The sequence below is a fragment of the Python bivittatus genome, unplaced genomic scaffold (genome assembly GCF_059951505.1).
Source record: "Python bivittatus isolate LINGU-HERP-01145 unplaced genomic scaffold, Pbiv_v1 ctg000340_np1212, whole genome shotgun sequence".
Classification (NCBI taxonomy): Eukaryota; Metazoa; Chordata; class Lepidosauria; order Squamata; family Pythonidae; genus Python; species Python bivittatus.
Window position 1 is genome coordinate 14,689,042 of NW_028277056.1, and position 541,328 is coordinate 15,230,369.

A 541,328-nucleotide genomic window follows, 5' to 3' on the forward strand; every position below is an offset into this window, starting at 1 on the left:
TTGCAGGCCCAGCTTTGTACTAGATTATTTGTTAAATATGTAGCAGAAAGAAGGAGATGAGCAAATGGGAACCTTTGAACTTCCCTTCTGAGCCCTGCAGAGTCCTCCAAAGTATACTCCCCCCAGAGTCACCCATTGGGGGGAGATGGGCGGCATACACATTAATTAATTAATTAATTAATTAAATAAATAAATAAATAAATACTCTCAAAACTGGTGTGTTGCTTTCTACTTAGGGCTTGCTGTGAGAACATCCAAGCTTGTTCTTTTCAAGAGCTATGCAAACACATTTTTTGGTCCAGTGCAACAAATAAGGTTTTGAAAATGCAAGTAGCTAAAAAATGGGACAATAAAGTACATGTATGGAAAGACAGACATAGAGATGTGTCAAAAGCAGGGAAGACAAACAAAAAGTCAGTGGCCAAGGCAATTAAGGCCAAATAATAGACCTTGATCCAAATAAGAAAATTAAACAATGGATACTTCAAAGATCAGATCAGCAAGCTTGGGAGCTAGCTAGATCTACTTGTCTCGATCTATGCTGTATTACTCATTCCCCAAACATAAAAAATGAGAATGACCTGATCAGTTGAGATGTTTGCCTCATGCACTATTGATTTTGCTTCATCCAACTTCAGAATGAGGCCCCCAGAAGATTATTCCTGAGAGAATGTGACCTGCAAGGAAGATAGGACCCTCTTGTTCTACTTGAATATCTATAAATAATGGAAATATCCAATATGCAGGTCTTGTTAAAGGCCATAAGTCTCCAGTTTTTCTGCTAAAAGAAAGTAAAGTTGTATATTCCTGTCTCTTACTACAGGTAGTCCTCCAGTTATGACCATCGGTTTAGCAATCTTTCAAAGTTACAATGGCACTGCACAAAGGAACTTGCAACAGGTCCTCAGAGTTCCGGCTGTTGCAGAATCCTGCAGTCACATGATTATGATTTCTGACATTCCCTGCCAGCTTCCTGCAAGCAAAGTCAATGGGGAAGCTGGCAGGAAGTCAGAAGTCACGGTCATGTGAGATCCTCACATAATGACCTGCATAATCCTCACTTAATGACAGCAACTGCAACTGCTGGAACTGCCATATCTAAGCAACGTGATCACACAATGTCACGCTTTATGACTGCATTGCTTGGCAATGGCAATTCTGGTTCCAACTGCCATCGTAACCCGAGGACTACCTGTACTTGGGAAATACACTTTGTGATTGAATTGAGCACTGAATGAATGTTTATATTTATGCTGTTTAAACCAGGGTGTGTTCCTCCTGACAATATTCCCTCTCTTTATTGTTGTTGTTAAAAAGTGTTCTCTTGTTAACTCACACCATTGGATTTGCACACAATCTCTTACAATTATGAGTTGGTACCCACTCTCTAGCCATAAATCGTTATTTAAAACCATATTGTAATAAAAATTGGTATTTTCACACCAGGATGTCTTTGATACTATATGGCTACAGTAAAAACCATTTTCAGATTCTTATAAAGAAGAGACCCATCTCTTGCCCCAAAAGAACAATGGAACAGTCAACTCTGCTTTACCAGCCAGAACATTCTAAAAAATCTATTTGAGGTATCAAATGCTGGTTTCCATTCTGTGACTGCAACAGTGTCCCATCTACTCTGTATCATCTTCTTTGGAAAAAATCTCAAAATCTTAAAGTCTAATGGAAAAGAAGCATCCAACAGGAATTGCACTCGTTGAATTTATCTATAAACATGCATGATTTGCATCATTAATGTGTCTTTCTCCACGCGATATCCATTAGCCAATGCCATTAAAAAAAAAAAAAAACTTGTAAATTGACCAGATCTCACCTATCTTGCCTTTTTCAGCCCAAGGTTTCACTGCAGTTTGCATGAGATTTCAGGTTTTTTTAAAAAAAAACATTAAAAATTATTCCAAATCCAATTACATTTGGAGGAGATGCAGGTATAATTGGAGGAAGAAATGAACATTGTAAAGTCTATAGATGCCATGATACCAATCCATTTTTTCATATTTTATAACGATCCAATGAGAATATTCATATGCTTTAATTCTGAAAAATTGCAGTCTTGTAGACGAGCCATTTTCCACTTGCATAGCATCTTGCTGGATCATCCCATCTGCATCAAACAGTATGCACATAGTGAAGGGGGGGGGGGGAAACACACAGGTTTTTATGTAAATGCTGATTTGCTTAAGATAGATGAGTTTTCCCTCCTCCAATTTCCTTCTGCATCTTCACAGCCTCTGGCAAGACAATCAAAACTTGGCTTCGACAACCTTAGCAATAAGGGCAAAAACTGTCAATCTTCCTTCCTTGCATAAACAAGGGCATAAAACAGGCTTCTCCACCATTTTATGTCTCGGCTTTTGCGGTGCACTTTTACACCACATTGTTGTCCTACATGCCTTCATTATGAAGAATGTGCCCTGACAGCAACACTGCTTGAAAATGAGGCAAATGCTGTCAGAATTGCCAAACATTGCTATTAATATACCAAGCAGGAAAGAGCCCACACATTTTGGATGTCATGTCTTCGTTCATTTCTGTGGTGGTGGGAGGAGATGAACCTGGATAATTGAAAAGAGAAAAATGTCATATTGTGACACTGAAGTGTCACGCTGTGGTCTACAGAAGCTGCCATGATGCATTATGAGAATGTACCGAATGCCGTAAAGCAATGTTGTCCAAACTTGGCCACTTTAAGATGAGTGGACTTCAACTCCCAGAATTCCCCAGCCAGCCATGAGTTGAAGTCCACTCATCTTAAAGTGGCCAGTTTGGACAACACTGCTATAAAGAGTTTGGAAAGGAAGCCCAAGCCATGGAATGCTGAAAAATGATGCCGTTCATGTCGGAAATCAAGGGTGTGCATGCAGGGGCTGACAGAAAATGCAGAATAACATTCTACCAACCAGCGTGATTTCAACTCCCATGATCCTGAGGCATAAAGGGCAGGGATGATGGGAGCTGTGGTCCAACGTATTCTGGTGATAAGATGGCAAAGTCTTACTTCTGGAAGTTGCAGGGATGGAGGAAGGTGGTTCTGAGGCTAAAGGGAGGCAAGAAATCTTAGAAGTGTTTTAAAGAATGTAAACTTCATTGAAGAGGCTGAAGGATAAGGGGTAGAGGAACACTGTTGAAGTACCTCAACTGAGAAGCAGTAAGGTTCATTATTTTTGGATGCTCTTTTCTGGTGACTTCGGTGCTTTGACTTCAATATGACTTCAAAGCAAGTACAAGCAGTGATGAAAGAACCAGAGGCAAACAGGCTGTATCAAATCAAACCAAGTCATTTATTATAACCATAAGGCCAGAAAACAGCAAGATAAAGCCTACTGTATACATATAGTGTATATACATACAGTATGTATGTGTATGTGTGTGTGTGTATCAGTCTACCAGAAGTAAATATAAATATAAAATATATAAGAAAGAATAAAAATGAAATATGACTACAAGAAAAAGAGGACAATAATGGTAAAATAAGGTAACATATAATAGAAGTAAGTAGATGAAAGTTAAAATCTTCAGTTATAAATAAGGTGAATAGAACAGAACAAGGCACAAAACTGGACAATCTGGGAGATATACTTGATTTCTTATCAGACACAAGGAGGAACAAATAAAAGTTGTGTTCTCTGCCTGAAGGTTTCTTCAGGCTGGGGTAGATGAGGATCATCCAAGAGCTTTTGTAAAGGGAACACCAAAGGAGCAATAAAGGCTGAGACTTTAGTGAAGCCTCCCTATGGGCTGCTTCCTCGATGTAGCCATCCAAACGGCAAGATTGTCTACCTCAAGGGACGTCTGCCAGCCCAATCGCCATGTCGAAAGGCTAATTTCAGCACTGCTCTTGGGATGCTTGGGGATGAATGCATTTATACATTTACAGTCTTTACATGACTGCCAAATTGGGAGCCAGTATTTTGATGTGGAAGAACAGATGGCAAATCCAGATGGTTGTCCACGGTTAGATCAGTTGTGTATCACATGTGTAAAGGAGATTATTCAAATGCGATTTGAATGTGTATAGCTTTACGGTATGGCTTTAAATATTGTTGTTTTGTATTCTTACATTAGTTCAGGGAACTGCTCCATGACTATTATCAATGAAGTAATTCACCCGCATGTGTGTAGCCCTAGTATAACCAGCTGAAACACTTGCATGTGGTAAGCTTGTAAAAAATAAAGTTTATTTCAATTTCATGTGCAAAAAATGCCAGTTGTTGTTGATGTTCTTATCACATGTTCGATACCATTTCTCTCAGTGACGGTTTGGGAAGATTAGGGAAGTTCTGGAAAAAAAAAAAATTCAATGAAACAAAATAGTATGAATATATTTATCTTTGTCAGATTAAAAAAAAAACCCTTAGAATACCATTTAAAAAACAAACATGTGGCAAACATACCCAATCTCTCATGGTACATTTTAAGATGGACTCTAGACAGATGTCCCATTATTTGTTCCATATTTCCTACAGAAGAGTCCTGTTCCGATTCTTAATAAACTTATGTGCTGCTAAAAAGTCTGTGAAGATTAGTTCATATTATACAATTGCATGATGGATGAATAATGGATGGTGAATCACAAAAACTGTTTTGTCACTCTCAACTATTAAAAACATGGGTATTCATTTTTATCATTTACAAAGAATTTACCCATACTTTCCATCCAGAAATCTCCCTGGAAGCTTCACTGAATAAATGAAATGGAACAGTAATTGAAGTGTGAGATGCTCGCTAAAAGATTGAAAAAGATGAACTTAAGTAACAGCCCAAGATTAGCTGTGAGGCCCGTTATTTTGTATGAAGGGCTAATCTTGGACTGACTTTTTTTTTTTTTTAATCCTTTGTTAAATATCAGCATCAGCATAGCTTATTTATTGTCTGATTGATTGATTGATTTCTAGGCTGCTCCCTCATCAAACAATTCTCAGCAGGTTTCAAGGAATTAAAACCATCAACATTACAAAGAGCGAAATACAAAACCCACATACAAAACTTTGCACCTGGAGCAAACCAACTCTAATTACACACTATTGGACAGGTTCATTCTGTCCTGGTCCCCGAGGGAAGAACCAGGCTTTCGAGGCCCTCCTGGAAGCCTGCAGGTTTTGGGCCAGCCATCCAGATCTTAGGAGAGATGCTGTTCCAAAGGGCAGGCACAGCAACAGAAAGGCATATGTCTCTATTGATGAGACCCAGAACACGTCAACCTTGTCAGATCTAGTAGGGTAGGCAGATCTAAGTAGGGTAGGCAGAGACAATTGGAAGAAGTCTAAAAATATGTAGGCTTTGTGCCACATAGGACTTTATAGGTGATCACCAGACCTATTGCTAACCAGTTCAGTTCATATAGTAGAGGTGTCACACAGGCATAATGAAGTCTGCCCATAACTCTTCACCCCACTGCATTCTGGCCCAGGTCTCGCTTTCAAGTGGCCTTCAAAGGCAGCTCATATAGAGCAATTATAGTAATCTAGGTGAGAGTACACTAAGGTATGAGTGACTTTAGCTGGGCAACACTATATGGCATAAGTAGTTGAAGGATTCCTTTAGCTGAACCCTTGACCTATTGTGGTTCCAAATCTAGCATTTCTTCTTCATTCCCAGAATCAGGATGTCACCAAAAAGGACACATAGGACTTACAATAAAATGTTGCAATGTGCTAGTACTTCTTTCAACCCCATCATCTCCAGGTAGGGCTGGAAAAAAAGCAGAGAGCTAGTCAGTCAGTATTGAGAATAATGGCCTAGATCAGGAACATACAATTCCTTTGGCCATTGAGTGCATACCAAGGGCCACATTCTTAAAAGTGTGCAAGGATACAATAGAAGTAATTTCATTTCAATTCAGTTACTTAAATACAGGTCATATGAGTACACCTCATGGATAAAATCTGCATTAATAACTTGGGCACATTAAAATTACAGTTCAGTAGCACTTTTTGGAAATTTTGAAGGCTGCATCCAAGGCTTTGGAGACTTCAAATATTTTCTTGAGCTAGTTATACCCATGATTTGACTCAATATAAAGCAACTCCTTATGTTCCTGTGAGTGTTTCCATTCAGACAACCACACTGGCTAGAAATTCTGGGAGCTATCATTGTTGTATATTTGATGAGAATCAAGTTGAAGGAAAGCTAGTTTAATCTCTGTGTTACATAACTACCAGATGCCTATAACAATTGTTTTTAATTGTCTAAAGAGGTGCCAAGACTAGAGTCCTCAATTTTCACACAGCAGTAATCAATCAGTAGGTGACAGACTGTCTTTTAACACAATACGCACTCAGAGGGAAGAAAAACACACTCTCTTGACCATGACCATCTAAAGCCTGCAAGAGTCTTGCTTGCTGTGAATCAATCAAAGTCTATATCTGCATGTTTAAACAACCAGGATTTGCACACAAAATTGTTCCCACTGCTTGGCAGACTCAGAGGGAAAATTCGTATGTTTCTCTGCAGCTATAGTTGAAGAAGCTCTAATTTTGTAAAAACACATCTAGGAGCCCTTGCTGTCCACTTATTTCAGAATGCATTTTTAAAAGGTATTGTATTTATTTATTTGGTTTATATGCTGCCTTTTTTCAGGAGCTCAAGGCAGCACACACAGTGCTTCTTCCTTCTCTTTTCCCCCACAACTACAATAACAACAACTCAGTGAACTGTTGAATTTGTTCAGACTGAACATCATGCATCAATGGCTGGGTGAAAATTCAAAGCAGGGTTCACTTGTCACAAGCAAGCTTAAGATGAGCATTGGCCATCTTGTGCAAACTGTTGCTTCAGTTGTGTTTCCCTCTCTAACCTTGGACCAACTGCTGTGTCTCTCTTCTGAGGACAAAAAAGTTCAGATAAGAGATGCTGAAGACTCTAATAAAGCAGGCAATCTCATGAGAGGGAGCGGGGAGGGAGGGAGACTTTTTTGCAGATGTTTGTAAACCTCAGTATTGATCTCCTACACCTGGAAAACCCCAACTAATACACACACACACATAATCAATCAATCAATCAATCAATCAAACCTGGGCTACTGTAATCCCAAGAAATCCTTAAATGGCAAAGTGTTGGAGGAGAAAGTAGTTATTCCACTTGGCTTGGCCTGCATTCTTTGAACCAATTACATGTCGTAAGGTATCTCATCACCAATCTTACCATCTTCCATATATGGTATTGGTGGAAACTGGCGTCTTGTCCTTGGCTCAGGCAGTAGAATTTGGCCATCCCTGATTGGGAAATTAATTCCTGAAGAGAAACAGTCAAAACACACCCTTTTCTTGACCAGGGCAAAGTAGAAAGCTAGGTCAAATAGGAAGCTGACCACTGATCACAAGGACTGATGTAATTTTGCATAACTGTTTCAAGGCAGTAAAATCAACAAGGAACCCCTCACCAAGACAACCTGAAACCTAATACCTGACTTAAAACATAAGACTGACATTAAAAAAAATGTATAACATTTTGTGAGGATTTACCTTTAAGGATGAAAGGACAGCCTTTCAGAGAAATGGGCTAAAATGGCCCAGTATGATTGAAATGTTTTGATTTTCTCAGGCAAGGTTTTACATTTTTCAGGATTTGCCCTCCCCATTCCAGCAATGTTCAGAGTATCATCCGTGTGATATCTCTGAGTTAGAGTATCCTCTCTATGTCTTATGATCTAAAGAAGAAGGACATATTTGACAATTAAGTCCAGACTATATGGTTAACTGCACCACATATTTCAAGAATATGTGATCTGTAGTATCTTCCTAGTCTAGGTTCAAGTCATATCCCATCTCATCCCTGGTTCAAGCCTTGACATTGTTTTAGTGTCCTCCCTATATATCCATACAATTGATGAAACCATCAAATCTCAGACATCCTCTCCAGATTACTATTTTCCCTTTGGTAACTAATATATGTCTATTTTTTAGATTGTGAGTGTCTCAGAACAAAGACCACATTTTTAGTCAATTACAACTGGGCAAAGCATTAGAAAGGGACACTTCACACCTAGCAGATGGCAGAGAAGCATCCCTTATCAGAGTGTTAAAACTCCTTTATCCTCTGGTAGGCTCACTGTAGCGTCTTCAAAGATTTTCCCCATCTATTCTCATGGATGTGTGCACAGCTTCATTGGTGGTCCCACACACATGTCCAGACAGCCACGGAAAATTTTTGAAACAGCTACATTGAGACTTCCAGAGGATATAGCTGCTTTAATGCTATAATGATGTTTTGCTCAAGCAAGAAACTTTGCAAAAGATCCCCTTCAAATGCTTTGCAGTCTTCATGTTAACCCATAAAAGATCATGCTCCCCAGTCTTATATCATTAATAATTACTATTAATATAAATTCATTTCAATTTTTTAAAAATGTTGATTTCCCTATTCTGATATGCTACAGACATGTTGGATTTCAACTCTTATAAATCCCAGACAGTATGGTTAACAATCACGCTGTATGAAAATTATGGGAACTGAAAAAGAATATTTTTGGAGAGGAAGGTTTTTCTAGATAAAGAATATTGCTAACTTTGCTACTACTACTGTGACATGCATGAAATTATACCAGTAAATAAATATGTTGCTTATTGTTGGGTTCTTTCTTTATCTGTGAATCTCTTCTGGAGTGCTTCTGGATAAATCTGGACTTAGATTTACTCATCACCCTCAGATTTCTGTTTGGGGAGTTGACCTTTTAACGATAATATCGACCTCTAAAATTCCCTTCTCTTGGAAAGGAATACTATATGATCTCACATATAAGGGGAATTCTATGGCAATCCTCCAAAAAATTCCCCAGCTCCAATATCTTGACTGTTGTAAAGGAAGAAAAGCAGGTTCTTCTGCATCCTACCACAGCAACGGAATGGTAAGATATACATTTAATAACTAAATAAACAATGGCATGAAGTGGAATGGAGTAGAAAAGATGGAGGATAAAGATAGAAAAGTTTATTTTATACTCTGTGGGGGGTGGCAATAAAACAGAGATGATAATAATAATAGAAATAAATATGTAATAGGGATTTGATGTAATTTTGTTATTTTTAATTTTAAAATGTAATTTAATTTTTTGTAATTTAAAATAATGCAAGAAGCAATTAGAAATGAGCTTGAAGAAAAATTAAATAGTGATTATCTAATTATTAGCATGTATAAATTTGAGGGATTTTTTTCATTTTCCTTGGGAGTAGTCTGTTCTGGAAACGTATTTAATTTCATAGTTTTAAAATTAGCTTAGAGACTTGTCCTATGCTTCACCCTGAAAGTTGGGTGACAACCACTTTTAAAGGATATTTTGTCTTTCCTTCCTTCCTTCCTTCCTTCCTTCCTTCCTTCCTTCCTTCCTTCCTTCCTTCCTTCCTTCCTTCCTTCCTTCCTTCCTTCCTCCCTTCCTCCCTCCCTCCCTCCCCTCCCCTCCCCTCCCCTCCCCTCCCCTCCCTAAACCTGGGAACTTCTGCTAAGCTATGCAAGTTTTTACATGATTAGACTTTTTTGAGGAGTCTGTACAAGAAGTCTTCCTTCTATTTTAAAATCCATGCTATCTACTTGATACATATTAATGTGTAAGAAATTTGCAGGGGTCAGATGGTTCCCTATAAAATAATACGATTTACTATCAACAAGATTTTATTCAGTTCTAACAGTAAAAGGTAGCACCTAACTGACCTTGCTTAGATCTGGTTAATACCTGGTTACCAGGAAATCCTAAGTCTATAAACAAATTTAATTTAATTTAATTTAATGTATTAGGTTTTTGAGGCCACACAATTCAAAACAACTCTGGGTCAAATGAAATTATTATTTGATTTTATCAAGACAATTATCAAGAGATAAAGTGACAGAAAATTATACCTCCTCAACAACAAGGATAGGTTTGAGGAACACAACATTCAGCGTAGCCTGGAAGAACCACAAGATGAATCTCAAGAGGTGTGAAGATGAAAAATACATGCTTCCTGGATCCCATTAATGGCAGTTTTATTGTTAGATCCCAGAGTATGCCAACATACTCTGATCGGACAGGACAGGACAGGCAGACACTATGGAAGATAGTGTAGCTAGGCCCTATGCTCAAGTAGCTAGGCCCTATGCTACCAAGGGTTTTAAAAGTGATAACCAGTACCTTGAATTACATCTGGAAATCTACTGGTAATCAGTGCAGCTCCGAAAGCAGATGTATTACATGGGCATACATAGGCCCAGGCCACTATGTTCTGGTCCAGCTGCAGCTTTGAGTAGTCTACAGCAATCAATCCTATATATAGTAATCCACTTTCAAGGCGACCAAATCCTGAGTGACTGTCTGAAGGGCTTCCTATCCAGAAAATTGGTACATAAGATGGATCTCTGCAAAGGTGTTCTTGGCCATAGCTGCCACCTGCTTCTTGAGCAGGAGCTGTAAGTCCATGAAGACCCCTCAATTTGTGTACTAGCCCTGAGAGGGTCATGTTCTACTACCCAGGTCTAAAGATCAATCATTTCTGGATCCATGAGGTCCAAACACAGCCATGGTCTGAAATTTTATGGCAACGTTATTCTTGCTTGAGCCTGAGCCTGTTCCTCCCCATCCAGACCATAACCTCCAGAAACTGAGGTCTTACACATGATCAGTCAGATTCACTCTTTGTCTTCTGCCAATGACACTCCTGGTGTCTCTTCTGGTATTTCATCTACTAGAATTCCTCAGAGAACTAAAGAGCACCCTACAATTGATGTAGAGTGACAGGCCACATAGGAGCAATCCAGCCTAAGGCCCTCATCACCCACCCATTCCAGACAGTGACTAAGGACTCAGCTGAACTGCTCCTCAAGGAATGTCCCAAGCTCCCTCCAGAACCCTTCCAAGTTCATCAGTTGCCTGAGGCAGACCAACCTAATAAGTCCCTACTTCCTTGTGGGAGAGGGGGGTAGCATCAATTAGCCAAAAAGCCTTTGGAGAGCAATCTAACTAGACTGCAGAAACATCTCAGAAAAATCAAAGCACGGCAAACTACTTCCATATTGGTCCCAAGATATGTGTCCATGTAGTCATCAGGAGCTAAGTCAACTTAAGGGAGTTGTTACTTTTTTCCTTAGTTGTGAATTTCACAATTAGGACAGTGTTCTGCTTGGAGCTCCCTGTGATATATAAGGTGAGGAACAAGAGAGTAAGTTATTATTGATTTATTTGCAGCCTCAGACCAATAAATAACCAAAAGATATCAGCATTCACTGTCCTTGTTTTGGTTTTTGTTGGGGAGGAAAATATCCATTCTATGCAAAGGAAAGGAATATATTTAGACTGTTATTGGTGGGGGCAGGGGGGTTGTATCTTTTTTTTTTTATATAATACCATTTACAGCTGTAATAAAGAACAAGAAGTATGAGGATCCACAGGTAAGTCCTACCTGGCCAGTTCCCACTCTGTTTAGAGTGCTTTAAAATGTTTAGGAGCATTCTTAGGTTGTGATGTGCCAACCTTGGAAAGAATCAACACTGAATATTTCTAGCTTCAGACTTTGACCGGGAAGAAATGTTAAATCTTCCACAGTATTGTCTTAGATAATTTGAATTTCTCTCTTTCTCTCTCTCTTTCTCAAAGAGATATCAATATTTAAATTGTAGCAATAACATAGATGCCTCTTCATACACAGTAGTGATATGAACACTACTGTCTGTGAACTAGTCCATCCTGCCCATTCTATGATTGGTGTCAACTTGTGATTGCTCTGTAATATAAAATTAGTAAAGTCAGTTGCTTAAATCTATTGTTTAAGGGGGACAAACTTTATTTGCCCTCCATAGCATAAAATGAGCTGCAATAAACAATCAGTTTTTCAGATCTGACATGTTAAACCATGGTTTCGATTTTTATTTTGCTAGGAAACACTTTCTGTGTTCTACATAGTTTCATCATTTCTGTAGGTGCTGCTTTTTCATTATCCTGTTTTCTTCCTTTTTTCATACTCTTTCCTGATCATTCAAGTGATCACAACTAATCAGGTAACTTGGAATGTGATGACATCATGGTGCTAGATGGCCAATCCGCATCCACAGAACGGATGTATGATTTTCAGTGGGATATTTTTCATGTTGCTCTTTATATTTATGTCACTATTTCCATAACTTCTATCCTATCCATTTCTCCAAGCTCCAGGTAGCTTGCGTAAAAAAATAAAAATCATACCAATAAGTTGAAAACAACAAAGGTAATTAAAACATCATTAAAAACAGCAACACTGTGACAACACCTCAGACCCCAAAAGCTGATGGGAGTAATGAAACCATTTATGAACTTCTTATATTATCCTCTGTATCAATTGAAGCAAATATGTGTAGCTCAGGGTTGAACTGTGGAGTCCTTGGGGTTCACTGAGCTTGGCTGATTTCTTGCAAACATTTCGTTACCTGGCTAGGTAACATCTTCAGTGCTAGAATGGGATGGGCTAGAATGGAACCCCATCCCATTCTAGCACTGAAGATGTTACCTAGCCGGGTAACGAAACGTTTGCAAGAAAACAGCCAAGCTCAGAGAACCCCAAGGACTCCATAATTTTCCTCTGCATGTATGATAATTCTGTGTGTGTGTGTGCATGCACGCATGCGTATGTGTGTGTATGATTTAATGACAATGGGGAAACTATAAAAGCTGGGTATCATAAATAATACGTACCCCTTTCCTTTCTTCAATGAAACAAAAAAAAAAGCCCCCTCTGTTCAGAATTAGACTAATGATTTAACTTTTTAATTAAACTTTAAAAGTCTTTAATTAAATACCTAAATTGGAAAGAACTGCTTCAGTTTAAATTGTCTTTAGATTGCTGGATGCATGTCTTCCTGTTGCATCTTTAGTGACCTGGAAAGTAACAAAGACCAATAAATCACGTTTACACCCCTTAATTGGTGCCATTAACACTTTTTTCATTATCTAGACAAAGGAAAGCCAGGAACAGGAGCGCTGCAGGTAAAATAGAAACTAATCCTAGTAATTAGAAAATTCCAAGTCTGGATTCTCCCTCACTCTCTCTCTGTGACCTTGATTGCACAAACATTTAATACTTGCCTACAACATACCAATGAGCACAAACTATGCAGCCACAAGCAGATCTGAGGTCATGAGAAAATTGGTTTCTTCCTTGATTAATGGGCATTAGTTGGCTCCCCTCTTCCATTGCCGCAAAAGCAAGGTGTTTAGCATCATGGTATATAAGACCATTTTGAAAACAATTATGTGGAATCTATCAACAACACAGTGAGGTTTATGGAAACTTCATGCATAGCACAGACAATCATCATTAGGAGCTATGGCACTTCAGATTCAAAGGCAAAAAGACCCTTCAGGGTGTGTAGAATGCTTAGGTAGCTCCTAGCAGGAACTCCTTAAAGCTGCAGATATTTATTTAGTTATTTATTGTTTATTTTAGGATCCCACATCTCCTTCCTCCTAGCCCCACTCCTAGCCCCACTCACTTGTCAAAAACTGAACTTTGAATGAGGAAGTTCCCATTTCATTAAATTGCACCTCCAAGGGTGATTGCGTTTTTAGTCTTCTCTCCCTGAGCAAGAATGTTGACATCATAATACAATATTGCTTGTTGGATCTGGCTACAAACTAGTATCGCAAGGGCTAACAAAGCTCATTCTGAGTGAGGGAAACATTTCCTAGATTGATTCGTGTTAATCAGGAAAATGGGAGAAAATGAAGCCTATTCAGAGCAAGTCTTCCTCAATGGGAAGACAATTTCATACTTTTTAAAAAGCACAATTAAAAAAATAATAATAATACTCCCACAGGAGGCTACATAAATGTTATTTATTCAACAAGTAGGCTGGATATATACTGAGGGAAGCTGAATTAGAAGAAGATGGGCAGAGAAAGAAACATCAATAACCCATGGTGTTGGTGACGTTACTCTGATAGCTGATAATGCAAATTATCTGGAAGCTCTAGTGATAAAAATGAAGGAGTACAGTGAGAAAAAAATGGGATGAAGATTAAATAAGAGTCATTCTGGAGTTGGTTCAGTAATGCTACTGAAAATTACTCATACACAAATATATTACTTACACTGTATTTCAAGAACACATTTCAATTCCTTACATATTATTTCAAGAACCCTATAGATACCGACCAAGAACAATTTCATTCAATTTATACATCAACCATTTAGATTTTCCTTTTTTTTCGTCTCCCACCCCCCCAGAGTACATAAAAGTCCTGTTTGTATAACCAAGAAGCTGGTATCTGTATCCAAGAAGCATTATTAATGGTTAACCAAATCAAAGCTTCATACAATTTTAATTTTAATGCTCTCACCTTGATGGGCAAAAGATTTGCACCTGTAATAGAATATTGGTCTAATACAGTGTTGTCCAAACTTGGCCACTTTAAGATGAGTGCTGGCTGGGGAATTCTGGGAGTTGAAGTCCACTCATCTTAAAGTGGGCAAGTTTGGACAACACTGGTCTAATACGTTTGACAGGGAAATGAAATGTTACTAGCTTGATGCTTTAGCTCGCTATAATGCAAACATGACCTGTTATATACTGTTAGAAAGCAAGAGACTGCAGACTTGTACAAGACCATTTGCTTGGGGTGGGGTGGGGGAGTGGATGAGGCAACTTACATTCTTGCATCACACACGATGACCTCATGACACAATCACATTTGCACAATGACATCATTACTCATATATCTAAAATATGGACACAAGTGGGCTTTCTACAGATGCTGCTATATTTTTGTTTTACTACTTTTTTTACCATTTTATCCTTTTTTGTTTTTTATTCTCCCCCGCCCCCCCATTGCCTATTTTTCTAATGGGAAGTTCTTACTTTTCACCCACAGGAATTCCATCCAAAATGAGTCTGTCTGATCTGTTAGGTCATCAAGAGAAACTTTGCCCAGGATTCTGCCCACCAGATAAAGCAAAGGGGGCATGAACTAGAATATGGACCCTTTGGGTCATAGATCCAACCTTATAGAAGGCCTTTCTTTCTGGGTCATCATGAAAACCTTTCCTCTGGAGTGGGCCTTTGATCCTGTGGACACCTAGTGGTCTTTTATTTTTGCTGATTTTATTATGTATTGTTTTGTTTTTAAGATTGCTGTTTGAGATTCTTTGCACAACCCAGCGATGTGAAGTTTGGGTGGTACAGAAATTGTGTTAATAAATAAACAAGAAATAAGCATTTTAGGATGAAAACTCTTTCTTTATAACACACTAGAGGGTGAACTTTTGTATACAAGTGCATTCAGTCATTTGGGTAGAAACTTGCAATTTGAAGTGGACTCCAGGCATAGCTATGTGTGTGAACTCATCTATCAATTCTCTTTTTTCTCTATCCACAAGACAACTATGCCCTGATGTTAAAGAGTAACTCAGCCAGGAAGTACTTTGGAGTTACATCTCATGGCAGCGAGATTTATAACAGAGATTATCCACCAGGTATAAATACACCTACAAGCCTAATACAGGTAGAACAAATTAGAATTAAGGATACAAAGAGATAAACAGCTTCGGACCAATCCCTACCACATATTTTTTAAGATCCTAATTTGTAACTAGCTCAACATCTCCCTAGATGTTTAATTTCTACTGATTCTCCAAACCTTCTCCAAACAGCTTTGTTTCTTACTTGCCAGAAGCTACTCAGAAATGATTTCCTTCTTCCTTAATGGAAGATAACGAAGGCAAATGGAGCTGCATTTTCCCCTTTCCAAGTTCATCAGCAAGAGAGAAAAACTTGCTGCTTCAAGTTGGTCACTTAGAATTGGAGTTTCGCAGACTCCACTATCTAGACCGATTGATGGATCTGTAGGGAGTATTTTCTCCCTTTCACAGCACAAGCACTTAAAGGACCAGTTTCTTGTAATTTATACCATGAAACAGCATTACAAAGCAGCATTTTCAGGTATGAACATAACGTTCTTTCCCAGCATATGATAACAATGCTACAGGTTCAACGCCAGTCAATTTCAGTGCATGAGTAGAAGATGATCAACCAGAAACAGAAAGACTGACTAAATGCTTCTGGACAGCTGATGGAGCCCTTCATAAGCATGGTGGTGTGTTTTGGCTGGAAACAGGTGATCATGACAAGAGTTCACATCTTTAATCCCTATAAGGTAAGGCTCTCTATTGCTCCACAAGAGGTAACTAAATCATAAACACAGTTGCATATATTAGAGATTGCATGCATTAAACATTATGAAGTAACAGTCAGCTAGTAATTATGATGGCTAATGTTATGCAGAGGGTAATTAGGAGAACAAACTCCTGGTGGACTAAAATGGTAAACAACTGAAGCTAACATTATAAACTGTGCTGGTGGTGCATATGTATTTGATTTTAACACCATTGTTCTATAATTAGTTAGATCAGTTCAGAAGAGGTTTATAAGCCAAACATGATTAGCCTGACTAATTGTTTCACTGACTTCAAAACTTTCCAGGAAACATATACCCACCCTTATCATTTCAAAGGAACCTGTGTATTTCTGTGCCCTCTGTGATTATCCTGTGTGATTTATGCTTGAATCATCTTTCTTTAAAACTGGAGGCATACAAAATGCCATACATTTGTAGCCCAATCTTATTAGCCAAGTTTATCCGGAGCTAAGTGCTGTCTATAGAATTTCTAAACGCATATGTATAGGAATGGATCAGTTCCTCCCAAAGTTAACTCAAAAGGCTAGCCTAACTGCATTCAGTAAGAACTATTCTTCCGTATAATGTGTACAGGGTTGCAGATAGACAGTATGGTCCTACCATTGGAAGACACTTTATAGAGCATGGAAGACAGATCTAAGCTCCTGGGTGCTTATAATCTATAAATTGATACAAGACAGCAGAGAAAGAGATGAGAACGCAAGAATAAGGCTACTGGCCATCTCAGTGGTTGCTCGGGGGATTAGGGTTGAGGAGAGCTGGACCCATGAAGTAGCAACATAGGCAGTCTGCACATGCGTGAAAGGCATTGAGTTGAATCAGCCCATCTTGGTATGTTGGCAGTGTAGACTGACATGCCTCACTGAGCAAAAGCATCTTGTTGAGACAGATAGCTGCAGTTGTGTACAGCTCAGTTAAATGCTCGTATAAAATACTAAAAGATGATGCTGTTAAAGTGCTGCACTCAATATGCCAGCAAGTTTGGAAAACACAACAGTGGCCATGGGATTGGAAAAGGTCAGTTTACATTCCAATTCCAAAGAAGGGCAATGCCAAAGAATGCTCAAACTATCACACAATTGCACTCATTTCACATGCTAGCATGTGAAATCCTCTATGCTCAAAATCCTACAAGCTAGGCTTCAGCAGTATGTGAACCGAGAACTACCAGATGTACAAGCTGGGTTTCAAAGAGGCAGAGGAACTAGAGATCAAATTGTCAACATTCGCTGGATCATGGAGAAAGCACAAGAGTTCCAGAAAAACATCTACTTCTGCTTCATTGACTATGCAAAAGCCTTTGATTGTGTGGATCACAACAAACTGTGGCAAATCCTTAAAGAGATGGGGGTACCAGACCATCTTACCTGTCTCCTGAGAAATCTGTATGCAGGCCAAGAAGCAACAGTTAGAACCGGTCATGGAACAACCGATTGGTTCAAAATAGGGAAAGGAGTATGACAAGGCTGTATGCTGTCACCCTGCTTATCTAACCTATATGCAGAGTACATCATGAGAAATGCCAGGCTGGAAGAATCACAAGCTGGAATTAAGATTGCAGGCAGAAACATCAACAACCTCAGATATGCAGATGATACCACCCTAATGGCAGAAAGTGAAGAAGAACTAAAGAGCCTCTTGATGAGGGTGAAAGAGGAGAGTGCAAAAGCTGGCTTGAAACTCAGCGTTAAAAAAACTAAGATCATGGCATCTGGACCCATCAATTCCTGGCAAATAGAAGGGGTAGAAAAGGAAGCAGTAACAGACTTCATTTATTTGAGCTCCAAGATCCCCGCAGACGGACACTGCAGCCATGAAACTAAGAGACGCTTGCTCCTTGGGAGGAAAGCTATGGCAAACCTAGATAGCATATTAAAAAGCAGAGACGTCACCTTGCCAACAAAGATCCGCATAGTCAAAGCTATGGTTTTTCCAGTAGTAATGTATGGCTGTGAGAGCTGGACCATAAAGAAGGCTGTGCACCGAAGAATTGATGCCTTTGAACTGTGGTGCTGGAGAAGACTCTTAAGAGTCCCCTGGACTGCTAGGAGGTCAAACCAGTCAATCTTAAAGGAAATCAACCCTGACTGCTCATTGGAAGGATTGATAATGAAGCTCAAGCTCAGATACTTTGGTCACCTAATGCGAAGAGAGATCTCTTTGGAGAAGACCCTGATGCTGGGAAAGATTGAAGGCAAATGGAGAAGAGGACGGCAGAGGATGAGATGGTTAGATAGCATCACTGAAGCAATGAGCATGAAACTGAGCAAACTCAGGGAGGCAGTGAAGGACAGGAAGGCCTGGCGCGAGATGGTTCATGGGGTCACGAAGAGTCAGACACGACTTAACGACTGAACAACAACAACACTTTGCTCAACAACTCTACATCAGAGAGTAAATCTATATTTATTCTTACTGAAGGTCTAACAAATCTTTGGACTGCACACTTTATTCTTTGCTGCTCTGCCGAAAAGCATTTGTTTCTTTTCTCAAGCAAATAGATAGCTGCTAAAAGTTTATTGTAGAATAAATAACATGTTAAACACAACTATCCACCATTTTATGAGTTCAACTATATTTATGGGCTTTCTTTATAGTTCCCTTATTGATTTTGTCCTCAGGTGAAACCACAAGGAAGGGACTTTCAGCAGTGCAAAATATAGACTCATGTTTCTCTTATGATCCTTGCAAATTTTTAATTTTACTTTGAAGTTGACACCTTAGCCATAATAGTGTCTTCAGCATTCCAGTATTTGGGATCACAACCAGAGGTTCAGGGATGTCATCTACTCACTTTAGTCTAGTTCATGCAAATTGATTGTTTCTGCCTCCAAGAATGGCCAAAACTGGGCAAGCTAAGGTTCTTCCCAACTGGAAAGAAGATAACACCTTGAGTTTTCAGTATCTTTGCCTGAAGGTACCATTAAAACAGAGGCACAGAGCCAGTTGAGTAGACACTTGGACAATTGGGGCTCTGAGAGCAGAAAATGCCTCCTACTGTGGGCACACTCTTTGTCTGAAGGCTGAACTGCTCAGACATTTCATCTTCCTGTGGTAGGAGGGGGAAGTTGTGGTGATGTTGTTCCTTCCAGCAATGGCAACATGGGGGTTGGGGGGGGGAGGGCATGTCCATCTAGACCACGTATATATTGCAGAAAAAAATATACAAACTTCAAGAAATGCATGGCATTATTTGGTACAGGCTGGCTAGCTAAAATAACTAAAAATGTAAAGATGACATTATGGAAGACACATCCAAAGAAATACTAAATAGAGATGTTGGCCTGACCACATCCCAGTAAGGAGCCTACACTAACCTTCAAGAAGTCTAATGATATTTCAGTTCTTTGGGCAACAGTGTAGATAGTGTTCAAAAGGTTCTAGAAGTATATCTTGAGATGGAGAAAAATGTTTCCCCATCTCTTTACTGAAGATCCCAGAGGAACTGGGTGCCCCTGTAGGGAAGCTGACCACAAAATTCAAATCTATTTGTTGAACTAATCATTAAAAAAAAAAAGCTGAAATTACAAATTTGTTATATGGCTTAGCATAGTTATACTTGCATCTTTAAATGTACACTGTGGATCTAAAATAATTGCCCTTATTTTAGGGAGGACAATTCCTTAATTGCCTAATTAGGAAGGAGATTGAAAAGAAAATGTCTGAGAGAGAAAGAAAGAGACAGAGACACATATCAGTCACTGCAGTTGCTAGATTCAGGGAATTATATAGAATTCTAATTCCTTCCATTTCAGTAAGTATATTGTCCAGGAGTAGAAGGGCTGAGGAGCTGAATGGTCGGACCTCATCCATCAACCCTACATAGTAGGCATCAACTCCTATAGAAGCAAGAGCCCCATCAAGGGACGAACAGCTTGACCTCAACTTAGCTCTCATTACTTTTTTTCCAGCCTTTGCTAAGAGTGGTTATGTTTCTCCATTGGAATATATGTTATCAGGTACATTCTCTGTAGCAGCTCCTGCCCTCTGGAATGAGGTTCCCCAAAGATCCAGATGGTCCCCTCTCTGCTATTGTTCAGAAGAACGGTGAAGACCTCACTCTTCACCCAGACCTCTCACTTCATTCCATCTGGTTTGCCTTCTTTGATCTTTTATTGAACTTATTGTAATTTCTTTGTTTGACTGTTGTGAACCACCCAGAGTCTTTGGGAGTCAGGCAAGTTTAAATAATAATAATAATAATAATAATAATAATAATAATAATAATAATACCCTATGTCCCAAGTTGTAGAGACTAAAACAGCATAGCTCAGTCTATCTGTTGGTTTTCTATTCAGAATTGCTGATAGCTGTTTGGTTTATTATTTTTATTCAATATCTCTACTGCTTCCCATGGAATCATCTTTGAAGCTACTTAATCAAAGACCTCTGGGATCACTCTAGATAGACCTTCTCCTTTTCTGTCTTTGAAATGGATTCATGAATCATAGGATAAGATTGCACCAAATACAGCTCTTAGCTGGGCCATTCTGAAAGGGAGAGCGTTGAATAACATCTTACTACTGTTTGTAGCTGACCAGCAGGATTACCACTGAAGGCTACAGTGAATTACTATGAGATATCTAATAAAACAGAACCAAGATTATCATAAAGCAAGTTACAGTCAGCCCCAAATGCTACTGAAAGTTTGCTTCTTCTGATTATTAGAGATTCTTCTCCTTTGGCATAAGCGATTATTGTAAGTTGGCATTCAAAAAACAAAGTTGGGAACAGTCCTAAATTATAGGCCTGCATTTTGATTTTTTTAAAAAAAAGGGAGAAGGAGAAGGAGCAGTTTTTTAAAAAATCCCTTCTCAGAAAATGAAAAACTGAGCAGACATTAGACTGCAGGAAATCTTTCTCTCCCCCAGTCCCTAGCATAATCCCTTTTGACAGCTAGATCACTGCAGGAATTATGAGATCCAGTGGTAGTGCAAATGAGCCCATATTTGGAATGCAATAAACCTTCAGCTTTATACTTGAGTGAGCAGAGTGGGGAACTTAAGGCATTGGAACTTTAATGGAAGGGAGCAACCTGTTTTATGCAGGAACGTTATATCAGCTGATAACTTGCCCAGACCTTGATAGGGAATACAAAAGAGAAGGGAAGGGGATAGAATCTTTCTTTCTTTCATTAATATACATATTATATATATCCAAAAGATATATATTGGATATATTTGGATATATATATCCAAAAGATAGATAGATAGATAGATAGATAGATAGATAGATAGATAGATAGATAGATAGATAGATAATCTATCTTTCTTTCTTTCTTTCTTTCTTTCTTTCTTTCTTTCTTTCTTTCTTTCTTTCTTTCTTTCTTTCTTTCTTTCTTTCTTTCTTTTGGAAAACGCTGCACAATTTGGTAATTGTTTACTCAAAAGAAAGCCTGTCTCTTTTTTTGACAGAATTTATTTCCAGGGAAGCAGGATTACAGTCTCAGAACAGTTGTTATTTAATGTTCTAATTGTACTAAGCTGAAAATGTCTCTTCATTCCTTCATATTTTCCACAGGCCATTCTTCCATATTCCCTAAACATAAGAGGAGGCATCTTCAGAAAGTTTCAAAGGAGGAGAGAAATTCCAAGATTTTGGTCCACCTCTTTCATGACAAAAAGGTAGAACTCAATGTGACCTCTTGTACATCAAGAGACAAACTGGATGACATGTCACCACATATCACCTGACCCACTTCCATTTTTATTTGTTTAATCACAGTAGCCAGAACTACTGTTTGTAGGGTCAGGGACCCAAATCTTTTCTCTCTCACCCTACATTTCCCTGGCTGCATTAAGCTTTTGAAAGTCTCCTCTTGGCAGCACAGCTATGGCCAGGGGTGGGGTGGGGGAGTTAAATGTGAACTTATCTTCCTAAGAATCCCCCAAAATCCCCCACCCACCCTGCAGTAGTTCTGATCAAGACTGGGGTTATTTGTTTATTTGCAATTAAACAAATAACAAAAGAAATAGGATGGAATAATAGCTATCTGGAGTCTTTTGATGTGGCAGGATCAAAACAAAGAAATCATACTCAATTTCTGTTTGCCAGAATTGCCCTTAAGAGGAAGATCTACAGATGTCAGAGCTTTGGGAAGGGAAGTGATTTCTTACACTCAAACCAGCATTTTATCTACTACTTTGGGAAGAAATTATAACAGGAGAGTGTGTTAGTCCATGGTAACCAAAAATCAAGAAGAGTCTGGTAGAACCTTTTCAGACTAACACATTTAATTGGAATGCAGATGCTTTCGTGGCCTACAGCTCACTGCATCAGATGCATGGAGCAGCTAAACTGATGTGGGTTTTAAATTGGGATGAAGCAGGTAGAAGAAGGGAGAGGAAGGCAGGATGGCTATGCAGGTGTAGATTACATATGAGACAGATTACAACTGCTTTGTCAATTAACAGCACTAATGTGATAAAAACCCATTTATTTTACTTATTATTTATTAAACTGACAGAGTCCCCTGTCTACTAGAAGGAACTCTGGGCAGTGAATAAAATAGAAACACTTTACACTAAAAAGACCATTTAAATCAATAAACAATGTTGAGACCCCAATAAAACTCACATTCACCCACCGGTCACCCCATGCCAGCTCCATCAACATTCTGGCCTCAGTGCCTGGGGAAAAGCCAGGTCTTCACCACTTTCCTGAAGATCAACAGGGTCAGGGCCATCACTATTTCTGAGGAGAAGCTATTCCATAAGGCAGACACCATGACAGAGAAGGTACGCTTCTGGGGCCCTACTGGGTGATGCTGTTTCACTGAGGGACCCAGAGCATCACTACCCTGCCAGATATAGTAAGATGGGCAAAACCATCAGGGATAGGCAGTCCCCCAACTAACCTGGCCTCATGCCATTCTTTTTAATTTATTTTTTATTATTGAGGAAACAAAAAAACAATAGAAAGTGCTTTAACAAAAAAGTGAAGAAATACAACAAAGAAAAAGATGTTAATATATCATTATAACAGTAAACAATTACAATTCTATATATACTTACCTAATGCAAATATTATTCAAGTATGTATTTATTTCTAATACGTTTATATGACTATCTTTTTTAAACCTACTGCATTTTGTATAAATGAGTCCCATATTTCATTATATTTGTCCATACAAAGTCTATATCTATAAGCAATCCGTTCGTAAGTCTTCAGTCCACTGAATAAATGGGGCCATGCACACCTTGGCCCCATGCCATTTAAGGTGGCAACCAGCATCATAAATGGCACCTAGAAGCCTACTCATGCAGCAGTAGTGTTACCTGGCATACCATGATGTGCTCACTACTGCCAGTGGTGCTGTATTCTGGACCAGCTGCAGTGTAATCGTATGTGGGCATGACCTTAGGAGACAGGAGGAAGAGCTGCGGCTGAGAAGATGGTCCGATAAACTAAATCTGAGTCTGAAGGAAGGGTGGGGCTGGAGAAAGCGTCTCAGAAGGGATCCTCCCTAGTTTTGGGGAGAGTAAACATAAGGGAAGGGAGAGGTACTTTCAGACTTGCAAGATTCTGTCATTGTAACCTTACAATAAAGGTAGCATTAGTACTCATGATTGGTGCTTCTTGTCTGGGCTACCTCAAAGGGCTGACATGAAGCTTCTGAATGCTATTCAAAAGCAGTCCCATGTAGATAATCCTATTGGGAGGTGACTAAAGCATGAGTGACCATCAGCAGTGCCTCCCAATCTAGGAAAGGATGCAATTGGCACCCAAGATGCATGTGTGCAAACGCCACCCTCCCCATGGCTGCCACTTGCTCATTGACCCCCCAGATTGTGCACCAGCTCTGACTGGGGTAGTGTCACCTCAGCCAAAGTTAAATATGGCAAATCACTAGATATAGGGTGACCCTAAAACCCACAGTCACTCAGTCTTGTCAGGGTTGAGCTGAAGCCAATCTTTCCCATCCAGGGCACTGGGAAAGCACTTTGATGGTGTCACTTGCTCAGATCAGCAAAGATACAGCTGAGTATCATCAGTATACTGATAATATTTAACCCCGGACTGACTGATGGCCTCACCCAGAGGTTTCATGTAGATGTTAAATAGAGTTGAGCTCTGCAGCACCCCACAAAGCAGAGCCCTCAGGCTCAACTTCTCCCCCGCCCCCCCTTCCCCAACACTGATTAGAACTGGCTTTTGATGAAGGAGGAGAACCACTGAAAAGGAGTGCCTTCCACTTCCAACTTCCTCAACTGGCTGAGAAGACCATGATTGAAGGTATAAAAAACCACTGAGAAATCAACCAGGGCTAGGATGGATACACCATTCCTACACATCCTGGGGCCACCAGAGGTCATCTATAAGCATGATCAATGCCTTCTTGGTACTATATTTCCAGGAATAATATAGCTCCTGTCCTTCAAGGTTTATTAAATAAAAAATTGTAGTATATGACGATGACGATGGTGATGATGATGATGATGTAAGGGGGCACCAGCTCCTTGGAGACAGCTGTGAAAACATGGCAGCCACCCTCTTCTGCATATGCAAAAACATGGGAACCATGCTTTTGTGCATGTGCAGAATAGTAGCTGCCATTACCCACACTGGCAAATAAACCTGCAGTGCACAGAATTTTGGTTTTCTGGACTGAAATGATGTGACACCCAAATCTTCTATAGGAGCCCTAACTTACTGGAAGACCCACCATTAATATGGTGAAGATCCTAGGTGAAATGCCTGATATTGGCAGAGGGCAGAGTGACAAGTCCTAAAGCTGAAGAGTTTCTGCCACTGACAGTAGATAGCAGGTCAGACCACCCTCTGACTTATAAAATAGGAAATATATTAGGTAGGACTGAGTTTGACCAGAAGAAATAGTCCAGCTACAGCTGCCTCTAAGAACACTCTTGTTTGGAATATTGCAAGTTGTTATGTATGAATTTGCCTTTGGAAATGGCCTAGCATGCTACAATATCCAGATGAAACAAATCAATATGGTCATATTATATTAGGCCATTATGTAACTTTCAGTTCAATTCCAAGACTCAGCCGAAGATGCTGGTGTTACACACGTACCCATCACTGCTTAGTTTCATAGTAAGTAATATAAACCAGGTTTCCATCTTTGGAGAGAGAGTTCCATTACTATGATGCCAACATTAAAAGGCCTGATGCCAGGTTAACCTAAAGCCAAGGCCTCAACTATCTTCAGAAGCTCTTCTCTATAAAATGAGATGAAGCAGATGGATGAAAAGGAGAATTAATTTTCAGGGTCCCTGGTTGGGGATGTCTCTCTACAAAGAAGGAAATCCTAAGTAGGCAGAAATTATATCCAAATTTCATGTCCATTCTGTACTTATCCTTCATACTACAGACACCCCCCCCCTCGCCCTGTTATTCCAGTTTAAAGGATATACTTGCAAGAGTGAATAAGCTAAATAATACCAAGTATTTGTTATTACTGTCTGGTGCTACTTCTAGGAAATTAAAAATTCCAGAAAAAAGCAGTTATTTTAAGGCTCTCAGAAAATACAAATCTCTATCCAATTAAAGTTCTTGCTGCTTCCTGTTGCATGTGAATAGGTTATCAAGAGGTAATATGTATGCTGACAAGCGAATGATGTTCCTTTCCCTAGTTTGCTGAAGAATGGTAGACAATTGATTGACTTCTTGCTAAATCTAATCAATGCTCCATTCCCATCAGATTGGTTAACTCTTCCACTAAAGCTGAATACTTTATTATGATCAACAGGCAGGAGTTTTAAAAATAACCAGGTAATAGCCTAGTTAAGAGAAAGTATTAACAGCTTATTAGCATCAGATTTTTTTTTTATTAGGTTGCTGAAAATACATTTTCTTTTCACAGTAGGAGTTACTGGATTTAAGGCAGTAACTTATCTAAAGTTAGGAGAATAATCGAATTCATTGCTTAGAAGATAACATAATTTGGTTGTATTGAAAATGGCTTCTTTTAAGTACAGAACAGGCTCCAACTTCTCAAATTGCAGAAATAAATGTCCTGATTCATGAATACAGTTCCCTTTTTGAAAGTGACAAGAACAATCCATTGTTTTGATACTGGAGGTAAATATGAGTAGGGAGGTATAGATTGGTCCAAATCTACCTGCTTCGTGTTCTGCTTTGCTGGATAGATTTCCACTCCGGCAGATTTATGTCTGGATTTTAAATAATTAATCTGGACAAGCATTTTATGGTTCTTTTAGGGGTAGAAGGCTTCTTTCTAAACTTAACTTTTGAAAATGTCCAATAAGGTGGCTTTTTCTTTCCTAACAAAAATTCCCCGTCCACTGCCTATTCCCTGTAGAAATTCTCTTTTGCCACATTTCGTGAACTGACCATGTGCTGCCCAGCTACTCCTAAAAAAGGTTGCCTTCCCACATATTTGATATAGGTCAAGAGTAACTATGGTGTAATCTGAATGTTTGAGAGACAGACTTCAAAGGTAGTGACTGAAATCAAGATAGAGTAAAAGGCTCTTTAATTTTCCTTTTAGGGCATTCAGGAAATGAGTCTTTGTGAGGACTTTTGACATCATGCACTGACCTTTTCAAGTCACCCCCCTTCCTTTGCTTTCTACAGAGAACTTTGAAGATGCCCAAAGGTCCCAAAGAGAAAACTTTGGCCAAACTCGTGCTACTTTTTACATGGAGATGAACAAAGGGCATCCAGATTATTAATCCAAAGAGAGAACGTCGCTCTATGCTGAAGCCCAAGAGAAACCTTCCCCCTAGGGCTGCCAAATGCACCTTTCCTTATTAGGTTGTACTATCTCCAGGTCAGGTATGGAGAATCTCTCTCTCTCCAGATGTTGAACTATAATTCCTATTTCCTCTACGAGGAGGCTATACCTCTACATCAACATCTGGAATGCCACAGGATCTCCCAGATATGCTGTCAATATAAAAAGGATCTGACATTCCAGCATCACTATATTTTAATATCAGAATATGAGAAGCAAAGAAGTAAATTGGCAATCTTGATTCTTGCAGTGAAATATTACTGAAAGCTACATGATTTCTCTTTGCACTGATGCACCTTTCTTTCATTCATCTCTCAGAGATGAAAAGTTCTTTAGGAAGGACTGTTTTGTTATGAGTCAATACCAACCTGTCAACTGCTGCCATAATTCAATTTTTCAACACATCCACCCTTGCCCACTTTGAAGATCCTCAGGGCAGTAATTGTATTGTGGCTGAAATATATCCTATCTATGACCACTAGAGGGCATTTCAAGACCAAGTTATGCAAATAGAAGCTTCAATATCACCAAGTAGTAAAAGGAAGAAAAGAAAGGTTTTCCCTAGCGTTTTGCATTTTCATTTGAATGAATATTTGAGCCAATTATCTTTAAACTTGTCACTTACAGTAGCAGTTTTTCCTCTTCTGTGAATCAGCTGAAAATATCACCTTTTCTTTCTTAAACTAGGCACATTATGCCCTGGAAAATAGGCATACGTTAGCCATTTAAAATTATTTTTAAAATGTAAAAGATTGGTACAATTGCTAATATGCAATAATACGATTTCCCATTATAGTTTTGATTTTCCTATTGCACTTTCTTTTTCTTTTGCTGCATACCTAAAGTACTTTCAGATTATTTTCTTCTCCTAGTTTAGATTCCACCAACTAGTTCATCTCCTAGTTTAGATTCCATTTAGGGTGTAAATGAACATTGGCATCTTATTCTTTTGACTCTACTGCATCTTTAAAATAGATGTTTAACATCCCAGTTCAAAAAGTTGATATGAACAGCAAACACAAACATTACTAATCTTGCTACGATATCAGATGTCATGTAATTGTAAAGTTTTCACTATCCTAATTACAAATTTATTTCATATGTCTCATAATTAAGTTTTGTCAACCATTTCAGATGTTTATATTTCCATCTTCTCAGCATCACAATATTGCGGAAATCTAATTCAAACACAAAAGGATATATTACTTAATGCCCTATAGCTAAAATATTTGATTTTATAACGTTTTGTACAAATTTTCATTTGATGCCCTGTGTTAATTGATTGCCATATTGCTGTTTGCCCCTTTGGCTTCTAAAGCTCTCCAAGATATAAACTTGATGTTAGGTAGTACACAAAATTGCACCAAGATTCGTGTTATGATTTCAAAGGCAATGTAAAGGATTTAGAGACATCTGCCCCTCTTTCTGTTAAGATAAAGAGTGTCAATGAAGTACAGACTGATTTGGAATATATATATATTTTAAATCAGGCACTTAAATTCTCTCCTTAAAAAAAATAAAAATGATTAGATGCCATCAAGTCAGGGCTAGCTCTTAGCAACCATATGGATAAACCTTCTCCAGGATGATCTGCCCCTAGCTTGGTCCTTAAGTTCTTCCAATGGGGCACCCATCTCTGTTGCAATTGAGTCTATCCACATTGCCGCTGGTCATCCTCTTTTTCTCCCTTTCCCAGCATTATAGATTAGACCTAGATCATTTGTTCCTTAAGTGACAACTCTGGATTGATTTGGTCTATGATCCATTTGTTTTCTTGGTTGTCTATGGTATTCTCAGAAACCTTCTCCAACACCAAAGGTGAAAGGCATCAGTACTCTTTCTGGGCTTATTCAAACTCCAACTTTGCTTCCATACAACGTCACAGGGAAAATAATTTCCTATACAATACTTGTAGGTAAAGACCAGTCATGGCAATGAAATATCTTTTCCAAGGTCTTCATTGTAAGTATTTCTTACAATTTCTTACAATTTCTTTCACCACTGAACTTTGGAAATTGTTCTTTTATCACTGGAGGTACTATGGAAGAGAAGGAGCACTATGGCTAGGAATAACCCAAAACTAATTCTCCTTTTACAAAAAACCTTCTGTGGGTGCTATTTATTTGCTTATTTATTGAAAAAGTCCCCCTTCCTTCCTGGTGCCTATGTACATTTTGAGTGTTCCTCTAGGCTACTGATTTTTCTTCTTGTGCATGTAGGTATTAGGCTAAGCCATGGTTTGTGTAACCAAAGCTGACTGAATCAAGCATAGTTCGCTGGATTTGCACAACATGGACATGCATGAAGGAGAAAAGTCTTCAAACCAATCCCATCTCAGGCTGCTCCAGAAAAGTGTGCCAAGAGGTGAAAGACTGCCATTAACTAACAGAGTGAATGGATTACTTTTCCAAACCTTGCTATTCCACAAAGCCTTTTGATTGCTTCTCCTTAAGCGTTGATGATTCTGTCCTAGCTAAATAAGTGACAACATTTAAAGATCTGGAATTTGAATTAGAATACAAGATAAGACAGAGTTGAAGTGTCAGTATGAAGATACCTCCATGATACTTAGGTTCTGCGTTAGAACCCAAATCATTGGAAAATACCAGTCTAAAGTCTCTGATATTCATTGGATGAATAGATGATTATGATGAAGATGATGTTGTTTATTGGCCTGCATTTAAAAATGTATACCAGTTTGATTTATGAATTTCATACTCTCTCTTTCTCTCTAGTAGAGTTTGATTTTGATTTATATATAAGTTTGGTACTTGATATATCTATAGAACTCATAAATATGAACCCACAAATCTTACAGAAATTGAGCTTATTTTCCTGGCCTAATTAAGCACTTCAAAAACATCTTATATGTTTTTGGAATTAAGCCCATGAAACATTTCTGAATAAATTATCTAGAGTCAGGCAATAAGTCTTATTCTATGGGAGTTAAGAATAAGTAGCATTCTATGGTATTTTTACAACCCAAAATTTGCAGTGTCAAAAAAGTTGAAATTGTTAGATAATTGTTTAAATTGTTTCAGTATAGAGAAATTAGATAGCTAGATTTATAACCATACTGGAGTTGTTTCCAAAGAAATTGAGGACTGAGCTACACAACTGTACTTTAATCAATTATGAACATAAAGGACTAGATATAAATCCTAGAATAATAGGTAAAGGAGTTAACAGGTGGTCCTGTTCTCATTGGGACACCAGTCTGCAGTTTAGATCAGCCTTCAAAAGAGATCTGTTTTAGACAGGATGCTCTTAAGGCAATGCAATTTGCAGGTTCTTGGTTTCATAGGAAATAGACAAGACCTCAAAAATCACATTTGTTCATATCTTTCCATATGGAGATTTTTTTCTTCCCTTTTTTTGCTGACATAACAACTTGCAATTGAGAAAACTTAAGCTGCATTTCCCTTCCCTTCCCTTCCCTTCCCTTCCCTTCCCTTCCCTTCCCAAAGAGTTTTAAAATGACTACATAATAATTTCAGAATAATTTTGCTTTGCCAACATGGTATCACATAAAGAGGGATAATTACGTACATTCTTGTGAAACAGAAATAGTTACCATTGGCTTCCTGATTCAATTGGCCTCCAACACATCCATTGCCAAGATCACACTGCCCCCCATTTTTTTCCCTCATCCCTTCATTACCTCTCCAATTAGCGCACTTGCTGCTTCTGAAATTAAGTGTGACCAAAAAAAATAACCAAGAAGGAAAGGAAAAGAAGGAAAGAAAGTTAACAGTAGGGGGAGTCAGACCACAAAGTAAAAAAAGCCAATTTTGCTTGGCAAAAAACCCCAAAACTTGTAGTCTTACCCTGAAAGCCTGGATTAGTGGGGTAGCTAGGTCATGTTTAATCCCTGGACTGAATACTCTGACAGAACGGTCCCTCAAAGTGAATCGTCTCACTTCAACTGTTAATTATGTGCCATCAAGTCATTTTTGAATTCTAGTGACCTCACAGATATTCTCCACAACAATCTGTTCCTAACCAGGTCTTTCAAGTCCCCCAATGGTGACCCATGGCCACTGAAACTGAGTCCATTCCCCTTGCTGCTGGTCATCCTCTTCTTCTCTTTCCTTCCACCTTTCCCAGCAGTGAAGCCTTCTCCAGAGAGCTGGGTCTTCACATAATGTGTCTGAAGTAGGATAATTTGAGCCTGGTCATTTGTGTCATGAGTGATAACTCTGAGTTGATTTGTCTGATGATCCACTGGTTTGTTTTCTTGGCTGTCCATGGTATTCTCCAACACCAAAGTTCAAAGGCGTCAATATTCTTCCCTATTCTGCTTCTTCAGAGCCCAACCTTCGCTTTCATAAAGTGTCACAGGCAATACCAAGCACATTTCATGCTTTGCAACTGCTACTACATTCCAGAGGTGATTAAGAAAGACAACCCCGGGGGGAAAAATAACCTGAACATATGAAGTTTTAGATTCTGAATTCATTAAAACCATGACCCTATCCTGACTGCAAGAATGAAATGGATCTTTTTCTTTTTTTTTTATCCGCACTCAACCGTGACTGATTCTGCGGCGACTGCCCGGACAAGTCCCTGCAGTTTTCAAGGGAAGGTGTTTCGGCAGTGGTTTGCCATTGCCTCCTTCCTAGAGCAGAGCCCAGCTGGCGAGTGCAGGAGGCGGGGTTTCCGTTGCTTCGCGCCTTTTTCAGGCGTGTGCGGCTTCCGCATTACCAGCAACTGGTCCCATCTCCCGTCCAAGGCGCCGCCAGCATTTTTCCTCCCACCAGGATGAGAGTACCCATTTATTTACTCGCGGATGCTTTCGAGCTGCTGGGTTAGCAGAAGCTAGGGATTAGACAGGAGCTCACTGTGGTGCGCGGAGCTGGGCTTGAACCACTGAAGTGTCGACCATTTCTGGCCAGCAACTTTCAGCGTCATTAAACTGCTGCGCCACCGTGTCCCTATGGATCTTTATTGGCATGGTGCTAATCTAATTGACATAGGAATATGCATCATCTTGATGGAGAGAGGGTTAATGCAGTGTTCTCCAAACTAGATACCTTCTCAAGGTCTGGATGTCCCAGAATTCCCTAACAAGCATGGTCATTGCTGAGAATTCTCGGAATTGAAGTCCACACACCAGGAAGGTGCCCAGGTATGGGAAGGTTGAGTTAAAAAACTAAAAATAATAAAATGGACATGTGTTATGGTGCATACATACAGTCCACATGTTGATGAAAAGATGAACTTGCTATATTCACAAACTTGAAATGGACCACAACGGTTAACCAAGAATTGACCACCATTCCCCACAAGCAGCCTGTTGACAGGACCTAGGATGGCAAAACTACCCAGGATGGTGCTGCTGAGCCAGTTTGCAATTGCTTCATCATCTACTGCTCCTTGGGGATCCTCTGGGTTCCTCTGAACTTCTGGAACCTGGAGTTTAGCTCTGAGGGAGTTTGCCTGCAAATGTGCACTTCTCTCCCCCCCCCCCACGCACACAGGTGTTGCCTGTTTGATAATGAATCTATTTGTGGAAACAATGTGCAAAATGCATTATATTAAGGAAAACTATTTGGAAAAACTATAGACATTAGATAAAATTACAAACCAAAAATGCAAGTATGCACCATCAACTAAGCTAAAAAAAAAAATCAAAGTTGTCGTATTTGGAAAAAGTAAGAAACTGAGAAAAATGAACTTGCTATATTCACAAACTTGAAATGGACCACAACGGTTAACCAAGAATTGACCACCATTCTCCACAAGCAGCTTGTTGACTGGGATGCTAAACAGAAAAATCTGTCCTGCAACTTTTTTAGCAAGTCCCACTTATAAGAGTGAAACTCTTGCTGACTTGCAGGCCCCTGTTAGGAGACAGTTAAAAATATTTTGCCAAATTCAAATTAAATTAAATTTAGAAATAATAAAAATGAGGGAAACAAAGAGTAGCTGCTTTCACTGCCCTATAAAATCACACCATTATTATACTAATTTGAACTGATCAGAGCTAATGCAAGCAAGAGAGAAAGGAAGAGAACTGATTTTATGACACATGTACATTTGATCCCCAACATGATGTGCAGATTTCCAGGCTCCAATTCCAGGACAGCTTCCAAAATTAATACAGTTTTATCACCTGAATAACATGATCTAGCACAAATCTTCTTTTCCATAAGATTAGATCTGGCAAGATGTTTCTCAATTGGGAATAATAATTTTCCTGGATAATGCATGAGAACTTACTAAATTAAACACTGTGCTGGGCTAAGAAGCCCATCCAGGCTATATTCCACTGCAAATCATCCCTTCTAACACTGAACTCAGCTGAGTGTTAAACAGTTTTGATAGTAACAAGGTTTATCTCAAAATATGGCATTTCTACCAATTGAAGAAAAGCTCTAGCAGGGGTATAAGGAGAGTCCTCTGGATCTCAAGACAAGAGTTTCAGGTGACAAATTTCTCCTTCCAAGCTGCAGCTACTGAGGACAGGTAGGAGAAAAAGAGGAAAAAGCCCCACACATCTGGGCTGAAAATATCTGGATGACCACTAGATGACAGCTAAGAAGTAGAGTGTTCTGCATTCATTTATGAGCATCTAGTGGTCATCTGGATTTCAGACAGACAGACAGACAGACAGACATTGTGCCATCAAATCAGTTTCATCTCTTAGAGACCACATAGATATACCTTTTCCAGGAAGATCTGTCCCCAACTGGCCCTTCAAGTGTTCCCAAAGTGCATTCATTGTCACTGCAATTCAGTCCCTCTACCTTGCTCTGGTTGTCCTCTTCTCTTTCCTTCCACTTTTCCCAGTATTATAGACTTCTCAAGAGAGCTGGATCTTTGCAAAATGTGTCCAAAATATGATAATTTGAGCCTGGTCATTTATGCCTCAAGTGAGAACTCTGGATTGATTTGTTCAATGGTCCATTCATTTGTTTCCTTGGCTATCCATGGTCCTCTGAGGAATCTTCTCCAACATCGAAGTTCAAGATCAATATTCTTTCCATCCTGCTTCTTTAAGTCTAACTTTTGCTTCTATTTGCTTCTATTGTGTGTCATAGCAAAAACAATTACATGTACAATTCTGCTCCTTGTAGATATTTTTGTAACCCAAATACTGTACAGTAGTCCAAATCTCTTTCCCCTTGTTCTTCCACAACTAGGAATGAGGAGGACAGCAAGACAGTGACCAGCAACCATCATTGCTGTTTAGGCCACTACTAACTGGGGAACACCAATGGAGAAGGAGATAGCAGTGGCAACAGCAACTCTTCACTCACTCACTCCTGTCATCCATCAATATTAGTCTTTTGCAATGATTGCTACTGGGGCCCTATGTCATATTTGGGCTGCAAAACTACAGATCACCACTAGACATGGCAAAAAGAGATACGGATAAGCCTCTTTGCTGCCTGTTAATGGGCATCTGGATTTTCAGCCCAGGGATGGTAGCCCGCCTAAAAGTTGGTGTGATGAAAGGATTGAAGGGTTTAATTTACTCTGAAGGAATAGGCCAGACAAAAAGGGGAGGAGAAATGGCATTATATATTAAAGAAAAGCACACTGCACACATGTATTGAGATCTAGGAATTTGAGCATGGGCGTCCAATTGAGAACGTTTGACTAAGAATACATGGAAAAGTAAACAATGGTAGTATTATTGGAGGACAGGTGCTATGGTTTGCCAAGTCAAGCAAAAGATCTGGATAATGCCCTTCTGGACCAGAGTTATCAACTACTATATTTGTTGGATAACTAACCCAGCCAACACTACAAGGTCCTAAAAATTCCTAACTGGTCTTGCTGACTCTTTCATTTTCCAAAAGAGAAGGCGGCAAGATTGGCCTTCCATATCTGATCTTAATCAATAGGGTGGAGCTGATTGAAGAAGTAAAAGTAGTTGGAACCTTGGGTGGAAGCGGCTATATCATCTTAGGGTTCAGGATATTGCAGAAACAGAAACTGGAGCGTAGTTGTATATGTACAGTAATTTGGTTGGGAGCACTTAGATACCATGAACAAGTTTAAGGACCAGAACAGTTATATTGAAGAGTTTTGGAGGAGATTCTTCTTGGAGCCCCTTTCTGTGATCTTCAAGAAATCGGGGGGGGGGGGGGGCAGGTGTAATGTCAGAGGTCTGGAAAAGGACAAACATCATTCCTACCTTCAGAAATGGGGGAAAAGCAGATCTGGATATCAACACTAGCCAAAACCTGGGAGAGATTATTAACCACCCAGTTTGTGAGCATTTAGAGAAGAATGCACTACTTGACAGAAGCCAGCATGAGTTTATCAACAAGTAATGCCAAATCAACCTGATCTCATTTTGAGATACAGTGGTCAATTTAGCTGACTACAGAAATCTAGTGGACATACTGTACTGTGATTTCAGCTAAGTATTCACCAAAGTCTTCCATGAGAACCTGGTACAGAAGATGGAAAAAGATGGGTTGGACAATGCTACCATTAGATGGATAAATCCAACAAAAGTATGCTCGTGGCTCTGTCTTAAGCTGTAAGGAAGTGTTAATTGGTGTATCACTGGGTTGTGTTCTAGCCATTCCGTTATTCAATATATGATTTGAATAAAGGATTGGATAATACGATTATCAGTTTTGCAGACTACACAAAGATGGGGTAGACAATAGCAAATACCATAGATGACAGATTTAGGAAGAACTTGACAGTTTAGAATATTGGGTAAAAAAATCCACCAAGATTAATTTCAATGGCGCAAATGCAAAGCCTTACATTTGGTTAGCAGAAATCAAAGCTACAACTATTGGATTGGGGAAACCAGATCGGGCAGCAGTATACGCAAAAAGGATTTGGATTTCTTAGTTGATTCCAAGAGGAACATAAGCCACCTGCAAAAAAAGCATGCATATATATATATATAATCAGAAATATAGTATCAAGATCAAGCGGTCTATTCTACATTGATCAGACCACATCTAGAATAGGAATCTAGTTTTGGGCACCACATTTGAAGAAGGATATTGAAACCCTGGAGTCAGTCCAGAGGAGAATGACCAAGATGTTAACAATCTTGAAATGAAACACTCAAATAGGAATTGCTGGAGGAATTGGGTATGATTAGTTTGGAGAAGCAAAGATTGAAGGGAGACTTTTTAGCAATCTTCAAGTATCTGAGGGACTCTCATATAGAAGAGTTATTTCAAAAGAGAGGACAAGAAACAACTGCTTTAAATTACACAGAAGTAGATTTTAGTTGGGCATCATAGATCATAATGAAAAGCTGGGAGGGGTGTGTGTATTTTCATTTTTCATTTCTAAAATGTTATGAATCCCTTCCAAGTCATTTAAAGAAACAATAATGCTTGTTCTTCAAGCTAATGGAGATTGGAGAGAATCTGTACATTTCAGAATCATTTCAGAAACTGAACAGAAGGGGAAACGTTTTCATCCCCTTTCAGGGCTACATGTCAGGGTTCCTGTCTTTCTCTTCCCTTCCCCAAGGCAAAAGTGGGTGGTACAATTTTCTCTCTTATTTACATATTCCACAGATACAGTACATCCACAGATAGTACATACCCTACCCATTTCCAACTTTGTCACATGCTCATTTTCACACATAGCAGCTTCTGACATAAAGTGGCTTTGCCCTCGTCGTATTTCACAAGGTCCTTAAGACCATTCTATTCCAATGTACCTTAAGCCTTGGTCTGTTTGTGAGTGGCCACTCTACTATTAATTGTCTTTCTGTTGTTATAAACCAGCCATATTCTCAATTGACTGAGGCAGTCTACAAACACTTTATCATCTCCTCCTTCTCCTCTAAAAGCTGTCAGTAGATTTTATTCTATTAGACATGAAAAGGATTTCATTCCCAAATCCAAGTTAAAACTTGTTAAGTGAGAATTTTGGCTCAATTTCTGGCTAACCTGCCAGAAGTATCCCCCAAGCGGCTTACATGGGATAGTAAAATAAAATTACATTTGGTCTCTGTTAAAACGCATAATATTATTCTGAGATAGAATATCAGCATACACCCAGCCCATTTCTCAGAAGGCCTTTGGAACACCATCCCTAAGGAAGTATGGCTGGTGTCAGCTCACAATCTCTTTGGCACCAGGTTACAATACTCTTATTTGCCCAGGCTTTTTAGACTGGTGTTATTGCCTCTGCCTTGGCCTCTGCCTAGACCAGCCTTCCTAGACCTGATGGCTTTAGATGTGCTGGAAACCTACTACAATCCCCAGGTCAACAAGTCAAATTCCTGTGGAGGGCACTGTGTTGAGGTTAACCTAGAAAGTTTTGGCTGAAAAATTGAGGTTCTTAGGTCTCTTCCCATAACCTGACTATTGGCTGCACTGCCTGACAGCTAAAGTGTTGGAGTATTCATTATTTCACTGTCCACTCCTTATTGTAATGATTCCCAGTCTTTTAAAGCCAGGAAGCATGTTACCATTTTGAGACATGACATGGACAAAGAAAGGGGCTCCATGGGAGGCATGCCTACTCATAAAATGGCTGCCAAAGTGGACGTGGCTGAAGTTGATTTCTGTTATCCAACCTAGCCCCTCAGGATGCAAGTAGTCCTCGGTTAACAATGACAATTGAAACCGGAATTTCCATCACTAAATGATGCAGTCATAGAACACGATGTCACGTGACCGCGTTACTTAGTGACGGCATTTATGGCATTTCCCCTTTGCTATCGTTAAGTGAATCACCCTAGGTCGTTAAGTGAGGACATCATGTGGTCACCGTTTGCGACCTCCTGCTGGCTTCCCCATCGACTTTGCTCATAGGGAGCCAGCAATGAAGGCCTCAAATGGCAACCACATGACCGCAGGGACCCTGCGATGGCCAGAACGTTTCACTATCTCAGAATTGTAGGAAATCATGTCCCTCATTTTTAGCAATTGTCGTTGGAGGGGGCTTTAAGGGCTTCCAGGACCAAATTAGGTCTGCATGGGTCCCTCTAGGCTCAGATAATCCAGTTTATGACCTCGGTAGTAGTTGTCAGATGTTACATATTTCTATTTAAAATATATTTCTACAACCCATACATATACATTAATACATGCAAATGTTGTGTAAAACCATGCCCTCTTCTGCTACTTTTAAAAAAAAAAATTGGTGAATCTTTCCTCTTCATTTTTAGCACTGTCACACAGCCCACCTACTAAAACAGCAGGCCACCCAATGTATTCCATCACACCTTAGGGCTCCATTACACTTCTGTTTATTGTTCCAAAGCCTTGAAGCCTCTCGCTTCTCAGATTCTGAGTGTTAAAAAAAGGGGCTGACCTAAAATTTAATCATCTTTTTTAAAAAAATAAGCCTGGGATGGAGGCTTTGCACAATAAGTTTTATAATAAAGTAACAGACTTTGAACGTGAATATACTCAGAGACAGAATCATAAGGATCCTAAGAAAACATCTACAACTTAAAACAATATGGGAGTGGAGAAAAGGGAGCCTGAAACATGTAAAAAAATATATATCAGCACAAAACCAGCATTCTCTGAATTGAATGCACTGGCATGCAGATTGAGAACTGTTGCTCTCATAATACAATAAAAACACAGGGACTGAGAAAAATAACAAAGCTTCATGTGCATGAAAAGAGTCAAAAGAAGTCAAGCGAAGGACATTTTCCCCATTAAGACTAGCCACACATATGAAAATATGGAGGGTTTTTCCCCCTGTCTCCCCCCCCCCTCAAAAAAACCACACCCTCCTGTAAGAAAAGAACATTTGACATTTCTTCCTTAGGGTACTTGCCACATCTGGTTAGGCAGTCGGGAAACTAACAGGGATTTTAATGTGAACATCACAGTTCTTTGTGGACGCTTTTATGAGCTGGAAAACAGATATGGAGCAATACGTCTCCAATACATTCTCAAAACATGATGAGATCGCAAACTGGGCCATGACAATGCAGTTGTTTGCTGAAAAAAATCCTGTATGTTGAAAAAGTTTCTGGGATAAGTTCCATGGCACAACTGTTCATGCAGATGTTGTTGCCTTAAGCAAAACAAAGCAAAACAAACCAGAAAGATCCCTTCGCCTTTTCCATGTAACATCTTTCTTCGCACTTCCCCGTCCATTTCATTGCATGGGTGGGGCAATGGTGCCCAAATTGGAAGCCCGATTTCACTATTAAAAAAAGGTTTGCATTTCATACACAGCAGTCACTGGAATTCTTTCATAATGGTTCTGTTAGCTTTTCTACAATAAATATTCTTATAAACCCTTGCACCCTTGAATTCCTTGTATGTTTGAATTGCCAAGATACACTTAACATCTACTCTCTGAATAATGTTACATCATCCTATAAAATAGATTTACGGAACAAAGATTGCCATTGGAGAAATTATGGTTCACCTCTCCATGTTGCTCCTTGTAAACAGGGACTGTCCTTAGAATATCTCCAGCATTGCTGAAAGACTAAGACCTATGAGAAGAAATCAAGAGTGATGACTAAATTTCCTTCAGAGAAAGAACCACTGATTCAGATATTATTAAGAAGTCCTTAACTAACTTTCCTACAAAGCTTGATTCCAGATGAGATGGTTATTGCGTAATCACCAAAAATGTTACAAGAAATCCAGATGCCATTGATCTTCACATGAAAAGCTTTTGAATTTTGCCTTCTGTGATTTTTTTTTCCTTTCAAGAGAAAGTTCATTAAGAAACGAGAGATGTTATTTGTTTGGAAACATTAGAGCTCTTCCACAATCTGAAAATTACTGGGGCCCTCCAGCTATAATTGAACTACAGCTCCCAGCATCCCTCATTCCTAGTTCTGCAGGCCAGGCCTGTTTGGAGTTGTTCATCAAGAGCTGGAATAGCAAGCTTCCATCTCCGAGCTCCTCTCCTCAGTGTGCATAAAAAATCTGGGCTCATGGTGGCTAGTAAATGCAGGCCTGGTATTCTTCTGCCCTGTGGTTGAATCGTTTTCTCTAATGCTTCTTTTTGCATGCTAACATCATTTTGGGATGACCTGATTTTATTTTCCTCATGCTGTTTTATTCCTACAACATTTAGGCTCCACTTTTCAGGGGGTGTCTGCAGTGATGGTCCATGGCTTCAGCATGGCAGGTGGGATAGGGTGATCAAAGCCCTTTTTAGGTGTATGTGATGTATGTTGAAAAGAGATGGGACTTTGATTGCCCGTTGCATCCAACATTTTGGAGCCAATGAATGTTCCTGCGGCTGCCCCAGCACCTTCTGCCAAGGTGTTCATACAACCAAGTCACCCATCCAGGAAGCTGATAGGTCTAGTTCTAAGCCACTTAGAGGAGCTACTATATTGCTCCTTATACAAAGACTCTAGACAGACCCTTATATATCCAATCTTGAAGAAATTTCCAGGTAGGAAGTGTGATTTCTTCTTTCGGATAAGGATTCAAAAGTAACTGCCCAAGTTGTCCAGTTTTGTGTTACCGTCTGTACGATATGCCGCACCATTGCCTAGGTTTGGAATTTCTTATAATAATATTTTGATTCATTTTAGTATTTTTATTCTTAATTATTTTAGACCCTACTGTTTTTTCTGTTTTATACTTGTGTGTGTGTGTGTGTGTAGAAGGATGTAATACTGCTTTTATTAGATATTTTGACTGTATTTGGCCTTCGGGCTGTAATAAACTTGATTGATTGATTGACAGGTCTAGTCTGCTTAGCTCCAGCTGTAGAACTGAATTAAGTCCCTTCAGAATCTTATTTGCTAATATACTGTTTATTAACCTGATGTTGCACTGCATCTATTTTCAACTTCCTTGATTTCTTGTCTTTAAGAGTACAGGGCAGGGCATAATGTTTTCAAAGCATTAGCTCTCACTGTTGGGACTAATTTCTTGTTTGGGCTTAGAGGACGACTGCTGCAACAGCACCAAGCCTGCTTCAGCTCCACTTAGCTTAAAGTCATCATTTGGACTTATTTCTTGGTTGAGACTCTGGGAGTCTTCCCACAGTGCTAAACGTCCCACAGCTTCAGTCCCCCAGTTACCATCCACTAGTTATTTTTACAGCAAGAATTATCAGCAGCATTATTGATTTTTTTTTTTTGTTCTTTAAAGCTTACCTGATAAGTGATAGCAATGCCAGGAAACATATAAATTGTTTTCTCAGGGGGAAAAAAAAAAGCCTTTTCTTAGTTAGATTTACCATATCTAGAATGCAAAATCTGGATGACCACTAGATGTCAGAGAAGAATTAGTGTTTTGAACCTCTTTGCTGCCATTTAATGGCTACCTGGATTTATGCAAACCAGATATAATAGAATTAATCTTGGTGAGACCCAGATTCTTTACTAAAATTATTTGGGGATTTAAGATTATGAGACAGAGAACCACTATTCCAAGGAAAGTATTATCTATCCCTGAGCCAAGTACATTTATATGGTAGTTTTTTGTTTTTTTTTAAGAATATTCACATATATGGTACTTCAGTAAATGTCCTATATCTGTAACTGCTGTGGGTCAGGCAGAAATCCAACTGATAAAGCTTTTCATCCCTCATTGGACATCTTCATGGGCAACATTTTCACAGGTAATGTCTACCTTTCAGAGACATGTGAGCCCAAGCTATGAACCAGCAAGTTTTGCTCAAGTCTCAGTCCACCCACAATTATAATCATACCGGCCTACCTTCTGTGGTTGTCACACAAAAATTCTGAGGATAAAATGCCTTGCTTTCAGCCCTTAAAAATGAGCTGTGCATATTTGTTGTTTTGTGTTTTACTTGAATTCTGTACACTGAAAAGTTTTTATTTTTCAGCTGTGTATGCCACCCACCGTCTATTGGAGTCAGGCAGCTAATAAATTCGAATAAATAAAATACGTATTTAAATAAAGAGCGGCTTACAAATTATACCTGCGTTTCTTAAACTTTTTCTCGCTGGGCCCCTTCCCACTTTTAAAAAGGATGGAGGACCCCAACAGAGCTTTTATTTGATGGGTTATTTTTATCACTAGTTACCATATTAAACATTTAAATGGAGGCATTTGCATCGGTATCGCTTCTCACGACTGTTTGATGGGGTTTCAATACGGTATTATTTTTCAACATAGGCTGGCAAATCATTTCGATTTGACCCCCCCCCCGAGGGTCATGGGGGACCCCAGGGGTCCTAGGAACACCCTTTAAGAAACACTGAATTATTATTATTATTATTATTATTATTATTGAAAATTCCTACTTACGGCAAGTTTACCTTCCACATCCCTAAGCTGAAAAAGGCCAAAGTTAGCGACTCTCTGTTTTATTGCTACAGTATATCCGAATCCGTGCTTAAACCAACCTGCTTCTGAACGCCCGCCAAGGAACGCGGGGGAGGCTTTACCAGAAAGGTGGACGGAGAACCGGGGCGCGCTTCCCCGGGCGAACTGTGGAAGGTGGGTGGTCCCTTTCAACCCCCAGGGAGGGGCGGGGCGGGGCGGGGCGGGGCGTGGCACGGCAGGAAAAGAGCCGGGTGGGGGGCCACGGCGTGCTGTACTGATTGGGCCGGAGCGGGCTCTGCCTTCTCCCAGCGCGGCTGCCCGTGGCCAGCCCAGGAACAGCTCTGCGGGAGCGGGAAGGGTTTCCGATCGGCCGGAAGGCGGCTTTGACCCAGCGATGTCCTGCTGGCCGGACCATGTAAGCAGCTGACAGCGACTTCGGGGAGCGCCGCGCCGCTTCGCCAGGAGAGCCCCCGAGGCGGGCGGAAGATCCAGCGCCAGGCGCCCGCCCCCTGCCCGCTCTCAGCGGCTGCCCTCCCAGCCGCTCCTCTGCCCGGGCTGCAGCCATGGGGCTGCCCACGCTGGAGTTCAGCGATTCCTACTTGGACAGCCCGGATTTCAGGGAGAGACTGAAATGTCACGAGGTGGAGCTGGAAAGGACCAACAAGTTCATTAAGGAGCTGATAAAGGACGGCGGTCTGCTCATCGGGGCGCTCCGGAGTGAGTAGGGCAGGGCGAGGCGGGGGCGCCGCCGGATCGGGCGGGGGAGCTGCTGCGCGGCGGCGGGAGGGGGCGGAAAGGGCCGCTCTTTTGTTTCAATGGACCCGGCGGAAAGGGCTCTCCTGCTGGTAGCAAAACGGGGGGGGGGGGCTTTCACATTCCATTGCACGCGCGCCATGCTCAGGACAGCCGCGCGCACATCTGCTGTGTGCAGGTAAAGGGAGGTGTGCGCACGCAGAGATTGCGTGCCTAAAGGAATAGGTGAAGCGTTTCCCCTGTGTAGCGTTTGCTAACCTTCGTTTTCTTCCATCCAAACGCTCCTTCCCGGCTGATTTCTGAGATCGCATTTTTCTGCACGTCCTCCTGTATTGCTTTCCAGCCATGGGCAAGGCACTGGGCAGGCCAGTGCCCCAAATACAGCTTCCTTACAGTCTTAGAGACTGTATGTGGCTTTACTCGGAAGCTAAACACACGGTAGCTGGTGGGTTTGGGTCCCCCCCCCCATGAGCAAGATTCAAAGTGAGGTTCAAGATAGGGATGTCTTGAATGTCTCTGTGGGTAAGGATGGCACGGGAGTGCAACTAAAGAGGAAGCGGAGAGATCATAAATGAAGTTTCCAAGATAGGTAGTAAAATACAAAGGGAATACCCTCCCCACAGACATTGTATAATCAGTGGAAATGTTGTGGTGCTTCAAATGTTGCTGCATTGCAACTCCCAGGAGCCTAAATGGTATGGCCGTGAAAAACATTATGAGGTTAATTGAGTCATAGTTATGTTGGGTTCCAGATTCCCCACCCCTGCTTTAGGGCATACTGTAAAAGCAGCCAGAAATTAAGACTCTAAATGATGCTTCAGCTATCCATTTTACATGGAAGTGAGTGCAGGCTGCAAGTTCAGCTGGGGATACATCTAGGACAGAGCGCATAGACGTTGTGAGGGCCTGAGATCGTTGTATGCAAGAAATGCATGTTTAGAAATGCTTGGGAGACAGATCTGGCTGTGTTCCCAGGGTATTTATTTATCTCATTTAGAAACTTTGTTTTATGCTACCCACTCCCTTAACAGCTCTGGGTGGCTTACGTAAATGCAATAAAAATGATCACAAAAGCTAAAGCAAAGCCCCAAAAATGGTAAAACACTAAAAAATGAAAACAGTAGGCATGCTATAGAGGAAGATGCATATAGTTTTGGTCCCTTCTTAAGCAATATGGAAATGGCCTGCTTTGTTCCATAAGATGGGGGGGGGCAGAGAAGAGTTAACTTTTTTATATCAGACACATCTATGTCAAGGCTTGAAAGGGTGCCTTATTGATGTCCTAGAATTGCAAGTGGACTATGGAGGAATACCCTGTCCTGATTGTGCCTGGGCCTAAGCTATGTATATTTGTCACAAATGATTTGTGTATATGTGCTGGAGAATGTCCACTGGACACTGTGTATTGCTATGATAGTTATAGGCACCACAATAAGGCATCAGGTTGTGACTGATTCTGTGTCATCAAGTCAATGTGGACTCTTAGTGACAACGTAGATAGATCTTGGTGCTCTCTGAGCTTGGTGGTTTGCTTGCAGATGTTTCATTATCCTAGTTGGGTAAAGAAATGTCTGCAAGCAAACCACCGAGCTCAGGGAGCACCAAGGACTCCACAGTTCAGCCCTGAGCTAGATACATTCTCCTCTGTTGTAGACAGATTTTCTCCAAAAGAATCTGTTCCCAGTGTGGTCCTTTAGTTCTCCCAAAGGTGCATCCATGTTGGTGCTGGTCATCATCATCTTCTATTTCCTTCCACCTTTCCCAGCATTACATTGAGAGAGAGAGAGAGATCTTTGCATAATGCATCCAAAGTAGGATAATTGGAGCTTGGTTATTTATGCCTCAAGTTAGAACTTTGGGTTGATTTGTTCAATTGATAATCATCTGGATCAGTTTTTTCTCTTGTGGTAGTGCTGATAAAAATCTTTTCTTCTGAGGTAATTTTTTCATGGAGAGGATGTTTCCCAGTAACACTGGGAGGATTTTCATTAAAGCAGGTATCAGCTTAGGAGGATTAATTCTTCTTTAGACAGCAGTAGAATAGTTAAACTCCCCTCTCTGACTGCTGCTGTCTCCCTCCCACAATGCTATTTACGTTTTCCTTTAACTTGTGCAATAAAGGTAGTGGGGTGTTTAACTTCCTGTCTTGTTTGTCTGACCTTTATCTAAAATACACCCAGGAGACAGAACCGCTTAGTAGGAAAGAGAAAAAAAATGGTGTTTTACCTGTAGTCTGTTCTGAGGAGTAGGGGGAAGAAAAGCTGAAGGCAAGAGCTTCGTTTTGTTGTATAGATGTAGTGGTCACCAAATATTCCATCAGCAGGCTAAAAAGAGGATCTCTGTCTCCCCTCCCCCAGTTAATAATTCCTCAACATATTTAAATTTGTGTGGAGCTCAAAAACAATCCGTGAGCAAATGTCTGTGCTGTACAACTTAGAATGACCACTAGTGGGCAGTAAAGAAATTCAGAAAACTAACTCTTTGTAGCCATCTAGTGTTCATCCAATTTTGCAGCCTAGATCTGGTGTGCTAGTCCTCATTTGCCATCCAGTGATGACTGAACTTGGCCGCAACTAGTATTAAAGCTGTGGCCTGTTGACTTCTGTGACATGTTTCAATTCAGTTTAGTGATAATACATAAAGAATTGACATGTTGTGAGGGATTTGTTAAAATAGGTTTAAAACTTGGACAGTTGAATTATCCTTTAAATCCTCATGCATAGGTACCGTGTTCACACAGCATGCTTTATGCAGTGAAATGTTCTTACAGGTCAGTCTAGAAGCAAATAATCACATTAACAGTCAAAATCATCCTTATGGAAATAAAGTTCCTACCAATTTTCTCTAGAAAGTGTCTAGGATCCCACGGCCCTTTGGCCCAGAGAGTGTTCATGATGCCATTAGCGTCTGCTCCATGGTAGCCAGTATTTGGGAAGTGTGTTCTGTGCTGCTAAGTTTAGATGTGAATTCTGATTGGAGAGACTTTTTTCTTTCTTAGATGGTTGATTAACTGGGTTTATGTGTTTCCATGACGGGGTGATTAGTTGGAATTAAGTAAAACCTGGGTAAATTGAGTCTTCATTGGTTTAAATTTTAGGACTATTAAACACTTTGGACTCAGTTTCAAGAAAGTGCTTTAATGCATGGAGGACTGCAAATGTAAGATCTGTCTACAACTCTTTAAAGCAGCTATGTTTTTATACCTTTTTTTTCCCCCTGAACTCATATACAAAGCACTGCACATCTCTGGTAAATTTAAAGTCTGTTGTTGATTGGATCAGGTAACCTTTGTTGTGTGCCCCAAACAGCATTCACCTAGTTAAGTGTTTGCATTGTGGCAACAGAACCAGGCTCTTTTTAGGAGTTTGAAAGACTCAGAGGGTCAAAAACAGTAAGTTCATTTGACACCCCTGGACTTCTCATTGCATCATCTCTCAATCTGATATCTGTATTTGTAGGTGTGCATTTTTTAATCAAAATCAGTGCTCCAAGAATGGAAATATTTGGGATAACTATTGAGGTTATATTTTAATTGATTAGTTTGATTGTATGAATGAAATTATTGATCCATCCCTGAATTTGTAGGACCTTAGGGAAATATGCCAGTGCCCCCTTTAAAAAAGTTCCGGTTATGTACAAAAACTGGATTCTTTGTTTTTCTTTGTTGCTACTTAGGTTAATATCAGAATTTATGATTGCAGTGGATGACCCATAATGCTATAATTAGTATTAATGTCACATTTTGAGGAATACTTTGAGAGGCATTTTAGAAATAAGTCTTTAAAATCTTCTCATAGCCTGAAGAAATTCGTCAGGCAGGATTTTCCTGAAGAGAAGAAAACAGTGAAATGGTTCACTGGCTTTGATTTCTTCAAAGCTCTTTGTATAATGACATAAAGCAAAAGATTGTGGCTTTATCAAACCTAAAGATATCTCAGAATGTTTCTGGAGGGTTAGTTCTGTCTGCTACAGCAAAGCCATCAAAGAATCTTGAGACATTTTGAGAAATGCTATTTTTATTGTGGATATAAACTTTCATGGGTTATAGTCTACTTCACCAAATACAACTGATGGAGTGGGTTATTATAAAAAATGACTTTTTTAGGCTGACACAAATTTGGTATTCTGTTAAAAAATCTGGAAAATTTAGCCAGTTATGCTTTGAAGTGGACTTGACACATATAAATAGGTATGAATCTACCCTAAGCCAGTGTTAAGTATTATAAACAATTTATCTTTTGAGCAAGACTTCTACTGAAAACAATTATCTTAATCTCACTTCTAATCTAAAGAGCTTTAAGTGATGTACAATTACACGTGGTTTCTCCAGTTTATCTTTGCAACAACTCTGTAGAAGAAGGTTAGGTCAAAAATTGGTCACCACTGAGATTTGTGGCAAAACAAGAGGTTGCGATCCATTTTTCCTTGACTATATAAGTTTTCCAATCTCTTAAAAATGCTTAAGAGATTTAGAATGCCCTGTGGATTTACGCAGCTCCCCACTCCTTCCTTTCCCAGGCTAAATTTTGTGCTTTTCTTCTCAGTGTTGATTGTGGTATAGTTTGCTTGCACCAAATATAGTGATGGATTCCACTGTGTTTAAACTTTAGCTCACATCTGAATGCTAACACTTACTACAGTTAAAAATACTCTGAAATCTAAGCTTAGAAGAAGCACATATTTCTCACGGTTCTTCAGAATTTGTTTACTTTGATAGGCCTTTGCATAAAGGAAGGGGAGGATTGTTTTGTTTCTTCTCCAGGCCTGAGAAATTCCACTGAATTCAGTGGAAACTACCTTCTAGAGGGCTTTTTGGCAGTAGCTCTGGATTCTGTGTGGCAGACACGGATTGCTTGAACCACACTCTCCTCCCGTATTTTTACGGCATTGTTTTCTTTTGCTGATCAGCTTTCTATGTCATTTTGAAAGTCTTTAGAGTCGATGTGCAAGCTGAGCTCCAGTTCAAACACTTGCAGCGTTGATGGTTGGAGTCCTTGCAATTTGGAAATACTGATTTACCATCTCCTCTGGAATAATGTTGTGTGTGTTGGGTTTTGAATTGGCATACTTTTCTCCTCTTTGCCTCTCCCCCAAGTAATTCTAAGTCATCTTTATTCTATGTAGAAGCACTGCAAAACTATGCGGTGTGTTATTTTTTTCAGTTCCCCTTCTTAGCTTAATGAATAAATTGGGCAAAAGGTTTCTTAAAATACTGCACCTTCACCAAGAATAAGGCTCTTGAAAGTAAATAATTAAACTGGGCAGAATGTTATTTAGGATTCAGGTGGCATTTGGGGAAATGGTAGAGTCTTGTATTTTTCCATGCTTCAAAGCAAATGGCTATTTCAGGATTTCAGAGTAGTAAACTCTTTCCAGTAGCTGGCTTTTTCTCCTTCAGCAAATATTTGATCAAATGTCTGTAATATAAATAAGAGTGTTTTTTAAGGTAGCCTAGTATTCTAGTGCTTGAAAAATATTTGGATGTTTGAAGTTAGAACATTCAAATCTAACAAAGTGCTCTTTTCCTTAACTGCAGCTAGTTTTGGTTGCTGTTGTTGTTAATTTGTTAATCTGTCTGTAGGACTGAAAAGCGACAATGATTCCTCTGTTCCTTAAGATACAGCCAAGGGAAGGCCAATTCAGGTTGCCCTAAAATTATACGTTCACAGATTGCCTTGAATTTTAAAGTGATAGACCTACAGCTATGGAAATAGCAGTTGTCTGCCTTTTTGGACTCCAGACACAGTTAGGCCCAACCTGTGCTGGAAACCCACTCCTATCTTTGTGTGATATCTGCAGGGACTTGACCAGGCAGTCGCCAGGAGTCAATAGTGACTCAAAGGCACAGGACAGGACAGGACAGGACAGGAAAGGAAAGGAAGATTCAAATTGGCTAGAAGAAAATATAAGAAATGGGCTGGCTCTGTTTATGTATTGAAAGTTGATCAGTTGTTTGAGTTGGCCTGTAATTTGATTGCAATCAAACTTAGCTCTTGGCTGAGTCATGTGATTCCTTGAGAGCCTCTGACTTCTAGAACACACTGAAATTACTGCTGGATTTTGGTAAGCTCCAAAAATGGGATTGGGGCAAAGGCTGTTCACTCTGATAAAGGCCATTACACTTTCCAGGTGACGTTTTGAAAGATGATGGATCTTCATTTTGCAGTCTACGTATCAGTCGTTCTGCTATTGTATAGCTATTACAGACTGTGGATTCAAGGTTTAAAGTGTTCCCGTTTCGATGGAGGACCTTCTCAAGCTAGAGATTTACTTGGCAGGAAGGGCAGAACTGTTAGACAATCCTGTGCAATGTTGGAATGTTCATATGGCGTAGCTTCTAGGCCCATTTTCTGCTCTTTGACAGATTAGGGCCAGCTATGATGGGTTGACAGTAGAAGCCTTTGTTGAAATGCTTGGACCCTGGAAGAAGCTTAGAGGTGTTATTGTGAAGCCTAGTTTTAACCATGATTTGCCTTAGCAGAAGTATAGTGCAAAGCATAATCAGTGCAGGGGAGGGAAAGGACAAATTGTATGGAATAGATAGAAACTGGAAGGATTCCTCATATTCATGAGCTGTCTCTTTATTTTCAGCCTGTGTGGTGTGTTCTTAAAACGTAAGTTTGGGGCCTATGCTTGATGCAGGAAAATAATGGGATACAGATCCCCTGAACAGTATTTCTCATCAACCCCTAGATAGTATGGCCAGTGGTGATGAATGACGGGAATTGCAAGCAACACAGCATTTGATAGACCAGTTTCCCCACTCTGACATAGAAATAAGCCCCATTGAGAAGGATTCTTGATTTCAGCCTATTGCTTTCTTTTTACTGGATCCTCACTCAGGATGAGGAAGATGTATAGCTCTAGTTCATAATAAAATTGTTTCATGAGTTTTGTTCTTTTATTAAAGTGGAAAAATGAATCCCTATGTATCTACTTGGGTTTTATAGACTGGAAATTGTTGTCTCAAACGGGCAGTTTCCTTTCGCAGTTAGTTCAAAATGATTTTCTGCTTTATCTGTTCTTTGTGGCATGACTTTATTTTTGTTTGCTTAAACCAAGGACAAAAACTTTATTATTATTATTATTATTATTATTATTTGTTATGGGAAGAGATTCTGTTTTCTTTCTTTGTTGAAGGACAACCTGCAGAGACTGTTAGTAGAATAAAGACTTCTACTAACAAAATAACAAAACAAGCTTACGAAATAGTTGTGTAGTTTTGTAAAAGCTCTTTCACAATAAACTTGTGAAAGATCCTACCAATTGGAGGTCACGAACTGATTTATTTATTTTCATCTGTTTATCTCAAATTTTCTATCACTTATGATTGGATAGGAAACTTCTGAGAATTGTGGGAATTGTCCTTTAAATGTTTGAAGTACAAGAAGTTGCCTGCTTCTGACTAATAGTCAGAGAAGCAAATAATCAGATTTGCAACACGCCCATATTTAGGTCTGCAAAGAAAAACTAATGCTTTCATTTGGACATATGCTCAGCTTTTATATAAGATTGTTACTTTAAAAAAATGACCTAAAACCATGTACATTTAAATCAAGCACATTTTGTAATTTAAAACCTATAAGCAATGGAGATGTTGAGAAAGCATCTCATTAAAAAACAATGGCAATTTATATTGTTACCAAGAACACTTAATAAAGGTATCCTTGAAGTCAGCAGAAATGAAGCTCAACTGAAAAGATTTTATTTCTCTACTGAAAAATATGGTACTATCAACACAGTGACACTGGCTACGTTTATAATTGATGTACAACTTATATAGCAGAATTGTTGGGAGAGCTAGCAACAAAAATATTTTGTGCTATCTTAGTTATTTCACTAGGAAGTAATTCCCATTAAGTTCCATGAGATCTACTCCCATATTAGTGAATGTAGGCAGCTTTAAATAAAATTTGGAGAATGACTAGACCTTACAGTAGTGTCACCACTACTTGCTGGCATTCATGGTTGTTGCACTGTTTGCACAACATGATATACCCAGATTCTTCCATGAGGGGATGGGGTGAAAAAGTTTGTTAACAGATTTTGTCCAACCATTTTTTTAGCCTCTACTGCCAGTGGTACCAGCTTCAGTATCCAGAAATCTATTCATCAGAAAAAGCTTAATGTTGTATGTGGCTCAGGTTTTGTCATTCCCAAACATACCAACTTCAAATCCTGGTTTATTAAAGAAGCAACATACCACAAGTTCCAGTTCCATTTTTTAACTGATGAGTTCCTAGAGGGACTATATGTAGCAGGATATGAAAAAGGAGACTTTTCTTAGCAAAATCATGAAAGTTATATCTATATTCCTCTCTTACCCATTGTAAATAATGCTTCAATATTTCCTCTATTCAGGAAGAGTCGAGGGATTCTATTTAATTCATATAGCTACTGATCTTTGATAAATTTAAGCTCTGGAAAGCATCATGGTGGCCTCCAGATGTTTTAGATGACAATTCCCACAGTGCCTTGTCATTGGTCATGCAGGCTGAGGCTGATAGAAGCTGAGAACTAAAACATCTGGAGGGCATCAAGTTGCCTGTTCCTAGGAGAAACTAAATGACCTCAGTGGAATGGGTGAGTAGACGTGAACAGGATTATGAAATTGTCTGCTTTCCTCCTCCTTTCTTTGTAAATTCAGAGATCCCCAGGTTCTGTGCCAATGAAATTTCACAGGCTGTTTATGTATTCTGCAACTATTCTCTTCTACAAAACTCTTAAAAGTTCAAAGTGATTTTTTAAAAAATGAGTTTGCGATATTCCATAGTTTTTCCTTGTTGGTTTTTAGCTCCTTTGAGGCTTTCTGAGGAGCTCTGAGTATAAAGTTGAAATGTTGCTGTTTTGTGGAATGTGTGTGCTGACACTTCCCACCCAGACTTTATAGAATCTTCAATAATGAGCAGTGGTTTTATTCAGATTATTTTTTTTTATTCTTAAATGCATTCTTGCTTGCTAGTTCAGCCCAGAACTACCTTTTTTAACCATTTTTTTAAAAAACCTCAAAGTATCTCTGGAAGTCTCCATTTGTTTAGCTGTCTGTCTCTGTGTTCCATAACTCACTGTCCACCCTAATATATTGAACTGTGCATCTGCTTTTTATTTGGCATCTGGGGGTCCAAATGCTGGCTGAAAATGTTTCACTTTGCACAGGAGGTTACTGTCTGTCACTTCCTGTTTATATTTCTTGGAACCTTTATGGTGATTAATACGAGGCATGGCATGTCTGTTTTGTCAATTTAAAATTTAGTAGGTATCTGTTTCTGAGAGGTGATATTACATGTCCTTTTTTCCTCTCCCCCTTCCTTTCCAAAACAAGGCCCTGATATTCCTCCAGTGGTAACAGTATAAAAAAAATGCCCATACTATGCAATGCAGGGAGAATTAGTTCTATATCTCATTTAAATAATCCTGTAGCAAGCAATTTAGTTTTCTGATTATGGAGTGACTTTGCATAAGACCAAAGTCGCATGTAGATCTATGCTGTCTCTGTAGGAGGGGGTTACTTGGTATGCATATGATCCATTGCTAATTTAATATAGCAGAATATTTTGTTGATTTGCACAGCTTCCCTAAGAATGTACCCACTAAAATACGATCTGGGGGGAAAAAAAATCAGCCCCTCACGTTGCAGCTGCTGTAGAAAAACATGGAACAAGTTCTCTGTGTGTGTTTAAAATGCCTACATCCTCTCATTTGAATAATTTGGCCCAATTAGTTGTCCCAAGTATGTAGAGCGAAAGCTCATTTTAATGAACTAATTAGAGAGAGAAGCTGTAATTTCCGAGAGTCTAGTAAATCTGTGAATATATCATTGTGGCAACATCATTTGCATCATTTATGTTTGTGGGACGATATCATCATGCCAATGACATAAACCGATGCAAAAGATGTACATTTTTGTGTAATGACTTCATGGATGTAAATTGCAGTGGATTTGATTTGTTGCGTGTAAAGTCTGTTGCATCGAGACCCAGAAAAATCGAGGTTTTGCTGTACATGCATATTTAGAGGAAATTGGTTCTGCGTAGCAGAAATGTGGTGCAGTGTTTATTACTGCCATTTAAAGGCCTGGAACATGCCACATTCATTTTGGCTCCATTGTACTGAAAATAAACGTATTTATTGACATGACAGGCATTTGTTGGCATATGTCACACATTTCAAAAGCCAGGCTTATTGGTTAGTGTTGTCACAGTATTTTTTACGAAATAAGTTGTAAGGAAGCTTACAACTGAGTTTCAGTAATGTCGAACCAGAGTCACTATCAAGTGAATGCGTGTGTGGAGTGATGGCACTGATGATGTTACCTAGTTGGGTAATGAAATGTCTGCAAGCAAACAGCCAAGCTCAGAAAGCACCAAGAACTCCACAGTTCAACCCAGAGCTACAGATGTTCTCTCCTACTGGAATGTGTGTGTGTTTGATGAGGGCTTTGGAATGTAGCTGGCCTTCGTGTTGCCAGAGTGGAGGAATGATTCATGGAAGTTCATGATCTCCAAGTCAAAGAGATCATCACCCCTTGACTTGGACATCACTGCCTTTGATCAATTATTCTTCCACCCTGTCAGAACTTAGGGTTGAATTGAAGCTGGTTCCCTGTAGGATTCCCTGTCCAAAAAGAATGTTGAGGCGGATCTGGAGGAGAAAAAAATAGCTACATTGGGTCCTGGCAGAGGGGACTGAGGATTAAAGTGGGTGGGAGGGACGACCATTTGGTAACCAAAATCAAGTGAATAGCATAGAGCAGTGTTTCTCAACCTTAGCAACTTTAAGAGGCATGGACTTCAACTCCCAGAATTCCCTAGCTGCATGGCTGGCTGGAGAATTCTGGGAGTTGAAGTCCACAGACCTTAAAGTTGCCATGGTTGAGAAACACTGGCATAGAGGTTCGTAGATTGGTTGGCAGGCTGTGGGAGGGTTAATTAACCACAATCTCCAGGTCCTTGCTTGAAGTTTCCAGGAAAACTAGTTGTTGACCAGCCTGGTACATGGTCATTTCTCTACAGCATCTGAACTTTACTAGATGAGATGCCTAAGAGGTTGGGATGTTTGTTTGTTTATTATAAAAATGTTTCTCATTTTTTAACTGAATAAATACTCTGTATTTTATAACACAGGAAAAATGCCTGAGATTGGAATGAGAAACTTCACATCACTATTCAGAAGATAATTAACAGGAATAACCTGTACAACCTTTTCATTTTGGTGATTATTTTGACTTGTTCTGAAATAAATAAATCCAAGTGTATATGCACATCTCATTCTGATAGTTTGAGAAGTTTTGTTGATTTCTAGTACTGCACAATGCTTGGATTTGCTGTTGTTATTGAATTGAACACAGCCCAAGTCATCTGATTCCATTTTCTCCTTAATATAATTTAACAAAAATTCATTAGAAATTTATAAAATGAAGAGCTTTAAGGAAACTCAATATGCTTCTGAATCAAAGATAGTATTTCATTCCAAAATGGTCAGGCGTTTGGACAGAACTAAGTGATCTGTGAAAGGACAGAATTTGAAGTTTATCATTTCTATCAGTCATCTAAAAAATATGATAAATAATATTTAGTCAGTGATAGACTATCCTGATTGGAATTTTTCTAATAATGATTTCCTCAAACTTTAACTTCCTTAGATGCATATATGCTTCAACTGCAGAGCTGCCTAGGGAAAGTAGAAGTAGTTAGAATAATATAATAGCTTCAGTCCTGGCTAAAGGAAACCGTGAAAACCTTAATCGTTAATTAATTGACCAACATAAACAGTTATTGCTGCAGTGTGGTTTATAAGCTGTGCTTTGTAACAGATTTCTGTGTAGCGTCTAAGAATTCTTTATAGCTGTTTTGCTAATTGTATGTGAATATCTTTTGATTTATTATCTGATGCATCAGAAATGGTTCTTTGCCCTGACATATTTAGTTTAACACAATATAGTTCAGGAGGGGAATCTTCCTGTGCTCTGAGATGGTTTTCAACCAGAGGTTCCCATTCATGGTGTAAGGGATGTATTGTGCTTGACTTGATGTGAGTTCCCCAACAAAGATGAACTCTGCATCTCAAAAACTCAGTTGCTTCAGATTCTAGGCCCAGGTTGGCCTTGCCCCAGTTTTCACACTGCATCAGAGTTGAGATTAGAGTTTGCACTTGGGTGTGCTTTCTAAATGGACATCAATAGTGGTTGAACATATTCATTGTCTTTTTTTTTATCTGTGCTGGAAAGAAAACAATTGCCATGGTGAAAATGATGTGATCAAGCCAGGTTTAATGATCAAAGGCGGCTAATCAGTGTTCTGGGCATCATTGACTGCTTGGAGCCTAAAGGAAATTACCTTAGAATGTGCTTCATTTCCTTTAAAGCAAATTAGTCCGCTCTTTTTTCCTCTTAAAAAATTAGCTAAATATGCAAATGCCTTTTTAGTTCTGCTGTTTTGTACAACTCAGATTGCTCTCCACCCAAGTGTAGAAAGTCTTGCCAGGAAAAAGGATGAACCAAACTTCTTTTTCCCATGACCCTCACTCTAGATGACATTGTTGTTCCAAGGACTCATTACTCAAAATGCCTAGATAACCACTTTAATTTCATATGTCTTCCTATTCCATCCAGCCACACAGCCACTACCCAGAGAAGGCAGTAAAAAAATCCATCTGACCTCAACCAAGTTGTTTTTCTTCTGCAGTGTTTTTGCCTAACTGAAATTGAAAATGAGTATCTAAAGTTTCAGTGCTGATTGGTGGTGTGGCTTCACCTTTTTTTAGTGGGTATTTGTTTCTTAATGTGTAACTTAAAAAGGTGTTGGGGTAAGTCCTTTAAATTCTATTTATATGTTGGGTGTTTTCACACATAATATAGTAGCAGTCCAATGTTCATTCAATAAGAAACCAGACCAGTTTACTTGGCAATGACACCATCAGGTTTGTTTGTTTGTTTTATATGCTGTCCATCTCCCCCAGAGGGTGACTCTGGGTTGTCTCACCTGCCTTTGATACTTAGTTTTTGTGGTTCACATATTGTTTTGGTTAGATTCTCTATGTTTGTCCTTCTGGCCCATTGTTATGGAGTTTTGCTAAGCAGCCTCAAAAATCTTCATCAAATAATAAATCTTGGCATTGTAATCTTCTGTGTAGGATCTTGTTGTTAGAGCTTGGCATGACTAAACCATGATTTATTAGATCAAGAATAAATATTGTTCCTATAATCTCCCTCTTCTGTTCACATTCACATTTTAATTCTGTATTTCCAGATTTCTTTAGAGCACAGTTCTGTAATTCATGTGAACCAGAAAACTGGTTTAATCTTACTTGAAGTCAAGAATCTAATAGTGAAATGTAAGCAAATTTCTCAGTTCAGATTATGTTAACACAGTTGGAGAAATGTGTTTCATGATCACACATATGTCTCTTCCCTCCCCCATCTTTGACATAGATCAGTTGCTTGCACTTTACATTTTCAAGAATATGCCTACATTTATTTTAGCTATATAATTAATTTCTTAGGCATTTTGTTCAGAAAAGTGGGTGTAACAATATGTTTCAAGGACTGAAGAAGAGGTGAAAAGTTGCATCCTGTTGTTTTATAGCCAGGAGCTAAAGAGCACCACAACTGCATCCATTCACTCAAGGAAAGTTATAGATATTCTTCTGCCTGATAAACTATTTCTGAAACTTCAGAAAAGAGATTAAGGAACTTCAGGATACAGAAATGATAGTTCATGGGGTTATCTGCTGTCCAAAAATAAACTTTTAAAAACTCATTAGGTGTGTGCAAATTCCTGGGTGTGCCAAAATTGGCTCTTTGTTTGGATCCCAGCCTATAAACTAAAGAATAACTTTTTAAACCCAGAAAACTCCCATGAATTTCCTGCTACACCTGAGCTTAGTCCATTTGGGAGCAATCCTTAATACAAGCTATAACAAAAAGTCTACGGTACGTTTTACAAACTAAAAAAATGCATCTTGCATCAACTTATCATTTCCCAATGTAGATAGCTGTGTGTGTGTTTCTGTATTAAAACTGCAATGCTTTGGATTCCTTTAGGAAGAACAGTCATGAGTGCAAATACAGCATAAGTACAGGTAGTTCTCGAGTTACAATGGCAGTTGGGACTGGGAACTCACAGTTGTAAAGTGCCATGTCATGTGATTGCATCACTTAGCAACAGAATTTCCAGTCCTAAGTGCTGTTGTTAAATGAGCACCGCATGAGTTGTTGAATGAGGCTCTCGTGTGATCGTGATTTCCTGCTGGCTTCCCCATTGACTTTGGTTGTGGGAAGCCAGCAGGGAACATGAGAAATCATGATCACATGACCACTGTGATGGCCAAAACTCTGAGGAGCCATCATAAGTCCCTCTCATTCAGTGCTGTTGTAACAATTGCTGAATGAATGTTCGTAACCCGAGGACTACCTGTATTTGCAAATCATTAAAGTTAGCCATCTCTTTTTTCAGGATCACATATCTGCTGGATGGAGGTTTCACAGAAGTGTTGTGATCCTAGGAACTTACAAGGCTGTTTTATGAAGTTTCAGAAAAATGTTGAAGGAACTTTTTGGAACTGAATCCAAAACATTTCCCATCTCTGCCTACATATACTGTATGTATCCAGTGGTATCTGTATCAAACCACATGTTAATATGACAACAGATGTGTAATGACATCATACAAATGTCACAATTACATAGTTTTATCATGACTGAAGTCCATAAGTTGCAGATTTGCATGACATCACTCATATTCCATTATTTTCCTGTCCTTGCATCTCCATGGATACCCATATACATGTTATAGTCTTGTAAAATGGCTTTTGTTAATGGATTATGTTACAAAATTACCAAATAATAGCAATTTCTCTTAGTATCATCAACATTTTCTTTTGGCTTTGAAACATTAAGTTGAAAATAAACCTGTGTACATGAAAATCCAGCAATCTGGGATTGGTAGGAGCATGATAGAAATCTGATGAAAATAAAAGTATTCCTGAAACATTGAAGTCTCACCAGGCTAAAAATGCTGGTTCTAGTCCAATTTTAAACTAGCATTTATGTGCCATCGTGGTGTACTGTATCCAGAAGTAAAATCTGCACTCACATTGGCAAATGTTTATAATGCTCTGTCATGCAAAAGACCATATCTGAAATACTTTGATGGACCTTCTTCAGATAAACTCAAATGCCTCCTATTTGTAATAAACTATAGTCCAGAGTGGGATAGCATTCTGTAACCTGAAATCCTTAGAAGGAAAGTAAGGCTTGAGTGATAAAGGAAATGCTCCCTGTCATTTAAATATCATTGTATGTGAAACAGCAAGAGCCAATTTGGGGTAGTGGTTAAGGCACCAGGCTAGAAACCAGGAGTCTGTACTCTTAACGGTATCAGGGCACTGGGGAGGGAAGTGCATCGTCTGCCTAAGTGGAATTGAATGCTAAGAATGGGAGCCAGTTTGGTGTAGTGGTTGAGACATCAGGCTAGAAACCAAGAGACTGAGTCTTAGCCCCCCCCTTGGCACAAAGCTAGCTGGGTGGCCTTGGATCAGTCACCCTCTCTCAAGCCCAAGAAGAAGGCAGTGGCAAACCCCTTCTGAAATCTTGCCAAGAAAACTGTAGGGACTTTCCAGGCAGTCAGCAGGAGTCAACACTGATTTGAAGGCCCCCCCCCCCAAAAAAACCCATGAAATAAAGCCAGTACACAAGCCAGTTGTCAACTCTATATTTTAATGGGTCCATGAGGAGCTGATTCAGAAACTGCCTAGTATTTGCTCAAAGAGGTGAAGCAGCTGTGAAGTGGCTGTGGGGAATTAATAACTTTTTATGGGCTGTGTTGAAACTATGGGTTTAGAAACTTGATTCCTTGAAGAGAAAGGTAGGAGCGATCCTAAGAGTATTTGCATAGCTGGGATTGAGTCACAAAGAAATGGATGTGACTTGGATGTGATAAGTGTCTGATGTGATATGGGAAATTCAGTTACTGAATGGGGACTGCATGTATAGAAGTTCCCCAGAGATTCTGCTTTGTAAGTAGGATCCTCTTGGAAAATTGTAGCTTCTACATTTTTTCTACTGATACAGTCCCTGTGAGTTTTTTGAATCTACTAAGGGTGGAGTTGCTAATCAAGGAAAAGCTAGGAAGAGAAAAGAATTGCCCACATTTGTTAGGAGATAATTTTATAATTATTATAGGCTCTTACCACCTTGAGGAAAGTAAACTCAGCTTATTAGTAAATGTTATTAAAGTCCTGTGTCTGAGTGAGAGGAGGGGTCTTGTATATTCTTAACTATGCTTTTAATTGAAGACAGTTTTGCAATTTAGGTCTTTGGTGATTTCATTCTGGTCTACTCTCAAAGGTCCAACACAGGGAGAAGTTATATTCACATGCTTTACATTTAGAATATGTTGATTATCTTATATCAAATAATACATTGATTGATCGATTGATTATGTGCCATCAGGTTATTGCCAACTCTTAGCGACCACATAGATAGATTTTCTCCATGAAGATCTGTCCCTAACCTGGTCTTTCAGGTCTTCCAATGACGCACTCATTGCCACTGTAACTGAGTCCATCTCCCTTGCTGCTGGTCATCCTCTTCTTCTCTTCTTCCATCTTTCCCAGCATTAGAGCCTTCTCCAAAGAACTCGGTCTTTGGGTGATGTGTCCAAAGTAGGATAATTTGTGCCTGATCATTTGTGCCTCAAGTGAGCACTCTGGATTGATTTGTTCAATGATCCATTCATTTGCTTTCTTGGTTGTCCATGGTATTCTCAGGAGTCTTCTCCAACCCCAAAGTTCAAAAGCATCAATATTCTTCCCTATCCTGGTTCTTCAAAGTCCAGCTTTTGCTTCCATAGAGTGTCACAGGGAATACCATGGCTTGCACATCTCTGATCTTGGATACTGCAAAGGTCATGTGACTCTTCTTTACTTCTGCAAAAATAAAAGTCAGATCATGGCTTATCTCTTAGGCAAGGAAAGTTCAAGGTATTATGGGCCAGGTAGACCGATAAATATTGTGACTAGATTGTTAGTAGAGGCCTTGGTTGGACTTGGTTGCAGTCGTCCTCAGTAGTCCTCATTTCACATGGTTCCCTAAGGGAGTTTTCATCAGGATCAGCTAAGACTTTTTTGAGGGCGCTGCCCTTCTTCAGTGCAACAGCACTCTTGTTCCAGGATTAGATCAGCAGCAATCCTTCTGATGTTTAGGGAAGCTGTTAAGACCTGGTTATTCCTGCCTTCCCTGCAGTCAGTGAGGTTTAGCTCTTTATGGTTAAGTTATTCCTTGAGGTAGGATAATTTCAATTACATTATTGTTTGTATTTTTAATCTATTTAATGGGTTGGAGTGTAGGCTGTTTAGAGTTGCTTGTGATGAAAGTGGTGTATATGCCAGATAAATAAATAAATAAATGCACATTTTTTTCATCAGGAGATTCATGTTAAGTTCTAGAGCTGGTTTGGAGTTGGGCGATACCAAAATTGAATTAAATGAATAAAATGAATAATTTCCAGACTCCATGTAGAGTGCTGCTGCTGATCTTTAAAGCTGTTTATGAAACCTGCTGCTACTAAAATATTCTTGAGAGATTCACTTATTTGCAGTGTACTTGGAAATTTGCTTAATTGGAGCTATCAATTTCAAGTTCTGTTCTGAAGAGACCCCACTTGTATCTTCTTTAATGGCTTTCTACTAGATCAGTGTTTCTCAACCTTGGGAACTCTGAGATGTGTGGACTTCAACTCCCAGAATTCCCCAGCCAGCATGGCTGGCTGGAGAATTCTGGGAGTTGAAGTCCACACATCTTAAAGTGGCCAACGTTGAGAAACACTGTACTAGATGATTAAAATCCCTCCCTTTTTTTAGTGTTCTTGGTCAGAGAGGCAAAAACAACCCCCCCAACCCTTCCCCTCAGAAAGGGTTTTTTCCTTTCCCAGTTTGAATTTTGGGGTGGTTTTTAAAGGGAGAAATTAAGGGGCTCAGCCGTGCCTCCAAACCTGAGCCCTTGCATTGTTCATATCAATTATTATTAAATTTAACTTAAAGGGAATAATTTTTCACATGTTATTAAAGTCTAAAAACTGGTTGGATGATGGGTAAGGAGAAGTATGAAATACTGCAAGCAGGGTCATTATCCAGTTCCTCCTATTGAGTTCCTCCTAGGTATGAATGGGAGATGTGGATTTAATTAGAGTCAATCCATTCCTTTCCTCTTCCTCCTTGCTGCTCTTTTATTGGGAGGAGAATGATCAGCCCCCCTTCCCCCCCCCCATTACATATTGTGGCTCATTATTGTTTCATTGCTTGCAAGCTGGCACAGGACAGAAATGCAGAATATTGAGCAAAGTATGTGAAAGACCACTCATTGCAGAAGACAGTAGATCTTCTGTTGATGCAGGCTTATTAGCCTGTACATTTTCTGGCCAGAAGATTAGGACGTGTAGTCTTTCCTCTTTGCTGGTTAGGTCCATCTTCTTTTCTGCAATGCTTGCATCTGGTTTTTTTTTTTTTTACACTGTCAGGCCCTGTTTTTATTATGCAAACCATCTGGCTAATCCACTCTTTAGAAAATTGGCCAGGAAAGGAACACGTGCAGATAGAGCTCCTGCTGGAAAAGGAAATGCTCTGAGTTCAGGACAAGGCTTTGGTTAAGCTTCTGCTAACCGAAAGAGATGTATGGAGTGCAAAAAAAATCAAGTTCTGTGAAATTGAATGGCTTTTCTTAAATAAGCAAGCAGAACATAAGGTTGGTTGTAAGTAGTCCGTTGAATGCATTATTCAGCTTTTGGCAGCACCTAGCAATATATCCTTGTCTTGGCAATTTCTAGAGTTCATTCTTTGCTTGTTCTCACCTTTTTTAGCTGCATTTAGCTGTCATAACTAATAGATGTAGATAGGATTTAGCATCCTACGAAGGTTTACTCAATCCATTTTTAAAAGAAATCCTAGTCTTTCATGAAGAGTAATAATAAACTTAGATTTTTTTTTTTAAGAAAATGACAACAGTTAGGAACTTGCTAGGCACTAAATTTCTCTGGATGTCTTTCTGTAAATAAATACTAACAGTGAATAGAACCAGAAAGTCAGGTATGACATAGATACAATAAATCATAAGTGGACAGGCACTCCCAAATAAAATTACTTGCAGTATTTTAAAACTGGGATGCCTAGATGATATGAACTACACTGAAAAGGCCCAAAAGAGCAGAAAGGTTCCCTTTCTTTAAGAAAAAAAAGAAGAAGAAGAAAAAAATTTGCAGGGATAGTTTAACCTGTCTGAAAAGGATATTTCACAACCCAGGTGCCAGAATTAAAAAGTCTCACTCTATAATAGTTACCTGCCTTACTTCATTTAGTGAGGCCTCTGAAGGTCTTAAGCTTTTTGTTCGTTTGTTTATATTTATTTCATATATTTTTATCCCGCCTTCCGGTGTAAATGTCTTGAATTGGGATATATACAGTGAAAAATGGAGAGGAGGCAATATTAAAATGCAAGTATTGAAAAATAGTTCTGGAGCTATATTTTAAATGTATATAGATTAGATACGTGGAGGAAGAGAAAATAAATTATCCGCAACAATGGGGAGAGAGATCTTCAAGAGGTGGCTAAAAGAAGTACATCATAATAGATGGGTCCCAAAGGCCAGGGTGAAAGCAGAGAGCAGAGACCCACACAAAGAAGGCCCAGCTGTAACTGCATAATGACGGGTACTGTTCAAAACAGGTATTTTGAACACCAATTTATTGTGCCGCTCAGCAATATTCCAAGCAATTGAAGGTCTTAAGCTTTGAAGAGGCTTGCGTTCCCTTGTTTGCTAGATTTATATCTTGCCTCTTTGTCAGGAGCCCAAGATGGCTTCTTCCATTTTTCTCCACAACAACACCCCTGTGAGGTAGGCTGAGGCAGAGCAAGAACGTCACATCACAAGTCGAGTCCAGAAGAATAGATGATTTTCGATCTTTAACTTGTAAGGGGGATATTAATGCTTTCCTTTTCTTTCCCAGACTGTCTGTTTTTAAGATTCTTTTTTTGTTGGTTGAATGTTGCAAACTCTGTTCAGAAGTCTGATCAGGACTTTTCTCAGTTGGAGAATTCGATATGAAATTCTCTTAGCAGCCAGCCCGATCCCTATAATATGAAGCTAACGTGCTTATTTTGGGTTCATGTGGGGAATGCACTGAGCCCAACAGGCTTGGCTATGGCCTGCGATGAATGACTTGGGAACCATAAAACATGCCTTGCATTTAGCAACATACATAGATTGCGGAGGAGACATGCAGGGTTGATATAAAAAGGATTTCCTGAAGCCAGAAGGCTTTTGAAAATCACAACCGCTTTAAAGGAAGGGCAGCATTATTTTGGAATGCATATTTTTCAGCCTTTTCATCTCTCACTATGTTGATTAGCGAATGGGGTCTGGGATTTTGACAGCCTTTCTGTTTATAAACCTCCCATACGCCCTGTGTTTCTAACTTGGTGTGACTAACTTGGTGTCTGTGGGTTGAGGTTTTGTAACAGGAGGTATAATCTCTGAAGCAATCTTGCTTCCATCCAGTTACTGGTTTTAATGTTTGGGCTTCTGGGGGGAGATGTACACAACAGAATATATTCAGCATGAGCTGAAGGAGCATGCATTTAAAAAGCGTGTTAAAAAGCTTGGTTTGGAGATGAATTTTAAACAGTATGAAAGTATAATGGAGGGATAAAATAGGGAAAGGTATATCAGATATTAGGACCATGCAAAGCTTTTGAAAGAACTGCTTTGCAACATGCAGGAGCACAAAAGAAGCACCTCTCTATGGATCATTAAAATAGCGCTTCTTTTTTTTCAGGGCTCACACGGCTGCTTTAAAAGCTATCCACAGCTGTGTGTGTGTGTGCGCGCGCGCACGTGCGCACGTGCACAGTCACTTCTTTGGGAAGAAAGCAGAGGTGCACCTATAGAAGCAGTTTGCAGAAAGACAAGGCTGCTTTCATGATTCACGAAGAGTTGTTTCACATGTTGCAAAGCACCTCTTTTGAAAGTTTTGCCTAGCCCTACCAATCATCACATATGTATACAACCCAATGACTCCTAGTCATTATGGTTATATTTTGTTCCCAGAATCAGAAACAATATGCTTCTCAATATCAGTTGGTGGAGATTCCCAGCCGGGATGTGATATTGTACTTAAGCTGCTTGTACGGTTTGCAAAGGCTACTGTGTGGAAACAAAACATAGGACTAGATAGTAGGCCTGTGCAAGATGTTGTGCATTGTAGAATGGCTTTGAGGCAGTACCTTCACTTGGAAGACTGACGCGTTGCACCTTGGCATCTCCTTTGCTGAAAGTGTGTTCTGTGCATGTTTCAATATGCACAGAAGGCCTTCAGAGGAGCTTTTTCGATGCAGCTAAGCCAGAGGTTTTCAGTCGCTGTGTTGTGGCACATGAGCCATAAGTAAATGATTGAAAGTGTTGCGCAGCTGCATAGCCAGAATCCTGCCTCCGTGACAGCACCAGGGGTAAACTTGTCCTGCGTTGTTCTGATTGTGATTGATTATGTGCCATCAAGTTGTTGTCACTTCTTAGCGACCACATAGATAGGTTTTCTCCGTGATGATTTCTCCATGACGATCTGTCCCTAACCTGGTCCTTCAGGTCTTCCAATGGTGCACTCATTGCCACTATAACTGAGTCCATCCACCTTACTGCTGATCATCATCTTATTCTTGTCCCTCCACTTTTCCCAGCATTAGAGCCTTCTCCAGAGAGCTAGGTCTTTGCAATTTTTTTTTATTATTATTATAACTGTCTTGACTCCTATAGCATTGCAAATTTGAAGTCCAACATTTCAATAAATGAATAAATACCACCCCACTCCCACCCATTTTAGATTACTTGATGTGAATGCTGTCTCATTCCTTGGTTTTGTCTTCCTTTCCTTTCCTTTCCTTTCCTTTCCTTTCCTTTCCTTTCCTTTCCTTTCCTTTCCTTTCCTTTCCTTTCCTTTCCTTTCCTTTCCCTTTCCTTTCTGACTTTCCTTTCCTTTCCTCTCCTCCCCTCCCCTCCCCTCCCCTCCCCTCCCCTCCCCTCCCCCTTCCCCCTTTTGTGCCTTCAAGGCAGTGTTTACTCCTGGCGACTGCCTGGACCAGTCCCTGCAGTTTTCCTGGCAAGGTTTTTCAGAAGTGGTTTGCCATTGCCTCCTTCCTAGGGCTGAGAGAGAGTGACTGGCACAAGGTCACCCAACTGGCTTCGTGCCTAAGGTGGGAGTAGAACTCATGATTTCCCAGGTTCCAGCCTGGGCTTTAACCATTACACCAGACTGGCTCATTGGTTTTCTTTGCCCACTTCAAAAGTTTCTTTTATAATGAAAATTCTAAAATTTTCTAAAAATTCTAAAATGAACAGACAGACATAGAATTCTGGGTAACTTCACAGACGTAATCAATGTCCAGCCCTTCAGATCCAGTAGTTCAGACTTTACAAAGAACAGTTCATTTTTTTCTGTTCATTGGTTCCTCTCAAGATGATCTTAAAAAAAAAAAAAAGAGGCCTAGGTAGTTTTTTTTTAAAAAAAAATTGATCAACACTTGCATTTTAAAAAAATATGGCTCCCCCCCCCCCCGATTAACCTCCATTACTTTTTTCCCTTACTGGACTTCAATTCTGAGCAACCTCACAATTTTGGCCCCACATGGCAAGGTTCCAAAATACTTTGCATATATTTTCCTAGCATCTGTTCTAACTTACATCATGCTTTGATTATTTAACCTGTATCTATACCATTGGATTCTGCTTGTCCAATATAATATTTTGAGGCACATACAGGCTAAGAATATGAATCAGATTCTTAGAGTGAATACAGATCACCTGCATTCTTGGTCCTTGCTATCCTTTTGATTACAGCAGTTAAAAGTGAGATGTGATGGAAAAAAAAATGCTGGAAACAGTAAAAGATATGAGGTTAAAACTTTCATTAAAGAAATTGTGGATGTCACTTTTTTAAATAGCTGTCACTCTTATGTCAGACAGCATTTTTAAAGCAAATTGCTTTGGTGGTGGGCTAACTCCCAAATATTGCTGAATGACATAGGGCATTTTTATCCATTTCAGACAGTCTTCCCATCTGAGTTTAGAACAAGCCTCCTTGATGGATTGCTGTATCCCAGAATGGGACAGGGAATTAAGTTCATGTTGGTTTTATGAACCTGTATAATAGAGGAGAAATGGACATAAAAGCCATTGGTTCTGTTTTTTCCTATAAGGCAGATAAGAAGATATAGTGCCAAGAAGCTATTTGGTCCCATAGTTGAATTATGGGACCAAACAGTTCTTTTTCTTTTATGCCAAATGAACTCTCCGGTGGCCTCGGGAAGCAGGACATACCAATGATGGCAGGACAGGAACAAGCGTGACTCTTTCAGGAAAGCCTGCTACTTAATTGATTTGGTTTTTAATTTGAAGAATCCTTCACAGGCCTCTAAGGGAAAACACACATTTTTCTGGAACACAGTTGGAAAGAATAAGGTTCATCTTTTTCTGCCAAAACAAACGAAACACTTGGTTGTCAATTTTCAGATGTTTAGTTGCAAACCAAAAATGATCTATTTCTTCAGTGCGTGTTTTTGTACAGCTAACAAGAAGAGGTATCCACTAAGTTTGCACAGCGTTCACTCAAAGCCTTTTTTTTAATAGAAAACATACCTTTACCCCCCCCCCCAAAATGACATGGTACAGTAGCTTAATACATCAAGAAGGCTACCAGATGAGCTTCTGTTTTTAATAATCATAATTCAATTCACAGCTAGTTCTTCAGGACTTCTGAAGGCAATGATGCAGAGAGCAAAGCATTCATAAGGGTTTCTGCTTTGCTCTAAAGGTGAATGTGAAGGTCTCATGGGGTGGGGAGGTGTAAGATTACACACTTAAAATGATTGACCTATTTAAAAAATGTGCACCTGTTTCCCAGGGTAGAATTTTAGATTATGAGATTATACACAAGAATCTGTTTATACTCTGTAAAGTGCCAGAGGGTGCAAGTGAAAGAAATTACTGCTTTCTGCAGTCATGATTAGCGAAAGGTAATTTTTCTCTTTCTCTCCTTTTTCTATCCCCAAATTACATAGCATGAACAGGTGCCTACTTTGTGATGTGTGATCATTCACAATCCATTGCACTCCCCCATCCTTTAAAATCTCCATATTTAGGATATAAGAGCAAGAAGGTTTAAAATAATAGAAAAAGAAACTTACCGTATATACTTGCGAATAAGTTGAGAATTTTAGGTGCCAAAATACAGCCCAAAAATTGGATTCAACTTATCTGCAAGTATGTATGGTAAAACAGTACTCATATATCCCAAATAAGCCCATTAGCAGGTAAGCCAACCTTTGAATTTTTAACCAAAATACCATGACAAATGGATAATCCTTGGATTAATCATGGATAAGCCAGTTGTGAAAATTAAAACATACAAAAATTTCAAGGGTTGGCTTATCCGGGGGTGGTGCATTTTTCATGGTATTTGGGTTAAAAATTTGAGGCTCAGCCTGTCCATGGATTGGCTTATATGTGAGTATATATGGTACTTGTTATACTTCTGGTAATGCAAACTAAGGGATGTTAGTTTTAAACATGGAACTTGGAAACTTATTGGTGGAAAATGTATCTACTCCTAAGCTATGATTCAGTGTGCTATGGAATTCCAATAGGCAGACTGTCTGTTGCTTTGTCAAATATTGGCCAGTGTTTTGAAGCTTATAACTTGTCTTTTCCTTGTATCATGAAAGCCATCTGGTGAAATACTGTATTCGAAATAGAACTTTGAGACTAATTTTTGTTCTTTTATTTTACAGATCTCTCAATGGCAGTACAAAAATTTTCCCAGTCACTTCAAGATTTTCAGTTTGAATGCATTGGAGATGCTGAAACAGATGACGAAATTAGCATTGGTGAGTGTTCTTTGTTGCAACTTGAATTAATAAGATTTTACTGACTAATAAGGGTCTCGGAATCCTCTGCTATCAATTGCCAAGTGGGAAGGACCTCCAAAATTGCTATTGTCATTTTAAAGAACATCTATTCTGTTTTTTCTTATTATGGATGTTAACTGTAAGAGGTATTGGTAACACCTGTATTCTAAATGGCGAGTTATTATTAAAGTTATTATTGTTCTGCATAAACTTGAATTCAGTATGATATTGTTAGGACAGGTAGTTCTCGATTAACAAGCACTCATTCAATGATCATCTGAAGTTACGACAGCACTGAACAAGTACATATAATGGATCCTCATAATTGCAGCCATCACAGCATCCCCGCAGTCACATGATTGCGATTCGGGTGCTTGGTGATCGGCTCACAATTATGATGTCACAGCGTCCCACAGTCACACGATTGCCATTTGTGACCTTCAGTGTTGGCTTTCGAAAAGCAAGATCAATGGGGAAGCTGGCAGAAGGTTGCAAATGGTGATCACGTGACTGCGGGATGCTGCGATTGTGTGGGATTTGCCTAACAATGGCAACTAGGACTGCCAGAACTGCCATTGTAAGTTGGCGTGGTCATATGATCTCATGCCTTACGACCGCGTCATTTAGTGGAGTTCCCAGTCCCAGTTACCACTGCTAAGTGAGAACTACCTGTATTCTGTTTGATAAATAAATACTTCTAAGGACTCTAATTGTAATCTGTTGAGTTTAGAGGTTTAGAATTTTGAATCTTGCATGCCAGATAAACAGCATTTTTTATTGGGGGGTGGGTAGGGAAGGAGTATTCTCTGGAGTCTGTAGGCATTTAATCTGGATTTCATGAGATAAGACCTCCCTATTTCTTAACAGTTTTCTTTTATCATTGCCCCTTGAAGCAGATTTCATGACTTCTTAAAAATCACTATTATTATTTAAAATGCTTTTTTATGTTGTTAGCAGCTTGAATAATTATCACAAGCTCAATTTATCAACATCAATATAAAGTAAAGTAGAGGATGTAGAAAATATCCTTATTTAATTGATCCAACTTATCTCAAAAGTGAGAAGAAGGCTATATCATTTTCACAAATGCAAGCTTTTCAAATGGTTGATTCGTGTGTTCCTTACTTCCTAGCGTGAATTTATGCTTCCCACTCAAAAGATTGTGTGGCCTATTGTTTCACCTGTTGCTTTACTCACGACCCTCTTCTCCTCTGTGCGTTTGTAGTTCTTCAATGTGATTAGATTAAGTAACATTGATTTCCAGGACTTCCTTATCTGTCTTGCTTCAAACTCCTCTGGGGTTTTCTTTAAAAATGTCTTCTGATGTGAAGAATTCACATAATACATTTTGTACCACCACAGAATGGTATGCATGCACACAGAAGAGTAAATGTTGTCAGTTGATATATTTTAATGGGGAGAAAGCAAAAAAGGGAATTCTACTTTACAAGGCATCTGTAGCTATATTGGTTTTCTCATGCATAGAAGAACTCAGAAGAATAACAGATAAACTAACAAAAATGGACCCCAGTGTGCTAGAAATATGGTCATACTGTCAGGTTTTGTAGAATAATCCTTACTTATCTTTTTTTTTTTTAATCTCAGTTATGTAATGGTCTTGAATCAGGATAAGAAACATGAACTCTGAGGGATATAGCTTCTGATGTTTCTCAACTCTATTTTTAAGATTTTTTTAAAAAAAATTAAAAAAAGATTGAAATGGGAAGGCAGTATGCTGCAAAATATAAGTTTCCAGAATTATCTTTATTTACAACAAGCAAACCATCCCATTTGCAGCCCTTTGAGATTCTGGCACCAAATTCCAATGGCAGCTTTTTTTTTACATAAAGGGTGCAAATGAGTGTGGTTCTTATGTCCCCAAGAACCCAAAATAGCTCTGGGTGTGTGTGGGTGTATTGATTTCCTCTCTTTCTTTTAATTTGGGGGGGAGATTCAAGAATAGAAATGGAAGAAGGAGATAAAGTTCTATCCTCTAAAACTCTTCCCAGTCCCTGAAATTGGCCCATAATTAGACTAAAAAATGATGATTGCCTTCCATTCCCATATTTATCCCTGCCCCCCCATGCCCAAACCTTCCCCCTGAATAATCCCAAATCGCTCACTATGGCTGAGTTGAATCTGTGATGTCCTGGGTCCTAGTCCACCACATCAAATGGTCAGTCCCATTTAACTGTGCCCTACTGGCTCTCATGTGCTTCATCAAACAACTTAACTTACTTAGTTAAATTAGTAATAGAACTACAGTGGTACCTCGGGATACGAACGCCTCTACTAATGAACTTTTCGGGTTACGACCAGCTCCGGCCGCAAAAATTTACCTCGATGTGCAAACTCCGCCTCAGGATACGGCCATTTTTCCACCCTGACACGTGGTCCACGGCCATTTTTCCGCCCCTGACACGTGGTCCGCGGCCATGTTCCCGCTGCGCGGCATGGCACCTGGCCGTTTTCCCGCGGCGTGGCGCCCGGCCGTTCTCCCGCCGCGCCGGGCCGTTCTCCCGCCGCGCCGGGCCGTTCTCCCGCTGCGCCGCGCCGGGCCGTTCTCCCGCTGCGCCGCGCCCGGCCGTTCTCCCGCTGCGCCCGGCCGTTCTCCCGCTGCGCCCGGCCGTTCTCCCGCTGCGCCGCGCCCGGCCGTTCTCCCGCTGCGCCGCGCCCGGCCGTTCTCCCGCTGCGCCGCGCCCGGCCGTTCTCCCGCTGCGCCGCGCCCGGCCGTTCTCCCGCTGCGCCGCGCCCGGCCGTTCTCCCGCTGCGCCGTGCCTGGCCGTTCTCCCGCTGCGCCCGGCCGTTCTCCCGCTGCGCCGCGCCCGGCTGTTCTCCCGCCCCGACGCGTGGTCCGCGGACGCCAGAACGGAATAACAGTAATTACATTGAACCTTATGGGAAAATTTGCTTCAGTGTGCGACCAAATTCAGAGGGCGGAACGGATTAACTGGATTTACATTGAACCCTATGGGGAAAATTTGCATCGGGTTACAACCAACTCGGGATACGCCCAGAGTCACGGAACGGATTAAGTTCGTATCCCGAGGTACCACTGTATTAGCAGTGTTGCTGGCCATGTTGTCATGTAATGGTGAGCCAGCATTCATCAAGCATTATTTTTGGACTTGGGCATTTCCTAAAAGGCCTGGTTCCTGCAGTATATGAAAGAAGACATGGATGGGGCCATTGGCCCAGAACCTTTCCCAAACAACTCAATCATTGTGGGTTAGTTTGATTCTGGTTTGCTGGTAATACATCTTTCTAAACAATGCTAGCTTATCTTTCTGTGCAGACCAATACAATATATGCCAAACCAGGTGGAGGATTTATAGTCCAGTGAAAAAGTATACACCACTTGGCACATTGATTTTTATAATGAAATAAATAAAACAGGCACCAAACTTTGGTATTATTTGTTTGTTCAGACTCCCTTTATATATCAGTAGGACCTGTGTGAAGCTTTGATAACATGTAACAGCAAAGATATTCAAAAATTGAGAAAATCTAAAGGGAGGAAATGCTTTTTCGCAGAACTCTAGATCAGCCTTTCTAAACAGAATAAGCCTCCCAGAAATTACTGAGAATTTTAGGACTCGAAGTTGACACATTTGGAGAAAACCCAGATTGGGGAAGTAATACTTAGATGCAATTTAAGGACTAAACAAATATTTAGCAACAGTCAGGGGATCTTCAACTAGATTAGGCTATGTCCAGGTAGCATATGCATGGGTGTAATAATCAATCAATCCTGGGAGCAAATGAAAATTAAAAGCACACTTCTTGACTTGTCACACTGGTAAGTGTCATCTTTCAGGGGATAAAAGATGTCCGTAGTGGCTCCTCCAAGCATTGTAATTGTCTTTCTAAAGCTTTGAGGGTAGACAGTTTCTTACAACGTAAATGTTTTTTTTTCTTTTTTGCAGGAATGTTCAGGGGAGGAATGATGGATTTTCATTAGAGTAATTATCATTAATGCAAATGCCATAATTAAATCAATGGATATTCACACAGGACATATGAGTTCTTGTTAGCAACGACCTAAGATTTCTTTCAGAAGAAAGACCCAGTATAAGGCTTTTTGATCCTTCTGTTTTAGTATGCTATTTTTGTAACTTGCAGTAACTTTGGATTTAGATTGCTACGCTACATTTCTCCCATGGTTGTGAAAGTTAAGAACCTAATCTTTTTTATAGCCACTGTTCTGCCTCACTAATCCGAATCTCTTGAGCAATATGTAGAAGCTGTGAAATTCATTATTTCAAATGAAAAAGGTGGCTTGGCTTTCAAGCTTGGGATGAGCAGAATTTTAAAGCTATGGATATTTGTGGATTTGTGTGAATTTAAGTGTAGTGATCAGAGGGCGAGATCACATTAGATTCAGGTCTCATCTTACTACTGTCAATCAATTAGAATGATCAATTACTGTCAAGATAAACAAATTAAAAAGCCTACTAGGTGGTAGCTTCTAGCTTGCCTTGCTAAGCATCAGGTCTTGTTATTCCTTGGATGGGAGACCACCAGAAAATTTCTGGACTGTAGGCTAGTCAGGGAAGTCGAGAAATCTCCTGGATGAAGGCAGTGCCAAACCATTCCCTGAAGCTTCCAAGAAGCTGTGTGGATATTTCTATGAAGTCATCAATTATGGAGCTGAATCTAAGGAAAACTAACTTTTTAAGAGCTTAGAAATCTTTTATTGGGTGGGAGGGATATGGAGAGATTGGTGCAGTAGCAGAAATAACAGTTGTTTTAAAAAGGATTGCAATAGTGGACAGATAGCTAGGGATGGTAGAATGTAAATCGTATATTTTTATACTATTTAAAATGTAAATTAGAGCTTACATGTGGTGGTATGGTGTGGCTACATTAATTGTTCCAAGAAGCATACCAGATTGAAAAGTCAGCACATCATTTATCTGTTGCTGATAACTGCAGTTCATCCATCTCCCTATATCACACTTGTAAGCTTTCAGTTGTAGGTGATAGATGGGAAGAAGGTAAACAAGTTAGCTAGTGAAGATACATTATTATGAAATGAGCTTTCACAGCAGAAACTGGATATGAAATATAAATTGATGGGGATTAGGGCCTTTAGATCCATTTTCTGGCAAGTGTCTTTTAAAAAAAAAATCCAGTAAAACTAAAATGAGATTATATACTGTATACCCAACAGTATGCCATCGTTACCTGTAGGTGAAGTTGACCCATTTACTCATCATAACAGCTGTGAATAAGGACCACCTTCGGTGATGTCTAGACCTTTGGACAGTACGAGAAGAACACATGCTAAGGATCCCATATAATGGATGAATTTCAGTTGCTTTTCTGACCTTGGCAGAACCTTGGGATGGAAAAGTCCTGTTTAGAAAGTTTTTTGGCTCTTTTCCTCCTGCCCCCCCCCAAAAAAAATTTGACAACTCAGTTTCCATTGATATTCCATTGTTACCTTCTTGTATTATATATTGCTGCCCTCTTGGGAAAAGAACATTCTCAGGATCAAGCCCCATCCTTTCTCAACAACAATATGATCCACTTATTTTGCAGTACTTCTTTTTTGCCATCTTGCTCTGTGAAGTTCAGCTGAGTCTATTTCCAAACATGGGGCATATTGGAATTGTTGTCCTGACTGTATTCGATGAACCCAAAAGCTGTAGCTAAAGCAAAATACCATGGCTAGGTTTCTAAAGGGGGCAGCCTACTGCAAATACAGGAAGTCCTCGATAGGATTGGAATTTCCATCACTAAGCGATGTGATCATAAAGCATGACTGCATCACTTAGCAACGGCAATCCCTGCAGTCCCAGTTGCTGCTGTTAACTGAATCCCACGGTCATTAAGTAAAGCAGCTACCTGCCAGCTTCCCAAAATCAAAATCAGTGTGGAAGCTGGCAGGAAGTTGAAAGTCCCAGGCCGGCAGGCAGGCAAGTGGCTGCTGCAGGGTGGGGAGGGAGTGGGGTGGTGTAGGGGAGGATTGGGGAGGGTGTGCAGCAGTGTGGTGTAGGTTGGGGAGGGTGCACAGGAGTGTGCAAGTGGCTGGTGCAGCGTGAGTGCAAAGGGGCTGGGGAGGGTGTGTGGGTGGGGGAGACTTAACCCAGTGACATGCAATCTTGCCTGCCGGTTTCCCCACTGACTTTCTGGGGAAGCCAACAGGGAAGGTTGCAAATGGTAATCCCGTGATCGCAGGGTGCTTGGCAACCAGTCGTAAGTACGAATGGGTTGCCAAGTGCCTAGATTACGATCACACGACCTCTGTGGTGCTGGGATGGCCATAACTCGAAGGACCAGTTGTAACAACCATTCGTTCAGCACCGTTATAACTTTGAATGGTCTCTGAACAAATGGTTGTAAGTCAGAGATTACCTATATATTACAAATGTTTTGGAGCCACTGTGCTGTCATACAAGGAAGTCAGTTAAGAGCCAGTGTGGATGTCCTTTTGAAGGTATTGTATCTGCCAACACCTTGTTATTTGGCCATTCTCAATAAAAACAGGCTGGTTGTAGTATTTCTTTTTCGTTCACTTATGGTTTATACTGATATTTTATGCCTTAAGGCATATCTGCTTGTCCCTATATTTGTTTAACTCATACTGCCTTGATGGTATTGTCTTCACAGAATTTTAAGCTGTTTGTGGTTTAAAATGGGATTTAGAAACTTTATTGAATTCATTTTAATGGTAACTGATTTTAATTAAATTAAGTAATTACATCAAAGTGTTTTTACATTTTTATTTGAATTATATCCCTGCTTTGGAATTGTTTTTTAAAAAACAATGAAAATATGGGATATAGATAAAATAAATCAGTCATTACTAGCTGATCAGAAGAAATTATTAAATTCCAATAGGAATCAAATCTTAGCATTTTAAAAAAATATAATGGATATCGGATTCTTTCAATCTCAATAATGAAAGAACAAGCAAGAAAGTTGAATGATCATGCGTCCAAATATTTAGTGGTTTAGAAATGTAGTGCTGTTCAAACCACATTAATTATGTCCCTGTATTTCCTGATTTTTATTGCTGGTTTTGTGCAAATATTAATTGGACTTACCATTGCAAGAAGATCTTTTTGTTTTCTTTTGCACATGTGAGAATTTCTAGATATTTTATATATGGCTGCAGTATTAAATAGATTCAACTGACTAATAGTTCTAAGCTGTTTTCTTGTACTGTATGACATTATCAATCAGTTTATTCCATTAATGAAAAATAACATAGCCACTGATTAGGTTTAAGGTCAGATAGGGAGCGGTGAGGAAAGTTAATGGTTTGTTTATGGGATGTTAAGGTTAGTGGAAGGGGGAATTGATGGGAACATGGAAATAGGGCTGAAAGTTGAGAGTTGGGAGAAGTAGAAAGGATTAGCTGGGTGGCAAAGGGATCAAGGGATTAGAATTCATCACATTCACTCAGACATCAGTTTACTTGAAGAATAACAAAAGTAAATCATCCAGTAAACATTCTGGATAATTGTCAGTAAGGCTCACACTTAAAGGATTTGAACACCTTCCCAATACTTAAGGCAGGCTGTACTGTTAACATAGTAAGAGCAACAACTGTTGCATCAGGTTTCTAAATGTTCTTACTGCAGTTAAGTCATTCCAGAGTCTGAAGCTGTAAATTACAAGGAGTTGAATAGGTTACCTAGTAAACCTGTAGTCACCTACGGATCACAGAACTGGGAAAATGTGCCTTTCTGCTTGAGTTACACAATAGCAGAATTCTTCATTCCCTGTGATGTTGTGGAAAGATTTACGGTAGGGATAGCTGAACAGTAATGGTCATTGTGGTCATGAAACTAGACCTTTTTGATCAACTATCACCAACTAAAATAGACATTGCTGGCTCATGTCTGGCTATGGCAGTGACAGACCCATAACCTCAGTCTACATCTCTGTGTTAACCTTTAACGCTGAATGCATTTTGTTAAATGCTAAGTTGATAAAGAAGGTTCTTCCATAAGTTCAGACATGTTTTGGGGTCTTTTCCTTCTCTCTGGAGCGCATAGAAAATGTGAGCTTTTATACATGTGAGCTTTTATACATGAATTCAAGCAGAAACTTGAAAATCTTGGCTAATAGTGATAAGAACTGTATGTATTTTTGTCATACTAAGCCATGAGTTACTAATCATGGTACTGAGCAAACCATAATTGGCTGAGCCTACACAATATGGAAATTCACAAACTATGATTTACAAATCAGAATGGCATGTAAAACTGAAGGTACATTAAGGTTTGATGCAGTGTTTGAATTCAGCCCATCCATGAGTCTTTGATCTTGGGCAGATAGTTTGGAATGGGAAAAAGGAAAAGATTTAGGGAATATCTATGCCTGGAACTCTGTACATTGTTTTGCTTGCTCCAGTTCAAAACGAATATAGCAGCCATAAATAGTGCAAGCAAGAGCATTCAAAATGATCAGAGGGCTCAAATACCTTCCTGCAAGAAAAGACCATGTTTTAATGTGGAAATGGCTATGAGTGAATGTGGAAAAAAGGGACTGAGGGACATGCCTGAAGTATGTAAGTCATGCATGGTCTACTATTTTATGAGGGCACCCAATGAACCTGATGAGAAGGAACTTTAAAACAGTGCATCATTGATCTGTGGAATTCATTATCACAAGATGTGTTGGCTAATAATTTGGATGGCTTTAAAAGGGAACTGGATAAATTTATGGGGGATAGTTCTACTGAGGGCTATTAATGTCAGTGTTACCTCTGAAATGGGGAAGAATGCCCCCTAATACCAGTTGCTGGGAAACAATGGTTATGAGAGGTTCCCATCTACCTCATAACCGTTGCAAGGAACCCAGAAGCATCTCATTAGCCACTGTGGGAAAGAAAACGCTACAGTAAAAGGGGTCTTGCTCTGATTCAGCAGGGCTATTCTGATGTTTTAACAATAACTTTCTTACATTCTTGAAGCCCAGCCCAAATATCTGTCCTCTCCTGAACTTGTGAAAACCCAGAAGTCTTGGAGGATATATGCATTTCTCTTTATAGTAGATAGTTATGGTAAGTTTGGCCATAGTAATCTCCAGATAGCAACTTATAGTTTAGCATCCTCCAAATGTTGGGGTTGCAAACCTCAGAGCTTCTGTCTGGCATGGCCCACGCTGCTGTGATGTAAATACTTTTCTTTTCTTTTTTAATTTTACTTCTTGCATTAGCAAACTTTTGTCCTAAGAATTTTTCTTTGGAACATGTATCTCCTGTTGAAAATATTGCAGTTCTTCTAATCTTCAAAAATGGTTTTAGGCAGATTGTTCTCACATGCATTAATTAGGTTTTTCAAAACAATCTAGTATTGGATGAAGCACAAATTAAGTCCCAAATTCTTTTCATTTCTTGTTCACCTACATAGAGCCACCCACATTTAAAGATTATACAGCTGCAGTCATGAAAATATCAGGTGTTTTCTCCTTACTTAAGGACTAGATAGCAAAATTATTTCTCTTACGTTAATTGTTTATAGAAATCTGTATACCACGTGTAGAAGGCAAGCTTTATCTAGCAATAGCTAAGGAAAAGCCATTTTTCCCTCCCTGCCTTACTGACTGGCACTTTCAGATGCAGCTCATAGCATCTGGCTGGGAATTCTGAGAATTGTTGTCCTAGAGCAACTAGAGGGTAGAAGTCAGGGAACGCTGGTCTTCTAACTTGACCAGCGTCACTGTTGGTCATAGGCAAGTCATTGTCTAATCTACATCAGACTTGGGTTGAAAATTCAACCCGAAAAACATGGATATGATTGCTCTGAACTTGCTTGGAAAAATAGGAGAAGGGTGGAGAGAACAGTGATGACAGAGAACAACAGAAGCCTTACCAATCACACGTATGCACGTTAGAAGTCTTTTTCAAAGTATAATTTTGGTTTTGTCTAAAACCTGCTTCCTGGTTGTTAAATATACATACTGTCCTTAAGATTCTTCCCCCCCGCCCCAAACTAAGCAAAGTATTACAAGGAGACTCCTTATCCAATGTTTAAATTACAGGGTGAGAGCTTCCCACCAAGTTTAGCAAAATCATTATCCTGCTTGTCTTTAAATAGTACTTAAGAAAACCTTCACAAAACATAAGGAAGTGAACTCTATGGTTTTCTTATTGTATGTAGGGGGTTGCTTTGTTTCAATTCAGACCACTGATCAAGGTTAGAGGTGCGGTTTCTGGGCCTGTCTGTCCATCTATCTTCTTTGCTGCCATCTAAGTGGTCCTATTTCAGTCCTTTTTGAACTGGAAGCCCTTACAGCAGTGACTCATAAACTCAGTACCATGTGTTTAGCTTACTGAATGCACTGTACATGGGGCTGCCTACAAAGATGATCTGGAAATACAGTTGACCCAGAAAGTGGAAGCCCAGGTGTACATGGGAGCTAGCCACTTTAATAGGATAACACCTGTGCTGTAGTCATTGCAGGGATTACTAATAGGGTTCTGGGCCATATTCAAAGTGCTAGTATTTACCAGATAAAGATCTGTATGCCTCAGTTCCCACTTCTTGTAGGACTATCCGTCCCAGTTTCAGTCATCCTACCCTTGAAGCTGCTTGCTTTGACGCCATCCTACAAGAGGTGTAAGGGATAGAGGGGAATAGGCAGTCCTTTTTGATAGTGACCCCAACATTATGAAACAGCCTTCCAACAAGTTCAGTTGGCTTGAAACAATTCAGTACAGGTCTCTTCCAAGAGGCATTTAGGTCCTAGCACAAGGGTTGGAGCATCTTTTAGGTTTTGTTTTTCTGGCTTTTGGGGTTGTTTTATGTTGGGACTTAATTTGCTCCACGTTGTCACTGTTCTTGTTGAACTGTGGTGCCCAGAATTTGATGTAGGGGGTTTGGTTTGGTTTTGTGGGGTGGGTGTCTAACTAGGGCCAAGCAGAGTGGAAAAATTACTTCCTTTGAACTGGACTCTATGCTTCTATTAATGTACCCCAGTTTACCTTTTTAAATAGCAGCATCTCATTGTTGGCTCATGTTTAACTTGTGGTCAGAAAGAACACCCAAATCTTTTTTGCACGTTCTGCATTCAGAGCCAGGTCTCCTCCATCCCATATATGATCATTTCATTTTTCCTATCTAGATTCAGAATCTTACATTTCTCCCTGTTGAATTCCATCCTATTCATTTCAGTCCACTGTTCTATCCTGTCTAGATCATTTTGAATCTTCTCCCTCCTCTAAAGCATCAGCCACCAGCTTTCTATCATCTGCAACTTGATAGGTATCCCTTCAATTCCTGATCCAAGTCATTGATAAAAATCTTGAACAGCAACATGACCCAGAGCCCAGTGGAGCAGAAGACTGCATTAGATCTGTAAAAATAAGACCAAACATGTATTTAGTTCAACATTTGGGCTTTCCAGCAGATGTTTTAAGCTCATGTAGGTAGTGCTAAACTGTGACAGTTTTATAAGGAAATAGACCAATGGTATTCAAATCTGTGTGCTGTTACTATGTTTAAATGCATCTATGATTATGTAGTAATTTAGGATGGGGGCAGTCTGAAGCAGATGAAAAGGTTTTGGACTTCCCATCAGCTTCAGTCAGCATTGTTGATGATTTTGGCATCTGGGAATTGAAACATCTTGAGGACCCAGTCTTCTTACTCTTAACCTGGTTTTTTAATGCAAACATTATTAAAATCATTTGTGGTTCCCACAATATATTTCAAATCAGTATACAATAGTTACATATCTCATGAAATGATCTAGCTGATGGATAGAACCAATCAGATTAATATTGATCACAGACTCATGGCTTGAACTAGGCTCTTGATTGTTATGTATTTGGAAAGATATGGCATGTTGAATCTTATTTGTGAGAACAAAGATTTTCAGTGCAGGCTGGTAATCCACCTAGAGGAGATGGACTTGGACTGCTGTGGTTCATTTACATTAGAATGTCTCCAGATAATCAAAGCAGAGGGATGGCAGACAGGAGGGTTGTCTGAAAAAACTAAATTGGATCATTTTCAGCCAAACCCTGTATGATATTTGGAATTTGGGGAAGAATACCCAAAACTTTGTACTGATTAAAAGCTGACTTGGATTAGATCCAAACGTACTGTCAGGTCCCAGCACAGTTGGACAAGATCAAGGAAGCAAGAACTACATAGATTCCAGTGAGATTTCTTTAAAGTTAGTGAGATTATCTCTTACTGTGTATCTCTGTTCCCATCCTCGTCAATTAGCTGTTCTTCATTCAGAAGGGACATAATCTTCCTTTCCAAAACAAAAATAAAAACAAACCACTCACTGTATTTGTCTGAGATTTGGCAACAGTGCTTTTAAACAGAGACTATTAAAGCTGCAAATTTCATCACAGATTGTTGCAAATACAGATTGTGGTAGTACTTCAGATTTTAAAGAAGCATAACAGAAAATCTTCCGCACTGTTTTCTCTGAAGTTTAGGAAGCTTCATTCTCTCTAATTAGCTTTCTTGCAAATTATAATCCATTCTGCTTTAAAATAAAACCCCAAACTGTAAAAGAGTTATTTTTTGTTCTTCCCACTTTAGATAATCAGAGTATGGAGCTGTTTATCCAAATCTTACTTTGGATGTAAACTTGGGTTAGCCTGATCTGAACAACATCTGCCTTTTTCTGGAGCTCTTGATCACTTCTCCAAAATGGATATGGTAAACTTAATATACTTCCTGCTATTTAAATATCTGACCCTTTTTCTGTATTAGAGCAAACTAACTCTATTTTTTTCTGTTTTTTTATTTAAAATGAATAGCAAATTGCAATTTTTACTGGAAATTCATTTTTACTGAAATACTTAGAAACACATTTTTGAAAAAAAACCCTATTCAGTAACATATGTTTCACTTAGATTAGGTTCTTAAAAATGAGCACTCTAAAACTGCTTAATAGAGCTAAAGACCTGCATCTGTGATCTGCATCTGTATTCTTCCTAGAAACAGTCAGCTGGAAAAAGTTAATAACATTTTAATTTTACTGTGGAATCCTTAGTGCTCTCTGAGCCTGGTTGTTTGCTTGCAGACGTTTCATTATCCAACTAGGTAACATCATCAGTGCTAGTGAGTGTGGGGTTTGCTCCCTGTTTATATGCAGTGGCTTGCCCTGCCAGTGTTGATGGGGGTGTGGTTTTCTCCTTGGTAGTTCCTTGATTAGGGTATTGTTTTCTGATTGATTGTTTGTCTGGTGTTATAATCCCTGCTTATTTGGGTGTTGGTTGCTGGAGAGGATGTATTCTGGTCTTTTGGTTTCCTTCTTAGCTTTTTTATTGTCTCTTGGTTTATCTGTATGTGTCTGTTGATGGCTGATTTGTCTGAATGCCAAGCTTCCAGGAATTCCCTAGTGTTTTTGGATTTAGCTTAGTCTAGGATGCTCACAGTTTCCCAGTTGAAACTATGGTTGAGTCTGTCCATGTGTTGTGTGATTAAGGGGTTTTTGTCATGTCTTCTGACTGCTAGTTGGTGTTCATGGATGTGTTCTGCTGGTCTTCTGTCTGTCCTACATAGTGGTTACATAGTCCTTACAGTGTATGTTGTAGATGACTCCTCTTCTATTGGAATTTTAATTTTAAATTGCATCTGTATTCATTGCCTAGACTGATTTACATTCTGTCTTATTTTATGAAATGATGTATTTCTAAAAGTAAGAAAGATAGCACCTGGCATCACAGCAGATTAGTAAAATAATTTCTACACTCATCTGCTTTGTGTTTGGCCAAGCAGCCCAAAAGGGGAGCAATCAGGTATCATAAGAAATATGCTCTGAGTAAGGTGGTAGAGGAAATCTCAGATATTATGTTGGTAGGCAAAGCCCAGATAGTATTTACCTTATGTACATTGTACTCTTTATTTCTTACTTATTATACTTAATGACTTATTTTTTTCAGTAAATCCATCTTCTGAACTGTGACCAGTGCCTCAGATAATAAGTAACCAAGCAAAAGAATATTGTGTGTAAATTTGTGTCAGAAGAAACTTAGTTAATTATTTCTTTTAAAAAATTGAACTGTTGATATAATGGCTCACTTATAGTACCCATTATTACTTTTTTTTGGCAGAGATATGCATATAAAAAGTGCAATCCATCTTCCAACAGCAGAAAGTTGGTTCCTTGGTTCATACTCTTGAAGTTAAATGTTCACATCCCAAGTTGGGTGCAAGTTGGTATGAAAAGCAGAAGAAGTGTGAAGCATTTGTGTCTTTAAGGAAAAGATCTTAGAAACAGCATTCAAGATGTTATGAAGATTGGTTGCAGTAGTCTCCCTTGGGGATTAATTTTATCCTGCTTAATAACACTGATTATTTAAAACTTTCTAATTCATTCGTGACCCGGAAGGTAATTTAAAGCTATGGCCAAAGTGAAACTTGAGGAGATGTTAAAACTAAACTCGGTATGTCTGCAAAGAGTCAGTGTAAGTGTTGGGCAAGATGGTTAAAACTTGAATTAAAAATAATAGAAAATCCCTAAACATCATCTAAATTTATGTCAGCAAGGAGTTTTAGACACAGTTACATTATAGGGCATTTTAATTTATAGCTCAAATAATAGTAAGTTTTCATAACCAGCATACTAGAGGAGTAGTAGGCTTTGGCATAGTAGTAGTAAACTAGTACTTTTCATAACAAGTGTATTAGAGATTTTCATTTGTGTTTCTGAAAACTTTTGAAAAACAGCAATCTTGATTTTTTACTCTTTGCAACTCATGTTTTTCATATTTGCATGTACATAGTTTTCTACAATGTTTAAATATTAGTAGCTACCACTGCTTATGGGTTATGGTGGAAGGGAGAACCCTACATATAGTAGTAGTACAGTACCTTACAGTGATGCAACTAATAGTAAAATATGCAGCTGGTGAAAGTTATTTAGGAAACCCTGACCAGTTTCTTTCAGCTGTGATAATTAATACTTGGAATGAATCCTTCTCTAGCGGGAACTGAACCAGTTTGTTCTCACATATGTTGTTCATTGTGCTACCATCGGCAGCGGAATCCACATGTTTTAGTGCATTCTCTGCTGAATAAAGAACATTTGCTACTGTTAACTAAATCTTTATTTCTTGTCATTGTGATTTTCATTTGACGCATCCGCTTTGCTTCTGTCTCTCCTAGGTTAGAACAGGAGAAGATATCCAGGTCACAAGTGCCTCTGCAATTTTCACGTTATTCTTGTAGCTTTAAATGATTATTGGAACTTTGCTGTTATGGCCCCAGCTATCTAACGGCAGCAAAGATCAAAATTGCCAGAGCATCATGATACTGTCTGTAGAAAAAGTTGCAACACTGAAAAAATGTTAAGATTTTTGTTGCAGCCCATATTTTAGATTATATGAAATTTCTCAAATTTAAAAGTCCTGTTTCTTTTTTTAGCTGAGATACAAGATCATGTTTGAGCAAGCAATGTAATAAAATGCTCTGAACTGTGCCTCAGAAGTTGATCTGCCACATTGTACCTGAAATCGTAGATATTCTTGGTACCACAAACAGGAAATACTGAGATTTGCTTTCAGATTCTTCTTCAGGTCTCTACAAACCTATGTACCCTGGAGTTTTATTTATTTGATATATTTATATCCCATATTTTTTCCAGCTTTTTCCCTTCAATTTTTCCTAATAATAATTCAGACCTAGTTTGGACTGAGAGACAGTGGTTGCCCAGTGAGGAGCTGTAGCTGAAGATGGACCTGAATCTAGATTTTCCCACTCCTAGTCCAGCTGCTCCATCACGTTGGCTCTCTTATCTACATCAGATCAGACACCTGCAAGTTTTTGCTGTGTAGAGATATAAAAAATGAACTTGGTGGGAATATGCTTTTTGAAATGTTGCTTGAAGCTGAATAGTGGAATCACTCAAGTTAAGGTTCTGACTTAGTGTCTGGAGGCTGGGGTGGTGGTGGTGGACTGGATAGGGAGGAACAGACTGACGCTCAACACTAGTAAGACCAAGTGGCTATGGATTTTGAGACTTCCTGAGTCTGGAGATTTTCTGTCTCTAGCTCTGAATGGGGTTGCGTTTTCCTTGACAGACCCAGTACAGAATTTGGAGGTCATTCATGACTCCTAGCCTCACCATTCCTGCTCAAAGAGCAGGTGGTAGCAATACCTGAGAGGGCTTTGCACAAATTCATCTTATGTACCAGTTGTGCTCTTTTCTGGATCAGGAGGCTCTACTGATGGTCACTCACAACTTGGTTACATCCTCTCTGGATTACCACATGGGGATGCCCTTGAAGTACACTTGAAAATGTTCTGTAGTCCCTTCCAACCCTTTGATTCTATGAATAAAGTAAAAACAAAAAGCCTTAATTATTCTGATTATGGAGGGAACATAGGAACATTGTGTTTCTGTTTGCCCATCTGCATGGTGCTGGACAAAAATACTTTCAGCTCAAGTCTTATTTGTTCTCTGTTGTACTGTCAGCTTATTTCCATCCTCCACAAAGAGCAAGTGTGTGTGCGCGCATGCATGCGTACTGAGCAAGAGGGAGAAAGTGACTACAAGTGTATATACACAGTGGCTATTCATGAAACTGACAAAAAAGATTTCAAACGTAACTCCTCAGTGGCTACGGTTGTGCAAATCTGGCCTTCTCACTTAAAATTTCATGAACAGTTACAACTCTGCTTCCAGAAATAGAGAAGCTAATCAATCTCAATCTATATTGGCTGCATTCAGACATTTCTCTAGGATCAGTTGTTCTAAGTTTGGAATCTGGGAGTGTAGAGGGTTGCTCCAGCTGTACAGTTCAATATAATTAAAACAATCATGCTTGAAGCCCAACTTACGTAAGAAGCATAGGAAGCTACCTTTATCCAGCCATTCTTTCTAGCTCAGTATTATACAAACTGACTTTAGTTCATGCACAGAGTTCTTAGACCAATGTGGAGTTTATCAGTATTAAATCCTGAGACTTTCATATACAGTGAACGTCACTGAGTTATGTCCTTTCCCCAAAGAGGAGATGTGTGAGTCCAGGATTACTCAAAATGTTAACCCTTGGTTGTTAGTTTGGCTCTTTCAGCAAGATAGGTTGTGTTTAATACATATACATACATACATACATTATATATATAAATAAATATAATGCCGTGCATTCAGAAAGTATTCAGATCCCCTTCACTTTTTTCAATTTTGTTATGTTGCAGCCTGATACTACAATCATTCAGATTCTTTTTTTTCTCAATCTATACTAAGTACCCCATAATGACAAAGTGAAAACAGAATTTTAGAAATGTCTGTAAATTTATTAAAAAGGAAAAACTGAAATATCACATTGGCATAAGTATTCAGACCCTTTGCAACATCACTTGAAATTTAGCTCAGGTGCCTCCCATTTCTCTTGATAGTTGCTGAGCTGTTTCTACACCTTGATTGGAGTCCACCTGTGGTAAATTAAATTGATTGGACATGATCTGGAAAGGCACACACCTCTCTATGGAAGGCCTCACAGCTGACAGTGCATACTGTATCAGAGCAAAAGCCATGAGGTCAAAGGAACTGCCTGCAGAGCTCAGAGACAGGATTATTGTAAGGCACAGATCTGGGGAAGGCTACAAAAAATTTTCTGCTGCACTGAAGGTTCCCAAGAGCACAGTGGCTTCCATAATTCTCAAATGGAAGAAGTTTGGCACCACCAGGACTCTTCCAAGAGCTGGTTGCCTGGCAAATTGAGCAATCAGGGGAGAAGAGCCTTAATAAGAGAGGTGACCAAGAACCCGATGGTCACTCTGACTGAGCTCCAGAGAGCCTGTGTGGAGATGTGACAAAGTTCCAGAAGGACAACCATCACTGCAGCCCTCCACTGATCTGGGCTTTATGGCAGAGTGGCTCGACGAAAGCCCCTCCTCAGTGCAAAACACATGAAAGCCCGCTTGGAGTTTGCAAAAAAGCACCAGAAGGACTCTCAGACTGTGAGGAACAAGATTCTCTGGTCTGATGAAACTAAGATTGAACTGTTTGGCCTCAATTCTAAACGTTATGTCTGGAGGAAACCAGGCACCGCTCATCACCTGCCCAATACCATCCCAACAGTGAAGCATGGTGCTGGCAGCATCATGCTGTGGGGGTGTTTTTCAGCAGCAGAGACTAGGAGACTGGTCAGGGTTGAGGGAAAGCTGAATGGAGCAAAGTACATAGATATCTTCAATGAAAACCTGTTCCACAGTGCTCAGGACCTCAGACTGGGCTGAAGGTTCACCTTCCAACATGACAACGATCCTAAGCACACAGCCAAGACAACACAGGAATGGCTTAGGGACAACTTTGTGAATGTCCTAGAGTGGCCCAGCCAGAGCCCTGACTTGAACCCTATTGAATATCTCTGGAGAGACCTGGAAATGGCTGTCCACCGTTAGTTCCCATCCAATCTGATTGAGCTTGAGAGGATTTGCAAAGAAGAATAGTAGAAAATCCCCCAATCCAGGTATGCAAAGCTTGTCGCGTCATACCGAAAAAGACTCGAGGCTGTAATTGCTGCCAAAGGTGCTTCAACAAAGTACTGAGTAAAGGGTCTTAATACTTAAATAATGTGATATTTCAGTTTTTCCTTTTTAATAAATTTACAGACACTTCTAAAATTCTGTTTTCACTTTGTCATTATGGGGTACTGAGTGTAGATTAATGAGAAAAAAATGAATTTGAACGATTGTAGTATCAGGCTGCAACATAACAAAATTGAAAAAAGTGAAGGGGGTCTGAATACTTTCCAAATGCACTGTGTATGTATGTATGTATGTATGTATGTATATATGTATATATGTATATATGTATATCTGTATATATGTATATATGTATATATGTATATATGTGTATGTATGTATATATATATATATATATATATATATGGAATTACAAGTTCTTTCACAGAGAAGGAAAAAAAGAATATGATTTAAAATAAAATCTGGATTAAGGTAAATTTGCTAAATATGAAAGGGTTCCATTTAAAGGCTGGTTTTGTTCATAAAGAGCTATGGCAAAAAATATCCTGAAATTTATTTGGTTACTACATGACTTCACCTCTAATTAAAAGGCTCTGGGCAGTTCATAATCTAAAAACACACACACACACACACACAAAATAAAGCAATACAGGTGCCCAGTATGAACATCAGATTAAAATTCAGAACAATTACATGTAAAGTGAATTTTTTAAAAAAATTGCTGGTTAATGTGACATAGTCATATATGGGTAAGTAAATTAAAAAATGTATCCCACTCTCTGAGAGTGTCTTCTGAAGTACAAAATAGTGACCAAACCTTGTATGTGAATTAAAATACAGATTACTGTACTTGTCATTGTATTCAAGGTTTATCAAGTCAGTGATGACTCAAAATGACCCTCGCTCTATCTACATGCAATGTTGTTTAAGTAAAACATTTGGGCAAAGATGTTTTGAACCAAAGATCCAGAAAAACCTCAGCATTAATTTTATTGTATTAGCAGGAAGGTACATTATGATATCCTGGATGAACAGGAACTCCTTATGCAGACAGTCCTCTACTTACGAACAGGTTATATTCCAAGAGGCTATTCGTAAGTCATTTTGTTTATAAATCCAACTAAGTATAAAAAACATGCCTTCCAAAGTCCAACAGTGCTGCCAAGCATACATATGCGACATACCATAAACTCTTTCCTGCCTTTTTCTACCTTCCAGGATCTTCTAAGTTGGAGTTGCAGACAAGTTTGTTTATATCAATGAAAGTTTGTAAGTCGAAAGTTCATAAGTAGAGGACTGCCTGTATAGGTAGTCCCCGGGTTAGGAACACCCAGGTTACAGATGACTCATAGTTAGGAACAGAGCCTATTGTAACAAAATTTGAGTTAAATACACAATGGTTTGAGTTAATTATACAATACTACTTATACGGTATTATACAATAATACTATTCTGGCTTACATACAAATTCGACTTAAGGACAGACCTTGGGAGTGGAACTTGCTCTTAAACTGGGGACTACCTGTATTTTATTGTTATACATTACATAAAATTTGTCCTGGCAAACTACTACAAGCAGCTCCTATCTCCCCATGATTACCTATAGTAGTGGCTGATAACAACAGGGCTGAGAATTGAACAGATCAAACCTTTTTAAGAAGGACTACAGGTCTTACTGTGGCATAAACTGAGTATGGTTGTGGTTTTACTTTTGTCTTATTATATGGCCAATAGAACCATTGCATACTTTCTTTGGGAGGTAAGAAGCTGAATCTCTGAGCCCTCCTCTCTTTGCTGAACAGCAGCCCCTGGTATAGGGGTTCTGGCGTTACAATCTGGAGGCTACTTGGGTGAATTCATGTTCTACTTATGATGCTTTGTTATGGAGCTTTTGGCCATGTCATGTACCTTAACCAAGGATTTCTTCATTTATTTCATGATTGAATGTAGATGGCACTGAATATCCCTCTTTGATACCTTGTAAATATTAAGGAAGCACTATCATATCTGTGCTGCACTACAAAAATCCAACATACAACAGCAGAGAGATACAGGAAGCTCTAATTCTTTGCTGCCATCTTTTAGTTATCTGGATTTTGCAGTTCAGATATGATAGCCCTAATCAAGATGACTTGTAGCGACTAAACATATATAACAATACCTAAAAATAAGACTGCCTGTCTTGAATTATCTCTGCCCCATCCAACAAGATCAGACAGGCTTGGCAGGCTCTGGTTCCTAGCAGTTAAGTAGTGCCCCCCCCCCAAAGCATTGGAGAGCTGGTTCTTCCCCCAGGCAGTGAGCCATGATGGCAGATGACCCCATTTTAATTTGTAGGTGGGAGTTTCCTTTAGCATGACATGTTTTAATGATTTTTGTCACATTTTTAAGTTTGTAAGCTGACCAGAGTTACATGGAGAGCGGGTGGTCCATACACATTGAAATAATAAATAAAATAAATATTAGGCATACCTGTGCCTATCATATTTAACTGAGCAGACCTAGATGCTATCCTCCAAAGTGATAAAAAATAAATGAATTTATTTTTTATATATAAAACAATTGTTCTGTCCGCATAGCCAATCTTGACCTTGCTTTGTTAACAAAGCTAATTAATGGTCCTGTCATAATAGTTCATTATAAGCATACTTGCCATTTCACTTAGCAACCACTTCGCTTAATGACTGAATTGTCGGTCCCATTTGTGGTCACTAAATAAGGACTACCTGTAAATGTGCCCTTAGGCTTACCAGTTTGTGACAGACACTTTATATTTATTTATTTGTCGCATTTATATAGCCACCCATCTCTCACAAAGCAACTCTGATATGATATCTCTACCCAGCCAATCAAATCTCCAAAGCAAATGATAATTATCAGAATAAAACAATAAAATGTATTTTAGAGTTTCTATAATAAATCCCTAATCAGCAGATAAAATACAAATAGAGGTAGGAATTAATAAGACGAAGTATTTGCATATCTTCTACTTCTTCTGTAGTGGTTTATGATATTTTATCTTTAATACTGAAAGTTGTTTCAAATGTATTGAAGTTAGGAGTTTAAACAAGATCCAGATGGGCAGAAAATTACACCCCAAAGTTCTAATCTTTTCAGTTAAGTAGAGTGGTTTTAATGTGTGATGGGTTTTTTTCCCCCTTGATATGAAAAGGTTCTGGAAGAATAATTATACTGATAAGTTCCTGACGAAATGGGTTAGTCCTAAAACATCATCCATCATTTTGGATTTATTTAAATAATTGTTTTAGGAAGAACATCTAAAAAGTGCTTCAAATAGAAAGAACATCTGTTTTTCTGTAAACAAAGTCCTGTATGTATGAATTTCCATCAAACATCTTAAGTGAGTGATTCTCGAGTTATATTTTATATATAATCCAAGTGCTAGAGTAGAGCACAGAATAGCATATTGATAGTTAATAGAGTCCTTATTTTGGTCAAAAATGTTATACATCCATAAATACTAGCAAACTAGAATTATGTTATTTTATTCTACAGAAAGCAAAGGATTTTTTAAAATATAAATATGAGTATAACCATTTTACTTTTTCAGACAATTCAGTATCTTTTAGGGTTTTTTCCCCCTGGATTTGGAAAAGCTCCAGAAAAAACAGCTGCAAACCTGTTTTAACTTTCTTGAAAGAAACTGCCAAACATATAACAGGAAGAAAATGCAATTGTTTTCTATGTGTTATCCTTGGTTTTGGAAATCATTCTGATTATAGTAGTAAATATGGTGTTACATTTAATTTGCAAAACAGCATTTGTATAGAAAACAGACTATGGATGTGTTTGACGTGATTGTAAATATATGCAATGTAAAACTTTAAAATGTTATTCTTTGCATAAATATATTCTACATTTATTATAGGGTTTTTTGTAACTTTAATAACAAATATGCTTACGGAAAAGATTACAATTTAAGGTTGCCATCCCTGTTCTTGCAAAAAATGTGGGGGATCTCCAGATGGCAGCAGAGTGACACAGAAAAACAAATCTAGCTCTGCTGCCATCTGGTGTTCACCTAGAGTTTTTCAGCCCAGGTATGGTACTTTGACTTTGTACAAAATTTCCTTTAAATCCTTTGCTACCTTAGTTGCCTCCCTCTTCTTCATATAGAGCCCCAAGGAAAAGATTGGAAGCAATGGAATTTAAAGTAAACAATAGTGCCCTATTGTTCTACAGCCTAGGAAACTGCTATATGTTGAATTATAATTAATCATAATTATTAAAATAGTCCATACAAACTGTATTTAGAATACAGTAATACCAATACCATTTCATCTATTTGGTAGTGTGTGCACGTGTGTGCTTGCACACATATTTAAATAACCTTGCAACAATCTTGTAGTGCAGCTTAGTCAGAGAAGAATTGATTTCCTCTTTGGATGAAGGACCATAATTCATTGGCAGATTTATATGCCTGGATAGAAGGCTATTGCTCAATGTAGTCTGCTAGAAGAGACCCATTTTTCCAACTTTTTAAAGACAATGACAGGAGGAGATCTCCCAGAAGAAGCTGGTTTGCAATCTGGCACTTCTGGACTCTCTGCCCTTGCTGAATTAGTAGGTGGAAGCAGTGGTGAAGGCAGACTTTTGCAAGGTTCAACTGGCGCATTAGGTACAGCCATTCCTGAAATGGGAGGCACTGGAAGCAGTCATTCATAATTGCTGGTAGCTTCACAACCACTCAACTGGACTATTTTAACTCCTTCCACATGGGAAGCTTCAGGTGATACAAAATACAGCAGCCTGGGTATTTAAGGAATGCCACAATATTGTCTACCAGTGGTATTGCTGGAGTTGCATTGGTTGCCTGGGTGTTTTTGGGTACAGTTTCAGGTGCTGGTAATAACTGATAAATTCCTGTAGGGCTTCTGATCTGGGCATCTGCAAGACTGCAGTAGAATCTGCCCACGTAAGGCATTCTGACATGCTAAAAGTTGAGGTGCAGCAGGAGTGTATTTGGAAGTGAACATTCTTTGTTGGATCTTCCATCTTGCAAAACCAGTTGCCCTTAGAAATAAGATCAATGTCCTTGTTAATATAGACTTACTAAACTTGGGTTAAGTGGGCATTTAAAAATGACAAGGCAGTAAATGTGTAGCTGGCACGTGTATGGGGACTGCTTGTTTCACTTTGAATTGCTGTGATATATATGTGTGTGTGTGTTAGTATAAAAATTGCTTGAAGTACTACAGGTATGTAGCTTTTGCGGGTTGCTTAGATTCACTCAACTGAAGCCATGTAAAAGCAGTTATAAATAAATAAATGCTGCACGTCATGACATATTGAAGGACCAGGTTGGGGACAGATCTTCCAGAAGAAAATCAGTCTGGATGGTCACTAAGAGTTAACACAACTTGATGGTACATAATCAGATCAATCTGTTCCTATGACTGCTTTCTAATTTGAATATTAATGCAATAATAGGTTTGCCACTCTCAAATAAAAACCACAAAGAATCATTGGACATCTTTTATATATTTATAATCATGTAAGCTTTTGTGGATCACACTTCACTTTGTCAGATCAGATAGTAAAAGATCCAAAACTCTGAGAATAACTTAGAGGAAGTACCAATGATTTGAATAGTTTTTGCATGTGATATACAGACTTCCTTGGATGATGGGCTCATAAAAACATGTATTGTGATAAGAAAGTTTATACTTTATTTAATGCATGAGAAATGACACTAAAACTTCTAACAAATTCTGCCTTAACTGTTTCACGATAAAGGTTTGTACAATTCCTGTTTTCAAAGCAAACTTTCGGTCAGTTATAGAGTAACCTGGGGAATTGAAATGTTCCCTATGTGTTTTAGTTTTTGTTTTGTTTTTAATGCTGGAAGAATTGGCATCAGAAGCTGCTGTTGAGTTTGATCCCTGTTTCTGAATCACTCTGGTTTGATCCAATGTTGATTAGCAGCTATTTTGACTTTTGGTGGTTGTCTATAAACAGCTGAATGCTTGCTATTCAAACGTATGACAATGAAGTTCAGAACTGTCTAGGCCAGTGTTTCTCAACCTTAGCAACTTTAAGATGGACTTCAACTCCCAGAATTCCCCAGCCAGCCATGCTGGCTGGGGAATTATGGGAGTTGAAGTCCACTCATCTTAAAGTCGCCAAGGTTGAGAAACACTCATCTAGATTGAGTTGTAAATCATTATATGCCTAAATCATTTTATTGTGAACTGTTGGTACCAAATAATAGTACTTTGTTGCATTCTGGATCTATTTTGTACTATTGTGCATTATTCCTAAGCACCAATCCAGTCCTTTTGTTCTGTTTCTTAACTTCATGGCCTATGTGTTCATATCTTGAGATGCCTGCTTTAAATCAATTACCTGTGTATGTTTATCTGATGAGTCTGAACAAATTGTATACTATAGGCATCACTAGAAACAATGGACTTGGTGTATTCCGAATGGAAGTTAGAGATGCCTAAAATCTGTAGTAGTTAATTTCTGGTAGGAGATAGGACTTACATATCCAAAGTGAAATTTTACAGTAGGGTCTAGAAAGTGAACCTATCATGTGGACCATCTAGTCCCACTCAATTATACAAATTCAAGGATGCAAGATTACAGAATTCTAAGATACTTTTAATGCTAATCTGGGGTTATATACAGACTCCTAGAAACTGTAATTCATTTATAGTGAGTTATTATGGCAGAGACTCTTTGAAATGTTTTTTCCAGGTTTCTTATCACCCGGGTTGGGTTGCTACCAATAGATTCAACCTCTATATCTTGATTGTTTATGTCTATTCTCCCTTCCAGTCCTTTCTCAGCTGTCCCTCTCTCTCTCACATGGTGCTGGATATATGCTGAATGCATAATCAGGAGCCATGAGAGACTATTAGACACTAAGTTGAGGATCTTCACTTTATCATATGTTTCTTTTATGAATGTACTAATGAATAGGATGGGCTTTTAAAGATTTTGCTTAAAGTGATCATGAAGAGAGCCACATGTTTGTTTTCGTACTTGACAGCATACACATGGGAACTCTGAGCCATCAAAAAAAGTAAAGCAACTTGGATACTCAGAAAAAAAGGAGTTTGGGAAATAAGTACAAATTCTGTGACAAACTGCAGATCATATTATGCTTAAAATGAGGAACTGTTGTGGAGTCATTTCAAAGTGGTGTTTTTTTTTTTAATTGATGTTTACAAGAACTCAACTGTTTTATCAAAGCAGTTGCCTGAATACAAATGCAAATTCAAACAGTGTGTTCTTTATCATCTTCACCACAAATTAATGTGATCGGGCTGTGGCTGTCATTTTGAAGTGTCTATAAATTGTTCCTGCATGAATGACACATCTGGAATAATTGCACAGCCCCAATTTTGTATCCATATGGGTTGACAGTGAAAATAGGAATCCTTGAGATATCTATAATTTGTCCACAATGGGCATCTTTATTAAAACATTCTTATTTTATGCATAAAATTTGTACTTTGGCTAAGAGCTGTCCACTCAAGAAATGCAATCTCTATAAAGAGGAACTTGAAGAATGGAAGATAATATGAAGTTAGGGTTCTCTTTACCATTATGCTATATTCCTATTTATTTGATAGGACGTTTCTCTACTGGCCTGCTCTATTCTCTGTACTCTCTATCCATACTGCTAAACTATTGGTGGAAGTAACGGTTCCCAAATTTTAACGTGTGAGCACTTGATTCAGGATTTGGACCATCTTAACAACTTGGGTTTTTGTGTCCTTCAAGAGGCTTGGGCTGAGCTCTGTATACAGCCAAATAAAGCTTGTTCTCCAATCAGCTGCATGGTAGATTTGAGGAAAGGGAAATAGATGATGATTTAGATGGCACAGAAACAGAGGAATGGTGTAGAGGAGCTTCATCAAACTACATACTTTGTGTGTGTGTGTATGTATATACACACATTCATAGGTGTCCATATCTACATGTAAGAAGGGGTTGTGTCAGCAAGATATGTGTACAGGTGTGCAAAAATCTATTTTTACTTCCCACCCCAATTGTTTTTAAGTCTTAACCTGTTCATATTCATGTTTTAATATTATGGTCATATTCATTACAATACTTTTTTAAATGATGTTATAGGTCATAGGTTAATGATTATGAACATCAGAATTTTTTAAGCAAAAAGTTCTCCCCCCCTCCCACCCTCGAGACCTTTTTGGATTGTTTCTCTTTTGGAGAGTTACATAGACTTGGTAAAAATTTATTGCTTTGTTTAAAACTGTGATGCTTATGTGTGTGTGTGCATGTGTGTTTTAACTCTTTTGTTCATTTTTTAACCTTTTTTCCTTGTTCTTTCTGTATCTTAAAGTAATAAAAATAGAGAAAAAGTCTAAAAAGCATTGTCTTGAAGTTACAGCCAGGGATAGTTGTGATTCTTCTTGGTGGAGTTTATAAGGGGTCTATGTGTGTGTGAATAATAGCATGGCAGTATAATATAAAAATAATTGTTTTCTGTGTCTTTTTATAGCCCAGTCACTAAAGGAATTTGCCCGATTACTGATTGCTGTAGAAGAGGAAAGGAGACGCCTGGTAAGTCTGCCTGAGAATGTACTTGTAAAATTCCATTTCTGTTTCTCTGTCCCAGAAAATCCCTATTTCAGTTTTGTAAAATCCCAGCAACAAGTAACCATATTTTTAACAATTACTTGACAAGTACCAATTAAATACATCATTTTGTACTTTGCAGTCTACATATTCTGCTTTGGGTTCTTTTCACATTGAAGAAACCAATTTTATTTTTATTCAGAATTCTTGCTTTTATTATACTGTAGCTGTTACACTTAGTTGCAACTGTGCTTCTAGTTCTGTTCTTTCTTAAACAAGAACATTGATCCAAGAGGCCCGAGATTAGAGTGATACAACCTGAGACCTGAAAGTAAAGTTTAACCCCTTGGATGCCACCCCAAACCCCTGCCCAAGTTGTTAGCAAATTGTAATTTTTTAATGTGATCAGAAGGGATAAATGATTAAATACATGACCAGAGCTTATGTTGTTAGATATATTTAATTCTAAATAAATAGAAATGAAATGAAGTAATCGTTCTAGCTGCACCCATTACCTTTTTGGTTGGGGCATTCTACTAACATGTATGTCAGCCCTTCTAGACTAGACTAGGAAACCAAAGTCATGGAGGCCAATACTACTTTTATTATAAGGTTATAGTAACAGAATCTTCCAAATTTGAATGTGCTTCCCCCCTCCCTCCTTTTATCTTCGTGAGAACTAGGGAGGGTCTTGTCTGAGATGTTTTTTCAGGTTACAGTTCTGTCCCTGACTCAGGTTTCTTTTATCTGACCATTGGCTTGGTAACAGCTCTTCTTCCTGTTCCTCAAGATCATTCCTTCTACCCATTACATCGTGGCTCCAAAAATATTTTTCACCCCTGCTTCAGATGAATCTCCTCAACTAATGTTTTCCAGTTAACTGGAGAATGCCCTTCTCCAGCCTGCTGGATCACAGTTCTGGGTGTTTCAAGCCCAATATATCTGACATATGCCAAATTGAGGAAGATTAACAGAATTGAGGTTAAGTGTTCCACTCCTTCTCCCCTCTGTTATCCAACAGAGTGCAGAAGATGGACTTTTTTCCTTGGTCAAGTTTAAATGCTGGATGGAGATGATGAATACACTTAGCCTTTTTTACTCTCTATATAGAAATTCATGTACTCTACCACTGTCTAATCAATAGCTGCCACAGTTAGTCTTTTAAAAAAAATTATACTGGTGCCCTAGAAACATTGCCAGAATGCTACAGATTTGTTAAATCTTAACAGGACAAGGATTGATCTGTGCCAAATTGTTTTCTCCAGGGAGGATGGTTTATAAATGTTATCATTAAAATACTGTACTAAGGAAGCACGCATTAAGATGGATGCGGTGATTTTATTACACTTTAGTAGCAAGAGGAGACATCTGGAAACATAGGACTGACTTGATTTAAAAAGAAATGTTTTCATATTGAAAGACATTGTGTAGAAGGTCTCCATTTAACCTACTGCCTGAAGACTAACATTTCCCATTTTTCTATCTGCCTCTGTACTTTGAAACAGAGTTTTATGACTGGGTTTCAGTGTCAATATTTAACTTCATAAAGCTAGTTCAATTTAGCAAGTTAGATGGGTTTCCTCCAGAGAAAGATAAGGATAGTGCTTAGAAAAAGAAGCCATGTGCCTAGAGGCCTTGAGTTTCCATTTAAGAAAACAGTTGTTGACATTTGGGGTAGGAAACATTTCTTGAAAAAGCTAAGAATGACCTGTTTTGATGATTGGAAAGACTAAGAAGCTTCTGTACGTATTTTTTAATTTATTTTCAGGATGTTGTGAGGCTAAATTCCAAATGTCAGAATTTTATGAAATACCTTTCTACTCCAGCTTGGCTATAGAATGATCTAGGACCTTATCTTCTCTTTGCTGGTGGGGAAGTGGTTGTCTTCATCAGGGATCCTTGGGTCCAAAATAACATTAGTATGAGTTCCTCAGTTCAACAAGGTCTTCTATAGGATGTTTGGAGGAGGAGGTATTATTTAGACCGTTTTGAGCTCCTGGAGGAAAGGTCAAACAATATCTAGCATGGACATACACAGATAGACATGATTATTCTCCTTAAAGTTTGTGTGTGTGTTGAAACATCCTAAAACCCAGTATGAAGCTTTGCCTCTTGCATGCCTTTTTTTTAATAAGCACATCATGAACCCTTTCTTGAGACTTAAAAAAAAAGATGTTCTTCAGGAACAATAACTGAATCTTGTAGTTTAAGATTTAGATGGAATAGCTTTTGTATGTGTCCAAGAGAGCACTCTGATGTATGGAGATACCTAAGCAATGTTCTGTCATAGTCATTCACAGTCAGAAATAACTAACAGCTCACAGTCTCTTGATACTCCCTTTTTTACTAGCTAATGAAAAATGGCTTTAAGCACAAGCCTGCTTGCCAAGAGTTTTTGTCTAGAGTATTGCAGTGTGGAGTAAGAGAAAACCATGTGTCTTGTGATAGAAGGGAAACTGAACGCCACATGAAACCCCTTTCTAACTTGCAAAAGATTAATATTGCTGTAAGAGCCCAACTTCATTTTTCTCCACCATCTGTAGAGTTTCCTTTTGCTTTCTTTGAGGAGATTAATAGCAAGGTGTTCCAGGATGCTTTAAATTATTCCTATTACTTCCCCCCATCCCGATGCTATCCTATTTGAAAATCCTGTTTTCCCTTATTGATATTTTTTTCCAGTAGAAGTTTTAATAGGCTTTAAAAATTATCTAAGAAAAATGATTTTCTGTATCTTAAAGTCCTTCCTTTTGCTCATTAGCCTTTCATGTTTTTGAAGAAAAAAGAGAATCAGTAGGATGGGGAAAGGACAGAGGATGTGAAGAAGTGAGGAATCTCTGCAGAGACATTGGTCCTCTTGTTCGGTAGAGGTACCCATCATTCTTGACCATTGGTCATGAGGCTGTAACTCATAGAGTCCAATGATATTTGAAGTACCCAAGGATGTCTACCTCAGGTCATAGATTCCCTCTACTGCCTAATCTCCCTCACCTCAAAATCGGAGAATTTAGGTATGTTGAGTCTACCATTCCCAGAATTCCCAGCATTGTGGTTATTAGTTGACCCAGGATGACTAGAAGTTCTGAGAGGAGTACCTCCAGCATATCTGAAAATGTCTATGCTGGTCCTAAATAATTACAAACTACTGTTTTGTGAGATAGGTTGGGGAAGTAAAAGGGTGGATTTCAAACCACTCTCTCCCTAATCACTGTCGCAAAATTATTTGTCTGTTTTTTGGGGTGCTAGATTGCAGGTTAGTTGGAGATAATAATAGCTGTTGAAAAGGACCAAAAATATAGTCATTTAACAGGAAATTACAGTAAATAAAAATAGTTTTAAAAGGATACATCCTGAATAGGAGCTTTTATTTAATATAACAATTACATGCAATAAGAAAATCATTATGTATTTCTGGCTCTAGACAAAAAGTCAGAATACAGATGATTTGTACTTCTATATGAATAATTATGCATAAATAATATTATTAAACTATCAATAACAGCAGTTATATTATCTTGTTAAAGAAATACTAAAACATCTGGGTAGTGTACAGAAGACTACCATTTCAGTCCATGGCATCATGGTTCATTGAAACCTTCTGCTCATTAGAGTAAAAAATCAGCTATGCAAAGAAATGAATTGGGGGGGTGGGTATAGGGTGATAATAAAATATAGTGAGGTGGTGAGGTTAAGAAAATATGCCTTTGATTAGGAAAGCTCATTCATTTTACAAATACAAGCAACTGGTTCAAAGGATGAAGGCTTTCTGGATCAGCATTTGACCAGTTAAGAATTTGTCTAACCTGGCAAAATAATGGCCACATACTAGAACATTTCTTTTTAGCTACAAAAATGGCAATACTATAGACTAGCCTTTGCCACTTGGCATCCTCCAGCTGTCTTGGATTGCAACTCCAATAATTCCCAGTCAGTATGGCCTTCCAGAAACTTCATGGAACACCATTCCAGATTTCATGGAAGCCTTTAGCTGTATAAACAAGCACCTACAAGCAATCACCACAGTGACACAAAGCACAACTCCCTAAGTGTTGAGAGAAAAGTAGCATCTTGAATGCATTTATTTACTGCAGATATAGTGGACTTGCTGATAGGGTCTTGGATCATAGGCAATTTTACTGTCTGCCATTATGATGATCCCTTGCATGCCTTTGACTTTAGGACTGTGTGATATTTTTCCAAAGGGCTTGCATCTAACAGCCCAAGGTCATTAGAAGAAGCTAGACAAATACGTCTTAAATGGAAAAGGCATATTGGACAGAAGCAGAAGACAAGGCAGACACTTTTTGGAGATAATTTCAGAGTTATGATGGCTTGCTTTTTAACAATAACTAATAAAAACTGCATTTATTTTTAATGAGAACAAGAGGTTGAAATCCAGATCAGAGCTGTCATGGACCCAGTAGGAACAAGACTGAGTTTTATCTAAAGTTCCATTTGGGAGTTTTTGGGTTATTTTCCTCTCTTTTCCATCTCCTTGCGCAAGAATTTACTAATTTATTTTGGAGTCACGGTGGAGAGTCGGCCAGGTATGTTTGCGTCATACTCTTAAGTGCTTGGCTGTTCTTTTTCCCAGAATAAATTACTTTAAAACAGTTCCTTTCTAAGGACTTCTTACCTTTAAATCATCATTTTAACAGTGACATGAAATATTCCATTCCACGCTAAATTGTTAGCTGTGATTCATGTGGAATACTAAGGGAACCAATACTGAACAAATCAATTGTTTGTCCTCCATATGTTTTGAGACCTCAGCTCCTCAAATTTGCAGTTGGTATAGCTATTTGCTAAGTTTGCTGGGTATTCTAGAAGTTATTGTAAAAATATATCTGAAGATTTGGGAAGATTGTGAGAAGTTTCGAGGATTGGCTACAAATAAAATGCTATACATTGGTGGTAGTATCTCATTCCAGTCCAGCCACCGTACATATATCTGGAAGAAAATTGGCAATAGTTACCCAACTATGCAGATTAAGCTAATCCCAAGAGAACTGTTTGATCAAAGTAGGAAAATACTTTGCCTTTTGTTCCTCCTATATCACGTTATAAAAAGAAATTGAAGCAGAATGTACCAAATCTAAATATTCGGCTTGTAAGTGCTTCAGAATCTGTCTTCAAAAGGTGATTTGGGAGACGCAGGAGTGTGAACGTAGCACTTGTCTGCATACCTTAAACAGCTGTTTCCCTTTTTTGAATGAGATAGTAGCCACAGAAGGCAGCTAGGCAATCACAACAGGGCAAAAATATAATAAATAATAAGTCCAAGCCCTGATATATACTAGGACACTGTACAACCCTAATGAATGTGGAAAAGTTGGTCATATGAAGCTATTGTATTGTTAAACTATGGATTTATCAAGTTGAGTATATCCTACTTCCTTGCACGTCCTCTAGTTCAAGTTCTGGAGATTTGAACAACTGCTGTTCATGCTTCCAGAAAACTTTTCTTCCTTCTACCTGAGTCATAGAAAAAGACTATGTTCATATATGGATGGTGATAGTTGAAATATTTCAAGATAATTCTGTTCCTTGCTGCCCATAGAAACAAACTTCTGGGCTATTGCTACCCATCTCTCTCTTCAGCTTACTTTGGGGCAAAGAGAGGAAGCAGTAGAGATGGCAGAGTCTATCAGCTCTAATACATGGGTGATAAAGTGAAATGTTTCTGTCTTCTAGTGGCTCATTGGCCCTTGAAAAGGTGGCTTTGGCAGAAGATGTATTTGTGACTGGTGAAATCCTACCCTGAATTTTCAGTTCATTCCTAAACAACACACACTAAGAAGAATTCTGGCACACTGAGACAGGTTCAAAGATGGCCAGAAAGGATGATCAGGAAATTAGAACATAAATCCTATGAAGACAGATTGAACATACTGGGAATGTTTAGCCTTCAGAAAAGATGACTTGGGAGATATAATGCACTCTTCAGACGCTTGAAAAATGTCACATAGAAGAAAGCCAGGACCTGTTTATTGTCATCAGAGAAGGCAGGACTAGGTATAATGAATTAAAGTTACAAGAACACAGATTTTATTTGAATATTAAGAAACTATTTCTAACAATAAGAGCAGTTTCACAATAGAACATTTCTCAAGAGAGGCAGTGGATCCCTCATTGGATGTGTTCAGGTGGAGGCTAGTTAGTTATCTATCAGGGGTGCTTGAATTTGGATTCTTTTAGTGATCAGGAGATTGGATGTGATGAATTCAATGGTTCTTTCTACTCTGTGATTGGGGCAAGCAGGCCCTGGTTACACAGCTTGAAATATATTGCAAAAGTTTTGCTCACTTGGATCTTGTTATTAAGCATCTCTACAGGGTCGTTTCTTTCTTGAGCCTCTCTCTGGATACTTGCAGCTCCCTTAAAAGACTAGAAATGAATGAGTCCAGATTTGAAAAAAGAGATGCAGTAATGTTGCATCATTGTTTTTAAAGTGTTGATGTTATCTTTGTTTTAACCTTGTTGTTTAGGATACTTTTGATCTATAGCTTAAGTAGCTGGGTAGGTTAAAATCCTAATGTGACCTATTTGTTTCTGCCTACTAGGATCCTATGATTATTCATGCTCATTACAAAAGAAAGCACAACAGAACCCACCTGGTAGAAATCTTTGATTTTAGTCCAAAGTATGCTTTAAGTTATTTATTCTTAACACAGAAACCCTTGTAGCCTTATTACCAGAAATTATATTTTAAGATCAGAAAACCTTTTCTTGATAAGCAGCGCAACCCAGTCTAGAGGGAAACCCCACATCTCTCACCAAAGCAGCTGAACAGAGCATCCCTTGGATGTTAAACACTGTCTCTTTTTTTCATGGCACACCAAAGAGCTTTGTCCTCTTTGTCTTGAAGCACATAGTTTGTGGGAGTGGGAGAGATAATACTGCTGAGCTGAGTTCAGCCAAAGTGCAACCTGATTGTACTGTAGGATTCCAAACAGCAGAACCACTTGCACTTTCTTGTTCAAAAAGATAATTCATTTCTCATTTTCATGTTCTTTTGACCACAAATCCCTGCTGAACTGAGAAGCGATTGATGATCTTTGGGATTCTAAGCTGTACTTTGAAACGTACAAAAGTTCTTCATGCAATTTATTTAAATACAAACCTTACAACAACCCTGAATCATGGATCCTAATGGAAGATGAGATGAAGATTTGCCTAAGGCTGTAACTTGACTCTGATAATACCCACTCCATGGGTATTTCCCACCTTGGGACTGACCTTAATTGTTAACTTCAAGGCTGAAACATCTGGTTTAATTATTAGACTTTGTTATTCCTTTTCTATTTCATTTTTTTTCCCTAAAAACTTGCTTGATGAAGATTTTAGAAGGAGTCTAAAGCTTCAATGCTCCTTAAGGTTGTTTTTGTTAGTCACAGTAAATTCCTATTACTCAACTCTGGACTTTATAGGCTTCTTCATTATGACTAAGGAGCCTTTGTACAGTCTCTCATCTGCTTTGGGAAGAGAAAGAAGCTCCAAGCAAAAAACTACCTTTCACTTTCAATTCATACGGAAACTTTACATTCTTGAGTGCTGTATCTAGGATTATTTTTATGACTTGTATGGGCTAAATCTATGTACTCGTTTTACTGAATCCAGAATTGTACAGTAGTCTCAAGTTCCTGGGCATGGTACCATTACAAACAACTGTGCTGATCTGGCTGGATGCCTGGACATGTTCATTCATGAAACCCTGTTGAAACTACCGCTTCCAATTATATCCTTTCAGTACAACAGATACACTTGCATGCTTTCTGCTCTTGTTTCATAACCCACCAAACAGTTATTTCATGGGTCAGTGGTGCTCTGTATAGGGACCGTAAATATGCAATCACTTTTCTACTGACATATTTTTAAATTCATGTTACACAAGATTTCAGCACTAAGATAATTGGGAGCAGGGGCTTGTTGCTCTTTGCTTGTGGAGCATAGGCAACAGAACTGTAGCATAAGAAGGGGCCTGTAAGTCCAAACCCCTGATTCCAACAAGAATCCATATGAGAGCACCCCTGGTAGATGGCTATCCTTTATTTGAACACTTTTAAAAGATAAGGATCCCACAACTCTTAGGGTATTTGCTTCCAAGTAAGATTAATTTATCTGTGCACCTGACTTGTTCTTCCTGACTGCAAATGGAGCAGAATAGTGTAGAACTCTCTTTAATTCAGCTCCCTGTTCCTTTTTCTTTCTCTTCCCATATTAAGAGGGAGAGGAAGGCCATGGAAAGGAAAAAAAAAAAAAACCGAAAATGATCAAAGGCAGCATCTTAACAATTGTAAGGCATTCAGATCTGATGGCCCTATAGCTAGGACCATCTTACTCTTAAAACTATATTTCTCAAACAAAGAATAAACTAATTATTCTTGAAATGCATCAAAGTCAATTACATACTCGTTTTTTTTAAATAATATTACTAAACCTTGAAACTTCAGCCATTTTCCAACCTGTTGCCTTCCATCTGCATTGGGCTATTATTATTGTGCCCTCCAAAGCCATTATAACTTGGGTAGGGATGATGGGAATTGTACCAATATATTTGGAAGGCACTGGGTTGAAGAAAGATACATAATATTGGCATTTTCACATGGAAACCACCACCACCCAGTCCCTTGAAAGCATTTTTGAAGAGGTATGTGAATGTCTTCAGTCCTGTTGGCTTCAAAATGTTATAAAGAAAAGGGACTATCATGAGCCAATTAGTTAATCCTCCTATTTATCAGTGACACAATGCAAAAATCATAACTTAGCTGATGACTCTCCCTCTGAGCTACAATAGCTCCTGAAATAATAAAAGTTCCCTCATCCCTACCCAACCCTGGGAAAAATACATTGCTGTAACCCTTCCCACCACATCCCTCCTGGAGTTTCCAGCGTACACTGTGTACGTTTGTTTTGCAAAACATTGAAACACTGAACTCTTGATAGGCGGGAAGAGCTGCCTGGCTATCAAGACATCATTCTTCCTGTGCATAAATTCCCACTGAAAGCTGTAAGGATGTCATGACAGTGTCGTTTTACAGCGAAGCACTTTTCCTAACAGCTCATAGATTGTAGCATACAGCCTCTGTGAGGGTGTGGGGAGGGAGAAAGTTACTGCTCCTTTAAGCTAGAGGTTGAGAAGTGAGGTTAAGCTCAAGTCCCATGTCTGCTGCCGATCTAAATAAAGAGAATAAAACCTGGACATTTTTATAGGAATTCCAAAACTGACTAGAAAGGTTAAGATCAGCTTCACAACAGATTTGCCCATAAGTTTACCAGGGAAATCTATTAGGAAACTCCAAGGTCAGGTGGGGGAGGCGCAGAGAGACAAACCGCGTGATGTTCCACTGCCAGGTGAGAAGCAAATTGGGTCAGCTTCTCAAGAAGGTTCCAGCCATAAGGCAACTCCTGCATACAAGCTGCACCTGAAGGGCTTCTCCGTTAAAGCACTTGCCTGCACAATTTCATGGCACAGTTCTGCTTGTGTGATCATCTGTATCAATGATAAAAGAGAACATCCATACCCTGCTTTTGTTTACTCAAGACTGTTTGCATTTTTAAAAATTGTTTTAAAAATGCCATTAAATTTGATTTTTCACTGGCTGGAGACCTCACAAGGAAGACAGTTGCGATTACATTTTTCTTTTGTTTAAATGTTTGGTATATACATGGTGAAGAGATTTGGTTTGTATAGCTCGTGGCAATGCTTGAACCTACAAAAAAGCATTGAATGGCAACATAAGGAACTGATTATAGGCATTTCTTTATAATTCCTGAGAGCACAGTTTTGGGTGACCGTGAAAGTTGTGTGTGTCTCTCTTTCTCTCTGTGTGTTTGTGTGTGTGTTTTCCTTCTTAAGATGACTTAATAAAAGGAACCTACTTTTTTTTACTTACTTAAATTTAAAGGATATGGATACCTCTGGATATACTGATAAGGTATACTAGAATTCATCACCATATTTTAGTTTATTTTTAATAACCTCCCCAATCCCTTTTAGTCTTTATTCTGTAAGAAACTTCACATTCTGCCTTGTAGACAAATGCTGTATATTAAAGATTCTGTTATTGCTGCAATTCATTGTTAACACAGTCTTTAAATGACCAAATATTACCTATATATGTGAATATCACTAGGTGGAGTACACACACACACACACACACAAATTGACTATATTATTGGTACAAAGAGGTAGAAGAGCTCAGCTATAACTCTCTCTCTCTCTCTCTCTCTCTCTATATATATATATATATATATATATATATATATATATATATATAAAAATAAAAAACAGGTGTGGTCAGATTTATTTCTGAAGTAAATATTTTTAATAAATCATTGAGTTACTCTACAATTATTCTGGAATGGAGGGCACTAGGTAAAAGAGAACCAATAGTAGGGAATAGAGGCAGCTTAGGGTTGAACTGTTGGGTTCTTGGTGTTCTCCGAGGCTTGATTGTTTTTTTGCAGCGGTTTCATTACTAAGCTACCAGTGCACTGATAATGTTACCTAGCCTGGTAATGAAACAGCTGCAGGAAAAGAACCAAACTCAGAGAATAGCAAGAGCCCCAAACAATCTCTGCTTGTTGTACATATAGTCTAATTTCATTGCCTTTAAAGGTAAGTGTAGTAACCTTGGAGGACCAGGAATTGTACGAAGGTGAGTGAGCTAGTGATGGAAGAGCTATGCATGTGAAGACAGAGGCTAGTGGAAGGACCTCCCCTTTTCTCTGCCCAGCATAGAAATATCACAGTGCATCATCACAACCACTTCTAGCAATCTTCTAAACAAATGTTTCTCAACCTTGACACGGCTGGCTGGGGAATTCTGGGAGTTGAAGTCCATACATCTTAGAGTTGCTAAGGTGGAGAAACACTGTTCTAAACAGTTCCAGAGACAAGTAACTTTGGGAAGAATATTTTTTTAAAAAAATGAAGTAGTTTTCATATCAAGTAAGGATGCTTAACTATTTGTTCTTTTTAGCATCTCTTTAAAAGTTTCCGTGAATTCTTTTTTAGATTTAAAAACAATTTTTTAGATATTTATTATATTTTATAAATAACTCAAGGCAGTGAACACACCTAATACTCCTTCCTCCTCCTATTTTCCCCACAACAGGAACACTGTGAGGTGAGTTGGGCTGAGAGAGAGGGACTAGCCCAAAGTTACCCAGCCAGTTTTCATGCCTAAGGTGGGACTAGAACTCACAGCCTCCTGCTTTCTAGCCTGGTGCCTTCACCACTAGGCCAAATTGCAAGCTAGGCAGCCCTCTACAATGTGCTGAGATGCAAATGTAACCATTCAAAAAATTCAGCTTTAGGGAAACTACAAGTTTGCATCTAAGTGCCCTGAATATACACTTTTTGATGAGGTAGCAGAGACGTATTTGTATGAAGTATGGCAGATAATCCCTAAGCAAATCCTTAACACCTATTGCAAAGAAGACTAAATGAATTGTGTCCCATTATCCAAACTGATTTCTGCATGTAAACTTCATATATTGCATTTGATTTTAAGAGCAGTACTTTAATCTTAGTTTTTTCCCCCCTAGGTCATTAGGACATCTTAAGTGCCCAGTATCAAAATATCCTCAGTCTTTATGGCCTATGCTCATTTGGCTTGATAAGTGCTTGTCCTCCAAATATGAGTGATATTTATGATGTGTACATGATTATATAAAACTTTGCTTCAGACAATTTTCTTGCCCTAGCATCCGACAGTTAGCACTGAAATACATCAGTGTTCAAACAGTAAAGCTTAATTACTCTAAAATAACTGCAGCTCAGGGAGTTTAGTTTTACAATGTTTTTCTCTTCAAATATTCATAAGCATTCTTTATTTAAAAAAAAACTCAGCTGTACAAATATAGAAATATATTTGTGTACAAATAGAGAAGTATATTTGTATATAGAAGGACAGATGGGATGACTAAGTTTCCATTCAAAAGGATTACTAGTAATAAATATAGTAGAAGCAGTCATAAATAACTTACTTAATCATCCCACTGAATGTATTTTAAGAAATCCATGATGCATGTTCTCTATTCAAGGAATCCACTGCTTTGGAAGTTAATGTGGTCATGTGGAGTTGTGGCAGAGTACAAATTGGATGAATGAATGAATGAATCCTTATAGGTATGGTGTCCTTATAGGTATAGATCTATATATAGATCTCCAATAGCAGCCTCAGTGACATCACGTGCATAATGATATCATGCAAATGTAATTCATGTAATTCATGTCAGTGTCATCATGATGCAAATGTTATTCAGTATGTAATTCATGTCATTTGCGTAATGACTTCATAGTGTATGTATAGGTAGTCCTCAGGTTACAGTGGCAATTGGGACCAGGATTGCTGTCACTAAGCAATGCGGTCATAAAGTGCAATGTCACGTGACTGCATTGCTTAGCGGTGGCAATCCTGGGCACTGCCAGTTGCTGTCATAACCCCAAGATCCATGGGTTGTTAAGTGGGAAGAGGTGGGAATCCCAGGTAAGGAGCGTGGGGGTGCTGAGGGGGTGGGGAGGCCAGGGTAAGGCTGGTGAACGCCACACATGGGCAGGAAAAAAAGGAGTGACTTATCAGAGTGACTTGCAGCCTTCACTGCCACTTTCCCATTGACTTTGCTTATGGGAAACTGTTAGGGAAGGTTGCGAATGGCAATCATGTGACCATGGGACACTGCAATGTTGTAATTGCAAGCTGGGACCAGAGCACCCATATTGTGATCATGTGACTGCAGGGGTGCTGCAATGGCTGGAACTTTGAGGACCAGCCATATGCCCATTTTTTCCAGCATCGCTGTAACTTTGAGCAGTCACTGAACTAATGGAAGTAAGCCTGTAAACTTCATTTGCTCCCTCCAACATCCCTGTTTATGCCCTCAGTGTGGAAATATGTCCATACCCATTGCCTTTACAAGACTAACTTGAAAATGTTGAGATAACTTCAAGGTTTTAAAAATTATTTGAATTTAATAACAAACATTGCATTCAGGCAACTTCATGTGTCACGTGGAAGGGAGCAACTGTAATCCACTTTTGGGATTGTTGTTATAAGGAAAAAGTGGGATGGAAATTTCATAAGAAAAATAAATGGTGGTGTTAGAGGAAGCATGGGGAGAACATTGGCATCTGTTGGAGACCGACTCCTGCTTGGTTTCAGTTGGACAGCTGCTTGTTAGCCAGGACAGGCCTACTAATCATATCCTCTGAGAGTTGTGAGTCATTGTCCAGAGCGGGCTGTAAATCATGAATGGCTTTTGGACTGTATGAGTAGGAATTATAGATGACTAGAACAGTTTCCTTTTCTGGCTCTGAATTGGTCCAATCTGGTTGATCTGGGTTTTTTTTTTTTTTTCCATTTAGTGAAAAAAGCAATTAGTGTAGTCTGAGATATGCCAGATTTACATCATTAAATTGTGATCTTTTTCTGAATCTGAAGAGATGCAGTACGTTTGTATTGTATGGCTAGGCTTAAACAATAGATTTGAACTCTGTTCTAGGCTTTTTGGCTGAATTGAGACTAAAATTGGATTTAAAAAGGGTTATCTGGCCTATCTGGTGATAAATGTGATGCAGTATTGAATATGTTTTAGCAGCAGCAAAAATATTACCTTAAGTCCATAAGATTTTCTTAAAATTTAACTATACTTTTCTAGGCGTTCTGTGATACTGTTGCCTATTTCCAACTAAGAGGAATGTCTACTGCATTTACACGTTCATGATAGCAAGCGTGATTGGCCTATAAGGGGAAGATCAAGGCAGCTGTGTTTGGACAGTGTCGATGAGGTTCTCACCAAGAAAGTTGTGAGAACTTTAAAGAATAAAAGATTGAATAAAGTTGGGTATGGACATAATAGAAGTGAGGATGGTTTCCAAGGATAGAAAAGTTGGGAATTTCAAAGCCAGATATAACTACATTTCCCTTCTTTTTTATTTTACACATTTAATTTCTGTTGTCTGCTTCTCACTCTTTGAGCTTTGCATAACTTTGCTCGCTCTGGAAGGGAATACTATAGTGGGTATGTATGTAGATTCAGTTGAAGCAATTGTGCAGGTTGTGATAGTTGTTAAACAACCATGATACTATGTAGCAAGCAACGGTTTCACTGCTGAATATAATGATTAATACTACTAACAACTGGCCTGAAGAGTTTGTAGATAAGCATACTTCACCTTAGTTGGATTGTAATTAATTCTGAACTCCTGCATCCCCTAGTAAGCTAAGTTTAAGATTGAGATATATGTAAAACTTTTGTTAGATTGTGATCTTGATACTTAGCATGTGCTTTGCAAATATTTCATTTAACAGATTCAGTGGGATTAACTTGAGCATTTGACCATTTCTGGAATTAGTGTTTTAAATACAAGAATGACTGAACTACTTCAAAATCCTAAAATTGAAATAATGATTATTTTGGTTTGGAATTTCAGATCCAGAATGCTGATGATGTTTTAATAGCACCACTTGAGAAATTTCGTAAAGAACAAATAGGTGCAGCAAAGGTGAGTTGTTAATAAACACTACTATTTTTACTATATTGTTGCATCTTTTAAATTCATCCTGTAATCAAGTTTGCACATTCTCCTGGATTAATTTTTTAGGGCGTTCGTGAGGCAAGCACCTTATTGGTTGGTTGGTTTTTGTGTAAAAGACTCTTGGTGGTAAGGTCATAAAATATTAAAATAACAACAAAATATAGACACACAAAACACAAAACACAAAAAACATAACAGCAACAATATAAACAGCCAACATTGATCCCTTTGTTTTATTGCCTAGTTATTCGATTATAATGATTAGCAAGTCATAACTCACGAAGCATGCTTTTTTGAGGTTTCAGTTGTATTGAAAAAAAAATCAGTATTGCATTGTTAAATGGTATCCCTTTATCTCTCATGGGTATTTCATGTGCTAAAAAGATTTATGGCTCTGAGGAATAAGTATTTCACACTACTCATATATTCAAGATTTAATAAAAACTGCAGCAAGACATATCAAAGATGATTGTGGGCTTCTGTTTTTATTTTGGCTTACTCTCCATTTAGCTAGTCATGTGTACTCTGTACTGGCTTCCTGTAATTCGCTGAAATGAATTAGATTCTCACTAACCCTGTGTATAGGATCAGGATGGGGAGAATGAATTGGGTAAGGAGATTTGGTAAAGTTGGGGGACTTATGTAATCTGAAGGTGATTTGGTAGAGTTGTTAAGTTGATAGCTTAAGGGGAAGATAAAGAAAGAAAATGATTAGAGTGAATGTTAGTTGTGTTTATGATTAACCAGGCTTCTGATCCTATGTATTAAGTCTAAGATACCTGGTGATTTCCTGTCTTGTATTCCGGTTTGCAGAGCCTTCATCTTTTGCTCATGCTGGCTGGAAGTTAATGGGAACTATAGTTCAAAATATGTGAAGAACAGTAGGTTGCCCACTTCTGGAGTATATGATAGGTTTTTGTGAATGTCACTGGATCTCTTACCCTCCCTAACATCAGCAAATCCAGATATGAATTGAGTAGCCTGGCAGTTTAGTTTATCTAAGCCAGAAAGTATGGGGGAAGGAGAAGAATGACCTCTATCTTTTATATTCCCCAACTGTAGGAAAAAGTAGAGTGAGCTAACTGGGAAAGGATTCCAGGCATGAAGCCACTTTCCTTATTTGGTCAATGTGGTTTGCTGGAACCCAGCTGGTAATGTTGTTGAAATCATGGATTACTGTGTTGTCTGCTTTTAGGGCCCAGCTTTCTCGTGGTTCAGTCTTATCCATTCTGTATAGTATTTAGCAATATTTGTTCAAGTGCTCACTGGCCTCTTTATAACAATCTGTGTCACATCAAAGAAGATGGAGGGGCAAACCGTGATGTTTTTAAGACATTAAAGAAGACTTCTTTGCTCTTCCCCTCCCTCTTCCGCCCAGCACTAAATTCCATCTGCCTTGCTATTACTTTTGGCACAGAAAGAAACAGATCTGTTTGTTGTTCTGTTGATTTGGCTCTGTATCTATATCATGAATTAACAATACCTCACATTTCTATAGCCTTTCAGATTCTCCCAGACCTTTGGTATACATGATCTTGTTGCAATTCTTGAAACACCCCTATAAACATATGCCATACATGCCTAACACATTACTAGTCTGCAATTGCATTATTAATTATTATTATTATTATTTTATTATTATTTGTTGTTATTTCCTGTTCACCCTTCTCCTATGAGACAGCTTTGAAAAACAATGCTGTTAAAATCTTAGGGCAATAATTAAAAAAAAAAAAAAGTTTGGCGGGAGGGCAGAGTAAATTGTACAACTGGGAGAACTTCTCCATCTCTAGTTCAGTCCCCTACTTGATCTAGAAATTCAGAGATAGGAGAAGAATGATTTGCAGTGATTCTGTGCCAACCACGGAAGAGAGGTCCTTTCTTCTTACATAGCTAGCAGAGATCCTCTGCAACTTGTTCACATGCCTGCCTGTAAAGAATAAAGGGGTTGTGCCAAATTACTTTGAGCAGCAAATATTTTAGTCTCAAGGCAAATAATTGAAGCTTTCTTTTCCCACTCTGTTCCATGTACCTTCAGCATGGTGTCTTTTTAAATCAGAAGCCTGAGGGGGAAAGACGGTCTGGTTTTTATTATTTTATAAGCCACTCTAAGAGCTTTCCAGGCTGAAGAGCAAGATACAAGTGCTTTAAATAATTAAGTACGTTTCAGCCTGGTCTGGTAGAATATGATCTTTTTTTCTTGGTTGGGCTGTAAGTAGATTAAAAAAAAAAAAGAAGTGATCTGATGAAAGAGTGCAGTGAAGAAAAATGGTTTTTACATTCTCACTTTCCAGTTCAACTTATTTTAATTTTTAAAACTCACTGTGTAAGGCTTCCTACAAGCTATCAGTTTAGCATAGGTATTTGCTGGCTATGCTTTCCTGCTACAGTCTTAGGTTCATTGTTCTACATAGCCCTGGCCCAAAGCTGTCAGATTTGTTGTAGATGATTTCTCAATCTGTAGAGTCCTTGGGGTTCTCTGAGCTTGGTTGTTTTCTTGCAAACGTTTCGTTACCCAGCTAGGTAACATCTTCAGTGATAAAATGGAACGGGGTTTGCTCTCTGTTTATATACAGTGGCATGCCCTGCCAGTGTTGGTGGGGGTGGGGGGTTTGCTTTGTTTTATTTTATCCCCCCCCCCCCAGTTCATTGATTAGAGTATTGTTTACTGCTTGATTGTATGTCTGGTGATAATCTTGGCGTTAATCTCTGCTTATGTGGGTGATGATTGCTGGTGAGGAGATGTTCTGGTCTTTTGTTTTCCTTTCTATTCTCTCTTTTGAATAGTGTGTAGATGTTGTTTATCTCTATGTGCCTGTTGATGGCTGCCTTGTCTTGATTTCTCATTCAAGATTCTACATCACCAGTATTAGATGCAGGCCTTTGATTTGTATTCTTGCTCTTCATTGGCTAAGGTTGTCGGGGTGGTTAAATGGAAAAGGGACACTGAAGAGTTCTGAAAGACTCTCACCAAGTGTGGTGGTGGTAGGCATTAAAACAATAAATGCAAGCAAGGGCACACTGAAGCAAAAAAATCCTAACAATGTAGATATGTTGTCGGAGTCTAAACTAGCAGTTCCTGATCAGAAAAAGAGAGGGAGGATAACTGAATGAGAGTTCCAGCTCAGGGGCTGGATTTGTGCACAGTTTTAAGCCAAAACCAGAAACCACATTATAGCTTAGCACCATGGGTGAATGTACCATTGTGTGGTGGCCATAAAAAGGGAGATCTTGGGGATCATTGGAAAGTTATTGGCATTCTTGTAATGTCCATATCCTATTCCTTCTCTTATCTCCATCTCTCCCAGTGATCTGCAGGTCATCAGCTGGCTGGCAAGGACCAGACTGTTTGACTGTCTGCCAATAATGTCAGCTGAAAATTAACAGTACATTCTGCTGGCCTTACTGATGGGTTGCCCAAAATAATAGATCCTGGGTCTCTCACAGCTTTCTAGCCACACTTTTTATGGTGAAGATCCTAGGTGGCTGCTGTGCTACCAACTGCTTTATTTGGGTTTGACTACATATCGAATATAAAAAATGAGAAGGAGTCTAGGAGCGCCTTCTCAGATTAACACATGTTATTAAAAGGCACAAGCTTCGTGAGTTGCAGCTCATTTCATTAGATGAATGGAGTGGCTAAACTCATGCAGGATCTAAATTGGGATTGGGCTGGGAGCAAAAAGGGACAGGAAGGCAAAATACAGGTTCCATGTGAGGCAGATGAAGAGTCATCTTGTGTGAGATGGGTGGGCATATACATTTGATAAATAAATAACTGTAATGTGTTAAAAACCCATTGTGTGTGTTGAGACCTTCTGAGATTGTCTGAAACCTTTTGATGAGTTCAGCACTCTCTCCTCAATTCTGCTGATAACGTTTTTTTCTGTTCCCAGAATGCAGAACCACTCTGTCTTCCATTCTGTTCCCCTTACCAATTTTCTACATCAGTTTAGCTGCTCTGTTTATCTGATGAAGTGAGCCTTTTAATAAAATTTGTTAGGCTGAAAAAGCGCTGCTAGACTTCTTCTGATTTTTGGCTACCATAAACTAGCATGGCTCTCCTCCTACAGAATATAAAGTAGTGTTGACCATGTCACTCAAGGAAGAGAGGGCTGGAGCAGTTCCCCTATTTGTGGCATGATCCTGGTCTATGGAATTTAACATAATGTGGAGAACTACTACAACCTGAGATCGTCAATTAAATTAATAGTGGAAAAATCCGGACAGTTAAGAAGAAAAACTTCTTCATACGGCACATGGTATGCAGTCATATACTGGACAGCTCTAAGGTGATTAGACAAATGCTTAAAGAGTAAGGTTATTGAAGGTTTGCTATTGAAGATTGTAGGACATTAAAGCACTGCCAGTTTCTTTCAGGATACAATTCAAGTTGCTGGTTAGCACCTTTAAAGCCCTCTGTGGCACAGAGCCAGATTATCGATGGGACTATCTCTCCCTGAGGGTATCTGCCCATTCCACTATCATGCCACAAATAGGGGAACTGCTCCAGCCCTCTCTTCCTTGAGTGACATGGTCAACACTACTTTATATTCTGTAGGAGGAGAGCCATGCTAGTTTATGGTAGCCAAAAATCAGAAGAAGTCTAGCAGCGCTTTTTCAGGCTAACAAACTTTATCAAAAGGCTCACTTCATCAGATAAACAGGGCATGCTCCAGGTACCTTCTCTTAAATGCCACCTAGGAAGTGTGCCTTTTCTGTAGCAACCCCTGCCCTGTGGAACACCCATTCCCTTGAGATCTGGCAGGACCCCACCCTCTTAACTTTCCAGAAAGCTATGAAGAGCTGGCTTTTCCCCCAAGTGCTTGGACAGTGAGGTTGGAGCCTAGGGATGTTGGGGATGAAAGAGTATAGTTATGGATTGGACATCTGTTTTTTCTTGATTTTCTTTCCCTTTGTTTTGGAGTTGTTTTTACTGCTTGTGTTTTTATTACTCTTGTTAGCCACCCAGAGTTGTGTGCCACAAGGTGGGTAGCCATATAAACCTAATAAATACTGTACATGAATAAATAAGGTCATTAGTTATGATAGGTACATATTATGTCTTATAATGGAAATGGTAGGACTTTTGACACCAGCTGAATATAAGAAGAGCGTTCTTTTGCTTGTTGCTTGCTTCTGATCATAGTTTTTCATTTTCCACTTTCTCTGGACCAGGTGGACTAGATAGGCCTTCTGTTGCTGGGCCCCAAATATGGATGTATACTACTGGCTAAGATAAAACAATAATGTTATGCCAGAATCTGCCAGTAATTGCTTGGTCTACCTAAGGAAAGGGCTGAACGGCCCTGATTGACCTTCAGATTAATTCATCTTTTTCCTCCTTGTTTTCCCCCTTTTTATAAACAGGAAAACAGTTGTATACAATCTTTGATGATGAGCATGAGATTGTTTTCATATAAAATGATTCTGGCTCTAAACTATAGTGAGTTGTGCTGTGATGTTACTTGATAGCTGCAAAGAAAAAAATTATATTTAGTAGATGCTCCGTTGAATGAATGTTTTTGGTTTTCTTTATCTATCCCATTCAGTGTTAGCAAAGAGGAATATAAATCTGTAAACACTTTCTAAGATAAGTAATATTTTCCACTGTTTGTGACTTCAACCTCTTTAATTGAAGGTCATGTAAAGAGCAAATAAAATGATCAAGGGAATGAGATACTTCACTTTGATGAAAAGCTAAACATTTGCTTTTGGGGAGTTTATAAAAAGGAGATGATATAATGGTTTATAGAAAAAACATTGTGGGGAACAGTGATAGAGATTTCACTTCCCTCTCTCATAATAACTAGATGGTTTGACATGCTGTGAAATTGTTTTGAAAGAGATTTATGCCTAAAAATAAGTATTTGTATACAGTATATAATTATGATGAAATTAGTTGTCTCAGGAAATGTTGGTGGATCTAATATAGTTTAAATTACTCTTTTCCAACCTTGCTGTCTAGAAATGTGTTGGGACTGTAAATCCCAGAATTTCCCAAGTTATTTGAGGATACAAGTTGGATAAAATAGAATTAAACCACCAGAAAGTACCTTGTACTGGGTGAGAAAAAGCTTTTTCGAACATATGTGGGCTCATATGTTGCACTAGTCAGCAACTCCTTTAAACCAAAGGTGTCTTTGCCTGGAATCATGCTGGAATTGCAAAGGAGACCAGGGAAAGATGTAGTTGCTTTAAGGAGCACATTTTGCTTTCAAATGTGAAGAACCACACACTCCTGTTGCCTATCGTTTTCATAGTTCAATTTTTAAAGCTAGCAAACAGAGGAAACTCCTCTCCCTTCTAGCACTGAAGATGTTACCTAGCCAGGTAACAAAATGTCTGCAAGAAAACAACCAAGCTCAGAGAACCCCAAAGATTCCACAATTTGACCCTGGGCTACATGTTTTCTTCTATTGATAGCTACTGTGAACAGTTTTTTTTTAAATTCATTTTGTATTGTTTTGAATTAATCACACAGGGACTGTGGGAAAGAAAGACTAAGCAAGATTCCTTGGCTAACCCTATTCAAATGTTAACCTTTTGCTGTCCCCAGGGAACCAAAACAAGTCGTCTTCTGCTTTGAACACTGTTCATTTAGCTTCCATTTTAGTTGGAGAAATCCATGGCTGGGCCTGGGTTTAAGATCACTGTGGGTACTTGGTAGCCTGTAAGACTTCCGGTCTTGTCCTGAGATAAGCGAGCATTCTTTCATCAGTAAGGTGTTTTGCAAGTTAGATCCCTGTAAGCAAAAAAAAGACTCCTTGTTTACCATTAATGATACCTTTTTATGAGGGTGGCCTATCTCTTCTTTGTCCAGGCCAGCAGCAGTGCAAGCATTACACACACACACACGTCTTCCTATTGTGTGATAACTGAGCGGTCAAGTACATATTTAGCAGGCTGAAGTTTCCTGTTTCAATCCCTGATGACTCCAGTTGAGAAGAAGAACCCTAACCCTAACAAAAACAAAAAACTGCCTGAAATCTTGGAGAGTTGCTGCTAGTCAAGTTAGTAGATATAATGGCTAAACCGTCTGAATTTCTGTAAGCTTCCTATATTCCCATATTGGCATGCCTGTCTTCTCTATTTTGTCAATGGTTAAGGAGATATATTGGACCAATTATCTTCTATATTCCTTTTGGAAGAGTTGTTAAAATAAAATATCACTGATAATTGCAAAGTTTAAAGAGTTGGTGATCTTCCTAAAAACAAAACCAGCTTTTTGAGGTATCTGTGGATATTTTTTCTTTCGCTTTTCCATGGATTTGAGGAGTTATTTCTTAATGCAAAGAGTGGTATATAAATATACTGAAAAATATCATTTTTTAAATATGTGCTATAAGCTATATTTTACTATATAGAGAGCATCTTGTTTTCTCTTTCATAACATTTCTTTAATTTAGGCCATTGTAAAGTTCTTAAATAGCCACAGTTGATACTGAAAAAGATGATACTAGTGTTATGGGTTATTTGTTTAGTGACCTGTCCGTCCGTCCTTCCTTCCTTCCTTCCTTCCTTCCTTCCTTCCTTCCTTCCTTCCTTCCTTCCTTCATTGGTATTATTACTAAAGTTATTTTATTTGTAGAATATAATGTTCTCACCCTGAGAAGATATTTTGCATTGATGAATTCACTTCTGTGAGATATTTTAGACTCCCTCGTCTCAAAATACAAATAATTGTTCAAGAAATCTCTTTTCTGTGTTAAAGCTAAATAAACTTTTTATATAATTGTACACATTTTTGTGATTTAAACTTAAGATTTGTTAGTTTTACAATATGTAATTAAATTGGAAGAAAGAATACACTGGTCGTATCTTTACAACAACTATTCATAAACATTCAAAAGTCTGTATTAGGATTTTGTGGCCATTGTAATTACTATTAAAGAACTATGATTGAGCTGTTGGTGTATCTTCTGGCTGTGGTTTACATGTGCATGATTTTTAAAGATGAACAGTAACAAGGTTTTACTATTTTACGTGTTTTGGAACTAAACAATTTAATATATATATATCTTTTCTTTCTGGCACAGCTTTTTGGTAACTGAAGGTGACTGACTATTTTCTCCCCCTCTATCTAAGGCTAAAGTAGGTCTTATGGTGGTAGATCAGTGTTTGCAGAGCACAGATTTCCAAGTTTCTGTGTAGTATGTAGTTATATACTGGATTTGCCATTTATCACACATCCAAATTTGTGCCTGACATAGGGATATTAAGAACCAAAATGAACAGATAGAAGATCCTCTAGTTTAAAATCCTCTTTCCTATCCAGTATTAAAACACAGACTTTGAAACTGAGAAGCACAGATCAAGTATATTACTTAAAAAGCCTAAGTAGCTTGACTAAGAAACCATGATGGCTTTTGTACATGTGTAATTTATATTTTTATATTCTTATTAACATCTCTTTAGCATCTTCTCTATTATGTTAAGCACGCTTACTGAATAGCAGGCTCATGGTAATTAAAACCAAGAAGATTGTGATGGTAAACATTTACATTCATGTAGTTCATAGTCCCTCAATTTATGTCTTTGTGGCTGATGGGAACTATGGCTGTTCTTCTGAACTTTTTAGTATTTCTAGTTGTCCTGTATTTAAATTACAGGATTTAGTTCATAAAGATCCAAATAATGTATTCCTACACTGTCTAAAGTTGAGCAATGTCCCAGATTAGCAAGATTCCCTTGTTGAGGTTGACATTGAATCACAGAGACTGTAGACTTCAACAAAAATACAGTTTGTTGGTTAATTGGACCTTTTCTCCCACAACTATTACAGCTAATAATTAGATGCTTGCATAAATCACACATTATAGGAAAACAATTGGTTTCTGGCTTGAATTTGAGGGGGAAGGGGAGGATTATCTCAGCAAGAATTAAGCCAAACATTTAGTATGCAATTCTGTAAATTACATAGCACTTTTGAAGTGGGGAGAATAAAGATTGAGTCTAAATCGTTATTCTGCAAAATCTGTCTGTGTGACCAAGTATAACAACAGATGGATACACATTTTAATAAAGCAATGGTAGCCCTCTTCAGAGGGTTGGAATGCTGAGAATAGTTTATTATGTCATCTAGGTTATTGAATAGGGACCAATTTTGGAAAAGTAGTTTTCTGCACCCCTACCCATACAGTCCTCCAGATTTTATAACATACCAACAGGATGAAGCAACTCTGTTCCCAAAGAAACAACTGTAGATGCTCCATGAGATTAATGAACACTGATTAATCATCTGAATTTGCTAACTTCTTTTCCCTGCCTTACATTTAACATGCATGTCCACCACATACTATTCAAGATATGCAAGCAGGTCAGTGTTCTTTGTAAAACCCATTTTCTGGAGATACAGTATTGATTGAATTCATGTCCATTATCTGAAAGTTCCATGTTTTGATTTGTGCAAACTACTAACACTAATGCAGATGGCTCAGCAAACCCATCTCAAGAAAGAAAGTCCAATCTACAAACTACACTGAATTTCTCTATGTTTATCCAAAAAGAAACCCAAACATGTGGACTAGCTTCTCTTAATTTGGTTGACGTTTCCAATTATATTATTTTAAGAGGTTAAGAAGGAATTACGCAGCAGTGGATTCAATAAACCAAGGTGCAAAGGCATGCAAAATGTGAATGGATTAGCAGTTAATTTTGACAGGCAAGAACAAATGCAAATAGTGGGTGAAAAATTGCTTTTTGTTTCCCAATTTTAGTGGGAAGGGGGGGGTGGTTCTGTGCTGTTTTAGAAAGGAAGAGTTTAAAAGATTAATTATCAAAGGAATGCTGGTATGCCAGAGTGACATCTAATATTTCTAGTTTATTGACTATAAACACAAGTAATTGCTTTTTTTTTTTTTTTTTTGGAAAGGGAGATTTCTTGGCGTAGTTGAAAATGCTCTAATTTCCCACAAAGCAAATCTCTTGCTGGTAGAAAATATTGCCCTTTGCCTCTCTCTCACCTTTATTGTGATTTTCTTTGAATCTTAAGAGGTTGAAGTGGGGGCTTTCATGAAAAAATAAACATGTATTTTTATTGGCAGTTATAGATGGGCATTTTGTATTTGCTGACCCATAAATCTAAAAGTTAGCATTTTTGTTTTATAAGAGTTCTGGGAATATTTGTCAAGTAATTTTATTTTCAAAGCTGGAAAGACTGGCTTGCTAATTTTTTATTGAGAAATTCTCAACAGCGAGATCATAGTCTAAATAAAAATGAAGATATAAATTCAGCTGAAACTTATGATGGATGGCTTTGACATCTACTAAAGTTCCTCTAAGTACTTTTCTTCTGCTATGGAACAAAAAATGCCAGCATGTGGTAAGAATAGAGGCAATTAAAAAGCTGTATTCCTGCTTTCCAGTAACTGGACCTCTCAGGTCAATGGATGCTCTGATAACAGGAAATCATAGTTAAGTTCTTTTTTCAAAGTAGCTGGTTTCAAAACATTGAATCTTAAGGTAGGTGAACTATTGCCCTTATTGTAACAGACTATCTTTTGTTTCCCCTCTAGGAGGGAGGGTGGAATTTTAATTGACTTCTGGTTCTGTGTGTGGGTAGATTTGGGAAATGTTGACAGTTTATCAGAACACATTAATGACTTAACCATTTGGCACAGGAATTTATTTGGTAGAGGTATTGTAGCTTCCATAAAAAGCAAAAGATAATGGTGTTGATCTATTGGAAAAAAGCAAAATCCACAGTAGGTTGAATACTTTATTTGGATCCAACAAACTGACTCAAAGAAGTGGGCACTCTTTGGGGTTCCCCAGAATTCTTCATCAAGTGGGGTGCTACAAAAAGCAAGGGATGGGGGGAAAGAGAGAATGCCCCCAAATTAGGCCAGCTCATTCAGACCTGAGCTCTATTGCTATAATTTAATCTCCAGCCATTCTTGTAGACTGAATGCCTTTATTAGCAGCAAGTGTGATTGGTGTCAGGTTTCACCTACATTCAGAGACAAAGACCTCTCTGCTCCCAAAAGACAAATGCCATTAGTTTCCAATCTGTTTCTCATCTCCAAAAAGCTCACCGGCTCCTGGGCCTGGCAGGAACAAAACAAGACAAGCTAATAAGCTTTCTATAAGCAAATCCAGAGAGTACTTTTGGGTGTTACGTGGTAAATCATCAGGCTAATATATGATATTATCTACTAATTGGAAAAAAGGTTTGGGAAGAATTTCCTTCTCACAAATTCTGTGCTGATACATCGAGAACATCTGCTCATCTCTACTTCTTAACTTGTTAGTGGTTATATATTTTTGCAGGCAAATCATGGCTGAGATTTCAAGGCTACAGTCCCATGACTCGCGGGACTTAATACAGAGAATTTATTTGTAAGGAACCCAACAATCAGCAGTTCGTAGAGCTGTGAGCAATGCAGAGTTATCCGCATTTCTTCCCAGTTTGATACTTTACATATTATCTACTTCTCCAGCAGCATATATGACTGAATGTCCTTAATATTAGCATAATTCAATACAATTAAAAAAAAAACACCTTCCATATTATTCCCTGAATTCATATGGTGCAAGATGTTAATGGTGCTTCTAGCTGCTTAATGTCTTTTGAATTTTTTTTTCAGTGAACCAAACTTGCATTGGTTCATTGTATGGTATAATAATGCTAATGCTTTCTGTTGAGGGCCAGTTTGGTGTAGGTGTTAAAGGTCCCCCCAAGCTAGAAACTGGAGACTCTGAGTTCTAGCAGTGAATCTCTCATAGCCTTAGGAAGAATAAGGCAATGGCCAAGTACTGCCAAAAATGTTGACAAGAACACTGCAGGGACTTGTCCAGGCAGTTGCCAAAAGTCAAGACTGACTCAAAGGCGGGGGGGGGGGGAGCGGCTTTCAATTAATGCAGTGTTCTTGCTGAATTTCAAAGAAATGCATCTATTACCATTTTCATTAATACTTGCAATGCTGCCACGTATGAAGTCAGCCAGTTGGTTAGTGCTGATATGCTTTAAATTGGAATTGTTAAATCTATGGCCTTTTGCAGGCAAGTAGATGGGTTGCCACACAGAACAGAGGCCCTTTTTTGAGCAGAGCTACAGATTTAATACCACAGGCCAGCATTTTCCCTTTATTACAAATAGATGGTTGAGTGAAATAGCACGTTTCATATGATCCAGTAAAGAGTTCATTGGTGAAGTACTGCTTTCACTGGCAAATTCCCAGCGAATAGCTCAGGGTGTCAACTGTTGCATCACATCAGCCGTTGAACTGTACTATGATCTGGCTTACTGCGTGTGCCCTGTTTCAGTCTCTTAAACTTTGTTACAAATGTGTTGGCAAACTGGACAATTAAGGAGAGAGATCCCTTTTTCCTGTTCCCCTACTTAAATCCCCCTATTTAGGTTCTCCTACCAATTAGATATTTCTTCCTTATCAGCTAATTTTTGTTTCTGATAGAGGATAGAATTCATTTTACATCATGTTGAGCAATTCAGACACGTTCTTCCCTCACAATAGTCAAAAAAATACTCTCGCTGCCAGATTCTACTATGTTCAGAATACAGGTAGTCACCGGGTTAAGAATGACCCATAGTTAAGAACGGAGCCTGTTGTAGCAAGAATCAAGTTAAATACACAATGATTCGAGTTAATTACACAATACTTCTTATATAGGATCACACAATAAAGTGTTCTGGCTTACATACAAATTCGACTTAAGGATGGACCTTGGGAACAGAACTCGTTTTTAAACTGGGGACTACCTGTACTAATATTAATGCTAATAATATAATACTGAGTCTAACTGTAAGTCCATCTAAGTTAGTATTGTCTACGCAATCCACTGATTAGGAGGGATATTCTGGATTTTGAAATGTGAATCTTTCCTACCTCTGTTATGAGACACCTAGCCTGGGATGGCCTGTACACATGTTTGCTCTTTATCTTTCCTTTGTATTAACCTGATCTTTGAATGGCCTATAAAGATTGTGGGCAAAAGATTCTCAAATTATAGTAGTACTGTTTTAGTTTTATATATTTGGCAGCACACATAGGAGGACCCCTGATCCTGAACCCCACCAATGATAACTAAGATGATGCCATCTTCCTGCAGATAGCCAGGTATTCACCACAGTTATCTATGGGAATAGATAACCTTAGTTTATTGAACCCAGATTGACATCCCCATGACAGCAGCTCTTAATAACGTAGGAGAGGCTGAACTTGTGGAGATAAGGGTGTAATGTAATTTGAGCAATGTTAATGAGAGTACTTATCAAGAATACTTCCAATTAGTATAATCCAAGTCAGTACTCCCAACTTCCCAAGTAGAACTTCTGTTAAATTCTCCACAGTGCTTATTACGTAATAAACATTTAAAAGCCTTTTCTGAAATTAGATAACAGCATCAACAATTGTGCTTTCTGTATTAATGGAGATGGAGATATGGTGTGTTGTTAGAGTCTCCTTTGTCTTGAACTCCCCTCTTCCAAAGTTATGTTTGTAAACTTAGTTTAAACTTCAGCAGCTGTTGATTTCGCTTGGCTTCTGTGTATTTTAACATACAGCTGGAATGCATATGAAATTGTTGACTTCACCTGAAGACAACTTGGAGGGTAAAATGAGAAAACTTCCTGAAAGAGATAAACATTAAAAACTTGAGCTGTCAACTCTTGAACCAACTTGTTCCATCTTGCAGAGAGCGTGAGTGACATGTGGAAGCATAATGTGCTCATCCTATGCTTTCTGCTAATTCATACTGGAAGTTTCTTTATTTGTTGTCCCTGGATATTTCTGGCAAGGAATAATCTCAGAACGTTGAAAATGGAACAGTAAGGATTTTCAGTAGCTCTTTTGCCCTCTTCCCCCCGCCCCCAGAAACCTACTTTGGGTGTTCAGGAAGAATTTAATGCTAGGAATGATCAGCATTGCTCTGGGCCAGACCTCTGTCTTGATGTGGGCTGTGGTGCCAACTGAGTCATTAAAGTTTTCCAAGGCTGACCTAATGGTGTTTCCGTTTGTAATACTAACTTAGCTTAAATGCCTTCTCTTTTTTCTCAGTTCTTTTCTTACTTTTAAAAGGCAAAGGGAGTCTGTCTTTTTATCTCTGTCTATCCAGTTCTCCATATATAATAATGCAAAATGAGAATTTTCCATTGGTGGTATAAAGGAGACATAGATGCAGATGACTAATGATACATTAATTTCTTTTCTTAGTTTCAAAAAAGGCAATTCGCAGCAATTAGAGAGGGCTGGAGATTGAGGCCATCCATCTTAACACCCCCCCCCCCAAAATTCCTGAAGATCAGAGCTTTGTTCTTTTCTTTAAAATTTTTAGAAATCTTCTGGGCATTTTTTCTGGTTGTGAGGACTACCACATAAGTCACAGGTCAGCAGTATGACACCTACAGGCACCATGACACATTTGACTCCTTCAGAGAGAATCCATGGCACCTGAGAATTTCAGATTTTTTTAAAAAAAGATGCAGACAACCAAAAATCATTTGAGATTGGCTTGCAAGACTTTGGGAAGCAAAGCCTCTTCCGTGATTTGGCGATCTCCCAAAATCATGGCCGTAGAGAGATGCACTAGAGACAATATGCCATGACCTCCTCAACCACACCATTGGTCTCCAGATGACAGGTTGAGAACCTGGCATTAAACCAAAAATAATGGTGTGCAAACCAGAACTAAACAAATCACATCATGCCTTAGTCCAATGCTTGAACACAGCCATGTATGATGGTTAGGTTCATACTTGCGTTCATTTGTATTGTTGCTTCAGCTGGACCAGGAAAATCAGATTGTTTGGAACTCTTAGGCAGATGTGATGCTAGGTATTGTCTTGATAAGGCACATTTAACATTATTCCCTGACCCTATACAGTGGGGCAAAAAAGTATTTAATCAGCCACCAATTGTGCAAGTTCTCCCACTTAAAAAGATGAGAGAGGCCTGTAATTTTCATCATAGGTATACCTCAACTATGAGAGACAAAATGGGGGGGGGAAATCCAGAAAATCACATTGTCTGATTTTTAAAGAATTTATTTGCAAATCATGGTGGAAAATAAGTATTTGGTCAATATCAAAAGTTCATCTCAATACTTTGTTATATATCCTTTGTTGGCAATGACAGAGGTCAAACGTTTTCTGTAAGTCTTCACAAGGTTTTCACACACTGTTGCTGGTATTTTGGCCCATTCCTCCATGCAGATCTCCTCTAGAGCAGTGATGTTTTGGGGCTGTCGCTGGGCAACACGGACTTTCAACTCCCTCCAAAGGTTTTCCATGAGGTTGAGATCTGGAGACTGGCTAGGCCCCTCCAGGACCTTGAAATGCTTCTTACGAAGCCACTCTTTTGTTGCCCGGGCGGTGTGTTTGGGATCATTGTCATGCTGAAAGACCCAGCCACGTTTCATCTTCAGTGCCCTTGCTGATGGAAGGAGGTGTTCACTCAAAATCTCATGATACATGACCCATTCATTCTTTCCTTTACACGGATCAGTCGTCCTGGTCTTTGCAGAAAAACAGCCCCAAAGCATGATGTTTCCACCCCCATGCTTCACAGTAGGTATGGTGTTCTTTGGATGCAACTCAGCATTCTCTCTCCTCCAAACACAACGAGTTGAGTTTAGACCAAAACGTTCTACTTTGGTTTCATCTGAGCATATGACATTCTCCCAATCCTCTTCTGGATCATCCAAATGCTCTCTAGCAAACTTCAGACAGGCCCAGACATGTACTGGCTTAAACAGGGGGACACGCCTGGTACTGCAGGATTTGAGTCCCTGGCGGTGTAGTGTGTTACTGATGGTAGCCTTTGTTACTTTGGTCCCAGCTCTCTGCAGGTCATTCACTAGGTCCCCCCATGTGGTTCTGGGATTTTTGCTCACCGTTCTTGTGATCATTTTGACCCCACGGGGTGAGATCTTGCATGGAGCCCCAGATCAAGGGAGATTATCAGTGGTCTTGTATGTCTTCCATTTTCTAATGATTGCTCCCACAGTTGATTTCTTCACACCAAGCTGCTTGCCTATTGCAAATTCAGTCTTCCCAGCCTGGTGCAGGTCTACAATTTTGTTTCTGGTGTCCTTTGACAGCTCTTTGGTCTTGGCCATAGTGGAGTTTGGAGTGTGACTGTGAGGTTGTGGACAGGTGTCTTTTATACTGATAACAAGGTCAAACAGGTGCCATTACTACAGGTAACGAGTGGAGGACAGAGGAGCCTCTTAAAGAAGTAGTTACAGGTCTGTGAGAGCCAGACATCTTGCTTGTTTGTAGGTGACCAAATACTTATTTTCCACCATGATTTGCAAATAAATTCTTTAAAAATCAGACAATGTGATTTTCTGGATTTTTTCCCCCATTTTGTCTCTCATAGTTGAGGTATACCTATGATGAAAATTACAGGCCTCTCTCATCTTTTTAAGTGGGAGAACTTGCACAATTGGTGGCTGACTAAATACTTTTTTGCCCCACTGTATATACCCAAGCATTAAGTAAAGTATCCAGCATGACCTGGACATAGGAAGAGGTACTTTGTCATGATGCATTCTCACATACGTAGTATGCTGTGTTGAATACGCTTCAGATGAGAGAAGTGTTCAGAAGTGATATTTTGCACACACCTCTTTTTTTTTTTAATTTCTGTCTAATAACTACAGACAGCACGGCAGGTTGGGTCAACATTGATTGGCATCACACACGGTTTTCATTTATTCAGGATGCATGTAAATGCTCATAATTTTGGGCTATCAGATCTGGGTTGCAAAACCCTGAATAACCATTAGGTGGCAGCACTGCCATCTAGTGCGAATCAATTTGAAAGTCCTGTCATAGTTGACAATACGATTGGCCGTGGAGGACTTCAGTTGTGAAGGAACAAAAGATGTTTCAGAGCATGCCGGGGTACACATGTGGCACCTCTTGGCACCTCTTTAAAGCAGCTGTATCCTTTCCCAATATCATGTTGCTGTCATGCACAACTAAAGTGCAATCCTGGGGAAAAAAACCATTTGGTTTAAGGAGTTGCCAACAGTTGTGTGTCAACAGTTACATGTTCTGAACCAACCTTTTCTCTTCGACTCCAAAGCGCTGCAGAGTTCTATTCATTGCAGTAGCAATGACTGAAGTGGTATGAAAGTCACATTTAGCATTTAAAACATGATTCTTCACTCAAGTGGGCAACTGTATGACTGGATGCGTTAGTCAAGTGATTTGCATTTGTTTGTTTTGTTCTCACCTTTCATATTTAAGCCACCATTTCTAAGTCCTGTAAAAAAACAAGGAAGCTTTTTTATTTTATATATCATCAGCATTTCTATGACTTTGGGTGTTTCCATTTCTTTATTTCAAAGTGTCTTATTTTCCAGGAAGGAAAGAAGAAGTTTGACAAAGAAAGTGAAAAGTATTATTCCACCCTGGAGAAGCACTTAAATTTATCAGCTAAGAAAAAGGAGTCACACCTGCAAGATGTAAGCTTTTGTAACCGGAGTTTTGTATTTTCAAATTTAAAAGGAGGAAAGCAAAATATATTGCAGTGAAAATACCTACTTTATGCAGAGCAGAAATGAAAGTAATTTAAAATAAAGATTTGAGGTCAAAGTAATGTTGTTATTAAAGCAGTGTTTGTCTATTTTAATGATTTAAATATGAGCCTGTTTTTTTTTTATGGCAAAGATATTTAAACTCTGGATTTAATTTTTTTTTTTTTTGGTGAATTCTTCCTTTTGTTGTCTTTGACCGGAGATTATTGAAGGAAGATTAACACATTTAAAATAATTAAAATGCAATTATTACTAGTAAGATGTAGGTTAGGCTACGTCACATCACTTAATTTAGGAATGGAAGACTGAGATGTACTGTTTGCATTTTTCGGTTTTTCATTATTTTGAAACATCAGTCCTAATTGCTTAAAACAGAACTGCCTATTGTTCATTGCTGACTAGAGATGTCATTTTTATGTAATTATTTCTTCTGATTAGTAATGGTGCTTTGTCTAGAATTTGACTCGTTTTTTTTTCCCAGCTGTTGCAGCAGGAGAGTAGAACAGCAAGTAGAAAATCACCAGATTACCCCTATTTCCTGTTATTCGCTATTACACTGTCAAACTAAACATTCCATAGCCCATTGAGGATTCTAGAATGTTGCCCACAGATGCACCCACTCATTCCAAAAAGGAAGAAAAAGTTTTGGGTAGGGTATGTCTGTGAGAAGGCTTAACTTCTTAATCTTTTTTTTGGGTGGTTGTTCAGCTTTGTAATTTTTTAATGATTTATTCTTCAGCAACATTTTCCCCTTCCACTCCCTACAAACACCTTTCAGTTTGGTTCGTTGAGAATACATTTCCATCATTGATAGGGTAAAGCCCAATGTTTATACTAGTATGATCTAGCATGACGTCATCCAATTGTTTTGAGAACATGCTTCACCCTCCCTGATCACTGGTTGTGCTGGCTATGATGAGACTTGAAATCCAACATACCTACTGAATACCACAATGGAGAAGACTGATTTATACCATACTTACTTGTTGCATCGAGCTCAACATTGTCTACCCTGCCTTGCAGAAGCTCTCTAAAGTTGCTTCCTGATCTTTGTAGCTGAAAGTGCTGTAAGTTGAATCTGGATCTTCTGCTTGTATGAAAGAGATGAGGAAATGGCTAAATTATACATCTGAGCAGGTTCCATGCCCTTTAAATTCTGTGCTCTTTTCTTCATTTAGTATCACCTGCATTGTAAGCAAGACACTGTAATTGACTTCTAAAGGGTTTTATGAACACACAGGTCTTGATTACCTGTATTATGTACTAAAGAGATGCCTCTGCAAAGTCAACTGCAAATTATTTTGTTACCTGCAAATATAAAATGTATACATGCACAATTCCCCTCAGAGCTTATGTTCAGTCTCTGTTAATCAAAGGGCAAATAGATATATTTCGTTCCTTGTAAAGTATTATTATTTATCAAATTGTAGTAGAACAACTACTGTGAAAGAAAGAATTTGACTCTGAATACAATATATAGTGATAATAGTGTTGATGGGCAACTATTACCTTGAACCTATGATAGAGATATGAAGTTGAGGAAAGCTAGCTTCTTAACTATTAAATTTATGTCTTTCTCTGCCACTGAATTGTGCTGTAAAAAAGTTTTGAGGATACCTTGCATCACAAGAAAAACAAGTAATTTAGTACTATGTAAAATAAAAGCTTGGCTTACTGATAGTGCTGATAATGAAGCTAAAGCTTAAATGTTTTGGACACATGTACAAAGGCAAGATTCAGTGGAAAAGACCCTTATGCTTGGAAAAATCAAAGAAAATTGAAAAAGGCTAACAAGGCAAAATGAGTAAATATTGTCACTGATGATACAAGCAGGAGCGTACAAGAACCCAAGCAGTTACAGACAGACACTCCTGATGAAATGGGTCACAAGGTTTGGAAACAATTGAACAACTAAAACCCAACAATGTTCATAATAAATGCAGAATCTTGGAAATTTTAGTTTAAAATGTACATCAGTTTGTACTTGAAATTATTTGTGCATGAGAACTGAAAATAATTGCTTGTAGACTGAGGAGATCTACCTCGTATTCTGCTAACTCAAGCAGGGAGTAAGGGTAGTAATCGTGACTATTGAATCTAATGTTTATGGAATTGAAACGTGCATAAATCTAAAGCCGCATCATCTTTCAATCCCTAGTCTGAAACAGTGTGACCCAAAAAAACAGAACAGGTGCACGGGAGAAAGCTCCAGATAGTCAGGAAGCCAGTGAGATACATTTGGAGAAATGGAGACCCAGTTCAAACATGGAATTCGATTGTATTATTTTGAGGAGGTGGAGGAATCTGCTTTTATCTCGGCTTTTAACTTTTTCTGGCAAAACAGTCTCTCTTCTTTGGAGGTCTGATTCAACAAGTCTGCCTTTTTCAAGTGGAAGAGTTAATTCTCTCCTTGGAGGAATTGTCTTCTACACATTTAGCACAGTAGAAGGCTGTAGCCATTTCTCTATCATGAGAAACGTTTTGCCAAATAACTGTCTTAAACTAATTTATAACAGTTATGCATTCTTATAGCACTGAGTAACGCGGAGGTGCTCTTTCATTGTATGCAGGAAAGAGTGGCAGAAAACAAACCAACTAAAGCCCTCCAAAACATGTTAAGCAAACCAAAAGACCCAGTAACCCAAGAAGAAAAAATGAAGCCATCTACAACATACAGTGCAAGGACTGCAACGGCTGCTATGTAGGACAGACAGGCAGAAGACTCATCCATGAACACCAACTAGCGGTCAGAAGACATGACAAAAACTCCTTAATCATGCAACATATAGACAGAGTCAAACGCAGTTTCAGCTGGGAAACTTTTATCATTTTAGATCTAAATCTAGTAATGCCAGGGAATTCCTGGAAGCTTGGCATTCAGACAAATCAGCCATCAATAGACATACAGAGATGAACCACATTCACACACCATTCACAAGAGACCATAAAAAAACTAGGAAGGAGACAAAAGGCTAGAACACATCCCTTCCAGCAGCCAGCACTCAGATAAGCAGAGATCAACACCAGACAAACAATCAGGCATAAAGCAATACTCTAAACAAGAAATCACTAAAGAAACCACACCCCCACTAAAACTGGCTAGGCAAGCCATTATGTAACAACAGGCAGTGAACCCTACACTCACTTGCACTGATGATGTTACCTAGTTGAGTAATGAAACATCTACAAACAAACAGCCAAGCTCAGAAAGTACCAAGAAGTCCGCAGTTCATCCTTGAGCTACAGATATTCTCTTCTATTGGAACTGGTGGAGAAGGCAATTGGTCCCAACTCCCATCTGCCCAACCCCCTTCAATGATAAAAGAAGCCTTTGCTCTTTTTCTCTTGCCTTCAGATTTCAGTTGTTTCTTTTTCTGATACTATTCCAATTATGAAATTGAAGTGCTGTTTTCCTCAGCTTTGTGGTTAAAGAAACTTTTTCTCCATAGGCAGTTACCCAAAGTCAGAGGAAGTTAATTGCTTTCAAGTCCTCTGGAAGTCTATTGAATGATACTACTGAAGCACCATTGATTCAACGGGATTTGTGGAAGTATCTGTCTTTAGCCTGGGACCAGTAAAAATGCCTTATGTTCTACTTTGTTCTTTGAAATCTTTGCTCCATAAATCTTGGTTGTGTAATAAATGGTTTCTGGGCTGAGTTTGTCTTGTATCCATATTTCACTGGCTAAATTTTAGATGTGGATTGTAGAATTCATGTACTTATAAAGGATCATCCATTTCTTTTTAACTTCTCTCTTTATAATCCTTTCCTGTAATATGCTGCTAAATCTGAGTTCTCAGATATTGCTGATTGATCATTATTTACATTTAATAAATCAGGTAATATACATCCACGTTTTGACAGTGTATGGTTACAAAAGTGAACATCTCACTATTAACTCAATCTAGATTTCTATAGTACTTTTTTCTTGTTCTTTTCTGTAAGAGGAGTAATATTTTGTATAAGAATTAATTTGACCTTGATCTGTCTTCACCCTTTAACATAGTCATTTATGTTCTGGATTAGAGAAAATAGAACTAAGTTATATTGGAGAAAAAATGAACTAAGAATTATTTCTTGCTCTGTTTTATTTTGTTTTTTGGAAGAGTAGTTCTCAGGACAAATAATACATCATGTCTGAAACTAAGAGTGAATCTTCAGTGTCTCTAAGATTAGGTCATTGAAGTTCTTTTCATGCAAATATGAATCTCAGATATTTTAATACTTTGCAATACTTAGGTTTGCACACTAATCTAACCCCCCCCCCCATACCCCCACACCCACATACATTTCCTTGACTTCCTGCTATGATGGTGACGGAATAGAAGATGATCTTCCTTTGCTGGCATGCAGTTTCAGTTATAAGTTGGGAATTGATAGAGATGCTGAAGAAAGCTATTTGGATCGTATTTTAAAACAAGTTTATAATTTCCATGGCCTGAACTACATTGCAAACTAAAATATAGTCCTCTGATTGGCTGTACAGTACTTCATATTTTGCAGTGTTGGTCTAACGTTTTAAAAGTGTTCCACAAAGATATGTGTATTAGTGAAAATAGCATATAAAATGCATGTCTTATGCGTATTTATTAGGCAAAATTGTATTTTTCCTTTAATATGCATATGCATGCTTTTTTTTTTTAATTGACCAAGAAATAATTTGATTCTCCTAATCTAGTGGAATGTCTGACCATGAGAATGTATCCTGTGTTTACTTTTTATAGGATATATTGAGTTGCTATGGAGCCTCTGTTATAAAAGACTTTCCTGATACAATTATACCAATAAAAATAACATAAATTGTATATTTTTTAATGATTTTGTATTTCAATTTTAGGCAGACACCCAGATTGACAGAGAACATCAAAATTTTTATGAAGCATCATTAGAATACGTCTTTAAAATCCAAGAAGTGCAAGAGAGAAAGAAATTTGAATTTGTTGAGCCTGTAAGTTTTAATAATGTTATTTGCTATAACCATCTTCTAAATACAGACCAAGATTGAAATAATTCATAACATTGACTATGCTGCATTTTCTTTCCATAATATCTGTTCAAATTTCCTACCCTCAAAACATTTTCATATTAATTTATCTCCCGGTAAACCCCTGTTTATTAACTCTGGAATTTTTGTGAACCATACAGGATTTCAGACCATATTTTATTAAGTATTTTCAGTTTGTGTAGGATATCAAACAAAATTGAAAAGCCTATATTTTGCAGCAAAAAGAACCAATATGAGTTTGTTGTAGTTGCAGAGTGTTCTGACATGTCATAGACTTCATCCAACAAGCCAGCATATGATGAATTAGGAATCCATCCTGTGCTCTTGCATTTTACCCTGTCCATCGCTCCAACCTCCATAGTATTAGTTTAATAGAACATTTTCTGGTACGATTAAACATATTTTTCTGTATTCAGATTGGCAAATTACAACTGGAGTGAAATTTTCAAATCAGAATATCCAACTATTTTTTAAAGTTGCTTAGATGATGCTTGGTTAGTCTCTCCTGCCAGCACACTGGCTACCATCGTGATAGGAAGGAGAGAGATTTTTCTCCACCCTGTATTTTTCCACATATCTTCAAAATCTGAAATAGAGTTTAGGGACATGGGAAATCAAGAGAGGAGTGGACAGTCCTATTGTGTAAGGATCACTTTGTGTAAGCAGAAATCTTCTCAGACTGTTGTGCTCCTTATTTGCTTATTCTACTGAGCACTCTGTCTTCCATGGTACAGGGTTCTTTGACAGAAGAATGACAGGCATAATTATGAATTTGAAGTCAATGTTAATGCCAAGCCATATTTAGCACCAAGCACCAGTACAAGTTCATTTTAAATTTAAACTGTCTAATTACAAAAGGTTGTGGGTTATTGTACACATATTTCCAAACTATAGTTCAACTTTACTAAGTGTGAATTGTGCTACCTCAATTGAGCCAAAGCTGACTAGTGGGCAAGTGACCTAAATATTGTTTGTCTTAGTAAGGACTTCCTAGTGAAGCTCTAAAGAATCTTATGATTCCTGGTGGATGCAATTTTTAATCACCAGAAAGCTACAAGAAATGCAAATGAAGTAAAATATATTGGTCAATTAAGGAAGGGAATTTGTCCTGTAAGCCATTGAAAGTAAATCATGGTTTCTGAAATGCTCGCAGAAAGGTTTTCTCATCCAGTGTGGAATGAAATTGCAGACGGCTTGCCATCTATCTGTGTGACATTTTAATGGCAGTGCTGTTTGTGCAACCCATAACTAGAATTTCATAATGTAAAAACTGGCTAAAATGCTTGGCAGAGACATTCTTCAGGTTACAATAAATCTATCTGACCTTTTATTTAAGACTAATAAAAAAAGATTATGGAAAATATTTATAAAAGTGGAACTATTATGGAAGGGCTGTCCCTTGCTAGTGCCTCAACCCTGTTCTTTTAGCACTGTCAAATAATTTCTAGATAGATTTGCCCAAAATCAGGCTGTAGGATGCACAATACAAATAAAATTTAACTCTAATAGAAGAGAATATCTGTAGTTCAGGATTGAACTGTGGAGTCCTTGGTGCTCTCTGAACTTGGTTGTTTGTTTGCAGATGTTTCATTATCCAACTAGGTAACATCATCAGTGCTAGTGAGTGTGACCGACATCATGTTGTGTGAGGTAACATCATCAGTGTGAGGTAACATCATCAGTGCTAGTGAGTGTGAGCAAACCCCACAGTCACTAGCACTGATGATGTTACCTAGTTGGGTAATGAAATGTCTGCAAGCAAACAACCAAGCTCAGAGAGCACCAAAGCTCCACAAATTGAACTCTGATCTTCCTTTCCTCTCGTTGGCTCTTTTCAGAGCAGTCATGATGTAGCAGAGCACATAGTCTGAAACCATGCTGCTGAAATTTATGGCTAAATGGCTGCATTGATGGCACAGTTTCAGAGCATTGGGGTTTGGTGAGCATGGTAAGGGCATCAATTATCAGTCCTCTGCACAAGAAACAAAAGAAAAGATCTGCAAACTGTAATTGCACAACTACTGGTGACATCATTTCACCCTGTAACCATTTTCATGAGATATCTAACTGTAGATGAGGAAGTGCACTTAACCACTTTAGCTGACGGCTGACAGAAAATGTCTTTATAAACAGTTCTGTTTGTTAAGAAGAACCACAAAAGATTATGAGCCATCTCACATATAACTGTGCATCCCCTGATTGTTCCCATCATATAAAATGACACTTTTGAAAATACTTGGATTTGAGTTAATAAGTAATAAATGTGGTGATTAATCTATAGTGGCTCATTTGGAACTTGATACTGCAACCATGCAGTGATGAACATGCTTAATGTTTTGTTGGAGATAATTGTATATAGATCCACAATCATTAACCTTTCTCTGAATCCCTAAATTAACCAGTTCAATAAATCAGAATTTAACACAGCTCTAGCCATGAGTGTGTTAGCAGCTTTAAGATACCAGCAAGCAAAACACAGCATCTGAAGCCTCAAATAGTCTTTTATTTATTTTTATGTTGTGTTTTTGACCCTGAGATTGTTTGGTCATCTCATTCTCACAGGAAGACAAGTTACTTCCATTTCGGGTAGGAATTTGACCTCTATCCTTCAGTTCATCAGCCAAGCAGTTGTCTTCCTAGTTCTTTTTTTAAAAAAATTAGGGGGGAGAGAGAGAAAGAGAAAGAGCAAACAGATATCACAAAACATATCTGAATAATCAGTTCTGAATTTTGCCTTTTGATAACCATCACTTGTGCCAATAAAAAGAGGAATTGTTATCACGAGTTCCTTGGTATTGGTCCTTGTATACTTTTTAAAAGGGGTAGTCTAACAATTCAGCTTTGTCTGTCATGAAGAAATTTATTTAGATTGCTTTTGAATGGCTGAAGCTTGGGTGGCCCTTAAAAGTGGTGGCTCTTTCTCCAGGAGCTTTTTCCAGCCTGGACATTCTCCAGATGTTTGGACTTTAATTCTCAGTTCCTCATCCAGCATGGATATTACTGGGGAAATGAAGCATTTGGGGAGCTGAAGTCCATAAATATGAAGAGTAAAAAGGGTTGGGGAACACAACGATGTAATAGGAGATCTAGTATGGGAAGGTGATACCTGTTTTTTCTGCAAATTGTCCTACCCTGTTCACAGGTCTCAGGGAACAGTTCCAAGTGTTCCTAGGACCTGAACTTACTACTTTAAAATATGAAGTTGGTGGACAACAATGTTTAAATGATCTACAATTTGACTGTTGATGGGGAAGCCACCCAGGCTTATATAGCAATTAGGATTACCTGTCCAAGAATGCTACTTGATCCACCAAGAAGACTTCAAACAATGTAAGGAACAGAAGGCTTACCTGCAACTGTGGTTTTTTGAGTTGGTGTCACCACAAAAATTATTCAAACATTTTTTCACTGAACATAGGCATTTTCTCCCCAGTCTCTTGAACTAGCACAGCTAGAAATAAGACAGGTTAAAAATGTCAAGTTCTGTCTGCCTTCATTGGGATGGAAGGTAGGTTGCGTGCTTAGATGAACCCTTGAAGAAGCATGGTTACAGGTAGATAATATGTTGTTTTTCATTTTTGACCTTTGTGCATCTCATAAATGGATGAGTTATTTACAAGTGGAAGGGCAGGTAGTCTTGGAATAACTGAGGAATGAACTGGCCTGTGGAAGCCAGTTTATAGTCAGTCTTAAATCTTAAGTGCTTTATGAAGGTTGAAGGCTGGGATCATGCTATTGATCTTCAGATATCTAGCAGTAGCATCACTTTGAGGAAAATGGCAGATGTTCCAACAATGCATGTGAAGGGAAAGTAGAACCTGTGAGGTTATGGAAGCCTTGAAATGTCATAGGCCAGACATATGGTGTCAAATCAGCTAGCAGTACATTGATACAATACAGAGATGCCCTGTTTTGATGGAGATGATCAGGTGAAAGATGTCCTTGGAATACAGTATGTCTGAAATCTGAAGTAGTCAACAGGTAGGCAAAGAAAACAGAATGAATTCCTGGCTACAGTAGTTTATAATCACAATCTTTGGCAGAAATGATATAAAAGGCAGCTTTATCCTCATGAAAAATAAGGTCTGGCTGGTTCACTTTGAGGGCAGCCAGCTTGCTGACTCTGCAAGTAGACATGACTATCAGCTTCTTAGGAAAAAATCTGAGATCACAATAGCCAAAGGCCCAAAGGGTTTTTGTTTCAGAGACATTAGAATAACAGATCCACTCATTCATGGAAAATGATAGCAAGAAACTTTTGAAAAAGATGAGGTCAATTTCTTAGGATAGAGAGACAGCAAGAACTGAAAACGATTTCTGGAGAAGCATGTGGATCCAGTAGATGTTGATAGGCAAAACAGGGGAAACATTTTCACTTGGCTATACTGTAGAAGTTCACCACGTGGGTGGCTTCCTGGTCATCTCCTGTGCAGTTGAACATCTGGTGTTATGCTGAAGATGAAGAGACCCTCCACACTATGAGGCAGTCAATTTAGATATTAACACAAGATTAAATCTGAGGAAGATCAGATTCTGAGGAATTTCATTATTAACTCTGGAACAGATGAAAGAAAACTTAGTGAAGGGCTACCAAGAATTTGTTAATAGGATCATGATTCTTCTCTGACACCTTTCCCTACCACCTTCTTAAGGAGTAGGAATAAGGAAAAAAAAGAGGACCTGTTCACCTTTACCTCCAGCAAGCACAAGCTTTGTCCTGCTCTGCTGCAGGAACTCCAGTCTGTAACATCTGGTCATGGAAATCTTTTTGCAGATGACTAACCCACAAGATGAATAACAAGATAAATCTGCAAATGCTCCAGTCAAGCACTCTGTGTAGTGGAGTTTGTGTTTTTTAAGAATTGCAAGTTCCAAGTTATTTATGTGGAGATTGTCTCTGCCCTGTGCCAAATTTGTCTGGTCTGAAGACCATTGCTGAATGGTCCTCCACATAGGGATGTGTGGCTTGATTTTTTGGGGGGAAAACAGGTTCCTTGATACAGGTTTTCCCTGAGAGTTTACCCCAGAAAGGAGCATTGCATCTGACTGGGAAGGGATTACCAACAGTTATGTGGAGGATATGGGTGGGAGAACACCTGGAAAAATCAAATCTGGTTCACATCTGTAGCTTGGTATATTATAGTTCATACTGCCATGCAGCCAAGCAAACATTGGATGCCAAGAGTGATCAGCAGTTACTGTTTGGCAAAGTTAAGGAAGGTGCTGATGAATTGTAGAGATTATATGTGGAAAGGTAGGAATGTTCAAGTTTATGCAGAGGGCCAGATCATCTAAAAGCATAATTTTGTTGAAATGGGTAACAATTTAAGTTTTGGTCAGATAAAATTTCTCACATCTGAGGTGACTTTAATTATAATCAATAGCTAATTAATCCTCTTGTATGGCAAATTTGGATAATTCATTGTATAATTCCTGAGGATATAGACAAGCTGTTGATCTTTGGCAGGTATGACTTACACTGCCTAGTTAAGAGGTTATTAGAAAAGGCCTATATCATCAATATTTCAGTTAAATGGTGCAAGGATATTTCTGTAGACATTTCTGCTGGCAATTAAGGTCTACCATTGGTACATCAGGCATTGACTCAAGTCTTTCTCTATAATTACTCCAAGGCTTTAGAATGTGTTCCCTGTGGAAATAAGATTTTCTAAGGTGACAGTATCTGGTTGATCTTGTTTGGGCTTAAAAGCTAAGCAGTATCCTTCCTGGTTAGTGCTTGATGGGAGATCTTCAAGAAATTCATGGGTTGTAGACTAATCTGGGAAGTTGAAAGAACATTCCAGAAGAAAGCAGTAGCAAGCCAGTTCTGTGCTGTTGCCAGGAAAAATATGTAGGTATATCCATGAGTCCATCTTAAAGACTTACTTGAAGTGGTAACATACTTGGTGGCTTGTGTAAAAGTTTTAAAATGCACAGACTTTCAGTTGACTTAACTGTTTTAGCTTTTTAAAATCTATTTTCATTTCTTTTAATTTTAAAGCATTTTGTTTATTTTATTTTGTTTTTTTGTTTATTCACTTAAGCAGTTTAGAAACAAGGATAGTACAATGATGTGATATAATTATGATAACGGGCCAATATTTTTTTGTAAGGATCATAACCTGGGATTTGCTCCCACAATTTTCTTGATTACTTTAATGATAAGCTGAGATAAAAGAGTTGCTCATTCCTTCTTTCTTTCTGTAGTAGAACAGGAAAATATTAAAATTGTCCACTTTAAGTGACACCAAAATACAAACAACAAATAGGTTCACCTGTTTACCCTGGCTACTACGTATTTATGAAAACAACAGAAGAAGTTGCAGTGTGACATTCAGTTACATCCCATGATAACCAACATAGTGACTGAATTCAGACTAGAATAAATGTTAACTAGCTAGCTACTACCCTTTGTTCCTTTTCTGAATAGCCTGGTGAGATCCAAAGATTTTGCTTCCTCATTTCATTTAACCTCAGTATTGTTTCTAAACCCTACTTCTGGCTCCCTTGACCATGATTTATTGAAAGAAATCAGTCTGATAAATATTTCATCTAAACTAGAGATTCATATTAGTCACAATTTGTTGGGTCAAAAATAGAAGTAAATGCTTTTGATTTCTTGGTGGGTCTGCAAGGAAGCGGGAGAAGCTTGTGAACTTACTGTAATTCAGTTTTAAGATCTGAATGGTGTGATAAAAATCCTGCTGGTTGAAAATGAGATTTTAATTACTGAGATCGGATTAAAAACCATTAATCCTTTCTCCCAGCCACATTTTACACGCAGATGCTTGTAAAATTACCCTGACTGCAGGGTAATTTTTGAACAAGCAAAATTACCTTCCAAGAAGCAATTGGCGCTAGTGGAGAAGAAGACTTTGCCTTTTTTGTAGTTTGAATGAACCTCCCAGAGATGTTCGGCAGTCTCAGCCACCCATCCAGAAATGCCTTTTTCTAGCTGCATTTTTAAAATGGAGCAGATCAGGTGCCTCTCTGGATGCCCCATCTTCTTGACCCCAACTGTACTTGATTTCATGTCCTCTTGCTTTCTTCCTTTCTCGGTCATTCTCCCTACAATTCTTGCATTGCCTTCCCTTAGCTGTTGGATGGACTAATAAAGAAAGCAATTCTGGGAAATGGCAAAATCTGGCATTTGTTGGGAGCAGGAAGGAAGAGGAACATGACAAAAGCAATTTTGTGCTGATACAACACACACTCTGCCCTTTTGTGCATAGGTCATGACGTCACATGCATATATGAAAAGGATAGAGCTTCCATCACAATGGTGTGATGCTGCTATTGTCATTTTGATGAAAACGTTGGATCCTGAAGGCACCTCTGGTTGGCGGGGATGGAATGAAAAAGATCTTGCTGCCACAGTAGAGAGAGTGTTCAACTTTGTACAGATCACTCAAGTTATAGAGAGATTGTTTGTAAGGGACACTTACAGGACCTAACTAGAAAGTTAATTTCTCTTCCTGCTTACAGGTAACAGTGGATATCTCTTTCCCTGCCCACCCACCCCACTTCCAACCTATCTTAATACTGTGAATTCAGGTAGAAGGTCCTGAGGTAATTCAGGATCCTGTGTCTGAAATCTTCACAGTTCTGAATCTCATACTGATGAAGATCTGCAGACACCCCTAAGAACTATTTATATTAGCTCATGCACGACTTTTTACACCAAACTTTGCTGAACGATTCATATAGCTCTAGTTCTCACATAATGCTAAACCAGACTAACATTATGCATGGGTCAGGTCAGTGAAAGCCCTTATTCTACTATATGACTTTTTGGCAGGTTATGCACTGAAAAAGGTGTTTAGGGATTTTCCAGCAATGAATTCTTTATAATAGATTTAATAGTTCACAATAAATTTGCCATGGCTGCCATCTAGTGTCAGGGGTTGTCCAAGATGAAGAAGATTTTTAACAACAAACAAATAATCTGAACCTGGTCACATGAAAGCGACATTGAAATACTACAATGATATTGAACTGAGGTGCATGACAGGTGTGCAAAAAGATGGACAGCAGAAGATTAAGAAAGCTTAAGATTCATTTGCAAAAAGAAACTACATCATTGTCGCTGAAATTAGCAGTATGAACAAGCCTTAACAGTGCTTAAATTGATAAAAGGTTTGCTCACTGCTTAAACAATGATCCTCTGAGTAATGGGAAAGCTGACCTTACTTTGGAGCTTTTTACTCCTCCCTGAACCTCACCCTTTTGACACAATCTGGAATGGAGATACAGATAGTCCCTGGGTTAAGAATGCCCAGTTTATGAACGATCCATAGTTAAGAACGGAGCCTATTGTAGCAAAATTCTAGTTAAATACACAATGGTTGGAGTTAAATACACAATGGTTGGCATTAATTGCACAATACTACTTAAACAGTGTTATGCAATAATACTGTTCTGGCTTACATACAAATTCAACATAAGGACAGACTTTGGGAATGGAACTCGTTCTTAAACTGGGGCCTACCTATAGTGCAATTCATTGGTTCCTCCTATCTCCCACCACATGTGTAAGCCTGTGTGCTAGTCTTAGCTGTCAAGCTGTCACTTTTGGACAAGTCTGTGAAGCATCTGCTGTTGGTAGAAGACCTAAAATATCTTGGCCAGTGGTATTACTTTCCCATTACTCAGAGGATCATTGTTTAAGCAGTGAGCAAGCCTTTTATCAATTTAAGCACTGTTAATGGTTGTTCATACTGCATGATCTCTGTAGTTATGGTGAAGATCCAGATCTCAGTTCGTTATTACAGCAATTACTTGGAACAAGATGCAACTCCAGCTTCTATCTTTGTGTCTCTTTCTCTTCTTTTATCTCTCCCTATTTACCTTTCAGATGCTTTTCTGACTTCTTTTCTAATTCCTTTGAGCCAGTCAGCCAGCCTTCCATTCCTGTTCTTGTCTTGTAGCTTGGCCTTGATATTTTCTGTTGCTTCTGCTGTCCCACCTCCTAATATCAAGCTCCATCAATGGCTTTGAAAGAGGGGACATTTGCACCTTGTGCTAAGTCCCATTATGGTATAGCTACAAACCAGAAGAGTTGTGCTCACTGCTTTTTTCTGCTACTAGCCAGCTAGTGAGGTGGGCTAACAAACCATGCTTAGAATGATGCATGAAAATCTAAATTGATCTTCTTTGAAAAAGCCAAAGAAAGAAACCATGTTAGTTTTAGTATTTTGTCCTCTTAATACCCTCACAGATATTGATCCATGTTCTTACGTAATGGATAAATGAATTTTAAATGCTTCATTTTGAGTTTTGTATCTGTTTTGTTTTTGTTTTTCTCCTTTTCAGCTTTTGGCATTTCTTCAGGGATTATTTACATTTTACCATGAGGGATATGAGCTGGCCCAGGAATTTGCACCATACAAGCAACAGCTGCAGTTTAATTTGCAGAATGTAAGGTTAAATTTCATTTACTATAATTTTTTGGATCATTGAATGCCTTTATGATGAAAACCCAATTCAGTTACAATGCTGAAATCTCTAGAAAACAAACTGAGTAACTTCATGCATACATGCACAATACTTCCTGTATTGCTTTCCACATTACATTTCAGGCCTTTACCTTGGGAAATCTAATTTAACATCCTTAAACTATAATTTAGTATCTTCTTGAACTTTGGGGGAAAACATCCATTCAGGATCTCCACTAAGTTAAGTGGAGGTTATAAAAACTATTCTGAATGCAGAGATGGATTGATGAGCTGTGAGTTGTGGTATTACTTAAGGCAAGATTCTGCATCTGCCTTTTAATAAAGCAACTAAATTATGTGATGCCCAGCCCAGTTTCTGAACAATCATAGCCAAAACCTGTCATTATAACTTATCCAAATAGAGTAAATTTTCCATGTTTCTCAATATTTATTCTGTTGCACAATGTTGATTTCGTTAGGAGAGAGTTTCTGTTTTATAACAGATGCCGATGAGGTTGTGAAGGGTATGAGAATGGAGAAATTTGCAGTAGATATAGAGAAGCGTAAGGCCCTATTTTTATTTATTTATTTATTTAGCATATTTGTATAGCTGCCCGTCTCACAAGAAAGTGACTCTGGTCAGCATGCGACACTCAATTAAAAAGAAAACCAATAAATACATATAAAGCAGTCATTATTAAAACTATAAAAAAAGCACACAAAACAAGAGAGGATGATGTTAACCACAGTCAGGGAGCTATTGCAAAATCTCCCCGGTCCCATGGGGCCCCCAGGCCTGATCACATAGCCAGGTCTTGAGGGACTTGAGGAACGTTAAGTGGGATGGAGCTAATGTAACTTCTGGGGGGAGAAGATTCCACAAGGCGGGCACCACGGCAGAGAAGTCCTCCCAAATGTAATTCCCTGACAGACGGGATCAGCAGCACCTTCTCTGCCAAACCTGATAGAGTGGGCAGATATAACTGGGGAGAGGTGGTCTCTCAAATAACCCGGCTCATGGCATGAAGGGCTTTAAAGGTGAAACTCAGCACCTTGAATTGGACCTGGAAGCCAACTCGTACCCAATGCAGCTCGCAGAGCAGAGGTGTAACATGTACCCTTCTAGGGGCACACATAACGGCCATGCCGCTGCATTTTGCACCAGCTGAAGGTTCTGGATACTCTTCAAGGGCAGCCCCATGCACAGCACATTGCAGAAGTCCAAATGAGAGGTGACCAGGGCATGAGTGACTGTGAGCAGAGCCCCCCGCTCCAGGAACAGGCACAACTGGTGCACAACACGAAGCTGTGCAAAGGCCCTCCTGTCCACGACTGCCACCTGCTCTTTGAGCAGGAGTCATGAGTCCAGAAGGACCCCCAGATTGACTTATGCAAGCATCCAGTTGGGGAGAAGGGGTTACATTTCTACATTTCTACCTTTTGAGTTATACCTCAGTTCAGGAGGTACTAAGAGGAGATTGAGTACCCTTCCAGATACTGTACTGTTTTCATTATGCCTTCCCAGGAAGGCCATCTAGAAAGGTATTGGTTCAGTACAAGAATCTATTATTGTTTTTTGTCGGGGGGAGGGAGGTGAGCATATTTGGAATTCTCCCATGAGGATATCCAATGATTTCCTTTACAACATGGGAGTAATGTGGTTATAAGTAACTAAAAGCACTGCTTAACTAGAATGCTATCTGCCATCCAAGCATGTGCCTTGTTCACCCATCCTTTTTTATTTTTCCTTTTCTTATTGGCCTGTTAGAAGTCCAGAAACATTCTGAAAATAAAAATGCTGGAGAGCAGGATTTTGTTCTGCAGCATGCTAACTTCCCATTTTTATGAGATTTCTATAGAAAGTCATGTGGGGTAGGGATCCTCATGGGCTCCAAGGGTGGGATCTGTGAGTCCATTGAAATCCATGGACCCCACATTGGGTATTCCAATCTTAATAGCCATAATGACATGTAGAAACATAATTTCAATAAACACGAGTGAACAAGTCATTTGTGCATTTTATACACAGTTCTACATTCTAATATGGTGTTGGTTATCATCTTTAAAGCCCTACATGGCATGGGACCAGGTTACCTGAGGGACCGCCTCTCCCCCACGAGTTCATCCCATCCCACCCGATCACACAGAGAGGGCATGAGGGCAAAAGAACTCCGACTAGCGGGGTCCAGAAGATGGGCCTTCTCTGCGGTAGCCCCCACTTTGGAATATCTTGCCCCTGGAGGTGAGATTGGCCCCCTCCCTCCTGGCCTTTTGGAGGGATCTGAAGACCTGGCTCTGCAGGAGGGCGGAGCTGGCGTCGCGGCAATACGGCGGGCGATCCTGGGCTCCCAGGATCGCAGCCGATATCTCCCCCCATGGATGGTCCCGATGGACCTAAGCCGTCCCGTAGAGATGGCGATCGCAAAGGGCGCGTCCTGTGGATCTCAGGGACACCGCAAGTCCCAGATTGATCCCAGGAGAAGCTCTTGAAGCCGGCGGAGGAGAGGCAGCCATTTAATGACTGCGAAAGCCGGGACAGCTCCAAAGGAAGAAGAAAGAGAGGGGTGTCAACCGGGTGAGATGGACCTTTACTATTCAACTATTCTTAGAGAACACCTTAAGTAACTTAAAGAGATTTTTAAAAGTGAAGAAAAGTGGATTAAGCGGCGAGATTGAGCCTTATAAAAAAAAGGGGGGAAAAATCTTTTCTTTTTAACTTTCCCTTTTTAGTGGAATTGGCAAGATGTTTTTCTTTTAAAAAAATATATTTTTAACTGGACTGGCTTTTTCTTTTCAATACTCAATAATCTTTTATCTCAAGCTTCTTTTTTGATTAAGATTCTTCTATTGTTATAAGAAACTTATTTTTTTGATTTGGAAATGGGGAAAGTGGAGTTAAGAGAAAGTAAATGAAAGAAAGTTGCACTGCCATCTAGAGGCTCGATATAGTGTCTTTTTTTTTCATTGTGACGTATGCTCAAGGACCCTGGGCTTTCTAAAAAGATAGTGGGATGTGCATGTTTATACAGGTGCCATCCGAATAACTATAAACAAGAAAGCGGAGTTGAAAGCGACTTTGAAAATATTCAAGATGGAAAGTTTGAGTTAGTCACAAGAGCCTTGTTTAGTGGCAGTAGCTCTTCTTTCTGCTAGAAGCTCTGCTTTGCTCTCTATTCCCCCCCCAGTTGGATTTTTAAAGAGACCTAGCCTTTCCCCTCCTCTTCTTTTTTTTCTTTTGCTTTTTTTTTTTTCTTTTTCTTGGCAAGAACAAAGATAAAGAATCCTTTGACTTAATGAAGGTTTATACAAGATAATAGACTATACGAGAAACACACTGCAGAAAAAGATTTTTAAACTATCGAGGATGACTATAAAAAACTGGAAGAAGAGCTGCAGAAATTCCCGCAAAAAAAAAAAAAAAAAATTAAAGCTAAAATGGACTTAATTAAACATAAAACGGGATTAATGGAAAAGGAAGAAATAGCACAAGAAATCAGAAACACTAAACAGAATTATTTTGAGGCTAATAAACTGAGAATCAAAAGGGTTAACCAACTGATAAATGAAGAGGGACAGACTTGTTCTTGGTACTGAGGGTGAGAAAAAGATTATACAAGATTATAATGGAAAATTGTACTAAGAGAATGTATAAAAAGAAGAAGTAAAACAATATTGAAAGAAACTACTCCAGATGCCTAAAGAAAAAACGAGGGGAATACAACAATGATGGAACTGACAGAAGCTTCAAAAAGCAGAATGCTTGAAAGGACATTTATTATTGCTTTCTCTTATCCAATAATATAGAAAAAGGAATAAACAGCCAGATATTTTGGGATATTGAATGAAAAGGGTGAACTTAAAACTATGCAAGCGTTTGAATAAGGTATAAAACTGAGATATATAGTAAAGAATTGTATTTGATTGTAAATGTTTTAAGAGATTAGACTAAAATTCATACATGGTTGGATATAGTAACATATAGATTTTAAACTAGAGATATTTTTGTTGAAACATGTAGTGAAGAATTAAGTATGTTTTGATAGTGGTTAGAACTGTAACTTTTAAGAATTGGAAGAATGAAAAAGTACCTATGCAGGAGGAAGTTATTGAAAATTATGGAATGTGCAGAGATGAGTTAAATTGATATTTGAAATTAGAGTAAGAAGATAAGCAATTTTATATGACACGGGATTTGTTTTATTAATGATTGGATGAGAAAATATAGCAATGTAATGGTTTAGAAAATTTTACAATAGAAATTTGATATTAATTATTATATATATACACATATAATCGATGGATAAAAATGTATTACTAATCCTATTGAAAGCTAAAGTTTCTTGTAATAAATGATTCTATAGACTAGCTATGAATGATTAATAATTGATAATTGATAAGTATACAAGTATATTTTGAATAGATGATATGAGAATTTAAGATTATGAAAGGGGCACCAACGAGTTGGTAACTGGTTGACACACGGTATAAAATGGAAGATGTTTTTTTTTATGCCTTTGTATGTTTTTGTTTGTTTATGTATGTTTTGTGTTTGTTGTAAAGAATAAAAAAATTATAAAAAAAAAAAAAAAAAGACCTGGCTCTGCCATATGGCCTGGGGCAGGGAGGGGGATCATCAACTGTGGGGTTGGCTAGTCCCTTAGTGGCCTGCCGTTGCTGCCTTGAACCATCGGCCTCCTGGATTTTTTTCCCTTTTATTTTTGTGAATGTGTATTGTTATAGGCTTTAATTGTATATTTATTTATTGTTTTCACGTGTTGTGAGCCGCCCAGAGTCCCCCGTTGGGGGGAGATGGGCAGGGGACTTTAATTAATTAATTAATTAATTTCCCCCTCCATCCAACTTATTCCCAGCTGACTGGAACATACAGGTAGTCCTATACAAGGGACTAAAAAAAAAAATTATATTAGAATGGGTTAGTTTGAAAATATATTTCAAGCTGAACAGCTGATTTATGTAGACTGCAAGGACTGAAGAGAATGAGATAGCCAATTGTGGATCTCAGTCCTCAAACAGTTTTAACTCTTGTGCTGTCATTTGCCTTGCCTTCACCTTTGGGGCGAGTCCACATTGCTACCTAGAAGGAGAGAGCAGATATATAGAAGTTCCTTGCACATCTGGAGAGAGCAGGAGGAACCTGGAGGAGGAGGAGGAGGAGGGAACAGTGAGCCTCATGTAAGCCTCCAACTGTCAACAGTTCAGAGCTAAAGAAGCAAATATTCAGAAACTATTGCATATTTATGTTCCCTCAATAGAACTGTAAAATCTGACCGCAAAGAATAAGAGGAAAGTGTGTAATAAGATCATATCTAAACTGTTGATTTTAAAAGCACCAGAGGTCACTGTTGCTTCAATACATATAACACATTCTTGTTCTGTATTCTGTTACTTGCTGCTCTAACTTTGCCTGGTGGCTTATATTTTGAAAGAGCAAAGGGGATGCATTTTAGCTGAACCACTGAGGAAATTTACAGGTCGTGGTTAGATTAGTTAGATCCGGCAACTTTGGTTACATTCCACGTTGATTCAGTGCCAATTTTTGATCTCATTAAAAGCAGCTGTACATATTGTTGAAGATGTCATCTTCAACAGTAAGTTGAAAGGGTGGGGGGGGACTTAATTCCTGAATTTCTTTTTGGCTTATTTGGTGCTTGGCTAAAAATAATAAATACCCTCAACGGCCACTTTACATGGATATGGTAATGCTGTTGCCTTGAAGTCCTTTTTCTTTTGTAGCAGAGCAGAGATTTTAATATATATCTGTTGCAGTTTGGTTTTTAATCACAAGCACTAATGGAGACTTGCAATACTGTTGACTAGTATTCTCTCCGTGTATATAGTTTGCTTATTAATAACCATTCCTACCTGGAGGAATTATGAAGGCAAATAGATTGATATATTAGGCTCTGTAGACATCAGGCAGAATAGTCCTATTAAAAATTTCATTAGTGGCCTTTTAAGACACTTACACTCTATCTTCTGTGCTTGTAGTTTTTAATGTGTGCAGTTCATCGGATAAAGGTCATGAAAAAGTCTTAAATGAAATGTTGGAGAATAATTGGAAAATGCTGAAAAGATATAACCTTTTGCCTGGGCTGTAATGCTTGTAGTAGCAGGCAGTAGGTTGCATGTCTGAATGCTTTCCAGGGGAACGGAGAGCAGTAAAAGATAACATGAGAAGATCACGACCAGTTTGAGCTGGATGCAGAAGGAAATGGAAAAAAATGTTAATCTAGAGGCTTCATATATTGGAGCAAACTGAAGTTCTGCCTCAGAGGTTTTAGGTAAAAATGGAGTAGTGACCTATACAGAAGTAGACTAGTATGCTCATGCGTTTATGCATGCGAGAGAAAGGGAGAAGTTGTTTCACATCTTGACTTTTCTGCAAATGAACTAAAGTGAGGTAGTCATGGAGAAGTGTTCATTCCGATCATTATCTGGCTTTGCTATGTAAATCTGCCCATCTGTATTACTGGAAAAAGTCTTTATTTGAACAAGCTGATGATTTTCAGACCACGCCTGCTGGTAGGTACCACTTACAAAGCTCATATAGGTAATAGCAAGAGCATCTTCTCCTATGTCACGTTTCAAGTGTTTTTGTCTACAGCATGAGATCTTAACCATACAAAAACAGCTATCATCTCCAAAGTTACTATGAACTGGACACATTGGCATATCTCTTGCTTCATCCTCCAGTTTCTTTCTTAAGACTTAACACATAAAGTAATTTGGGGTATGTGAAGAGGAATGCTGTTTTGGTTCTGGGGCTGGTGTGTCTTAAACTAATTGATCTTTGATCTTTCTGAACCCATCAAAGTTCACTTCTGAGTGATGGTCACATGCCAAGAACCCTAACCTGATGAATAAAATAAATTATTAAAGTAAATTTATTTTGAAATAAATACTGTATGGTGGTTTATGGGCATTCTGCATACAGAACTATCTTTTGCGGCTCTTTCTTCTACAGTATTGAATACCTGGATCCACCATATAATAAGGAATGCTTTCCTATTTTTTTTTTTTGATGATGATGATGATGATGATGATGATGTTCATTTAATAAACTTTACATCTAATGGTCCATTTGATTACTGTTTTTACTGTGCTGTCCGTGATTCAACTTTTAAGTATATTCTAGCAAGGTGTAAATAAAATTTATCGTAAGTCAGTGATTTGCAAAAAATGAATAAAATAAACAAGCAAATAAATACAGTTGTGAAGACATGGTAATATAATAGCCAAACACTATCTGCTGTTACTTGTCCCATGCCCAACTAATTGTACTAGGTCACATTCAGAATAGAATGGGTATAATTCCAAATCATCCTCTTTCTTTTTCTCTGCCTTACTGCTTAGACCAGGAATAATTTTGAAAGCACACGTCAGGAAGTAGAGCGACTTATGCAGAGAATGAAGTCTGCAAGCCAGGATTACAGGCCACCAAGCCAGTGGACTATGGAGGGCTACCTCTACATACAGGAGAAAAGTGAGTAGTCAGTAGGCATACAATACACAACATATTTAGAAGTTAACCACAGGTTAATACAGTGTAGTGTTGAATACACATTAGATGTACTCTTTTCTATGATAGTATTATTATTTCTATTATTCTTATTATCCGCCTACGTCAGTGCACTGTAGAACGAAGGCCTTTCTGTCGACAGTTCTTCTATTGGATCTATGTATTTTAGTAAGATTCAGATGCGGAAGAAAGATAAGGCACCTGCATATTGAAGTATAAAGACAGAATTCTGGAACTGATCTATTTTATAAATCAGCCAATAAGCAGCCAATAAGGAAGGAGATTTTTTTTTAAGGCAGTTTATAAATAAGCCCTTAGCACATTGCAAGATCTCATCAAATGGTGGAAATTCTTCTTAGCTTCCCAAGGAATTGTCACCGTTGTACCACATGATAAGAGCGGGAGGACGGTTATTCCTGGGACATCAGTCAGATATACCAATTTGGTTTATTTTACAATGTTGTGTGACAGCTTGAAGATGCTCTCTGACTGTTAAATTGCCGGCTCTGGAATGGATGTGACCAGTTGCCTAAAAGCAAATCTCCAAGTACAAAGTAGTTTGAGATTATGATTTTCTCCGAGATGTTTTGCCATTTCCTCCTGTTAAACAGCTTCTAAGTGTCAAGAAGTTGCTCTTTCTCCCACAATGATTTTCCAAGGCTGCCTTGCCTGCTTTAATACAGAGACAGATTGCTCGGAGCAGGTTTTATATCCTTTCATTAGCTGATAATAATAAAATGCAACCCCACCTCCCCCAAAGGTCTCTGTGAAGCGGAAATTACCTTGGGCATTATTAACAGGAGAGCAAGGACAGAGGAAAATGCTGAGCACCTGCCGTGCTTCATTAAACAGCGAAAGGCCAAGATGACATGCTCTCATTGCGGAGAAGAAGATTTGGTCATTTGTTTAGGCTAAGAGGGAAAATGGCACAAATGTAATCTTGGGCTCAGATATAAAGGCACTAATTGTTCAGTGATCATCTTGATTTGGGCTACCCAGAGTGGATTGTTGAGAATGTGTGTCTGTCTTCCTATTTGGCTGGCTGGCTGGCTGAATTATGGGGTGGGGGAGGGTTGTTTTGGGGTTTTTTTTGTAATTTTGAAATGGGTGATAAAATACACCAGGTTTCCCAATGTATCTCAGAATACTTGGCACTAATCTTGGGAAAGCACCTAAAACATCTTGTAATTTAGTATATTTCCAGTGAGAAGTTATTTTTTCTGACACAGGGATGGGCATTCTTTTGTTTTTGGTGATTTATACCTTTGTTTTTAATTCTGTACACCACCCAGAGACATACACAAGTCAGGTGGCTTTAGAAATGTGAATCATAAATAAATAAAGTAGTAAAACTGATAAATAACCATTACTATTGACATGAGAAAGTATAAATTTTATCTTTTGGTTTTGTTTTGTTTTTCCTGAATTTTTGTTCTAGTGAACTGCAAAAAATCCTCCTTTTCTTCTCTTTTCAGGGCCGCTAGGATTTGCCTGGATAAAACATTATTGTACATATGACAAAGGAACAAAAGCATTTGCAATGAGTATTTCTGAAGCCAAATCTGGAGGGAAAGTTGTAAGTATGATCCCAAAGGCCCAGTGGTTTTTCATCCATATGCTTACCAAGTTTTCCAAGGATAGTGTTTCTTTAAGCAACCCCAAAAAACTTCCCATCTCCCAATTAATACATTAAGTACAATGTATTAATTGGGAGGTGTGAAGTTTTTGGGGGTTCAGTATTCCTTTGAAGTAGGTCTGACTTCCAATGAAAGAAATTTGATTAATTCTTGAGTTTGAATTAGTCTTCTCGTCAATTTACATATATTGACATGTAATGGATTGAAAGAAAACTAGGCTTGAATGATGTCTATATCTCCCAGAATATACTGTATGCTATTTCAGAGGCACTTATTCGGTGTTAAAATGTAGCACTTCTTAGAAGAAATACATCTGCCAAGATAAGGTTTGGAAATGTGACAATAAAAAAAAAAGTGATAGAGTGATACCAGCATCGGGCTGAGCTGAGTTTTAATTATATCCCTTATATATAGACTGAGCAACAAGTTGCCTGTAGAGAACAGTGTGGTGTAGTGGTTAAGGCACCAGGTTAGAAACCAGAGACTGTTAGTTCTAGTCCCACCTTAGGCACGAAGCCAGCTGGGTGACCGTGGGCCAGTCTTACTCTCTCAGCCCTAGGAAGAAGGCAATGGCAAGCCACTTCCAAAATCTTGCCAAGAAAACTGCAGGGGCTTGTCCAGGCAATCACCAGGAGTCAACACTGACTTGAAGACCAAACAAACAAGTTGCCTTTAGTGACTTTGTTTTAGCAGAATTGCTTAGGCATGGGTTCTTCACTTTGGCTTTCATTTTAGCATAGTTGGAAATAAAAGCCAATCGAGATTACACAGTGTATTTTGTAACTCCAGATTTCAGTATGGATTCATTAGTTAAACTGACAAAAAGTTTCCCCTTGCTAAATTGGGTAAAATGTCTGCAGAATCTCTTGTCAAAGAGATATCCTTCTTTCTCCTGAAGAGAAAGGATGAATGCCTCTTCCAAAATACTGCCTGTGATCATCTGTGAGCGTTATTTAAAAATAAAGGTAAATAGGCATGTCTGTGCAAATGTAGGAAATATTAGCTCTGCTGGATCAGGCCAATATGTATTTTAAATCTGCATTTTGTTTGTCTCATTGGCCAGTGAGATATCTCTGGGCTAATATTAAGCAGATGCTGGAAATAAATCCCTCTCCTGCTGCTATTTTCCCTCCATCTTGATTATACTGCAAGTTGATTAGCCAAAACTCCTGTGTGATTGATCATTACAATTTCTTTATCTTGGTTGGCAACTGATTTGGCTGTGTAAGAAATAATGAATGATCCTTCATTCTAACTTTAAATGTTCTGATTTTTGTAGAATGGTCTTGTCCCAAGTTCACCAGAAGTGTTCAAGCTGAAGTCCTGCATCCGTAGAAAAACAGATTCGATTGACAAGCGCTTCTGCTTTGATATTGAAGTTGTTGAAAGGTTTGAAATTTTAGAAAGGGTGATTAAAAAAAAAGAAAAAAAGAATGCTCTGTGTCTTACGGTGCTCTAGCAAAGGAGTGAGGAATCTGCATACCACATGTTGCCCTCATAACCCTTTTGCTTCCTGCTCCCAAAGCCCCTCTAGATGTGATGGAAACCTGTAACAGTTTTCCACTTCTTAGAAATAAAACAGGCGTGTTAAGTCCTCTGGAACCATTCTTACCTGTAAGGAGTTCTCCTTATTTCTCTTCAATTACTTTCAGACCTTTTCATGATGGCACTTGTTCCAACCCTATTTCTCTCCCCAGACTTGATATCCCAGAGGGCCCTATTCTTTTCCATTATGGAATATACATTCTATCACATCGTAGGTCTCATCCAATTTCAGTCATCCTTGTAGTACTGTTAGATATGGATAAAGGATCATTCCCTACAATATTGACCTTATAGGCTCCATTAACGCTGGCTGCCCCTATGTGTGCTGGGATTTCCATCATAAACCATTCTGGATAATCTCATCTATGTAGTTAACTATTCAGTTCCAATATCTATCTATCTATCTATCTATCTATCTATCTATCTATCTATCTATCTATCTGTCTGTCTGTCTGTCTGTCTGTCTGTCTGTCTGTCTGTCTGTCTGTCTCTCTCTCCCTCTCTCTCTCTCTCTCTCTCTCTCTCTCTTTCTTTCTTTCCCAATTGTAATGATTTTGGAAGATTGTAGGCTTTTATTAGTCATCTCTCTTTCTCTCTCTCTCCACATCCATGCATACATCCATACACACATACACACTCTCTCACATGAATACATCTGCAATATGAAGCATCTATGCATCACTCAATGATAGATAATTCTCCCAGCAATTATCATTTATATAACATCAAAAGCAAACTTCTTGTCACTGATTTAAAATAAATGTTGAAGTAGTCTGAAATGAATAACGAACTTCCCAATGTGTATTCTTTAACACTAATTTGTTTGACCAAAAAATTAATATAATTTGAATTTGCTCTCCTTGAAAAATCCTCTTTGACCTTTTCACCATTTAAGATTTTTGAATCTTAGCATTATTTTCTGCATTGCTGTTTTATTTACTTTATTCAGCTTTTGGCCTTAGAAAATCTCCACTTAGGAAGCTCTTGTAATGAGCAAGAACATTTTGTATTAAGAACAGAAACAGTTACCTGATAAGAACTTCTTTTAGAAATACTCAGCTGAACTCTAGTACCTAACACCTTTTCATCTTCTCTGTTTTGCACTTTTATTTGATGTAGTCTTTAGATTCATGGGAACAGAAGTGAATAACCAAGTTTCTGGTTTATATGTGGTGTTCTTTTTTTAAATAGACATGGGATCATTACTCTACAAGCTTTTTCTGAATCCAACAGAAAACTTTGGCTAGAAGCTATGGATGGAAAAGAACCTGTAAGAAAAACTTTTGTTTATGTGTGTGTGTGTGTATGTGATTTGGAAGCAGAGAATTGTTATACATCTCATTTAAAAATATCAGTGCAACATTACTATTTTAAAATACAAAGCTACACTTTTATTCATTAATTTATTTGTTCTGACTTGGTTTACACCAACTATCAAAATCTCTCAGTGGTTTACTGTAAAAATAAAATTAGCATCATGACATTAAAAGCAATTAAATTAGCAAATTGGGGAGGGGAAATAAGTATCCTGAGTGTTTGTCGATCCATTGCATATATCTCTTGGTGGGAAGTGGACAACAGTGTGTTGGCTTGCAAAATAGTCTCCAGATTAGATGTAGTAATTTGCATAGAGAGAAAGAGTTTTCATGAAAATACTTTTTGGATCATAGTTCACATTTCTCTAATACATGAAAGGGATTCTAAAATCTTATCCTAAAAAGGAGGACTATCTCATTCGAATTCAGACTGCTTATTCGGAAAAAGAAATGTAGAATTGGGGGGAAAACCCCCCTGCAAACTTAGTAAATAAGATCAGAAATTTAGAACCACTGTCCAACAAGGACATGTTTATTTATTTGAGGACTTTTTTACCAATCAGGAAGAGGTAGAACTGTAAAATAGCATTAGTGTAAAAAGAGAAGTGAAATATACCTTGATAATTTTAGAATGCAGGTTTATCAGTTAAAATTGGCTGATCAGGTAAAGGAAAGATCTTTAATTTTGCAATTCTCTTCTTCTGGGATTTTTTTTTTTAACTTTCCAGTCTAGCCTACAGCCCTGGAACTTTCTGCTGGTCTCCCATCCAAGTACTAACTAAGCCTGGCCCTGCTTAGCTTCCAAGCCCAGCTAAGAAGAGCCAGGTGCTATAACCTGTTGAGAAAACCAAAGCTAAATCAGTTGGTATCTGATAGTGTAAACTAGCTCAGAAGATACTCAGAATACACTCAAAAGTATTTCTCTTTGTTTTTCTTAGCTAAGTTACATCCAAAGAACTCTGATAAGAAAAAATGAAATAGCCTCATCTGACTTTCAAAAAAATATGTAATGCAAATGTGTTCTTTTTAGATTTATACTTTACCAGCTATTATTAGCAAGAAAGAAGAAAGTAAGTTGATTTTTAATTATATGAAATTATTGCATGTGTCTAGTTTTTTAAACATTGTTAACATTTCCACTTTTTCCCCATTTTCTTCTATTACTATCCTCCCCTGCCACTCAGGTCCTCAAATAGCCCAACCAAATGCTGTTAATAAAATGTTTCATTGTAGGCATTTGTTTGCTACTTTACATGTTTTTAAAAATGCAGCTTGCTTATTGGTGAAATACCCTTAGACTATAGTCTCATTAAGCTTTCTAACCATGGTTTGTGGTTACCATTGGCTGTATTTACCTATCATGCTAAGTCAAAAATAAACTAAGTTTAGAACCTGCAAATTAACTTATTTTATAGCTAAAATGTTGACAAAACTGTGTAATAATATTTTTCAGACTTTGTGAAAAGAATTCATGAGCAAAATGTTACTATGTTGGGGCTTTCTAACTATGCAGGGAAAATATTTTATTTGTATCTTTGGGAACAATTAAACCTAAGGTGCCAGATATATCACATAAGGGTTTTCTAGTCTTCTGCGTGTTTTTTTTCTTTTTAGTTTTTAGTTTCTTCATCTTAAAAGCAGGTTAGGGAAGGGTTTGAAAGAGCAACAGTCTTTCTTTTCATCTTAAATGTTTCTCCTTAAATAATATTCTACCCCCTTTTTGTCCCCATGGGAGGACAAACCAAAATTTTCTCAACCAACAAGACCTCAGTTTGTGAGCCATTGATATTAGATGTCTGCTGAAAGAAACATTTAGAAGATGACAAAATAAAGCACAGCTATTTTTTTCACGCTACGTGTGTAAGATAAGCCCTATTCCCCAATCATTCACATATTTTTGCCTCTCCAGCTTAAAACTTGGCAAAAGTTTCCACAGTTTTTCCCTTATGCAAGTCTGAGGAAAGCTTTCATGCAAATAGTTCATTTAATTTACTTGATTTATTTTAATGCTTTTAAAATATATATATATATACTGCACCTTAAACTAACATCCATCTGGGGACATCACATAAAGATTAGATGTTGACTTCCCTATCTCATACTCACTAAAGCTTTCCACGAAGTCCCTCATGAACTTCTCCTTAGAAATACGGGCTAGAACTGAGAGCAGTAGGCTCTCATGGTTGCTCGTGTTGGTGGGCCACACTCACCGGTTAGGGCCTAAACTGTGATTAATACCAAGTTGCATTAAAGTAATTTAAACACAGTCATCCCCACATAAGTGATACTTGATCTGACGTCCATATTCCAAAAACAAAAGAAGAATGTTAACTACATATACAGTTTTAATTGATCAACTGTTAATAAATACTTGTATTTTTCAAATTTAAGATTACTTTAATTTGGTGAAGATTTTCCTATAAGCTAGATAATAACCACAAATGTGTGTGAGAGAGTAAACATCACTGATTATCTGGAAATGATTCAGAATCTAATACTTCTGATAATACTGTTCATGTAAATGGCAAGTTGAATGTTTTGATCACTTTTTTTAACAATGAGAATGCCTTCATAGCACTTTTTAAAACTCTTTAATAGGAAAAAAAAAAAGAAAGATGATGTATATGTATTTTGGGGAGCAAATATAACTGTTTTATTGCTTGTGACTGTTCCTTTTCTGCTAGAAACATTGTTTTTGTTTTCTTTAATTCAGCTAGTTAGCAAAATAAGCCACAGAAGGCTTTTAAAATATCTATGAAGTCTACCTTACAGAAATAAATCTACTCGTTGAAGATGCTAGGAAATGTTTGCAAATGCTGTTTTCCTTTCAAGGGTTGGTAATAGTCTGTTTTGTTTCCCTTTGTGAATGGATGTCAAGTACAGCTTAGCCTGACATTTCATCTTTTCTAATTAGTTTATCATGACATAATTCTCTGCTCCCAACATTTTCTCTTGAATAGTTTGGGTTTATTGGATTCTAAAATAAAACACTTATTTTATCAAGCACTGCTGTCTTCCTTCACTTACGCCTCTTTAACATAGATGATAAGTTTTAAAAAGTAAATGTAGTGGGCATGATTTTAAGAAAGTTAAATGTTTCAGGTCCATTACTAAGCTTGAGTTTCTCTACATTAGTCATTCATTTTTGTGGGCCTTCAGTGTACCTCTCTCTGCATTGTGCATGTTAGGTTTTGAAGGGACGCTAGAACTGGATACCGGGATCCCCTACACCTACACATATTTCATTTTATTTTCAAGACTTGGCCCTCTCCCCTTGCCTTGTAGCTTTCCTGCTCCTGATTATTGCTTGTAATTCAAAATGTTTAAATAATTGATGCCTATTTAAAACTTGAAAGGTCAGTTTGTCTTTCCAAGGTGGTGGACATAAAGTTCCATTCAAATACAGAAGAAAAATTATACAACATAATGGTATAAACTATTCCACTCTAGTTAATATCCAGTTAAAACCACATTGCCCCCTTAGCAATTGGACACTAGGGATTCAAGTTAGAGATGGGATTTTTAAAAGCAACAATAAATACATAATGGATTGAAGTTCAATGTTTTGAGTTGGTCATACTAGTTGGTCTAGTTTCTAAAGTGACATCACTTGTACACCTGAAAATTGGGAGGCCATTACTAAAAAGGCTCTGTTCTGTTAGATCCGTATTTTTCAACCCCCGCAACTTTAAGATATATGGACTTCAACACCCAGAATTCCCCAGCATGCTGGCTGGAGAATTCTGGGAATTGAAGTCCACATATCTTAAAGTTGCTGAAGTTGAAAAACACTGTGTTAGATAATACATTCTACTTCCGTCTTTTGTTTTGGCTGGGAAAAAAGTGTTCCAAAGTAGTAAGAATGGAATTATAGGTTCTGCTGCCAGTTGAATTGATTTGCATCATATAAAGTGGCTTACTTTTTAGCCTTTTTTTTTTAAAAAAAATTCTGTTTAATTGGTTTCATTTCACACTTCAGGAGCAAAACAGAAGCAGAAGACAAATGGTTATAAATTGTATCAGTGGTGGTCTAAATGTCAACTGGTTTCCTTCCAGTTGAACAAAACTAATGGTGACATCAGAAACATGTCCTGTTGTTTTCTTGGTAACAGCCTGGGAGTGGTTTCCTGTTTAGTCTACAACCATGGGTCTCCCTGCTAGTCTCCCATCTAAGTACTAACCTGGTCTATCCAGTTTAGCTTGAGCCTAGGCAGGGGTCCACCAGGGGCTACCATCTGGTGAGATGATTTAGTTGTCCACAGAGATACAGTTAGCTGCCATTTTAAAGTTAAGCCTTTATATATTATCATTATATAGCATGAAGTTAAGGCTTTATATAGCACTTTATAATGATAACAATGAATGCTTTTTCTTTGATGATTATTGTCTCCAGTAAAAGAAACGTCACTTGATTTTTAACCATTATTATCATACAAGCCTCACCAATACTGCAGTGATTTTGATAGCAATGAATTTGTCTTTCTGGTTTCCTTGATGAATAATGGCATGTTATTTTTGCCTTTCTTTTGATAGCATTCCTAAATGAAGCTGGTTTTAATTTTGTAAGAAAATGCATTCATGCAGTGGAAACAAGAGGTATGTACTAAAGTGTTGACTTGTTGATGCAATAAAACCATTGTAATTAAACAATTAAAAACTAATTAATTAACACTGCAATTAAATTAAGATCAGAGGTCCTTACCCTGTGCAGACTAATGAGCATATTTAAAACTTTGAGAGCAAGTTACCACTGCTTTTTTTTTCTCTTGGCAGGTGGGAAACAAAATGTTGGGCTTCAGTCCCCTATAATTTTCATTCTGGAGGGGATTCAATGAAAGCAATGACTACCTTGCATTTCACCTTTGCAACCTCCTCTCTCAAAAATATTAGGCTCCTTTTTATCAGGGGGCTCACTCAATAAAACTCAAAACTAATTTAAAAGTTTGGGCCCTTGGCCTTCAGTGCTGTTATGTCATCTCCAGCCACTCTTTCTGTGCCTCTTGAAGTTTCTTCAATCATCCCAACATTCCTTAGTTGACTGACTTAAATATGATTCCAAGAAGTTAACTGTGCAGTGCTATACGAGACTGGTTTTTCAAGCCATTAAACCTTGCCTGTACATTTCTGAATTATTGTACTGACTTATTATTTTTTATTCATTCATCACATTTATATAGCCATCCATCTCACGAACGTGATTCTGGGTGGTGTACGATAAAAAACAGACCATAAAAAAGAAACAAAGGTTAAAAATTATTACATAATAAAAAACCATCGATATTATTAAAAAAGACTAGAAGAGAACATCTTCGACATTGTATACAATGTAGCCATCTCACCAGTTCTCCATTTCCTTGAGATCCCCAAGCCTGCTTACATAGCTACATTTTGAGGGACTTCCAGAAGGTTATCAAGGTTGGGGCCAGTCTCACCTCTAGGGGGAATGATGTTCCACAGGGTGAGTGCCATGGCAGAAAAGGGTCCCACCAGATGTAACCCCTTAACAGACAGGACCTACAACATATCCCATCTGCTGGACTTGATGGAACCTAATCCAATTTACACCTTGTGGACTACCATTATGGTCCTTTTTTTTTTTTTTTAACATTTAAAAAGGGTATACTTGTGCAAATGGATTATTTCAGATACCTGTGAGAAACTTTGCAGGGTTCTTTTTTTGAGTGCTTTTGGCAGTAACATCTGTGAAATGGTTATTGAATTATTCCTCAAATATACCCTTTGTCTTGATGACCAATGACCAAGCCAATGAGAGGGGCAAATTGTTGTATTGTTCACACCTGTGGAAGTCCCTCTGCAGTATTGTAGTAGTTTGGTTCCATGCCAGGAAAATAAGGCAAGATTGTGCCTCAGCAATTCACTGTGGTTGGGCCGTTGTAGGTGAAATTAACCTACATCATGAAGATTTTCCTGAAAGCCAGACATAGGAATGTACAATTTCAGAGAGTCTTTGGTCCTGTCTTTCTCCTTCTCCTTTTTCTTTCTATTCCTCCTTCTTCTATGCTAATTTTATCTCAGTGATAACCCTGAGAGATAGATTGGGCTCAAAGAATGATTGACCCAAATCGCCCAGTCAATTCTGAAACCACCACACTTCCGTGGTTTTCTCATTCCTGTTCTAACACAGGGCTCTTTTGTCATTTGACCAGACTGTAAAGAGTGATGGGGCTTCCCTGTGGATGTGGGAGGGAAATGTGCCTTATAAATGCACTCAGGCCATATGAATGAGTGAATGAGATGACAGTGTATTTGTGATGGGAGGCATGAGCGGGGAGGATTCTGGAATGGAGTTTCAAGGTTGCTGGGAGGAGGAAGAGACATCCCAATGAAAGCATCTCCTCAGCCCCCAGATGGACTGTGTGAAAGTCAAAAGGAGGAGACGCCCCCCCTCCCCCATGGTGATGGCATGATGGTTATAGTTGCTATCGTTGGGGGTTTAGAGTTAGTCTGGCGAGATTCTGTCTATTAGGTGCAAGCTAATAAAGAAGCTGAGCTCAACTCTGGACTGTCTCATGGTGATTCTTGGGCTGAACCTGACAGTATTCTGCTCATGCGATAACCATGCTTCACAACAGTGACAAGGTAACAAGGCAAATGTTTTAAGTAAACTGTACATAAGTGATGTTTTTCATAACAGAGGAAGTCTAACCACGGTGTTTTCTCATTTATCTTTCAAGGTATCACAATCTTGGGATTGTACCGAATAGGGGGTGTGAACTCCAAAGTGCAGAAGCTGATGAATACTATCTTCTGTAAGAATATTGAGATGTGCAACTTGCACACCGTACTTCAGTGTTTTATTGTGTGTTCAACCAGAATCTACTTTAATATACAAGCAGGATAAGCTTGCACTTATCCAGTAGGCCTGCTTATTGGACATGCTCCTGTGAAAGAAGAAATGTAGGAGGAAAAAGCCTATCTAACCTTTTTTTTAATGATTAAATATCACCTCTTCCATATATGCATCATGATTGCTCACTGCCATCTCCCATTTACACGTGGAAACATAAGTAGCAGGACCCTGCCAAAACAGCAGTTGCACAAAACTAAGAAAAGTATGTGTGTGTGGGGGGGAATTAAAGTGCTTTCTTTGTGTATCCATTTGCACCCAAGGAAACTGGCTGAAATAAATAATGTTTGTCTTGGAGTCAAATGAGAAATCCCTGGTCAACAAATGAAACTCCCCAATTGCTAAATGATTAGCAGTAAATTTTGAAATGAATTTATTGATTTGATAGGATAATTGCATTAGTCATACCTGCTGAAACCTTAAAATACTGTTTCCTACTTCTTGTAATTGCTTTTTATTTTCAATCTGATTTCAGCATTACTCTGATGCAACATTATGAATAAAAACAACATAAAAACACACAACAATAATATACTTTGAGAGTGTATGTAAGAAGATTTGTAACTTTAAGCTGAAATATAACATTATGAGATCCTATCAGCCAAGAACAGGGTTCTATATCCGCAACATTTACAATTAAAGGAACTGATTCATTATTATGCAAAACAAAATTGTTGTATCGTATACAATAGCCCTTCTTAAACTATATGGAAGAAAATCTCAAAATTTAACTACATGAGTCAGCTTGGAACACTTTATGTTATAAGATTCCTTTTAAATCTATTTTTGGAAAGTCATCAAAATTGGTTGTAAAATAATTCGTATGCAGCTCTCTTTCTTTTAATATTGAATTATATTAAGCAGTCTTTCTATATTATATTGGAAAGATTATACTCCAATTAGTACATGGTACCATTTCTGGTGGCAAAATTCCTATTTTGGTTGTCGTTTTGATCCACAGTTTTTGAGAAACATTTTTGAGATAGTTTTTGGAAACTACACAACAGCCGTTATTAATTCATTAATTCATTAATTCATTCATTTATTTTATGGCCATGTTCTCCAAGATATATAAAGTAACACAACTTAAGAAATTATGAGTAATTAAATTTCTGTTGTTAGCTGCCAGATGTCTTACAGCAAAATATTGGGAAACTATTTATTTCAGATTACTGTAATTTCTAAGATGCTGCCATAAACTTCAAATAAAAATGAGTTATCTGGTAATCATATTAATACCCAGCACAGATTTTTAATTTTTTGAAATGCTGGAACATTTTGGTATTTATGAAAGATAAACAGAGGCACAGAAGGAATAAATTGCCAGCGACGCTGCTAGCAGCTGTAGGTTGGCAATAGAGAAGAAACATAAAAGCCCTGCTGGGTTAGGCCGTAGTTCATCTGGTGCAGCTTTCTGTATCACAGAGTGGCCAACTGGATGAATATGGGGAGCTAGACTGGAGGGCAAGAGCCCCTTTCACTCTTGCTTCCCAGGAACCAGTATTTAAGGCATTCTTGCTACGATTCAGAAAGTAATAAATGACCAGTGCTATTATTAGCCATTGATAGCCTGATCTTCCATGAACCTGTCAATCCTCTTTTAAACGCTTTAAATGGATGGCCATTCACTGTAACTGCTGGCAGCAAATTCCATAGTTTAGTTTTTCTCATGAGTCAGTTCAGTATCTCTGCATCTGATTTCAGTGGATGTCCTTGAGTTCTAACGCTGAAAAGGGTGGGGGATTGCTATCCATGTTGTCTATGTCAACAACAAATGTTTATTCCCCTAGCCTCTTTTTTTTTTTTTTTTTGAGCTATAGAGCCACCATTGTTGTAGTGAATGGGTGCACCCTCATTCATTCAGGAATTCAGCAAGCCCTTCCCTTCCCCACATTCACCCCATCTTGTGTGCATGTAGACCAGGCATGCAAGCCTGCAACCAAACACCCAAGCAGATGTTCCGTGTCAGAGATGAGCCCTCCTGAATGTGGATCCTCCATCAGCCACCATACCAAGGGAGGGAGGAAGAATGGCCACAGTCTATTATTGATACCTTAACAGTAGCTAGTGTCTCTGTTCTGGAGGTAGTTGAATCAGATTGGGGGCTGCTGCTGGTGCACAGTCTGCCCTGATGTCTGGCACAAGCCCTCACAGAGCTCCTTGTCACTGGCTTCTTGTGCTAGGGTCATCAATTTCCATGACCAAGGGCCAAGGTCAGAAACAGTCCATGGGCATGTCCCAAGTTATCTTGGCCTGTACTCATGAAAGACAGTATATTGATCTGGCTTTCACTTCAGAGGAAATGGGACATGGTCTAGATATGGAGGACATTACCACCTATTCTTTATCATGGTCAGATCACTTTCTGATCAAACTGCAGATATTGCTTAGATCTTCACAGTCCCAAGAAAGTTTTTGATGACCACTCTAACAACCATCTGTTGGTGAGATGCTGTCCCACTGTGTTATATCCCAGATATTATTATGGCTTTGTTTTCCATTCTCTTGAAGGAAGAACAATATAGAAATACTTTCAACAAGTAACCCCCTACTAGTAGTTGACCTGTGTTGGAACAGAATTGCATATAGCTTGTCAATTACACTATTTGTTGTTCCCAACCATATAAGAAGCTGTTGTTGTTTATTTTTACCCACCTGTACTGAATATTTCCCTATGTACAACTTTTCATGGTTTCAAGTGTTGACACTCCTGTAGCGGTACCTAAAATTCCACTGGGAAATGGAATCATGCGGCTTCTCTCTCTCTCTGTTTTTAATAGCTCCTAAATCTCCTCCTGATATGGACATTGATTTGGAAATTTGGGACAATAAAACTATAACAAGTGGGCTAAAGAACTACCTCAGGTAAGCATAGGCCATGTGGATTCCAATCTCTTATGGCAAGCGCATGTCAATATCTGTATCTTATACTCTTCAAACCCTACTGTAATGCGGAGAGCATAGTGCGGTGTTGGTAACCATTGATACATACCTAGTTATTTGTCTATTTACTGTGCACTGTAAATCTTTCCATTTCAAACGGAGCTTTTGTAAGTTGTTATCTAATGCTTATAGCACTGAGCAATACATTTCTTTAACCAGTTAATTTATTTGATCAAAACTGCGCAGCATGGTTCACTAATTGGCTATTAGAATCACATAAAAACAAATAAGTACGACTTCTTTCATGTGTTAAATAAATCCAGTAATTTAAGCAGTTGCATTGGCAAGGAATAGAAAAATGAAGGTACGTACTTATTCAGAAAGCAGATTAGATTAGTTTTAAATGCATTGTCTTGCATTCCAGACAACCTAATGTTGATTTCACTTAAGTGAACCGTCCAAATATTGGGGTGTAGAATTCCTATCTATTTTGACTGTGAACGTGCTGGCAAACGTGTTGAGAGTGCAGATGTGCAGAAGGGACTATTAAAGAAGTCTGAGAAGGATTTCAGGTTGCACAACTATCAGAGTTACGTCTACGTAAATACTACATCTTTTGGAATAAGCGCTGATTGGAGTAATGTTTTGGTAAGATCGGCCAAGGGTTTGACTATAAGTACAGTGGTACCTCTAGTTACGAACGCCCCTCTTTACAAATTTTTTGAGATACGACCAGCTCCGGCCCCAAAAATTTACCTCGACATGCGAACTCCGCCTCTACTTACGAACCGGATCCGCGGCCATTTTCCCTGCTGCCACGCGGTCGCGGCTTCCTGTGGGCGAGATTGCGGTAGCAAGGAGACGTTCGGTGAGGCTTGTGGTGTGTTTTGTGGCGTTTGGAAGGTTTTTGTGGTGTTTGGAAGGTTTTTGAGGTTTAAAAATAAAATGCATATGTTTCAGAACTGTTTAGCCACATTTACATTGAACCTTATGGGGGAAATTTACCTCGTGGTGCGACCAGATTCGGAGGGCGGAACGGATTAACCGTATTTACATTGAACCTTATGGGAAACTTTACCTCGACTTGAGACCAACTCGAGTTGCAACCAGAGTCATGGAACGGATTAAGTTCGTAACTAGAGGTACCACTGTACTTCCTTTTAATTTAAAACAACATCCTTGGAAGTACAACCCTGCTCAAGGGAAAAATGCAAAGGTTTATTAAAAATAAAGTGGCAGACTGAATTTAGTTAGGGATGCCGTGACTTCTTTGGAATCTAAGTAAGCTTCCTTCTTCCTCCCATAATTTAATGGAATGATAGAAGATAGCCTTTTGCAGCAGCTTACTAACCTTGGTTGGTCTTAAAACAAGCAAAGCACAGTCAAATCCATTTAGGACTTGGGTGAGAGATCACTAGAAAGTCCCAGGTCTGTAGGCTAAATAAAACCTCCCAGAAAAAGGCAGTAATAAATCACTTCTGTGTTGTGGCCAAAAAAAATTACACAGAATCAAGCTTGATATGAGAAGCTCTTTACCTCTGGGAACTGTGAATGATTTAGTGACAACATTTTGTCTCCTATGGTTCCATAGGGCATCCTTCCTCCATCTGGTGTCCTCTAAAGATCATACAGCTGGAAAAGAGCAAAGCTGTAGTCCAACTCATCTGGAGGTCACCAGCTTGAAGAAGGCTGCAATAGGGCAAGGCAGGAAACTTTATCATCTCTCCTTCCAGCTGTGTGACTATTTCAGACTCCAGTAGCATTATCCTTAACTCACAGCCATGCTAGTTTAGAATGGAACTAAAGCAAGTGTCTACTTTGGAATTAAAAGTAAATTTCTTTAAAATACTATATTCAACCTCTTTCTTTCACTAATGCTTTGCTCAGGTGTCTTGCAGAGCCACTCATGACCTTCAAGTTGCACAAGGATTTCATCGTTGCTGTTAGTAAGTGAAAAGAATGGATGATAATCCTGGGATTGGGGTAAACTTGTGTATTTACCAGTCCATGTCACAGCAACCTAAATCTATAAAGAGAGCTGATTTCTATTTACTGTACTCTCTAGCAATAGAGAATGTAAACAGGCAGATTAATGTTGGAGTCTTCCGTATTTCAGTTTTCCTAAAGGCCAAGCACTGAACAATTTAGCAGGCCTTCTAGTAGGTCTTTTTTATGTCCTGGTGTTTTTATTTTTATTTAAGGGGGAAAGGACCATTAAAGATTCACTTCTCTAAAGAAGCAAGCCTCACTCCTTATGTGAGGTGACCTTCTCAGTAAGGTCTCTGAGGTGATCCTTGTAGGTATTCCTAGATTGCCATGGAATGAGGACACTGCCCCTATTACTAGCCTAACACAGCTTTTACATGGGAAGCCACTTAGATGAAAGTAACTGAATGTAGCAGGAATCTAACTTGGCTTGGCTTGAAGGTGTGTGGGAAGTGGGAGGTGAATTCTCCATTTTCATCCATGTGTCCCGTTTGCTAATGACTTCTGATTTTATCTCGTTCCTGCTGGTAGCTTTTGATATTCATATGATTATTTTATCCATATATGTTTTAAGGATTCAGTGTTCATTTTATAACTTTCTATTTGTGGAGGGCCTCATGCATATCTGGGCAGTGAATAATCAGTAGTTTTTAGAAGCCTGGTGTACAAAGCTGTACTTTATCAGTTTCTGTTTGTTTAAATAAATCTTTAAAGACATGGTCCATTTTTGTTCCTGACAATAAGTAACATGTGATGTAGTGATGATGATTGCAGTGGCAGTCATTGAAATGGATTCATAGAGTTGGAAGGGATATCTGAGATCATCTTGTCCAATGAGCTGCTTAGTGTAGGATCCACTAGAACATCTCAGACAGGTGAACCTCCAGCTTCTGTTGAAAGCTTCTAGCACCGGAGAACTCACTTGGGCTATTCTGTTACTGTCTTTTTTTTTAATAGAGTCTGATGACCAAAATTACAGAGTGGAAGCAGTCCATGCGCTGGTCCACAAATTGCCAGAGAAAAACCGGGATATGTTGGACATCCTGATAAAGCATTTGGTCAAGTAATGATTGTTTTGTATATGGGTTGTTTATAACAGTGAGAGGAGAGAAAGGGGTTTTAGTGTATCTGCCTTTCCCTTCTTGTCTTTTCTGCAGTTACATCCAAAAACAACAGTACGCCCCATGAAGTTATAAGCATTCATGACTGGAAATTTATTTATTACTAGCACCCCCTGGAGGTTCCTAATGTAAAGTGGCATTCATTCTGTTATCTGTTAACTGTAATTGTTTCTGGCAAGGAATTAATCTGTAGAAGGTTGCTCCAGGCTACGACTGACCATTCACTATCTTCATCTTTTCATATATTTCTGAAAAAACACTAATTTAAAATGCCAATTATGTCTTTAGGTGGTCACATTTGCTATTTGTAGGAAAATTCTTGTGTCTGTGTATGTATATTTTTATATTTAAAAACTCAAAAAATGAAATATATATATATATATATGTATACACACACTGTATACATATGTGTGTACACATATATGTATACACACTGTATACATATGTGTGTACACATATATGTATACACACACACACTGTGTGTGTGTGTGTGTGTGTATTTCATCATTTTTTGAGTTTTTCATAAATATTACTTAAAGAACATCTGTGAAATCTGTTATGGATCTGCCTTTGATGTTTACAGTCATTTCTTGGTAGAATGAGATAATGGAACATGAAGGAATCAGTTCTGCAATTATAGATGTCCCCTTTAGATTTTGGAGTAATGGATGGAGTAATGATCACCATCATCTTATCTTCATCTACTCTGGCCATACTGTAATGTAATCTAAAGAAATTAAGCAATAGCTGTGCTTTTCCATGAATTCTTGTCATATATTAATTTGACAAAAGATTAGATTTACATTTCACAAATATCAATTAAAATTTATGTCATTTCCATGACAAAGAATTATTAAGCAGATCCAGTATTTTATCTGTTGAGAATTTGACCATGCTGTCACATATTAGTATAAAAAGGGAGATGAAAATAATTCCTGAATTCATCTTTATAATAATGGGAAACTAAAGATTGGCAATGTTTAAAATTTTACCCGGATGTATAGCTCATTAAAAGTAGATTTTCAGGAAATGGATATTTTCTTTTATGTAATAACATATATTTCACTAACTTATTACTTCAGCCTATTTGTATTCATTATCCCAATAGAAAACCACTACATTAAAATTTCTATCAAATTAGTATTATGAAAAAGCTATTTTCTAAAATTTCTTCAAGAAACTGAGCCTTAGCTCCCATTTCAAAAATGTATGCCCAGTTATTACTTGTCAAGACAATATCAGCCTCGGTTTTGTTATCTAAAAGATTCAATTTGTCACCAAGGTAACCTAAGCATTCCTTGTTAAGATGATAAATTACAGTAATATGGAAACTTACTTGAGTATTCTTACCTCTGTCTCAACTTTACTTGTTCAATATTCCTTTATTAGTAAAGAACTGAAAATCTTTATAGGGCCCTCTAGCTGCATAATGAAAAGAGCATTCTTTATTTAGAGCATCCTTAAATAAATCCTGATACCTTAATATATGCTAGATTACAACTCTAATATATATCTTGCAATTTCCATATGAATGAGATATCTGGAGACTAATGTAAAGGATTAGTCTCCTGGGTAGGGAGACTAATGTAAAGGATTTCCAGTCTTTCCTTTCCGTTTGCTAAATCCACAAGTACTGTTCAATAAGGACATGTTCCAAATTGACCATCTGTGTATGTTTTTCAAGAAAGGTCCACATCATGAGTAATCTTGAGGAAGTGGGGCAGGTATTGTGCCCTAAGAATAAGTACAGCTGTGAATGAATGGTCTAATAAGAATTAGAAGCTTCATGTGAACCATAGTCTAATCCAGTGTTTCTCAACCTCAGCAGCTTTAAGATACATGGACTTCAACTCCCAGAATTCTCCAGCCAGCATGCTGCTTGGAGAATGCTGAGAGCTGAAGTCCACACATCTTAAAGTTGCTGAGGTTGAGAAACACTGGTCTAATACAAAGCTTTTGCGAGTTTCTGTGCTCCTAGAGATCGTATAAAATGGCAAATTCTGCCAAGTGTAACTTTTATCATGTGTTTTCATGTGATCATGCTACAGAGTTTTGGGGTTTGGAACTGGATTCTGTGAATTGATTTGAATTAGGTAAACCATTTGTGCCCATTAGCATTTCAGAAAAATGATATTTATATACTCTGATTTCATCTAAGCCCTGTCAGCTACATTTGTTTGTGATTCTTGCTAGGAAAAAAAGGCTGAAACAATTTCCCCTTCAAATATAAAAGTGTTACATAGGATTTATATTTATAAACTGTTCTTTGGTAGCAGCGTACATGGAATATATTGCTTGGTTTTGGTGTTAATCAGTACAAATCTTATTCCATGATAAAACAGTTTGGGAGGAAACAATCCTTAAACTAGAATTGATCAGAAAAATATGTTAAATATTTGGAGCTGTGCTTAAATTATTTAAATGTTTAAATTATTAAACAAGGAAGCCTGTTTCCGGAATTTCTACAATAATGTATTCTTCATCAAAAGGGAAGGTAGTTTCTGTCTTTCCAAAGGGTGTAATCAAAACAAATTACAAATTTTACTTAATATGTACGTAAGTGGAAGGTCAAGTTATATTGAGTAGAAATAAAAAGCTGGTATTTGATATATAAATGCCACCATTTTTCAATTGTTTATTTTCAGGGTGTCATTACATAGTCAGCAGAATCTCATGACAGTCTCCAATCTTGGAGTCATTTTTGGTCCCACACTGATGAGAGCCCAGGAGGAAACAGTGGCGGCTATGATGAACATCAAGTTTCAGAATATTGTGGTTGAGATTCTCATTGAGCATTATGAGAAGGTAGAATGTCATGGGTTTTACTGAAAACTGTGGTGAAAAAAATATGGAATACAACTTATTATATTATTATAATAGCCGTAGGAATATAAATGTCTTAGTTTTTTCAATCAATAGTGATAGTTTATTCATTCAATATAGCAGCATAGCATTTCCCGAACTGGAGCTAGCCTACAACTTGGGGGTTTTCCTGAACTCACGGCTCCTGCTTGAACAGTAAATGAAAGCTGTGGCGAGGAGGGTTTTTGCACAATTTCATCTTGTGCATCAGCTGTAATCTTTCCTGGGTCAAGGAAAGTTACTCACAGTTACTCATACCTTTGTCACTTCACAGTAGGATTATTGCAGAGTGCTCTATAAGGGAAGGCCATCCAGAGGTTTCAGTTTGTGCAACATGCAGTGGCCTAGTTAGTTATGGGTGCACTGAGTTTCATCTAGATAATGCTGCTACTACAGGAGGTGCCTGTTAGCTTCCAGGTGCAATTTGAGGTTTTGGTTGTCACTGGTAAAGCCTCACATGGCTCAAGGCCTAGATCCAAGTTGAATTTTGCTGTCCAGTACGATCTGGGAGCGGGGTTTACTGAAGGTCCCACCACCAAGGGAATGCTATCTTCAGGGAACCTGTGTTCAGTCCTTCTCAGTGATAGGCACCTTCCTTTGAAACAGCTTACATCTAGGCTACTCCCTCATTACTGCCTATTTGGAGAGACATAAAAACGTGACTTTTTTTTAAAAAAAAATTGAGAACGAGTAAGATGATGCTACCCTAAATGGTGTCTCCTCAGGCTGCTTGCTTATTAATTGAATTTCATTTTTAATCTTCTAACATCCTTACTGTAAGCCATTCAGAGACTCTGAAAATGAGTGATATGTAAGTTGTAGTAATAATAAATAAATCTGGGTCAACAGTTGTTTCAGGCTCTGTTGTACAGGGACAAATATAATACATAATAATAATAATTTCCTAAAAGGTTGAAATCTTGTGAGATTGCCAAAACTTGCAAAATTTCAGTGACTTCATTCTAATGAGGGCTACCAAGTTGATGAAGGGTCTGGAAACCAAGCCCTATGAAGAATCCTTAAAGATCCAGGCATGTTCAGCCTACCAAAGAGATAACAAAGAGGAGCTATGATAACAGTCTTCAAATATCTGAAGGGTTGTCACACAAAAGAGGCAGTAGATGAATTCTCTTTTGTCCAGAGAGCAGGACAAGTGGGTTAAAACTATAACAAAGGAGTAGGTATCAGGGTAGATATCAGAAGGAACTTCCAGACTGTATCAGCCAATGTTACAGGCTATCTCATGACATGGTGAGTTTTCATTCTCTAGATTATATGATTATCAAAGGGTTGCTAATCATATAATTATTATAGAGCATCAGAGATGCTCTAATGCAAGGGTTTTCAAACTTTTTCAGACTATGGAAACAGTTAAGAAAAAAAATCTAGGCAAAGCTTTAATGCAAGAAAATTGACTGCATTTAAATGAACTTTTTTCAAGCCCTTAATCTCTCATGGAACTCCATCAAGATCTCCTGGAACCCTAGGGTTCTGTGGGACACAGTTTGAAAGCCCTGCTCCACAGGATCCAGGAATGAACCAAGGGTTGGACTACAGGAGCTCTAAGATCCTTTCTAACTCTATCATCAGTTACCTACTTTGGTTTTTAAAAATCAGCCAAGGGTCAGCTGTTCTGTGACATAGTAAATGAAAGGAGCTCATTATGAGATATTTATTAATGTGGCTAAGGATTCATATATTCTGAAAAAGAAGAAATGATATAGATTAATCTGGAATAAACAGGGTTACAGCAGGGTCACTAAATGTGCCTAAAGTTAGAATCTCTTTTCAAATTGCTCAGAATTCTTTGTGCCTGCAATAGAATTCCATCATTTAATAGTAAAGAATAGCTTTCCCCACTTTCTTGCATCCAGATATGTTGGATTCCCAGAATTCTGTGAGTTTGGGAAAGGGAAGCCTCAACCTACAAAGAGAGCAGGCTGCTGTATAGTGTCTTATGTAATTAGTAAGATTATTTTGAAGAAATTAATGTGATGCTCAAATTGTACAGTAAAAGTTTATGCTGGAGGCAGATGACTCAGCCTAAGCAAAGGTAGGTATTCCAAAAGGTTCTCAGCAATATGAATGTTTGCTTTTATTGATAGATATTCCACACGGCCCCAGATCCCAATATTCCTCTCCGACAGCCTCAATCCCGATCAGGTTCAAGAAGGACAAGAGCCATCTGTCTCTCCACAGGTTCTCGCAAGCCCAAAGGACGATATACCCCATGTCTGGCAGATCCAGATAGTAAGTGCAGTTGATTCCACTTTCTCACAGTAGGTTATAAATGGATGGTAATGATGAGGTTGCTCTGAGCCCAAGGGGTGCTTCTCTGCTGAGTGTTTTGTGCCATTTGTAGTAATAAAGGTGCACCTCCCTGCTCTTTTTGATTTGGGCTCTTCTTCTTCCTTTGTTTCACCTAAAAAGGTTCTAAGGTTTCACTGTATCTTTATAACTTTCTTTCTCCCCAACAAAATCTGAGACAGAATTGGCTGTCTTCACTTAATCATACAAAAAGGGAGTCTTACTCTCTTTCTTCCTCTCCTGACCCAACCAAAGATATAGGATTGATCATAGGATATGGTACAAAGGCAGATGATGCAACTTTGAGTTTAGTCATTATCTGACTAAAATACTTCCTGGAAGTTTATTTATATTGCCCTGAGCTTCATGATGGAAAAACACAATATATATAAATTAGTGTTTAAGAGCAATTCAATCACAGTGGCATATGAAGGGCAAGTGTTTCTTTTACCCATCTATGACATCAAATTCCAGTGGTTTCATTTCCAAAGACTTGAAAATAGGATTTCAAATATTCTTATGCTTGTCTAGTTGCATTCACTGAGAAAGTCACCCAAATAAAATCTGCAATCTACATTAACCATGCAAATTCAGATATATTTCTTCAACTTGAAACCCTACATTGACCAAATGTCAGGGCTGAGATTAATGAGCTAATCAGGGTGCCTTAGATCTTGTCTCCTGACTACTGAAAGCCCCATGGAGATCTCTTCTGGCTTTGGCATCTGTACCTGGCATGGACTACACACATTATATAATCGTAAGTGCCATTTTCTCATACAGCCAAACTCAGGACGTTCAGATTACTGCATTCTCATGCCAATGGGTTGTCCTACTCTTGTGCAGAATCATGAAGTAAATATTGTTCTGGTAGAGATTAATGTTGGTTTAGACCACATTGTATTTTTGTACATATTAGTTAATGAGCAGGGAGTGTTGTCTCCCACCCAGAAGACAGCAGAGAAATTTGAGAAATGCCATTTATTGTTCTCATCCCCATCTCTTAACCTTTCCACATTCCAGGTGATTCATACAGTAGCAGCCCAGACAGCACTCCCATGGGCAGCATAGAATCACTGTCATCTCACTCTTCAGAACAGAACAGCACTACCAAACCTGCATCTTCTCAGTCCAGGGAAAAAACAGGAGTTGTTCCATGGATTGCTTCATCACCATCCTCCAATGGACAAAAAAATTCAGGGCTTTGGACCACAAGTCCTGAATCTTCCTCAAAGGAGGATGCAGCAAAAACAGATGTGGAATCTGACTGTCAAAGTGTCACATCTGTTACTGGACCAGATAATGTGACTTCACCATTAGACCCAACCAAAAGAGGATTGTATAGTCTCTCTGGAATGAAACGATCAACAGCTTCGTCTATAAGGTCTATCCCATCTGCAGAAGGTAATCTTTAAATAATGCATTGCTTTACTGCCAATCAGTTACTTAATAATTTGTGTATATCTAATTTTATGTATATTTAGCATTGCAATATACATTTGCAATATTTCCATAACATGAGAAATATTTGCATAACATGAAATTGGTAATAGTTGCTGGCTGTATTTACAAGCACCAAGACATTTCCTCATGCAATAGTGAGTTTTTGCTCGCTGGAATGACAAATGCTATGTGGAACAAAAAGGGTTTTTATTAAAAGCTAAATAAACAGTGTTTGCAACTATGTGGGACAAATAGTTCCATATAGTTGGGCATATTTTGAAAATCCATCATAGGGATTAAGCCATAATAACTTCAGAATAAATTATTACAGTATCTAATATACCATATTTTGCTAAAGTGATACACTATATAGGGATGTACAATATATGCCAGGAAATGTTTGTGTTGTGGGGAATATTAGCTCCTCTCCAGAACCAAACTTCCAGCAAATAGAACATGATGCTTAGTTCAGAATGAAGGTTCAGAAAAGAGAGTCCCCCACCCTTCATCAATGAACTGGGGATAACAGCTGCTATTTTGCGGGAGGAATAATTTGCAAGACTTAACTTGCAGATTGTAGAAGTAACTGTAGCAGAGAAAGAAGATAGAGAATTTTAAGGAAATCCTTCTTTCACAATGAATGCAGTTTAAGTGCAAAGAATGAACTCTGTTGCACCATCAACTACGCTATTCTTCCAAAAATAGAGAGACTAAGCAAAACTATTCTAGTGAGGATAAATTGATGATCAAATAGTCACTGATTTCTTAATTCATTAGAAAACAATTATCTTCTTCCACCTCAATTGAACGTTAAATGGTGTGCAGTTGCAATACTTTCAAGAAACATGCATTCAGGCAATGGATTAATGGATCAAATGTGGCTGCACACATAGACAATCCTTGTGGATCGGAACTCAAGAAAGAAACTGGAATTCTAGTACAACTTCCAAGACTGGATTTGGTTCCTTCAGATATTTCATTTGCTTTCAAAAACAATAATATCCTGTAAGGCAAATCTTTGGAATATCAATAAAAAAGATAAACCCTAAATAATCTTTAGATCATGCCTGCAAAAACCAGTGTTTGCCCATGGACAATTTTATATAGCAACGTCAGGAGTGAGATACAGCAAAAAACTGAAAAATGCAACTTTGCTAAACAATAATAAAGAATATGTTTAATGAAGAAGGAGGTATATAGAGGCGCATCGTTCGAAGAGATACTTACAGCATGACATGTTATTTGGGAAAACATGATTATAAAAGGGTAAAAAATGAAATGCCTGGTGAAGTCAGTTAAATTAATGACAAGCTATATAAGATTTCAATTCTGATTTCCATTTTATTATTTTAGTAAGTTTTAATGATTCATACCGATGATTATAGTTTTTCTTTCATTTATTTTTGTACACTCCCCCCTCCGAGTTGCATGGTCTGAGTTAGACAGCCATATAAAAGCTTAAATAAACAAATACAGACATCCACTGGAAGTCACAGTGATGTTAAGATGATGTCTCATGGATCATGAGATCATCACACCAATAATGTAAAAACATTACTGCACTTTCTGGACATTTTTGGAGAGGAGATAGATCAGATAATAAAAAGGATGTTTTAATTAAATATGGAGAAAACAGGAATTCAGTATCCAAACCTAGAGGGTTTTTTTTTTGTTTTTTTTTGAGTTCCCTTTCAAGCAATGAGTCCTTTCCAGATTTCCAGGAACAGATTTCAGAAATATTGATCATCCCACTGTCTTGAGGAAACATTTATATCTCATTTTTTTACTATGATAGTAAATTTCTTCCCTTCATTGACAAATATCAATTCATTTCATTGTTACGCAACATATTTTGGATAATGAACTCCAATAAAGTTTGTCATTTTACCATGTTTCATAATAAATGTGCTCCTATTGCTAATTTCAAATATACAATCGAAATAAAAGAAATTGCTGTCGTGCATATTTTGCATTTACAATAAGGATTGTGGTAAGCGGCAAATGTATACAATAGGATATAGCCAAACAAATATTTGGAACTGAGCAGTAGGCGAGAGAAGTGTTCAGCACCACAGTCATAACTTTACCCCTCCCTTAAATCTGTTATCATTCATACATCATGATCTTTCAGTGAGATAATAAGTCATCAAAAGAGACATCAGATATTGAGCACCAAGCTAGGAGACGTTCAAGGTAATTTCATGTAATAATTTCTTATTTAGGTAACAAAAGCTGCAGAAGCTCATTGCAAAGTTTAGCTTCCCTGGATACCAAGGAAGTACCAAAGGTGCTAGAAAATCCGGATCTGCCTCCAAAAATGTGCAGAAGATTACGATTGGACACAGCATCAAGTAATGGCTATCAGAGACCAGGTTCTGTGTAAGTTTGTCCACGTTTTGATTGTGTGCTTGAATTCTTATATTGGTAAGAGCATGGAAATTGTTGGTAAACATGGACTTATTTCCTATATTTCAGGGTAGCAGCAAGAGCCCAGCTCTTTGAAAGTAGTTGCTCAGTGAAGCAGGCTCCCTCTGGAAGGTAGGTCTGAGCACAATAAAATTGATTGATTGATTGAACAAATTTATATGGCCGCCCAACTCACACACACAATGACTCTGGGCAGCTTACAAAGTAAAATCCCCAACACAAAAAAACCATCAATTCCCACCCCGTGGCGGCCAAAAACACAATCAACACAACCACTTGATTGGCTCCTTTTCAGCTTGGGGCCCCCAGGCCCGCTGGCAAAACCACATCTTTAGGGCCTTCCGGAACAACATCAAGGTGGGGGCCAGTCTTAGAGGGAATAACATTCCACAAGGAAGGGGCCACCATGGGAAAGGTCCTTCTTCATCCCATCAGATGTACTTCCCTCAACAATGGGACCTGCAACATATCCAGCCTCCCTGCTCTGGTGGGCTGGGTAGATGTACCCCTTTGATGATTAAGTCATATTTTTCTTCTAACTTGAGCGTTACAACTTCTTTTGAAATATGGATTCTGCCTAATGCTGGAAGAAAATCTGTCATTACATTATTAGCTAACAGTAACAGAATATTATTCAGAGTTGAAAATGTCTAAGCTTATTTCAAGCTGAATATCCAATTGTAGTTTTGTCCCCAGTGTGACCTCTCTTCTTTATCTTTGAGGAGGAAATTCAGGGAAACCATGAGTGGTGCTGCGATTGCTAGAAATAAGAAGAAACACTGATTACAAATGATGCTTCTGAGCATTCCAGAAAATATGGGATGTAGAGATTCCATTTCATATATATCATAAAATGTTGAACTTGCAGACTGAAGGATAGCACAGTTTCTTAAAAATGGAATAATCTACCAAGAAAACTTTTATGGGGGTTCACCTGCCCATAGTATGTTTTAAGAGAATCATCTTCTGTATTCTTTCTTATACTTCATTGAACAACTTATTTTATTTATTCTGTTTTATGCTGCCCTTTTGGATGCTTTCCAAAAAGAATGAAACTGTTAAAATGGAATAATCTAAAATCTACAGTATTTTATAAAACAGCATGAAACCCTCTGCATAATTAAAATAACATCTCAAAAGTTCAGGAAAATCAGAAGGTCTTTGTTTATCACTGAAAACTGCCAAGGAGACCTCTCTAGTTCCATCAATATGGCAGATTTCTCAAATTCCATCGCTTCATCTCATGTTCTACAGCTCCTTAGCCAGAGAACATATGATTTCTTGGTATGTTTGAGTGACAAGAAAAGGAAAGGGAGGCTTTTCCTGCTGGTAATGTAGGCAAGGTTGGCAGTGTTAAAATTTATTCTGCCTTCCATCTTCTTAAGAGCACTGGATGAATAGTAGTATTGAACAGTGAGAAGTCAGCAGGACAGGCAGAAAATCCATTTCCCTTGAATTTCCTCTTTGTAATTGGAAAGCATTAAGGTCTGAAAACTGTTCAGAACTCCCTGTTTCTAGACTCATGTAAATATTTGCAGTACTTGTAGATCCCTTGTTGTGGTTCCTGAACATGTACCCTTTCATCAACTCTGATACAATAATTTATTTAATATCTATGGTCATCTATTTTGTTTTTGACCATTAGCAGAAGATCGTTGAGTATTTGGCTTTAAAAAAATGAGTATGAGTAACAGTTACAACTACTTCCTTCACTTTCAGATTTTCTGACCTCCATTTCCCCATCTATAACTCTGAGATTTTATTCAGAATTTTGTGGTGTAGTCATCTGATACCACATGGAGTGATGGTAGAGGGCTAGATTTGGTTCTAGAAGACCAGTATTCATACCCTTTACTCAGCCGTGATGCTTATTGAATGAGCTTGATCCCAAATGATCTCTCAGAATTATTTCTTTATATTTCTGATCTAAGCCAATGTTGGCTCCCAAAGCAACTTTCCATTGAAAGAATCAATATTAGTGAGTAGATAGTGTCTCCTGGCCACTGCGAGTTGATAATGTAATTAGAATATGCCAGAAGGACAGGACAAAAGGCAGACTTGGTGTCTAAGTGAAGATTGCAATGTCATTCCACAAAAGGGAATCTTTCCATAGACTTCACATTTTTCCTTCCAAATCTAAAGAACATAACAAACTTGGCAGTGTTAGACCTCAGAGTTTACTGCCTGTAGTCTAGACAAAAGGTTTTCTGACATTTCACTGACAACTCAGCTGGCATCTTCAGAGGCAGGAGCACAGGCAATTGACCAGGAACAGACTGGGCTCCTGGCGTATAAATATCTCCTGGGCTCCTGTCTTATAAATATACCCTGTGGCCTGTGGTCTACATAGCAGACCACCTTGTCTCTGAAGATGCCAGCCACAGGTGCTGGCAGAACATCAGGAAATCTGTCACCTAGACCATGGTCATTAAACCCTAAAGCCTAACCCTGCCCAATAGATACTGGCCAGGAAAGCCTACACCAGTATCACATAACAAGCTCCTTGCTTAGTTTCTTGGAGGAAAGATTGGATAACTGCCCTCCCTAAAATGTAGAAAACTAAATTCCAGTCCAGTCAAACAGAAGAGTTATGGAGGAAGACAGAAAGCTTTGTCAGTCAGATTCACAGAAATCACTAGCTTCGTAGAAATGCAAGTGCAACTTACAAACTCCCTTTGTATGTCCTAGAAAGCTTGAGCTTATATCTTACACAAAAGAAATGAGGTTCTTCTTCAGGAACATGTAGCAGTTGGCAATGTTATTTTCACATCCTCTTTTCCTAGCAGCTTTGTAGGCAAAAAAGAAAGCAGTCCATCTTCACAAAGGCATACAATAAGTCCTTTGCTTGGAACATCAGAGCCCCTTATGGTGCTAATAGTAAAGATAGATGATTAGCAATGAGAATAGCATTTTGATCCACATGCTTGGGAGGTAGGAAAAAACTAGAAAAGCAGGTATCTGGAAAAATTGAAGTATCATTTGCTAGCATAGCTTTCCTGGATTTGGTATCTCCAGATGTGCAGTTCCCAGAATCCTCAGCCAGCAGCTTTGGCCATTCTGACTGGAAAAAGTAGGAGTTGCAGTTGTAATACATATGGAGGGGCACCAGGTCAGAGATTTAGATGAGTATGCTGATTATACCAGCAAAGTATAGCAAAAAATAACACTCCAAACCATAGTTTACATCCAGATGCCCAGGCAAATTGTAATTTGTGTGATATCCTCTACATGATATCCCCAGTTGTTCAGTTTTGCTAAATTGCTGACAAAGCGTGGCCATATGAGCCAAACTCCTTATCATGACCAGAGAAGCAGAGCAGAAAAGCCAGATATCTTTGACCCATTATCAGCACAGCTGGAATAGTAGCCCCCGCTTTTTTTTGGTAATTACTTAAGAAATTAGGAAGGAAGGGTTTCCCTGTAATATGTATAAAAGAGGAATTATTGCAGGGACTACAAAACAGGCTTTGGGATGTAAACTAAATTTTAAAATGTGGAACAGTTGTAAAAATTAGAACAGTAGCTATTTAACAGAATTAACTACTGCAACTAGATGTCAGCATATCCCTCTCTAAAAGGAATTGCAATTCTTTACATATTTATCTTAATTGGCTTCAGTGTTTTGGATTTTTTTCTGTCAGAAACCAAAAGACAGGACACAGATATTCTAATAAATTTGAGACTAAACTAATTCTATTCTAATTAATTAACCAAATCATTTAAATTAATTATTAACTAATAGAATAGTTAAGGTGTAACACTTCTCATTTCTCATCAATTAAGAATGAACTTTGTCTCACACTTAGCCTTAATTTAGATTTAAAAACAGATTCAAACAAATTAGGAGCAAACTCTTGCTGTATATCAGGCATGTCTTTACTGTTATCTATATATAAGAGGAGGTCAAAGAAAAGATATTTTTATTTATTAGAAAGTATATATCACATTTACAACGAAGGACGGTGCTCAAGATCACTGTCAATAATAGGAATGGTTTTGAAGGCATAAATAAAATATCATTAAAAACATAACTGTCTAGCTGAGTAGCAAAATCAGTTTAAATAACAAAGGCCTATCTGAGTAAATATTTTTTGCATGCTAATGGAAAGGTTATGAAGAGAAAGTTAGCTTAAGCTTTAGAGGTCTAAAGCCTCAGAGAAGACACCAAGAACACCCTATCATGCATTCCCAACAAATGTTCTTTGGTAGCATTGGGACTAAAGGAAGGGCTTCTTCAAAATTCTTAAAACATGGACCCTACTCATGAGAAAGAATGTAATATTTGAAAGAGTTTAGTCCCAACTCAAGTAAGGCTTAATAGATTATAACCAACACCGTACGTGTGCTCTGAAGCAGACTAGTATCTAACAGAACAGTTTTAACCAGAATACCATGTGCTGGATAACTGAATCCTACCAATTGTCGGGCCACAACATTTGGGACCATTTGAAGTTTCCAACCACATTTAAGAGTCAGTCCCACCACATTTTAAAAAGTGCCTGACATTAGTTAACTGCAAAGGGGCCTGTTGGTTTGAAGCATTTCATTGACAGACGTATTTCCCATATTGCAGTTCTAATATTTTGTTCTGTTGGAATGCTCTTCCATTCATAGATCATCTGTTCCTTTTTGTCTACAATTTTTGGTTGTTGTTGTTTTTAAGGCAAGCCAAGGCCATGTATTCCTGTAAGGCTGAACACAGTCATGAGCTGAGCTTCCCTCAGGGGGCAGTGTTTTCCAATGGTAAGATGCAGTTCGTTTTTACTGTCCTTGTAGCAGTGATATTAGCAACTAGCACCTCTGTTCATCTTTAAAGTGCTGTAAGGCTGCCTATGTTTCCATTATTGCACCGTGATTCTTCTTCGTCACGCGATTGTTCAATATCAGATCAAGGGTGAGTGATATTGTGAATATATTACAGAGATAACTTCTGTGTGTGTGTGCGTGTACATGTGAATAGTATTATTATTTATGTTGAGAAAAAGAAAAATATTTTTTCTTTTTCTTTTTTTCCTCTACTTTTCCTCTTTTTTCCTGCCCTTTCTGCGCTTCATTTTTCTTTTGGCTTAGTTTGTCTTAGTTTTTGCTATGTTTATTAAAAACTTTAATGAAAATGATTATAATTGTTTATGTTAAACTTTAAACCTCAGAGAGAGGGCCATAGACAGTGCAAGTCATACACTCTTGTTCTTTCTTAACAGTATATCCATCTGTGGAACCAGGATGGCTAAAAGCAACATATGAAGGCAAAACAGGACTTGTTCCAGAAAATTATGTTGTCTTTCTCTAGTGATTGTAATGGACAGCAGTCTCTTCATGGTATCCATGGTAACAAGCAATAAGCACTGTGATTTATTATTTTTTTTTATCCGACACAGATACGGAGGGTCTGCCAGCTAGCCCCGTGTTTGCAACTGCAGATTATGTAGCTCTGTATAAGTGGAACAGAACTGAATGAAAAAAAGTCAACAGGATGGGTTTTGTGTTGTTTTTTTTCAGTCTGTGTTTTAAAACTGAACATGGTACTTTGTCTTCCGCTGTTGGTGATGAGAAAATCACTTTATTTTTCTTAGATGCACAAATCGAATAAGTTGAAAATGAGAATCTGCTTTTTTTTTTTTTTTTTTCATCTGAGTGATTGATTCTCACTTGGTCCCAATCATTTCAAGAAAAGCTTGAGCTTGTATTTAAATTGTTAATAAATGTTCACAGATGTCATTGTTTGTAAAAGCAATATAGATGTTTGATAGGGCTATAAATGCATTCATTGGAGCAACAGTTTATCAAAGTGTATTTTTGTTTCAAAAGGCATTTTTAATGCAGTATATGTGTGTTTTGGTTTTTCTTCCTTCACTTCTATGTTTTATCCTATAATTATTAATAAATTATATTTATAAAATCTCTCTGCCCTGAAACGCTGTAATCATACATTGAAATGCCAACTATATAAATAAGCTATTGTTTATTATTATTGTGATTATTATTATTATTATTATTATTATTATTATTATTATTATTATTTACTGCTATTTTACTTGGGATCTTTTAAAATGAAAGAAGGCCATAATTAACTGAGAAGGAAATACAAATAAAAGAACTTGAAGTTCAAATGATCCAAAAAGAAATGAGACAAGAAGTGAGAATCAGTCCTTTCGAATCTTAAATAAAACTCCATTATGCCTTTTATCATTGGTTTGACACATGAGACTATTTAAGCTCTTGAATTTTATCCTGCAAGCTTGACAATACTTTGCAAAGTGCAATTTAGGTAATATTCGATGCTGCATATAAAGTTTCTATACTATATCTTCCCCATTTGTAAGATGGTTGTGGCATGGCTTTGCAACATTTCAGATGTAGCAGGCACTGTTGTATTTGGGCCTCTGTGGATTCTGCTGAAAGATATTTGAAAAGGGCCTTGAATAAGCAGCAGTGAGGATTCATTACCGGTGATATCATATCTGACTAAATTAAACTTTTCGGATTACAGTATTCTGTTACTGAAATACTTAGCAGACAGTAAAATTGAGAAGCTGCAATAGAAGTATAAAGGTTCTTTTCGGCCAGAACAGATCCTTTTAGGGGATTCCAGGTTGTCATTTATATAGATATTACTTATTTAGGTTGAAGTTAACAAGAAATTCAGAGTCATTTTTTTTTTCCTTCAGGACATGTATATAGAATAGAAATCTTTATTGTCATTGTACAACTTGTACAATGAAATTAATGCCACCCCAGTGCAGCTTTAAAAATATAAAAACCATAAAATACATAAAACACATATAACACAACCTTCACATTCCATATTGCACAACCCCTGATGCTGCATTAATACTGCACTATACGATAGAATTCAGTATAGTTGCAGCTCTAAGATAGACGCTATTCTTCAGCCTATTGGTCCTTGTTTTCATTATCCTGTACCGTCTGCCAGATGGTAATAGTTCAAAAAAAGAATGTCCCGGGTGGGATGGATCCTTAAGAATATTTTGAGCCTTCTTAAGGCAGCGGGAACTATAAAGTTCTTCCAAAGAGGGGAGAGGGCAACCAATGATCCTCTGGGCAGTGGTGGTAACCCTCTGGAGCGTTTTCCTATCTGCCACTGTGCAGTTAGCAAACCATACACAGGTGCAGTAGGTTAAAATGGTCTCAGTGGCACAGCGGTAGAAGGTCACCAGCAGTTTTTCATTCAGTTGGTGTTTCCTGAGAAGTCTCAGGTAGTATAATCTCTGCTGGGCCCTCTTAACCAAGGCTGCAATATGAGCGCCCCAGGTCAAGTCCTCCTTTATAATAACACCCAGAAACTTAAAACTGGCCACCCGCTCCACTCGGTCTCCATTAATAACCAGGGGCTGGACATCTAACCTATTCCTCCTATAGTCCACTATAAGCTCCTTGGTCTTATTGATATTAAGAGCCAAATTATTGTCTCCGCACCACGAAAGCAGCCGGTCCACCTCATCCCGGTAGGCAGACTCATCTCCTTTGGAGATAAGCCCCACCACTGTTGTATCATCTGCAAATTTAATGATAATGTTGCTGAAGTGAGTGGGGGTACAGTCATATGTATAAAGAGTGTAAAGTAAGGGACTCAACAGACAGGAAGTCCAACGGCCAGACAGGAAGTCCAAAATCCAAGAACAGATTGAATATGGAAGCTCAAGATCCATAAGTTTAGACACCAGTCTATGTGGAAGGATTGTATTAAATGCAGAACTAAAGTCTACAAAAAGCATCCTCACATAGGTCCCCTGCTGTTCCAGATATTCCACATATCACACTGTGCCTTACTGCTGTAGCCTGTGCTATTCTTCCTTTAGAAAAAAGTGGGTATAGGGCAAGTGAAAGAAGATGACTACAGCCTTAAGGCTGAAGATCATGTATGTGCTGTCTAAAGCAGAACAATTCAATTCAAGCTGCAAAATACAAGGCAAGGGGGGAAAAAAACAAGTATCTCTCCCCTTTACTGTCCTCTTGATAGTAAAATAACAAAAACAACTGATTAAATTATTTTGTCAGGATGGTTCAGGTGATCTCTGTTTATGTGAACGTGTGCCTTCAAATCAATGTGTGTGCTTTTCCCTCAAGCTGCAGAAGATGGCAAATGGAAATCCATTCAGTGCTAGTGAAAGAGCCATCAGTGAATCCCAACATTCATGGAAGGCCAAAACAAACAGCCCTCCCTTCGGAGAGACATATTTACAAATGGCCTTTTTGTAAAAATTAAACCAGCCCAATACTGCAGATCCTAAATTCAGAAAGGGCATTAACCTTAGCCCAGGTTAATACCCTTCTTACATTGATCATGGAAGGGAAATTCAAGAAAATGCCGTATGTGGACAGATTAGGCCCAGGTGGTGTTGGTACCACCAAATCAACAGCTTGTGTTCTCCTTTACTGTCAACTTTATATGGATGCTCTTCTTTATATCCCTGTTACTAACAAATTATCACAGGCACTCATACTTAATTCTATTTAATACATTCCCCAGATAGAAACCACCTCTCACTTAATGTGGCAGACTTTTACAAATTACAAGGCCCAACAAATTAACAGCTATGGAAGTGCTGGTGCTTTATGGTATATTTATTTATTTATTTATTTATTTCATTTTATATTTCCCATTGGTCACTGTCCATCTCACTGGAAGCAACTCTGGGCGATTTAGAGTAAAAGAATAAATATTGACATGCATATCAATATATGATGCCCTCTACTATTTTACTCCTTTTTCTGTTCAATTACATGTGTTTCTTAGATTTTTATGATGCTTACAACCAATTTAAAGTTGAGCTGATCAGACCGTCCTAACGTTCTCAATTATTTGAAGAATTATTTTACTGTGTGAAATGGATCTTATTTCAAGAGCGCTTTTCAGCATTTGCAGCATCAAATGTTCTTGACACAACTTAAGTGAAACAGTTTGAAAAGGGTCAGACAATGCAAGTGCTTAAGGTACATATCTTTTAACATGTCCCACCCTATATGGTTGTCTTCATACATCTGCTAGGAGGAACTTCTCAGCAGATGGCAGCTTCGCCTAAACCAGATCAGGCTTGATTGACACTTGGATGGAAGACCTCAGGGAACAACAGTGCTATTAGGAAGTTGAAGAAACATGCCGAACAAAATGCTGTAACAAATGCCGCTTTTGTACTGTTGCCAAGAAAATTTCATGATTGTGTTCATGTAATTACAACTCACGCTCAGTTCAGGGACACCTTTACCTTTTTAATATGCCTTGCTAACTTATTTCTAGATTAAAATAAAATTGCCAAATCACAGTACAAAACCTCTCTTTCTGTGTCTGAAAGAGAAAGAGAATAAGAGAAAAGAAAGAGATGCATGGGATAAGAGATGAGTTCTCCAGTCTCAATTGCCTCTTCCACAAGCTGAAGGGTTTTTTTGTTAAAAATTTTTTTAAAAATACAGGATTGTATTTACAGGATTGATCCAGATTTAGTCATGTTTAGAATAGATTCACTGAACTGTGGAGTCCTTGGGGTTCTCTGAGCTTGGTTGTTTTCTTGCAAACATTTCATTACCCGGCTAGGTAACATCTTCAGTAAAATCACTGAGAACCCCAAGGACTCCACAGTTCAACCCTGAGCTGCACATATTGTCTTCTATTAGATTCATTGAAATCAGTAAGACTTAATCAGTTGACCTCCTCTAAGCATGATGTGCTCTGGATCCAATCAGTGTCTCGGTTTCATGTGATGGTACATCATGTATAATTAGCACTTAAGGATAGAGAAGATAACAATGAAATGAATGTGCTTCAAGAAAGCATTCCTTCTATGGTGTGCACATATTTGTAGTTTGTTTTGATCAAACAGCTTTTCCAGGGTAATGGAAGTACTTAAATTAAAATGACTTCTTATTCCTTTTCCCACCTTGTAATCATTTATTATTTAACTGCAGAAAAACTCACACTCTTGGTTTGTTATGATTGAACTGATGATCCACTACTACTCCTTGAAAATACTTGAAAAATGACACTAAAAAATGCTCTGCCCTTACCAAAGATTCCAAAGGACTCTCCTAAAGAGGTTGAAATCAAGCATGGTTAAGACATGTTGGTGCTGAATTTATGTTTAGCAAAGGAAATGTTTGAGGCAGGTCCAACTGCAGTGCATTTTGGCTGCAATTCAGTGTGTTATAAAGCTGGGAAATACTACATCATTTGCAGTAATGTTGATCATTCTTTTAAAGACACCAGCAGCGTATTTGGAACCATTGGTAATAGGGTGCTGTGGCTCAGCATTATTATTGTTATGCTTGCTCTCAGATAGTAAATCAGATAGTCAGTACCCCCTTTGCTGAAAGTTGGTGATGAGATTCTGCCCTTGAAAAAAAGGGGGGGGGTGAAAATGAGATTAGGTAATCTTGGGGGTAGGCAGGAGGAGCAAACCATCACTATTCTTATCCTTCATTCTCTTAAACCCCCAAAGAGAAACGTTTGCCATCGTACTAGATTACCTCCTGCAGCTAAATGGTGGGTTCCAGTTTTTCAGAAGTTGCATATCCTTGTTCTCTAACATAGGTTTTGCAATGGTTTAGCCCAAAAATCCTGTCTGGAAAGTATGAGAGTTGAATTTCAACTTATCTAAAGGATACCGGGGCCTAAACAGTAGCTCCATCATAAAAAGCTTGGTTTTTAATGTTGATTTTGGGTGCAATCCAAAATGGTATGTAATGTGAAAGATCAGATGGGCAAGTAGTCTAGTGTAAAAGAAAGAACCACTTCTTATGTTTAAATTGCAGAAAAACTTCTCCATAAATAATTTCCTATATATATAGGGCTTACACTCAATATAGTAATTGGTGGTAACAGATTAAATGCCCAACTAAGTCGTATACCTTGTCTGCACTCTGCCAACCCAAGTTCAGCATGGATGCAAACAAGTTATATTCTGGACTGTCATATCTCCCACGTTATTTTTTGAAAATCTGATGGGTGGGTTCCATCATAGACCATAGAAAAGAGGGTGGAATGCATTTCTGCATTTATGTACTTCATGAAAGACTCTTGAAGTTCTCTTTACCTTTAGTGATTTAACATGATTGCTTCTGCAAGTTTAGGTAGAATTCCACCCATATTATTCATCCAGATATTCTCTCTGTGCTACCCAAACATTTGAAAGGAAATCTGTTTCTTGTGTGGTGTGTTAAGAAGTATAAAATATTGACCTATAATAGGTCAAATTGTTGAAGAACTTAGTCCCGCTCTTATTGGGAGTAGCCATCCATGTATTCAGGTCAGCGACTTTGTCATCTGCCACCTGGACCTAAGATTGCCTTCCCCATCCTGTGTTCCTCTCACATTTGCTATGTTGGCAGGGCTGATGGGGATTCTGATCTATGACACGCAGGAGACTAACGAGATGTTCTCCAGAACTGAGCTTCACACTGAATTGCAACACCTGCCTGTTTGAGAATGAAGCATATTAGGCAGAGGCCTTTATGCTGCTAGATACCTGTTTCAATAAAGGTGTAAGACAGAGCCAGCAGTATTCATGCCACAAAGAAGAGTCCAGTTGCTATTTAGGGTTGAATTAACAAATAGTCCTTAGGACCTTGCAAGAAGTTTCTCGAGTCATGTAAAGGTACTGCTTTGTTCCCATCTTCTTGTGGTGCTTCAGTACTTGCAAGGTACTTAACGGGCAGTTCAATTGTCTTTTAATTGAAATATTGCTTTACATTCTTTAATGCAGTGTCAAGAGCGCTGCCTTTCCATTGTCCTTACCGTTTATAAGGATGCATAACTAACTTAGCAGGAGTCTGTTTGCCAAAGATCATGGTGTACTTTTTAGTATAAACAGCAAAGAATTCATAGGAGCCTTTACTGACCTTCACTGTCTATACAGAAATACTTTTTTGATTCTGTTTGCAAGCCGCTCGGTGGCTGAGAAAAATCTACCAGTATAATTAAGAGGAGTATTAATTAGTTATGCTCCGTTGTGGTATATTTCTTGTGTCGTTACTGGATATCTATTTGGTCTCTCCTTATAAACAGTGGGGGAAAAGAAATATAGAAATATTTGTGCTACAATATTTCATAGAAACATAGAAAGTAAGGGTTGGAATGGACCTTGCAGTTAATCTATTCCAGTGTTTCTCAACCTTGGCAACTTTTAAAATGTGTGGACTTCAACTCCCAGAATTCCCCAGCCAATATGCTGGCTGGGGGATTCTGGGAGTTGAAGTTCACACATCTTAAAGTTGCCAAAGTTGAGAAACACTCATCAAGTCTAACCACCTGCTTCATACAGGGATTCACTACTGTACTATCACTTACCGATGACCGTCCAGCTTCTGTATAAACACCTCCAATGAAGTAGATTCTACCACCTCCCTTGTGAAACAATTCCTACTGTTAGGAATTCTTTCCTGATGACCAACCAAAATGTACTTCTTTAATTTAAGCTAATTCTTTCTTGTCCTGTCTTCTGGCATCTTCTGCATGACAACTTTTTAGATCTCTGAAAACATCTCATTTCACCTCACCTCATCTTTCCTCAATCTTCTCTTCTCTGGGATAAACAGACAGTTAAAAGCACCAGTTTAAGTACCCCTTGTCATATTGTATATTTCCATAAACCTCTAAGTGAACAAAGGCCAACACAGCCACTGCAATAGTGCAAAATTAAAGACGTCTTCCTTCTGTACATTTGAATACATAGTTTACAGATTCAGAATAAACACAGTGAATGTGGTGAATGCAAGAGTTAGAACAGCCTTTCAGTCAATACTTTGTAACACTTCCTTTGGCAGAAATACAACTTCTAAATGCTTCCTGTCCCCAGCTAACCATTTTTCTGTTCTTGATTTTTATATCCCCCAGCTTGCACAATTCTAGCTAAGAAATATTCTTAGATCTCCTTGCATGCATTCCATGTTTGAGAGCTCCCCACAGATTTTCAGTTATTCTGAAATCTGGGAACTGTGAAGTCTATTCCAAAAATGCTATTTTTCTTGTAAGGTTTCCATGATTGAATTGGAAGCATGCTTTAGATCGCCTACTAAAATATCTAACCTCTTTTCAGCTTCAGTTTCTTCACTGACATTAGCTTATCAGTTGAATCCATCCTTTCTTCTACCTGTACAATATTTCCTGTGCGACTGGTTGACATAAAACCCTAAGCATAATAGAACATCCCTGTCCTTAATCGTCGGCAAGCGTTCTTCAAATGCTTCATGCTTTTTTCTCCAAATGTATCTTACATGGTTGTTTCATCAGCCCAAAGCACTTTGTTCCAAAACATACTAGGCTTATTAGGGTTTCCTTTTGCATACTTTAAACAGTGACTTAGGTTGGAGAAAAGGTTTCGTTCTGACAACCCTCCCATGCAGATCACGTGTAAGCAGCATTGTACTTCAGGATCAGCTGAATTTTTCAATAAGCTGTTTGCACTGATCTATTGATTCTGTTTTGCAGATCTGATCAGCTTTCAGGACAGTTCAAGCAAAGATTTTTCTTGGTCTTCTAGATCTTGCCTTGATTTCAACAGTTCAATATCACTTCCTTTTTTTAAAGTTTCTCCCAGTTAAAACTGCTAGCTGGAAGCACTGAGTGGTTTCTTTCTGCTTTTGCTTTTTAACACGGCATTCCTCTGTTTATTAAGAGTGATTTACCTTCATTTTCAAATTCTCACCTTGCCACTTAGAGGTGCTCATGACTGTTGAAAGTAGACGGAACAACAATCATAACCTGAGATTGTTAGGAAGTTGGGTTAGGAAGGTTAGACACTTGCTAACCTGTGAATTGTCTTCGCCCAGCTGATTGTAAGCTCAATATTTTGGCACCTTATTAGTAATGATACAGTAACAAAGAAAAAAACCATAAATCAACTGGGAGGGCAACCAGTTTTCTTATTTTGAATCAAACAACTACACATGAAGAGCAAGTATTCATTCAGATTTGCAGAACAATGTTCTGTTGAACTTTGCTCTATGTAGAGGCTGTGTCAACTTTTGTTCACTTAAAGCAGTGTTGTCCAAACTTGGCCACTTTAAGATGAGTGGACTTCAACTCCCAGAATTCCCTAGCCAGCCATGCTGGCTGGGGAATTCTGGGAGTTCAACTCCACTCATCTTAAAGTGGCCAAGTTTGCACAACACTGACTTAAAGATTCAGCTCAAGGATTAATTGTACAGGAGGAAAGAAGCAGAAATACAAAAAAAAAATTAAAAAATAAAAATGACTTCCAACTTCCATTTTCTTTCTTTTTCTGCACGTTTCCTTTCTCTTTGTTCTTTCTCTTTCTTGATTATTAGTTCTTGTTAGTTTTTATCTTTGTTTTTTTTTAATTTCATAAAGTTATTGTTTAAAAAAAAAGATTAATTGTACAGGTTGACCAGGAGGCCTTAACACTTGTAAGCAATACCTCTAACTTTGCTCCTAGTTTTTTTTCTTTCAAGCCCATATCATCTTGGTTGCTGTCCTCTGGCCACACTGCAATTTTTCAGTGTCCTTCCTAAAATGCAGGGCCTAGAATTGGTTGTAATATTCTAAGTGTAGTCTCACCAATGCAGAACAGAAAAAAAAAACATTTTTTTCTTAATCTTGACACTATGCTTCTCTTGATGCAGCCTAAGATTGCATTTGCATTTCCTGCAGCTGCATCACACTGTTGGCTCATGTTGTTTTTGTTCAACAAGATCCTTTTTGCCTGTATTGTTGTCCAATATTGTCCCATCCTATACTCGTCTTTGTTTCTACCCAGATGTAGGACTTTGCATTTTTTCATGATAAAATTTACCATGAAATAAAATTTTCTGGTTTCTTCCCACTGTTCAAACTTGTCAAGATCTTCCTTATATGTGATACTGTCCTCTAAGAAGTTTGCTATCTTCCCTATCATCTGCAAATGATATGTTCTAACCCCTCATGTGGCTCTTCTTATGGCCTCCTTTTCTTTTCTGGAAGGAAAAACCTCCTAGATTGAAGATTTTGTGTTGCAATGTTTTTAAGGAGAAAATTCCTAATAAGTACAAAGTTTGGAATTATTTTTCCCCTTAGAGATTATCAGTAGCTCAAGAATGTTAGTAGGGAGCCAAGCCAAAATGGCAAGTAGGTTGAAGTAGTTTGGATATAATAAGGATTGGCTCACAGAGAAGAGACATAGTTTGAGGGGCTTAACTGAGCTCATTTTAAATATAATTCTAGTTATAAAACATTTTACACCGCTGCATTTGGTGAGCTGTTGCTCAGTTATCACACAGAATGGAGAACCTCTACAGGGAATTCCTTTATTGTGAGAAAGAGGAATGAATGTCGTAGTATGATCTGAGTGTACATCTTGCACAATAAAAGACATTTTAAGTGTCTTTGTCCTCTTGGGGATGTGAATAATTACTTTAGGCAGGGGAGGCAGAGAAAAATTCTCTGGCAAAAAAAAAAAAATGCAGATGATTAAGGTAAATGGAATGGGTGCAGGGGAGCTCCAAGTGGAGACAGTTTGGAAGTATGTCTGGATTGCAAATATCCAAATTAATTTGGGGACAGAAAGATTAATGTGCAAATCAGAGCTGAGCTCCAAGAACAGCTAAGCATTAAGAAGCAAAGAGAACTAAGAGCATTCATATCAATTTAAAAACAGCAATAAATACTTCAACAATACAGATGAGGTTATTTGCTTTTTAAAAGTAGATTGGGTTTTCTCCTTCCTACCCCAATTTCCCAGGGGGCTTTGTATTTTGTGTCATCTGCAAATGGCAAGTGGCATCAGTGAGAACATATACTGGCCAACTCCCCACTGAATTTGGAGTACTAGAAGATGTATAATCCGTAAGACACTCAGTGTGCAACCCAGGCAAACTCAATTGTTTTTCAGATTCTTGTGCTTCCAACAGAGACGGCTGTAGATCTTTGGTAGCTGTTATCAAGGGAAGCTGCTCGTAATGTTCATCTGTATCTTTGAATTGAAAACCTTGCTTTCAATTCAGCCTCTTTGACAGAAAGACATTGTTAGCTCTATAACAATGTTGATAGCTGAAAAAAGACGACCAACTTTTGAATTAATTTGCTGGGTAAAATCATATTTAGTGAAGTGTCAATGAAAGTTATTGACCTATACTTCACCCGACAAAGCCCACCTGATTATCTTTTTTTATTTTTACCTTTGAAGGATTATGATGCTCACCTTTGCAGTGAATGATTCTCAAGGGCCTAACCACCATTTGCAAATACAATGGGATTTTCCTCCCTGACTTTAGTGAACAAGAGAACTTGTTTTCAGATTGAAACCTAGATTTCAGGAATTAATACAGAAGTAAGCAAGCAAGCTTTCTATTACAATATGATTTAAAAGTTTGGAGGTGGGGGGGCAGTTGTTTTGATTATTTCAATTATTATTTCAAATGAAACCATTTTAAGTTACAGAGTGGCTTTAAAAATTGGCTTATTTCCAATAAAGCCATTTTATTTTACAGAATTGTTAAGTGTCCACATTATTTTATTCGATAGCTAGACTAACATTTCACGATTCCAGGTAGTATATGTATTTCTTGTACAAATTCATTTATCATTTTAGGAGGTCACAATAATGCAAGGTTTGAGAATCCCTACCCTAAGAATTCACATTTAGAGAATCCATTAACAAGCAACAGATGGGGTTGATTTTTTCATTCCAGTATAGAAGACAATTAAGATAAAGCCGTATTCAGACCGTCGTCTTTTGTTATATATGATATACTGAGTTGTGAACAGTAGTTAGAGAACTACATTTCCATATTTTTCCGGCACTATGCTGCTACCTCACAAGTGGAAGCAAAGCTATAATGAGAAGATGAAGTAATTTCCCAGTGAATTCTTCCTTTTGTTGAAGAAGATACAAAAACTTCCATCAAAGAACTAGGCTTTTGAAAGAGGCTACCTGATAGAGAATATAATGAGGAACTAACTGATACTGATATTTGATACAAAGCTGATACTGCGCCATACTCTTTCCCACAAAATAGCCTCCAACTTGGAAGCAATCCTAGTGTGTGTATGTGTTTATGAATGCCTGCATAAATAGAGTGAGCCAGCATGGTGTTCAGAATTAGCTTGACAAGGAGGATCTTTGCTGACATAAGCACTGACACTAAACTGCCTTACAAAGTTTGTAAAATCCACGGGAACATCTTAGACCATCTTCTGATAGATTCACACATCCAAAGCATCCATGATAAATGTTTGAACAGACCCAGGAACAGGACCCTCATCTCCTTTCTTGGTTGGTTCAAGTGTTGAACTGCATTTACAGGATGGACCTTCCTAACATGCAACCAGAATCTGCCTTTCAATAGCTTAACAGTTGTTTTTGCTCTCTACCATGATTAAAAAAACCAAAACAAAACAAAACACCAGGTCAGGGCCCTTTTCTGTGTAGTGCTTCTACAGATATTTGAAGAGTGTCATATCTCCTCTTAGGGTCTTCTCAGGGCTAAACATACTCAATTCTCTCAGTATCTGCTTGTAGGCCTGTATTTCTAGAACTCTGATCATTCATTCATCCATTTAAAACAGGGTCACCTATCTTAAGCCAAACTCTGGGCGGTTCACCTGAGGATAAAAACAATATATGAACAACAATGAAACAAAAGCAGAAAAAAAAAAAACTGGTGTCAGAGCTAAACTTTCTGATGCAGCCCACAACACATTTGTCCCATACTAATCTCAACCTATCCCAGCACTTGGGAGGGGCGGGGGGGGGAGCCAGGTCATAAGTGCTTTTTGGAAGGTTAAAAGGATAGGGGACCTGCCGGATCTCAAGGGGAAGGGTGTTCCGTAGGGCGGAGACTGCTATGGAAAAGACATGCTTCCTAGGTCCCACTAGATGGCAGCATTTAAGGGAAGGAACCTGGAGTGCGCCTTTTCCATAGCAGCTTCTAGTTGCTGGTTATCCCCTTTGAAGCCCTACATGGCACAGGACCAGGTTATTTGTAGGGCCACTTCTAAGGGCTTTAAAGGTAATAATCAGCACCTTGAATTGTACCCAGAAGGAAACTGGGAATCTAGGAAGCTTGTGCAACAGGGGTGCAATGTGGGTGAACCTAGGGGTCCTCAACACTGCCCATCACTGCATTCTGGACCAGCTGTACTTTCCATGTTGTCTTCAGGGCAGCCCCATGTAGAGTCCCTTGAAGTACTCCAAATGGGAAGCGACCAAGGCACAATTGTGTGCATGAGAGAAAATGATTTCTATCTTCAGGAACAGCTCTTGTGACCTCCTTTCAGATATTTAAAGAGTGCTATCATATCCCCATCTCTTTTTTCTTCTCAAGGCTGAACTTTCCCAGTTCCTTCAAGACCTCTCCATGGGGTTTAGATTATAGTTCCCTAATCATCCTTGCTGCCTTTCTATAAATTTGTTCCTATTTTTCTTAATCTTTCTTCAAATGTAGAGCCCAGAATTGGGAATAACACTTGTGATGGAATCTGACCAATGTAGAATACCTTGAACCATGATTTGGAAGGTATCCACGTAGTCCTTGCTTACCACCCACTTGTTCAGCGACCATTCAAAGTCACAATGGTGCTGAAAAATTAGACTTATGACTGGTCCTCGTAGTTGTGTCTGTCACAGTGTCCCCAGTCATGTGATCACAACTTAGGCACTTGGCAATGGGCATGCGTTTATGATCCCACAGTCACGTGATCAGCATTTGCGACCCCCAGAGCAGGCTTCTGACAAGCAAAGTCAATGGGGAAGCTGGCAGGAAGTTACATGTCATGGTCATGATATCACACTTAATAACACATGGTGATTTGCTTAACAAACACAGCCAGAACTGACTTGTAAATTGTAAAACAGCACAGTCATGTGAAGTTTCACTTAACGATCATGCCACTTAGCGATGGAGTTGCTGGGCTCAATTGCAGGCAGGCAGTGAGAGCTACCTGTACTTCTGTTGATTCAACTTATAATTATATTTGCCTTTTTTGTAGCCGTATCACATAGCTGATTCATATTCAGTTTCTAATCAGCTACTATCCCAAGTTTTTTTTTTTTTAAGTACTGTTACCATATCTGTGCATTTGATTTGTTTCATAAGTGAAAAAGTTGCTTTTCTGATAAATTTAGTTATTTTCAGTCCATTCCCCTAGCTAATCATTTTCTTCCTTTTATGCTAATAGCTATCACACCAAATATGATACTATCTAGAAATATTTCTGTCTCATATTCACAATGATTGCTGTGAAAACTAAGGAGGTCATCACATTGACTATTATTTTTGTAATTTAATTAAAACAAAAAAAACCCTTTCTATTCCCAATGTGGCTTACAGCAAATGGAAACAGAAAATCAAATCATAAAATCATAATATTACAGTACAGGATAATTCTATAAGACACTTCACTTCCCAATCCCAAATATTATGACCGCATTTCCCCAACATGCATGGCAGAAACATTAGAATGATGCTGTAGTCTTCTTGCTGTCCAGTGTGTTTAATAGTTCCTAATAAATGAGCTCCATTTTGTAATAATCCAGAAAAAACCACAGGATGGGGATAATCTTGTGCTACTTTTAGTTCAACCGCATAAGTTCAATTTCCCCTTACTGCCTTTAGATGGTTAGATTTTCTTTTCCTTAATCAACTTGCCCACAGAAGCAAACAGAACTTCATACAAACTCCCTAGAGATAAGTGAATGAGGCTGTGACTGATGGCCACACTGCTTCTTTCAAAGGTTTCAGCTGTATGGGTGATTGAACTTTGATGAAGCAGCTGCTTCACATCACTCAGTTCAAAACCTTTAACTCAGTATGTCAGCTTCTCCCAGCGCAAATGTCAGTTCATTTTCTTGAGTCCTTGCAAAGCAATTCAATGAGTTTAGATTCATTTCCTAAAGGTAGACCCCCCCCAAAAAAGCCCTGAGTAATATACAAATTATCTGGGGGTATTTTAAAAGTGTACCACACTTACAGTGGTTGGATTCAAGCAATTTAACAATTATTGCTTGAGGATCCATAGTGGCCTGATAAACATATAACATGGAACCATAACCCAATCAGCCAAAGGGCATCGCATTGTGGAACCTACAAAATGCCATGAATTGTGAGGCTGAAACAGTGGTCATTATGCAATCCAACTAAACCAACTTAATCTTTATTGTTATTTTATGTATCTTATGGCATTCTTATGTTATGACCTGTGGTTACAACAATAAACTTGTTTACTTACTTAAACCACTACTGAAGATGTTATTACATGAAGTCATATTTGTTCATCATAAATATTTTTTAGCCTACAACAAATCCCAGATACAGCTTCTGTAATAATTCTCGGACTGGAGGGTAATAAAATAACTTCTTATCTTATGAACTCTCTTCAAACTGAAGAATATTTTGTAAGCTTAACTCTTTGTATATGTTTGATTCCACAGTCATGGTTCAGTGGCAACTTGCAGAGAAAATACTAAGCTATTGCCATCAGCAACAAAGAGTAGTGAAGTAAAAGTAGTGAAATCCTTTTTGGATTATTCCTCCTGTTTGGAAGGCCCATCATTGGCCATTATTTAGAATATGCTCCTTTCTGGCTTATTTGCCCAGAAAATTCTGGATTCTGTAGCTAGCAAGCCTGTCAGTCAGCAAATGTAGGTTTCATATTCTTCTCCTCTGTTGAAAAGCTAGGAACGCGCTACTGCCAGCCAACATGGCATGGTCTGAGGCCAATGAAAATTAGCTTGCCACTGCAGAGGTGAATCTCCTTATGCAATTGAAAACCTTTTTATGAGAATCAAGGTCAATTTATAAAATGAAAGAGATATTAAAAAGACAGCCTTTTAAAAGAATTGTTTATATTACTCGTCCTCTTGAAAGTGTCTATCATCTCTTTCCCACATCTTTTTAGCGAAACAATGAAATTTCAATGTTGAGTTATAAGAATCTATTTCAATCCGTCTTTTATCAATCTATGCGATCTCAGTTTCAATCCTTCCCATATCTCCTTTTTAACAATCCTGTGGAATTCTGGTTTCAACCTTGAGGAATTTTAGTTCTCTGAAATGCTTCTTTTTAACAACTCACTGGTTCCTAGCTCTACTTCTTTCAGGCTACTCAAAGCATAACACACCCCAGGAAGACCTTCAAGTGAAGAGAGCCAGTTTGGTGGAGTGGTGAAGGGGCTGGCCTAGAACCCAGGAGGCTGTGAGTTCTAGTCCTGCCTTAGGCACGAAAGCCGGCTGGGTGACTTTGGGCCAGTCCCTCTCTCTCAGCCCAACCCACCTCACAGGGTTGTTGCTGTGGAGACAATAGGAGGCAGGAGTATTAGGTATGTCTGCCACCTCAACCAAAATTATATTTCTAATTCTAAGGGCAGGATACAAACCTAATAATAATAATTTTTTTAAAGGCTGCAGATAAAGCAACGACTCAAGTTTTAAACTCTCTCAAAAGAATGTTCATTTCTCTCCCTCCACCATTCAGATGGGTAGGAGAGGAAAAGAGGAATTAAATTAGAAACAAACGCTGCATTTGATACGAGGTCATCTTGACATAAAGCAGGAAAGCTCAATACATATATAATAAAGCTGACAGATCAGGTTTATGCAGACAGTATTTCCACAGAGTTTCCAGCAAAGTTGGGGCAGTTTTGGCTCTGAGGTCAGCTGCAAAAACCTCCCTTCAGCAAGAATGAGAAACTGGCTCTTGGCCAGAGAGAAAGCACCACTTGATAACAAAATCAGAAGTTTACGGGGTGATGTGAGATCCTGCATCACGCTGGGCTCAGACAAGTCACCTAGAATCCTTCATTACCTTTCTAAGGCTCATGCAGGCTCAGAAAACCTGGGAGGAACCCCCAACTTGTTTTAATAGAAATGGTGGCATATAAATATGGTAGGAACAGCCGATCAAATCCAGAAGAAGTGCTTACATTAAGACTGCACCCCCAAAGGCTTTATTTAAAATATTATGAAGCACTGCAGTAACTTCTCTGCAGCAGCGCCGTTTTGGGTAATGGTGAAATTGTGAAATACTCCTGCCAATTAAAATTGGTTAGGTCCGTTACACGGGATTGCCACCTTTCCCAATCTGATGCAGTCCAGATGAAATGAACAGTATATTCCCTCATTCTTAGGCTGCATGGCTGACCATGCTATTTTTTGATTATGGGAATTGTAATTCGACAGATTTTGCTCTGTTGTACAGATCACTATGCACCCTGCCTTCAGCTCCTAGAAGCAAAGTGGGATATTAATGTAATAAACTCACATCACTTTGAGGAAAGACAAAATCAATACATAATGCAAAATCAAAAAATAAGTAACTTTGCCAGCACATCTGTCACATTGTCAAGAGGCTTTGTACTTAATAAGTTTAAGATTAGTGTGAGTTGACATTTGGGCCCTAAATGAGGGAATGGTAGAGGAAAAGCACCTCCCTCTTGAATAAAGACATGTCTTTATCTTTTGCTGGTGCCTTATGGTTATTGAGACAATGCACACTTTTCACTTTACACCGGAAATTAAAGGATGCCATCTTAAACATGTTTACTTACTGCTTCTATAGCAGTTTTTAGTGTTGAAATAGTTTCATATGCAGCTGCATCCATGGGAACATCAATAAAGTCAAGAGGTCCACTGAGACCATGTGATTAAAGCTGCCAACTTTACATTTTTGACCCATGCTTGTTAAAGTGTTGGATTAAGATGGAGAAACCCAAATTCAGGTCCAGCTGAATCATGAAAATTCACTGGGTGACTTTGGGTCAGATACTGTCTCAGCCTATATCCTACAGGGTGTTGTTGTGGACATAAAATGAGGATGATACCTGTGTAAGCCATCTTCAGCTCCTAGAGGAAAGGCAGAGTATAAAGCAAATAAATAAGATAAATCACTGAGTTCACATGTTGCAGTAATCTATGGATCGTTTGTTGAATTAGCCACAATTGGCTGGCTTCACAAAACATGTTAAGCTAAAAACTATGGCTAGGTCGAACAACGTTCTAAGTGGTCAAAACAAAACCGAATAACTCATAATATGGCTTAGTGCAATGTGTAATTAGTCAATTAGCTCCAACAAAATCAATGCATTTTCAGAGAAAATGCTTTTAGGGCAGGATAATTCCTATACTGTGATTTTTGTTTTGGAGATCTACAATGAAAAAAAAAGTCAGAAATTCACTTTGCCCATGCCAACCTGTGGTGTGGTCATTGGTTCCAGGCAATAAATGTGATCTGATCACATTACAAATACAACAGAAATAAGAATCCCGTTTTGCAAATGGCCTTTTCTCAGGTGTTGTAAAGTAAGACAAGTTGAAAGTAAAGGGAATATATTCCAAGTTTAGAAGATTACTTCTATTTTAATTTTACCATATTCTATCATATTTATATACATATACACATATAACCACACAGAGAGAGATGGAAATGTAATAAAAGCTGAAGTTTTACTCCATTATAGCAATTTAAAAATGAATAATATGAAGGGAAAATGTACAAGGTGACTTCCTGTTCTTAAAAAAAAAACTGATTTCAAATGGATATCTGAGCAGAAATTTAATCAGGCCTATTATAAAACATTTCTTATGACAAATATTGGTCATGCCTTGGGGGGGAAAAAGACTTGCAAAGGAACAAAGGATGATGAGGCTCAGCAAGTAAAGGTTTGCAGGGAGAGTGGACGGGGTTCTAGATTTGGCCAGATTCCAAACAGGTCCATGAAATCAGTGTAAATAACTGATCCATGACTGACCTCTGTCCCATTGATTCAATGGGTCTTCTCTAAATATGACTGAATCCAGGTCTAATACATAAAATGGTAGGCATATGAAGTGACACAGAACTGAGAATATTCCAACACTGCAAAATCTCATCCTCCCAAAATAATCTCCAACAATTGTTAAAAATACACAACTTGTGTATGTTATCTCTACAAATGATGAGAAAGAGAGCCAGAGATGGGGGTGGAGGAGTGGGATTGTGGATAGACAGATGGAGAGGCAAGTCACTTTTTGTGAAAGAGAAGCGGTTTCACCATTCCTGCCAGTATCTTTGGAAGTTGTGCAGCAATCACTTCTGACATCATCTCTGGGAATTCAACACTCAGCGCCCGAGACTGAAGAAATGTGTTGAGGCAGTATAAGTGAAGTTGCTTCACAAGCTACATTAAAATAAAATAAGAGGGAGAGGAGGGCAGAGGGAAGAGACTGAAATTATGCAAAAAACATCACAGTGGGTCAAATGGTCCCTGAGTTGTACCCTTAACCTATATTATTGTTTTGGCATACACACCGGATACAAGTATGATGTCAAGCCAAAATGGGATTGCTTGCTGTAGATTAGTGCCATTTTTTGTGATCTGAAAACCATGGTTTATTGTTTAGCAAATGATGGCTTAGTGGGGTTGTGGGAAGACAGCTCTTGTGACCCAAAGGAATTGCATGGCACTTTTCCATGTGGTAAATCACTGATTGGCAAGTGGCAATTTCTTAGCAAAAAATGTGCTGGATCGGACTCTACCATCCTAACCCGACCACTGGGCAATTACATAATCAAATCATTTGTTCAATGTGTATGTTAGCAATTAGAAGTCATAACTGTTTGTTACGAACTCAAGTGTCATTTGTCCTTGCTATGCTGCCTTAAGTCTCAGTTATCTGTTGTTGACTGACCAAAGGCTGATGCCAGTTGAAGCTTATAATACTCTGTGAACCACAACTTAACCAACCACAGCATAGCTTAGGGATTTGTGTGAACCCAGAAAACTTCCAGAAACCATAGATGATCATATGGGAATGTGAGCAGAACCAGCCACTTTGCTTCACTGAAAAAATGGCATGCAAGTCCATCTGGAGCAAAAACAGCCTATGGGTACAACCCTCTAGAACAGGGACACATTATTTTTTTGGTGGGGGGGAGGGCAAAGGAGGTCAAGGGTCATACTGGCCTATAACTGATATGCCAAAGGCAATGCTCCAGAAATGGTGTGAGGCCAGAACAAAACCTAAATGTTCTATTCCATTAATTATTCAATTTAACATTAATTAAAATGTCATTCAATTAAGTCCAGCTGAAATGATTACAACTTGCCTAGCTTGAGTGATCTAGGAAAAAAAATAAATAAACAGAGTTAGTCTAATTAATCCTTGGATGAGAGACTACCAGGAATTCTCAGAGCTGTGGGTGAAATTGAGAAGTTGAAAATACATTCTCAAAAGAATGTGAACTACTTTTGTATTGCTACTAAGAAAACTCCATGATGTTTCCAGGTAATCACCAGATGTTGAGCTCAAGGGATCCTTTCTTTTAAAAAACAGTTTAAAAAGTAAATATGGTTAGCTTGGTTACTTCCCATACATTAAATAATTCCCTAACTCTGTCACATTAAGCATTGCAATCTGAAGGTAATTGTTGGAATGAGCCATATCCAAGGCATTTGTGGGTCTGTGAAGCTCTCCAGTCTGGTCTCAGATTATACAGTCTTCTCCATAGCAGTTTCTCAACCTTAGCAACTTTCAGAATTGCAGCATGTTGGCTGGGGAATTCTGGAAGTTGAAGTCCACACATCTTAAAGTTGCTGAGGCTGAGAAACACTGCTCTATAGCAAAGTAGGCAAACTTACAGCTCCTGCTGCAAGAACTGGTGGCAGCTGTGGTTGAGGGGCCTCTGCACAACTTTGTCTTGTGCACCAGTTGCATCTCTTCCAGGACCATGGTGTGCTGCTCACAGTCACTCACACCTTAATCACCTCCCAATTACATTATTGCAATGTGCTCTACAAGGAGCTGCCTTGAAGAGCATCCAAAAGTTTCAACTGATTGAGGTTTCTGGGGGAGGTATGGCAAACTGAAGACAGCTCTGTGAAAGCGGGCCTTAAACTGCAGCAAAGACCAAGGAACCAGTGAGTGGAGAGGTTCCTTGGAACCTCTTTGGATAAGGAGAAGATGGGAGATCACCCACATGTGCTCTGGATGACTGTTCCTCGTGAGGAGAGTGCAGGACAGCAATTTTCTGCAGCTTTGCATGCCGGGAGACAACGGGATTGGCCATCTTGCTTGCAACCACAGTGGAGACTTTTAAAGGACATTAGTTTGCAAACTTCACTTTCTAATTACTTTTGGAAATTGCTCATTAACTACTTTTAAGCTATTAGAGACTTTCAGAATGACAAGTTTGAAAACACCAGGTGAGTCTGCTTTCAATCCTGAACAAAATAAAATTTTAATCATAAACTTAAGAATTTAATGAATCTGAAATAAACAGCAAAAAGCCAAATAGGTTTTTTATCTTAGAAAGTTATAAACAGACTAAAGGTCCAGATAAAATTGGAATACTGAAACTTTTACAATAAGATTTTGGAATTAACTATAAAGAACCAACAGCTTCTCATGGGAAATAGATCCTGTTTTGGTTTTTACAAACATAACAAAGATAAGCAATTTTATGATTTCAAAAACTGGACACTAGAGGGAACTAAAGATTTTAGGTAGAGGAAAGATATACAAGCCTACAGTGGGGCAAAAAAGTATTTAGTCAGCCACCAATTGTGCAAGTTCTCCCACTTAAAAAGATGAGAGAGGCCTGTAATTTTCATCATAGGTATACCTCAACTATGAGAGACAAAATGGGGAAAAAAATCCAGAAAATCACATTGTCTGATTTTTAAAGAATTTATTTGCAAATCATGGTGGAAAATAAGTATTTGGTCAATATCAAAAGTTCATCTCAATACTTTGTTATATATCCTTTGTTGACAATGACAGAGGTCAAACGTTTTCTGTAAGTCTTCACAAGGTTTTCACACACTGTTGCTGGTATTTTGGCCCATTCCTCCATGCAGATCTCCTCTAGAGCAGTGATGTTTTGGGGCTGTCGCTGGGCAACATGGACTTTCAACTCCCTCCAAAGGTTTTCCATGGGGTTGAGATCTGGAGACCGGCTAGGCCACTCCAGGACCTTGAAATGCTTCTTACGAAACCACTCCTTCATTGCCCAGGCGTTGTGTTTGGGATCATTGTCATGCTGAAAGACCCAGCCACGTTTCATCTTCAATGCCCTTGCTGATGGAAGGAGGTGTTCACTCAAAATCTCACAATACATGGCCCCATTCATTCTTTCCTTTACACGGATCAGTCGTCCTGGTCCCTTTACAGAAAAACAGCCCCAAAGCATGATGTTTCCACCCCCATGCTTCAAAGTAGGTATGGTGTTCTTTGGATGCAACTCAGCATTCTCTCTCCTCCAAACACGACAAGTTGAGTTTAGACCAAAACATTCTACTTTGGTTTCATCTGACCATATGACATTCTCCCAATCCTCTTCTGGATCATCCAAATGCTCTCTAGCAAACTTCAGACGGGCCCGGACATGTACTGGCTTAAACAGGGGGACACACCTGGTACTGCAGGATTTGAGTCCCTGGCAGTGTAGTGTGTTACTGATGGTAGCCTTTGTTACTTTGGTCCCAGCTCTCTGCAGGTCATTCACTAGGTCCCCCCATGTGGTTCTGGGATTTTTGCTCACCGTTCTTGTGATCATTTTGACCCCACAGGGTGAGATCTTGCATGGAGCCCCAGATTGAGGGAGATTATCAGTGGTCTTGTATGTCTTCCATTTTCTAATGATTGCTCCCACAGTTGATTTCTTCACACCAAGCTGCTTGCCTATTGCAGATTCAGTCTTCCCAGCCTGGTGCAGGTCTACAATTTTGTTTCTGGTGTCCTTTGACAGCTCTTTGGTCTTGGCCATAGTGGAGTTTGGAGTGTGACTGTTTGAGGTTGTGGACAGGTGTCTTTTATACTGATAACAAGGTCAAACAGGTGCCATTACTACAGGTAACGAGTGGAGGACAGAGGAGCCTCTTAAAGAAGTAGTTACAGGTCTGTGAGAGCCAGACATCTTGCTTGTTTGTAGGTGACCAAATACTTATTTTCCACCATGATTTGCAAATAAATTCTTTAAAAATCAGACAATGTGATTTTCTGGATTTTTTTTCTCATTTTGTCTCTCATAGTTGAGGTATACCTATGATGAAAATTACAGGCCTCTCTCATCTTTTTAAGTGGGAGAACTTGCACAATTGGTGGCTGACTAAATACTTTTTTGCCCCACTGTACATAATGTTGCAAAACTTTATAACGCTAAAAATACTGAAGGAGGCTTTTGAAGAATGGAATCAGAAAATAGTAGCCACAATATCAACAATGTCAATAATGATGTCTGCTTCTATGGATAAACTATGTCCAAAGATGTTGTTGAAGAAATGAAAGATGCAGAACACATTTTATCACACAAGATAGGGGTGATATCAAAAGTGGATTTACAACTGATAGGCCAAGATAATGACTTAGAAAAGGACATTTCACTGGGTTTACAAAAGAAACTGGCTGAGATTTTTAAAATATAAAAGGGAAATACAAATGAAAACCAAGAAAGTGACCTGAATAATTTTTTCTTATTGGATTTACAAAAGAGGCTTGTTAAAGCCTTGAAGAACTCTGTGTGATGGGACAAAGAAGAAATGAAGAGAAATCAAATCTTATAACAATACCTGAATGAACTAAAGATCAAGACTGTTAGAAATAAAAGAAAGGAATATAAACTTGGTTTATTTGATCAAGGTTAAAACAAGATACATTGTTACTTCTGGCAACCCTTTATGGATTTTCTGCTGACACCAGGACTGAAAAAATGATATTTTATAGATTTGTTTATAGATAAGAGATGGGACATGGGATGAAGACATACAGGTGAAACTCGAAAAATTAGAATATCGTGAAAATGTTCATTTATGTCAGTAAGGCAACTCAAAAGGTGAAACCAATATATGAGATAGACGCATTACATGCAAAGTGAGATATGTCAAGCCTTACTTTGGTATAATTGTGATGATTATGGTGTACAGCTTATGAAAACCCCAAATTCACAATCTCAGAAAATTAGAATAGTGTGAAAAGGTTCAATATTCTAGGCTCAAAGTGTCCCACTCTAATCAGCTAATGAATCCATAACACCTGCAAAGGGTTCCTGAGCCTTTAAATGGTCTCTCAGGCTGGTTCAGTAGGAATCACAAGCATGGGAAAGACTGCTGACCTGACAGTTGTGCAGAAAACCATCATTGACACCCTCCATAAGGAGGGAAAGCCCAAAAGGTAATTGCAAAAGAAGTTGGATGTTCCCAAAGTGCTGTATCAAAGCACATCAATAGGAGGTTATGTGGAAGGGAAAAGTGTGGTAGAAAAAGGTGCACAAGCAGCAGGGATGAACGCAGCCTGGAGAGGATTGTCAGGAAAAGGCCATTCAAAAGTGTTGGGGACTTTCACAAGGAGTGGACTGAGGCTGGAGTTAGTGCATCAAGAGCCACCACACACAGACGGATCCTGGACATGGGCTTCAAATGTCATATTCCTCTTGTCAAGCCGCTCCTGAACAACAAACAACGTCAGAAGCGTCTTACCTGGGCTACAGAAAAAAAGAACTGGTCTGTTGCCCAGTGGTCCAAAGTCCTCTTTTCTGATGAGAGCAACTTTTGCATCTCATTTGGGAACCAAGACCCAGAGTCTGGAGGAAGAATGCTTGAGGTCCAGTGTGAAGTTTCCACAGTCTGTGTTGATTTGGGGAGCCATGTCATCTGCTGGTGTTGGTCCACTGTGCTTCATTAAGTCCAGGGTCAACGCAGCCGTCTACCAGGAGATTTTGGAGCACTTCATGCTTCCTTCCGCAGACGAGCTTTATGGGGATGTTGACTTCATTTTCCAGCAGGACTTGGCACCTGCCCACACTGCCAAAAGTACCAAAACCTGGTTCAATGACCATGGGATTACTGTGCTTGATTGGCCAGCAAACTCGCCTGACCTGAACCCCACAGAGAATCTATGGGGCATTGCCAAGAGAAAGATGAGGGACATGAGACCGAACAATGCAGCGGAGCTGAAGGCCGCTATTGAAGCATCCTGGTCTTCCATAACACCTCAGCAGTGCCACAGGCTGATAGCATCCATGCCACGCCGCATTGCGGCAGTCATTGCTGCAAAAGGGGCCCAAACCAAGTACTGAGTACATATGCATGCTTATACTTTGCAGAGGTCCGATATTGTTCTATTTTCAATCCTTGTGTTATTGATGTCATGTAATATTCTAATTTTCTGAGATTGTGAATTTGGGGTTTTCATAAGCTGTACTCCATAATCATCACAATTATACCAAAGTAAGGCTTGACATATCTCGCTTTGCATGTAATGCGTCTATCTCATATATTGGTTTCACCTTTTGAGTTGCCTTACTGACATAAATGAACATTTGCACGATATTCTAATTTTTCGAGTTTCACCTGTAAATGTTTGTAACCTTAGAGGGGGTGAAGAGTCACTAAATTTGTTTATGCTTGTTGTGATGAAGGTTGGAAATCACTTCTTTATATATTTCTTTTCTCTTGATTATACTCTTTTCTCTCTTTTTTTCTTGCACTTTTTACTCCTTGCTATTCTCTTTAAGCTTAGTTTCTATCAGATTTTATTATTATAATCAAAATTCTCTGTCTATCTATCTATGCTTCAGTTGGTTCAGAATCCAGTAGTGCACTAGTTATGGGCTTTCCTCATTATGCCTGTATGATATCTCTACTCTGTAACCTGCCAGGTGTAATTCAAAGTACTGGTTATCACCTATAAAGCCCTATAGGGCACTGGACTGGTTTATTTGCAGGTACTGCTCCTTAGGGCATCTGCCTGTCCTAGATGCTCCAACAGGGAGGCACACTCCAGGTCCTCTCACTGAGACAATGCCACCTTACAGGACTTGGAGGCGTGTCTTCTTGGCGGAGGTCCCTGCTTTTTGGAATAATCTGCCCCCAATGTATGGCTGGCCCTGGCTCTTTCCCCAGGTCTTTGGATCTGGATGAGTAGAGTCACAATTATTGAGTGGCAAGATAATTTAATGTAGGGCCATTTTATGGTTTTAGTTCTTTTTTAAAGTATTGTGTTGCTTTTCTGGGAGAGGATCTATATTTGTAGTTGATTTTTGTATGCCGCCCAGAGTCACTTTGTTGATTGGCTGGCCATATAAATGCTAAAAATAATAAAATTAAATAGACAGATTTCCTTTTTCAGCCATTGGGTGCTCATATGGGTGGGCGTGTCTGCCTTATATATAAATAAATTTTAAAGAATGGACCTTAAAGAGGGTAAGACTGGTGACATTATGACATCACAATGGATGGACTCAATATTCTGCCTATTTTTAGGCACCTGAAGACATTAATTTTCATCCCATTTTCAAGGGGGAAATGGATGCTTCACACACCCACTTTGAGCTCTTGAAAGATGTAAATCTACAAATTAGCAAAAACAGACAAAAGGTCTGCCACTACTCTGTCCAGAGTAGCTCTGGTGGGCCCTAAAAGGGATGCTGAGTTTAACTGTAAATGGCAATAATGAAATATTATTATTGCTTATCGAAATGCTGATGTAGAATTGTATATACCTCCGTGAATATATGCCCTGCATGTTTTTGTTTCTTTTTCTAATATTTTCTGTATTCTTATTTGTACTTTCTTTATAACTTCATGCACTGCTTTACCTCTTTCTGTTTGTCCTTTTATATTTAATCGATAAAAACAAAACAAAAATTAAATACGGTGCAAAGACCCACTTGCTTCCTCCCTCTTCTCTAGAGCAGTGTTTCTCAACCTTGGCAACTTTAAGATGGGTGGACTTAAACCCCCAGAATTCCCCAGCCAGCCATGGTAGCTGGGGATTTCTGGGAGTTGAGGTCCACCCATCTTAAAGGTGCCAAGGTTGAGAATTCTGGGAGTTGAAGTCTACCCATCTTAAAGTTGCCAAGGTCAAGAAACACCACTCTAGAGTATCAGACCATCAACAAGAATAGTTCTAACTGCTGGCACAAAACAGGAAAAGTATCACAGCCCCCAAGAATATTAAAAATTATAAAAGAAATCTTACATCATGCATGGAGTCCATAAGCTTTGTGAGCTGGTAGAAACGTTGAGAACTGGCTACAACCCCTTTCTGTCGCAACCCAATTGCCTTGACCAGCTCTCTGATATAACTGGATCTCATTTCATCAAACTGATTTTGGCTTCTGAGTCCTTCCAGAGGAACTGTGTTTTGGGGGGAAAAAAGGGATATTTTACCTTTGACTCTCAAATTCCAAACAAAAGAAATATACTGTCTTCCCAAATTCGTTCAAATTCACATACTGAACCATTTGTTCTTCATTAACCAAGCTTTGAGATTTCAATGCTTGAATCAAACTCTGATACTGATTCCTATTAGTCATTAAATAGAGTTAGTCCTTTTATTGCTATTATTCTTAACCATAGTTAACTGTATGAATGAGAAGGAGGATGAATGACAGAAGAACTGGTTGAACTAAGCATCCACGTTCTTTAACCATTATTGCATGAACTGGAGCTTGTAGCTGTGTACTCAAGGACCAATTCACTCAGAAGTAACAAGAGAGAACTGTCCCTACGATGCAAACTGTTTTTTCCTCAGCATTCCTAGTTATATAGAAATGGGCTTTTGCAAATCTCACGGATGTGCTATATTCTGATATGACAATTAAACTCTGAGCTGCCAGAGTTTAGCCAAGCCCCAGTGTCCCTTTGGCCAAGATGGTCAGTCAGCCATGTTACCCACAGGACTTTGCAAAAACATTTAAAGGGGTCCTTTGCTGCCCACTAAATGCCCAACTTCAAGTGCTGAGACTCAGTGAGGTTCCTTGAATGGCTTTCCTATGTCGCCTCTACAAATGTGCTCACACATAGCCACTTCAGTTCACTTGCAGTTCCAATGGAAATTTGCCTGTGTGCATGCAGACACACCCATGCTTTTTATACCCCTAGTTAATAAGACCATGGGGAAGCTAGTTCTGCAGCCAAGACTCAACTGACAACAACACAATCCAGATCTCTAGCTGTTGTTGTTTTTAAGACTTCTGATTTATTAACTCAAGATTTAGAAATTTAACATGGAGCCTATTTTTAGAAGTTTTCAGATTCCCAGTCTGCAACTTTTTCTCTTTTATATCCTCAGTAATTTACTGTGATTTTTCCCTTACTTGTAGCAATAGGTTATTACATTTGGGGTGGGGGGGTGGAATCACTATTCTTTTGGTTGTTTTTTTTTTCCCTTAAGACTTAAGCTACCTTATACCCAATATCATCATCATCATCATCATCATCATCATCATCATCATCATATTTTCACAACATGCTCCCCCCACAACCCAGCACTATATTGTCACCTAAAAATGATGATACATATGAGAAGGAAATACAAGCTATCCACCCCCAAGGGAGGACTCTCAGCACCTCCTCCTGGTTCCCCCTAGCCTGAAATCATGGCTTTTCCACTTCATTAGAGTCAAAGAGTAAATGAACCCTTAGTCATATCTCCATGCAGCAGACACCAACATCTGCAAAATTAACAAGATCACTTTCCAAGAAGGAAAGTCATGGACAATATGACCTTATTTGGACAATGTAGTGCAGCTCTCTGGATTCAAATGCAAAAAGGGTTCCTTGGAGCACGCAGGAGTGTTCACACAGAATCTGACCATAAGTCTTCGAAACAACCGTGTCTTTTCCAGGACTCTGCTACAGCTGAAGAGGGCAGCCGCGTCATTCCAAGAAAAGACACAGCTTCTTAAAACAGTTGTGGACAGGAGCTTCCTGAGTGCCCTACATATTTCCAAGTGCCTACATAGCCCTAATTTAAACATATCTTATTCAAAGTGCTGGGTATCATGAGCCCAACAGCGGCATAACAATGGGATACATCAGACACCACCTTGCAAGCATTTAATCCATCCGGTCAGAACATCTCAAGAAGTCCACTCCACCCCACCAGCATCAGAGGGTTACAGGGAAATAGACCAGACAGCACTTTTTTATATTTTTTATAGTTTTACTCTGTTGTAACCTGCCTGAAGCCTTCTGCTTTGGGTGGACTATAAAAATTGCAGATCAATGAATGAATCAATCAATCAACCCATCTATCCTCTGCTTTTGGCTGAGAAATTTTTCAGACAGACAGCTGGGTCAAGGTCCATATTTCTCTGTCCTGGGAAGCTTGCCCTGACTGGATTTTATTGTGTTAACTATGGCAGACTACTTTCCTTTCTTCACATGAGCTCAAGCCCTAATAGGACAAGACAGTCTTACAGAGAGATGAACTGACTCTTTTCATGCTTTACACAGGACCTGCACACAACAGGCCAGCCCCACTACAAGCTTCTGTAATGCTACTGAAAACTCTTTTTCACCCAGGCCCCTGGATCAGTGATACAGAACCTGACATCTATTTGCAAAAAGAAGAAATAAAGAAGCAGGAGTGTATCTTACTTGTATTCAGGAGGAGCAGGGCTTTCATGCAAAGGAATTCCTCACTGCTTACTTGTAGCTTGACAAACTCCTGTGGAATTTGCCACATGGACAGGCACAGGGAATAGAACGATGATTCTTTCATCCTCTGTCTTACGCACCCCCCAGAAAAGAAAAGCAAAAGCTAAATAAATAAGTATCAAGCCTGCGGTTCTTTAAGATCTTTACTTTACAATATGGTACCACAGTGGTACCTCGGTTCACAAACGTTTCTGTTCACGAACAATTCGGTTCACGAACAGCACCGTTTGCAAAATTTTGCTTCCGTTCACAAACTCCGCATCGGGTGACGAACAGGATCTGCAGCCATTTTCCCTGCTGTGACACGTGGTCGTGGCTTCCTGTAGGGAGGGGGACTCTCTCTCCAAACAATAACCGCCTCCCCACCCGCCTTCCTGTCCTCCACGCCAGAAGTCGCCTCAAGCAAGGTTAGCGTTCTCTCTCTTCATACTGTACTGTACTGTTTCATATTTTTGTGGTTTTAAAAAAAAATACATATGGTTCAGAACGGATTAACTGTATTTACATTGAACCTCATGGGAAAATTTGATTCGGTTGGTGACCAAAATCAGTTGGCGACCAAATTCGTAGGGGTCAGAACGGATTAACCATATTTACATTGAACCTTATGGGAAAATTTGATTCGGGTCACGACCAATTCGGGTAGCGACCAGAGTCACGGAACAAATTAATTTCATGACCCGAGGTACCACTGTACTTAGAACAGAAGCTCACTATAATTCTTAGAGCAAGACAGAATCAAGATACAAGGACAAGGAGGCTGAGCTGTGAAGACTATTAAACCAGCCTTCTCTAATCTGGAGAATCAGGCCTCCATCCTGGAGAACAGGCTGAATTAACTATTTTTGTAGGCTTCAAGCATGTTTATCTTTGCAGGTCCTCATTCCAGCAATAATACAGATGCTTAGTGTTATAAAAGTATTCCCTGAACCTACTGTATATTCTTCAATAAGTTGGAGGAAAGAAGTCACAAGAACTACATGTCTAATAAAGTAATAATAATAACTTAAATATATTCAATTTTAGGATAGTCAAAATTTAATTTTATGGTTATTTTTCGTATTTTTGGATTTTCTTAAAACTGGAAACATTTTGTAGCCCCTTGACATTGTGCCTATTGTGCCTAGTGGATAATGTAGACATGCTGGGGGATCCTAGGAGTTGTAGTCCCAACATATGAGGGGTCGTTTGTTTATACAAGCTCTGCATACCTAACGTATATATAGTATATCTTCATGTAAATAATATTCTGTCATTCTCGTCCAGGAATAATAACGGACTGCATCAAAAGAGACCAACAAAGAAAAAACTGCGATGCTGAAGGTGGTTCATCTGAACTGGGCTATGCAAAAGGCTAATTCTGAATGATTCTGCCTTCTAACTAAAAGAGTCTGAGATGATTTCAGAACTAGTCTTTATTCTGAAGACCCAAGAGGTTTCTATGGCTTGAAGACCCTTTTATTAGCCAAGCAGGTTCACTCACCAGAATCTCTCCTGGTCTGAGATAGTCAGAACACCATGATCAATGCACTGCATATAGGCTGCCTTTGAAAACTTTTGAAAACCAATTAGTCCAAATTAAAACAGTCCATTTATGAATAGGATATGCTCTCATGCCAGTTTGGGAACAAGTAATTGATTTCCATTCTGTTTTCAGTTTTAAATGTGTATTTTTAATGCATAAGGGGTTAACTGAGGCTGGCTTTTTTTTTAAGGCTAAGATCCACATGATCCACCTTTGACAGGCTGTTCTGAAAAATGGTAGGACCAGAACTAAAAAAAAAAAGTGCTTTGTTTCATGTTAATGAGAGTGTTAGATTTCTTCAGTATTAACCGATATTTAATATGTTAAACACTGGGGAAAGAGATCCGAAAGGTGTGATGTTAAATTTCATCGCAACTAATAAGGAGAAGGTTGCAAAAGTTTATCATGCAGCCCATGGATCTCAAATGGCTTTATCTGAGGCATGTGTTTTTAAAACCCCCTGCTAATCTGAAATCTTAGCATTAGTTCCAGAGTGCCTAAAAAGGCCCTGGACGAGGTTCGGTTGCCTTGTTCCGAACCCATTACAGTGGAACCTCGGTTTACGAACTTAATTCGTTCCGTGACTCTGGTCGCAACCCGAATTGGTCACACCCCGAAGCAAATTTCCCCATAAGGTTCAATGTAATTACCGTTAATCCGTTCTGGTGTGGAGGACAGGGAGGCAGCTATTGCTTGGAGGGAGAGTCCCCCTCCCTACGACCACGTGTCAGGGGCGGAAAAATGGCCGCAGACCACGTGTCAGGGGCGGAAAAATGGCCGTGGACCGTGTCACGGGAAGGAAAATGGCCGCGTATCCTGTTTGTACCCCGAGGCGGAGTTCGCAAACCGAAGCAAAATTTTGCAGCCGGAGCTGGTCGTAACCCGAAAAGTTTGTTAACAGAACCGTTCGTAACCCAAGGTTCCACTGTATATCAACAGAAGTAGGGCCGTGCAAAAGAACTCCTCTGCAATTTTTCTACCAGTTTTCCTTCAATTTAATAGGGAAAAGGATGTTTTCCAAATTATGTCGAAGGAAGCAAAAAATGTCACTGCTTTTCCTTTGGGAATAAGAGATAAAAATTAGAAACAAAACAACAAAACAAAATTCCTGGCTAGTTTTGTTTATTTATAGAGTTTATATGGTCCCCTATCTTACACTCAATCATCTTAGGGGGCCCACAGCAACAGGCCATAAAAACAAAAAATAAGCACAAAAGATTTACAAACAAAAATCATACTTTCCCCACTCCCACCCCTTGATGCCATGACATCTCATCACTTCCACATGTGCAGGGCTCACATCCATCCTAGCCCAGGGCCTGGGGGAAGAACCAAGTCTTCACTGCTTCCTGAAAGGCTAACATGGCAGTTATGGTTGTTATTATTTATTTATTTGTGGAGTCCTTGGAGTTCTCTGAGCTTGGTTCTTTTCTTGCAAACGTTTCATTACCCGGCTAGGTAACATTTTTGGATTTAGCTTGAGAATGCAAGGGAATTCTTGGAAGCCTGGTATTCAGACAAGGCAGCAATTAACAGAGACATAGAGATAAACAGCATCTACATACTATTCAAAAGAGACAAAAGACCAGAAGATCACCTCACCAGCAATCGTCACCCAGATAAGCAAAGGTTACCACCAGGCACACAATCAAGCAGTAAACAGATGCCAATCAAAGAACTACCAGAGGAGCAAAATAAAAAACAAAACCCACCCTTACCAGCACTGGCAAGGCAGGCCACAGTATATAAACAGAGAGCAAACCCCATCCCATTCTAGCACTGAAGATGTTACCTAGCCGGGTAATGAAATGTTTGCAAGAAAAGGACCAAGCTCAGAGAACCCCAAGGACTCCACAGTTCAACCCTGAGCTGCACATATTCGCTTCTATTTATTCATTTATTTATTAAATTTGTATGCCGCCCACCTCCCCCAGCATTGTGTTATCATTATTGTGTTATCATTTTGTACAGCGCTCTTATACAATCCTGAGTTGTGTACAATGCTCTTGTACAATCCTGTACAATCCTGTACAATCTTGTACAAAACTTTAGTAAACACAGAAGGATTGGTCAGTGAAAATGGAATTCTTTCATCCAAGATGGCACCAATTTCTAGGCTTAGGTAGAGTTGAGCGAGGATTCTAAATTGAGTCTCTAAATCTCGACTTAGCTGTAGTAAATCTGGATTTCTAAGACTCTGGTCTCTGAAGAAAGTCTAATATAAAGCCAAGGATCCAGGAGCAGGTTATCACCACTTTCTATAAGGCTGATGTAGAAAAAAATCATTCACCAGCCACTAAAGGAACATGCAGGCCATAACTCCATGAAGTGTTTTGTGGGCTGTGAGATAATTAAAAATATGTTTTAGTTGTTTAATTATCTGAGTATTATAATGCAATCCATTCATGCCTAGTTAAAGGTTAACTCCACTCAGTTCAACGGGACTTTACCTCAAGGTGAGTATGTACAGGACTACGGCCTTCATGGACTGACTCAGGAATTGGTTATACAAATTTGCTTATAGCCCAAACCTTAACAAATAAGTGTATTTGAGATACAGTATTTAAGGAAATGGAAGATGTACTGAACATTTAAAAAAGAAGGTGGGGAGAGGAGCATTAGAATTAAAATGGGACTGAAGCTATCTTCCCCTCATTTCCCATTTCAAGTTATCAGGCCCTCCTACAAAAAAAGTGAACAGGATTTTGGACTGTTTTGGGGGCAGGGGGCAGGAAAACTTCAATGAAAAGATAGTTGAAGATTTCTTAAGATCTTTTAATACTTTTTTAAAAATCCTCCCTATCATTGGTCAAAGCATTCCCAAGTTTCCCATGGGAACATCCCATAATTAATGGGATGGGAACATTAGATAATTATGGGAACATCATAATTATGGGATTATCCATGAGAACATCACATAATTAATATGATAATGCATCAAAATCAAAGTTACCTCCAAAAGCTATATAGCTATGTGTTTAGTTTCCAGCCCATTAATTTAAAACTGGAATCAACTAAAAGTTTGATCAAATTACCAACTCAACAAATGAAATTTTCTGCTTCACTTCTTAATAATGCCCTGTCTGGATAATAGTTCCTTCATTCATAATGCACTCTTACTATTATACTAGAGACTGAATTACTTTAATGACAGTACTGTGCTGTTAAACCATTTTAGAATTGTGACAGATAACATATAAATAAGGAAAGCAAGAAAAACTTCTAAGACTAATAATAATAATTTTTTTTGGAATATCATTGTTTATCCTTTATTTTGGACTGAATCCTTTATTTTGGACTGTTGGCCACACTGAATGCTTTACACAAAGAAAAGCAGGCTATTAATTGAAATAATGAATATATAAAAAACTATAAATCACACTTACTCATTTAATATTAGATCAGGAGCAAAGTATAGCATTTGACCACTGACATGTTTGTATGACCTCCATCCCATTGCAAAGACCATTAGGCTCATCCATGAATACTGGATAAGAGTTATCTGGTCATCAATATGTAAGTTCCGGAATCCTGGAAAGGAAAAAAGGAAGAGGGATGCTAAATATGTAATGAGATTTTGTCACATGTTTGGTCTACTATCAGATATGACGAGCAGGCTCCCCTTCACTTAGCTTAGGCTAAGCCAACATACTGTTACCACAGACAAAATGAACTTACACTTATTTAGGAAATAAGAGGACCACACTATACTCTCCTCTTTCTCCTGACCCAGAATTCACACAGAAATTATGGTATAGCTGAGAATGACACTAATTCCAGAAATCATCTGGAAACCATCAGGTCATCATTTTGTATAACTAAAAACTGTGGCTTTTATTTATACAATACATAAGATGTCTCCTCTAATTATTCAGATTCATATTCGGTATGTACAAAGATTAAAGGACAACCAAGTTTCTACCTCAGTCAGCAATGAAGTCTCTTCAAAGCCATCTTCAAACATCTAATACATGGTTTAAATATTTTGCGAAAGTTTTAAACAAATAGCACAATCATTCTTCAAGACAAAACTCAATCCTTCAATTCTTTACTGATTCACAGCAGCAGTCAGAAAAGAAACCAAAGTGAACTAAACAAGGTTATATTTTTCCATCATTGCTCTAAGGTAAACTATATAATCAAAGCCAAATAGTCATTTACATAGATTTCCAGATATCTAACCCACCCTACTGAACAGCACTCTATATATGCCTACTGTATGTTAACAAAACATCTGAAACATAACAATACTTTATAAGGATATCTCTTGCTGGCTGAGATTCTAAATCATTTAGGTTTTTAAAAACAACATTGTTTTGGCTCCACTATTGAGAGTCTTGTGTAAGCCAAAATATGGACTAGAATGGTTGAATTCAATCCATCCAGATTCTCTTTTATTGGTCCTGCCTTTTAACATTTACATCAGCCTGGCTATAACTCCTATCATCCTTATCCATCATGTCAGTTAGCCACAGTGGATGACAGTGATGGGAATTCTTGTCCAACTTATTTGGAAGAAGCAGTTTGGAAAAAGCTGGTCTTCATCAAGATACTGACTGATGTTATCCAGAGAAGAGGTTTACAATCATCGGCCCTGTTCTGTGGGATTCTATTAAATGCTACTTTAAAAAGTGTTATTATCAAAAGATAACATTTAATAACCCGTGGAAATTGTCAGTGTTTCTGCTTCAGTCTTAATACTGAAAAATGATGAATAGCACAGAGATAAAAGACCATACAAGGTATAGACATATTCAATATCAGAAGAAGAGCAATTAAATGGAGCCCCAGAATCAGCAACTCCAACCACCAGCTGCAACATCCCTACTCCTGTTCAGAATCTTGAACAAAGGGACATCCATCCCCTTATAATGTTCTATTGCTGGATAGCATATGCCACTAAAATATTCTGAAGACCTTTTCTTATAACCTAAACCCTATTGTCTAGGTACCTACCCTCTGGAGCAGCCTAGTATTCTTCAGCTGGGTTGTACTACTATTTAACATTGTGTATCAGATTCATATTCCCCGCTTCATTCAGGAGCTCAAGAAGGCATACAGAGTGTTCCTTTTTCCTATTTTTCTGCACAGTAATGCTGTGGGGTAGATTGAGCTGTGAAAGAGCAAATGGTCCAAAAGCACTCAGTGAATCTCTGTGGCTGTACGTGGACTACAACCTGAGTTTCCCTATTCCTAAACCAACACCTTAACCACTAGAACAACAGCCATGCTTTCTGGGACTGGTATCTTTTGCACCCTAACTGTATGGTTAGTATCAGGTTAGAAAATATCTTTCCAAAGCAAAAGAAAATGAATGTACTCTACCATCAGTTTATGTGAGAGCCCTTCAGATAGTTGAATATGGATATTAAATGACTTCTTGATCATTTTTTGAAGCTAAACATACCTAACTCTTTCCTCCTTTCTTGATCTCTTGGCTTGTCACCCTCATATTGAACCCCAAATTTAATAAAAATATATATTTTAACAGATTAAAATGGTAGAAATCAAATTTTAATTTTTGTAAAAAAAATATGGCACCCAATGGCTTGTCAGCATTCTTCATACACAATGATGCCCATAATTGCACACAGTGCCCTTGGTGAGATCTGAAAACAATGGAATAGGGTGACACAATTTCCAACATCAAAAGATCCTTCTTACCTGGCAATGACTTGGACCACTTGACCACACAGAGGAGCTGCCTCTCACACAGGTAATTGAGGCTGGTCATCAAAGCACTTGGAGTTTCTGGTTTTGTGTTATCATAACCTGCGTAGACAACTTCTGGCTCAATGCTTTGTAAGACAGTGATCAGTGGAGGGATAAATTGAACGTCTTGACTTGGTGAAAAAGAAAGCCTCTGCACCAAAGTTGGGCTTTCATTTGGAAGGGCTGCTGGTTGTTGGAGTGAGACAACGTCTAAGGCTCGTAGCATTTTGACCTTATTAAACTTCTTAAACTTTCGACCTGTAATCCAGGGATATAGGTATTAGCAGAAACATAAGCACAAAGCAAATAAATGCTGTGATCTATAGTGTATACCACTTAGCTCAATAAGCAAGGTATTTGAGGTATTTACATCATCACAAAGCATCTTAAAAGTGGAACAAGTGTCCTCAGTTTTGAAGGTCTGGGTTACTAATAAACCATGCCAGGATATCTCTTGTGTTTTGCTCATAAATAGTTTGGCCCTTGTCTCAACCTATCTGTGAAACCACAGCCATCTCCTCTCTGTGTTGAAACTTGCCCAGTGAAAATACCAATGATGAGAAAGGATGGTGCTGCAATCTTCATGAGACTCTGAAGGAACAGCATTGTGGGCGAACTTGACTAATAATGGTTGCTTATTCCTAGAGCATTTAATGTTTTATTATTGTCAATGGAACTGGGGAAGTTGAAGGGGCTACATCTATCATTGGCCACTCCCAAAAACATTTTTTCTTTATCTAGGCCAGACTTTTTCAATGCCCCCCCTTCCACTTCAGGAGTTCACCAACCTGGGTCTTGCTAAGATTTTTGGAAATTAAAGCCCAGATATCTGCAAGTACCCAGATTGCAGAAGCTGATCTAGACATACTCTGTTCACAGACTCAAAATGGAACGGCAACTGATGATCTTGCTATGGTTCAGAACAAGATGGGGAACAATATCAGGAACCATAGTCAGCATGAATAACATGCTGGGAACTGTAGCTCAGCAACATCTAATGACCATGGAGTCTCCATCCTTGGAGAAAGTGTGCACATCCTCATCATAAATGTAGTGAATATCCATAATTTTCTTTTCTGGAAACAAAAATTGCATATAACTTCCCAAATATAGCAAGAGTTTTATGTTTGGGAACAGGTCTCACAACTCTGAAGCAACGAGGGAAGAAAGAAAGATGTTCTATGAAATGGATGAGAGCAACTAGGGAAAAATATTAAGCAGTTGGAATAGATGACCCTGCAGTCAGTATCTAAACTTCTCTTTGAATAGGGAACTTAATGAACACTAGCTAAACGGGTGGATGCAAAATAGCTATTAAATTTAAATTTACCTTGGCTGCCACTTGTGTACTTTATTTTTTATGTTGGTTGTGCTTTTTAATGGCTGTTAGCCAGAATCACCATGGTGAGATGGGTGGCCATAGGAAATGAACTGAATGGAATGGAATGGAATGGAACGGAATGGAATGGAATTGAACAAATAACTGGATAGTTGTGATGAGACTTAGATTAGATGGCTGGTCGGTCTCCACGCCTCTTGGTTAGCAACAATGTGCAGTTAAGCTAGGACTCTGAACCTTTAAAGACTGCAATCTCAACACATCTTCCAAGGTATAAACTCCAAAGCAAAGAGTGGCATTTATTTCTGGGAAAATTGTGCTGGATTAGGCTACAAGTAGAAAACAAAGCACAGTGACGTTAGATTCAAGCGGCACATGAAATCATGTGTAAAGGAAGAAACTGGATAATGGCCTATTGATATTTACCCATAAATATCTTTAACCTTATCAGAAGAGAGGGTGCAAATCAGGTAACCCCGATGCTCTTTTGGGTTTCATTCTGTCACCAGTAAGACATCTTGGATTCTGGCTGGCTGTCAGCCCTTCAAAATAGACCAGACTAGGAAACCAAAGTTATGAATTCCAATACTACTTATAAAAAGTTACAAGTCTAATATGCTTCCCCCCTCCCTTCCTTTATCTTCGTGAGATCTAGGGAGAGTCAAGTCTGAGACGTTTTCTCAAACTGCATTTCTGCCCCCGACTCAGATATCTGACCGTTGTCCTGGTTGTGGCTCTTCCTCCTGTTCCTCAAAGTTATTCCTTCTTCCCATTACACCGGCCCACCAAACAACCCTTTTAATCACTAATGCTTATATTCAGGCCCAGGCAACCAGTAGCAACACTGAGGTAGTCTTAATTGATTTCAGCCAGCCAACCCTGAACTTCTTTCAGCACTTCTCACTCCCTGGCTAAGCAAGATGGCATTCTGCCAAGTATAACTTAACACACCTTAATGTCAAGCTTTAAGGTGCACAATAATGTCCCAGTAGGTTCTGCTGGGGGGGGGGGAATGGCTCCCAAAGCTGTTTTTATTGTTGGAGGAAAAAGGCTTCCTTTCCCAAGCCGATGAGAGCATTCTGCAGCTAAGCTGGGAGGACAGACGGCAAACTCAGCTGCCATTTGGATAAAATGGCAGGGCAGAAATCAAATTAACACCCACAACAAGAATGATAAAAAGAAGTAGTAGCCCTTTCACATTTCAGAGTTACTCTCTCAAACTTTTATCTGAAAGATGCAAAGTAGAAATATCCTCAAAAATCTGAGAGGAGATATATAACCTCTCTTTTCTACGTAAGACACTTTTGGGGATACGTTGGTTTTGCTAACAGCGATGGAAAAAAGAGAGTAAGGTGATTTATAGGACTCTTCCAAAATGATTCATTCTGGATTTATTCCCCTCCCCCCCAACTTCAGCCCTCGGCCCGTTCCCATCAGGAAGAAGTGGAAGTGAAAATACCAAACCACATTACACATTCTTTCATCCTTAACAGACAAGTTTCTACTAAACGTGCATAATCTTTCCAGCAGGTGAAAAATGTTTAGCGATTTGTTATTTCCTGACAGAATACCATGATTCTGCCTCCAAGGTCACTCTGCCCCTGTAGTTTTCTAAAGCAGAGTGCTCTGTGTGCACTCCAGAAGGTGTGTACCCAGGCTAAGAAAACAAAGCAGAGGTTATATATTAAGATTTCAATGTGGAATCTGAAGTAACATCTTGTGAAAAATCTGACTTTGGAAATCAAGTCAACTCTAAGCTGGAGATTCCTCTTACATTTATATTTTTCCTTTACACATATTAATCCACTAGAAAGATGAATGCTTTATATGGATGTCCTATTGAAAGAGCTCCTCCCTATGTCTTCATTTGCAGGAAGTTGTTTTTGCTCATTATCAATATGAGGTCCCAATCTCCAGTTGGAAAACTACCTTCTACCAAAGTTAGTCTAGCTCAGTATTGAACTGGACACCTTTTGCATGAAGAACATGTGCTCAACTGCCGCATTACAATTTTTTTTTTTTTTTTGGCATGTATGCAGCCCCAAGCTATGGAAGGGAGAAGAAATGGGTGCAAAAATAGATTTAAACAGGATTACAATTGGAGTACAGATTGATAACTAGAACCATCATGGAAAACTACACAATTAGCTAACTACATTATTCACTGATGTAAGCAATTCTGGAACCCTGTGGAGGCAGAGTTCAAAAAGAGTAGAAAAGAACCAAGGTTGTATTGTGTCTGACAAGCTATTCTTGCACCATTAATCTTGGCTCTCAAGGAGTCCTGTTCTCAGCCTTGGAGACTTCCAATCATCTCCCTGAGCAAACCTAAATTCATTAGATGTTTAGGGAACTTTCAGAATTTCATATTATCTGTCAGATACTATGTGCTACAGCTGAGTTACAGTTCATTCCACAGGAAATATCTTCAAAAATAATACTCTGGAGTCTAATACTTGCTGCATTAATCACACACAGATTCTATAGTTGGATTCTTTCCTTTTATTTGTAAGTAAGAGGGTCACCCTTTACCTAAATTTCAGAGTGTACACAGAATTGGTTCTTCACTGAAAGGACTAAACATATTCTTGCAGCAGGAAAGTTGAGTGTACATGCACTGGTATTTCCATACTTCATAGCAGCAACTGACCATATGAGAGACTTTAAGGGTTGATGGTTCTCCTTATGTTTTGCTAATTCTTGACTCTGCCTAAGGCGTCACAGCAGTAGCTTAATAAATATAACTAAGTAAACTAAAAATAATGTGTAATTACGATCTGATCAGCTTTGCGAGGGAGAAGAGAGCTCACTTCATTTGTCCCTTTGATCGCTAATGAAATTACAGTGACCTCATGGGCAAAGCTATTGTCTCTCAGCAGTAGCGGAACAATAGAGGCCCATACTGTAAGGAAAATAGTGACAGAGTTGACTGAGTGCCAACTCTTGGAGGAGTACATGAATGCAATATTTACAAGTTAACAAGGAAAAATGCTTAATGCTGGCACTACAAATGTCAATTGGAACACAAATGCACCGTTGGACAAAGTAGTTCCACAAATACTTTATGCCATTATTCTGAGGAGTGTTACTGCAAGAAACTCCAGAGGCAGTTCGGAATTATTTTTGATTGTTAATTTTAGTTGCTGAAACACAGCTGAATGTTTTTTTCAAACTTTCGCCCCTGCAGTGAGATGTACAAATGTAGGGTATGGTCTTGTAGGCCAACCAAAACTTTACACTTGTCAGAGCTGGGGGGTTTTTTTCCGATGAGGTAGAGTTTTGTTCCTGAACTTGCACTGCACCCTTGACATGCAGCAGGAAGCCAGGGACAATAATACTCTGTTCCCTTCCAGCTCCCAGGTATGGAGGGATTCCACTGAACACCAAGTAAGTCTCTGTTCCAAACTGGAAAATAATCAGAAGCTTGTTTTATGTTTCTACATGCTCGGAAAACCCAACCACAGCCTCCTTTTTTTCAGACTGATCAGGTCTGAAGCATCCCAGCTTGATTTCCCTTCATATCTACCAGGCTTTCGGTATTCAGAATCCCTGGCAAGAATAGTCAAGCCTATGTGTCTCCACTTCAACTGAGACTGCTGGGCCAAGAAAGCAGAGGCCACATTTGACTGCTGGACATTCAACTTTAAATGTAGAGCCAATCCACCTCAAAGCCAGGTATGTGGATGGAAGCTTGTGGGTGAGTTCTCCACTTTAGAAAGTGTGTTGGTTTCCTTTTTGGACAATCCTAAATTTTGTTTGCACCAGCAGAATCCAAACAATTCTTAGCAATCCTTTTGCTCCAATGAAAGGAGAACTCATATTGCGCAGCTCACATCTGTTTATGCAAGAATGATAGAATCCACTATAATTTTGCAAGCTAAAGTGATGGTCCCAGTTTTTAATGAACCCCTTGTTAAGTATTTTTAGTTTTGGTTTAATTGCCAGCAAAGAGAAAACAAGTGACTGAGAGAAACTCTAGGCTAACCTGACTAGTATATCTGGTCTTACACTGAGGTGGATGAAACACTGGACAGGCTGCAGAAGAAACACCATTATATTTCTGGTGCCTATGTTCTCAATGCAGGATCTGAAATGTAGACAGACTAAAGAAAGAAAGAAAATGTTCATATGTCCACCTGTACACACATCCCTTCTATGTCCTTGCTCAGTATGTTGCTAAGTGGAATGGTGGAATGGAACCACATGCAAGGACCCAGCAATTCTCTCTTGCTTTCTGCTTCTTCTTACTTTGCTTGTGTGTTTACTCAACAAGTGAGAGGGAAGAAGGGAAAAGGATGTGCTACCTGTTCTCATTATATTTCAGAAACTGGAGAGTCTTCTTACTCAATGCTGAACCTTCCAGGTTATTACATCACAGAAAGAGAAGAAACGGTTCCTCACGACTTGCAAAGAAGAACAAGGATGGTTAAGGCCAGAGTTAGCATGCTCATCCTTGATCTTCCCTCCTTGGGTATTACTTAAAATAAACTTTACTCTGCCTCTGAATCTCAAATCTGGAATGGAAAACTTTTACCAGCTGGAATTGAGATAGTTCCAATTATGTTACACTGTAAGAATGGAAACACAAATATTACAGACAGGGAAAAATGAATGACCCAGTTCATAGGAGACTGTAAGGATCAAACTATGTATCTGTTACAATAATGATCAAGCTTCCCTAGCTATGTTTTAAACAACCCCAACTGCTTTCTTTTCACAGGAAAGACGATAGCGGGCCATGTTTTGTTTATTCTGCAGAGAAAACCAGTTGAACATATCTACTATTCACTGCTATTGCTGCTAATTTTTTCTTCATTAAACGGGGCAAAGTTCCACCTAGTTATACAGCCTATGTGGCATTTACCCCACAGTTTGAAATTTAACAGCCGTACACCTACTTAATGCATCTAAAAACATTTTCCAGTTTTAAAGTAGACAATTTTTTTGCAAAATATATTTCCACACAAGCAGGAAGCAAAGTACTACTTATATAATTCTAAACTGAAGAGCTCTGTGTATCGCAGAACTTGTGCTGGACCTCATCTAGCTGGTCCAATGGTGTTATGGCTGTTGTCATAACACCATTGGTCACCTTTTCTGTAGGCTAAACATACCTAAATCTTCAATCATTCTTCATGGGGCTTTTGTTTCTAGATACTTCACAGTCTTGGTGGCCCTCTTCTAAACCTGCTCCAATTTGTCACTCCAATTTACTGCTCAGTGCAGGATGCACCGTATCATCTCTGACAGATGACCATCCAGCCTCTGTCTGAAGGCCTCCAGTGAAGGAGAACTCACCATCTCATGTGGCTGACAATTCATAGAGTTTCTGATGTCTAACCTATTCTTCCTTCCTTGTAATTTTAACCCACTGGCTCTGGTCCTGCACTTTGGAGCAAAAGAAAATTAGTCCATCCCATCTTCTGTGTTAAAACCTTTTAGGCTGTTGTAGGCTGTTGTCATAACACCATTAGTCACCTTTTCTGTAGGCTAAACATACCTAAATCTTCATTCATTCTTCATGGGGCTTTTGTTTCTAGATACTTCACAGTCTTGGTGGCCCTCTTCTAAACCTGCTCCAATTTGTCATTCTCCTTTTTGAACTATGACTTCCAGAACTGGATACAGTGCTCCAAATCAAGTCTGGCCAGGGCAGAATAGCATGGAACAATTCCTTCATGTGATCTGGACTCTACATTCCTTTTAATGCACTCCAATTCAGCATTTGCCTTCTTTAGCAGCTGCTGTTGGCTCACATTTAACTTATAATCAACATGAGGACACCCAGTTCCTTTCATATGTACTAGAGGCCTTCCCCATGCTAAACTCACGGCCTTCCATTTTTCCTACCAGGAACAGAATCACAGTGATCCTTGTGGTCCACTGTGATTTATTGTCCTTCTTATTCATTTCAGCTCTTTACAGCTGTAAATGTGCTGTTACAGATTTAAACTTAATAGAAGATACAAGGAAGCATGCAAAGAAAGTATCTGTTAACCTCTTAGCTTTATTGACTGCAATTACATAAGCTCCACACACTCACGTTCATGCTTACCAAGCTCCACTACAGTACTGGCCAAGTAATGCAAGGATGTTGAAGAAAACAGAAAGCTTGGTATGATGGTTGGATGCACAGATAGTTCTTGCACAGCCCCTCATTTTATCTCAGTCTTCCATTACACATCACTTCAGCTATGATTTCCTTGATGCCTGCTGCTATGACCGGGCTAAGCAGGACTTGGAGCTTGGTGGTCACTTTCATTCCTTGTTGACTGTCATGTGGTATTGTCTGGGTTCAACTGATAATAGCTTGCTTGCTCTTCTGCACACATTTCTCTCCTTGGGGTTATTCTCAGAAAATTCTCACTTCTGCCTCTCTTAACATGGTGTCAGTCTGGTTATTATAATACTGCCGAAGTTTGTCTAGATTTTTTTAATCTTCCCCAGTTTTGTCTCATTTGCAATCTTTGTGTGTATCAGCTCAACTCCTCATTCAAGTCACTGATTTAAATGTTGAACAACACAGGTCCCAGGACAGAACCCTCTGGCACTCTGCTCCATGGTTCCTTCCAAATTTAAGAGAAGCCATTAATGAGCACTCTGTGGCTACAGTCATTCAGACAACTGGGAGGCAATTTAACAGTGTATCATCCAGCCTATGTTACTATTTTATTAAGAATACAATGAGGTACACTATATCTATAACATTCCCCTGATCAATTAAGCTAATCACTCTAGCAAAGAAGGAAAGAAGGTTACAGGTAGTCTTCATTTAACAACCATTCGTTTAGCAACCGTTCAAAGTTACAATGGCACTAAAAAGTGACTTACAACCAGTGACTGAAGTTATGACCATTGCAGCACCCCCATGGACATGTGATCACAATCTGGGCACTTGGTAACCAGCTTGCACTTACAATGGTTGCAGAGTCATTTGAGACCTTCCCAGTCAGCTTCTGGCAAGCAAAATCAATGAATGGCATGATTCACTTAACAGCCACAGTGATTCACTTAATGACCACTGCAAAAAAGATCACAAAATTGGGTTCAGTCACGTGATAATTCACTTAATGACCACATCACTTAGCGACCTAAATTCCAGTCCCAATTGTGGTTGTTAAGTGAGGACTACGTGTATTCTGTCACAATCTATTTGTGACAAGCCCATGCTGGGTCCTGTTAATTGTAGCATGCCTATCCAAGTGCTCACAAAGATGCTGTTTGATAACCAGTTTGAAAACCTTGCCTAGTATGGGCATCAGGTTTACAGGTAGTTGTAGTTTCCCAGGTCCTCCTCCTTCCTCTTCTGGAATATGGGGATTACATTTGCTTTCCTCCAGTCTTCTGGGACCTCACCAGTCCTCCAGGAGTTCTCAAAAAGTTTACTGACAGTCGTTCTGTGATCATCTCTGCTAGTTCCTTCAGTAGTCTAGAATGTAATTCATCTGGCCTTAGAACTGGAATTCATATAAATTAGCTAAGAGTATTGACACTTTTGAACTCTGGTGTTGGAGAAGACTCCTGAGAATACCATGGACATCCAAGAAAACAACCAAATGGATCACTGAACAAATCAACCCAAAGCCCTCAAGGTACAAATGACAGGCTCAGATTATCCTACCTCGGACAGATTATGTGGAGACCTAACTCTCTGGAGAAGGCTCTGATGCTGGGAAAGGTGGAAGGAAAGAGAAGAAGTGGATGCCCAGCAGCAAGTTGGATGGAGTCAGTTACTGTGACAATGGATGCACTGTTGTAAGACCTGAAAGATGAGATTAGGTACAGATCATCATGGAGATGATGTGGACAGATCATCATGATCTATGTGGTCACAAAGAGTCAACAACAACTTGATGGCATATAATCAATCCAGATCTCTGTTACTTTCTTCTTGTCTGTCCTACACTGCAATTCCCTCATTTCCCCAGTGGCACAGTAATGATTAGCTAGTCATTAACTTCTTCAACCAATTCTCCCCTGTTGGTGAGGCTTAGGAGCAGCATAGCAGATTACCTTGTTCTTTTGTCCCACTTTCTGTCAAATGAAATTGTCAGCAAGAGAAAGCAAGAATTGGCAGGATCTCTGACTTTTTTGCAGAATTAGATTCCCAGCATACATCAGGATAATTCAAATCTTCCATTATCATTCTTGCATACGTCTTTGAAAGATTCCTCATCTGAGGCAGAAAGGCTTTATTTATAAGTTTTGTCTGCCCATGTGGTCTATAACAAGCTCCTACAATGGTTTCACTTTTGTTTCTTTTTCTTTTTATTCTTACATAAATAGTTTCCACAGGAATGTGGAATTTCTGTGCAATTACATTTTTTTCTTTACATACAGTACAACACCTCTTTCTATTGGGTCTGTTCCTTTAAAATAAATTGTAGCCTTCCATTATTGTGTGCGAACCGTAAGTATCATCCTACCAAATTTCAGTGATACAGTAGCTACCGCATCATATTTGCCTTTCTGAGTTAGGATCTCTAGCTTTTCCTGTTTATTCCCCATACTCTGTGTATTGGTGTAGAAACATCTGAGGTTCTCAGTACCACCTGCCACTTACTATAATTTCCTGTGAAACCAAGTCCCCATCCTGAATTCCCACTCTTTCTTCTCCCACTGTGTTCTGCTTTCTTGGCTACTGTCCTTGGATTCACATCCTCCTGATGAGAGTGAGGGAAGCACCTGTCAAATACTTCCTTCTCAGATTTTGTAAGATGTATCCCAACTCTTCCCAGGAGTCCTCTAAGAAGGCTGAATAGGCTCCTGATGTAGAATTCCAGTCCTTCTATGGTGACATTACTTGCATAGCCAGGTCACTTACAGAACCCTGTTTTCTCTTCTTGCACCATGACCTTCCACTAGAAGGACCAGCGGAAAAAATACTTTCCTTCCCAAGGCCTTTGTAATCTCCAGAAATTCTTTCAAGGTCTCTTCCGATTATGTCACTCATCCCTTCATAGATCAAGGGGAGCTGATAGGACATTGGGGGAGGTGTGCTAGCTTCCAAAGCTTGCTTATAGGAGAAGACAAAAAAGTTACAGAAGACAGTTTTTGGTGAGGTTAATTTTTCTTGGTAACCTCTCTGTCATACCTTGGAAGCCAACACCCCTCCCACAATGTTATATCAGTTCTACACATAGCTCCCTCTCCTTAGTAGGGAATCATCCACCACCACAATACACCTTTTTCTCAGGGTGGCTCCTTGCTTGTTTGTTTTGGTCCATGAGGTCCAAATGTCTTCTACAATATTCAGTGGCAAAGTTTACTTAGGTGGCTTTCAATCAACCTCCAGAAGGAGAGCTTGCCATGAATGTTTATTAATATTCCATGGCACCAAGTATCCCCTGATCTTCTTGCTTTTTTGGATCACATTCATCCACGTGTTTGCCTCTGCCAAAGGGTTTTTTTTCTCTGTTCTTAGGTATTCCTTTCACCTCTCTGCCCTTCCTGGAGAGCTCAGCTGTCCTGTTCAGGAACCACTCATCTTCCCTCTTTCCTCAAGTCCTTTCACCTTCTTCTCTAGTACAGAAACAATTTTGCACTTGCAGCAGGTGTAGTTTTAGTCCTCTGTAGGCAGGAAGACTAACATTGTACATACTTTACAGCTCACAGTGATGGTTCTTTCATTGTCCATGTTGCTTGGACAGACTTCCCTCCTTTCTCCTCTAATCAAATTTCCATGCAAATCTTTCCTGTTGCTCTGGCAGTACGCTCACAAAAGTCGTTTGTCTGAGTGAAGACCAGCTTGGATTGAAAGATGATGATGGAAAAAAGAGAAATGAATAGAAAATGGAGGCAAAAAAAGAAGTGTTGCCCCCTTGACCTTCCTTGCCAAATTGTTTGCTTTCCTTGTTCGCTTGCTCAGTGAACGCATGTCTGTGCATATGCACAGGTGTGCAAAATACATTAACTGTTATAAACCAGGAGGATTTTTTTTTCTTCTGCTTTGAATAAAGGGTAGTTTTCTCATTTGGATCGGTTTCTAGAGCAATCTGCATTTATTTCTGACCCATTCTTTGCCTCTCCTATTCCTGTGTTTTGAATAAAGGTATGCCCAGCAGTAATAGCCAAACAGCAAATCTCCTCTGAAACATTGAAAAAAAGGAGGAGATCGCAGATTTTATTCTACTGTTTGCTTCGAATCCTGAAATCTGGCTAGCTTTGTCTGTACCAGTTAACAATTAGCATTTATTGTATACTGTTAAGCAGATGTAATTGTTATTCATTGAAAAAAAAATGGTATGTATCTTTCCAAAACATGGGGATGTTACAGGATAAAAGCAAAACACAATGTTAAATTTAATCATGTTGAAGTTGTGGAAAGCAATCACGTAGCAACTTACCAGTATGATAATATGGCCAACACAATGGATAGAATTCATTGGATAACAACTCACGTAGCTCAACAATCCACCTCTGCCAGCAGTAAATTTAGCTCGGCTAATCCAATTTTATGTAGCCTGCAAAACTTAGAAACCATGAATGTACTCTGAACAAAACTAGATATGACATTAATTGGATGAATGCAATTAACTGGCACAGGTTTGGTTATAACTTCCAAAGGGCTGGCCAACAAATTTATTATGGCACAAGCCAGGAGAACACAGTATGGTGCTTGCTGGCACCAACAGGCACACAAGCACCCTTGGTCCCCAGGGTTTGTGTCTCAATTGTTTAATTAAAATAAACAAATGAGGAGCTAACTGCCTACAGGACAAAATGCCTGTTGACCTCACATTGACTCTGTAGTCATTTTTGTAAAATAAAAAAATAAAGGGGGGGTTATTTAAAAGTTTGGGATTGTTCTGAACTATTACAAACCAAGATAAAGATTTTATAGATAAATAAACTTGATACAAATTTTATAGAAAAATACAATGCTAAATAAAGTGCATTTATGCTTATGGATAAATTTTATAGATAAGTAAAGCAAGAGGCGAAGTTAATAGATCAATCAAGTACTAAAGTGTATTTGTGTTTTCAGAAAAAAATCAAAAGGGTAGCTATGAAACAAAGCCTGCTGGGAGGTTAAGAATGTGGTAGGGATCTCACCACTTTGCCTCTTGTGAATAAGTGTGACTGGCCATACTCATGGGAGCTATTTTGTGACAGCACCTACAACATGTTCCCAACAGCCCAGATGAGTCCACCAGCCCCAAAAGGTTGCCTACCTATGGCAAACATCTCGGTTGCTACAGATCACTTCATCAGATGTTGAGTTGTAAGTTCACGTACTTGGTTCCAGAGTAAGCTAGAAGGGGTCATCCTCATTTTTAGGATGATGAGCTTCTTCATGGATGTCCATGGGGATAGGCAAACAACGCAAGCTGTGTCATGATATTACAACACAAACTCTACCCTTTCGGTACTTGTATTGTGACATGGCAGAGAAGTAAAAAAAAAAAAAAAAAGGTGGAGCTTGCATCACAACATGGTTCATCGTTGTGATGAAACTGCCAGTTGCTGTGGATGCTCAGGAGATTATGATTGCTTATATCTGTTTGCAAACTACAACCCAAACTAAAAAGATCTATTCGCTAGCCTTACACCAGAGAGAAAAGGGAACCCAGCTATGCCATGGATTCAGAAGCCAGCCCTGCTCCCATATCTGCTCCAGCAACACACCTGCAGAGCCTGATAATGACACTTAATGTCTGGCTGATTCATCCTCCAGGACAATTTGTCACAGGTACTCAGAGGTTTCTACAGAAATGAACACATGGAAACAAAACTAATTTCAAAAGTGGCAATATTAAAAAATTGCCCTCTCCTGATATTACCATTGACCTTAAAGTGGCCATTCTTGATTTCAAATGCATAACTACTGTATGTAGCAGGGGACTTACATTTCATCAAGAAGTTAAGGTATATCTCCATGACTGAAATAGGGACATTAAAAAAAATCCTCACATTTACTATGTTCTGTTTCATACACAGATTCATACACTCTTGATAATATTAGTGTAAAAAAACAACTGAACTCAAATGTTTTATTTCGCTCACATTTCACTCTCTGACCACCTAGGCTCACAATCTTTTCCTTTTAAGCTGCAATGAGGAGTTTTAATGTATAAATAAACCCCAATTCAGACTGAGTAAAATCACCCAATCCTGGTGCTCTATTCAAATGATGAGTCTCATGACTGCAGCATAACTCCAGTGTTGCTCTTCATTTTAGAATAGGTTATCCCGAAACGAGGTTAACTCCATCCTTGTTAATGTTCCAGAAGTCCCTCAAGACCTGGCTATGCCATCAGGCCTGAGGGTCCCAAGGGACCGGTGAAATGTTGAAATGGCTCCAGTGCTGTGGTTAACAGTCACTCTCTCGTGAATGTGAATCTCTTGTGCCTTATGGTTGTTTACATTTTAATAATGGTTTTATATATTTATTGTTTCAATTAATTGTTGTATGCCACCCAGAGTCACTTTTTGTGAGATGAGCAGCCATATAAATTTGTGGGGTCCTTGGGGTTCTCTGAGCTTGGTTCTTTTATTTATTTTATTTATTTATATGTCAAATTTATATCACCGCCCAACTCCCCCAGAAGGAGGGACTCTGGGTGGTTCGCAACAAAACAATTTAAAATCAGTAAAAACATAAATAATACAAATATAAAATACAATTATTAAATACAACAAAATCCAAGAGATGGTGATATTATTTCAGTCTATGACCAGATAATATCAGTCAAAGGTAAGACTAGGGAACCAGCCAACCCCAAAACTGACTATTCCCATCCCCACCCCATGCGTGATGACAAAACCAGGTCTTCAGTTTTTTTCTGAAGTCTAAAAGGGAGGGGGGCCAATCTCACTTCTGGGGGAAGAGTGTTCAAAAGGCCTGCCTTTTCTTGCAAATGTTTCATTACCCAGCTAGGTAACATCTTCAGTGCTGAAATGGGATGGGGTTTGCTCGCTATTTATATACTGTGGCCTGGCTTGCCAGTGCTGGTGGGGGTGGGGGTTTGGTTTAGCTCCTCTGGTAGTTCCTTGATTAGCATCTGTTTACTGCTTGATTGTGTGCCTGGTGGTAACCTTTGCTATCTGGGTGATGACTGCTGGTGAGGCGATCTTCTAGTCTTTTGTCTCTTTTGAATAGTATGTAGATGCTGTTTATCTCTATGTGTCTGTTAATTGCTGCCTTGTCTGAATACCAAGCTTCCAAGAATTCTCTTGCATGTTTGGATTTAGCTTGGTCTAAAATGCTGACAGTTTCCCAATTAAAACTATGGTTAAATCTGTCCCTGTGTTGTGAGATTAAGGAGTTTTCATCATGTCTTCTGACTGCTAGTTGGTGCTCGTGGATGCGCTCTGCAACCCTTCTGCCTGTCTGTCCTACATAGTGTTTGTTACAGTCCTTACACTGTATGTTGTAGATGACTCCTGTTTTTTCTTCTTGGGCTACTGGGTCTTCTGGTTTACTTAGGATATTTTGGAGTGATTTTGTTGGTTTGTGTGATACAGAGATGCCATGTGTTGGTGGTTTCTGAGACGTTTCTGATGTATGGCAGTGTGATCCTTTTCATAGCTTTTGTTGGTTGTGTTGTATTAGGTTGGGTGGTCAGACACTTTTTGATAAAGTTGTGTGGCTATCCATTTTGTTGGAAGATGTTGTATAGGTGGTCTTTTCCCTTTTTCTGCTGTTCTGGCTTGCTGCAATGTGTTTGTGCTCGTTTGAATAACCAACAAATGCTGTTTATCTCTATGTGTCTGTTAATTGCTGCCTTGTCTGATCACCCAGATAAGCAAAGGTTACCACCAGGCACACAATCAAGTGGTAAAGAGATGCTAATCAAGGAACTACCAGAGGAGCTAAACCAAACCCCCACCCCCACCAGCACTGGCAAGCCAGGCCACAGTATATAAATAGAAAGCAAACCCCATCCCATTTCAGCACTGAAGATGTTACCTAGCAGGGTAATGAAACGTTTGCAAGAAAAGGACCAAGCTCAGAGAACCCCAAGGACTCCACAGTTCAACTTTGAGCTACACATATTCACCTCTGTTCATATAAATTTGATAAATAAATAAATATTAATTAATATTCTATTTCCTTCCTGGAGCTCAAGATGGCACACACATTTTTCGTAATTACTAAAAATGTAAAGAAGCAGAATATGAAAAACAGGAATAGATGGGCAATTTTCTCATCTATTGACTCCTAGTGGGGTCTGTCTAGGATCAGAGCTTTTTAACTTGGTCATAAATGATCTTGATGTAAGAGTAAGAAGAGAGCTGGCCAAGCCTGAAGATGATGTTCATGTATTCAGGGTGGTAAACACCAACATGCTTGTGAAGAGCTCCAGAAGGAAAACTTTAATTTGGGTAAATGATCAACCAAGCAGCAAAAGTGTTTCAGTTTAAGTAAATGTACAATACAAGACAGTGTTTTTATTTCAGTCTTTGACCTGCCTCAAATAAAAACACAAAATCTATGAAATTAGTAACTATAATATAAAAATATCCTATGTCTAAAACTGCAACAGCAGTGACTGTAGAGGTAAAAATATAAGGCTGTAAAAATCTGTAAAAAGCCATAGGGTTAACTAGAAGTTAAAACTTAATTAAAATTCACGTGTTAAATATATATACTACCTGAAAAGATATCTAAAAAGCTAGCAGTATAAGGTAGGGTAACAAAAGCTGTAAAACTCAGTAACTGGGGGTTAAAAACAACAGCCTAATTGCTAAATCTGAGCTATGTGAGACTAACTGGTTCTGACAGTCAATATATTTTGCCTGTTGCTGCCCAGAATTTGGATGGCTTTAAAAGGGGATTGGATAAATTCATGCAGGAGAGGTCTATCAAGGGCTATCTATCTTAAAAACCCAATGCTATTTCCAGGCTGGGGGTATACATTCTTCCAAATGCTAGTTGCATGGGAGCAATGGGAGGAAAAGGGTACGTCTATCTCCTGCCCGCAACCCCCCCAAAGGCATATGGTTGGACATTTTGAGAAAAATGCTGCACTAAGATGGCCTTGGCTGATCTACCAAGGCTATTGTTATGTTATACCAATAAGAACGCTGGGAGCTTGGTTGGGTTAAAAGAAAACAGTTGACCAAAGTCATCCAGTGAGCTTCCAAGGCTGAAGAGGGATTTGAATCAGTGTCTTACTGGCTAAATACAACCAAGGCCTAAATACAACATCAGACTGCATTTCAACTTCCCTTCTTTTTGTAACCACTTCCCACCCCTTAAGCAGCTAGCCATGTTGGTTTCTGCTAAACGCTACTATAATATGCATTGTTTAAGCTTCCAGTGTTGTTTCAATTTATTACATGACAGTTTCGTAATTGCAGAACTGTTTTGGCTGAAACCTCACCAAACCTCAGGCAGGAACATTTTGCAGAACGATTAAATTTAAAATTTAAAAGAGATACAAGGCAAATAAAGTTACCGCAGCACCCATCTTCATTTTACATGATTAATCCTTCTGCACAAAGGATGATATTGTTCTCCTCCAAAATGTTGCTGCTCGAAGTTTGGTGAGGTTTCAGCTATGACAATTCTGCAGTTATAGAACTGTCATGTAATATACTGAAAGCTTAACAGTTATCTAAGAGACTCTGATGATACGAGAGAGGACTTATAAGAAGACAAATTTCCATGATTTTTTTTATAGATTAAAACTTTTATAGGTTAAAAGTGCCCAGACAAAGTAGGTGCCTGCCAATTTTTCCTGACTCCCTGTATATCAAGATAACAGAACGCAACTACGCAGCTGAGATCAGCAATAAAGGAATATTACTATGAAGAATTAATATGTTAATACATTTACATGATGGGATATTAATTTTACAGCTGTGCTATCATGTCTCAGCAAGGCTAGTAGATGATTATACATGTTTTCATTAATTATTTTTGAAATGACTAGTGCTAAAAGAAAGCAAACCCTGCCCAAATGCAAAATCCGCCCAAATGCAAAATTCATCAGAGTGAAAAGAATAATTTCACTAGATTGCTTTCATTGCGAAAGACTGAAGGAAAGTCGTAAAAGCTACTTGCTTCATTTTAAAGGCAAGACCTCGGGCATCTGTTATGTTCAACAAGACAGAACACAGAACTATGAATGTCAAAGCAGGTCTGAAGCCTTTCTTAAATGGGCAAGGTCACTGTTGTTCTTGGATTCTCCCTGTTGTTTAATTAAATGAAATTCATCAAAAGATCCCACTCCCCTTTTTTGTTCTTGTTTTAAAGAGATTATCTGTTTTTAAAATGATGGCAAGAGTTAGGTGCCTTGAGCGGGACACAGGGGAACCTAACAGACACCACCACAAATAAACCCCCCAAAAGTATTTGCTACTTTACTATAGAACATTGATCTAAGCCTACCTGAAACATATAATTTATTGAACTAAAGTTGTGCTTAGTTTTTACTATTTGAATGACAAAATGGTGCATCTGATGAGAGTTTCCTTTGGGCTCATAACAGAAATCATTTATTTCTCTTGCTTGAAATAAAGAGTAGGTACCCACATGAAAGATCATCCTGGAGAAAATCTATCTACGCGGTCAGTAAGAGCCGACACCGACTTGATGGCATATAATCAATCTATCAACTAACGTGAACAAGCCTCACCATTCCAAATGACGGTAACCATTTATAGGCATCGAGGGAAGGGATAATCTCTTGCACCATCTTTCATTCAGTTAATAATCAAAGTTGTTTCCCTGTAACCTTTAAAGACTAGAAGATTTTGCTTATTGGCGTTTGATGACTGGAGGCTAGTTGGTACTAAACAGATTTACCAGAGAGTCTTTGCTTCCGGAATACAGAGAGAAGAGAGCAATTTTTTTTCTGTAGCTGAAACAGGAGAGAGAGGGAAAAAAGAGCCATGAAGGACCTGGGTTCTCAACACATGCAGTTTGCTTCTGAAGAAAGACTGGATCTGTCTGTTCACTGTATCTCTCTCTATTATATATCCATGTGGACACTTAAATCTCCAGGACTTTTCCTTTCCAGAGGAACCAGCCCTATCATGCAATGTTTCTTTTCAAGATGACCGCATATCAAAAGAATGTATTTTTAATGAAGAATACCTATCACCTTCTTCAAAGTGATAGAGGAGAAATAAAAGGGATATTGAAATAAAACCTATGTCCCCTTCCACGACACACATCCCTTTTATATTTTAACAGGATGCACGAGCTTGCTTACAATTACATTTTTTTCATCAGTGTATGGAATGAGATTTGTTAAAGGAAATCTCACTCCAGACGAGTGAGTGTAAGATACAGAGCCCATTTTGATACTTGGTCTTAGATGGAAAAGGTAGCAAGATCTTCATTGCCTCTTCACTTAGCAGATCATATTGCTTCTGAAATTCATCCAAAAGTAGTCTTCTGGTGATCTCTCTCTCTCTCTCACTCTCTCCTTTTGTCTCAATGTGGCATCTGAGGAGGGATCCATAATGTGTCCAAAGTAGTATAATCTGAACCTAGTCATGTGTGTCTTTAGTGAGAGCTCTGGGTTGATTTGTTCAATGATCCATTTGCTTGTTTTCTTGGCTGTCCACGATATTCTCAGGAGTCTTCTCCAACATCAAAGTTCAAAAGCATCAATACTCCTCCTATCCTGCTTCTTTAAAGTTCAATTTTCACTTCCTTAGAGTGTTACAGGAAATACCATGGCTTGCACTATCCTGATCTCTTAGGTATAGACACATCACAGCATTTGAGTATCTTTTCCAAGGCCTTCATGGCTGCCCTACCAAGTGCTCATCTGCGGCATATTTCTCGGTTGTTTGTTTGTTTACTGTGGATTGCTGATACTAAAAGGCAGAAACTATCCACCACTTCAATATTTTCATTGCCAGTTCCAAGTCTGCTTGTTGTACCTGTTGTCAATATTTTGGTCTTCCTTATATTTAATTTTAGTCCCATTTTTTCATGGTGCTCCTTGACTTGTATTACTAGAGCTTGCAGATCCTTTGCATTTTCAGCTGTCAGAGTAATGTCATCAGCAGAGCACAGCTTATTGGTGTTTCTTCCTCCAGTTTTAAAACCATGCTGATCATCGTCCAATCCAGCTACTCTTCAGCAGCTTCTGTTCGTCAGATTCCTCTTCAAAGTGGAATGTAATAAATGCTTCTGTTGCCTTCTGCCCAGCAACATGAAGAAACAAGGATGCCTGTAATTTTTCATATTTTTTATTGGCTCCACCTGCCACACAATAGAGCTCACTCTGGGCACTGTCCAAGGTTCTCAGTTATGTTCTGACACCATGTTATGTTTGTAGGCATAACAGAGATAGAAATTAATAAAGAAAGGCAGACCCAATGCATACTTTTACTGGTAGCTTACATCAGGAGTAAAGTGCTACCCCCATAACTGGCTCCTTTTATCTACTCTTTGCACTCTACCCTCAACTAAAACATTACAAATCATAACAGATGTTTGTCTGGATACTGCCACTGAGTGGATTCAAAATTCACCCCAAACATTTTATCTTAGAATCAGCTAACAGGACACATTTTTCCCAAGATATGATTTAAGATATGCTGCTATAGTGGCTAACCCTAGAACATTCAACTAAAGAGAAATTTGTTTATTTGAGTGATATCTTGCTTTTGTACAGAGCTTAAGGAGGCATACATGGTGCCTCTTCATCTATTTTTCTCAATAACAGCAAACTTGGGAGGTAGGCTGGATTAGGTAGAATGACTGGCCAGGGAGTTTCTACGGTTGTGGGTAGATCAAAGCCTGGGTCTCCCTGTTCCGAGCCCAACACCATTACAACAGACTGGAGGAATTTCAGAATTGTTTGGAAAAGCTAGCCTAACCACCATTACAGAGAATAGTGGGGAAGAACCATCTATGTGGCTGCAGGAGAAGGAAGACAGCAAAGTGTCTGCTGGGTAGTTGAGAGGTAAGCTGGCATTAGACTCTTCCCCAACTTGGCATTTTCTAAAATGCAGTCATCTTAGGAATTGGTCACTGAATTTGCTGGTTTACCTATTCCCTACTTTTGTCTATTTTGTGTCCCATGTCATTTAGACTGTAAAGCTAAAGGCAGACATTATGTTTTTAAATGACTTTATGTTCTTGATAAATATTAGGAAATCGGTTTTAGTAGTGGCAGCACACTAGGTTTATGGAGGCCCAAATTCCTGACCCATAGATTACCATCTTTCAGCCCAACATACTACATGGTTAATTATGGAGATAAAAAGGGGGAAAGACAGTAAAATTACTCTTGTTTTTTAATCATTCTTTTTAATTCCAAGAGTGCTCATATAATATATTCACAAAACAATGGTGTACGAAAACCAATTATTCATCCAACCTTGGAGACATGTCTATCAATGCTGTGGGAAGAAATCATTGTTCTACATTTGATAAGGGAAATGTGATCTATTTGCTGCATTCCTACACAATGATTATCTTCAATTCTTTATAACCTTATCTTAACAAAAAATAGCAAACATGGTAATATACACTGCTTGATCATTTGGCTCCTTCTGACTGCTACAGCAATTAAACAAACTGGGAAAAATGTTCATGGTTTGTATAGTTTTAAGAGCACCATTATCTTTGGCTTGTTCCTCTCCAAATATGTCAGAAACATAACCCTGGGTTCTTGGGTGGTGACTCTAGCTCGTTAAGAGACAAATAAAACAGGGATCCCAATTTTGGATAACTCTAAGTAAGCCACAGATAGGTCTGATTAAATATTCTGCTGGCAGAAGAAAACAAATGGGAGAATGGGAGTACTAGCACATTTGCTCATCTTTGATAATGTGCTGAGTACAGCCACGAAGTAATCCTCCAATTTGTTAGCTTTGGCATCAGGAATAGAACAGACTCTATTTCTGGATAAATACCATCTTCTGCAATGTAAGATTTTTGCTGGAGGAGAGCAGGTGAAAACGTAATGGCCATAGTCGTCTTTCTCTATATAGAGAGACAGGAACATGGACCTTTGGCTTCCCTATGGTGGACTGGTCCCTATCAGCCTTCATCCAAGCTATTATCTTCATGTCTGTACTCTCCCACTTCATTTTCCTTCCCCTTCCTATTCCCACTTAGAATACTTTTAAACAAACACACATTTTTCCATGAAAGGTCCTGCAAGGACAGGATGCATTTTGGAAGGAGCAGCTGTATCAGCCAGAAATCACTAGAACCAAAAAGAGGCATCCAATCAGCAATCAGGTAGAGAAAAAAAAATAGAATAATGAGGAACATAGCATCAGATGATAGGCGGACTTGGTCATGATGGAACCAAATACTTGTGTAGATTGTCTTTCATTCCATCCTTTCCTGCAACTCATTTCTTCCCACCTATTAACTTGCCCACTTTGTCACTTTCTCTGAAGAAATGTCCACCTTCATTCAGAATGTTGTAGAGAAATGTTCTGCAATTAAGTCCCTTAACAAGACATTAAGGAAAACAAATCCATTTATTAACATCATTATTGATTTATTCAGCTATATATTTACATTTCCCAACATTGTGGCTTACAACAATAAAAAATTCAATGAATATTTGATTTGACTTCTGGGGAAGCAATGGTGGCTCCACTCTCAGTTCTCTCATTGACCATGGTAGAACAAGGAGCCAGTGAATGGATCAGCTCAGAATTCCTCTCCAGTAAGGAGAGGACTTAAGATAGCCCATAATGCTCCAGACAATAGCTGTCCTTGAGAAGACTACAAGACTGTGGTCTCCAGTGGGTTTAGAGCTCTGGGAGCCAAAGCACTGCCATCTTTGCCCAAGATGCAGTCGGCACCTTTATGGATCCTTTCTTAATCACTTCTGGAAATTGCTTGTTAACATTTTTTTTTTTATATTAAGAACCTTCAAAATGGCAAGTTTCATTACAGCAGATGAGTTTCCTTCAATCTTTGGTGAAAGACGTTTTGTGCAAGTTTGTTAAAAAATTGGAATAAACAGCAAAAGGGTGATTAGAACATTGATTTTTGAAAGTTATAAACAAACTCAGGGGCCAGATGGACTTAATATAAGATTCTGAAATTCATTACAAAAATCCTTCCTGTGAGTTGTTTAGAATTCTATAAAAAATATATGAAAATATGAAGATTTTGAAATTAAACATAAGAAACCTTCCCATGGGAAAATGCTGTTGATTAGGAAAAAACATGATAAGATGGGACTTTGAAAGTCAGACACTAGAGAGAGCCAGGAAAAACTAAAGGTTACAATTAAAGGAGAAGAGACCCACTAATACAGAATGGACCAAATACTCTAACTTTGGAAGAATTCAAAGATATTTAGGAACAATGCACTCAGAAGTTACTCTTAAGACTATTTGCTATTATCAAAATGGATTTAAAAGGACTGAATGATGAGGCTTTAAGAATTTGTTAATAGATAAGAGATGAGATATGGGAAGTGGAGATCTTTTGTTGAAGTATTAGAGAAGGTAATAAGTTACTGAAATAGTTTGTACTTGTGATGAAGGGGGAAGTCATTTCTTTATATATCTCTTCTTTTTCCTTTACTATATTTTTTCTTTTTTTTTTTCCTTCGCTTTCTTAATATTTTTCTTTGCACTTTTTTATATTTTATTTTTACTTTTTATATTTTTCTTAGTTTGTAGTTTTTTATTTTTGCATTTATAAACTTTAATAAAAATATTATATAAAAATATTTAATTCAACATAAAGTAATTGCAATAGAATAAGAATAATATTCTCAAACTCTAAAGCAACATCAACTATTCTAAAGATCTTTTTCAATTTAATCATTGTTTAAAAACCCTGGAAAGACAAAACTGCTCATCTGGGATGGCAAAAGCTCCAAAATAGCCAAAGTTTTCCAAGAAGAAAATTTTACAAATGAGGCGCCATGCACAAAATTTTTTTTTAAAAAATCAAGAACCACATAATACAACTCATTTGATGAGGATGCTCAGCAAAAGTTCTGTAAGGATCATGGCAGGGTCTATATGTGTAGAAAGAAGGGAGCCATTAAGTAAAAAGTAGGACTGTACACTGATCTGGATTCAAAGGGCAAACTGTGATCTGAAGAGCATGTTGGTACATAAGTAGTACTTTCAGGGAACATCTAAACCAGTGTTTTTCAAACTTGGCAACTTTAAGATTCTCAGCATGCTGGCTGAGAAATTCTGGGAGGTAAAGTCCACACATCTTTAGGTTGCCAAGTCTGAAAAGTATTGATCTAAACTAAATACATATTTTCTAGGATCACCTGACAAAGAGCAGCTGTGTAAGTGGAAGAAGAGATACAGCTGTTTTAGGATGTTTCTGTCAAATTTTATGTGCCCACCTATGCATGTTCTGAATCATATCCTGCTCTTTGAATTCAGATGCTGCACAGCATAATAAAATATTAAAACCATCACTGAGTAGGGCTCAGAAACCCAGAAAAGGCATGGCAACAACAAATCAACAAATCAATTTTGTACTCACAGCGCAGGTAGCCAGGTTCTGCGCGGTGGCAATAAAGATCTGTCAACATCGGACAGGAAGCTGCTGAAAGGTTTTGCAGTAATGGACTATAGCCAACTAGTATTTTAGTTTGTATTAACAGTTCCCAAAGAGACCTGAAAATACTACTTCAAGAGTCAGGGGGCCTTGCTGAGTGGAATTGATTTTGGTAGGGGTGGACTAAGTAGGTGACCATGAAAAAACAGACAGAAATATCACCAACACATTTCAATTTTAGATATTATCATTTATCATCACCGATCAATAATTGTAGGATATCATAATTTAAGGAGTAATAATTACACTATAGGATAGGCCGTTTGACTTCATGTATAAATAACATTTAGGCGGCCAAATTATAATTATGATATAGATTTTACTTGATATTATTATATCTAAGATTTTTAAGTAGACATGTTATGTGCATTTTTAGTTGTACTGGTCTATGACTGTAATAAACTGATTGATTGATTGATTTTGTACTCACTGAGTTTCTGGATCATTTTCAACCCACTGCAATATTGCAAAAGCAGAATTTCCAATCCATTCTAAATACAATATTCATTCTACATCATCCCTACAGTGATCTAAATCATGCTGGCTGGGGAATTCTGGGAGTTGAAGTCCATACATCAAGTTGTCAAAGTTGAGAAACACTGACTTAAAAAAACTCATCTATTGGGAATATTATAAGGACTCTTACAGACAGTGGTGCAGTCCTGACACTGGAAAAATATTTCCCCGCACTGCCACTAATGACACAAATGGGGCAATGCAGTTGTGACCTGTAAAAAATCTTCAGAAATGGAAATGCATGTCTTCTGCAGAGGGGCCTATATTTCCACTGGTGGGGATTTTTGCTTTGCCCCATTTCACTCCCCACTTTCCGATTCCTGCAATAACTCCTAGTCATGGAAAGGTGCTAAAATGTGCAATTCCTTACATGATAGGTGTGGCATGTGGGTTTTCTGGCTACTGCTGAGCTGGCATGAGTCAGCAGAAGAAAAAAGGGGGGAAAAATGGGGAGAATAAGCTGAGGAATGGCTTTGACGTGCAGCTGTCACAAGGGCTGATGAACTGCCCTGGCTGTTAATTGGACCGCTGTGGGGCAGAGGAAGCAGCCTTCTGCTTGGCCAAACCTAGTATACAGGTATTGGGGTGCTAAAGTCCTGGGAGATGCTGCCAGTCTGAGCTGGAGAGAGGGAGAGAGAAGAAAGATGTAGAGACACGTGGCCACTTTGAGGGTTTCTGCTCTAAGACATCCAGGCAGAATGTGCTTGTGGAGTGATTATGTGAGAAGTTGCTGGAGAGAGACATTGCTGTGAGTGTGCTAGACTGTTGGAGTGGGCAGAGGCCGCTGCCTGAACGAGAGAGGAGGGGCAAAGACATTGGCTGGAAGCTCCTCTGGGAGAAAATAAGGGAAGACCCGGACAGAGGGACGTCCTTCACCCCAAACCCAATTCAGATGGGGGCAGAGAGAGAAAGCTGTCTGCAGAGAGATGCCTGGAGCTCTTGGGGAAGTCCCAAAGCAGGGGCGCACACCTCCGAGAAAATTAGCCAATTTCCTTCCTACCTCTCTTAGTGAAAAGAGGAGGGAGTTGGTAGCTAAGCAACACAATGGGGAGTTGCTAGCAAATAGCTTTGCACAAGAGGTAGAAAAAGTTGGAGCCTTTCAAGAAACAGGAGGAAGGAAGAGACTTTCTACAGGGAAGTTTGGGCACACTGTATATAGTTCTGGATTTTTTTCCTCCTAACACCCATAAATATACCTGTATGTAGTAAAAGAGACAAAAAAGCCTCCAGGGTCTCCATCTCTGTGAAGCAGTTGTTCTGCTCAGTCACACCCTCACACACAGTCATAAAAATATCATTGGTCACACAGTGTTAGGACAATGTTTCTCAAGCCTAGCAACTTTAAGATGTGTGGACTTCAGCTCCCAGAATTCCCCAGCCAGCATGGCTGGCTGGGGAATTCTGGAAGTTGAAGTCCACACAGTTGTGAAGGTTGAGAAACACTGCATTAGGATAGTAAGTCACAGGGGTTAACCAGGAATGGGGGATTGTTGTGAGAATGACTGGCATTTAAGGCCTTCTTAAAATATGTTTCAACAATCAATCTCTTTGTCCCCAGTTTCCCCTCAAATCAACTCTAACAATTATTAGAGAAACAACGGGCAAATGTGTGCAGAGATATATGGGGGGCAGAAGAGAGGGAACACCCGCCTGCTGAGGTTCAATAGAAACTGCAGAGCGGGACAAGATTGCCCTCACTGGCCATCACGAATGATAGCAGCTGGCAGTTCTCTGCTCAACTACGGGCAGAAAGGTTGGATTGAACTGACTGAAGGTTTTCTCTGAATTTTAGACTCCCAAATCCATAGAACCAACCAATCTTGTACTGTTTTGATGGCCAAATAAATGTCAAGGTAGTTTTTAAAAAAAGCCTAATCAATCCTGTATGTGTGAAAGTGGTTTGAGAAGGACTGAAAGGCTGTTCATCTAAACATACACACAAACATTATATAAATTATATACCCACATTTTAGTACATAAGGAATATATGACTTGGAGGATCTTCCCCTTTATCTTTTCTTGCATGTAATTCAAACATATTTTAGAAGAAGGATTGCTAGAATACAGATGATTGAAATGCTGCAGATCAAAAACTGGAGGCAGCTATTTTGGCAGCTGAAATTTGATCCTACCTATGATTTCATGGAAAAGGATTTGCACTGGCAACTTCTCTTCCTTCTTGCTCTCTTTTTCTGTCTCAAGGACGTGTTGGGACTACAACTCTCTGTTTTCCCAGAAATCATGCTAAAGCTTAGGTCCATACTAGCTAGACATTCTGAGAGTTACAACATAATTGCATTTGGAAAGTGTCAGGCTGGGGAAAGGGACACCAAGCTTCAGCAGAAGCACTTTAGAAATAAAATAGGAATGGAGATCAGAACTCTGTTGCTGCTGCCATGATACCAAACCTTCTCTGAGCAAAGAAGGAATAATCAGAGAACGAAAGAAGGTTGCAAGCTCCTTTCCTCTGCTTTGCACCACCCCTTTCACCCCAAATGCTCTCAACTAGGCAAATTCTCAAATGCTGAAAAAGGATACTAGTGTTACCCGGCAAAACAGGGACACTAGAGAAACAAAAATTTGTCATTGGACAATAGTCTTTTTCAGACAGGAGGTTCACTTGTTTAGTCAACCTGAGAGCAAGGCTTCACACACTGCCTCCATCCCCAACTCCATGTACACCAGTGTTGTCCAAACTTGGCCACTTTAAGATGAGTGGACTTCAACTCCCAGAAGTTGGGGAATTCTGGGAGTTGGTCCACTCATCTTAAAGTGGTCAAGTTTGGACAACACTGATGTACACAATGCCAAGGACTTAAGGAGAAAGGCTTCACGCACACAAACTGTACTGTACACACAAAAGCTCACATGTACATAGGAATGAAAACCTTGCAGACTCCTAATTGCATAACATGTTGTTTATAAAATAAGTAATACATATTATAGTGAATCATTAATACTAATGATTAATGACATTGATATTGATAAAATAAATAATATTATAAAATAATAACAGCAGTAACAGAGCTGGGATGTCTTACTCATACTCTGAATGAAGATGTGTCATTTTGGCAGCATGTTTTAGGACAACCTAAAAGGTGGATGAACTCAATGACAGTGGCGATGAGTGTTGAAAGACCAGGTTAGGGACAGATTGTCATGGAGAAAATCTACCTATGTGGTTGCTAGGAGTCGAAAATGACTTGATGGCAGGTAATCAATCAAGGGGTGTTAACGGATACTTGATCCATGTTAGCAGCCTAAACATATCCATAGACTATAAGTTATATTCTTAGAATTAGAAATCAATTTTATTTCTCATATCATGTATCATTTGCATGTAGCATTTCCTGTTTCTGGTTTCTAAAATCTGGAGTATGGAAAAGTAATAAATTTCTTTCAAATCCCACTTGCTGAGAAATGTATTAAAATAACTTATTTGAACTATTGAGGTTTGAAACATATAAACATTTTTCCCTAGTTTTTGTTCACAATTGCTGTAGCTTCCGTTAATAACGATGTAAGATTGCAGGGTGTTGCTTGCATTATTAACTCATATTTTAAACCTATTGAACAGAGACTTTTAACAATTCATCTATAAAACATGCTTCATCTTATTGCACACACTATGATTTGTGAATGTTGTAACTGAACTGCAGTTTAAATATACATATGTGTGAAAATACTTTAATCAGAGTTTTAAATCAGGTTAGTGAAATTGTTTTTCTAATGTTATATATCACATAGCTCAGTAATTACATTCACACTTAATTAACTTTTGAAATTAAATATTAATGGCATGTGCTAGCTGGAAAATATTTATCTCTTGTAGAAGTTATATATTTTTTATCAAGACATCTTCAGACCAAAGTATAGACAGAAGACTGATTTTAAAATCAACCATTTGAGATTTACTGTAGTTTGCAAATGATGCTACCAGAATTATAATCCAACAGGAAAAAAAACAATACTAGTTTGCCTCTGTATATATATTTACATTAATGATCTATAGAAATAGATTCAAAATCCACTTGGCCACATTCCATCATGGATACTGCACTTCCTGATTTGTGGCACAATTTCCAGATCAGAAGTTGGTGGAATGGAATCTAATTTGGGTTGAATTGCAAAGACATATTGCTAGATTTTTCTTCCATAGTGAAGAAAGGCATAATTCTAAGGATGACATTCTCAAACGGTGCAATGATGTTATGGTATAATAGCTACAGTGAAATCCATGGAGGCAGTAAGTCTAAACATACCTGGGGTAGCTAATGTCACAGAAATCAGTATCTCCAACCAGAGGTAGTATGTTCGCCTTTTAATTAAAAGTAGTGGAAGCCAGAATATTGAAGACCAAAGCACAATCTGCAGTGACAGTGCCTACTGACCCCCAAAGACATCTTAGAAAATAAAACACTGGGTGACTATAACCCAGCTTTTTACTCGGCTTCTGGTAAACGGGTGATTTGTGCCTGGCCACACCCAGTCTGAAAATCATTTTGTGAGAGTATAAATTCCAAGAATGCCCCCTGACTCAAAAATGGACACCCTGGGAATAGGACACAAATATGCACTGATTCAGGAAGCAAAGCACAGAATCCTTGTGAAAGCATAGCTTTCCTACTGATTCAGATTTATTACAAATCCTGAGTTGCATTTAACAAATATTTAGAACAAAGTATGAACAATTTTTTTTTTTTTTTTTAAAAGCAATTTGCTGCTAGCGTTTGGTTGCCTTCTTTCTCCACTGAAGTGTTTAAGCAGTACCTAACGGCATCATCTGAATCATGCACATTTAAAGACATTCAGATGCAACAGTCATAATTGCATAAAAAAATAATTTTTAATTAATGCTGGGCTGTTTGTATATTCTGTTTTGACCATGCCTTACTAGTACCAGCTTGTATGCTGGTTTTAAAAAAGACTACAAATCACACTTTGAATCTTACCTTGAATTAATTGTATTTGCTGTTACCTCTATATGTAGGATAGTGGCTTCATCTTAGCTCTGTCCCTGTTCTGTGTCTGAATGAAATTGCTCAAACAACCGGAAGATCTACTGGTGGTTCTGCAGACCTCCTCCTCCATGTGCCTAGTGAGACAACCCTTACCCCTCATTAGGAAGACTTTGATGACAAGCTCCCCTTTCTACAAATTGGCTACCTAGCTTTGCAGAAGCATTACTAAATCAGTCAATCAATCCCCCCTTAAATAGGATTTAAGACTGATTTTATCCATACTTTATGATGGAGATATATTCAAAGCATATATCTGATCATAAAAAGCAATGATTAATAGAGATATTTGAACAGGTTGACCTAAAAGCCTTCTGAAATCATCAGTATTGTCCATCCACTTTTTCCCCTTAAATTTAGCTGTTCAAATTTGGTGGTGGTGGTTATAAAAGAGACTGCTTGGGGTCACACCCTAAACGGAGGCAAAGCCAGGATAAAGTGCATCAATCCAGGAGAAAATCTAAATTTGACTTCATTTACATGTGATTAAATTACATTAATTAAATATAGTTAATAAGGTTATTCCTGAAGTATTCTTAGGACACTGGGTGGCACCTATGGTCTTTGGCAACTATACATGGGCCTGAGCCTCAAGTTCCATTATTTGCACTAAATTCTGTGCAATAATTAACTGCACATTTTTCTTCCTTAAGAAGCAAAATCAAGATTAACCTTACATCAATAAATTTCGTGAACTGACTTCATTTAATTCATTTAATTACCTTTATTTAATTGCTCACTCATTCACTTTTATTTGCAGGAAGATAAGAGAACCTGTGACTCAACAGATGTTGCTAAATTACATTCTCACCATCCTTTGCTGTTGACTATGTTGGCTAGAATATAGAATGCTGCAGGATAGCAACATCTGGCAAATCCCAGGTTTTTCAACTTCCTACAAAGAACAGTAAATCCTTATGAATAGGAAAAGGAAGTAATAATAATGGATTTCTTTTTTTGTTCAGGAATCTGCCAAAAGCACCCCATGTTTCCAATAATGTCCTTCACATTTCTTCTCCATTTCAGCAGTTGGTGAGAGAATTTGCTAATCCTTAGTTCAGCTAATCCTTAGTTCAGCAGTCGGCTTCCCAAATGTCAGACTTCTCTCAACCAACTAGGCAAGAGACTACAAGAATAGATTTCCAAGAATACAAAAGCTTCTGCTAAACAGAGAAAAGCTAATGAAGCTATTATGAAAATATTCCAGCAACTGCTATGTATAAAATGCAAGCTTTATTTATAGTGAAATCAAGGTTCAACTTCTTACCCCTCTTCTATCTGTGCTGTGTTAACAAGCTAAAACTTTCTTCTGGGTGGGAGGACAGTTTCCACCTCTCTCTTTTTTTAGTAATGGACTTGTCAGGTATCACGCTGTTTGCTTGTGTCTGTGTGAGACTTGGCTTTCACATCAAAATCCATAAATTGCATGGAACCACTAAGCAAAGTTTGCAGCCTTGAATTTTTTTAATGTTTTGGAGAAAGTAAAGAGAAAATTGGGTAACTTAAACCCTGCAGACATAAAAAACAGTCCAATTAAAATGCCAGTTTTGCCCTTTAAACCCGCTCCAAAATCCCAGAAATACAAAAAAGGACCCAAAAACTTCAACCCACCTATTCCAATGATATCACAGCCTCACTGGCTATGTCCCTTGAAGTCCTCAGACTGGAAGTCCTAGTAGGATCCCAAGGCTGAAGAAAAGTGCTAAAACAGCATTGATATGTGTGTGTGTGTATGTGTGTGCATGCGCACGCACATGTGTATGTGTATGCCTTCAAGTCAATGTTGACTCCTGGTGAGTGCCTGGACAAGTCCCTGCAGTTTTCTTGGCAAGATTTCAGAAGTGGTTTCCATTGCCTTCTTCCTGGGGCTAAGAGAGAGTGACTGGCTCAAGGTCACCACCCAGCTGCCTTTTTGCCTAAGGTGGGACTAAAACTCTTGGTCTCCCAGTTTCTAGCCTGGTGCCTTAACCAATACACCAAACTAGCTATACCATATAGCATTACACCATGCTATACCATATAGCAGCTTAATAATTACAAAAGAGGCAGAGAGGTAACATTCCAACATTATGCAAAACAGAATTGGTTTGGACATGCATGAAATAGATATCCTGATTTCTTTAATAAACTACAGTTGAAATGAACTTTACCTTAATATTACAACCAAAACAGACCAATGTAAATAAATATTTAATGTAAATAAATAAAGAACTTATTGGCTGTATGCAGACATAATGTTCCCAATCCAATAAACTAAAGTTTAGCAGGCCAAGAATGAGAAATGTGGCCCATTTTCACCTTTTTCCTATATCTCTTCCATGTTAGGTTTCCATGGGCATGTTGGTGGAACTGCTTCTCCTCTTTTATGAAACACCTTTGATACATGGCACCTTTGTGAGCAAGATAGTCTTTTCTCACTTTTTTTTACCAATTTTCCTTCATAGTTCTTTAAAAATCAGACTGTTCAACATTAAAATGTTGTTATGCTCCAGGTGAATTCTGCCAACAGCAGGTCAACTGATAGCTTTGGGGTAAACAGCATTGTCTCTATGACTTGTATAGGCCATCCATGTTTTTTTCCTCTGTAGTCTACCTCTTCTCTGTAGGAAATGATTCACTGATTTAATCATATCTTTTCTAAACCACTTTGTCCTTCTAAATTATTACTCAACCCAAAATTCTTCTAGAGACTACTGATATGGGGAAAAAGCAGGATTCTCCTTCATATACTATTATGGAGATAGAACTGTTATTCATAACTGAGATTAAAGTAATAATAGCAAATGTATAAGACCAAAAGTAGGGCAAGAACAAGAATCTGAGCTAAAACTGATCAGCAAATGTCTGAACCAGATAAAATAAAATCAGTAAAATCAGGTGTTGTCGTTGAGTCATATTCATTAAAACCTGCCTTTACCGTTCACAGGCCAATGTTGAACGACTTAAGCCCGGTCTCTTTGCAGCACAAGTTAGTTATGTTAGTTGTTCATAAAAAAGTGTCATCGCTATTCATGGCATCGAACAGAAGATGTAAGAACCTACCCCAAGTTCTTGCAATTTAAAATTCAGCCCACAGCTAAACAAAGAATAAAAGGATCGGAAATCACATAAACCAAGGAAGAATTTGCAATCATTTCATTTGGGTGTGCTTAGCTTAGTTACTGAAATTAACAGTATATGGAATACCTTACACAAACCTATTTTGAGGAACATTGATCTTGAGTACACAGAATGTTTCAGAAATACCATCAGAATATTCTGGCATTCCAGAGGTCCATACAACCATGATTCTGCTGTTCATTCACAAATCTTTAGACCTGGGACAGGGTGTGTTATGATCTGCTCCCTGATTAGAGTTTTGTCTTGCCTGTTATTGCATTTTGGGTTTTGTTCTTTCATGAAGCGCTGTTGGCTATTACTGGTGATGATGATGTTGGTGATAAGTGTTATATTGAGGCTTTTATGTTTTGTTCTCCATTTTTTCATTCAAACACGTAAGCCGCCTAGAGTTACCTTGTGACTGTCATCTCTGGCTTTTTATTTTTTTTAAAAAAAAAATCACGGGAAAAAAGCCAAGAAAGGGTTAGGATAGTTGGGTTGTTTTGGCTTTGTTGTTTGGAAGAGTGGCTCTAAGTGGCTCTAACAAGTGGCTCTAACAAGCCTCCTTCCTTCCATACTCTGAATTTTTATTTCATTGCCATATGCAATGTATGTATGTTGGTGTGTGTGCATGCGTGTGTGCACACACATATGCTAGTTGAGGAACAGAAACAGATACAGTGTGAAGTCCTTTCTTCTTCTCCATCTCCCACCACTGGCCCCTGGTGGTCAATCTCCAACACTTCCACAGAAAGATGTAGGTATGTCATGATTAGGTCTTCCCACACATATTTCCATTCTTGAAGAATTCAATGGAAAGATATTGTGACTGGGCAATGTTACACGGGTCACTTGATCAATCCAGAAACTGCGGACTACAAAATGTAAGAACAGAGCTTCACATTTCTACATTTCTGCAAGCACATTTTTTTTAAAATGAGAGAGAGAGAAAAAGAGAGAGAGAGAGAGAGATCTTGGGCTCTTTGTGCATTTAATAAAGTAAATGTTTACCTCCCAGCTTTAAATTTATCTCGAAAATCTTGCCCTTCCTGTTCTTGTTTAATTTGCTATCCCAAAATAGGAGAAGAAAATCCAAGACATTGTTCATTTCAATATGCAGAAATTGAATGACTGCTCCCAATCACTTTTAGTTCAGGAAAAATCTCAGCCAGATTATACATCGGACAGAGAAAATGTTGCTGTTTTTAGCTTTTAAAATCATTAAAAGAAATCATGCTTTCCTTAAGGTGCTAGTAAGAATTAATACACAGAATGGACTGCTCAACTCTCAAGCTGACAGATCAAAGTTATTTATTTACTTACTTGGAGACTGAGGCATATGGCTTAGAAGACAGTTTATGGTATCATAAAACATATAATACAGTGGTACCTCGGGATACGAACTTAATGCGTTCCGTGACTCTGGGCATATCCAGAGTTGGTCGTAACCTGACGCAAATTTCCCCATAGGGTTCAATGTAAATCCGGTTAATCCGTTCCGCCCTCTGAATTTGGTCGCACCCCGAAGCAAATTTTCCCATAAGGTTCAATGTAATTACCGTTAATCCGTTCTGGCGTCTGCGGACCACACATCAGGGGCGGGAGAACGGCCGGGCGCGGCGCGGCAGGAGAACGGCCGCGGACCACGTGTCAGGGGCAGAAAAATGGCTGCGGTCCACGTGTCAGGGCGGAAAAATGGCCGCAGACCACGTGTCAGGGCGGAAAAATGACTGTACCCCAAGGCGGAGTTCGCACATCAAGGTAAATTTTTGTGGCCAGAGCCACAAAACCCGAAAAGTTCGATAATAGAGCCGTTCGTATCCTGAGGTACCACTGTACCTTAGAAACAAGCTAATCCAGACACTGTAAGAGAGCAGCATTGCTGTTATTTTAAACAAAGGCCAACAATCCAAACAGTAATAAAAAAGAAGCCAGGATTTCAATAAATACATAATAAAACATTTTAAGAGATACTCTGTCCACAACTTCATATTAAAAGGGCTATCCATAATTACAATGTTTGAAATATGCTCCGGATCTTATAATACCTTCGCCATGCATGTTTTACTGGAAAGGACCATCTATAACTTGGAAGCCACTAGAAAGGAAATGCAATGTCTTGTGTCTAATAACCAAATTAACCTTGCAAGCACAGGACAACAGTCTGGAAAGGAGCCACCGAGGCGTTCAATTCCAATCTTCTGTTCAGTGCCAGAATTGAAATTAGAACACCCCCACAAAATACAATTTCTACTTAAAGACATCTCTTCAATATTTCCTCAATAACTGGTCCCATTCAAACAACTTTTACAGTTAGGACATTTTCCTAGCAGTCATCCAGAATCTGCCATCTCTATTTTATTCCGGCTCCTAAAGTCTGGAATGATAGAGAACAAACTATGGCATTCTTCTCTATGACAGCTATTCAGATGAAGACTGCTATCATGATCACCTGCTTGATCTTCTCAAAACAAAACATATGTAGTACTACAAACCCTCCTTGTGGGATTCAATTTTCAGTTACCTGATTATCCCTATCACTTTTATTTGGACCTGTTCCAAATAAATCTGAATCCTTCTTAAAGTTTGGTCCCCAAAACTAGACACAACATCCACAGTATTCTGCAGAAGAGAATAACCATCTCTACATTAGATCTTAATGTTCAGGTAGCTGTGATGAGATCAAATAATGCATACTGAAATTATTCAGAGCTTTGAATTGGGCCTGGAACCAGTGCCTTTGCTACAGAATTAGAGTCTGTATCTAACTTGCTTTTCCAACCAGCAGCCAAGCTGCCATGTTCAGCACCAACTGAAGTTCACAAACCATCTGCAAAAAAAGCTCTACATTACAGGTTGTTCTTGTTTTTCCCTCTGTAGGAGATCAATCTATGCGCTGCCAAGGCAACAGTTCATCTTATTAGACAAAATTATGATCCTGAATGTGACCAAGGTAGTTAAAGGCATTCTTACTACTACAACCTGTACAACCACTTTTAACTTAAAGATGCATACAGCCCTGCTCAGGAGCTTCCGGGAAGGTTTCATTCATGATTCTAGTTTCTCCTGGAGGACCAGATAGCTTCTTACAGCATTATAGGCATTATACATCCAAGATCACAAGGGGAGAAAGAAAAGAATGAATGAGAAAGTCCACTTCATAACTGCTACTGCCTTGAAATAGATGTTTTCCTCTGAACTTTGTTTCTGGGGTAAGTAAAGGCATGAATTGGCAGAGCCCAACTTTTCGGGGAGAGTGAACTGTGGGAATTTGGCAAGATTTTTTAATTTTAATTTCAGTTGTTAAACTTGTTCAATGGGAATTACATAATGCCTTTGTTGATAAGCTTCAACAGCTTCTATGGAACCCACAAAAAAGGAGTTCAGAGGCAACTTCGTGCCCACAAATTGAGCAGGCCCTGCGATACACAAATAGCATGCCAAGAATGATGGCTCTGATGTGGAAACGGCACACTAGAATTTTTTTTCTGAGAGCTCATTCTCCTGCTGCCAAAACAAGACCACCCATAAACAGGGAGGTATCCGCATGCCCAGAAGAACTGCAGTATTTATGTCAATACATATTTAAATACATATAAAGATCTTCCAAGGAAAATTATTCCAAAGTCCAGTGAGAACTGAGCCTTATTAGTGACTATATGGCTCAGACCTCTTGGGAGAGGGGATGAGAACCAATGGAGTGGAACGAATTTTTTTGCAAGAATGGCTGGCAACCACTTTGAACTGATGTCCTCTAACAGAGCAGGAAAATAGAGTATGAATCAAACAAACAAACAATTGCATTTATTGTAGATTCAATTTGTTTATAATGACTATCATTCTGATGTATAAAGCTTTTTCTTTTAAATTACTAATAAAAGAAACCTCACATTGTTAAACTCCATTAAGTTGGGCTGCCAAATTTTCATATCTCTGGATATTTGAGAACACAATATGAGCTCATATTCTAGTGACTAAATCATAACATAGTTCCCAATCTTAAAATCTAATGGAATAAAATTGAAAACAACACAATGAATCTACTATTTCAATTTCAATTAAATTGGAAATGCAATGACTTCTAATCTAATTGTTGTTAAATTTGATTTACAAAATTGGTTGAACATCTTCTTCATCCAGGCCTACCCACCCAAATAGTCCTTGGGTTTATAATGCTTTTTTTCTTCCTAGCATTTTTCCCACATGTGCAGGGTCCACTTTTTAGACTGAATATTTCTTTGAGGCCTGAGTTTTCCATGCTAATACAAGGAATTAATTATGTCCCACCAGAATAGGTTGATCAATATGCCCCCTTTCACTTGTGCATGGTAGTTTTCACAGTTTGAATGATATAATGGTGTTATTACATGTTAGGTTTGGGATCATGAAGCAGGGCAAGGGGGAGGAAAAGACAACATATGGATGATGATGTCATAACACAAATGCTATGACTTATATACTTGCATTCAATGCCATCATGCAAGTATATAATTACAGCTTCTTCATGACATCATCCCAGTCTGTTATGCATGCCACAGGGTGGGAATGTTATGCAAAGCAACTGGCATTGCGGCACATATACTTCAAGACATGAATCACAAAATCTAAGACAGACAATGGAATGGATCACCAAGCAAGACTTAAAGGCTGTCAGATCCTAAGTACCCTGATCCAGTTTAGTGGCGCCTTCAGTGCAGAAGATACTTGTAACGATCACTCTCCATGAATCAAAGATTTCAAAGTGCCTACCTCCAAGTATCATGCCAGCTTGACAGCACTTTCTCAAGCGACACGCAGGGCAGTTTTTCCGACGAATCTTATCCACTATGCAGTCATTCCGCCCTGCACATAGATAGTTATGTTGACCTGCAAGAAAAAGAAAGAAAAAAAAATACAATGCAGTGAAGTGGTCTGAAGCACAGCTTTAACAGATAACTCAGAATTGAGGTATCTCCATCCAACTGGAAGAACTTCCAAATCCAATCATTTTGAAGAGGAAATAAGCTATATGCATACATACTTTACTCTCCACCAAATCAGTGAGATGCAATCAAAGCTAATGCAAACTTATTCAGGACACAGCTTGTACCATAGAAAAGTTGCCATAATGGCTGTAACATATACAGAGAAGTAAATCCTGTTGGCCCCATCTCTGCTGGCCTTTAGAAAGCCATTAAAAATATGGTTCTTTCCTTGGGTGTTGAAGCCAAGTTGACTGGAGTCCCATCTGGAGGGATGTAATATTAAATTTGGATCCCTGGCTGTTTTTTGGTGGTTGTTTTTAATGCGACTGTTTACTTGTGGACTGACTTTATGCTGCCCCAAGTCACAATTGATCAAGTTGGGCAAAGAAAAGGCAATGGCAACAATCTTGTTTTCACGCTATGCCATCAAAAACAGCCAGCATGAAATGAAAGTAGAAAAGAGAGATGATAAGCAACTCTTGCCTGTTCCAAACCACTTGGCAGCCTACTCAAAAGTTCACTACTTCTACTTCTTGTACACTATGACGTTCCAATAAACTACTCTCCCCTAACTCAGCCAAGCCTCCAAACAGAATAAAAGGACACCAGACCTAATCAGGATGGATGCAGAGATATTTTACCTGTTTACTGGAATATTATTCTGCACCTTCGATTGTTAATAAGAGAAAAAAAAATAATCCCCATTCTAAAATACAGTCTGAAATCAATTTTCACCTTTTTAAAACCTTTTGCAGGTGTAAAAGATGAACAGCTTATAAAATGGCCTTCAGACAGAATGAGCGGCTGTAATCACCTCAAGAACGGCAGGGCATATTTAATCTGGCAAGATAACAAGTATTGCCATCAGATCATTTGTTACTGAATTTCTCTTTGATTATTCCTTTCTTCTTAACAGTCAACTAAATGTATCTTGGAAATAACTTCATTATCTACATTTGCATTTTGGTGGGAAGTTTAATAAAAGAAATCGGAATACTTGAAGGCTAAGTGCATAGTCTCTAAGCAGCCACATTCTGCTGTTTTATTCTTGCTTTGGGTCACATTAAATGGGAACAAACCAATCTGTTCCTGTTTAACATGACTCAACAGATGGAAGACCCAGCATCTTATGGACATGAACAATGTAAGGGTCACCATGACATTAGCAGTGAGTTATTACGATCCGTCCGTTGTTACTGGTGAACTGTTTGGTTTTGGACATGAACTTCAAATGTATATTTTATATCAGATCCTTTGCTCAAAAATATGCACAAGCACACGTTTTGTACCCTTCAATACAAATGAAAGGTATCTGTACCTTATTAAATGCAGAAAAAGACAGTTTTTTACCTTTGGGTTGTGAATGTTTTGAACCCTTATTCTGGAATTAGGAACCTAGGTTCGAATTTCCACTCACAGTGAAGGTCATTTGATAGTCCTTAATATAGCTCAGCAATGGGTTGAAAGGCATCAAGCTTCTTGAAAGACAGGCAGAAATAAAGCCTACCTTCCATATACAACAATAGTAACCTCTATCATCCCCAGACAGTATAGCATTTGCAGAATGCAACTGATGGGAGGTGTAGACCACCAGTTTAGGAAAAAGCAAAAATAACAAATCCTGAGATTAATGAGGTTCATTCTCAAAGAAGCCTGAGTTCCCTAGTCATTATAGTATTTCAAAAGCACCAACATTCAACTCTCGAAGGGATGTTTATAGTCAACATCTGAATCTCATATAACTTTGACCTTTTTAAGCCCATGAATTAAACTCAACCAGTTTCAACAGCCTATGATACACAAAGGAATGAATTGGTTAGTACTACAATTCAGCTAGGCTTGTTTATAAATAATCCCTCTCCAGAGGATTAAGCATTTATTTACATCTATGTGCATTTGAAGCTTTCCTAATCCAAACTGAAAGGAAGTGAGAAACAAACATGCATTCTGCATCTCACTTTCTCCCCCCAGCCAAATCAACCAATACTATATTCTATAATACGTTACTGTGTGTGTGAGAGAGAGAGCGCGCCTTTGAGTCAGTGTTGAGTCCTGGTGACTGCTTGGACTAGCCCCTGCAGTTTTCTAGGCAAGATTTTCAGAAGTTGTTTGCCCTTGCCTTCTTCTTCCTAAGGCTGAGATTGAATGACTGGTCCAAGGTCACCCAGCTGACTTTGTGACAAAGGCAGGACTAGAACTCACAGTCTCCCAATTTCTAGCCTGGTGCTTTAAGTACTACACCACACTGGATCTTAGGACTGAAATGGGGTATCAAATATTCCCCTCAGAGAAATGTACGTGGAGGGAAATCAAAATCTGCAATATGGCAGTACCTTTGCCCCTTCTATATGTACATACAATGTTGACACATACAGAAAACAAAAAGGGAAAGGTTTGGACTATGACACTATACCTGCCATCATGTAGGTTTTGACACCCCCCATGGATGCCACTGGTTTCCCTGCATTGTGTAATGAGAGACAGGATGGATGGATGGATGGATGGATGGATGGATGGACAGATAGTCACTTTCATATGTACAGCAGTAATCTGCAATGGCAAGGTTCTAATTCACCTTTCTCAGACAAAGTAATTTGGAATGTGCGGGGAATAAACGTATCTGAAGGAATTTCAAATGATTTGATCTCCTATTATCTCCTATCATATTAGGTCCTGATAGCAGGCATTTTCCCCCAAAGTGTGGGCATCACTTTCCATATATGAAGCAGTAACTACAATCTTATCTTCAGTTCAGTCAAGAATCTCCTTATGCATTATATTTTTCTCCATCATCAGTTCTGCGAAGGAAGGAATATCTTTTACTTGATCGTTTATGAAAACTGCATGAGAAGGAAGGAAGGAAGGAAGGAAGGAAGGAAGGAAGGAAGGAAGGAAGGAAGGAAGGAAGGAAGGAAGGAAGGAAGGAAGGAAGGAAGGAAGGAAGGAAGGAAGGAAGGAAGGATCCTGCAAGGTAAGAGTAACAATTCACAACCTACAAAACAGCAATCTTATATAAAAATCGGTTTTTTCTCTGTGAAGAAATCCTTTCCATACAAATAATGTAGAACTTTTCTTTTTATCATCTTCAAAACCTACTGCTGTTTTGGGGAAGGAAAACCAGTTTGTTGTTTTTACAGCAGTAGATATTACAGTTAAGGTTCCCAAACAAAGTCTTCATTGCCATAATGATCTTCATAATAATTAAAAACCCATGTTTCACATAAAATTTACTAAACAAGTTGCCATTAAGGAAATGCAATTATTGGATACTTTATCAGCATGATACCTGTAGTAATGAGGTTTCATTCAACACTTGACATCTAAGCACTGAACAACCTGTATTTCACAGCTGCCCTGGAGCTTATTTTTTGGAAATGAGACATTCATGTGGTAATCCCATTTCAATTTAGCATCAAGTGAATAGAAGACAGCCTAATCTAATCCCTCCAAACCAACTGTAGCCCACCTACCATATCATGGTTCACAGCCTCCATCATTTAAGTGTCTTGGGTAAACATACGACAGTCTCAGGTGGAGAACCATTCACAGGAATATAGCATCCAGCTTCATGGAGCATGCACTAGTTGCTCCAGTTCTTGTACCCAAAACTGGAGCACTTCAGATGTTGAGCCATCATCATATCAATATTGAATACAATATTGATATAATCAATCAATATTGAACTACAATACTAATGCTCTGTTTATAATCTTTGCTTTGGTATCTGGTCCACCATTGTGGGAGTAATTGGATCCAGCACATTTCTATGTCCACTGACAAACATTTAAGTAGGACTCTGTTTATTTCACTTAAAATTAAATTGATCCACTTGACTAGGACTCTATGTTTCTTTCACTCATATTTTAATTCTAAACATGTGGTCGTTTGTTACTGTTTTCTTTAGTCCCAACAGATGTCTTATGGAACAACTTGAATGGATTTTGGTCAGACTCACAGTCATCATCTCAGGCTAAATATTTGTGTTTACTGAATGCTGAAGCTAGGAAATGTTGCCATTTGTTTGACTTTGCATGAAAATTCCTGTGTGTCTCTGAAGGACAAAACATATGACTGTTAGAGAGGAAAATATGTGAGATGTTTGCCTAACTCCAAACTTAGAGAATACTGAACTGGCACAATGCCATTTAAATAACTTAATATGTGGCCATATATTTAACATATTCTCTGGCCTAATACTAAATGTCTATGCACAGTATTTTTTCTGAGTTACTAGTATCTTTTCAATCCTTTTCCTGTACAGGGAGAAAATAGTCTGAGCTCTAGTAAAAGATATCAAGAGGAAGACAAGATCATCCCACAATATGTTCTGCACTAGAACTAGGTATTTTATTCAGTGTGTATATTTAGGAAGGGCAGATGACTGATTATGTACCATCAAGTTGTTTTCAACTCCTAGCATCACACAGAAAGATCTCCATGACAATCTATCCTAACCTATTCTTTCAAGTCTTTCAACACTGCACCCATTGCCACTATGACTAAATCAATCCACCTTGCTGCTAGTCCTTCTTCTTCTCTTTCCTTCCACCTTTCTCAGCATTAGAGCATTCCCCAGAGAGCTGGGTCTTCGCATAATGTGTCTGAAGTACTGTGGGATAATTCGTCATTTGTGTCATGAGTGAGAGCTCTAGGTTGATTTGTTTGAAGAACCACTGGTTTACTTTTTTGGCTGTCCACGATATTCTCAGGAGTCTTCTCAAACACCAAAGTTCAAAAGTGTCAATAATCCTCCTATCCTGCTTCTTCAAAGTCCAACTTTCGCTTCCATAGAGTGTCACAGGAAATACCATGGCTTGCACAATTCTGATCTTTGTAGGTATAGACACATCACAGCATTCGAGTATCTTTTCCAAGGCCTTCATGGCTGCCCTACCAAGTGCTCATCTCTGGCATATTTCCTGATTGTTTGTTCTTTTTCTGTTGATGGTTGATCTTAAAAGGCGGAAGCTATCCACCACTTCAATATCTTCATTGCCAATTCCAAGGCTAGTTGTTGTACCTATTGTCAATAGTTTGGTCTTCTTTATATTTAATTTTAGTCCCCTTTTTCACTTTGCTCTTTGACTTTTATTACTAGAGTGTGCAGATCCTTTGCATTTTCAGCTATCAGAGTAGTGGCATCAGCATAGCCGAGGTTATTGATGCTTCTTCCTCCAGTTGAAAACCATGCTCATCTGCTTCCAATCCAGCTTCTCTTAATATTAGATTGATTAATAAATAAATAAAGTTGGGAAACCCAACTTTAGGATGGCAGTATTTGTTTCCAATAGCAGTAAAATGCAAAGTTCCAAAATAAAGATTGTTTCGCTCTCTGAAAACATAAATTAATGAATAAATATAAAACATTCATCTGAAAAAGGTGAACTACAACCCTTAACGTACAGAAGTGTAAGTAAAAGCAGCTGAACAAAATGAAATAATAGTTATATAACATGAGCAAGCAGAGCACCAGATTAACCACTGAAGCAAAGCAGAATAAGAGATCATTAATCACTGTGCACATGGCAGATTTATTTCAGATGTAGATGGTTCTTGGAACAAGAAATTCATTTCCAACAGGAGAAATGCCATGGATCCAGCCTTGCCCAATACTTCATCATACTCTCATAAATTATTTGATGATGATGATGATGATGATGATGATGATGATAATGATGATATCAATTTATTTATTTATTTTTATCCGCACTCAATTGTTACCGATTCTACGGTGACTGCCTGGACGAGTCCTTGCAGTTTTCAAGGCAAGGTGTTTCGGAAGTGGTTTGCCACAATTTATTTTACAAAAGCCCTAAACAGGTAGAACTTAACCCTTGCCTTTCAGGGATTGGCCAAGAACCAGCTTTAGAGACAGTGCTTGTGACTATATATGTTAATAGACAATAAAGACAGGGACTCTTGCTGGTCCCATGTTTACAGAATTCCTTCCTAGGAAGATCCTCATAGTTGGATGGTGTTTCAAACAAGCCTTGCGTAACTTGTTTCATGTTCTGGTTGGTTTTGAACTATTTTTTATTTGAATATTTATTTTCAAATGCTTTTAATTAGTATGGAAAAGTCTTTGTCAGTTTCTGAATGGACTTGTTGAGTATGCCTATTTTGATAAATTTTATAAAATTGTCTTAGAGTGAGCAAACCACCTTACAAGCATGCATACAAATACCGGAAAGACATCCTTTCACATACTCAGTTGGCCCTACCTGATGGCATCTTTCACAAGTCACAGCAAGGGCGGGTTAGAATTGTATCCATTCTAAAGCAAGATACAACATGATATACACTAGCAAGGCATCTTGTAGCTTTTAAAAGACAAATGGATTGGATGCAACCCAATCTTTCATCTGCTAGAGTGCATAGTCATATCTGATGTCACACTCATCTGTTTCATTTTAAGTGGCACACATAATGACCTTCAATGTCAATTGACAGCATGAGCTTGAGGCTCAAGTACCAATACCAAATAAAAAAAAAATAATTGTGTAGCACATCTCCAAGCCCAGCAATAGCATTTACAAATTATTTCTCATCATGATCTAGTCCAGTGTTTCTCAACCTCGGCAACTTCAATGCTGGCTGGGAAATTCTAGGAGTTGAAGTCCACACATCTTGAAGTTGCCAAGGTTGAGAAACACTGATTTAGTCAATAACATAATGAGCCATCAAACATTAGGAGCTTCTCACACTGATCTGGAGGAGATAATCTGTGCCAACTTTGATATGACAGTCTCCAGTGCAATATAGGGCAAATGGTTCAACATATGGTTTACATGCAGAAACAGAATTAAAATCCCAGCAGCTTTATGAGTAGCAGATCTGGAAAAGTTGTTTAGGTAACACCCAGGGGAGTTGCTGCAAGCCAGAAAAGAGACATGACTATGGCTAAATGGGCCAGTGCTCTGACTCAGGACACACTGGATTCCCAAGGCATACCCATTCATTCATTTCAAAGAAAACGGAGAAACGAAGTCATGAAAAACAGATCTATAAAGAGCTGGCAAAGAAACACAGGATGAAAGCATTGTTATTTTAACACATTCATTTTGTCTGCGATCCCTTCCCATCATTGATTTATTGATTTACTGCACTCATTCTGAATATTTCACTATTTGTCTAGAAGTCTAATACGTAAATATTTCTGTGCTGAGCATGTAGATCCCCAACCATTTCCAACATCACCCTCTGCCTCCTAATGGCTTACTCCCAGTCCAGTACGTGTGTATCTAGTGTTCCATCTCCCTTAATTGTATGCACTTTGAAAAGAACATAGATGAATAATCATGGTCTCATTACATTTTTGCATGGTTAAGACACAATTGCTGTCTTAGGATACTGATCTTCCTTGGTAGGAAAACCTAATAGCAAATGTGGTAGCTTGGAATGAATATGCTAGTCTGGAACCCTGGACTAAGCAACATGCATCCAAGGAACATAAAAATAGTTAAAAAAAATATCTTGTAGTGCCTTTATTGTCTATAGCATTTAGAAAGAAACAGAAACAAAAGCAAGCAATTCATTTTGGAGGGAGGGAGGGAGGGAGGGAGGGAGGGAAGGAAGGAAGGAAGGAAGGAAGGAAGGAAGGAAGGAAGGAAGGAAGGAAGGAAGGAAGGAAGGTTCTTGAAACCTTTTGGTTTAGATGCCTCTGAGTTAGCAAATTGTGATAAAAACAAAGAGAAGTTCATTTACCTTGTGGTCTTCTTAGCAACCACATAAATTCAGCCATAGGAAAAGTGAAGGGCAGTATAAAAGAGCATACTTCTCTTCAGAAAAAAAATTAGCAATCTGGAGCTTCAGAGCCAAAATAAGTATTGCTGCCACACTGTAGTGTTTATTGCAACAGAAATGGAAAGTTGAATTTGATTTTTGATTAAGTGTTGTGTAAGAATGTTATTCAAGCGAGCACAAAGGCATTGCAGCAACCCAGAACAGCAGAAAAAGGAAGCAGTCCACCTATATAATATCTTCCAACAAAATGGATATCCACACAACTTTATCAAAAAGTGCCTGACCACTCAGCCTACAACCAACACAAGCTATGAAAAGGATCACACTGCCATACATCAGAAACATCTTAGAAACCACCAACAGACAACCATATGGCATCTCTGCAGCACACAAACCAACTAAAGCCCTGCAAAACATCTTAAGCAAACCAAAAGACCCAGTAGCCCAAGAAGAAAAAACAGGAGTCATCTACAACATACAGTGTTAAGGACTGTAACAAACACTATGTAGGACAGACAGGCAGAAGGGTTGCGGAGCGCATCCATGAGCACCAACTAGCAGTCAGAAGACATGATTAAATTCCTTAATCTCACAACACACAGACAGACTTAACCATAGTTTCAACTGGGAAACTCTCAGCATCTTAGACCAAGCTAAATCCAAAAATGTGAGGGAATTCTTGGAAGCTTGGTATTCAGACAAGGCAGCCATTAACAGACACATAGAGATAAACAGCATCTACATACTATTCAAAAGAGACAAAAGACCAGAAGATCACTTCACCAGCAATCATCACCCAGATAAATAGAGATTAACACCAAGATTACCACCAGACATACAATCAAGCAGTAAACAATACCCTAATCAAGGAACTACCAGAGGGAAAATAACATAAAACAAAACAAAACCCCCACCCCCACCAACACTGGCAGGGCATGCCACAGTATATAAACAGAGAGCAAACTCCATTCCATTCTAGCACTGAAGATGTTACCTAGCCAGGTAATGAAACGTTTGCAAGAAAACAACCAAGCTCAGAGACCCCAAGGATTCCTGTTTCTTCAATCTTCAATTTTCATATCCATAGAGTCACAGAAATCAGAAAAAAAAAAACCACTGCCTGCACAGTGATCTTTGCAGGTACAGACACACAAGTTGTATGACTAAAGAATGGTTAAAGCAGAAGAAAGTTAATGTTTTTGAATGGCCAAATCAACCATTGACCTTAATCCTACAGAAATGTTGTGGAAGGAGCTGAAGTGGGTAGTTCATGCAAGGAAACCCTCAAACAACCCTGAGATGAAGCTGTTCTTTAAGGAGAAATGCGCGAACATTTCTCCAAATCAATGTGCAGGACCGATCAACAGTTATTGGAAACATTTAGTTGCAGCTATTACTGGCCATTACTGGCCATTACTGGCACACCAGTTACTGAAAGCAAAGATTCACATTCTTTTGCCACACACAAATTTTGGATGATTTTCCTCAATAAATCAATGAACAAGTATGTTTTTGACTCACTTGTTTACTGGTTCTCTTTATCTAGTTTTAGGACTTGTGTGGAGAACAGACGTTTTAGGTCATATTTATGCAGAAATATTGAACATTCAAAAGGGTTCACCAACTTTCAAGCCTGCACACAACAGGGACAATAGTTTGCAAACCAGAGAATCAAAACGTCATTAAATAATTAAAATGTCCACCGCCGTGTACATTTATTTTAACAATGTTCTCAAATCATTTTCAAGGACTAGGAGACTCCAGATCTGCAGCTGACAACAGAACTTCTAATTTGATGCTATCATCTTCGTTTCCTGAAATTATCAAAGTCAGAAGGTAATTCACCCCCTGACCAACTTTTTGGGGTAAAGCTAGTCCTAAACTGAAAGAGGCGCCAAATTCCATGATTCATAAATCACGATAAACTGTAATATGTTTGTTTGGGTTCTGGTTTACTATGTTCTATGAAACTAGCCACTATGGTTTGAGGCAATAGCTTATAATTTACTTTGTTGAACAAACTCAATCTGCTACAATTGATTCAGTAACTAAAAGTAAGATGTTAGTTCTATGGCTGCATGATTTTTTTTTCTTTCTATCTGGATTTTGTACTTTTATATATTATAATCTGTTTTTTATGTTTATATGATTTGGGTTTTTTATGATTATTTATTTCTGCGACTGTAAGACCCCACAGGTTTTACAATTGGGGTGGCATATTAATTTGTGAAATAAATAAACTAACCAGAATCAGACAAATTGCAGTGATCAAGGAAAAAAAACGAAATGCTTTCCTTTTTTTCTCCCTCTCAATATCTCAGAGTAAAAGTACAAATGTGAGCTTCCATCAAGCAATCTTAGAATATATTTCAATTCCAATTTCAGGTCATTTAGTCTAATATGAAGTAGTAATGCATTTTTTTTTTTTTTGGCAGAAAGGCAATCATACAAAGCCTTGAAATGATTTTAAAAAATCCTGCTCTGCTCTACATGGGGCTGTCTCTGAAAATGACTTGGAAGCTATAGTTGGGGCAGAATACAGCAGCCACAGAGCTAACAGGCCTGAGTTATTATGGTAGTGTAATACCCATTTAGTTACTGTCCTGGTGGCCAATAGACTTTCAAATTCCAATCAAAGTCCTCACTTTCCCTTATAGAGTCCATAAGGCAATTATGTTTGAATGGGCATTCATGCGTTGATGTTCTGGAATGGTTTGATAATTGGGTGTCCACGTGAATCTTGGATTCAAATTTTGTTATTTTGATTTTAACCTCTGTAAATTGCTGGCACTTATTTTGAGATGGGTACTGTATTATAGGGGGACATGGTGGCGCAGTGGCTTAATGACGCTGAAAGTTGCCGGCCAGAAATGGTCGACGCTTCAGCGGTTCGAGTCCAGCCTTCGCGTTAAACAGGGTAAGCTCCTGTTTCCTCCCCAGTTCCTGTCAACCCAACAGGTCGAAAACTCACGTGAGCAGATAAATGGGGACTCTCACTCCAGTGGGAGGAAAAATGCTGGCGGTGCCTTGGAAAGGAGTCAGGAGCAGTTGCCGGTAAAACGCGAAAACCGCACTCGCCCAAAAAGGGCGCGAAGCAACGGAAACCCCGCCTCCTGCACGTGCCAGCTGGGCTCTGCTCTAGGAAGGAGGCTCTGGCAAACCACTTCCAAAACACTTGCCTTGAAAACTGCAAGGACTCATCCAAGCAGTCACTGCAGAGTCAGTAATGACTGAGCCCAGATTAAAAAAACAAAAACAAAACTGTATTATAAAAATATGAGTTAAAATATATACATATATATAAATCACAAACTTATTCACAAACCGAGTAAGCAAATCCCAGAATTGCTCTAGATGCAAACAACATCATTATGGAGTCCTTGGGATTCTCTGAACCTTGGTAATGAAACATTTGCAAGAAAAGAACCAAGCTCAGAGAACCCCAAGGGCTCCACAGTTCAACCCTGAGCTACACGTGTTCACCTCTATTGGTAGAACATAATTAGTTTAAGGCAAAAATGGATAATGTGTAAGCTTCCATATATTCCTCCATCCTTAAACCATTGGGTATGCTGGCGAAAGCTTACAAGATTCAAGTGTAAAAACCTGAGTAAGGTGTCCATATCCGGGTGCAAACCTTTGGACAACCAATAGATGGCAGCAAAGAAAGATAATACTCTAAGAGTTACCTGTTTTTCTTTTCTTTTCTTTTCTTTTGCAGCCAAAATGCAGCAATCTTAATCTACAAACTGTTGATTTAAGGCTGGTTTTCGATGTGGAAGAAAAATAATTCAGAAAATGACAGAAGGATCAATCATGCTCATTCTCAGAAGCATAAATCTTATTGCAGTCTTAAAAACACTTGAATGGAGTACGGCCTACTTTGGAACCAATAATTATTGTTTTGCCAAAGAGATAAATCTGGCAGAATTTTATGGACAACATAAATGCTATAATGAAATCACCACTTTAATCCCAATTCCTACTGATTAGGGAAGACAAACAACTTCAGAAGGTAAAAAGAACCCAAGGGCATAAAACCAAAAAAGGTAAAGTCTCCTTTGAATCATGCTCAACTCTTGATGGCTTCATGGATTTCTCCATGTTGTTTTCTTGGTAACAGTACCTGATGGGCTTGTCATTCCCTTCTTCCAGGGTGGTTTTTCATCATCCTAATGGCATTCCCTACTGTTCTCCTGCCTAACTCTGCTGAACTTCCAAGCTTAAAGTCCTCCAGATGTTGTCACCTCCAAAAAAAACCCTCTCTAAAAGAGCAGGGACCTGTCCTATTGGTAGATAGAAGTGAGAAACTTTGGTCAAGCACTAAGACTGAAGCAAAGCAAAAGATTTCCATTTTTAAAAAGCACAGCCTGAGAAATATATCAATCGTGGTATCATCATTCCTCTGGATGTGTCAAACTTTTTTCATTTCTGCATCTTCTTCTAAAGGATAAACTGCAATTCATTGGCATGTGGAGAGGCTGCCAAGACAACCTCCTATGTTCAAAAAATGGCAAGTCCCCAAGAAGGAAATCCAAACATTCAAGTCCATGCCAAATAACAAAGACAAATCAGCTCTTCCCTTTGTGCAAGTTATATTGTTTCTGAAGATAGAGCTATTTTTCAAAGGATCTGAGAGGATTTTAGCGAAGTATATGATCTCCTCCCTATTCTCTCTCCCCATTTTCTTTTCTTTAGATTTCTCCCTTTGCTTTTCCACTGACCTTTCGTTCTCTTGGACCAAGCCAGTTCTCCTTTTACTAGATCCTTCCTCAGGATCTTTAAGGGCCAAGCAGTCACCAGGATCTGGATAATACAGCCAATGGTGATATACAGCAGTAAGAGAGCAGTGAGCTATTAGAAGGAAGTTGTTAAGCACCTACAACAGGCAGGCAGCCAAGCCAATGAGTATAAAAATGTTTTTATTCAGCAAATTGCTACACAATCTTTTAATGCCAGTTGCATCTGTGGGATGTGTGTGTATGTGAAGACAAGCAAAATAGTGGTCATGGTGGTGCAATCAAACCCAATGCCTTTGTATGTGGATGAACATACAAAGTAGCGGGGCTTAGACTGCAATTCCATGATCATCATCTTGTCTGTTTTAACCCCCTGCAGATGCCACTGAATCAGTGGCATCTAGAATCAGACTTATTTGGGATTTCATTTGGTTAAGATCAGGGCCAGCTTTACCATCAGTCAGAATGAACCAGCTGCCTCAGGTGATAGAGTGCATGCTTATAATAGTATGGATTAATATGATTTACAACAAATAACTTAAAATCTTATAAACTGAAACTCTGGCCCCATTGGGAGGGGGGTTAAGATGAATTTAAAGGCATAATTTCATCTTTGAAACCTCATCAACTCAGATTGAAGTGCTTTAGACCAGTGTTTCTCAACGTCAGCAACTTTAAGATATGTGGACTTCAACTCCCAGAATGCTGGCCAGGAGAATTTTGGGAGTTGAAATCCACATGTCTTAAAGTTGCTGAGGTGGAGAAATGCTGCTTTAGGCAATTTGCAACACATGCTTGCCCATTAAGACTCATTCACCTCCAAAAAAAAAAAGGCAAAAATATAAGGATCTGTAAAAAAGGATTGTGTTGCAAATTTCCACCTTGGGTTAAGCAAAGGAACTAGAATCAGATTTATCTGGGTTTTCATCTGATTGTCTGTGATCAGGACCAACTCTACCATTAGTCAAAATGAACCAGCTGCCTCAGGTTACAGGTTTTTAGATGGCATGAAAGGACAGCAAGTTAATCTGTTAATGTTTTGGGTTTATTACCAAGGATTTTTTTCATCATGTCCAAAAATATCACTTAGCTGATTTGGGATATTATACACCTTGACCTGGGGATGAGGGGGACAAGAGTACTGTTTACTGACTACCATGAACAACAAAATGTCTTGATCTGGCCCTGTGACTGAACATTTACTTTTGGCTAGTGAAAAATGGAAATTAATTCAGGCTCTGGGGTAACAAGTATGCCAACACATAGCTTGTGTGTATAAAATTATGAGTTCTAAAAGAACTTAAGGAAATACATGCAAAAACATTCAAGACAAAAATATGTTAAAAGAACAGAACACATGTTTAAAGTGAAAGATTTACAAAGTCAGAGAATGCAAATCTCTGCAAGTGTTAGTAGACAACTTCCTTTTATCCCTATGAGTTCCTATGAAACTTTATCCCTATGAGTTCCACAGCATGGAAAAACGATAGCATCTGCATGGTCTTAAAGCAACAAGGTTCACTCTCATGTCTTCCTAACTGTAGCAGGAACAACCCTTATAACAGGGTTTATATGGCATGTCCTTTCTCTGAAGAAGGCTGTAATGCTGGGAAAACTGGAAGGAAAGAGAAGAGGATGACCAAAAGCAAGGTGGATGGACTCAGTTACAATAGTGATGAGAGCACCATTGGAAGAGCTGAAGGACCAGCTTAGGGATCATGGAGAAAATCTATATACAGTGGTACCTCGGGTCACGAACTTAATTCGTTCCGTGACTCTGGTCGTGACCCGAATTGGTCGCGACCCAAATAAAATTTTCCCATAAGGTTCAATGTAAATATGGTTAATCCGTTCTGACCCCTACGAATTTGGTCGCCAACTGATTTTGGTCACCAACCGAATCAAATTTTCCCATGAGGTTCAATGTAAATACAGTTAATCCGTTCTGAACCATATGTATTTTTTTTTTAAACCACAAAAATATGAAACAAAGTACAGTACAGTATGAAGAGAGAGAACACTAACCTTGCTTGAGGCGTGGAGGACAGGAAGGCGGGTGGGGAGGCGGTTACTGTTTGGAGGGAGAGTCCCCCTCCCTACAGGAAGCCACGACCACGTGTGTCAGCAGGGAAAATGGCCGCGGATCCTGTTCGTCATCCGATGCGGAGTTTGCGAACAGAAGCAAAATTTTGCGAACGGTGCTGTTTGTGACCCAAATTGGTCATGAACAGAAGTGTTCGTCACCCGAGGTACCACTGTATGTGGTTGCTAAGAACCAACAACAACTTGATGGCATATAATCAATCAATCAATGGCATGTCCTTATGATGTCTCACCTTGACCCACAATGTAGGCAATTTAAATTTTTCTTTAACTGTTCCAGTATTTTCCTTCTTCTCCTGTACCAATTTTAGCCATGGATACAATCTTGATATTTCATTAATGATGTGAAGATGATGTGGTCAGGCACTGGGATTAGCAAAGGCACTGGGATTAGCACAGCCCCTACTGGCCACTGCAGGCTGCTGAAGACATGCCCTGTCCCCTCTGGTCATTGAGAGGAAAAAGTGGAGACCTGGCTTCCACAAAGACATCTGCCTGCATAATGCTTGAGTGGTGCTTTCTGAACTGCTTGTGAAATCTTACATCTACATGAGTTTACTGCTCTGTTAAAAACCCTCTGTAGAGCAAGGGCTAGTCTTATGCTGTACTGAAGATCACTTTAAGCAGGGAAAGAGAGGCAAGTTCTACTAGGTCTGTGTTGCTGATTCTAACACCAATGGGTGCATTATAGGTTTTTCACTGCTTCTTCCAATGATTGTGCTTTCTTTTTTTATTAAGAGGAAGGATAGCATTTTGCCTCCTCCTATATCATCTGTCTACTCCACAGGCTAATTCTCCACAATGTGACATCTTGCTACCAACACTGCCATTCCTTTGCCCTACTCTTCAAAGGTGGAGTTCACTTGTTACTGATCACTCCCTCATGTTTCTCCCTTCACCTTCCTCTTTACCTGTTAGCCTGAGTGACAAGTCACAGGTGCAGAAGAAGGGGGCATGGTGAAAGAGGAGGAAAGACCCCAATAGTTCTTACAACCTCTCCTCTATGCCTACAATTTAAATCAGGCTGCTTCTGAACAGGGGGCTAGTGCTTTCCCAAAAGAACACTAGTTCCATGTTCCCAAATAGCCCAAATGATGGGTCACAGAAGCAAAGCACCTCCATATCTGTGACCTTTCTCTTGCTCTGCCTATCCCAGGGACCCTTGCACTCATTCAACCCAGCCCCACCACATGATAAGGAGAGTGGTAATTGTTGTTCCTGCCAGCAGATGATCCTCAGTGAGAGGAGAAATGGAACTAGAGGAGATCTACCAATCATTTAACTTGTCCCACATTAAAACAGTAAAGACAGTGTCCCTTGCCAGCCTAATTCCTGGGCCAGAAAAGGGCTCAGCAATTTGGCAGCACAATTTATATCAGCAGGACTTTTCTGCTGACTTGGGAACCAAAACATAGCACCTTAACACACCTGTCTGGTTGTGCCTTTGGCACATCAGTATAGCAGAAATAATGCAAAAGGGTTTATTCCCACTAATTTCATCTCTAATCTTGCAGCAACATTTTAAAACTATACTGCAGCCTTCTATCTTCCAGAGATACCACAACTCCTGAATTCCCACATGGCTAGAATTTCCATTTGCAAATTTGCATGTGCACATCTGGAGGGTGCCAAGTTGGAGAAGGATGCTGTATGGAGATATCAATGCATTCTTGGAGCACATTCATCTTGATTAAAGTTGGTTAAAAAATAATGTTGAATAATAAATAGGGAATAAACAGGACAGGCAGTATTTTCTCTTCAAAAACACAACAATATACTTCCTTTATAATACATCCAAATTTCAGAGGGAGCCAGGAAGCCTGCATTTTACTAGAAGCTGGATTTTTATCACACTAATTCTTACCCAGAACTATTAATTCTCAGTTCGCGTCTTAATCACTTATTTTTCCTGTAATGGCAATTTAGCGCAACTGACTCTTTAAAAGTTCTAAACTCTGACATTCTAAACAGCAGAAAATGCTGGGTAGAGTTCAGGGTTAAAAGCATTATTTTGAATTCTGTGCCAGCCTTTGGTTGAACCTCTTTAGGTTCAGAAGCTAAGCAGTGTCAAGCCTGAGGAGTACTTGGATGGGAGAACTCCAGGAAACTGCAGAACTACAGGCTAGACTGGGAAGTGAAGGAAAAAAATCCTTGTGGAACCATTTCAGAATCCTATACATGTTGACCTGATGCCAAGTATATGCAGAGTAACAGGGGTATGTCTCAAAATATATGAGCAAAAATACTTAAGCATATAGCCCACTTTCAAAATAGCTAGCATGTTAAGAATGTCTTTTTCCTTCAGAGCTACTATTAAGTAAGAAAAAAAGATTATACTGTAAATCCATCCAGTTTAGCCTCCTGCAAGGATGGAAAATCTATGGGCTCCAGATGGTGATGAACTTCAGCTCCCAGAAGCTCCAGCCAGCATAACTAATGTTTAGGGGAGAGTTTTAATCCAGCCATGTATGGAAGATCTTAAGGATTCTGAGTCTTCCAGATCTGACCATCAAGAAGAATCTTTCTTAAATTTCAAATGGTCCCCAACCTGAATCTATCACCACAGATAACAGACTAAGAGGGAACTCCAAAACAAAGATTGAAATAATTCTACTTAAGCATGAAATCAAAAACAAATATCCACAACAGAATATTCAAAACACAGAAAGCAACAACAGATTAACAAAAAAACTATTGCTGATAAAGATGTGGAACTCAGTAGCTTCTATTTTTGCAGCAACAATTTTCATAGTAACGTGCTACAACTTCAAATCCAGACTGTGACCTTCATTGATACAGTTGTCTTCAAGGGCTCTGTGATAATCTTTTAAATTTTCTGGTTTAATAATCTGTCTTCAACACACCTAGTATTGATGAAACAATACTTTTTGACTGACTGACCTGTACTAGTTTGAGGTGTTTTGAGAGCTACCACCCAGTACATTTCTTCAAGTGCTAATATATAACTCTGGATATATAGCAATGTGTTTGCTCTATCCTGGTCATGTAACTCACTCAGTTATTAATTAATTTTCCAATTAACTGTGGCATAAATATTTGTCAAAGCCAAAGGCCTACAAACATATTTAGGATGCCTAATTCTATTTGCTTGCTTAAATAGCCATTATCTATCTAATATTTGTCAGATGCATTACAACTACAGTTCCCAAAGTTCCCAGCCAATAGCATGCTGGAAATGGAATGAGAATTTAGTCTATACCAATCTTCAACTGAGTAACAAGATTACAGACTTTGTGCAAACAGCTGCAAAAATATTATTTTTGTTATTTCAGTAGAAGTCACTTATTCCACAAAAAAATAAAAATAAAATATAAAGCTTGTCTGTATTTGAATAGCAGTTTCAAGCACTTGGCATGAGAGCTATCAGTCTCCAATGTTCAAGTATATCTTATGAAAACAATACAGCCAGGTGGAAGGCCTCTTCAATGGCTGAGCTTCAAAAAGCTAAACAGGATCAGACCTGGTTAGTACTTAGGTGGAACTTCACCAGGAAACCTTATGGCAGTGTTGTCCAAACTTGGCCACTTTAAGATGAGTGGACTTCAACTCCCAGAATTCCCCAGCCAGCCATGCTGGCTAGGGAATTCTGGGAGTTGAAGTCCACTCATCTTAAAGTGGCCAAGTTTGGACAACACTGCCTTACGGCTAGAAACTCAACCAGTAAGTAAAAAAATACTTAACAGGAAGCTACTTCCACAACGTTGCCATATAGACGCTGTTCATAATTTCACCAATTTATTAAGCTGGACTTCACTTTGTATGCAGGGACATTTTAAAACTTTCATTCTTGGTTACCAAGAAACCTTACACACCATAATAACATTAAAACAGAAGACACATTAAGTAGTGTTTGGTATAGAAATCAGTGAGATACTGATGATAAGGAAGTTTTCTGCTCTAAAAATGCCGCATTTATCTCCCTGGGTCTGTCAGATCCATTAAAAGGACAAGGTGCTAGTCCAAGGAGTGTCTTACTATTAGAGCAGTTAAACCAAAGTTAGATTATTGTATGGTCTACTGTTATTATTTAGCTTAGCCATCTTTCAATTTGAGAAGACAAATAATCTCCCTATCACCAGCACCTTTTCATTCATTTGTTCATTCATTCAGAGTACTGCTACTCTCTCTCCCACCCCAACATTTTTTTTGACTCAAGAATTAACAGCAGGATTGATGTAGCACAGTTCTTTGGGAAATGCACAATTTATCCATTATTGCAAGATATTTATTTAAAAAAAAAATACTGAGCTTAAGTAAATTGGACATTTACTATTATAAGTAGTCCTCGACTTATGACCACAATAAGGATGGAAAATTTGTCATTCAGCATTATGGTCATTAAGCAAGGCATCGCATGACCACACCCAATTTTACAACATTTTTGCGATGGTCGTTAAGCAAATCACACAGTCATTAAGTGAATCATGCAGTTTCCCCACTGATTTTGCTTGTCAGAAGCCAGCTGGGAAGGTCACAAATGGCGATCACATGACCCTAGGATGCTGCAACCGTCAAAAATACATGCTGGTTGCCAAGCGCACAAATTTTGATCATGTGACCATGCGGATGCTGTGACAGAAAATGCAAGGACTGGTTGTAAGTTGCTTCTTCAGCATCTTTGTAACTTCAACGGTCACTAAAAGAATGGTCGTAAGTTGAGGACTACCTGATCCTAGCTGCATTGTATTTATATGTCACAAAAATGGCACTAAGGGAAAGCTGTTTAACATAATGTAAAACCTAAACTGCTGTAGCTCACAGTTACATTGTGGCACAAATCAACAGGTGGCCTTGAGAAGCAAAGTCAGCAAGCTCCACCTTCATTTTTAATCTGGTACAGTCAAAAGATGCAAAGAATAAAGCATGTGTATACTATCAATATCAAAATAATGTGAGTAATCACAGGACATGCTAAAAACAGCTTTTGCCCAGCTGGTATCTTCTAGATGTGTTGAAAAAAATTCATCTTCAAAAATTCACAATCAGCTTGACCAATAGTGGGAGTTGCTAAAGGCCCCCAGTTTGGCCAAGAGTGTGCTAAACCATGCCTTGCACAATAAGTAAGTCAGAGCAACCTGAAACATCTCTGATCTCTCATCTAGGTAAGGAGGCGACTAGAACTTTTCACCTCCACTTTTAATTAACTGTAGTTTGTCAAATCAGCGGGCACAATCAACCATGGTTTACCTTAATGAAGTTTTGCTAAAAACAATCAACTTTGTGGCTTTCAAAACTGGTAAGCATAGTTTCTGATTTAAAAAGCACAGTAACTTGTGCAGCCAATTAAAGCAGAAGGGGAATCCTCTCAACTCCATCTTTTGATCACACATTGATGGGGACAAGGAAAAAGAAGTCTGAGGCTCATTTCAACTGATTCCTACTCAACCATATCAAGTAAGAGAAGTATTCAGTAAAATCATGTTAAGACTACTTCCAGTAGGACAACAGAAAGCTTTGTGGCACCTTTAAAAAAAGAACTATAACATGTACTTTTATGGGCTAAAATCTGAAAATATTTTTGCATCCTGTAATTTAAAAGGACAATGCTATGAGTATTTACTCAAAAAGACCCATAGTATTCAGCAAAGCATTCTCCAGGCAATTAAGTCCTCAGCATTGCAATTTCAACTTTTCCTTCAAATTGCTTCCTGTTAGCACCAGACACAGACACATACATTTTTAGGAAGCTCTCACGAACAAATGACATTTTCATTTGCAAATCAAGTCCACAAACTTTATCACAAACATCACATCACAAACCTTCTGAAGCAAGAAAGTTTTTTCACAACACTCCTATAGTAAAAGCTATGTTGATTCCCACTGAAATGACTGGAATGTAAAAATGTAACCCTGGGCACACAGATCTGTTTAGGTACAAGTTCTAGGTATCCAGAATAAGCCACAGAGGAAAAATGCTTGCTCCTGCCAATAAATAATCCAAATCTTAGTTTGCAGAGTACACTTCTTGCAAAGGTCAGACAGATAGCCGGGGAGGGGATATACTTTTTAAAAGGAGTTCATAGAGCCTTGAGCAAAATCTTTCAGTCTGTCTAAAACACATGAAACGGAAACTAATTGGTCTACTCAGTCATAGAAACTAATTGGTCTATTCAGTTATAGAAAATGAAACTAATTGGTCTACTCAGTTTTTCCTTACAGCAGTATTTCTTAACCTTGACAACTTTAAGATGAGTGGACTTCAATTCCCAGAATTCTCCAGCCAGCCAGCCTTAAAGTTGGTAAGGTTGAAAAGCACTGCCTTACAGCAAGATCTTTCATATCATTTGCTACTCAGTTCTTGTCAGTGACTGAGCCTTGATGTTCTGTATGCTAAACATGTGCGGTTCCTGCAGTCCAGACCGATTCCTTCACAGGAAGGATGGTATGCCAGCCAATTACCTAATGGTTATGTGTATATTTTGGAAAACTGTACTCAACCAAATGGACGTCAAATAAAACCTGCACAACTTACAGCTGGGTAAAGCCAGTGTTTCCGAAACAAGAAATATTTTTCTACATTTTCAGATAATATATTCACGCATTAAGGCAGACACCATCTTAAAAGAAGCGTTCCTTCTGTGTATTGCAAAAAGAGAAAGTCTCTTTTAAAGTGATGCTTGGCAATAAATCACTTGATCTAAGCAAATAATTAAGCATTGCATCTCCAATATAGTATGTGTTAATTGCACACATTCTCTTCAATCAAGGGCTCCTAAAAGAAAGTGCTCTTGAACGGAGCCTAATTAGATTCTTTGAAGTTTGAGTGTAAGCAAGAAAGTAAGCCTGTTCTTAAACTTATTACATATAATAGCTGATATGCTGTTGGCATTGATTTGATTGATTATGCACCATCGAATTGGTGTCAACTCTTAGTGACCACATAGTTTTTCTTTGTGATGATCTGTTACTGACTTGGTCCTTCAGGTCTTCCGACAGTCCACCCATTGTCACTGTACACTGTAACTGAGTCCATCCATCTTGCTGCTGATCTTCCAATTCTTCTCTTTTCTTCTGCCTTTCCCACATTAGAGCCTTCTTCAGAGAACTAAGTCTTCATGTAAGTAGGATAATTTGAGCTTGGTTATTTGTGCCTCAAGTGAGAATTCTGGACTGATTTGTTCGATGATCCATTTATGTGTTTTCTTGGCTATCCATGCTATTCTCAGGAGTCCTCTCCACTACTAAAGTTCAAAAGTGTCAATACTCTTTGCTTCCATTGAGTGTCAGGGAACACCACTGCTTACACTACTTTGCTAGGTACAGATATACGTTATATCATAGCATTTGAGTATCTTTTCCAAAGCCTTCTTGACTGCTGTACCAAGTGCTAGTCTACAGCGTATTTCTTGACTGGTTGTTCCTTTTCTGTTGATGGCTAATCCTGAAAGGCAGAAGGTATCTACCACTTTGATGTTTTATTGTCAGTTCCAAAGCTGGTTGTTGTACCTGTTGCCATTAGTTTGGTCTTCTTTATATTTAATTTTAATCCCATTTGTTCACTGTGCTCCTTGACTTTTATTATGAAAGCATGCAGGATGCATTTCATTATGAAAGCATGCAAGAAAGCATGTTCAGGTATCAGAGTAGTTTCTTTAGCATAACACAGATTATTGATATTTCTTCCTCCAATTTTAAAACCATGTTCATCTTTTATATAGGTTGTATAAATAAGGGGAGAGTATACAACCTTGTCTCACTCCTTCGCCAACTTGGAGCCAGTCTGTTTCACCATGTTCTGTTTGTATTCTGCCTTCCTGACTTGTGTATACTGTAGGTTTCATGTGAAGACAAAGAGATGTCCTGGGATTTCCATTTTTCTAAGCACATTCCATAGTTTGGCATGATCATAACACAATCAAAGACATTTCTATAATCAATGAAGCACATAGACTTCGTTCTATTATTCTCTGTCTTTCTCTATTATCCAGTTGAGAATTATGTCTCTTGTTCTTTGGCCTTCTCTAAAGCCAGTCTGAATATCTGTTATCTCCTTTTCCATGTAGGGCTCTAATCTGTGTTGGATGATCATAAGCATTATTTTGCTAGCATGTGAAATAAAGGATATTGTATGATAGCTGGCACACTCTGGTAAGTCTCCTTGTTTTAGTACTGGAATGTAGATTGACTTCCAATCTGTTGGCCACTGTGTCGTTCTCCAAATTTGCTGACATAGCTTAGTTAGAATCTTTACTAATTCTTCTTCTGTTGTGTGAGAATGTGAGAATGACCTTGGAAGATAGGGTCGGGGGAGAGATGCTACCTAGGGAATTAGATAAAAGGGAGCGGAACCCTCAACTGAGTAATGGGTAGAGAAAGAAACTTAGAAGGGATCTGCCCTAACTGATCAAGCAGTAAAAACAGGTGGGAGATCTGTACTTTCAGACTTGCAAGATTCTGTTAATGTAGCCTTGCAATAAAGTAGAATTAGTTCATCTTGTCGTGTTTCCCATCAGGTCTACTTGGGAAGCTGACATATTGCTTGCCATATTTCTGTGGGTATTCCATCAGTTCCTGTAGTCTTCCGACTTGGTAAGGATTGGACTGCAGATCTAACTTCATCTTCTAGTACCAGAGGTTGCTGTTAAGTAGGGAATACAGTGGTACCTCGGGTCACGAACGCTTCTGTTCACAACCAATTCGGGTCACGAACAGCTCCGTTCGCAAAATTTTGCCTCCATTCGCGAACGCCAGATCGGGTGACGAACAGGATCCACGGCCATTTTCCCTCCCGTGACACATGGTCGTGGCTTCCTGTAGGGAGGGGGACTCTCCCTCCAAGCAATAAATGCCTCCCCACCCGCCTTCCTGTCCTCTACGCCAGAAGCCGCGTCGAGCAAGGTTAGTGTTCTCTCTCTTCATACTGTATTTTGTGTCATATTTTTGTGGTTTTAAAAAAAAAATGCATATGGTTCAGAACGGATTAACGATAATTACATTGAACCTTATGGGGAAATTTGATTCGGGACGCGACCAAAATCGGTTGGCGACCAAATTCGGAGGGGTCAGAACGGATTAACCGTATTTACATTGAACCTTATGGGGAAATTTGATTCGGGTCGCGACCAATTCAGGTCGCGACCAGAGTCATGGAACGAATTAAGTTCGTGAACCGAGGTACCACTGTATCTTCTAAAGTATCTTGGATGCTGACATCTCTACTGTACAGTATTTCTGTATACTCCTTCCATCTTTCTTTGATATTCTTTGAATCAGTTACTATTTGTCCATTGGCATCCTTTAGGATACCAATTTGAAGTTGAAACTTTCTTCTAACTTCAGAGATCTTTTGGATGACTTTCCTTGTTTTTCCATGTCTGTTTCCATCTTCAATGTCTTCACAAATGTTGTTGTAATACTTCTTGTGTCTTCTAACAACTCTCTGAAATATTTTGTTAAGTTCCTTTCTGAGATTTTTATCTTTCTTGGCTTTGGCTTCTCTTCTTGGCAATTTCCATGGTTTGTTCTGACATCCATTTCTTATATTTCTTCATTTTTGGCAGTCTGTTTTAATTCTTAATTACTTCTTTGAGTTATTTCACAGTTCCTCTGGTTCTCTAGCAATGAGAGACTCCTGATGTTCTCCAGGTCATATTGTGGAAACTGGTTGGCTTTCTTCTTCTTCTTTAGCTTAACTTGGAAACTGCACATGAGCAGTTCATGTGTCAGCATCTGGCTGAGTCTGTGATGCTGTAACTGAGTTCCTTCACGTCCTTTTAGCAATACACACCCACACCCACACACACACACACACACATATACATACGTACACACAAACACGTGGTTGCTGAAATGCTGTTGGCATGCATTACCCCAACAAGTGTGCCAATAAATATCAATTTAAAATTAACATAATAAAAATTTAAAACTTTCTATTTACTAGTAGCATGCAAACAGGAGAAGAAAAGCCAATGTAAGAATACCTTCCATTGCTCTTTTGAAGAAGACTTTGCAGCTTCCACAGGTGAGGACACCATAGTGGCACCCAGAAGCTTCATCGCCACAGATAAGGCAGATCTTCTGGGGCAAAGGATCAAATCCATACTGGGGGCTCTGACCAGCTTCGGCATCAGACCTAAACCAAATCGACAAAGATGAGAAACTGAAAATTAAGAGAGAAGCAAACCTTATTTCTCAAAGGACAATCAAACCCTGAGGAAATAAAAATCCAAACACACACACACGCACACACACACACAGAGGACATGTACTTGATAAATAAGAGAGATTTTCAAAACGGTTATGAATACAAGCCAAATCCCTTAGGATGCAGGACAGGTTTAATAGCTCATATCCACAAGCCAGCAGGGTTTCCTGTCTCTTGTAAATGCACATCTGCCTCCATCTGTGACACAGAAGGGGGGGGGGAGATCTAGTTCTAGGAATAAAAATTAAAGCCTTGGCCAGGGGGATATAAATCTTCTAATAAACAAACAAATAAATGCCAGAGTAAACACTTTCAGCATATTTTAGAGCTGTCTGAACATTTTTGAAAGCGCATGCTTGAGCATCCAAGAGTTCAGTTCAAGTTTTCCCCTTACATTTCTGCATTTTTTTAAAAAAAAAAAGGATGAAAACAAGAAGTTTTTATTAAGAAGTGGGACCTACAACAAAACCTAGAAGCATATCCTCATCTCCTGGAAAGAGGCCCCCAGCTCAGGGTTTCCAACGAGAAAGCCAAGAGCTCCATCACTCAGATGAGAAGCAACAACAGGATATTCCAGATTTACTCAGTCTTCTCTCCCAGTCTTGAGCTCATTGTTAGTAAACATGCCTGAAAAAGCAGCTTAGGCTTCAGAGCCTCCTTCAGAATATCCCTCTACAAACTAGGTCAACAAACAATTGAGGAAACCAATTCCAATATACAACTCTAGTATGCAATTTTTTTTTTTAAAAAAAAATCTCATTCAGTGATTCTACCCTGCTAGTATCGCTCAGAGCAATACTCCTTAAAAAAAAAAAAAAGTGGTATTGTGCAAAATATATCTTAAAACCTAAACTAAGGTCCAGCTAGGCAACTAACATGGCAGTGAAACATCACTGAGCTCCCAGTATATCATGTCTGGCTAATCTGCAGCAACTCCTGGAGCCCTATCCATTTCCCAGCACTCAGCTGATTGGTCGCCTCTTAAGCACTGGGAGAAAAATCACTCCTTCCCATTGCTAGCACCCACAGCAGAGGAAGAGTGAACTGTTGGGAGAGAGGCAGGAACCTATCTAGAAGAGGACAGGGAAGCAAGGAGGCTTCCTCTCTGGTCTTTAGCAGCAGGAAGTTGAATAGGGTCATTCAGAGGCAATTCAAAAACTATTTAAGGAAAGCTAGGCAAGGCCAGCGCTGGTTAGTTCTTGGATCGGAGACCATCAGGATGTAGACCAGTTTGAGAAGTTGAAAACCATCTCAGCAGAAGTGCCAACCGCTTCCATGTTGTTGCCAAGAGTTGTATGGACATACCCATGAAGGCCCCAGGTCTCCAACACAGCTCAAGGGAGTTGAAGTCCGCCCAGCTTAAAGGTGCCAAGGTCGAGAAACACTGTTTTACTGAAAGTAAAGCTGGGATGAAATATTTGAAATTTTTTTTAAAAAAAACATTTCTTCTATGAAAAAGACTTCTATTGTTTAACTTTTTATTTTCAGGATTTATTTTAATTCACTGTGGTTTCTGGAGCTCCTCCCCCCCCCCAACTTTATTTCAGAAAGTGCTACTGCTGGGGGTTGTTTTCTGTTCTGCATCCTTCCATCATTTTACCCAGACATCAAATCTTAAAAAGTCCAATGGTAGAAACTCTCTCCTGATGTCCTCCCCTGAGATGTAAAGGATGCAGAGAAACCCAGAGAAGCTACAACCATTTGAGAGACAATTGTATAAGGAAAACCAGAAGTTTCGCACACACCGCTTGGCCACCATGTAACTAAGGAAGCTCGAGAGCACTCTACTCCTTTCACAAGGCTTTCCCCAGCATTCCCTTCTCCTTTGAAAGATTTTACAAAAGCAAATTCAGATGCATCAACTATAACAAGAAGAGGGGGGGGGGAATGCAGGATGAACATATGGCCCTAACTGAAACACCATGCACCAAGGTTGCCTTGGTTCAAATTTTCCATAATCAAGTTACGTCACAACAGGTTTAGGCAAAAAGACAAATTGTGCTTCATCAGAAATGGCTACAAAACGTTCTAGTTGCCTTCCTGGAGCTGCACAGAAATAGAGCAGAGCTGGAAGGATGAAGTGTGAAGCTTGCTTCATCAGCCAAACCATAGTTTATCATACTGTTGACGCTCTTTACAATCTAGAAATGCACAAAATGTTGTGGCAACCCTTAGAAATGTGGCTCAAAAGACTGATTAAATGCACACAACCCTGAGCCCTATTTTCTAATCCTCCACTGTACGCTGGAACAGCACGATGATTCTGCATTATAAGTATTACAACAGAAGTATAAAATTTAAAGAAGGTTAGACACAGATCTTATATCATCTTAACAACTGTTTTCTTCCCCCTGTAAATAGTACAAGTACTACTCTAGCGAGTAGTAGTTCCGTCCCTTTTTCATTAGACTAGCTACTGGTGCAAAAGTTCTCTCTTAATGGATAAAAGATACTAAGTTCACTTTTTTTGACTGGAAGAAATTACTTTGGAAGTACCTAATTCATACTTAGTTCTGAACAATCTTAAGCTCACATCTGAAACTGTATTGTATTCTGGTCTCCTAACACAGAGATGTGAAACTAGTGTTTCCTCAATACTACATAAATGTATGATTTAAAGTGAAGGTTTTGAATGATTGTGTATCAGAGATTTATTCATTATGGCTGGGAAAAGATTCGAAGGGATCTTTGATAATGCTTTCAGCAACATACCTCTCCAAAACTGTTGCATGAACCAATTCCCCCCACCTTGATGGCTCCCAGGATATGAAACAAAACTGCCACATGGTTTCACATCTGCTCCAAATGACTCCTTCAACACATCCAGTAGCTGGAATAAGTGTCATCTCTGAGTTACAGACACTTCAGATAAGTCTGCTATCTATGACACTTGTTTACAAAGCAAAAGTCTTGGTTTGCCACCACTATGGCTAGGTGTGTGTATCTTCCAGGTTTAAAGATAAGACCTACTTAAGGATCTGGTGTATTGTTATTAGTCTTTAACGGAGGTTACGGCTGCATATATAAGAATGATCACCATAAACAGTAAGTGTAGAAACCCTGCAAACTGTCATGGAACTAAATTTATTTTTATGTACGGTTCAGGAGAAACAGCTTGGATTTCTCTTGTAGGACACACTTATCTGTATGACAGCTGTTCTAATTTTTCGGCATAGTTTGTATTGTAGAAAGATGACTCATAATAAGTAAAAACAAATTATGACCCTTAACTCTAGTGAATATAATGAGATTTGCTTAGGAGCACACTGTAAGGATGAATGGAATAGGAAAACGTGCTTGTACATTTATCCTTTGGAATATTTCCAAACTGTCCTTCTCCAGGGTGATATATATATGTTCTTCTCCGATCTATTTTATCCTCACAACAACCTTGTTAGGTAGTTTATGTTTTGATTTCCAGTCACACAGAAAAAGTCCATAGCTATCCAACCATGTGAATTTAACTTATCCCAATCTTAGTCCAAAAGTCAAATTATACTGGATATCAATTCAACATTTTAAAATCTGCAACTGAACAAAACTTTCAATAAATATTAACCTGCAAGACCAAATGTTTTATTTTTTTAAAAAAATGGGGAAATCAGATAATAAACAGCTGTAACTGACATTCCCATGCTGAAAATGGAAATGGCTGTGCAGAATGAGTTGTCATGCTCATGAATTACAGCCATTAGCGAAAGCGCATTTAATCATTAACAACCACAGCCTAGCTCTGTTGATTCAAAAACAAGTCCTACAATGGAGCAACAGCCTCAAGTTCAGGACCACAGCCTTAAGCAACCAAAATGAACAATAAGATAATAATTATTATTCATAAGAGACCTCTTGAAGTCCTATTCTACACTTCTTCAACCTGAAGCTCTCCAGATGAACTGGGACTGAACGTTTGGGAATTCTGAGAACTGGGAAAAGGTCACTTGGAATATGCTCAGGTGGAAAATCAAAGTGCATATTACGATCCATACCGTAATAATGGTTCATAAGTGTTAACTAGTTCTGCTCCACTGAACAGGCATTACGATTTTAGCAACCTTCCTCAGCCTGGTACCTTTCAAGGGGTGCCAGCTGACAACTTCTCCTACTTCCCAGAATGGGCAAGTTGCCTGGGGAAGATGGGAACTGTAGTCCAACATTAATGGAGAGCCATGAAAGGAACATTAATTGGAATTAATACATTCTAGTAAATTTTCTAATTTACTAGAATATATTATCTTCCAATTAATGTTCCTTTCATGGCTCTCCATTAATGTTGGACTACAGTTCCCATCTTCCCCAGGCAACTTGCCCATTCTGGGAAGTAGGAGAAGGAGAAGGATGCAATTTTTTTTGTTTGTTTGTTTGTGGTGGTTGCCTTACAGGGCCATATAGCCACAGCAGATGGCAGCATTTTAGCAGATCTTGTTTGACTTCCAGGAAAGTAAGCATGGTCAGCCCTTGTTAGTCTATGGATGGGAGACCACTAGGAAGCCCAAGGGATGAAGGCTGGACTGGAAAGTTGGAAAATCTCCTTGAACAAGGCAGTGGAAACTGCCCCTGTATTTTTGCCAAGGCAACCATGTGGATGTACCCACCAAGAGTGAAGCAGAACATGATGCAAAGCTAGCCACTGATTTTTTTAAAGTTATTTTTAAAACTCTTCTGATACTGGAGTGTTGCAGTCAACGCAAGTGTGTCTGCGCATGTGCTGTGGTTAAAGTACTGAACTCTTTCTCTAGGCTTTGTTTACAGACTTGCCCGATTTCTCAACCGTCTCTTCTCCCTTCCCAAGGCATACTAACAGCGTGATTTTTCAGTATAGCCTTCCTGATTAACAATGGTGATGTGCCCTAATTTTCAACTCCTAGCAACCACATCGATATTCTGTATTTTAACTGATGTGCAGTGCACAGCTGTCTTGGCCACTAGACTTTTAAGGCTACAAAGGGCGGAGGGGTGAATGAAGGCAGACCCAAGATTAGGATTTCAGGCAGCCCCATTATCACCTTTTTCCCATATTGGCAACACATACGAACTTCCACCGGGGTTCACTATCTGCCTCCCCAGGGCAGGCAGCTTCAGGACAGCAGAGCAGCCCCTGGAAACATGACTGGAATGGTTATGGCTCGCCATAATTTGCCAGGTTCAGCCACACTGGCAGGGCATCTTCGGAAGGAGGACTGTATGAGAATTCCTGCAGCTGCTTTTCGCCGGGGTGGGCAAGGAACCGCTCTTACCTTATGTAGCCCAGGTAAGGCGAGTAGAACTGGGGCAATCCGTCTTTCAGGCCCGAGAAGGGCTGCTGCCCGTGGAAGGCGAGCGGCTGGTACACGGCTTGAGGCGTGGCGCCCGAGGTGGAGGGCAAAGAGAGCGCGTCCCTCTGCGCTATGCAGCTGGAGGAGGCTTTGCAGGGCGCTGGCCCGTAGGGGCCCGGGACGGCGCCTGCAGCCGCCGCCGCCACCTCCGCCTTGTACAGGACGCACTCCAGGGACGACGAGGGGGCGGCGGCGACGGCGGCGGCGTCGGGCCCCTGGCTGCTCATGCCGCTCTTCTGCTGCGAAGTGGCGGCGCTCGGCGCAGCGTAGTCTGGGCAGGGGGCCGCGGCGGCCGGCAAAGTTCTGGCACCCGAGTGCGCCCCGCCGTCGGTGCCGCTTCTGGCCACGGCCGCCGCGAGGCTCTCCTCTTTGATCCTGAAGCTGGGCTGAAAGTCTCCGCCCGGGCCGAAGAGGTAAGGCGGCGGGGCCGACGGCGGCGGCGGGGCCGGCGGCGGGTGCCCGTCTTTGGGAGGGTACACAAAGCTGGCGAACTCCTGGAGGCCGCAGGGGGCGGGCGAGGAGGCCGCGCTTGAGTGCCCGCAGAAGGGACTCCAGTCCTGGGGCTCGTCCACGTCCAGCAGCTGCCGCGTCCGGGCTGCTAAGTACGCCGGGTTGAGAGGCAGGATGGGCACGTTGAGAAACTCGTGGCAGCCGGAGGGGGCGGCCAGCGGGGTGCGCCCCGCAGCCGGCGCCAGCGGGAGCCTGCAGGCGGGGGAGGAGGAGGAGGAGGCCGCCGCGGCGCTAGTGCCGGTGGCCAGGTCTTCCTCCGCCGAGCCGGGTTGCTGCACTCCCTTCGGCAGCGTCGAGGCGGCGGGGACTAGGGCCCTGCCCCTCGGGCTCTTAAAAGCGACTCCCTCCGCATCCCTAGCCGCCTTCCAAAGGGAAGGCGAGGCGGTGGCCGCAGGAGAAGGCGGCGGAGGCGGCAGGGAAGCGGCGTCTGGGGGCGCGCCGCCTTCTTTGCCGTCGAGGGGGCGCCGGTTCGGTAGCCCGCCGGCCAACTCGGGGATCTCCGATCCGAAGAAAGACGACCATGCCGCCGAGGGGCTGTCCGAGTGGGCTTGGCTGGAGGACGGGGTCAGAAAGGTGTCCAGGACCCTGTCCAGGGCATCTTTGCCCGACGGTAGCCCGGAGCTTTCCTGGACCAAGGAGGACCCAGATAGCCGTTCTCGCTCCTTGAGACACGACTTTTGCTCCTCTTCCTCTTCCTGCTCGTCGTCGTCGTCGTCGTCGTCCCCTTCCTCCTCGCTGCTTCTAGCATACAGAAGCCCGTCCAGAGTCAGGTCGATCGCCTCGACCGTCTCCCTTCCAGCGAAGGGGTCCCGATCCGATGGGTGAGGAGCTCCCAGAAGGACGGAGCCCTCCTGGGCAGAAGAGGTGGAGGCAGCAGAGGGCTCCCTCGCGACCCCCTTGGCTTTCATCTTCCCTGGCACACCCCGAAAGTTTCGCGAGGGCGGCGGGCCACACACCCCACCAGCGCGCCACGGATCTAGAGCTCAGCGGGACGGGCGCGGCGCAGCCGCTTCGTCCCCGACATCGGACTCCCTTCGGTTCTCACATCCCAAGACCCAGCGGGGGCTGCTTACTCCTGGGAGCTGCGGCTTGGGCAGGCGGAAAGCCGGGCGGCTCGGCGCTTCAACTTGGGCCGTTCACGTGGAAGAAAGTTGCTGACGTCGGGCGCGGAAAGGCTTCAAGCATGCTTGGCCAGCCGCCGCCGCCGCCGCCGCCTCGCTGGACTTAGAACGGCACGCTGGTTTGGCACTGCCCGCTCGCAGAGCCACCCCGTTCCGGGTGCAGAGTCGCGCAGACAACTCGGAGGAGTCGGAAGGTGGCCGCGGAGCCGCACCTGCTTTGCTTCCCAGGAGAAAATGCACCTGCGCGGGGGTGCTGGACGGCGTGCAACCAAGCGCCGAGGTCCAACGGCGTTGGCCTCCCCCCAAACTCGCTCCCAGCGCGGTTGGGCTCCGCCCGTCCCTCCTGCCGCGGTCGCCCGGTCACAGTTTTCCCCACCTGCTAAGCTTCTTGCTGGCTTTGGCGGAGAAACGCGGAGACGCTTGCCCCAGCCCAGCTCGGCCACCCTCAGCCCCGGGCGGCTGCAGGAGTCGCCCCCCAGCTCGGCTCCCTGCCCAGGATGAGGGTGAAGCGCCGGACCGACTGACCGGGCGAGAAGACGAAGCGGGGAAGTCGATCCTGCCTGCCGCGCTCTGTGCTGCCCCCTGGCGGCCAACGCCTGCGCCCGGCAGAACCGGGAAGACGCGGCGATGGAGCGAGCCCACTGCCCGGGCGCCCTCCGGCTCCTCCTCTTTCCTCTGATGCCTCCACCGCCTCTGGTCACCAGCCACGTCTCCCCTTCCCTGCGTCTCCTTTTTTTCCCGGTTTGGGAGGAGGAAGGGAGAGGGACGTAGGCTGCAACTTTAGCGAAGTAGTCAGAAAATGCGAGGGGGTGGACAATTCAGGGGTGCAAACCTGTAGCAAGGCTTTTGTTGGATGTCTTAAATAAATAGGACCAAAGCTGGAGTAAGACAGAGACGGGGGGGAGGAGGGCGAGGTGGAGTAGTCTCCCCCCTTGGCTACTCTTTTGGGATTGCTCACCGTGTGGGAGTAGCTGCTGCTCCCTCTTGCTGTAAGACAGGGAGGATGGACCCATTGCTTGCAGCAGAAAGATTAAGCAAGCAGGCACAGAGGGAGGGGTTTTACCACCTTGGGGGCAGCCCCACTGTACCTCTCCCTCCCCTGAGCACACTGCTCAGAAAGGTCAAGAGAATCTGCAATGGCTCATCTGCCTTTCTCACTCACACCTGACGTGCCCCCACTTTTTTTTCAGTTGTGTCCCCATGGTAGATACAGCCTTCATCTCATCTCCAGCCTGAAGTCATTCCTAGCTGTCCTGGTGCTAATGTGACCCTTTCTCCCTGATTCTGGTGTTCTCCTAGGTGTGCAAAATCTGTTAGGCTGTGACTGGCAACAGAGGCAGGACGGTAACTGGCACAGACCAGCAAATCTCATGCTGGCGTAGCTTTCTGCAAACACGAGCATGTGTGAAGAGTATCTCAACTCAGACAAGGAAGATGTCTTTAGTTACTGGGGCACTGTTAAGGCTGAACTACCAAATATTAATCTAAAGCTCCACTTTGCCTACTCCATGGGCTCTGTTGGTGCTGCCAGGCACTGCCCTCACTGCCACCCTTGCCATGCTTTTGCAGTGCTAAGTGCAAGCATTATTGTTCCCTCCCGCTTCACACCCCTCTCTTCCTCTGCACAGCTAGTCCAACTGACAGCTCAGAGCAAGGAAGAGGGGCGTGGTGTGAAGCTGAAGGGAGAACCTCCAACGATCCTTGCAGTCCTTCCCCGAGGACTGAGTCTGTTCCCAGTCAGTCGAGCCGTTTCTGAACATGGCTCTGGCACTCCTTCAAAAGAGCACTGAACTTGTGTCTACAAATAGCCCAGCTGCCCAGGTTTCAGGTGCAGGAGAGGGGCGTGGAATGAAGTGGAAGGGGGTTCTTCTCAGTCCCTCTTCCATGTTGGCCATCAGGTCTCATGCTGTCTCACGGTGCACCTCTTCCATCTCTGTGTCCTGTCAGCCAGGCTATTTTTGGACACATAATATTGCTGGAGTCATGTTCAGAGACAGCCCACTTGACAGTTCACAGGGAGGGAGCAGTTGTGACCTGTCACTCAGGTGACCCACCGTTCCAGACACCAAGCGACACTTGCCAGGCCCACCCAACTTCATGATAAGGAACCAATTGCTGGGCCAATTTTTTTTTCACCCTTTGCCAGCAGGTGCAGTTGAAGGGAGGAAAGAAAAACAAAACTGGGAGAATCTAGCACTTACTTTTGTAACTTGTCCTCTATTACTTTTCTGCCAGCCTAAGGACTGGAGCAAAGCATGTTAATGTGGCCATGAAGAAAAAGGAGGGTGTTTGTTTAATTGGGTGTCCCTACATTTTCTGAAAGTTGCTGTATTGGCCCTCAGCAGCTAAAAGTTTTTTTTAAAAAAAAACTGCTCTAAACCCCCACCTGCCTTCTCTGCTTTTCTGAGTCCTTCTCTTCCTTTCCAGCATCCTCTGTTTTTTTCAGTAACGTATTTGGAGGAGGAGTGCAGAGCTGGCTTTAACCAATGGCATAGCATTTTCTGTTCCACTGTGATCTCTGGCTTCCTGAGGTTTTGCAAAAAAGGAGCCCTGAATCCACAATGCAATTAAATACATTTTGATGTGGCTGTTAGTAACTGGTAAAGTAGTGTCTATTTAACACAGATCTCTCTACGTATTCACCACCGTTATCTGATACACATAGAATGGTGTATGCTTATATGTAATTATCAGGTATCGCTTTCCAAGTGACACATGTCCTTTCCTCCTTTGGGAGGGTATTATTGAGGAGAGTAGAATGGTTCTTCTTAAGGCATGGGTGATTCACCAGGTGTCCATCACAGCCTTCTGCATACATGGGTGCTGCTTTAGACTCACCGTCCCACAAGTGCTCACCGTTATCCTGCTCAATGACTTTGCCTTGCTTCCATGCATGCACTAACAGCTGGTGAGAGCATTGTGTTCCTAGACAGTCAGCTGGTACATGAGAATGGACAGGTGGCTGGAAACTGGTCAATTGAAATATGAAATGATATTATCATGTAGCAATGTGCATGCTAAAATTCAGAAAGCTGACAGCAGAGAGTCAGTCTCTCGCATAGCGACTGGTTGTGGCTCTGTGCTCTTTTAAATGAAATTGTGAAGTTTGAGCTTCAAAGACTAGAAGCTCCTTGAAATCTGGTGTAGCCCATTTACCAGATCTGAGTGAGGATGGCTGCAGTTTCAAATTGCAGAAAGGCTATCCCAGGTCCCCTCTACCTTAAGTCACTTTACCCTATGACATTTGTTGAATGTAAAGTAAATTTTAAATCCTGTTTAGTTTCATGGTTGTGTTACAATAGAACCTGCTTCCATTCCACTTCAAAAAGTGTAGCATCAATCTATATAAATGAAAATCCCTGGATTCTGAATCAAAATTGTGAAATGTCATATAGAGATACCCCCTAAACCTAGCAAACTAGCCTAGGATAGGTGGAAATGGCTCCCAGTAGGACGTTTCTCTTCTGACGCTCTCAGCCCCGCCAGGCTAAAGACCCTTCCTATTGGCTCAAGGTAAGTGCTGCATATTTGAATTAAAAAAAAATAAAGAACTTCATCTTTAGACCAATTATAGGAAATAGCATTTTCCAGAGAAAGCATCATTTCTATTTGGTAGGGGTAGGGGTAGGGGTGGGGGTTTTGGTGTTTTGTGTGTGTGTGTATGTGTGCTTTTAAAGCCATCAATCCTAAATGGCTTGTTTGGAAGGCATATTGTCCCCAGGGTTTAGGGCTTTCAGGGATGTAGAGACTGTAAATCAACCTTTCCCAATCTGGCTGTCATGCATAAATTCTAAGAATTAGAATACATCTGAAAGACGTAATCAGGGAAGACTGCTATAAATCTCTAAAAGCGAGTGGCCCTATTAACAAAACTTCAAATTCCATCCAAATTTGGCTTTCTGGTTTCATACTAATGGCATTATTAATGACTTTTAAAATATTGTTTCCATATTTTCAATTTCAGAGGAAATCTCTGTTTGTTGTCCCCTACATTAAGCTTTTAATGGGGGCAGAACTAATGCTTTTTAAACATTTACCAGCATATTTATTTCTTTAGACAGGATTTGTTAAGGTGGTGGTTCTGCTCTGTTTCTAATTAAGCTTACATTGGTATGATTAAATGTTGTGGAAATGCACTCATTAGAATACGTGAATGTGGAAGCCCCCGTACCCCAAATTCCCCCCATGAAATGATTAACCCACTGACAGATAGTTATAATGAAACAAACATTTTGCCAAGGCACCCTTTCTCTTCTAAAGCAATCCTGATGGGGATTGTTGAGTTATGTTTTCAAAGGCAAGGTATTCAATAACAGCTGGGTTTCAGAGTAGGAAAGACAATTGACAGATGATTTGGAGAATGCACAGAATGTATCTTCCTGTTCACTACCGAATAGAAAGTTTTTTGTTGCAAGGCTGATATTTTTCTCCTTCCCGTTGGAGACATTAGCCCTTTATATTGATTTACGGCCTACTTCTCCCACTTCCTGCTTTGCTTGTGCATCGATCACAAAGATCTCCAAACCCGACTCATGCACACATACATTCAAAGATCCAGCAGCTTCCATCTGTGGGGTTTCTGATAATATAAAATATTACACAGGCCAATCTTTACATGGGTTGAAGATCAAGCTTCAAGCTTGACTTCTGCTGATTCACTGCTAGATGCCACAGCCTTCTTCCGGAATGGTTTTGAACTTTTTAGTCCAGCCTACAATTCTGGGATTTCCTAGTGAATGCCCATCTAAGTACTAACTAGGTTCGACTTTGACCAGGTCCTTGAGATCATTCCAAGTCAGCTAGATGTTTCCGCCAAGCTAGGCAATAGATGAGTAGCATTTTCAATAGAAGTTCATATGTGGTGGCTGTGAGTAGACCCAAGAGTAGATGTAAAAGTGGGAAGGAGAAGTACTTATCCTACTTCTTAGCTGTTCAACCTAAATGGTTAAGCATTGGATCTGTGCTTGGAAGTCCATGGCTTTCAGGGAAGAAATGGCGAACTGAAGACTGCTCTGCTGCGAGTAGAGCCAACAACCACAGCAGAATGAAGAACCGGAGTGAAAAGCTGGCTCTGCGATTCCTCTCTGGACAAGGAGAGGACTGGGCTTGCCCACAAGCGTTCCAAACAGCTGCTCCTCAAAGGAGGCTGCAAAATAGCAATCTTTGGTGGGTTTAGAACTCTGGGAGATAAGGGAATGCCATCATAGCCCAAAGTGTGGTTCAGCGCCTTTAAAAAGGACCCAGGGTTCACATACTTCCTTTCTTAATCACCTTTGGAAATTGCTTGTTAACTGATTTTTGGATATTAGGGACCTTCGTAACAGCAAGTTTTACTACACTGGATGAGTTTCCTTCAGTCCCTAGCGAAAGAAATTTTATACAAGTTTAAGGGCTTAAAACTTTTTTTTTTTTTTGAATAAACAGCAAAAGGTGATTAAAGCATTGATTTTGGAAAGCTATAAATGGACTAAGGGTCCAGATGGATTTGAAATAAGATTTTGAAACTAATTAGAAGAATCCTTCCCATGGGAAAATGCTGCTCTTTTGAATTTTTTATATAATATATATATATATATTTAATTATATATATATAAAATTTTGAAGGTCATATTTTATATATATATATATATATATATATATATGACCTTCAAAACAAACAAATATATATATATATATATATATATATATATATAAAGTTCTTATATTTTATAACAAATTCTTTTGATTTGGTAAAACATTAACAGGTTTCATTTATATATCCAGTGTAGCATCTCCTTCTACAACATTCCCATTATATGAATGATAAGATGGGATTTTGAAGGTCAGACAATTGAAGGAACCAGGAAGAATGAAAGATTACAGTTAAAAGAGAAGAACACTTAAACTTACTAATACAGAATGGAGCAAAATACTTTAACAGTAGATGTATTAAAGGATACTTGTGAACAATGGACCCAGAAGTTAATTTTAAAAATGTCTGCCATTATAGACAGACTGTGTTTGGAGAATAATGTGGAAAAGGAACAAGCTTTACCAGATAGGACTGAGTCTGATTTGAAAGTGGATCTAAAAATGACAGGTTATGGGAATGTTGTAGAAGGAGATGCTACACTGGATATATAAATGAAACCAGTTAATGTTTTATCAAATCAAAAGAATGACTTGGATAACTTTCTTATATTGGATTTACAAAAGAGTCCTGTTAAAGTTGTGAAGAATTTTGTGAGAAGAGACAAAGAAAAAATGAGAAGAAATTGAGTTCCAGCACTTTGAGGGGATTAAGGATCAAAATTGGTAAAAATAAAAGGAAGGAATATAAAACGATTAAGATTGTTAAAAGTAAAAGGAAGGCATATAAAGTTGGTTTATTTGATCAAGGCTAAAATAGATATGTTGTTCTCTCTTATAATGTCTTAATGGACTTTTGCTGACAGGACTGAACAACAAGGCTTTAAGGATTTGTTTATAGATAAGAGATGGGATACGGAAAGAAGAGATCATTTGTTGTATTTTCAGAAAAAGTTATAAGTTGCTAAAATTGTTTATACTTGTTATAAAGGGAAAAGTCATTTCTATATTCTTTTTTTCTTTCTTTTTTTATTTTTCTTTTCTGCACTTTCTATTTTATTCTTTTTATTCTTTCACTGTTTTTTTTTCAGTTTGGGTTAGTTCTTATCTTTTTAAATTTTTAAAGCCAGCAAGATTACCTCACCCCCCGTACAACCCTTCATTTCCATTTTTGGATTTTGGGGCACACATCTCTTATGCTCAAGTAAAGAAAGAAATAAAGGTAGGAGGATCTCTTAGCTGGTATATTTCTTTTTAACTTACCTGGACTCATCTCTGTCCATTAAGTCTGAATGTATCCAAAAATTATTTCAGCATTTAGAATTAAATAAGTTTTCTTTCAAGATGTAAAAGGAATCATCAGAAAGTATCTTGGATATGCAACCCTGGAGAAAATGTAGGAAGAAGAGAGATAAAAAAATTAAGTTGGAGGGGACCCAAATTAGTGGATAAAATTATTAGAATCAAGCTGTTCTTATTGTAGAAGAGCAAGGGCACACTCCATCTGCATTTTATGTTTTGTGTTTTTGCTAAATGTTGCACAATTACTGTTTATTTCAATGGGGCTTGAACAGAGAATTTCTTAGGAAATTAGAGTCCTAAGTTTAATGACTAGCTTTCATGCTTAAAGAGAGGAAGGATGTCATTTTGAAAATATGATTCTGTCTCCTATTAATTCTGGAGCTACCTGAAAGCAAGTACCATAAAAAGAAGTTGATAATTTTGCCTTTGAAGTCTGGAGATTTTAGATAACATCATATTTTCAAGACCTTACTCATAATGTTTGCAATCGTCTGTGATTAGTGCTCCTGGAGTTGGCTGGACATTTACATTCATGTTGCCAAATGTCCCTTATTTTTATTTATTTTTATTTTATTTTATTTATTAAATTTATTCCTGCCCTTCTCCCCCTAATGGGGGACTCTGGGTGACTTACAACTGATTAAAACAATAAATAAAAATACAATTACATAAAACCTAAAAGCTATTTAAAACAATTACTAAAACAGAAAGAGTCCAGGAGGCTGATGGTTCAGAGCAGCAAATGCCAGGGCTCTAAGGGGCTAGCCAACCCCACACCTGATGTCTTTCCTCCCCACTCCAGCCCAGATGGCACAGCCAGGTCTTCAAATCCCTCCAGAAGGCCAGAAGTGAGAGGGCCAATCTTACCTCTGGGGGCAAGATATTCCAAAGAGCAGGGACTACAGCAGAGAAGGCCCACCTTCTGGACCCCGCTAGTTGGAGGTCTTTTACCGAGGGGGTCCGGAGCATGCCCACTCTGTGTGATCAGGTGGGACGGGTTGAAATCATGGGGAAGAAGCGGTCTCTTAGGTAACCTGGTCCCATGCCAAGTAGGGCTTTGAAGGTGATAACCAACACCTTGAATTGGACCCAGAAGTAAACTGGTACCCAGTGCAACTCGCGGAGCAAGTGTTATATGAGTCCTTCTTGGAGCTCCAAGAATAGCCCGTCGGCCGCATTCTGGACCAGCTGTAGCTTCCAGATACTCTTTAAGGGTAGCCCCATGTAGAGTGCATTACAGTAGTCTATCTGGGAGATAACAAGGGCATGAGTGACTGTTCGAAGAGCATCCCGATCCAGGAAAGGGTGTAACTGATGCACAACCCGAAGTCGTGCAAAGGCCCTCCTGGCCAAGGCTGCCACCTGCTTATATTACACAATCATCTCTATTTCTGCATTATAACCCTGTATTATATTGATGTACCTTAAAGTTAGTCCAAGCAATGATGACATTTTGTGCTCCTTTGTGAGGGAAGATGACAGTTTTCAGAAAGTTGCCCCATGTTCTGTGTGGAATTGCCCCCTCCATAACAAACACTATAGCGTTACCATCTTTTTCTTTATGGACAGAAGGTCCCATATCCCTCTAGCAATTCAAGCTATTCCTACCATGGAAGGGCAATTTTAAGAAAGGTTTCACCCCTAAATTCTGCAGTTTGTGAAAATGTAATAACATAGGAGTGCCTAAAGTGGAAACATTAGAAGCCACAGAAAGAGAAAATTCAACAGAACGGCTTTTGTGGCTTGCCTTCAATTATAAACCCCAAAGGTGGATAATGAATTGTACCTCCTAAGAAAACCTGTACCTCACAGCTGGGTAGACTAATGGGCACCATCATGGCTTGAACTGGCCACCCTAAATGGACTGGTAGTGTGGATGGACTCAATGTGGTTGACTGAGAAGTCAACCAAAAAAGAACCATGGGCCCAGCTTTTATTTCCACACGCCCCTAGGCTTTAATGAATGTTGTTATTGCACAGTTTGTGACCCACCGGGGATGCAGAACAGCCTGAAGTATGCTTTTATTCTTTGTTTTAAACACTGACTTTTTAGAATGTATTTGTGTTTAATAGCACACAGTACAAATGATGAATTATTTTAATACACCATTTCATAACGGAACTCACTGGATGACTTTCAGCCAGTCAGCTACAGCTTTTCCTCACTCCTGGGCTCAAGTGCTCTTCACTCATCCTTGAATCAGCTGAAAAATATACCAGCATGAAATTTGATGTCCTCCCTGCTGATCCCTAGCCTGCTTCTCTTGCCTCTGTTTCCCGTCATGGCCAGTCACCTGAACTTCCCTGCAAGGCAATGGATAAGAACATCTAACGGATTTTATATGCCTTTATATCCCCTTGGACATTGTCGAAAGAAGGGAGAAAAACAGGTAACACCAGCGCAGCCAGGATGACTTAAGGCCATTTCTCCTATGGAATTGGGGGCACAATGAAAACAGCATCATGGAGACATGGTAGAAAGATGTTACCAAAGCCTGTTTGAGCTGCAGTTAGTTGCACATAGAGAAAGGCCCAGTGGTTTGGGGAGGATAAAATAAGGGGAGAATCCATGTGCATTATCATGAGCGCCTATAGGAAAGGTGAAATATAAATACAGTGTCATCCAGTAAGTATTATCCAGTGCTCTACAATGCAACACAAGATTTTCTACCCTTCTACCAGCCTTCCTGAGCATGAAACTGAGCAAACTCAGGGAGGCAGTGAAGGACAGGAAGGCCTGGCGCAATATGGTTCATGGGGTCACGAAGAGTCGGACACGACTTAACGACTGAACAACAACAACCAGCCTTCCAGGAGCCCAGGGACCTTAGTCTATTTTCACAGTCCCAAACAGGTAGCAACTATGGAAACTTTTTGGAATTCTTATGACCAGGAAATCCAAAATATTATTTTTACTGAAGAAATTTTTAACAAGATAAAAACAATACAAATATTAGAAAAGAAACAAAGAAAATAAGGAAGAATAGTGAATAAGTAAGAAAGAATAGAAAAAGAAAGAAAAAGAAAAAAGTTTATAACGAAGCAGCTTCCAATCTTTTGACAGTGGTTATAAATGCATTTATAGTTTACCCTGTCTCTCTAAGATTACATCATAATTTCCTTCTTTCCATAAGCCACCCTTTCTAATCTTCAAACCCATAAATCATAAGTTCATTTTTCTCTTTTTTCAGCAAAAGATCCGTAAGAGTTTCCAGTCACTGATAAATGTAGTTGTTGATCTTTCTTTAATCAAACAGGTTAATTTTGCCATCTCTGCTAGTTCTGTCATCTTCACCAACCATTCCTCCATTGTGGGTATTTCAGAATCTTTCCATTTTTGTGGATATAATAGTCCTGCAGCAGTAATCATATATAAAAATAATCTTCCATGGCTGTTTTCTAATTGACTGCCCATTAATCCCAGCAAGAAAAGTTCTGGTTTCAGTTGAATGTTGATTTTTAAAATTCTTTGTATCATTATATGTATTTGAACCCAGGAAAAAAAAAGGTCCTTGGTCGTGTTCCATGATGCATGCTTAGATATGCCATGGCCTACTCAACCCAATTTTCTACATACGCACACACTGAATCATAAGTATCACACAGGCTGTGTTCACACAACCCTGGGAGCCCAGCCATTGATAATCTATGCTATGTAGGAATATTTTTAATCATATTGTTTGGAGAGATCTGCAAAACCAACCAAGTCCAGATTCACTACAATTCTTCTAAAAGACATTTATATTGATCGTAATACAGTTTGTACCCACCAAACCACATAACTGCATCCTTCTTTTCTTAATCAAAAATCTAATTTTAGAAGCATTCCATCAAGCATTATTTCTCTGCAAATATCTTTCCTCATGGCATGTAGGTTTTATGGCCACCATCTAGTAAGATAGAAGAGGTTGGCATGCTATCATGTTTCATTTGGCACGGTAGCAAAACCGTCTGACTCTTACCCAGACTTACTGCACTTTAAAAATATATTTCCATGCAATTGGTCCGCCACAGTGGCCATTACAGTCAACATAAAGCAGTGCAGTGTAGATTTGTCTTATAAAATACACACGTCCCATGCCTTTAAACATAGGAAGGGAAACTTGCAGACAGCGGCATCTATGGAAAGGGGTCCAAAAAGTAAAGATGGCAATCAGAACTACATGATAGAAGCCCCATTCCTTTTTACATGCATCAAGTGTCAGGTTCAGCCCAGAGAACTCCACGAGACAATGCAAATACAGTTCTGTTGCATTTATTAGCTTCCACCTCAAGACAGAATCTCACCAGACTGAACCCATGTTCCCAAGCCAGCCAGCCACAACACTCTGAATTCCCTAGGGAGGTGCCAGCCTCATCTTCTTGAACTTCCCACGCTCCTGTTGGGGGCTAAGAACACGCTTATCTCCCTGAGCCTGGCCTTCATAAGTCCATTCCATCACATCAAGGCACATTAAAAGGGGCATGTCTATTATCATGTGCTTGTAGCCACCACCTAGACTTTTTTGAAACCCCGGATGTCCCTGCTTGCAGTTCACATGTGGCCCTGGTGTCTCCCTGTCCCTGAAATTCAACAGCAAACCATCCAGTATCAATTTTCCACCCATATTCAGGAAAGAGCAGCTGTGCTATTACTCCCAGAGGTGTATTAATGAAAGGTGAAAACACAAAGGCCCCCAAGTCACCCCTACCCCCCCCCCCGAGGCAAAAAGGTTGTGTATCCCTGGTATTTTTGGGCCTAATGCTGCATTAAAGATTTCTTAAATTCTAGCTATTTGTGCTGAGGACTAGAGGGGGTTTGCCATCAAGATGAAGCAGGAAAAGGTAACTCTTCCTCCTCTTTTTCAGTGTTTGCAGAACTAAAGAAAATAGATAAACAGAGTACGCAAACAAGGGAATGCAATTATATCCTGAAGAAGACTGAGCATGCTCTTTGAGCATGAACTATCACTTGTGTGTTAGAGTGGGGAGGGGCAGAAAGCCAGAGAGGAAGAAATGAAATAGTTTATTCTGAAATAAGGCATGGCCGGATGGCTGAAATATTAAAGCTACTTCACACTGCAACATTGTGTTGCAGTTTCTACTGGCATAAATGCAGTGTGTGCAATGGTCCATGGCATTTTTTCCCCATCTTTGGGGGGCAAGCAAAAGGGGGAGGCAAGTGGCTGCAGAAGAAGAGTCACCTCACTTGTGGGTGCCTGTTTATTTCCCATATTTCTATCCTGCCACAATTCAAAAAAATACTCTGTGTATTGTCGAAGGCTTTCACGGCCAGAATATGATGGCTGGTGTCGGTCTTCCGGGCTGTGTGGCTGTGTTCTGGAAGACCAACAGCAACACCAACAGCCACTATACCAGGCTATACCGGGAAGCCATTGAGATTCACAAACACCAGCCCAGCTTCAATAAAAAAGAGGAGAGTCTAGAAATCAACAAAACCTGGCTACCAATCCTGAAAAATACAGCCTGCAAAAGGTCAACGAACTCAGTTCAACCACCAGGACGCGTGAACAATTCACACAATGAACATACTAATCACCCCCAGCAGCCACTCGTTAACAACTCAATAGAAGAAAAAACCCTGCCTAATCCCCAGGAAGATACACACAGATTCCGACACCAAAACAAGCAGCCACTCGTTAACCCAAACCCCCCACCCCCCACACACACCTAACCCCCCCACCACCACCCCCCAATCAGATCTCTATAAATACCCACAAAAGGGTCACATCATCCTGGGCACAGAGAGAACCACTCCTGTCTGTGCTCCTGCTCTCTGAAGATGCCGGTCACAGATGCTGGTGAAACGTTAGGAAACAAAACTTCCAGAACACGGCCACACAGCCCGGAAGACCCACACCAGCCATACTCTCTGTGTCTTACATAGAATAAATAATGCACCAGAAACATCCATGGTACGACCTAAAAACCCGTAACAATAAGCAATACAAGACAAAGCACAATAAAACCAAAGAGAACATAAAAATAAAAGTGGCAACCCACCAAAAGACTTTCAGAATGCCAATCCCAGGTGGGCATAGCTGGTGCCCAGGTTGAAATTAATATACTTCCCCAGGCATTTTGATCCTCTTGCAGTCAGCCTGATTTGAAGTGCCCATTATGTGAACTGATACAGACTTACATTTTAAAAAAAATATGTATTTATTTAAAACAAAGATATATTTTCAGAAAAGATATGTCAGTATCATTTTTCTCATATTCTGTATATTAATTAAATAACATTAAATACACACCAAAACAGTGGTGGGCTCCCAAGGTTGGAGGGCCACCAGTTGGCAATAGTTTAGTGGATTCCTGCACTGAGCAGGAGACTGGATTACATGATTTAAAAGATTCCTTCCAATTCATACATTCTGTGATTCTAATGGGACATTTTTGTCCTGTTTTACTCCTGTTTTTATGATGCTTTTAAAAATGTTCCTAACAGTTTTAATGTTTTCAATCGTTCTGTAATCCACCAAGAGAAATTGTGGGATTGGGTGAATCAGAAGTATAATTAATGGATGGATGAGAAACGTTCCAGATTGCTCTGTTTTCTTCCAAATTGTGCTATTCCAGGGTCAGTCCATCAGTTTCTAGAAGTTGATTCTCTGAACCAGAAGCAGTTTAAAGTGTACTGGGCATGATCTGGCCCCAAAGCAGGTCTATTTCTTCTGGAATACCGTGTCAAAATATGTTAAACTGATTCCAGTTCATAGGATTCGCTTTCAGAAAACACGTGGTCCAAAAAAGGAATGTGCTGAAGGAATATAGGAAGTTCTCTGGAACTAAGGACAATGGATAGCAAGGAACAACAATTTGCTACCATGAGATGTGGAATTTGCTACCAACTTGGCTGGCTTCAAAAAAGAGTTGGACCAATTCATGGATGTCATGGGGATCAATGGCTATTCACCTTGATAGTGGTAGGACTGCCTCTGAAGGCCATCTGCTGGGAGACTCGTGGGCTTCCTTGTGCATTTGGGTGGCCACTGTGAAAACAGACTGCTAGACTAGATGGGACAAGGGTCCAATCCAGCAGGACACAGCTTTTGTTCTTATGTTCTTAATCTGGTTCCCAAGATAACTGGAGATAAGGAGGTTGTAATCCATACTGATTGGGAAAGCATCAGGTTAGAAAAGGTCTGTTCTGGAAGAAGGATGACTTTTCACAACGTTCTTCCAAACATAATTTTGGTACAGCTTTTACTCTGTTAAACTTTGCTTTGTTATCTTGCACAAGTCTGGGCATGTCCAGGTAAATAGAAGAAATATTTGAATAGGGGAAATTGTAGAAATGGGCAAGGTCTGATGATCCCTTCCAATAGAACTCAGAATATTGAATCATGCACAGGGTGAAGTATTAAATCAATGCATAACAAGCCCATCAAAGATTTCAGAACATATTTGTAATAATAACTGCATTTTCGGCAGCTGGGATATTTTTAGGAGAATCAGATGAAAAACGGTGCTGCTTTTGCTTTCAAAGATCAGAATTTATATAATCCCCAGAATTTAAGTAAACTAGCTCTATTTTTTTTTTCTTTAAGTGAGTTGTTGAGTCCACCTCGTGGATGCTTAGTACAATGAGATTCATATCTGTGCTCCAAAATATTTAAAGCTAGTAAACAAAACTTAAACCAGAATCCCTTATTTCGGTTCCAGGGCTTAACACATGTGAAGAATTGAGTTTGGTATTTAAAACGTGCAAAATAGCTATAAACAGTACCCACAGTAATGATTAAGTCTCAGAATTTGTCTTCTTGTGGCATAGTATTTCTTGCTTCAGAAATAACAATAGAAAGCAAGCAAAATTGGGAGAAGCAAATGGAAATTGATTTTTTTTTCAATCTCGCATTCTGAGAATTGATTAAAAGTAACAATGAAAGATCACACAAGTTATCAGAAGGAACCCAAGCTCGGTGGTGCGTAATCTGTGTACCTACTCAGAAGAACAACTTAATATAGACGGTTAAAAGAAATAAAATTGGTTCAATCACCATATATCTGTGCAGGAAAGCTGGCAAATTAAACATCAACAGGTATGAAAAAAATAACGCAAGGAGGAGTATATGATGTATATTTGCACATGCATTTCAGCTTCTATCCAGGGCACCATCTTTACAGAAGCACAAGCAGCAGAGTTTGTAGAGACAATTGCCAATGTGGAATTGCCTTAAGCATTGATGTCCTAATCCAGCTGTGGGGAAACATGTGTACTGTATAAGCAGGAGCCTTTACAAATAAATCACAAGTAAGTTGATAAATAATGCATATCATTTCTGTTGCTAGAGCTCAACCAGCAGCTGGAGGTCTGAGAACTCAAATACAATTTCTATATGCCTGGAAAATAAATATTTGATGTCATTCTCATGCATAGATGGCAAGCCTTTTTTACTCTTTTCTTGGTTAAGAATTGACTCCAAGATACATATGCATGTCTTCCTCTTTCATGACAACCTTTCACAATCATCTGCAACTTCTCTGGCTTCTCATGCTTCAATTAAATCCCACAAGAAGATATCAGGAGGGAACTTCCTTTGTTCCACTGGGCTTCTTCAGACAATCAAGTAAACTAAAGTGACACCAACAACCTTCCAAAGCATTTCCAATATGAAACAATATGGATAAACACAGAAGTTTCTTTCACACAGGAAGAAATCTTTGAGGAAATTGGAAGGCATACACCAACATGGTGTTTCCCTGAGGTGGCTACACCACTCTGTCCAACAGTAGAGCTGCTCCTGAATTTTTCCAAATTCAAACATATTTTCATTCTAGCTCTAACCTGGATTTAACTTGAATTGACTGATGTGAGCTAATGAAGGAAAGCCAATTATAGTGAAGTCCCTGCTAAAATCCTCACTCTAGAAATGGTTGGAGATCCTTGTATATAAAGTTTGAGTTTGCACAACATGCTTAAACAAATCAATTAAGACCCAGTAGTTGCATTTACACTATAAGTCAAGTACGGCTAATATTAACTTGGTTTTCTTTGTTTTGGGGGTTGGGTTGTGGTTTGGTGGCTCGAAATGTTCTCTGAATCCAGCTAATTTGGATATATGGTTCAATACATTGTGAAAACCCAAACCCAAGACTTAGGTTTTGCTATAAAAGTATGTACTTGAGAATTACTCCTCCAAGACCAATGTATCTGCTTCTTGCTACAAGGTCAAAATAAAGAGTAAAGACTCCTTTAAACTAACCTCAACTCCAGGTTCCCTCATGGACAAGTCATGTAGTTTTCTTGGCAGTGAGATGGGAGTGGTTTGTCATTGCCTTCTTCTAAAAAATTTGTTAAATGTTATATTAACTACTGATCTGTAGGAGGCACTACATGACCAGTTTCATTCTTATTGGGACTCTTCAGGTGTAGGTTTCCTCCATACTGTATGTTCTGTGTTCAGTCATCTAGCACAGTGTTCCTCAACCTCAGCAACTTGAAAATATGTGGACTTCAACTCCCAGAATACCCCACCTGGCAGCTGGGGAATTCTGGGAGTTGAAGTCCACACATCTTCAAGTTGCTGAGGTTGAGAAACACTGATCTAGCATGAGACACAGACCATTAAAAAGCACAGAAATCTCTAATGTGGGAGTATATAGAAAAAAAGGAAGGTGTACCTGCAAATTTGTTAGAATTCTCAATCTAGTCTGCCACTGTGGGACATCCTAACTGTCTCTCATCCAAGTCCAACTTGGTTGGCTTTTTGAGATCAGCCAAGTTTGAAAAGTTGCTGCCATCTAGCCCAAACACATTTCTAAATAAATGTATATGTCTGAGCACGTAGAAGATTTCTTTTCTAGAAATCATCCCACTGACATATCCCTCAATGTGTTCTGACTTTGCCACTGTTTATATCAATATTGTTTTTCTTCAGCCCTACAGTTCTTTTGATGTTATGGTGGCCCTCCATATAAATACTAACCAAGTGGATCCCTTAACTTAACCCCTTGCGTCACTTTTTTCAATATCAAGCAAAGTGGCTGAATACTGCCACCTGAGCTTCATTTCATACTTATCATGACAAACCAATTAAGACCCAGTAGTTGCATTTATACTATAAGTCAAGAATGGCTGATATTACTCCTTTAAGCTAACCTCAACTTGGTTCCATCTCTTAAAGAAAAAAAAAAAGGCACAGGCAAAGGTTGGCTTTTTATGTATAAAATAGCTGGCTATGTTGAATTATTAAGGCTCAGAATCTTTTCAGCTACCTCAAGCCTTTTCAATTGCTGTTTAATAAAACCATGTATGGTCTTCATCTACACACTGCATCTTTTGCCTTGATGTCATCTGATGACTTTTAGACATCCCTCCTGAGAGCAACAGAGACAGGAGGGCTATCAGTGGGTGGAAAGGAGTACCTATTTCAGGTGCCAAACTGTGTGAGCACTGAAGCAGGGCCAAGCTCCTACTTGCTATCCCTGCTTCTCAACGTCACCTCCACTGTGGGTATCTCATTATGTTTCAACTCGATCCCCTTCTCAAAATGGTAATTATTGGACAACTCTTTGTGGGTTGAATGGTAGTGCTGCTGCCAGAGAGAGGTGAATGGAAGAGGAGACATGGTGGAGTAGTTAATACTTCTCCCACTTTAGCAAGTGGGTCCTCGCTCCACCTAAAGTTTTGGGTCCTCTTGAACTGATCTTGATAGCTTCCAAAGAGAATATTCACGCAATAGATGTTTTGTGGTGCTGCTTAAAAGGTATGGAATCAAAATGCAGGACTCAAATGCAAAAGAATCAAGGCACCCTCTTTCAAGGCAGATGCCTTGGTAGTTCACAACAGCTCCAAGGATGCTGCACATTCTTTTATGTTTTAATTTCATTAGGGCGATCCCATTCATCTGAGGCCTCTACAAACCTGCTTCTTTCACCCAAAGGTATATTTTCCTTCAGAAGGCCAAATTCCAGGTCAGACCAGAGAACTGGATTGAGCGTTATGCTCTTCTGGAGGCGGTTGTTCAAAAGACCAATTAAACATTGTCCAGTACACAGTAATAGGATTATAACAGCTAGAAGAGCTAGGTATCCTAAAGCTAAATTTCTCAACCATCCAGTTCCAGGCAACCAAGAGGTGAGTCAATTCCATAGATTACTGGGGGCTTGTTCAGTGATTGCTTTTGCCAGATCCCTCAAATCTAGCATCGTGGCTTTTATACGTAAAGTATTGTCAGTCAGGTTAAAGCAATACATACCTGGAAATTAAGCATGGGGTGGGGGTTCTATAAGGTATCTGTGCACTCACTTGGGTTTGCGATGACTGTAATTTTGGACAAGTGGTACTGCATGAAATGAAGTTAAATGCCCAACTGTGCAGGGGCCTCATGAGGCATGTGCTGGAAAGTATGAAAAGGCATAGTTTCCACACAATAGATACCAGCCCTTTGGTAAATAGTGGGGAACTCTTGCAGAGTTAAGCTGTATTACCTCTGAGCATTTTTCAAGAGCTGGTAGGGAAAGGCATGTCTTTTTGCCTTCATAGCCAACCACTCGTTGGCTATGAAGGCAAATTGCTCTTGGTTTCTACCCTGTATAATGCTTGATTGGTCCACTGGTGTTTGGTGGGTATGGACTCATAGTACAGGAGGGTTTTCCCTAGGTAATCAAAGCTAAGTGGGTTATGTGTAGGAAGTGGTGTAGTAATGGTACAGAGCACATTGAAAAACAGTTCAGGTACTCCTGCAAAACATGTTTTAAGCACAGAATCACAATTTGTTTCCTCAAGAGCACAGAAAGTTTCAACAGGAGGGATTATGGAGTGGCCTAAAGTCAAATAAGGTGTTAGCTGTTTGTAGGCAACCAGTCTATTGGGTGTTGCATCTTACATCCTGGCAGTTGCAGATAAACCACACTGACTATTAAAAACACAAATCTAAACAGAGCCATAGTTTTGCTGCAAGGCAGAATGTAAAGAAAAAGAAACAGAGTAAATAGTAAGCAATCTGAATTGCAGGAGACTGAGTGTTAATGTTAAACTAACAACAAAAGTCCATTAAAATTTATTTTCAGAGCTCTTCGGGGTTTCAAAACTTCACCCTTCTTCTTTCTTCTTTCATCTGTTTGTTTCCTTGGAGCCTGGAACAAAGTCCTTGGTAGTGCTTGCTTCTGGTGTTGGTGCTGGAGTGTGCCTGAGATGACTTAAGTGAACCCACGAGGTCAGACCTTCAAGCTTTACACTGCTGTGAGCTACTAACAGCACTTGGTACGGGCCTTTCCACCTTGGCAAGAGACAGTCCTTCTTCTGATGCACTTTTCAATACACCCAATCTCCAGCTTGCAACTAGTCAAATGGTTCAGTTTCAGTTAGCCCATTCTGGTCACAATGTTGCCTGACTCGCTCTTGGGTTTTCTCCTGTTGAAAAGATTGTATAGCACGCAAGTAATTTGACCATGGGTTAGGATGGACAGATTCTGGAATGGGGATCGAGCCAAGGCCCAGAGGCATTGGTGGCCCATATACAATTTCATAGGGAGACAGCTTCAGTTCCTTTAGAGGTGAGCTTCTGATGGCCAAAAGTGCCACGGGGAGTACATCTACCATCCCCAACCAATTGCTTCTACTAAATTAGCCAAGCGATGTTTCAATGTTCCCACCATCCACTGTACCAGCAAGCATGCCTGTGGCCTGTAGGCACAATGATATAAACCCTGCCCAATGTTGCCTACACCTCTCAGCTAATGCTTCTGCTCCTTCATGACCTTAATCATGTAGCAACTTCAAAATGTGCCTAACTTCCATCCTGGGAACAATTACTTTCTCTTTCAGTTTCCAGACTCCTTCTTCATAATTTGTTGCTTGGTTCTTTTTTCATTTCTCTTTTTCTTGGTTAGTGGCATGTTCCTGCACCCAGGCTGCATCTGTAAGTACAGTGCAGGGTAGCAATTGTAAAAAAGTTCTGTTCTGGCTGTGGTTTGAAAGCAACCTGGTTTGCTGCACCATCAGCCAACTCGTTGCCTTTAACTCCTGAATGTGCTTTGACCGTGACTATCGCCAAAGCTTTCTGGTTCTGGATGAGATTTAAAATAGCACACATTAATGGGCCATGTTTTATCTCAGTTCCACTGCTTGTCAGGAATCTCCTGTTCTTCCACAGCTGGCTATAATCTTGAGCTACTCCCCAGGCATATCTTGAAGCAGTATAGGTGTTAGCTGATTGTGTCCCTACATAGGACAGGGCTTGATGTAAGGCTACTAGTTCTGCTACTTGGGCTGAAATGGGGGGGGGGGGGGAATGCTGTCGGCTTCTATAACAGAATGTTTTGTGGTGAGTGCGTAGCCTGCCTTGTGCTCTCTCCCCTCTGTGATGAAACTAGTACCATCACAGTAAATTTCAAAGTCTGCATTAAAACTGGGTTCATCTTTTAGATCTTCCCTTGGCTTTGTTGCTGCTATTGTGAAAGACAGATAGTCTTGTGCTCCTGTATGGAAGGTAGAAAGAATTCAGCTGGATTTTTAAGAGGAGCTTTAGAAAGTGTCACACTTGAATTCTGCAAGAGTTGCATGTCATATGATGTGAGGTGGGATGCTGAAAAAGGTAAGAGATGCCCATGGTTTAAAAGGGCCTGAACCTCGTGAGGCACATGTACAGTTACATTGCATTGGAGCGAAATGTCCTTTGCATGGGTCAATAAATAACTTGTTGCTGACACTGCCCGTAGACAAGGTGGGTAAGCTTGGGCAACTGGATCCAACTTATAAGTCAAATAGGCTACTGGTCTTTTTGAGTCCCCATGTTGCAGAGTTAAAACACCATGAGCATAGCCCTCTTTCTCAGCTACAAAGAAATTAAAGTCCTTAGTATAGTCAGGGACTCCTGGAGCTGGTGATTGTACAAGGTCTGCTTTTAATTGCTCAGATGCCTGGTTGTTGGGCAGGACCCCAAGTAAAGAAGTCAGTGGTGGTAACTTCATCAAGTGGTTGTAGTTTTGCAGCCACTTGTGGAATCCTTTGCCTGCGTAGCCCACTTTTCCAACAAAGGACCTCAGCTGCCTGACTGAGCTGTTGGGTGGCATCGCACAGATGGCTTGAACCCATTCTGCATCAATAGCTTTCTGGCTATGTGATATTATATGGCCTATAAACTTGACTTGAGTCTGAGCAAACTGTAATTTGTTTTGATTTACTCTGTAGTCTTCCTCAAAATGAAACCATAATAAGGCTAACATGACTTCTTTGCATGCATCTTCTTCTGCAGCTACAATTAGCACATCATCAGCATATTGTAAAATTGTGGCAAAGGGTTTGAAAAAGCTAGCAGACTTTTTGTAAGAGTCATTGAAAACCATGTTGGGCTTAAAGCTAAGCCTTGAGGGGCATGCAAGTAGGTATACTGAAGGCCCCAAAAGGTGAGAGCTAATAGGTACTGAGAATCTTCATGCAGTGGGAGTGAGAAAAAGCATTTGCCAAATCCAACAATGAAAAATTTTGCTGTCCCTGGGAGGGCTGATAGAATGGTGTAAGGATTGGCTACCACTGGTATTATTAGCTGAATGACCTGATTAACCTGTCTCAAATAGTGCACCAAGCGATACTTGGGGGGATCACTTCCTGGTTTCTTTACAGAAAATATTGGTGATTTACACGAACTGGAGGTCTCTTTAAGTACCTGTTGCCTGAGCAACGAATCAATCACAGATGCAATGCCCTGCTCTGCTTCTGGCTTTAGTTGATACTGTGGCAGGCATGGCCCCGATTTCCCTGGAAGGAGCTCCAGACTGGCCCTTTTTATGAAACCACAATTCCCTTCTTCAGTTGCCACACCCCGCTTGGCGCTGCTAGCAGAAACAAAGGCAGGGGCAGTGTGACAACTTTGGCAGATAAAAGCTGAAACACTCCTTTGTAAACTTCTTGTACATCAACATCGTCCTCTTTTGGAATTAATAAATCCAGTTTACCATCAGGATGACAAGCGATCTGGCACTTCCACTTACACAAGAGATCCCTGCCCAATAGGTTTGGGAATCCATCAGTGTCAATTAGAAAAGCATGTTCAGCAGTCAATGGGCCCAATGAAAATAGAGCTGGCTCTGACCAGACATGTTTAATAGACATGCCAGAAATTTCTGTTGCTAATACTCCTCTCTGTGTGGGCTGGAGTATTCCCTTAGCATCCTGGACTCATCACTGACAAGTCTGTTCCAGTATCCACTAATGCCTTAATAATTTAATATTAAACCCTGACCAGTGGTTGTGACTCTCACAGGAGCCACAGTTGCCCTCCTGGGGCATCCCTAATTGAATAAATCTTCAGTGGGAGCAATGGTGGTGAGTCCTGCAGGGGCTTGATTCTGGGGGCAGTCCTTTCCCAGTGGCCTTGCTTTCCACAAAGAAAACATCCTGAATTCCTTCTGTGATTCTGAAAGCCTCCTCTTCCCCTCCATCCATGATTCTGAAAACTTCCTCTTCTCCATCCACATCCTCTTCTCCTGTCATAGACACCTTTATCCTGAGGATTTCTGGTGGGCCCTTGAGCCATATTTATTTGCAAGGCAGCTATTCTGACTTTATGCTTTTCCTTTTTCTCATGATGTATTCGCTGACGCTAATGATGACTGACTTCCTCCCTGAGTTCAGTGAGCAACTTACTCTCCCATTCCCAAAGATGGGTCCTTACTCTGTTCCCTAGCCACGGTTCTAGTTGGTTTACAAAGTGCTGAGCAACAGCATTCAACATATCTGTTTCAGGGTCCTGAGCTCCCCCATGTTTCTTAAAGGCAGTAATCAGTCTCTCATAAAAATCACCAGGATTTTCATCTGTGCTTTGTTTTACGTCAGTAATTTTAGCCCAATACATTACAGCTGGATAAATAATTGCAATAACATCAGCAAAGGTCTGTGCATTACCAAGTGATTGTTCAAGATTTTCTACTCCACTCTCAACTTTTGGGACTTCTGCTGGCCAGCCAGATTGCCTGCAACTTCTGGCTGCTGCAGTAACAGGCACAATATGAGAAATGAACATTTTAAAGTCAGCATGTGTTGGACGGTATGTGTCAATGCATAGCTTCAATTTTTCCCTGAACTTGGCTGAGTTCTCATGAATGGGTGGAAATTGTCTTCGGAAGGTTTCTAATTCTAGGGGATTCCAGGGAACATGTACCGCTGTGATTTCCCCTAGGCCATTAGGTACTTGCCTCATAGGATATAATTGAGTCTGCAATCTAATATGACTCGCCATGGGGCTGCTAATGGTTGCTGGTCCAGTTGGGGACTGGGGGTCTGCAGCAGCTTCTTCCCCCACCCTTGCATCAATAGCTGGCTGAGCAAGTGGCCTCTCTTGCAAGGTTTCCCTTGTTGATTACGAGGAGGGGTGGTCAGCATATAATTTCCAGGAGACGGTCTTCCCATTGTGTTAACATTAACTCTCTCTTCTCAGTTAATTTGTTAGCTGACACTTGGGGATAAAGTCATGCTGGAGACTGAGGCTTTTTTCATTTCTGTTATTGACGTTTTGCCAACAGTCTCTCCACTTTCACTGTTAACTCATTCCTGTTTTCTGCTTTTGTTTCTGACTGCAGCTTTTGATCATTATGGTTCCAGCTGCCAGCTTTGCTTTCTGCCTTTGTTTATCGCTTTCTGTGGTCCAGATAGCAAACTGCTTCAGGTGTCTCTCTTTCTCTTTGGGTGGGAGACTCAAAATGAATTTGTTAACTCTGTCTAATCTGGTTTTCTCCCACCTTACCCAGAGCGGCCACTGAGTATTGCTGTAACCCTTTGTACCATTATGCCAATGTTCCATATATTTAATTACTTCTAAGCCAAACTTTTGCTGCATAAATATAGCAGGAGCTCCCTATGGAGCTTCCTTCAAAGCCTGCTTTGTTTACAAATTACTCACTTTTCTCTTTTTCTTCCCTTTCCTCCCAGAGATTCTTAACCCTTTCAGATTTACTTGTCTAATGTGATCTCTGCCCGCATCTGGGTCTGGAGGTTCCTCTCTTGCCGGCTTCTGTCTTCCTGCATTGATTATTTTGGTCCTTTAGATTCACGTGACAGGCTTCTCCCGACCAGGGAGGATCAGCTTTTATGTGATCCCACATACTTTTACTCACTCTTTTTCTTTCACAGCCCTTTGGGGCACAAGTGTGGTCCTAAGACCGAGGCCCAGCCCAGGTACATGGCAGAATTTTAAATGGATGCACTCTCACAGTCTGCCCAGACACCATTAACATTTCCCTCCTTGCCTATCTATCTATCTATCTATCTGTCTGTCTGTCTGTCTGTCTGTCTGTCTGTCTGTCTATCTATCTATCTATCTATCTATCTATCTATCTATCTATCTATCTATCTGGCTTGTATGCTGCCCATCTCCCCCACGGGTGACTCTGGCCGGCTCACAATAAAAAAGAAAAAACACAATTCTCTCCAAGATGGCTAAAAACTATAAATAATTAAAAAACATATTAAAAATGCCCTAAAAAACCTATTAGCAGCTTAAGACAACTTCATTCAAGGAAAACAACAGGAAAAGGGAGTTTGAGCAGATTCTTAGGGTCAGCCTCTGCTCGACACAAAAGGAACACAATTACTCTGTCAAGACCAAATTCCCCCCTGCTTTCTGGACACTCCTGGTCACCTCAATTAAGTCTGCAGGAAGGCCAGGTGTGGCTGAGAGTTTGGCATGGCCACGCACTCAGCAGATCTCCCTGGCCAAAATAGACTTTTAGACACAGACTGTTGCCTTACACACAGACCTAAATGGTGCCCTTAGGTGGCAGCGGGAAGGGACATGGGATCAAGCTCACCACAACACTCACCTTGAAGGGCGTCCTGCTGTCATCTCCAGTCACAGCTCAAAGTTTGTGAATCCCACTCCTGACACCAGTTTCTGTGGAATCAAAACGCAGGACTCAAATGCAAAAGAATCAAGGCTTCACTACAGTGTTTATTAGACAGTGCACACTGGAGGGGATCCACCAAGGGTTAGTGGGAGACACTCCCCTGCAGGCAAAATCGATACCCTGATATTTATACAGTTCTACAAGAAAGGGAAGGGGAAAAGAATGCATACACATACTTATTCATATGATGATGCAGGCATACCTAAACAAGCAATACTTCTCAAGTTACTTTTGCCCCTCTTCTTATCTACTCTCTTCAAGGAAAACAATAGTGTCACAGAGAAGAAGAAACAAATTAGTTCAAGGTGCCAAATGCCAGGAAGAGCTCATTCTCCTTCAAGGCAGATGCCTTCGTAGTTCACACCAGCTCCAAGGGTGCTGCACACTCTTTTATGTTTCAGTTTTATTAGGGCGATCCCATTCATCTGAGGCCTCTACAAACTTGCTTCTTTCACCCAAAGGTATATTTTCCTCACAAAGGTATCAATTACTATAATGCCTATGGCTATTTCCCCAACAAACTCTAGTTTTGTAGTTTACTGAGCAGGTTAATTATCATTAAGATATCATTAAATATTCTTTCTCCCCAGTATGCACACAGAACAGATCCATAATATAAACATACTCTTTGAGTCTAGTAGAGCTGGCTTAATGGTAGGGTTGGCCCTGAGGACAAGTGAACTAAAGAGACACCCCCCCCCCCAGTTCTATATAGATTTTTACACTTAATGAAATTAGCAATGCCCTGTATGTGAATCAGTGGTTGTGCTCCTTCTATTTTCTTCCAGAATTCATCTAATTATGTTCATCTGAAACAAAGAGGTGAACATGACATCTTCTCATTCTGGCAAAATCCAGAAATCTCCCAAATGATGCATTTTGCTGGCACAGAAAAAGAACATTGCAGTGTTTTTAAACTATGCCCTGAAGTAGTTAACACAAACAATCAAATAAAACAACTCAGAGCAGCAGAACAAACAAGGAAAACATTACTTCATTTAGGTAATCATAGCAGAATGTTGGGAAGTTGGCATCATACAGTTGTGGAGACACAAGCCCCAGAGATGTGAGTTGGACAAAGAACTGAGCTTCTTCTCTGTAACCAAGTGGGGAAGGGGGCCAACTTAGAGGCCATAACCTGCATACCCCCCACACCACTCTATTTTGGCCTGCATGGCAATAATGGGCAAGAACAATATATCTTTGGTGGCTTATTGGGGCAGTGAGGCTTAAAGGGCAAAATGGGTTTCTGAAATCTTTGCAAGGCTTAAGGCCCCAAATGTACTTCATAATGACCCCCTCCCCCCCCAATGACTGGAAAAATGGGCCCAAATTTTCACAAGATTTGGGGTAAATATTTCATTAAAATAAAACTTTAGGGTAGGAGCACTCAGATCATTGTGTGAAGCTGCTAACTCTTTTCAGGCATGTGTGATGAATTCCTCAGATGAATATATATTCAGAAATTTAAATCAGTAAAATAATAGCCTGAAGAAGTATATACTGTATTGGATAAAGTTTAAACCAATAGTTTAAGATACCTTCTTTAACAGGTATCTTGGCCACCATCCTTATTGTTAGTCTTCTGTCTTCTCTGTATTGTCTTGGAAATTTCACTGATTGATTGACTGATTTTGTGCCATCAAATTAGTGCTGGCTTTTAGTAAACACATACATAGACCTTCTCCAGGATGATCTATCCCAACTTGGTCCTTTAGTTCTTCCAACAGTGCACCAACTGCTGCTGAAATCAGGTCCATCCATCTTCTTGCCGGTTGTCCTCTTCTCTTTCCTTCTACTTTTTCAAGCACTGTAGAATTGTCAAGACAGTTGGATGTTCACATAAGGTATCCAAAATAATCTGAAATTGCTCATTTGTGCCTTAAGTGAAAACTCTGGGTTTATTTGTTCAATGAACTATTTGTTTTCTTGGATATACATGGTATTTTCATGACTCTTCTCCAAAATCAAAGTTCAAAAGCATCAATACTCTTTCTATTCTGTTTTATCAGAGTACATGGGCTTTCATTAGTTCCTCCAATTCTCTATTGCTTATTCTAACTGCCTCTTGAATTCTGTAATGGGCTTTGAGAATAACCTTGGGAGACAGGAGGAAAAGCCACAGTAGATGGTGGTTTGATAAACAAAATCTGAGTCCAAAGGAGGGATGGAGGTGGAGAAAGCATCTCAGAAGGGACCCTTCCTAATTCTCTGGATAGTAAAGGTGAGGGAGGAAGTACTTTCAGATTTGCAAGTCTCTGTTACTGTAACCTTACAATAAAGATAGTATTAGAACTCATGGTTTTGGTTTCCTGGCTGGACTACCTCAAAGGGCTGACAAATTCCCCCTTCCAAATGACTTTTCTCAACTTATTCTGTCCACTTGTTGCTCATTCTGTCTTTGTCCATCATTCCATCAAATGATCTGTAAAGAAATTTAGAGATTACTTTGGGGAAGGTATGAAAGAACTGTTAAGGAGTGACTTGCAGAAAACATTACACAGCATACATATTGAAGCAAGCATGAGAAAGATATTCAAAATAACTCTGCCTTGATTTTATTTAGTATAAGATGGGATAGAGAGCAACCTGGACAGGCCTTTAGAAATTCTGCTACCATACTACATCAACAATGTAACATTCCTGGAATCTCTGCGGTGTCAGTTTCCTGTCCTGCCCTATCTCAAAGGACTTAATCACCTTGCAAATAATTCCTGTACCCATTCTGCTACTGCCCCATCACCTCAAGTGACTAGAGCTGAAAAGCTGGCCTAGCAGCATTCGTCCCAGTGACTGCAATGCTAACGATGTTGGCCGATGAGCAGAATTTGGCCATTTGTGATGTCATTCTCAACTTGCAATGAGAAAATTGCAATTTAATTCATCTCTATTGCAGCCAGTTTTTCTGTAAGGGAAAGATGGTGGTCTCCAATAAATATTCACTGTAAGTTCTGAGTTTGTACTTGGCTAACCTGAGAACCTGAGCAGGGAACAGTAAGAGTTCTACTGGCAGTGCCTTAAGTAACAAAACTAAAAGTGAATGGACAGGATTCTTTAGCTGTGACTTGCAATGCTTACAGCGTGTTTGCGTTCCTGCCAAAAAACAACATGGCAACTGTAGCAAGTACAAACTTATAGTGGTCCTTGAAGAAAAAGTAAGAGTATCAGAACAGCAAGAGGTATACTTCAGCTCCTTTAAGAGGATAATAGATTTCCAAGTCAAACAAAAGAGACAGAAGATGATAGAAGAAGCATCTATAAGGAAAACAGTCGAACAAAGGAGCAAGTCTATCAAGAGTGCATGATAGCAAGCAAGATAATACAGGTAATCCTCGCTTAATAACCACAATTAGGATCAGCAACTCTGTTGCTAAGTGATGCAGTTTTTAAGCGAGACATCACATGACCATGATGGAGTTACAACCTCACTTCCACCACAGTTGTTAAGTGAATCACCATTGGTAAAGCAATTACCAATGAATGAGCGAGGATTCGGTTTTCCGAATCTGGAGCTATATCATCAAGCTTACCCATTGTCAAGTATTAAATACTGGAAGCCAACAATTGGTGTTAATTTTCTGATTTGGGCAACTTTGGAATATACATATACAGCACCTTTGATTGGATGGACAGTATTAGGATCTAAATATACTAGAACTCTAGTATCTCTGGAAACAGTTATATCAGTCAGAATGCTATGGAATGTCATGTCTAATACAAAAGGATTTGACCCTTTTTTCCATGCTAAATTGACTTTATTGGGAAACCCAACATTAAAAATTGGGAAGGAGATGGTGATATGGAAAAACTGGATGGAAGTGTGGATATTGACTTAGGACCAATTGAGAGATGATGAAGATGAATTTTTAACATATGCTGTGTTAAGAGATAAATAACATCTATCAGATGTAACTCAATGGCAATATTTATACCTACAACATTTGTTAACAACATTATTTGGACCAGCAGCATTTTCAGCTTCTGAGACACCTAAGGTACTAGAACAACTTGTTAAATACTTTAAAACTAAAAAAACTACTATTAGTTTGTATAGATATTTGTTATCAATAAATCAATTTGATATGCAGATGCTAAGAAATGAGTAGAATAAAGAATTAGTTTGTATATTGCCTAGACAATGGGAGAGTGTCTTAACTTCTATAGCAAGAGTATCACTGGATCTTAAATTATGACTTATACAACAAAAAATATTATTTAGAATTTATTGGACTTCACTATGTTTGTATAGAAAAGTACTGTCTAAGACAGCATTTTGTTGGAGATGTACTATACTAAGGATAATGCTTCTTTAAAATACATGTTTTTACAATGTCCTATGCTTACCAAGTTTGGAAAGAAAGTAGTGGATTATATAAATGTGATTGTGTGACAAAAGCTAAAACTTTCAGAGGATAATATTCTCTTGAATTACATACCTAGTACATGGAATTTGACAACTGGACAACGTAAATGGATTCTTACTATGGCCAAAAGACTGATACTGCAGCATTCGAAAGATAAATGTATGGCCCCATTCACTCCATGGATTGAAGACCTGATTACACTTGCCACCTATGAGCGGATTGCCTATACAGTAGATGTAGATTTTATATGGACAAGTATAGTGAAATATGGGACTCATTTTTACAAAATACAGTAGGTTAAAAAAAAGTATGATAGTTTTATAAGTGTATTAGAAATAAATATATTTCTACTTGCATAACATTTGCATTAGATAAGTATATATAGAATTGAAAGTGTTTGCTGTTGTAATGTTATACTTTGTTTTGATCTTTTTCTTGCTTTTTTAAAGCATTTGTTATGTGTTTTTTTCTTTGACAATGTATGTGTCATGATTATCTTTGTGTTTTTTTCTTTTTTTCTTTTTCTGTCATTATTTTACAAGCAATAAAAAAAAAGCGAATCACCTGCAGTTGTTAAGTGAGACACCTCGTAACTGCAACTTGTGATTTTACTGCTCGCTTTTTCATTGACTCTCCTTGAAGTGCATAAATGGCAATCACGTGACCATGGAACGCTGCAATGGTCATAAATGCCCACCAGTTGCAAAGAGCCCGAATTTCAGTCATGACTGTGGGGATGCTGCAACATAAAGTGTGTGGATTGGTCATAAAATTACTTTTTCAGCACTGTCATAACTTTGAACAGTCACTAAACAGGGCAGTTGTTAAGTAAGGACTTCTTGTATGCATCACTGGAAAGAAGAATGTAGTAAGTGAGTGGTGTGGAACAGAGACATTTGGTTTCTGGGTCTGTGGTCTTAGTTATCTAGATTATGGACTGTTGTTGCACCTCACATGGACTAGTAACCATGTGTTTGCCCAAAGCATGGTGACCTTGGTCAGAAGGGCTTTCAATTAAAACAACTGAGGGCGGAGAACAAAACCTTGAAGTAACCACCTCAGATAAAGGCTTGTGCAATGTAGAAGGAGGTGGGAAAGCTGCTTCAGTTGAAGCAACTCAATAAAGTATCAGAAAAACACTGGCTCATGATGTTCATGGTATTTGTTTTTATACACTAATGTTCAGCATATGGGAAATAAACAAGATGAGCTTGAACTTTTAGTAGAAGAAAGCAAATATAACAGATATGCAAAAATCTAGTGAGATGAGTCCCCTCATTGGAATATAGCAATTTTAAGGATGCAGTTTGTTCAAAAGAAACAGAAGCAGTAGCAAGGGAGGAGAAACACACAGTAAGTTATAAGTATCCTTGTCAGCAAACCAAGGGGATGCATTTGATGGTATTGTAGAGAGTATCTGGGTTAGAATAAGGGAAAGAACAAATAAAAGCAATATTGTTGCTGCAGAGTTGTCTACAGAATCCAACAGTTTCTTCAGAATGATAAAACAAGTGTGGCAATGTCACAATGCACATATAAACAGAACAGAGTTTGCATCATGATGTCTTATTTTATCTTTTGTCCCTCCCCCAAGGACACCCATGTACTATGGGTATCTACTGTCTCCTCTCAATCAAGAAAAAGATGTGAATGATACATAAGAGGCATGATGTAATAAGAGGCTTTAATTACCTCACCATCTACTATGTCACACTTTGCCAAGCATGATATTTTTGGGAAATTTCTACTTGCACTGCTGATAATATTCTTCAGAGTGTGGAGGGAAGCACAAGATGATCAACTATACCCTCGATCCTAATGAAGACTTAGCTGAGAAAAAATATTAAGACAAATATTGGGGGAAACTCCATGCTTTCCTGGAGTTCTTGATATTAAGGGAAATTAAACCTGAGTATCAGATGTGTATCTTGGATTCCAGAGTAATAAAATAAATTCAGAGCAATTATTAATTGTGCTTTCAGCCAATTAGTGGAACTATCATACCCAATAAGTGCACATCAATAGTGCTTGAACACTTATATATTTATTTACAGGACTTACATGGCCGCCTATCTCATATGATGATTCTAGGCAGCTCACAACAGTCAATAAAAACAAAGATATAAACAGAAGTACCCTTCCACCCCACACCAAACAACCTCCCAGCTCAACCCCCATCCTAGCCCAATGTTTGGGGGAACAGCCAGGTCTACATAGCCCTCTGGAAGGCTAAAACAGAAGGGATCCCTTAGGTCTCAAATGGGAGGCTATTCCAAAGAGCTGTTCCTATCTAACCTAGTAGGACCAGCAGATACCCTCAAGGAGAGGCAGTCCCACAAAGAACCTGGCCCTGTGCCATGTAGGGCTTTAAAGGTGATAACCAGCACCTTGAATTGCACCTGGAAAGCAACTAGGAGCCAGCGCAGTCCATGCAGCAGTGGTGTTATGTGGGTGAACCACAGAGCACCCAAGACTGTGTGTGCCACTGCATTCTGGACCAGCTGTACCTCCCAGATGTTGTTCAAGGGCAGCCCAATGTAGAGCAGGTTGCAATAATTGAAACAGGAGGTAACTAAGGCATGAATGACTATAAGACAGTGGGCAATTGTACACATTCAGTGTACATCATTGGCTCCATGTCAGTCTGCAAGGAGGTAATGAATTGCATATCCTAAGGCTCATTCTAGATTGTGTACTGTTCAGCATAATTATAAATGACTTTGATGGGGGGATTAGAAAATATGAGTATTAAATTTATGGGCCCCTTCATGGATCACTGCCTTGTCGTGGCAAAGGGGCTTGCGTAACTCAGTGAAGCCATGAGCTATACCATGCAGGGCCACCCAAGACGGACAGGTCATGACAGAGAGTTCTGACAAAATGTGGTCCACTGGAGAAGGAAATGGCAACCCTCTCCAGTATCCTTGCCAAGAAAACCCCATGGACAATGTTAAAAGGCTAAAAGATATGACGCCGGAAGATGAGCCCCTCAGGTCGGAAGGTGTCCAATATGCTACTGGGGAAGAGCGGAGGGCAATTCCAAGTAGCTCCAGAAAGAGTGAAGCGGCTGGGCCAAAGCCGAAAGGATGTTCAGCTGTGGATGTATCTGGAAGCGAAAAGAAGGTCCGATGCTGTAAAGAACAATATTGTATAGGTACCTGGAATGTAAGATCTATGAGCCAAGGCAAGCTGGATGTGGTCAAACATGAGATGACAAGATTGAACATCAACATCTTGGGAATCAGCGAACTGAAATGGACGGGAATGGGTGAATTTAATTCAGGTGACCATTATATCTACTACTGTGGGCAAGAAACCCTTAGAAGAAATGGAGTTGCACTCATAGTCAATAAGAGAGTGGGAAAGGCAGTAATGGGGTACAACCTCAAAAATGACAGAATGATCTCAGTGCGTATCCAAGGCAAACCATTCAATATCACAGTCATCCAAGTCTATGCCCCAACCACTGATGCCGAAGAAGCTGAAGTTGACCGGTTCTATGAAGACCTACAACACCTTCTAGAACTAGCACCAAAAAAGATGTCCTTTTCATCATAGGGGATTGGAATGCTAAAGTAGGAAGTCAAGGAGTAATCGGAATAACAGGCAAGTTTGGCCTTGGAGCACAAAATGAAGCAGCGCAAAGGCTAATAGAGTTCTGTCAAGAGAACAAGCTAGTCATAGCAAACACTCTTTTCCAACAACACAAGAGACGACTCTACACATGGACATCACCAGATGGTCAATACCAAAACCAGATTGATTATATACTTTGCAGCCAAAGATGGAGAAGCTCTATACAGACAGCAAAAACAAGACCAGGAGCTGACTGTGGCTCAGATCATGAGCTGCTTACTGCAAAATTTAGGCTTAAATTGAAGAATGTAGGGAAAACCACTAGACCACTCAGGTATGACTTAGATCATATTCCTTGTGAGTACACAGTGAAGGTGATGAATAGATTTAGAGGATTAGATTTGGTAGACAGAGTGCCTAAAGAACTATGGACGGAGGTCCGTAACATTGTACAGGAGGCAGCAACTAAAACCATCCCAAAGAAAAAGAAATGCAAGAAAGCAAAATGGCTGTCTGATGAGGCTTTACAAATAGCTGTGGAAAGAAGGAATGCGAAAAGCAAGGGTGAAAGGGAAAATATAAGCAACTGAATGTAGATTTCCAGAGAATAGCAAGGAGAGATAAGAAGGCCTTCTTAAATGAACAGTGCAAAGAAATCGAGGAAAACAATAGAATGGGGAAGACTAGAGATCTCTTCAAGAAAATTGGAGATATGAAAGGAACGTTTAGTGCAAAGATGGGCATGATAAAGGGCAAAAAAGGCAGGGGCCTAACAGAAGCAGAAGAGATTAAGAAGAGGTGGCAAGAATACACAGAAGAACTATACAAGAAAGATCTTAATGTCCCTGATGTCCACGCTGGTGTGGTCACTGACCTTGAGCCAGACATCCTAGAGAGTGAAGTCAAGTGGGCCTTAGGAAGCATTGCTAACAACAAAGCTAGTGGAGATGACAGTATTCCAGCTGAGTTATTTAAAATACTAAAAGATGATGCTGTTAAAGTGCTGCACTCAATATGCCAGCAAGTTTGGAAAACGCAACAGTGCCCACGGGATTGGAAAAGGTCAGTTTATGTTCCAATTCCAAAGAAGGGCAATGCCAAAGAATGCTCAAACTATCGCACAATTGCACTCATTTCACATGCTAGCAAGGTTATGCTCAAAATCCTACAAGCTAGGCTTCAGCAGTACGTGAACCGAGAACTACCAGATGTACAAGCTGGGTTTCGAAGAGGCAGAGGAACTAGAGATCAAATTGCCAACATTCGCTGAATCATGGAGAAAGCACGAGAGTTCCAGAAAAACATCTACTTCTGCTTCATTGACTATGCAAAAGCCTTCGATTGTGTGGATCACAACAAGCTGTGGCAAATTCTTAAAGAGATGGGGGTACCAGACCATCTTACCTGTCTCCTGAGAAATCTGTATGCGGGCCAAGAAGCAACAGTTAGAACCACTCACGGAACAACCGATTGGTTCAAAATAGGGAAAGGAGTACGACAAGGCTGTATACTGTCACCCTGCTTATTTAACCTATATGCAGAGTACATCATGAGAAATGCCAGGTTGGAAGAATCACAAGCCAGAATTAAGATTGCAGGGAGGATCATCAATAACCTCAGCTATGCAGACGATACCACCCTAATGGCAGAAAGTGAAGAAGAACTAAAGGGCCTCTTGATGAGGGTGAAGGAGGAGAGTGCAAAAGCTGGCTTGAAACTCAACATTAAAAAAACTAAGATCATGGCATCTGGACCCATCAATTCCTGGAAAATAGAAGGGGTAGAAATGGAAGCAGTAACAGACTTCATTTATTTGGGCTCCAAGATCACCGCAGACGGAGACTGCAGCCATGAAATTAAAAGACGCTTGCTCCTTGGGAGGAAAGCTATGGCAAACCTAGATAGCATATTAAAAAGCAGAGATGTCACCTTGCCGACAAAGATCCGCATAGTCAAGCTATGGTTTTTCCAGTAGTAATGTATGGCTGTGAGAGCTGGACCATAAAGAAGGCTGAGCGCCGAAGAATTGATGCCTTTGAACTGTGGTGCTGGAGAAGACTCTTAAGAGTCCCCTGGACTGCTAGGAGGTCAAACCAGTCAATCTTAAAGGAAATCAACCCTGATTGCTCATTGGAAGGACTGATAATGAAGCTCAAGCTCAGATACTTTGGTCACCTATTGCGAAGAGAGGAGTCTTTGGAGAAGACCCTGATGCTGGGAAAGATTGAAGGCAAAAGGAGAAGAGGACGGCAGAGGATGAGATGGTTAGATAGCATCACTGAAGCAATGAGCATGAAACTGAGCAAACTCAGGGAGGCAGTGAAGGACAGGAAGGCCTGGCGCAATATGGTTCATGGGGTCACGAAGAGTCGGACACGACTTAACGACTGAACAACAACAACAACAACAAATTTATGGATGATAGCAAACACTTTAGAGGACATTATCAGGATTTGGGAGGATCTTCACAAGTGGAAATGAACAGAAACTAACAAGATTATTTTCAACAGGGACAAATGCAAAGTCTTTCATTTAGGTGGAAGGATTAGAGAGAGAGAGAGAATTAGATGGCAGAGACTGTACTAAGCAGCTATACATGCAAAAAGAATTTGGGTGTTCTGATGGAACACATGAGCCAACACTGTGATGTAGCTGTAAAGGAAGCAAATTCAATCCTAGGCTGCATCATCTGAAGTATACAGTAGTGTTAAGATCAGGAGACATCATCATTCTTCTCTATTCTGCATTGGTCAATCTATACCTAAAATATTGTGTTCAGGTCCAATTTTAAGAAGGACATTGACAAATTGGAGCATGTCCAAAGTAGATCAGCCATAATGATAAGAAGCTTGGAAGAATAAAGAAGAGGAACAGTTGGAAACAATGTGGATGTTAAACCTGAAGAAGAGAAGACTGCACGGGGATATGGCATCATATCATATTCAAGTATCTGAAGGACTATCATGTAGGAGATGGGTTCAGTGTCACCCAGAAGAAACGACAAGAAATAATTGGTTTGAATTACAAGGAAAGAGATTTCATAATAGAATGTGCTTTAGATCTGAAGCTGAAAAGGCAATTTGGAGGAACCATGCACAGATATGTTGCTTCTTAAAAGAGCTGCTGACAGACACAGCATGTGAACCCAGGCTCTCTCCAAAGCATTTTTTCTAATAAGAGCTATTCAACAACTTCCTAACAGTAAAAGCAGTTTGATAATGGAACCAATCATTTAACTTGGACATGTTCACGTGGAGGCTGGATAGTCACTTTGAGTGATGTGTTATTTGGAATTCCTGCATGAGGGAAAGGGTTGAAATCAATGGGCAAAATGTCCCCTTCAAACTGTATGATTACCATATATACTCACACATAAGCCCATCTGTGGATAAGCTGACCCTTGAATTTTTAACCAAAATATCATGAAAGATGCACCACCCAACATTTTTCATGCTATTTTGGTTAAAAATTTGAGGGTTGGCTTATCCACAGATGGGCTTATCTGCAAATATATACAGGAAATATGGGTACTTTTAAAAATTATTATCTTATATACTCATGGATCACGCTGAACCTGATTTCTTAGGTGAATTTTGGAACCTAAAATTCTTGGCTTATCTATGAGTATATATGGTATGTGATAAATCACCCCTTGGGGAAATAAACCCAGAATCTCTGAAAATGCCCTTGCCTTGCAACAGAGATGAAAACTGGAATTTAAGTGCAGCATTATTATTATTATTTTTATATTCCAGTTGAGATCACCTTTGAATTTAATTTTTAATTTATTACTGGAACATCTCAAGCCCTCCAGGAAGGGACTACTTGGGTTAAATGTGCACGATAAAGCAGGTCTTTCATAATACCAGTTGCAACTTCTTTGTGGCAAAGTGGTCATTATACAAAAGGACACTGATGTTATTGATTTTTTTTATTTTATTAGTGAAATTTCATAGTTTGAAATGATACAGTAATGATCATGCAATCTTGGAGATAGCTATAGCTATAAATATAAATACAGATGACAAATGTTTCTATATGGTCTAGTTTCAATCATATGTTAAAGGACTGAACTGGCTGTATATTAATACTGTAAGGCTCTTTTTCTTTAAAGCTTTTGCTCCTTTTTTATTACAGTGATAAAAATGATCGAACAGAAGATTCAGTTTTACAGCAAAAACTCAGAAAAGATGACCCGGTTAAAAGAAACTGCCTTTATTTTGTTTTGTATGCCCCCCCCCCCCATGAAAACAAAAGTCTCCCGACTAATCAGTGCTGAGATCAAGGGAGATTTAATTCTGGATGCCAAACTTCATTTGCAGATCTAATTAGTTGATTCCATGGTCTTCACCTCTCCAGTTTGCTCAGAAAATACACCATTGCTTATCCTTGCAAAAATGAGTTCTGCAAAACAAGAGAGGAAGGGAAAAGAGGAAAAACATATGGATTGATTAACCATGGCAACAGCAAGAGTGAGACAGTGATGTTTCTTGGCCAAGAGCTAGAAATAAATTCTAGGGGTAACTACAATGTTATCAAAGTCAACTTATTTTGGAACACATACACAGAGCATCCTCTCCATTAACATAGCTGCTGATTCTCATGGGTTCCTTGAACCATAGACTCTGGCAACCGAATGCTTCCACCTAACATAAAATACGATTCCGTGTATTTCTTCCGCTCAGAGTTTTGCTTTCCTGCTGCCTTAGGGGCCATCGATGGAGAATGCCATCAGGAGCAGAAAAGTGTGAAGATGGGCTTGAATGGCCCTTTTCCCTTTCAGAATTGCTTACCTCGAGAAAAGATCCAGGAAGAAAATGGATATATGGCACTGAGGCTGCCTTTGGATGCAGCTGGAGGTTGCTGTCCTGTTCCCATTGCAGATGGCAACATACTACAATCCTAGTATCTATGTAAAAATGTAATGAAACATTAGATAAAAAAATTTAAAAGGATAAGTAAGTTCAGAGCTGGTTAGCACTTGTCTCGTTTCATCTTTTCTCATCATCTCATCTCATCCTTTCCTTTCCTACTTTTTATCTTGTCGGCTGCCTTTTTCTCCTGTCTGTTCTCTTCCCACCTTTCTCTCATCAGATTTTCCAACCATGCCTTCCTTCTAACAAAGCACCTTATTGCTTGCATTCTAATAAGGCCACAGCCTGCCAATTCATCCCACACTTCCTGAAAATTAACAGTCGTTACAATATGGCTGCAAGGTCTGGGTTGCCAAACTCCAGAGGACCACCTGATGGCAGCAAAGAGTTACAGTTACAGTTACAGTTACTATCCTGCTTGCCTGCCTGCCTGCCTGCCTTCCTTTTTTTTTTCCAGCTTAGCTCTGGTAGCCCTAGGTTATTTGTGATGTTGAGGTTAGAAAGGTATACAAATTCTAATGCAAGTTCTAAAATATGGTTTTTGAAACAAGCATAAATTTACTCCTCCAAATATTGGAGGGGGGGGGAATCAGCTTTCCAGAGCAGTCCTCAACAAACCCCAAATGTTAAGTGGAGTTCCCAGAGCCTCCTTTAAAGCGTGTTACACATTAAAGCTACAATGCTGTGCTCAATTACAGTAATTTATTAGGACTTTGCAGCACTTTGGGCTTGAAAGCAAAAAGGGGTTTCGGTGCAATGCACAAGTATTCATTTACGGCAGATCATATGCCACTCAGTTCTAAAAGTCACTGAGTCTCTGTGCACCTCCTTAAACCCTATATCTATAGTATGCTATACCCTTTTGAGGTAAGTAGCCATATCATGCAAAAGGAAGTAAGAAATCATAAGCTGCCTAGAGTCACTTGTAGAGTGAGATGGGCAACATATATAAATTTGATATAGATAAATAAATAAAGAGAAATTAAGACATGACTTGTGAAAAAAAACAGGAACTATAGCTACAACTACTTTATATCAGCACCATTCATATACTTTCCCTTAGCTGTACTTTGCTTCCATGGTGTCCATTCACAGCTTCATACATTGTCTTTTGTCCTTTAAATTAGCTTTTGTTGTTGTTTAGTCGTTAAGTCGTGTCCGACTCTTCGTGACCCCATGAACCATCTCGCGCCAGGCCTTCCTGTCCTTCACTGCCTCCCTGAGTTTGCTCAGTTTCATGCTCATTGCTTCAGTGATGCTATCTAACCATCTCATCCTCTGCCGTCCTCTTCTCCATTTGCCTTCAATCTTTCCCAGCATCAGGGTCTTCTCCAAAGAGATCTCTCTTCGCATTAGGTGACCAAAGTATCTGAGCTTGAGCTTCATTATCGATCCTTCCAATGAGCAATCAGGGTTGATTTCCTTTAAGATTGACTGGTTGGACCTCCTAGCAGTCCAGGGGACTCTCAAGAGTATTCTCCAGCACCACAGTTCAAAGGCATCAATTCTTCGGCGCTCAGCCTTCTTTATGGTCCAGCTCTCACAGCCATACATTACTACTGGAAAAACCATAGCTTTGACTATGCGGATCTTTGTCGGCAAGGTGACGTCTCTGCTTTTTAATATGCTATCTAGACTTGCCATAGCTTTCCTCCCAAGGAGCAAGCGTCTTTTAATTTCATGGCTGCAGTCTCCGTCTGCGGTGATCTTGGAGCCCAAATAAATGAAGTCTGTTACTGCTTCCATTTCTACCCCTTCTATTTGCCAGGAATTGATGGGTCCAGATGCCATGATCTTAGTTTTTTTAATGTTGAGTTTCAAGCCAGCTTTTGCACTCTCCTCCTTCACCCTCATCAAGAGGCTCTTTAGTACTTCTTCACTTTCTGCCATGAGGGTGGTATCGTCCGCATATCTGAGGTTGTTGATGATTCTCCCTGCAATCTTAATTCCGGCTTGTGATTCTTCCAGCCTGGCATTTCTCATGATGTACTCTGCATATAGGTTAAATAAGCAGGGTGACAGTATACAGCCTTGTCGTACACCTTTCCCTATTTTGAACCAATCGGTTGTTCCATGACAGGTTCTAACTGTTGCTTCTTGGCCCACATACAGATTTCTCAGGAGACAGGTAAGGTGGTCTGGTACCCCCATCTCTTTAAGAACTTGCCACAGTTTGTTGTGATCCACACAATCAAAGGCTTTTGCATAGTCAATGAAGCAGAAGTAGATATTTTTCTGGAACTCTCGTGCTTTCTCCATGATCCAGCGAATGTTGGCGATTTGATCTCTAGTTCCTCTGCCTCTTCAAAACCCAGCTTGTACATCCGGTAGTTCTCGGTTCATGTATTGCTGAAGCCTAGCTTGTAGGATTTTGAGCATAACCTTGTGAAATGAGTGCAATTGTGCGATAGTTTGAGCATTCTTTGGCATTGCCCTTCTTTGGAATTGGAACATAAACTGACCTTTTCCAATCCCGTGGGCACTGTTGCGTTTTCCAAACTTGCTGGCATATTGATTGCAGCACTTTAACAGCATCATCTTTTAGTATTTTAAATAACTCAGCTGGAATACTGTCATCTCCACTAGCTTTGTTGTTAGCAATGCTTCCTAAGGCCCACTTGACTTCACTCTCTAGGATGTCTGGCTCAAGGTCAGTGACCACACCAGCGTGGACATCAGGGACATTAAGATCTTTCTTGTATAGTTCTTCTGTGTATTCTTGCCACCTCTTCTTAATCTCTTCTGCTTCTGTTAGGTCCCTGCCTTTTTTGCCCTTTATCATGCCCATCTTTGCACTAAACGTTCCTTTCATATCTCCAATTTTCTTGAAGAGATCTCTAGTCTTCCCCATTCTATTGTTTTCCTCGATTTCTTTGCACTGTTCATTTAAGAAGGCCTTCTTATCTCTCCTTGCTATTCTCTGGAAATCTACATTCAGTTGCTTATATTTTTCCCTTTCACCCTTGCTTTTCGCATTCCTTCTTTCCACAGCTATTTGTAAAGCCTCATCAGACAGCCATTTTGCTTTCTTGCATTTCTTTTTCTTTGGGATGGTTTTAGTTGCTGCCTCCTGTACAATGTTACGGACCTCCGTCCATAGTTCTTTAGGCACTCTGTCTACCAAATCTAATCCTCTAAATCTATTCATCACCTTCACTGTGTACTCACAAGGAATATGATCTAAGTCATACCTGAGTGGTCTAGTGGTTTTCCCTACATTCTTCAATTTAAGCCTAAATTTTGCAGTAAGCAGCTCATGATCTGAGCCACAGTCAGCTCCTGGTCTTGTTTTTGCTGTCTGTATAGAGCTTCTCCATCTTTGGCTGCAAAGTATATAATCAATCTGGTTTTGGTATTGACCATCTGGTGATGTCCATGTGTAGAGTCGTCTCTTGTGTTGTTGGAAAAGAGTGTTTGCTATGACTAGCTTGTTCTCTTGACAGAACTCTATTAGCCTTTGCGCTGCTTCATTTTGTGCTCCAAGGCCAAACTTGCCTGTTATTCCGATTACTCCTTGACTTCCTACTTTAGCATTCCAATCCCCTATGATGAAAAGGACATCTTTTTTTGGTGCTAGTTCTAGAAGGTGTTGTAGGTCTTCATAGAACCGGTCAACTTCAGCTTCTTCGGCATCAGTGGTTGGGGCATAGACTTGGATGACTGTGATATTGAATGGTTTGCCTTGGATACGCACTGAGATCATTCTGTCATTTTTGAGGTTGTACCCCATTACTGCCTTTCCCACTCTCTTATTGACTATGAGTGCAACTCCATTTCTTCTAAGAGTTTCTTGCCCACAGTAGTAGATATAATGGTCACCCGAATTAAATTCACCCATTCCCGTCCATTTCAGTTCGCTGATTCCCAAGATGTCGATGTTCAATCTCGTCATCTCATGTTTGACCACATCCAGCTTGCCTTGGCTCATAGATCTTACATTCCAGGTACCTATACAATATTGTTCTTTACAGCATCGGACCTTCTTTTCGCTTCCAGATACATCCACAGCTGAACGTCCTTTCGGCTTTGGCCCAGCTGCTTCACTCTTTCTGGAGCTACTTGGAATTGCCCTCCGCTCTTCCCCAGTAGCATATTGGACACCTTCCGACCTGAGGGGCTCATCTTCCGGCGTCATATCTTTTAGCCTTTTAACATTGTCCATGGGGTTTTCTTGGCAAGGATACTGGAGAGGGTTGCCATTTCCTTCTCCAGTGGACCACATTTTGTCAGAACTCTCTGTCATGACCTGTCCGTCTTGGGTGGCCCTGCACGGTATAGCTCATGGCTTCACTGAGTTACGCAAGCCCCTTCGCCACGACAAGGCAGTGATCCATGAAGGGGTTAAATTAGCTACCTCTCTCTTTTTGAAGATCTCCCCAACTAACTTACCATGATTTTCTTGGCCTTCACTTCTCCACTCAATCACTCTTCCTTCATGTGTTGGCTCTGCAACTCAAACTTCATTCAGTATCTTTATATAATAAATCCACCTCCACATATTCCTTTCAAACCGGTCACTCACTTTTGTATTCAATACACATTAATTCAGCACCTCTTCATCCTTGACCCTATCTCTTCTTGATTGGCCACACACAAACCCACTGCATTCAACAAAAGAGAGAGGTTGAGATACACATGTACATAAATGGATTTGTGCTAATTTATAATATAAAAAGTAATGCCAACCTTGAGTCTAGCTCAGCTACATGGCTACTACCTGGACATGTCCATTGTGAAATAATGCAATGTATTAAGTTTTATAAGATTGTAATAAAAGAAAAAGAAAGGTTGCTACTCCTGCATTATACTCCAGCAACAATATTTACTTCATTATTTGAAAATTCTTTCTTCATGTTCCCCTCCAGCTCTGTTCCTTTATGCTTATCCTTAAAAACTGCTGATACTATGAATTCTTACAGAAGGGAAAGTAAATTTGCTTACCTTTGCTTACATCTTGTTATTATTCTAGCCATTCTACATTTTAGGGAGTATCTTTTACTGTCTTGGAAACTGAAGAATCTTTATTGGTGGAAACTTCTAATTCTGGGAGGGGGGAATCTTTCAGGGAAGTTCATAGTATGTAAAAATGGGTTGTATATTATGAAATGTGTCATCAATTATGGGGAGCAAAAGTAACAAAAATAAAAACATGTGTTCCCATGATCTGGAGTAACCTATTTTCCTCTTTAAAAGAAGGATATTTCACATTTACGTCCCAGCTAGCAGTAGATTTTTCCATCTGGCTCCTGTTTCATTTATGAGTTTGTTTTGCATACGAAAACATGGATAATGTCAGCATGACTTTAGGAACAGTGTACATTATTTAACTTGTGCTGCCAGAGATAGAAAACATTGTAGATGCTTGAGAGGCAGAGTTTTCATCTTTCTCTGGCAGGTGTAAAAAATCTGACCATTTGCATGTTCATATGTCACCAGAAATATGAATTCCACTTAGTATTGCCCCCTGCCTATATCATCAACAGTGAGGCCAAAAATTAGCATGGCATACTGCTGGCCATTTGCTAATGTTATCTTCACGTTATCATTATTCTCTAGTAGTAGTAAAATGTTTGGGAAAGAGATGTCATTTTGTCTCTGGTGTAAGTATCTGCATGCAAATAAAAAAATCATGCAGTTTGGCCTTTCTTTCTTGTCTGAAAGAGGATCCAAATCTCGTGACATTTATCTATTCCAGCTGCAGCAACCACGGACACATCCAGGAGTCCAGCATCTCACAAAAGGGACTAAGGGCCATTCATTGTTTCTCAACCCATTGTTTCCCTACCTCACAAGGCCGTTGTTGTGGGGAAAATGGAGCACAAACTACGCCACCCCCAACTTGTACCAAAAGTGAGATGATATAAATCTAATCTGTCAATCAGTTGATAATTTGCACATCTTTGCTTGAGTAGGAGGCGTCCCTCATTAGAGATCTTTAGTGCAACTCTGTCCTTGCTGTATCATTACAATGTCTTGCTGACAGCAATAGACAGTCCTAACTCTTGTTGAATGCCTGGCTGATGCCCAACATGCATTGTCATCACTGGTGTGGGAAAAATATTTTGAATATACTAATGGGCTGATGACTAGCCAACGCCAGGTATTTCCTGCTCTCTCTCTCTCTCTCTCTCTCTCTCTCTCTCTCTCTCTCTCTCTCTCTCTCACACACACACACACACACACACACACACCCCAAAAATTCAAGGTCAATATGCTTAGCATGTTGTACAATCAGCTACATTGCTTATGAGGCTGCCTAGTGACACATTGATCTTCAGCTTCCAAAGTGCCAGCCAGCCTGGGGTCTTGGAAAACCTTCCAAGCCTTTGACAGTTTAGGGAACCAGAGTAAGATTTTTGGCACCTCGTCTTGTATTAAGGAAGCCTGCTTGTCTAACCTTGATTTAATTGTGCTCTGTACATAAGCAGTGGCCTCACTTGGGTCACGCAATGTCTGAATCAGTGGAGCAAAAAGAACCACTTGTGACCTTGCCATTAATGACAAAGCTCTGAAAGTGCAGCGTTGTTGTCTAAAGGCAGATTTCTTATGTTTTCCCCTGATTTAATACTACATATCTACGTACTGAATGAAAACATGAACTGACCCCTCAGATACTTCAAATCCCAAACTCCAACTCAAGGGAATTGTGCACAACCTATACAGAGCGGTTACCACTGATTTCTGTGGAATTGGTTTCCAAATTAGCATGCTTGTGATACTAGGAACCAGTTACAAATGTGTATGCAATCCCATTCCATTAGTATAGGGGAAATGTTATTTGTATGTTGGACACTGAACATTATGCAGTGAAAGTCTTGAAGAGGTTTATGGGACAGAGAAGCATAGTGATTGCAGGATACTGGAAACTGTAATGGCAGGTAGTAATAAAACTGAAGCAATAGTACCAAATGAACATGTTGTTAACCTAAAATGATACAGTTAATTGTGAGAGTAGAATCATAGGGCTGAAATGTGCCTCTTTGTCCAATCCCCAACTCAACACAGGAAATCTAGAGCTACACAACCCAATCAGCAGTCATCCATGCTCAGCCTGAAGGCTTCCAGTGATGAAGATCTCCAGCACATTTCTAAGTAGATGGTTCCATTGACAAACTATCATTACTGCTAACAAATTGTTCCTCCCTATCAAGTGAAATCTATCGTCCTATACTATACTGTCCTTAGGTCATTAGATCTAGATTTGCATTTTGGGGTCACTAGATTTGCCCTTTCTATGTACCAACCTTCAAATCTATTGTTCACATAGCCCCTCTACATTGCCATTTTTCCTCAATCTTTCCTGTGAGATTTCTGTTCTCTGAACGTTTTTACAATTATCCTCTGAACTTGTCTCAATTTGCCTATTTTGTTGTTGTTGTTCAGTCGTTAAGTCGTGTCCGACTCTTCGTGACCCCATGAACCATCTCGCGCCAGGCCTTCCTGTCCTTCACTGCCTCCCTGAGTTTGCTCAGTTTCATGCTCATTGCTTCAGTGATGCTATCTAACCATCTCATCCTCTGCCGTCCTCTTCTCCTTTTGCCTTCAATCTTTCCCAGCATCAGGTTCTTTTCCAAAGAGTCCTCTCTTCGCATTAGGTGACCAAAGTATCTGAGCTTGATCTTCATTATCAATCCTTCCAATGAGCAATCAGGGTTGATTTCCTTTAAGATTGACTGGTTTGACCTCCTAGCAGTCCAGGGGACTCTTAAGAGTCTTCTCCAGCACCACAGTTCAAAGGCATCAATTCTCTATGCATCCATTCAAACATGTGGTGCTCAGAATTAAGATATTAAGAAATTTATGGATATTAACCAAAAATGTAAATTATAACAGGGCAAGCATATACAGTATATGTGTGTCTCCATCATTTTGACTTTTCAGCATAATAAAGTTGGCAGCAACCCTTTTTTAAAAACATTCTTTCAGGTGTCCAATAAACATTAACTTCTGTGAGAATGTTAGATTGTAAAAAATATGCTTTAATATTCTTTAACAGCTTTTGCCATCAATTTGCTAATATGAGATATTCCAACTATTTATTCCAAAATTCTTGTAAAGAACTGGTATCTACCTCTTTAACTGTCTACAAAAATACTGTACATTTAGAATAATCCAAAACAAAGTTCAGTGTCAGTAGTACTGTAATTCAAGGGTTTTAGATGTACTTTATTTTTAACATATTACATTCAGCAACCAATCTTTAACTCTATATTCCATTAATATTCCATAATTCAATCTTCTTCAATTTATCACATGGTTTATTTAAATCAACAAGGGTACAGTAAACTTTCATTCTCATATTCATACATTTCTCAGTAAAATTTGTGCTGTACCTCCCCCCCTCCCCCTTCAGAAAGCCATAGTGCACTTCCCAAATTTTGCTTCTTGTCTCTCATCATGGAATTCCACCAAAGACCTTCTCAGGGACACATAAACAAATGTTTTGGGGGGTTTTGCATTCAGTCTTGCTACTTTCCCCTTGCACAGGGAAATAATAACCACATTCTCCCATCCATCAGGCAAAGATCACACACAGGTCATACAGCCAATCCATAAGTACACCACAACCACAGTTTAGCATTTTTCCAGTTATCTGATCAACATCAGCATCCTTATTATTTTTCCATACTCTCACAGCTTTTATAACTTCTTTTTATCATTTTTCCTTGGACACTAACATTTATAGCATTAACATCTTCTATAATTTCCATATAATTCACTCATTCTCTCCCTTCAGTTTCATCCTAAATATTTCATCCCTTTCATTTTTAATTCCATTGACTCTGCTGGAGGCTCCTTCCTTGGCCCTTTATACCCACTTCAAAAAACATTTTTTTAAAAAAAGTTCCATAATTTTTCTTTCTGCATTTTCTCTGCCTACATTCTTTCCTGTAGAACTGCATTCTTCTGTCTGTACATAGTATTCAATAATTAACACTGAATATTAATATTCAATATGAGTCCAGATTTTTCTCTCATCTTCATGTTTTGCAGCCCTTATGCACATTTTTTCTTGTTCTCATGCTCAGTTGTTCATTTCTTAAAACATCCTTTTTCATATTTCCCATTAGTGTAACTCCATATATTTCTGCAGCACTTTGTACCAAAATTATTTTCATTCTCTTCCAAGCATCTTCCACATCTTTTTTAATTATGTCTACTTTCCATTCCATTGGGAAACAAATACCTTTTCATACAAGACTCAAATTTTCTTTTCTGGCAGTTGTTGCATTTTCACTCTAGTTTCTTTTATCTCTTTCCTTTTCTTTCATGTCATCCTTTTCTCAAAATCCACTCCTAACACTATCAAATAATGGTCTGCCTCACATTCAGAACCTGTAATTTCCCTTACATCATTCACTAATTCTCTCAATCTTTCATTGTAAACAGTCAAATCAGAAATGTTTTCCAATCCATTTCTTTTCAGTGTCTATGCATGAATAGACTTATGCTTAAACGATGTGTCTGAAACAAACAAGCCTCATTCTAAATAGATGTCCATCAGACAGTCCTCATTTTCATTCATTCTGGGGTCTCTAAATGGCCAACTATTTTTTTTTTTTTTTGTACTCTCATCTTTTTCCTACACATGTATTCATATTATCTACAGAATGGTGGGATTTTTTTTGGCTTCTGGATAGCATTCATTCAGAATGTTGCTCACAACTAATTCCATTATTGAATCTTCTATTATCTAACATACAGTTCTTACCACCTGTGGATACCTACTTTCATATATACTCACCAACAGCTAGGAAGACAATAATTCATATTTTCTGACATATATTTTTATTGATTATTTGCCATCAGGTAGGGGTTCACCTTCTCCAGGATAAGACCTTCAATCTAGCTACAACTTAAACCTCCAACTTCCTGTATGTATTCATTGATTCTACTCTACAAGTTGAAATCCCCTTCGCTCACAACTATGACATCTTTCTCCTTTTAGTTGCACAGATCGAAAGCCTATCTATTCTTCTCCTTTACTTGCTAGTCTATACTCTTTGCCATTTATTCTTCTTACATTCCAAGTTGTAGTCTACCATATGCCATAGTATCACCAGATGGGCCATAAATATTGACCTGTGCCACCCATCATGGCTTTGGCCAATTAAAGGTTTTACATCAAATTCCTTGAACTATGGAGAAAATGTAAATTGAGTGACCAGTCTTACTTACACCTTTGCCACATGCAGCATTCCCTGCAAATGGTAAGGACAGTACCAATCAGTTTTGGGCAGGATGCCATAACCATAATTAAAGCCCAGTTTTATCACAAGCATCCTCATGCTGTTTCATGCAAGCCATCAGCTCTAATCTAGAGGCTACCTTGCAAGCCAATGTACTGTTGCCAGCATCCTATGAGTGTACTGTATGCAGCATACTGACTCTCACTCAGGATATTGCAGTTATATTACCTTCAACATAATTTAGGTACATTTCAACATCCCATCAGTATATAGAGACATAGCTACAGTACATTTAGAGTAAACTAGGTGAGCTGTTGCACAGATGCATCTTCTGCTGTAAACCACAAAGGAAAAAACTAACATAAACCACTTGAACCAGACTGTGACCAAATCCTATTGGCAGAGAAACATTTCCACCATGCAGTACTCCCAAGAAAACGCTGTTTACCCTGATAATTGATCTTAACCTGTCCACAGGTTTGTCCATGTGCTAAACTAATCTTGTTGCAGGAGAGAAATTAACAGATCTCCAATGAATTGAAAGAGAGGAAAAGAGAGCTGATGAATAAAAATCAAGATGGCATCAGGACTCTCAAGCTGACAACTAAGAGATGTTTAGAGAAGTGGGCATCAGGATCAGGGCCCTTTTAGTGGTGGGGGTCACTTTTTTTCTGAACTTCCACACCAGGCTGGTATGTATGGTTTCATTATTGTAGACACCAAGCAAACACCCCACTATGAGAAAAACACCATTATATCCCAAGATCTGTCATAGCAGCCAGATTTTTGTGGTTTTCCTAAATTCCAAAATGGTTGGGGCTATTTGAATCTTTTGAGGGTGGAGGTGATTCAAACCCCTGCCACCATTCCTTGGCAGCGACTCCTTGTAGCTCTCCTCCTGTTCTAGGTAGATAAAGTGGTCCAAGAATATAGCCATTTTCTCAATTTGGTAAGTTCAAAAATAATTAAAACTGCAGCAAGATCATCATATGCACACCGATGGAAGAATAATGAAATTCCTACAGTGGAGGAATGGATTGTGAAAATGTCAGAATGTGCAAAAATGGCAAAACTGACGAACAAACAATAAAAACTTTTTTGAAAAGTTTGAAAAGGAAGCCTCATATGGACTTTTTGCTGAAAGAAGAATGAATTGATGATTTGTGGATTTGAAGACTAAGAAAGATGAGGACTAAATGAAGGGGTGAAGGGACTTCTAAAATACTTAAGAGGGAGGAGGGACAATAAGAATGTAATTATCTGTTGAAAAGAAGGTCGAAAGTCATCTATGTTTCTTAACTTTGGTTTTCTTTTCTATTTCTTTTGGGGGGGGTTCTGCTTTTTCCTTTTGGTTTGTTGTTGTTATATGAAACTTTTTAATAAACATAATTAAAAAAACATGGCAGGAAGATACCTAGTTTCAGCAACTTAGTAAAATATCAATTTGTGTTTTAAAGAAACAAAGACTAGTGCAAGCCTTATGTATAAGCTAAATACACAACTGTTAGAAATTGCTCAGTGCGGTATTAAGTAGCTTACTCCTCACTTATTTGGATCATTACAACATACACATGGACAGATGAAATAGAGATTGGTTATGTAGCTCCCTTATAAGCTGTCTTGTCACATCGCAGAGGTCACACTGGCATTTTATGAAGCACTACTTAAAACGTCTCTAAAAGTCTTTTGTCATGTTGCTTAGATACTTTAAAACATATTCTTTTCAGGTCTACATGCCCAAACAAGCAGATATGAAAAAGATATAAAGTGCCAAAGGCAAAATCAGCCATCAAAATTTCCCTATATATAAAAAGAGAGAGTTGCCATGCCTGAGCTGCAAAAATCTATATAACCGCTAAATGAGAGCAAAGAGAGTTTTATATATCTCTTTGGTCCCATCTAATGGTCACCTGGATTTTTGTAGCCCAGATGTGACAGCTCTAATGAAACTAACCATCCTTCAAACGGATACCTGAGAAAAATCCGTTACAGGTTTTAAATGGCTGAAACTACTTATTATTGTGATGTCTAGCTTCTTCCAGGAAAAAGAAAGCTATTAGATAATAAGATTATTGGGGTTTAAGGTAGCCATCCTCAGTTTATAGCTGTTCAGATTAATCTGGTTGAGGATTGTAGCAACTATAAGCCAACATAGCTGAATGATATCAGATTTCATTTATTTATTTATCAAATTTGTCATTGCCCATCTTGTTAAAAAGCAACTCTCATTTACAGAGAAGATGAAATCAATTTAAATACAATTTAAAAAGATGGAATTAGTGGGAAGAGTCTAAAAAGGTTTATTTGTTTTTTATTTATTTTTGAAAATTTATATGGCTGCCCATCTTACGTACATAACCCTGGGCGATGAACAGCAATCTACAAGCAAACAATATAATGAAACCTCTATAAACTAAACAACCCCTAGAATTAAAATAATTGTAGTACAACTTGATAGCAACTTGAGCTCATAAAATTCAAACTGTTGTGGAATATTTAATACTAATTTACTGAACATTTACGTACTTACTCGTTTATTACAAGGTGTCTCTACTTCCAACTCAACCCCACTCTGAACTTTATAATTATTTCCTTTGCTACACTGTTTGTTCATCAGCCTAAAACAGCAGGACAGTATTGTATTATCCAAAATGGACTGGAAGCAGTCTTAGTTACAATAAACTAATTATATTTAGTTAGATCCGCTGAGATCTATGCGATTAGGTTAATCACAATTCACATTAAGTTTCATTAATCTTGGTGAATTTACCCAAAATATGACAGAGTCAGCATCCAAACCACAGCCTATATGATGCATGACTATGGCTGAATACCACCCTTTACTGCCCCCCACCCAGCACCTTGGATTCCTTAACAGTTGCCCAGTTAGATTTCCTCCAACAACTGTTTGAGCATTTCAAGCAATCCAGCAATAAAGCTGGATTAAAGCATTAACCCAGAAAGAAAAAACACATGGCTTTGTATAAAAATACAGCATCCTAGGAATATCAGCCTCTTCCTTCTCCTGTTTTCTTAAACAAATATGGCAATATTACATAAGAACATGGAAGCTTCTAGCTAAGGTTTCCAATAACATCATACACATTCATAAAATAAAAAAAATCTTATTGGCTGCCCTGGAACACGATTGGAGCAGAATCTTAAGCATGCTGGTGCTGTTCACACACTTAACTTAATCATGATTTACTCAATCCCATTTTCTGGGTTTGTACTGAATCATAAACAAGCAATTTGGGCTAGGTTTCATTTCTCCATTCTTCTGTGACCAACAGATTGCCAGGGAAAGGAAAGACTGCATGACATTAGATAAGAGGCGATATGCAGCTTAAAGGCTGCCAGGAACATGCTATACCCTTGAAATATGCTGGAATAAATGCAGGGTTTTTTACCATATATAATAGTCATTGTTCCTTTGGCACCCTTTTTGGGCCCATATTTTGTTTAATAGAAGGACTCCAGGCAGTCAGAGACCATAGAGTAAACACGGTAGCATTATTATACACTGCCATCAGGTTGTGTAAAGCACTCAAAAGAGGTGCTTCCTTTTCAGGAACATGGTATGCAAAGCACTTTATTCAAATGTTTTGCTTAGATTAATTCAAGCAGCTGTCTTTTGCAAGGCTCACAAGAGGGTGTAAGAGCCTTATTTGATTGTTGATGTACATACGTGCACTGGGAGACAACACTTCACACAATAGTGCAGGGAAATGGCTGTGCAACTGCACAGACAAGAGCAGCCAAGGAGAGCTTTCAAAGCCGTTGTATAAGCCTTGCAAAGGCATCGCTTTCTTGACAATTTGGTGCTTATTTGTGCTACTACACATTGTGAAACACCTCTTTTGAATGCTTTGCACAGCACTAATATATATATAAAATAGAATGTCATTGGGTAATAACACCCTGAAGACAATTCTGTGTGAACACAATGTTCCCTGTCCTCTCTCTGAATAATTTCATGAAGGCTCCTTGATTTTATGTTCATATTTGGCTATATAGCTACATTTTTACCTTACTTCTGAATAAGAAGAATTATGGTCATGTTCAGTCTTAATCAGTGTGATTATTTGGCCCCTTAGAAATCATTAAAAAAAGATTTGGTTTTATAATTGAGTGTTTCACTTCATTCAGTTGAGTCTTTTTGGTGGGGGGTAGGTACTACTCTATAGCTGTCACCATGGGAATGTCAGATGTGAAAAATGGACATGAAAGGGCTTTAAATAAAATGTTGCAAGAATATGGATATTGTCTAGAAACACTGGGAACATTGTTTTGGGTTACAGAATCATAAAAGCATTGGCAAATGACACTAAAGAGGCCACCAAAGTTGAAGTAACACTTTGGCATGTCAAATGCTCCATAACTGGAATGGATAATGCATGATCTCCAGATGTTGCTGGACTAGAATTCTGATCACCACTTGCTGTTGGTCATCCTTGCCAGGCCTGTTGGCAGTTGGGGTTTGGCAACATATGGAGTTCATACATTGTCCATCCCTGTTCTACAATTGTCATAAAGATAGTATTTTGAAATTTCAGGCATTCCATGGTTTTTAGGTACTAATGTAACACTAAGCTTGCCTGATCTCAGAACACTAGGCAGTGTCGGGCTAGTGAAATTGCATGGCTGTAGCCTAGAATGGAATTTAAAAAACAAAAGTTCTGGAAAAAGACAGCAGTTTATTTCCCTGTCATCACCAGGAAAACAACATGGATGCATCCATAAAATTGTCTCAAGGGAGACTAGACTTTACAAGGAAACAGGTGCTCAAAAATTATTTATGGGCCTCAGAGAATGTTCAGTCTTCGTGCCAGTTCTCATATTCACTGCGTAGCTATTTTTTACAAATAGAAATAATGATATTTCAGTCTATCATACTATATCACTATGTTGAAAGCAGTATGCTTTTGAATGCTCAAAGCAATGCTATGACCTCAACCCTGTGGCCCTTGAGTATGTGCCTGGGATTGACCATATTCCTTCTTCTAAGGTTGTGAACATCACCCCAAACATGAAAGGAAAACTTACCATGGGTGTCCAGCCTCCACTACTTACTTTCTCCAATGCTGGTCATCCCTAACTTTGGAACCTCCAAAAGGAGGCATTACAGGGCTGAACAAAGGACAAGGTGAAAAGAGCCTTAGGATACTGGCCACTGAAGAAAAAGGAAATTATTCTGGGCAGACTGGCCATTCTGAGGAAACTTTCTTCAACTGTGAGGTTTAGGAGCAGGAATATTGTGTGCTGAAAAAAAAGGAAATGAACGAAAAAGTGAGTCTTTGGTAATCAAGTGCTGGTAAGGCTTTGGGTTGTTTTTGCTTTTGTTTTTGAAGCATTTCATCATTGGAGTGCTCCAACTTCTTATTAGGAACACTATGTTATAATATTAATCCATCTTATTTATTTGGTCAATTTATATAGCTGCCCTCCCAGGACAGTGCACAATTAAAATGATGAGACACTAAAAAGTAAGCAGTAATAAAATATAATAAAACATAAATACTGTTTCTTCCACAGACAGATGGGTTCATAGATCCACCTGACCTAAGATCTGGGGAAGGAAAATAGATTTTCAAAGCCTTATGAAGGGCAGACAGAATCTGGACCATCTGTTTCTAATTAATTAATTAACACACAAAGAACTGTGAATACTATGAATCAATTTTAGGTCACCAAAGCAGTGTTTCTCAACCTCAGCAAATTTAAGATGTGTGGACTTCAACTCCCAGAATTCCCCAGCCAGCCATGCTGCAGTGCTTTTGCTCACTTTGGCCAAAGAAACAGGACTCAAAGTTCTGTTGAAACACTGAAGTAACCTCTTGAGAGATTAAACATTGCAATCTCTTTCTCAGATGAGTTGGAACAGGTAAGACATCTTTCTGTCAGTCACTCAGGAAGACAGCAGTGGAAATTTGTTAGTAATAGTTATTTTGCTGAACACTACACAAGTGTTCAGTGGAAGACAGTGAAATGTATTAAAGGATGATAGCTAGGTCTGAAGCATCATGGTTATGTCAAATTCTGTAAATATTAACCTTTTTTGTATTCTGCAGTTGCATTTATTTATTCATTAATGCTGGGATCTATCCTGTCACGCTAGTCTTCCTATTGTTGTAAGCCACCATGAATGTTAGAACAAATAAAAAGGGGTATATCAATCAATCAATCAATCAATCAACCAATCAATCACCTTCAAATCAACCCTTCAAAGTAGGCTTGACCAAAATGAGAGGAATTGACCAACAGTGAGCTCCATGGTTAAATCCAGATACAAACATGGGTCTCTCCATAGTTTTTCCACACAATTTGGGCCAAGAGGGATGATTGGCCCAAAGTCACCCAGTGAGGTTCTGTGGCTGAAGATGGATTTCAGCCTGGATCTCCCTGATCCAAATCCAGATAAACTTGATCCCTTCAAGTAACAGTCCAATTCCTTCAGAGAGAGGGCAATTCTGTCAGGAAGTAATTGTCAGGAGTGATGTTAGTGGATTCACCCAGTATTTACTGATGGCAAACAATTTTATCTCAGAAGGATTGAATTTGAGCTCAGACCTCCAGACACCAGTTCAGGCTGTCAACACCATGTTTGGCTCAGCACAGAGTGGTAATGGGTTCTAGATATCATCAGCATACTGTATTTATGATATCTCATCCCAAACTGACAGATGACCTCACCCAGTGGTTTCATATAAATGATGAATAGCATAGGGGAAAGCACTGAGCCTCTCTTCCATTATGATTACTGCCCACTCAGGTAAAAGGAGAATCACATAAACACCAATTCCCAATCCTTGAAGATGGTCTGACAGGATACCGTGATCAGCACTGTATGTAACACTGCCGACAGATCCATTAGGACCAAGAAAGATACACTCTCCACATTAAGGTCCTGGTGGAAATCATCAACCATAATGAACAATGCTGTTTAGGGATCTGAATTCTGACTAGCATGGATCCAGATAATTCATTCATCTAGGACCCTTGGTAATTACCCATACCTTGGTGACTATGGTCACCAAGGTTTGTTTGTTTGGTTTTTAAATTTCCAAATGAAGAAAAAAGAAATTCAGAAATCCATCATATATTTTGTAAAGCTATCATCATATATTTTGTGAGCTAAAATACACTTATTTCTCTTCATTAATTCCCATCTCCGTGATTTGGGAGTTTTCAAGGAACTAGAGGCAATAGCTGCCTTTTTTCCCCTTAGGAATTCCTCAGAATAAGTGAGATAATCATAATATTGTTTGGTTCGGGGAATGGAAATTTAAATTGTGGTTGCCATACAACAAGAGGTAAGTCAGCAAGAATTTCATGGTGGTGCTGATTCCCCCAATCCTTTCTTTCACTGGCTGGCAATTACCAACTTCAGCCCCACGGAGCCCCTCAAAAGAAGCCAAAAGGGTGGCCTAGCATTTTCTGGAAAAATGAGCAAACTCTTGAGCTTACCTAGAATTTTTAGCCAGGTTCTTCCTACCTCTAACCACCAGATGTAAAACCATCTGTCTAGCCATAGCTTATGGCTGGACAAAGAAAAGCAAAAAATAAATACATAAATAAATAAGCAGATAACTGCGTAATAAGCAGACAGCCAGGCACTCAGCCATCGCCTTTCTTCCTAGAATTGATTAATAGCCCAGAATGCCCAGCTCCAACATTTTAGATCCCAATCTAGTAAACATCCTTCAGATTTATTGCTTAACTTCAGTTGATTATGAGGGTTTTTTTTCCCCCTTCTCCCCCCACCCTCTTTGCAGGAAGCATGTCCAGGATTTTATTTCTTTATTTATCTATTTGTCAATGTTTATACACCATGCCAGTTATATATCTCTAGGTAGTTGTATTTTTCTATTAGATAGGTAAACAGGCTTCCATGTTTCAGTTAGTGCCATGGGGGCAGGGGAGAGGATCCAAAGGAGAAAATTATATATGTACAATTTAAGGCAACAAGTTTCTGCTTTATTTTCCCATGCTTTTTCAGTGTAAAGGGGAGGGGGCTTGTCTCTTTTGTAGGGTGGGCAATCTCTACCTGTTGATGCTACTTTCTGTCAATGTGAGAACCAGGTCTGATATTTATCTCCCCCTTCAAGTCCCATTCCCTCTCCCCCTGCCTCCCATTTCACCTTCTCCTTGTAAAGGCCGCCAGATGTTCTTTTTCAATGGTATTGAAGGAGGAGAGAGAGAGATTTCTCTTTCAGGAAGGTATCAACCTTGACATAGCTGACAATCTCAAGTTGTGAGAGCCATGCAGATTTCAGAAAATCACAGGTAAAATATAATATTGAAAACTGTAAGAATAAATTCCTAGGCACACTTATAGCACATCAATTAAAACAAGTCTCTTTGAAACACTTCCTTCTCAGGACCCCCATCTCTGGGCTGGGAGGCCACTTCTCACACCAACTGAACTCTTCCTCCCTTGTCTCCTGCTTTCCACAATCTGTCATACTGGGGAGTTTCTGACAGTAACTCAGAATGTCCTAGCAAGATGGTTCTTCCAAGTCTGGGCCCCTCCACACAGAGCTCAGTGGGGTGGAAGAAGAGTGTCCATGTCAGTTCTAGAATCAGTGGAAAGAATATCCATTTCAGATTCAATGTCACTCAGTGAATTGAGCCCCACAATCCAAGACCAAATGACTAAGCATGTGCCTGAATACTTAACTGATCAACAACTGAGCAGATTCTCACAATGGAAGCCCGTACAAGGGATCAAGTGAACTATTTTCAAAAACAGATCTATGACTACTGTACCAGTATAGTGCCCAGCTCCTTAAACATGACAGGTGAGAAATGAATTCAGGGCTATCTGTAGAAGAGGGTCAGAAAGTTAAGACTGTAGCTGCAACCATGCAATTGAAGCTTCATCCCTTTTTTTACATGTGTCATATATGCAATGCGTATAAAAAAGGACAGGGCTTTGATCACCTGGTAAATTGAAGAAAGTGCTGCTCTAGACCATCAATAGGTTTCCAGATAGCACATCTTCTTGTGCTTACATTCTCATGGAGAATGTCTGAATTTTAAGCATCTGCTGAGAACAAAGAGCTTGTAATAGAAACCCAGAGCTACTCCCAGAGTTTGGTAAGCTGATATTTACTAAGGCCTACAACAGCCAGGCCATACACCATTCTTGCTTTTCTCAAAGGATGAAACCGTTCAAATGTACACAAAGTCATTTTCATTTGGTATATCTAATTTCTTCTAAAGCTCACAAATTTGTGTTTTTACCTGGTTGCTCATAGGTGCTTGGGAAAAAAGCATCCTGTGATTAATGTCTCTAATATCATCACATTTTTTTTAAGTGGGTTAATGTCACTGTGCCTCCAGTCTCTTGACATCAGCTACAACTGTCAGTCAGGTCAGCATCTTGAGTATTTTCTTTTAATGGATGTCTTTCAAGCTTCATATGCCAACCATCTCTCTTTGAACTCACTGGAAGAGTTCTTTTGGTTTTACATTTTTAAAAGACAAATGATTTTTCTATCAGATGGGTCTTGCTAACCACTAACATCAAGAAAACGAAGAAACAAATTTAGCCTCAAGCATTGTGCTACCTAGCAACGTTCATATTGGCCGTAGCAAAGTAGTTATGCTGACACCCGAAGTGCAGTGTGTCCCAGGAAAGAGGACTAGAAAACAATTCAGCACACAAAGTCAGGCAACAACTTTTGTGCAAAAAATCAAGAATGGAGGTGGGGGTGACTCTGTTGAATTGGGGACATTATGGGATAGGAATTGCCAGTTTTTTGCTCAACATGATGCTCCGAGGTAAATATGGAGATCTTGGGTTCTGGACAAGGATATCTTGCAAAAGGAAAAAAAAAATGTCATTATAGGAGGAATGGTGAAATATCTTGCACATTACTGATCATTTCCTTCTCTCAGTGTTTGACTTTATTATGGATTATATTAACTACGTTAATTCCTATGTAAGATCTAATCTATTTTTTCTGATGAACTTCTGATTTGGTTTGGGTTTTGTGTTTTAGGAATATCTTTTAAAAATGGTTCCTTTTGGTGTTTTCATAATGGCTTATGCTGTTCTTCAAAGGTCCAGTGTAAAATAGTTTTCCAACACTTACGTTCAGTCACATGGCCCACAATTGGCCATTACCGCTTTGTGAAATGATAGCTGTAGGCATGGCAATATAGCTCTGTAGCATATTTATGAGCGTTACTCCTTGAACAAGGAGCTGATTTATTTATTTATTGCTTCATGATGTGTGCTAAATTGTCATATGAACATGCAACAAAATGTTCTATAGATGGTCACGATGGAGCGTGGTGACCAATTGACCAGGTGTCAAGATCACAATCTCTGGCATTATCTTGGCATTCTAAAGCTGATTCCAGACAATGCTGGGGGCAATTGTGCAAAATACATGATTGACGAGAATACCGTAAAAAGAGCAAGTGACAACACTTATTTAAGCTATTGGGTAATCTGGGAAAAACCTGCAAGACGGCTATTTTTAAAACATGCTGGACTACACACACACACACATACACACAACTTCCATGGAGAAATAAAAAATAAAAGAAGAACACCAATCCCATAATCCTGGCACAGTGTCACAATGTTTTCTCACTCCAAAGTACAGTGTATAAGATTACTGGTCACCCAGTAAGACACCTAATCTCAGATTTTCCACCTTCCTCCAGGGCTACTCCAGAAACCGCAATATCAGAATGGCCCAAGGAGGAATAGGGTTAAGTTTGGGCAGAGTGTGTAGGAAGAGACTGTAGATCTGAAGGATCTAAGTCTATCCTGTCCTCCAGCATACATTCAAACCTAGTAATGGGGAATTAGGGGGGGGGAAAGGATAATATGCAGGAAGGGCAATGAATTATTATTATTATTATTATTATTATTATTATTATTATTATTATTAGTCTCATAGTCAGCCAGATGTTTAGTCTGGATCTGGCATTTTTATCCACCTATCGAGTCCTTCCCAAGGACCTGGGATAAGCAGATGTTGTTGTTTGATGGTGTTAAAGGTATTGTTGCAGGACATAAGCTGTTCCAAGTAAAACTGCCTTTTGGAATTGACTGATGGTGATTTTGTCAATGCTGAGAGTGTTCAAGTGGTGCTTCCGATGTCTTGGCCTAAGGCACTTATAACTATTGGTACTATCTTTGCTTTCTTTTGCCACAGTCATTCTACTTCTAGTTGCAGGTCTTTATATTTCTCCAGTTCTTTCTCTTCTATGTTTGGAGTGCTTCTTATAGGGATAAAGCTGTGTTCCAGATATGGGCAGAAAGTGCCATCCCCAGATGCACATCCAAATCCATCTTTTAGCAAAGAAATACAAAAGAAAGTAATTATTAGAATTATAACATTATAGGTTTAGATGGGATGGGGGCTCTATCTACTTCAATCCTCTGCTCAATATAGACTCTCCCATATATGACCCGGCTGTCACCATGGTCTTTGCCAAGGAAGGAAGAACCACAAGTCAGCCACACATAGACTCTTGGATGAGATATTGTAGCAAAATGAATTGTGACTTGAAAAGCTTTTTATTTTGTTGTTGTTGTTGTTCAGTCGTTAAGTCGTGTACTTCATGACCCCATGAACCATATCGCGCCAGGCCTTCCTGTCCTTCACTGCCTCCCTGAGTTTGCTCAGTTTCATGCTTATTGCTCCAGTGATGCTATCTAACCATCTCATCCTCTGCTGTCCCCTTCTCCTTTTGCCTTCAATCTTTATTGTTATTGCTTGTTATTGCTTGTTATTGCTTGTTATTGGTTCACTCTAATTGTTGGAGCTGAATATAAAATGGGAAGAATGAAGATGTTTATCTATTTAAATAAAATACGGGGAGCTGCCCAGTGAAGCAAAGTGAGCCGGCTGCTTCTAATGCCACCTTCTTTGCACTTGTTTAGCCCTTGATCCTTAGACCCTAGGAAGTAATTTGAGCATAGTGTTGAAGGGGCAGGAAAGAGATGGGGGAGACCTGGAAGAGAATAAGAAATGGAAAAAGGAGGGCAAGCCACAAGGATAGGAAATAGTTCTGCTGGTTGGAGAACTGGGAAAGGACATGAGAGGTTTGGAATTTGCTAGTCAATGGATCTGATGCAGCTTTCTTTTACATTAAGGAATGGATTTGCCAGCAAGAATATTCTTCATTGATTCTTTCCTTCCCTGGCTTTGGGGGGAAAAAACCCTGTTCTAGAGGCTCCAGGGACTTCTGGAATAATTTGAATGCTATTCAGTTGGCACTGGTGTGTTCCATAGTGGTCTCAGAGCCCAAGTTAACATGTGTAATGTGTAATTAATGACCATGAGGCTTTATGGGAAAACATTGCTGATAGATCAGCAGCAGCGCTCAGCAAATGCAACCCTGTGCTTTTCTGCATATCTTGTCTATGTATTTATCTCCTCACAGAGTTAACGGGAAGGTGGTGTTTTGCAAAACTTTCCCTGCTGCTGTAGCTTGTTGTTGTCACAGCTGACGAAAAACTGTAGCTGATTGTAGTCTTTATGGAATAGCTTTTGGCATAGCTTAATACGCATGACTCAGTTTACCACTCTGGCCAAATTACTTGATGTAGCAACTCAATCTCTTTGCATTTTAATGCCCAATGTCTTTCAGCACTGATAAAACCACATTTCAAACAATTCAGTCATCTGCTAACTTGTTAAATATGGTGCATTTTGTTATTATTTTTTTATTAATGTCAGCTGCTAAGCCTTAATATTCAGCCCATTTAGTCAGGAGCAAATGATAATTTTGCAGGAAGATGCAGCCGCCATTCTGTTCCTCAGAAATGTTCCTTAAATTTATTATTTAAGTATTGCTTGTATTAAGGCAAAAGAAGAGAAACCTTGTCATAAAAATTCTCAGCTTCCTCTGACCTCAATTTCCTGTTCCCAAAAGTGGAATTTGTACTGGGTCTCTAACGGACATTCCTGAGATATAAGATTTACAGGGTTTCCATTCCAAAAAAACAGTGGATTGGAAAAGTCACTCGCTGCATCACTGTAAGCTTTTCAGGACAGCTGCAGTATCTACATTTCAAAAACTAGTCCTGCCAAGATCATAATATAAAGAAGGAAGGGCGCCGTCTCCATTGTGCTGAGGAGTATATAGGCAAATGGCCAAGAAATTGCCTGTGGCTTAATTTCTCCACCCGCATATTAGATAGAGTTTTGAATTCCTTTATTGTTGAGGTGAAAGACCAGCAGTGCACAAACACAAAATTGGTAAAATCAACTGTCAGATAGGTGGTGATGAGCAATTAGTTGACAAGGCATCTGTTGCCTAGTTCAGTTTCAGCTTTGCTCTGAAGAAGTTAGCAGCCCAACTAGCAAAACTTCCAGGTGTCTTCATTGCCCTGGAAGTCATTTCATCAATCTGATATGACTTGTTCAATCTCCATATTTTACCTCTCATTCATGAGGTAGGTCTGGCGATGAGGTAATATCATTTGGCGTGAGGCCCGTTTTTAAATTTTTATTTTCAGGAAAGGTTTGGGGAGGAGCTTGAAGCTACACACTTGGTGTGTTGAGCTGTGCAGAAGCTTAATGCACCATTTGGACCTCTTTGGGAAAACAACTGCCTGAGCACATATTAGCATTTTTCCCACTGGAATTTGGTAGCAGAATTGGGTGCTGTGCGGTCTGCAAAATAGGAGCTAGAGGAAACCTACATCATAAGAGAGGCTGTTCACTCATATCTTATCCCACAGTTTTCCAACCATGGCAATTTCTAGGTATGTAGGAATTCCCAGAATTCCGCATGGCCATTGATGAGAATTGTGGGAGTTGAAGGCCACAAAGCTGTCAGAGTGGGGAAACATTGCTCTATGCAATCTTTTCTTAAAGCCTGGATTATCTCAGAGTTTAGGGAGAACAATTCGAAATAAAAGTCACAGGAATTAAACTTTATGAAGCCAAGATAGGGACAATGTTATACTTCTTGCAGTTTTTTTTTAGCCCTCAGCCAATAAGACAATATTCTGCTTTGGTCCTTATAACAGCTGCTTTTGTTTCTGCTAGGGATTAAGAATGCATCTCGGCCCCACCTAAGAGAGAGACAGAGTTTTTAAAAATAAAAAAATAAAGAAAAATAGCAGTGGCAATTGGCCCGTGTGGTGTTTGAAAATACACTCAACTTTGCTTGAAAATGTGCTCAGACTCTAGCAGAGACCACCCTGGGGACTGAACAAAAAAATGCTTTCTGGAAAATGAGTGTTATGTGACTGTCTGCATCAACCATGGCAACTATTTTGTGTTTAGGAAAACCCATAAAATTTGTCTATCCCTGAGATAGGTTTCTGAAGAGAAAAGAAACGAAAACAGCAGTATGAGAATGGTGGCTTGTCCTAAAATTCTGGGCATGGCTTTAAGTGTCTGGAATTCTGTTTCTTGCTCACATAAGCAGGCAAGATGGAAGGTGTGCGTGAAATGGCACCTTTCTTTTCATTTTCTCCCTGCTACCTAACATAATAATAGCAGTTTTCTCTAGGCTAATGCCCCCATTAGATTCCTGTTCCCATCATTTTTAGCCAGCTTCACAGCTGGGTGTTTTAATCCAAGACTGCATTAAGCCCCATGTTCAGAGTCTGTCTAATTCTGAATTCCAGATGCAGCAAAATAATATTAGAAAAATTATATTGGCCATGGCCTTCTGGTGAGCTTTCCCAATGTATCTGGTTGCCTGTCGCCATGATCCAATTGTCCTAGAAAGTCTTTGCCAAGACCATTCTTGCATTCTCCTTTGTCTGCCTTTGCCTTAGTGCTGTTTCTATCTTGCATTGCCATTGTAAGCTCTCCCCATTTTATTATATAATACTGTATATGAATGATCAGCTCCACGTTGCATTTTCTATTCACTTACTTCCAGCTACCTCTAAATTGTCCCCTTCTCAGAATTTTTTCCATGGATCAAAATTTCCAGGAAGACTATCTAATTAAAAGACGGTCAGTACAAACTTGTGTATTTTCATACCTGCCCATCTCGATATGTTGTCTGTGTTTATCCAATATTTGTTTGCTCTGCCATCATTTGCCTCTAATATGTCACATTGCCCCTTTACTGCAGGCATTATTTCTTCTGTATGTCCACTTTGGAGATCTGCCTTGGAGTTCAGTGAAAGAACTAGTGGAATCAAAATATTAGTTAAAAAATTAAGAACAATGGGTTTCTCCTTTGTTCAGATGTTGGAAAGATCACTGCCAGGGGTACCTGCAGGATGTGGTCAAAAAAGTGCAAAGTGCATAATAAATAGGCAGAGCTTCAATCACATTGTAGTGGCTGCCATGTTGACTTCGTTGACCATACTCTGTGGAAACTTCTGATCTATGATATGGGAATCCATAGAAATAATAATAATGAGGACATCAGGGGCTTTTAGGGGTAAAACAAGTTTTGCTCTGTAAACTCCCTCAAAGGTTAGAACACATAAAAAGTAGAAACAGGGGGCCACAAAACAGATGTTGGTGGTCTGCAGTTGTTATCCTACTCCTATTTTAATGTATATGCATATTTGTTTTATTTATTTATTTATTTATTTATTTATTTATTTATTTATCAATCAAGACTTATATCCCTGCCCATCTTGTTTGCAACTCTGAGTGGTTCACAGCATGATCAATCAAACAGAAAAAGATAAAACAACATTACACAACCTCAACACCGCACCATGTCTCATGGCGCTCCCAGTAACAATGCTTCCACTAGACAGCTACATCCCATAACTGCTGGGCTCCATTCACACTTTATTCCCTTGTGGGAACCTCTCCCCCTTCCCCTCCTCCATATCCATAACTCTGCATGGTAGATAATTTTGGAAAGTGTTCTTGGGTATACAATGATTTCAAACAAGCTCAGACAATGCACTAATTGATCCAACCTCTATATTCATGCTTAGCTACCATTGTGCCTAGTAGTAAAAAGGTTTAGATCTAAATGGAAGCAAAACATCAAGAATGAATTTTAGGCAAGTATTATTGTATATCCATCTCCCTGGCTATATTTAGTGGCACTATTACCAGACATGAAATACATCTGATTTTCTCCTCTTACCATAGTGCTTCATTATTAGGATTTTTATTAAAAGCTCTTGTAGTTAAAAGAAATGCTATCTTCAGATTAGTCCCTGCTATTCTTCTGTTTTTCTTCAAGGTCTAAATAAAAAGGACTTAGCTCTGTACACAACAACCAATATAGCTTTGGATTCTGAAATGAAACTTGGAGTGAAGCAAACGGTCAGGACTGAAAACTGAAGTTGATGGGTCCTTCATAAAAGTGTTCTGCAAAGCTTATTTTATTGCCACAAATATAGAAAAAATAGTGCCGCATTAAGAAACCATTTCCACTGTCTTGTTTCCATTTTTTATTTTTAATTCAGCAAACCAAAATTGCAGCTAAGATGTAACCCAGCTGAAGCATCAGAGATTCACCAAGATTACACCCCCACTCATCCAAATGGGTTGGGGAGCATCCAACCTGTTAGGCTAATCAAGAGATTGAATAAACAGGAGTGTTTGTTTATTCAAGGTTATGATGACATCGGTGCCCAGGCAGACATGTCATCCTTTCAGCAGTGCCAAAAATCCCTGCAACTTTAAAAAAGTACACACTGAGACGTGTGTGAAAGGGACAAATAGCTGTACAGATCATTAAAAGATGTATAGGTATGTACAGATCATTACAAGATGTAAATGATGTTAGTTAAATGTACATTTGGAAATAATAATCATTGAAATAGAAACACCATCTACTCTATGTTTTCACTATAGAAAGTGAGTATGTAGTTCTCATCACAGATGAGTGTAGTTCTCATCACAGATTTGCAAATCTAAATTCTGGATGAGAAATTTCAGTGCTCTCCTTGGAATTCTGTAGCTGCATACGAGAACTTGGAGTAGACCAGGAACGTGCAATTCTTGGAGTCTGAGGGCTCCAGTTTCTTTGTTTATATCAAGGGTTCTCAACCATTTTATGCCATGGACCCTTTTGAGAGTCTGGTGAAACCTATGGACCCCATCTCAGAAAAATATATTTAAATGCATAAAATAAATCACAGTACAGATTGTACTACAAAGGAAACAATTTATGGAATCCTTGGTGTTCTCTCAGCTTGGTTGTTTTCTTGCAGAAGTTTCATTACCTGATTAGGTAACATCTTCAGTGCTAGAAGGGAGTGGGATTTGCTCTCTGTTTATATACAGTAGCTACTCACGGCAGTGTATAATCAAACAATAATCAACAAAACAAGAAATCAGCAACAAAATACAAATATAATGCATTTCATTAAATTATCCATTCAACAATAATGACTCAGTTTTAACATGTTGCTAGTAATGTTTTGGTTATAGCTAATATTGCTAGGCATTGAATAGTTAGATCTTAATCCTCAAATGTGCTTCCTTCCTTTTTTGATATACTTTTAAAAAAATTAAATTAACTAAATATCAAAAAAAAAAAAAAGGAAAAGAATACCAAAAAAAGGAAGAAAAAAACTGAAAAAAAAGGGAAACAAAAACATACAAAATGTGTATTTCCAGACCTACATATCTTGATAAATTGAAGCCATGATTCGTTATAGTCATCCATGGTTGTTCTGTATTAATTCTGCAAACCGCTGAACAGGTGGAGCCAGACCTTTGTGTTTCCAGTGCTGAACAATAAGTCTTTTGATCATGTGTTCATGTTAACTGTCTAAAAGTCAATTCCCATGTGATTGAAATAAATCTCAGGTTTACTTAGTTAATACATGTAATTACTTGCCAAAATAGAACAATATATTTAAATAAAGGGTTAGTCCCACTGCATCTCCAACAATATAAATGCAACATGTTCATTTCTGAAATAGTGCTTCTTGTTAAAATGGATGTGATCTAAACATCTATTGACTTTTTTTTTTTAACCTCCCTTCTTTTTATATTGGTTACATAAAAAATGAGAGCCAATTTGATCTGGTGGTTAAGACACCAGGCTGGAAACTAGGAGACCAGGAGCTCTAATCCCACCTTGGGCACAAAACCAGCTGGGTGACCTTGAGTCAGTCATTCTCTCTCAGCCCCAGGAAGAAGGCAATGACATGCCACTTCTGAAATCTCACCAAGGAAACTGAAGGGAGTTGTCCAGGCAGTACCAGGAGTCAACACTGACTTGAAGGCACCCTCCCAAAAAAATGTTCAAGCAAAAAAAAAAAAAGATACACACACAGACTTTAAGAATTTGAGGGAAAAAATTCAAAAAGCAAAGCAGGCAAAATAAACAAATAAAAAAGGGGGGAATAGGAAGAAGGGGGGGGCTTCCTTCCTGAAGCTGAGGAGCAATGGCACCATCCAGATCTCTGGTGGGAGGCTGTTCAAATGCCACTACTGAAAAATACAACAAACAAATAAACAGACAAATGGGGGCATGGTCCAGCCACAATTAAATTGGTCGTTTAGGGTAAAACAAAACTAAAAGTTACACAAATACTATAAACTCAGTATACATATTTCATGTTATACTTACAATCACCAGAAAAGAAATATTTATACAAGTATAAAATCCTACATATATAAACTGACACCCCGCTATCTGACTTTATTAATAAGATTTACAACAGAATAGCCTTACTATCTAATTTTATTGACTGCTATTCTCAATATCCACTCACAACTACTTAGTCTCAGCTATTAAATACATTATTAAATATCAAATTTCTCCTAAATGCATCCAAAGATGTGGGGGACTAGAGTAGGAAATGAAGAGAATTCCACAATTGTGGATCCAGTTACTGAAAAAGATGTAAACAGGATGGAGCAGCATGGAAAGAACCCCATTGTGTTCCATAAACAGGATTGTACCAAAACAGGAGCTGGGAGAGACTAATGGAAAATGGAATGCAGGGCCTTAAACACTAGCATCAAAAGCTTAAATTGGTCTCTAGACCTAGTAAGGAGCTGCTATAAGGTACTGTATAACAAGGGAAAGACAAATGGGGAAAAAATAAGGGAGGTCCAGAAGAACATGAACTGAAAATTTCTGGACCAGGGTCAATGGATAAAGGGAAGACAAGGAAAGACCTACTCATAGAATGTTGCAGTAGTCTGTGGGGCTTGAACTAATAAATCCATAGTGACAGTGGACAGGAACCACCCAATTCAAGGGATATTCAATAAATGAAGATAACATGTCTTCATAGTTGCTATTATAAAAAGCTGAAGAGAGAGTATGACATCCAAGACCCCTGAGGTTCCTGGCCACTGACACCACAGCCAGCTCACAGTCCAGAAGGAGAAGGGGAGGAAAGCTTAAGGGAAGGAACAATTTGATTGAAATACCAAGATCTTGATCTTATCCATATTCAGTTTTAACTGATGTGCAGTCATCTATCACAAACTAAAAGACATATTGATAGAGAGGACCATACATTCTCATTTATATCAGGAAAAAGTTATCAACCTGGGTCTCACTGGCATAAATATGGTATTTAAAACCAAATAGTGAAATCAGATAATCAAGAGGAAAGATTTACAAAGGAAAAAAAAAAGAAGAATAGGGCCTACAACAAAGCCTTGAGAGACGCCCGTTGAAAGAGGATATACCACAGAAAAATCTGAATCTAAAATAATTGAAAAAGAGTTATGCCAGAGAGATGATTGAAACCAGGGTAAAGGATTTCCACTGATGTCCAGGCACTGTGGCCACCTCAACAGTATCTGCTGGTCAAGAGTGTCAAATGTTGCAGGTGCCATCTCAGTTGAATGACCTTCTTGAAATCCTGACTGAAATGGTTATATGAACAGCAAATTGTGAGAAGGGAACTCTTCAAGGATTTTGGATAAGAAAAGAAGGAGTAATACTGAATGAAAATGAGCACGAGGATCCAGGGACGATTCATTCAGCAATGCCTGAACATTTCAACATTTCTGGACAACTGCCCAGTGTTAAAGAACAGTCCACAAGGCAAGTCACACAAGGTAAGTAAAGAGGAAGTAGGGAAGAGCAAAAGTAAGTAAGAAAAATATCAATTGGGCAAATAATAAAGGAAGGGAATAGGATGACCTTGGCAACTAAGTTTTTAGAAACCTAGGGAAAAAAAACAAAAGGTAAAAGTTGCAAAACAAGAACAAAGGAAAAACAGTGGCTGAAAAACCCTCTGGGATGTTGGCAATTTTGACATGGAAACAAAAGTCAGCATCCTCAGGTGTTATGCCACTGCCTTCCTGAGAAAGAGTTGAATCATTGAGTAAAAGCAAACGAGTGATGGTTGTAGAGAGTTTATTTGAGAAACAGGCCTGAGGAAAAAAAATAGCAGATTGGAAAAAAAAATTGCCTTCACTCACTCAGAAGATGATAATGATTAGAAAGTGGGGAAGAAAGTCCTTGCTTCTCCAAGATGCTTTTTCCATTTATATTCAACTCAATGGGCATTTGACCTTGTTCCCTGAAACCCCCTGGAAAACCAGGGGTAGGGAGGAGAAGAATGAATAATCTTTCATACTGGTGGAGCAGTGACACTCACAATCCTCTGCATGGATGATTTCAAAGAACTCTACCATATCGCCCACTGAGTAATTATCCACATTTGCTTCCAGGTCTTTCTGTAGGAGCAAGTGGTGGGGAATTTTCAGGCAAGGCCTCAGCCAAGGTCCCAGGAAGAGAAAGTTGTGAAAAGTCTTGGATCATAATTCTCCTCTGAGGGGGAGCCAGAAAAAGGCTGAGGGAAATTAAAAATGATACAAAATACTGTACAGTATCAAAAAAACTGACAGTAACCTGACAGTTACAGAAATTAATGTTGATTGAGTGCCTTTAGTCAGCACCAGGACCAATACCTGGCTTGCCATATGAATGGAGGCTGTTTCAAGACAAGAAAAGCTGGCCACTCTAAAAAAATTATTGAAAATCTTCCCATAATGCTGTGATAGTTATTAAAATCAGCTGAAACAATTGTAGAGCATACACAATCAGATATCCTATCTGACCAATTCAGAAAGTGCTAGACAAATTTACTGTTAGCCCCACGCTGTCTGTAAACCTATCTGAACTTCCATTTTGGATTACTAAATTCAACTCCACAAATGTTAAGAAGACCTGAATGGCTTTTCCCTTCAGAGAAGAATTATAGATCATAATTCTTTCAGACCCTCTAGCCATATGATGGCATTTAAAACTGGCAGCACCTAGTGCTGCTGAAGCAACATTTTCTTTATTCCTAAACCATATCTCTGTAATGATCACTGCTTTAGAATTAAAACCAAGCATATGATTAATCAATACATCAACCTCATGGATTAACAGACAAATATTCCAAACAAGTCACGTAATCAGAGTACCTTTCTAGAGCTCACAGTAGGAAAAATAGAAAGTGATGGGGTCTTAGATGAAAGGGCAAAATTGGGCAAGATGTGATATGAGTATGAATAAGCAATGAAGGGGGAGAGAGAGAGAAGGAGAGAAGGAGAAAGTAATGGCCTGTTCTGATCTAAGCCCGCTCTCCACCGGATCTTCCATAAGGGAGGAATCTTCAGTATACTTATTCAGGGTATGCACACTGGATAGGATCTACTTGAGGCAGATGTTTTTGCAAGTAGCTTGGTGCTGAGCCACACAGAGTTTTATAGGTTGAACAGTACACAGCTTGTTGTATGGATGGAGCGAGTTATGCATAATATCATCTTCACCAGAAAGGGTGGCAACTGGATCACTAGCTAAAGCTGGGCAAAAGCCCCCAAATCCACAGCTTCCACCTTCTATTCAGTAGTAATTATGAGTCTAGGAAGACTTCAAGTTGTGGACCTGCTCTTTCAGGGGTAATGCTGCTCTATCCACAGTCAATACTGGAGTAAATAGAGGGCCCAATGGTTTCTAGATAAACCTCATCCTTTCTGGGATTCAATTTCAACCTGTTCTTTCCCTTCCTTACTGCCTCCAGACCCTGAATCAGGACTTCCACCTCATCACTGTTCCTGCCCAGGGTACAGATGTATATCTGGGTATCACCACTATAGTGATGAAACCTCACCTCAGACCACTGGATAACCTCTCCCAATAACTTCATATGAAACAGAAAACCCCGTGACATCCCACACTGCAGTAGCTCACCAGTTAGGCTCTCCTCCCCTACCACTGCCAATTAGATCTGCTCACTCAGGAAGGAGTCAAACCACTGTAGTACAGTGCCCTGATTCCTACCCTTGCAGATGGGTATCGTGGTCTATGGTACCAAATGCCATCAAGGATAAAAAGGGGCACACACCCCCTGTCCCAGTGTCAGTCATCCAACAGTGTGACTGGTGCAACTTCTGTCCCACGCTCCGGTCTGAATCCTGCCTGAAAAGGATCCAAATAATCTGCTCCATCTTAGGGTGCTTTTGCAATTAAAGTCCATCATTTTCTCCACAGTCTTCCCCAGAAAGGGGAGATTAGAAACTGGACAACATTTATCTAGCAGGAACTCTTCAGGAAGGGGTGCATCATCACCTTTTTCAAGGCAGGTGATACTATCCCTCCCCAGTGAGATATTGATGACCCCTGTGTGGAGTTGAAGTCCACACAGCTTAAAATGGCTGAGGTTGAGAAACACTGACTTAAAGTGTAACATTAAGGAGGCACTGCTTTAATGAACTGATTCATTAAAGCAGAAGCCTCCTTTTTCAGGCTCAGATGGAAGTAAAAAGGTAGGTGATCTTTTAGTAGCTGAAGATGAGGATGCAAATGATCAGGGTCGCGGTTTCTTAATTTTGTTTTCTTGGTCTGGGTGAACAGTTTTAAGGTCTTTGTTTTTTAGGCTAAGTTGAGCCTATGTCTGAACTTAACTACAGTTTTCTGTGTTCCTTGCTTTAAAATGGTAGCCAATCACAATACAGTATTTGGCAGTTGTGGTCAAAGAGGATTCAGGAGGCAGCAGAAAAGGGTCTTGTGGCCACATCTGGCTTAGAAGCCACTAGTGATGAGAATCCAGCCAATTATTCAGTAAACCAGAGTTTCAAAAACATGGAAATGTGTGTAGTGTGTGAACTAAGGTTTCTAAGATGTCATAGTCTTTTTCTTTAATCTATAACATGATGTCTTCACCAGTGGGACTTCTGCATTCTGTATTTCTTAAGAACAAGAGTTCTAACATGCATTAGATGGTGGTAAGCCATCATGTTAGCTGTATATGGCCAGGCAAGACTTCGTCTTCCAATGGATTGAATATGCTAGCCATGCATTGTGTGCGATCTTCGTTCTATGTGGGTTCTTCCACCAATCAGCTTTATTTGATGATCCTTTCATATTACAAAAGAGGGAGGAAAATTTATCTCTCTCTGCCTACTTGCTCCATAACTACGACTAAGAATGAGAGGAATGGCCAAGCTAGGTACGTATTTGCAATCTCCCTATCTACGAGGCTCCCATTTTATGTTTAAATATTTAAATGCAGACACTCATTTCTGCATTTTAGTGTCTCCAGCACTGATTGCCTTGATCTTCAGCAATTCAAGTTGCACTAGCTTTACAGTACATGAGAAAGAGCCTGTTTTTGTTTCTTGCGGGCCTTGAGAATTCATCCCTTGCTGCCCCATTCGTTGACCTTGTTGCTGCAAGTAGCAATGATTGGCCTAACTGTGCTGACATTTATGTTTCACTAACGTGGCTTTCTGATTGTCGTATTTAAACTGATAACTTCAGGGTTACGCTGGTAGACACCCACACACAAGTTGTTGTTTTTTTAAACACACACACACATTTTAATTATTTGCTGCAGCATTTGAAGTGATATTTGCTCTTTACTGGAGCACTCCTAGCAGGACATATCTGGAAATGCATGGAAATCTTTTCGCATAAATACAGAGAGGTGGGGTTCAGGTATCAGGCTAAACCAGGCTTCCTAACCTGGTCAGCCTTCTTAACAGTAGTCATATTGGGGGGGAGGGGGATTTTAGGAGTTGGTCTATGCATGTGGAGTTGGGGAAAGTCTGTGATAAGCTTTAATGCTGTATGTTTAGCTTTTTTAAAAAAAATGTGTTGTGCGAACCCAGCCCTTACAATTTATGACAACTGTGGGAACCCAGCCAATGTGTTCAACAAACGTGGTTTAAAAAACTATGACACATCGTTATTAAACACAGCAACTGAGATCATCAAATTGCTATTCTTCATTATAGAAGGTAGCAAGATTCAAGACAACCCTCCTTCAATATGTCCATTTTTTTTTTATAGCAACAGTGCAGAAGTGGTTTACTGCTGTGTTGTTCCAGGAGCATTTTCATCTTCCCAGGCTAAATTACAACCCTGGTATTTTCTGCTGGTCTCCCACATGCTAACATGCTAAAACACTTCAGCTTTTTAAAGATCAGCCGAGGATGTTCAGATGCTGCCACCTAGCTGGCCAAAGCAATATTAATTTCTTGGCATCAAAGAAGAGTACCTATCTTACCCTTCAACTCTCTATACCATTGTTTCTCAACCTTGGGAAATTTAAGATGTGTGGACTTCAACTCCCAGAATTCCCCAGCCAGCCATGCTGGGGAATTCTGGGAGCTGAAGTCCACACACATCTTAATGTTCCTAAGGTTGAGAAACACTGCTCTATACAGTATGTCTATTCTGTAAACGGTCCTTCTGGGTTCAGTGGACATATTTCCAGACATGTAAAGCTCTGAGCTTTAAGGACTAGTGTTTTTGTCAAGTTGTCTGTAGTTTAGGCTGGGATCGTACACCGGACTAAGCAATGTTTGTTTTAACCACAATTTGTTGAATAAACCACAATTGCTAGGTTCACACAACATGCTAAGCCAAAGTAAAACAAATCATATTGTTTGATGGATGAATCCAGAATCTTGCAAAATAAGCTTTAGATCACAAAAGCTTATGACATCACACATTTGCCAGCTTTAAGATTTCCTAGCACTGTCATTTTCAAACAAGGAAAGATATTTAAGCAAAGCAGTGCTACCTAAATTACTTCAGATAATGATATTTGTTTTGTAACTATAATTTCCTTAAAAAAAAAAAAAACTCTTGTGAAGTCAATAAGAAGCGTCTCCTGCCAGATTTGGTAGCTCCATCTACAGTTGAGCACGAATTACTGCTGTTTTATTAAAGTGAAGCCAGGCAATAAAGTCAAGATGGTGTGATTGAAGCTCTATCTGTGTGTTGCATGCTAGATGGAAATGCCTAGTTGAGGTTTGTTGATTTCAAACAGGACATTAGAGTCAAGTCTGGTAAGTACTTGAATGAGAGACCACCAGGATAAGGTGGGAAATTAAAAAAATATCTTGGATGAAGGCAATAGTGAAACAATTTAATGTTGTTAAGAAAACTACAAATGTATGTTCATGAAGTCATTGGAAGATGAATAAGACTTGGGATTTTTCCTTTGCATTTTACTGAAGTGAATAGTGAAGTTTGGTTGGGCAAGACACACACACTCATCCTCACCATGCATGTGTTTTAATAGATTCAAAGCTAATGCTACATGTACAATAATTCTGTGTTCCAACATTTTAAGCCATGATTCAGCACTGAATGCAGGTAGGTCTCTATGTAATGCTACATTTTGTGACAGTATCCATCATTCCATTTTCAATAGTAGTTTATTTGTATGCTTTTAACCATAGTTTGGAAACTTTTTTTTAATGTGGGTGTCCTTTTAATATAACAGCTTGGAAAATGAATTAGTCTCTGTTGTTTTACCAGTTGTCCATTTATTCTGTATTGCTTTAATTCATATTATTCCAAACTATCTTGACATGTAGCATTTTTAATAAATAAAATCCAGATATCCTCTCTCTACATTTCCTAAAATCCAAGACAGCTGAAGTTTTGCAATATAATTTATGTTCCTATTGGCCCAATGAAAGGATCCTTTGCTTGTACAATGTATTATCATTATTCTAAGAAAACCCCACTTAACACATGCCTGAGAAAAGAAGGAAAATATCAAGGATTTGTCTCAAGATGCTAATTAAAGGTTTAAAGAGAGGGTCACACTTATTGTTTATCCATAAAAAACTGCAGATGTTTTCTTGTGAGGAGGAAAAAGTCACAATAGTTATTTATAACATGGCGCAAATGCACCTGATTTTGTTACTAATTTACTCATTAGAGCTATAAACTTTTTGGGACATGCTGTTCCACGTTTTTCCTTTTGAAATCACCAGCCAGCTGAAAACTGCTTTCCTTGTAAATTCCTAATAAAAGATGTTTGATTTATAAACTAATATATAGAAACAGAATGCTGGGCCTTTGCCACTGAAAAAAATATTGCCTGTGTATGGATGATGAAAGTGCAACATATGCATCTCAATGCATTTCCCCATAATTATTCTAAAGATAGCAAATTGTGACTGTAAAACTAACCTTGTTTGTTAGACCCCACAGTGTTTCAGAAATTCAAACAAGCCATTGCCAAAACTCAATGGCTTAGTTTTCCACCTTTTTGAGACAAGGAAGACACAACAATTGTCATATCAACCCTAAAACAGACTTGGCATGGTTTAAAATACATAGATGACCTGTTGCTACTGATCAAAGGATCCAAACCTGCCCAGAAGATAACAACCTGACTTTGTATCACTGACCTCCTTAAGTGTTCCCAGGTTCCAAAGGATTGCACCCATAATACACATTCCCTATGATTTTTTTTTTTTTTTTTTTGCTGCTTATGTAATTTATTGCTGTCAGGGATGAAAGGTTGAGAAAACTTCCCATGAGGCCCAAGATAGTTTGCTGCCTGGGAAAGTCACCGTCCCATCACCCCATGGATTTCTATATACAGAAGTCAACCAAACTGGCCTTTGCATTTTGACTGGTAAAGAAATGAATGCTGGAAATGCAAAAGGAAGTTGTTTTTCTACGTTATCCTCAGAGTTGGATTAATCAGGGATAGAAAACCTGTAGCACTCCAGATGTTGCTGAAGTACAACTGGCCCTTAGTTGTGTCATGGTTGAGGGTTTAAGCTAGCCAACCAAACTAAATGCCAGATACCAGTTAAACATGAATGCATAAAGTGAGAAATGCTGGAGATAGGTTATTAAACAGCTTTTCATCTGGATGAGATTTTGACTTTGAAAGTCTTATCACTTCCATCGCAGCAATTGAAGGAGCCAAACAGCCTCTGGACATTTAGAAAATCAAAGGACATGTCTCCTTCCTTGGGTGGGGGGGGGCAAGCACTTTTACCCTACCAAAGAGGATGGAACAAAGATGATTTTGAAGATGTATTGTTGTCAGCAGATCACTTATATTTCTTTTTGGCCAGCTTAATATATGGAGTGATTTGTGTGTGTGTGTGTGTGTGTGTGTGTACGTCTATGTGATGAGTTAAATAAAATGAAATATCATAAGGAGTTCAACAGAGAAGTTGCTGCTCCATCACCATCTTAGGTCTGCCCCATATAATAAGTTCAAATAATAAGTTGGGGGAAAATGTTAATTTGGCTTAAATATCTGCCTGAAGTTTCTAGCTCTGCAGCAGCTATTTCAGCCTTGGTGGGCACATAAGGTCCAAATTGTAATAAAATACCCAGCATCCCTTGCAAGTATGGCCAGTGGTTAGGAATGCTGGGAATTGTAGTTGCACTATGTTTTGACTACCACTATCAAAGATAGATTTCCTATCTTTGGAGTAAGTGACCCATAAGTCCCCTTCCATCTCTGTAATTTAATGTTCTAGGATAGTATAGGATAGCATAGTATAATGTTCTAGGATAGTATAACATGTATTTAATTCCCCTGTTTCAAAATGACTCTACATTTTCTAGACTTAGTCTCCATTCTAAGGCACTTCATTGCAAAAAAATCATTGTCAAACAAATATTTTCTCTATGTTGGCTCAGAGAAGCTGACTGGTTGATTCACAGCCTGATAATACTAAAAGAACGTTTATTTGGAAATGCTTCCACTGTCATGTTTCTGGAGCACTTGGAGTTACAGTAGTACATGATTTGCTCCATTGGTTGAGGAATGTTGAGCCATCAAGTCACTATCAACTATTAGCAACTTATAGACAGAGGTTCTCCTGTCTATCTGGTTGCTCCCTTGAAGGCCCTTCAGGTCTTCCAAAGGTGCACCCATCACTGCTATAATCAAGTCCATCCACCTTGCTCTGGTTGTCCTCTTCTTTTCTTTCCTTCTATCTTTTCCAGCATTATAGACTTCTCAAGAGAGCTAAGTCTTTGTGTAATGTGTCCACAATATGATAATTTAAACCTGTTCATTTCTGCCTGAGATGAGAACTCTGGATTGATTTGTTGTATGACCTATTTGTTTGTTTTCTTGGCTATCCATGGTATTCTCAGCAATCTTGTCCAACACCAAAGGTCTAAAGCAGGGTTCCTCAACCTTGGCAACTTTAAGGTGGGTGAACTTGAACTCCCAGAATTCTCCAGCCAGCCTGGGGAATTCTGGAAGTTGAAGTCCACCTGTCTTAAAGGTGCCAAGGTTGAGGAACCCTGTTCTAAAGCACCAATACTCTTTCTTTCCTGTTTTTTCAAAGTCTATGGACTTGCTTTAGTTCTTCTAATTCTCTGTACTTCTGAATTCCTCCATCCAAATGACTTTCCTTAACTGATTCTGTCCATCAGCAATTATGTCTCTTGTTCCTTGGCCTTTTTTAAAACCAGCTTGAACTTCTGGCATTAGTAATATTAGACATTTAATATGGTGACAGATCTAGAGATTAAAAATTCACATGGCCAAAAAATGATACTAGAGACAATGCTGCCAGAAGTCACACCTCCCAGACTTTCCAGAGACTCCTGCGTAAATCATTTCTGAGTATTACAGGCTTATTTTATGAAACCAATAAAGGATTCATTTTTGGCCATGTTGACCATTAATCTGTGCGCAAACATTAGGGAAAGCAATCCCTCAAAAACACATTTCCCCAATCATAGTGAGGTTGACACCTGTGAGCAATAATTTCCTTCTGCAATAACAATAAAATGAAAATTCATATTCATAGAAGAACATTCCCTGATGATGCAAATGATCCTCTCTCTGGAGTTTGTGCAGCCTGACACTTGAGGAAATGGGAAACAGCACAGTCAACAACTGTGTCTTCCTCATCTTAGCACTCTGCCCTTGTACTTGGGTATAGGCAGGGCTGGATTAAGGCCAACTGATGTTTTAAGCACAGCCCAACAGTGGTGCACCTCAACAGAAGCGAAACTCTCACACCATGAGATGGAAACAAATGTGGTATCTGATGACACCTTCAAACCAAACTTTTAAACTTTAGTCACTCACCATGCAAAAGAAAAAAAAATTTTTTTTAACAATGCAGATTAAAGTTGAGTATGGTAGATAAGGACAATTACAAAAAATTCAACTAAAGTTGAGCGTGGCAGTGAAAGAATTAAAGGCATGATAGTTGTTGGAATCCTGTAGGGTCTTTCTCATTATGTATTATCTTTCCTTCTCTTCACAGCCCTTTTCCTCTTTCTCTCCTTTCATTTCCTTCTTTCCCACTTCTTTTTAATCTTATCTTTCTTCATTTCCTTCTCCTCCATTACTGGTGATTGCAAAGACAGAAACTGCAAAAAACGGAACGTAGAATATGCGGAATAGAACGTACTGATTTTTTGTTTGTACAGCACGGCTCGTTTGTGTTTTATTGGTTTTGTAATTTGCTGCTACTGTGCCTTCACCTTTGTTTTTATCTATATGCTGTTTTATTGCCATTTTTATTTTATTATTTAGCGATGAACTGGAAGCTTGTCACCAGAAGGAAGGGAACGGAAAATAAAACTGCTATTACAGAAATATAGTTATATAAATTTATGGTGAGACTATATGGTTTGTATGTGTTCTGGCCAACTCCCCTTGAAAGGATAATGTAGAGTTGACAAGCAAAGTAGGTAGGAGTCTACAGAAGGTAGATGAAGGCTAGAGGAAAAATCACAGTGACTACGATTTTTTAAATTTGAAGGCAGGTAAGGAGAGACAAGGTAGAGGTCTGTAACATTTTGTATGATGTGGAAAATGTAGCTGTAGGGAAGCTTTTTTCTCATCTCACAATATTAAAACTTGGGATCAACTAAATGCAGAGGAATTGGGGACTGGCAGAAGAAAATACCTCTTTATATAAGGCAAATTGTGGAATTCACTGCCATCTAATATGGCAATGGCTACCTATTTAGACAGTTTTAAAGAGAGACTGGCCAAATCCATGGAGAATCAGACTATCAGGTGATATTAGTTTTGATGGTTATTTTCACCTTCTTGTATTGCAGTCAGCATACACCACCAGCTGCTGGAGAGCAATGATAACAGAGGCCAACACCTTTCTGGTCAAGCTTGTGAACTTTCCAGAATGCTGGAGTTGGTGGATCTTTGGCCCAAGCCAGCAGAACTTTTTTATTTTTAATGTTCTCATCCATTTATATTTTAAAAAAGATTGTTCTAGATCTGTTTGGGAAGCCAAAGAAGTAATAGGTAGCTATGCTGGACTACTATTTTCTGTTTCTGCTTACTACATCTCATAGCTGGGTGGAAGGAAATGTTTTTAACAGAGATTTTCATCTTGATGATTTATTATCTTGTGAACATGATATATCTCCAGATATGTATACAAGTCTTAACTAACAAAACACATCTTCTCTCCAAAGTCCCAGGATCTTTTCTTAGACATCAGCAGTACATTTTCATCATTTTTCCTGAAGATGGACAATGCAGACTTCTGGAACAAAGAAGTTTGCCAAATACATGAATAAAAAAGGGATTTTCAAAATAAAGCAAAGCTCCCAAAAATGTATAGGGAAAATGAAGACAGAAATAAGACATTGGACCAGGTATCAATATTCTCTGGCTGGAGAATGAATTATTGGACATAATAAAACGTGAGAAAAATAATAATACTCTTGTTCAAATACTTTACAACTGATCATCAAAAGGCTATGCATTGCAAGAGAAAGAAACTGTATGTATAACTACTACTGCAATTGAAAGGATAGAATTAAAAGTTTAAGGTTGCAATGGTTCCTGGAAAGTATTCCAGAAAGCCCTGGATTTTTTAAAGTTTCCTCTCTGACATCAGAAAAATCTGTAGAAGATTTGACTTCAGAACCAGCCTCCTGGCTTCTATACAATCTTCCAAAATATATATTTTTTTCTAACCCAGGAGTTCAACAGAAAAAAAAAATGTGCCAGAGGAAGGGCTATAACTTTACTGAATAAAATATTTCCTAAGTTTCTTGAACATGATCCTAACAGATGCAGAATTTTACTAGGCTGGAGAAACCTACTCTATACAAACTTCATATTATCTTTTATCTTTATAGTTATGATCCAGTGGTTTTTATGCATTCATCTTTTTTTATATATTAGTTTTGAAATGGCTAAAACTGAAAAAGGCCAGGAAAGATAACGTTTCAGTGACATTCAGTTCAGTGATTCATAGAGGCAAAGAGCTGCTTCCAAAACTGGAAGAGCATGAAGATGAAGACCAAGAGCATGAAGATGAAGACCATGTTTCTTGCAAACATGGATACCATCTGGAGAATCATGGCAATTAATTCCACAAGGCAAGACCTGTTCTAAATGGCATCTCTTAATGGCACTTCAGGTTCCTTTGATTAAATAATGTCATTTATTGGTACCCTGGAAGCGCACCTTCTCTGTAGCTCCCACACTACTTGTATTTCGAAGGGCCCTAAAGGGTCTTCACCCAGGCCTTTGGTAAGGATGATGGACACCCCTTTCTTCCTTTCTGTTCCCCCCCAGGTTTGTTTTCTTTGCGATCATTGTTCTGTTTTGTGCTGTTCTTTTTTTTTTTTTACTCCTGTCTGCCTGGACAAGTCCATGCAGTTTTCTTGGCAAGATTTCAGCAATGGCGGACTGAAGACGGCTTCGCTTTCGCAGAGCTTGACAACCATGGCAAAAAGAGGAGCCAATGAAGGGAACAGCTCCTCAGAACCCCTCTCCAGATAAAGGAGAGGACAAGGATCACCTACAAGTTTGTTCCATATAGAATCTCCCTGTGAAGAGATCACAAAATAGTGATCTCCAGCAGGTTTGAGAGTTCTGAGAGCCGAGGGAAAAACATCCTGCCTAAGCTGCAGTTTGGTGCCTTTCAAAGGGATACTGGGTCCATCTTCTTCCTCTCTTAATTACTTTAGGAACTTGCTTTTTATGGATTATTTAGAAGTTAAGAACCTTCCAAAGGGCAAGTTTTATTACACCAGGAGAATCTCCTTCTACCTTGGATGAAAGAAACTACATGTAGTTCTTGCTTAATGACTGCTTTTTAAACAATGTTTCAAAGTTATGACACCCTCGGAAAGGGTGCTTGATGGCCCATGAAGCACTTCTGGCCATCATAAAAAATCATGCCGCCTCCCACCCTTGCAGTCACACGGCCGCATTTTGGGCACTTGGCAACAGGCTCACATTTACAACTGGTTGCCAAATGCCCCATGATCATGTAACCACCACTTATAAACTTCTCTGCCAGCTTCCCAATTGAGAGGTTTCAGCAGTGTGAAGGAATGAAGCTCAAATCCTGAAGATTTGAGCTCTGTTCCTGCCCACTGCTGAGAGGTTTCCCCTCCCCTCGCAGTGGTGGGTAGCAATGGAGCTCAAATCTTCAGGATTTGAGCACCATTCCTTCACACTGCTGACAGGTTTCATCTGTGTGAAGGAACAGAGCTCAAATCCCTGCTCCTTCACACCACTGTTTCCCTCCCCTCTCAGTGGTGGACAAGAACGATGCTCCAACCCTGATTTGAGCTCCATTCCTCCAGCCCCAGGAAGGAGTTTCCCTCCATGTACGGAGGCAAGGGCAAACCCTTTGTTGGCCTTTATGAATGAAACCTCCAAGCTAAGCTGGAATCCTTCAGCAGACAGCTGTTTTGCTCCATCTGCTGAACAACCTGGGAGGTTGCTTAATGATCTCAACCGGGAGTGCCTGGATTGCGGTTGTTGAGTGAAGCAGTCATGTGGGCATCTCGCTTAATGACTGCTTCGCTTAACGATCAAGATTCTGGTCCCAATTGTGGTCATTAGGCAAGAACTACCTGTACATGTAAGTCTAAGGATTAAAAAGAAAAGATTTACTTTTTGAACAGCAAAAAGGTTTGAAAAGTTAAGGGGCTAGATGGGCTTGAAAGAATATTTCCTGTGGGGTGCTTAAAAATTACAAAAAAAAAAAATGAAAATTTTGAAAATAATTGTAAGAAATCCTCCCGTGGGAAAGTTTTCTTGTCTGGAAAATAAACAGATGATAAAGGAACCTGACTGAGGGAACCAGAGAGAACAACCAATTACATTTAAAGGGGAAGACACCCATGAATACAATCGGCCAATACTATATGACTATAGAAGAGTTTAAGGCGGTTTGGGAGCAATGTTCCCAGAAATTACTGAAAAGACTGTCTGCTGCTTTAACAGAGCATATAGAAAAACAACAGATTTCATTGGAGAAAACAGAGACTGAGGCTGATTTGAATGTGGATTTGGAGTTGAAAAAATGCTGGATTATAAAAGGGATTTGGAAAAAGATGTTGTGGATCTGATCATGGAAAATGATGCTAAAATGGATTTACAGATGAAAGGGAACATACAAATAATAAACCCGAAGACTGATTTGGGAAGCCTTTTTATTATGGATTTACAAAAGGGATGTGTTAAACTAATGAAGCTGTTCCTGAGAAGAGACAAAGAGAAACTGTTGAGGCTATTCTTGAAAGAAGAGAAAGAGAAAATGATAAGGAATCAATGTGTGGGACATTATCTGTCAGGATTAAGGTTAAACTTTTTAAAAGTAAAAAGGTTTATAAAGTGAATCTATTTGACTATGGTTAAAATATAAGTTGTAGTTTCTGGTAGTTACAACTGGGATTTCTTTTTTGATCAGGACTGAAGGACGAGGTTTTTAGGATTTGCGTGTAAGTGAGGAGAGATATCTTCTGCTTTACTTTTTAGAGAAAGTGATAAACTGGACTATAAAATGGATTTCTTTGATTAAGGTTAAAATATATATGTTATTATCTTTGGTAGCCCCAAATGGACTTTTGCTGATTAGGATAGAAAGATGAATTTTTAGTTTGATTATTGATAAGAGATGAGATATGGGAAGAAGAGAATTTTTTAATGAAATACTACAGAAGGTGTTAAATTACTGAAGCTGTTTACAGTCAGGACCAGAAATACCACCTGCGATATGAAACGGCATCCTATCAGGTCATCAATAAACACCAGTGACCCGGTTCCATTGGCAGCCATACATGCCCATGCCATAACACTGCTTCCACCATATTTGAAAGATGATGTGGCATGCTTTGGATCATGAGCTGTATCTTTCCTTCTCCATACTTTTCTCTTTCCATCATTCTGGTGCAAGTTAATTTTGGTTTCATCAGTCCAAAGAATCTTATTCCAGAAGTGGGCAGGCTTTTTTAGGTGTTTGTTGGCAAAGTCTAAACTGGCCTTTCTGTTCTTGAGCATTACCAGTGGTTTGCACCTTGTTGTGAAGCCTCTGAATTTACATTCATAAAGCTGTCTCTTGACTGTAGGTGTTGACAATGACATGCCTACCTTCTCAAGAGTGTTCTTGACCTGGCTAGATGTTGTGAAAGGGTTCTTCACCATGTGCAGAATTCTGCAGTCATCCACTTTAGTTGTCTTCTGTGGTCTTCCAGGCCTTTTGCTGTTGCTGAGCTTGCCAGTTAATTCCTTCTTTTTCAGGATGTTCCAAACGATTGTACTGGCCACTCCCAATGTTTTTGCTATCTCTCTGATGGGTTTATTTTGTTTTCTTAGCCTAATGATGGCCTCCTTCACTCACATGGACACCTCTTTGGACCTCATGTTGAGAGTTCCAGTGAACAGCTACCAGATGCAAATGTAACACTCAGAACCACCTCCAGGCCTTTTATCTGCTTGATTGGTCATGGGGTACCCAGGAAACAGGCCACACCTGGCCATGCAGCTGCTTGTCAGCCATTTGTTCCATTACTTCTGAGCCACCAATGATGGGTGTGTGTGTATGGCACTGGCTGTACTTCCTGAATGGTTAGTGCCCCACTTTTGTCAAACCCCTTGAATTACAGCTGGAAGTCCTGACTTCGCTCCCCTCTGGGTGTGTTTCCTTTCAACTTCAGTGTGGTGGTATACAGAGGCCAAATACCAAAACAGTTATCCTTGTTCCAATATTTCTGGTCCTGACTGTATACTTGTCTGGAGGGAGGGGAGAGTCATCTTTTATATATCTTTTTTTTTCTTTCTTTTCTCTATCTCTTTGCACTTCTTTTTTTACTCTTTATAATTTCTTTAGTTTCTATTAGTCTTTTATCCTTGTATTTGAAAACTCTAATAAAAATTATTATAAAAAGGAAAGAAAAGGAAAAGAAGATAAAGAAGTAGCTTCTGATCTTCTTGACAGCAGTTATAGATACATTTTTACTTTGTCCTCTCTCTCTACAGTTACATCATAATTTCTTTCTTTCCATAATCTACCCTTTCTAATCTTCAGACCCATAAATCACAAGTTCTTTTTTCTCTTTTTTCAGCAAAAAATCCATAAGAGGTTTCCAGTCACTAGTTTTCTTGGCAAGTCACTAGTTTTCTTGCCATTGCCTTCTTCTTCCTAGGGCTTAAAGAGAATGACTGGCCCAAGGTCACCCAGCTGGCTTTGTATCTAAGGTGGGACTAAAACTCCTGGTCTCCTGGTTTCTAGCCTGGTGCCTTAACCACTACATCAAATAGGCTCTCTCTTCTTTTTTAAGGATAAGTTAATGTTTACCATTCTCACATTCCTTCTTCAAGTTTATCCCTGTACTCCCCTACATCTAGTGAACTTCATAGCTAATTAGAGATTTGAATCTGGATCTCCCAGTCCTGGTTCTACATCTTAACCACTATTGATACTATACAAACAGTGGGGTGCTGATAAATGTATAACATCTGGCTCTGCCAGCTCTGTTGCCTCAGCTGGGCCATACAGTGAGCTGCCAAACAGCTGATCAGCACATTAGGCATTGTGGCTCAGCTCTGCTCTCAACTGGCTGGCCAAATTCCTGAAAATTCAACAATCAGCTCTCACTGGCTCCAGCACACCAGTGTATACAAGGGTGCTGGACTAAGTGAACTCTAATAACTTTGTATGATTCTTTCATTTCCAGTACTTTTATCTAGTCATCCATCTGTCCAAGGAATAGTCCTTGATTTCTAAATCCTCTATATGCCCAATAAACAATCTAACAAACAAATTGCAATGGTTTAAACACGTTTTTTCCCCTTGATAATTTATAATGACTTGAAAGAGCATGACATAAACCACTGTCCCAGCCAAGTATTTCAACATACTGGCTACAGTCCATACTGGAGTAGAAAACAATGATCAGCCCTAAAAGTCTAATGGATAAAGTTGAATAAGTAAAGATCAGATTCCCTTTCCTGAGCTCTAGAAAGAAAAACATTAAAACAATTCTGTTAGCTTTGAATAAAATGAAAATTCGGCTATATTGCGTCTCCTTATGAATGTTCAAACAAATGTGTGGCATTTTCTGGCTACGTTGTGAGTATTGTGATTAAATACTTCTTGAGCACTTTATGATAGGAAAATATTTTTCAGAATAATTCATCTGCAGCCCAACCCTGTGATAGGCATTTGGCTTTGGCCAATGTTAGAATATATTAAAGGCAATACACCTGAGCTATTTGAACCATAAGGCTCCTGTGCTGATCCTAGGGATAATAAAATCACTGAAAATCCAGTCTGCTTTATTGACAATTTCTGTAGAGAAGCATTTGGATCCGGCATTTTCCTTTGAGTCCAGCATTTTTCTCATTTTTAAATTATATTTAAGTTTGCAATGTTTTATAACGTACTAAAAATTTCTATGCATCTTCAGTGTAATGACAATTGCCAAGCACCTCTTTTTCTTGCAAATGAATGTTCCTGCTTTCAGTATTTTACAGAATTTTTAAAACTAAATCCCTAAGTTCTTAACCAAAACAAAGCAAAACCAGCACTATGTTTGAATTTAATTTTCAATAATGTCTACTTTTTTCAGACACTCTTTAAAAATGAATTTCTGTTTGACGACAAAAAGGTTAGTAGACATTGATGTTAGGTCTTTCAGAAAAACGCACTCATTTGTTCCCAGTGAAATTTAAGATTTTAAAAAATATATTATCCACTTTTCCTTTCCTCCCACTTGTTCCCTATTAGTGTGGTGTCACCTAGTTAGCATGGCTAAAATCGTCTCTCTGTTCACCAGTCCTCATACCCATGCAAAACTATATGCATCTAAAACTATATGTATATATCTATTCTCCCAATCTCCACCATAAGCTCTGGTAGAAGATATAATAAGATAATTGCACAGGATGTCATTCTTACCATTAGTGTGATAACAGCACAAAACACACTTAGTCTCATTTGCTCCCTTGTAGAAGCCCATGGTCTGCACCAAAAGATACTCTCCATACCATGAGACATTTAGTACGTTTATAACAAATAAATTCTAATACATAGACCTAACTCTTTATTGTATTAAATAGCCTTTTTGAAACTGTCACTCTTCATCTATGTTAGGTAACTAACTTTCACAAAACTGACACTATCATACAGAGCTAGATCTATATAATATACTTACACATTAATGACTTGATAACATTAATAATGTCTTCCTGGATACCTAGTTTCAGCAGTTTGGTGCAGTGGTTAAGGCATCAGGCTAGAAACCGGGAGACCAGGGGTTCTAGTCCCACCTTAGGCACAAAGCCAGCTGGGCCAGTCCTAAGAAGAAGGAGATGGCAACCCACTTCTGAAATCATGCCAAGAAAACTGCAGGGACTTGTCCAGGCAGTCACCAGGAGTCAACACTGACTCAAAGACACGCGTGTGTACACAAACCTCATGTATGCTACTTCCATGTGCCAGTAAAAACCAGAACTTTATTATCTCAACAGAAAGGCCACCTTTTAAACTAAATCTAAATATGTATTGAGTGAGAAAAAACCAAAACAGAATTCTACAAGTGTTCACAAGTAAGAGAAATTGTGTGGTAAGAGACACTCAGTAGGGATTGTGTGAAAGAGGGTTTTCTTAAAACAAAAATCAGATCAGACCCCAAAAATAATAATTTGCCCAACATATGTTAGAGAATAGTTAATTTAAAATGCCAAGAATTGCATATAGAGATAAGACTTTTATGAACTGATAAATGAATGAATGAATTGAAATGGTGAAAGGGTTATTATGGGGTCATTTACATTATGTAATGGAGAATGCAAAGACCCAAACAACTTTGTGAATAATCTAGAGAGAACCAGAGGTGAACTCACCAGAAAAACAACAGATTTTTGTTATTCTGATTCTGACATGCAGTTACTTTTGTAGGGTATTTATGCATTAGTAGAAAGCAAATGGTCACTTTTTGTCTGAGAGAATTATTAGAAATTAAATCTGTGCATCGAAGAGCCAAGGAAAGTTTGTCTCAGGAAAGTTTGATGGCCTACTTCAAAGAAACAACATGTAACTCCTAATTTGTAAACTCGTGGCTTAATCAAAACAAAATCACATTAAAAGCTTTATTTTGAACATGGAGCAAATAGTTCTTCCTTGTTCCTTAATCAGAGTTCAGCTCACCATCCTTGGAATATAGATTCCCAGCTCTGATCACTGGACCAGCACTATTTATTTATTTTATTCCTACAGACCTCCAGGTGTGGTGCCTGAAAAAGAAAAAAAAATACATAGCATACATTGAGCAAGTATAAAATGGTGGTGGGTTCAGATTGAGAAAATGGCATTTTCTCTCTCTCATTTGCTTCCGAATCAGAAGGATATTATCAGTAAAAAAAAAAAGGGGGGGGGGAACAGAAGGTAAGATCAAGAGATCATGAAAGAAGGGCTGGGTCTATTTTAATGATTATGTAACATTCAAAGAAAGTCCTTGGCCCCAACTGATTTCAACAACTCCCAAAAAGCTCATTTCCATTTTCAAAACTTACTTGTTCAGATAGAAGGTGGTAGCTCGCTTTGAGGAATTTCTGATGTCAGTACATTTCAGTTCAGCTTCCAAACTTGTTCTGAAATTTTATTTGCTATGTAGCCAATCTCTAGATGATCCCTAAATAGCCATCATATTCATTCTTTGATTTCCCCAGTTGGTTGTCATCACCCAATAGAAGAGGAATAAGCAGCAGCCAAGAAACCCAATTACAGATTGAAGATTTAAAAAAAAAAAATCCACATACGTATATTGTTTTGAAAAAGAAATATTCCTACAAATTTAACATCTATCGCTAAAAACTAGGATATATTCAGTAAACGATTAGATAAAAAGATGTTTATATATATATTTCATTTGTGGAAAAGAATGGAATACAATTGTTATAGATTGCCTTGTTTTCTTTTTCTTCAAAATAGGAACAAACAGAGCCTAATTTAATAACTGCCTTGGGAAAGGGCACGCACATATATTTGCATGTCATAAACCCCAGTTAACACTATGAACCTCACAATATAATTAACATTCTTCACTATAATACAAAAAAAGTGTAAATATACATGGAATGAACCTCTGGTAAACCACGAGATAAGAAACTGTTGTTTCTCAAGCCACTGCAGTGTGCAAATTGAAACTCTAACAGCTGTTAGAATCCTCTTAACAATGCCACTTGCTCTCATTGCTTCTGAAACATAGAATATGCTTGAAACTGTTAACCTGACAGTTTGCAATCAAACCACCTACGATTTTCAAACTGCAAATGTTTCCTGCTTTCCAGTAAAAAAAAAAAAAAAGTTTGCATTTCAGCAAGCATTGCAAACAATTTGCTTACACCTGCTAAAGTGTTAGAATTCAGCAGATAATAATCTATGTGGATAGAAGTTAAATGGTGCCTCACTCGTATAATTTGTATAGCCCTATTTAATATGATTATGATAGCTCGGTTGATGTGCTGGGTAATCTAATTCTGTTGTGGGTGGCTATGTTTTGAATGGGGATCTATGAACATGGCTCTTCAGATGTTGTGGCTGAATTAAAACCTCCAGCAGCTTCACCAGCCGGCTAGGGATGTTGGGTGTTGTAGTTTAGCAACCTTTGAAAAAACAGTTTCATACCCATGCTTTTGGAAGCAAAAGAAAGAAAAAAGATACAAAAGAAAGAGTTTTACAATTTATTCAGGTGGTAGTACAAACACTCATCTATTCAGCAATGAGATTCCCTCTTGATGAAGCATCATCCTTTCTTTTTTTTCCCTGAAGTTGGGCCTTTCCATAGGCTAGGTGCTTATGGTTTCTATACACCAAACATTCTCTCTCATTTAGTCTAATGTTCTTCCTCTTCACCTACAGCACCAGCCTTTGGACTCAGTCCAAGTGATGTCTGGTCAGGTCTACCTCCCATTCAAATCAATAAAAATTTAGGCAGCTGCAAGTAAATTGCCCTATTGATTTCAGTGGGAGCGCCACAATACTGTGGATTTGAAAAAAAAATGGTTCTCAACTAAGAATGCTTTGCAGCAGTTAATGCTGAATTTCACGCTGCCAGCTTGTCATGCATTTTCTAAGTTTGGAATTTGTTCTCTGGAATCTGGCAAAGCTTCACTACTGGCATGCCAGCAGAGTCAGATTCTTAAGGTGGGCAATTCTTATTATGAATAAAACCAGCCAAGCCATTTTGAAGCAAATTGCAATGGCTAGAGCAGTGTTTCTCAACCTTGGTGGCTTTCAGATGGGTGGACTTCAATTCCCAGAATTCCCCAGCCAGCATGCTAGCTGAAGAATTCTAGGAGTTAAAGTCTACCCACCTTAAAGCCACCAAGGTTGAGAAACACTGGGCTAGAGACAACCTATCTCTCTTCCCAACTGCTACACGTGATACATCTGTGAGTTCCAATGCTGGGTGGAAAGAGGGAGCAGAATGTCTTTTTAAACAGACTCTTTACCTATCCTGCAACATTTCATTTTCATAACTAGTTCAAACATTCAGTGGCAATTCTTCAGAACACCTGAAATATTCAGAATACATTTTCAGCACTGAAAGACTAGATCAGGTGTGGGAAATCCAAATCAAGTGTGGGAAACTCTTACCAGTATGTGTCCAAGCTGTGGAATGGCTCCTACCATTACACACACAATTGTAATGGAAGTCCTAAAACCCCAAACAAAACTAGATGAAGAAGAAAAACAACTACCCTCAAGAAAACAGGAAAATATAGAAAACCGGAATCCATCCTCAAGTATGTGATGTGGTACTGCTCCCTTTATATCATTGCTACGTCCAGTGCAGTCCTTGGCCATTCAAAATTTTTCAGCCTAGCTTTGGCTTCTGAAAGATTGTTCATCACAGAACTAGGTCAATGGAAAATAGTGGAGGAATCGCATTTGATTTTTCACTAAAAACCTAATACTATCAATTCAGAATGGATAGACTTTTTTAGTTTCATTGGAGATTGCAATATAAAATCAGTTTTAGAAAAGAAAGTATTAATGGGTGCAGAAGATAGAGAACACCACATGGATAATTTCAGGTGCTATCTGCTGTTCATCTTCATCCTCTACAATTAAAAATGGATTTTCCCTGTTCCTAGATGTCAGCTGAACAATATGTTAAAGGATACACATTTTATTGTACATTATAATTTTATTGCTCTTTCAAAATTGAGCTGTACAAAAACACCCACTCTAAAATGCCAGCTGCTCCATCTTTAGCTCAAGTTAGGTCAATTAGATCATGTTACCTATGTTTTGAAACCTGTCTGTAGGCAGTTTCTCACACAGATTTGAAGCATACTTCTATTCATTTCCAAAATCTTCCATTGTATCACTTTAAGGGAAATGTGATTACAGTGGGGGGAATAGAAGCTCTGTGTTGTAAAATCACCCAATGAAATAAATGGTTTAACTTCGAATGAATTATACTTGTGTATAAAACGTGGGAAAGAAACCCAGATTAGGAACAATATAAAATCAGTAGATAGGATCTCTTTTGTTATCCAATCTCTGCATATTTATTCTGAAATCAACGTCTGTTGGCCCGCACTTGTAATTTTAAGGCTCTATTTTTACAAGGATAGTTTTATACCAGTTTGATAGATGCATGTCCCCCTAAGAATTCTGGGAAATTTCATAAAGATGTTAAACATTCTCTTACCTACTTTGCTTATTTCATAGTTTAAACACACTTTGTATATTTAGTTAGAAAAATCCTCTATTGAGTATGGTTTTGTTCCTGCCCTCTGGAGCAACAGAGAATAAGTCTACTCCTCTTTCTGTGTGACAACCGCTCAGATATTTAAACACTGTTATTATATGAGTCTTTTCTGTGGGTCGAACATATCCAGATTCTTTAATTCTTCTTCGTAGGCCTTGTTTTCAAGAGCCTTCACTATATTAATATGCATATGTAAAATCTCATTTGCCATTTTACACATGGGAAAATTGTATAAAAACATAAACTACTGATTTTACACAGGCATAAAGTCCCATTTAAATTTAACAGACATTCTGCTTTAACAGGTAACCCTTTCCCTCATTAGTCCATTAAATGGAGAACTTTCTATTTCAGTTTTGTAAAATAAAGCAGGTGTAGAACTGGGATGCAAATTATGTGCATGGAGGGTTTTTTTTAGTTTTTTTAGGCCAATAGGAAATGCTGCATGTACCATGTCTAACAGATGTCAGTTAGTGGTTACTCAAAAGCAGAGTTTCTCTGTTGATAACATCTTCAATCTGAAATGTTCTTTCCTCTGATGTGCCTGTCATTATGCTTGCAATATTTATCTCTTCGCCTAGATCTTTCCAATGTAAGGCTATTGCTTAAATGGTTGGGTTGGGTTGGGTGGTCTTCTCCTGGCATTCTATGAACATGTTTTTAATTGTTTGAATGCATTGTTTTTATTCTTTTAACAATTGTCATTGTAAAGCATTCTGAGATGTGATTACATGAGAAGGGATATAGAAATGTATAATATATTGTTTAATGTGTTTAATATATCTTTAGAGTTGGACCAATTCATAAGAGTCGTGGGGTCAATGGTTGTTAGCTTGGATCGCAGTGGGACTGCCTCTGAAGGCCGTCTGCTGGGAGACTAATGGGTTTCCTTGAGCAGTTGGCTGGCCACTGGGAGAACAGATGGCAGGACTAGATGGGGCAGGGGGCCCAATCCAGCATGGAATTGCTTAAGTTCTTAGGCTCCTCTTCGATTTCTAAATAGCCACATCTATTGCAAAACAGGAGTCATGGGCTGTGTAAAGTTACGTAGTTATGCATACCAGAGCCATACTGGAATTACAAGACCTTATCAACTTGAAACTATTCCAGGAGGGAAATCATACAAAATAGGGCTTTTGATCGCTCTTTGAAATAAGGGAATGGGTATATTGCCCCCTTGTGGCGCTTCTGTTTCACTTCTTTCCATTGAAACTTCCTTGAGATTTCTTTTTAAAAAAAGAGAACATTGTATTGAAAATGTTTCTATCTGATCCAGGTTTTATTCCGGTAGCTAAAATGGCCCAAGAGAAATGCAGTATCTTGTCACTAGTACTGATGCTGAGAGAACTGATCTGGCTACAGTCCAGAATGGGTTCTTAACAATATACAAGACCTGAAGATCTTGTCTGACATGACAGAACTACTTGACAGGACTTAGCTGATACTGCAGGTCTCCAGTTTTATATTTACCAGCTTGGAGTTCCTGTAGGAGTAGAATTACCAGACGTCGGGCAAAAGGAAGGCATGTCCTCCTTTTTGTCCACATGTCCTCTGTCTGCCAGGCATAGCCTTAAAATCAAACATTATCCAGCTTTTTGAGCATCTTGGGGTTTTTAAAATTGTGCACTGTTTTCACAACAGCAGTCATTCAAACGTTCGTGTATTGTGACCATGTAAATTGTCAGTTTTTTTCTTTCTTTCATCCATCAACAGGCTTGATTTATGTTATTTAATTTATTTCCTGATTCCAGGAATAGGCTTCAATCCAATCCCTTTTATGCTCTATGATGACTGTAGTCTGTAGATTACATGACTCGTCATACACTTCCATGGTGAAATTTAAAAAGCGCATTGTTGGTGATTCTACATTATCGCTAGCATATGTTCTTGAAAATTAAATTTGTTGGAAAAATATTTTGATTGAAAAGCCAGTCTTTCAGAAGCTGGAAAAAGTAAATTCATATACGTGTAAGCCTAAGTACATTTTTTGTAGTTTTTCACTGTAATTTTTGTTGTGGATGCCAAGAAAGCTTGTTTAATGAGCTTGTCCTCCTTTTCCCATTTGTCCTCCTTTCCAGTTTCCATGTCCTCCTTTGACTGTTCAGATATTTGGTAATCCTACGTAGGAGCTATCTTCTCCTTCCTTGCAGTACTGTTGGGGAGGGAATGGGTGTCCCATTCTCCTTCTGTGCCATCCAACAGAATGCCCCTGAGGGACTTAAGCCCTTCATCACATTTTGGACCCCTCCCCTCTTCTTGGTAGTAAGCCATCCTTCCCCAACCTGTCAGGGTAAACCCAGGAGAGAATCTGCTTTGTGATCAACAAGTGTCTCCCAGATGGAGTTCAGCAGCTGTGAGAATTCTGCATGAGCCGTGAGATGTAGAAGTGAGGTAAAAATATGCATCTGTAGTCTTGTGGGAATCAAGAGCAAAGAGTCAGAAGAGTTGGTGCAAGCAAGAAAAGAAAACAGTTGGGAGGATTCACTAAGAGGGCTTCCAGACTTAGTTTAGTTAAATGGCATGAACCTCTACAACATTGTATCTTAAATTAACAGATGGTTTACCAAGTTAGCTGCCTGTACTTTCTGAAGGCTATTTTTGATATCCTGCCAGCATCTAACTGACGTGGACTGATTTTGCAAAGTAAAACAGGCTTAGACCTGGTTAATACTTGGATGGAAGACCACCAGAAAACCCTAGGGCTGAAGCTGAGATTAGAAGTATCCTGGAAGAAGGCATCAATGGCCAAGAAAACTATATGGATACGTCTACGAAGTCAACAGAAGTTAGGTTGATTCAAAGGAGACTTTGTTATTTCTGAAGCACCAATTTTGAACAGCATTCTGCTATTACTGTGACGTTCAAGAAGCACAGGAGTTCTCATTCCATAATCCTGGTGTTGCTTTTCTGCAGGGAATGCTTCATAGCGAGTCAGATTGATGGTGGCTCTGCAGGATTACATGGAGGAGTTTTCCATCCCTATGTGGAGATCCCAGGGCTTAAGAGACCATCTGAATGTAAAGCATCTTCTCACCCTCAAACCAATGGGCCTGCCCCCTTAATGGAGAGACCATTTTAGTTGCCTATATCTGTATCGTAGATTGTTTTGATGGGACATTCATTGACTGTGAAAAGTAAATAGGAAGCTCAACTACTGGGAGAAAGGATAAAACTGCACTAGATGTCTGCAAAAGAGCTGGAAGGCATAATTTATCATTCACTGAATAATTGGGGCAAGACTGAGAAGCTGAAAAGAACATCTCCAAAAGAAGATAAGTGGGCAGCAAACCATTTTTGTAGCACCATCAAGGAAACTGGATGGGTGGTATCATGTAGTCACCAGAAGTTGAGTTTGGCTCAGGGTTGTTGACAAGGAAAGTAAAAAAGTCAAGATGGCATTTGTGACAGTGCAACGCACATGAGGTGGAGTTTCAATTGCACTGTTGCAAATACAATCTTGGTTTGTTTTTGTTTTTTACCACACCCTGCAGTCCCCCCCCCCCCATTTGATTTGACACTGTCTTTACCTTTTAGGTATCAAAACTAGTTTCTTTTAAGACAAAGCAATATTATTATGAAGGTAAGCATAGCATTCCTTCCCCCAGTTTCCACACACACCTGTGAAACAATGGCTGTGTTTGCATAATACTGGTTTAACAGAGATACGGTCCCCTGAATTAACTCACCTGTGTCTTCCAAACCTTCATCCAGCCCACTCACTTCTGTGTCACACTTTCCAATGCTACAACATGCTGAGCAAAAGGTCTTAAGTGTTCATTTGCAGATAAGGCTGAAAGTCCTACTTGAAACTCCAGAGGCAATGGGTTGCCTTGGCATAATGCAACTGTGTTTTAGTTCCAAGAAGAAAATAGGCCACCCAAGCTTTTAACAGCTATGCTGAAAGGAGTATCAACAACCTCTCTCTCTCTTAAGACCCTGTATGACCTGAAGGAATCGCTATGACTGAAAAGGCTGAAACTTCTGTTGCAGAAAACAGATATTATATGATTCTGTTGCTCCTATTTATTTGTTTCTGGCTTCACAAGACCAGGTTTTGCTTTTGGAGGTTGAAATAGGACCTAGAGCTAGAAGTATCTATAAATGAATAGTAAAAACTAGATTCCTTCCTTCCTTCCTTCCTTCTACACAAGATGTCATACAATCACAGGCCCTTTCCATTAGTCAGTTTAGTAATTTTATGCCAATCTTAAGTTTTTAATCATCTCTTCCTGCCGGTTTACTTAATTAAGACTGCCAGTGGTACAGATTCAGCCCAGTCACGTTGGAAACATATTTGCTTGCCTCAGGTATTCTGGGAACTTCTGCTTGACACATATAGCTTTTTTTGTGGAGCCAAACACCTCACATTCCTAGCCATGGTTAATTGAATAAACTGCAATTGTTGCATTTACATAACATCTATAGTTGTTGGGCCATAAAAAGAACATCTGCAAAACAAACCCAGTTTACGTTTAATACATTATTAAATATATTTACCTTTTTTCCAGCTGGTAAATGTATTTGTAATTTTGAGAGGATTGTATTGATATTTCCTCACATTATGGGCCTGATCTTGTTGGCCAGAACATTTTGTCCTTTTTCCAGATAGACAAATGTCCAAGGAAAGCCCTGGGTTGCAGCTCCATACCCTTTGCTTTTTCTAAGGCTGTGTCTAGGATATTAGCAGAGTCCAAAAGCAGTCTTGGAAATTTTAAGGTCAAGCATTGTACTGGGCTTTGCAGAATGCTGTTTTGTTCTTTTAAGAACTGAAATGAAATTGGGTGAACATGGAGACTGGTGGGGACATTGGGAACCTAGGCTTTAATGGAATGTGTATCAAAGTCCCTGTGCCTGTTACCGTCACGGGTCTCAATTGACTTATACAGTTCCTCACTTTGTCTCTTTTCCCCACAGTTCCTTTATCTTTTTTCTTGCCTTATTATGCTATGTTAAGGTTGATGGGAGAGGAGATGGTTCACTTTCCTTTGTTTCTGAATTTTATTTTGCAGCTAAAGTTGGTGAGCCTCCAAGCAAAACCTTTTTAGTTTCCTGTTAATCTGATCTCAACCCGGAGTTCTCACTCGAGGCACAAATGACCAGGTTCAAATTATCTGCTTCGGACACATTATGCAAAGACCCAGTTCTCTGGAGAAGGCTCTGATTCTGGGAAATGTAGCAAGAAAGAGAAGAAGAGGATGACCAGCAGCAAGGTGGATGGACTCAGTTACAATAGCAATCAGTGAACCATTGGAAAAGCTGAAGGACCTGGTTAGGGACAGATCATCATGGAGAAAATCTATCTATATGGTTGCTAAGGGTCGACAGGGACTTGGTGGCATGTAATCAATCAATCAATTCATCAGATCCAGGTAAAAATACCCACCTGGGTTTCATTTCTTTCTCTTTTCTTTCTCACTGTTGCATGATCCACCTGGTGCAATACTGAAACCTGAGGATCTATATTGCCCTTTGGCTACAAGGTATCACCCCAAGTACTCTTCACCTTTTTTTTTGGTGAACTATAATAATTTTGTCTTAACAGGCTGTGTCACTATTAGTAACAGTCTGCTGATCCAATGTGGGTAGCAAAAGAATGTCTAATTCATTACTCCTTTCTATAAATACTTGTGGCAAAATACACATGCATTGTTTAACTCAACCTCTTAGTCAAAGTCCTTGAGTTCCCTCCCACACTCACACACACACATTTTGGCTTAGCAGAAAACATAATCTACCATACATGACATGCTCTGCAAAGAGATATTGTTGGTCTTGTATTCCTCAAGTACAAGTTTGTCAACAGAGATAACACAGCACTTCAATGCAACGCTGCATTATTTAAAATAGTTTCAATTCTGATGCCTCTGCCAAGGTCTTTGCCCCCACCAGCTTTGCCCCACCATTAAGATACCCTGTAGGGTTAAATGCATTCAGAAGTCTGTAAGGAAATCTCTTTGCAAAAGGTCAGAGCTTAAAATATATAGCCAAATAATCTATTCCCTGCTTACTCTGAGTGTGAGTCAAAGAGGATGACTCATACAAATAGAAAACAGCTGGTGGAGATGGTGGATACCAAAGTCTATGCCAAGGACAAGAATAGAGGCACTTTTCATCAGTTTTCTCTTGCCAGGTTTCCTACCTGATTTTCAGGCTGTTTTGTGTATTTTATTGCAACTTCATTCCAACAGAAATGAAGCGAGTAGAGTTTATTCGGATACACATATTTCATCTGTTTAGTTTTATTATGACAGATTAGAATTAGTGGAGATAATGGGGATATTTAACCCTTCTCTTGCTGGCTTATTGGCCTACATGATTATAAATAAATGATTTTTACCATTTTTCTAGATCTGGTAGCCCTAATTTATCTTTCGAGGAACCTCAGTGAGTGAAAGTGAATGCAGGAAACCACATGTTTTTTCTCTGGCATTCTAGCTACAAAACACATTCAGAACAATTGTTGGGAAAAGATGCTCCTTGAATTCTTGAGGATTGTGGAGTGGACAAACAATCCTACTTGATATCTGTTTATGAAGATTCACGTGCAGGACCTAGGTCTGCAAAAGAAATCTACACACATTTCAGTGAAAGCACACAGCCACAATGCATTGAAGCAGCTTACACTGAGGAGTGAACGGGTTCCATTTCTGGTTGCATTCTCCGCTCAAACTTTCACACCAAAAGACAAGACATGTGAGAAACCGGAATCCAAAACAGAGCACGTATTTGGGAAAGTTGCCTACAAAAATGTTGATCAAATGTTAAAAAAACAAAAAACAACCCTACATACGGGTTATTTGTATGTTTTTAAAAGTAAATATTAGGATTTTTACTAAATTGCATACTAAAGTAAGTATTTTAATGTAGCTGTGGATGATGACAAATTTATATTTTCCAGTATTTCCAATACTGCCTAGAAATAAATCCAACTGAAAGATTTAGATTGGATCTATACCTTCCACTCCACAGCACAAGATATTAATGCTGAAATTCTATTTAGAAGGCCAAGGAGGAGAGTGAGGCAAATGTATAAATACTCACATATAAAGTCTTGCCCCCCCCAAAAAATGTATTTTATGGTTTTTGGTACCAACCATATATTCCCCAATCATTCCTCCTTTTGAGCCTCAGCTGTTTATGGCTTCTGCACTGCATTTGTGTGACAGAATAAGCCATAAGTTTCATACCTAGATATTCATTTCTTCACTTTAATTTCAGTTTAATTAACAATTTAATTATATTTCCAAGCCCCAGAGAGAAATGCGTGTTTCCTGATAATGAACAAATCCGGCTTATCACATCATGCAAACAGCTTCATGCACTTTATATTAAACATATAAATATACTCCCGACACAATTTATATATATAGATACATCCTTATTCAGCTTTTTTTTTAAACTTGGCAATTTAAAACTTTTTGTGAGATGGTTATTGTAACTCTGTTCTGTCCCGCATGCTATGATTTAGCCCGCTCTGCAAAAAATGCTGCATATGGTAATTTCCTGAGAGGGAGAACTAGGTCTCTTAAGACTTTTTCATTAGGCCAAGACAACTAAACTGCTATTGTAGAAATTATTTAGAGAAATTACATTACAATAGTATGGCGGTGCCTGCATGCGGTGTTGTAGTACAGTAATGCTAGAACAGCATCACAATTCCTAGATGTATTCTACTGAACCTATCTTTCATCCACCCTAAGCCGTTACTGACACTGAAATTCATTTCTTTGGTTAATTAACAATTTAATTATATTTCTATCTGTTTAGTTAAAGGAGTTTAGTTCTCTTCTTTTTAAGACTGGAACTCTTATTGCAACCTCACTGGATTGTAATGGACTATAATTACAGATACATGTAGGATATAAGGTATGTGTGTTTGAATGTATTTGTACATGTGAAAACGAACTTGATGTTATCAGAACCCAGCAGTTAAAGTCATAGAGTTTATGAAACCACGTTTTAGGTCGTCTTTAATTTTAAGATTATTTTTGAACGGTTCTTTTCCCCCCTCTCCTTTGGTGCACTCGGTCAAATGCTGCTTTTCCCATTACGAATAAAAAAAAATCCATTCAAGATGTATCTGCTTCTATGTCTGCTGTGGAAGTGTCAATTAAGTTTGAAGAAGAGTAGAGGGGAGATCAAACTGATATGGCTTTCATTGGGTCTGCCAGCTTGGAGGGTTTCTGCTTTGTTTCCTTTTCAGAAAGAAGCTCGTGTTATCTGTTACTTTGTTCCTGCTTCGGCTCAATACGCAGTTTCTCTCCAAGTTTTCTGATAAGTTCTGCCAGCTCTTCTGTGTTCTGTGATTTTTCTTCAAGGAGCTCATATCGAAGGCTTGAGATGTCGTGTTTAATTTCTTTCAGTTCACCTGTAAGAGAGAGAAGATCGAAGGCTCACCAGAAGGAAAGAAGGAATCAAGGGCCTATTTCCAGAGGGGAAAGCTAATAAATAAAAGGCTAACAATGAGGGTAATAAAACTTCTGTATTATTATTATTATTTTTTATAATAATGAATCTATTTTGCAAAAGAGATGGGGGGTTTTTTCCCCCTCCAGAAATAGGGAATCTTTCCCAATAAGAAAAATAAGGCTTGATGTTGGATCTTGAAGCAGAGTGAACTCTGCCACTATTCTGGACAGCTTCTCCAGTATTTGATAACCATCAGCTATATTGACATCAGGATCCTTGTCCTTCACGTCTATATGGATCCTTGACAGGAATTATTTTTAACTTAATGGTGTTTTTTTGGGGGGGGGGCACCAGGTTCCAGTATCATCTTTGTTTCCAAGAATGCCACCTGATCTGAGAGACATTCTAATTTTTTTTTTTTAAGTGGGAAGTTGTAGCCCTCTGCTTTGATTTGTCACGTTGCACAAGAAAAAGTCTGAGCCTTCATTTGTTGGTTTGTATTATGCCCTGCTTTTCATCCAAAGGGCTCAGAGTGATATGAGATATACTTCTCTCTCTCAAGTCTTATCCTCAACTTTCAGGGAAGGATTAGATTGGAAAACACATTTATACAGTTCAGAGAGGACGCTAACTGGCCTTGTTATTCCAACAACTTCACATCTTATTTTGCCTCTGGTATTAAAGCACAATTTAAGGCCTTGGGACAGTCTGGCTGCTCAGCCTGTAATTCCTTTTAAAAATTCAAGTCTGTCTGGAAACTTCCAACATTTTCTACATCAGAGACCTGCTACTTTCTTTAGTTTCGCAGTAAACGGGAGAACTGCTGTTCCATTCACGTCGACCAGAGCTCACTTTGTGACTTGCAGATTGAGATTGTATATCCCGTTACAGATTACAAATTGCAGGGGTCAGGTTTCTGGATCCACTGCAGGCTGAAACACACAGCCAGGAGGAAAATTTATAGATATATAAAAATGCTGCCCTCCACAGTCAACCTGTACTGCACCTCTATACTGAGTCTGCTGGTGGCGCTACCTGCACAGCATATAACTTTTTTGGAGGGGCGGGGGGGTTGAATGATCCCAACCATTGCTTCCCCTCCTACCCAACGTCACCTATTGGCAGGAAAGCCAACCACTATCCACTGTCTTGAACATGTGATGGAGGTCAGAAGTCAGGGTCTCTTCTCCAGTATCTTTCTGCAGTTGGTTGATTTCAGCGCTACGAGGATCAATATCACTAGCGCCAATGCTAGCAATTCTCCTAACACTTGGTTAAATGTGAAGAGCAATTGCACGCTTCCTCTTCACTCCTGCAATGTTTCTCTCTCTCAAATTTGCTTTCCATTAAGCTACTGTTCCTCTTATAAAGGGGGGGGGGAGAGAGAGAGAGAGACCTGCTCCCCTATAATCAGCTCAGCTATAGTTTGTTTATTAGTGGAACTGGAATATCTTAGCCCTTGCTTCCAACTCCTTCATCTGCTGTCCCTCTCACGCTTCAGCCAGTTGGTGGTAACATTTTCTTTTCCTGTTGTTGCTCAGGATCCCTATTTCTTTCTGCCCCAAAGCTTTGGAAGCCCTCTGGAGTGAGCCTCACATTTTGTGCAGGGCTGGTCACTCAGCATCCCCAAATGCACCCCTTTAATTCTGAACCCTTAAAATCACACACTAGCCAAAGGAATACTGACCTCTTGATATACCAGCAGATCAAACTTTGGGAAAATAAGTGTGATTTTCAGTGCCCCAAGAGAAGAGTTAGCACTTGTGCAGGATGGGAAGATTTTGATTTTTGTGTGTATGTATGTATGTATGGGGGTGGGGAGGAGAGATTATATTTATAGGTGCACTAAACCTACAAAAGACTCAACATACTACACCTTGCTATAACAATGGATTCCTGCATTGGGCTGGGAGGCTGGGATAGATGATCTCCAAGGTCCTGTCCAGCCCTTACATTTTCTGCTTTCTGCAGATATGATTGGAAAACTGTGCTTCTGTTATACATCAGTTTGCTAATGAATCTTTGACAGCATGATCCTTGAGGAGACACTTCTAGGTCTGCACAAGGCTAGTATAGACCATATATTAAAAATATTTTGTGACAAAGATTTGGTGATATAAGCAAACCAGCAATCTTTGTTGTCTGATATTGTAATTATATCCATTCTACAATCTCACCTTCATTGACTTCATCACTCTCCTTGTCCACTTGAGCCTTCAGTACATATCGTTTAATAAGACGTTTCATAATCTTCTAGAAAAGAGAAGCATAAAAATGTTTTTAGCACTGATGAAAGCACCCCAGTCCTAAAAACTGACTAAGGCTTGGCTTGTTCTCCAGGAACTATGCAGAGTCTTACAATGACCAGGCTGATGCCCACACAAGTACTACCGTGTCATGTATATTTACTATATTAACTCAGAAGTCCCACTGATTTTAGTAGGATTTGCTGCTTCATAACTGTTTTCCTATATTTTTTCCATTGACCCAAATTGAATGTGATGCAGGAGATCCATATTCAAAACAACCCAATAAGGGATTCACTCAGAAGGCCAAGAGATGTTGTCTACTAACCCAAAGAACGAGACATGGAATAATAGAGATCAATTATACAGAGAGAGATTCCAGCTTGAAAGTTAGGAAAAATTTAACAGTAAGAACAGTTAGCCACTTGTTCAAAAAGGTGGTGGGATCTCTTCCCTGGATGCACTGAAATGGAGACTTAGCCATCTGTCTTAGATGTTTTAATTTGGATTTCTGAAGAGAGCAGGAGATTGGACTCAGTGGTCTAGTGGAGATTTTATGTTAATTCATAAACTGCCATGATTCAACTGGATCATGGCAATTCCCGAGGGAAGGGTTTCTCTATGGCATTTTCATAGTCAACCCCTCCCCCAAGTTACTTTGTGACTTCTTTACATGAGATTGAATACGTCTTATGCCTTATACTAAAATTCTGCAGATCTTTGTCTGTTGAATTTCCTGGATGGTTCCAATTGGCAGGATTCAGAATAGATTTGTAATTTACTGAATTAACCCATTTTTTCAGATCTGCATAATACACCAAACCATACTAACCAAACACGCTGGGTTATGAGATCTGGGCTGTAAGAACAGAAGTATAATGAAAAACCTAGCCCTTTGCCTCCAACTAGTGGTCATCCTAAGTACTGCAATCCAGATCTGGTAGTCCTACATGACACACTAACTCACAAAATAAATAAATAGCTACGTCTTTAACTGATCATTAAGCATGAAGTGCAAACCCGGGCTATCTGTTTCTATTCTATTTAACAACAGCCTTTTCCTCTTAAAATCTGGATCTTACCTGATACTGTCTCTGTGGATTATTTGAGCTGTTTAAGTTGAGATCATCTGTGCTTCTTATACTTGGTAGCTTATTTTGGTCCACCTGAAAAAGAGGAAATGATGGGAAGGGGTTTTTTTTTAGATAACTCCAACTTCTTTTTCTTCCTTTTTTCTAACTGCTGCATTTTTCAAAAAGATATGGGAAAATTGTTGTTGTTTAGTCGTTAAGTCGTGTCCGACTCTTCGTGACCCCATGAACCATATTGCGCCAGGCCTTCCTGTCCTTCACTGCCTCCCTGAGTTTGCTCAGTTTCATGCTCATTGCTTCAGTGATGCTATCTAACCATCTCATCCTCTGCCGTCCTCTTCTCCTTTTGCCTTCAATCTTTCCCAGCATCAGGGTCTTCTCCAAAGAGATCTCTCTTCGCATTAGGTGGCCAAAGTATCTGAGCTTGAGCTTCATTATCGATCCTTCCAATGAGCAATCAGGGTTGATTTCCTTTAAGATTGACTGGTTTGACCTCCTAGCAGTCCAGGGAACTCTTAAGAGTCTTCTCCAGCACCACAGTTCAAAGGCATCAATTCTTCGGCGCTCGGCCTTTTTTATGGTCCAGCTCTCACAGCCATGGGAAAATAGGGAACCCCAAATATAAGCCAAGGAAGAATGGATGAATCTTTTTATTTAATCCTGTCAACTCAAGTTGTACTATTTTATTCCTGTTAATTGCAGTGAATTAACAACTGGATTCTGTATAGATATATCGTTCTCATTTATTTCCCTCTCATTTCATGGCCTTTTGTATCCAGTGTTTTATCTTATTTTCTATCTAGGTACTTGATCATAGTTTTTAAGGATCCAGACTCTCTGCTTCACTAAACTAACATGGTTATATTCTCTTAAACTACTAATGCTGAGGAACATGACCACACAGACCAAAGGATTTCCAAAAACTAATCACATTTCATATATGGTGGAGTGATTTTTTATTCTCCCAAATGACTAGAACTTTAGCTACAAACATGATAGAGGAAGAGAAAGCTGTCATTCTGAGGATAATAACTATTAGACATGATCCCCATAACACCATAACACTGACCCTTTTATTTATTAGGCCCTAGGAACTTTAGAAGAGAAAAAACGAGCAACTCCCTCTTCACTTCTCTCTCTGCTCTGCATTCCCCTGATTGGAAGACTGACACTCTTAGGAAGAAAATAGTATTTCTTTGTTTCTTCTTATTTTCCTTATTTTAAGGACAGAAAACTTAAAGGCGCAAATTGTTTATTGGAGTATTCCTTAATAAACCTGACTTATCCCTTTGGATCTCCATCTACAGACCTTCTTAATGAGCTTAATTCTACTTGCATGCATATATCCTGCTAAATACAGGCTTCAGTGAATGGACCAAGGATTTCAACCAGGATTGCCTCCATTTTTCCCTACCACTATTGCATAATTACTACAATCTCATCTAAAACATGTATTTTTAATCCATGTGGCAAGTATGATATATAGCCTGATTTTTGTTTTAGCAATTCAGTTCTTGGAAGTACAGCTTTCAGGAAGCAAAATTTCACAGGAAGGACTATTTTTCATGCCCTGGAACATCATCTCACTGAATCTAAACATGAACACAGATTCTCTATAGGAAGTTATTTGTAGTGCTGTGCATAAAAATTATCCTGCACTTTTTCATTTCTAATTCTCTTTCATGAAAGAGAATTTCCTTTCTAAATTTGTTTCAGAAAATAAGTTTGGAGCATTTGCAGCTGTTTAGTTTTAAGGTCAACAAGACGTGCGTTAATTCCTATTTTTCACCATAAAATTATCTCTTCAGCAGTCTATTGTTCCCCTGATTTCTTCCATTCAATCCCAAAGGAAGTTATAATAAGGGAACACCTTCCATGGAGATTTTTCTAATTCAAAAAGTCAGGAGGCTTCAAGATCAGGACCACAGGCAGTAACAGGCACCTCCTACCATAAAGCTCAAAACCACCACTAAGAGAAAGTCAGAAATAATTCTCAGTCCCTCTGAGAGTAAGGCATAAAAGCAGAAGGTTTCATTAGGTAGCTGCGCAGTTTCAATTCAATATAGTAATATCTCAAGACTGGCTCTTAAATTTAACTTTGTAGGAAAAAAGGCCAAGTGAATGTACATTGCATTGCACTCTGTGAACACGTGGTGGCAGGATGTACTTAGTTTACACACACTTTCCGATTGTCTAATGGTCTGAAAGCTGACTTTAAACAATGCTAAATATGCTACCTCATTTCCTGAGACAGTAGGGTAGCACTGTTAATAGCCATTCATTTTACTTACTAAAAGCACACATCCTGAGGCAGCCATTGTATCGAATGGTTTAGGAATAGCATGCAGTTCCTCCTCCAACTCATACTATCAAAAACATGTAGCTCTAGAATGTGGCAGCTTGTTACCTGATTCATCTCAGCATCCTCCTGAAAACCTTTCTTATGGCAAAACAGTAATTTAAAAATCCACTTCTTTATTCTGAGTGAAAAGTAAAGCAGAGATTTGGGGCTAGGCACCAGATTGAAAGGTACAGGAAGCGTTCTGCCTTCCTCAAAATAAGAAAACCAGAGTTTCGCTCTTGCGAACTTCCATTCTACATCAGCATCATCCTGGAAGGCAGAGAAAACAGTCTATCAATAATTACCTACCTAGAAGAGAACATATACTTGTTTAAAGAGCTGCAGATTTCTCCAAATACCTACACACACACACACACACACACAATTTTTAATATATGCCATTCAAAATCAACATTTTTGTCAGGGTGACTTATATTAGGTTTTGGAACTGACTATAAATATTGTTAAATAAATAAATAAATAAAATGCAAATACATTTAAAATATAGAATGCATTAGAATGATTAAAATGCACGACACTAAAACAATGCCATAAAGGCAATGGCCTCAACACAAATTTCTGAACAGCAAGATGTTAAAAATCAACATACTGTTTGATTCAAATGAAACATCTTTGCTTACTACTGGGAAATAAAAACTTCTTTGCTTAGTGCTGAAAATACCTCTTTTTCCATAATCTAATAGCTCATTTTGTCAGGCAATTCTTTCTAGCATTTAATCAAAATCAAAATTTATTTTAGGGAACTCTTTTATCTCTTAACCTCTAGAATGGCAGATGACTATAGCTTCAGAAGATGGGTATCACACCATCTTTTAATAGCCTTTTCCCCAGGCTAACCTCCTTCAACTTTTCTTCAGAGGCCTTAGTATGCAGGCTCTGCGTCATCTCTTTTGTCTTCTTCTGGACATGTCCCAGTGTGTCAACATCTTTCTTGAATTACAGTGTCTAAAACTAGCCATAAAAGTATCATAAAAGCCTTGCTGAATTTGGCCAGTCCATAATTCTGTCATCCCAGAAAGCAACACCCAGAAGCATTCAGGAAGGTCACAAACATAGACCTGGTGACAGTCTTCCAGAAGAAGCCTTGACCAAAACAGAATACTGATGCAAATATATAGTTTTACTGCTGAATACTCATATTTAACTATCAACAGAGCAGTAAATCTAACTAATAATAATGAATAGTAATAGTTTTAGTTTATAAGAAAAACTCTATTAGCTCAAACAAAGGCTGCATCTATGCTACAAGGCTTCCTGTGTCTGTTTACTGTTTACTATTACCTAATTAAGAATATGTGCAACATTTTACTATCTCTCAGGAAAGTCCATATCAGTTTAATCAAAGTATTACCTCAATTTCCTGGAAGGAACTATTTATCATTGCGATAAGCATATTCAACAAAACAATAACCATGGTGACATTATAAACACCATAAAGGACATAGCCAATATTTTCAATAAATTTGTGCTTATAATTTATGACAACAGATTTCACTTCAGAAAGTCCAAATATTGCCCAGAACAAAGTCTTGAAGCTTTCTTCCACTCTGGAAAAAAAAAAAATACATAGAAGTGTGAACAAGTCTTACAAAAGATCTAGAAAAACTGAATTGTGTTAACAGCATCCTGCCTATCTTTAATTAATAGTACTTGAAAATATGATATGTCACCAGGGTGTCTGTAGGATATGTGTCTATGTATTTGTGTGTCAAAAATTGGAAGATGAAGGTGCATTGTCACAATCCAAGACCCACCATTTCTGTACCTGCATTGACACCATATTATCATCCAAAAGGGGTGTGGTTTGGATTGTGACATCATACCTTTCATCTTGCAGATTTTAACTGTCTATGAATACGCATGTATGTTCATCATCATCATCATCATCATCATCATCATCATCTCATATGCCACCCAATACTTGGTGACTTTGGGTGGCTTACAACAATCAAAGAAATTACAATAACATGAACATCAGCAATTTTAAAATTTCAAGTGAGACATGATCAGGTGTTGCTTGAAAAAACAGGAAAAAAAACTGCAGTTAGTTTGGCATGTCAAAAGTAGAAAAGTTTCCAGTCATAAAATGTACCACTATCCTGACCCAGTTTTTTTTTTCCCCCTCTTCTGCCTTCCTTTTTCCTACATATTTACATTTTCTTAGGATGTTTGAAAGAAATGACTATGTTCTGTAATTATCTAATTCGGACATTTTCTTAATATTCTTTTACATAATAACAGCAACCTCAATTTTTCTGAGTGTTAGTCCTGAGGAAACCACAATGATACTACCCACACACACAAGATCAATACTGGACTGGGAAAACCCTAATGCTTACAAAAACACCAACATGGGAGGGAAAGAATATAAAGAAAAAGCAAATTAGCACAATTAGAACTGAACTTCGTTAGCATAAAATACTGGATGGAGGAAGGGAAATATATCAGGGAAAGAGTAAAAAAAACAAAATTTGATGAAGGGCATAGGTGGATAGCTGGCTGACAGCCTAAACTGGAACAATTTATAGTATGGATTTTGATACAGCCCTCTCCAATTTATTTAACAATATTCTGTGCTGGATGATGGATTATAGGACTGTCTGTATACTCGTAACAGATGAACTGACTGCATGCTCATACATCTGTATAAGAATACTGAACTTTGCATGTACACAAAGTAAAGAATATGAAAAGTATCTATTTCATAAAGCATCCTCTGCATAGTATCTCCTCTTACGAATACATACAGGTACCATAGTTCTGCTTTCTCAATCTTAATCAATCCATCTACTGGCATTCAAAGATACAGTAGTATGAAATAATCACTCTGGTTAAAAGCAATAATTCCTCCTCATTCCATTCATAAAAAGGTTCCCCTAATCTGATTTCACTTGTTTGAAGACATCACTATTAACAGCACAGAAAATGGTACAGCAAATAAATGTTTTGGGGTTGGCAACCACAGCTCACTATGACAAGGGAGTTAAATACATCCTGCTCACACTAAGTTCATTACAAAGGCTAAAGGGCTTGATCCAACTGAGTGCCTTCCAATACAATCATTCACAGATTTCACGAGCATTAACTTACGTAGTGAATGCTTCATTTTGTTTTGCCCCCAAGTAGTAGGAGTAGAGATTAAACATTCCTATCATGAAGGCCACAAAAACCATGATAAATATAACCATGAACTTGAATATGTCTTTCACAGTTCTACCAAGTGATATCTGCAGGGGTCCAAAACTTTCATTGGCTGGCAAAATATAGGCGATTCTTGAGAAGCTTAAAACCACAGCAATTGCATACAGGCCTTCGGATATGATCTGAGGGTCAGATGGATCCCAGTCTATTCTCGCTAAAAAGAAACAAATATAAGAGTTTTAGTTTAATGTGTTGAGTTTTAGTCCTTCTACTTGCCTGCTCAAAAGTTTAGGTGAACCACAGCAGCCTAGGTGTCATTTAACCTTGTATGAAATATAGCACTTGGGAAAAATAGAGGGGTCTTCCTTTGTTCTGGAACTCAGTTCCTAGAACAATCTTCAGAATTGTTTCCCTTTGTCTTCAATACTGCTTACATTCAGGTCTGTAATGAACACTTCACTTTTCTAGCAGAGTGTGGTGGATGAAATTAGTGAATAAATTATGGATTCTCATAATAAAGACTTAAACTAACGTTTTATAACCTGGTGTTTTTTAATATAAATTGGGATTGCAGCTCTCTGCAACTCCCAGCCAGTGAAGGCCATGATGGCTAGAATTTTGAGAGTTGCTGTCCCATTGCATCTGGAAAGTATCAAATTTTGAAAAAAATGTTTTAAAAACTGCTGTCTGTTTTCTGGAATGGGCTTGTTTATAATGTCTTGCTGATATTTAATTTATAGCATTTAATTTAATTTCATGACTATGCAGTATACCTCTTTTACTTTAAAGAAAAAAAGACACATTTATGTGGTGTTATCCTGTTCAGTTTCTATGATAAGCCAATTTTGGTTAAAAAAATTGAGGGTCAGCTTATCTGTGGATGGGTTTATATGTGAGTATATATGGTGTACTATAGGACTGAATAATATAAATTCATATTTGAAAGGAATTAGAACATTAGTTTAGCTCTACAATATAAATCTGAACTGCTCACCCAAAGTGTAGTACTTTATGCTGGGGTCCAATGTTGCAGCTGACAAGTCCTTCATCTCTGTATCAGCATCAACAATATTCTGGGCTCTAGAAGCATGCCAAAAGGCCATAAATCTTGCAATGAATGAGGCTGCAAAAATAGCTAACATACCAAAATCTAGCATATTCCACAACTCAAACAGGTATTCCTTGGGACCTTGGGACCAAATTTCTTTACATTCAGCCCATATCATACCTAAAATAAGAAAGAAGAGGACAGGACATTAGCTTTAAACTTCATGCCCCCTCCTTACATCAAAAAGAACAAAAAGATGAAGACTTTGAACCTGCAGATTTGCATAGTATATTTGTACTTCTCAGCAGGAAATAAAGAGGCCATGGCTTGTCTTGCATCCCTTCCATCACTGGTCTTTTTGTCAAACTTATTGTTTTACTTGATAGTGGCAGAAGGAGCCGCAAGGAGCTCATCTGCCAAAAGTTCTGAAAGAGAGGAACAGAAAGGACTTGACCTTGTAGAATTATAGAAACATCAGGTCTTTACCCAAGGAAGCAGTCCTCAGACCATCCCAAATAAATGGCTTTCCCACCTTTGCTTGAATCCCTCCAGTGATGAGCATTTATGACTCCAGGAAGCAAGCTGTTCCACTGCTTAAGACAGGTAGTCCTCGGTTAACAACGGGAATTGGGACCGGAATTTCCATTGCTAAGTGATGCGGTCATAAAATGTGATGTCACATGACTGCATCACTTAGTGATGGCAATCGCATCAGTCCCCACTGGTGTCGTTAAGTGATTATCACAAGGACCTCCTTGCATTTTCCTGCCAGCTTCCAACAAGCAAAGTCAGTGGGGAAGCTGGCAGGAAGTCGTGAGTCCCGGGCGGCTCGCAAGCAGGTCAGTGAGTAGGTGGCTGCTGCAGCACAGAGTAAGTGCAACCAGGCTGGGGGTGGCTATTGCCAGGGGATAGAGGGTGTGCAAGCAGCTGGTGGGGTGGCTGCTGCTGGGGGTGGGAGGGTGCACAAGCCACCCTGTGCTCCGCCACCCCTGCTGCCCCCAACTGACCTTCGCCATCTTCCTCCTCCTGCTGACGAGGGCTGCACAAAGCACCAGGCCAGGTGCATCTTGTTAGCAAGGGGAGGAAGAAGATGGCAAAGAACATCTGGGGGTGGCAGGGGCAGCAGAGCATAGGGTGGCAGGGACAACAGCTTGCACGGCGGCCAAAAGGGTGGGGGGGAAGTTGGAGTGTACTGAAGTCATAAACATGGGCAAGCTGCCAAGCGCCCAAATTTTGATCACATGACCGTGGGGACATTGCAATGACCATAACTTCAAGGACTGGGCATAAGTACCATTTGTTCAGCATCGTTGTAACTTCAAACGGTCACTGAAAAAATGGTGGTTAAGCGAGGACTACCTGTTATTCTCACAGTCAGGAAATTCCTCATTTCAAATCCAGATCTCCCTCTATAAAGTCTCCACCCATTGGCTTTTGTCCTATCTCTGGGAGCTATGGAGAATAAATACCTGCTAACTGTGACAGACCTTCAAATATTTGAAGGATGCTATCATCTCTCCCTTTAACCTTCTCTTCTTTAGGCCAAACATACCTAGTTCCTTTCATCTCTTTTCATGGACCCCTTTCATAGACCCTTTCATTGCTCTTCTCTGCATTCTTTCCAGTTCCTCAAGTTCCAGTATTTTCTTGAATTGTGGTGACCAGAACTGGACACAGGGATGGTCTGACCAGTTCAGCATAGAGCAGAACTATCACTTCCCATTATGTCAACATTATACCTCTGTTGATGCAATTCAAGGTTGCATTAACTCTTTTGGCAGCCACACCACACTGCTGGCTCATGCTTAACCTGTGGTCTACCAAGATGACCATATCCTTCTCACAAGTACTATTCCTGAGGCAGACATTATCTATTTTGTACATGTGCATCAGGTTTTCCCTACGTAAGTACAGAACATTACTTTTTTCATGAGTGGATTGAGTTTTGTTGTACGGCCCAATGGTTGAATCTGTCAAGATTCTTTTGAAACTTGAATCTGTCTTCTAAGATGTTGGTGGTCCCTCCCAGATTTGTGTCATCTGCACATTTGATGGGCATCCCTTCTATCCCCTTATTTAAGTCTCTTATGAAAGTGTGAAAGATACAGAACCCTGAGGCACCCCACTGGATACCTCCCTCCAAGTTGATATAGAACCATAAGGACCACATGTTAGGTAGAATTGTTCAACCAGCTGTGAATCTATCTAGTAATGGGACCATCCATCACACATTGTTCCATTTTATCAAAGAGAAGACTATGGTCAACTTTACCAAAATACCTTACTGAAGTGTATAGGAAGTCCACAGCATTCCCTTGGTCTACCAATCTAGTCACTTTGCCAAAAAAAATCCAAAGCAGTAAATTTAGTATGGCATGGTTTATATTTTAAACAAGCCTATACTGGCTTATACTTAGATTATATGTTCTAAGATTTTCCTTAGGTACTTATGTGAGGCTGACCAGTCTGTAATTTCCTGGGTCCACTTTCCCCCTTTCTAGAAGATAGGAAATGCATTCATTCTTCTCCAATCTTCCAATACTTCTGCTGTACTCCAGGAGTTCTCAAAGATTACAGACAAAGGTTCTGAGATGACACGCACCAGTTTCTTAGCACTCTGGGATTAATTCAAAGCAGCTAGGTATTCTTTCACCAATTATTTACCTATTTTGACCTGCACTTTTGTTCTATGCCCTCATGGTGTGCTCCCTAATACTTTCCAGTGGTGCTATCTTAGTGCATCTCCATCCAAAATAAACAAACAAGACTGCTTTAGTAAGTAAGGAGATGCAACCATTTATGCAGAACCCATAAAACATTTTGCTTAGTGTCTACTGAGAACAGCCAAACTTAGCTGAGTTGTAATGTAGGGAAGGAAAAGAAAGGGAGTGAGACTGAGAACAGACTGAATAGATCAAGTCCTGAATTTCATTCTGTCTTTTTATAAAAGTCACCAACTTTCTCTTTTTAATACAGCTGAGATTTATTGGACCTGAATATTTAATCTAATATAGAATTACTTTGAGCTGCCTCCTTGTGGGACCATTGTGATTTGCTGCAAACAAAGTAAAGAAAGGAATTGACAAAAGGAAGGAACAGATGAAAGGCAAGCCACGTCTCAGCTTTTCCTGCACTGGGAAACATTGAAGTACAGCTGTTACTTGGTACCTTGAGTTCAAGTTGGCATTTTCAAGGAACATATATTACTGTATAACAAACATATATCTCATGGTATGCTTTGAAAATGATTCAGAAGAAGTCCTCTAGACCTCAAGCAAGCAAAGTACTTTTCTGCTATTCATTCAAGCAGCCCTACCTTTTTCAGGCTTTTGTGTGAGTTCATTCAAGTCAACTCCTTAAAGCAGCTACATCATTTTTCAGGGTCATACAGAGGCCTGAAAAAAACCAGGTTTCTTTAATGAATAGCGAAGACTTTTGCTGTGCTTATGTGATATTTGAAGCACATTAGGATAGAAGTGCGCAGTCCTCTTTTTTATATATGAAAAAATATTAATTATGAAGTAAAAGAAACAATTTCAAGGGATCCACTCATTCATTTACCCCAGTTCTTATTTCATCTCTTTATTTTTATTATATCTATTATTTGTTAATATTGAATATGATTACATTCACTTCTCAAGAATAGCCCTTAATTATCTGGAATACCAAGTCTTACCAAGTTGACTTTCTCTGGTGTTACATACTACTTCTTTCTAATGTTCACTAACAATATTCCATATGCTTATTGTCATGTCAAATTTGTAACCGACAAATTCTTTTTTTAAAAAAAAATTGCCTACAAAATATCTAAATTTATATAGATAATACAGACAGAAATGAAATAACATTATTTTCAGTTGATGTATGTTGTTAGTTCTATAGACCAATAGTTCTGTAGTGCTTTCATGATAACTTTTGAACTTATTTTTCACAGCATAATGCTAAAGTTAAAAAAAGCAGATGGTCAAGAAGTGCATTGGAACTTGAATTCTTTTTCCTAGGACTGTGAAATGTAAATTGAAACTGAATTAATAACATGTCATTTGCAAGCTATTGTTTTAATGTGACTATGAAATGTATTATCTAGGATGAATGTATAACCTATGAACATTGAGATCAGGTTAATTGGTCCAGCGCTAATGCAGCCAACTCCAAAAATGGTACTTGTATGAATAAGCAATGCATTATATACATGAACTTGTTCCTGGTTTGGAGCTTTAATACATAACTAAATTTCTTTACTTTGTATCTCAGTACTATGATACTGCAGGTGGTCCTTATTTAACGATCACTCATTCAGCAACCATTCAAACCTGCAACAGTGCTGAACGAGTGGTAGTTACAACCGGTCCTCAAAGTTCTGGCCAGCACAGCACCCCCACGGTCATGTGATTGTGATCGGGGCGTTTAGCAACTGGCCCAGATTTCTGACCATCACAGCATCCTCCAGTCCTGTAACCACAATTTGTGACCTTCCCTGCTGGCTTCCCACAAGCAAAGTCAATGGGGAAGCTGGCAGGCAGTTGGAAGTCGTGATCACACAAGGTCCTCATTTAATGACCCATGCAGTCCTTGCTTAACTACGGTAACCGGGGACTACCAGAACTGCCATTGCTAAGCATCACTTAGCAATGGAAATTCCGGTCCCAATTACTCGTTAACTGAGGACTATCTGTAATGCATCCTTAAACCTCTGTAACCTCTGCTATGGTTGCAAAACAGAACTTGGAGGAATATTTTTACCTATTACCCATGAGATAATCAGCATTTCCATCCAGGAGAAGCAAGATGTTTTCATTCGGAACAGCTGTTTTGCACTATCTGTTACGGTTTCATTAGGTTTTAGTTTGATGCCATCAAATCTGTCTGCTGCATTCATGACTAGGAGCCCAAGAAAAATGGTGAAAGAGGCTGCATGCGCCACAAATTTCATAAAGGGTCCACGCATTATTCTACCCAACTGCAAAACAGGTCAAAAAAGAAAAAAAAGGCAGTTCTTTCAGATCAGGTTTAGAGGAAAAAGGCAGTTAGTGAAAAAAAGTAACAGAAAACAAGTGAACGTACAAGTAAAATAATGAGATAAGCCACCTTTGATAGCAAGCAACTACATTTAGCACATTTGGAGGGCAGCAGTGTGTAGAACTGTTGTATATGTTTCCCAAACCAACAAGTCTACTAAGCGCAATACTATGCATTTATTTAAAAGCAAGGCTCATGTATTTCATAAGATTTATGTTTGTCCAGAAGGGCAGCCTAAAAATAGGTTTTGCCTTTCTTCTGAAAAATAAGCTGCTCACTTCTCTTGGCCAGATGGCCATTCTTCCCAATCACTCTTGTTAAAGACCTTGACAAAATTCTTGTTAAAGCTTCCAAAAGGATGGTTAAAGACTTCAATGATTAAAATGTATGTTGTAAATCAGGGGTCCCCAACCCCCAGGCCGCACACTGGTACCGGTCCGTGGGCTGTTAGGAACTGGGCCGCACAGCAGGAGGTGAGTGGTGGGCGAGCAAGTGAAACTTCATCTGTATTTACAGCCGCTCTCCATCGCTCGCATTACCGCCTGAGCTCTGCCTTCTGTCAGATCAGCAGCGGCATTAGATTCTCATAGGAGCGCGAACCCTACTGAGAACTGTGCATGGGAGGGATCTAGGTTGCACGCTCCTTATGAGAATCTAATGCCTGATGATCTGAGGTGGAGCTAAGGCGGTGATGCAAGCACTGGGCAGTGGCTGCAAATACAGATTACCATTAGCAGAGAGGTTGGACTGCACAGAGATCATAATAAATCAATCGCTTGCAGACTCATATCAAAACCCTATCATGTAATGTGCTTGAATCATCCCGAAACCATCCTCCCATTTTTCATGGAAAAATTGTCTTCCACGAAACCGGTCCCTGGTGCCCGCTGTTGTAAATGATCAACAAAATGCTTCAGCTATATTCTTTTAAACTGATTATGTATCTGTCTTTATATCTGAAGATGAGTTTTGGAGGCAAAGGCAAAGCAGGGGAAAGAGAGCATCAATATGAAAAAGAACTATCAAAGTAAACCAAGGTAATACCAGAACAGCTAGAGAAAGATTAATTCGCATCACCACCTACTACCCAATATTCTTAGAATAAGATAGATTACAATTCCCATCTTCTACCATCACTATGGCCATGGGGTTGGGTGGCAAGGAGCTGTATAACTAGGATTATGGGAATTGTAGTCTAACACATCTAGCTGCTTCATGATCTAAAACAAGCAAGAGAGGGGTATGGCACCTTAAGTACATTTACTGTAGCATGTTCTTTTAGAGATGTAAGTCATCTTCACATATTTGAAGTAGACAGTGAATACATTGCCCCTATATATTCTTCATGGGTGGGTGCAAGGAGGAAAAACTGCTTTGCGTGAAGAGGTACCAGCATGAAATCAGAAATAGCAAAGCAGAAAAAATGATAGCCATTCTCATGGTGGTACACAGGATTACAGTTAGAGATTAACTTTTTCCACCCTATAACATTTTCCCAATGTAACTTACACTACAAAAACCCAGAGTAGCCCTTAGTGCTTCATAAAGGATACACACATGAATACATGTGTTTTTTTAACGAGGCAAGTTTAGATAGGAAATTACCCCATGGAATAATAATAAATAAATAATTCTGACCCAATGTAGTAAATCTCCATTCCCAAACAGTGCTTATAAATAAAATCTTACAGTGGGAAATTCAGTCATGAGAATCCCATCCATGATTGAGCTGAAATCCCATGTCTCATCTAGTTTGATCCTAAAAGACAGGCACAGTTCCAAGAGCATTTTCTTTTCTATATCTGTCTGTCCATTCATCTATCCATCCATCCTAAAATTCTGCTCGAACTTCTACTAATTTGGAAAATGTTGAAAACCTACTCCTTCAAGCAGTTCAAATATATAAAAAAATGGATTAGATGTGTATGTCCTCTGATCAATACTTAAAAGAGGAATTACAGTTAATATAATTATAATAAAATCCAAGTAGAGCACATATTACACCTCTGCTTCACAAGTTGCATTGGCTGCTGGTTTGCTTCCGGGTCTAATTCAAGGTGCTGGTTTTGACCTTTAAAGCCCTTCATGGCATGGCGCCAGGTTATCTGAGGGACCACCTCTCCCCGATCACATCAGCCCATCCCATTAGATCCGGCAGGAAAGGTATGCTACACGTTCCAGCAGCCAGGGACTTGCATATGGTGGGTCCCAGGAGGTGGGCCTTCTCTGCTGTGGCTCCCGCCTTGTGGAACATTCTCCTCCCTGAAGTTAGACTCGCCCCTTCTCTGCTGTTGTTTAGGAAGTCCCTCAAGACCTGGTTGTGTCATCAGGCCTGGGGGTCTTTGGGAAGTTATTAAAAAGTCAGGCCCATCTCTGCACCAACTCATACCTTACTGCATGGAGCAATCCAATAAGCCACTGATAGGAACGGTAAGCCAACAGCTACAGCCAGAACCACTAAGAACTTCACTGCCATGGTCTGCTGTCGTAAGCCCGACAGATTCTCGTACCAGATTGAGAGAAGCTGCTGCTGGCAGTTTGGATGTGCAACAAACTGCGAAGAAAGAAAGCCCAAAGGAGCATTAGCCATAACCTGTCACTCACTTAAAAAGTAGCCTGTTAAAAAAATATTAAAACAGAAATAAATCTAAGTAATCTTCACATCACCGTCACAAAGGAGTTACAAAAATAAAGGTGGGGGAAAATCCTCTCTGTGCGCCTTATGTCTTTTTCTAAGGTAGAGAATTTTGATTACTTAACCAGAAGACATCCTGAATGTAATTTTCAGCAATATTGTTTTTAAAAAGGTTTTCCTCCTTCCAACAAAGGCCCCAGAGGACTGCTACTACAAACGAGCATAAAAAGTGCTAGACTGAGTCAAACTAATGGTACATTTTACTGGGTCCTGTTTAGATATTACTTCAATAATACCTTTGGGATTTTTGCAACACAAGGTTGGTAGGAACTATTCCTTTTATGGTATTACAGCATCTCATAAAAGCAATAGAGAAACTATTGCTTTTGAAAATGAAAAATGCACTTTCAGATATTTTAATAGCCGTATTTAAATACGATCTCTATAGCAGGTATCCAAGAACACGAGAGAGCTTTAATTCTCTTTTAACTTCTCTGCTTACATGCAATTGGACCTAAAGTGTACAATCTTTATGAGGCTGCAGGGGGAGGAGGGTACTTTTTTCTAAAAAAAAAAAAAAAAAAAAAAAGCTTTTGCGTGTTTGTTTGAGAGTTTTGGAGGTGTTAGTAAAATATATGTGTTAAGTTTACTGGAGTTTTAAAACACTAACACATGCATTAAAACAATCATCTTGGTAATTTTCTTGGTAACTGCAGGGTTGCATATAATTTGCATTCCGTGGTGTTGACTTATTTATTGTGTTGTATTTATTTAACACATGTATATATCCACCCATGTATCAGTGGAACTCTAGGTGGTAATCAAGAATGTAAACATAATACAATTATCAATACTGGTTTAAAGGGGGAAAAAAGACAAATGAGAGGCCCCCATAAAAATTTCATGAGCATAGATCATGCACAACCAATTGTGGATTTGCAAGAGAAGGGAATCCTCAATTGTTATCATTTATCATTTGTAGTATACATTTCTTACATTTTTGGGATTGACAGCATGTTTTAGTATGTTTGTATTTAAAGTAAAGATGGACATGACTAATTCTATTAGTTTTCTCAGGAAAAAACTGGCAGAAATGTATTTATCTGGGGGGGGGTTGTTTTTTTTGATAATTAGCCACCAAGATTTGGCAGCACAATTTTTGAGGACTGCCAAAAAGGGGTACTTGTTGATAACATGTGATCGAAGAGTTGTGGGCCATTTATTGCCTTCAAAGGAGAATATACAGGAAAGTCATCAAGTTAACAAGTACATTATACAGGCTAATCAGCACCACTCATGCTCCAGGATATATGGATGTTAAAAATTTAAATCCTCCATGAAGATCTATGTTTGTTTTCTGATACTTTGGGACAAGGATGTCACATTACTTAGACCAGTTTTGGTGTTCTGTGCTAGCAGTATTGAATAATTGTGAAGGACTTAACTGAAACTCCCGCAGCCCTCTTACTAATAATGTCAGAACTCACTTTTTTTACTTCATATTTTATAGCACGTTTTAAGCGGCTCAGGCTGGGACGTCCATGCTCCCCATGGTCCAGTTCAACATCTCCGTTGAGGATAGCTTCCACTTCTTCTGTGTTTCTGCACAAATCAAGAAGTCCAACCACAAAGTCCTTGCACTGCATTGACAATTTTTTGTAATCGTTCTTTGAAGGAAAAGAAGTTGATGAGTAAGTAAACAGTCTCTCCCAGTCCCAGTAACACAGAGTACAGAGGAATTCTCATAGTAGGCTGTTGGAAGTAGGAAGTGGGGGAAAGCTTTACTAGAGAGGATGTTCTACTTTTGGCCTAGCTGTGGAATTTTCTGCTCCCCAAAGGCTTTAGAGTGATGAATGCTGTGGCAGGATACCAGTGAGTGATGGGATGCGGGCTTCCCATCTGTGAGGTCTGTGAGATAATGGAGTGGAGTATTAGGCATACAATGTTAAATATAATGATGAAATTCTTAGGAACCATATATCAGCCCTTTTATACATGTCCTACATGACATGGAGCTAGGTTACTTGTGGGACTGCCTCCCCCCAATAGTTTCTGTCCATCGCACCAGATTGGGCAGAGTGGCATGCTCCAGATCCCATTGGTGAAGCAATGTTATTTGGTGGGCGTTAGGAAGCACGCCTTCTCTATCATGCTGCCTGTCTTGTGGAACAGTCTCTCCCAAGGTACAGACAGCCCTGGTCCTGTTAGCCTTCTGGAAGGCCGTAAAGACTTAGCTCTTCCCCCAGGCATGGGGCCAGATGTTGATGGAATTTGGGCATTGTGTTGACATGTTATTAATGAGATTATTGGGGGGGGGGTCTCAGTGTAGAGTTTTTAAAACTTTTAATGGTTTTGTAAATTCTAGTTTATATTTTTATCTCTGTTGCCACCCAGAGTTCCTCTGGTAGATGGGCTATACACATTTTAAATAAATAAATAAATAAATGTGCCATGATGTTGCACACATGTACAAAAGGGGTGGAGCTTGCAACATAGTAGTGTGACACCGCTTTTGTCATTTTGATTAAAGCATTGGACCCTGCAGGTGCAATACTTTCAGTGTGCTATCACTTACCTTATAGGAGCCATAAGACTAATAAAAATATTTAACTAATGCATTTAGGCAATTGACAAAAAAAATTCAACATACAGAACTAACAGTTGATTGTCAGGCAAAACTAGTGCTAAGCCTCAGCTAGTTGGCAAGACCAAGTAAGCAAGAACAGTTAGGAATTCAGGAAGGTATATTTGATGCTAGTCTGGGATAAACCCAGAACCTTGAAAACTATGAGAAGAATCTCTCAGATGCATTTATACTGAAGTAATTAAGTCTCTTTGAAATGCTTTTTGTCATGTCTCTCAGCAGATGAACTGAGATGCCTCTTCTGAGATAAACCTTCAAACACCTCATCCCCATTTCTCTACAATCTCACACAACTAGTAGTCCATCACAGAAATGGCATAAAAGGGGAAGTACTGAAGATCCTTGATCAATAATAGCTCAAAATTACTTTACTTTTGGCCTTCAAAACCTATTTATTATATTGCACAACTTAAAATAATGTAGGACAGACATCAAGATAACAAAACATGGGTTCCATTTTGAGCAATTCTGGCTACATCAAAAAGAGATTAGGTGAATGTTTTTATATGGGTAAGTAGATAGGTAGGTGCACGACACATAGGCCGATCTGATCAAATGAGTGGTGTACAACTCAGGTCCATAATTTGGGGTTCAGATCAGATAGATAATCAAATTTTAAAACTAAAATCATACATTGCAAATAACCATACACAAACCAGTAATCAACCTTCTAATTATAATAAGGCAAATTCATCATCCAGAGGGATAGTCACAGCAACCCTGCTTGATGAAATAACCAACTCTTCATTGACTTTCTGAAAACCAGGAGGAGGAAATGGCAGGCTGCTGCAGAGTCATACAGGAAATTTCATGATGCTACTACTCGTGTAGGCAAGATGGAATATAATAAAAAGTAATACAGCTAATGCATACAGTAATTTAATGATCAGGTAATGAACAATCAAGGAACAGAAGCCCTGACTTTTATGGCCAATTACAAACTTATTAAGGGAAGTAAGTTATAGATGATATATAATAGGAAACCCAACATAGGAATATTGTTGTGCAGCTCTGGCCTTCTCTCCCCTGCCTAGAAACCCTGAAGAGTACGAAAGGTCACTCTTATCATCAGTCTGGTTTGGATCAGATCCAGATTTTATTGTGGTGCTATTATCAAGTTTTAGCTTGCAGAAAAAACTGTAAGCTACTATCAACATGCTTTTCTTTTGAGCTTCTGTTTTGTGAATAAAGTACAGTTGTTTTTCCTTAAATTGTGGTTCTACCATTTCATGCAGAAGACAGATGGAGCACAGAGATGTGAATTCAGTGCATTTTCATTTATGAGATAGCAATAATGAGAGGTTGTCCTAAACAAACTAAAAATTCACCATCCCAAAATTCCTCCCTTGCATGCATGTTTCTCTAAGAATGAGACACAGAAGGAGGAGGAAGTTCAAATTCTATAATAAAACTAATAAACTGATGTCAGAGACCTGCTGATTCCTTTCACTGTTTTGACGTAACAGATTTTTGTTTTAAAAATGTTACTAGCCACAAAGATGGTAGTAATAACATCACCGTGTTTTATTAGTTGTTTGACTCCAAAGCCAAAAAGATCAACTTAGAAACCAAAAAGATCAACTTAGAAGCCAAAAAGATCAATTTGAGGGCATTATCCATTACTTACTTTTCTTAGTTATAAGTTTATCTCACTCTAGTATCAGAGCAGTCTGCAATGTTTAAATGGGAAATGTTTAAAAATATAATACAGTGGTACCTCGGGTCATGAACTTAATTCATTCCGCGACTCTGGTCGCGACCCAAATTGGTCGCAACCCAAATCAAATTTTCCCATAAGGTTCAATGTAAATATGGTTAATCCGTTCTGACCCCTACGAATTTGGTCGCCAACCAATTTTGGTCGCAACCCGAATCAAATTTTCCCATAAGGTTCAATGTAAATACAGTTAATCCGTTCTGAACCATATGTATTTTTTTTTAAACCACAAAAATATGACACAAAGTACATTACAGTACAGTATGAAGAGAGAGAACACTAACCTTGCTTGAGGCGTGGAGGAGAGGAAGGCGGGTGGGGGGGCGGTTATTGTTTGGAGGGAGAGTCCCCCTCCCTACAGGAAGCCACGACCACGTGTCACGGGAGAGAAAATGGCCGCGGATCCTGTTCGTCACCCGATGCGGAGTTCACGAACGGAAGCAAAATTTTGTGAAAGGTGCTGTTCGTGAACCAAATTGTTCATAAACAGAAGCGTTCGTGAACCGAGGTACCACTGTATAGTTTTAGATATTTATCTACATATCTGCACTACACTTTTTTGTCATTTGAGGGCATTATCCATTACTTACTTTTCTTAGTTATAAGTTTATCTCACTCTATTATCAGAGTAGTCTGCAATGTTTAAATATGAAATGTTTAAAAATATAATACAGTTTAAAACACACACATAAAACTCATTACTGCAAGCCTCTACTCTCTGCTGAAGCCCACAGGCCAGTTCTCCAGGAGCACTTCCAACATGAGCTGCAGAGGACACGCTGTGCCTCCAGGAAGCCCTCGTCCTTCCACTTCCTCCAGTTCTGACACCACCCCAAACAGTGCCTCCCTCACAGCCTCCACCTTTGCCTGGGGAGCTGCCACCACCTCTCCTGCCTCACCCAGCAACTGAGCACACTGTGCCTCACCGTCCTGATGCCTCCTCCTGGCTGAGCTCAGCAAGGTCCCTTTGGCAGACAAGGCCCACCACCCTGCCGCACTTGCCCTGTGCATCCCAGGGCTGCACCCTCATCCAGCGCTCATATCCCAGGCCAGCAGCAGCTGGGGGTGGTGGGGGAAGCAGGGGTGGGTGGCAGAGATGGGAGAGAGATAAGCTGTGGGGCGAGGTGAAGCAGAGGCGAGCGTGGCAGAGCAGGAAAAGCATGAAGTCCTCACATAATGACAGCACGGTCCTGGTCTAACAATCACAACTGGGACTACTGGAACTGCCATTGCTAAGCGGTGTGGGCACATGATGTTTCACTTAACAACTGCTTCACTTAGCAATGGAAATTCCAGTCCCAACTTAGGGTTGTTAAGCGAGGATTACCTGTACTACAATGCATTTTGCTATTTTGGATAGAATATTCTCTCACAAAATTTGGAAAAATGCCAATATTAATTTAAGTTTGCAAACTGTTTTGGTACATGTGGCTGAATTTCTCTCTTATGTCTAACTTAGAATGCAAAATATGCAGGTCAAACCCTCACAGTCTACTTTGAGACTTTCTTAAAATAACTGGTTATGGACAACAGTTTGTGATATTTAATCTGATCCATAAGGGGCTATGTAACAACAATTCATGCCTATCCATTGATTAAAATCTTACCTTGAATTCTTTTTCAATGTTAGCAAGCACAGCCAACTCATTGCTGAGTTCTAAGGCAGTCATAACTGGGTCCTCACTTGACAAGGACAGATAAGCTGGACTTGCTAGACCTTTGTAAGCATTGATCCTGGATCTAGAATGGCTGAAAGAGTCATGCTTTTGCTTCTTATTGCATTCACTGCATTTGCAAAAATAATCGTGAGGCCTCTCAATCCGAGCTCCTTTCCTCAGCAGGATATGCACAATTTCATACTCATGGCAGTGAGCAGCTAGGATAATTGGGGTCACATCGTGGGAGAAGCGAGTTCCATCCTCATCATAGGCATAAAAGTCATCGTGCTGCAACTCTGATTGACTAGGGCTTGTGGCCAGCCTCTTGCCTTCTGCAAACGCTGGATGATTCAAAATGGCTTCAACTATCCGGATGTAACCTTTGCTAATGGCTAAGAGTAGTGCATCTCCAACACGTGACAAGTTTTCCTTCTTAAGTAAGAGTTCTGTGATTTCCAGGTGTTCATTCGCCACAGCCAGTTGTAACGCATTCTGGCCCATGTAATCCACACAGTTCACGTTGAGTGAAGTACATTCCTCTAGCATTTTACGGACAACAGGAATATTGCCATATTCTGCTGCTTCCAAAAAACGCTCTTCTTCAAAAGAAAGGCTGGTTGAATGATCATTAAACATGTATGCTGGGCCTCGAATGGCAAATCTCCTGCCTTTCTCTCTAACTATAGTCTGTTGGCGAAAGCCATGCCGGTTCTCAGCACCTCTACTAAAAAGAAACAGAGAATTAATGTCTTGGCTGACTTCCTTTTTTAAGAATACATTTTTAGCACCATCTGAAGAATGGTACTTCAGGCTCTGGGCAATATTAAGCTAGGTCTCCAGCAATGTCTTTATAGACCAACAAAATCAAATTAATATACTATAGCAAATTAATATGCACATCTTGTAGTCCTTGCACTTTCTGCTTGGGTTTGGATTGCAGAAATGCTCAAAAGTTTTTACCATACTGTAATGTTTAATGTGTCAGGAAAGAGAAATGTTTATATACATAGAAGTAATCATATTAGTTAAATGAATATTGGATTAAATTAATTGTATTTAATCCTATTTAATGTTACATTAAAAATCAATCCAATTTCATTTTTGTCTTCCCAATGCCCAGTTCTTTATTTTAACCTATCCAGTTTTTGGCATATGGCCCCCATCATACTATATGTGGGCCTCCATAGACTACAGATAAACAAGCTTGGAAAAGGGTGCACATACAGTATCATTAAAAGATTTAAGACTTTATGTACTGATATGCTTTCCTCTAAAAACCAGTAAAGATGACTGAATGTATCTCCAAATTACCTTCACTTTTTTTTCACTCTTGATATCATACACTTTTGAGACTAATCTATTTTCAAACTGTATTTATGCAATTTATGTGTTTGAATTTTTAACCTGCATTTTTCTCAAAATGCATATTTAAATGCCTAGTTTGATCACACTTTAACTGTTGGGAGTAGTATTGCAGCCTTGGAACCAAAATTAATTCTGTCAGTTGAAGCTCTAACAGGCACATCAATCTAAGTAATGTGTACTAGATCAATGCCTACAGGAATTTGCCTGGATTTGAGTGTTAATTTTCTAAATTCAGTAGAACAAAAATAATACCTTAAAGAAGAGGGAAAGAGAACTGCTGAAAATAATCTTCGCTACTGATTCATCCTATGTACTCATTTGCATTTAATTTCCACTGAAATCAACGTCATTGTAATTTCCTCTTCACATGATTGCAATTACACATCGTTTTTCTTTCAGAATTATTTTTCCAGACATTCAAAGAATGTATGGAGAGTCAACAGGATAATGCTTTCAAAGCCTGGTCCATATCCAATGGGTGACTTTCAAAATTGTGCATTTTCTTGGAACTGTAAAAATTCCTCCTTTGGATGCTCCAATACTATTCTCTCATCTCACATTAGCAACCAGAACTTGGCTGAAAATTAGAAAATCTTTCTGAATTGTTTAGCTCTTTGAAAAAAAAGGTGGTCAGATATGGACATTTTGCTCCTAAATTAAAGTTCATGGAATGTTGTGTTAGCTCTATATTTTAAAAACTGCGTAGTAATCATTACAGTAATTTTAATTACAGCTGATAAAGATTTGCTTGTTATCTGCAATAGGCTTGATCTCAGTTTATTTTACTCACTATCTTTCCCCAGAACTTTTTAGTATCATAACATATGCAGTGTGAAGTATACTTGCAAGACAATCTTTTCAAAGAAAAAAATCTGAAGAACATTTTTACAGTCAAGTTATTTAACTGAACTACCTTACTTGCTTTGAAATAAAACCTGAAAAACTAGTATTGTAGAGATTTTCCTGCAAAAAAAAAAAAGCTGCCTAACACACCTGTTTCCCCACATGAGAGAGAGAATTCACTTCTTATCCAGACCTACAAAGCAAATATAGAGAAGTCTGAAGCAGGCAGATTTGTGAAAATTTAATAAATAAAGCACATGAACCACGTGCTTTTGATTTATTTGCATTCTTGGGCAAGAGGACTTCTTTGGAATGCAAAACACCCAAAGATAGTGGTGGGGGTCATTACTAAAACATTGCAACCATGTGGAAATAGAGCAATTGGCATGCTTATTCAATTTTGTTAAAATGTGTGTCTTGTTAGATAAAATAACTCAGATTTGATGTGTGCTTATTACAACATTTGAAGAACAGGAATCAGCATCCGAGTAAAATGAAACTAACATGAATGCTAGGATGATAAACATAGATAAATTGATCAATTAACAATATAAGAAGAGCCAATGTCCCATCTAGTCCAGCATTCTATGTCAGACAATGGGCAGCTAGAGGCATTTAGGAAGCTCATAAGCATGGACAGTCTTCTAATAGCATCACTCTCTAGCAACTAGCATTTAAGGCATACACCCTGTGATCAGTAACCAGTGAGTCTAATCAAATGCAACTATTATAACAGAATCTTAAGTAGTTGGGAATCTGTTATGACAATGCCTTCTTTCTACCCATGCCTATTATTACATATCATATACATGATCAGTATTTATAAATTTGGGCTGCACATGGAGATGCTAACACTATATCTCCTCTAATGTTAGTTTTCCCTGTTAAACTACCTTAACATTTGTTTAAATATCTAAGGTGCAGTTTTTATTTTGCAGTTAGAATATTTCTTTCACTATTATAACTTGGTATGTGTCGTCTTCTTTTATAAACTACAAGTGGAATTTATTTATTTATCTATTTATTTATCTATTTATTTATTTATTTATTAAATTTGTCCCCGCCCATCTCCCCCCAGTGGGGGACTCTGGGCAGCCCACAACTCATTAAAAACAATAAATAAATATATAATTAAAAGCATATTAGAATATATGCTAATTGGAATCCAAAACCTCTCTGAAAAAAGAAGAGCCTGGATAGCCACTTCTGAAGAATGGTTTAATTGGTTTTTATGCACATTACAGAGGGTTGGAATAGATGATCCTGGTGGTCCTTTCCAATTTCACAATGCTATGATTCTGTGAATAACAGTTCTGGAAGTAGTAGCTCCAAAATATCTTGAGGGCATCGGAATAGGATTGGCTATTTTACTTGATTAATCAACAAATAAATTATGTTGATTCAAGTCTGAAGCTATAGGTCTAATTTCTTATATTCAGTTGACTACATATGTTGCCTTGACTTACTAGTCACCACCATTCTCATCTATTCTGAATTACATTCACAGAGACCTAGAAGAGGAGCAAGCTATTTTCTCATTGTGTAGAATATGGATTATATTTAAAAAGTGGGTCCATATTGCACTGAAAATGAGGATTTACATGGAGCGGTGTCTATGAAAATTAAAAACAAAGCAGCTGTAAGATGTTGACATCAAGAGGGATAGTTTATTATGATTTATGCGACCTTATCAGTTAACAATGAAAAAAAAAACCAAGTTAAAAGACAAGCAGAGCTTACTGTACTATAATAAAAATAATAACAGATAATTATTTAATATTATTATTAAAAATTACTCAAAGCATTGAAAAATATAAGAGATGTGTCTTGACATCTTTTCAGAAAACACAGAGAGTGAGGATCAATCATAATCCCCAAGAGAATGACATGATAAAATAGAATGCTTTTTTTCTTGCATGCTTGACTGGAGTAATCTTTCAAAATGGCCTTACTTCCAGACCTTAAAATCTGTCAAGTTCATAATCAGAAAGGCAGCCTTCTGCTAGCCAAGGCCTAAATGGTTTAAATCTTTAAAGGTTTATTTTATTTTATTTTATTTTATTTTATTTTATTTTATTTTATCCAAAAGCATTTCTAGCCTGCCCCAGTTCTGAAGGATTCCAGGAGATGAAAAGCAAAAAGAGAATTTAAATCTCAATATCTTTTAATTAATACAGTAAGATAATAGATCACCAAAACTCATAATCAGGAAATGCTATTGGGGCACTCCCCATCATCTTGGGCCAAACTCTTATTGGAAAAGGACACATCTGACTTGCTTTCAAAACACAAGAAGGGTAAGGACTGCCATGCTTCCAGGGGAAGGGGTTCTATAAGGTGAGGGCCTTTACTGAGAAGAATATAGCAGAGCCAAGAGAGCAGTCTGTTAAACAGTTGCATTCAATGGTCCTCCCTAATCTATCCTACTAATTTCAGTGGCTTTAAAAGCAGTTTAGGGGGGGAGGGGACAGAATAAGATATCAGTTGGTATTAATCATGATTTATGTATTTATTTATTTTATTGATTTATATACTGTGGTGCTTAAAAGTTTGTGAACCCTTTTGAATTTTCAATATTTCTGCATAAATATGACCTAAAACATGATCTGTTCTCCACACAAGTCCTAAAACTACTAGATAAAGAGAACTCAAAGTCAAAAACATTATACTTGTTCATTTATTCATTGAGGAAAATGATCCAAAGCTGCCCATCTTACAGTTGCAACTCTCTTTTTCTGACTATATCAAAGGCAGTGAGTGAGAAGAAAGGAATTGCTGCATTTGATTGGCTATTGTGGAGATCTGGATGCACACTGGACCGGCCTTCATCTAAATGAGAAGTTTGTATTTTTATTTAAATTACTCTGTCCTTCGTCAAAATTGTTTCCAAAATGGCTTATAATATAAAGACATAAGTGAGAGAATATTAAGTAAACCAATAATGAAGGATCACTTTTAAAACCCTAAAAATGCAACACATAAAATCCAGGTTGAAACAATAAAAAATACAAAATTGGGAGGAAGTACATATTCCAGGATACCAGAATGAAAAAGCTCTTCTGAAGAAAATGGTATTTGGAAATCAGACAATCTCAACAAATGTTTGTTTTTCAAGATGAATGGGAACAGTTGGAAGGAGAAGGGAGGTTATGAGCTCAAATCCAACTATAGCAATAGAAATGGCAGGGTAAATCCTTTTTCCTGTGTGCACAGAAACCAGGCCCTCAAAGCTGCATTAAACTTTTGCAAAGTAGCAACTACAGGCAGTCCTCAGTTAATCACTGCCCTGTTTAGCAACCATTCGAAGTTACGACAGTGAAAAAGTAACTTTATGACCAGTCCTTGCACTTACAACTGTCACAGCATCCCTATGGTCATGTGATTGAGATTCAGGCGCTTTGCAACCGGCAGGCATCCCATGGTCACGGGATTGCCATTTGTACACTTCACGGCCGACTTCTGACAAGCAGAGTCAATGGAGAAGCCAGCAGTAAAATCACAAGTCACAGTCACATGATGTCTTGCTTAATGACCATGGGTGATTCACTTAACAACCACAGCAGAAATGAGATTATAAACCCATCATGGTCACATGATGTCTTGCTTAATTACCACATTGCTTAGTGAGAGAGTTGCCAGTCCTTATTGTGGTCATTAAGGAAGGACTACCTGTAAATGTTATCTGTCAACATCCGCAAACCAGTTCAAATCAGCCATTCTCTCCAGTGAGTGTGAAACCAAAAGATAAGGAAAGCAAGGTTAAGGTGAGGGTCAGGAGACATTCATCCTAGAGGGAAGGGGATGACTTAGCTATAAAACACATTGCTTTTGCTCATCCTTAAGCATCTAGGTACAACTGTAAAACACCTAAAATCACAAAGCTGCTGGCAGTCAATTAAATTGAAAATAGGTCATCTTTTCTCCATCCTTATTTGTTATCAAATTAATCAGACATTACCATTTCAAAAACTGCTTCAGAGTACATTCTTCAGTGGATTCCAAATGCGGGCAATTCACTCCCACTGATCCATGGCAGGCCAAATGCTAACAGAAAGTTATTTTCATAATCATATGGATGTTCCAACAAAGTGCTGGAAGAAACAGATCCACTCTTCAACTATCTCATCACTGCTATAAAACTGCTGGGCTTTTCTACAAGTTAAAGATGGAAGAGACCCCCTGGCCAGCTGATATACTTTAGAAGGCGTAATACCCCCATCTGCACTGGGTTCAATCTGGTAAGTTTCAGTTTAAAAGATCAGGTGGAAAAAGTTTTATACCTCAAACACTATATAGATCTGCTTAAATCCAACACATCTTCTTGACTTCTCCCACACCCCTCCACAGACTTCAAGGCAAACTAGCTTCTCTCAAACTCAGTTGCATTCCAGTCATCTTGCAAGTGTCTGATTATATCCTGGATCATCACTTGGTTATGTGAGATAGTAACAAAGTTGGTTCTTGTGCATGGATTCTCTGTTATTTTTCATACTTGCCTAAATATGTGAATAGGGATCTAATTCAGTACCCAATGTTTTGCACTGTGTGAAGCCATTTTTTTAAAAAAAGAGTAATCCCATTACATAATGTCATGAGCAAACAGAATGGCATTTTTTTTCCCCCAAGCAGAGTTGGTTCTGCACTGAGTATTTTTAAAGACTGTTTCACTGAGCTTATTTTCCTTTATTTTTCACTCCTGATGAATCAGTGCAGTTCTGACACTGCACAGCAAAATACACAAGGTAGAATCAAATGAAACCATCTATCTCTGTTTGAAATGTCAGTGATAAAATGTACTGTCTGGGTAGAATAAGATGCATGTTCTTTTAGCAGCAAAAAGCATATCAGCAGCTGAGATTCTTTTAAAATGAATGTACTTCTAAAATATGTTAACAGATAAGAGGTATGTAAACAAATTCGAGCCAATAAATTTTCAAGATGGGATTTCCATTTGCAATTACAAAACTATACTTTGTTATATTATAAAGAGATTGCTGTGTAGTGGTCATAGAGAAAGTGCTAAGTATACTAAACCTTCTTATATCAGGAGATTTAAATGAATTGTGGTCACAGAGCAGATTCAACTGGACAGTTTCCTATACAGTTCTGTTCTAATCTGCTTTAAATAATCTTTATTTTTTCTAAAAGCTTCCCAATTCAGTATTGTCTGGCAGTGTGTGAAACTGTGCAAAAGGTTATAATTGCAATGCAATTTGCTTTCTAGAAATGGTGTGTGTATTTTAATACAGGTAGTCCTCACTTACCAACTGCCTTGTTTAATGACCATTCAAAGTTACAACGGTGTAAAAAGAAGAAACAGCTTTGCGACCAATCCTTGCATTTATGACCATCACAGCGTCCTGCGATCACGTGATCACCATTCGCATGCTTCAGAACCAGCTTCTGACAAGCAGAGTTAATGGAGAACATGGAAGTAAAAAATTGCAAATCATAGTTACATGCTGTCTAGCTTAATGACCATGGTGATTTGCTTAACCAAATAAAAATTGACATTGTAAGCCTGTCATGGTCACATGATTTTCCACTTAGTGATCACGGCGCTTAGCGACAGAGTTGCTGGTCCTAATTGTAGTCACTAAACAAGGACCATTTGTATACAGGCAGACGTACCTAACCCCAATATTCTATTCAGCTCCGTACAAAGCTCTGAACCTTTAGCATCATCATCATCAACAGCACAAAATTCAGAGAAGTTTATGCAAGCAGAATCCTAGGTTTCCAGCTGTTTCTGTCAGTTCTCCCATAGTGCCTTCCAAATGTGCTGCATTTCAACTTTTAAAATTTGTGGCCAGAAATTCTTTTTGTCCTTCTGGCTGGGCATTCTGGCAGAATACATTTGGAAGGCAGCAGGTTGGAGAAGGTCATTCTACAAGATATGAAGAGCTCAGCTAGTTCAAGTCAAAATGTCATCTTCTATAACCTTCTGCTATGCATAGGAGCCAACCAGGAACTACTGGGAAATCCACAAAGCAGAACTGTCCCCAGTTGCTCTCTAGCCTTATTCTACATTCATTTGTCTAGTCCTTTTCAAAATCCACCTAAACTACTAGCCATCAATACAACTTGTAGAAGTAAATGAAAGTTTATGCCATATGAAGATATGTTTTCTTTTTCTTTTTTATCTTATTTAAACCATCATATTACATTGTGGTAAGTTGGTAATCCAGGGGTTGTAAGGATGAAAAACAATCCTGTTGCTCATTTCCGACACTGAGATTTTTCTTTGTAGAAATAGCCTTTCCTCACCACAGTCATGTTTCTGAGTGCATGTCTATCATTCTTTGGGGGAAAGTAGAGGCAAAGCTTGCTCTTTATTCATGATCCACCAGAAATTTTATGTTGCATTGTTGCTCATTTTCTTAAAAAAAAAAAACTTTAAAATTCCAAAGCAGAAAATATCAAAACATTTGTAATGGTAGAAAGGAAACCAACTAATTGACTGTTTCCACTGAATATTTATCTGATAGGAGATACTTGGCTTAGAATTATTCAAGTGCTGATATTGATTGTGGGTTGGCAGGGGGAAAACGTACAGTGCTAGCATCAGTTTATCAAAGGATCTTATCGCATACACAAATGCAAACAACACTTCCTATTTCATTTGTCTTTTAGGCAAGACAGTGACATAAACACACTGCCAAAAAGAAATCAGTGCTGAAGAAATGATGAATGTAATGCATTTAGGGTTTTGGTAATAATGGTGGTGATAATGACTTTGGCTGCTTCAGGCAGCAGTTGACTAGCTGATATTATTAAGGGACAGGATAAGCACAAGTGTCTTTCAAAAGACTGGACAGAAGATGCAGAGTAACAGGAATCCAAGTAGCAGTAGACCTGAGAAATCAGGGATAGACTTGGGCAACAAAATTTAAGATGAGAATCTTGAGAAATGGAAGTTTAGATACAGAATGTAAAACGAAATGTGATGTCAGGAGTTTCACATATTTTGTCCCACAGATAAAAACAATCCTTGGGGAGAAGGACATATTTTGGACTGAAACTACAGAAAGAGGGCAAAAGAGCCAGTATGGTGTAGTGGTCAAGGTGCTGGACTATGACTGGGGAGACCCAGGTTCTGGTCCTTCCTTAGGCACAGAAGCCAGCTGGGTGACCTTGGCCTCTCACCCCCTCTCAGCCCAAGGTGTTTCTCAGCCCCAATCAGTGTCAGGTTCTGCAAATAGCTGGCTGAAAAACAAATCCTCATTACATCATGCCTTGGTGACTCTGCTGTGTGAACTGGCGAGTATAGTGCAGAACAAGTGGACCCTGCAACCAAGCAGAACTGACACTAAGAACAATGATGGCAACTCCATGTTTAGCAGGAGCTCTCAACAGCTACATTAAAACCAATTATGTGAACAAGGCTTCTAAGCATCATGATGCAACACCACTGTTTTCCTGGAATAAACAATGCAAATTATACTAATGGACTTTTTGTTACAATTTAATAGACTTATGCAAATACATTTATTTTGTAAATCCTACTGATTTTGCTAAGAGGTTTCACTTATGCCAAGATTATAAGAACGTTAGGGATCAGTTCTAAGTGGACTGAAATGCTTATTTATAAGGTCTTTCAAATGGAGTTATCAATTAAATTTATATCAAAATGTATAGGGGAGTGGTAGTTCAATAGTAGCCAACAAAAAAAAAATCCTGCAAATGTCATATAAGAAAATTATTGTTACCGCATTAAAAACACAACAACCAATACCTAGAACAATATTCAGATCTAGAAGTTAACATTATAATTTTAAGAAATGCACTTTGTAGATTAATAAGCCTGACTAAAGATCAGCATCTTTCTTTTTTCTCATTGTACTTAAAGCAGCATATGTAGTGACAAAACTCACATGGAGATCTCCTAAGGCAGTGATTCCCAACCTTTTCCCTTATATGGACCACAACATTATCACTGAAATGTAAAAAACCATACATAAACTACTGGCAGCAGTGTACGTGTGCCCCATCCCATATGTCTATGGGCCATAAACATTAAGTGAAAACGAATGTAATTTTAACGTAAATAAATAAATAAAATAGCCAAAATCTCAGGAAATCACAAAATCTCATGATATTGGGTGTTCCTGCCTAAAATTTAGCAAGGCTTTAGATGAGAATCCTAAAATCCCATGAGATGTTGAATGAGATTGTGCAACACTTGTAAGACTTTCTGAGATTTAATCATTTTGGGGAAAAAAACCCAACAACAACAATTTTGCCACCTGCATCAGTGATCCCTTGTAGCATAAGGAAGATTACCTTGACAAAGTTATGAAGAAGCTGTTGCCTAGGCAAAACGTTCTTAAGTCCAGAACTTCCAGATAAGATTAGGAAGGGGCTCAGACAGACACCTCTCTAATTCACAGACGTATAAGGGGGAGGAAGTACAACATAATCAGACTTGCAAGATTCCATTATCCAGTCGCCCAGAGTCCCCTATTGTGGGGGAGATGGGCAGGGGAGAAATCCAACAAATAAATAAATAAAATTATTAAAGCCAATCTCAGTAAAAATGGTTTTAGCCTTCCTGTGCAGTTGATTTCTTGGTCTGGTATACCTAGTGGGGTTGACATCCCTCAACCAATTCTGGAAATTACTGTCCTAAGACACTACCCCCAGTCAGAAAGAAGGAATCTTTCTGACATGACATTTTAGGTGATTTCATCACTGTGTATATTACCATGCTAAAGGGAAGCAATGCTTAGATAATGTACTAATCAAATTATCCTTGGTTGGATCATCTGTTGCAGATATGGGCAAAAGGGAAATTTAGATCTTTACACGTAGGCTGTATATACCATTCTGATATGTGTTCTGGAACATATTCTCTGTCTTACCAGAGTTCAGGTTTCTCTATAAGATCTCTTTCTTTCTTTTAACCAAATTCCAATATTGCAAGTCAGTAAAACAATGATATACTGATAAATAAACATGAGAAATTATATTAAAAAAAACATTTTTTAATCTTCTCCATACATAGTTCATGGAACACAGAGATGCCATCTTCTCTATTTTATAGGCAGTACTGAGAGCTATTTGTTTAAACTGTCCAAGAATTAAATGATAATTATTTCTTGTACTGCTTTGTTATACCCAGCTATGAAAAACTTACCAACTTCATTTGGATGTGTCATTCTACACATTTATTTATACGAACAGTAAAGGTAGAATTGGACACACGAGCTTTAATTCAGTGGAACTTACTTCCGGGTAGACATGCATAGGACTGTAGTATTAATTTTGTTATTCCCCAAACAATGTATGCCAAGAAGTACTAATGTTGTCTCAAGCAACTTGCCAATGATTGCAGCTGCACCAAGCTTTTACTCCTAGAATAGAAAAAAATTATTAAGTATTCTTTAGCATCAAGCTGATGTTTACTCTAAACCATCTTCTATAAATCAGATCACAACTTTGAACTCAAAGGAGGCACGGAGGCATAAAGTTCATTGCTATACTGTTCAGGGCTTTTAATCGCTGAGACTCCCATGGTAGTATTTGGAATTGATTTTCCAAGACAAAGAGATCCAGGAGTAGAATATCTTATTTGGTTTCTAGAGATTGTTATCTTGCTTTATTCCAGAGGCTTGCAAAAGATACCTACCCTAAAAGACTAAAATGATCTCTGTTGGTCATATTATATAAAAATAGGCATATGTTACCATGAATTTCAACTTGCTTAGATGAACGTTGACAATCCAAAGCAATCCAACAAGACCTCACAGAGATTCATAACATCCACTGATCCAAAGTGGCACCGGGGGGGTGATATGTTCCTGCCACTGCTCAGTCTTCCTTAAGAACTTTCTTACAATCTTCTTTTTAAAAATGCACACTGATTGCACGTAACTAACATCATATATTTGGTCATACTACCCCACTTTTCCAATTAAACCCTTACGTTTTTAAGCTATTCATTACTGATGCTTCACTCTTTCCTCCAGGGTTGAGCAAAGCAGGTTGATTTATTAAAATTAACTACAAAGCTATTAATCTATTGAACTATTTCTTCAACTAACCATTATTGTCTGTCTGGACTGGAAGCCCCTCTCCATGACTTTGTTTAGCTTTTCTCAACCATCTTTACCCAGTGATGCCAAGGAATGAACTCAACAAGTTCTGAACAAAACACATGCACTTTACCATCATCCTATACAGTAGACCCATCAAGATAATTTTTAAAAGCCTAAGGAATCATCTCTCTGGTTCATGGGAGCTACTTCTAAACAGAAAGGTAGGGCACTAGAGCATACCTTTAGCCTCAAAATGGATGGAGTTTAGTTATTTGCAGTATGAAGACGTGAGGAGATAATCCAAGGATTAGAAACTGAAGGCAGAGCATCAATATCAATATCATTGCTATAAAGCTGGCCTCTGAGCAGAGATATTCTTAAACATTGCTTCAGCATCAGCGAGTAGCTCTTAAGAAAGACTACCACAGAAGAGATGTGGTACTAATCCTCCCTGCCTGGAAGACCGCAGTTCAATTAAAGGAACGATGAGCAATGCACTCTGATGTTGATAAGTGTATCAATATATGCTGCTGCCAGTGGGAATAGCAACACAATAACTACAAGATGCTAAGAGCTAATGCAATCCTTGGAGAATAGCAACCAATACTTGGATAATGTCAGAGGAAATACCTATCGAAGTGCATTTCATTATGTTCAGTACCACAGGTCTAATTGGCTGCCTACTGATCTTCTATATCTTCTATCTTCTATGCTTTTTTAAACAATGTATATACAGTATCTCCAATTCTGTGTGGACTGCAATACTGATTCTGTATTAGCAGAAGTTTTAGTACAGGGATCCTTGAATCCAGTTTTCATTTTCATTTTAAGATATTGACAGTGAATATCAAAAGGCATAAAGGATAGACTAATACAATATTTAATGGTATTCAATATTTAATACAATTTAAGATTTCAAGATCTTATTCATTTTAAGGTGAGATAGTGGCTGAGTTCATACACATGCTAAACAATAAGCATTAATATATTGGGATGTTGTACGAATTATTCCACCAAGTTAACCACATAAGCCATATTGTGGTTTGCTTGCTTTGGCTTAGCATGTTCTGAATATTAACGCTGTGGTTTGTTACCATCTGTGTGATACAGCTGTACAGCTTTTCATGCCTTAAATAACTTTTTATCTTGGACCATTTACTTAGAATTCATGAAGAACTAGTTTATATTTATGCTTTAACACATTTGCTATTTTTATTGACTAATGTCTGAAAACAATTATCTTATTAAACTTGTTCAATTGTTCTGCATTTAACATTTCTGAAAAATTGAACACATTATTTTGAGGAAACAAGCCCTTTCTCAGGGCCCTTTCTGACATTTCTAATATAGGTAAATCAGCTATTTTCCTAAAATCTATATATTGGTAATTGTTGGGAACTTACTGAGGGTAACTTCCAGTTTAGTTTATTCCTAGTACGCCCTTAGTCAATCCCTATATCCATATTAGAGCAAGCATACATGCCTCTCAGTTCTGCTCACAAAATTATAGCTTGATGTATGTTTACTAAGCATCAACAAACATCAAAAACATTTAACTGGCAAAATGGGACAAAAGGAAGGCAAAGCAGGGAGGAATAAACAGTTACCAGATAAAAAGGATAGAGGGCTTAATATCAACACTCTACATTATCAATATCTATCTATATCTAAAGGCAAAGAACTTTCCAGAGCCACTTGGAAATAATGTCATGAGTAACTAGCATGGACAGACCTGAAGGGACTTTGGTTATTCCAGTTTAATGCATTCATGTACCTACAGCAGCAGAATAGTGATGGAACGGAGGTGATCCCTCCTCTGTCCTGCACCATGAAAGAAGCAATTTGGTGGATGGGATGATGTATCCAACAGTAATAAAACACCTGGGTCTCTGTTGCTACTGAGCCCTTACATCTATGGAAATCTTTGCACAAGTGGCTTTCCATGCGATTTCTTTCTATTACAACCTAGGTAATTCTCAGGTTTTCGGTTCCTTTGTTCTCAATAATGTCATGAATGAGCTATATGTAAAGCTGTAACACTTTACAGTATTGGGTCATCACCCTTTTAGCCTTCCAGAAAGACATCAACACCTGGCTTTTTACCCAGGCACTGGTGCGGAGTGAGGATGTTTTAGTTTGGTTGATGGAGCATCCCAAGGGGATGACTGAGACGCTGGGTTCTGGTTGTGTTTTATGGTTTTATGTTCTATGGTTTTTATAGTTTGAGATTTTACTGTTGTTCTGAGCTGCCAGAGTTGTGTGTTAAGATGGGCGGCCATACAAATCTTTTAAATAAATAAATTGTGCTCTATAATCAGAGCATAAACATTTGTAGTTTCTTTTAAAATTGGCAAAAATGTATGCTATCTTCCCATTTGGAAGTTTAAAAATGTACTTTAATTGCAGCCTGCCCCAGAGGGTGCCAGCATGCAGACTGTCCCTGTGCAGACTGGTGGGTGCAATATTATTTCCAAGTGGCTCTGGAAAGTTCTTTTATGTTATTTGAAATGAGACTCCTATTTGATACTGAGGGTCAAAAACTGCAGCTTATTCAAACTTGGATCCCAGAATTATTATGTGGTTGTTAAGTTTATCTGATTTCCTTGATGGAAAAGGAAGTCATCAGTAGCAAATAAGTAGAAATGGTTTTGTACTTGGACCATTAGCAACCATAATATGTGTTAAAAGACTATCTCTTAATAAGCTCCCCAGTGGTTGGCCTCCATAGAAACAAATGGGCATTTGTATTTTTTCACTTAAAGCTGAGAAAACATTATTAATGGCACAGAAATTATTTACATAGTACAGCTATGGCAGAATTGAATGTGGGAAAAATCTGTGCTAAAAGCCTTTATATTACTGACTTTTCTTTCAAACATTAATAAACCCAAGGAAGAATGTTGATGGATATGCCACAAAAGATAATGTCAAATGCAGAGTGAACTTCCTTAACAACCTTATTTATATCTCATCATCAGTAACATTTCAGCAATTATCTAGACCTTTTAGTAAAGTTTTTTATCTGATAGCAAGGAAAAATAGAGAGAAAGTTTGGGTGATTACTTACATTATATCACTGCAATTTACTGTAATGCTTTCATTTCTTTGAGGTGGAAAAGCTCAGGAGACACATCACATGCATGAATGTTCAGCAAAAACGTTTGACTCATACAACATATTGCTCAGCATTAACATGTTAGGATCTTCACTACAAATAGTGGCCCAGACACTGAGGCCAACTGGACTTGCACAGCTAGTGGTACAAGCAGCAGAAGATACTGACAATGAGCTGTAGCCTCCTAACAACACTCCAAGTTGAGTCCATAGAAACAACCACCAGTGGATGTGTTGCCTTGAAGAGGGGGGTACCCTTATAATCAAGACCCCCAAGTTCCCCAAACCATCAGCAACTAAGTTCAGGTAGTAAAACATACTCTTTACAGGTCTGCACTCTTTACCCCTTGGAGAGGTGTAAATAACTCCAGAGGTTATTCAATGTTTCAAAGAGAATTAGAAAGTTGGAACTACCTGAAATTACCTGAAGGATCTGTCTTGTTCTCTTGATCCATGCTGCCTAAAATGATGTATGCCTTGTCTCTGCAAAAACTGCCCACTGACATCAGCAAAAGTCTGCTTTCTGCATTTCTTGCCATCCAACCTAAAATTGTATAAGGATGGATATATGGAATATATTACATTGCTGGATTTATTGCCATATGAACTGGAATAAAATTGGAATATTGAAACTTTTACAGTAAGATTTTGGAATTAATTATGAAGAACCAACAGCTTCTCATGGGAAATAGATCCTGTTTTGGTTTTTAGAAGACATAACAAAGATAAGCAATTTTATGATTTCAAAAACTGGACACTAGAGAGGACTAAAGATTTTAGATAGAGGAAAGATATACAAGCCTATAAAATGTTGAAAAACATTATAACAATAAAAATACTGAAGGAGACTTTTGAAGAATAAAATCAGAAAATAGTAGCCACAATATCAACAATGTCAGTAATGATGTCTGCTTCTACAGATAGACTATGTCCCAAAGATGTTGTTGAAGAAATGACAGATGCAGAACAAATTTTATCACACAAGATAGGGGTGATATCAAAAGTGGATTTACAACTGACAGGCCAAGAGAATGACTTAGGAAAAGATGTTTTACTGGAACTACAAAAGAAACTGGCTGAGGTTTTAAAATTTAAAAGGGAAATACAAATGATAAATCAAGAGAGTGACCTAGATGATTTTTTCCTACTGGAATTACAAAAGAGGCTTGTTAAAGCCTTGAAGAAGTCTGTGCAATGGGATAAAGAAGAAATGAAGAGAAATCAAATCCTACGACAGTATTTGAATGAACTAAAGATTAAGTCTGTTAGAAGTAAATGAAGGAGTATGAAGTTGGTTTATTTGATCAAGGTTAAAACAAGATATGTTGTTATTTCTGGCAACCCTTTATGGACTTTCTGCTGACACCAGGGCTGAAAAGATGATGTTTTATTGGATTTGTTTATAAATAAGAGATGGGATATGGGATGAAGAGATAAATGTTTATAACCTTAGAGGGGGTGAAGAGTCACTAAATTTGTTTATGCTTGTTGTGATGAAGATTGGAAGTCATTTCTTTATATATTTTTTTGCCTATTATAGTCTTACTTTTCTCTTTTTTCTTTTTCCTTGCACTTTTTACTCCTTTTTTCTATTTTCTTTCTTTAAGTTTACTTTAGATTTTACTATTATAATCAAAATTCTTAATAAACATTTTATATATATATATATATATATATATATATATATATATATATATATATATATATATATAAGAGAAACTGGAGAGGGAGGGAGAGGAAGAAGTGGAGAACATTTTTCTGGTGATTCAGAGGTATTAGCTGAGAAGTAAAATAAATAACTGACTTCTGCTGAAACACTGATATTACTGTTTTCCTCTGAGATTGATGTGATATCAAACCATGTTTAGGAATTCTCAGGCTACAGATCAAGTGAAAAAGAGAATGTGCAAGTTGAGACTCCTCGTATTTGTTCTCTTATTAAAAAATCATATTATTGCCATTTTATCTGTAGTGTCAAACAATGGTTTGTGGTTGCCAGGCAAAGAAGAGGAGAAAACATTCTCTCGGTATAGACGGGACATTTAGCTCAGTGCAATGCTAGAGAGCACCTAGGAGAAAAGCAGGATTGCAAACTCTGGCATTTTGGACTTGGCAAAGATACTTAAAACCTAAGAAAGGAAGTTTTCTTTGACATTGTACAGTGTTTTGGAGGCAGTCAGAAGCAGCAAGAGTCTAATTGTTTCTAAGTGCCTTCAAATCCTGCTCTAATACATTACATAAAATCTAACTAGCAGAGGCTGACCTGAAGGTGCTCTTAGCAGACACCCAATCCTCTTGAGAGCTCATAACACACTATGGGATGACAGAATTCCTCACTATTTCCTCATGCAAAACCTTCACATACTGTATTTCAAACCTGTCTTTCCTCTTTAAAAGTGTTACTTTCCTTTGTTAAAAATTATTGCCATTCATCTTTTTGAACGTAATGTACAGTTTTCACTGGTAGCTGCAGGAAAGATGCAAACAAGAATGAGATGAAAGGTGCAGTGAGTTAAAAAGCTTGACAGCAAGCAAAGCTAAAGCTTTTGAAATAACTGGCTAAATGTTTGGCTGTGGGCCTTTGGATTCCATTTCATGCATTCCCCCATGCTTCTTAACTTCGCAAAGTGTAGGCACAGAAACCACAGGAATTTTGATTTTCTCTTCTTCCTGATATAGATGTTTTGATTTTATGGAATCACATTATGCATACGTTTAGAACAGCAGAAAATATGGTGTGCGGCAAATAAGAGAAGACCCAGCAGAATTACCAGAGGGAACTGGCTAACACCCAGTGAAGTAAGGAATAGCCATAGAAGGAAATTTTCTCTACAGAAAGAAAGTTGGATTGCAGCAGATATGAAAGTATCTGGGATTAAATGGACCACACTGCACCTCTGGGATATTTTATAACTGCTCAAACAGCAGAAAGTTTGCAGGGAGTAAAAGATTTAAGAGGACAAACAGACACAAATGTAGAGTTAAAACAGGTGAATAGCTTTGCATTTTGCAGGACTCAAACAGGAAAAATGTACAAAAGTTGGCTTGGAGAAAAGGACCTTCAATACCACCTCCTAGCTTTTTAAAACACATTTGTATAGTAGCTTTACTTTAATATTAAATGCATATATTTATTAAATATTCAGGCAATCTCTCCTTTATTTTATTGGTATCTGGATACTTTAGGTATTAGTATTGACTCCTGGCAACTGCATGACTAGGCAAGATTTTCAGAAGTGGTTTGCTAGGTTTCTTCCTAAGGCTGAGAGAAAGAGGGACTGGCCCAGCTGGCTTCGTGCCTAGGTGGGACTAGAACTCATGGTTTCTAACCTGGTGCTTAACCACTACACCAAACTGGCTCTCTTAAGCATGCAATACATATTAAGCATGCAATACAGTGTAATATTAACAAATTTGTGTGTGTTTACATGAAACAAGTAAAACTCATGAGTTGAACCTGACTCCTGGTGTCTACATGGGCACAGCCATGCCACTCCCTTGGCAACAGTACAAAAGGAAATTTCCCATTGCCTTCTTTCAGAATATAGTTTCAGTTTCTCACTGTAACCTACCATCTTTGTATCACACTCCCAGAAAATGGTCCAGATATCACTGCCTGCTGATACTGTGATCTGTCCTCAATTCCCACCATGAAAGAAACTATCTATCTATCTATCTATCTATCTATCTATCTATCTATCTATCTATCTATCTATCTATCTATCTATCTATCTATCTATCTGAATGTGTTACCCACCCAACTCCAATGGACTCTGTTGGTGGATGAGGGTGATAAATCCAAACACCCAAGGTGACACCATCAACACATTTCTTGGCATTTGCAAGCTTCTGGGTTTAACGTTTTATTTATTTATATAGCTTTAAAAATAAATTTTTATTTAAAATATTTATTTTATTTAAAAATATTAAATAAAATATTTATTTTATTTAAAAATAAAAACAAAGTAGAATGACAACTATTTTGTGGAGTGATCACAGTTTACTCTCAAAATTCTCATATATGACCATTAATCTAAAAAGATGGGCGCCTGCACAAAGTCCTAATGAGAAGGTACCCTTAATCACATTCAAATTAGGGTTTAACATTACAAGTGAACCAGGCCACAACGAAGATGTGGGCAGCTATGTAGGTTTGTTTAATTAGTAAATAAAATGTAGGGTAATTTTATGCTTCTTGTACATGCACATATAACACTTTGCAGTTCCCTATCTTCACCTCCTACTCTGGCAGCTTAATTAGCATCTGGAAGCTAAGCAGTCATTTGGCTATGATTGACCCAGGGCAGCTGCCAAGTGTTATGTCCCCTGCTGCCAGATTTACCATCCAAGGGACATTAAACATGGCGACTACCCAGTGCTGAGAAGCTGTTTGGCTCCCAAGCCATTATAATACTGCTAGTGCCATGTAAAGCAGTTAAGCTGCCTTCCTGGGGAAGACTTGCAGCTATGTGTGTATTGCAGAGGATGAGGACAAGGGGCACAACTGACCCCATCACCTTAAATTCCTATTTAATTATGCAAACCTGGAGAAACATGATGTAGCCATACATTGCCCATTTGGTTCTATACAATCTGTGATTCCCTGCTGGGCTTTATAAGTCTGCTCTGATTAGATCCAGAGTTAGAATTAAAGCTTTGGACCACTGAGTATATCCTTTGCTCAGTGCAAGAAACCAGACTGAAGTATCCCAAATATATTGGTGTCTAGCCTTTGGGTGTTTGGGCAAACAACTACACTACTGAATTGCTTTTACTATTAGGAATTTTTTCTTAATACTGAGAGAGAATCTGCCTTCTATAGCATAAATCCATTATTCTATGACCTGCCTGCTGGAACAATATAGAATAGATCATGGCCATCTTCTGGTGTCATCCTTTCAGACTATCACATCCAACCACCCAGTTTTCTCTTCTCAGAGCTAAACATTCTCAGTTCCTTTTATTCTTCTTCACAGAACTTAATTTCCTCTAGTCCTCCAATCATCTTCCTTGTTCTTCTCTGAAACTGTTTTGGTTTGTCTGAAATATTGTTGAAGAAATCCAGAACTGGAAACATCACTTGAAGTGAGGTATGACCAACATAGGATGAAATGGAACAACAGCTATCCATAATTTCAAAGCTATACTTCTCTTCATGCAGCCTAATGATACAGTTCAGATGAAATCTTATTTGGGAAATCAAAGATGATTTCTCCACTGACTTTACTGAAATGTTTTCACTTGTGATATCACTGTCACAGAGGTAAGATTTCCTTTACACAAAGGACATTACTAATGCCTGAAAGATCATAAGTCACCATTCACCCAAATTCATTGAGTGATTATGTGCCATTGCCAATGTTGACTCTTAGCCACCACACAGGTAGATTTTCTCCAGGGGATCTCCCAATTCTACTCCTTCCAATGGTGCAGCTATTGCCACTTAATTGAGTCTACCCACCCTGCTGTTGGTCATTCTCTTTTCCTTCCTTCCAACTTCCTTGCATTATGGATTTCTCAATGGAACTGAATTTCTGCATAATGTGCCCAAAGTAGGATAATTTGAGCCTGGTCACTTCTGCCTCAAGTGAGAACTCTGGGTTGATTTATTGTATGACCCAATTGTTTGTCTTCTTGGCTATCTCCAACTCCAAAAAGTGTCAATACTCTTTCTATTCTGCTTCTTCAAAAAATATCACAGGGAAAACCATTGCCACAAAACGTTTACTTCCAAAAAATATCACAGGGAAAACCATTGCCACAAAACCAGATTTTGATATTTGTAGGTACTGACACCTCCCAGCATTTGAATATCTCTCCCAAATTCACCCAAATACTGTATCATTTTGCCTTTTATACTGGTTCCATACTGTTTGCATAAAAATTCAGAGCACCCACAACAGTCATGATTTTTACCCTTATAAATTAATTAATTTATAAAATAAAGAGAAAATATCCTGAAGTAATTGATCACCCTTCCCCAACCTGGATGTATTGGATTTTAACTATCAGAATTCCTAGCATGTTTGAATGTAATGATTATTGATGTAATCAGTGATCATGGTACCTGAGAATTCAGGGCAACAAGTTGGGGACAAAGCAATGTTTAGATAGGCAAATGTTGGGCAAGCTTTATTTTGGATACATGCACTGAACAGGGATCAGACTCCTAAATGGCTCTTCCAACTCTACAATTTTATGAGATTTACTTTTGTCTCAAGATTGGAAACAAATGAAGCTCCTCATTAGTTGCTATGTCTTGTTTTCCTGTCGCCAGACAAATGCAGTTAATGTATTTTAAAAAATCCAGAAGTTTATAAATGTAGAGACAAAAATGAACACTATTAGGTTAAGTAATATGGCTCTAATGCACACATTATATTATAAGGTAAGCCTTATTTTCAAAACTACCCAGTTTTCTACAAGTAGCATGGAAACTAATTTTTATGGGATAAATATTAGTAGTATAATACAAGATTACCATGTAAAAATTTGTTTTTATATTTCTACTCTGCAAATGCGCTCTCATCGTGTATAAGACTTGCAGTATGGTGATAACATTAAGAAATACATTACGTACCAATAGCATCTCTTCTAAGAACTAGAGGATAGAAGTTATTTTCTGAGAAGTCTACAGTGTTGATATAGAAGAACCATAAAATGGTTGTACTTATTTTCTACCATGATTCTACCAGGAATCCTTCCATTCAGGTCTCACACTTGCTCAGGTCCTTGTAAACTAGCATACCTTTCAGTTGCTAAAAATACTTGATTCTCTTTTTGTTGTTGCTGTTGCACCATTGTAACTTTTAACCAGACCCTTTCCATTTTTTTTTTCACAGAAATAACCCTATTAGTTTTCACAATGCTTTAAATGGTTTCCTGAAACAGTTTCTAAGAAACTGATCAATCAACTGAAAGACCCCAGAAATGGATTATGCCAAATTAATTTACAATGCTTTCCAAAAGAAAAAAGCAATTAAAAATGCTTTATTGAAACTGGTACACAAGTCCCAAGAAGCACATACTAGGGAAAGAACCTAAGACTTTATTAAAGAGTGCAGTCCAGAATAACACAGTGATAATATCAGACCCAATACTTTAAAAAAAATGGAGTAAGGGATCAGTGCTTGGCATTAAGAGTTGACTGTCTTTTTGTAGTGGAGGTTTATAGTGAAAACACAGTGCTCTCAGAGAGAGAAAAGGTAAATTGATTACTGGGTAGTTTACAAAGACAATTTGTATGACAAGAGGCAAGAATTACTTGCAATGTAGCAATAGAGCTCATACAATGCCTTTAATAGTTGTGTCAAATTTCACCTACCACAGCTTCTCAGCACAAGGAACCCGCACCTGCCAAAATTATCTGATCTGCATAATGATTAAAAACATGGTAACTATGGTATAATTCTGAATGCCTAATGTTGAACTAGATAGGAGGGAAAGACTCCTATCTTGTCTCTTATGAACAGATTTTTGGTCTGGGCCAGCCTAGCCAATTACAAAACAAATGCCAAGAAGAAATATGATAGATACATCACAAGAAATAATTAAAAATAGCCTGATCCATACATCATACTAAGTTACCCTGTGGCTTGCTTGGTACTGGCTTAGTGTAGTGCATGATATTAACCTTGTGATTTGCACACCATGATTTATGATTTAGCATTATATGCTAAGTTGAGCTATTGTAGTTTCGACAACAAACATGGTGAAAACAAGTTATGACTTAGCATGATGTGTAAACTATGGATGGATGGATGGATGGATGGATGGATGGATGGATGGATGGATGGATAGATAGATAGATAGATAGATAGATAGAACCAATCTTCTTCCAATTTGAGGTTATATAGAGACTGTATCTTTCAGAACTTCCAGGTAGGATGATAAAAGTGTAAGAATTCTGAAAACTTCAGCCCAGATACATGAGGAGGATGCCAAACTGGGATGGGGATATTGTCTGATGTATGATTTATTTTTTTTAATTAATATGGAACACCTACTTATGCTTTGCATAACTTCTATAGTAAATCATTTAAACTCTGTTCAAATATATATGGCCTGAAAAACCCTAAGTTGTTGGGTGATAAAAATAAAGAAGATATTATTGACTAGGCAAAACAATATAAGCTCATGATAAAATTGATAAATATATTAAATTTATTTAGGATTGGTGAACAAGCATGGTCATTTGTGATTCTAGATTGCTAGCACTACATTTAGCTTTCTGTACTTCTACAGCTGGGATTTATTTAGTAAAATTATAAAAATAAATAAGATGTTCCTTCCAAAAAAGCACCTGTACTTCCAAACTTCTTTGCTAAATTATATCTTTAGAGGGAGGAAATTACTGATTTTGATTCTAACTGGTTGCTTCACAATAATAAAACAGGTAAAATTTTGCAGATCTTAAGTCTGTTCTTCAAGCCACTTTGAAAGGAGCAGGAATTATGCATTATCATAGGCTGGGATAGAAACAGCAAATAGTAAAAAAAATAGTGGGGAGGAGATATTGGCCATTCACTCTGTAATATCAGAGAAGAAATAATACTGATTATATTTTATAAACAAACTAATTGCTTTTTCTGTTCAAAGTTGATTCATTATTTTAACATTTATGAAGAAATAAAAATCAGCCATGCAAAAATATGGCTACGCTTTTACAGTAGCTGCAGACAAGTTTCTTAAGTTCTGTTAGAACCCATTCATTCATTAAGCTTTCAGAGTTAAGAGTGTATTATTCAGGGAGGAGAACTACAAATTAGCCATGTAATTGCAAAGTATTGCAGCATGTTTCACTTACTACTGATTTTCTTACAGTAGAATTTATAATTGAGATTTGTTTCAGAGTAGGGTTAGGAACAGTCCCTTCTCTAGGGACTGTATATGGAAATTTCAGCTTAATCTCCCTGTTGAGGAATGAAATGACTCTTTATAAAAGATTAAAACGAATAGCTTGATATATTAGAACTCCTTCATTTCTTATTAATGATATCCATACTAATGATATCCACTTTCTATTAGCCATGTGTAACCACAGTAGTACCACTAGTAACAGAGCACTATAACCCATGGTGACTAGGAATCTTGGAGAACTGGAAAGACTACTGAAAGCTCTTTCGATGGTTCTACTGGATTCAGTAGTACCGCAAGGTAATTTTAGACTGTAAATGTAGTGATCTCAGGGAACCTCTTTTTATATTGCAGTAAAACTGTGTATCTCTTCAGATTGCAATAAGCCAGCATTATTTCATGAAGAAAATATTTCATTCATTCTACGGGGTGCCACCCTGGATTTCTGCCCCAAAGTTCTGCTCTAACAGTACCACTCACTGGAGTTATGGAGATACCATAGGGAGCTACCTTATAGTGAAACAACTATCCATATGTCTAGACCAGTACTGCTCACTGTAAGAGTGGGTTTTCAGGCATTATTATGCAAACAGCCTGCTTCAGACTTCTCCATTATCAGTGAACAGAGAACACCTTGTCCCAGTACACCATAAGACTGTGAGAAAAAGGTCAGAAAGTCTGCAAGAGCACATAAATATATGGAGTCTAAACTGAAAATTAACTGCACTTGCTGCAAGCCTTATGGTAATACTCCTTTTCATCCTAATAAAGCCTGCTAAAAGAATGCTGTGAGAATGCTTGTGCTTGGGAAATATATATATATATATATCACTCTCAGTTTAGGAAGCTGCCCAGCTGGTCACCAAGAATTAAGACAGCAGTCTTCATCTAGAGATTTGCAAAGTGTTTTCTGTATGGAAAATGTGGCCTCTGTCACTGTCCCTCCCAAACTACAGACAACACACTACTCATACCACGTAAGGAGATAGTGGGGAAGAGAGAACAGTGCTAAGCATAGCTATGCATATATATACTGCACATGGTGTGTGCGATGAATGAGATTCTGGGTACTTTCAAGCAAGCATTTAAGCCTTTAAGTCCCCAGCTGTACAATGAGAATAATATAACACATACCCAGTGGGATTATAAGAACAAGTAACCTACATAACAGCTTCCTACATGCTGGGGAGAATTTAAGTGTGATTTGTACATTTGAAATGTATTGTGTAAGTATGCAAAATATTTATCACTGCTATTATAATGATCATCTGTAAAGATACCCCCCCCCAAAAAAAACAAGTTTATTTCTCTTTGTAAATAACTCAAGAGCAAACTTTCATAAAGTAAAAGATAATGGTTACCTGGAAAATTATGGTAATTATTTCATTTAAAGGCATTGATTCCATTAAATGTACAGAAGATGAGTATATAGGTCCTTTATTAAATTTAATAACATCATTAGCTCAGTAAGAAAGATAACAAGTAGAACAATCCATTCAAGGTATTTAAAAATCAACCATTTACTATAACATCTTAGCTACCAGTGGTGCAGATATTTTTAAAAAACATACGTAAGCCATTCCCTACTGAAGCTAGACCATAATTTCAGCTACTAAGGAAGCATCTCTTGGTAGACAACCAGTAACCAAGGTTCCTTGAGAACACCAGCAATTTACATGAGGAAAAAAATTATTTTGGAGCAAATGCTTAAATAGTTGACAGATGATTTTCATCCATTAAATACAATGCTAAATAATTTGTATCCTTGCATTATTTTTTATAAAGACAGTTTTTATCACTTTTACTCCCAACATTTTTTTGAAATCCCACTAGTGTTATTGTGAAAAGTGGAATCTTATACTATCTTCATTAGTCATTATTGAAGCCAAGATGAAAAGTCATGGGGCTGGGGAGCACCAATCATGACATTCTTCTATAAAAGAATAAGATAACTTGGATTCTCTTTGGAAAATTGCAATGGGGTATGACATAAAATATATGGTATACTATACCCGATTTTAAGTTATACATATTAATTTATGTCAAGTTCAGATGGTGAAATGGAACTGCGTATAGTACTTAAATTCTTCCATTGAAATAAAAGGAATTGTAAACATTTTGTTTTAAAACCTAAACAGGACCATATCTTGTATTACTTAGTTTCCTATTACAGTAAATATCCAGGACCAATATCCTTTGACTTATCATGTTATTAAGTATTCTGTTCCCAGAAAACTGTGAGAGGAATCCTCTGAGTTTTTCATATCCTAATTAGCAGTTTAAGGAAACAATATAAAAACTGCCATGCTGGGTCAGACCAAAAGCCTATCTAGTTAAGCATTTCCCTCCAAAATGGCCAGCCAGAATTCATGCACATAGGAAGGAAAAGGAAATATCCTTGAGTTAAAGGGAGGGAGGGAGGGAGAAGCACATTCAGACTTGCAAGATCTATTACTATAACTGTTACAATACACGTAATATTCACCTACATTGCATTGGTTTCTTAGTCTGGTCTACCTGGTAGGGCTGACATCAATGTTGCAAGTCTAAATATGCTTCCCCCTCCTTCCCTTTGTCTCTGTGTGAACTAGGGAGGGGCTCATCTGGGATGTCTTCTCAAGTTACTTTCTTGACCCAGGCTCAGGCCACTTTTATCTGACCATTGCCCTGGTACCCATTCTTCCTCTTGTCCTTCAAGACCATTCCTTCTGCCCACCACAGCAGCCCCTTTCAGACATTTCAACTCAGGCGCTCCAAATGTCATCATGTCATCAGTTAAGTGCATAGCCTATTAAATCATCATTCATAAGATTTTTTTAAAACATAATAGGAAAGAGGTAAGAAGTTCTATCATCTTTACAGATGCTCAGGAAGTTTGAAGAATACAACAAAATGGCCCTTCATATAAGTGTCAAAAGCACTGTAAAATAAGTGTAGGAGAAACCTAAAATTTGTTTTATTTTAGATTAGCTTGCTTGGTTTTCAGTTGTTAACAACGGCAACTGACCAGAATTTCCATCGCTAAGTGACGCAGTCATAAAATGCAACATCCTGTGACCACATGACTTAGGGGCAGCAGTTTCAGCACTTCCCAGTTGCCGCTGTTAAATGAATCCCATGCTGTCATTAAGCGAGGACATCACGTGGTCACCATTTGCGATCTTCTGCCAGCTTCCCCACTGACTTTGCTTGTAGGAAGCCAGCAAAGAAGGTCGTAAAAAGCAACCATGTGATGGTGCAACATCATAATCATGAGCCAAGCACCCAAATCATGATCACGTGACTGCAGGGACACAGCAGCAGCTGGAACTTCAGGGGCTGGTTGTAAGTACCACTTGTTCAGCACCATACAAGTTCAAACAGTCGCTGAACAAGTGGTCATTAAGTGAGGACCACCTGTAAAATGTTAAACGTTTTATACCCACTTTACCATGAACTTTTATTACAACTTTTTAATTGCATGTTATTAAGATTCTTCATCTATAAAATTACAAGTCATATCTTTCTTTCACTCTGAAGATAATTTGATAGGAATATAATCCTTACAAAAAGCTGGTCCTTCTTCTGAGGTCCAAGCTTCGGACAAATGTATCCGCTGTATCTGATGTAGAACAGCCAGACTGGGAAATAGCTTTGTCCCCCAGGCTATTAGATGTTTGAATGTTTAATGTCAAATGTGTATAGAATGCATATTTTATAGTAACTATGGTATCTCAATTGTATTTTAGTGTATGATTGTAAGCCAATTGCAACGGAATTTCATTTTATTATGCACTTGGTGTATAGCGGAATGACAATAAAGTTATTCTATTCTAAATGGAAGGAAAAGCTATTTTCTTTCATTTGTTCTTCTTTACTACTACAGACATACTTTAAGAAACACAAGAATGTAAGGATTCTGTCTGATCAGACAAAAGATCCAGCTAATCCAGTATTTTGTTTCCAAACCAGATGCCACTAGGAGTCAGACAGAGAGGGTAATTCTGCCACAGCATTCTCCATGTGTGTTCTCCAGCAACTGATATTCAGCAGCATATACTGCTTCTGATATTGGAGTGAATGTGTGTCATCTCACCCAAACCTTCTGTTTACTCACCTTCCCACTTGTCACATCTACAGAGTATTTGGAATATCTGTGTTCAAACCATCTGGCTCATTGCTATAATCATTCCTTCTCCTCCTTCACCTTCTTAGGTTTATTTCTTTAGTACCTTGCTCTAATTATATATAAGATTTTTCACCTCTACCTTCTTTCCATCCCACTTTATCTCACTTTTGTAGATTTTCTCCATTTCAGAATTTCACCTGCAGTAGTTGTATTTCCTCCTCTACTTCAGCCTTCCCCGCTCCTCTCACATATGTACTTTTGCTATCCTATATCTGTCCCTGATATTATCATCTCCTTTTAAATTTCCAGTACAGATCTTTGTAGGATCCTAATGCCTTGCTTACTTCTTTGTTAAAAATGTCCACTGATTTTACTTTAGACTTCCCGAATTAGATTCTGACATAGTCATGCTTACAACAGACCCACTGAAATCAACGGAACAAGTTAGCAATGACGCAGTCTGGATCCAGTGGACTGTTTTAATAAATTATAACCCCAGCCCAAAGATTTGCACTTTCATATATTATTTATTTTTTCAGTACATTTATATTCTGCTTTTCCTTCCTTCCTTTTGGTACACTGCCCAATGTAAATACAATAGTAAAAAACAAGGAACAAAAAATGGCAAAAAGAAAAAGGAAAAAATGAAGCAAGAAAACACACTCACTCCTTGGAAGGGGTTATACCCATCCTAACCGAAGGTCTAAGCAAAAAGCCAGGTCTTCAACAGCCAGGTCTCCAAAACACCAGCAGGGTGAGGCCACCCAGATCTCAGAGGGAACCTCATTCCAGAATGCAGATGCTGAGACAGAGAAGGTGTGTTTCTGGAGTTCCGGCATTGTTTAATCAAACAAATCCAGAGCACACCAACTCTGCAGGCATGCCCATTACTGTCCATGCCACTACATTCTGGACTAGTTGAAGCTTCTGGGTGGTCTTCAAGGGCATGTAGGGTGTAAAGAAGGTTGTGTTACAGTAATCAAGCAAAATGTTTTCCCTGCATTCTTCTATTATGAACAGACAGTAATCAGTGGAGCTGAAGCACATGAGTAAAAAGATGATTTATGATGTTTGCTTACTTTTATAGTGTAGGATGCCTTTTCTGTGTGATTTAGGGCTAGAAAGGTGACTTTGGACCAGGGAACCTGACTTCAGGTCTAAAAATGTCTTATCCATCAAAGGAAATATATGCCATTATTTTTTTTATCATGATGATGATTAGCAATGGAACAGCAGAAGTGATTTTTATTTGTTCATATTACTGTCCTTTTCACACTGATTGACTTTCACTTTTTTTTTTTATTACTAATACCAGAGAAAAGACAGGAAAGTCACAAAAGGTTAACTTAACACATCATATAAAACCATAATGTTTTTGTTCGGGCTTTGACTTCATTATGTTGTAATAAATTGAAATCTCACCAACAGCAGATTATCCATCAAACCATGTTTAAATAAGTAGCTCGGCATGATGGGCTAAATGCTAAGTAGCCAAAGTGCCTGCTTTGTAGCTGTACTACAATCCTCCCACAATTTTTCTATGCAACAATGTCCAATGAGGCTTTGGGGGAAATAAGAACAAGGTTTGCAATGAAGCCTGCCACATGTGGCTGACCTCAAAATGCAGGGCAAAGCTGGACCTGGTTAGTTCTGGTATGAGGAATCCCAGGGCTAGAGATTATGCTGGGAAATTGAAAAAAAATACCAGAACAAGCCAATACAAACTACATCCACACTATTGCCAAAAGAAAAAGAAAAAACTGTATGACTCAAGCTTGACTCAGAGGACACTTTATTAATTTTTTTACTATATATATATTACACACACACACACAAAATAAAATATGTAGTAGATCCACAAAGAACTTTTTTTTAAAAAGCACTTGAGATGAAAGACATGAGCATCAGAGATAAACACTTGCAAAAATAGAAAAGGTTTCCTAGGGTTTGCAAAGCTTTTCAAACACTCACCAAGTAAGCTTTCTACAAAGAATATTCTAAGAGCAGGGAGCAATTTCAAAAAAAGCCTTTTCAATTCCCTCCCCCAGTGTACCATGATAGCTGTCTGCAATAGTTTTCCCAAACAGAATGCCTTCCAGATATACTGGATTACAACTTCCATCACTCCCAGCTAACATCTGATATGACATTAGTCCAATGCATCAAGAATGAGCCAAAATGGAGAAAGTTGGTAGCCAACCACGGTGACATTTATCCTGTCTCGTATCTAATTCCAGCTTCTCTAGTTTATCTCCATCTTTTCCACAGTCCACCTAAACTCTGTCAAATAAACTGAACCAGTAAAATTATCATTTTCTCAATGTTCTTAAACCCACAGGTATCTTCAGATGGTCCCAAACTGAACGTCTTTCATATAGCATTACATTTGCCTAATAATTTTTAACAGAATTAAATGAGTGTTCATATTTCTTTGAAGGGGGATTCTGTTGTATTGGGGGCTGTGTTACCCTGAGATGTGTTCAGCTGGAGGCCAGACAGACATTGGTATGTGATGGCTTGATTTCAAGTCTTCTACGAAGCATGGGGTTGGATTCAGTGGCCTCTTCCAATGCTGTTATTCTGAGTATCTGCTCTTATAGCCCTAAACTTCATCATCTTAATCTGCTGCTTCCTCATACCAGCACTCAAAAACTGTGCCAGGTTATATTAATATATTCTGGCAAGTTCAATTTGTATAAATCAGAGGAGGTGGATAACAAAATGACTCACATTAAGTAGTTAAAATACAAAGAGAGACTATTAGTGAGATAGAAAGCATGTCTCCTACATCCATCTCTGAATATTCTAGATTCTTGTCATGCTTTATGGTATAATTAGCTCTTGTTCTTTAGGGAAGATTATTGTATGTACAATGTTGTGATTAAATTAAGAAACTGATAAATTGGGAGCCATGTGTTTTATTCTGGTCTTATTGAAAGTCCATATAATTCAGAGGTGCATAGCATCTAATCTGAGGGCCACACATGATCTTCCAAATTACCACCAAATTTAATTTTTAATGTGATTGGAGGAAAGGATTAATAAATACATGGGGAATGATCATATTAATTTAGTTGATCAATTTAATATATTTAAATGCTAGTTGTTCATCTGGTGTCATCTTTTCTTGACCCTGGTTCTCGAAACTTTGTAAACTATGGCTTCCTCAGCACAACCAAAGGCCAAAGGCACCTCTTAGCTTAAAAAAAGTTGTACATCCTTTCATGAAATTTCTCTAAATCGTTGTTCCTAAAACACATGAGTTTTTTCAAGAATTTTTTTTCTGGGTTACCCTATTCTAAAAGTAGTTAAGCTAGGAATCCCATTCTACAGATCCCAATTCAGATGAGGTTTGTTCTTCAACATATTTCTAATTTATTATATGGGACTACGCCAGCAGTTGCTTTCAGATTTATTCAAGATAGTCCAAAACAGAACGGATAAAAGGTTAAATCTGAGTGTACTGTACTTTTGATAATCCAGAAGAGACCTAGTTTGGCAGTGAAATAGAAGGGAAAGTGAGATATTGTGCCAAGATTTTTTTTAACATGAAAAGTACTGAGATTATGGTGACCTACATCCCAAACTAAGTGTCAACATTTTGCACCTTGTACTGCAGACAGTGGAAGCTAGACATAGAGGCAAAGTTTATTACAGTGAAAATGCCAAAACTATGTTTTACTTTACCATGGGAAGACAATTAAAACCATCTGCATTTTATTTCTGTTAAATTTTTACACTTGAGTCGAAGATTGTGCTATGAAGAAGAGCCAAGATGAAATCATTACAGTTACATTACATACATTTACCCATCTACCCTTACATAGATATATTGCAGATATAACTCTTATAGAGATCTGACTGCAATCTCAATATGGTTCAACATTGTGATGTGGAGCACTTTTGGGGTCCATAGTTTGCAATTCACAAGGAGTAAACACTGCACTGTATTCTGTCTTGGTCAGATTCCACTTAAGAGTTATATCCAGTTTGGGGCACCACACTATAAAACGGATTTAGATAAACTGGATTCAGAGAAGGGCACTGAGGATGATCAGGAGACTAAAAAAAATGAACAGAAATTGATGGAGCTGAATGTATTTACCTTGAGAAAAGGAGACAGGGAAATATGATAACATTCTTTAAATATCTGAAAGTGTGTCACACAGAAGGTTCAGACCTGTTCTCTGTGGTTGTAGAGTACAGGACAGGAAGACAGATTCCAGCCAAATGCTAGGGGAAAAAATAAACTTAACAGTAAGAGCTGTTAGAACCAAGTAGTAGTTGGTACTATAGTAGTAGAACCAATTACCCAATGATGTGCGCTTCACACTAGATGTATTCAAGTAATAAATGGCTAGAACCTATCGTCAGGAATGCTTTAATTTGGAATTCTTCACTGGGCTGGGGGTAGAGCTGGTCCCTTTTAACCCTATGATTCCTTGATTCTAGATTTAGAAGCGATATTTCCTTTATTCTACAACAGCAAACAGATCTTAACCTGCTTCTATATGCATTTCTCCCTTTCCTGTATTTCCAGTACTTTAGCATTGAAGAAAGCAGTGTTAATTCATTGCAACTGGGTTTTATTAGTTTTTTTAAAAAATTCCAAATATGCCCACAACTATATTTTTACACTGAATATATGCAGCAAACCAGATCCATGATTAATATAACAAAGTATGTATTTACTAATGCTACAAATATCATCTTTCTCATCCCACAGACCATAATTAGAAAGGAGTGAAGCAACAGGGTGCTACCTCCCATGCACATTTGTTATCACTTCCCAGAAATATATTTTCCAGATTTTCCTCCTACTTTCCCACTCTACATTTTTGTTGAATGTTTATGTTAATCTTTGTTTTTTTTTTCTTTTGACTGTGTGTTTTTCATAGTGAACTATTATTATAAATAGATTTATAAGTTGTAATACTTCTGACCGATCCTGGGTTTTTAGCAATTTTAAAGATGTATTAAGGGTGGTCACAATATCTGCCATCTTTATAATGCTAGATAAGATAATTAGTTCCACAAAGGAAAGGAGCATGTCAGAGGTAGTTCTTGCCTAGAACTTCTGGACTTCAATACTTCTACATGAAGGATCATTTTGATACAGAAATATGTTCAGTTCCCACCATCAGATGTGACTCTTGTTTAGTCCTCCTAAAAAAGTAATCTCCTTCAAGCCAGACTTGACTTGTAGTAATTTCATGCACATATCCTTACAATGTTCTTGGCAATGATACAGAAGTGGTTCGCCATTACCTTCTTCTGAGGTTTTTTTTTTTTAACTTCCCACTCTAGCTTGCAGCCCTGGTATTCTCTGGAGGTCTCCTACACAAGTACCAACCAGGCCCAATCCTATTTAGATTCTGAGCTCAGACAAGGTTGGCCAGATGCTGACATCTTAGAATTAAACACAATGTGCACTACTTAATGTATATTTTTGCAACTGCTCAAACACTCAAGTCCATTATGCCCCATAAGATTTATTTTCAGAACTGAGCTCAATCAGCATTCTTGGGTATCAAGAACCATCCTCTCTTCCTCTTCCATGTCCTAATTTTTCTTTTTTCATCTTGGATAATTTGGGAAATAGAAATGTAGCAAGTACAGATCATCTTCGTTTAGCAACTGCCTTGTTTAGCAACTGTTCGCAGTTATGACAGTGAAGAAAAAGTAACTTCTGGGGGAGATGGGCAGCATATAAATTTAATAAATAAATAAACAAACAAACAAACTTTACAACCGATCCTTGCATTTGCGACCTTCACAGGTCTACAAAGGAAAGGAAAGCGGAAATAAGATCATAAGTACAGTTGTGGTTTCATTTCGCAGCTGCTTCACTTAACGACTGAGCTGCCAGTCCTAATTGTGGTCACTAAACAAGGACTTGTAAATAAATAGAGTCATGGATGACTAAGTCAATAGTACCACCAGTATTGACCCACAAAAAGGAATCTCTGTATCCTGATCTGCAAATTGTGTGAAGATATATTGGATGACAAACAGACATTGTAAGATGGGGAAAGGGCATCTGAATCGGAACTGTGCTGATCCAAATAGCCCTCTGCCACATGATGTCTTCAGTCAGAGTGGAGGTCTGCTTCTAGTAGCATAACTAGAACGGTTTCTCAGCATAAAGCTAGCACAATAAAAACCCTGTGCCTTATCCTTCTAACACACCTCCAGATCTTGCCCTCTTGCAGTCTTGCCCCAAATCTTCCAGGTTGCTAAGGTCTTATCTTTCTAACCAATGTTCCCATATGTGATTAAGATTCTCACTCCTCCTAAGCAAGTACTATGTGAGAATGGGGAAAAAAATTAACCTTTTCCTTTCTGTTTTAACTACCTCAATTAAGAAGTAAACTATTGTACATATATTTCCCACGGCACTGTTTTTAGAATGCAAAAGTTCAGAGATTTGGTACTGTATCATGTAAATTAGAATTCGCAGCTTCCCAAGCCATCATTCCATGTCAAATACAGCCTCTTGTACTGTATTGGTCCCCCACATTGTACTCATTCTTTTTCAACAACCTGCTGCAGTTTTGCTAGCAAGCACGTAATACTGCTTTTGTCCCACAGGTCATTTCACCTCTAGTACGTCCCCTGATCTACAACTAGGGACACAGCACTTTTACAGAGATCTTCTCTACTTCCCGTTCTGTTATTCCATTGCCACACATAGAAATACTGCGTATCACAAATAAAGCATATTACAACAGATTCACAGGCATCCCAACCTGGGCAGAAATGGGCACATCAACTACTCTGCCTTAACATTTGTACAATAATGAAGCGAACTCAAGTACTGTGGGATGGCTTTGCAGTCAGTACAACAGAAGTGGGCAGAACAACACCTTTATCTACTTGCAGAATCATCTGGCCCTTTCCTGGGATCAGAGCACAGCTAAGTAATTTTGGAGCCTGGATTTAATGTTCTTATTTGCCGTGGCATTTAGCCGGGGATACGTCTTACCTGAGAATAAGCACAATGGGCCCTAAGAAGAAAAGTGTTATGTCAAACGGTATCACTTCGCATGATACCCTATATTTGCCCCCGAGTCCAGCTCTAATTTCATCCTTGCCATGGAGAGCTGGACATTATTTGTTGTTGAACATCAGAGGTTGGCAATTTCTGCTCCACTGATGGCCGCATGCTCTCCACACCTCTAGAGAGCCACTTCTGCCCCACATCCTAAGCCCTTAGCTACCTCACAGACCACCAGCCCTTATCACAAATAAACATTGTTATGGACAGCAACTTCTCTGCCTCATTACGCAGGGCAAAAGGCACAGTCACAGGCAGAAAGGGGACAATCACAGAGGGACCATCCATAATGTGCTTCAGTGTTTTATGCCTCAATAGGCAGTAAAACTAATCAGTCGAAATGTAATCTCGAGAGTCATTTCAGTGTGTCTCAGGTTTCCCCATATGCTCCTATTTCCTGCACCATTGACTTTAATGGACAACAATAACAGAAGGGGAAAATGCAGATAGGATGGAGGAGGAAGAAGAAAATTGGAGGGGAGTCAAATGAGCATCCTGCTCCCCAGTAGGGCCCCTCAAGTCTCTTTAAAAGGCTTGAACAGCACACATACCCACTCACAAACACACACACAAAACTAGTCCCGTCCTTCCCATTGCCGCCTTTTTATTTATTTATTTTATTATTAAATTTATATGCTGCCCATCTCCCCCATGCATTTGATTAGCAATCATCCATCCGTCTTTTCACACTCTGTACTTTTCTTTGCAGCAAACCCTTCTGATGTCTAAGTTTTCCACAATTTCTCCAACTGCCAACAAAGCCGGTGGAAATGCAACAGGTGCCTCTCAGAGATGAGCTTCACCCGCCACTTCTACCCACCAGGCAGTGGTCGTAAGTACAGACTCACTGTGAGGAGCAAAGAAGGGCAAGTCCATTCCTACACCCCACTCAGACCTCTCCCCTCCCCAATGAACCGCCCTTTCCTTTCCAGAAAGAGCGGCTCACTTAAACTCTGGCACGTTCCCACGACGCTTTGCCGGTGTGGGTATGCTTGCCAACACGCCTATGAGACTGTGACTGCGTTCACATGGCTCGCTTGGCTCCTAGCCATGACATTTGCGCAACAGGCTTGTTCAGTTCTCGGTTGACAATGTTCCCGGGGACGGGGGAAAGGGCTTAGTGTGCTGTGTGAATCCAGGCCGTTTAAGTAGTAGCAGGCAAAGTGTTCTGCAAACGTAGAAAACGCGTTAATTTAGCAGCTAGGTTAAGCGCGTGGCGCCAACACAACTGTCCCCTCAACCGACCCAGCTCACCCCACGTCCCCAGGATCTGCCCCACGCCCCCCTTCTTTAGCAGGAAACCCACTCACGTGGGGTAGTAAGCGTAAGGCGCCATGCAGTTCTCCTCACACGCCTCGGAATCCATCAGCAAATAGTCCTGGCTGTCGTTCCGGGGGGCCCCGCCGACCGGCGAGCTGTTCCCCCGAGGCGCGTAGAGCTGGCTGTGACTCATGGCGCTTCCTTTTGGGAGGGGGTGATCCCGAGAAAGCCCCTCTTCTTCAGGAGGGCTCCAGCCCCCGACCCCAAACGGGGCACACTTGGGAAACCCCCTCTTTCACGCAATCCCAGGCGCGCGCGCGCCCCCCCAGACACGCGGGCGCGCGCGCTTGGGTGGCGTTCTTCAAAAGCAAGCTTTTTAAAAAAATGTCTCGAAGGGTCCTTCTCCTGAGGAGACAAGTCGTCCGGGCTTGCGGAGAGCCTCGCCTTCTGCTCCACTGGCTACCTGTGGCGCAGCGTCCCCATTTTAAAAGACGGCTGGAGAAGGTCGCTTCTGGATTGGGAGGACCAAAGATCCAGCAGCGGCGGCCCCCGCGGACCTCTCCCTCGCCGGGGTCGCTTCCTGCCCCCACCTCAGCCCAGTCCAGCGAGGCAGCTCGCCGCCGCGCCAAGCCTCCCGATAGCCACCGCCGGAGAAAAGAAGAGAGGAGTTACTATGTCAACCAGCGTATCCCCCTCCTGGAAAGCTGTCCGTGCCCGAGGACACCCAACCAGCCTTTGCAAACCAGCAACAAAAAAGGAAAGGCAGGGAGGCAGGGAGGCCGGGGGGCGGGGGGGCTTAAAAAGTTTACGCGACTGCCGCCGGCCAGAAACAAAATGTGGGCGGAGGGCAGCGCTGAGGGCCACATGTCCAATGGCGAAACGCCGGATAAACCAGCCTCAGCGTGACCCAATCGGCCCTTCCCACCGTTTTTCATCTGCCCCCTCGGATCGTTATGTCATCTTGAGTTCCCTGCGATCGTGTTGATTCGGCATTCCGAAGCAAACTGTCTTCGAAGAACAGTTTGATGAAGATGCTCGTTATAACTTCATTTATGCTGCCTTTGGCTTCGTTTTTTATTGAAGTTCTTGCCTTCAGCCTTCTAATGCAGCGTAACGCAGCGCAGCCACATTCTTAGTTTTGAATAAGGAAGGCTAAGGGATTCAGATGAAGTACCTGTCTGTCTCTCTCCATTCATTTGCTCTGGTAACATACCCTCTGGGCTGGGTAATATGTTATAAAACATATTTGATAATATTTGCTTCATTTATATTCAGTCGTTAAGAAAATCTTAATCCTCTTTGGTTTGGAAGAAAAAGGAGAAACACTGCAACAGGGATTCGTTACTGTAAACAGAATGGACAACTTCTGTAATGAAAATGTATTACGATCTCCTGAGAATGGGTAACTAGAAATGGTATTTGACCTGATACATCACTCTTTAGAGTTGGAGTTGTCTGTGTTCTGCAGTTAAGCATCTGGCTAAACTTCTCATCCACAGATTTTACCTGCAAACATACTTGATTCAACAATACTTTAAAGCCTTGCCACACCTTTGTGTGGAAAGTTTGCATAAGGTCGGAGCATCCTAAATGTCCATAAGATGGAGGAAAAATATTAATGAAAGAGACCAGCTCTTAACTGTCTGTGCCAGGCTAAATTCGATGCCATAAGATGAGGCTAGGAAAAGAATGATTTCTGCTCCTTGTTCAGTACAGCTCTTCATTAAAGGTGTTTCTGCAATTCACAAAGAATTAAAATCACTCCATCCTCAGATCTATTCCAAAGAAATAATGTTTAGAAAGATGTTTGCACATTTATAGTTGTCTTCCTTATTTTCATATTCCATTATTTCATACCTTCTTTGAAAATGCTGAAAGGGTTTTTCTATTTCTTTACTAGGACATTATAATACAGAATTAAAACTTCTATACTGATATAAAGTACAGTTGTATTTCCTTGTTTCGGGGGCACTATGTACTGTAACATTGAAACAAGAAAAAGAAGCATGGAATTTAAACATTCAGATCAAATTTCCTTTTATCTTCCCTTGAATTATTGCAACTGACTGTGTTAAGAGAATTTCTAGCAGCTGTAGGCACTGCAATGTATTGTACCTATGTGTGTGATGTTGCTTTTAAATTTCTCCACAGTTCAAAATAAAGCGCTTTGTCTTTCATGCAGAAAGCTGGGGTTCCCCCCCCCTAATTGTTGTACATCCTGCTATAGTCTTTATGACATGCTCAGATCCTGTGAAATTTTTCCCCCTCCATGAGAGTAAGGAAAAAAGAAAACTAAATTCATTTTTCATTGCATAATGGCAGTACACTCAAATATGATAAAGAATCTACACAAAGCTCTAAAACATTTCAAGTTTGTGGTATGATGTTGTATTGCAATAATATATTGTCCAATGCATAACAAGCAGAGTTTTCATCAAAATTTGTTAATCATTGTTTGCTAGAAGGATATTTCAGAAAAAGCATTCTATAGTACCAATAATAATATCTTCCTATAGTGATAAATTTAATATTTTAAACATATGAACAAGAGAAAGCAAATGCATACCATGCAACAAGATTGGAAACCTAGATTTACAATCTTTTAATATGCCTATTTCATAGTAGCCCTGCACAACCAAACCCAATTCTTAAAGAAATAGAAAGCTTTTTATCCTATATTTTATTCATCACAGCAATACCTTTAACAAGTGGAGAGTTTTGTTTCCTGATGATTTAACTTGTCACTTCCTATTTCTAATCTTCTTTAGGACAGATTCAGGTAGCAGTACTTAACTGGCTTTGGCTGATCATCTCAAAAATACCTAAGTGGGGTTGGAAATGGTTAGCGCTTCAACAGGAGTCCATTCCCTTACTGTTCACAAAAAAGACTACAGAGACAAGTGCACAATCACCAGTAGTTGAGCTTGTCTTGACAGAGTCTATACTTTTTTTTCCCTCACTTATTTCTGGAATGGCACAAGCATCTTGACTAGAGAAATCAAAAAAATTAAGGTAGACAGCTGATGGATTTGCTTTCCAAAAGCAACAACCTGGTTTCTATCACAGTATGACTTCTACTGTCACCATATTTGCCAAGACTGGAGAAATGAGCTGGGTGTGGTCTAGGGCAGAGCTTCTCAAACGTTGTACACCTTTTCACTTGAAACTTTAGGGAGACCAACTATTCACAAAATGATAGCAATGCAGTTGGAAGAATAATTATCACTGATAATAACAAGAAAGATAATTAGACTCATAGAGTTAGAACAGACCATCTAGGCCAGTGTTTCTCAGCCTTGGCCACTTGAAGATGTGTGGCTGGCTGGGGAATTCTGGGACATCTTCAAATGGTAAAGGTTGAGAAACACTGATCTAGCCCATCAAGTCCTCTGTTCAGTGCAGGAAACCAAGTTATAATATCCTAAATGGTATTTGACCATATCCACTGATCGGAAGCCAATTATTTTCTGGGAATTGTTCCACAGATTGGGTTCACTCTGCTCTTATTGTTAGAAAGCATTCTCCTAACATTCAGTTGGAATCTGCCTTCCTGTAATTTGTATCCATTATTCCACATGCTGCCCTCTGGAATGATGGATAAGTGGTTTTGATGTGGGACATCCTTTTTGGGATTTGAAGAACACTATCATAATTCTGCTCAGTCTTCTCAAGACTACACATTCTTAGTTCTTTTTATCTCCATGCATAGGATTCAGTTTCTTCTCTTTGGGGCAAAGAGATGCTGCCTAGGTAACAGTCAGATAAGAGACAGCGTAGTCTGCAACTGGATATTGGGTGGGGCAAGAGGCTCAGAAGGGACCCTCCCTAGTTTCTCGGGCTGTAAAGGAGACGGCAGGAGAATTGTACTTTCAGTCTTACAAGATTCTGTTAATGTAGCTTTACAATAAAGTAGAATTAGCTTATCTGGTCATGTTTCCTGGCTGGTCTGCTTGGTAAGACTGACACTATTCTAGTTCCTCTGAATCCTTCTTAAAGTGTAGTGCTCAGAACTGTACTAGGGATGCAGCCTAAAATTGCAAATGCCTTTCTTGTAGCCACATCACACTACTAATTCATATTCAATTTGCAATCAACTACTAATCCATTATTGTAATTAACAGTATTCATTATAATCCAATACTATGTTGTGTCATAAACGATATCAAACTTTTATTCTCTTTCTTTTCTCTTCAATTAACCATCTTGTTTACATATGTTTTCTCCCTTAATCAGTTGGAAGCAAGTTATGGAGAGCAAGGAGGATCTGAGACCCACCTAGAACTATTGTGAGATCCAGTACCTGGAGCCTGACACACATTTTAGTCAATAGTTTGAGCCATTGGCAAATGTTCTAGTCCCAGGTTCCATTTCTTTATATTCAAATTTTTATGTTCATAAGGTGGCAGAAATACTTTGCATAATATGGCTGTACCAGAAAAAAAAATAGAGATTCAATAAGAGTAGTTTTAAAAGGGGAAGAGGCAGAAACTATTGAAAAATAAAATATTGGTGGAATCATTGATTTCTTGAAGGGAATGCTGAATTTCCCATTGAAATTCATAATGTAAGATCTAATGTAAAAATTATTGATATCTTTGTTTTGGAAGGATCTTGGTTTACTAAAATGATGGGTATCTGTACCTACAATCATAATTACAGTTAGATGTGTATAAACACACTTGGACATTATTGCTTAGAAGCTTTGTTTCACGTTAGACATTTTGGAATGTAGTCAATGTTCATCATCATAACTTATAAATATTTGGTCATTTATGAGAAATTATTCTATAGTCTAAAGAAAACGGGAAGCTTGTTAGTAAACTATTACAGCATTTTACTGGAATGAGAGCTGTAAACAGATGCAATTACCAGTTAGTAGCTGAGGCTACACAAGCATGGAATGTTCAGAATGATCATATCTATCTATCATATCTATCAAGAAATGCCACTGCTGCTTTTTGCTGAGTATTATTGAATAAATTAAATAAATAAATAAAAATTATTAAAAAATTTCATCATAGTATATGTTAGATACATGTGTACTATATATTCAGAAATAGGAAATTGAATATAAAATCATCTTATACTTAATTGAAATTTAAATATTTATTTTCTGTTACTTATAGCTATCCTTTTTAAGTGCAATGATAGAAAGTTATCATGACTTGGAAGGTTGTATACCAATTAATATACAAAAATATAGAAGAAGATGACGATAGTGTTAAACATAGCAAGCTCATTCAGCCTAGGCTATGGAATCTTGTTCCAAGCCCCCTGAATAAAACATTATGATGCTTTTTATTGTGAAAATGTGAAAATATCCCCAATGTGATATTTGGAGCCAGGTTGATTTTTGAAGGCACTATCAGATCTTATACATAGTGAAAGCAAAGTGGGGTATTTAGATTCAGTTTTTACTGAATTTACTTAATTTGTTTGACTGTGACCATGAGTTTCCATTAATTAGCCTGTGTACAAATTACGTGTAGGTTGTATAATGGGCGTATGTATAGTAAACCTTTTTCTAAATCTAACTGTTCGTAGTATTAAGCCTTATAGCATTGCCATATGCAAGAATTTTCTTCGCAAGGGAGCAATATCTAATTGAAGTGAAATCCAAGCACATGAAGCAAAGCTTTTCTTTGAATGTGAAAAAAAAGTCTTTGTATACTTAAGCATTATTATTATCACTATTTTTTAACTTTGCATGACAGTAGCTAGGAAATAAGATGCTCAGTTAACTCCTTTTTTAATTAATAAATTTTCATTTATTAATTAAGCAGAACAGAAAAAAGGAAATGGTTGGAAAAAGGAAAAGGAGAAAGAAGTCAAAACAATATATATATATAGGCTTGATATAGAGATAAAGATATTGATATAGTTTTACATAATGTTTTTAATACAAGATGGCCATATTTCATTGCAATAGTCCATACATAATCTATTTCTATAAGCAAATCATTCTTAAATCACAAGTAACATATGATCTTCAATCCACTGAGTAATTTGGGCCATAAATTTATATTTCTAATGTTGAAAGGTTTGTCTATTAAAAATATGAAGCCCATAGAGAATCCATTTTCATTGTCCAGCCATCAATTTCCATGAGATAGGTATGTACTTCAAAAGAATATGGATGTCTGAAAATACTAAAACCTGTTTCAAAATCAAATTAATATGTGTAATTATTTCTTCTTGAAACATAATAGCTTTAAGATATCACAAAAGCAAGTTTAATGAAGCTTTCTTCTCACTGCATCTCCAACAACATAATAATTTATTCATTCCCTTTCTGTACAAATGCAATGGGTTTCAATGTCCAAAATGTTATTTTTCATTGAATAAACTGTAGTCTAAGGTCAATTAATTTTTTTTGATAAGAAATGTTAAGACAGCTTTCCATTGTTTAAAGAAAATGGGGATCTCAAATTCCTTATTCCATTCAGTGTTTAAAATTTGTATGTCAAATTGATTTATCAAAAACAAATCAATAGTTTCTTATTTAATTGCTTCAGCCTGGGAATGACATATAAAATGACAGATTCCTTGCCACCATAACCTCACTTTGAGTAAATAAAGTAAAAAGAACTTAAATCAACAAGCAAACCGGAAAGGACATGGCATATTAAAATGAGATTTTAAGTTTCTCACCAGGAAAAAAAATCCATTCAATTTAATTCATGTTATTCCAAGTGAACTTTTCTTCTTATGGGAAAAGGAAGAAAATTCAAGATCACATTCATAAATGTAGCAGGTGTGTCGTGTAAATTTGTACCTGCACCTACATACAAACATGTGGAAGTTAAATGTGGAGGTGGAATTAAAAGCAGTGACTTAGAGGTGAACTCTCACCATAAAAAAGTGTTTAGTTGTCATATAAAAGTTTGGCTTTTCCAGTTTCCCTGGTTGCCATGATTAGCTTAGAGCAGTTTGGTGTGGAAAGGAACATGAAAGTCAAGGCTGATGACAACAGAATCTGTGGTGGAAATTGTTCAGGAAAGAGATGGGGAAGATAACTAAGTAGATTAGCAATACCAATAGAGGAGCCACCATCCCAGAATAAGACGGAGAAGGAGCTTCTCCAAGTCCTCCAGAATCTTCTTCAGAGAAGTTCCTTTTGTCAATGTTATCTTCTTCCGAACATTTACATTTCAGGCATTAGTCAGAGGGACAGAGAATTTGGAGGCAGCTGATGACTCAAGTGCTGAATAAGTGCAATACAGCAGAGGATGGGAACAGTCTGGAGTGGGGGGAAGAGCCATTAGCCTGACCATCGGAGGTCTTCTGTGTTCTATTACCAAGCATGGAATATAGAAGCAGAAAGAGCATGGCTGACCAGAAGCTGAAGGTTGTTTCCTTGGTGTTGCTGCATGAAAACAGCAGTGCTAGGAGGCTCCCCACAGGCTAGAGCAGTGTTTCTCAGTCTTGGGAACTTCAAGGTGTGGACTTCAACTCCCAGAATTCCCCAGCCAGCCTGTCCACATCTCTTAAAGTTCTCAAGGTTGAGAAACACTGGGCTAGAGACTGACTAGCATATGATGTGGGATTGCTAGGTGGCAAAATACATCTGGAGGCTTCCTGCAGTATAATGAGAGTGACTGTGGCATCTGGCATCAAGTGGATGGAGTGTGGTGAAGGACCCAGGTAAAGCCATAGATACAGAAGATGAAGAGGACTGGACGGTAGCTTGAGCAGGAATGCTGCTCCTGAATTTATAGGTTTGCAGGTATGAGAAGGGGCACAAAACAAAGATTCAAAAGAACCGTGGGGCAAGTTTATGTTATAGATATTGTAATTTGAGAGGGGGGCGGGTTACAGGGAGCATTGTTTGTTTCAGTATTTGCAAATTGTGTTGTATCATTGGTGAAGTATGATTTGTAATGGGTACTCATAATTTGGGGGTTGTATTAATATTTGGGGTTGCATTAGTATTTGTATTGCTGTTTTTAAATTTATCTTTAGTAATTACTAAAATCAAATTAAAAACAGCCGTTCAAATACTAATACAACCCCAAATATGAATACAATTGGTAATTGGTAAGTTATACAGTGGTACCTCTACTTACGAACACCCCTACTTACGAATTTTTCGAGATACGACCAGCTCCGGCCCCAAAAATTTACCTCTACTTACGAACTCGCCTCGACTTACGAACCGGATCTGCGGCCATTTTCTGCCCGTTCCACGTGGTCCACGGCCATTTTCCGCCTGTTCCACTTGGTCCACGGCCATTTTTCCACCCGTGCCACGTGGTCCGCGGCCATTTTCCGCCCATTCCACGTGGTCCGCGGCCATTTTTCCGCCCCTGACACATGGTCCGTGGCCATTTTTCCGCCCTGCCGCATGGTCAGCAGCCGTTTTTCCGCCCCTGATGCATGGTCCGCGGACGCCGGAACGGATTAACGGTAATTACATTGAACCTTATGGGAAAATTTACTTCAACTTGCGACCAACTCGACTTGCAATCAGAGTCACGGAACGGATTAAGTTCGTAAGTAGAGGTACCACTGTATATTGTAATTAGGAATGTGTGATTTAACTATTTATTGTTTGTTAGATTTATATCCTGCCTTTCCTTCAGGAGTTCAAGGGGGCATATACTGAATTTCCTTTTCCCATTTTTCCCAAGAACAACACTGGGAGGGAGGGAGGGCTGAGTGAGTATGATTGGTGCAAAATTATCCAATGAGCTTCCATGGCTGAGGGCAAAACAAGCATTTTCCCAGTCCATCACTTCAACCATTACATAGTTTGTCATTTGAACTTCCGTTTAAGTTAATTAGTTATTTTTTAATTTGTTAGAGGTATTTGGGTTTTTGTAATTGTTAATTTGTAACTGTTAAAATTGTGGTTTGTATTTTATAATTAGATTTACAAAGTATAAATCAAGATCCCAACACATTTCTACTTCCAAATACTCATTATTAATTACAGATCCTAATACTATTGCCTATATAAAACAAATTATTCTCTTACTAATTATAATTTACAAAATGCCAATTACAAAATACAAACCATAATTGTAACAGCTGCAGCAATCTGAATGACCGGAGAAGAAATCCACCTGAAGAGAGAAGAGAAGCAGTGCAAAGGGAAGTTAAAAGTGATCAAGGGAGCTATAAAGTATTTGAACTGCATGGATCAAACTGAATCTTGTGTGCTACATCACTTTAGAGAAGGAAAGTGGGGGGGGAAAATAGGAGTAGCCAAATAAATCTAGTGCCAAGTCCTACATGGCCATGGAACTAAAGAGATAGATGCAGAGAGAGCAGTATAGCAGATTTGTTGTTGTTGTTCAGTTGTTAAGTCGTGTCCGACTCTTGGTGACCCCATGAACCATATCACCCCAGGCCTTCCTGTCCTTCACTGCCTCCCTGAGTTTGCTCAGTTTCATGGTCATTGCTCCAGTGATGCTCTCTAACCATCTCATCCTCTGCCGTCCTCTTCTCCTTTTGCCTTCAATCTTTCCCAGCACCAGGGTCTTTTCCAAAGAGTCCTTTCTTCACATTAGGTGGCCAAAGTATCTGAGCTTGATCTTCATTATCAATCCTTCCAATGAGCAGTCAGGGTTGATTTCCTTTAAGATTGACTGGTTTGACCTCCTATAAAGAATGGAGGGGTAGAAAAAACTGTCATGCTCTACAGTGTCATGGGTTCTTTTTTAAACCATGCCCAGTTAGATTGACCCAGACTTAATTGTGCTTTGTTAAATAAGCCACAATTGATAGGTTCACACATCTTAATAAGTCATAAATCATGGTTTTTAAATCATAATGGCTAAATTCCTACAACACGCTACATCAAAACCTAACAAACCACATTATAACTTAGCATGTCATGAGAACCCAGGCCCGGTAATATTAGAAGGCTCTTCACCGATTTTGCTTCAGCAAGCTAACACAATTATTCTTTTGGAATTATTGGATATTGTTCAGAATGATAACTTATCCACTCAAATGTAATAAAGATACTGTAGTATCAGATAATTCTATAATGATAGTATGTGTTTCTCAAGTATTTCTGAACTTGAGAAATATATGGTTAGAGAACTAACGCAATGTGTTTGTGTGTGAAGGTATTCATATTCTTCTTTAATTGCACTCTCGCCATAAATTATCTAGGGCAGTGTTTCTCAACCTTTGCACCTTTAAGATATGTGGACTTCAACTCCCAGATTTCCCCAGCCAGCATGGCTGGCTAGGGAATTCTGGGAGTTGAAGTCCACATATCTTAAAGGAGCTGAGGTTGAGAAACACTGATCTAGGGTCTTAGTTTCTTACCTTATAACTCTACTCAGTTCAAGTTTTTCTTCATCAGTTGAGGTACAAGAACAACTACTGAACAGTAAAACAGAACAGAACAGATTCCCAAAACATTGGTGTGGTCCTGAGAGCAGGCTTCTGATTGGAAAGTACAGGCTTTTATTTATAGTGTCACTGTACATATAAAATATAAATCGGATATATGCTGAATTAGATTGTTTTTCCTTCCCTATAAGCTTACAGCTTCACACCATATTCCTACTAGACAAGACAGCTTGTCAGAAACTGAAATCAGATACCCTTTTCTAAATAAATCCTGAAGAAGCTTGTGCTCTTCTTTTGCTTGGTCCTTTCTGTATTTTCTCTTAATAAGATCTCTGTAAGATCAGCTCTGTCCACATACTGATGAATGTTGCGATAAAACTAACAGCTATGATTATATACTGGCCCAGCAAAGTCTCTATTTGAATTTAACTTGCACATGTGTTTCAAAACCTCCAACATCTTACATCAGTATGAAGTGATATCATCACTGTATAGTATGAACCACTTTTAGCTTTATAATATAAGGATACTTCCTTTAGTAGTATATTTCAGTGGAGACATGCCTTTTTTGGCTACTTACTGTAACTCCAACTCTGGATTAAGCTACAATCCATGGTCCAAGCATGATCATAAATTTGGCTGTCAAACTCAGAGTTTGTTTGTGGAATTGTTACACAGCCTCCCCCAGTTTGGTGCTCTCTAGTTGTTGGAGGACCATAACGTAGCTTAGTTGTTGACCGTATCAGGTGGGAATCCTGGTACTTTTTATCTCAGCCCATGTAGAGGGCACAAAATTGGAGAAAATTGCTAAAATATAATTACTAAACAGGAAATGATCCTAGCTGCGTGAATGCAATGAGTATTGGTTGTTGTTGTTGTTTAACATAAAGACTAATTATGGAAAAGGTTTTAAATATAATTAAATCTATCTATCTATCTATCTATCTATCTATCTATCTATCTATCTATCTATCTATCTATCATCTTTCTAACAAATTTCTATGCTGCCATAATCAAATAATTCTCAGTGGCTTACACAGAAAATAAAACACTGACTTGACATCAAAATCAATGCAGGACATTCTGTATTGCACTAAGATCTCTAAGATACTTTTAATTCAGCAGTTTTTTTCTTTGTAAATTGTTGGAGAAAAGCTCCTTTTCTTCCCCCATTCTTTGCTCCAGTATTTATTTCCACCATGTAGATTTGGTATTCTTTCTCTTTGAGAAAACAATTTGCTGCTTTTTACAAATTAACGATTACTATCACTAGTTTGGTCATTAGAATTATTACTCAGATTTCTCAATACATCATTGAGTTATTCTATCAAAAAGCTTGTCTTTTTGAGGGTCAGCAAAGATGATGCTTTCTCTGTGTGTGCATGTGTGTGTGTATGAAATTGCTTGCTACGAAGATTTTGTGATTAAAAGCAGCAACAAGAACAAAAGCACCTCAAAGCTTGTTATTGTGTTAGACAGTTCAGTATGGCACAATTTCCTCTGAATCTAAGGACCTGCAGGATCTCATTAGGCTATGTTCTCATGGTCCTTTCAAGTAGTGACTGATCTATAGTTCTCGAGGGGGGGAATCTAAAGATATTTTTTCAACAGGGGTGTACCATGGCATTCTTCAAGCAGGCAGCATTATTCCCCATGTAGGAGATATTAGTAACAGAACACAATACCACCTTTAGTAAATCTCTCTCAGCCAATACTAACCAAGAGAGGGCAGGTTCTAACAAATAAATGGTAAGTTGGGCTCATATAAGCATCCTGGCCACATCTTCAAGTTATTTAAGCATAAATTGATCCCATAAAATTGGACAAGTAGAAACATTGGCCTCTTCCCTATTATCTTCACTTCAATCTTCCTACAGATATGAGCAATTTTAACTGAGAAAAAAAATAAAATTAATCAATAAAGGCTCACAATATACTTCCAAGGTTACAAGGAAGCCTTCTACAACATTTAGAGGCTGTGTCAGCATCTGCACCACCCAGAACAGCTCCCTCAGGTGATTTTCTACAGATGCAACCATGGGGAAGAACAACTACTTTTTCTTCCCCCTTAGAGTTCCTGCCTTCCTTATTTGTTTGTTTGTTTGTTTGTTTTGCCAATTTTATGTCACTTCAGTGATTTGACACTAAGTGGCTCATTCATATTCACTTTTGGATTACCATCATCTGCACTCTGTCTGTATGTCTGTCCGCTTCATTGGCTGCATCTCCTTAGAAGTCTAGGGACTTCTACAAGCTCAGTGGGCAGTCAGAGAATGCTTAGATGCTAAATAGCTGCTTATTCCAGGCTATCACCAAGATCTTGACTGAAAGGTTAAGGTTAAGGTTAGAATACCATGGCAAACTAGAGTTCTGATAAATCCAGAAGCAATTTTAGAGGTAGGGACCCCCAAACACCCCAGGTTCCTGTGGGAGAGAGAGGAAACCACCAAACACACTCTGGCCAAGTGACAATCTCTCCATAACAAAATGACTTCCCCATCTGTGGAAGACCATCTTCAGTATTGGTCCAGTGTGTGTCCTGCCTGATGAATGGTGACATATATCAGTTGCAAGAGGCCTGTGGAAATTATGGGAGCCATGAATTCCTGAGCCATTACTGAGAGGCACATCTTAGCATGAATGTTGATCTGTCCAAAACCTGACAGCCTAGGAACTCTCAATATTAAACCCAACACCAGCTTTACACTTCAGGTAGGGAAATTGTTGGGTAGTAAAATGCCTTGTACACCAGCAAGATCCCCAACTTGTTATACTTACCTAATTCCAATAAAATACACTCTGGTCTCTCCTTGGATTTGGAAAAGGGGATAGAATCTTTTGAAACCATTTTCTGTCCCAGCTCATTCATGTCTCTGTTTCAGAACACAGAAACCTAATGGGAGAATCTGAGTTCAGATGGCAATCCTCACCTTGCCCAGCCAGGTCTCCACAATGCATACCAGATTGGCACTATCATCCTGGATCAGGCCCTCCAGGATGTGGGTCTTATTCACCATAAACCTAGCATTAACAGGACAAGGGAGTCAATGGGGAAATTACTGGGGAAGTAATTGAAGTCTACAAGGACTAAACCATGATATATTTCATTTATGGCTGTGATCAGACATCACAGTAAGACATCACACTTTAATTACATCTGGAATCAGACATCACAGAAAATCCAAATTATATTATCTGTACAATGTGAGAAGCCTGCCCTAATAGCATTGAACGCTGCCCAGGAGGGAATCAAAAAAGGCTTTTTAATACATATAAGAATTTTATCTGGAAGAAACTGCCCCACATAGTGTCCCTAAATTGTGTTATGCTGTAAAATGATATTAACTGGCAATTTATAAATATCAATAAGCTATGTTCTGATATAAGCTTAATCTTGCTTCGTTCTCTCATTGCTCAATATCTAGAGCAGATGTTTAAAAAATGGTGGAAAAAATCAGATAAACTATTTGTGAGCTATGGATTTTTGAAAGAAGATGCATTTCCATTTCATGCATGAGGAATTATCAGTGAAAGATATGAATAAAATACAGTAGAATTTCATCAGGGAAAAATACCGCCATCTCTATGAAAGCCAAAGGCATTTTTAAAAAAAGTTTGGATGTTAACCGTAATACTTTACACTACATTATGTTTATTTATGCATTCTGGGTTCCCCTTTTTTGGAAAGCAGTCAAGGAGAAAAAGAAAGCAGTCATACATATATCACAAGGCCATCTAAAGAGATCCTGATACAGTGCAATCAAGCTTTTGGTGGCTGTGGGGAACATTTGACATTCTGGTGAGAAGGGAAGGGCCAAAGTGGGTGGGGCAAAATGCAAATGTGTGGGATTCGATCACACAATGATCAAGAGTAGAATTTTCTCTATTTTCCTGGGTTTCAGAGATAAAGAATTTGGGACTTTTTTTTCCTTTTTGGCCTTTTAACTACATTAAGATTCTTTTGTTAGTATGCACTAACAGTTTTCTTTATTTCCCGCCTCAGATTGGCTGGAAACTGTATTGCTGATTTTTTTTAACTGTGGTGGAACTGGGGCTTTGGAGATTGCCAAAGACAGCATCAATACTCTTCCTATCATGCTTCTGCAATCACTTTCACTTTCACTTTCACTTCCATTGAGTGCCACAGGGAGCACCATGGCTCGTGTAGTTCTGATCATTGTAGGTATAGATGTCTCACAGCAACAGAGTTTTGCAATTCTTGCTATCACTTGGGCTAGAAGGGGAAATTCGGCAGAACTCTTGTTAATCTGCATCCAGTTAAAACAAAATCAGAAATTAAGGCATGGGTAGCATTTCACCATTCCACCACTGAACCTTTTTTAGAAAATGTCCAGTCTTTCATGGCAGGCAGGTCAACTTGAAATGGCCATCAGCTGCAGAGAGAGGGGCTGGATGGGCTGATATACAGTATCTGTCAGACCACATAACAGTGAATTGCAATGGAAATGTTTGTGGAAGGCAGACCGAAGCCTAGCAGACAATTCAGACCAGTAGAAGGTGAAAAATACTGCTTTGGATGCAGAGCAGGAAAACTCAGGTCACTGACCCAGAAGCTAGGGGAGGGCTGAGATTGATGTCATCCATTCCCCCCCTCCCAAAATGGTCAGTCACCCATCCTTGTGCTGGGACAAGTAGGAAGTTTGGATCAGCTTTAGTTTTCTTGTCTACTTGGGTCTAGTTCTCTACCTCCAATGGTCAGTTCCAGCTCTACTGATGTGAGAGATTGTGCAAACCAGGCAGAAGGGGAATTCAGTGGGGGTGAGAAGAGCCAGCTCAACTCAGGGGTGGGGGCTATAGAAAGGGAACACTTCAAAGAGACCCCACCTTAATTGGCTTGTTCTAAATCTGCCTGGAAATTAATAAATTGTTCCACTTTTTAAGATTATGTTTTTATCTTGACCAGCTTTAAAGATGCTTCCTTGAGTTTGCCAGTTACATGAGGCATGACAATTGATTCAGCAAAGAGGGAGGGAGAGAAACAGAGAGAGAGAAAGCAATTTTCAAAGAGGGATGAAGGGTGTCAAAAAGAGGGAATGAGTAGTCCCACTCACTTTAATTTTGCCCACCACTTACTTCAGCCCACCTGTTGCTCGGGATCCACTCAACAGATTATTCCTTAGAGCAGCCTTTTCCAACCTGAGTACCCTCCTGTCAATCCTTTGAGGTAGTCCATAAAAAAACCCACAAACCATGAATACTAACAGTATCTTTATTGTAAGGTTACAGTAACAGAAACTTGCAGGTCTGAAAGTAACTCTCCCCTCTCTGGCCTTTACTTTCCAGAAAACTAGGAAGGGTCCCTTCTGAGATGCTTCCCATGTCCCCTTTCCTTCTGTGGGCTGAGAAACCTTTTGCATTATGGTTGTGTAGGCTGCATCTCTTCCTCCAGTCTCCCAAGGTTATTCTCACAGACCTTTACACCTCCAGGCTAACTCCCAGAATTCCCCAGTCAACAAGGCTATTGCTAATAATTCCAGGAGTAGAAGTCATCTGGAAGGCACCCAACTGGGAAAGTTTACCTTAGAATATGGAACCCTCATTAGAAGAAAAGTCACTCAACTGTGCATGAAAGTTTTGCTGGTCTAGACTTGGAAGTCTTACAGAATTTCTCTGGATGACAAGACATCAGGTGATGATTATAGTGATAATGATGCTGATGCTGATGATTTTGATGCTCCTCTTAAGCAAAAAATAGCCTGAGAATTTTTTCAAAGAATTTTTCAACCCCCTCCATGGAAAAAAACCCAAAACAAAATCCTAACCCCATTCCATACACGTGTCACCTTCTTCCAAGCCACTTTGCATTACTGCTTCACCCACTGTGGACCCTCCCTTCATTCCAGAATGTTACTCCCATTGCTCCAAGGAGTGCTTGCATTTCTTTTTCAAAAATTACTCTAGGCTGTTACTGAAATGGGCAAAAGTTGGAATTATATATAAATGTGCTCCACTTAGTGCATATGATATGCCAATTTCCGTAACTTAGAAAATGGTGTCCTTAAATGAAGGGCAATAGCATTGATATTTCTCTAAGACATTATATAATGAACCAGACATCTAACATCTCTGGCTTCCTTTGAGTCACAGACATATAATCTGGAATCATGGGAACTCTTGGCATCTCATTTCCTAAATGTTTAGCCCCCTTTTGTTACCGCGTCTTTATTATACCACTTGTATTTTTTCTTCCTTTCTATCTGAAGTGCATATCTTATCACATAAACTGTTAAATGAAGATCAGCTTTTATGCAGCTGCTACAGGCTCTAAGCAGAATGATTTTCACAGATTCACTTCAGAACTCAGCTATTTTGTTACCTGTATTTTATAATGTGTATCTTAATATATTGTTTCGCACATTGACCCCAAAACTTGAACTATTTGGTTTGCCTTGAACTACCTTTCCACAGCTTGTCCTAAAAAGACAAAAAAGAAAAGAAATAAAAATCAAATCCAACAAGCTTTTTGCAAAATGTGATAATACTGCTAAAAACCTTTTGCAGCCTTTTGGAAAAAGAGTAGAACTTGATTTTCTGATTAAATGGTCACAAATGGCCACAGGTCCAAGTACCATAAGCTAATAATTATCCTAAGGAAAATACATAATGAAAACAGTCATGTTTTCTTTCATTTATATATTTAGAACTACAGTATAATATGTACCATGCCAAAACGTTAGGATATAAAAAAGTTTGTGCACATTTATATATATTTTCTGTTATGCTGTCCTTATGCCAAGAACTGATTGATTTTGTGCCATCAAGATGGTGTTGACTCTTAATGACCACATAGACAGATTTTTCTCCATGACAATCGGTCCCTAACCTGGTCCTTCAGATCTTCCAGTGGTGCACATCATCACTTAACTGAGTCCATCCACCTTGCTGCTAGTTGTCCTCTTCTTCTCTTTCCTTCCACCTTTGCCAGCATTATAGCTTTTTCCAGAGAGCTGGGTCTTTGTCTGAAGTAGGATAATTTGAGCCTGGTCATTTGTGCCTCAAGTGAGAATTCTGGGTTGATTTGTTCGATGATTCATTTGTTTGTCTTGTTTCTTGGCTGTTTATGGTATTCAAAACTGTCAATACTCTGTTCTGTCTTGCTCAAAGTCCAACTTTTGCTTCCATAGAGTGTCACAGAAAATACTGTTGCTCGCACAGTTCTGATCTTTGTAGGTATAGACACATCACAGCATTTTAAAACCATGCTCATCTTCTTCCAATCCAGGTTCCCTTAATACATATTTTGTATATAGGTTGAATAAGTTAGGGGAGAGTATACAGCCTTGTCTCACTCCTTTGCCAGCCTGAAGCCAGTCTGTTTCACCATGTTCTGTTCGTGTTGTGGCTTCCTGATTTGTGATTAGGTTTCATATGAGGACAATGAGATGTTCAGGGATTCCCATTTTTCTGAGCACATTCCACAGAGTGACATGATTGACACAATAGAAGGCCTTTCTATAATCATACTGACTTCTTTTTTATATTATATGGCTTTCTCAATTACCCAGCATGCAACAGCAATGATGTTTTATGTTCCTCACCTTTTCTAAAGCCAGCTTGAACATCTGAAATCTCTTTTTCCATGTATGGCTGTAACCTGCATTGGATGATCCTAAGCTTTATTTTACTAACATGTGAAGTGAAGGATATTGTACCATAGTTTGCATACTCCGTTCAAACTTTCCTACATTCATAGAATATTTCCCCATATTGTGAAATTAAACAGTGCTTAAAAAGAAGATGCCTTCAGGTAGAGGACTACATTCTGTAAAATAAGCCATATGGTCAGGTTGTTGCCAGTACTTTTGCAACAATCAGACAGTTGAACTTAATAATTTATAGTTTTACTGTTACCACATCACCACTTAAGCCAGCTAAAATAATGTGCTTGCTTCTTGCATATATACTCATTTTCAACATTTGTAAAGTCCACATATTGATTCATTCATGTAGGGGTTGGCACTGGATTGCTTCTACTTTGTCAAATGGCATCTGTGGAACCCCAAAATCATTTTTGTTAAAGTTAAAAATGACTGAAATCTCACAAGGTTGCTGGATTTTGTTCTCATATGAAATGTTGTGACATTTCGGATAAGGATGTCAAACTGAAGGGGGTCAAACTGAGGGGGTCCAACTGAGTGAGGCTGCAAGCAGTGCAGCTGTACCTCTATGTCTCAGGACCTACATAAGTCTCAGAATTATGTTTTATATAAGGTATTAGCTCTAGGAAGGCATTCTTCTCTAGGCTGGATTTATTAATCATGCTTAATCTATTTAAACAATTAGCACAACTAACACAATTAACTCTGTTTGGGTAGTTTACATTGGATTACATACAATACAGTACATTGGATTATAAACTACCCAAACAGACTGAGTTCATATGATTTACTAAGCCCCTTCAAAAAAAAAAAAAAACCTCTAGCCAAGATTTACACTAACTAAGCAATATTTGCCTCCAATTTACACAGCTTATACATGACTATATTTGGAAGGGAACTCCCTACATCTGGTGATGTTGTTTGTTCATAATTTAAGTTGCCAGTATTCTGCACTTACCTGCTTATTTTGCACTGATTAATCTCATCATCTCATATATGCTTAAGGACATGTAAATTTGATGTTTTCAAAAGCAAGTCATGCAAAATCATTGTGGGATGTGGGAAGTGGATGGAGGAACCATACACCAACCAGTCAACTTTATGTTTGAATCATCACTTTCTACAGTCACCAATAAAATAACTCATGCTCAGCTGGGAACTCACATTGTCATTTATTAGCAAAGAGTTTCTGAATAAGCACGCTAAACCCAGTGAGTTTACTTGTCCTCCCCCCCCCCTCCCAGTTTAGAAGTAGAATGGGCTGGAAATATCTACAGCACTGGGATGAAAAACAGATCAGGACTGGCATGGGAGAAATAAACAGCAAGATAGTGTAATATACAAAGCATGCAGTTGCTAATTTACAGTGATTTTGGTGCATGATGAATTTCACAGTGTACGGCAGCTTTCCCCAATCTAGTATTTTCCAGGTATGTTTGGCCAACATTTCTTAGAATCCCCATGCTGGTTTCAAAGGTGTACACTATACTCTTAACTGTTCCTCAGATGATAAATCCATGATTTGATCCAAATTGCCCAAAGCATCCTGTTAGGGAGAAATAAGCCTTCTTCTACTCAGTGGCATATCTGAATTTGGTATAGTGGTTAATACAGTATGTTTGACTGAGGCAGGAGAAGACCCAATTTCAAGCTTTGCCATGAAGCTCAATTGATAATTTTGAAACTGTCATAATCTCTGAGCCCAATTTACTTTACATAATTTTTTTTGTGGGGACTGCATGAATGTAAATCCTTGTGTAGGTTGCTATATAGGAAGGCAAAATAAATGAATTTAAATAATACTACCATTACAAATGAGCACCTTCTTTCCACCACTTATGAAGTCTGTGAGAAGGGAAAGACAACAAAATATTTGTAGATAGGGAGAACATTGGATCATAGAACAAGAAAAGAGGCTAGCCTGGGCATATGACACTGGAACACACTGGAACCCCTCAAACTTGTCCAAGCCACTCTCTAAATACTTAAGTGGAGATTCCTAGGGAAGAAGAGGTGAGAAACCTCATTTCCTTAATGAAATCCTGTTCGTGAAAATTAAGATGCAGTTCATGATTTTTGTAACTGACAAAGAGCAGATACAGAAAGCTGGAGAGAGGTCTAAATCCACTCACTTCTTTCTTTTGCTAATTAGGTCCAGTTCCTCTGGAGTTAAACCAGCTAATCTTCCTTGGTCCTCCACCTCTATTTGCTAGGAAGTATTAGTCACAATGGAGAAGGTTAATTACACAGAGAATAATGACTATTACTGGCAAACCTTCAGCTGCTTTTTATATATACACATATTCCTATAGTAGTCTACTCTGTATAAACAATGTGTAAACAATGTAATAAGATGTACTTCATTCAAGAGGAAGGGAACTTGTGATTTTACTGTTGTACACTCTACTTTCAAGATTACACCATTAATACCTCACAATAGACACAAAAAATGACTTCCTTATAACAAACCATAGAAGCTGAAGCTTCATTTAAGCAGAAATCTAATGTAATCAAAGCTGGGAATAGAGGAACAGCTACTCTTCATTTCAAGCCTTTGCACTGCGTGTATTATTTACTTGAGAGCATCTATTCAGAAAAATCAAAGAACAAAAATGTTTTTCAAAAAATTATTTTTTTCAGATGGTGCCCTTTTTCTGACAAATGATTTGTTTTGAACCAATGAAGATTGTAGCTCTAACTCCACTGACTAAGGGATAAGACCCATTGATTGCAGTTAGACATGTTTAGAAATTAATACATTTAGGATTGGACTGTAAACAAATAATGAGTTACAAGGAGGGGAGAAGATTAATTCTTTTTAATAAAGTTCTTGAAGCACGTGGCACAAACCTATTCCACTACTACTATCAGTGGTATCCATAAAAAAGCACAGTGATGTCAACACCACAGTTGCATGATGACTTGCATTGTGCAAATGATGCAGTTATGTAATCATATCATGATATTTGATGCAAGTATGTAAATCACATCATTTGCATGCTGATGTAATCATACATGAGTCCTCATTGGCTCTCCCCCATGAACCATGACCCACAGTGTCCTGCAACCTTGGATATTAAGAATATTTGGCCTTTTATTTCCTTGGCTTATGGTTATTTTTTGTCCTGACTGCTCACATGTGCATTTCATTTCTTGACCTTCATTTATTTGCCAGGGGAAAAAAAGTGGTAGTGTGGTAGGGAGGAATAGATGGTTTCTCATCTATGAAAAATACTGTAAAATATAAATTATTGCCTATTGGTGATGCAGAATATCACAAAACCTGGCTTCTTTTACATAACTATTTTTCACACATCTGGTCGCTGAGCAGAAAACAGTTTATCACTGAAAAGAGTGTCATAAAAAGTGAGCTTTTTGTGATGGAAGAGGATGAAATACAGGTTAGATGAACTGATCACAAACAGACTGATTTTACAGTACAAATCTGTCTTCCCCAATCTACTGTAGCGCTCTCCAGATGTGAGGGTCTTTGGCTTTGCTAATTAGGAAATATGGGAGAGTAGCCCACACATCTGCTGTATATCAGTTGTGGAAGGATGATATTTATTTTTTAGCTAGATTTATATTCTGCCTTTCCTCTAGAAGCACAAGAGGACATACTGTACATAGTACTAGTTACTTCAATAGTCCTGTGGGATTAGCTGGGCTGAAAAATAGTGATTAATCAACCAGAAAGCTTCCAGTCTGAAGTAGACTTGAATCTAAGCCTCTTACACCAAAACCTTAACTACTACTTTGCATTGATATAAAACTCTTCTACCTTTGAGAAGTCAATGACAACGAGCACAGAGGCCACCATAGTAGCAGATTCAGAACATGAGAATATATGAAGGCATTTAAACAGAGGTATAATGGATTTTCAGCCATTAAAATATTTCAGGCAGAGCTGAATTAGGGTTGCAAGATGGGATCATTTCATGTGGGGGGGGGGGGAAAGCTCAACTTTTCCCCCCACATATTATTCATAACTTTTTCACAGTTTGGAATTTACTTGGCAAAAAACAGTAAGACCTTTTTAGAAATACTTATTCACAGATCTGGAAAAATATGACAGATATTAATTAAGGTATCTTTAATAACCTCCCATCTAGAAGTTATAGACTAAGTTGATCAAGAATCTAGGAGACACTCAATGGAATATACTGCTCCAACCACCTTGTCCATGTCCTTGAGTATCACAAATTGAAACTGGTCCAGTCTTATTATACAAGAGGAGTTACTAAATACCCCATTAGTTGACTCTACCTCAAAGGTAACACCCAGATCAGCCTGAATATGAGAGATTTCACTTGCAAAAAACTAATTCAGGGTGTTATAACAAGTCTCTGAGGGTTCTGTAGCAAAAATGAGAGAGGAGAAACTGAAAACAATTCAGCCAACTGTGAAATGACAAATGCCTTATATGCAAAAAAACAAAAACCACAAACTGTTTCTTTGCTGCAGGTACTGACACAGCATAGGCTTCGAAGGATGATATGCTGTCCCTTATCCTCCACCTGGATTCTAGTCACCTACTTTGCCTCTTCAGCTACCACAGTTAATTCACCACAAGGCCATCTTTAAAGCAGGTTGGAGAGGCCACTTAGAAACAATTGCATCAACCACCCTAGCACCTTCCCTGTTGTAGGCCCAACCAGAGCATCAGTAGAATCACTGGCGGAACCAGCCTCAAACCATTTCAAGTCCACTTGGAATCCAAGTGGATCCAATAACCTTAACTGTTCAGCCTTTTAGAATGGGCATCATCCTAAATCCATTATTTCTACAGAGATGAGATACAACCACTAATCCAAACTTAACTTCCACTCTACCCACACTAGTGGGGAAACCTAAGGTGTCCTCATCCACAGAACATCTCCCTGCTCTGAACAAAATACCAAATCAAGTAGTGACCTGCATTATGCGCTGACTCTGTGATCAACTGGGATTGGGCTATGGGTTTTATGGCTGCTAGAAACTCATGGGACCTTCTAGACAAACCAGCTCCGAAATGGATATTGAAATCTCCCAGATCACACCAATCTGAGACCAGATCTCAATCAGGAAGTCCATTAGACAGTGGCGCAAGTTGGACACTTACAGAAGTCTCAATCTAATCCCTAGCCTCTCACAGCCAGGTCTCTGTTACAGAAGCCAAGTCATCCTTTGCTATTAAATGACCTCATTCTGGTTTACTGTTTATTTAGTATGTAGTATATTTGTGTTTTTGAGTCAGTCTTGATTCCTGGTGACTGCCTGGAGAAGTCCCTGCATTTTTCTTGGCAAGATTTTCAGAATGGGCTTGCCATGGTCTTCTTCCTAGGGCTGGGAGAGGGAGGGACTGGCTCAAACTTACCCTGTTGGCTTTGTGAGTTCTTTGTTTTGATTTTAACACAACTTTGCATAATAACAGCATCTTGCCAAGCCATATTCACTAAACTGCATTCCAGTATTTCTGAGCTTCTGTACATGCATTGGCAAGCTGACAGCCTGAAATGCAAAGAGAGCCGAAATGTTCCTGTGCTGTGATGTGTGAGACAGTTTCTTTCTCGGTTTGGGCAATGTGAAGATTTTACTGATGATTATATTTTGTTTTTGGTGCATCTTCTTGCCCTATCCTTGAGTTAGCAAAATGAGTTACCTGAATCTGGATACCTTTCCCATCCATCCTTGAATAAACTTAGGTGCTCCTTAAAATTCCTCTAACTTTCTTTTCTTTTTTTTCTGTACTGTTAGCCATACCATTTTATAACTCAATGTTCATCCTGGATTAATGGAGTTAAATAACATCTTTTCTCTCTCTCTCTCTATTTCTTGATTGAAGGTGTTGGAAATGCACATCTTGCCTTTCAAAGCAAGAAGAGTAACATGTGTAGGAAAGTGACTCATTTGGAAATCTGTTTAACAAAATGGAGCTTTTGGCGTTAAAGCACAGAAAAGGGAATGTTATTAACAATGGAATATTAAATCTTAAGATCTTTCTGTGATGTATTTGGAGCTAATTTTTTTTTATGACTGTTTTGTCATTTTACAGATGTAACTCGACAAGAAACAGAATGAAGGCAATGGCTGCAAATACCAGGCCATATTTTCAGCACACATACAGAATGGGACAATGAGTATTTGAATTCAGTGAACTGAATTCCTTATCATTTCTTCTGGAGCCATTTAAGAGTAGTATTTTCCGTTTTATCATCTCTATCTGTGGTTCATCTTATGTTTTCAAAGGGTTGTTTCCTATTCTAATGATGTAATACAGGGAAACAAATCTATGATGAAATTGTACCAAGTCATGGTTACTCCCTTTTCTTTTTTTAAAGAAAAACACCCTATCATCCCTCCCTCCCTCCCTCCCTCCCTCCCTCCCTCTATATATATATATATATATATATATATATATATATATATATATAAAACACAATCAAGGCTATAACACAAAAAAAACGTAGACATTTCTTATCCTGAAACTAATCGTACCAAAATTATGAACAATTTTTTTGGTATAAGCTTATTTTTTGGATTCTGCTCATTTCCAATAAATGTTAATTTTACAAGCAATGCTGCTGCTTGTATTTAGGGGTCTTCCATGGACACCAGTTTATCTCTGTATGGGCAAACACCACCTGTGAAGAAGCAGATTCATGATTTGGGAGTCCTTTTGGAGTCATGGCCCCTGCTCAAACAAGAGATGAAAACTGCTTTGCCTAGCTTTGGCTGGTGAACCAAATGTGGTCTTATCTTGTGCATGACAACCTGGCTAGAATAACTCATGCCCTCATTATCACCTGGATAGACTACTGCAACATGCTTTACATGGGACTGCCTTCAAAGACTACTCAGAAATTACAGTTAGTCCAGGACACAGTCACCTGTGTGTTAACAAGCTCTTGATGCTAAGAGCATGAACCATGAGCATTGCAAGTCCTCCCTCATTACCAATTCAGTTCCAGGAACAATTTAAAATGCCATTTTTAACCTATAAAGCCCTTTATTGGTTGGCACCTGCAGAACCTCCTTCTCCAACCTACATCAGCTCCTCCCTACTAGGACATTGGCAAAGAAACTTCTTGTGGTTTCTTTGAGGGGAAGGGATTTCTGAGAGGGGAAGGGAGCTGAGGATTGGGCTAGCCCCTTCCTTGATGACCTTCAGAAGGCTCAAAACTGAACTTTTCAGTTTTGTGTTCCAATGATGCTTACCTATTCCACCACCTTTTACTTTTTATTGTTATATGTGGATGTTAATTTTATAGTTTTATTATTTAGTTCGTTTTTGTGTTAATCATATTATTATTATTATTATTATTATTATTATTATTCACAATGTTGAAAAGATTTACACGTGGCAATATAGAAGCATGAGGATTTCACAGCATTTCAGTGCAAAGTTGTAAGGAAGGATAACTGGCAAAGAGGTGGGAAGATTATTTTTGGATGAGAACTGCATTTGAATTTGAGTGAGGAATTGGAAACTACTTTCCAAACATTGGTATAGAGAAATTAATTTTGAATAATGTAGATGTGTAGACTGGTTTAATCTAGAACAGGGGTCCCCAAACTCTACAGCTCATCAACCTCTTCATGAAGTTTCAGATTGTTCATCAACCCCCAAACATTTATTATATGAAAATAATTTAATAAATACAACTTTAACAGTACTATGAATAACAACAATAACAACAACAATGGATAGTCCCTTTGACACTTGTGGGTCGATACTGACCACTTTGGAGAACCCTGATCTAGAATAATGCATGTTAGAAAAGGCTACCAAATAGTTTTCATAAACTAGCTAGGAACCAATTTTTGATACAAAAAATACAGATTGTGTTCATACATTATGGCCAGGCCAAGTTTGCACATTCAACTATAATATAGATGGTTTGGTTCAGAGTTGTACTGAACCCAGCCATTCAGCTTAATAAATGATGGCTTATGGTTTAACTTATTATATGACCTCAGGGAAATCCAGGTTTATGTATACTCTCAGCTAAGAAAAATCACATTGAGTCATGACACTCTCTCTCAACCCAGGAGAAAAAAATAGAGGAGAATGGGCTATGTATAGTATATGGCAGTGGATTCTGGATTTCTCCATCCATGACATCTATCTATCTATCTATCTATCTATCTATCTATCTATCTATCTATCTATCTATCTATCATTTTTGAACTTCCCAGTCTAGGTCTGAGGGAGAATGACTATCCCAAAGTAACCTAACTAGTTTTCATTCCTAACAGAGGAGTACAAGCCGAGTCTCCCTGCTCTTAGTCCAGCACCTTAACCGCTGGCTCTGTCTGTCTCTCTCAATATTTTATACAGTCCAATTCTTATGGCAAGAGATACTGTAGGTTAGATTTACTGTCTGGCCCATCTAACAACCATTCAATTTTTTCTCCTTAGTCTTCAAGCCTGAGTCCTTCCCATCTGATTCCTGGCTAATTTCTTTCTCTCCACATTGGCCAGTATGCACCTCATCCACCCATTTGCTCCTTCCTCCTTTTTAGGTGCAGGGGGTAGAATCCCAGCTGGGAGAAGTGCTACAGAGAAAAAAAGCTTCTTACCTTCCTCCCTTTCACCTCTTACTTACTCATGAGTAGTTTTTCTTCCTCCTTTAACTTAAAGCTTTGTCTCTTTAACTTCTACTGTTGGCTGTTTTTATGCTAAGCTTTTCCTTTCCTTTTCTCTAGCCCTGTGTGATGGTATGTGGGAAAGACCTTGGGAGACTGGGCCAAGGGAATGGTCAGATAAGAGATAGCATAGCCTGCAGCTGCTAAGAGTCAACACCAACTTGATGGCACATAATTAATCAACTCTTTATTTCTTGCATCTCTACTCTTTAAAACAGACCTCCGTCCCTTCTGGAGGACCCCAATTTCCTTACCAATTTTAAGTCAGAATCCTCGCAAATATTTTATATTTTCCTTTTTGCTTGCTTGCTTCAGTTCTGCCATTGAAAACATTGGGGGGGGGGACTAGAGAGTGATGTGAAGATGGATGGATGAACTGGCCGTTAGAGGCAGATGGGTTCTTATCAGAGACTGTGGAATGCTCAAGGTCGTACCAATGGGAGAATGTGAGACTGCTAGGGGGATGATCGGGGGGAAAGGAAAAAGGTAAAAAGCAACTTTTGGCACGCACGGGCTCAGTCTTAGCAATGCTTTGGAACTGTACACTTATTCTCGATATATGAACTTTCTTTTGAACTATGACTGGTTGCAAGGACAGTTACTGGAACTGGGAGCAATGAGTGTCAGATCGTTACACTATCTGCAAGCAGCCACCTTATTGCTTCCCTTAATCTCTACTTTTATTCATCCTAATATCCCTGAGGATCCTGTCTCCTCTGCTTTTGACTTTTTCCATTTATACATCTGCGCAGCCAACTCCTTAGCATTCAGGTTAATTTTCCTACTTCTCCTGGTAAAGTCCTACCATTTTACACTAGATTTACTTATTTACCAACTCAACTCTAACTATTGAGCTACTTATCTATCACCTTGATGTATATGATTTCCTGCTTGAGTATGAGCTTGAGTGGACATGCAAAGATGCTCTGGCTAATGAACATTTCCAATGAACATGTTCTATTTATTAGCCCAGAATTGATTTCTGCAAGGAGAAATGCTTGTTACAAGAAGAAGACATTTTTATAACTAATCTGGAACATAATGTCTTCAATCAACTTTGTACAACTAATAATAAAGGAGCACAGATGCTACACGAGTGATTTATTCCATGCTGTAGATAAAAATGATGTACAGCATATGGTGCCGATTTGATCAAGGAAAAAATTCAAGTCATTCATTACAGTTTAAGAAGAAAATCAATGATTTCCTTTCCTCTAGCAGAAATTTTATGATATGCCTTTTAAAATACCAAGCTTTAAGTATCTGTCCTATAGCATATTGTGTACTGTCATTCCTTCTAGTAGTAAACGTAGGAGGTTGACTAAATTTAAGTTTAACAACAAAATAGAGCTGGAATGGAATATTTGGTAATATGTCTACAGACTCAGTAGGCTGCCTTTATAGCATCAATTGTGAAAGCCCTAGGGAAGAAAGAGGAAAGGATTCTAATACTTATTTCTAAATTATCCATATTATCATCACAAGCTTCTTGGACCATACTGCAGGACCCCTATTTGTTGCATGCAGCTTTTCTTGAGTGCAGTTCTAAAGTATATTGGTCAGAATCCAAATGACTTTTTGGAAAGCACAAACCTGAAAACAGAAATTAGGTTTAAAAACCAAAACCGATTTGTTGAGTCCTAGTGGCATGGCTCGCACATTATGCTAAGCATAAGCCCACCACATTAAGGCTTATCTGAAACCAGGACGTCATTCCTCAAGCAAAGCATTTCTGAAAATTAAGTCATATCACCTTCATATGTCTTCATGTGAAGGACAAGGAAATGTTCATTCAGGTAGGTTATCGAGAAGAAATCAAACAACACTTTATACTATTCAGCAGAGTTGAGTTTGGGGGGTTGGGATTTTTGGTTTGATTTGGTTTTTGGTAATGAATATCTGAGTAATTCTCTCTTTTTTAAAAAGGGCATTTGGTTCATGAATTATGACTCAGTCTGCAAAATTAAAACATGAATCATGCGCATGCAGATCTCATTCACTTTAATTGGGCTGCCTATCATTTGAAATACTCTAGTTCCCCTCTTTGCAATCATAGCTGAACAAAAGACATGATGGCTGAGAAACTTGGAAGAACAATTTGTAGGAGGACAACTCCTGCTTTTTTTTTTTTTTTTTTGCAGTGCCCTGAATCTCCCTGAAACTATAGTGTGGCAAACTACCAAGTTATAATTGTATGATTCTTTTGCACCTTTTTAAAGAAATAAAAGCCCTACATGGCATGGAACTGGGATATTTGAAGGACCACCTCTCCCTGGTTACATCTACCCCTCCCATCAGGTCCAGCAGGAGATGCATGTGGTGGGTCCCATCGCCCAGGGAGTTTCATCGGGCCAGACCTAGGAGAAAAGTAAGTAATCTTTATTGTCATTGTACTTCTCGTACAACAAAATTAAATGCCACCCCAGTGCAGCTTTAAAAATATAAAATCCATAAAACACATAAAACACAACCTTCACATTCCATTCACCATTCCACAACCCCTGACACCACATTAATATTGCACTATACAGTAGAGTTCAGTAGAGTTCTGCCATGGCCCCCACCCTGGGGGACATCATCCCCTGTGAGATGAGGCTGGCCCCAAACCTATTGGTCTTCCAGAACGTCCTTAAAACATAGTTCTGCCAACAAACTTGGGGATCCCATGACAGAGTGGAGCCTGCTAGATGGCTGTATGACAGTTAATGGAATGCACTCTGTTTTGTGCCCATTCTGTTTTTACTTGTTTTTTAATCTTGTTTTTAACCTTCTTTTTAGTTTAAATTGTTTGTTTTAATGCTTGTTTATGTATTTGGATTGTTTTATTATGTACACCACCCAGAGTCACTATGTCAGATGGGCAGCTATACAAATCTGATTAAACAAACAGACAAAGAAATAAATAGCAAATAACACTGATGTTTTAAACTTTTTCATTAACAAAGAAAGCATACAATGGAGCAAAACAATTCAGCACCTTCCCCCTCTAGTGACGTCCTGTATCATTGCAATATACCTTGTGGAAGACAAGCCTTGCAGTGGCCAGCATCAGCTTTTCCTCCCCTTTGTTATTTTTCCCCCTGGGACTTTGAGGCAGCCTGAGGAGCACTAAACTACACCTGGTCTCTCATTTCAAAAGGGAAATGCTGGTGGCAACTGAGTATGGGTGCGTGTTAGAAGATTTGTGTCATGTGGGAGAGCAGAGGAAGAAGGTGCAGCCAAAAGAATACAGCAGCTATCAAGATAACATGGAGCTTGGCAGGTGACTGATGAAGGAGGAGAAGAGGGCATAGATTCCAGCACACCAACACAACAAGACTTGGGATAAAAGGGGAAGAAGAGCTCAAGGGCATCTCCACTCCCCCAAAAGCACAAACTAAAACCCTGTGCAAGCCAGCGCTACAGCGGCTGACAGCAACAGAAGACAACGGACTTCAAGATGGCTGAATGGCAGCTAATGACTTGTTAATGGCCAGGCAACAGAACTGTTTATCAAACTCTTTAGGAATTAGATAGACATAGGCATGGACATTGGTATAAGCACAGTATAACATACAGTACGTTACTGATGGATCACTGAACAACTCAATCCAGAGTGCTCACTTGAGGCACAAATGACCAGACTCAAATTATCCTACTTTGGGCACATTATGCAAAGGCCCAGCTCTCTGGAGAAGGCTCCAGTGCTGGGAAAGGTGGAAGGAAAGAGAAGAAGAGGATGACCAGTAGCAAGGGGGGTGGACTCAGTTACAGTGTCAACAGGTGCACTGTTGGAAGACTTGAAGAACCAAGTTAGGGACAGATATTTGTGTGAAAAGCTATGTGGCTGCTCGGAGTTGAAAATGACTTGATGGCACATAATCAATCATTCAATCAATCAATCAATCAATCAATCAATCAATCTATGGTATAGGTTTAGTGATAAGTATTAGAGTTAGAAGTTAAGAAATAAGTTTGTTGTGCTATTTGTATAATAAAAGTCTCCCTGAAAATTCAAGGAATATTCTCTTAGTGTGTCGTTTGTACCATTTTCCTAAAGAACCTCTCAAACATCTCAGATCCCCAATCTTTTTATTTTTTAAATGACCCCAGCCACAAATTGTCCACTCCTGCTGTACATTTTTCCTGAAGGCCATATTGGCTAGGAGTGTTTGAAGTCCAACACCAAGAAGATGCTAGGTTAGGGAAGTGCGCTATAAGATATAATCGAATACTTATTTTAGGTCTAAGCTATAGTATCTGCATTCTGCAATTGCCTAATTCTGATGAGGAACTGATAAAAGTCTTTTGAAAGTTGTAGGAGAGTTTAAAAGGAGCACAGCTGGACTATTTAATGCCTGAATTCTAATAGGCCAAAATATTAACATATTTCTTGTCCTATTCCACTGTGAAACAGACAATAGATCTATTTACTGACCTTTTGCATGAGTAGGCTTTAAAATAACAGTTTAATACCCTTTCCATGAGTACAACTATTATTTATTTCAATCTCATTCTACTTTTAATTAGCAGGTTCATTAAATGCACGCTTTTTTAAATAATAACTTTAATAAACTTAAAAAACAGAAAGATAAAAACTAACAAGAACTAATAACTGAGAAACAGAATAGAAGAAAGGAAGTGTAAAGAGAAAGAAGGAAAGCAGAAGTGCAGAAAATGAAAGAAGAAAAAAAGAAAACAAATACAAAAACAAAAAAAGAATGACTTCCGACTTCTTTTACAGCAGATATAAGTAAAACATACATTAAACTCTTACTCTAAGATTACAATTTAACATCCATTTTTTCTATAATCTATTAATTTTACTAATCATCAAATCCATATATCATTGTGGAGTCCTTGGGGTTTTCTGAGCTTGGTCGTTTTCTTGCAAACGTTTCGTTACCCGGCTAACGAATCGTTTGCAAGAAAACGACCAAGCTCAGAAAACCCCAAGGACTCCACAGTTCAACCCTGAGCTACACATATTCTTTTCTATTGATATATCATTGCTTCATTTTTTTCTCTTTTCCGCAAAAAGTCCAATTAAATGCACACTTTTAAGAGGGAATGTCATGCTAATATGAGTATTCTCCACCCCATCACAGCTTATGTAATTTATGTGTGTCAGGCCTAGCCCAAGGAACTCCAAGAGACAATGCCAATTCAGTCCAGCTATGTTTATTAGCTACAACCTCTAGCAAGAATCTTCCCAGACTAAAACCCCAGTTCCCAAAGTCCTCCAGCCACAACAGTGTGAATTCCTCAGGGAGGTGCCAGTCTCATCCTCTTGTTCCTCCCACGCGGTTCTGGTGAGCTGAGAAAATGTTTATCTTCCTGAGCTTGGCCTTCATAATTCCATTCCATCACACATGCTTGTCAGTGCAGAATGAATGTAATTATTCCTGCAGTTAAATTCTTAGCATGGCTTGGGCAGGCTACCAATGTGCAATTTTAATAACACCAATTGTTCAACAGTAACTATGAATGCATTTTCAAACCTCAAAGCAGAACCTCTGGCTCTTAGCATGTGTGCTTGGCAGAGCTCAGACATATGGAAACCATGTACATTGCTTCCAGCTGCTAGCCTCAGTTCATCAGGATATATTATTTTATGGATCTACTATGGCCAAAGAATGATCAACAACAAATGATTTAACATTTATAAAAACCCTAATGAATGAATAAAATATAACAGAGAATGTTGCATCTTCCCAACAGCTTTATATGGTTCTGACCCTGCTTTAAGAGAGCCTTAAAGAAGTGGCTCTTCTCACAGGCACTGGACCACAACAATGCATGAATCTGCCATTTGAAATTAAAGTGATTTACTTTGTTTGCTTTCCACTCTACTGGGGCCACTTTTTATCCATTATTCTTATTTTATTCTTTTTAATTGTTTTTAATCCTCTGTAAGTCATTGGCAAGTAGGTAGCCTTAGAAACTGAAATTATAAATAAATTAAGTTGCTAAAATAATACTCGTGGCATTTGCAGGTGTTTTTTTTTTTAATAATTCATACACAAGAAATGGAGATGCTGGAGTCTCATCTCAAGACCTTAGGAAAAGATGGTGCAGAATGTCTGAGCAACAGACTTTGTTCAACTTTTTGATCTTGATGGAAAAATAGCCTCTTGCTTCTTCTAAAGCACTACTATTTAGTGGCTTATATGAGTTAAGTGGCAGCATTTTTCCCACTGGGTCCAAATGGGTTCCTCCCCACCTGCAAAGTCTTTCCCCAAATCACCTCCCACACTGCAATTTAGTTTAGAAACAAATAGGTGGTTGGCAAGCATCACAGTCTCATTTCTGTTATTTACTGAAATAAAAACTTCAGCTTGTTCATTCTAAGATTTCCTTAAAGGTGACTTTAATTTCCTCTCCCTGCATAAATTGAATAGCATAATATGTATGGGGTAAAATGACCCTCACCTCAGGAACAGAAATGTTGAACGAAAGTCATACCCTGAATGTTCTTTGTAGCAGTAAATAGATCTGAGCCTAGCTAATGTAAGGACTTGCATATACTTAAGAAGATTTAACATTTTGAATACTTGTTTTTTTTAATCCCAAACTATTTGCTAGAGGGTGCTGAAGTATTAATCCTTAATTGTTAGAGATAATAATTTAGCATGATGGCCAGGTAGGGTATATGATTTTGATCCCACCTTCTTTTTGTTGTGAGGTGAGGCCTCCACAAGCCTAACTCCAAGGAAATACTGTCTTTGTCAAGACCCTGCTTGGATTATGTCTCTTTCTCTTAACCCCTCATTATTTTTTACTGAAGAGTAGTATCTGCTTTTATTATGAAAGAAAAGCCTCCTTCTTATATTAAATAGTTCCATTAAGGATCCACAGATTCTATTTGGACAAGTATTATTTCATCACACACATATCATGCTATTTAAGTAGGCCTTGCCAACCCCTGGGTTCCCTGATTCTCTTGCTACATGAGGCTATGTCAACCAGATCTGGACTACTAAAATCTGGACAACTGCTAGATAGCACCAAAAAGATATATAGAACTGCCATCAAGTGGTTGTCTGGATGTTTGCAGCCCAGATCTGGTAGTCCCATGCAAGATCAGTCCCACCATCAGGCAAAGTAAAGAAACTGTCTTAGGCAGCTGCAGGGAGAGGAAACAGTAATGACAGCATCTTGTCCATTCTTCATGAACCCCAGCAATCTCATCTTATTTTGGAGGACAGAGTGGTGTACCCCATGGTCTTTCCAAATTAGTCTCTTCCCTCAAGAGAACTGCAGCAGAGGACACTGTGCCTTCCTCATTGAAATACTTTTCAATAGTTCGCTCAGTTTGCTTTTCTTTAGAGAACGATGTGGACACTATCTTGCCATGGGCCTCAGGCAGCAAAATATCATGGGAAGGCCGTAGCGTTATTCTGCTGCTTCCAAAGAAAGGAGGAGGAGGAATGAGGTGGTACCAGAACTGAGGATCAAGGGAACTATGAAAATTAATGAGCGATAGCAAATACAATGAACAAGTGGAAGAGCTTGCTGAAGACTGCTGCCAGAGACAGGTCAGACCATTGCTGCCCTCCACATCCATGTTGAAGGGCATAGGTCCCTCAATCAGCCAAATTATTTTGCAGATAATTGCAAAGGGCCCTGCTCTTCCCTCATTGAGCAGCTTCAGTAAATAAGTAGATGAGTAATATTTGCCACCCATCCAGGTCCTTCATCTTGTCTCATGGTAGGACTGGCCTTTAGAACTACCTACCAAGAGGCAGAATGAGGTGATTACTCAGGTGGTAGATGCTATTCCTTAGAGCTTCAATATCTAGGCTGAAAAAATCCAGAAGATCACTAAATGACACCACAGGGTTAAAGTTGCTAGATCTCATTGCTGTTATCTAATAGTTCTAATATGTGGTAGAAATCCTTCTATTTCTTTAAAGATTGGCTTTGGTTTTGGAGAGAGAGAGAAGAGGAAGGGAGGGGAGGGGAGGGAGGGGAGGGAGGGGAGGGGAAGGGAAGGGAAGGGAAGGGAAGGGAGAAGGGATGAGAGGAGAGGAGAGGAGAGGAGAGGAGAGGAGAGGAGAGGAGAGGAGAGGAGAGGAGAGGAGAGGAGAGGAGAGAAGAGAAGAGAAGAGAAGAGAAGAGAAGAGAAGAGAAGAGAAGAGAAGAGAAGAGAAGAGAAGAGAAGAGAAGAGAAGAGAAGAGAAGAACTGGATGGAGGTGAGGCAAGGGGAAAACCTGAGTGAATAGGGAAGGAAAGAAAAACAAAACCATTTGAACAATATACAAGTGTTAAAATTTAGCAGGCAAATGTCTCTTTCCAACACAGATAGCCTTCAGAGGCATCCATGCTTTTCAGCAATGACATCTACTGTATGGTCATTTCTACCTCATTTGACTTCAACATCTTCTCTTCTTCTCACTGAATGTAATATAATCTCCCTCTACTCTCAATTCACAGATTATTTGGGAAAAACAAATATTCATTGTCTCATGTAAACACAGTAATCATCTCATATAAATACAGTATATTCCATAATTTACAAATGAAAATATCTGACAATGCTGAAATTTGGTGGAGTTTTTCTCTATTAGGGTTGTGCCACAGGCAACCAAAGACTTGTGCAAATGTATCCTCCATGGAACTGACTTTGATTTATGTGTGCAACAAACAAAAAGAGAAATCCAGGTTATATTCCTAAATATTGTCAGGAAACAAATTGTCTTGGGCTTAGTATTTTCTTTAAATCTTTCATATTTCCAATCCCCTTCATTTGATAAAAAGAATAAGATTTGTTTTCTTTTTAATTCTCCCCAAATGGATTTGTGATGCCTTTATATAAAGAGCTGAAAGGTCGCTTGTGTAGAATAAGAGAGTGTGTGATAATCATGGGCTACATATTTACTTAGCCCTGAAAAAAAAAATAATCACTGCGATTTCTATCACAATAGCTTCTATAATTGGGTACTATATTTGGAATCCTTTATTACTACTTTATGTTTTCCAGCAGAAAAGTTAAGCTCAGGGACAAAGGCCTCCTTCCTTTGCTGTAAAGTACATATAATTATAAATAAATAAAACAGAGTTGATTATATGGCAGGATTCAATCACATTTTCCCCTTCATTCTCCCAAAATGATTTTTCTGCCCTCGGCAGCTTTGGGCTGTGCTTTATCAACTTTCCTATATATCACCACCAAAATCCAATATACAAACTCCCTTAAGTAATAGAGCAATAACCAATTTACCACAAAAGGGAACAGTTTGAAGGGAAGGATCCCTGGGCTCCTTTAACGCCTTAAAACTGTGTTACACATCAGAGCAGGAAAGCCTATTATTTTCCCAACAGGCTTAAGTAAAAGTTTATTTACCTCAGAAAAATGGGAGCTGGAACACTCTTTCTCATAAAGCTCCTTGATAGCTTACACATGCCCCCCCCCCATTTCAAAATGTTCTGTGTGGGAGGTGTTGCCAAGGGGTTCCAGAAAGAATTGTGCAGTCCTGCGCTGGGATCCAAGTGCAGGTTCAACCCATTGATTCCATTCTGTGGTATGTTAAAAGTTCTCTAAGGCCAGAACTACATATAACAAAGGCCTATGTGCCAGATCTACTTATATATAAAAAAATGACATTTGGATTCAAAATTCCCAGCAGTTCAATCAGCAAGTTCCACGCTACCATCATTTTCACTCATGAAAGCCAGAGGTACAGGTTGAAAGGGATCCATAAGAGTTCACTTCTGCCAACTTTAAATGCAGAGAACAAGGGGCAAAAATGCACCATTGTTGTTGTTGTTCACACTTCCTGCAGCAAAAAAAACCCCAACCCTTCTTCACTCCCATAAGGAAGGAAGGATGGAAGCCCATCTATTTGTCTGCAACCAAAAAAAAAAGGGAAATTGACAAAACGTGTCAAGTTCACCTCCTCTCGTTTTGTCTGTAATACTGACAGAAATCTAGCAAGCCATGAAACTCTCATTTCCCCTAAATAACCTGAAGCCAGGAACTGAGTAGAAGGCCAAATAGAGGCATTGAGTCTCCTCCCCTCCCCTCCCCTCCCCCCCCCAAACTTTAACTGGCTAGGCTGGAAATAAATAAACTCAGATTTCTATCAGTTGTAGGAACATAGAAGTGTGGAGTGCTTTATTACAGTACAAACAGATGGCAATTTACATGATAAAGCATATTTGACCAAATCCCATGATTCTTGATGCACAGAGCTTCTAGGCAATTCAGTCTTCTCTAGAGAGAATAAAAGTTCTCCTACAATTTTTCCTACCTTCTCATTTAAATCGATGAAAGAGAATTTGCCTTTGAAGTTTCTTTCACGGGAGAAATGATCAAGTGTAAAGTATCCTTGCACTTACTTAGTTGTTAGGTGTCCATGAGAGGTGTGAATGTCCAGTGTTTGAACATATAATCTCGCCAGCAGCTGGCTTCCCATGCTTCCATGTCTATATACAAGCATACAACATAATATATACATATACATAATGGTAAATTCATGCATGCAGTGTTAAAGCATCAAAATCCACATACATGAATCCACAACAACCAGCTTAAAAAAAACCTTGGGGATTGGGGATCTGCTGCAGCCAAAAATACAAGAGTAGGAGCAGTAAAAGTAACTGTCCAATCAGATAATGTTTCTACCCCAGCAAGGGACATCGGAGAGGAAGAAAGCAAGACAGGATTCACAGGAGATTGACTTTTATCAATCAACCCAATCATTTCTTCTGCAGAAGATCTCAGTGGGGAAAATTGGTTTATGGAGGCCCATAGAGAACTTTTATCTTCCAGTCAGGTTGGATATCTGCTTGAAGAGACCTTGCAATTTTAGAACTGAATAGACCAACCGGATTTTTAATTCCCTTTTTCTTTGTGTTCAGAAAAAGCCCAGTATTATGTTTGGGGGAATTGTGATGGACCCAAGGTTTTAAATTCTACTGACAAGTCCGACTTGCAGTTCTTATTTCTTTCCTTCCCTATTTATCTGTATGTATGTTTTGTGTTATGTGAAGATGGATTTATCTAGAAGTCTATTAATTGTTCCTAAATTATTTTTAACCCAATATCATGAGAAATGGATGTTGCATAAGTAATATCAGGGGCAGCTGCAGACGGGATGAAAATAGTCAAGAGAGTGGCCATAACCTTGCAATCAAAATTGTAATCTTGATGTATTTACTGCCTCCCCTGCAGACATCCCAAATGTCATCTTGTCTTTACACAGTAGATCCTAGTCGATGCAGCTTTTGATGGAGAGAATCCCACAATTGTACTTTCACCATTATTCTCTCCAACTCTTAATGCACATATTACTCTCTAAGTTATTTTATTGTTTATTTTTATATTTTGAATGAATGAATGAATGAATGAATGAATGAATGAATGAATGAATGGTTGAATGAATTTTATTTACAGACTTTGGCCAAGTATATTGTTTTAACCCACTATTTTAATTTTTGGAATGTTTATTATAAATTATACCATATAGTATAATTTTTATATAAATAAAAAAGCATGTTTGGTTCAAGGAGTTTCAGACAGGTGCAATGCCCATGCCCTGCCTATTCCGAAGTACCTTTTAGCCTTTGTTGTGGAGTTTTCCTTAGCTTGGTTGAAGATGTGTAAATTGTGTATCAGTCAAGTAGATACTGGATTCCATGTTTTGCCTTGCCCTGCTGAAGAAGAAGATTCCTAAAAGCGCAGGAATTAGATAAAGGGGAAATTGAGGGATACCGAATCTCAGAAGGGAAATTTAATGTTTATAGTATGTGATTGGCTTATAGAAGCTGTGCTTATAGTATAACTGTTGAATAGTAATGAATATTATTGAATAATAATGAGTATTCTGTAGATCTATTAAAAACTATGCTGACCATTTTTCAGGGTTCACTCCTATACAGCTTGTAGAAGATTCCTGCTAAATAAAATTACCTTGCTTTATTACCTGGGTCTCGTGTATTGGTGAATACAGCTAGGAATGAACTCCTATGGCAGCTGGAGATTTCCACAACACTTTCAGATCCAAACCCCTAATGCACATACTTTTGGCTAGATATGCTAAGTTCTTTTGGTTACATATGTTAACTTCCAAAGTAATATTGGAAGTAATTAAGTCCAGGAGGATCTGTCTCTAACATGGTCTTTCAGGTCTTCCAGCAGTGCACCCATCGCCACTCTAACTGAGTCTATCCACCTTGCTTCTGGTCATCCTCTTCTTTTCTTTCCTTCCACCTTTCCCAGCATCATTGCCTTCTCAAGAGAGTTGATAGGCACTTAATGTGCCTATTAAAAGAATTTTTTTAAGTAAATGAATTGCTACCTTAAGCTTCTGTCGACCATTGATTACATATTATTTCCATGGTTCTATTTAAAATGGAGTATTAAAAAAAATGACCAAGCTCAAAGTATCCCACTGTGGACACATTATATATACAGTTATAGTGGTGATGGGTGCACTGCTGGAAGACCTGAAAGACCACGTTAGAGACAGATCCTCCTGGAGAAAATTACTTCCAATATTACTTTGGAAGTTAACATATGTAACCAAAAGAACTTAGCATATCTAGCCAAAAGTATGTGCATTAGGGGTTTGGATCTGAAAGTGTTGTGGAAATCTCCAGCTGCCATAGGAGTTCATTCCTAGCTGTATTCACCAGTACACGAGACCCAGGTAATAAAGCAAGGTAAAGAATTGACATCAACTTGATGGCACATGATCAATCAATCAATGAAAAAGAACCAGTACTCATATGACTTGAGAGCAATTTTCTATCTGGGTTCTAAGTATTCTTAATATCACACCAAAGCACAGTGTAAGAATTTTGTTGCATGATGCACTTACCTTTCAGTTCAAGGTCACTAAATTTCTAGAGTTCATGGATATTTAGGGGAAAATAGGTTCTCTAAGTTCAGTGGAAGGCATCTCAAGGCCCCTTCAACCATTGGTACTGATATGGTTTCATTACTGTTATTACAAGTTCATGCCATTATTTTAACCAAACAATGACTCTAAATTTGAATGATATACTAATTTGCTCATAGTAAGAAGGAAACAGCATTTGCTGTGCTGGAGTACTGGGGCCCTTGTTCTGTAAGACACTATGATGAATTGTCCTCTCTAGCATAGCAATAGGACTATCTTTTAGAAAAGTAATGATATCCAGATCACTTTAAGAACAGGGATTTGTGTTATCTTGTCTTCCTCTTTCCTCAATATCCTTTTTTCCTTCTTTGTCACATATTTTGAGAAAGACCCAACTTTCAGCTTTACTGTTGGTGTTTATTATTCTATAATCCACTTTGGATACTTTCAGGCTGAAGAATGTGAAATAAATATTGTAAATGAGTGAATACTCTTGATACTAATACTTCTCTTAATACTAATACTTGCAGAACATTTTTATTTTTTAGTATAGGTCCTCTGCATTACTATAAAGTTTATCTTATTTAAACTAGTGATAATAGCATAGATCAAAAAGACTGTCATTCTATAAAAGCTAACTGCTACAAAAGAAACAAAACCTGGCCAATTCAAAGTAGGCCCTAAAGAAGAAGGCTGTTCTAGAAACATCTTCACTTTCTCCCTCCCTCCCTCCATCTTTCTCTCTCTTTCTCTCTCTTTCTCTCTCTCTCTCTCTCTTACTTTTCACCCTTACAGTCACATCAAAGGGAAGGGATACAGAGACAAAAAGTGATAGGAGAGGATAAATCCCACCTTCCCACCTGTGATTCAGAAAGTGACAGTATCCAAGCCACCTTTGTAGCATTTGGAAGAACCACCCATTTGATCAGGGCATCTGTTACGGTCTTGTCTGAATCTTGTGAGTTAGAGGTTGAACAGGCAGACCAGAGACACCATCACCTGCAACAGCACCAAGAGACAATGAGTCTGAGCATGTGAGACCCAATTTGGGTAATGAGGCCAGATTGTGGCATGGTACCCACCCCAAGAACAGGCTGGGAGTTATGAAGGACTGAGCAAAGGTGATCAGCACATCTCCTTGAGAGGACAGCAATACTGTATATTTAATCAAGTCACACCAGCAGCTGGAGCTAAGTAAAGGCCTTGCCCTTTGTTGAAAACAACTTTCCAGCTCTACAAGTGGGTTCCTATTACTCTTGCTCCCTGGCTTGCATCTGGACCCTTGGCATGACACTTGGACTGGCTTGCAGAATTTTCTGGCCTCTGAGCCTTGGATTGTTCCAGACCAGTCTTGTGGCTCTGCCTTTGCCTTTCTCCTGCTAGCAGATCACTACTCCTGTTACAAGGCAACTACTACTGTTACTACATAACTATTCCTGTTATGGACTTTCTGAAATCTTAAGTTTTCTCTGGCTTACTCACCTGATTCCTGCCTATTATCAGAAACCTTGTGACATGGCAATAAAACCTTTCAAATGTGTTTTCTATTTTGCATCAGCTGGAACGGGATAGCATCTATGAGAATATGTTGACAGCACGTGGCAGGTTGTGGATAGTTGGGAGATATTCTGCTGAGTAGTGGCTGATGGGGTTGGCTGTGTTTGAATGACATTCAAACACAGCCTTAAACTGATGTAGCATCAATAAAAATATATAATGTACAGAACCTTGGCAAGTTCACATCTTTAGCTGTTGGTACACCCAGGCCTAAGTTTGCGATCCTGGGAATATGTAGCAGTGTTTATGGATTATCAGCCCACCAAAGAGACTTAGCTAAATTTCAGCCTATGTGCCACAGAATCAGGAATGGAAACCAAGATTGACAAATGGAAACATACATGAAGCCCAGGTGGCATTATTTACTTTGTTTAACAGTATAGAAAAGGAAGTCTTGGAAAATGGCATTAAAAAAAATAAAGAGAAACACACCCACACATGCAGTGTGTGGGTGTATGTGTGTGTATACTATTTGCTAATGTTTGTGAATTATTTCATTATGCAATTTTGAATGCATCCAGATGGCATAGAGAGAATGAGTGATATGCTATATCTTATATTACATCTACATTTTATGAGTCTATAAACGCGAAGCTAGGCCTTCTGTCTTGCTACAGTACATAAATTGTAACATGGAAAGACATTGTATGCAGAGAGGTTTGACTTGGCGCTTGACTTATCCACCAATCTATTTCAGAAGTTTGAGGTTAACATGCTGTTCTTGCAGGACTCATTCATCTCCTGTTTCCTAGCCAGTCTGTGTATGACAAATGTCCACTATAAAAATGAGACCAGGTGCATTTCCAGGAATTTGTATTTCTCCAATGGATGTAGTAAAGTTCAGTTAATGAACAGCTGAGGATAGAAACAGGAAATTAAATTTGATCTTATGAACTTTTTTATGTCAATAACTTCATTCTCATGAGGGACTGGCAGACTGAATTATTATTATATAAATTAATGTGGATTTATACATTTAACTATTTCACAGGAGTGGCAAAAAACTGGTTGCTCATTTTACAAAGAAAATTCTGGACTATGAAAGATTTTGGTGGGCCACAATTGCAAGTTCTGCTTTACAGATAATTACTGGAGGAATTGAGAATTGTGTACAATACCTTCACCATATTTATTCATTTATTGAATATATCTAAGAGTGAGTCTTTAGATCTTACTGTGTGTTCCTCAGGCTCACTTATTATTATTATTATTATTATTATTATTATTATTATTATTATTATTATTCAGAAACATTTGATCCAAACCCCCCCAGGATAAAAAAATGAGCCAATCAATTAAAAATGATGATGCCAGTATGAAAGAAAACTAAACACTGACTGCAAAACTAAGAACTGAAGCCTTATTTCAGTTTAAAACTAGGTCAGATAACAAGAGTTTTATCAGTGTTTGCTGATTTCTATTGTTCATTACAATGTACATTGATTGTAGAAGAGATTTCAAAGTTAATTTGGCTACCTGCTAAGTGTCTCTATGGTCTCAGTATACATCCTGAAAAAAATACGTTGGTACTTATGAAATGGCACAGTGGCTTTGATAAGAGCACTGAATAAAATGTCAATAAACAGAGCACTGAATAAAAACCTGAAAACAGGCAAAGGATGATAGATGAGATAGTAAGAACTAACCTTTGCCTTCTGAAAAAAAGTTGTTTTGTGAATAGCCATAATCATCATGGAAGCCTTTTTGAAAATGATCAAGCTTCTGCTGCCAGTCATTTTGTAAGAGTGTTTGTAAGATGTGATTAATATTCTAAAAGTGCCCTCTAGCCAAAAGAAAGCTGAGATATTCTGTGCTAAGCTTTAAACCATGATTTATAAACCACAATGGCTGGATTAACATAACACACTAAGCTAGAAGCCAACAAACCATCATACGGCTTAGTAAGATGCATGAATCTGGTGTTTTATTATGACACAATGGGGAAAATACATATATTAGCTGGGGTCTTTGAAGGAAGAGCAGGTACAATTTTATTTAATGTATAAGTGTATTTATTTTTAAGAGTAAGTACATGGAGTAAATATGCTCCATTTGACAAAGGCTAGCAGGTTTTATTTAGATGAGTATTTAACTGCATTTTTCATTCAAATCTCAAGCAAACGAAGACAACGAACAAGTTACTGACCAGATGGCCGATATTTTGTCCAACTGCCCTCTCTATTTCTTAAAATAAAATTAATAATTCCTCTATTTTATGATAGCTTTATTTTTATTATAATGCCATTTTGTTTTAATTTTCATTTACCATTTAAATTTCTTAAGTTTCAGGCAAAGAATGTTACCTTTTAGTAACTGATAAACACTTCCCTATTTGTTGGCCAGACATTTATAGAATATATGAACATTAAAAATGGATCACCAAACCCAACTCTGGAAGACACGCTCATGTGTCATGTTCCATTACATAACTGAAACAGAGATATCTGCAAAATCTGACAGTTTTGTCAGGACACACTTACAAAAGAGGTGGAGTTTGCATCATGCTCATTTTATCATTTGATTCCTTTTGCCCAAGCAGTTGCCCACAAATAGAAACAACATAATATATGCATTGCATATTCTGTTTTTTAATCTTCAGTTTTGTCACAGCAAATAATCAGCCATTTCCACATTTCCACCCTTACCTATTCAGCAAGTAAAGCATTTTTTTTGCCTACAAAAACAACCTGAGGCCCAACCTGACAGCTTCCAGATGTGCTGACTTCGCTTCCCAGAATTCCCCAGCCAGCCCGGTCATTGCTGGGAAGAAGAAAGGAGTAAATTCATGTAGCATAGGTGTAACATGATATACCCTAGAGGTGGGAATCCTTGCTTAGTCATGGGGTCTGAACTGACAGGAGATAAGAAAGTAGGATATGTCATGATAGCGCCATGAAAACTCTGTTTCTGAAATTCAGTTCACTCAACCTGTCGTACCATTACAAACCATACAAAATTTAAAAACCATCTTATTAAGAGTTATTAGGGAATAAATCAAAAGCAGACAATAGAATCTTAACCCAGCTCAAACTATGAAATGAAAAACGAGCTTCTATATAACCGATATATATATTTATATCCCAGCAAAGACCTGTTATTAGTAGATACTATATTTACTCAAAGGATAAGTGATCCTGTATTTAACATTAGCTCCTCTCCAAGAAGAGGAAGGTTAGACTGACAAAATATCTTTATCCATTGTTTATTTTTAATACATCTAAGATTATCCTGCAATTTAAATGTAAAGTATTTGGATAAATAGCTGTCAACCATTTAAATAAGAACAGATCACTCATCACATTCAATTAGTGTTATATCTATACTATAAAAATGGGAAAAATTCTAAATTTGTCCAAACCACTTTATCATAATTAAAACTGTCAACATTAAAATACCAGCCATTTTCCTGTGATGTTCTACTGATTTGCTATATTAAATGTATTTGATTTTTTTTTTTTTTTTGGTTTCTTTGTTTAGATATATCATGTGATGAAAATGACAGTGAGCGTTTGTCATTTTCCTTAGGTGCCTTGGCAGTGATGCAGTCTTGTCTGGAATAGAGTATTAAGATAATATTAACTGAATGACAAGCCTCATTATCTTGGCCTTAGGATTCTTCAATATTTAAAAGACTTGGATAATAAAGTGGAGAGAATTTTTTACAATTCTTCAGATGGTACACTTTTAGCTAATACCTGAGAAGGCAGAAGCAAAATTCATCATGAATGTGATAGGTTACAAAAATGCCCCAAACATATCATATAGATTTGTAATGGATGTAACATTTATTACTTTGGAAAAAGAAAATCAATCCAATCTCCTGTTTATAGCACAGAGATACAAAGCTTAGGAACAGGGACATCTACAGTGGGGGGGGAAGGGTCAAAAAAGTCAAGATGTTGGCCACAGACATGGGACAGAAGCTCTGCCCCCTTTTTACCTGTATTACCTGTATTATTTACCGGTATTGCTATCTTGACTTTATTTATTTAATCTATTTACACCTCTTGCAGAGACCCCCCATCAGGGAACTAGACTTAAAAGAGAAGTAACTTGGTATGTTTAGTATAAATAAGATAGCAAAGGAAGAATATGATAACGTTCTCTAACCCAGAAGAAAAACTTTGGAAATAACAATGCTGTAGCATTTAAGAATGTGGTTTGCATACATTGTGACCCAAGTTAAAAAAGAACTATACAGCTACAATAGTCTGTCAGTCTCCAAATATTTTGGCAATTCCAACTCAGCCAAAATTCTGGGAGTTACAATGCCCAGGCTAAGGAAGACTGCTGTATAAATAACAATTTGAACACTGACAACATATCTGTATAATAGGTATGCACATGTGTGCATATATGTATGTGCCCTTCTATGTCCACAGACCTAGGAGAAGATTGTAGGAGAAGAGATTTTAGTCTACAGTGGCCAAAAAATCAGGAGTCATCTGGTAGCGCCTTTTCAGGCTAACACATTTTATTAGAGATTCTCTCAGTGAGTGTTCAGTCCCTTAAGGCCTGGAATAGAGCATTTGCTCCCATCACAAAATTCCCCCCAAAGTAGCAATTTGAGCTATGGGGTGTTTCCACAATAGAGATATATAGTGTCACCCAGCTATCATGGTGGCGATATATCACTAATGCAGATAGGCTATATATTGCCACGGCAACGGCTGGGTGAGGCTATATATCACAACTGAGAAAGGCTCTATAGAAACCATTTGCTTATATGGGAGATAATAAAGGAAGTTAAACCTGTTTCATGCCCCATCTGATTCCAGCCTTCATGAATCAAACCTGCATCCCTCTGGACAGCGCCAGTTTGTCCTCTTCTCGTCCTCTTCTGAATTTAATTTCTATGAGTCACAGTAGAATGCAGCAGAATATTGGGCACTGGCTCTAATGAAAAAAAGAGAAATAGGTAATAAATGAATTTCTGCAGTCAGATGAATAGCTTCATCTGGCCATGGATCACTCCTGTGCCCATTTCAGCTATTCCTCTTTTCTGCCATATTTGAATATGACAGCATTGGCATAGCTCATGCCAGGATTTCAGTCTGCAATTCAAATTAATGCAGAAGGCTGGACGTTCATTGAATGATAGGACTGGAAGAGACCATTGAGCCCAAGCCTCTGCAGTATAAGGATCCAAATCAAAGTATTCCAGACAGATGGCTGTCTAGCTTCTCCTTGATGCATGTCTAGTGAAGAAGAACCCAGCACCTCTCTTGATAATAGGTTCCACTGTCACACTGCACTGCAGTTAGGAAGTTCCTTCTCACATTCAATCAGAATCTGTCTTCTTGTAATTTAAATCCATTTTCTGTGTCTCACTCCCTGGAACAAGAGAGAAAACTGGTCTTGACCTTCTATGGGACATCTTTTCAGGTATTTGAAAGGATGTCATATTTGTTCCCCCACCCATCATACACAGTCAATTACTTTCAGCTCTGACCCATCAAGTTTGTTTTGAATTTATTTCTGTCTTCTGAAGCATTAACCATCCCACCAAATTTGTATCATCTGCAAATTTGATAACTATTCCCTTCACGTTTGCATTCAAGTCATTAATATACTAAAGAGTAGAGTGCCCACAATGGACTATTATGGCACCCCAACCAATGTCTCCCTTACCTTACTGAGTAGAATTTTTGAACCGGCAATATAACAGTTCACATCTAACTAACTTGCTAATCACAAGTCATGGTATATTTTAGCAAATGCTTTGCTGAAGTCAAGAGATGGTATGCCTACAACATTCTCAAAATGTATTAAATAAGTTATCTGACCAAAACAAAAAGATAAATTTATTATGGCAAGGTTTGTTCTTGCAAATTCATGCTGATTTCTGGCAATGGCAATGGTAATGTTTTCAAGGTACTTGTAGATTTTCGCTAGCATTCTCTCAAAAGTCAGGCTGACAGGTCTGTAGTTTGCAGAATGATCAGTTTTCCCCTCTTTGAAGATAAAGATGATACTTGCTCTCCTCCCTTCACCTGGAAATTAATTCACTTTGGGGCAATTTTACTAGTAAAACTGGCTAAAAAATGTATTGCTATACAGTAGTAACCTTTGTACCTTCCATTTCAATTTCTGCAGCCTTGGAAGTTGTTGTAGTACACTCTCCCCTTCACAGGCCCTTTTCATTTTCATGGCTGGTTCTCAGAAGTTATGAATTGCACCTTCTTTCTTAGCATTCAGGAAGATGGTATAGATGGACCTTTTCTGGAGGGCAGAAAATTGGTTGTTCTGATTAGTTGTCATCATTGTCATTATCATCATCATCATCATCATCATCATCATCATCATCATCATCATCATCATCATCTGGTTTGGATAACGATAGCTGTGTCAATAATAATTATTATTATTATTATTTATCATATTAGTCATCTTACTTATTAGTGTGGATGTTTATTAGTGTGGATTATTAGTGTGGAAATTCTGTGGGTATTTTAATTGTGTTGATCTTATAAACTGGGGAAATCTGGGTAGATTGGGTGCTATACAAGTGTAATAAATACATTCAGGAATATTTATTTATTTATTTATTTATTTATTTATTTATTTATTTATAACATGGATATGCCAACCCAACTCAAATAAAGTGCCTCTGGGTGGCATACAAAAAGAGAAAACCTCAACAACAAATGCAAACACACACACACAAACCAACACAATGCATTAAAAACCAGTTGAAACAATATGATAGCGACCAGATTAAATATACTACAACTCATCTAACTGAGATTCCGATCATCCAGATCAAAAGATCTGGAGAAAGAACCAAGTCCTGACTGCCTTTCTAAGGCCTGCAGGGTTGGGGCCAACCATATGATGGGTATACCCAGATTCTAATCTATCATATAACTTTCTGGGCAGAGCCACTTATTTTTGGATCAACGTAGCCACTCCTTAATACCAAGCTATAGACTCATTTTGGTTTGGGATTATTAGGTTCACTATTCCTATGCTCTAGCCAAGTATTTCCTCAAGATAAATGATATGCCAGAATATAAATTAGACACAGCAATGTGCTAAAAAGCTCTTCTGTTGGCCAGCTTTGCAGTTAGAGTTTGGCACTGATCTGAAAGGGTTTTTGGGATGTGGGCCCACATATACTCTATAGATTATTCTTTTGGAATTCTTGTTGCATGCAATCAGTTCTTTCCTTCAACTGTTTCTTTTCCTAATCTTCAGCTCAAATCTTCCATCCTGTAACTGAAGTCCTCTGTTGTAGCAGCACATAATACCTTGACCGCAACTGGACTCCATGCCACTCCAGTTGAATTATGCATTTCTAGTATTTGATTAAATGTACCTTGTTACAGCTCAATCTTCTCTTCTCCAGATTAAATATACATAATTCTTCAAACTTCCATAATATGACATTATTGGGTTCTTTGAGGCATCTTTCTTGCTCTCCTGGGCTTAGCTGCATGGATAGAAAAGAGGCCTCACTTCCCAGAGTTGCCAGGAACAGCAGTCAGTAAAATGCTGACTATAAAAGTGGAAGAAAGAACCGGGGTGTTTAAGGTAGATTCAGCACACTGAAAAGGAGTATGCTATCCTACTCAGATCCCATCCTAATTCAATAAGAGAACATAAATGTGGAGTACAGTACGGCCAAAGAATTTAGCAGTGTTTGGATTCTCAGTCCTCAGTCTGCAAACTCACAGGGTGACCAATCACTTGCTGTCATACTAGCCTACTTCATAAGATTGTGAGGATACTTTCATGTGCCTAAGATTTTTATTTTTGAAACATTTTTCTCTTCATGTTATTGCTTTAATAGAGAACAAATAAAAAGCAGGCAGAAAGATAGAGAGGCAGATCATAGAACTAGAATGGGACAACAAGCCTTGTTGCAGGTCTGGGGAAGATGCCTGGGGAGGAGTCTTGGCCAGTTATCTGGGAACAGTTTGAACCTGTTCAGCCTGATGAAGTGGTCAGAATCCTCAGGACTGTGAGCTCAGTCACCTGCTTCTTAAATCCATGCCCCTCCTGGCTTGTGAAAGCGAGCTGGGTGGGTGTCATGCAAGTGGGTTCTAGAGATGGTGAATTCTTCCTTGAGCAAGGGATTGTTCCTTAACCTCTTAAGGTCTTGTTTTGCCCTCTCCTAAAGAAACCATTGCTGGACCCCGCCATACTGGACAATTTTTGTCCAGTATCTAAACTCCCCTTTTTGGGGAAGGTGATTGAGAAGGTGGTTGCACAGCAGCTTCAGAGGACCTTGGATGAAGCTGATTATCTGGATCGTTTTCAGTCAGGATTCAGACCAGGGTATGGGATGGAAACAACAAAAATTGTCCAGTGTTGTGCTGGTTCACCTCCTTTCTCCAGAGTTGATTCCAGTTGGTGGTGATTGGGGGGGAGAGATCCTGCCTTCAGCCCCTACTGTGTGGGGTGCCACAGGGGTTGGTGCTCTCTCCCCTCCTGTTCAACATCTATATGAGGCTTATGGGTGAGCTCATCCATTGCCATGGAGTGAGGTACCATCGGTATGCTGATGATACCTAACTATTCATCTTTGTCCCTGGCGAATTAAGTGATGCTGTGGATGTCTTATCCCAGTGTCTGGAGGCTGTGAGAGTCTAGGTGGGGAACAACAGGCTTCAACTGGACTCTGGCAAGACTGAGTGGCTTTGGGTTTTGAGTCCTGCTGGTTCTTGGACTATGCCATCTTTGGCACTGCATGGCATTGCACTACCCCAAACAGACCCCTTGCTCTCGTACCTAGATCAAGATGGTCACTCATGTCCTAGTCACCTCCCAGTTGGATTATTGTAATGTGCTCTACACAGGGCTGCCATTGAAGAGTATCCTGAAGCTTCAGATGGTGCAAAATGCAGCAGTGCAGGCAGTTATGTGTTTTACACTGTTACACCTCTGCTCCACAAGCTGCATTGGTTACCAGTCTGTTTCCAGGTCCAATTCAAGGTGCTGGTTTTAACCCTACATGACATGGGACCAGGTTATTTGAGGGACTACCTCTCCCCAGTGACATCTGCTCAGCCCACCACATCCAGCAGAGAGGGCATGCTGTGTGTCAGCTCAGGAGCTACATTTGGTAGGTCCTAGGTGGTGGTCCTTTTCTGCTGTGACACCCACATTATGGAATATCCTCCCCCCCAAAGTGAGGCTGGCTTCATCACTTCTGACCTTCCACAGGTCCCTTAAAACCTTGTTGTGCCAGGGGACCCCAGAGGACTGGTGAATTATTGAGGTGGCTACACTTTTACTAACATCTCTTCTCCCAATATTTTTTCTCTTTTAGCTTATTTTTTACAATTTGTAAATGTTTTTAATATTACTACTACTACTAATCATAATTGTTTGGTATTTATTAATTAATTGTTTTTAGCTTTGTTATTTACCACCCAAAGTCACTTGTTTTGTGAGATGGGCAGCTATATAAATTTGACAAATAAATAAATAAAAACCACCAAATTAGGAAATGAGCTTTGATTATAGTCAATAAGATCCAAAATAGTCTCTGCATATAAGAAGCTGTGCTTATTTCCCGCCATTTGTATACCTCTAAGTTTGTCTAATAAGACAACTCCTTATTTGCCTTCTCCCAATCTGAAGGCTAGTTGCATGGAATCCAAAGTCCATTTTCTTGAGCTCCTGACTTCTTTTCACAACTCTTTCAGTTGAGTGCTTCAACTTTAACTCAGTACTTCTTTAGCAAAGATTTTGACCCTAAAAACTTTCCATGGTTCAGTATCTGTAGGAGTTTCAGGGACAATATAGCTGTATGTAAACCACCCATATCAGGATCAATAAAAATACTGAACAGCCTCCTTAAGTGGAGCAGATTTTTCAGGGTTATTCTTGCTCTAACCACCTCAGTTAAGGACTGGTTGCTCAGCTGTCTGGTACCCAGGAAAAGGCCCTTTCCTGCATGGGTCCCTGACAATGAAATGTTCCTATCAAGGAAATGTCTTTACCCCTATCTTCCTAGTATTTAGGAAAACAGCCAAACAGCATCTCTTTTGCCAGCTTCTGTTAACTGATTTAATGGTCTTAGTTTAAAATTTTATTTTAACTCATGTTTTCCAAATGTGTTCACACTGTAGTAACTAGAATTCCTAGCCAGCATGATGGTCTGGGTAATCTGCAACCTGCAGATCCAATGCATCAGGAGGTCCCCAGGTTGGTCACCAGAATGGTCACCAGATCATCCAGGATCTTTGCTTCAAACAGCTTCACTCTAGATTACTGGTTCAGCTGGCCAGATACAGTCAGTCTCAGATGGAAGACTTTTGCTCTTTCAGCATGTATGTACTGTTTGTCTTGAGATTACCTTCTGCGTAATCATTGCATAATTATTACTTTCTCATCTGTGTAAAGAAGAAACAATTATGCTCTTTCTTCAAACCCTTTTGCCACTTGCAGAGAAAGTGTGGAAACAATAGAAGCGGGGGGGGGGGGAATAGGAAAAAAGGAAACCCAATTCAGTAAACATAAAATCTTCAGATCAATCTTCACTACCCTGGTGTCCTCCAGGAGTTTAGACTATGAATTATGTAAGTATAGTTCTGATTGTCCATGAGACAATATCCAAGACAATAAATCTGTTTTTATGAACTGGCAATAACATTTCTTGCTGTTGAACAAGCAGCTGCAGTTTAATTAAATCACCCACCGCTAAAGTGAAAGGAAATCTATAACATGCTGTGATTTCATTTATTATTTGTAAAATCAAGTAGCCATATTTCATCATCTGGTTCTGAGAGATTGCCTAGCCAATAAGTGTTTAAAGGGAATTGCATTTAAAAAGAGTTGGACCTTGCTTTTCATTCTTTGAAAACCCCAGCTTTCTTGGTTTACATATCTGTGGCATCGTGTTCTAAGGAAAAAGTTATCTTGGACTGTGGGATGTTTTATCTCTTGGACTAAATGTTCAAGCCATCATCTGCATAAATATTATGATACTCAGCAGCTGGTTGAGTACCAGTTCTCAGGAAAAACAAAGTGATATGTAAATGATCCAGCATGTGACCAAAGTATATATTACATGAAAGTCAATGAAGAATCCTTCAGAGTTTGTTACTGTTTCTCTAGATTGGAATGTTAGTAGCATGAAAAGCCTGGGATCTCCAGATCCAAATGTGATGGAAGAAATCTGTCATCCAAGGGAAGGAAGAGCTGCAAACATGTTCCACTGATGATAAGAACTATGCTCACCAACTGCCATTTGCACACAAGGTGCAATTTTCTGTCAGTGTTGAAAAGAAAGTATGTGCAAACTATGATTCAGATTGCTTTGCAGTCAGTGTTGTCTATCAGGACTACCTTTTCCCCCTAATTTTCTGGCTTCCTTGGTGATTTAAATTGTCAGGTCAAAGAATACTGAAGGTTGGTTGGTGGGGGAGGGAAACCTGGGGTGGGGGATAGAACAGAGGCTCACTTTCTGCTTTGCTCCACTGCCAGGACAAGATACCATTTCTTGAGTGCAGAAATGGACGATGACATCCTCCATTTCCAGCCCCCAGCAAATGCATCCCAACCATGTTTTGAAGCTCTGCTTGAAAAGTACTGTTTTCTGCCCAAAACCGTCTTCCAAGTGGTTGGTGTATGTCTTTCCATTTTACCAATATTCCTAACTCCCATTGGCTACACTTCCTGGCATGCCTTTTCCCCTCCAGTGGCTGGTTGCTGCCCTGTATGGCAAATTCATCCTAGACTGCTAGATTACTACAGTGGGGCAAAAAAGTATTTAGTCAGCTACCAATTGTGCAAGTTCTCCCACTTAAAAAGATGAGAGAGGCCTGTAATTTTCATAGGTATACCTCAACTATGAGAGACAAAGTGGGGGGGAAAATCCAGAAAAATCACATTGTCTGATTTTTAAAGAATTTATTTGCAAATCATGGTGGAAAATAACTATTTGGTCAATATCAAAAGTTCATCTCAATACTTTGTTATATATCCTTTGTTGGCAATGACAGAGGTCAAACATTTTCTGTAAGTCTTCACAAGGTTTTCACATACTGTTGCTGGTATTTTGGCCCATTCCTCCATGCAGATCTCCTCTAGAGCAGTGATGTTTTGGGGCTGTCGCTGGGCAACACGGACTTTCAACTCCCTCCAAAGTTTTTCCATGAGGTTGAGATCTGGAGACTGGCTAGGCCACTCCAGGACCTTGAAATGCTTCTTACGAAGCCACTCCTTCGTTGCTCGGGTGGTGTGTTTGGGATCATTGTCATGCTGAAAGACCCAGCCACGTTTCATCTTCAATGCCCTTGCTGATGGAAGGAGGTGTTCACTCAAAATCTCATGATACATGGCCCCATTCATTCATTCTTTCCTTTACACGGATCAGTCGTCCTGGTCCCTTTGCAGAAAAACAGCCCCAAAGCATGATGTTTCCACCCCCATGCTTCACAGTAGGTATGGTGTTCTTTGGATGCAACTCAGCATTCTCTCTCCTCCAAACACAACGAGTTGAGTTTAGACCAAAACGTTCTACTTTGGTTTCATCTGACCATATGGCATTCTCCCAATCCTCTTCTGGATCATCCAAATGCTCTCTAGCAAACTTCAGACGGGCCCGGACATGTACTGGCTTAAGCAGGGGGACAGTCTGGCACTGCAGGATTTGAGTCCCTGGCGGTGTAGTGTGTTACTGATGGTAGCCTTTGTTACTTTGGTCCCAGCTCTCTGCAGATCATTCACTAGGTCCCCCCGTGTGGTTCTGAGATTTTTGCTCACCATTCTTGTGATCATTTTGACCCCACGGGGTGAGATCTTGCATGGAGCCCCAGATCGAGGGAGATTATCAGTGGTCTTGTATGTCTTCCATTTTCTAATGATTGCTCCCACAGTTGATTTCTTCACACCAAGCTGCTTGCCTATTGCAGATTCAGTCTTCCCAGCCTGGTGCAGGTCTACAATTTTGTTTCTGGTGTCCTTCGACAACTCTTTGGTCTTGGCCATAGTGGAGTTCAACCCTGATTGCTCATTGGAAGGATCGATAATGAAGCTCAAGCTCAGATACTTTGGTCACCTAATGCGAAGAGAGATCTCTTTGGAGAAGACCCTGATGCTGGGAAAGATTGAAGGCAAAAGGAGAAGAGGACGGCAGAGGATGAGATGGTTAGATAGCATCACTGAAGCAATGAGCATAAAACTGAGCAAACTCAGGGAGGCAGTGAAGGACAGGAAGGCCTGGCGCAATATGGTTCATGGGGTCACAAAGAGTCGGACACGACTTAACGACTAAACAACAAACAATAGTGGAGTTTGGAGTGTGACTGTTTGAGGTTGTGGACAGGTGTCTTTTATACTGATAACAAGGTCAAACAGGTGCCATTACTACAGGTAACGAGTGGAGGACAGAGGAGCCTCTTAAAGAAGTAGTTACAGGTCTGTGAGAGCCAGACATCTTGCTTGTTTGTAGGTGACCAAATACTTATTTTCCACCATGATTTGCAAATAAATTCTTTAAAAATCAGACAATGTGATTTTCTGGATTTTTTCCCCCATTTTGTCTCTCATAGTTGAGGTATACCTATGATGAAAATTACAGGCCTCTCTCATCTTTTTAAGTGGGAGAACTTGCACAATTGGTGGCTGACTAAATACTTTTTTGCCCCACTGTATGTTTTCAGCTGGTCACCAGCTTCTCTTTTTCTCCTTCCAATTGGTCCAACAATAGCCCATAAAGACCATCAAGTCCAGTAAATGTTACTGGTCATCATGTTTTCCCTATTTCATTTGCCAGCAGTCTCTGTTCCAATAGGCACCTTTTTGGTTTCTGCCCAGGCTTAGGCTGGATGAAGCATTCTCTCCTTTCCCACCACCTCTGTGCCCTGTGTACTGCAATGGTTGCCTTTCCCTTTTCATTCATCTCTCTCTCCCTCCCTCTCTCTCTCAGTTGCGATGTAGGCATGTTGGAATGAAGTTTCAACAAATGCTTTTTTTTTTTCTATGTACCTGAACCATCAGTTCTTCATTGCCACAAAGTTTCTATGGGTCTACAATGGAATGAAGGAACAAGTCAATGTTTCCCAGAAGCAACCGTGGGAAAATAAAGGGAAAGAAGAGGGGGAGGGAGGAACAAGAGAATGTCAGAAAGGGATGTGATGATGTCCATGTGTGCAAACATCTTGGAAAGCAAAGGAAAAGAACAGGGGCTAATGAGGAAGGAAAAGGAAAAGGCAGGCAATGAGAGACCCGTCCATACACGGGCCAGACAGCAAAGCTTGCCTTTCCTGCACAGATGGAATGAGCAAGAAGCAGAGGAATGAACAATCAGGATGCATGGGGGCCATATCTGGACTGAGCACCAACCCTGCCCATTGACAAACCTCTGCACTCTGGATTGCAACTTCTTAAGCTGGCTTCAGGAACAGCTGGGAGCAGCATGGGAGACAAGCAGCTTAAGTTGTTGTGCAGAATTGCTCAGACTATCCTGGATCAAGATATGACCACATAATTGACTTGAACCTTAAACAGAAGAATTCCAGTTAGAAACATGTTGGTTTCCATTGTTTTATATAAGTGATGAGCACAGAGACAGTCAATAACAAAATGCAAAGACAAGTGTGGAATTAACACTGAGAAGCATGAAACAATTATTGTTCTGTCAGGAAATACATACAATATTATGACCCATGGAGCAAAAATACACAGCATCTCTGCCTTGTCATTGATTGTATTTTGTCTTAAGCATCAGTAATGACATTAGGTATTTAAACAATTACTTCCAAATTTCAGGACTGGGACATTAGTGGCTTTAAATATAAATTATTCTGCTTAAATGTTTGTGAAATAAAGACAGAGCGATGAACTTGAAGAAAACTGTGTGTGAGAGAGGAAGACAGTGTTGACTTCTGGTGATTGCTTGGACAAGTCCCTGCAGTTTTCTTAGCAAATTTTCAGAAATGGTTTGCCATTGCCTTCTTTCTAAGGCTGAGAGAGAGTGACTGGCCCTCTTTGCCTTTGTGCCTAAGGCAGAACTAGAGCTCACAGTCTCCCAGTTTCTAGCCTGGTGCCTTAACCACCACACCAGACTGGCCCTCTTGAAGAAAACTAGGATCAAGAATTCCCAAAACAGAATGAGTGAACAAAATTTTACACATCCTGGGTTTGGCACACATTCTGGTAAAAAACACTTGCAGTACAGAGCCAAAAAGTGCTTGAGCAATTCTGGCCGTGTAAAGCGGATGGTTAATGATTGCCTTAGAAAAACCTGTAAACATTTAGTTCCGTGAACTATGAATTGAAATTCACAAGCTACGTGGTTCTATTAACTTTTAATAGGACTAGCTCAAATATAAGCAAATTGAAAATTTCACCATAAAGATAATGAGTACCTGAAAAAGGAATTGAAGAAGGCTGTAAATAATCCATGTTGCAGTTCTAATTTATTATTATAAGTTTATTACTGAACATCCATCAAGTACTCAGTTGCAATGTCCTCGTGATTCACAGAGTAATTCTAACACATTTTTTTCAGAAGCCAGTAAAACCCATAAAGCTGAATTTTCTTCAGAGTAAGTTGCGTAAGATTTCAGACTCCTTTGCAAATAACAGGTGATGTACTTGTACACAAGTTTTACCTATGCAAGGCAGATTTAGATTTGTGAAAGACATTTTACTGCATTGTGATTATACGCACTATGTGTCTGTCCATGTTCGTTTCATCTGTTAAAATCAATTCTGCTCTTCCTGAATCCAATGTGTGTATGTGTTGATTAAACCAAAATAATCAGTGGTGAAGCACAGCACCTCAAGTTTAAGATTTACTTTAATCCGGATTGCTAAACAAAGCTACAGAGAAAGGAAACATTAACAAACTCTTAGAATTAACAGGGCTAAGAAACACTTAAATTATGTGTGGCCAAACTGAACTTCTTTCTCGTTTGTCCTTTATATTTATTGTTTTCTTCTCTCCTTTCATGTTTCTTTTGCAGCTGGGAACTTTCCTTCAAGCATTTTTGCCAAACATTGTGGAGCATCTGCTTTATGAATTCAGACAAGAGACCCTAGGATCTGTTTCATATCCTTTCAAGGTCAGGAGAAGCAAACTCGCTTCTCATCTGACAAATTCACTTAAGAGAATTCATGTCAGCATAGAAATGCTAAAGATCTCAGATTTATTTTTCTATCTTCACAATATAATCTGAGAGATGTTTTCTTAAAATGTTATTAATAACCTTCTTAGAGATTTGTGTTTGGTCCTGTTTGCAATGGATATTACAGTTTTCAAAATCAGTCTTTGCCAATCTGGGATATTCCACAATATCTAAAAAATATTCCAGGTTGGGGAAATATAACCTATCATAAGTAGCAATAACATACTCTAAACTTTTTGATACATTTTTTAAAATCAGGAATAACCAAAAATATAAGAGATTAAAGCTTTCATGTGTAGGGAATTTGTTCTGTCTTTGGTTTTCTGTGATTTCAATAGATTTTTGACATCTCAAACAATGTAATTTAATTAATAGAATTGGAGAGAACAACATTCAAATGCATTCTGAACACTGACATTTCAATTACTGGCTAGGTTCACATATCATAATCTGTATTGTTTGGGATAGGCCCAGTGTATTAAACTGTGGTGATTTGTAAATCGTGGCCTATGGCCTTATGTGTTGTGTGAGTCTAACCAAATGTGGCTTGTTGAACAAGACACAGTTATCATGACTTGTGAATTACTATCTTAGGGTATCTTCTGTATTTATTTATTATCTTCTATATTTATTTATTATACAACTTTTATTATATTTATTATTTATTATTTACTATACAACTTTTATTATATTTATTATCTTCTATATTTATTTATTATACAGCTTTTCTGTGCCACCCCACACAAAAGATGCTGTGAACAGTAAAACATTAACATAAAACCTATCCCCATACACTAAAATAACCATGTCCCTGTAAATCATCATTAAAGCATAAGTAAAAAGTCACCCAAAGTCCAACAGCTGGTTGCCAAATGTTTGTTTCAAAAGTAGGTCTTTCAGCACCTTCCTATAGCTACAAGTAAATGGTCAAGACATCTCTGGGACCAGCGTATTCCATAGTGCTGGCCATCAAAAAGTCCAGATTTGCATCATGTGCTAAACTAGGCTAAAATGGATTGGGTAATTTTTGGTTTGGTGTGCAATGAAAATGAACTGTTATCTTAACATTATGTATAATGTATAAACATGATTGGCCATTATATAATTTAATTAAGTGGACACAAGAACTGTGTTTATTAACATGAGTTAGGATTTAATACCATATATTGTGTGAATAAATATAAGTCAACTAGCATACTATTTGAGTTAGTAGTACTCAATTTTCTTGCTGGGGTGGGGTAGGAAGAGATATGTGATTCATTCTAAGAAATGGCAGATGTTAACTATATCACTTTATATAATTCTTCAGGTTCTTAGAATAACATTTAATTTATTTTCTCTTTCTTTCTTCCATCCCCCCTCCCCTCCAGCTCTTCTCAGAGAATTTTTACCCCATGTTGTACTAAATTGCAATGTTTTGTTTTGTTTTTTAAGTGAACCATAAATCCTTTCAACAACATTAATGGAAGAAATCTGCCTTTGAATTGTGCCAAGCCGTGTTTGAAAAGAAACAGTAAAAGTCAAAAGAGAAGTTTGTTTTCCAGGCAAAGGTGCAGCAGTTCTATTGACAGATAAAATTACAACATAATATAACTGGAGGGTTTATAACTGAAAGCAATTTTAATAAAGCTCATTGCAAAGGCTACATCTGAAACAGCAGCACATCACTGCTTGTTACTTGAAAAAACAGCCTGAAAGGGACTCTTGGCTTCCCCTATCTCCCAGATTCCTCTCATTCCCATCGTGGCAATGTGCTGCCATGTTTATGTAAAGGAAGTTAAGTGCAGAATTCCCAGCAATGAGCATTAGGATGGCAACTAACTCTGCAAGTAGTGCAGAAACATTCAACTACTTTTTATTTCTGTAAAGAGAGAAGGTATATATATGTGTTTAGGCATGGGACTGAGGTGGGAAAACAAAGCATTTGGTGTCTGGCAAGCAAGCATTGTCCTCTGTATTTAGCTATTGGCCAGAAAGGAGAACCACTATCCAGCTGGAGAACCACTATCCAGCTGGCAGCTGTACGAGTTGTAGGCTGGCATATAGGTATGGCTGCCTTTGTAGCAACCTGAAGCCTGGCTAGATCTGAAAATAGTAGAAGAGCTTGGCTTAATCTGGATGCTTTTTACACTGGATCCAAGAGTTGAGAGAAGAGGCCTATACTTTTGGATGCATTCATGGAGAAATGTTACAAGTAGGGAGATTCTGACAGAATGTTAATTAAAAACTTCCCAGTAGTAGAAGCAGTAGGACAGTCAGACCAAGTGCAGAGAGGTGGCATACTGCTGATGTCTTTGGTCAGAGATTAGATCAGGGATGCTTTGATTTGGGTCTCTGCACTGAACTGGGCCTTGAACCTGATGGCTTCAAAAGCTCCCTTCCAAGTCTCTGATACCCTACCTCTTTTTTTAAAAAATTAAATGCATCCCATTTTTGTAACACTGCACACAATAGGTTCATTTGAGTGCTGTGGATCTCTCTTTTTCCTCACTCAGGCTTTTCTAAGCCTCCGTTTGTTTTTTACTCAGTTGCAGAGAGCAAGGAAGATGATCTTGACAGAGATATACAAGCTCCATAACCAAAGCAACGAGGGATGGAACATGTCTTGTAGATAATATTTGGAAAAGGATCAGACAGACACTTCCCTAATTCACAGGAGCATAAGAAGGGGAGGAGATACAGCACAGTCAGACTTGCAAAATTCTTTTATTATAGCCAATCTCAACAAAAGTAGTTTTAACCTTCGTGTAGAGTTGATTTCATAACCTGGACTGACATCAGTGCATAATAATTAATCCCCAAAACATTGGTAGAAACAAGAGGTCCCTGTACTTTTATTACTGGAGCAATCAATTGCCATTTTATCTCTAGTATCCCATATGTGGCAATAATAGGATTTATTCAGGCTTGCCCTACCATTAGGCAGGATGAGATGTTTGCCTCCAGTGGAAAACACTAATGAATAAAGTTTGGAATTTTGCATGACATTTTTATTGTATTTGCTACTTTAAATTGAATGTTGGTGTGGTGTGGGAGTCATGCACTGAGGAATAGTAGGATGACGATGACAATGATGATGATGATGATGGAGGAGGAGGAGGAGGAGGAGGAGGAGGAGGAGGAGGAGGAGGAGGAGGAGGAGGAGGAGATGATAAATTCTTGTATCACAGCATGTCATGGGACAGACTCCATTAAGCCAAGATATAGAGCCTAATGGTTTCTGGAGGTCCAGAAAGAGAAGGGGTCAGGACAAAAATTAAATTAAATTCAGTTAGGTGGCCATGACTGAAGGATTCATGAGGGGGCATAGACAAGGCATAAAAGGAATGTAGGCACTCCTGAGGCTGCAGGTCTATGCAAAATTTGAGGGATCAGAATCTCAGCTTTGCCTTCTAACCTTCTGGATGATTGCGAGAGACCATGATGAAGTCAACATCTAGGGAGGAACCCAGATTTGGGGCCCATTTTTGAGTGATTTGTGGGGTTTATAGGGTGGAACAGAAGCTGAAGGCCTTTAAGGAGCAAATTGCTTCCAATCCCATCTCAAATGGAAAGATGACTCCAAATTTTATAGCATTGATTTTTCTGGGCTAAACTGGTGGCACAGTTTCAAGGTCCTGGGGGTGGCATGATGGGGCTTTTTAAAAGAGGAAATCGGAGTGGCTTGCCTCCCAGAGATGTCCCACTTCTATTCTCACCCTTAACAAGGGAAGCATTTTTAGCTATCCAGCTGCTGAAATTTAGCAATATGATATGAGGGTGCTGCTGTGGGGGGGAGGGGGGGAGATGTGAGTTACCCACTCCTGAACTAAACAAAGAGAAGAACCTGAGTATAAGTTTCACCATGGAAAACCTATATCTAGTGCCCTTCAGTTTTGTTGAATTTGTAGCACCATTATTTCCAGCCAACATTGACAATAAGAATGGCTGTGAAATCAGGATTTGTAGTCTCAGTATATAGGTTAGCAGCACTTGGTTAGGCTGGGAAGCCAAACAAAGATGGGTCTGGTTAATACATGAATGAGGAAATTATGTCTATGTCTATGTCTATGTCTATGTCTATGTCTATGTCTATGTCTATGTCTATGTCTATGTCTATGTCTGTCTGTCTGTCTGTCTATCTATCTACTCACCCACCCACCCACCCACCCACCCTCTCTCTCTCTCTCTCTCTCTCACAGTGTTTCTCAATCTTGACAACTTTATGATGCATGGACTTCAACTTATGGAATTCTGCCCTGGCTGGGGAATTTTCAGAGTTGAAATCTATGCATCTTCAAGTTGCTAAGGTCGAGAAACACTGTTCTAGAAGACAATGGCAAGGTATAGCCAAGGGGTTCCCGAGAAAATTGCAGGAACGCCTTTCCATGGTCAGTAGGAGTCTGGGTTGGGGAAGTTTGCAATAATCCTTGGGAAAGACAAATGAATCAATAAGTACACTTGAGCAAGAAGCAGAAGGGTGAAAGGGCTTCAAAGTTTAAGAGAAAACTCTTGCTTGAATGTGACCCTCTGAAGCTAACCAGAAATATTAAACTCTGACTCTAGATTAAATCCTGATCCTTGAGGGCATAGGGCTTTTGATTTTTAATGAAACTGTCAGGAACAATATACACTGACTAAAGTGAGGACGAGCTGGGTCTTCCATATCTGCCTTTGTTTGGCATTATACAAAATAAATCCAAATAATGTTCTGTTTGATCATGTAGCACATTTGCCAGCTGAGGAAGAAGGGTTTATTTTTCATATAAAAGATGAGCTGCTCTGTTTAAAATGTTTATTGCTATATTAAAGCCATTTCAAATGTCAGGAGAGATGCTAAGGATCAAACATGAGCGAGCTGCAGAGGCATATCTCCCAGCTGTTTGTTACCAATGAGTCACTCTGCCTCTAGAGAGTTACCTAGTGAAAAATCAATAGACTAATATGTTGGCACTAAATGACACTGTGTGAAACCCAGCCCCTCGCCCCCGAAAAACCCACACCCTCTTTTTAACTATCCTCATTTATCACATAATCAAATCATACATCAGCAGTAATAGAGCTTTGCCCCTGCAAAAGTTGATTAAAGAATCAAACAGAGAGAAGTCAAAATTGTTGACTGCTTTTGAAAAGACCTTGAAACTTAGATTTATCTAACTATCCTCCTCAGGAGATAGATAGATAGATAGATAGATAGATAGATAGATAGATAGATAGATAGATAGAATGGTTTTTGAATGTGCTTTTAATTGATTTTATCATTGTTCGCCACCCAGAATCACTTGGTTGAGATGGGCAGCCAAAGAAATCGAATAAGTAAATAAACAAACAAACAAATAAATAAATAAATAAAGAGTAAATAAATAAAGTCACAAGAATTTGTAAGATGGCAAAATTCCTTTTGCCCTCTGTATTATGTCCTTCGAGATAGACTGCCTCGAGACTGGAAGCTCATTTAACTACTTTAAGCTGTAGTGATGAACAAACCAGTCCTCTGATATGGCCCAGGCTTCTGAGCAGTGCAAACACACGGGGTCCAAGCATGAACAAGAAGGCTTGTAGTATTTTGTTATAGAAATGTTATACACACATATGCATAAATATATGTGTGTAAGCTTGTGCCCTAACAAAGCTTTTAGTCTTGAAGGTGCCACCAGACTCTGTGTCTACTTTGTTAAAATGGCTCTGGCCATTTCCTGAATGTGCTGAAATAACCAGGCTGGGTTCCTAAAAAAGTCACAAAAACCCCTAATCAAAATTAGTACCTTGTACAAACGCAGCTGATCGGATGAAACATTGTTGTATGAACCCAGCCAATGTGCTCTGCAATCATTTCTTGAAGATTTAACTCATATGTTGATATTTTTAAAATGTGCACAGCGTGACTATTTCCCACAGCAAGCATTTCTGCTTCCTGCTTCAAAACCCATGACCTTTAATCCTGGGAACAACCTTAAATAGATTTCAGAAAATGGCACGTGACAATGTTTTCAGTTTATCATCAAGGGAAATATGTCCAAGACATCCCACACTTGACATAGGAAAATGGTAGGGGAGGAATGTTCCCATTCTCCTCACATTATAAACAAACGTAGCATTTTCTTTTGATGTTTGAATTGTTTGGTTTTCATACGAAGAGGCAGCAAATTCCCGAACACTGCATCATCCGACGTCAGTCTGCTAATATGCAGACTTGCCTTTGTTTTTCTGGTATGTCCTCATCATCAGAGCTGAGGCCTTCAGAGATACAAGCTGATGGATTAATCAAGCATCACTCCCAGCTTGTTTGCTTAAATCCCAGCAGCACTGCAGCTCTTGAATCATTGGTTGGGCCTCGCGCCAGAACTGCATTAACTCTGTGCTGGAAGGGAGGGAGGGAGGGAGGGGCATTTTGGGAATTAAGAAGAACAAGTGTTTTAAAAAAAGAAATAAACAAGAAACTAATTGAACCACAACTTGCTTAGATAACCTGAGTATGCGGCTTACAAGAAATCAAAAGTAAATATGAATGGAAAGAAAACTTCAAACCATAAGCCATATTCAATGTATTACAAATCAATATCTCTGCTCTGCCAAAACTTTCAGCCCTGTAGGTTGCAGTCCTACGGCCTCTGTGAGAACATCTGAAGGATGTTCTCACATATAGAATTAGTCAAATTACTCCCTTAGGATCCGAAGGAGGGGGAAATATGACATTAAATATCCCCTTTTCCTTTCTGGCAGCCTGCGTCTAGCTGTTTCTAAGGCTGGAAATTCCCAAAAGGTGTTGGGAAGAGAGAAGGGTAGGAAAAGCATTGGATCCAGTAAATCAAGAGCACCCTTCATCCCTGCTATGGCCCCAACCTGGAAACATTGTGCCTGGAAATAAGCATTTTCTGGCTTATATTTTGGAAAATTGCGCTAGAAATGCACAAAGAAGTTTGAATTTTGCTTGACACAAAGACCAGTCAGCCTAACAGAACAATTATTTTGGGAAGCTATTTAGAAATTTAATGAAACTTAAATACTGGAAATATGCAGAGCCAAAATGTAATGGACTTCCATGAGCTTTCCTAGAAATTGCAGTAGTAAATTCAAACATTATTAGAAGATGGCTTATCCTAGTTTTTTAGAAGGAAAAATCCTGCTTCTCAGCAGAAGAGATGCTATCATCATCATCATCATCATCATCATCATCATCATCATCATCATCATCTGAATTTAAGCCACAGGGCAGGGGTAGAGGATGCTTTGAATTATGTGTGTAAATGTGCATGAAATGTTGCTTGAAAATAAAGATTGAGAGTGAAAGATGGAACATTTGCATGTGAAGGTAGAAGATCCAAGACAGAGGAGAAAGAAAAAGGAAAATTAGCTGAAAAATTAAGACTGGAAGAAAGTACAATAGCCAAACTCCTTAGCCAAAGATGCAAAAGAAAGTTAGCAGAGTCACGTTTTTTAAAAAATCAAACATACTTTCATTATTAATACGACACAAAGTGTGTCCAAACTTTTGAATTGCCCAGAATTTTTTATCTTTGAGCTCCAAATAATCCTGGGAGGAAGAAATGGCGGACTGAAGACAACTTCGCAAAAAGTGGAGGCAATGACCACAGTGAAAACAAAGAGCCAGAGAGAAGACTGGCTCTTTGAACCTCTCTGGACAAAGGGAGGGTGGAAGATCACCCATAAGTGCTCCAGAAAGTTGCTCCTCATGAGAAGACTGCAAGACAACAGTCTTCGGCGGGTTTTGAGCACTGGGAGATGAGGAAAAAGCCATCTTGCTTAAACCACAGTTGGCACCTTTAAAAGGACACTAAGTTTGCATTCTTCCTTTTCATTTTTATATAATGTTTATTAATGTTTATGTTTATTAATGTTTATGTTATGTTTATTTATGTTTATTAATTATGTTTTATGTTTATGTTTATTAATGTTTATTAATGTTAATGTTTATTAATTAAAAAGAAAAGAAAAAGAAGGAAATCGAAGAGAAAGCTAAAAGTGCAAGAAAGGGAAAAAAAGTAAAAGAAAAATAGAAAAGAAAAAAAGATACAAAGAAGTAGCTTCCAATCTTCTTTACAGCAGTTATAAGTACAATTATAAATTTCCTTGTTACTCTGTGGTTACAACATATCTCTCTTTCTATAATCTATCCTGTCTAATCATCCAAACCATAAATCGTAAGTTCATTTTTTTCTGTTTTACCAAAAAGTCCATAAGGGTTTCCAGGCAGCAATAAACATAGATATTGTCTTTTCTCTGAACAAAGAAGTCAATTTAGCCACCTCAGCAAGTTCCATGATCTTCACCAGCCATTCCTCCATTGTGGGTAGTGCCGAATTTTTCCATCTTTGTCCATAAAACAATCTCGTTGCAGTTATCATGTACAAAAACAAAGTTCCATGACTTTTTTCACATACTTCCTTTCCTAATCACATTTGGAAATTGTTTATTAACTACTTTTCAGCTTTTATAAACATTTGAATCGACAAGTCTGAAAACACTGGATGAGTCTGCCTTCAATCCTTAGTGAGAGAAAAAATTGCCTACAAGCGTAAGAACTTTAAAAAATTGAAATAAACAACAAAAAACTAATTAAGACTTTGATATTAGAAAATTATAAACCTTAAGGGTCCAGATAAATTTGAAATAAGATTTTGAAATTAATTATAAAGAATTCTTCCCATGGGAAAGTTGCCTTGTTTTGAATTTTTTCTAAGACATAAAAGAGATAAACAATTTTAAAAATTGGACACTAGAGGGAACTAAGGGTTTTAATTAAAGGAGAAGTATACATAAACCTGATTAAAAGCTACAGAATGATGCAAAATATTATAACATTAGAAATACTGAAGGATACTTTTGAAAAATGTAATTAGAAGTTAATATCAACCATGTCAATAATGATGTTTGCTTCTATGGATAGACTCTGTCCAAAAGATGTTTTGGAAGAAATGGCAGAAAAGGAACAAGTTTTATCTGATGAGACAGAGACAGAGTTGACACTGAAAATGGATCTGCAAATGACAGGCTACAAGAATGACATGGAAAAAGATGTTTCATTGCACATACAAAAGAAACTGGTTGATACTTTAAAAATCAAAAGGGAATTACAAATAATAAACCAAGAGAGTGACCTGGATAATTCTTTTATATTGGATTTGTAAAAGAGGTTGTTAAAGCTTGGGTGAATCTTGTGAGAAGGGGTAAAAAAGAAATGAAAAGAAATCAAGTTCTGTGACATTACTTGAATGGACTAAAGATTAAGATTGTTAGAAGTAAAAGAAAAGAATATAAAGTTGGTTTATTTGATCAAGGTTAAAATGGATATGTTATTATTTCTGGCAGCCCTTAATGGACTTTTGCTGACACCAGGACTGAAATGATGATGCTTTATGGATTTGTTTATAGATTAGAGATGGGACATGGGATGAAGAGATCATTGGTTGTAAATTAAGAGGAGGTGATAAGTTACTAAAATTGTTTATACTTGTTGTGATAAAGATGGGAAGTCACTTCTTTATATATTTCTTTTCTTTTTCTTTACTATATTCTTATTTTTCTTTTTTCCTATTCTCTATGTTTTTTCTTTTTCTTTGCACTTTTTCTTTCTATAGTTCTTTCTTTCTTTTAGTTTGTATTAGTTTTTACTATTGCAATTATAATCTTTCATAAAATTATTTTCATTTGCTTTTGGAAGGCCATGATGGTGGGGGCTATAATTGCTTCAGGGGGAAATCTATGCCAAAGGAGGGGAGCTGTTAGAACACCTACTGTCAAATGCCCCTCATTGTACCTCCTGGTAGGTGGTTACTCTTTGCAAACCTCTCCTGGTTGTTTGAGTAGGGCAAGTAGAAAGGTCATCCCTAAGATACCCAGGCCCTGGGCAATATAGGGCTTTATAGATAGCAATCAGCATCTTGAACCATACCCAGAAACCTACTAGTTACAGTACAGCTCTCACAACAGAAGTGTAATATGGCAGTATTAAACCACTAAGCATGCCCCATGTAGAATGAATTACAGTAATCTAATCTTGATGGCAAGGGCATGAACAACCATCTTCTGTACATCTTCTGTACATCTTCTGCAGCTTCCAGATAAAGCTGCAACTGGTGCACCGGCCAAAGCTGTACCAAAGCCCTCCTGGCCAGGGTCCCCACCTACTTTTCATGCAGGAGTACAAGCCTGTTCTCTCTGGCAGAGCAGAATCCCATCAGAAGCCAAAGATGGTACAGTCTTGGAATCAATCGGTCTCTGAATTAACAGCTCCTCTGTCTTGTCAGGTTGGGTCTGAGTCTGTTTTTCCCCATCCAGATCCTGACAGCCTCCTGACACTGTTATGATTCCCTGTGTGTCTCTCATTGGGCTCAGGGGAAAATGTATATCTGGGTATTACCTTCATATTAATTCTTCACTCCAAATGATGGAAAACCTGTCCAAGCAGCTTCATGTAGATATTGAACAGGATAGAGGAAAGGAATGAACACTGAGGCACTCCATAAGTAAGTATACATGGGTTCAACCCTATCTCCATCCTCAGCAACTATCATCCAGGCACACCAGTTCAGGATGGAGTAACTGCTATTACACCATGTCACAACTCCCAACCCTCACAGGTAGTCAAGAAGGTGGCACTGTAGTCAACTGATTTCTGTTTGTAGAAACACTCATGGGTGCACATAGAATGTTTCTACTCCCAACAGTCTCATCTGGAACATCCTCCTCCCTGAGGTTAGATTGGTTCTGACCCTACTGGTCTTTCAGAAGGCCCTGAAGACATGGCTTTGCCATCAGGCCTGGGGATCCTGCAGAGGTATGGAGCCTGCAAGATGGCTGTATTGTTTGTAAGCTACGGGTTGGCACTCTCCTGCATTTTATGTTTAATTGTTTTAACTTGTTTTTAATTTTTTTTTGTTATTATTTGTTTTTGGCTATTTTTTGTTATTATTTGTTTTTGGCTATTTATTTATATGGGTTTTGATTTTTGTTACTTTGCCCAGAGTCATGGATGGATGGATGGATGGATGGATGGATGGATGGATGGATGGATAGATAGATAGATAGATAGATAGATAGATAGATAGATAGATAGATAGATAGATAGATAGGCAGAGTACAGTGTTTGGTCCAATATATTAGAAACCCAGATAGTCAAATACTTAGTGATGGTAGGAACCAAAGCATCCTATGAGTAGATAAATGGAATGAAACAATTCTCTGAAACACCAGCCCAACTCTGAACCCTACAACAGTCATCATTTGAGACTAAAAATTCCAACTAATTTCCAAAGCAATGTGTGTGTGTGTGTTTGTGTGTGTGTGTGAAAACTAAAAAGAATATTGCTATTTTATTCCCATGGCCCATTTGTTTTTTAAAATTGTCTTTGTTTAGGTATTCTTGTTCATCCCATCCTCATACAAAAATCAAATGGAAAGGGTCAGAAGAACTCATGGGAAAAAGCAGGCTGCTTTCACAGGAAATATCTCCTTAGCTGCTCAGATCTAAATAAAAAACACACATTTTCCCAGCATTGGTAATTTTAGAAATGGCAATCTCCTTGTTAAAAAACAAATGAGATTAGTATCCTTCAGTATACAAAACTGTATGCTTGGCATGCTTCAGAGCTAGATAAGTTCTGTTTATCAAGGCAATGCATTTTTCATCACTAGTCATGATAACAAATTTGCTACTAGGCTCTACTAAATGTTGACATTTCAAGAGATTTCTCTTTTCTAAAGTCTTTATTATTAATGGTTTTATTCTTAGCAATATGTGTCTGTTGCCAAGGCTGTGATGATCTCCTGTGCAATGGATGGCCCTAACTTCAAAGAGGAAAGCTGTTTGCCGAGTTCATTGGCCTTTCTGGAATTTTACCCTTTAGCCTGTCACTTGTTAGAAGTATGCAGATTCCCATGGTGTTGGCTGATGGTGTGAGGGCACATGTGCATTGTTGTCCTAATGCATGCCAGGCCCATATGCAGGAGGGATACATGCATGTAAGGTGGCAACTGATGCACTATAGTGCATGAGCGTGCCTTTCTGGCTGTACAATTCTTCAGTTCTATGACCACTAGGGAAAGCAGCAGCATGTAACTGGGCCCCCTATTATGAATTATCTTGAATTCTTAATTCTCTGCAGGTCTCAGAAGATATAAATGCCACTCATTTTCCATGCTGTTACAGTTGCCTTCTCTACCCTGGTGTCCTCAATTAGTTTTGGGACTACAACTTCCAAAATTGGCAGCCATTGGCAATGCTGTCTGCAAACTTTGAAAACAGACACCCAAACACATCTGGAATGCACCAGGCTAGCAAAAAGCAAGTTGAGATGTTTGCCAGAAAAAGGTGGAGCTTGTTCTCTTCTTGGCAGTTTGGATTTTGTTGGGGTGGTGAAAGTCACTACCTACGTTCCTGCTTTTTAAACATATCCAGGTTGATGGACCATTCTAAACATTCCAAGGCTCTGTGTTGTGTTGATTTATGTATTTATTCAGTTTATATGGCCACTAATCTCGCTAATGTAAGTCTGAGCAGCTAACACAATTTAAAAACTGTACAACCAACAAAATAAAAAGAATAACTAAAACTTAAGACAAGCAACACACTGTGGCAACTGAGGAAACCAGCAACTAACCCAACTTCCCCACCCCCATGTCTGGGGAAACACCCAGCTCTTAACAGCTTTTCAAAAGGCCAACAAGGTTGGTACTAACCTAATGTTGGCTGGTGTGGTGATCCAGAAGGACAGTTTTGTTGAAAGTAGTTTTTACTTGCTATAATTAGATAAGAAAAAATTGAGCCTGGCATTACATATATACATACATACATAGTTTACTCCTGCTTTACTGGATACAGCTTCATAGGGTCCAGTCAAGTTATGGAGCTGTAGTCCAGTATTCCTGGAGGCCACCAGGAAAGGTCTAGATAACACTGTCTTGGCATATTGTCCTCCTACTTGGAGGTATAGAAATAAGCTGGTCTGTCCCAATCCTTGCACATTTCCCACATGCCATTAAGAGGATTTATCTCAGTGTGAGAAAAGAGGATCTCCACCCTTTTCACTTGTGCCATGACAGTGAAATTCCCAGATAAGTAGTATAAATGTAGTGGTGTTTTTTTACTGATGTTTTTCTCATAATGAATGGGACAACTCTCTTAATTAGCAGAGAAAATCAATGGATTTCCAAGTGTTTTCACCTAAGCTTGTAGCTTTGAGTTCTTTTAATTATTAATTGCCTACATTTATTGCAGAAAATTGAGAACATTTTTGTAGGGATCTTCCTCTTAAAAGTTACTGACCGATTATCTCCATAAGTGGATTGGCTCAGCCAGCTATGAAAACTGAAGGAGCATCTCTTTCAATGTCTTTTTTAAAATCTAAAAATGAAGTTTTGTTTTTGTACCTTTGAACTTTGAACAACTAAAATATCTAAATTCCTGAGTCAAATTAAGTTATAAAGGTTTCCACCACTTGATATTATCTAAATCCATAAAGTGCAAAACATATTTCTATTTCAAGCTTTCCATAAACAGCTCCAAAAATGCCTTCTAACATCTTGAAATTCATTCTGGATTCCTTTGTTTATTCTGTAGCCCTAAATATATTCTTCCTGACCCTCCAGGTATGTTGACTATAACTTCCATCACGCTCAGCCAGCATGACCTTTGTCTATGCAAGTGTGTATCATGGGACTCATAATCCAACACATCTACAGTAAAAGGAAGCAGGTTGGTGAAGGCTGAGTTACCAAATGAACTCAACTTGATTGCTAAATTAACCAATATTCTGCGTTTGCACAATATGTTGAAGTATAAAATGGTAACAATGAACTTCGGTCAATTTGCATACCGTGCTCACTCACAAAAGTTAAAAAAGAACATCCTGTACCACAGTGAGGACTCACCAGCTTCACATATGCAACAGATCCATTCAGTGTTTAGCTGAATTAAATGGATTGCACAAACTCAGTCAGTGAGGCTTATGACATTGAAACTGGATGGTTAAACTATTCTGTGTTTTTTTTTAAAAAAAAATCTTAATAACTTATTTAAAGAAACTATCATAACTGTATTTTTTTTTACATTGTAATAACAAAACATAGTCTTTCTTTATACCTCTTGTAATAATTGAATTAACTACACGTGGCTAAGTTCATACTATTCCAAGCTATAAATGATGGCTTATAAACTACAATGGCTCAATTTACATCATTTGCTAAACCACAATCAAGCAAACTCCATTTTGGTTTAATCTGGTATTTGAACCAAAAGATAGAGCTGAATCCAATTTAGTTACTGAAATGAAATCAGTGGGACCTAACAATCCAGCACTAACTTAAAGCCCATTAATTTCATAGTGTCGCTACACACTTGATGTAGTATGACTAACTGGCTGGGCTCAGAAGCTAAGCAGAACCAAATCTGGTTAGCACTTGAATGGGAGTTTGCCAGGCCGTCCCTGAGCTGTAAGCAGCGGTGAGCTGGAGCCAGTTTGTGCTGGACTGTGAGAACCAATAATTAAATTTCTAGAATTTTGCAAGCCAGTTGAACTGCTGGTGTGCCTATCAGCTGTTCAGCGGCTAGTGGCACGATGCAACAGCTGCAGTGGAGCTGACAATGGAGCCAGCAATGAAGCTGGCAATGCTGGTGAGGCCTGGAGGCATTGGAGGAACTAGCCAGCATGCCTTTTGTGGTGGAGGTGTCTTCAAAAGCCTAGGTAGCAATGGCCAGTTGGGACTTTTAACCGTATATATATGCATCTTTTTAAAAAAAAATTTGAGAGCCAGTTGTTAAGTATTTAGCAGCATACCACTGGCTGTAGGACTGGAAAGATGAAAAACCATCGCAGAACCATCCCAGAACCACCTCTATCACCCAGCCAAGAAAACAACATGTCTATGCCCACAAAGTCACCAGGAGTCATGCTGGAGCTAAAAGACTTAGTGGTGTCTGCGGGAGGAATGTGTCAAACCAATACATCTAATGAAAGCAGCATTGTGTGGTTCTAAGACTAGCCCCATCCCTTTTGTACCAGCATCATAAAGTTGCGCAAAAGCATCCCAAGGGGTAGAACGTGCAGTGTGATGGCACAACACTGCTCCATCATTTTGATGGAAGAAGCCCAAACTGCAGATGTCCTGGAAGGAGACTTTACATATTCTATGAAATATGCTTAAGTCAAGAATCAATCCTCAGGAAATCACTGTTGAAATTAATTCTGAAACTGCTTTTAGAGGAAAGCCCTCATCTGAAGGATTGTTGAGGGAAGAGTGAAACTATTTTTACTGGGGGTTTTCCCCCCTTAAATCAAACTCAGTTTGGGTGATTACAAAGAGACAACAATGTACTTTTCTGAGCAAGAATACCGAAGTAGTTGCCTATCACCTTTTTCCAGGACCTTCTTGGAACTTCCTGGTCTATCTTAGAGCCCCTGGGATATCCTGGTGGTTTCCAACCAAGTATTAGCCAAGGACCAGGCATCCATGGGGGATGGGAGGGGGCAAGATAACATGATGTAAAATGGCAGATCCAGCCACAGCCTTCCTGATGTATCTCTTAAGCTGTTACTTCCCAGTTGTAGGTATGTTCAGTGGACCTTCCTATCCCAGAAAGGGGTGAGCAACACTTTGCCTCAGAAGGCTGAAGGCCATTGGTTATGCACAAAGATAGAAAGTTTCAGCAGGAGGAATGGTTGGTGAAATTGACAGAACTTGCTGAGATGGACAAATTGACTTTTTTGATTAGAGGAAGGTCATTACTGACATTCATCAATGACCAGAAACCCTTTATGGACTTTTTGCGTGAGAAAGAACATGATTTACGGTTTTGATGATTAGAAAGCATAGGCCATAGAAAGAAGGGAATTATGATGAAATTGGAGAGAGTGCTTTGATTACAACTCTATATATAACTGCCAAGAGGGATATCGGACGCCATTTCTTTATATATACCTTTTTTTAAACCTTTTTTTAAATGTTTTTTTAAATTTTTTCTTCTTTTTTCTATCTTCTTTCCTCTTTGTTTTTTCTCTTTTTTTCACACATATCTTGCTATATTTTTTTCTTTCTTTGAATGCATTCCTTATTATCTATGTAAAATCTATTAAAAAAAATGATTTAAAAAAAAAAGAAGGCTGCAGGCCATTGATGAATGTAGCCAAAGCCAGCAACAGGCAGGGTTTAGGCTCTTCTTCTCACTCATTCACCTAAACCTAAATTATTTGGTCTTTCCTCCCCAATGAACAGTTTTCACGCTCTGCAGGGCCAGAAGCTACATACATCTCCCCGCAACCTCAACAGCAGTTTGTTAGATTTACATCCCATCTTCCCTTCAAGAACTCAAGGCAACATACACAGTTCTCTCTCCTCCCATTTTTCTTCACAACAATTATGTGAGGTAGTTTGGTCTGAGAGAGAGTGATTAGCCCAAAGTTGGCCAATGAGCTTTGATCACTAAAGAACCTTCTGTTGAATCTGGGTCTCCCTAGGGCTAGTCCAACATCTTCACTATTATACCTCCCTGCCTCTCCTAGTTGCTGTTCAATGGGTAGGAATGATCTCTGAATGTAACCAATACAGCTTTGCATCCTGATTCAGCATGATTTGTTCAGTTTAGATTTAATGCACTAAACCCAAGCTTTGTGCTTTGCGAATCATGATTTATTGCTTGGTGTAATGGGAACTTGGTTAACCTGGTTTGGTTAACAAATTATGGTTAAACAATGAGCCAATAACAATAATATGTTTGTGAAAAGCATACTTTCTATTATGTCTACAGGAATTGTTGATGTACATTTCCATCATGTTAATCCTTTTGTGTTTAAGGGGACTTACTCCTGAATAAGCATGCTCAGGAGTGCAATATTTAGGAAATTTAAGGTAACTAGCAAACAACATAGTAAGGATTTCAGTCTCATCTATAAAGAATTTCAGTTATCCCAGCCTCTTTGGATGTTACCCAATTACAGTGTTCTGTTGCATTTGTAACAATATTGTAATGGCATAACCATCATCTTGTACACTGATAGTCAACCCTCTGAAGGCTGATCTTCAGGAGGCAAAATTTCACATTTCAGGGGTGCAAAGTATATAGAACTATCAAACCAACCCACCCTTACTAGTGAAGAACAAACATATTTAATTACCAGCATACTGATGGCCTAGTAAGGGAAAAACAGAAAGTGAGGGAGAGAAGAAGAATGGTTCGGAGTATTATGGGAGTGGACAGAAGTGACACCTTGAAAGGAGCACTCTGCACTGTTGTGTTTTGTTGTACCATCTTAAAAAAAAAAACTGTAATGAATTCTTATAGCTTTTAACCATGTCAGGTAACATTTCCATAAATATAACAGATAATGTTGTGCATCTATTTCCACCCTTCCCCAAATTAATTTTTCCATTTGAATTTATCTATGTGTAACAGAGAGAGGGAGAGAGAAAAAAGAGAGAAGGAGAGGGGAAAATATTTTTGGAATCACAAGAAATGCAAGAAAATATAACTCGGTTTCTTTGCTTGTACTGCCACCTGCTGATTCAGGAGTTCAGCTGGAGCGATGATTATTCTTTGCCAACTGAAATACTATTAGACAAACTGTTGTTCCTGGAAATAATGTGTATGAGACTTCAGGTTCTATAGTCCTCAGCCCTAATAGCTTAAGGCTAAAATATTGCTTTATTGCCAATGTGAATGTAAGCTAAAGAAAATATCTGCCATTGGATGAGTAGAATGGCTCTAACCTAATGCTACAGAGCAAATTTATATATATATCGTATAATATCCACAGACCCAACTTCTGACAGTTCTTATTAAAATTAGCATACAAAGAGCACCAAACCAAAATTGTAATACAATTCAGGATCTGAAACCTATTGGGATGGTAAGGGAGAGAAATCTTCCCTAACTCTTCCCCAAAATTCATTCCCAGATGAGGCATTCTTTGTCTTGACGCACGTTCCAATCTCTAATGCAGGATTAGGTGACCTCAGTTTGCCCTGAAGGGCCAGAGGCCAGACTCCCAAAATATGAGCAGGGCCAGAACAAAAATCAGATGGGAGCTAGATCAGAATTAATTTAAGAGGAAACAGCCCTGCAAGTAGAGGTTATTCACTTCTGTCCTTCATGGCACATCTTTCCTCTGACTGAACACCAGCAGTCCTTCATTGTTTCAGCTCAGTGTTTTTCAAACTTGGCAATTTTAAGATGTGTGGACTTCAACTCCCAGAATTCCCCAGCCAGCATGCTGGCTGGAGAGTTCTGGGACTTGAAGTCCATACATCTTAAAGTTGCCAAGTTTGAAAAACACTGCTTTAGCTTCACTCATGCTCTTGAGATCTCTGCTCAATGCCTCTTTGAACAACTCCCCATGTTAGCCTCTTGCACCGTGACATGAAGCCTGTGTGTATTTAATGATCTGATCTGATTTAAATCCTGCCTTTCTGCTCATAAGACCCTTCCCGAATCTGTTCAGAAAAGCTGAAAAGCAGACTTCAAGACAAATGAAAAACCATCACTGAAAGCTTATTTAATTTACAGGTAAAACAAATGTGCTTTGCTTGCTATTCTAAAGATCAAGACAACGGGGATTAAAGTAGATGCGAATTAGTGAGGGGCTGAAAGGATTTGTATAACATCTAAGAGGGAGAGAAGATTATAAGATTGTAATTATCTGTGGAAGAGAAGGTTGGAAGTAATTTTATTTCATAATTTTAGTTTCTTTTCTTCTTTTTTTCTTTCCTTACCCACCTTCCCTCCCTCCCTCCCTTCCTTCCTTCCCCCTCCCCTAGATTTGTAAAAGTCTTAATAAATAATAATAATAATAACAATAATAACAACAATAATAGTAATAATTTTTAAAAAGACAACAGGGAGTATACTGAATTCCATGGTTGGGGCAATGCTGGAAAGCCCTTTTTCGCCCCCATATGAGACAAATAGGCCTCTCGATCAGGCACTTCTGCAGAAGAGCTGCTCCTGCCGATCGTAGGGGCTGGTCATGTTTGCAGTGGAAGGGGCAGTTCCTCAAATAGTCAGGCCCCAAGCTTTTTAAAGCATCAAACTTAACACCAACACCACAACATGTGCTTGCTTGGAGAGAGACTGGCAACCAGTGCACATCTTTTAGTACTGATGTCACACAGTCTCCATATCTTATTTGAGTTAACAGCCTAACTAGTACATTTTGCACCAACTGCAACTTCCAGACACTTGTAAGGGTACCTCCCCTCTCTAATTTCCCAAAGAATGCTGTAAACTGCCCTCTCACACTTTTAAAACCACTCTCTGTGCTATTTCAGTTTACTGCACTAAATACCTGTTTCTCAAACAGTGAAGATTCATGAGCAATTAGTAATATGTAAATGCACTTTACTGAAAATTCAGCTAACTTCATTTAGAAAGACAGAGAGACACTAATGACTTGTCACCAAAGTACAGTTTAGAGGCCGCACAGTCCAGACTGCAAGCTTTTCAGAGAAAAAGAAAAATTCTTGGACTAAAAACTCAGTTCTGTCCAGATGTTTAAAGCAGTCTGCATCTGCTGCCACGTCAGTTAGAGCCTGGTTGTATGATTTCCCCACTTACTGCAAAAAACATCTTTCTCAGCTGCACAGTGGCACTAAAAGACTTTTTAAATAATGTCTTTCATTAAAATTAAAGTTAGCGTGGAGAAAAGGCACATAATGGGGAAATAGAAAATGTCCATTATGTTATATCAGCTGCCCCTCGCTTGACCTTTCCAAATGTTCTGGTATTAGAACTCCAGAATTCCAGGCAATGATGGTTGGGAATTCTGAGAGTTGTTATCTCAATACATCTCTGCAACAAGTTGGGAAAATCTGAATAGCATATTAGAAAGCAAATGGACATCTTTTTATACCCATTCCTCACTCCACTTTACTTCCTTGTTTCCATCTTTGCCCACTGACTTCTAACCATCCAGCCTTCTCCTTACTATGAAAGAAAGTTCTCCTGATGTTATCTGGGAGGAGTTTGAACCTGTTAGTCCAGAGGAAGTGGACACGGTCCTCAAAGTTGTGGGTGTGGCCATTTGTGTATTAGATCCATGTCCCTCCTGGTTAGTCAAGGCTGCCAGGATGGCAGTGCCAGGATGGATCCATGCAGTGGTCAATGACTCTCTGAGATGGGGTGGTCCTGCCAGCTCTGGAAGAGGCAGTGCTGTGTCCTTTCCTCAAGAGGCCATCTTTGGATCTGGCCAGTCTGGACCATTTTTGTCCAGTCTTCAACGTGATCTTTTTAGGGAAGGTTTTTGAAAAGGTTTTTGAAAAGATGGTCAGCCTCCAGCTTCAGAGGGTCCTGGAGGAAGCAGATTATCTGGACCCTTTCCCATCAGGATTCAGACTGGGGCATAGTCAGAATGTTGCAGCCTCAGCAAGCAAGCATGCTCAGAATGACTCTATAGGAATACATGATTAATCTTTTCCTAAGCATGCCAAGATTGATGCATTTGGGGTCTCTCCCATTGCCCTGTTAATTGCCATCAACCTCTCCTGCCTTTATTGCATAGCCATCCAGTACAAACCACCATGATGAAATGTGCATCACAAATGATGTAACCTATGTTCTTGGGTCTAAAGTCAAGATCCAAGTACAAAAAGTTGGGGGTTGTACCGTGATATCACAAAGCAAATTTTGTCATTCCCCCCCCCCCTTTTCCCTCTTCACAAATTGATTGATAATAAGTCATCAAGTTGTTTTCAACTCATAGCAGCCACATAGATTTTCTCCATGACAAACTATTCCTAACCAGTTCTTTCAAGTCTCCCAATGGTGTACTTATTGCTACTGTAACTGAGTCAATCCACCTTACCTGCTGGTTGTTCTCTTCTCTTTCCTTCCACCTTTCCCAGCATTAGAGCCTTTTCCAGAGAGCTGGGTCTTTGCGTAATGTGTCCAAAGTAGGATAATTTGAGCCTGGTCATTTGTGCCTTGAGTGAGAACTCTGGGTTGATTTCTTTGATAAATAAATACCTATACTCTATTGCCTCAGTTCCCACTCATTGCCAGTAACCTGGATTCCTTCCAAGGTAATGGCTGACAGGATTAATAGATTTTACTCCTTTCTATGGAGTAGTACAGGAATAAGAAAACCTTGCTTTAACCCCAGCACAGGTAAGGATCACTTAAATATGTCACACTCTCAGGCTGGGGAAGAAAAAAAGATGTTCCCACCAGGGAACACAGTCTCTGATCTTTAAATGCTGGAAAAAAGAACAAATTGCTCTTAGCAAAGGAAAGCTATGTAGTTTTTCCCTTAGAAACCAAATCTTTTTATATGTACTGTAGGTAGATTTTCACTTTCCTTAATCGCTTAGTTTTTTAATGATCATTTTGCAAACCATGTGAGAGAGCCCCCTTAACGTTTTAGCTTCTTACAAAGCCCAATGCCACAACTTCAGGAAAGAAGTATCTTCAATATACAATAGAAAACACAATTACAACACAACATATTGACTCAATTTGTCCTGGAAGGAAAAAAGCTCCCCCAAACAAAAGGAAAGCAAAAGCTTTTCGCTCTCTGGAAGAATATTAGAAGCTAAGCCCATAATGGTTTGGTCAAGAAGTCTGTGATCTCAGCATTCCCATAAAGACAATTCCCCACATATTTTCTACCTAAGGTAGGCTTCTAATTTCCCCAGGATCAGCCTTACTCAACCTCGTACTATCCTGATGTTTGGGACTGTAATTCCCAGAATACCCAATCAGCATGCCCTGGGAATTCTGAGATTTAAATTCCAATGTATCTTAGAATGCTGGTTTAAAGAAGGGTGCTTATGAAGGTGAGAAGAACAGTTAGAAACATAAGACACATTAAGTCACTAGCCAGCCAATCATATTTTAGCCAGGCATGTTGCATGAATCCAATCCTTGTAGTTACTTTATGGTAGAGTGCATTACACAGACCCAGGCAATTGGTTTAAGTAAGCCAAGATTGTTAACCATGGGTAAGCTTGCAATGGGATCACAGCTGTTCTTTTCTCTCTCAACACTGCCACCTGATAGAAGTTCCAACTATTAATATTTATTTTAAAAGGCTGCAAGAAAGCATTTGTTAAAGGAAACAGAGCATATTCCAGACATTGATGTTGTAAAAAGTACATTGTCCTTTTTTAAAAAAATATGAGATTTCTCAAAGGCTAGCATGCTATCCAACTCAAACATTGGTGCCTTTTGCAGGATGCAAATGATCTTCCTGCTATACGATCTTTACTCATAGAATGCCTTTGAACATGGAAATCTTTTGCTCTAAGATAGCCATCACTGTGACTCTCTGCCACCAGAAACTGTCTGTTCTTCTTTAAAAAGAACAGCATCTTTTGGACTTCGGTGCTCTTTCACTCTCACCTGCTTGTGAGCATCAGGTGCATCTCAAAGAGGGTAGCAGTACAATCTTCCATCTGGTAGTGTAAATCATGGCACATTGTCTCAAGTCTCTCGACACTGAACTGAGGATATGCTTATCATTTTGTACAGGATGCACTGCTTCCCTTCTTCTTTTGGATCTCTTTCAGGATATACGTCAGGAAAGGATTTGAGTCAAGCAGTAAAATCATATGAAAAAAGATAGAAGTACTATACTTGCGCATTCCAGTAGCAGGGCGCGAGATTGAGAAAGCAGGCTGCATGATGTTCAATTTTGTAGAAGTCCCAGTAGATACATTATCCTTACCTGCAATCTCAGTCAAGTTTAGAACTCTTCCTCTCTCTTCATATCTCTTCCCCTACCCCAATACTAAAATTAAAATCTGAGTACAGCATAAAAGCTCTTTTGCAAATAACCAGCCTCAGATAAGATAGGTGTTCTTTCCCCCAGTGCAGGCAGTCCTCATTTAGTGACCACAATTGGGACCAGCAACTCAGTCGTTAAGCAAAGTGGTCACTAAGTGAAACCGCGACTGTGCTTACAATCTTATTTCAGATTTCCTTTGCTTTACAGACCTGCAAAGGTTGTAAATGTGAGGATTGGTCACAAAGTTACTTTTTCATCACTGTCATAACTGCGAGCAGTCGCTAAATGAGGACTACCTGTATTCTTCTCTTTTCCCTAAAAGAAAAAGTCTGAAAGTTGTCTTTGCAAAGTCTGATATTTAATCATATTGAGGACTATTCCCATTTTCTTCATTCACCAAAAAAAAAAAAAAAAGCATATCTCATCTGGCCTATTGTTTACTACCCTCACTGACTGACTACAACTGCTTGTGCAATTATGACCCTCTTAAATTAACGCTGATATTTTAAATTTGTATCTCTGCAATTCTGCTGACCAATTCTAAAGGAAAAGAAGAGATGGTCCGCAGCAGTGAAGAAGTGGAATTAGAACTATCACGCTTATAGCTTTCCAATCCAGGTAATGGCATGGTGATGCGATAAGCCATTGATGCACTCAGCAGTGCAGTAAAACATCACAAATGCATTTGTGGTGGAAGTGTAATTACACTGTACTGAAGAGTGTAATTGCAAAGTAGTGCAGTGTGCAAGGTGCCTCCAACCTTTCAATAAATTGCTATGCTAAAATGTTATGCATATTAAACCGAGAAGAGCGATTAGACAGCCTAATTTTTGGATTTCAATTACATTATCCCGTTATCTAAAATATGTTCTTCTGATCTTCATTGACACAGATTTAATTCTGACTGGCTTGCCATCCATCATCCAGGTGTCCCACTGGATACCCGTTACAAGCATCTTCCTTGTGAACCGGTGGACACCGTTAAGATTTGCAAGACCGCATTGGTTAAACCACCAGCCTGTTTTCTCACTAAAGTTACTGCAGCTCTTTATAGGTTGTTCATGGAGAGAGCAGGCTGGATTGCAACCATCATTATCCACATCAAATGTACTGAAAGGTAATGTATCCTGATTATCTTCTTTTCTATATCCCCGAAATGCATCACCTAAGCAGGAACAAAAAAGAAGAAAACAATGGTTAAAGTCATTCAGTGTGCTTCTTTTATGAGTATTTGGAATTAATGAGAGCCTTAATCATTTGCAGATCAAACACTCAGACAGGAGAAAGAGTCTCTATTAATTGGTGTCACAAATAAACAGCAGGAACAATTCATAAGTTATGGAATCAAAGGTTCTTTCCCCATTGCTGAGTTGAACTGCTACCCATATACAGCATTATCCAGCCATTTTTGAGTCAGCAGAAAACAATACCAGCATGAAACTTGTGGTCCTCATTGCCAAACCCTATCCTGCCTCTGCTGCCTCTCTCCCCAGTGACTGGCCAGCAAGGGACTTCGTTTCCCTTTAAGGGAATTGATGAGAAATCACTAAGAGATTTTAGTCGCTAAATGAGGACTGAATGAGAAATCACTAAGAGATTTTACACATCTCAGGCTGTCCTTGGATTGTGTTGGATAAAGAGGAAAACACTATTTAACACTGGTACAACTAAGAACAGCATTAGGCTGCTCCTCCATGGACTGTGCACCAGATGAAGGCAACATCATAAGGACATGAAGGAAAAAAAAATGTTGCCAGGACATGTTGTGCCATGATTAGGTGCAAGTTGGAGACACTTCTTCACAATAGAAAGTAAAGCAAGTGCAGGCCTATTAGGTGAGGCTGGATGCTCTCTCTCTCTCTCACCCCCCCCCCCCCCCCATATTCCTATAATATGTAGGAATTATGTATAAGTGGCTGCCTTTGAAGACCACCTGGAAACTTCAACTGATCCAGAATGCAGTGGTATGGGCAGTGATGACCATGACTCGGGATGCCCATGTAGCACCCTCTGCTTTGTGAGCTGCATTGGTTGCCAGTTTGCTTCAGGATACAATTCAAGGTGCTGGTCATACCTATAAAGCCTTACACTGCATAGGGCCTGGTTACTTGAGGGACCGCATGCCTCCCATTGTATCTGCTTGGCCAATCCAATCTGGCAGGGTTGGTACACTCTGGCTTCCTTCAGTTAAACAATGCTATCTATCAGGACCCCAGAAGTTCACCTTCTCTGTAGCAGTGCCTGCCCCCTTGAATGAGGTTCCCCACAAGATTCAAACAACCGCATCCTACTGGTGCTTCAAAAGGCCCTGAAGACCTGGCTCTTTATCCAGGCCTTTGGTGAGCATGATTGAAGCCATCTTTGTTTCTTTCGATTTGCTTTGTGTTGCTTTTTTGTTTTTAAATATTTTAAACAATTTATAAATCTCCCAGAGCCACTGGGAGTCAGTGGAATATAAATTTAATTACAGGTAGTCCTTGTTTAGCAACCACAATGGGGACTAGCAACTCAGTCATTAAGTGAAGCAGTCACTAAGTGAAACTGAAGCTGTGCTTATGATCTTACTTCTCCTTTCCTTTGCTTTACAGACCTGTGAAGGTCATAAATGTGAGGATTGGTTGTCTTAGCTTTGAACAGTCACTAAATGAGACAGTCACTAAACAAGGACTACCTATAACAATAATATTTTAAACAGACCTCCACAGAATGACTGGGGACCAGATTTTAACTTACCTCTCCTACCAACACCCCAGCAAACTATGAAAGTCACCATTTTTTAACTCAGGGACTAGAATACTAATATATTAGTTGTGTTATCCAAGACAGAGTTGCTCCTTCTTCACTTGCATTTGTTTGTGTAAAGGCAAATTCATGAATATTGAAAAGCACTTGAATGAATAAAGTGATGTGAACTGGCTCTTGAGAGCTATCATTCACAGAGCCCATTGTTGCTGCACTGATGCTTAATATAGCTTGTCTAATCTACTTTTCCCAGGTTTTGTAACACAGTTGTTACTCATTACATAGATCTATCTGGAACATAAATGGATGGGAACAATGTGTCAGGTTTTTCACAGATCCTAGTAATTGCACACATCCCTTTTCAGGAATAAGCTTCAGGAGCTTTTTGTTTTGGACCTTGGTTTAAGGACTGAAGGAGCGTCCCCTGTTCTGTTGTCTTAATCTAGATCATGGATTTGCAATTCGCATTGTGAAAAAAAAATCCACAATGTAAAGATTGGAGATGGAGCCAGTTTGGTGTAGTGGTTAAGGCATCAGGCTAGAAACTGGGAGATTGTGAGCTCTAGTCCTGCCTCAGGCACGAAGCCAGCTGGGTGACCTTGGGCCAGTCTCTCTCTTTCTCAGCCCTAGGAAGAAGGAGGCAATGGCAAACCACTTTCAAAATCTTTCCAAGAAAACTGCAGGGACTAGTCGCCAGGATTCAAGACTGACTTGAAGGCACCAAAAAAAAAAAAAAAAAAAAATTGGAGGGTGGACAATTTTGCAGATTGTAGCAGGGAACCATGGGCTAAATCCCACCTACTCCATTGACAGAGACTTGATTTAATTTCAGGCTCTCTTGCCAGTAGCTTACTTATAACTGTTACAATAATTAATTCTGTGAATGGCTCTTGGACTTTTTTTTATCAAAGAGCATAAAACTGTATGCCACTTGGCCAATATAACATAAAGAGGTGGGTTAAAAAGGACCCAAGTCTATTCTTTCTTTGTAAATTCTTTTTAGAATATCCAGTGCAACTACAGACATTGTTCATCATCTTGTTTTCTCATTTGTAGAACCTTCCTTTGAAAAACCAACTGTTTGGGCATCCAAATCTTACCAGCATTTCCAGAATAACGCCCTAAATGTATTTTAAAGGAGCACACTTCATCCTCTAACCAAAAGCTGTCATACGATGCATATGCATACGTGTCATCTTCTGACTCCAAGTCTATGTAAAGCATGAAACTGGCTGTTTTCTGGTTTGCAATGTGGAAAATCTTTCGGAGGCCAAGCCAAAATTCCCCTATTAAAAAAACAGAATATAAGCTTTAAAAACCCTTATCCTCATCCATGTTCTCTCCCAGTCAGCTTGCTCTGAAATTACCAGTAAAATAATGCTAAGGATAGGAATATCAAGTGTTTGTTCAGCAGAAAGTCAGCTTGCCCATCCTTCAACTGCCATCAAAAGTGGGAGATCTGAGGAAGCTGGGGCAAAATGATTGTATATATTAAGCTGGCTTCCTCTCTAGAGGCCAAGCCAGGGATCTATGAATTGCTAAAATCTATATCCACTTTATTACATTAGTATGGCTTCAGTCTGGCATGGTATTTTTCAAAAGAAAAATTTTAGACACATTTTGTAAGTATCAATATCCACAAGATATCTAAATATAAATAAGGTTTGTATGTACCTTTCCTTAATTTGTGCAAATGCAAACCTTAATTGGCCAATAATCTTTGATTCTTTGACACAAACTTTTTATTGATACAGGATTTTTTTATTGTGAATCCCTCTTTCCTTTAAAATTATATAATTACAGGAGTTTGCATGCAAACTTTCAGAAATAGACTTTTTAAAAATGCATTTGTTTTTGTTAGGGACAGGTCATGGTGGATTCATGCCTTTGCAAAGATTCATAGAAGCAGAATGGCCAAATCTGATCCTAGTGGAAAACATGGAGAAATTCTTTTATATCCTTATGGTCAATTCAGCTCCTTTTTTTCTCCTCCTACCCCCATCCCATGTCCTATCCAGCACTGTCAACTCTAGTTGCATGCGTGTTCATCAAGATACATCCATGCCTCTCCTCTTGTAAAAGCACTTCTTCATTCAGTAAGAACCAGGTCACAATTCTTTGTTTAACTAGTTACATGTCCTCTCTAAAGAAAACAAAGATTTTGAAGACAGAGCCCAGGAGGAATATATATCCCACTGTTCAGTCCTAAGGAGAGAAGGCCTTGAAAGTACAGACTATGAGATGCAGTGCTTGCTTGGGATAATGGCTTGCAGAATCAGGAATTCCCCTACAGCATTATAAATCATTTAACACCAGTGTCATAAGGGGATCACAGTATTTAACCTTTCCATTTACAGTTGTCTGGTGCTAGAACAAGGGAGGCCTTTTTCTTGTTGTCCTGTCTGATATTTGGATTCTTCAGAATTTCCTGGCTTAACCTTTCAGATCATTCTACGATATCACTTGCAGAACCTCTAGCATCATTTGAAGATGATGATGGTTGTAGTTGTTGTGAATCTTTCCCTATAAGACCATAGACTATTTGACAACCAAACATTTCTTGTAATTGTCTGCTGCTTTGACCCATAAATTGAGACACTAAGCTAGATTGGAGTAACTAGGAAGAGGTGTAGCGTGAATAATAAATTGATACCTGAAAGGTCACCAAATCCCTCCAAATATTCAGACCATGTCCTTTGAAATTCAACTGTTCCTTCAGTTCTCTTCTGAATCACTGTCCATCCCCCTCCTCTAAAATCCATTTCACACAACACCTAAAATAAATAAAGCCAGTAAATGAATCTGGCATATGGATTTTTTCCCTCTAAATGAAACTAAATTAATTCTAATGTCCATATGGAATGTGGATGTGTATGATGCTGGATCTCAAGTTTTGCGAACAACTGAGAATCAGTAGGAGTCTGGTAGCATATTTTCAGACTAACAAATTTTATCCAGAGTCATAAGCTTTTTTTAAAAAATAAAATTTGTTTTATCTGCTACCAGACTCCTGGTTCTGAGATATCATAGACTAACATGGTTCTCCTCTACAATGTCTGGAAAGAACTTAATAATTCTTTTCTAGGTTTTCACTAAAATAGTTTAAAGATATCTTGATTGGTTTCACTGTGAGAACTAGGCAAGTACATTGTGTAACTCCAAACAAGATAAGCAAGAAATTCTGAAAGTTATTTTAGAAGTGCTTGGAATGGCTATGCCTGAAGGTAACTTCCAATGTGTTCAGTAAACTAATATGTGGCTGGACCTTCAATTTGGGGAGCCGGGCAAGAAAATTTTCATAGGCTGCTGCAGTATATAAATAATTCTCAACAATTTGGAGCTACTGTACATACAAAAGCAACAAAATAAAACAACTTAATTCTAAATACTTTGATGTCATATTCAGGAGGGGGAAGGGTATTTTTTTTCTGCTACATGGAGTTGTTCAGGAATATAATTTCTCTGGTGTTTGGACCAGAAGATCCATCCTATTTTCTGATAATTCTTGCTCTAGAGCCCTCTGAAACCTGAAATTTCACCCCTGATTTTATTATCAGTTTTAACATGTTTTTCCATTAGCTTCTGATCTCTGTCCAGTCTTATAACTAAATATTTCTACTTATTTGATGACTTCAACTTCTGTAGACATTGGCATTAATTTCTAAAAGCTGGGGAAAAATTAACATTGGTTGAAACATATTTTTTCATTTCTAAAACGATTCCAGTATATGCTGAAATATTCCATGATCTATGCCTCTAACTCATAGGGAAAAAATGCATTAATGACTTTTGAAAAAATGCAGTGCTTTAAAAGTCTGCTCTTTTGATGATGCAACCCCTTGCATATCTTCACAGAAATAAACCCAGTTTCTCCCAGAAAATATTGTATAGGACTGCAGTCTATATTTATTTTTCTTATGACATCAGATATTAAACTAAACATTCAACACTTTACCTTTCAGTCTCATCATGTCTTTATTAATTTCCACATTTATATCTTGCTTTTATTTAAAGAGCTCAAATCTTCCCTTCCTTGACTCCCATCCCACACATATCAATGAGCACTTAGCTAGATTCTCTAGCTTTTAGGGGACCTTTTAAATGTTGTTGATCATGAGTGGTTGATCATGAATTGATTGACTGAGTTCCAAAATATTATTAAGTTCTGAAAGTATAACATTAGCCTGCAAGCATCACCTTTTTATGTTGCATTTTCTCTATGTAGTCTTCTGCATAATTCCACTGATGTGCTGAATTAAAAGCACATTTTCTTAAGTTTTTTATTAGTCACTGATCTTATAAGCAACAATGTTGGGAGAGACCCAAGAACGGAGGGTGTTTGGCAGGGCAGCTTGGAACTCCGGAACTGTTTCATGTTCTAAGCCTGCCTTGTTTTAAAATCATAATGTAGCTATGTTAAACATCCATATAATGAAATACTTGTTTTTCAGTGATTTTCTATTGGTGAGCAGGTGAGCAAAGAGTAGGAAAGCAGGCTTATTATTCTAGACATCATGGGGTCCCATAGTTTTGATTTGTCAAAACTACAGCTCTGTAAAAAAAGAATCTTCCTCTTTTGGGATTTTCCAAATTTTGGCATAACTTTGCCACTGAATGTTATCAGAGCTTCATGGCTAATCCCATTTTAGCCTAGTGAGTTGTGTGAACCCAGCCTGTGAGTTGTATGAACCCAGTCTAGTATTGTGAGAAGCCAGAAAACTGGGTTAATTGAATAAACCATGGTTAAATGTCCTATGGTTCTGTATTATATAAACATACCCAGTGGAAATCTATGTCAGGTTAGGTTCACTGCTTTTCATATTTCACACATCCAAGAATGCCCTTCAGATATATAATAGATAACAAACTGAATGTAATAAAGCATAATGCAGATTTCCTTCTTTTAAGATATCTCCAGTTAACATCAACATCAGAATAAAAATATGGATAGTAACTTAGCAATGGCTGTCTTAAAGAAGAATATTCCAGACCAATATTAAATATGAAAAATCAATAGTACCTCAAAAGGGTAACTTGCTCCTTCTGGATGGATTATGTACAGACCACTTGGAGTTTTTGTAACTGAGCCAATGGTATCTTTAATATCACTGCAATCTAAACCTGTGGGACAATATTAAAAGAGAATGTTTCGATTTAATTTTATAAAATAAAGAAAAGATATCCTTTTTCATGCCAGTGACCTGTTTGGTATCAGAACTCCTCTGAATATGAGATGTGGTGATTTTCCTCCCCCTCTACTGGCAGACCTCTTCCTTTTTTCCCAAATTACAAGGATTATGGTTAATTTTGATAGGTAGAAGTCTTCAGAATCCAAGAAGTTCTGTAACTGTTCTGCAATCCTGCATTCAAGGAAGATGTTAGTGAGGGTCTTTTTCCATATTCAAAAAACAGTATCATCAAAGCTCTAGGTGGCTGGGGAATTCTGGGAGTAGTCCACATATCTTGAAGTTGCTAAGCAGTGTTTCTGGGAAACACTGCTCTAGATGGAGCACCCAGAGTCTGTTTTGGAAAAAGGAAGTCAGGAAAGAGAAGGGAAGACCTCAGTTGTCCCTTTCTGCCCCAGGGACTGGGGCTTTCCATAGATTTGAGTAGATTTTGTGTGGTATAGCACTTAGGGTGTCAGACTAGAACTTGAGAGGCCCAGATTCATCCTGTGTGATGGAAATTCAATGGGTGAATTTAGGCTATCATTATCTCTTAGACTAGACTACTTCATAGGGTTGTTACTGTGCAGAAAAAAAACATGGAGAGGAAGAACTGATTATGGTTCTTTGAACTCCTGGAGGAAAGGAGGGAAAACAAACAAATAAACAAATAAATAAATAAATGGAGGAAGGTTTAAAGGAGGATTTCTGGGCATCCTGCTTAGGTGTTACCAATTACCTTCCATTTCCTTATTCTGTTTTCATTCCTTCTAAAACTGAAACAAAAGCCTATTATGGGAAACTGGCTATTATTTTAGCCCACCAAGTGATACACTTCCCACTGATGTCAGGGCTTGAAGTTGCAGGCTTTTCCGATGTTCTGGTAAATGTTATTTTATCAAAACTTAACAACTTTAGGGTATCTCCTAGACTACGGCTCAATCACATCAAATATCACAGCTGCCAAGGCTTCAGATCCATGTGCATGATGTAAGTTGGAATACGAAGTATGGGGCTGAAGCAGAAGGCAGGTAAAAGATTAATAACCATCTTACTCTGCTTCCTCTTCCAAAATTGGCTATATGTGATTAGACACATAAATTCTTACCCCATTCCAGATAGTGAACAGGCATTTGTTACCTATTCAGAATGAAACACGCAATGTGAGACTTCCCCAACCATCAAATGTGGAAAAGGGTAATGAAAATTACTCCACCAGACGTATCAGTCTTATGATAGAAATATGCTGTCTTATATTTCAGTAAATATTGTAAAATTTAAGCAGGAATAAAAATCTTTACCGTGAGACTGGACTGCTCGATGGGGAAATACATCAATTGGTTTTCTGGACATGTCTGCGTTTAAAATCATAACCCGGCTCATAAGTTCATTAACCTGCGCATTTGCAAAAAGAGAAATGTTTAAATATCCTCAACATTTTGGGGCACTCAGAGTTTATTCCTTTGCTCATTGCCTTGAAATGCCAACACTGGATGTGATCCAACTAAAGTTAAATAATTCTTGTGCTACAATAAATTTACTTGGAGAAAAACTCTATTCAACTAATAAGGACTTAATTCTGAGCAACGCATTGTTATGGATTTGGCAGATTGGTTAGGGTGACCCCACAAAAAAACTTTTTTCTATAGATCTTGAGCTAAAAGTTTGTTCCAAGATTTTTACAAGCTAAATGTTCAGAATGAGTGCCTTAAGGCATTGAATTTTAGGGTTGAAAGGGAACCAGTTATAACTGTCTTTGCATTTCATTGGCTCAAGAAAATAGTTGATAGGCAGGAATTTTCCAATCATGTCTTTGCAGTAGGGGTTGGCATGGCCAGATAGAGATGTGCACCACAATCCAGTGGGATGCCTTGAGAAACCAAAGGACTTGCATGTATGAAACAAGAATTTCAGTGCTATTTTCCAGTCAGTAGTCCCTCTTTATTCTATTGAAAAAAGATTCTGAAATGCTCAAGGGGCTCTATTGTTGGAGATAATAATATAAAAGATCCGCAGATCTTTTTCTGGTTGCTATTTTTTCCCTACAGATGATAGTGTTTGCGTAATTTGGCCAGGTGTGCAAGCTTTTTTAAAAATCAAAACATCTTGAGGGTGGCAGACTGGGACTGTGGTCTGCAGTAGAGGCCCTGCTCCACTGAAATTCCTCTTTGTTCTGAGGGAGATTTCCATTAGTGCCTATGGAACTAATTTTAATTTTTCTTTCTCCCTATGAATAGCATATACAAGAGTGAAGTTCTAAGTGGGACAACAGCAGTGAATATATTTCAAGACTTTCTTCCCTTGTGTCACTTCCTGTTCTACTTCAATCCACGTTGTGTTGGCAATTTGGGTTTTTGAAAGCTTGCATGCCTCACCCAACCATAAGAAGGATGCCCCTTGTGATTAGGCTTTGAGTCTTGTCATGCATTGACTCTCCTATCTCTTAATAAAATAAATTAGGCTGAATCTTACTCCTGATATTTGATTATATCAGTCATATCTGTACTTTAAAAAATCAACATTAGTGGTCAAACTGAGTAAGAATTTTTAACAAATTTGAAGACTCTTATATGGATTTCCAATAATGTGAATGGCTTTTCCATAGCTATTCAAGGGTGGGATTATTTTCTTTTGCAAACTTTATAGGATAGAACAATATATGTTTTTTTCCCCCCACAACAATAAAATAAGCTGTTTCAAGAGAAAGTGGCCACTTTCTCTGTAAATTAGATTTTTTTTTTCATTTTGGTTGTAAATAATTCAATAATATTATTGCTGCCCAGAAAGAAATGCATTTAGCAAATATTGGCTAGTACCTGATTGGAGAGATAATCTAGAGAAGACTGGTGATCATCCATCATGTTCCGTATCATTTTCTTGGTACTTCTTGCATATTCAATTAGAGAATTCTGCAAATTCCCTTTAAACATACAGATTGCCAGCTATGTTAAAGTAATTAAAAGAATGTGTTGTGTAATTAAGAGAGGCAGTGTAGGGTTTTGTTTTCAGGTTTTCTTTTGCTAGCAATATGAAATGGGTTAGGTCTGTGCAAAAACTTTTCAAACAGAATTTGAATTTTTTATGGAGATGGACTTTAATGAAAGGAGGTAATTCAGCTCCAGTTCAAAAGGTCATAACTACCAGGAATGGAAAGCCATCTGTCAGATACAGATAATATTGAGTTAACAAGCCAGCTACTTCAATATATGGTGCTTGTAAATGTCAGTGTTACTGGATGTAGAACATTTTGAAACAAACTAGAATTTCAACAGAAATAACATTCCTATGTTAGGAGTAAGGAAATAAGTTGTCTGGAAAATGAGATTTATTTCAGCATCATGGTAAAAAAAAACAAAAAACCATCAAGTGGATTTCTCTGAAAAGACCAGTTCACAAGTTGTGTATTGCCAAATACTAATATGGATGGGCCCTTGCTGAGAAGCTTAGAGCGTGGGTAGGAACATATGAGTGAAAGCAATATTTTCTTTCTTAATATGAAGAATCATATACCATGGGAAGTAATCTGTGGGAGGGTGTATGTCAATGATGGATATGGCACATGTAAGAAGAAATGGGTGTGATCAATGCTCAAAGTGGGTGGGCCATCAATTTGATCCTTTAGCAATAGCCTATGACATATCACTCTTTGTCAGAGATTTGAACTGATGGCTTGCAGATTCCTGAAATCCCACATATATATTATATAGGTTGATTGACCTTAGCAAGTAACAAGAAAGAGTTGTTAAAATAAAAATATACATACGACACAGGTAGTATTTTTCTTCCTTTAATAGTTTAGCTTGAGAATCACAGGATACACAACACTTTTTCTTCTTCTCTAAATTGTCTGTGGAGAGATTTTTTACCGGACTGGCAGGCTCCACTGCTATAGTTGCTGTGGAATTTCTCTGTAATATTAAAGCAAACAAAACTTTATTTTTAAAAAATATTCTTTAATTTCTGCTGTGTATCAGGCCAAGGTGCCTTGCATCACCCAAACACACACACACACACACACACACACACACACACAGAATGGAAACTAAAAACCTTTGCATTTTCAGAATTGGGAGTATGACTATTTTCCTTGTCTCAAATTCCCAGTCTTTTGGTACTCTCATCTTGTTCCAGTATATCCATTCATGTCATCCACATACTTTTTCATACAGGACTTGTAAATTCCGTAAGACCAGACCACCTTCATTCAGATCAATTACATCTTTCCCTTTTCTTTTAGTTTCACAGACATACAATCCCTCTCTTTCACTTCACTTTAGTTCACGTCACACATACTGTTTACCACTGACTCCTCTTAAATCACAAGATGTAATCATCCATATGCCATTGCATCATTGGATATATCCATAGATACTGACTTCTGCCACCCATCATACCTATGGTTAATTAAAGCCTTCACATAATTTTTATGTGTAAAACAGAGAAGATAGCTATACTGTACTGTCATTTCCAGTCTAAGGTACTTGCAGCATTCCTGTAAATTGTAATGGCAGTACCAATCCGTTTTGTCACATTTTCACTAGTGTGCTCTCAGCACAACCAAACCCCAGTTTAATCTCAAGTATACTCACTCTATGGAAGTCAAGATCTCTAATCTGCAATCTATTTTGCAAGCCAATATGCTGTTGCCTACGTCTAACAACTAGTAGGTATGTGTAGTATACTGACACAGGCTTTGGATACATGGCACACATAAACTTGCCACACTCCAGATGTGTTTGGTCTGCCATTCCCAGAATTCCCAGTCAACATGGTAGCTGGAGAATTTCAGGAATAAAGTTTTAAGGTATCTAGAGAGTGCAAGTTTAGAGAAGGTTATTCTGGGACATAAACAATAGCTTTTCTGAAGAGTTTCTATATCAGATTTGAAGTCAAATGTTGGTTATAACCCTTTAAACATTCCCATTTAGAATAAAATAAAAACAATGTTTTCAACTATTTAATTTTTGAAACCAGGGAGAAAAATGCCTTGGTTATTTAAATGTTTCTATTGGGCCTTTTTATCCTCATATAAACAAATATTCTCTTAGAACAGTTCACATTAGATGTTATTCTTTGTAGAATTCCCCCTTGAAAGTAAAAACTTAATTTGTGTTTGGAAGACTCTTAAATGCATTTACTACAGAGTAAAACTCCACTGAATACAATGGGATATACTTCCACTAAATATTTGTAGGGTGCTCATGTAATATTTTGTTTGCTGTTTCTATAGAAATTCATCATTATATCTTCAGTTTCTGATGCTAATGATATGGTGCCAGAACTTCATATGAAGTACGTTCCCTAAAAGAATAAGAAAATGTAAGGAGACACTTAAAGGGATATATAAATTGAGAATAAAGTAATTAAATCACTTTCACCTACAAACCTATTCCTCTGACAGGGAAGAAGAAGAAGAAGAAGAAGTAAATCTAATGCCAGGTCATCCAGAACTTTTAGTTTCTTAAAACAGATTGAAACACAAAAAATAAAGACTGAAACACTTAAAAGCAAAGAGTAAATTGGTATTTAAAAAACCCAGAACTTCATTCAAATCCACTTTGAGTCTCCAGATAATATTATAATAAACAAAAAGAACTACAAAAAAATCCTGCTTCCTCCACCCCCACTTTTGTTAACATAAAAATGTGCAATAAAACAAGCACTTATTTCCAGATGCATCTAGGAACTAGTCTAAAGATTACAACACTCATATATAATTTATCGAGATAAATGCCTTCATGTTTTACTTTTATTAACAATGTGGTAAATTTCCCTGCCTTTGCAGAAGGCAAAATTCCTAGTAAGTTTCACAGAGTTTTCAATCTACGTCAACAACAGCAAAAAACAAGTACTGTAACAGTTGCTTTTGCTGATTGCTTTAATACAGTTTTAACAGGATTCTTTCAAAACAACTGAAGTGGTTTTGGGTGAAATAACCCTCCCAAACAACGTCATTTGAAACCAGGACTTGCTGTCTATGGTTCTATCATTTATTTATCAAGACATACAGCACAAACCTTACCATTGCAGAACATGGCTCGACACTATCAAATATCGAATCAGCCCAAATGAAAAATATTATATTTAGGAAGATCAGTGAGGATACACTGGGGTAGATCATGTCTGAGTTGGAAGAATAAATATTTTTCAAAAGGTTTCAAACTGCCTTGAAAACGGCTGTCTACTAGCCAATGAAGTCTTGAATTAAGAATTCAGGAATGTGTTTAGCAGAAACTTTAGCCAAAAAGCCAACCCTTTCATGTCCAGACTTCACAAACCTTACATAAATTTGATTTTATCTAGTCCATACATGGTTTATTCCCAAAGCCAATGACGGACTATAACATGATTTAATCCTGCAGATCATTTTATCTTTGAGCCAATTATTACTAACACAGAACAGATCCTATTTAATTCATATGTGAATTCATTTGAATGTGGTTTATTTTATTTTGGATCAATGCCAATAAATGAACAACAAAATCATTTGTTAAACTTGCTCAGAATTATCCTGCCCACCCACCGCCAAATCTTCTTCAAAAGACAGGTCCGTGGAGGAGACTACTTTGAAAAATGTGGCTGTAGACCTCCACTCCCTCAAAAAGCCATGCTAGTAAATCTCACTGTCATACTTCTCTTCTCCTTGCACAAAATGTGAAGTGTGGGGAAAGGACAGAGAAGAAGGAAGGGAATAGAATATGCTGGAGTGGGAAGGAGTCCTTGTGTTTATGGTATATTACAGTCTGCAGTAGGAGAAGGCAAAACATTGCTTGTGGGGACCAATGGACCTGCAGATACATCCTTTTTGTACCTGCCAGGGTACCTAGACATATTTAAAAAGACAGGGTGCTAGTACACCACAAGGCAGAGCTTTACCCAGTAACGTCAAATTTGTTCACCATACTTCATCTAGATACAGTATATGTTTTCTTAGAAATTAAAAAAAAAAATGGTGGTTAGCTGCAGCACAGTGATTTTTTTTTTTTCAGTGAATTATCCATGGAAGATAAACTAGAGTGAAAGAAGACATTTGGTGGAGACTAAAAGATGTGGCGAGGGTTATACAGTTATTCTGGCATACAGTTCTTTTGCCGTGATAGTCATTTAGAAGGGCACCCATTACCAGAAGGTTATTTTTACTTTTTTTTTTCCTGGCCAGGAATGGACACATTTCTAAACAAAACACTAAGTGGCCAGCCAGTTCCTCCATTACTTACCTTCTTCCGAAGTAGAAACATCTATGATCTTAACATATCATCCTGGAAATTTTAAGACTTGACATCCCCCACGATGCCAATTCTATATCTGTACCTCCCTCTCTTATTAACACAATATCCCATGAGAAGCAAACATATTCTCTACCCCCAACTCCTTATCAGCAAATCAAAGTAAAGCAAAGAGAGTTTGTTTGGGTTACTTTCCTCCTCATGAGTTCATGCAGCTGGAAGAATCCTTGACTATTCACCACCAAAGCTCAGCCAACTGCTGGCTTGTCATGCTAAGCTACCATATGTTTTTAACTCATCCTCTTTTGTGTTAAACTGTTTTGATATTATTTTTAAATATATTTCTATTGCTCTTTTTAAAACAGGGTGTTTTTATTGAGGATGTATAAAGAACAAACATTTTAGAACTGGGAAAACCCAGGTAAAAGCCTCACTCATTCCCCAAGTTTACTGAGCAGCTTTGTCATTGGCTGTACTCACCCAACATGCTAACCATAGTTAACTGTTCTGAACAAAATAATGGTTTTAGATTATAGGGAGGACAACAGTTTGTTGATTTATCCTAAGAGCCTGGGTTCATCCAACACTCCAAACCATAACTGACCATGGATGTGCTGATACAACAGATGAGACACTAATTATCAATTGCATCTTAACTCAGTCACTGTCTCTCCATACTTCACGGTAAAACTGGGAGATTAGGGAAAACGTGGAAATAATAACAACAGCAGCATCTTTTGGACAGCAAGAAACCCCCCAATATCTACCTAAAATGTGAAGGGAGGGTGGAGGAATGGCAAAATACAATATGTATGCATGAAGTCACTGGAAGCTGAGTTCAGCTAAAGGAAACTACAGTGGTACCTCGGGTCACGAACTTAATTCGTTCCACAACTCTGGCCGCGACCTCAATTGGTTGCGATCTGAATCAAATTTTCCCATAAGGTTCAATGTAAATACGGTTAATCCATTCTGAACCATATGTATTTTTTTTTAAAACCACAAAAATATGAAACGAAGTACAGTACAGTATGAAGAGAGAGAACGCTAACCTTGCTTGAGGAGACTTCTGGTGTGGAGGACAGGAAGGCGGGTGGGGAGGCGGTTATTGTTTGGAGGGAAAGTCCCCCTCCCTACAGGAAGCCACAACCACGTGTCACAACAGGGAAAATGGCCACAGATCCTGTTCGTCACCCGATGTGGAGTTTGCGAACGGAAGCAAAATTTTGCGAATGGTGCTGTTCGTGAACCGAATTGTTCGTGAACAGAAGCGTTCGTGAACCGAGGTACCACTGTACTTTGATGAGGAGGAGGAGGAGAAGGAGAAGGAGAAGGAGGAGTAAGAGGATCTGGCTGTTGTTTTGGCCAAAGAAAATATCCAAAATCTACATTAAATGGGGAAGGAGGCATGGAGTAATTGTATTATACCACTACTGGTATAGCCCACCCAGAGTTGCTAGAAGTCAGGTGATATATGAATTTAATAAATATTATTATTATTATTATTATTATTATTATTATTATTAGTAATAATGCTGAGGGCTACTTTGGTCTAGTAGTTAAGGTGTGGTCTTTGAGCAGAGATATCCGAATTCTAGTCCTGCCTTAGCCATGAATTCAGCTGTGTGACTTTGGGCCGGTCTCCCTCTCCAGCCCTAGGAAGAAGCGATGACCACGTCCAAAAATACTGCCAAGAAAACTGCAGGGACTTGTCTTTGCAGTCACAAGCAATCAAGGCTGACTCAAAGGCACAAAGTAATAATAATACTGATCTTGTGCAAAAGTCTATAATACAAAAGTCTATTTAACAACTGCATCACAGGGGAGGGTGTGTGGAGTAAACATATGACATCCTAAGGTAGCTGTTGTTTTGATCACCAGGAAAAATCCCAACTCTTATCTGACCATTATCCAATGGTCAAGGATAATGACCAGCCAGTTTGGTGTATTGGTTAAGGCACCAGGCTAGAAACTGGGAGACTATGAGTTCTAGTCCTGCCTCAGGCACGAAGCCAGCTGGGCGACCTTGGGCCAGTCACTCTCTCTCAGCCCTAGGAAGCAGGCAATGGCAACCACTTCCAAAACCTTGTCAAGAAAACTGCAGGGGCTTGTCCAGGCAGTCGCCAGGAGTCTAAACTGATTTA

General features: G+C 38.9%; 4 protein-coding genes and 2 long non-coding RNA genes across 15 annotated transcripts; 2 read left to right on the plus strand and 4 right to left on the minus strand.

The window, feature by feature from the left end:
• Positions 1–3,280: 3,280 nt before the first annotated feature.
• LOC112540634 (uncharacterized) lies at positions 3,281–45,120 on the minus strand. 5 transcript variants are annotated; one of them, XR_003084714.2, is made up of 5 exons: positions 45,026–45,120; positions 27,493–27,566; positions 12,754–12,832; positions 5,654–5,709; positions 3,281–4,298 (listed from the first exon to the last, which is right to left on the minus strand). It is a non-coding gene; the product is annotated as an uncharacterized LOC112540634 (long non-coding RNA). The 5 variants fall into 5 exon arrangements; XR_015796095.1 differs by lacking the exons at positions 27,493–27,566; positions 45,026–45,120 and adding exons at positions 39,207–39,276; positions 42,127–42,241; XR_003084713.2 differs by lacking the exon at positions 45,026–45,120 and adding an exon at positions 42,127–42,240.
• ARHGAP42 (Rho GTPase activating protein 42) lies at positions 42,312–184,525 on the plus strand. 3 transcript variants are annotated; one of them, XM_025166628.2, is made up of 25 exons: positions 42,634–42,763; positions 57,253–57,397; positions 67,629–67,724; positions 94,659–94,720; positions 109,173–109,244; positions 126,606–126,707; positions 131,618–131,728; positions 141,098–141,202; positions 148,594–148,723; positions 150,235–150,335; positions 151,676–151,785; positions 153,133–153,211; positions 154,288–154,327; positions 157,791–157,853; positions 159,953–160,027; positions 162,906–162,990; positions 164,896–164,954; positions 165,952–166,057; positions 168,761–168,920; positions 171,083–171,227; positions 172,308–172,688; positions 174,950–175,106; positions 175,203–175,265; positions 179,818–179,897; positions 180,356–184,520. In XM_025166628.2, exons 2-25 carry the CDS (start codon positions 57,337–57,339, stop codon positions 180,442–180,444), a joined length of 2,532 nt encoding a protein of 843 aa, XP_025022396.1. In that variant the 5' UTR covers positions 42,634–42,763; positions 57,253–57,336; the 3' UTR covers positions 180,445–184,520. The 3 variants fall into 3 exon arrangements, with proteins under 3 accessions (XP_025022397.2, XP_087996731.1, XP_025022396.1); XM_025166629.2 differs by lacking the exon at positions 57,253–57,397 and having other exon boundaries at positions 42,312–42,763; positions 180,356–184,516; XM_088140605.1 differs by lacking the exons at positions 57,253–57,397; positions 126,606–126,707; positions 131,618–131,728 and having other exon boundaries at positions 42,312–42,763; positions 180,356–184,525.
• Positions 184,526–194,478: 9,953 nt separating this feature from the next.
• PGR (progesterone receptor) lies at positions 194,479–286,399 on the minus strand. Of its 2 annotated transcripts, none has more exons than XM_088140606.1 (8): positions 284,152–286,398; positions 278,694–278,845; positions 253,953–254,069; positions 216,707–217,012; positions 214,429–214,573; positions 209,458–209,588; positions 207,053–207,210; positions 194,479–199,254 (listed from the first exon to the last, which is right to left on the minus strand). In XM_088140606.1, exons 1-8 carry the CDS (start codon positions 285,645–285,647, stop codon positions 199,099–199,101), a joined length of 2,661 nt encoding a protein of 886 aa, XP_087996732.1. In that variant the 5' UTR covers positions 285,648–286,398; the 3' UTR covers positions 194,479–199,098. The 2 variants fall into 2 exon arrangements, with proteins under 2 accessions (XP_087996732.1, XP_087996733.1); XM_088140607.1 differs by lacking the exon at positions 194,479–199,254 and adding an exon at positions 203,184–204,873 and having other exon boundaries at positions 284,152–286,399.
• A 95,070-nt stretch (positions 286,400–381,469) lies between these two features.
• Positions 381,470–444,847, minus strand: TRPC6 (transient receptor potential cation channel subfamily C member 6). Of its 3 annotated transcripts, XM_088140609.1 has the most exons (13): positions 444,371–444,509; positions 415,153–415,291; positions 407,630–408,404; positions 403,149–403,328; positions 401,416–401,580; positions 398,751–398,967; positions 393,954–394,187; positions 392,909–393,173; positions 391,170–391,365; positions 389,864–390,067; positions 387,448–387,531; positions 386,297–386,372; positions 381,470–384,078 (listed from the first exon to the last, which is right to left on the minus strand). In XM_088140609.1, the coding sequence occupies exons 2-13, from the start codon at positions 415,173–415,175 to the stop codon at positions 383,927–383,929; spliced, it is 2,571 nt and encodes an 856-aa protein (XP_087996735.1). In that variant the 5' UTR covers positions 415,176–415,291; positions 444,371–444,509; the 3' UTR covers positions 381,470–383,926. The 3 variants fall into 3 exon arrangements, with proteins under 3 accessions (XP_087996735.1, XP_087996734.1, XP_025023221.1); XM_088140608.1 differs by lacking the exon at positions 415,153–415,291 and having other exon boundaries at positions 407,630–408,401; positions 444,371–444,847; XM_025167453.2 differs by lacking the exon at positions 415,153–415,291 and having other exon boundaries at positions 444,371–444,845.
• LOC148216047 (uncharacterized) lies at positions 443,503–444,806 on the plus strand. Its single transcript, XR_015796097.1, has 3 exons — positions 443,503–443,565; positions 443,770–443,892; positions 444,716–444,806. It is a non-coding gene; the product is annotated as an uncharacterized LOC148216047 (long non-coding RNA).
• A 78,039-nt stretch (positions 444,848–522,886) lies between the features above and the next one.
• ANGPTL5 (angiopoietin like 5) lies at positions 522,887–538,107 on the minus strand. Its single transcript, XM_007429456.3, has 8 exons — positions 537,981–538,107; positions 535,722–535,866; positions 534,775–534,878; positions 533,260–533,353; positions 531,814–531,914; positions 529,447–529,567; positions 527,894–528,079; positions 522,887–525,216 (listed from the first exon to the last, which is right to left on the minus strand). The coding sequence occupies exons 1-8, from the start codon at positions 538,077–538,079 to the stop codon at positions 524,906–524,908; spliced, it is 1,161 nt and encodes a 386-aa protein (XP_007429518.1). The 5' UTR covers positions 538,080–538,107; the 3' UTR covers positions 522,887–524,905.
• Between the last annotated feature and the right edge of the window lie 3,221 nt (positions 538,108–541,328).

What these genes read in the sequence shown, in the direction of transcription:
- ARHGAP42 (XM_025166629.2), top strand. Translation starts at nt 42,610, where the DNA reads ATGGGGCTGCCCACGCTGGAGTTCAGCGATTCCTACTTGGACAGCCCG. An exon ending in TCATTGAGCATTATGAGAAG is followed by an intron (nt 168,921 to 171,082) that starts GTAGAATGTCAT and finishes TTTTATTGATAG; the next exon opens with ATATTCCACACGGCCCCAGA. An exon ending in ATGTCTGGCAGATCCAGATA is followed by an intron (nt 171,228 to 172,307) that starts GTAAGTGCAGTT and finishes TCCACATTCCAG; the next exon opens with GTGATTCATACAGTAGCAGC.
- PGR (XM_088140606.1), bottom strand. Translation starts at nt 285,647, where the DNA reads ATGAAAGCCAAGGGGGTCGCGAGGGAGCCCTCTGCTGCCTCCACCTCT. An exon ending in CTTCAAAAGAGCAATGGAAG is followed by an intron (nt 254,070 to 278,693) that starts GTATTCTTACAT and finishes TTTTTCTTGCAG; the next exon opens with GTCAACATAACTATCTATGT. An exon ending in TTATGGACTCCATGCATGAT is followed by an intron (nt 199,255 to 207,052) that starts GTAAGATTTCTT and finishes ATTTTAATGTAG; the next exon opens with CTTGTGAAGCAACTTCACTT.
- TRPC6 (XM_025167453.2), bottom strand. Translation starts at nt 444,513, where the DNA reads ATGAGTCACAGCCAGCTCTACGCGCCTCGGGGGAACAGCTCGCCGGTC. An exon ending in TAAAATATGAAGTAAAAAAA is followed by an intron (nt 401,581 to 403,148) that starts GTGAGTTCTGAC and finishes CTTTCTTCGCAG; the next exon opens with TTTGTTGCACATCCAAACTG. An exon ending in AGGATGCTGAGATGAATCAG is followed by an intron (nt 387,532 to 389,863) that starts GTAACAAGCTGC and finishes CCTCTTTTTCAG; the next exon opens with GTGGACCAAAATAAGCTACC.
- ANGPTL5 (XM_007429456.3), bottom strand. Translation starts at nt 538,079, where the DNA reads ATGATCTACCCCAGTGTATCCTCACTGATCTTCCTAAATATAATATTT. An exon ending in GGGATTTGGTGACCTTTCAG is followed by an intron (nt 528,080 to 529,446) that starts GTATCAATTTAT and finishes TTTTTTTAATAG; the next exon opens with GGGAATTTTGGCTTGGCCTC. An exon ending in GCGTTATTCTGGAAATGCTG is followed by an intron (nt 525,217 to 527,893) that starts GTAAGATTTGGA and finishes GTTCCTGCTTAG; the next exon opens with GTGATGCATTTCGGGGATAT.